Source organism: Myotis nattereri (genome assembly GCF_964212035.1).
Source record: "Myotis nattereri genome assembly, chromosome: 1".
NCBI classification, from domain to species: Eukaryota; Metazoa; Chordata; class Mammalia; order Chiroptera; family Vespertilionidae; genus Myotis; species Myotis nattereri.
The window spans coordinates 187,481,206-188,057,921 of NC_138075.1; the positions used below are offsets into that span (position 1 = coordinate 187,481,206).

General features: G+C 40.7%; 8 protein-coding genes and 3 pseudogenes across 25 annotated transcripts; 9 read left to right on the forward strand and 2 right to left on the reverse strand.

Annotated features, from left to right (window-relative positions):
• Positions 1-31,941: 31,941 nt before the first annotated feature.
• LOC308513455 (UDP-glucuronosyltransferase 2A1) lies at positions 31,942-84,022 on the forward strand (the record flags this gene model as incomplete). Of its 2 annotated transcripts, XM_081083525.1 has the most annotated exons (7): positions 31,942-31,995; positions 42,821-43,589; positions 76,017-76,165; positions 79,857-79,988; positions 80,384-80,471; positions 80,884-81,103; positions 83,743-84,022. In XM_081083525.1, the coding sequence occupies 7 exons, from the start codon at positions 31,942-31,944 to the stop codon at positions 84,020-84,022; spliced, it is 1,692 nt and encodes a 563-aa protein (XP_080939651.1). The 2 variants fall into 2 exon arrangements, with proteins under 2 accessions (XP_080939651.1, XP_080939652.1); XM_081083526.1 differs by lacking the exons at positions 31,942-31,995; positions 42,821-43,589 and adding an exon at positions 70,367-71,090.
• Positions 84,023-88,764: 4,742 nt separating this feature from the next.
• On the forward strand, positions 88,765-160,279 carry LOC308513468 (UDP-glucuronosyltransferase 2A1-like; the record flags this gene model as incomplete). 2 transcript variants are annotated; one of them, XM_081083545.1, is made up of 7 exons in its annotated part: positions 88,765-88,989; positions 142,684-143,182; positions 149,434-149,582; positions 153,813-153,944; positions 154,341-154,428; positions 154,843-155,062; positions 160,000-160,279. In XM_081083545.1, 7 exons carry the CDS (start codon positions 88,765-88,767, stop codon positions 160,277-160,279), a joined length of 1,593 nt encoding a protein of 530 aa, XP_080939671.1. The 2 variants fall into 2 exon arrangements, with proteins under 2 accessions (XP_080939671.1, XP_080939670.1); XM_081083544.1 differs by lacking the exons at positions 88,765-88,989; positions 142,684-143,182 and adding exons at positions 108,793-108,846; positions 124,050-124,818.
• Positions 160,280-166,924: 6,645 nt separating this feature from the next.
• On the forward strand, positions 166,925-257,544 carry LOC308513422 (UDP-glucuronosyltransferase 2B31-like; the record flags this gene model as incomplete). 5 transcript variants are annotated; one of them, XM_081083477.1, is made up of 7 exons in its annotated part: positions 166,925-166,962; positions 201,721-201,990; positions 204,040-204,188; positions 212,162-212,293; positions 217,582-217,669; positions 218,598-218,817; positions 226,090-226,577. In XM_081083477.1, the coding sequence occupies 6 exons, from the start codon at positions 201,882-201,884 to the stop codon at positions 226,367-226,369; spliced, it is 978 nt and encodes a 325-aa protein (XP_080939603.1). In that variant the 3' UTR covers positions 226,370-226,577. The 5 variants fall into 5 exon arrangements, with proteins under 5 accessions (XP_080939603.1, XP_080939600.1, XP_080939604.1 ...); XM_081083474.1 differs by lacking the exon at positions 166,925-166,962 and having other exon boundaries at positions 201,216-201,990; XM_081083478.1 differs by lacking the exons at positions 166,925-166,962; positions 204,040-204,188; positions 212,162-212,293; ... (1 more) ...; positions 218,598-218,817; positions 226,090-226,577 and adding exons at positions 237,164-237,312; positions 249,908-250,039; positions 254,212-254,299; positions 255,162-255,381; positions 256,783-257,544 and having other exon boundaries at positions 201,270-201,990.
• On the reverse strand, positions 231,003-231,785 carry LOC308529825 (5-azacytidine-induced protein 2-like; annotated as a pseudogene). Its single transcript has 2 exons — positions 231,697-231,785; positions 231,003-231,604 (listed from the first exon to the last, which is right to left on the reverse strand). The product of its transcript is annotated as a 5-azacytidine-induced protein 2-like (transcript).
• A 17,223-nt stretch (positions 257,545-274,767) lies between the features above and the next one.
• LOC308513541 (UDP-glucuronosyltransferase 2A3-like) lies at positions 274,768-290,860 on the forward strand (the record flags this gene model as incomplete). Its single annotated transcript, XM_081083658.1, has 6 exons — positions 274,768-275,491; positions 281,055-281,203; positions 285,975-286,106; positions 289,433-289,520; positions 289,930-290,149; positions 290,581-290,860. 6 exons carry the CDS (start codon positions 274,768-274,770, stop codon positions 290,858-290,860), a joined length of 1,593 nt encoding a protein of 530 aa, XP_080939784.1.
• A 24,104-nt stretch (positions 290,861-314,964) lies between these two features.
• Positions 314,965-315,757, reverse strand: LOC308535083 (5-azacytidine-induced protein 2-like; annotated as a pseudogene). The gene is made up of 2 exons: positions 315,669-315,757; positions 314,965-315,566 (listed from the first exon to the last, which is right to left on the reverse strand). The product of its transcript is annotated as a 5-azacytidine-induced protein 2-like (transcript).
• Positions 315,758-316,092: 335 nt separating this feature from the next.
• On the forward strand, positions 316,093-341,500 carry LOC308513448 (UDP-glucuronosyltransferase 2B31-like; annotated as a pseudogene). Its single transcript has 6 exons — positions 316,093-316,865; positions 321,137-321,285; positions 333,887-334,018; positions 338,196-338,283; positions 339,146-339,365; positions 340,767-341,500. The product of its transcript is annotated as a UDP-glucuronosyltransferase 2B31-like (transcript).
• Positions 341,501-358,737: 17,237 nt separating this feature from the next.
• LOC308513531 (UDP-glucuronosyltransferase 2A3-like) lies at positions 358,738-374,830 on the forward strand (the record flags this gene model as incomplete). Its single annotated transcript, XM_081083649.1, has 6 exons — positions 358,738-359,461; positions 365,025-365,173; positions 369,945-370,076; positions 373,403-373,490; positions 373,900-374,119; positions 374,551-374,830. The coding sequence occupies 6 exons, from the start codon at positions 358,738-358,740 to the stop codon at positions 374,828-374,830; spliced, it is 1,593 nt and encodes a 530-aa protein (XP_080939775.1).
• Positions 374,831-421,819: 46,989 nt separating this feature from the next.
• LOC308513505 (UDP-glucuronosyltransferase 2B31-like) lies at positions 421,820-495,170 on the forward strand (the record flags this gene model as incomplete). 5 transcript variants are annotated; one of them, XM_081083610.1, is made up of 6 exons in its annotated part: positions 421,820-422,592; positions 423,992-424,140; positions 437,669-437,800; positions 447,386-447,473; positions 448,580-448,799; positions 450,201-450,480. In XM_081083610.1, 6 exons carry the CDS (start codon positions 421,875-421,877, stop codon positions 450,478-450,480), a joined length of 1,587 nt encoding a protein of 528 aa, XP_080939736.1. The 5 variants fall into 5 exon arrangements, with proteins under 5 accessions (XP_080939736.1, XP_080939738.1, XP_080939740.1 ...); XM_081083612.1 differs by lacking the exons at positions 437,669-437,800; positions 447,386-447,473; positions 448,580-448,799; positions 450,201-450,480 and adding exons at positions 491,782-491,913; positions 492,722-492,809; positions 493,670-493,889; positions 494,891-495,170 and having other exon boundaries at positions 421,875-422,592; XM_081083614.1 differs by having other exon boundaries at positions 421,875-422,343.
• On the forward strand, positions 466,188-471,788 carry LOC308529834 (UDP-glucuronosyltransferase 2B31-like; the record flags this gene model as incomplete). The annotated part of the gene is made up of 4 exons (XM_081106182.1): positions 466,188-466,211; positions 467,682-467,769; positions 468,723-468,942; positions 471,509-471,788. The coding sequence occupies 4 exons, from the start codon at positions 466,188-466,190 to the stop codon at positions 471,786-471,788; spliced, it is 612 nt and encodes a 203-aa protein (XP_080962308.1).
• A 3,741-nt stretch (positions 495,171-498,911) lies between the features above and the next one.
• LOC308513480 (UDP-glucuronosyltransferase 2B31-like) lies at positions 498,912-563,946 on the forward strand (the record flags this gene model as incomplete). Of its 5 annotated transcripts, none has more annotated exons than XM_081083564.1 (6): positions 498,912-499,683; positions 500,728-500,876; positions 513,047-513,178; positions 515,794-515,881; positions 517,009-517,228; positions 518,251-518,530. In XM_081083564.1, 6 exons carry the CDS (start codon positions 498,912-498,914, stop codon positions 518,528-518,530), a joined length of 1,641 nt encoding a protein of 546 aa, XP_080939690.1. The 5 variants fall into 5 exon arrangements, with proteins under 5 accessions (XP_080939690.1, XP_080939692.1, XP_080939691.1 ...); XM_081083566.1 differs by lacking the exons at positions 513,047-513,178; positions 515,794-515,881; positions 517,009-517,228; positions 518,251-518,530 and adding exons at positions 556,895-557,026; positions 558,920-559,007; positions 559,866-560,085; positions 563,667-563,946 and having other exon boundaries at positions 498,966-499,683; XM_081083565.1 differs by lacking the exons at positions 500,728-500,876; positions 513,047-513,178; positions 515,794-515,881; positions 517,009-517,228; positions 518,251-518,530 and adding exons at positions 552,839-552,987; positions 556,895-557,026; positions 558,920-559,007; positions 559,866-560,085; positions 563,667-563,946 and having other exon boundaries at positions 498,966-499,683.
• Positions 563,947-576,716: the final 12,770 nt, after the last annotated feature.

The following is a 576,716-nucleotide window of genomic DNA, read 5'->3' on the forward strand; positions in this document are numbered from 1 at the left end:
ATGGACAAGAAGATCATGTAAATTCAGATAAGATGTAGGATTCTACAATATTAGTAATCCATCACCAACATCATAGCTTCTCCTTTGCAGAACTTGCATAATTATAAACCAATTGACTTAACACATTTTAGATACATTGGAGAAAATATCAAGTGCTCTTGAGTTCTAAGGTCAGTGTATTGGTTAGCATTCAACTTGACCCTTTAAAGAAAAGATTATACAAAAAAAATTATTATCTTAATAGATGAACAGACCTTGAAGAAAAAGAGAAATGGATAGATTTGCCATTTACTAGATCTCAGTAATACTTCTATTTTTATTGTCTAGTCTTAGTGGCATTTAAATGCAAAGGTTTATGGGTCATACTGCAAGGAATCCCTGGGGTAAAGGGTGCTTCAGAGGCTGCCAATGGACTGGAGATGTGGCAATAGAGGTGATGGGCATTTGCCCCCCACCCCCTGGTTTCAAATACACCAGTTGTGCTTTTTTTTTTTTTTTTTTTTTAAATAAAGCTTCCATCTAGAACAGTTTTAGATTTGTATAATTATTCCCAAGATAGTAGAGAGGATTCCTGGATACCCCACACCCAATCTCCCCTATTAGTAATATTTTACATTAATATGGTATATCTGTCACATTTAATAAACAAATATTTGTATGTTACTATTACCTACAGTCCAGACATTGTTTAGGTTTCCTTCATTATTTTATAATGTCATTTTCTATCCCAGGGTCCCATTCAAGGCACCATGTTACATTTAACCATCTTGTCTTCTTAGTTTTCTCTTAGATGTGAAAGTTTCTCAAACTTTTCTGTGTGTGTTTTTTTCTATAATCTTGATATATTTTTTCGAGTTATCTATTTTGTAGAATGTCCTTTATATAGATACTAGAGGCCCAGTGCACGAAATTTGTGCACTGGTGGGGAGTCCCTCAGCCCAGCCTGCAACCCTGTCCAATCTGAGACCCCTTGAGGGATATCCGACTGCCCATTTAGGCCCGATCCCTGTGGGCCTGATCCCTAAACGGGCAGTAGGACATCCCTCTCACAATCCAGGACTGCCGGCTCCCAACCGCTTGCCTGTCTGCCTGCCTGATTGCCCCTAACCACTTTTGCCTGCCAGCCTCATCACCCCCTAACCACTCCTCTGCTAGGCTAATCAACCCCTAACTGTTCCCCAGCCAGCCCAATCTCCCCAAACCTCCCTCCCCTGCCCGCCCGGTCGCCCCAAATGCCCTCCGCTACTGGCCTGGTCACCCCTAACTGCCCTCCCCTGCTGGTCTGATCGCTCACAACCGCCCTCCCCTGCAGGCCATCTTGTGGCCACATGAGGGCGGCCATTTTGTGTGTTGGAGTGATGGTCAATTTGCATACTGGTCATGACTAATTAGCATATCCGGTCATGACTATGAAGTCATCGTGACCAATTTGCTCTTTTATTAGTATAGATATGTAATATTTTTTATCATGGCTATGATAGGATAATGTGTTTTGGGGAAAAAGACCATAGAGTTAAAATACCATTCTCATCACATGACATCAAGGATATATACTAACTATAAGACTTATCACTATTGATGTTGACCTTGATCACCTACTTGAAGTAGTGTTTATTAAAGTTACTCTTTGTTTTTTTTTCCATATCATACACTTGGAAGAAAATCACAGTCTATAGCAGCCGTGGGCAAACTACGGCCCGCGGGCCGGATCCGGCCCCTTTGAAATGAATAAAACTATTGAAAAAAAAGACTGTACCCTTTTATGTAATGATGTTTACTTTGAATTTATATTAGTTCACACAAACACTCCATCCATGCTTTTGTTCCGGCCCTCCAGTCCAGTTTAAGAACCCATTGTGGCCCTCCAGTCAAAAAGTTTGCCCACCCCTGGTCTATAGCCTAAACTTAAGAAGCAGGGAGTAGCCGAAACCGGTTTGGCTCAGTGGATAGAGCGTCAGCCTGCGGACTGAAGGGTCCCGGGTTCGATTCCTGTCAGGGGCATGTACCTGGGTTGCGGGCACATCCCCAGTGGGAGATGTGCAGGAGGCAGCTGATCGATGTTTCTCTCCCATCGATGTTTCCAACTCTCTATCTCTCTCCCTTCCTCTCTGTAAAAAATCAATAAAATATATTAAAAAAAAAAAAAAAGAAGCAGGGAGTAATGGTTTGCCTTCTGAAAGGTAGAAAATATTTAGAATTATCCTGCTTGGGAGATGTTTTAAATTTCTCCTGCTATTTATTTATAATTTATTTATTTATATTAGTAAGGACTCATGGATATTTATTTTATAGTTTTTGTTATAATTCAGTAATACTGTATTTTCTTGCTCAAATTTTTCCAGTTTTGTCCATTGGGACTCTTTAATTTCTTGTTCCATGTTTTTAGCTGGCTTCAAAATGTATATATATTTTGCAAATTACTGAGAGTCAAAGAAGTTTCCAATTTTATTAACATATATATGAATAGACTGTATATATCAATTGTATAGTATAAAATTAAATAATGTATATAGAGTAATTATTATATTTTATATCTTGTTAACATTTGCATTGATCATTTATTAGATGCCAGGCAATCTTGTGGAAGTACAAGTAGACCTGTCATACATTGAGGAAACTCAAACTTTCGCTAGGCTTTAAATCTAAGCCTGTTTAACTCCAAAATGTCATTCTCAACTGCTCTATGACCCTATAAATAATTATATATAAATAATTTCCTTCAAATATTAGGTATTAGATCACTTCTTAAAACATTACAATAAACATAATTAGGTAATGGTGTTCAGGATGACAGTGGAAAGGTTTCAAGCTCTATCCACTCTCACAGCCCAACTGTTGAAGGGACATTGCCTATAAACCTGTGAAGATTAAGTTTATTAATGCTTTCCTTCTATAAGCTATGTCATGTTGTTTCTTGTCATGTTTAAATAAAGATGACAATACCATAGTTCAAGGTCATATGAGTTAATGTAATTTTTGAGTGTTGACTTAAAAACTACTAATTTGAAAGAAATATCTCCAAAAAAAGTCTCCATTAAAATGCATTATGTCCAAGTAAATGACTGATAGGACAGTTTGTGTAATGCACCGTATTCATAAGGTGAGGACTGACTGTACTCTGTTCTGTTCTCTCCTTTAGGGAGGGAGAGGACAAGCTGCCATAAATATTGTGGAGAAACTTCCCATGCAACTTTAAATATGGAGGGGAAAGGAGATAGAACAAAATATTTTCTCACAACTTGTGTTGTCTCTATCCCCTCCCTCCAGTCTTATTAGCAGGAGTACCAAACTTCCTGAGTTTACTGAAAGCTTATATCCAGAAAATACGATTCTTGTGGTTCTCTCCTTGGAGATTCTGATAAGATAGCCTGAGACAGGGTGCTCCAAATTATGCATTTTACATAAACATCAAAGCTAACTCAATGACTGTATTATCTGGTGCTATTTCAAAGTGATGAAGGTTAACTATTCTTGTTTCACAAGTAACTTCCAGGTAGATGAATGGATGAATAGATGATAGATAGCTGATGATAGATGATAGATAGATAGATAGATAGATAGATAGATAGATAGATAGATAGATGATAGATAGATAGATGATAGATAGATAGATAGATAGATAGATAGATAGATAGATGATAGATAGATAGATAGATAGATAGATGATATATGATAGATAGATAATAAACAGATATAATGAATATCAAGACACTTATATTGTATTTGAATTTATCTTTAGAAATGCAAAAAACATTAATCAAATAAAACTTAATTTAAAAAAGGAAGAAAGTCCAAGGAATTATAGAGTCAACTCTGGGCCTTTGTCCAAACATGCACTGTTTTAAAATAAAAGAAGTGGGTAACTTTTCCAGTACAGTTTGCGAACTATTTGTTAGCTTAAAGAACTAGTGTAGGTTTAATTTCATTGAGAACTTTTTTGCTTAATTCCTGGTAATTATACCCTCCATTGGTTAAAAGCTAAATCTTTAAATAGATTAGTATGTGGGACAACTATATTCTACCATTGTTTTGCCTGAATTCTTATTGACATATTTTGGGCTCTTAGGTTTGAAGCACACTGGGTCTCTACAACAAAGCCAAAATACAAAAAGAATAAAGCAGGAAAAGGCAGAGATAGAATATAAAGTAATTACACATAGAGTAAAATCTGTCAAAGCAGCCTGTTAGTGAAGGTATAGTATTTGAGTAGTACAAAACTTCTATCCCAATACCTGAATTTTCTTTTACTAATGCACTTTTACTATTTTTTTAAGTATAGCACACACACAGACTAGTGTACAAACCTTAAGTATCCTGATAAATCTTCCCAAGTAAACATATCTGGGCAACCAAATCCATTTCTTAAGAAACAGGGCAATACCATTCTTCCCCTCCCATGTACCCCCATAGAGATACCCAGTTGAACCTATACAATTTATAAAAACAAGTCCTTTCCTCACTCTGCTGTAGCCAGCTCTATTATAAATCAGTTGTTCATAGACGTGAAAGAAACCCATATATGTGGGTTTCTTTCTGACATCTGTTTTATTCTGTAGGTCTATTTTTCTATTCATGCATCAGCACTGTACTGCTTTAATTAATATAGCTTAAAAATATAACTGAGAACCTGATACTATAACATCTGCAGTTACACTTTTCTTCAAGATTTCTTTGTTAATTATTGGCCCTTTGCGTTTCCATATACATTTTAGCTTGTCAATTTCCATTTTTAAAAAATTCTATGAACTGTTTTGGGATTACATTTAAAATATTGATCAAGAAGTGGCATGTGTACAACACACTGTTTTATTGGGGATTTCTCTAATTTTTTACTTTAACAATTTTATCAGTGTGAAAATTTTACATAATTTTTGTCAGAATTCTATATTTTATCTATCTGGTATCGTTTTAAATAATGTTTTCTTTAAATTTTATTTATATTTATTTATTTATTTATTTATTTGTTTGTTTGTTTGTTCAATACTCACCCAAGGATATTTTTTCCATTGATTTTTATTTTTTTTTAATTTTTTAATTTAAATTCTTTATTATTGAAAGTATTACTTGTTTCCTTCCCCCCCCCCCATTGACCTCTCCTACCACCCAGCACATGCCTTTACCCACCTACTGTCTGTGTCCATTGGTTATGCTTATATGCATGCATACATGTCCTTTGTTTGATCTCTTACTCCCCTCACCCTACCACTCTCCCCTGCCTTCCCTCTGAGGTTTGTCTCTATGTTTCTATTTTTGTTCATCAGTTCACATCGTTCATTATACTCCACAAATAGAGTGGAAGGGAGAGGGAGAGAAGAGAGAGAAACATAGATGTGAGAGAGACACATTGATTGGTTGCCTCCCGCACCCTCCCTGACCAGGGTCGGGATGAGGCCTACAACCTAGATACATACCCTTGATCAGAATCGAACCCTGGACCTTTCAGTCCTTGAGCCCATGCTCTAACCACTGAGAAAACCAGCCAGGGCTTTAAATTTTATTTAATATTTTTTGTTGCTGGTACACAGAAATGCAATTGATTTTTGCTTTTAACGTTATATGCAGAGGCCTTGCTGAATTAATTTCTTAATTTTAATAATTTCTCTGTAGATTCTGTCAAGTATTTTTTTACACTATCATGTTATCTATGAGTAATATCAGCATTTAATTCTTTCTTTATAAACTTTATGTATTTTCTTTTATCTCCTAATGTGCTATCTAGTACATCTAATACAATATTGAATAAAAATAGTCAGTTGAGCACTCATGTTCTTTTCTGCCTTTTACTCTTGCTTATTTAGATTTGCATTTTTGTTCTTTTCAGGCAAGTTAAAGCCATCTTCAGAGTCATTATTGTCTGGGACTCATCACTGTTTCCATCCACCCATCAAGTAATTCTTAAGATGGAAGCTTTGATCATTAATTTTCCACTTGTTTTCTAACATGTGCATTTAAATATAATTCACTTGAAAACTTCTTTATCTGTACCTTACAGCTTTTGAAGTGCCATAGTTTATTACCATTTAGTTAAAATATATAGTTTAATGTTCACTGGAATGTTTTCTTAGGTTTCTAACTTAATTCTACTGTTATCAGAGACCATACTCTGTCTGGTTTTATTCCTTTGGTGTTTACTGACATTTTCTTTATAACCAACCATTCAACCTTCGAAAGAAGTAAATCTCACCATGGCAAGACTCCAAAAAACCCAAATGGAAAGCAATAAATAAAATGTAAAAAATGAGTGCTTTTCTAGAAGTAAGAAAACGTTCCCAAGACTAAGAGCTATGCCAGACAGTTAAAGGGAAAACTGAAACAGGCCCATAATAAAGCCTGCATCTGCATACCTCCCCCTCCCCCCCCCCCCCCCCCCCCCCCCCCGCCACACACACACACTGCCTGATTCCCAGTACAACAGTGCTTCTGATGCTTCCTCGCTAAGCTCCAGAGGACATCTTCTCAGGCTGGGCTTTGCCATCTTTAGGTTTAGTCACAAATCTCAAAATGATAGAAGTGAGTTCTGGGTGGGTTTGCGAGGGAGTAAGCAGATGAGTATTGTCCAGTGGTCATGAAGACGCTTCTCCTTGGATTTCCTCCAAGTGAAGGTGGCTTGGTTGTTTTAAATCTGAATTACCATTTTCTCCTTTTCTCACTCTGTCCCTGGAGAGCAGAAGTGTCTTAGCTAACCAGTAAATTTCAGCAACTGGCTGGCATGCTCTGCTCATCACTACTCTTCTTCTCCTGGGAGTGAGCCTGAGCTCTTTCTTAAGGGATAACTCCCTTCTAACTCTGAGCTTTAGAATAGCTCTCTTTGGCTGAGACCTAAAGTCATGGTTTCCAGCTTGGCCCCTGACAATAATGATGGTAATAATCTGGCTCCATTTTAAACCATATGTTTTATTTCTTAATTTTATAGAGAAGCTGGGCCAGAGGGAGTAATGCTAATGGGTCCCCAAAGGACCCATATGTGCTTGGTCTGAAAGCACTGAAAAATGAAATAAGTCAAAATTTTCTGGTAAATCATACACAAGGAGAGACTTTTGGCATGGGAAAGCGTTTAGTTCTGTTCCTTAAACTTTCGTGTGTAGGGAGAAGTTCTTTGGCCTTGGAGCTTTAATAAAGATGATATTGGGCCAGTCTTGACCCCTGCGGCCTTGGTAAGAGGCTTGATATCCATCATATGGTAGTGGTCTTGGACATAACTGCAGCTTATGTATTTTGAACTGCACATGAGTGGATTTTTTAAATAGGGTCATAGAAAAGGTGGTGTAGTCCTCAGAATGGCCTTGGTAAGAGCCTGGAGAAGACCCAAGCTAAAATGTAACTAAATGAATAGTCTTAGAGAATGTAAAGGGGTCTGCAAAACAGAGTTTGCAGATACCAGTAGAATTTTGTCCTTTGCCTTGGTAAAGTCAAGGATTCTATTATAAGCACAGATACACAAAAGCACCAAGATCAGAACTCACCAAAGCATGGCCTTGAGGCCCTTTAGCAGGCCCTGTTTTTTCTCAACTGGAGTAGCCCTGGCAAAGTTCCACACAGTGAAAAGAGTCCTTACGGCCTTTTAATCACGGGTAGGCAAAACATTACTGGCTGCTTCTAAACTGCAAAGCAGTTGAGTTCCCCATGTATTACAGATACCAGGTTTTAGCAGGTCCTAGACCAGTGGTTCTCAACCTCCCTAATGCCACAACCCTTTAATACAGTTCCTCATGTTGTGGTGACCCCCAATTTCATTGTTACAAATTGAACATAATTAAAGCATAGTGATTAATCACAAAAACAATATGTAATTATATATGTGTTTTCCGATGGTCTTAGGTGACCCCTGTGAAAGAGTCATTTGACCCCCAAAGGGGTTGCGACCCACAGGTTGAGAACCAGTAACCCAATCTTATTCTGTTCTTACAGCCATGCCGACCGGCCTTATAAATTCTTTGACCTTTTTAATGTAATCCATATCAGAAACTTTCCTTGACTCTACTAAATTACTAAAACTCCATTTGGCTGTTACTGGTGAAAATTAGAAATTGTGAGAAATACTCTGGATTATGCACTTCTATTTCACAAAAGCAAGACATATTTTTAAAAAATATATTTTATTGATTTTTTTACAGAAAGAAAGGGAGAGGGATAAAGAGTTAGAAACATCGATGAGAGGGAAACATTGATCGGCTGCCTCCTGCACACCTCCTACTAGGGATGTGCCCGCAACCAAGGTACATGCCCTTGACCGGAATTGAACCTGGGACCCTTGAGTCCATTGACTGACGCTCTATCCACTGAGGCAAACCAGTTAGGGCAGCAAGACATTTTTATTTGGGTTTTTGGTTTCTTTGTACTTGGAGTTGCAATAAAATTTAATTTTTAACTTCCCTTAGGAACTTGATAAAGAAAGTGAGAACGTAGTCAAATTTAGGATATCTTTATGCTGTTAGCATTTAATGATTAGAACTTTTTTTGCATTTTATCTTAATTATACTATTTAATTTCATTGCATAATCTCTGATAATCTATTTTGATCAGCAGGGCTAGACATAATTTGATTGAGAAATGAATAGGGAGTAAATTATAGAATGGCTTTTAAGTTGACTTAACTAATGTGCTGTTTTGAGTCATTTTATGAGGAAAAACTGACTACCCACCAGCAGTCCAAGAAGGATAGACTGGCATTGGAAGAGTGAACTTGCAAAGTTGCTGCCAAGGTAGTTCTGATTTAAACTGCTGATCTCATTCCTCAAGGGTAATGACCTTATCCCTGGCTAATCACAGTTTAATGGTTAAGCCCAGTGAATAAAGAGAACGCATATTAAAAGTGTGTTAGTGAGGAATGCTTCTTCCACCCACGTTCCTTTCCTTGAAAAGAGCTCTATGATTACTCCAGGCCTCTTCCTCTACTTTCCTGACTCTAACACCAGTAAGGATAAGTCAGTATCCAACTAGTAAGTTTGAAAAAAATAACTGGGCAAACTCTGTTCAGTTGTGCTTTTCTACCATCTGACAGTTATTCTGGCCACTAAAATATTCTACTTCACTCCTCCAGGTGTAGACCCCACATATAGACATGTAGACATAGCCCAGTTCAGAATTACTTAGATCTAAGTCTGCCTAATTTTGAGGTTAGTTATCACAAGCTGATCTGTCCAGCAAACATAAAATTAAATTCACTGATTTGGTTTCAATTAGTAATAAAATTAATTTGGCTTTTATCTTTACCTTTTATGCCCTTTCTCAGAACATGGGTGGAAAAGGGGTTGTCTTTATTGAGATCTATTCAGAGACCTTAATATCTGTTTTCCAAATTTTGCCAAGCACAACTATTAAACTACAATCCCCACATTCTCTACTGTCCTCTTTCCCTAAATAGAATTTACGGTCACATTTCTAATGCACAAAATTTATATCAGAGCAATGAAGCTAGCTAACTAGTTCTCTCAGTTGCATTTTATTGATTGGATCATCTTTCCCCCATTAATTTAACAACCCTGTATTTTATTATGAAAATATACACATACACACACATTTCTGGATTGATAGTGAAAATATGAAGGAAGTTGAAGTCTTAAGTCTATGAAATAGTTTACATGTATACATAATGTGTTTATTATATTTATTATGTGTTTTTTCTCTGTTAAAACACAAAGCACATTTATTAACCTATTGTTATTTCTTACCACTTTGAATTATGTACTGATACATAAGTAATTTAATTATCTATAAATGACAATATATCTTATCCATTTTTCCCAGTTCCTAACACAGTAAAGCCACAAACTATGTATTCTCTGAAGTGTTGTTGAACATATTCATGTAAACTGTAATGCTTTACACAAATATAAATTGTAGAAGTGATTATGGGTATTATTAACATATTTCTTAGTTTTAGAATATAAGACAATTGCTGCTTTTTGGGATACAAATGTTTTCAAACTTTATATCGATGAGGGTGATAAATGGGTCTGCTTATAACCTGCAAGTTGGAAATTTTATCTCCTGAGTTTATTAATAGATTTTTTAAGGTAAGATGATGATACTGACTAATATCCCCCCACATCTTTCTACTAAAAGAGACTTCTATCAGATGGTTATATAGGTAGACAGTGAATTTAGACTGATATGTAGTTTGTCTAGATACATCTGCATTGGCAGTGAAGGATTTAAATATCCCTTCCCATGTGTGGGTACATGCAGCTTACCCAGGAGGGGAAGACAGTCAAAGCACAAAATTGGGTTCACACACAGTAGGCCAGCATCTGAGGGGTGAAGTAATTCTTCATATTGCGTGGGAACTATCCCTCTATCCCTATCACTTGGGTTTCACAACACCAGGGTGGATAAAACTGAGAAAGCTCCTTCTTCTTGCTCTCACCCATCAGTACACTGAAGAAGCCCAGCAAGTATTGATAATTCCAGAGTGGTGGCTTTTAGGTGGATACATCCTCTGGTTATTGTGTGGGCACTGGCAGCAAAGGAGATCCATCTTCATGAGCTGGGACAGAAGAGAGGAAGTTAGAGACCACCCCAGGAGCCTGGGACTAGCCCTGAGACAGCCCCTGATGACTTCCAGGAAAAATGTGGGGGAATCTAAGGGCAACTGAAGTTCCTGTTCAGCCAGTAGTATTTTTAGTGCTGTGGATTTTGTTTGTTTTAACTTTACTCTTTAAAGAATTTGAATATCTTTAGCTAGGACATACAGTCTCCATCCAGTTCAACATAAGCTTCACCACTGCCTCTTGCTGATTTACGCATTTAAGTGACTTGCCTGATTCCCAGAAAACATTTTAGTTTTTTGCTTGTCCAGGAACATCTCATCTCGTTCTTCCCTAAGATATATAGTTCCCCCTCAAAGCAGTATTTTCTGTTGGCACAATTTGGTATCAGATGTAATGTTTTATTTGAAGCTGAAATCTATTGTTGTATTAACCTATCCAAAGTCTTCCCTGTTATCTCTCTCTCTCTCTCTCTCTCTCTCTCTCTCTCTCTCTCTCTCTCTCTCTTTCTCTCTCTACCAGAAAACTCTCATGGAGAGAAAGACTAAGAATCTCTAAGCTACTACTCTGTCCATGAAGGAAGAACCACATTTGAAAATGATATATTATCGAACACCAATAAATTCTTACTAAATGTTAATGGACAGGATTATATTTGAAACTTTTAAATTTAATATATGTTAGAATTCCAAAATCTTTACCAGAAAATTGTGTCCATATGATTCATTTTAAAAAAGAAGGTAGGAACAAATGAATATAGATGGAATAAACACACAGAGAATATTGCTTCAAAATTGTTCTGTTAAATCCATATGTCACATGTATACCATGGAATAAGAAATTAAATATGATTAACCTTGTGTAGAGATACACTTAAAAACACACTAAAAAAAGAAAGAAAGAATTAAAAAGAAATAAAGAAAAAAGAAACCACAGGCATGCCAGAACTGGGAGGCAGTTATGAACTGCCTTAGATAAACCTTTGTTTTGTAACTATAGATCTGCCCCATTCTGCAATCACAGGTGTGTTTAATTCAAGGCATTTACCCAATAAAATTTCCCAGAAAATAAGAACAATCTGACATGAGTAATAATGAGAAACCATGTGATGTGGTTGCCAAAAACAATGTTATACAAGCCAGCTTTAACACTCCTACGTGGAACCTCAAAGTGTAAGTAAAATCCAAACAAATAAGCAAAAGTCTAATTTTATGGTTCATGGCATGTTTATTAGAGACAAAAGAACTCTTGGATTCTGAAAATCAATAGAGACATTGCTATTCTTTTTCTGAAGTGAAAATAATCTTGCTAAATACAATGTCATTAATGTGGTATGAATGATTTTCACACAAATTTCATGTATATTTTTGTATTTTGTCCTGATATTCAAAGACCATATAAGATTTTTAAAGGTCATAATACAGCTCAATAAGGAGTTTTTGTAAAACTCTAAAATGAAAAGAAAATTTCTCTTTTTTATTACCCTCTCAAATTTCCTTTTTCCCACAATATTAAAGTATGGTTGTCCCTTCCATCTCACTACACATGTATTAAAAATAACCTCATTGATTTTGCCACATTTCTATATAATTTTGAATCTATACAAAAAGCCAGTGACTAGAAAGCTGGGGTGACGGGAACGACCAGTCGCTATGACACCCATTGTGGCCAGCCAACTGCCCAGTCAGGGGTGGGGCCTGCTGACCTAACTCCCATGGCCCCTCCCCCACCACTGGCTCAGCCCGATCAGCCTCTATCTGGGTGGACTGGCCGGACCCCACCCAGGCATGAATTCATGCACCAGGCCTCTAGTTTAGAATAAATGCATAAAAATTTTATAAGCAATTTGTTAGACAATTAGTTTCCATCTTTTAAAAATGTTTATTCAATTTTTAAAAAATGCATTTTAATGAGCTAATTTTTGGAGTTTAACTGATATGTAGTAGTTTGAGATAAAATACCACTGTGCCCTTCCCTCTGGCAACCACCACACTGCTGTTTGTGTTCATAAGTGAGAAGGGTGTCCTATAATGAAGTGATAGGAGAAGATTTGACTTTGAGTTGTGGGCACGTGGTGCTATATACAAATTTGGTAACTTAGAAATCCATACATGAAGCTTATATGTTCATGTTGACCAATGTCACTCCAATAAAATTTAATTTAAAAATAATACCACTAGGGACTTCTGTTTTGTGAAAAGGAAAACATATATTCCTGGTTATATAGTCAAGTTAGAAAGTCTGAGTGACAATAATAAGCAGCATGAATTGAGTAAAGGCATTCAGACAGGAACCCGATTTCTAATACTGACAAAATAGCTATGTGGCTTAGTTTGTCCAAATACATTTATATAAGACCCCTTTGGGTGGTAAATGGAGCTTGGAGGAACTGTGGGCTTTTATTTGGACTCTTGATCTCACAAATGCTAGGAGTGGGTAAGTCCCAGGAAGTTTTTTATTTGGTAAAAATAAAAAATACATATTAATCTATAAAATGGCTCTTTCACCCCAGTCTCTCTTCACATTGACATATTATTTTCCTGGCATGTGAGTCAGTAGAAATGAAAATGTTAAGATATTTTAACCTCTATGTATTATCATTTGTTTGAATGAAAGGTACAGGGTGTCCAGTCCCCAGCAGGGGGATCCTCTTTCGACACTCCAAGTCAGCACGCTGAGCACACATTCCACAAGGTTAATGTTGAACCGTGATTAAGGCATATAGAACAGTTTATTGTGTACAATATTTCAAGTTAATTATTGCTAAGGCTGGTTTTAAACTATATAGAACAAGTAAAACCAGAAAAATATGTTCCAAAATATGTGATTTACAAATGAATTTCTTCACTACAATTGACTTATAAGTAGTCAGTTACATTGTAATAGAGAAGAAAAGAAGTTTACTACTTTAAAAAATTGTCTCATTAAAATAGTACTTACACATGGAATGAGCCTACACATAGAAACTTTTCATAAGACTAGAGTACAAAAATGAAGAAACCGTGATGCTCAGAGTAAGCCAGCTAGTTTAGGTCTGGTTCTGGACGCCTCTGAGCTCTTTGGGGGTCCTCTGTGGGAGACCAAATTCTAAGGGCTGAACACCTGAGGCTTTCAAAACGTTTATTGTCACTGCTTACTTCATGTTTTTATGAAATTGTTGAAACTCTTTCCTTTGTGTCACCTAAATCACATAGTTCGTGCAAAATGCTGGAGCTGTTTGAGAAAGAAATGTTTATTCATAAAATACAGTGCCCCTGGATAAAATAGTTTTCACTTTTGTTATAGGGCATATGATGTAACGTTTTACTTTTATAATGATTTTATTTTAACTATCTTTCTTTAGCACTCCAGAGCTTATTCAGGGGAATGGGTCTTAATATCTGCCACAAGTTACCCTCAACAGTCCCCTGAAAATGCTGAGTAAACTTGGACATTTTTATTTGCTACCATAATAGCTGAGTACTGTAGCCATAATGTAGATATCTAGTATGAAAAGGTGTTTTTTTTTCACTGATGGAGAAGTCTTACTTAAAGTGCTGACACACAGCTTCAGTGTGTACAGTCATTTTATGTTATCATGAAGCCCTCACAATTGGAACCTGGGCAGGCTGGCCCTCTCTCTATATAAATCCCTAATATGCAAATAGACCAAAAGGTGAAACAACCAGGGGCTATGACATGGACTGACCACCAGGGCCTGCACCTGGAACATGGCGGGCGGTAGGATGGTGGAGCAGGTGAGCAGGGGAGCCAGACCAAGGCAGGAGGTCAGGAACTGTCATTGAGATGAGCCTCTGGTGATTATTGAAAATTCTTTGCTCCTGTGTACTGCTGTCCCACTGGGCACTCACACCTGCTGCCAGAGCTAGGAAGCAGCCACCGCTCGCACCTACTGCCGGCACCAGCCCCACTCACACCCACTGCTGGCACCAGCCCCAATCACTCTACACCCGCGGGCCGGATCCGGCCCGTTTGAAATGAATAAAACTAAAAAAAAAAGACCGTACCCTTTTATGTAATGATATTTACTTTGAATTTATATTAGTTCACACAAACATTCCATCCATGCTTTTGTTCCAGCCCTCCGGTCCAGTTTAAGAACCCATTGTGGCCCTCGAGTCAAAAAGTTTGCCCACCCCTGCTCCACACCATCAGTGCATGGGAACAGTGGCGAGAGCAGGGCTGCTGGCAGATAGGGGACCCCGTGGGGCGGTGGTGGGAGATGCCAGGTGGGAGTGCAGAGGATGGGCCAAGACCCGCCCCTGTGCCCACCACAGCCTCACAACCCACAGTTCCTTTCAAGGTGCACAAATTTGTGCACTGTGCCCCTAGTGTAAATATATTTGCCATTTGTCTGAGTTGATTAAGCACAGTGTTTAGGACACTTCTCCCACCATATTCTGAATCACATGTGTTAAAACATTTCAACAAAAAGGAAGATCAGGAGTGGTGGCCTAAAAAATAAAACAGAAAATAGAGCAAAGAAAAACAGAAAAGGAGATGTCAGAGGGTTTTCTAGGAGAGTAGGAGAGTGAGAAAGAAGTAGAGAAAGAAACCTGAGGGCATGGTCATGAACTTGAATTTAAAGTGAGACCAGTTACCACAGTAGTATTTTGTCTCTAGTTTTGTTTGGGCACCAAGTAGGTGGAATGTTTAACTGAATCAGGGTTGGGAATTTGCAAAACCAGTAAGATGAGGAGTGAGTAACAGGGGGTGACTAGAATGAGTTATCATCAAGTATTTGTTGAGTAAATTCTCTAGGACAGTTATTAAAAATCACAAATGAAACCATAAGAACTAACATGGATTACTTTCTATGTGTCAAGCTTGGGGCTGACCTTTTCAATTAATCTGAAAAACTCCCTTTTAAATAGGCACTATTATTAGATTCTTTTTATAAATGGAAGGACTGAGTGATTAAATAGTTTGAGTCAGATAGTTCATTTACTTAGATATTAAGTATGACAGTCATAATAAACCTATAGAAAATATAACTACGATGAATTCAAGACCGTATAAAATTTTAAAATAAATAATTAAATTAATACAATATTTTGGGATTTGAAAAGACAGATATTTCTGTAGAATATAGGAAATACAGCAATACAGTACTTAGAGTACAAAACTAAAATAGAGTAAAATATTTTTGGAATCGGTTAACCAATGATTATTGAGAGACTAGAAGAAAATGGGCAGCCTGGCCAGAGTAAGTAAATGGTCATGAAAGAACACTTTTGGAGATTTAGTCTCTGTAAGCAGGAAGGCAACATGAAAATACTCCAACAGGAAGATCTTATTTGAGTAATGTGAAAAAGAACCCACAAGACAGGAAGATCCTATTTAAATAGACTCCGTGAAAAAAGCAGGAGATTTTTAAATGTAATAAAAAAATTGGAAATGTGAACACAAAAAAAACATTTTAAAAATTGTACTTTCCAAATTAAAAATAGTGGAACAGAAATAGAGACTCATGAAACTGAGTTATCTTAAAAGTTAGATGAAAGAATGATCCTATAAGTCATATACAGAAAAAATTAAAAATATAAGTGATAAGATTAAGGATTAGAGGAATGGAAGAGAGATGAATACTCTGTAGAGAACAATAAGGAATTTACAAAGAAAAAAATTGGGAAAACAAATTCAATAATCAAAGAATAATTTTTAAAAAAGTGTTTTACTATGTTGAAGATAAATTAAAATTTTAGGTGAAATGTATCCAATAAATCCAAGGGAGGCTTTAAGAAATGGAAACTTACACTAGAAAGATTTCAACATTTGAAGAGAAAAAAAGTTTATGCTCTGTCAGAATAAATTGGTGGGGTTTTTTTCAAAAGGACAAAAAAATCAGAACACTATTGGATTTCTCCTCTGTAGTAATGGAAAGTATAATGTCTATAGCCTTTGAGAAAAGTGTGTGTGCACTAAGAAACTCCTGTCAAAATATTACTCATGTAGCAATATCAAAGTAAAATATTTTCAGAACATTTAATAGTTCAAACAGTATTCCATTCATTTACATTTTGAGAAAATTATTCAAAGTATTTATACCAAAAATAACACAACTAGTATAAAGATCCCAAAATAAGATGAAATGGATCTGAACAGTGCTGAGGAGAAACTAATAAAATGAGTAGAAAAATAAACACACTGTTAATGTGCTTAAAAATGATTTTGTAAATAGGAAAGGTAAGTATAACCTATTCATAAAAATATTTATAACACACTAGAGGCCCAGCACACGAAATGGTAAGGGTAGGTTCCCAAGGCAATCAGGGCCATCTTCTGCCTGTTCACCAGTCGCCAGGCAGAACTCTGCCTCTGCCACTGGGGCTGGTAGGTCGTGGGTGTGCCCCGCAGCTTCCCTCAGCACCACAAGCCCCAGGAGCAGTGGCAGCAGCAGCACAGCGCCCATAAGTGAACTCACCTTGCAGTGAGTTCCATCAGCAGCCATCCCAGCACACCCGCATGGAGGTGAAGTCGCCGGCATCCAATTTCCCACCAGCCAGAGCCCCCAAGCAGCTGGAAATGAGCTGGGGATCCCAACAGCCGATAGCCATCCTGGTCCTCCCGCCACCCACCCCAGTTCCCCCATTTACCATCACTGATCCATCGGAGCCAATGGGCTGGGGGAAGGGACCAAGAGATCAGCCATTAGGCCCTACCTACCCTGCCGACACCCACCCACTTCACCATGGTTCCCTGTTCACCTGCAGGCAGGGGTCGGGGGGTGGGAGAGGTGAGGGAGGGGAGGGACTGAGAGGTGGTCAATGCACCTCATGGTGACTGGTCCAGTGGTCATTCCAGTCATTCTGCTTATGGTTCCTGGTCTTTTATTATATACTAGAGGCCCGGTGCACAAAAATTTGTGCACTGGTGGGGGGGAGGGTGTCCCTCAGCCCCACTTGTGCCCTCTCACAGTCTGGGACCCCTCAGGAGATAACGACCTGCTGGCTTAGGCCCACTCCCGGGTGGCAGAGGGCAAGCCCAATCCCTAGGTGCAGCCCCTGGTCGGGCTCAGAGCAGGGCCAATTGGGGAGTTGGGGTGCCGCCCCTGTCATGCACAGTGCAGGGCGGATCAGGAGGTTGTGATGCCACCCTCAGTCATGCTCGGGGTAGGGCCGATTGGGGGGTTGGGTCGCCGCCCCCTGTCATACTCAAGGCAGGGTCGATGGGGAGGTTGCAGCGCCACCCCCTGTCATGCACAGAGCAGGGCCGATCAGGGGGTTGGGGCACTACCCCCTGTCACACTCAAGGCATGGCCGATGGGGAGGTTGCGGCTCCACCCTGTCACACACAGATCAGGGCCCATGGGGGGGTTGGGGGGCTGCACCCTGTCACACACAGAGCAGGGCCGATCAGGGGGTTGGGGAGCTCCCCCCTGTCACGCACAGAGCAGGGCCGATCAGGGGGTTGGGGTGCCTTCCCTTGTCATGAACAGAGCAGGGTGGATAGGGAGGTTGTGACCCCACCCCCTGTCACACACAGAGCCGCAGGGCAATCAGGGGGTTTGGGCGCTGCCCCTTGTCACGCTGATCCTGGTGCCAGGAGGCCTTGCGGGTCTGCTTATCCCAGTGCTGGGAGGCATATTACCCTCTTACTATATAGGATAGAGGCCTGGTGCACGGGTGGGGGCCAGCTGGTTTGCCCTGAAGGGTGTTCTGGATCAGGGTGGGGGTCCCGCTTGGGTGCCTGGCCAGCCTGGATGAGGCGATGATGGCTGTTTGCAGCTGGTCACACACCCTTCTGAGTGGGGGTCCCCACTGGGGTGCCTGGCCAGGCTGGGTGAGGGGCTGAGGGCTGTTTTCAGTCTGGCGGGCGACTGAAGCTCCCAACCGCTCCTTTTTTCCTTTTTTTTTTTTATTCTTGGATTTATGGCTGTCACTGGAGCTGAGAGCCGGCTTTAGCTGTGAGACCTCGCTGCTGAAAGCAGGTTTCTGGCTTTGTTTACTTTCTGTATTTGAAACTTTGTTGCGACTCCAGCTCTGAGATCCTGGCTGACTGAAAACAGGTTTCTGGGGTTTTGTTTAGCTTCTTTATTTGTAACAATGTTTCTTAGCAGCTCAGAGTCCAGCAGCGGCAGGCAGGGAACGTTGGAGTCCTCCGTCACTGAAGCAAGCAAGCCTCATGTTCGTGTCAGTAGCCTGGCTGTCGGCCACCATCTTGGCTGGCAGTTAATTTGCATATTGCCCTGATTAGCCAATGGGAAGGGTAGCAGACATACGGCTAATTACCATGTTTCTCTTTTATTAGATAGGAGGATGATATGAGAGATAAAGATACTATTACCCAAAATATAAAAATTGACAAAACAAGTTTTTATAAAAATGTGTGAAGTTGATGAGTAGAAAATTTTTCAGGAGATATCCAAATATTCATTAAATGCACTCTTTCTACTATTGTAGTTCCATCAACCTTTTTAAAATTGAATTCATTGGCGTTACTTTGGTCAATAAAATTATATAGGTTTCAAAAAAGTATATAGGTTTCAAGTGTACAGTTCTATAATATATCAATAGCACATTGCATTGTGCACTCACTATACAAAGTCCAGTTTCTTCTGTCACCATTTATCTCATTTACCTTCTTCCACCTGCCCCCACATCTACCTTCCCTCTGGTAATCACCATACTGTTGCCTGTGTACATACGTTTTTGTTGTTTTTGCTTAATCCCTTCACGAATTTCACCCAGCCTCCCAACTCCCCTCCCCTCTGACAGCTGTCAGTCTATTCTCTGTATCTATGAGTTTGTTTCTTTTCTTTTTATCTTGCTCATTAGATTCCACAAACAAATGAAACCAAATGGTATTTGTCTTCCAGCAATCTTTCAAGACATTGGAACAAACAATCCATTGATTTTGCTGCTTGACATATTCCCAATATCTTCTCACATTCTGATTTACCACTTACCCAGTTGAGATTTTATGATACATCAATCATTGTTGTATCAATCATACATCTTAGCTCCTTTACCCCATCCTCACATTGGTCTGGCAAAATCCCAATGTTCACAGCTAAAGGTGGCTGGGAAATCGATGTAATCATGCTGAATAGTAATATTTATATTCATAATCATCATTTTATAGTCATCACCTCACCAATATTCTGTTTTCATTCACTTTCCACTCTCCTAAGACAATTTCATACTTTCTCTGCTGTTCTCAAGCCTCCAAAACCACCTTCCACTTCATGATAAAAGTAATCAGAAGAGAATTATCACAAACTCTTGTCAATCAGCCTATATGTGTCTGATCCCTCATGCGCTTCATATGCTCCTTTTTCTTTGAATGTAGTGTCTCCCATGCCCACTTGCTCTCTTTCCCATCTTTCTTTCACAATCATTTTCTCATTTCACGAATGTTATTTCTTCCATGTTAAAGACAAAATACAAAAATCTCCTTATTCTTCTTAAGTCTCCAGCAAGCACATTTTTCTGCTCCTTTACAACCAACTCATGGAAAGTGTTGACTACCGCGTATTCAAAATCTCCAGATTGTCTCCTCCTTGAATCCACTCCAGTGAGATTTTTCACCTCTATCATCTCATCAGATGCTCTTGTCAAGTTCACCAAAGCCCATACACACATGCGTATTAGAGTTCATGTGGGTATATATATGTAGGAATACAGAAAAATATACAATATATATACAAATTTACAAATATACAAATATATAATATTGATTAACATTAGCCAGGAGGCCAGGATAAGTAAGAAAAGCTTGCAAGGAGGAAAAAAAATATTAAATTTTTTGTTAAATAGCTTTGAAGTCCTTTATTGGTTGCAATGGTTATGTATATGTAATAGTTATAAATCTGAATGTGAAAGCTAATAGAATTTGAAGACAAAAGGAAAAGAACAATTGAAAAGTCTAAGGAATAATTTAATTATAACCTAGGACCAGGAATTCCCAAGCTTTCCACTAAAACTCAGGAATTGAAAGAGGAGGAGAGTGGAAGGAAATACCTTATTAAAGTTTTCATTGTACATGCTGTGTGAAAGAGATTGCTATAAACGAAAAAATAAAGTTCTACTGAAGATTTCCTTTTGTGAAGGATAATACTTTATTTGATGTGTGGAATTATATATCTCTGAATAGTTTAAAATGTTTACTTTATAGAAATATATAAGTAAAAATAAAATGTATTGGAATTTACAAATGACATGGCAGAACAAAATAAATTTAAATAATGATAGTATTTTTTAAAATGCAGTAAAATGTTAAAAGGCATAAGCAATCTAAAAAAATAAGAAAAGTGGAACAGGCAGAAAGAAAAAGGAAGAAACAAATGAAAGAAAGAAGGAAAGAAAGAAAGAGAGAAAGAAAGAAGGAAAGAAAGAAGAAAGAAAAGGGGAAAGGGGTAGAAGGAAGAAAAGAAGGAAAGAAAAGACTAGCAAAAATACATAAAATGAGCATTTTTAATGACAGAAGACAGAATGGCATGTAAATGACATGTCATAGAGAAGAAATAATGAACAAAATTTTGAGTCTAAAATTATAGTGTAAAATAGATAGATAAAAATAAAGAGATTGGGGATCTTAATATTATTATTATTATGCATGACACAATTGAGGATATAAAACATTCTTACTATGAATGCATAGTCCTTTCATTTATTCATAAAGCATTTACAAGTTGATCACACTATAACCCCAAAATACAATAAAATGTAAGTACATTCTGAATTAAGAAATGGTACAAATTAATGTTTTTCTAATCAAGTACAACACCTGAAATGCATTATTAAAAGTGAAAACAGCATCACTGTCACCTTGGAAATAAACAATTACTCTCCCCAAATGTATTTTTCAGATATGCAAATCTCAAAGTACTAACTGTACAATGTCATCCTTTTTCAACAATATTCTCCCAGATGAATTTTTTTTCTGGACCATATAAGAAAATGGGTTCAAGAGTTAGTAAGTATGATAGCTATAATTATATGCATAGGAAAAGTGGAATAAAATGTATTTTATTATTACATAGGAAATAAGATATTAGTAATAGAAGTTTCTTATTTTCTCTTAAATGACCTGCAGATTGTCTTCCAAATCTCAAGTTCCATAAGAAAACTACTCCTATACACATTATTCCTACATAGAAAAAAATTGAATATTTTAAGGCTTTTTAAATTAGAATTAATGGTAGTAATCATTATATCTTGATGTTTGACCACAACATCCATAATGCCTCTACACTTGAGGGCCTGAATAGAAGGACTGTTTACTTGTGATATTTTTAGCCAAAAGATGGCAAAAATGCTCAGGAGCATTTTTGAGATTCAAGAGTTTGGCACTTCCAGCTTAAATTTCTTGAAAAGCACTGTGTCCATGCAAGTGAATTTAGGAGAGACATAAAGCCAGAAAACCTCCCTCTTTATCTCCTACGTGAGGCAAGAAACAGTTTATTATGCCAGCTAAGGAATAGAAGAGTGCAAGACACAAATTCCTCCATTTAGCTGACATGGTAGATACCAGTCGAAGCAAAAGTAAAAGCTAATGATATTTGGGATTTCTCTGCCAGTTTTTTTAAAAAAATAATTTTTAATAGTGCTTTCTAAATTTCACCTGGAAACTGCTTTCTGTATAGATGGCATTTCCACCAATGAATTTATTACCATAATTTTGTAGCCAAAACGTAGTGGAATGAGAAATATATAATTCATGGAAATGAGATATAATTACAAAACTTTCAATTGTCAGAAAATTCTCAACTTCTCTGACCTTGATTTCTTCATCTATAAAATAAAGTTAAGGTAAAAAAAATTATGAGGATTCAACAAGAAATTGTTTGTAGAAGCACTTTCAAAACTATAATATACAAATATCTGTGTATCCTGTGACAGCTGTAAATGTGAAACCATGATCTCACTCAGGACTTCCTTTCCTTCAAGTAGTTTCAGGACTTCCTTTCCTTCAAGTAGTTTATCTGGCTTTAGGATGTGCTGCCCCCACGTGGATGATAGCAGGTAATGCTGATGAGGTATGATGGGTCCAAATTATTAGGATTTTCATAATTTTGTTAATGAAGTAAAAATAAAGTTCATCTACATACTTTGTTATATATATATATATATATATATATATATATATATATATATATAATAAATGTATGGGTATAGCTAATATAAAACAGTTAATGATATAAAGCATGTTATGTGTACTTATGAATACACAGATATATAAAACCAATATGAACACAAACAGCACATATTAGGAAATTTCATTGCTATGCTCCAATCACTAGTTTTCTTCATATCTAACAAAAACTGCAGATTATATTAGTAGCCTGTAGAAGCCACAGACATGCTGTTTTAAATAATTTAAAACAGTAAAACCCTACAACTTACTATTTATTTTTAGCTATTAACATTTCTAAAAATACTATCGTTTTAATAGCTAATTTTATCTGATAATAGTTTTCAAAACTATTGAAATCAAATATAGCTAGGTTTTATAACAGAGTTGGAAAATAGTTTTTTACCTCACCAACAAAATTTCATTCTCTGATTCCATAAAAAAATTAACAAAACCAACAACAATAATAACAAAACAACCTGATAAGCAAGGTGTCATTATTGTAGCATTATTGTGTTTTAATGAAATGATTCACATTTTCACTTTAAAAGGAGAAATTATCCAGGCCTTAGAAATTTATTATTTCAAAACTTTTCAATTACGAGTTCAAATAGATTCAAATTTCAGAAAAACTGGATTGGATGTTTTTGTATCTTAATTTAATATACATCGTACATAAACTTTATAATTCTATGAAAAAATATTTCTCATGTAAGGATAGATATATATTACTATATAGAATATCTATATAGAAGAATATATAGATATTCTTTCCATTACACTGTGATACAGTCAAATTAAAGGCAAAATTTTCTTACTGCTACACAGCTACATAAATATAGAAATGGGCCTGCAAGGAATTATGTGTGTGTGTGGAGGAGGGAGGGGGCATGAATTTGATAGGAGTAGTTGTAGTTTTCTTGAAAATATATTGGGGCCATGAAAGCAAATAGAGCCAGAGACTCTACAAAATCAAATTAATTGATCTAGTGGGAGGTTCCACTGTAAAGGGAGGCAAAGGGCATTGGTACATAAGAACAGGGTAAAAACTTCTCTAATACTTAAAATAATAATTTTTAAAGTGTACATCCTGCAACCATTCTTCATTTTAGAACTAAAACACTGCTGATAACTTAGAACACATAATCACCAATTACTTTCTCATTTTATTTCAGATTTAACCACTATCCTCACTTTTTTCATAATAAATTCTTTTATTTTATTTTCATAGTTTTACCAGATATGTACTTATTACTAGAAAATTGAATTTTGCTTGTTTTTCCATCTTTAAGAGGCTATTCTTTGAAAAGTTTGTTTTTTGTAGATACCTTTCATTAGGTTAAGGAAAGTCCTTTTAATCCTAGTATTCTATAGTTTCTAAAAATCATAAAATCATGTTGAATTTTACTAATGGCTTTTCTACATTTATTAAAATTATCATCTTTTTCTTTCTTTAACTTCCTTTAACTTACTAATGTTGTAGATTATGTTAATGGATTTTTAAATGTTAAACTTGAATTCCTGGAATTATCCTGTTTTATACATGAAGCTTATTATACATAACTGAAAAAGGTTTTGCTAATATTTATTATTTGCCTTATAGATATCAATGTGATTTTCCTGTGATTTCTTTTTTTTTATTGCTTAAAGTATTACAAAGAGTATTACATATGTCTCCTCTTTTTTTTTTTCCCCACCCTTGACATTCCCCTGGCCTCCCCTACCCCCCAGTGTCTTATGTCCATTGGTTATGCTTATATGCATGTCCTGTGATTTCTTAATTGTACTTTAAATCTTATTTTGGGGTCATGGTTACTTAGCTCCATAGGAGAATATCTAAAGTGACTTATTCTTGAATATATGGTAAAATGTTTTCAGGAACCCATCTGTTCTGGACATTAGAATTTATTTATCAGAGAACCATTTGTTTTTATGGTAATTTATTTATCAATTGGTTATGATCAAATAAATTTACTCTTCCTTCAATTTTGGTAACTTATTTGTATATTTTCTTTACTTAACTTTCTTATTTTACTTATTAATGAATAAAATTAATCAGTATTTTCACTTTTCTCGTACTCAGTGTAATATTCCATGGCACTTTAACTCCATTTACCTCTCATGACTTACATGCTATCATATATTTTATTTCTTTTTTCTGCTATGTTTTTCAATTTTATGAGTTTTTTAATGTTGTATTACATTAATGGTAAAATTTAACCACAGATCAAGCATTTTCTTTGTTCTAAATATTAAATATATGTATACATATTTTCACACATATAATAAAACTAACAATAACTATCTAAAGATTGAAAAATACAAAATAATACCATTGTTATTTAGTGATAAATACACAATAATAGAACAAAGAAATTCAGGAGAATGCAAAAAATTGAATACACATTTATGAGAAACAAATGAGCAGGCAAGCTATAAAAAATTATATTTTAATGTTAACTTCCTCTAGTGGTTGTAGTTTCTTGTTTTTTCATAACTTAGAATATTTCATGCCAATCCTTTCTGACCTGAACTGTTTCTGTTGAGAAATCAGCAGACAGCATTTTGGGAAGTCCCTTGTAGGTAGTAGCTAACTATCTTTCTCTTGCTGCTTCTAAGATTCTTTCTTTGTCTTTATCTTTGGAATTTTATTTATTTTCAGCGGGCATTCAGGATCTGAAGGAGGGCCAACACACAAATAAAAATACTATACAATAAATATGAATTTAGAAGGCATGGGGGGCCAGGTGGAGACCTCTCTTTTGGTGAGGCACACTGAAACCTGGCCTTATCTGATTTTTATTCAGTTTTAGATAAACAACTTGTCCTAAGTAAAGCATGGCAAAAGGTAGCAGACAGACTGTTTCTAAGGTCAATAACGATCAGTAAAGATCCATAAGGTTAGGTAAACATTTACTTTGAGGCTATTAGGTCAGGAAATTGCTTCAAGCCAACCCTATCTCAATACAGAACAGTCAGTGCTGAGCATTAGCCTGCTAATGGCCAAGGTCCTTCAGCCTTCCGCGTTCCTTGGTGCACTCTATGACAGTGTTGGGAAAGTGGTGACTTCCCACAAATCATGATATATCTTGATGGGGGCTCTTTGGATTCTTGTTTGGAAGTCTTTGCTCTTCTTGGATTGGATTTTTGTGTTCTTTTTCTTCACCAGGTTTGTAAAGTTTTCAGTAAAGATCAGTAAGGTCCAGTAAACATTTACTTTGAGGCTATTAGGTCAGGAAATTGCTTTGAGCCCCCACTATCTCAACAAGGAACAATCAGTGCTTAGCGTCAGCCTGCTAAAGTCCAACGTCCATCAGCCTTCCACATTCCTTGGTGCACTCTTATGGCAGTATTGGGATAGCTGTGGCTTTCTGCATCTCCCCCTTTTTATTTTCTTAGTGAATCTTGAAAAGTGTATGCTATCTGTAAGGCTTGAGTCCTTTTAAGACTCCTCATTCTGCATCTACAGACTAGAAATAAATATATAAGAACAAGAATGAGACAGACAATAGTAGTTATGCTAAGAGGCAAATGTAAGAAGATCCAGTGAAAGGGATTAAACTCTTTCATGTCCTTTTTAAATTGCTGCCAGGCATTTAAAGAACTAGTTTGTAAGTTTTCCTGGGTTAATTGTACAATATGCTATTGCAATTCTAAAATATCAAGGGTTGTGTTACCTTTACTCCAAGCATCAAGAAGGTGATATTTTATGGATTCCCAAGGGTGTAAGTTACTGTTATAGGGAACAGGTGTAACACAAATCTAGGGAAAATTATAATGACACTATAAAGACATTCTTTGCTCTAAGCTGTGGAACTTATCACCCATCCATAAAACTGTAGATTTTAGTGCCGCTAATTCTATCTGAAACTGCCTGTCAATTCCTTTTTGTATAGACAAAGTCTGTTACATTTTCCTTAACTTAATGTACAGACTGAGAAGTTTGAACACTGTACCATGTAATGAATCAGCAATTCCCACAAAAGTAAGTAGCAATACTAGAGCAAAGAATCCTGCAATTAACTTTCCAAGAAATCTTTTTTTGTCGTTTTAAGATTTTTACCAGGTCATGTAACAGTTGGTAGGTGTGATGAGATTCCCAAGGCTAGGTTAGGTTAGTAGGAACCCAAGTGAAAGCAGGTTGTTTTAAAATCAAGAGAGAATATTTTTCGAATGTAGAATTAATACAATGGGATAGTGTGCAGCCTGTGCATGACACCTCACACAAATGGCTTGTTGCATTAAGGCACATCAGAATGGGGCCTGAGATGAATACAAAAGGATCAAATACACAAATGGTGGCAAATACTGTCTTATTGGGAGTTCCCAATATGGTACAAATGCAATTATTTAAGTTACAATTAAAACTATACCATTTTATAGGTGCAGGTGCAGCAGCTAATTTCCATTGCGTGTTTTGTGGGGGCCAATTATCACGTTGTAATTGAGATCCAACAAATTCTCCTCCATACCATGAGATGGAGTGATTAGCTTCAACATATAGATAGGATGCGGTCCCCTTCCATTTTAGGGTACGATTGTTACTATATGCAGACCTGTAGGGGCTCCAATCCACAAAGGAAAACTGTTATTAAGTTTGCTACTGGTGGGGTAGCCACTATAACAGTCTCGCCAACTAATTTATTCCTTGGTGGGGTGCCATTCATAAGACTTTTTACATAATGACTTAGTGGGGAGATGTCTTAGTAATGTTACATTTTCTGTACCTCTCCAGGAGCAAGTAGTGATAGTAGATGTATTTGGGCTTTTGCTTCACTCTCCTTTGGTGTCCATGCTAGCCAGAAACCTCTCTTTAATTCTACACACACAGGAGCAGTAGTTGGATTCTGTGTCATACAAAAGGGAAGCTGAGTGGCGACACCCATGTACTTCTTGTCCCACCTATGGTCCCCCTGGATGACCAAGGTGCTTGGTGTTATTGGTGACTACACTAGGCGGGGGATCAGCCCAAGTAAGGGGTCTTACTCATGGAGGGTAGGAACATAAGTCCAATATACTTCCCCATTTGCCCCTGAGAGTATTAGCGCACAACTGATGGCTGCTAGCATGGCAAGGAAAACGTTCTCTGGTGTTCTTGAGATTTTGGTCTCTCACAAATTCGCTCAGCTTTCTGGACCATCTTCTTCACCATCTCCCAGGTCATCTCCGAACTGTTTGTGGTCTGTCTCATTATCCTCCCTCTCCTTATCTTCAGCATGTTGCTTGGGGCTACTGCTATCTGTGGCTGGAGCAGTCATCTGTCTGCAGCCGCAGGTACACGACGAGGCTCCAGGTGTAAGGTTCTCATTAGTCTGGTTAATTCCTTTCTTGGCTCCATGTTGAAGTTTAATATTTCTTGCAGGAATCCACACAGGCTTGTAGCATTTTCTGGAAATACACAAGCATATTCTCAACCAAAGTGTAACAAAGGGACCCTTCCATAAACCAGACCCAGAATCTTTCCATATAACCAAACCATTTTCCTTTGGTTTATTCTAACACCAGTGTAATTCCATAAGTGTCTTGCCATCAGCATTAGAAGTGAAAAAATTTAAAGTAATTACGGCTTGATGTAGTTTACCTACAGGAGATTTCTCCAGCATCATTATTCTCCCTTTTTATTTTTCAAGTTGGGATTTTAGCCACTGATGTTGGCATTCTATAATTGCCTGTTCATGGGAATTGTATTCCCCTAATGTGCCTGTTGTAATAATGTATGCATTTCCTTTTGTTAAAGGACCAGGCAGTATGGTATGAGCCCTGATATGAGTAATATAAAAAGGGATACTATCTTTGCTGTTCAACATGCTATACCTGTTTAAATAGTATAAATAGACTTTGGTCACTCAGTTATTTTAATCTAGCAGTCTCAATTCTGTTTACCAGGCCAGCAGCATAGGCAGAATCAGAAATAATATTAAGAGGCTTTTGGAAATCCTTCAATGCAGCCTTGATAGCTTCTGATTCAATCCTTTATATAGAAGTGTGACTAGGCTGGATGACTCAGTCTGAGTCCATTGTATGATAAGCAGCCTTAATATTAGATGAACCATCAGTAAAAACAGTTAATGCTCCAGGAATAGGTTCCTGTCTAATATTTGTTGGTATAAAAAGAGGGGTGTAATATAAAAATTGTAGTATTTTGTTTTTTTAGTAGGTGACAACTAATTTCCCCTGAATATTTACTTATTTCAATTTGCCAATTCAAATCAGTCTGAAATAACTTTTCTTCCCAGTGAGGGGAAGGTAGATGCATTGGGGTTCTTCTCCTCTAAGCTGCCTGCAGCACTTTCTCAGTTGAGATATTAATTGAGCCATGAGCTCTCTATATGTAACCACATTTTTAGAGGATTGATGCCCTAGGTGGACCCACTCAATAATTTAGTAATGGCCTGGCCATCTACTGTTTCTTTTCTATTAAATTTAATTAAAGGCATGCTTAATAAACAAATTAAACCAAACAAAAAGGACAGATAAAACAACAATCAAGAGACAAGCATGCATAACACATAGATAAGACTTAATAAATGAGAGTTCTTTTCATGGATCTTTCAGATGTTTTACATTGCCTGGGACTTTCAGCCAGAATGTGGCCTAGATCTCAGCCTGTTGTTCACAGATCTGATCCTATTCTGCTCTCCATAGCATCGACTGGTGTCTAAAGTTGTTTTAGCTAAAATCTGCCAGTCCCAAGGCTTCACATGGTAATTTTCAGACAAAGCATTAAAGAACTCTTTTGTGAAAGGACTGTTAGCCTTATTTGCTGTAGCTGTTGAGCCTTCCCCACTAGAGGCAGATGATCTTGGGCTTAGGTGTTACAGACTTTTGATCCTCAGTATGAAGTGGGCATAATGCAGTTCGAACAGGAGCCCACATAGTTAAAGATGACAAGGGCACTTATTTTCCTTGAGCCTGATTTAAGACAGTACCTTTTGACACCTTAATTCCTTGATCCTTGAGCATGCAAGCTAAAAATTTACAATGATGTTTTTGCCTTTTACTCAAATTCTGCCCATAATAACCTGGCTGAATCAAAACATTCCTCATCCACTTATGGTAGTGACTCTGAAGCTGGCACAGGCTTTGTGTGCAGTGAACTTCCCACCTTTCCGGTGAATTTCCACTTTTCCTTTTTCACTTTGTTTTTCGCTCAGGTGACACATCCTCTCCAGATTCTTGTTCATGGTGCCAGAAGGTCGCAACCTTTTGAGGCAGGGGTTCAGGATCCGAAGGAGGGGCTGATGCACAAATGAAAATACTATACAATAAATATGAATTTAGAAGGCATGGGGGGCCAGGTGGAGACCTCTCTCTTGGTGAGGCACACTGAAACCTGGCCTTATCTGATTATTATTCAGTTTTAACTGAATAAACATCTTGCCCTCAGTAAAGCATGGCAAACAGGTAGCAGACAGACCGTTTCTAAGGTCAATAAAGATCAGTAAAGATCCATAAGGTTCAGTAAACATTTACTTTGAGGCCATTAGGTCAGGAAATTGCTTTGAGCAACCCTATCTCAATAAGGAACAGTCAATGCTGAGCATCAACCTCCTAATGCCCAAGGTCCTTCAGCCTTCCGCGTTCCTTGGCACACTCTATGACAGTGTTGGGAAAGTGGTGACTTCCCACAAATCATGATATATCTTGATGGGGGCTCTTTGGATACTGTTTGGAAGTCTTTGCTCTTCTTGGATTTTTGTGTTCTTTTCCTTCACCAGGTTTGTAAAGTTTTCAGTCATTATTTTTTTTCAAATAGCTTCTCCATCTCTTGCTCTCTTTTCTCATTCTGTTACTCCTATGATGTGCTTGTTGTTATGCTTCATGTTGTCCCGAATGTCCCTAGACTATCTTGATTTTTAAAAAGTTATTTTTTCTTTTTGTTCTTCAGATTGGGTGTTTTCTGCTACCTTGTCTTCAAAATCACTAATTGAATCCTATGTTTCATCTAGCTTGCTGTTGATTCCTTCTAGTTTGTTCTTCATTTTAGACATTGTATTCTTCACCTCTGACCAGTTCTCTTTTATGGACTTTATGTGCTTTTTATATTTACTTTCTCTTTGTTTAAATTCTCATGAATTTCATCCATCCTTCTTTTAATTTCCTTGAACATCCTTAAACAATTTTTGAACTCTATATTTGGTAGCTTGCTTGCCTACATTTTATTTTGTTTATTTTGGGGCACTTTATACTGTTCTTTTATTTGGAGAATATTTCTTTGTCTCCCTATTTTTGGCTGCTTCTCTATATTTGCTTCTGTGTATTAGGTAGATATGCTGTGACTCCAGTCTTGGTATGTTGTCTTTATGTAGTAGGTGTCTGTGGGCCTCAGTGGCACAGTCCCCTGGAATGTCCCTTGTGTGGGTTATGTGAACCCACCTGTTGTAGATTTATTTTGATTTCTGCTGGCCTATCCATGGATGAGGTTGCCTCTCTGACTAGCTGACTAGCTGACTATGAGAATTAACCGTAAACACACTGTGAGTTGTTGTGCAGATGCTAATCCCAGAAATCAGAATTCACTCCAGCAGATTCTAGTGACTGCTGAGATCTACTTTTGTATGTGCAGCACATAGATCTATTTGGGTCATGCTCTGATGTTCTTGTGTTGATTCTGGGGCCATTGGGAAGGCACTCCAGTGCATTCAATGTCAGGCATTGCCTGTGTCTGTCCCTGGGCCACCTGTCTGGAGCTACTAAGTGATCCACAGTGTGTGGGTGCCTCTGCTGGGCATGGGTATGCATGGCAGTGGCCAAGTTACACTCCGAGGCCAATTTCCACCAGCACTGAGCAGAGGGCAGGTCAACAAAAGGCCCAAGGCACCCAAAATCCGCCCCTATGTGCTAGCTGACAGGCTCCATCATTGGAAGAGCCTCTGGTGGTAGTAGACAAGATAAGTGAGAACAGGTTTTCAATGACTTATCATGTAGGGATGAATTGTGTTCATCAGATTGATATGGGTTCAAACTTCCTGCCAGTCCTAAGTCTGAGGACACTCAGCAATAGTCTAAGGGCACACCAAGGCCAGCTACCACCAGTTGGGTGCCCACAGAGCTTTGTGGTAGGATTGAGTGTCATAAAGTCCTCAGGGTGATGCCAGCAATATTTATTAGTCCCAAATAGACCAAAATTTAGCCATGTGAAGGGAGGGCTTTGCACAGAAATGGGGTGTTGATTGGACATGCGGGGGAAATATGACCTTCACCCAAGAGACACACAACTTTGTTTTGCCCAGAGTTTGCACATATCTGCGCAAGAGTCTTCCAAACGATTTTGCACTGTGGGCTCAGGCTGGCCAGAGCCAGCTAACAATATTTCTCAGTGCAAGCCTAGCAGGGAGGGGCCACTGGGAGTCAGGAGAGTGAAGCTAGTGTTTACCTTATGATGAAACAGTGCTGCTGTGGTATACAGACTGGATTGCTGCTGCTCTGGCAGGTAAGTGGCAGGAAAATGGTCCCACCCTAGAACCATTCAACTCAGTCTTTGATACCCTCTGCGTTCACCCTCAAGAGCCTTTCAAAAAAGCCTATACTATGGGCTCAGGCAGCAGACTCCCCCACAGTGCATGATCGTGATTAGGCAGAGCATCAGGGAGTCCAGAGTTCCTCCAGGCAGATGCAATATGTAGCGGAGTGCTTGACACAGAAAATGTGGTGCTGTGGGCAGTGTGTCAGAGGGACTCAGCTCAGGCACCCTGGCAACTGTCCCTTCAGCTCTATCACCGGAGCTACACAACCCAGTCTCTCTTTGCAAAATCTTAGTCCACCCTGAGGCACTTTCCCTCTGATCGAGTTCAGGGAAAGCGACTGCCAAGCAGATTTTGTGTGTTGGCCCTTATAGAGGGCACCTGGGTTTCTAGCAGACTCCTGTTCCTCTGTGATGAGCAGAATCTCCACTGATTTTCACAGCCAGATGTTATGAATTCTCCTCTTTCTGGCTCCAGTGCTCCAGACTTAGGAGCCCAGAACGGGGTTGAGGCCCCACACTACTTACGGGGGACCTCTGCTGCTGAGATGTCCCTCAAGATTCTCAGCTACCACTTAAAATCTGTATGAAATTATTGTCACATTTGTTTGTCAGTTAATACAATAAATGGTCATGTTCTATTCCAGTACTTATGACAGTTTGGGGACTCTATGGCAAAAGACATACTAACTTTATTTCTTTTTTCTGCCTTTAAAATGGTTGGACAACCCTAGCTGGTTTGGCTCATGGATAGAGCAGTGATGGCGAACCTTTTGAGCTTAGTGTGTCAGCATTTTTAAAAACCCTAACTTAACTCTGGTGCTGTGTCACATATAGAAATTTTTTGATATTTGCAACCATAGCAAAACAAAGACTTATATTTTTGATATTTATTTTATATATTTAAATGCCATTTAACAAAGAAAAATCGACCAAAAAAATGAGTTCGCATGTCACCTCTAACATGCGTGTCACAAGTTCACCATCACTGGGATAGAGTGTCAGCCTGCGGACTGAAGGGTCCCGGGTTCAATTCCGGTCAAGGGCATGAACCTTGGTTGTGGGCACATCCCCAGTAGGTGGTGTGCAGGAGGCAGCTGATCGATGTTTCTCTCTCATCAATGTTTCTAACTCTCTATCCCACTCCCTTCCTCTCTTAAAAAATCAGTAAAATATATTTAAAAAAAATAAAATGATTGGACAAAGAAACATAATGATAACTAGTGGCCCGATGCACAAAATTCGTGCATGGGGGGAGGGGTGCCCCTCAGCCCAACCTGCACCCTCTCCAATCTGGGACCCCTTGGATAATGTACTACTGCCAGTTTAGGCCCGATCCCTGCAGAATCAGGCTTAAACCAGCAGTCGGATATCCCTCTCGCAATCTGGGACCACTGGCTCCTAACCACACACCTGCCTGCTTGCCTGATCGCCCCTAACCACTCTGTCTGCCAGAGTGTTCACCCCCAACTGCCCTCCTGCTGGCATTCTTGTCCTTAACTGTCCCCCCCGCTGACCTGCTCCCCCCAACTGCCCCCCTTCCAGCCTATTCTCCTCCAACTGCCCCCCTCGCTGTCCTGATCTCCCCTAACTCCTCTCCCTGCTGTCCTGATCACCGCCAACAGCCCTCCACCCCTGGCGTGATCACCCCAGTCTCTGCCTCGGCCCCGCCACCATGGCTTTGTCCAGAAGGACATCGAGAAGGTCTCCCAAAAGGCCTCCTGGTCTAAAGAGCATATTACACTTTTATTAGTATAGACTAGAGGCCCGGTGCACAAAACTTTGTGCACTCGGGAAGGCGGTCCCTCAGCCCATCCTGTGCCCTCTCACAGTCTGGGACCCCTCGGGGGATGACCATCTGCTGGCTGAGGCCTGCTCCCCAGGGGATTGGGCCTAAGCTGGCAAACAGACATTCCTCTGGCAGCCCGGCAGCCCTCGGGGGATGTCCACTTGCCAGCGGGGAGCAGACTTAAGCTGCAGTCGGACATCCTTAGCGCTGCTGAGGAGGCAGGAGAGGCTCCCAGCACCACTGCTGTACTGGCAGCCATCATCCTGGCTTGTGGCTGAGCAGAGCTCCTCCATGTGGGAGCTTACTGACCACCAGAGGACAGCTCTTGCATTGAGCGTCTGCCCCCTGGTGGTCAGTGTGTGTCATAGTGACCAGTCATTCCCAGTCTTTCTGCTGTTAGGGTCAATTTGCATATTACCCTTTTACTATATAGGATAGAGGCCTGGTGCAAGGGTGGGGGCCGGCTGGTTTGCCCTGAAGTGTGTCCCGGATCAGGGTGGGGGTCCCGCTTGGGTGCCTGGCCAGTCTGGGTGAGGGGCTGATGGCTGTTTTCAGGCTGCTCGCACCCCCTTTAGGGTGGGGGTCCCCACTGGGGTGCCTGGCCAGACTGGATGAGGGGCTGATGGCTGTTTTCAGGCTACCTGCACCCCCTTCAAGATGGGGGTCCCCACTGGGATGCCTGGCCATCCTGGATGAGGGGCTGAGGGCTGTTTTCAGGCTGCCCGCACCCCCTTTGGGGTGGGTCCCCCACTGGGGTGCCTGGCCAGACTAGATGAGGGGCTGAGGGCTGTTTTCAGTCTGGCCAAGCCTGAAACTGAAGCTCCCAGTCTCTTCTTTTTTTTCTTTTTTTTAATTCTGGTTTTATTTACCTTCTGTAATTGAAACTTTGTTGCGGCTCCAGCTCCAAGGCAAGCTGGCTGAAAGCAGGTACCTGGGATTTGTTTAGCTTCTATAATTGCAACATTGTTGCATCTGGAGCTCAGAGCTGGGCCGTGGCAGGCGGGGAACCTTCGCTTCCTCCATCTCCAGGGCAACCAAGCCTCATGTTCGCTTCAGCTGCGTGGCTGCCGGCCACCATCTTGGTTGGCAGTTAATTTGTATATCACCCTGATTAGCCAATGGGAAGCGTAGCGGAGGTATGGTTAATTACCATGTTTGTCTATTATTAGATAGGATATTATCCCAATAAGTTTAATAAAAATTTTCTGCAGATTATGCTAACACTGGAAGTGAACCACTAATTAATTTTATTTTAATCATCACTATTGGTGTACCCTGTAGGTGTAAAATTTGGCTTCCACACTGTCAGCATTTCTTAGGGGCCAGACTTCAGAAACTTCATAGATAGTTTGGAGGTCTTTGGCCTTGCTCTGAAGTTACTGGCTGCCCAAGTTATCACTCAAGATGGTGAATTTTTCTACATTGTCTTGGTCTTTTTCTGGATCATCTTTATTCAGTTCCTCATTTGGCCTGTGATCATGGCCACATATTGTGGACTTTATAGCGTTTGTATGTTTTCTTGAAGGGGTAGGAATTTTTGGAAAGGTTCCTTTCCTTGAACTCCCTAAAAGACATCTTTGCACCCCCATGGATGTCTTTAGTGCCTGGAAGGACAACAGAGTGAGCACAAAAAGACATTGGTTTGTGAGGAAATGGCTGGGATGAAAGGGAAAAAAGTCTTCATGAGAAAAATTATGGGGTGAGTATGGAATCTGCCAGGCAACACCAGGAAGTCTTGGAGATATGCCACTAAAGAAGAGGAGGAGAAGTTTGGGTGTGGTCCTTTCATCCTGGACACTAGACCTGGGTTAACAGGGCTTCTCCTTCTTTTACCTTCTTTTGGTGAATGGGGTTGGTTGTTACATAACTGTGCTAGGAGGTTTTGGTTACCTGGTCATCTTCACCATGTCAAAATTTCCCAGGGCCCTAACCCAGGCCTCTTGAACATATGCTTTTCTCTAGGACAATGAGGGGCCACACCCCTAGGCTTTAATTAACCAGGAAGACTCTCCTCTAGCTAATGGCAGCTCTGGGAGAGAAACTTTGACATCATAAAGCATCATCCTGACACTTCCATGGGGAGGGGTGAGGAGGCCGAGATGCTTTGGTAAGAGAAAGGGGGCATTGCTTTAGCACTCGGAAGCCTTCTCAAACTTATTGGTCCCATGTTCAATTCCGATGGGTCACATGGTAGGGAGATGATGCTTCCTCCAAGCATTTCCCTAGGCCACCCATTTCAGTGGTTCATTATTCTTTCTCATCCTTCACCATTAGCTAGTTTTCATAAGATTTACCTAAAATCTTTTCAAGGTAATGTGACTGTCTCTGTGGAGATGTGAATCATCCTGCTTCCCTAGTACAGGTTGCTCTTATGCACCTTGAAAACCATTCACTTCTTGGCTACTACCAGAGAAAATTTCCATCTCATCCCCCTTTTTCCACTGTCCCTGTGGCTCTCCCCAGCTTTCTGTTTTCAAGGTTGAAATCATTGCCTTTAGGTTGTCTTTAATGAATAGAGTTGCTCAACTGGTTATCTTATCTTTGTTTAAAAACTTGGGGGTGATCATAGTAGGTATAGTATCTACATGTGAGGTTTAACAGTATAAGGTGAATGAGGCAGAAATTTAAATTCCCGAAGTTGGGCTTCCTGTTTGTATGTTGAAAACTTCACCTCCCCCTGCCCCACTTCCTCAGGGAACTTGGGTAGTCAGACCCTTGGTCTGAGGGTTGTAGACTCAGGTTCATAGAGGACAAGAGGCCCAGGCCCTGTCAAAGTATGGATCAGGAACTGGGCTAAAGGACCCTATGGTATCCATCTCAGCCCCTCCCATGGAATTGCTGGGCTTGGTACCGAATGTGACATACACTGACTTCCTACAGCAGCCTCAGGGCAGTGAGGCCTTGATCTAAGGAGTCGGGCCTTGAGTCAACAGAGGGAGGATCCCAGGACCTTCCAGGGCTCAAGGTGAGGAACATGAGGGAAGAGGGAAGGAACCTGGACCCTAGAACAGAATCATCCCACCCAGGGCTGGATGACAACATCAGGCGATTTCTGCATCCAGCTCTCAGAGACTTATGGGCTTTGGTATAGGGAACGGGACCTCATATCTGCAGAGGACCAGCCCAAGTCCTGCCAGAGTCAAGGTGAGGACCTTGAGGAAACACTAAAGGGACTCTGGAAGCCACAACAAAGGGATCCCAACCAAGGCCCTCCCCCGGTGTAAGCCTGGGAGTCCCCAGGGTGGGATGACGACAACAGGCAATTTCTGCATCTGGGTCTCAGAGACTCAGGAGCTTTGCTATAGAGAGTGAGACCTCAGATACGCAGAGGACTGGCCCAAGTCTTGCCAGAGTCAACATTAGGATGTAGCGATCCTGGATCACATAACAGAGGGGACATCACAGAAGCCCACCCTTGCTGTCAGCCCTGGGAGTCCCCAGAGCAGGATGACCACATGCAGTGTTTCCTGACTTCTACAAAGCAGTCTGAGAGATCCTGGGAACTTAGTATCAGGAAAAGGGCCTCTGGTCCCCAGAGGGGAGAGCCCAGGTTCTGTTGGAGTCAACCGCTGAAGCAGTGGGTTGCCCAGGCCAGAGGTTAATGACCTCGTTGCACCAACCTGGCCCCTCCCCACCCAACCCCTGTCTGATGTTTAGTCAAGCCTCCGGTTGTTTTGGACTTTATGAACCTTGGCTCTTTATATATATACTAGAGACCCGGTGCACAAAAATTTGTGCACTCGTTGTGGGGGTCCCTCAGCCCGGCCTGTGCCCAAGTCACAGTCCAGGACCCCTTGGGGGATGTCCACCTGTCGACTTAGGCCCACTCCCCAGGGGATCAGGACTAAGCTTGCAGTCAGAGATCCTTCTGACATCCAGGGATTCTCGGGGGATGTCAGACTAAAGTCTTAGGCCCCCAAGGGACATTCTTAGTGCTGCCACGGAGGTGGGAGAGGCTCCTGCCACCACCTCGGCTCTGGCCAGCCATGAGCCAGCTTCTGGCTAAGTGGCACTCCCCATATGGAAGTGCACTGAACACCAGGGGGCAGCTCCTGCATTGAGCATCTGCCTCCTGGTGGCCAGTGCACATCATAGCAACTGGTCATTCAGCCGTTCAGTCAATGTGCATATTAGCCTTTTATTATTATTATATAGGATGTCCCTATTTCCCCCCTTTTCCCCCCTCTACCCAGCTCTTGCCCCCCACTTCTCTCTGGCCATCACCATACTGTTGTCTGTGTCCATGGGTTGTGCATATATTTTCTTTGGCTAATCCCTTCTTTAAATTCACTTCTTTAAATTTTTATTTTCAGATAAGTGCTTATAACTGCACTGTTATATATTTTCTATTATATCATTTAGAATTAAGATATTTTTTAATTGAACCCTTGTAAATTTTAGCACAATTTAATAAATTACGCTAGAAGCAATTAGGAGATTTTTCATGTAATGCAGATAAATTTCAATTAATATCTTATTAATTTTTAATATTTTAATTTGAAATAATCTCATACATGTAAAAAAAAACTATAAAATACTACAGCATATTATATGTACCCTTCACCCAATTTCATAGGTTTTAAGAATTTAAACATAACCATTATACAACTAAAAAATATGGAATATATTTTTCTTATAATCTCTTTAATGTTACTTAATTCATTTACATTGTTTTTGTTAATCTTCACCCAAGGATATTTTTCCATTGAATTTTAGAGAGAGTGAAGGGAAAGGGAGAGGTACATTGATTGGTTGCCTCCTGCACATGCTTTGATAAGGACGGGGATCAAGGCAGCAAATGAGGTACATGCCCTTGACTGGAATTGAACCTGGGAACCTTCAGTCCACAGGCTAATGCTCTATTCACTGAACAAAATAGGCTGCAGCTTAATTCATTTACTTTTAATCTATATGTGTCTTTATATTTAAAGTGGTTTTTGTTTTTGATTCACCCTCATAATCTGTCTTGGCATCTGGGGATTCTGGGTCCAGCCTGCCTTGCCTCCGGGGACCTGATAGGGTCCTGGGCGGCAAGGCGGGGCCGGCTCCTGGTCTTCTGAGGCAAGACGGGGCTGGGCCTGCCCTGGATGGTGGTTCGTGCTGGTGGCTCATGTGCTGTCCTGCCTTGCCTACAGTATGCAAATTAGCCACCATCTTTGTTGGCGGTTAATTTGCATATTGCACTGATTAGCCCATGGGAGGTATAGCAAAGGTACGGTCAATTACCATGTTTGTCTATTATTAGATCGGATAGAATATCATTCACAGGGATGTTGCATAATGAAAATATAAAACTTTAAAACACATATTTAATTATCTAAATTAGTATCTTTTAAAATACATTAAAAATTTTAAAAAAACAAGATTTTTCAGAGATATTTCTTCATTATTCAGAGCAATTCAACTCTGCTGTGGTTTCTACATTTGAATTAGCATAACCAACTCTCATCATTATATGACTTGGAAAAAAAAGACACTTTGATTTTTTAAAATTTCTTTTTACAATAAATAATAATAATAATTTTATGTGGCATTAGTTTGAGATCTATTTATTTTACATACTTCTTAATAATAAGCCAAGATTATTAATCATTACCAGTCTTTATTTCAGATACATCTGATATTCTTGGTTGATGGGAGCAGTGGAGACCATGATAGCAAAGGCAATATTCAATGCAAATACTTGCCAGGAAAGTGGTTGAAGGATATACCTTTTGCACAACTTAATCTGCTTAATACTGTAATTCACGAAGCATGCTAAGAGTAAACAAGCCTGTCTACTTAAGATCATATTTCTCATCATACCACACTTACCCAACCAAGGGTTATTTATGCTCAGGTACCTAATGGAAAACGATTGCTTTTAAAGGTCCAGCTGTAAACTTCAGGTAAGAAATTTAAATCCGTGTATAAGCTATATAAAAGCACTGTGTAATAAACATTTGGATGTATTTTATATTTTCTTCTAATAGCAATATCAACCATTTCAAGGTTGTGGGTTAACTTTTGGGTTGTTTTATTACTTCCCTTTGAAAGTTTTTAGTTTTATTTTGAAATAATTTGGGGGATTTTTCCTCCCAGGAGTTACACTTCATAATGACTGTATAAATATTGAGGGAAGTGTATTATAGAGGAATAAATTGAGAGTTTTTCTAAGTGTGAGTTCATTGGACCCTTTAAAAGTTGATCTATTTCCTCCCAGTGGAAACGTCATTTGTTCCTTCATTAGGCACACATAATATAGGAAATAAGATGTATACTAATGTACGGTGAAGGCAAAAATGGTTCGTACAAGTCACAATGGTCTTCAAAACAGCACAAGTACAGGAAGCAAGATGTCGTCCTTTCTGGGTATTTTCTTTCTTTAATATTGTGTAATGGATTATTTATATTTACATATTTCAACTTTATATATTTTAAATGTATATGCTGTATTTACAAATGAATTTTATGCATAATCAAATTTATTTATTAAAAATAGGAAATTTAAAGCTTCTCAAGAAAATACTATTGTAGCATCAATAACCTGTTGTGCCTTTTTGTACAAATAATTACAGCACATCTTTTACTATCATCTATGATAAAAAACATTTGTATATACTAGCTTCTTTTCAAATATATTCATTTTTCTTTGAACACACCTGATTTCACAAATATATATATCATAGTTTTAGGCAGCTCTAAGGATGTCTGACTGAGGGCTTAGGCCCCCTCCCCAGGGGAGTCAGACATCCCCCAAGGGCTCCTGGACTGCGAGAGGGCACAGGCTGGGCTGAGGGACACCTCTCCCCCGCCCAGTGTACTAATTTCATGCCCCGGGCAGCTATTCATACTATAAAATGCCTAAGCAGTAACTGAGAAAAGCAAAGTGGCTTTTTCTCCAAAGTTGTTTTCCTCAAAGTCACAATTTCTGAGATATTTTTAATCAAGTTTGTTTGTGTGACACACTGTACAAAGTTTCCTTTGAACACACTGCTTATCACTCATGTCCAGATACTTCTGTTAAAAAACAAACTTCAACTATGTACATTTTACAGGTCTTACTGGCTTTATTCAGCAATTCATGATTCAGGCAATATCCCATCTAGCAGATAGAAAGGAACTCAGATAAGTATCAAATACCATACCTCTAACGAAGATTTGTGTTGTAGTTGATAACGTGACATGATACACTCTAATGGTACTCATGATACACTGTCCTGGTGTGAATGCTGACAACTTGAAAAATAAAGTCCAAAGTGAGGCAACAAGCATTTATTTGAGGTCAAAACAAACTGAAATCCATGGGGATAAATTCAGGAAGGAGCCCAAATTGTATCCCAGTTATGGGGGTGAAGGAAAGGGGTTTTTATGAGAAAGGGAAGGGAAATAATTACATAGATAGAATAGAGGAATTTCTATTGATGCTAACAAGCTAAATTACTTTCTAACTATACATGGCTGGTTGCTGATTAAAAATGTCAAAATCATCAGTGCTTGTGGTGAGGAAGTCTGCTTTCCTATTAACTTTACAAACAAGTCTTTTTAAGACAATGTTGGTTTTGCTCAAGTCCAAAGTTTATTTTGCTCAATTCACTCATTTGAAATGTACAAGGAACAAGATGTGCAAGGGATGGTGGGCTCTTTTTGTAATGGCTACATTTGTATCAATTTTTTCAACCCAGTAGGCTTTGGAGCCAAAGAGCCTTAAGGCAGCTACCATCAGTTCCTTTCTTATTTTGTTCTATGAACTTACCAAGTTACTCAGCTTTTCTGACCAATATTTTCTTCTTTGATGTGGAAATAATTATCGTTTGTAACTTATTGGATCTTTTCTTAAGTGCAAAGTAAATGACATTAACATATGTACAACACGTTGCACAATGTCTGATAGGTAGTGAGCAGTTAACAAATGTTAGCAACTATGAAAGGCTGAGTCTAAATGTAAAGTTGTTGTTATTCACACAGGCTAGCTGGCCTTTTGAGCATCACTTCCCACAGAAGCATGCTTGACTTAGCAAGTCTCTTCTAAAAGCTCTTATTTACCAGTAGCATTACCCATCATCTCAGGCATATGTACACATACACAGTTTATTTACTTACTTGCCATTTTTTCTCAGTGATTTATTAAGTAGTAATAAATATTATACTTATTGTGTTTGTACTTAACATTTTAAGTCTTCTCCTTGTAATAATCTTATCTATTAATAACTGGTAACTACAATAATAGGATCTGGAGAGTATGATGCTAAGTAAAATAAGCCAGTCAGAGAAAGACGGCTATCACATGATGTCACTTATATGAGGAATAAATGAACAGAATAAATTGATGAATAAAATAGATCCAGAGACATGGAAGCATGGAACAGACTAACAAATGTCAGAGGGAAGGGCCGCGGGGCTCAGGGGGAGAGAGGTGGGGAGGGGGGAGAAATTAACCAAAGAACTTTTATGCATTTATGCATAACCCATAGACACAGGCAATAGTGTGGTAGGCCTGTGGGGAAGGGGCAGGAGTAGAGGGGAGAGGGTCAGTTGGAGGGGGAGGGAGAGGACATCTGTAATACTTTCAACAATAAAGATATATTTAAAAAATAATAATTTTTGCTAATGTTACTATATAAAATGTATTAAATATTGAAAAACCTATAGAATTAGCATATCTACATTCTAAGCTAACTATAGAGTTTGCATCTCTACATTTCATGTCACATCTGAAGTATCAGTTCCCAGGTCTGAGTGTAGAGTTCAGATATAGAGTGGCTTCAAGAAATCGAATAGTAAGACTTTAACAATAATGAGATGCAAAGAAAGGGTTGAAAGATTAAGTTTCAGAAAAAGAATCATAACTAAAGCTTACGCAACAAGTTGACAGGTACAACACACATTGCCCCTAAACCTGTAATTATCATAAAATATGAAGCTACCCTGACAAGTAACATTCGTTAGAGAGAACGCTCTTAAGGCTATCACTGGTTTGAATCAAGCTGAAAAATAATTTGTCTTTCCTTTTTGTTTTAAATGCAGAGAAAGTTGTCTGCGTCACATCTCATCAAATTTTCTATGTCAAGCCACGTCATGTTAGAAAAATCCATTCTGCTGTTGTCTCTTCAGATAAGTCTCCTGGGAGTCACTCTTGGTGGGAATGTTCTGATTTGGCCGATGGAAGGTAGTCATTGGCTTAATGTTAAGATAATTATAGATGAGCTGATTAACAAACAGCATAATGTGACTGTCCTAGTTGCTTCTGGTGCACTTTACATCAAGCCCACCTCTAATCCATCTCTGACATATGAAATATATAAGGTGCCCTTTGAGAAAGAAAAAGTGGAAGAAACGATCAAGAAGTTTATTTTGACATGGATGGGAAATAAACCATCTCCTTCAACCATTTGGAGATTCTATCAGGAGATTGGCATAGCCCTCGAGGACTTCCATGCACTGAGTAGAGAAATCTGTGATGGTGTTCTCAAAAACCAAAAGCTGCTGGAAAAGCTGAAGAAAAGCAAATTCAATGTCCTGGTATCAGATCCAGTATTTCCTTGTGGTGATATAGTAGCTTTAAAACTTGGAATTCCATTTATGTACTCCTTAAGGTTTTCTCCAGCATCAACAGTGGAAAAACACTGTGGGAAGATACCATACCCTCCTTCCTATGTTCCTGCTGTTTTATCAGAACTCACCGACCAGATGTCTTTTACTGACAGAATAAGAAATTTCATCTCCTACCATCTACAGGACTACATGTTTGATACTCTTTGGAAAGAGTGGGATTCCTATTATAGTGAAGCTTTGGGTAAGTAACTTTCTTTCTATTATTTAAATTAAAACAAACAGAGCTCTTTTTTATTTCCTATGATAATTTTTAGTCATACATATTGATAACTATCTCTTATTACCATTTCATAACAGGAAAGGACATAAAATGCAATATGCTTTGCAACTATACTTTGTTGTTTTCTAATTTTATGAACTTGAAGATACCAACTACATATTTTTATGCATAACATACAGAGACAAAAGCAATTTTTAAATTAGGACTTGATTCCCATTTACATATTGCATTGAAAATAGAAATCACCTAGAAACTTCAGTGGTGTGTGGGGGAAGGGGGGCCGGGGGGAGCTGAAAGAGATTAAGCTTTCCACAAGCCCATTATTAAATAGACCTTTGAGTCTGTGTGTGTGTTTCAAACACACATGTATATGAATAATCTGATCATTGCTCATAGCCTTCCTACTGTTTAGCAGGCACTCTCTTGGATAGGGAGGTACAACAAAGACTAAGCTGGAGTTCCTGGTTTCAAGGATTTCACAGTCAAACAGAGAAATTAGACATGAAAGGGAATATTTACAATATGAATTGTGTGGATAATAAAAATATATATAAAGAACAGAAACCATATAAAGGAGATAGGCAGTATATGACAGGACAAGAGTGGTACTCTGAAAAACTTCAGAGTTGAGATGACACACAAGGAAATTTTTAAACAGTAAATATGAATTTTCCTGAAAATGAAGTGTGTGGGGAAAGAAACAGTGTGCCCAAGATTGTGGAATCTAGAAATAGCACGTTTGTTGGGTATTATTGACGAGTCAGTATTTAGGAAGGTCAAAGTATAAGGTGCAGAGGTATGGGGAAAAAAACACTTTGAAGATGTCAAGAATCAATGAATTACATAAATATTTTTCTTTTTTAAAATTCATTATTGTTGAAAGTATTATATATGTTCCCCTTTTCCCCTATTGACCTCTCCCAACCTGTCCCCACCCCCCAACCCAGGCCTTTACCTCCTTATTGTCTGTGTCCATTGGTTATTCTTATATGCATACAAGTTAATTGTTTGATCTCTTCCCATCTGTCCACCCTCTCCTGCCTTTTTTCTGAGGTTTGACAGTCTGTTCGAAAATTCTATGTCTCTGGATCTAGTATGACATACAAGATACTTTTCAAGGCTTCTTGTATATCATGCTAAGCATCTTGATTTGTATCTAACAAGTACTGGGAACAACCTGAAGGGATGTTTTATGACTAGATTGCATCCTATATAATAAAAGCCTAATATGCTAAGTGTCCAGTCGTCTGTTCAACCAATCAAAGAGTAATATGCTAAAGATATGCTAAGGCCACTCAATTGCTCACTATGATGTGCACTGACCACCAGGGGGCAGACAGTCAACCTGTCGATCAGTCGCTATGATGTGCACTGACAACCAGGGGGCAGATTCTCTGACCCGTAGGTTAGCTTGCTGCTGGGTTCCGGCTGATCGGAACTGAGCAAGATGGGTTGGACATGTCCTGGAACCCTCCTGCAGTCCCTCCCCAGCTGGCTAACCTCCTGCTTCTCTCCCTGGCCCTGATCATGCACTGGTGGGTTCCTTCAGCCTGGCCTGCACCCTCTTATAATCTGCAACCCCTCAGGGGATGTTGAAGAGCCAGTTTCAGCCTGATCCCACAGGCCAGGCTGAGGGACCCCACTGGTGCATGAATTCATGCACCAGGCCTCTAGTGTTATATAAAACACACTAGAGGCCTGTTGCACGAAGAGATTCGTGCGATAGGCCTTCTCTTCCCTTGGCTGCTGGCACCAGTTTTCCTCTGGCACCCGGGACCCTGGCCTTTGCTCTGGCTGGGCTCCTGCCAGAGGCCCCCGCCCCCCCAGACTTTAGGCTTGGTGGCTCCACTGATCCTGGGGCCGTGAGGCCTCACGGCTCCGCTGATCCTGGGGACTTGAGGCCTTGCTGCTCAGCTGGCTTCGGGTACCTTTGACTTTGCTCCACCGCTTGGAGCCTATGTATGCAAATTAACCGCCATCTTTGTTGGCGGTTAATTTGCATATTGCCCTGATTAGCCAATGGGAAGCATAGCGAAGGTACAGTCAATTACCCTTTTTGTCTTTTATTAGATAGGATGGACAGATGTGTACCTAGAGTGGACAAATGTTAGGTTGTAGACTACTGCATCACTCCAGGAAACATGTGGGGAAAGCATGTACTACTGAAGTAGCTTATTTGCTAGAAAAATAATGCAGATGGGAATACATAGTAACACTCTGGAGAGTGGACTCTTAACAAACAATTTCTGCTTACATGTGTGACCGTAAAAAGTAAGTTTCTTTGTACCTACTCTTATTTATCCCATCTCAAACAGGGTTACTACTGAAAGGACTATATTAGTTAACTAAAATGATTTTTAGGAGATAAAAACTGTTCAATTAGTATTCATTGTTTATCAGGTAAAATTAAAACAAACTGATAGCTAATTAGTGAAAGTGTTATAAGGGATGAGAAAGAGATTAAGTTATTTATTTTTAAATTGAGATATAATTGACATATATTAAGGTCAGGTATACAACATTATGATTTGATATCTATAATAATAAAAGTGCAATATGCTAATTAGACCGGACGTCCTGCCAGACCACCTTCCAGATGAAGCTGGGGCTGAGAGGGAAGCCTGGGTCCCAGCGGCCAGAGGGAAGCCGGCGCCAGCACCCGGGGGAAGGGCAGCCTACTCTTGCACGAATCTCATGCATCGGGCCTCTAGTTTGTATATATTGCAAAAAAGTGATCACCAAAATCAGTCTCTAGTGTTATATAACTCATTACCACACATAGTTACAAGTTTTTCCCTTGGGATGAGAACTTTTAAGATTTACTCTCTTAGCAACTTTCAAATATACAATACAGTATTATTTACTAGTAACCTTGCTGTACATTATATTCCCATAATTTACTTATTTTATAATTGGAAGTTTGTACGTTTTAACCCCCTTTTTGTCCACCCCCTACTCCCACCTCTGGCAAATACCATTCTGTTCTCTGTATCTAAGAATTAATTTTTGTTTTTGTTTTTGTTTTTATGTTTCCTTTTTTTTTTTTGAAGCTTCCACAAATAAGTGAAATCTTATGGTATTTGTCTTTCTCTGTCTGATTTATTTCACTTAGCATAATGTCCTCAAGTTCCATCCATGTTGTTGCAAATGATAGGATTTTCTTTTTTTATGGCTAAATATCTCATTGTATATGTAAACCACATTTTCATTATCTATTCATCCATCTTTGGACATTTGGGTTGTTTCCATGTCTTGGCTATCCTATATAGTGAAGAGGTAATATGCAAGTTGACCATCACACTCTTGCACAATATGGCCACCCCTATGTGGGCAAAAATTGGCCATACCCATATGGTCACAAGATGACCGGCAGGAGAGGACAGTTGGGGTGACCAGGCCAGCAGGGGAGAGCAGGTAGGGGTTACTGGGCCATCAGGGGAGGGCAATTAAGGGTTACCTGGCTGGCAGAGGAGGGCTTTTTGGGGGGGCCAGGCCTGCAGGGGATGGCAGTTAGGGGAGACCAGGCTGGCAGGGGAGGGCAATTAGGAGTGATTTGGCAAGTAGGGGATGACAGTTGGGGAGTACCAGGCCTGCAGAGTAGGGCAGTTAGGGGCAACAAGGCCAGCAGGGGAGGGCTGTTGCAGGGGACCAGGCTGGCAGGGGTGGGCAGTTGGGGGCGATTGGGCCTGCAGGGGAGGGAGGGTAGTTGGGGGGGGACCAGGCCTGAAGTGGAGGGCAGTTGGGGGGGGGCAGGCCTGTAGGGAAGGGCAGTGAGGGGAGACCAGGCTGGCAGAGGAGGGCAATTAGGAGTTACTGGGATGGCAGGGGAGGGAAGTTGGGGAGGACAAGGCCTGCAGGGAAGGGCAGTTAAGGCTGATCAAGCCAGCAGGGGAAGGCAGTTGGGGGTGACCAGGCCGACAGGGGAGGGCATTTGGGTGCCATCAGGCCTGCAGGGGAGAGCAGTTAGGGGCGACCAGTCCAGCAGGGAGGGCAGTTAAGGGCAACCAGGTTAGCAGGGGATTACAGTTGGGGGTGACTGGGCCAGCAAGGGAGGGCCATTGGGGGCAACCGGGCCAGCACTGGAAGGCAGTTGGGGGTGATTGTGCCAGCAGGGGAGCAGTTAGGCGTCGATCAGGCTGACAGGGGAGTGGTTAGGGAGTGATCATGCTGGCAGGGAGAAGCAGTTAGGGGCAATCAGGCAGGCAGGCAGGCGAATAGTTAGAAGTCAGTGGTCCTGGATTGTGAGTGGGTTGTCCAACTGCCGATTTAGGCTCGATCCCATGGGCCTAAACTGGCAGCCGGACATCCCCTGAGGGTCCCAGGTTGGAGAGGGTGCAGGCTGGGGCTGAGGGACAGCCCCCCCCCCCCCCGTCCAGTGCACGAATTTCATGCACCAGGCTTCTAGTTGTAAATAATAGGCTATGATCATAGTGGTCCAGACATTTCTTTGAAACAGTGATTTTCTTTTCTTTGGAAGTATACTCTAGAAGTGGAATTGATGGATCGTTATGGAGTTCTATTTTTAACCTTTTAAGTAATCTCTTTAAAGTCATGCAGTGCATAATAAAGTTTTGATCAACAATGAACCACATATATAAGTGTGGTCTCATAAAATTATAATGGAGCTGAACATTTTCTAGTGATGACAGTAGTAGATACTGTAACATTGTAATGAAATGCAATACTCCTGTGTTTGTGGTCATACTGTGCTGATAGTCATAAAAGTGTAGCACATAAAAACACATACAATGCATGATACTTGATAATAATGAACTCTGTTACTGGTTTGTATATTTACACAGCTATACTTTTGTTATTTTAGAGTATATTCTTTCTATTTATTTAAAAAAAAAGCTTGCGCTCTGGCCAGGTAGTTCAGGTGGTTAGGGCATGGACTTGATAAACCAAGGTTGAGAGTTCAGATCCCACATCAGGGCACATACAAGAAGCAATCGATGAATGCAGAAATAAGTGGAACAATAAATGGATGTTTCTCTCTCTCAAAAAAAACATGAATTTTTTAAAAAAGCTTGCTGTAAAACAGTATGCCATGTTACACTAGCAGCAGCCTCATACGGCTTGTGTTTATTGCGTCTCTTGAGTGCATCATTTTCTCTTATGCTTGATTTAATCTCACTTTTTTTAAAAAATTTCACAGTATTGTACAGAAATATCCTAGGCCTTCACACTCACTAAGCACTCACTCACTGAGTCACCCAGAATAGCTTCCAGAGCTGCAAGCTCCATTATTTTTGAGTGTCCTATACCAGTGTATCATGTTTTAATCTCTCATTCTGTGTTTTCACTGTACCTTTTCTGTTTAGATATATATTTAGATACACAAATACTTACCATCTTATATAATGAAAGAGAAACATGCAAATTAGCCATCCCTCCACTATGCTCAAGCCACACCCACAAGCCACGCCCACCACCCAATCTGAATGACTATTCAAATTATCTGACAAAGGTGGCAGTTAATTTGCATATGCAGGTGTCCAGCGCCCCAGGAGGTGACAGCGGCTGTGGCCACGGGCTCCCAGGACTTTCGCCATTTGGGGAGGTATGGCTGCCTGTGCCTAGCCACACCCACGGACGCCTGGCACCTTGCCAGCAGAGAGCAGGAGATTTGGAGGACTTGTCAGAGCAGGAGACCCTGGACATAGAGCAGAGCGAGAGAGAGGGCAGCTTGGAGGGCGAGGCTCTCTCTGTCATCCCAGCTTCCTCATCACAGCTGTGGAAACTGATAGCAGGGAGGAGGAAGTCCCATCCCAACAGAATCAGCCATTGGTCAGACATCTCTCAGCAGCCTGATAGCCAGGACTCTCATTCACCTGCATCTCAGACTGTAACAGTAGAGAGGTGGGACTATGTCTAAAGAGCAATTGTTGATACAACGTAGCTCTGCAGCCGAAAGATGCCGATGTTATTGACAAAAGTGTCTACAGAGCAGCATGTGTCTGATCTTGAAAGAAGGCGGCACCTGAGACAGGATGTATCTGAACATCAGCTACTGGAAAAATGTCGCTCTGATGCTGAAAAACACTGGCATTATCAACAGAAAATGTCTAAAGACCAACGTGCCTTTGAAGTTGAAAGAAGGCGGTGGTGACGACAGAATATGTCAAGAGAACAGTCATCAACAAGTACTACCAATACCAGTAGGAACTGCCTTCTAAGTGAAAATGGGTACATGACGATGCAATCCTCGAACATAGTTGTGGAATGAATGTTTGATTTGAATTTTGCCTATCACTTAATTTCATGGATGAAAAACCATCCGATGGGAAATTTACTTGATGTTGTAGCAAAGGGAAAGTCTGTCTGAATGATATACATTTTCCAGATTACCTGGCATATTTAAAAAGATTAATGACAAACGAAGATTCTGACAGTAAAAATTTCATGGAAAATATTCATTCCATAAATAGTTCTTTTGCTTTTGCTCCCATGGGTGAAAATATTGCATCTCCATCAGGATATGGGCCCTACTATTTTGGAATACACGGACAAGTTTACCACCGTACTGGAACTTTATATCCTTTGGATGGTGTTTCTCGGAAGTTTGCTCAACTCTATATTTTGGATACAGCCGAAGATACAAGTAAAAGATTAGCAATGCCAGAAAACCAGGGCTGCTCAGAAAGACTCATGATCAACATCAACAACCTCATGAATGAAATAAATGAATTAAAAAATCGTACAAGATGCTACATGAGGTAGAAAAGGAAGCCCAATCTGAAGCAGCAGCAAAAGGTATTGCTCCCACAGAGGTAACAATGTCAATTAAATACGATCGTAACAGTGACCCAGGTAGATATAATTCTCCCCGTGTAACCGAGGTTTCTGTCATATTCAGAAACAAAGATGGAGAACCTCCTTTTCAAAGGGACTTGCTCATTCATTGTAAACCAGACCCCAATAATCCAAATGCCACTAAAATGAAACAAATCAATATCCTGTTTCCTACATTAGATGCAATGACCTATCTTATTCTTTTTCCACATGGTAAACAAGGCTGGGGAACAGATACTGCATTAAGACTCAGAGACAACAGTGTAATCGACAATAATACTAGACAAAATGTAAGGACAACAGTCACACAAATGCAGTATTATGGATTTCATCTCTCTGTAGGGACACGTTCAATCCTATTTTAAATGCAGGAAAATTGCCGTAACCGGTTTGGCTCAGTGGATAGAGCGTCAGCCTGCGGACTGAAAGGTCCCAGGTTCGATTCCTGTCAAGGGCATGTACCTTGGTTGCGGGCACATCCCCAGTAGGGTGTGTGCAGGAGGCAGCTGATCATGTTTCTCTCTCATCGATGTTTCTAGCTCTCTATCTCTCTCCCTTCCTCTCTGTAAAAAAAAAATCAATAAAATATATTTTAAAAAATGCAGGAAAATTAACTCAACAGTTTATCGGGATTCACATTCAAAAGTGGAGACCAATCTGATAAATTTCATCAAAGCAAACCAATCTAAATTGAGAGTTGAAAAATATAGTGGTTTGATGAATTATCTCAAATCTAGATCTGAAAAGGACAATATGCCAATTGGAAAAATGATAATACTTCCATCATCTTTTGAGGGTAGTCCAAGAAATATGCAGCAGCGATATCAGGATGTTATGGCAATGTAACGAGGTATGGCAAGCCCGATTTATTCATAACCATGACATGCAATCCCAAATGGGCAGATATTGCAAACAATTTACAACGCTGGCAAAAAGTTGAAAACAGACCTAACATGGTAGCCAGAGTTTTTAATATTAAACTGAATACTCTTTTAAATGATATCTGTAAATTCCATTTATTTGGCAAAGTAATAGCTAAAATTCATGTCATTGAATTTCAGAAATGCAGACTGCCTCACACTCACATATTATTGATATTAGATAGTGAGTCCAAATTAGGTTCCTCTAATTAATTCCCTTTCAATGTGCACGAATTTCATGCACCGGGCTACTACTTGTTTTATAATTACCTACAGTATTGACTCAGTAACATGCTGTATACGCTTGTAGCCTAGGAGCAATAGGCTATAGTGTATAACCTAGGGGTGTAGTAGGCTACACCATTGATGTTTGTTTAAATGTACCCTATGATGTTTGCATAACAACAAAATTGCCTACAATGCATTTTTCAGAATGTATACCCATCCTTAAGTGGTACACAACTGCACTGTCTTCCAAAAATGCTATGCCAATATACATTCCCACCAACAGTGCACAGGGGTTCCCTTTTCTCCATATTCTCATCAACACTTATCTATTTTATAACAAGTGTGAGGTGATATCTCATGGAGTTTTAATTTACATTTCCCTGATGATTAGTGATGTTGAGCACCTTTTCATGTACCAGTTGGCCATTTGTATATCTTCTTTAGAAAAGTATCAAATCTTCTGCCCATTTTTTACCACATATTTTTGCTAATGGGTTGTATAAGTGTTTATATGTTTTGCATATCAACACCTTATCACACCTATGATTGGCAAACATTTTCTCCCATTCAGGAGGTTGCCTTTTCATTTGTTGATGGTTTCCTTTGTTGTGTTGATACTTCTTTAGTTTTATGTCATCCCATTGTTTATATTTGCTTTTATTGCCTTTGCTTTTGGTTTCAAATCCCATAAAAGTCATCATTAAGACCAATGTCAAGAAGCTTACTGCCTATGTTTTCTTCAAGGGAATTTATGGTTTCAGGTCTTATAATTAGGTCTTTAATCCATTTTGAGTAAATTTTTGTGTCTGGTGTAAGATAGTGTTCAGTTTTATTCTTTTGCATATGGTTGTCCAGTTTTCCCAACACCATTTATTAAGGAAACTTCCTTTCCCCATTATATATTCTTACACCCTTTTTCATAAATGGATTGACCATACAGGCATGAGTTTATTGGTAAGGAGTGTCTTAGTGTTAGTTCTAGTTGCTGCATCACCTTCTCTAGATATGTTAAATAGTTGCCCCCAGATTAAAAAATGGATTTTCTCTTGGAAATGTAAACAGAGACCTATTTATCCTGTCATTCAGAGAGAATAAACAAAGCAATTATAAATGATCCTATGATGATAAATGATCCTATGATGATAGCAGTAAATAGGCAACATCATGGGGCTAAAAGTGATAAATAGAGGATGACGAAATTGTCATTATATGAGCCAATGAAGCTGTTAATATTTCAAAAACTCTTTAATCTCCTCATGCATTCAGTAAACTGACAGTGACATCAAGTCTGTGCAGTGTCTCAGTTCATAAAATAGAGGAAGGTAAGCGGAGAGTTCTTTGCTCACAAGATATGTCCCCATTTTTATCTCATTATCTAAACTTTTATCAATTGCTCCCTCTCAACCTTGAAGTAATGGCTATCATGATTACATTGCTCCTATTCATCCTGGTGAGATTATCCCCAGATAAACCTTCCCCATGCTGGCAGTCTCAGTATCACAGGTTCCATTGTATTGTGCTGGTAAATTAATGCTGGTAATAAAACCACTCAGTCTCACTATTCTTCAAGTCTTCACACGAGACTAATGCTCCTTAACAATTTGTTCATGGGAATATAATGAAGATTTCTAAAAATGTTCCTCACACTCAGATTTTGATAATATCATGTTTCTAATCAAATTATGCTTTTCTGACTTAGCATGACTATTTAAGTTTGTTTTACTAAAACACATTCTTAATGATGCCCAGGGACATGAACACTCATACTCCTTATACCAGGTAAGAAGCAGTAGTACTGACATCGCAGAGTAATTTATTTTTGTGCAAGTCTTTGTACATGTGATAAATGTGAATGATAGATAGAACTCATGTGTAAAAATAACACTTCCAATTTATAATTTGAATTTACTTTTGCTTTAGCTTCTTAACTGCTTTAATCAAACTCATTGCAAAGAATCCATATGCACTCAGGTCTCAGGCTGTCACACTTGAGTAAATAAACAAACAGACTCTGTAAGATTAGTTTTCTGCAGTGTCATGCAATTAGAACCTCAAAGTGAGTCCTTAATCTTTGCTAATTGCTAGGAATTGGATATTATAATGTCAAATTACTTCTTTTATTTCAAGTCATGGGTATTTGGCTCACTCTCCTGGATATCATTTTAGTAATAGCAGTTAACAATTGTTGATCTCATCTTATGCCACAGACATTGTGATAAGTGCTTCATGTGTATTATATCTCTTTATCCTTGCAATACATTTATAAAGAAAAAAACTGCTATTACCGACAAAATGTTGAGGCTTAGAAATATCAAACAAGTTAAAATAAAATTATATAGCTACCAGTTTGAGAAAATAGTTTTCAAAGACTTAAAGAAGTCTTTCTGACACCAAAGCTTATAAAAATTTTTTTCTCTCCTTTTAAAATTTCAGGTGCAAATCTAGAAATTATTTAGAATATTTTTGGTTTAAACTTTCTTGGGTGCTTTCTTCTTCCTTTCAGTGCATTTAGCCTTTGAAATCTGCAGTTCTATTTCTCATGTACTTCAGTTTGCTGATTTGAATTTAATTGGGCCATGTTATCACTAGGGAACTTGCTAGTCCCTTAAGCACAAGTCTCCAGGTGATTCGGTTGCCTGGAGAAATTTGCCTGAGGATAGTTTTTGAGTCTTAAGAAAGCTTCTCTTTAAAATAAAGAAAAACCTGCTGCAGATTTCAATATATTTGTTTAAAGTTGAACCAGGTAAATTTTGTTCCTATGTTTGTATTAACAACAAAAAAGCCACAAAAATGAGGGAAACATTTAAGGAAGAATAATGTGGCATTTAATGACAGTAAAAAATATTTATAATCCATAAACATTACCTATTGCTACCAATAGTTTTATACTTTGGCCACTATAAAAACAAACAGGTTTTTATTTGTATGAGTAATCTTTATATGTGAAAATTTTATAAATACCTAATGTAGTATTATAAATAATTAAATGAATGATTTCTGAGAACGCCATCTATAAGAACAATAAATTGTATTGCAAATATATCACTTTAAATAGAAAAAAAGCAGATATTCAAAAAAGAAAATATTATGACCATAATATTTAGATCTCTGCATGAACTAAGTATTCACAGACCACAGGTAATTAACATAAAATAAAATGATAGAAATTAAACAAATTAGAGTTTGTATATTTCCAAAGTGTTTTATTTACAGTAGAGTGAACATTTTATTTATTTATTTAAAAATTTATTGTGCTTTTTTTTTGAGAGAGAGAGAGAGAGAGAGAGAGAGAGAGAGAGAGAGAGAGAGAGAAGGATAGAGAGAGAACACAAATGTAAGACAGAAACATCAATCTTTGGCCTCCAGCATGCATCCTGACAGGGAATCAAACCTGCCACCTTTTGGTGTACAGGACGATGCTCCAACCAACTGAACCACCTGGCCAGGGCTACACTGAACATATTAAAGGAGAAAAAATGTATTAAAATCTTTTCCCTGAAGAATAATATATTTTGGCTTGGATCTTTCTTTTTCTTTCTTTCTGCCCCGCTCTTTCCTTCTAGCCTTTCCATTGTGCTACTCCTTCCTTCCTTCTTTCCTTTCTTCCTCTATTTTTAAATCTAACTTAATCTTGATTTTTTAGAACTTTTCAAATAACTGTTGGTAGTATTACCTTTTCCACAATGATGCATGAGCTGGATAATAGCCACAGGCATGACATCCAAGACGGAATTTGTCCTGGGTCATGCACAATTCCCAGAGAGAGAGCTGTCACTCTTTTGTTTTTCTCCCACTTAATGAAAGAGAATGGAGGTTATAATTTTTGTGGGTATAATCTTAAATTTCATATTATTAACTGAAAAATAAAAGGTCAAAGTAACCAAAATAAAAGGGTGGACTAATAATCAAATTAACACGAGACAGATTAACAGTAGAAAGTGACCAAAATTATTATGTACGTACATATGGGGGTTCCATAGAATATGAGACACCTGACAGTTCAGGCAGTTGGGCACACAAACCATGTTGAGCCAAGGTGAAAAGGTTGGTGTGGTTTGGCACTTCAGAGAGTAGGAGGCAATTCACATGGAGATAGAAAAGCAAATTTTCAGTAAATAAATGTTTGCTGGGCCATCTTGAACAGTAAGACACAGAGCAGACTTTGATCAAAGGTGTCTTGCTGGGTTCCTCCCTGTCTACCAAACATTGGTCATAGTAAACTAGTTATTGGTGATGATGTCTCCCTGCCTGGAGCAGGTCCTCTATCTAATTCTTTTAGGCACTTGGAAAGAAAGTCAAAGTTTTGTCTTCAGTTTTTCATTTCTTGAAAATATCCAGCTTAAAATTATTAATATCCCAAAAGGCATATTTTAGGGTGGCAAACGCTGCTTCCCCTTGGCACCAAAACTTGGGCACCCCCGTGAGAGGAATGAAAGCAGGTGATGAGATCTGGTTAAATTGGTCATTTGTAATGTAAAATTCTCTTCCTACAATATCCTATATAGCTCACATTTATGGTACACAGACGCTGTTCTGAATAATTTGCATGCATTATTTCATTCAGTCTTCACAACTATAGGAAAATAGGCACCATCATTCCCTCCCATTTTGTAGCGAGAAAGCTGAGTAACTGGCCTGAGGTTATAATCAAGAAAGTGGTGAAGCATTTGATGGCAGACCTGGGGATAAAATGAAAGCTCTAGAAAGATTCTCAGTATATATATAAATTTATATATATATATATGTAAATTTAAGAATTCAAAAGAGTTAACTAAATGTCCATCAAGGCCAAATAAAATTGAAGTCCCTATGTGAGGCTAAAACTTTAAAGTCACTAAGGAGTTGACAACTCATATTCCTAAAACAGTATGAAGGCTGGTTTCCAGGCTTTTGTGGCCTCTGAGGCCACCTCCAAATCTGAGAGGCAATGAGAAATAAATCAGCAGGAGGAAATCCTAGCTGTCCTGGGCAATGCTTCGGAAGCACAGGAGGAAGAGACCTTGTAGTCAGGGCATGTCTTTGGGTGGAAATTATGTAAGAAAGAACTTCCAAACAAAAATGTTGTTTTAAGGATTTTCAATTCAAACTAATAGCATTATAGGCAATTTAAGAAATTTTACTCTAAGGTAATTTTATACAGATGAACTAAATGTTCTTCAGTAAGTGTTATATACCAAATATGATTAAATATGAGTTTTATTTCTATTTTATTCCCTTTAAAGTAAACAGATAGAAATTAAAATGAAAACTTGATTTAAAGAACAAGGACAACATTCTAATTGGTGCAAATTTTCTATGGTTAATCTGTGTTGTATGTAAAAATACCTTATAATAAAGACATACAATTTGAAGTTGTTATCTGTTTTGACCAAGTGGCTTTAGCAATAAGAAGTGTGACTTTTCATTTAACCTGATCTTGGAAAGATATATTAAATTGGAGACACATTTTATAAATAATAGTTATTATCACGGAGTATACAGATACTAGGCTTATAACCTGTGTGCCTTTTTTTTCTTTAAAATGGGACCATATTTTGTTTTTGTTGTTGAAATAATCATATTAATGCATATAAGAATTTTAATTACATTGTTTTCCTTTTCATCTGTAGATCAAGTGACCTATGAATGAATGTAGCTGTTTCATAAAATATTATTTTATTTGGAAAAAAAAACCTTACATAAATATACTCTCAAAATTTATTTTCATCTGAAAAGAACTTCAGTAGATTGATTTCCATAATGGCTATCACCATGCCTAAGAAGTTTGTCTTTCTGCTGGTTTTTAATTTGACTCTGACTGAAATTGTTTTAAGTGGAAATGTGTTAATTTGGCCAACAGATGGTAGCCACTGGTTAAATATTAAGATCATTCTAGAAGAGTTAACTCAAAGAAATCACAATGTGACTGTACTGGCTTCATCAGCAACTTTATTCATCAACTCCAATCCTGATTCTCCTGTGAATTTTGAGGTGATCCCTGTTTCCTTCACGAAAAGCAATATAGATTCCTTAATTGAACATATGATCATGCTGTGGACAGACCATAGACCAACTCCTCTCACACTCTGGACTTTTTACAAAGAATTAGGAAAACTCCTAGATACTTTTTTTCAAATTAACATACAAATCTGTGATGGAGTATTAAATAATCCCAAGTTAATGTCAAGACTTCAGAAAGGTAGTTTTGATGTGCTAGTAGCCGACCCAGTAACAATCTGTGGGGACCTGGTTGCTCTGAAATTAGGAATTCCATTTATGTACACATTGAGGTTCTCTCCAGCCTCAACAGTAGAGAGACACTGTGGGAAAATCCCCGCGCCTGCCTCCTATGTACCCGCAGCCTTGTCAGAGCTCACTGACCAGATGACCTTTGGTGAAAGGGTTAAAAATGCCATATCTTATCCTCTGCAAGACTATATATTTCAGTCCTACTGGGGAGAATGGAATGTGTACTACAGCAAAGTTCTAGGTAAGTCTCTACAATGTCCACTTATTAATGCCTCTTAATACCTTATTTATTCTTTTTGTAAATACAGTAAAAGGTTTTCATCCCACTGCATATGCCAAACTGAAGTAAATATACTTATTATATCTTCATACAAATCACTGGTCATTATTTTTGGATATATTCCTTAACAATGAAATGGTGGTATTAATATGTATGCTATTAATGCAAATAATATTGTTAAAAGAAACACCTTTCCAATGTGTAAATCAATTTTCAAATATCAATGGAAGTACCTTTACTAGGATAAATTATGACACTGCCAGAAAATACTTTGGCAAACATTTTGAAGTGATACATGATTTACTTTCCCTTCTTGGTTCTTCAATCTTTTCTTTACAGAAAATTTTTAAAACTTGGGTTGAACATGGGAAACCTGAGTTTATACCCTTCTCTGCCTCTCACTATTTCTCCATCCTTAGAGTCCTCTGAGTTTTTGGGATAGCGATGTCTTTGACTTAATTTTTCAGTATACTTTGGCAAGTCTCAGCTTTCCTTGCTTTGCAGATTCCTTATGAGAATCAAGCAACAATGCAAACTGTCAAGGCCAGTTCTGACTGCCTATTTACTTCTCTTTCTGTTCTTTATGAGCCTTCTTTCCTTTATTTTTCTAATTTCTTCTTCCCTGCATTTTTTCCCCCTCTAGATCTAGCAATAGTATTCAAGGTATTAATTAACAGCAGGAATTAATAGTTGATTCCATCAATGGTACTTTTTTACAAAGGCCATATTCAAAAGATGGTTATGTTACACAACTTTTGGCCTTCCTCTCTTCCTTGATTTCTTTTCCTTTCTCTCTCCCTCTCTTCATTTTTTTCCTGCCTTCATTTACTCCCCCTTCCTTCCCTTCCCTTCCCTCCCTCCTTCCTTTTTTCCTTCCTTCCTTCCTTCCTTCCTTCCTTCCTTCCTTCCTTCCTTCCTCTACCTTTTCTTCCTTTCTATCTTGCTTTCTTTATGTAAAAAAGTATTTATTGAACAACAACACAGTTTCTAAAAATTTTATGTGTACTAAGAATACAAGAGTTAGCAAACAAATCAAAATCTCTATCCCCATAAGCTTATATTCTAGTAAGAGAAGACAAATGATAAACAAAATAAATGGGCAAAATATATAGAATATTAAAGTATAATATATGCTCTATGGTAGACTTAAAAAAACTGGATTGTTCTGAGAGTAGGATTCCACTTTTAAATAGGATGGTAAGGAAAGGTCTCAATTGAAAGGGTGACCTTTGAATAAAGACTCAAGGGCAGTGAGCGTGACAGCCAAAAGGCCCCCTGGAGGAAAAGCTCTCAGGCATAGATAAGAACAAGTACAAAGACCTGTGTAAACCATACATGCAGTAATATTTTTACTGTAATTTAACATTAATCGTATCCTTCACAAGTAGGATTTGCATATGTGTATTTTTTCTTTCCTTGATGTTAGAATATTCTTCATACAATTTTCCATCACTTAAACTTTTGAAATTCTTCACAGAATTGGCCTAGACTCTAGAGGGAGAATATTGAACATGTCATACATATAAATAAGACATATGCAAGTTAACTAAAATTTTCATATACTTTTGAAAATATGGTAATTAGAATTTTGAAAGTAAAATTTTGTTTTAATACTTTGCACAATTCAACTTAACTATATTTTCTTTGTTTCTTAATTCCAAATTTCATATGCCTCCAAAATGTATTTTTCTGTAAATTTAGATGTTAGTCACATGATTAATTTCTAAGACACCCAAAATGTGTTCAATAATAATTATCACTACCCATATATGTATCACATACTGACTATTGTAGATACTGAATAAGCTAATGGTCTAGATACCTTAAATAATGGGATTACAAACAGTAAGTTTGTGAAGGGTCTTGAAAAGCACATAAGATTCTTAGTTCAAGTTGAACCTGCTAACTGTGTGATCTCAGGCAAGGCCAGGACAAATTATATAATGTGTGAGAAAGCATGTTCCCAACTTCTCATTTTCACAGGATAATCTATTTCAGAAATCCCATGGGTTGAGAAATTCAGTGTATTATTTACTTAAACCCTTCATGCTCCTCATGTTACTAAACCTATTTGAATTATATTGTCAGGAAGAACTGGCATAATCCAATTTGTATTTTGTTTCAAATTATATTTTTAAAGTATTAATGACACCTGGCAACTGTAAACTGATCATAAACTGGAGGGCGGTTGCCTGATATTTAATATTATCTTTGAATATAGGAGATTTAATAGCATGTAAAATTTCCATGCAATTTTCATTTCAATAATTGTGCTTCAGTTCTGTGGGGAAAATAAACCAGAAAAACAGTATGATTAACAGTGGTAAAGAAAAAAACCCCAAATATCTATATTGAAGGAAAGAAAAGGAAATAATAAGGAAATATATAACTGCACTATTTAAAAAATCCTGTTTTATTTATCTAGGAGGAGGCCCTAAATCTTATTGATGAAGCAAATAAAAATGATCATCAACTCAATTTTAAATATGTTTCTAAGACTTAATGGAACAGGCATGTTTCCAAAATATGACATCGCTGCTATTCATTTCCAGGAATGCATCTATTGATAAATCTCACCCAGGTGCAGTGTTCCATGGGGCACTTTCAGATTGCACTGATCTCTTCCCTGACCCTTGAATTGAGAGATATCCCACACAACATATAGAAAATTCTTATGTGCGGAGGATTTGGGACTAGCCTTTGCTGTACCTATAGAAGGCAAGGGCTTGAACACTGTAGTGAAAATGCTAAACAGTAAGGCAACTTGGATGGCCCCACTTTGCCTGTGTCTTGGCTTCCCAGTCTTCTCTCTTCCCAACTGCACTTCCGATCAGGAGAGCAGAAAGCCCAGTACTAACTTATGCACTACTTGGCCAGTGTAGCCTACTTTTACCTGTCAGTACCATGTCGGCTCTATGCTGGCCTCTCTTTCCATCTATGTTAGATAAGTTTCCTAGAAGTAATGCTACCTATTCCAGCCCATGGAAACAAAAAACCTTTGAACGTTTTCCCCCAAACCCACTTGCCTGGAACTGGGCTACATTATTCCCAACATTATTTACGTATATGAGATCTCTCACTCCCTTTTGGAGCCCAATATTTCGTTTGTTGGTTTTTAATGTGTCCCACACCCATTCTAAGCCCCATTCCCGACCTCCCATCCTTTTCTTCTGGAAAACTTGGATCGCTCTGTTCATCTTCTGTCACACGAGTCTTCTAATTCTTTCCCATGTACAGCTTTGCTGTGGTCAGTGCTGTGAGGTGTTCTTAAATTTTCTGTAAACTTTCTTTTGAAGTAAAACATAAATTGAACATTTACAACTCATTGATGTTTCACAATGTGAACCCACCCATGCAACCAGCACCCGAATCCAGAAGCAAAAGATTGTTACAACCCATAAGTCCTCTTCATTGTTCATAGCAGCCCCTACAGCCCCCATCCCCATCTAAGTTTGAACACTTTCTTGACTTCTAACACCATAGAGTAATTTTGCCTGATTTTAAATTTTGTATTAATGAACCACACATTATGTACTCCCATTCTAAGTCCCATGATGCTTCTTTTATTTCACATCATGTTTACTATATTTGTCTAATTGTAGCAAATATAATAATATATTTTTGTTTATTATATTTGTTGCATGTAATTATAATTTGTTAATTCTCACAGTTATATAGATTCTATTGAATTAATACACCACATCTTACTTATACATTTTCCTGTTGATGCACATGTAGACTATCTGGTGTTAGCTATTTATGATAAATAATTCTATAAACATTCTTGTACATGTTTTTTATAAATATACATGTGCCATACTGCTGGGTTTATTTATAAGAGTGAAATTGCTAGGCCATAGCATATGCCAATGTTTAGCTTCAGTAGGTACTGCTAATATCTAGTTTCACAAGTGCTTGTATCAATTAATAACCCTATCAGTGATCCACTGGAATTCAACTTTTTCTCCATTCTTACCAACATTTAGATTTTTTTCTTTTTTAAAAATGTAACCATGCTGTTGATGTATAGTGTCATCCCATTTTTTTATTATTAAGGGATAATTGATCTATGGCTAAAAAAATTACATGAAGTTTACAGTGTGGTTTATTTTGACAAAGGTATATACCTCTGTGACTATCATTCTCTTGAATCCCCCTCTAACAAAGCTATTCTCCAGAATTTTTCAGATACTGAGTAACTCCTGAAAACTAATATCTTAATTTTCATTCTTATTCACTTCTATTTTTATTTTTTGGCTTTTTAATGCATACTTTAATCATTTTAATTGTAAAAGTTATATAATTACATTGTCATTCATGTTCAGTTTGTGATCCATCAAGAATCTCTTATATTGCACTAATTATTCAGTGATTTTTCAGGTAATTAATGCCTTTGCTAACTGTACCATCTTTATTGTTAACAACAAATAGATACTCTTACTAAACACCTGCTTGCTACCAAGCACTTTGATAGGTACATTGCAGATGTTGCTAATCCACAACAAAACATCTAAGAATGATCATTATCTGCCTTTTAGACACAATGCATTAGAAACTCAGAAAGATTAGTTGCTGTGCTCACGAAATATGTCATTGAACAAGATAAGAACCTAGAAATAGTTAATCTTCTACATAAAGAAACGTATGGTTCCCAGGAGTAAGCCGCTAGAGAATGTCCAGAATTTTAATTTTAGAAGTCATGCATAAGGAAGAGAAAGAAGCAAGGCCGCCCGCCTTAGTGCGTGGTGATCTGGTGTGTCCTGTGAGAATTCTCGCATCCAACTTTCCTGAGGATACTGCTGTGACATTCTTGTGACACAGTTTGTTTTTTCAAGTTTAAAATCTTTTTAAATATTTTGGTACGAACTGTCTGAGTTCTCATACAGGAGTGCATGGTTGGTCCTGGGTGCAGAACTTTGCTCTGCCTTATACAAGGTTGCAGCCTCAGGAAAAGCATGGAGGGCCCACGCCCAGGTGCTTTTGGCCTCTCCTGCCTGTTTACATTGCCATGGCAATTTAGAAATTCAGCAGGTTCTTGAATAATTTTTTCATTCAATTTTGTTTTGTCATAATCAATGAGAGAAAATATTATACATTCCCAGCAGGGGTCGCTATTTGCACGAAAGATGTGCAAATTAGGTGAATTAATTGTCCAGTCTAAGTAAGGTAGGGATGTGTGAGTGTGTGTGTGTGTGTGTGTGTGTGTGTGCATCCTCTGATGGAGTGGCCTCCTTTGACCAGAGTGTGTGGGTTCCTGCCCTGTTCCCTGAGCTGCTGGGGTGAGCCCCAGCCACCATGACCCTGAGCTGGAATAAGTAGGTTGAAATAATTAACTTACTTGCTTTTATTAATCATTCTTAAATATGCATATAGCTCACATTTAACTCAATATGTAATATTAGAAGCGTTTTGGGTCTTCATTTGTAAGTTTTTGATGTTTCTGTGATCAGAAATATGCATAGAATTACTGTTTATGTCAATTAGCCTATGGTAAAATTGGTTTCATTATACATCATTGCAATTAAACTCACAGTTTCCAAAAACCTACTGATGATGTTAAGTGAGGACTCATTTAACTGTATGTATTTTGGATATTAATCCTTTGTCAAAGCTGTTGTTTGCAAATATCATCTCCCATTTTTCAGTTACCTTTTTGTTTTGTTGTCAGTTTCTTTTGCCCTGCAGAAGCTTTTAAGTTTGATATAATCGCATTTATTCATTTTGCCTTTACTGCTCTTTGGGGTCAAATTCATAAAATGCTCTCTATGACCAAGGTCCATAAGTTTAGTACTATGTTTTTTTTCCATGCACTTTATTATTTCAGATCTTATATGTAAATCTTTGATTCGTTCTGAATTAATTTTTGTACATGGGTACAAACTGTAATCATTTCATTCTTTTGCATTTGGCTTTCCAATTGTCCCAGCACTATTTATTTATTTATTTGTGATTTTTTTTTATTGCTTAAAGTAATACAAAGGGTATTACATAATGTGTCCATATCCCCCCCCGCCCTAGACAGTCCCCTAGCCTCCCCTATCCCCCAATGTCTTATGTCCATTGGTTATGCTTATATGCATGCATACAAGTCCTTTGGTTGATCTCTTACCCCCCTCCCTCCTGCCCCCCAACCCTCCCTGGCCTTCCCGCTGCAGTTTGACAATCTGTTTGAGGCAGTTCTGCCTCTGTATCTATTATTGTTCATAAGTTTATAATGGTCTTTATTATCCCTGAATGAGTGAGATCATGTGGTATTTTTCCTTCATTGACTGGCTTATTTCACTTAGCATAATGCTCTCCCATTAGGCGTTCTTTTCTCCATTGTATGTTCTTGGCTCCTCTGTCAAAAGTTATTTGCCCATATACCTGTGATTTTATTTCTGGGCTCTCAATTTTATTCTATTGATCTGTGTGTCTGTTTTTCTGCCAATAACATGTTGTTTTATTATTATAGCTTTGTAGTATAATTTGAAGTATGATACCTCCAGCTTTATTCTTTTTTGTCAGGATTTCTATTTTGGCTACTTAGGGTCTTTTGTGGTTGCATACAAATCTGATGACGTTTTGTTCTATTTTTTTAAAAAAATGACAATGGAATTTTGATGGAGATTTCATTCAATCTGTATATTGCTTTGACTAATATGGCCATTTTAAGTATGAATATGAAATATCTTTCTTTTTTGTTGTGTGTTTTTCAACCTCTTTTAATAATGCTTCGTAGTCTTCAGTATATTGCAGGTCTTTCATATCCTTTGTTAAGTTTATTCCTAGGTATTTTACTCTTTTGGTTGCAATTGCAAAAGAAGTTGCTGTCTTTTCATTTATTTTTCTGAAGTTTTGTTGTTAGTATATAGGAAAGCAGTGGCTTTTTGTATATTGATTTTGTATCCTGCAACTTTATTGTATTTGTTTATTGTTTCTAATAGATTTTTGGTGTTTAGGGTATTCTATATATATAGAATCATGTCATCTGCAAAAGGTGACACTTTTACTTCCCAATTTGGATAACTTTTATTTATTTATTTTTTCTGATTGCTCTGGCTAGAATTTCCAGACTATCCTATGTAATAAAAGGGTAATACGCAAAATGACCCTAACAGCGGAAAAACCAGAATGACCACATGACCAGTCACTGTGAGGCACACTGACCACCTTTCGGTGCCTTTCCCCTGTCGGCAGGCTCCCATCACCCAATGGCAATGGGCAATCGGGGGTTGATGGCGGGGGATGGGGCCAGTTCCCACTGGCCATCCTACACACAAAGGGTGACCCATGGCGGGGTTGGGGCCGGTGAGCGGGCGGAAACAGCCGAACACTTGGTCCCTCCCCTGGTCAGCAGACTCTGTTCACCTAATGGTGAACAGGAACCAGGGGTAGATGGCAGCAGAGAGCAGGGCCAGCTACTGGCAGCTGGGGAAGATGGCCTTGATCGCAGGCCAGGCCTAGGGACCATACCCACTCACGAATTTCATGCACCAGGCCTCTAGTATTGAATAAGAGTGGTGAGGCTAGTTTTGTGACCCAGTATATGGTCTATCCTTGAGAATGTTCCACATACCCTGGAGAAGAATGTATAATCTGATATTCTGGGAATGTATAATCTTATTCTCGCTGCTTTGTGAACCTTTTGTTTTGTGATTTAACTTAACTGGCATAAGTTAAGATTAAATGGTGAGGGATACATAGCCTCAAGATATTCACCCACAAAGATGTTAACCCGACTACTGCAAAACATATAATTGATGTCCTATAAAATCAGCTAGCCTTTTGCTAACTGCTTTCGTCTATAATCAGCTGGCCCATATTTATATGACCATGAACTAGATCAGCCCTGAACAGCTCTGCTTAATGTACATCATAATTTTGAGCAGAACCATGAGCTAAATAGAAATGTATTGTTATAAGACACTAAGATTTTGGGTGGTCTGCCATTCAATGATGGAAAACGAATAAAAAGACTTCTAGTTTTGACTTACTCTATTTGTTAAATCCTAGAACTTTACCTTGCTTCCTCCTCTATTTATGCACTCTCTTTTTTGCACTTTAGTATCCAGTGAAATGCTATCAATGTTTAACAAAAGAGTAAAATAACACTTTGGTAGCATTTACCTCCACTTGTGGTGTAAGTTCTTCCACCTGGACTAACATCAAGCTACTGGACGATATAACAACCAGCTTGGAAAAACTCTCAGTATTAACATGGCTAGCCAGATCCAAAGAAGTCTGGTAAATCCATTTGTAACATCAGCCTTGATCCATTATATGTCAAAGTTGTTGGACACCAGTTTTATTATACAGAAAAAAGTTCTTTCCAACACATTTTGCAGATTAATATCTGGGCCTATAAATATTAGACCCAGATTTCTCTTGGGGAATAGAGAAATTTTCTCTTGGGAAAAATTTCTCTCTGTAGTTCATTTTTATAGGTGTAGCATGTCCCATCTCTACTATGTATATTATCAATATATGCACTTTCAATATACATCATTTTTCTGTCTTCAGGAAAACTGTTACTTTTAAAAATATTTCTGAAGAGTCAAACGGATCAAATATCTATATTCCACACATCTTTCAAAGTACAATTTAAAAGATTACCTTCTAGAAAAAAATATTTTTCTAGGAAAAATATATTATGTTATCTAATAATACTGCAGTAATGAACTACTTCAACCTTTGACTAACTAGAACCTTGCGAATAATATTTCAAATGATTGTATTTCTGGTGCCTGTCGCTATGTTGGTTCTCAGTTATGAAGCCCTGTTTCCTTGGAAAAGGGAGCTGCTTATTCAACTTGGAACTTTTTCTGGGAGAAGCCTTTGAAGCCTAGGGTCAGAATTTCTTCAAAAAGGCTTTTCCAGTTTGACTGTGAATTGGAAATCCATACGATAGCTGACTATGCCAAGGATTCTTAGGAAGGAATGCCAAGTGAAACCCAGAGATTTTCCTTGCTGTAACGTCTGTGTTAAGGAATTCATTTGTACAGGTGAGGACTGATCTTGGGAATCTAGCATTACATGAATGTATGTGTGGGATGGGGAGACTGGTAAGCATTCAGATTTCCCTACTCTCTCACTCCTGACACACACTGTGTATTATGTAATGAAACAAGTGCTCTTTTGGTAAAAGTTTGTACGTCAGAATTCCTATTTTTACTTTGTTTAATAACTATGATTTTTTTTACTTTCTTAACAATTTTGTATTTCATCCAGAATTTTAAATATTTCTATTGGACATAAAAACATGTCTATAGCTCTAAATTTATGCAAAGGGATTCTCTAGGAAACCTGAGTTCTTAGTTTTCTTTTATAATAAAGTAACTTAGATATTTATCCAATAATACATTTATTTTGAGGTCAATATCTGAGCTGTATTTATATGTCATTGTTCTTTTCCAGCTTTGTTGGTGCTGTTTATAATGTATCATGAACCTTGTTATATAGTGAGGAGATAACTTTATCAGTCCTTTTTTTTTTTTAAATCATTTCTGGGTTACTTATCTTGTATAAAAGGACTTTCATCCTCTAAGATTATAACATAACCTCAACATTCTTCTAGTGGATTTATAGCCCTGTCCTATCTTCCTGTTTCTGAGGCTTATTTGGACTCTGCTTTCTACCAGTTACCAACAGAACTTATGCAATGCTTAATTGTGCAAAAGAGTAAATCTCCCCAATTCCTGACCCTAGATTTAGCTTTGCAACTTCTAAACAAATATGCTCTGGATTTTTGTTTTTCAATATAACAGAAACATTCTCAAGGAATTTGAAAGTTCAATAATATGTCTCTTTCAAATTAATGAATTAAATATGATTTTATAATTGAATATAAACCTGGATATGACTATGTCACACTTAGAACACAGAATTATTAATATTATCCTTTACTTACAAACGATACTTTTCAACCAGCTAAATATCATACTTAGAGGCTTAAAGTATTGTTTCTTCATTTCCTTCCTCCACCAAAAAACTTCCTTCATAAGCTTTGTACCTCCTCAGTTCACCATTACCACCTAAGATCCATCTCCCTTATAGGGGTACAATGAGTGTAGGCTTAACTGACACATTTTCTGCAATAATCTGTAAACTCCTTTAGAATTGGAATTGTATGTTACTTATCTCTTTATTTCTTGTGCATTGTATAGAATCTGGCAAATACTTATGTTAAAATTGCTTCTTGAATGAATGACATATTCAAGGATTTGGAGACAATTTGAATGGATGGATGGGTGGATGGATGCATGGATGGATGGATACAAAAATCTATATTTCTAAATTTACCACCCTCCCTCTCTCCTGAAATGGATGTGTTCATGGGTCAAATTGGTATCTCCACAGACTTGTGCAATCACTAACTCACACACTGCAGGTCCAAAACTCTTCCAATAGCTACTCCTTCTTTCTTGTTTCATGATTTTGCTAGAGTCATTATCATAAAAATTTATAAAGAACTTACAAAACTCAACACCAAAACAAACAATCCAATTAGAAAATGGGCAAAGGACCTGAAGAGACACTTCTCCAAAGATGACATACAAAAGGCCAAGATATGCTCAACATCACTAATCAACAAGCAAATGCAAATTAAAACCACAATGAGATATCGCCTCATACCTGTCAGAAGAGTTATCTTCAATAAATCAACAAACCGCATGTTGGCGAGCATGTGAAGAAAAGGGAGCCCTCATGAATGTTGGTGGGAATGCAGATTGGTACAGCTACTGTGGAAAACAATATGGAGTTTCAACAAAAACATTAAAAATTGAACTTATGACCCAGTGATTCACTTCTAGGTATATATCCAAAGAATCCAGAAACACTCATTTGAAAGAATATATGCACCCCTATTTTCATTCCAATATTATTTTAATAGCCAAGATTTGGAAGCAGCCCAAGTGCCCATCAGTAGATAAGTAAATAAAAATCTGTGGTGCATTATACAATGGAACATTACTCAGTTGAAAAAAGAAAAGAAGAAGAAGAAGGAGAAGAAGAAGGAGAAGGAGAAGGAGAAGGAGTAGGAGAAGGAGTAGGAGAAGGAGAAGGAGAAGGAGAAGGAGGAGAAGGAGAAGGAGAAGGAGAAGGAGAAGGAGAAGGAGAAGGAGAAGGAGAAGGAGAAGGAGAAGGAGAAGAAAATCCTACCTTTTGTGACAGTATTTATGTACCTGAAGAATATTATGCTCATTGAAATAAGCCAGTCAGAAAAAGACAAGTACAATATGATTTTACTTACATTGAAATCTAATGAACAAATAACCTAACAAACAAAAGAGAAAGAAGCTTATAGACACAGAAAACATACTAACAGCTCTAGAGCAGGGAGAGTTTTGAGGGACTGGGTGATAAAGGTAAAGGGATTAAGCAAAAAAGAGAAAGCTCACAGTATGGTGATTATCAGAGGAAAAGGTAGGTGGAGGGAGGTAGAAGAGGGTAAAAAGGGGATAGATGATGATGGAAGGAGATTTGACTTAGGGTGGTGAACACATAATACAATATATACAGATGCTGTGCTATAGAATCATATACCTGAAACCTATATAATTGTATGAACCAATGTCACTCCCACAAATTCAATTTGGAAAAAATTAATGTGTTTTTTTTCTGCACTGCTCTGTGTTAACCTCAACTCTAAACATACTGAAGTGATGTTCACTTAAGTGGCCATAATTTCCGCATAGTCATTCTTTTTCTTCCATTTACCTTCAGAACCCTCCTCTCACCCTGCCATCTAGGCTCAGCTGAAATGCCTCCTCCAACCTGAACCTCTGTCTAAGTTTCTTCACAGTGGAGTGACAGCTTCTTCTGGTGCCCTGAAACACTATAATATTTAGTATATTCCTCCTGTTATTACATACTATATGTCTTCTCCACATACCAGCAATACCAGCATGTAATCATCTTTCTGACAAAACCTATGCTGTATGTTTCCCCAAATTATCAATCATCTTGTTCCATAAGATATACCATGTTATTTACTAGATCCACTCAAATGGGTTACTCTACTATATTTTAAAAATTTCCAATTAAAAATATTTTTCTATTTTAATATAATTAAAGCAAACTGCTAGAATACTGCAAACATTGCCTACAAAATATTTAAATATTTCAGATCTTCTCCTGAACAAGTATCATGTTGTAGTGGGCCCAGTCAACAACACTGACAACGTTCTGTGCAGCTGTCAGTCACCCGAGCAGTTAATTTTTAACTTTATGTTTAAATTGCCGCTTCACCTCTGTGCCCAGCAAACATTCACCCGCAGCAGCGCAGTGGGTGAAAGAACCCTGCCATGCTGTCCGAGAAGTGGATTTCAGCGGCTCTGCTGCTGCAGCTCTGCTGCACTGGCTCTGGATCCTGTGGGAAGGTCCTGGTGTGGCCCTGTGACATGAGCCATTGGCTCAATCTAAAGATCATTCTGGAGAATCTTGCAGACAGGGGGCACGAGGTGACTGTGTTGGTTTCTCCAGACTCGCTCATCATTGACTACAGTAAGCCTTCCACACTGAACTTTGAGGTGATCCCTATATCTCAGGAGGGAGATTTTACTACAAAGGTACTTAATGATTTCTTAGATTTAGCTACTAACGTCATGCCAACAATGTCACGCTGGCAGTCAGCAAGAAAAATGCAAGAATTTATTCTTCAAATAAGTGGACATTTAAAACTTCTGTGTGAAAGTGTAGTCTACAACCAGTCAATCATGAAGAAACTCCGGGAAACCAACTACGATGTAATGGTTATAGACCCTGTGATGCCCTGTGGAGAGCTGATTGCTGAGTTGCTGGAAGTCCCTTTTGTGTACACACTAAGGTTCTTTATGGGTGGCACTGTGGAGAAATACTGTGGGAAACTCCCAGCTCCACCTTCCTATGTCCCTGTTGTCATGGGGGGACTTACAGACAGAATGACCTTCCTGGAGAGAGTAAAAAATGTAATGCTTTCCCTTTTCTTTGACTTCTGGCTCGAGCCATACGATATTCAGCTTTGGGACCAGTTTTACAGTGAAGCATTAGGTAAGAGGTTATGCTTTTCATTCTAAAGTAGTTATTAAAAGAAACTTGGGAAGTTTAAGAATAGTCTAGGAAAACAAAAGGACTATATTTTAAAACTTGAGTTTCTATTTAAAAGTCTATAATTTATAGCAATAAACTGTTAGCAGCATTAATGGGGAAGGAGAAGTGAGAAATATTTTGCTATGGTTACTTTTTTCTTTACAGTCATCTAGTCATTTGGTAAGATACTTTGATATTTAATAAATTGCTATCAAAACAAAATATGAAACATAGTAATTAATGTCACTCCAAATCTATACTTGTATTTATATAACATTTAAAAAACTTAACACTAAAGTGTTAAGGGAATCACACTTAGATGGGAGACATAAAATTTCCAAGACAATGTTCCATGCATGTATTGCCCTTGAAGACCTTCCAGTCAGACAAGATGTGGAGATGGAAGACAGTGATGTTGATCATCCTGTCCTTTGTAGGCCTAAGAAGCTAATGTATACGTTTGTCTTAGTTTATAACAAGAAAGCTTAGAAAGTTAAAAATATTTAAATATAAAAAGCTTACAAAATAAGTATATAAAAAGAAATTATTTTTGTATAGCTGTACAAAGTATTTGTTTTAAGCTATTATTACAAAAGAATAAAAAAGTTTTAAACATTAAAAAGCTTATACAGTAAAGCAGTTAAAGTAAGCTAAGGTAAATGTATCACTATAGAAAAATATTTTCATAAGTTTAGCATAGGTTAAGTGGACAGTGTTTATAAAGTCTACAATAGTGTACAGTAATGCCTCAGGCCTTCACATTCACTCACCACTGACTCACTGACCAATTTCCAGTCCTGCAAGCTCCTCTCATGGTAAGAACCCTATACAGGTATACCATTTTTTTAAACCTTTTATGCCATATTAATGCATTACCTTTTCTATGTTTAGATTTATTTAGATGCACAAATACCTGCCATTGTGTTACAACTGCCTACAGTATTGGTGCATATAAATAAATAAATTGGTGCATATAAATAAATTATGCTTTACGGGTTTGTACCCTAAGAGCAATAAACTATACCATGTAGCCTAAGTGTGGTGGAGGCTAGACCATCTAGATTTGTGTAAGTATGCTCTATGGTGTTCACACAATGAGAAATAGCCTAACTATACATTTCTCAGAACATATTCCCATCATTAAGAGACACATGACTTTAGGTAGAAAATATGAAAGAATGTACCAAAAAAACCCTTCCTGGAACTAATAAGAAATCATAGCAGGAGTACAGTATACAACATTAATATGGGAAACTCAATCACTATCTTATACACCAGTAATGAACGATTGGAATTTGAAATTACAAACACTATCATTTATAATAGTACCCCCAAAATAAAATACAGATCTATATGAGGAAAACTATAAAACTCTGATGAGAGAAATTAAAACACTAAATAAATGGACAGATACTCCATGCCCATGGATAGAAAGATTCAAAATTGTCAATATGTCAGTTCCTCCCAACTTGATCCAAGAATCAATAAAATCCTGATAAAAATTCCAGCAAGTTATTACATGGACATTAACAAACTGACTCTAAAGTTTAATGGCAAGGCAACATATTCTGAACAGCCAACACAATATTTAAGGAAAAAAACAGTTGGAGGATGATCACTATCCAATTTCAGGACACATTATAAAACTAGAGTAATCAAGACAGTGTGGTATTAGCAAGAGAATAGGCAAAAAGATCAATGAAACAGAAGAGATCTATGGAGTAGAAACACACACACAAGACAGTCAATTAATTATTGTCAAAGAAACAAAGGTAATTCAATAGATAGATAGCCTTTTTAAAAGTAATGCTGGAACAACTGGACATCCACATGCAAAAAATAAATAAATATAAGCACAAACCTTTTAAGCTTCACAAAATTTAACTCAAAAGTGAAGTATCCATAGAAATGTAAAATTCAAAACTATAAAACCCCTCGAAGATAACATAGGAGAAAACCTAGATGATCTTGGGTAGGGCAAGGACATTTAGCTACAACATCAACGGTAAAATCCATGCAAGACAATGAATAAGCTGGACTTTGTTAAATTTTAAAAATTCTATTTTGTGAAAGTCAATGACAAGGAAATGAAAAGATAAGACACAAACTGGGAGATAATATTTGCAATAAACATGTCTGATAAAGGACTCATCCAAAATATTTTTAAACTCAACAATAAGAAAATATAAAACCTAATTTTAAAATGGGCCAAATACATTAACAGATACCTTGATAAAGAAGATATACAGTTGGCAAAGAGATAAGCATATTAAAAATGCTCCATATCATTTTTCATGAGGCAAATTTAAATGAGATACCACTACACATTTTCAGAATGACCAAAATGTGGAACACAGATAACACCCAATGCTGGTGAGTTATGGAACAACGACTCTCCTTTTTCATGAGTGGAAATGCAAAATTGTACAGCCACTTTAGACAACAGTTAGAAGGTTTCTTACAAAATTAAACAGACTCTTACCATACTATTGTGCTCCTTGTATTTACCTAAGGAGTTGAAAATTTATGTTCAAACAAAGACTAGCAAGTGTATGGTTATAGCAATTTTATGCATAATTGCCAAAACAAGGGTATATTGGGTATCTTGACCATCCTAAAAATTGTTTTTAAAATATGAATTTATTTATTTGTAAGTAAATATAAATGTATTGTAAAGTATTTATTTTTAAACAGTGATTCAGAAATGATATAAATTAGCTTACTCTCATGCCTTTGGAAAGAAATTAATAACTTAGGGAGCCTAGAAAAGTTGTCATCAATATCAACCCAGCTAATATGACTTACTTCTGAGAAATTGGTAACTGTCTCCCATGAAATTCTCACCTGTATATCTCATCTACATGAGCCATTTTGCCATAAAGTCAGGCTACCTCTAAGAATTCTTTCAAAAATCATTTTGGTAGACTCACATGTAGGATTAAAATAATATATTCTTCCAGCTAGTGTGACTAAGTGGTTGAGCATTGACCTATGACCCAGGAGGTCACATTTCCAGAGAGATTCCTGGTCAGAGCACATGCCAGGCTTAAGGACTCGATCCCCAGAGGGGGCCGTGCAGGAGGCAGCTGACCAATGATTCTCTTTCTTTCCTCATTGATGTTTCTATTTCTCTCTCCTTCTCCTCCCTCTCCCTCTCCCCCTCCCTCTCCCTCTCCCTCTCCCTCTCCCCCTCCATCTCCCTCTCCCTCTCCCCCTCCCTCTCCCTCTCCCTCTCCCCCTCCCCCTCCCTCTCCCTCTCCCTCTCCCTCTCCCTCTCCCTCTCCCCCTCCCCCTCCCTCTCCCTCTCCCCCTCCCCCTCCCTCTCCCTCTCCCTCTCCCCCTCCCTCTCCCTCTCCCTCTCCCTCTCCCATCCTCTATGAAATCAATAAAAATATATTTTAAAAATAATAAAAATATATTCAAACAATAATAATATTGACATGATAAGTGAAATGTAACAGCCCACTTATTAATTATGTTATTTTCACAATTTTCCACTGTGTTCATCACTCATTTCGTGTAATATAATGATGGGAAAAGATTAGTGGTGAATTTTAATTCTGTATTTTTGTTTCATAATTTCTCAGTATGACATATAAAATGTCTTATGAAATTATTTATGAACTTCTGCATACTTTTGCTCAATTTCATTCTCTTCACTTTTGATTGGCTTTAGATTTGATACTGTGCTGCTGCAGATACAGATTTTCAGTGAATACTTTAAGTTAGATCTTTCTTAAAATGTGGCCTACAGGTTATGCACAATAATTTTCCCTAGGGGGTTGCTAATCAAGCAGGATATCACACAAATGGAACAAGACTTCTAAAGGGCATAAACGTTTTGGCATAGTAGCTGTGAGGCGGTGTTCTCATCTAATTTCTGCCATCTTCAAGAAGTTGAGTGTCTTTGCGCAATGCTTCTTCATTATCAAATTAGAGCATCTGACTATACAACCTGAGACACATATTCAAACATACAAAATAATGACTAAAAAGAGGCTACCTAACCTGGGGTGTATATGATCACTAATTTCTATTAGAATCCTCAAGAAAGGAGGATTGTCACCTGAAAGGAGGATTTTCTTTCCTTAGATACAAAACACATTTTCTGTGTATATAAATGGTTGACTCGGTCATTTGCCAATACTCTTCCAACAAATCTTCTAAAATTAATACTTAGACTCTGTCCCTTTCAAGAAGCACCATTTAAAGGCAACACTAAAATAAATGTGTGATATTGGTAATGTGTAATGTATACTTCACATTCTAAAAGGAGTTGTATTGGCTATGAATTACTCAGAATTCCTACCTAGAAAAAATGATGAATGGATTGAAGTTGATTGGATTTGTCTCAGGAAGATAAGGTAAACTGATATTGTTGGGATTCTTCAACAATATAAGTGAATGAGAAAGTATATGAATCTAGAAGATGGAAATATATTCCTGACAGGAAATTAGAAAACTATTGAGAGGTGATTTGGTGCTAATATGATGGGGTTAATGTATCATCTGCCATTTAATTGGAGGGAGACAGTGATTAGAAAATTCATCAGTACTTGGAGTTGTGGTTACATTTTTTTATTAATTTCTTTTTTTGTGAATTTATTTTATTCATTGTTATTTAATTTTTTGAAATTTATTTTATTGGATGTATTATTTTACACATTACTGTTCTTTCACTATCCAAATATTATCTCTACCTCCTTCTCTCTCTCTGTTCTATATTACTTTAAATTCTCTTTTTTAAAAAAAATCTAGACATAATCAGTAATCTAGAGGGCCTAGATTTCTCTTTTTCCTTAATAGAACATCAGAAAAGTAGTGGTACATTTATTTTCCTAACAAACATATATGCTAATAACATCTCCCCAACGTTAATTTCTCCAGGAAGACCCACTACGTTATGTGAAACTATGGGGAAAGCAGAAATTTGGCTAATGAGGACATATTGGGATTTTGAATTTCCTCGTCCATACTTACCTAATTTTGAGTTTGTAGGAGGATTGCATTGTAAACCTGCCAAACCGTTACCTAAGGTACGTCTATTATAGTGGAGGATTTTGTGTAACATATGATAAAAATTCAGATTTCCTTCTAAACTTTATAGTCTAAATTACAGAGTGTTGTTGGGTATCTTCAGTTTGCTACTCAAAATCTATTTTCCAAGTCATAGGGGTTTCTTATGAGTGATATTACTTTTTACTTTTTTGTTTGGACTTTACTTTGATATTTAAGCTGAAGAATGAAGTGATTTAAGGAGCGTGTTAAAAATATCAGTGGGTCTATAGTGTGGGTACGAGATTGAAGAAACAGGAAACTAAAGAATTGAAAGTCACTAAGGAGACTGCGGTAGTCTTCCTAACAAGCATAATGGAATTATGAATAGGGTCACTTACTATGATTGTTTGAGTGGTAAAGAGGCATTTGTGGGAACTGTTGGGTGGATTACACAGGATTTGGTGAGTAGAAGTAAATATTGCCAGAAGGCATGGCTTCTTGGATAGCAGTGGCCTTTGCTGAAATAAGAAACAATTAATGAAACATTATTTTGAGATGACAATTATGAGTTCAAATTCACTTTAAGGAGCCAAAGGAATTTTGAGATGTAGATTTCTAGAAGTTGTATGAGTAATACAAGGTTTCTGTCCTAGCAGAACATTAGAAATAGATTGGGAGTCATCAACATAAAGTAGAAGTCATAGAACTAAGAAACTCAAATGTTGGATTGGTTCTTTAAGACCATGATGTCAGTTTTTTTGGTTGTTTGTTTTTTGAGTAAAAAAGGAAATTGTATAACACAATCCAAAGCTATAAAAGGATAAATATGGGCTGCCAGAAATGTTAGAGGAAAACCATATTGGGAAACAAAGGAGAGTAATAGGTAAGCAGAGTAAAAACTATCTTGTATTTAACTATTTTTATCAATAGGGAGTGAGGAAACACTCACTTACTTGAGTTGCAGGTAAACAAAATAATCTCTGTTGAAGGTTGCAGAAGAAATGGTGTTCCTAGTAGCGTTCTTGATTTCTGCTTTGGCTAAGGTGCATATTTAACATTAAAATATCATTTCAGGATTGTGAATATGGTTTTCTTACCAACCAGTTACAGCTTCCGGAAAACTCTATTGAGTGTTATTACAGGAGAGTTAACCAATATCTAAATAAAGGTAGAGTTAGAGACATGACACATTCTGTGGCTTACTACATAACACCTTAACACACTATTTTGTTTATTACAATTTCATAAAACCAACTCAGATATGTTTTACAAGAGGGAAGAATTTTTCCATTTCAAACCCAATTATTAATATAGATATTTGAGCAAATGAAGACCAATCATGCCTTATATCTCTGAAAAAGGGATTCAACCAGTCACTGAATAAAAAAGCAATGAGAGACAGTAAATTCAAGAATCCAAATCAGACAGGTAGCTATGTAAGTCTTAGTGTGTGTGTGTGTGTGTGTGTGTGTGTGTGTGCGCGCTCGCTGTATATATTTTTTATCCAATATATTTTTTATTCAATCATATGCTTAAGAAGATGAATCAAAATGGTAAAACACCAATTCCTATGACTTCAGAGATATTCTCCTAAGTTTAACTAAGCTAAAAATAGCAGTCTACTTTTGTGGCATATCTTTCCCCTGGTAATTTTACTAGCCTTATATTGAGACATGTCAGGGATCACAGGACAACCACCAATAATTACAAAGAGAATGCATGATCATCTCTAGAGATTGACATTCACATAGATTACGATGTGCAAAACCCCAATCCAAGGCTGCAGTGTTCAATCTGAGCAGTGTAAGCAATGAATTTTATTTTGCAGAGAAATGTATATTTTACTTCTGTGCTAAGGATCAAATTAATGGCATGCAGTTAGTGTCACATTCTTGTGGAAAGAGAGTGAATCACTATTTCATAAATTTATCATGATTATAGCAGGCATTTGACTGTGTTGTCACCTTTTAAACAAATTATTATATATCCCTTTTTAAAAAACTCTATTTAGCCCTATAAATCAGGGAAAGAATAAATATCAGACAAATATCCTAAACTCCTAACAGAAAGTTAGATGAAGTCATTAATAATTTATTGCTTGTAAATTGGTATGCTGAAAAATTTTAAAGCTTAGTTCTAAAACCCTTTTTGGGGGCTTTTTTCCAAGGAATATTTTTATGAGCTTGCAAACAATTCTACTGGTCATAAAATTAAGCCTTTGAGTGCCAACCAATATCCTAGGAACTATGTTAAAATTGCCAAGGCATTTTTGGTGATTTTACAGCAGTTTAGGAAAAAAATATGAATCGCAAGTAAATGAAGTTACATATTCAAAATCTTAAGGAAACCTTTATACATTGACATATTTAGCAATATCATCATCACTAATAAAAGCAGACTTAGAACTGGACACCATTTCGAAGCTTTGATAGTGCTCCAGGCACTTTTGGCGAAAGACAGGAGGAGCGTGATCGCACTCCCCGGCACTCTAGCGGTTAAGCTTTGGGAGTAACAGTTTCACATACCATGGGAAGATTTGCCTCTTATGTTCTAGTTATTTGGTACTAGGGGCCCAGTGCACGAATTGGTGCACCTTGAAAGGAACTGTGGGTCGTGAGGCTGTGGTGAGAAGGGGCGGGTCTCGGCCCATCCTCTGAGGCCCCTCCTTGCCCCTCTTTCTTAGGCCCCTAGTCCCCTGTCTGCCAGCAACCCCACTCCCGCAACAGCTCTCATGCGGTGACAGCGCCAGCCCCATTCCCACCCCCTGATTGTCTGGAGCGATTGGGGCTGGTGCCAGCAGTGGGTGTGAGCAGGGCTGGCACCATCAGAGGGTGAGAGCAGCTGCTGTTGCCATGATTGCCCTCAGTAGCAGGGGGAGGTGGAGAAGTACTGAGGGGTGATAGGGGTCATCAGCCACCGTTCATACCCACTGACAGTGCTGAGCGATCAGAGCTGGCGCAGGTGCAAGCAGCAGCTCTGGCTCTGGCAGAGGGTGCAAGCACCCAGTGGGAGCATGGTGCAGGGAGCAAAGAATTTTCAGTAACCACCAGAGGCTTGCCCCAAAGACAGCGACCAGCACCCCAGCTCACCCGCTCCACCATCCCGCTGTGGCTGACACCCACCATGTTCTGTGCTCTGCCACCTGCTGCTGACGCCTGATATGTTTCGTGTGCCCCCTGGTGGTCAGCTCAGATCATAGCGACTGGTTGTTAGGTTGTTCGGTCATTCGGTTGTTCAACCATTTGGTCTATTTGAATATTAGCCTTTTATTATATAGGATAATGGTTTGACTCCATACCTTTAGTTGTAATCACTCATTATATTTAAGCCATAGTTTTCAGAAACAGTTTTTCTCTTAAAGAGACTAGATGGTTCTATGTGGTAGAATACCTAACCAGTCTATCAATTTTTCTGATGCTGTCCTTGACCCTGCCTATTTAGAAACTAGAGGCCCAGTGCACAAAATTCATGCACTGGTAGGGTCCCTAGCAGCTGTTGGCTGCTGGCTGGGTACTTCCTCCCTTCCCCCTGCCACCTGGCGCCACAGCTTCCATCACCGACCAGGGTCTCCCTCCCTTCCCCTGGCCAGCCCAAACCCTGGTCAAACTCCCAGACAACTCCCAATAGAGGGGACAATTTGCATACTGTGCTTTTATATATATAGGATGTAAGTGATTTTTTCCCCTGTGGTCCTGTACTTTCATGATAGATAGAACTTTATCTTTACAGGAAATGGAAGAATTTGTCCAAAGTTCAGGTGAACATGGAGTTGTAGTGTTCTCTCTGGGGTCAATGGTCAAAAACCTCACAGAAGAAAAAGCCAATCTCATTGCCTCAGCCCTCGCTCAGATTCCACAGAAGGTCAGTACAACATACGATCCTAGTTAGCAGCCACCTTGCCAATTGGAGAGAAAGTGCAGCTAACCAATAGTACTCTTTCCAGAAGAAAGCTGAAACTCATTATACATTGAGCATAACTGACACCATCTTTAAATAGAAATTTCTCAAAACATTAAAATGTTGTATTTGGGCCCATTTGATCATTTGCCTACTGAGCCTTTGTAATACTATGGAAATACAGTACATCTTTTTGCAAAGTGATTTTCAAGGAAATACAATCAATGCTTGCGAACTACCCCTTTTGTACCTCTTATATATCACATAAAATGGACTACATGATTTTTAATTAACTCTACAGCCCTAAAATTCCTTAATTGTGCATTCTTACTGTAAAATTAATGCACTTTCTTCCACAGGTCTTATGGAGATACAAAGGAAAGAAGCCAGCCACATTAGGAGCCAATACTCGGCTCTATGACTGGATACCCCAGAATGATCTTCTTGGTAAGCTGTACAGTTGGATGATGAACAAGTTAAGTAACTGAGAGCAGCTAAGTTCAATCAATATTTAATACTTTTAAAATTTCACATAACAAAACAATTGGCCATTGAGAGATTCCTGCTTCCTCTGGTTCACAAAGCAGAACCTTCAGGTAAGACTCTCCTGAGTTCTCAAATTTCAACCACAGTTCAGAAATCACCTCCTTGTAAAGTCTTTCCAGAAAACACAGAAGGGGTGAATTTGCCATTTCCTGAGATCACAGTTTTCTGAGATAGCAATAAACCCTGCGTTCAGCTTCTATAGAGAATACCGCCTTCTTCATTGCTTTATCCTGTAGTTTTTCTCCATCTCTCTCTGAAATTCTTCTTACATATAATGAAATCCTCATCTGCTTCTTGCCCAACCCTCAAACAGGTCATCCCAAAGCAAAAGCTTTTATCACTCATGGTGGAACAAATGGGATCTATGAAGGTATTTATCATGGGGTCCCTATGGTGGGAGTTCCCATGTTTGCTGATCAGCATGATAACATTGCTCACATGAAGGCCAAAGGAGCGGCAGTGGAGGTGAACATAAACACAATGACAAGTGAAGATTTGCATGATGCCTTGAAAACAGTCATTAATGAACCTTCGTAAGTACTATAGCCTTGAAAAGCTTACCATTGGTTACATTACCCATCATATTCAAGAATGTCCAATGTACCATGTATTTGTAATTGGTATACTTTTAAATAATAACCATAAGATTACTAATATAAACACCATTTTATTATTTCATTCCCCAAATTGATGAAGTGATTTGCTAAAATAGCAAAAATCCTCATTTCAAGTATCTATCAACATGTTTTTTTCACAATAATGTTAATGATAACAAAAATTCTCAGATATTTTGAGGCACCTGATGAGGAAATGAATCAGCAACCTTTAGGTACACAGGACAGCACCCAGCCAACTGAACCACACTGGACAGTGCTCATCTGCTTACTTTTATAAATGTATCTGCTTCTTCATATATTACTAGTGGCCTGGTGCATGAAATTCATTCACAGGGGGAGGGGGTGTCCTTCAGCCCGGCCTGCAGTCTCTCCAATTTGGGACCCCTCGGGAGATGTCTGACTGTTGGTTTAGGCCAGATCTGCACCCCTCTGATGACCTGATTGCCCTCAACTTCTCCCCCGCCAGCCCGATCACCCCAACTGCCCTCCCCTCCTGGCCTGATCACCCCTAACTGCTCTACCTCAGCCCTGCCACCATGGCTTATTCCAGAAGGACGTCCAGAAGGTCTCCCGGAAGATCTCCCAGTCTAATTAGCATATTACCCTTTTATTAGTATAGATAAATGTTCAGTAAGTATAAAAATAGAAGTGATAATTTGCCAAATATTAATCATTCAAATATAACTATCATTAACACTGAATGCATACCACCATTAGCATATGCATATATACAGCAAGAAGAGCTAGAATAGTTAATAACTTTATAAATATAGATTGTATAAATTTTTAAACAAAACTTTAAATTTTACCTATTTTACCTAAAAATAAATTAAAATGAATCTATTACATATATTTAACTGTAGATACATATAGTTATCTCTTATGTTTTTCTCTAGAAGATCTCATCAAAGTTAAGAATTAATATATGTACATATAGTGTTGATTGTGTTTTTTGTTTTATTTATTTTTTGTGTTAATTTTTAACTACATGTTTTAAATTTAGTCTCTCTCAGTTTAATTCACACTATAGAAGTAAGCTCATCTCAGATATGTATTACTTAAAATTTTAAGTTGTCGATATTTTTGGTACTTACTTTCTTCACATTTATTTAGTCTATATATATGGAATCAACTTTCTCCATTGAATGAGAGATTCTTTATTCCAAAGTATTTTTCATTAGCTTTTAAATGAATATATTATATGGAATTTTCTTTCAATAGTTTCATGGATATTGAATTCTTTGAGATCATGTTTATCGATACTTGCTCACTGCCTTGATATAACAATCACCCCTATCTGACTATACTTAGCTATTACTTTTTTTTAAAATATATTTTATTGATTTTTTACAGAGAGGAAGGGAGAGGAATAGAGAGTTAGAAACATCGATGAAAGAGAAACATCAATCAGCTGCCTCCTGCACACCTCCTACAGGGGATGTGCCCACAACCAAGGTACATGCCCTTGACTGGAATCGAACCTGGGACCTTTCAGTCCACAGGCCGATGCTCTACCCACTGAGCCAAACCAGTTAGGGCTTAGCTATTACTTTCCTTTCTTCAGAACTACATAAATGTTACCCACTATCTTCTAGCTTTAAATGCTGATCTGGGTTTTAAGGTCTAACTGATAATTTTCTCTTTTTCTGTGTTTCCTTTCCAGCATGGAAAAATATCATTTATTTTATTAATTCAGAAACTTAATTATGATATTTCTCTATAACTAATTTTCTATATTTTCCCTGAGTTATAGTGATTCCTTTCAACACTATTAATATAGAATAACAAGAATTTAATTTTTCCTTTCAGAAATTAATTTTTGTATGTTATTTATTTGAATTACTTTTAATTCCATTTTTAACATCTATTTCAGGGACATCAGTCAGACATCCCTCTCACTATCCTAGACTGCTGACTCTTAATCATTCACATGCCTGCCTGCCTGGTTGCCCCCAACTGCCCCCCAAACTGGCCTGGTCACAACCAACTGCACCCCTCTGCCAGCCTGGTCACCCCAAACTGCTCTGCCCTACTGGCCTGGTCTCCCCTCATGGCCCCCCTGCTGGCCTGGTTGCCCCACACAGCCTGCTCTTCATTTGTTTGGTCATCCCTTACTAACCCCCGTGCCAGCCTGGTCGCCCCATGCAGCCCGTTTGTTCAGTCATTTGGTCGTCCCTCACTAACCCCCCTGCCGGCCTGGTCACCCCATGCAGCATGTTCTTCAGTCATTTGGTCATTCCTTGCTAACCCCCCTGCCGGCCTGGTCATAGGCAGCCATCTTTGTGAGGGTGTAATGGTCAATTTGCATATTACCTCTTTATTATATAGGACATTTGATCAAATATAAAACTATTTACATTGTGTCAAAAATTTATTTCTTCCATACCCTCCCATTTACAACTCTTAAAATACCATTCCATCAGCAAAGTTCGTGTCACAACTAGAATTAAATGTTTCCTCAACACATCTATGGATGACATGTTATTCAAAGTTATCATATACTTACAACTTCAATGAAAACAAAGCTCTAATTTCTGTCTGTCTTTGTCTACCAGCTATAAAGAGAATGCTATGAGGTTATCAAGCATTCACCACGATCAACCTATAAAGCCCTTGGATCGAGCGGTCTTCTGGATTGAGTTTGTCATGCGCCACAAAGGAGCCAAACACCTGCGGCCAGCTGCTCACAACCTCACCTGGGTCCAGTACCACTCGTTGGATGTGATTGGGTTCCTGCTGGCCTGTGTGGCAACTGCTATATTTTTGGTCACAAAATGTTGCTTATTTTCTTGTCAAAAATTTGGTAGAACAGGAAACAAGAAAAAGAGGGAATAGATCATTCTCAGGGTGGTACAGGTATGAGTGGGTAATCCTGTTCAGTTTAGCCACAATAACCTTCATGAAAACATATCATCTTCATCATGTTTTCAAAATTCCAATTTCACTCCCTTAGCCTACAGATAAAGCCTAGAGTTTGACAATACCATTAACTAGGGAGCATGTCCTGTTCTTCCTTTGTCTTTTGCCAGATGACTTTACCCTCTTCCTCTCACTTTCCTGACACGAGGACACTAATAGTTTTATGTAGATTCTATACACAATATTATCTTTATTTTTTAACCCTAAGTGGTATGCTGACTAACAATATGCTAAATCCTGGGGAACACACAAAATGAGAGCTAAGCTTGATGGATGTAGGGAACATGTAAGAATAAAATTCACAAATTCACCTAGAACATACAAATCAGAGAAACATCATAGAAGATTAGTATGTTATAAGAATAGTATTGATTTTTTTTTCTGCTTTCCCAATGTTACTGGAGTCAGAGCATGAAATGATAATAACTGGGATGGCAAATCACACTAGGATAGGTCTACAAATTTCCACTGAACACGTGCATAATCATGGCTCATATTCCACCTTTAGTCAATAATTATATTGGATACCTTCTAGTGCAAGGGCCTGCAAACAAAAGAGATCAGTTAGTCATCTTTTCTCAAGGATAGAATGTAGCAATATGTTAAAGGTAAGCAGATCACTTTTAGAGGAAATAAAAATACTAAATATAGATAATTTAGTAATTGTATAAAATTTTTAATTAATAGTACAATTAATAAAGAAGTGAAATGTCAACTTATCTTATTTGTTATTTAAAATGTAACTAAGTCTATGGGGATAATAGATGCTCATAATCTATAATCACTATAATCAAAGGTTTAGTTTTGTCAGCAAAACAAACATTTACTGGAAATGTAAGATCATTATATACTCTTTCAGTCGATCATCTACAAATTTAAATTCTTCAATTAATTGTTATGTCAAGAAGATATTAGTAGATCTCCTTGACCAAAATTGTTATAGTAAATCTTTATCAATGCAAAAAACTAATTAAAGTCAAATGTTCATATTTGAATCAGCTTTGCATTCATTTAATAAATAGATTAAGATTGAACTTTACCCTTTATAAACTCAATGACATGTCTAACTAAAGATTTAACTTCAGTTTTTGATATATAATTAAAGAGATAAATGATATCAACTGGCCTACTGACAGTCTTGAAATACTTATTAATTTTAATATGATATATTAACATTATTTCCAATTTTAAAATAACTGTATCATGAAAGCATATAAGTATTCTTGAATATGTTCATTACTGAAAATCCAAATAAATTCTACAATATTTTTGTGAAGGCTAACATTGCATTTATTATAAGTTGACATTTTTAAAGGGTGATTCATATTGATGTATTTTGACTTTTACACTTTTATTATGTTTTGAGAATAACTTTATTTTTGCTCTATGCCCAGTTTATTTTCTGCAATTAGAATGCAGTGAATAGCTAAGAACCAATGAAAAGAGGGCTGGTCATCAATAGTGCTGATCTCTACCCAAGTTCAGGCATCCATTTGGTTTCTCATATAGACCGTCATTGCATAAAGACTTGTGCTCAGTATCCACTGCTCACATGATTCCCCCTGCCCTTCTCTGATTATCTTTAGATTTTTTTTTTCTTTTCCTGAATAGCATTAGATGCCAAAAATTCCTGGGGGATACCAACTTCACTAGGTAGTATAACTTCAGCATATACGTAAAAAGAAGAAAAGTCTTAGAATGGACTTTTCCTTACCAGTCATTCATAAAACTATTCAGATGAGGAAACTCTCATCAATAACGAGGCAGAAACTATGTGCCATAGCCCAGAGTACTCTGCACAATTCTTAACATTCTCAGGACTCAGAGATGCTCAGGAGCCTGGATTTAATACTTTTACCTATTTTGTTCATATACATTCCATATGCCCCTTATCCTATGGCAGCATCTCCTCTGGTCAGGGTTCCCTATCTGACAAGATGATCCAAATCTTCATCCATTCCAAATCAATGTGATAATATATGGTATCTGGATGATTTGTCACAGCTTTCCACTGAACTTTACTATTGGACATCAGAGTGTTAAGTAATAATCTACTGCATAGAGGGACATAATTTTGCCTACATTTTATGATGTGTCAGCGGCCCAGTTTATCCTTGGTATTTTAGATAAAACACCACAGCCAGGAAAGTAACACAGCAGAAGAGCTCAAAATAATCAAGTAGCATTCACAGGTTCTAATCTAAGTAAATCATGTCCACGTCTGTTGGTGGAATCATTCTTCTCTTACAAAAATGCAACTTCCAAACTGCCTGACTCCAAGTTGTAATAATAAAAAACAAAGTTGACTAAGGGGAATGGTGAAGCAAACTTGTGATGGGGGCCATTCTCTTCCAATCCCTTGAACTCTGAACCCATGTATTCAAACTAAAATACCAAAGGCATCATATATCAGGCCATGATTTCAAGCATACACTGCATCCTTTAATATAGCGCTTAAAATACATAGGGGATTATCTCAGCTAAAACCCTGAACAGCTTTCATTAGCTAATGGGGAACTTGGTAAAATCAGTAAATTGTATGGATATTAGATTTTGTTCAAATCATTGTCTAACAATAAGTTTCCTGGTCATGTTGATGTCAATACCATGATTTTTACTAAGACTTCATACCCATGGTTTATGAAGTTGGCAAAAGTACTACAAGGCAGTGGGGGGTATTTGTTATTTAAAATGTAACTAAGTCTATGGAGATACTAGATGCATCTCTATGATGGAAGGGGAATAATGCTATCTTCTCCCTTTTGGCTAGCTTGAACCCTAGGGAGTAGTGCCACATTGAGAAGGAGGTGGGGAGATATATTCTATTAACAAATTGAGGCTATAACAGGTGAAGTAGCCAGATAAATCCTAATGAGGTGAATTCAATGTTGTGCATTCATGTATAGTTTTCATCCCATTGTACATTGCTCAATGGGATAAGTTTTATGACCAAATTCCGGAAGGAGGAAAAAACAGTGTCATCTACAGGACTACTCATCCAGAGGACTACTCATCCAACCTTATTATTAAGAAGGTTGTCTGCAGCACTTGGATTCTGGAAGAAATTCCCATTGGATACTAAGATCTTCATTATGCAAATTTCAAAAAAGGTTTATCTATATAATTCTACTCTAAATATTCTTGCCTTTTATCTTGCCTCTAATTCTTCCCAAGTCTTTAACCAACCAATTAATCCATTAGTCACTGCCCATGAGTCTGTAGGTTTGTAAAGCAAGCCATTCTACTTATAATTCTGTCAATATTTATTTTCTACAGTTTAAGGTGGTAATTGCTTCATTTATATAAAATTAGAAAACTTCCAAATGAATGAAAAACTTCATTTTTCATTGACTTTTATTTTTGGCAATGCTTTTTAGTTAAAATCAATTATTTTCTAATAGCAATATAACAACATCTGCATCCTTTGTTAAGTACATACATAATATATGGTGTCAGATGGGCACTAGAATTCTAGGGTGATCACATCATGAATTCTATAAATGTTTAGTCACTGTTTTGTAAATCTTTGATATACTGTATGTTAAAAGTCTCCTCTTCAGATAGTCTTCAGTTAGTAATTCAGGGTGGTTGTTTTCCAATTTAGTGTTATTTCCAATTTCCAATTTGGTTCTGAGAGGAAGTGTGAGAAAGATTCACCTACTCCACCTCCATCTTGGAAAAACCCATATTTACTATTTTTAATCCATGTTTCAGGCTATAATAGTCTCATGTTTAAGTTATCAATACACATTTTTAATCAGTTTTCTGTCCTTTAAACTCTTGCCTTTGTATGTATTCTATGTTTAGCTGCCAGAATTATTTACTAAAGGGAAAATTTGACCTTGTGATTTCCCTTCTTTAAAATTTGAGTAAATAACTTTTGCCTATAAATTAAAATTGAAACCATTTTACACTACCTATTGTCTCCTATTTCAATCTAACTTTCTTCTAGAACCTACTTCCCACAACTTTCTCTGTGATCCATACCCACTGGAATGTTTTCCAAATATACATGAACTTTTCTCATCCTCTCTTCATTGTGAAATCTGTCCTTTTGCCACACTCTGCCTAGATCCTATCAAGGCTTTCTTCTCACCTCAAATGTTATCTATTTTACTACAGTTGTTTCCAATTATTCCATAAAGGGTTATGTTTTCTCTCTGGAATTCTGAACAGCCTGTACTAATCATAAGAGTATTATCAAAATATTCCCCATAGGTATCCAAGCAAATTATTTGCTATTTCACATAGGGAAAATGATGTGGAATATGTTTTCACCTAAATCACTTGCCACCTTCAAACTCAGAGTGAAATGGCTGTTGGTGTATATGTGTGTGTGTGTGTGTGTGTGTGTGTGTGTGTGAGAGAGAGAGAGAGAGAGAGAGAGAGAGAGAGAGAGAGAGAGAGAGAGATTAACTTTAGGCGGTTCCTATTTGTTATTTTCCTTATTTCAAATCTTGAATTTGAAATTTTTTCCCAGATATCTTTTTTATTTCTGTTTTATTCTCCCAATAAACATTAACCTTGCATATAATGCAAAAACGTTTTCCTTTAAAGTTAATTTTTAATTTATTATGTGTTTACAGTACATTTGGTCTCTGCACTAGGCAGACACACCCTAAAACCTCTGCAGAGAAGTGTGTGACAGAGCTGCTGTCATGTTATCCAAGAAGTGGGCTTTGGCGGTTCTGCTGCTGCAGCTCTGTAGTGCTGGCTGTGGACTCTGTGGAAAGGTTCTGGTATGGCCGGTTGACATGAGCCATTGGCTTAATATAAAGACCATTCTAGAGGAACTCACAAAGAACGGACATGAGGTAACAGTGTTGACTTTTCCACATACTAAGCTCATTGACTACAGGAAACCTTCCCCCTTGAACTTCGAGGTATTACATCCAGAATATCCGAAAGAATTAATGGAGAGAGGACAAGACAAATTTCTGGATGTAATTTTAGTGTGACTTGCCAAACTTAACACCCGGGCGATCCACAATATGATTGAATGATGTTTTTATTGAAGTAACTGAAACTGTAAAAAGCCTATGAGAGTGCAGTCTACAATCAGACACTCATGAAGAAACTCCGGGAAACCAACTACGATGTAATGCTTATAGACCCTGTGATGCCCTGTGGAGAGCTGGTGGCTGAATTGCTTGCAGTCCCTTTTGTGCTCACATTAAGGGTGTCTATGGGAGGCATGAAGGAGAAACACTGTGGGAAACTTCCCGCTCCACCTTCCTATGTTCCTGTTCAGATGGTGGGACTTACTGACCGAATGACCTTTCTGGAAAGACTAGAAAATACAATGCTCTCCGTTTTCTTTGACTTACGGATCGGGGATTATGACATTCATTTTTGGGACCAGGTTTACAGTGAGGCATTAGGTAAGACATTTTGCTTTTTTTTTTAAACTTGTTATCAAAAGTAATTTAGAAATCTAACTGAATGAAATCTAAGTAAATGAAAGGAATACATTTTAAAATATCTGTCTTCCACTTAAAACTCTACCAGTAACAGTAATCAATTGGTTATCAAAAACTAAGTGAAAATGGCAACAAAAAATCTCCTGCCATGGTTACTCTGTCTTTATAGTCATCAAACCATGTCTCATAAGACAATTTGATACTTGTTAGGAATGTTTGTCATATTTGGATATTACATAAATACAGTACATTGAGTACATTCGCCCCTAACTGCTCTCCCCTGCTGGCCTGATTGTCCCTAATTGCTTCTGCCTTGGCCCCAGCCACCATGACTTTATCTGGAAAGACTTCCAGTCTACCTGGTCTAATCAGCGTATTACCCTTTTATTAGTATAGATTTAATTCACCTGTATCCAATTCAAATGCTTTTTTTTATCATTAATGATGATTACACTCAATTTTATTCAATTTTTACTGGAACAGGATGTCAACCATTCTTTTTTTTCTTAATGTTGAGAGTATTACAAATGTTGCCTCCTTTATTCCCTCCTTGCTCCCAACTGCACAGTTCCCAACATGCCTAGGCCTTCACCATCCTACTTTCTGTGTTCATGGACACTGTATATCCTATATAATAACAGGCTAATATGCAAATTGTCCCCTTGAGAGTTTGAGCAACCGGGAGTTTGACCACTTGCTATGACATGCGCTGACCACCAGAGTGCAGCACGGAACGAAGAAAGGCCCTTACTGGTAGCTGGCAGGTGGAGGAAGGAAGTCCAGGCCAGCAGCCTGAAGACCCCGATAGGCCCTGATAGCCAGCCACAGCTAGGGACCCTACCCATGCATCAATATACATAAGTTCTTTGGTTAAATTCTTCCCACTGTCCCACTTCCCCCTTCCCTGTAATATTCATCAGTCTGTTCCATGTTTCCATACATCTTGTTGTATTTTATTCATCAGTGTATTGTGTCCATTAGTTTCCACATAGAGGTGGCACCATGTGATATTTGTCTTTCTCTGACTGGTTTATTTCATTTAGCATAATCATCTCCAGGTCCCTCCATGCTGTCTCAAATGGCAATAGATCCTCCTTTCCTACAGCTGCATGGCATTCCAATGTGTAAATGTACCACAGCATTTTTATCCATTAATGTACTGATGGGAACTTGGACTGTTTCCATATCTTACCTATTGTAAATAACAATACTATGAACATAGGGGTGCATATATTCTTTCTGATTGGTGTTTTGGTATTCTTAAGATATATTCCTAGAAGTGGGATTACTGAATCAAATAGCAGTTCTACTTTTAATTTTTTAAGAAAATTCTACACTTGTTTGTTGAGTTATTGATGGTAGGCATTGTGGCAGGTATGAGGTGATAGCTCATTGTCATTTTTATTCGTATCTCTCTGATGATTAATGACATTGAGCATTTTTCATGTATCTAGGCCATTTATCTGTCCTCTTTAGAAAAGTATCTATTCACATCCTCTGCCCAATTTTTTAATCGTTTTTTTTGTCTTTGTTTTGTTGAGTTGTTTGAGTACTTTATACATTTTGGAAATTAACCCCCTATCTGATATATCACTGGCAAATATGTGCTCCCATACAATGGGCTCCCTTTTCATTTTGATACTGGTTCCCTTTACTGTGCAAATGCTTTTTAGTTTGATGTAGTCCCATTTGTTTATTTTTTCTGTTTCCCTTGCCCTAGGAGATGTATCCATAAACGTATTGTTACGTGAGATGTCTGATATTTTGCCGCCTACATTTTCTTCTAGGATTTTTATGGTTTCATAAATTATATTAAGTTTTGTATCCATTTTGAATTTACTCTTCTGTAGGATATAATTTGGTGATCTAATTTTCACTGTTCTGTATGTACCTGTATAATTTTCACATCACCATTTATTGAAGAGACTGTCTTAACTCCACTGTATGCTCTTGCCTCCTTTGTCAAATATTAATTGAGCATAATGGCTTGGGTCGATTTCTGTGTTCTCTTTCTGTTCCATTGATCTATATGTCTGTTCTTGTGCCAGTAACAGGCTGTTTTTATCTGATTTGTAGTATAATTTGATATCTGGTATTGTGATCCCTTCAACTTTGTTTTCTTTCTCAATTTTGCTGCAGCTATTTGGGATCATTTTTTATTTCATATAAATTTTTGGAGTATTTATTCTAGATCTGTGAAATATGTCATTGGTATTTTAATAGGGATTGCATTGAATCTATAGATTGTTTTAGATAGTATGGACAATTTAATTATGTTAATTGTACCAATCCATGATCATAATATATTCTTCCACTTGTTTATATCTTTTTCTATCTCTTTTATCAATGTCTTATAGTTTTCTGAGTACAAGTGTTTTACCTTCTTTGATAAGTTTATTCCTAAGTATCTGAAATTTTTTGTTGCAATGGTAAATGGAATTTTTTTTTAGTTTCTCTTTCTGATAGATCATTATTGTTGTATTAAAATTCCATTGAGCCTGGCTGGTGTGGCTCACTGGTTGAGCATTGACCTATAAAACAGGAGCTCACAGTTTGATACCCAGTCAGAGCACAAGTCCAGGTTGCAGGCTCCATCCTCAGTAGGGGGCTTGCAGGAAGCAGTCGATCAATGATTCTCTCTCACCATTGATGTTTCTCTCTCTCTCTCAATCCCTCTTCCTTGTTCTCTGAAATCAATATAATGGCTAGAACTTCTAGTACTATATTGAAGAGTAGTAAAAGCAGATATCCCTGTCTTATACTTGTCCTTAGGAGAAATGGTTTTAGTTTTTGCCAACTGAGGAGTGTCAGGAATTTTAAAAGAAAAAAAAGTATTAAAAAACAAATGAGTAATAGATAAGCATTACATAGGTACTCTGTTTAACTATTAATAGTGACTGAAGAGGAAACCCTCATTTATTTGTATTGTAAGAATATTTTAAAAATCCCTTTAGGAAGTTTTCAGGGTACATGATGTTCCTAGGAGAATTCTTGGTTTATTTTACAGAGGGCTCTTTAGAAATCGGAGGCTCAGACATGGATTGGTATCCAGAAATCGTGACTTGCAGTGTCCAACATGGAACCAGAGCAGAGACTGGAAGACAGGCACCAGTTTCAAAAAAATCCTCATTCTGAGTGTAGTCCCACATATAAAGTTGAGAGGATAGTAAAACTGAGAATATTAATGCAGAAAACTCATCAAAGCAGAAAGTGGATCTGCAGTCTTTGTCAACTGTACTTACCTAGATCAGATTGCTGTGTCTCTTATTACAGAAAATTGCTGTACTTGCAAAGGAGAGGCTACCAAATCATTCTGAATTTCTAGCATCATATCTTTTAAAAAAATAAGTCAGAGTTGGAAGATGGAAAGTGACTTATAGGGAAGAACAGAAAAATTTTGGTTTCTGTGAATAAGAGGTAGTTTAGTTGTCATAATCCACCCCCCCCCCCCTTTTTGGAAGTATAAGAAACTTCAGAATAACAACTTATTACTAAAGTTGCAGAAGAAAGGCATTGCGCTTATTTTTATTTAATCACAATACTTATTTAATGAGTGTATTCTGTGCAATTTTTTCTCAGATTGTCCTTAAATATTTTTTTAACTCACCTTCAAAATAAACTGTCAAAACATCAAAAAAAGGAAAAATGATGATGACAGGTCCCCCAATCAAGAACACCCACCCACACACACACACACACACACACACACACATACATTTTATTCAAACTCCATGTGTTTTGGAAGGTGAATCAAAAGAATAACAAAAAAATTTCTGTGGTGTCAAATATGTCCTCCTAATATTAATGAAGTTGACATAGTCAACTTTGACATCATGTATTTTCTGGTTATTTAACAGCCTTTAAGTGGGGAATATGTGATTCCAGAGTTGCCACAAAAGATTTCACAAGGAATACATGAAGCATGTCTAGAGGATATCGTTCTCATAGAATACTAATGACCTGGTGCACGAAATTCGTGCACATTAAAAGGGAATTAATTAGAGGAAATATTTTAATATTGCTATGTGCCCTTTCTCTATAATGGAAGTGTCAGAGATGAAATAAAATTAGTAAAATGTATGTGAAAATCTTCCTCTTGTCAGAGTCTGGGGCACGCCACAGGAACCAGAAGAAAGTCCCTGCCCACTCACGTATGCCTCAAAATTGTGCGAGACCGAGACCCGGCCTGCCCCAACCCTGTCAAATCCTGCTGGGTGAGGGGCATGGCCTTAGGTTGCCTGGCCTGGTGTCAGGGCAGGGAGCATGGCCTGAGGTCCCCGTCAAGCCCTGCCAGGTGGGAAGCCTGGCCTAAGATCCTCTGTCAAGCTCCACTGGACTGAGGAGTGCATCTTGAGGTCCCCTGGCCTGGGCCAGGGAGTATGGCCTGAGGTCCCCGTGAAGCCCCACCAGGTAGAGGACGCTGCCTCAGGTCCCCCGGCCCGTAATTGGGGTGGGGAGTGCAGCCTGAGGTCCCCCGTCAAGCTCCACCAGGTGGGGGACGTGCCCTGATGTCCCACAGCCTGGTTCCAGGGCAGGGGGTGCGGCCTGAGGTCCCCTGTCAAGTCTCACCAGACGGGGGCGGGGAGGCACAGCCTCAGGTCCCCTGACTCAGCCCAGTGCCACGCAGCCTCAGATCCCTGCTGATTGCTCATTAAGTGCTGGGGTCCAGCCCCAGCAGGTCCAGGGGTCCCCAAATGTGTGGACGGAGTCGGCGAAGAAGGAAGGACACTGCGACAGTGTTCAGTTGATCAGCAGCCAGCCAGGATCTCCAGTCAGTATCTCCAGCCAAGTTCTGGTCTGGATCTCCAGAGAGGTTCTGCTCTGGATCTCCAGCCAGGTTCTGTGTCCATGTTGTCTTGCTAGGTTCTCCAGCCAGGTTCTCCAGGTTCTCCAGCCAGGTTCTGTAGCCATGTTCCCTCGCTAGGTTCTCCAGCCAGGTTCTGTCTGAGATCTCCAGCCAGGTTCGGTCCCCAGGTTCTAGTCAGGTTCTCTTGCCATGTTCTATCCAGTGAAGTTCTTCTAGGTTCTGAGTCCATTCCAGGGAGTAAAGATTATGTAGCTTAAGCATGATTATTCGTAGTTAAAGTGATTAATTTCCCACCTGGCACTTAGTTAAGAGGTTTTATTCCCTCCCTAACTTCAGGGGAAAATCCCTACCTGGGGAAACAACCTTTCTCGGAGAGGTGGGCTTGGTTAAAACACACAGCGCTAAGGGGAGCAAACATATTAAGAACAGTATGCTATATATGCCAGGTCCCTTGAAAGAGCAAGGATGGACTGGCTCCCGGCAATTAAGACTTGTTATGGGAACTCAGCCTCCACTGTGGGCACAGCCATCCTGTGTTACGGAATACCTGCCTCCGCTGTGGGCGCAGACATCTTGACTGTTACAGCATGATGGTCAATTTGTATATTCCCTCTTTATTAGATAGGATGATCTGACTGGGCCAAACCCAGAGTTTCCCATGGCCAACTTGCACAACTCTAAATGGTGAGGCAGTTTAATTTACAGAAGTAGCTAGGTATCAACTCTGTGCTAAGGCTGAAATTAAGAACATGTAGCTAATGTCCACTGAGTTGGGAGTTTTAACATCAGAAAGACAGGCAATCACTATCTCCTAAAAGGAATTTATGATTATAGAGCTGTTTAAATATGTTATATCTCTTTTTCCAATACATTACTATTACTATACTGGAGGCCCAATGCACGAAATCCATGCAAGAGTAGGCCTTCCTTCCCCTGGCTGTTGGCACCAGTTTCCTCTGGCACCTGGAATCTGGGCTGGCTTTGTTGCAGCCATTGGCAGACACTGGGATCCCAGGCTTCGTTCTGGCCCTGGCTTCTTCTGGAAGGAAATCAAGAATGACATCCGGAAGGAAGTCTGGTCTAATTAGCATATTACCCTTTTATTATTATACATTACTATAGGCCCATTGCAGGAAGATTCCTGCAAGAATAGGGCTTCCTCGGGCTGATTGCGCCACCAAGCCCCGCTGCCCAGGGCCACACACGGGAGTCCTGGCTGATGGCGGGGCTTAGGTGGCACACAGGGGTCCTGGCTGGTGGCTCAGGCTGGCTCGACCTGCCTGCAGTATGCAAATTAGCTGCCATCTTTGTTGGTGGTTAATTTGCATATCACTGATTGGCTGATGGGTGTAGTGAGGGTGTGGTCAATTAGCATCTTTGTCTTTTATTAGATAGGATTATAGATACCAAAATTCTAACAAATATCTGCTTAGGCATATTAATAAAGGAAGACTTGAACATGAGAAAATTACCAATAAAGCCGTAAGCCGATGAATGCAGGAATGATATATTAGATGTAAACTGTAACTTTATTGGGGTGACATTGGTTAATAAATTTATATAAGTTTCAAGTGTACAAGTCTACAATACATTATCTGTATATTGCATTATATATTTCCTCCTAAACAAGGAGGTGGTTCTAAATGTCAACAATTTTTAAAAAATCTAGCCAGGCCTCTGACAATTCCCTTGAATCTTTATTTTAGAAGGATAAGAGAACTTTATTTTATTCCTTAACATACTGTATATCTGTAATACAAAGATTTTTTTCTCTACAGGAAATAGAAGAATTTGTCCAGAGCTCAGGAAAGATGGTATTGTGGTGTTTTCTCCGTGTTCAATCATCCAAAATCTCACAGAAGAAAAGGGCAATCTTATTGCTTCAGCCCTTGCCCAGATTCCACAGAAGGTTAGTACAACCTTTAATCTTGCTGGGCTGGTGTCTTTCCCACTGAAAGTTGAATCTCATTTTACACTTAACATATCAGATACGAATATTAAGTAAAAATTTGTAAAATATTACAATAGTGAGTGTAGGCATATTTGCAGCTTGCTTGCTGAGCTTTGTTGTTACAATTTTTTGTTTTCAATGAAATAGAGATGAAAACATTAAGCACCATTTTTCATGAAATTTTAAGGCCTGCTCTAAAGACTCCCAAAATAGTTCTGAAGTGCATTTACTCCAAGACCAGGGAAAAGGAGAAATGAAATGGCAAACATAGGTATGAAAGCTGCATAAGAATATCCTCCATGTCTTTGTTCGTATTAGGACTTGATTCATCATAGTTAAGCACAGAAGTAGAAGCCTGGATTCATTTAGCATTTTAATTAACATTTTCTTGAATTCAAAGGCCATAGAAATGTTAATATAGTCTAGCCTTTTGCATGTCCTAATTTATGATATTCAATTCATTTTAATGTTATCACCACCATCCTATATTACAGCTCTTTATATATCAGTATTTATAAAACATCAAACAGCTGTGTTTATTTGTGTATTTGGTTAAATTCCATAAAATTCTATAAAAATTATATATAAATGCAAATATGATAATTGTATAAATGAAACCAAAGAGAATACTCCACCAAACTTTGGAATATAAGCAAAAGCACTACCTTATTTTTACTTAAAAAAAAAGTTGTGGGAGAAAAATGAAGTTAGAAATAAACAGAGGATGAGATGATAACCAGTCATCCAAAAATAAGCAGTCAAAATATAAAGCAATAAGATTCATAAGAAACACTAATTATGAAGATAAAGCTAGGGTTGCCAGTGACAAAAATTTATATGGAGGTCCTGGGCCATAAAAATTTTAACTGCCAAACTCTGACTCATTAGGCTATCATGGCATTATTTTCTAATTCTTCACTTACAATGTCACTCCTGGAAGTTCTTAGTGATAATTGGCAAAATGATAACAGGCAATTACCACAAACTCTTTTTAAAAGGTTGTTATAACCAACCCTACTATTTCTTTGTGTTTATAAAGTACACCTCTATACTCCCTTCTCAACCTTCACCTGAAGTAGATTAGATGCATGATGTATACAAACTCTACAACCTTAAAACATCATCCTGTGGTATTACTTGTGAAATACATTCACTGTCTTCCACAGGTTTTATGGAGATACAAAGGAAAGAAATCAGCCACATTAGGAGCCAATGTTTAGCTCTATGACTGGCTACCCCAGAATGATCTTCTTGGTAAGACTAAGAAGAAAGGCTATATAGTAGTTGATGGGCAAGTTGATTAATTGTTTAACAGCTAATCCTATATAATAAAAGGGTAAATGCAAATTAACCCTAACATCTGAATGACTGGGAATGACTGGTCACTATGACACACACTGACCACCAGGGGGCAGACGCTCAATGCAGGAGCTGCCCTCTGGTGGTCAGTGCGCTCCCACAGGGGGAGCTCTGCTCAGCGACAAGTCAGGCTGAAGGCTGCCAGTACAGCAGTGGTGGTGGGAGCCTCTCCTGCCTCCTCAGCAGCACTAAGGATGCCCAACTGCAGCTTAGACCTGCTCCCCGCTGGCAAGTGGACATCCCCCGAGGGCTTCCAGGCTGCCAGAGGGATGTTCTGACTGCCAGCTTAGGCCCAATCCCCTGGGGAGTGGGCCTAAGCCAGCAGGTAGTCATCCCCTGAGGGGTCCCAGACTGCGAGAGGGCACAGGCCGGGCTGAGGGACCCTCCCCACCGAGTGCACAAATTTTTGTTCACCGGGCCTCTAGTAATAACATAAAAACTAATATCAACAAATAGTTAACAATAGTAAATATTTTTCATTTTACTTCCAATTCAAAAAGATATAATTAAATATTTGACCATTAATTTTATAGATTCATACTTGCTGTGAATTTAGATAAGAGTTTCAGGCAACACAGAGGGAGTTAATGCCTCCTTTTCCTGGGATAACAATTTTCTGTGGTAGCACTGCCCCACAGGAAATACCGTAGAAAACACTGCCTCTTCAGTAACTTATCCCATAGGTCTTCCTCTCCTGTCTCTGAATTTCTGTTCATGCATTCATTTAAAAATAATACTACTAGGGTCTTCTGTTTTGTGAAAAGGAAAACATATATATTCCTGGTTACACAGTCAAGTTAGAAAGTCTGAGTGACAATAATAAGCAGCGTGAATTGAGTAAAGGCATTCAGACAGGAACCTGATTTCTAATTCTGCCAAAATAGCTATGTGGCTTAGTTTGTCCAAATACATTTATATAAGACCCCTTTGGGTGGTAAATGGAGTTGGGAGGGGCTATGGGCTTTTATTTGGACTCTTTTTTTTAAAAAAAAAATATACTTATTGATTTCAGAGAGAAAGGAAGAGGGACAGAGAAAGATAGAAACATCAATGATGAGAGACAATCATTGAGCGGCTGCCTCCTACACACGCCCCACTGGGGATGGAGCCTGCAACCCAGGCATGTGCCCTTGACCAGAATCAAACTGAGGACCCAGTACTCAGGCCGACGCTCTATCCACTGAGCCAAACCAGCAAGGGCTTATTTGTACTCTTGATCTCACAAATGCCAGGAGTGGGTAAGTTCCAGGATGTTTTTTATTTGGTAAAAATAAAAAATATATATTAACCTATAAAATGGCTCTTTCTCCCAGTCTCTTTTCACAGTGACATATTATTTTCCTGGCATGTGAGTCAGTAGAAATGAAAATGTTAAGATATTTTAACCTCTATGTATTATCATTTGTTTGAATGAAAGGTACAGGGTGTCCAGTCCCCAGCAGGGGGATCCTCTTTCGACACTCCAAGTTAGCACTCTGAGCACACATTCCACAAGGTTATTGCTGGAACGTGATTAAGGCATATAGAACAGTTTATTGTGTACAATATTTCAAGTTAATTATTGCTAAGGGAAGTGTTTGGCTTAGGCTGGTTTTGAACTATAGAACAAGTAAAACCAGAAAAATGTGTTCCAAAATATGTGATTTATAAATGAATTTCTTGACTACAATTGACTTATAAGTGGTCAGTAACACTGTAATAGAGAGGAAAAGAAGTTTACCACCTAAAAATTGTCCCATTAAAATAGTACTTACACATGGAATGAGCCTACACATAGAAACTTTTCATAAGACTAGAGTACAAAAATGAAGAAACCGTGATGCTCAGAGTAAGCCAGCTAGTTTAGGTCTGGTTCTGGACGCCTCTGAGCTCTTTGGGGGTCCTCTGTGGGAGACCAAATTCTAAGGGCTGAACACCTGAGGCTTTCAAAACGTTTATTGTCACTGCCTACTTCTTGTTTTTATGAAATTGTTGAAACTCTTTCCTTTGTGTCACCTAAATCACATAGTTCGTGCAAAATGCTGGGGCTGTTTGAGAAAGAAATGTTTATTCATAAAATACAGTGCCCCTGGATAAAATAGTTTTCACTTTTGTTATAGGGCATATGATGTAACGTTTTACTTTTATAATGATTTTATTTTAACTATCTTTCTTTAGCACTCCAGAGCTTATTCAGGGGAATGGGTCTTAATATCTGCCACAAGTTACCCTCAACAGTCCCCTGAAAATGCTGAGTAAACTTGGACATTTTTATTTGCTACCATAATAGCTGAGTACCATAGCCATAATGTACATATCTAGTATGAAAAGGTATTTTTTTGTCTCTGATGGAGAAGTCTTACTTAAAGTGCTGACACACAGCTTCCGTGTATACAGTCATTTTATGTTATCATGAAGCCCTCATGAATGGAACCTGGGCAGGCTGGCCATCTAAACATATAAAACCCTAATATGCAAATAGATCGAAAAGTGGAACAACCCAACAACTGGTCACTATGACATGCGCTGACCACCAGGGTGCACACGTGGAACACGGCAGGTGGTCGGATGGTGGAGCAGGTGAGCGGGGGAGCCAGACCAAGGCGGGTGGTCATTCGCTGTCATTGGGATGAGCCTCTGGTGGTTACTCAAAATTCTTTGCTTCCGTGCACCGCTGTCCCACCGGGCACTCACACCTGCTGCCAGAGCTAGGAAGCAGCCACTGCTTGTACCTACTGCAGGCGCCAGCCCCCATCACTCTGCTCTGTCAGCTCATGGAAGTGGTTGCAGAATCAGGGCTACTGGCAGACAGGGGACCCGGGGGGTCCGTGGAGAGAGGGGCCAGGCTGGAGTGCAGAGGATGGGCCAAGATCTTCCCCTGTTCCCACCACAGCCTCACAACCCACAGTTCCTTTCAAAGTGCATGAATTCGTGCACTGGGCCCCTAGTGTAAATATATTTGTCATTTGTCTGAGTTGATTAAGCACATTGTTTAGGACACTTCTCCCACCATATTCTGAATCGCATGTGTTAAAACATTTCAACAAAAAAGAAGATCAGAAGTGGTAGCCTAAAAAATAAAACAGAAAATAGAGCAAAAAAAAAAAAAAAAAACAGAAAAGGAGATGTCAGAGGGTTTTCTAGGAGAGTAGGAGAGTGAGAAAGAAGTAGAGAAAGAAACCTGAGGGCATGGTCATGAACTTGAATTTAAAGTGAGACCAGTTACCACAGTAGTGTCTTTTCTCTAGCTTTGTTTGGGCACAAAGTAGGTGGAATGTTTAACTTAATCAGGGTTGGGAATTTGCAAAGCCAGTAAGATGAGGAGTGAGTAACAGGGGGTGACTAGAATGAGTTATCATCAAGTATTTATTGAGTAAATTCTCTAGGACAGTTATTAAAAATCACAAGTGAAACCATAAAAACTAACATGGATTACTTTCTATGTGTCAAGCTTGGGGCTGACCTTTTCAATTAATCTGAAAAACTCCCTTTTAAATAGGCGCTATTATTAGCTTCATTTTATAAATGGAGGGACTGAGTGATTAAATAGTTTGAGTCAGATAGTTCATTTACTTAGATATTAAGTATGACACAGTCATAAAAACCTATAGGAATATAACTAGGATGAATTCAAGACTGTAAAATCTACCTATATAAACAGGGAATATGCTAATTAGCCGAGTTTCGCGACCACTCAGGCGGAGGCTGCATCAGGACAGCTCAGGAGGAGCTGCACACACAGATGAGCCAGAGGGGACTGCATGCAGCCCACACCCCAGTGGCCATGGGGAGGCTGGGGCTGGGGGCGGGCCAGGGTGGAGACACAGCACACAGGAGCGCCTTCCCCCACCCCAGCGGACACAAGCTGCAGCCAGCTGGAGCTAGGCAGGTCAGGCATGAGTCCCAGCCCCCCACAAGGTGCCTCCTCACACAGCGGGAGGCAGGGCGCCTCCTGGAGCCATTTCAATCGCACAATGGGCCTCTAGTTTTAAAATAAATAAGTAAATTAGTACAATATTTTGGGATTTGAAAAAACAGATCTTTCTGTAGAATATAGGAAATACAGCAGTACAGTACTTAGAGTACAAAACTAAAATAGAGCAAAATATTTTTGGAATCGGTTAACCAATGATTATTGAGAGACTAGAAGAAAATGGGCAGCCTGGCCAGAGTAAGTAAATGGCCATGAAAGGACACTTTTGGAGATTTAGTCTCTGTAAGCAGGAAGGCTACATGAAAATACGCCAACAGCAAGATCTTATTTGAGTAATGTGAAAAAGAACCCACAAGACAGGAAGATCCTATTTAAATAGACTCCTTGAAAAAAGCAGGAGATTTTTATTTTTTTATTTTTTTACTTTATATATTCTTTTAATTCCCATAATTAAAATCTATTTTTCAGTCTTTCAAAATTCCTACTAATTTTTTTAAATTTTTTATTAAGTTATTACATATGTGTCCTTATCCCCACATTACCCCCTACCCCCCCCCCCCCCCCCCACTCATGCAACCTCTCCCCTATTGTCTGTGTCCATTGATTAGGCCTAAATGCTTGCATATAAGTCCTTTGGTTGATCTCTCTTCCTTACCCCCACCCTCCCCTACCTTCCCTCTGAGGTTTGATGGAACTGGAGAGCATTATGCTAAGTGAAATAAGCGAGTCAGAGAATGATAAATATCACATGATTGCACTCATTTGTGGAATATAATGAACAACATAAACTGATGAACAAAAACAGATCCAGAGACAGAGGAGCATCAAGCAGGAAATTTTTAAATGTAATAAAAAAATTAGAATTGTAAACAACAACAACAAATATTTTAAAAATTGTACTTTCCAAATATAAAAGACTCATGAAAACTGAGTTATCTTAATAGTTAGATGAAAGAATGATCCTATAAATAATACACAGAGAAATGAAAAATATGCGACAAGATTAAGGATTAGAGAAATGGAAGAGAGATGAATACTCTGTAGAGAACAATAAAGGATTTACAAAGACAAAATTTGGGAAAACAAATTCAATAATCAAAAAATAATTTTAAAAATGTGTTTCACTATGCTGAAGGATAAATTAAAATTTTAGATGAAATGTGTCCAATACATCTAAGGCAGGCTTTAAGAAATGAAAAATCACACTGGAAAGATTTTAACATGTGAAGAGAAAAAGTTTATGCTCTGTCAGAATAAATTGGTTTATTTTATTTCAAAGGGAGGAAAAACTGGACCACTATTGGATTTCTCCTCTCTAAGTATAATGTCTATAGCTTTTGAGGAAAGTGTTTGTGCACTAAGAAACTCCTGCCAAAATATTACTCATGCAGCAATAACAAACTAAAATATTTTGAGAACATTTAATGGTTCAAACAGTATTCCATTCATTACATTTTGAGAAAATTATTAGAAGTATTTATACCAAAAATAACACAACTAGTATAAAGATCTCAAAATAAGATGAATGGATCTGAACAGTGTTGAGGAGAAACTAATAAAATGAGTAGAAAAAACTCACTATCCAAAGTCTAGTCTCCTTCTGTCACCATCTATCTCATTTACCTTCTTCCACCTGCACCCATATCCACCTTCCCTCTGGTAATCACCATACTGTTGCCTGTGTACATAAGTTTTTGTTGTTTTTGCTTAATCCCTTCACAGATTTCACCCAGCCTCCCAACTCCCCTCCCCTCTGACAGCTGTCAGTCTATATTCTGTATTTATGAGTTTGTTTCTATTTTTTTATCTTGTTCATTAGGTTCCACATACAAATGCAATCATATGGTATTTGTCTTCCAGCAATCTTTCAAGACATTGGAACAAACAATCCATTGATTTTGCTGTTTGTCACATTCCCCCATTTCCTCTCACATTCGGATTTACCACTTACCCAGTTGAGATTTTATGATACATCAATCACTGTTGTATCAATCATACATCTTAGCTCCTTTACCCCATCCTCATATTGGTCTGGCAAAATCCCAATGTTCACAGCTAAAGGTGGCTGGGAAATCCATGTAATCATGCTGAATAGTAATATTTATATTCATAATCATCATTTTATAGTCATCACCTCTCCAATATTCTGTTTTCATTCACTTTCCACTCTCCTAAGACAATTTCATACTTTCTCTGCTGTTCTCAAGCCTCCAAAACCACCTTCCAATTCATGACAAAAGTAATCAGAAGAGAATTATCACAAACTCTTGTCAATCAGCCTATGTGTGTCTGATCCCTCAGGCGCTTCATATGTTCCTTTTTCTTTGAATGTAGTGTCTCCCATGCCCACTTGCTCTCCTTCCCATTTCACGAATCATTTCACAATCATTTCCTCATTTCATGAATGTTATTTCTTCCATGTTAAAAACAAAATAAAAAAATCTCCTTATTATTCTTAAGTCTCCAGCAAGCACATTTCTCTGCTCCTTTACAACCAACTCATGGAAAGTGTTGACTACCATATATTCAAAATCTACAGATTCTCTCCTTCTTGAATCCACTGCAGTGAGATTTTTCACCTCTATCATCTCACCAGAGGCTCTTGTCAAGTTCACCAAAAGCCCATATACACATACATCTTAGAGTGTATGTGGGTATATATTTATGTAGGAATACAGAAAAATATACAACAATTGATTAACATTAGCCAGGGGTCCAGGATAAGTAAGAAAAGCTTATGAGGAGGAAAAAAATATCAAATTTTTTTATTAAATAACTTTGATGTCCTTTATTGGTTGCAATAGAGTATATATAATAGTTATAAATCTGAATGTGAAAGCTAATAAAATTTGAAGACAAAAATGAAAGAACAATTGAAAAGTCTAAGGAACAATCCTATATAATAAAAGGGTAATATGCAAATTGACCCTTACAGCAGAACAACTGGGAATGACTGGTCACTATGACACACACTGACCACCAGGGGGCAGATGCTTAATGCAGGACCTGCCCTCTGGTGGTCAAAGCGCTCCCACAGGGCGAGCTCTGCTCAGCCACAAGCCAGGCTGCCAGCTGCCAGCACAGCAGTGGTGGTGGGAGCCTCTCCTGCCTCCTCAGCAGCACTAAGGATGTGCGATTGCAACTTAGGCCTGCTCCCCACTGGCAAGCCCAATCCCTAGGTGCAGCCCCTGGTCGGTCTCAGAGCAGGGCTGATTGGAGAGTTGGGGGCGCCGCCCCTGTCATGCACAGAGCAGGGTGGATCGGGAGGTTGCGATGCCACCGTCAGTCACACTCAGGGTAGGGCCTATTGGGGGGTTGGGGCACCGCCCCCTCTCACACTCAAGGCAGGGTCGATGGGGAGGTTGCAGCGCCACCCCTGTCATGCACAGAGCAGGGCCAATCAGTGGGATTGGGGCTCCTTACCCTGTCATGCACAGAGCAGGGCGAATCAGGGGGTTGAGGAGCTCTGCCCTGTCATTCACAGAGTAGGGCCATTAGGGGAGTTGGGGCACCACCATCTGTCACACAAAGAGCAGGGTGGATCAGGGGGTTGGGGCGCCTTCCCCTGTCACGAACAGAGCAGGGCGGATAGGGAGGTTGTGGGCCCGCCCCCTGTCACATACAGAGCCTCAGGGTGGTCAGGGGGTTTGGACGCTGCCCCCTGTCACGCTGATCCTGGTGCTGGGAGGCATATTACCCTTTCACTATATAGGATAGAGGCCTGGTGCACGGGTGGGTGCCGGCTGGTTTGCCCTGAAGGGTGTCCTGGACAGGGTGGGGGTCCCCACTGGGGTGCCTGGCCATCCTGGATGAGGGGATGATGGCTGTTTGCAGCTTGTCACACACCCTTCAGGGTGGGGGTCCCCACTGGGGTGCCTGGCCAGTCTGGGTGAGGGGCTGAGGGCTGTTTTCAGGCTGGGGGTGACTGAAGCTCCCAACTGCTCCTTTTTTTCTTTTTTTTTTTTTTTTAATTCTGGGCCAGCTTTAGCTCTGGCTCCAGCTCTGAGGCCTCTGCTGCTGAAAGCAGGTATCTGGTTTGTTTGGGTTCTATAATTGAAACTCTGTATCAACTCCAGCTCTGAGATCCCGGCTCGCTGAAAGCAGGTTTCTGGGGTTTTGTTTAGCTTCTATATTTGTAAGAATGTTTCAAACTGCAAGCTCAGAGGCCGGCAGCGGCAGGCGGGGAACGTTGGAGTCCTCCGTCACTGAAGCAAGCAAGCCTCATGTTCGCTTCAAGCTGCCTGGCTGCCGGCCACCATCTTGGCTGGCAGTTAATTTGCATATTGCCCTGATTAGCCAATGGGAAGGGTAGCGGCTAATTACCATGTTTCTCTATTATTAGATAGGATAATTGAAAAGGTTGTGCTAATATTTATTATTTGCCTTTTAGATATCAATGTGATTTTCCTTTGATTTCTTTATTGTACTTTCCAAATCATATTTTGGGGTCATGGTTACTTAGCTCCATAGGAGAACATCTAAAGTGACTTATTCTTGGATATTTGGTAAAATGTGTTCAGAAACCCATCTGTTCTAGACATGGATATTTATTTATTAGGAACCCATTTGTTTTTGTGGGCATTCAAATGATTTACTCTTCCTTCAGTTTTGGTAATTTATTTGTATATTTTCTTTACTTAACTTTCTTATTTTACTTATCAATGAATAAAATTAATCAGTATTTTCACTTTTCTCCTACTCAGTATAATATTCTATGGCACTTTAACTCCATTTACCCCTCATGACTTACATGCTATCAATATATTTTATTTCTTTTTTTTGCTATGTTTTTCAATTTTATGAGTTTTTTAATGTTGTATTAAGTTAATGGTAAGATTTAAGCACAGATTAAGCATTTTGTTTGTTCTAAATATTAAATATATGTATACATACTTGCACACATATAATAAAATTAACAATAATTATCTAAAGATTGAAAAATACAAAATAATGCCATTGTTATTTAGTGATAAATGAAGTCCCTTGCAGGTAGTAGCTATCTTTCTTTGCTGCTTTTAAGATAGTTTCTTTGTCTTTACCTTTGGAATTTTAATTCTTTGCAGTGGGCATTCAGGATCTGAAGGAGGGCCGACACACAAATAAAAATACTATACAATAAATATGAATTTAGAAGGCATGGGGGGCCAGGTGGAGACCTCTCTCTTGGTGAGGCACACTGAAACCTGGCCTTACCTGATTTTTATTCAGTTTTAGATAAACATCTTGTCCACAGTAAAGCATGGCAAACAGGTAGCAGACAGACCGCTTCTAAGGTCAATAAAGATCAGTAAAGATCCGTGAGGTTCAGTAAACATTTACTTTGAGAATATTAGGTCAGGAAATTGCTTCGAGCAACCATATCTCAATACGGAGGAATCAGTGCTGAGCATCAGCCTGCTAACGCCCAAGGTCCTTCAGCCTTCCGCGTTCCTTGGTGCACTCTTATGACAGTGTTGGGAAAGTGGTGACTTCCCGCAAATCTAGATATATCTTGATGCGGGCTCTTTGGATTCTTGTTTGGAAGTCTTTGCTCTTCTTGGATTTTTGTGGTCTTTTCCTTCACCAGGTTTGTAAAGTTTTCAGTCATTATTTTTTTCAAATAGCTTCTCCATCTCTTGCTCTCTTTTCTCATTCTGTCACTCCTATGATGTGCTTGTTGTTATGTTTCATGTTGTCCCAAATATCCCAGACTATCCTCATTTTTAAAAATTATTTTTTTCTTTTTGTTCTTCAGATTGGGTGTTTTCTGCTACCTTGTCTTCAAAATCACTAATTGAATCCTATGTTTCATCTAGCTTGCTGTTGATTCCTTCGAGTGTGTTCTTCATTTTAGACATTGTATTCTTCACCTCTGACCAGTTCTCTTTTATGGACTTTATGTGCTTTTTATATTTACTTTCTCTTTGTTTAAATTCTCATGGATTTCATCCATCCTTCTTTTAATTTCCTTGAACATCCTTATAACAATTTTTGAACTCTATATTTGGTAGCTTGCTTGCCTACATTTATTTTGTTTATTTTGGGGCACTTTATACTGTTCTTTTATTTGGAGAATATTTCTTTGTCTTCCTATTTTTGGCTGCTTCTCTATATTTGCTTCTGTGTATTAGGTAGATATGCTGTGACTCCAGTCTTGGTATGTTGTCTTTATGTAGTAGGTGTCTGTGGGCCTCAGTGGCACAGTCCCCTGGAATGTCCCTTGTGTGGGTTATGTGAATATATTTATTTTGACTCTGTTGTAGATTTATCTTGATTTCTGCTGGCCTATCCATGGATGAGGTTGCCTCTCTGACTAGCTGACTAGCTGACTATGAGAATTAACTGTAACCACACTGTGAGTTGTTGTGCAGATGCTAATCCCAGAAATCAGAATTCACTCCAGCAGATTCTAGTGACTGCTGAGATCTACTTTTGTATGTGCAGCACATAGATCTATTTGGGTCATGCTCTGATGTTCTTGTGTGGATTCTGGGGCCATTGGGAAGGCACTCCAGTGCATTCAATGTCAGGCATTGCCTGTGTCTGTACCTGGGCCACCTGTCTGGAGCTACTAAGTGATCCACAGTGTGTAGGTGCCTCTGCTGGGCATGGGTATGCATGGCAGTGGCCAAGTTACACTCCAAGGCCAATTTCCACCAGCACTGAGCAGGGGGCAGGTCAACAAAAGGCCCAAGGCACCCAACATCCGCCCCTATGTGCTAGCTGACAGGCTCCATCATTGGAAGAGCCTCTGGTGGTAGTACACAAGTTAAGTGAGGACAGGTTTTCAATGAGTCATCATGTAGGGGTGAATTGTGTTCATCAGACTGATGTGGGTTCAAACTTCCTGCCAGTCCTAAGTCTGAGTACACTCAGCAATAGTCTAAGGGCACACCAAGGCCAGCTGCCACCAGTTGGGTGCCCACACAGCTTTGTGATAGGATTGAGTGTCATAAAGTCCTCAGGGTGACGCCAGCAATGTTTATTAGTCCCAAATAGACCAAAATTTAGCCATGTGAAGGGAGGGCTTTGCACAGAAATGGGGTGTTGATTGGACATGCGAGGGAAATATGACCCTCACCCAAGAGCCACTCAACTTTGCCTTTCCCAGAGTTTGCACATATCTGCTCAAGAGTCTTCCAAACAATTTTGCACTGTGGGCTCAGGCTGGCCAGAGCCAGCTAACAATACTTCTGAGTGCAAGCCTAGCAGGGAGGGGCCAACGGGACTCAGGAGAGTGAAGCCAGTGTTTATCTTATGGTGAGACAGTGCTGCTGTGGTATACAGACTGGATTGCTGCTGCTCTGGCAGGTAAGTGGTGGGGAAATGGTCCCACCCTAGAACCATTCAACTCAGTCTTTATACCCTCTGCGTTCACCCTCAAGAGCCTTTCAAAAAGCCTATACTATGGGCTCAGGCAGCAGACTCCCCCACAGTGCATGATCGTGACTAGGCAGAGAAACAGGGAGTCCAGAGTTCCTCCAGGCAGATGCAATATGTAGCGGAGTCTTGACACAGAAAAGATGGTGCTGTGGGCAGTGTGTCAGAGGGACTCAGCTCAGAGACTCTGGCAACTGTCCCTTCAGCTCTGTCACCAGAGCCACAAAACCCAGTCTCTCTTTGCACAATCTTAGTCCACTCTGAGGCACATTCCCTCTGATCGAGTTCAGGGAAAGTGAGTGCAAAGCAGATTTTGTGTGTTGGCCCTTATAGAGGGCACCTGGGTTTCTAGCAGACTCCTGTTCCTCTGTGACGAGCAGAATCTCCACTGATTTTCACAGCCAGATGTTATGAATGCTCCTCTTTCTGGCCCCAGTGCTCCAGACTTGGGAGCCCAGAACAGGGTCGAGGCCCCACACTACTTACGGGGGACCTCTGCTGCTGAGATGTCCCTCAAGATTCTCAGCTGCCACTTAAAATCTGTATGAAATTATTGTCACATTTGTTTGCCAGTTAATACAATAAATGTTCATGTTCTACTCCAGTACTAATGACAGTTTGGGGATTCTATGGCAAAAGACATACTAACTTTATTTCTTTTTTCTGCCTTTAAAATGGTTGGACAGCCCTAGCTGGTTTGGCTCAGTGGATAGAGTGTCGGCCTGTGGACTGAAGGGTCCCGGATTCAATTCTGGTCCAGGGCATGTACCTTGGTTGAGGGCACATCCCCAGTAGATGGTGTCAGGAGGCAGCTGATCGATGTTTCTCTCTCATCGATGTTTCTAACTCTCTATCCCTCTCCCTTCCTCTCTGTAAAAAATCAATAAAATATATTAAAAAATAAAATAAATAAAATGGTTGGACAAAGAAACAATGATAACTAGTGGCCCGATACACGAAATTTGTGCATTGGGGGAAGGGTGCCCCTCAGGCCATCCTGCACCCTCTCCAATCTGGGACCCCCCTCGGGTGATGTCTTACTGCCAGTTTAGGCCTGATTCTGCAGGGAGATTCTGCAGGGATCAGGTCTAAACCGGCAGTTGGACATCCCTCTCGCAATCTGGGACCGCTGTCTCCTAACCACACACATGCTTGCTTGCCTGATCGCCCCTAACCACTCTGTCTGCCAGCCTGCTCACCCCAAACTGCCTTCCTGCAAGCCTTCTTGTCCTTAACTCCCCCCCCCTTGCTGGCCTGTTCACCCCCAACTGCCCGCCCCGCCCCCCCACCCCCCCACCCCATCCTGATCTCCCCTAACTGCCCCCCCTGCTGGCCTGATCACCCTTAACTGTCTTTGCCTCAGCCCCGTCACCATGGCTTTGTCCAGAAGGACATCGAGAAGGTCTCCCGAAAGGTCTCCTGGTCTAAAGAGCATATTACCCTTTTATTAGTATAGATGTTTAATAAAAATTGTCTGCAGATTATGCTAACACTGGAAGTGAACCACTAATTAATTTTATTTTAATCATCACTATTGGTGTACCCTGTAGGTGTAAAATTTGGCTTCCACACTGTCAGCATTTCTTGGGGGCCAGAGTTCAGAAATGTCATAGGTAGTTCTGAGGTCTTTGGCCTTGCTCTGAAGTTACTGGCTGCCCAAGTTATCACTCGAGGTGGTGAATTTTTCTACATTGTCTTGGTCTTTTTCTGGATCATTTTTATTCACTTCCTCATTTGGCCTGTGATCATGGCCACATATTGTTGGCTTTATAGCTTTCATAGGTTTTCTTGAAGGGGTAGGAATTTTTGGAAAGGCTCCTTTCCTTGAACTCCCTTAAAGACATCTTCGCACCCCCATGGATGTCTTTAGTACCTGGAAGGATAACAGAGTGAGTGCAGAAGGACATTGGTTTGTGAGGAAATGGCTGGGATGAAAGGGAAAAAAGTCTTCATGATAAAAATTATGGGGTGAGGATGGAATCTGCCAGGCCAGGGAGTCTTGGAGATATGCCACTAAAGAAGAGGAGGAGAAGTTTGGGTGTGGTCATTGCATCCTGGATACTGGATCTGGGTTAACAAGACTTCTTCCTCTTTTACCTTCTTTTGGTGAATGGGGTTGGTTGTTACATAACTGTGCTAGGATTTGGTGGTTTCCTGGTCATCTTCACCATGTCAAAATTTCCCAGGTCCCTAACCCAGGCCTCTTGAACATATGCTTTTCTCTAGGACAATGAGGGGCCACACCCCTAGGCTTTAATTAATCAGAAATCCTCTCCTCCAGCTAATGGTAGCTCTGGGAGAGAAACTTAGACATCATAGCACCATCCTGACACTTCCATGGGGAGGGGTGAGGAGGCCAAGATGCTTTGGTAAGAGAAAGGGGGAATTGCTTTAGCACTCGGAAGCCTTCTCAAACTTATTGACCCATGTTCAATTCTGATGGGTCACATGGTAGGGAGATGATGCTTCCTCCAAACATTTCCCTAGGCCACCCATTTCAGTGGTTCATTGTTCGTTCTCATCCTTCACCATTAGCTAGTTTTCATAAGATTTACCTAAAATCTTTTCAAGGTAATGTGACTGTCTCTGTGGAGATGTGAATCATCCTGCTTCCCTAGTACAGGTTGCTCTTATGCGCCTTGAAAATCATTCACTTCTTGGCTACTACCAGAGAAATTTTCCATTTCACCCCCCTTTTTCCAGTGTCACTGTGGCTCTCCCCAGCTTTCTGTTTTCAAGGTTGAAATCATTGCCTTTAGGCTGTCTTTAATGAATAGAGTTGCTCAACTGGTTATCTTATCTTTGTTTAAAAACTTGGGGGTGATCATAGTAGGTATAGTATCTACATGTGAGGTTTAACAGTATAAGGTGAATGAGGCAGAAATTTAAATTCCTGAAGTTGGGCTTCCTGTTTGTATGTTGAAAACTTCACCTCCCCCAGCCCCACCTCCTCAGGGAACTCAGGTAGTCAGACCCTTGGTTGGAGGGTTGCAGACTCTGGTTGACTGAGGACAGGAGGCCCAGGCCCTGTCAAAGTATGGATCAGAGGCAGGGCTAACGGACCCTACGAATCCATCTCAGCCCCTGCCATCAGGTTTTGGAATTGCTGGGCTTGGTACCGAATTTGACATAAACTGACTTCCTGCAGAGGACTCAGGACAATGAGGCCTTGATCTGAGGAGTCTGGCCTTGGCTCAACAGAGGGAGGATCCCAGGACCTTTCAGGGCTCAAGGTGAGGAACATAAGAGAGGAGGGAGGGACCCTGAACCCTAGAACAGAATCATCCTACCCAGGGTGGGATGACGACAACAGGCGATTTCTGCATCTGCGTCTCAGAGACTCAGGGGCTTTGGTATAGGGAGTAGGACCTCAGATACCCAGGCGAATGGCCCAAGTCCTGCCAGAGTCAACATTAGGATGTAGCGACCCTGGATCACATAGCAGGGGGGACCCCACAGAAGCCCAACCTTGTTGTCAGCCGTGGGAGTCCCCAGGTCAGGATGACCACACGCAGTGTTTCCTGACTTCTACAAACGGGTCTGAGAGATCCTGGGAGCATGGTATCAGGAAAAGGGCCCCTGGTCCACAGAGGGGAGGGCCTTCAGCTGTGGGCAGACTAGGGCCCGCGGGCCAGATCCGGCCCGTTTGAAATGAATAAAACTAAAAAAAAAAAAAAAAAAAAAAGACTGTACCCTTTTATGTAATGATGTTTACTTTGAATTTATATAAGTTCACACAAACACTCCATCCATGCTTTTGTTCCGGCCCTCCGGTCCAGTTTAAGAACCCTCCAGTCAAAAAGTTTGCCCACCCCTGGGGCCCTAGGTCCTGCTGGAGTCAACCACTGAGGCAGCAGACTGCCTGGGGCAGAGGCTAAGGACCTTGCTGGCCCGCTTTGCTCCACCCCACCCACCCCCCCAACTGGCCATTGGTTGAGCCTTCTGTCTTTTTGGACTTTATGGACCCTGGCTCTATATATATTAGGTTATCATTCACAGGGATGTTGCATAATGAAAATATAAAACTTTAAAACACATATTTAATTATCTAAATTAGTACCTTTTAAAATACATTAATTTTTTTTAAAAAAAAGAAGATTTTTCAGAGTTATTTCTTCATTATTCAGAGTAATTCAACTCTCCTGTGGTTTCCACATTTGAATGAACATAATCAACTCTCATCATTATACAACTCAGAAAAAAAAGACACCCTGATTTTTTAAAATTTCTTTTTATAATCAATTATAATAATTTTATGTGGCATTAGTTTGAGATATATTAATTTTACAGACTTCTTAATAATAAACTGAGATTATTAATCATTACCAGTCTTTATTTCAGATACATCTGACATTCTTGGTTGATGGGAGCAGTGGAGACCATGATAGCAAAGGCAATATTCAATGCAAATACTTAACAGGCAGCAGTTGACGGATACCTTTAGCAAAGCTTAATTTGCTTATCAATGCAATTCAGGAGAAATGCTAAGAGTAAACAAGTCTGATTACTTAAGATCATATTTCACATCATACCACACTTACCCATCCAGGGGTTATTTAAGTTCAGGTACCTAATGGCAAATGATTGCTTTTATAGGTCCAGCTGTAAACTTCAGGTAAGAAATTTAAATCAGTGTATAAGCTATATAAAAGCACTATGTAATAAACATTTGGATGTATTTTATATTTTCTTCTAATAGCAATATCAACCATTACAAGGTTGTGGGTTAACTTTTGGGTTGTTTTATTACTTCCCTTTGAAAAGTTTTTAGTTCTATTTTGAAATAATTTGGGGGATTTTTCCTCCCAGGAGTTACACTTCATAATGACTGAATACTAGTAGATATTGAGGAAAGTGTATTATAGAGGAATAAATTGAGAGTTTTTCTAAGTGTGAGTTCATTGGACCCTTTAAAAGTTAATCTATTTCCTACATTCCTACAAGTGGAAAGGTAATTTGTTCCTTCATTAGGCACACATAACATAGGAAATAAGACGTATACTAATGTTACGGTGAAGGCAAAAATGATTCTTACAAGTCACAATGGTCTTCAAAACAGCACAAGTACAGGAAGCAAGATGTCGTCCTTTCTGGGTATTTTCTTTCTTTAATATTGTGCAATGGATTATTTATATTTACATATTTCAACTTTATATATTTTAAATGTATATGTTTTATATATAAATGAGTTTTATGCATAATCAAATTTATTTATTAAAAATAGGAAATTTAAAGTTTCTCAAAAAAATATTGTTGTAGCATCAATAACCTACTGTGGTATTAATAAGTACTAAACTTGCTGCCTTTTTGTACAATTAATTACAGCACATCTTTTACTATCATCTATGATAAAAAACATTTGTATATACTAGCTTCTTTTCAAATATATTCATTTTTCTGATTTCACAAATATATGTATCATAGTTTTAGGTGTACCTTCTCAAAAATTTCCAGAAAGAAATTAGTCTTTCAGTGATGTTAAGCTCAAAATAATTAACATCACAAGTTTGGGCCTTCATTTTGGAAAAGTCTTTTGTTTACAACCTTTTTAAAACTTTATGGTCAACAATCTCTTCATTTAATTTTATAATTTCTTTATTTTAAGTTAAATTTAGGAGCACAAATCTAAAATTTACCTGAGCAGTTTGAGAAATCGCTTAAGACTGGTCACATTACTGTGCTGGGAAGCTGGAGCTGGTGCACTGAATCAAGAATGTGCAATCATGCCCTCTCTGCTGCATGAGGAGACACAAGACACAGGGGTGGCAGGTAGCACCTTCAGCATCCAAACTCCCACTTTGGGGCGATGAAACCCACTGGGTCATTTGGATTGAAGGTGCATGTTTAATACTCTCACACAATGGAAATAGAGCCATAGGATTTATTACTTATAGATCCCAGAAGTGGAGGTCACAGTTGAGCCAGGGAAAGGTAGTCCTCCATCCAGATCACACGCCAGCAGGAGACAGAAGCAGGCTAGCAAGCACCTATGAGTTATAAGTGGCTGGGGTGGACATCCCTAACTTTTCCCAGGCTTAACTCTAAGCGGTTATTTTAGAAGGTGCCCCAGGAAAAGTAAAATGGAATTTATGGTGAGCACTTATCTAAATGTCCAGATTCTGGAGGTGAGTTGGGTTCAGACTGTGAAATGCCTAAGCAGAAAAAGAAAGTTGTTCTTTCTCAAAAGTTGACTCTCGTGGCAATTAACTCCATGATGCCTAGCCACTAATCTTCAGGGAAACTCACAGTCTGGACAGTGGGGATATTAAAGCCTGGGCAGGGTTTTGGTCACCCAACAAATGCAATATTTGAAAAAAGCAAAAATGACAGTCACCAATATCCATAGGCAAATGAGGGTTTGAAAACCTGTTCTTAGACCTCAGCCACATCCCTTTTGTTGGGGTCCGGCCAATCAATTAAATCAAAGCCCTTGGGTAATGGTAAGGCAGGTATTTAATTTAAAACATGGGTGAGATTATGTAACACTTGTACTTATGGGGCCAACTTTTGTATATGTATATACATTTGTCAGAATTTTTAGTATTCATGTAATAGGTGGTACCCTTTATAAGCACATACACTTTTAGTTTTATCTAATAGGTAATCTAAATCTAAACAGTTATCCCGAACTATTCATACTAAAGAATCATGTTGTTGCTGCATTAATGCTCTTATGTAACAGACCAATGTGTTCAGCCAGGATGGCTGACAGGTTGATGTTTGCCTTAATGATTTTGGCTGCATCCCAAGTGTGTTGGCAACTATTCTAGTCCCAAAATAATGGGGATGGATCCTGCATAATTTTGACTTGAGAGGGGAGAAAGGGAGACAATTGGGTGTCCTGCTCAGTGATTTGTAAGGGTAGTCCCAGGGAGACTAAAGTACTTAGTTTGGACAGACAATATTTCCCAAGGGGCCAGCACAGAGTAAAAGGCATTGGTTGAGGTTAGAAGTGCACGTTTGGAGAGCCAGGTATGTGTGTGGCCCCGAGGCACAAGGCTCAGGATGGACATCAACTGTGTGCCCAGGGAAGCCAGAATAAATTAGGCTTCTCTCCAGATGGCTGGGCCACAGGGCCCAAAACCACAGGGATTGTGCTTTTTTGGACAAAGTATAGGTCATATTCATGTACTGTTGGTGCTTGGGTAGATATGGAGGATTCTGAAGGGCATCTGAAGGCTCCTGCCAGGTGCCACTTACTATAAGACAAGTGTCCTTCATGGGAACTATTGAATACCATAGAGAACATAAGGCAAATTACAGGGTAACGTGGGTGCTTTCTATTGGGCAAATGGAGACAGGGTCAGTAAATCAGCTGGGTAGGCCACTAACTTGGGAAACAGCTTTTATTGATCCCAGCAATTAAATAGGCACCCCAAAATAAGCTCTGGTTTCTGCTCATTGTATAAACATATTAAGACTATTGGAGTCTCATCCGGCTAGTGTTGCTCAGTGGTTGAACCAGGAGGTCACAGGTTTAATTACCGGTCAGGGCACAGGTTGTGGGCTTAATCCCCAGTGTTGGGTGTGTAGGAGGCAGGTGATCAATGATTCTCTCCCATCATCGGTTTTTCTATCTCTCTCTCCCTCCCCCTTCCTCTATGAAATTAATTTAAAAACAAACAAACAAAACACCTATTGAAGTCTTAAACAGAAGCAAAGATTGTGGAGCCCTGAGCAGTGACTGTGGGGAAGGGTGCTGTGAGGTGGTGTAGGTCCTGGAGAGTTGTAGGTGGAGGGCTTTGTGGTAGCAGCATCCACAGTCAGGGAAGGGTTTTCCCAACAAAACTTAAATTCACTAACTCCCAGGAGGATGCAGAATGTGGTCCAATCCAATGGGTGTGATGAAGGAAAGCAACTAAGTGAAGTATTTTGGGGCCCCTTAAAGTTGTGATACTTGACACATACCTTGGCTTTACGGAGCTCAAGTGTGAAGCAGAAAGCAGCTCGGCAGTTAACCTCATACTCGAGCAGAACGCATTATAGTAGGCAAGGGGGCTCTGGGGGAAACACATAGTTAACTCTACAAAATGCCACTCACAGGGTCATCAGCAGAGAATTTAGACAAATGTTCAGTTTGACACCCAGGTTCTGGGCAGAGCTCACCATCATTAGCCACTGAGTTTTCCTTGGTGACATCTCTGTCAAAGAAGGTTTTGGAGGCAGCATGTAGGATAAGGTTGTCCCCTGATGTCACAGGCTGGGGCACTGCCATCTCCAGTGTTGCTGCAGGTGGTAGGAGCCAACCCAGGAGGGCACTGAGGGTCCAAGCGGTCTAATGGGATCAAATAGATTTGGGACACTCTCATTAGGTTTGCTTGCATTTTGACAGCATTTACTGGTATCCCAAAAGTCTCAGTAAATTTTGGGGTCCTCAGGGGTGCACCTTGCAAATAATTGGGCGATTATTTCCTCCAAGACATAGGAGGTCTCCATCCATAATAGTAAAGGTTGGAGACACATGTGAAGCTTTGGTTTAAAACAAATTTAATTATGTGCTCCTGAAAATTTAATGCTTGGCCCTATATTACCTTCGATTAGTTTGAACTGCCTAAGTCTATCAGACAAATAGGATTGAAATTAGGATAATGTAAGGGTCAGTGCTCATAGGTCAGGATATTGGTGACTGTTGGGCAGGGTGGATGGCTTTTAAGCAATCATGACACTGCTCCCATTTAAGATACTGTAGAGGGCTTGAATTGCCTGGATAATATCCATACCTGGTAGCATTTTGGGTGCAGGGGAGTCTGACCTTTAACAGCACCCAGATATTAGGGTGGATATTCAAGGCAACACTGGAAGCAGCAATAAGCAGAGTGTAATGCAATGCCACAGATCACCAGAAAGCAATGGTTCCTTCCCAGATAGTGGGCCACATGCAGGTCAAAGGCATTGTATAAGGGTACAATCTGTGCCCACAATCCCACCCTCCTGGCCACCAATTATGTTGTGAAGCCAGAGTTGATGTATTAAATTAAATATGAAGATGATGACCTGCTGAATGAGGAGGCACAGGGGGATGAGTGTGTGCATGGGAAGTAAAATCCTAGGAGTTGTTTTAATTGAAGGTGCAGTTTCAATAGAAATTTCCACACAATGGAAATAGAGTCACAAGATGTATTACTTACAGATCCCAGAAGTAAAGCTGCACACTTAAGCTAGGGGAAGGACAGCCCTCAGTACTAGGTTACAAACCAGCAAGAGATAGAGGATAGGGTAAGAAGCACCTACCACTTATAAGATGGTTAGGGTGGAGGTCACTAATTTTCCCCAGGCTTAGTTCTAACTGATCATTTTTAAAGGCACCCTGTGAAAAAAAAAGTGGAACTTATGGTTGGTATCCTAAGTTCAACTCCTTATCTAAATGTCTATACTCTAGGTGTAAGTAGGATTATCTACATTAATAAAAGACAAAGATGCTAATTGGCCATACCTTCACTACACCCAAGCCATGCGACTATATGCAAATTAATCCAACCAGGATGGCTGCCGGCAGCCATGGAGCTATAAAAAGCAGGAGGCTTGGTTACCCCGGCGATGGAGGAAGCCAAGCTTCCCACCTGGCTGACTGTGGCCTCCATAAAAGGCAATAAAGTTTCAATTATAGAAGCTAAATAAATCCCAGATACCTGCACCCAGCCAGCCTCCATTAGGAGGTTGGGTGCCTGGAGGCTGTGGCCAGCCTGCAAACAGCCATCAGCCCCTCACCCAGGATGGCCACACCCTCATGGGATGAGGGTCCCTGCTGTGGGGCTTGGCCAGCCTGCAAACAGCCATCAGCCCCTCACCCAGGCTAGTCACACCCTCATGGGGTGAGGGTCCTCGCTGGGGGGCCTGACCAGCCTGCAGTCATCAGCCCCTCACCCAGGCTGGCCAGGCACCCCAGCGGGGACTCCTACCCTGAAGGGGCTGTGGCCAGCCTGCAAACAGCAATCAGCCCCTCACCCGGGATGGCCAGGCACTCTAGCAGGACGCCCACCGTGATCTGAGACATCCTCAGGGCAAACCAGCTGGCCCCCACCCATGCACCAGGCCTCTATCCTACATTATAAAAGGGTAATATGCCGAAACCGGTTTGGCTCAGTGGATAGAGCGTCGGCCTGCGGACTGAGAGGTCCCGGGTTCGATTCCGGTCAAGGGCATGTACCTGGGTTGCGGGCATGTCCCCAGTGGGGGATGAGCAGGAGGCAGCTGACCGATGATTCTCTCTCATCGATGTTTCTAACTCTCTATCTCTCTCCCTTCCTCTCTGTAAAAAATCAATAAAATATATAAAAAAAAAAAAAAGGGTAATATGCAAATTGACCCTAACATCAAGACAACTGGGAATGACTGGTCACTAGACACACTGACCACCAGGGGGCAGACGCTCAGTGCAAGAGCTGCCCCCTGGTGGTCAGTGCACTCCCACACAGGGAGCTCTGTTCAGCCACAAACCAGGCTGACGGCTGCCAGCACAGTGGTGGTGGCAGGAGCCTCTCCCACCTCCTCAGCAGCGCTAAGGATGTTCGACTGCAGCTTAGGCCTGCTCCCCATTAGAAAGTGGACATCCCCCAAGGGCTCCCAGGCTGCCAGAGGGATGTCTGACTGCCAGGTTAGACCCAATCCCTGGGGAGCAGGCCTAAGCCAGCAGGTGGTCATCCCCCTAGGGGTCCCTGGCTGCGAGATTGCACAGGCCGGGCTGAGGGAACCCCCTCACCCGAGTGCACACATTTTTGTGCATTGGGCATCTACTCCTTTATAATAAAAGCCTAATATGCTAAGTGTCCGGTCATCTGGTCGTCCGCTCAACCGATCAAAGCATAATATGCTAATGATATGCAAAGCTCAACCACTCGCTATGACATGCACTGACCACCAGGGATCAGACAGTCGACTGGTTGACCAGTCACTATGAAGTGCACTGACCACCAGGGGGCAGACGCTCTGACCAGTAGGTTAACTTGGTGCTGGGGTCCAACTGATCGGGACTGAGCAAGAAGGGCCAGACACGCCCTGGAGCCCTCCTGCAGTCAATCCTGGCTGGCCAACCTCCCACATACCTCACCAGCCCTGATTGTGCACCGGTGGGGTCTCTCAGCCTGGCCTGCACCCTCTCACAATCTATGACACCTTGGGGGATGTCAGAGAGCCAGGTTCGGCCCGACGGCCAAATGACCAGTCATTATGATGCACACTGACCACCAAGGGTCAGATGCTCAATGCAGGAGCTGCCCCCTGGTGGTCTGTGTGCTCCCCTGGGGGAGGGCTGTTCAACCAGAAGATGGGCCCACAGCTGGTATGTGCAGAGGTGGTGGTGGGAGCCTCTCCTGCATCCGTGGCAGTGCTAAGGATGTCTGACTGATGGCTTGGCCCTGTATTACCAGGGATGGGTTTGAACTGCCTAAGTCTATCAGAAAAATAGGATTGAAATTAGGATAATGTAAGGGCCAGTGCTCAGAGGTCAGGATATTGGTGACTGTTGGGCAGGGTGGATGGCTCCCCTCTGGGGAGCGGGCCTAAGCCATCAGTCAGACATCCCCCGAGGGCTCCTGGACTGCGAGATAGGGCACAGGTCGAGCTGAGGGACACCCCCCAGTGTACTAATTTCATGCACTGGGCAGCTAGTCATACTATAAAATGACTAAGCAGTAACTGAGAAAAGCAAAGTGGTTTTTTCTCAAGTTGTTTTTCTCAAAGTCACAATTAATGAGATATTTTTTTAATCAAAAAGTTTGTTTGTGTAACACACTGTACAAAGTTTCCTTTGTACACACTGCTTATCACTCCTGTCCAGATACTTCTGTTAAAAAACAAACTTCAACTATGTACATTTTATAGGTCTTACTGGCTTTATTCAGCAATTCATGATTCGGGCAGCATCCCATCTAGCAGATAGAAAGGAACTCAGATGAGTATCAAATACATACCTCTAACAAAGATTTGCCTTGTAGTTGATAACGTGACATGATACACTCTAATGGGGCACTCTGTCCCAGTCGTGAATGCTGACAACTTGAAAAATAAAGGCCAAAGTGAGGCAACAAGCATTTATTTGAGGTCAAAACAAACTGAAATCCATGGGGATAAATTCAGGAAGGAACCCAAATTGTACCCCAGTTATGGGGGTGAAGGAAAGGGGTTTTTATGAGGAAGGGAAGGGAAATAATTGCATGGATAGAATAGAGGAATTTATATTGATGCTAAAAAGCTAAATTAGTTTTTAATTATACATGGCTGGTTGCTGATTAAAAATGTCAAAATCATCAGTGCTTGTGGTGAGGAAGTCTGCTTTCCTATTAACTTTACAAACAATTTTTTTTAAGACAATGATGGTTTGACTCAAGTCCAAAGGTTATTTGCTCAGTTCAATCATTTGAAATGTATAAGGAACAAGATGTGCAAGGGATGGTGGGTTCTGTTTTTGTAATGGCTACATTTATATCAATTTTTTCAACCCAGTAGGCTTTGGAGCCAAAGAGCCTTAAGGCAGCTACCATCAGTTCCTTTCTTATTTTGTTCTATGAACTTACCAAGTTACTCAGCTTTTCTGACCAATGTTTTCTTCTTTGATGTGGAAATAATTATTGTTTGTACTTATTGGATATTTTTTTAAGTGCAAAGTAAATGACATTAACATATGTACAACACATTACAAAATGTCTGATAGGTAGTGAGCAGTTAACAAATGTTAGCAACTATGAAAGGCTGAGTCTAAATGGAAAGTTGTTGTTATTCACACAGGCTAGCTGGCTTTTTGAGCAGCACTTCCCACAGAAGCATGCTTGACTTAGCAAGTCTCTCCTAAGAGCTCTTATTTACCAGTAGCATTACCCATCATCTCAGGCATATGGACTCATACACAGTTTATTTAATTATATACCATTTTTCTCAGTGATTTATTAAGATAAAGTAGTAATAAATATTATACTTACTAGGGCAGGGGTGGGCAAACTTTTTGACTCGAGGGCCACAATGGGTTCTTAAACTGGACTGGAGGGCCGGAACAAAAGCATGGATGTAGTGTTTGTGTGAACTAATATAAATTCAAAGTAAACATCATTACATAAAAGGGTACAGTCTTTTTTTAGTTTTATTCATTTCAAATGGGCCAGATCCGGCCGGCGGGCCGTAGTTTGCCCACGGCTGTACTAGGGGCATGATTCATGAAATTTGTGCACTGAAGGGTAAGTCCTTCAGCCCGACCTGCACCCTTTCCAATCCGGGAGTTTCTGTCTGTCATTGCAATCATATGAGTGAATTGTCTGAGACCCCAACAGAGTTTGGTTTTGTGCTCACAGAATAGTAGAGATCTTTTTGTTTTCTTTGCTCCATTGGTGAAGATTTCCTAGAAGTTGCAGGTTATCTTCCTTTTAATTTTTCCTCAACACTCTGACTTTACTTATGTCTCTCACCTATGCTTTCCCTCTAACCCCCACCCGTAACAGTAACTTGCTCCAGGTTCACTTTCTCTAGTGTCTAGGAGATCATGCAATGCAATTGACACCAGAACCATGATTCCCAGCATTCCTGATGCTCCCCGTGCTCTGGACTTCCACTTCCATTCCAGGGGCTGCCACCAGAACTACAATTCCCAGAACTGCTGGTGATCCCCACGCTCTTGGTTTTCACTTCCGGTCCAGGGGCTGCAGAAATGAAAAGGAGTGGGAACTTCAGCCTCCCCCAGGCTGGGCTGATAGGACCATACACTTCAGTGGTGTCCCTGGGACCCAGGCTGTCGGTACCTGCAGTGTAGGCTTAGAGCAGCTGGGGGCGGGAAGGCCCAACCCAGGCCACTCCATGCCTGTGCACGTGTGCATTGCCCGCAGGCCTGTCATCTTTGTCAGGTTAATTTGCATACTCTCTCCTGATTGGCTGTGGGCATCACAAAGAGGTGGTCAATTTACATATTTGTCTATTATTAGTATAGATTGTGTTTGTACTTCACATTTTAAATCTTCTCTTTGTAATCATCTTATCCTATCTAATAAAGAGGGACTATGCTAATTGACTGCCATGCCCTCACAAGGATGGTGGCACCCACAGCCAATAAGGAGGGAATATAATAATTGACTTCCCTGCCCTCAAAGATGGTGGCGCCCAGTCTCCTCAGACCCCCAGCTTCCCAGGGCCACCCGAGGCTCAGGTAACCAGGGCCGGCTAAGGCTTACGTTGCTGGAAGTGGCAGCAGTAGAGGTGTGATGGGGCGTCACCTTCCCCTGATCACCAGGTTGCCTCCTGCCCCTGAGGACTCCAAGACTAAGAGAGGGGGCAGTCCGGGCTGTTGGATTCCCCCTCCAGTGAATGAATTTTTGCACTGGGCCTCTAGTCTATTAATAACTGGTAACTACAATAATAGGATCTGGAGAATATTATACTAAGCAAAATAAGCCAATCAGAGAAAGACAGCTATCACATCATGTCACTTATATGAGGAATAAATGAACAAAATAAATTGATGAATAAAATAGATCCAGAGACATGGAAGCATGGAACAGACTGACGAATGTCAGAGGGAAGGGCCAAGGGACTCAGGGGGAGAGAGATGGGGAAGGGGGGAGAAATTAACCAAAGAACTTTTATGCATTTATGCATAACCCATAGACACAGGCAATAGTGTGGTAGGCCTGGGAGGAAAGGGGCAGGAGTAGATGGGAGGGGGTTAATTGGGGGGAAAAGGGAACATCTGTAATACTTTCAACAATAAAGAGATATTTAAAAAATAATAATTTTTGCTAATGTAACTATATAAAATGTAAAATATCATAAATCCTATAGAATTAGCATCTCTATGTTCTAAGCTAACTATAGAGTTTGCATCTCTACATTTCATGTCACATCTGAAGTATCAGTTCCCAGGTCTGAGTGTAGAGTTCAGATATAGAGTGGCTTCAAGAAATCAAATATAGTAAGAATTTAACAATTATGAGATGCAAAGAAAGGGTTGAAAGATTAAGTTTAAGAAAAAGAATCATAACTAAAGCTAAAGCAGTAAGTTGACAGGTACAACACACGTTGCCCATAAACCTATAATTATCATAAACTATGATGCTACCATGACAAGTAACATTCGTTAGAGAGAACGCTCTTAAGGCTATCACTGGTTTGAATCAAGCTGAAAAATAATTTGTCTTTCCTTTTTGTTTTAAACACAGAGAAATTTGTCTGCATCACATCTCATCAAATTTTCTATGTCAAGCCACATCATGTTAGAAAAATCCATTCTGCTGTTGTCTCTTCAGATAAGTCTCCTGGGAGTCACTCTTGGTGGGAATGTTCTGATTTGGCCAATGGAAGGTAGTCATTGGCTAAATGTTAAGATAATTATAGATGAGCTGATTAACAAACAGCATAATGTGACTGTCCTAGTTGCTTCTGGTGCACTTCACATCAAGCCCACTTCCAACCCATCTCTGACATATGAAATATATAAGGTGCCCTTTGAGAAAGAAAATGTGGAAGAAACGCTCCATACGTTAATTTTTACATGGATGGAAAATAAACCATCTCCTTCAACCATTTGGAGATTCTACCAGAAGATTGGCAAAGCCTTCATGGACTTCCATGCGCTGAGTAGAGAAATCTGTGATGGTGTTCTCAAAAACCAAAAGCTGCTGGAAAAGCTGAAGAAAAGCGAATTTGATGTCCTGGTATCAGATCCAATATTTCCTTGTGGTGATATAGTAGCTTTAAAACTTGGAATTCCATTTGTGTACACCATGAAGTTTTCTCCTGCATCAACAGTGGAAAAACACTGTGGGAAGACACCATACCCTCCTTCCTATGTTCCTGCTGTTTTATCAGAACTCACCGACCAGATGTCTTTTACTGACAGAATAAGAAATTTCATCTCCTACCATCTACAGGACTACATTTTTGATACTCTTTGGAAAGAGTGGGATTCCTATTATAGTGAAGCTTTGGGTAAGTAACTTTCTTTGTATTATTTAAATTAAAGCAAACAGAGCTCTTTTTGTTTCCTATGATAATTTTTAATCATACCTATCGATAACTATTATTACCATTTGTTAACAGTAAAGGACATAAAATGCAATATGCTTTGGAACTATATTTTGTTGTTTTCTAATTTTAGGTACTTGAAGATACCAATTGCATATTTTTATGTGTAACATACAGAGACAAATACAATTTTTAATTTAGGACTTGATTCCCATTTACATATTGCATTGAAAATAGAAATCACCTAGAAACTTCAGTGGTGTGGGTGAGGGGGGGGGGGTGGGAGGGGAGCTGAAAAAGATTAAGCTTTCTATAAGCCCATTATTAAATAGACCTTTGTGTCTGTGTGTGTGTTTCAAACACACATGTATATGAATAATCTCTGATCATTGCTCATAGCCTTCCTACTGTTTATCAGGCACTCTCTTGGATAGGGAGGTACAACAAAGACTAAGATGGAGTTTCTGGCTTCAAGGATTTCACAGTCAAACATAGAAACCCTATGTAATAAAGTTGGAATATGCAAATTGACCATCACTTCATGACAAAGATTGTTGCGCCCACAACCAATAAGGAGGGAATATGCAAATTGATGCAATAAAGATGGCGGAGGCCCAGCTGGGATGCTTGCATTGTCAACATGGCAACAACTCAGGCATTCCTCCTCACGCTGGCTGCTCCAGGCCTCTGGGCAGAGCATGAAGGCGGAAGGTGACTCTGGGCCAGGTCAAAGGTAGAAAGGGGCCTCCGAGCCAGAGAGAAGGCAAAACGGCGGCTCCTGGCTGGAGCAAAGTTGGAAAGGTGGCTCAGGCCAGGAGCAAAGGAATAAAGGCAGCTCCGGGCCAGATCGAAGGCAGTGCCAGCAGCCAGGGGAAGGAAGGCCTATTCTTGCATGAATCTTCATGTATCGGGCCTCTAGTTAGACATGAAAGGGAATATTTACAATATGAATGGCATGGATAATGAAAATATATATAAAGAACAGAAACGGTATAAAGGAGATAGGCAGTATATGACAGGACAGAGTGGTACTCTGAAAAACTTCAGAGTTGAGATGATACACAAGGAAATTTTTAAATAGTAAATATAAATTTTCCTGAAAATGAAGTGTGTGGGGAAAGAAACAGTGTGCCCAATATTGTGGAATCTAGAAATAGAACATGTGTGGTAGGTGTTATTGATGAGTCAGAATTTAGGAAGGTCAAAGTATAAGGTACAGAGGTATGGGATAAAAAACTTTGAAGATGTCAAGAATGAATGGGTTACATAAATATTTTCCTTTTATAAAATTCTTTATTGTTGAAAGTATTACATATGTTCCCCTTTTCCCCATTGACCTCTCTCAACCTGTCCCCACCCCAAGCCCAGGCCTTTATCCTCTTATTGTCTGTGTCCATTGGTTATTCTTATATGCATACAAGTTAATTGTTTGATCTCTTCCCATCCATCCACCCTCTCCTGCCTTTCTTCTGAGGTTTGACAGTCTGTTCAATACTTCTGTGTCTCTGGATCTAGTATGACATACAAGATGCTTTTCAAAGCATCTTGTATGTCATGCTAAGCATCTTGATTTGTATCTTAGAAGTAACTGGGAACAATCTGGAGGGATGTTTTATGACTAGATTTCATCCTATATAATAAAAGCCTAATATGCTAAGTGTCCTGTCGTCCGTTCAACCTATCAAAGCATACTATGCTAATGATATGCTAAGGCCACTCAATTGCTCACTATGACGTGCACTGACCACCAGGGGGCAGACTCTCCGACTGGTAGGTTAGCTTGCAGCTGGGGTCCGGCTGATTGGAACTGAGCAAGACAGGCCTGACCTGCCCTGGAGCCCTCCCGCGGTCCCTCCTCAGCTGTCCAACCTCCTGTGTCCCTCCCTGGCCCTGATAGTGCACGTGTGGGGTCCCTCAGCCTGGCCTGCACCCTCTTGTAATCTGGGACTACTCAGGGGATACTGGAAAGCCGATTTCAGCCCAATCCTGCAGGCCAGGCTGAGGGACCCCACTGGTGCATGAATTTGTGCACCAGGCCTCTAGTTTTATATAAAATATATGGACAAATGTGGACCTAGAGTGGACAAATGTTAGACTGTAGGCTACTGCATCACTTCAGGAAATATGTGAGGAAAGCATGTTCTACTGAAGTAGCTTATGAACTAGAAAAATAATGCAGATGGGAATACATAGTAACACACTCAGAAGAGCAAGCTCTTGAAAAACAATTTTTGCTTACATGTGTGACTACAAAAAGTAATTAAGTTTCTTTGTACCTACACTTATTTATCCCATCTCAGATAGGGCTACTACTAAAAGGACTATATTAGTTAACCAAAAATATTTTTAAAAGATAAAATCTGTTCAATTAGTATTCATTGCTAAACAGGTAATATTAAAACAAACTGATAGCTAATTAGTGAGAGTGTTATAAGGGATGAGAAAGAGATTAAATTATTTATTTTTAAATTGAGATATAATTGACATATATTAATGTCAGGTATACAGCACAATGATTAGATATCTATAATAATAAAAGCGTCCTTCCGGACGACCTTCCAGACGAAGCTGGGTCTACAAGAGAAGCCCAGGTCCCGGGTGCAAGAGGGAAGACGGTGCCAGCATCCAGGGGAAGGGAGGGCTACTCTTGCATGAAATTCATGCATCAGGCCTCTAGTTTGTATATATTGCAAAAAAATGATCACCAAAATCAGTCTGATTAACACTCATTACCACACATAGTTACAAGTTTTTCCCTTGGGATGAGAACTTTTAAGATTTACTCTCTTAGCAACTTTAAAATACACAATACAGTATTATTAACTAGTAACCATGCTGTACATTATATTCCAATAACTTATTTATTTTATAACTGGAAGTTTGTACATTTTGACTCCCTTCACCCATTTTGTCCATCCCCTACTCCCACCTTTGGCAATACCATTCTGTTCTCTGTATCTACGAATTTGGTGTGGAGTTTTTTTGTTTGTTTTTATGTTTCTTTTTTTTTTTTTTTTTTGAAGCTTCCACAAATAAGTGAAATCATATGGTATTTTTTTTCTCTGTCTGATTTATTTCACTTGGCATAATGCCCTGAAGTTCCATCCATGTTGTTGCAAATGATAGGATTTTCTTTTTTTATAGCTGAATATCTCATTGTATATATAAACCACATTTTCATTATCTATTCACCCATCATTGGACAGTTGAGTTGTTTCCATGTCTTGGTTATCTATACTAATAAAAGGGTAATATGCTAATTAGACCAGATGTCTTCTGGACGTTCTTCCGGACATAGCCATGGTGACAGCAGTTGAGGCAGAGGCTGTTAGGGGCGATCAGGCCAGCAGAAGGGAGCAGTTAAGGGTGATCAGGCCAGCAGGAAGAGACAGTTAGGGGTGATCAGGCAGGCAGACAGGTGAGCAGTTAGGAGCCAGCGGTCCGAGATTGCAAGAGGGATGTCCAACTGCCGGTTTAGGCCGATTCTGCAGGGATCAGGCCTAAACAAGAAGTTAGACATCCCTTAAAGGGTCCCAGATTGGAGGGGGTGCAGGCTGGGCTGAGGGACACCATTCCTGTGCACAAATTTCATGCACTGGGCTTCTAGTTGTAAATAATAGGCTATGATCATAGTGGTCCAGACATTTCTTTGAAACAGTGATTTTTCTCTCTTCTTTGGAAGTATACTCTAGAAGTGGAATTGATGAATAGTTATGGAGTTCTATTTTTAACTTTTTCAGTAATCTCTTTAAAGTTATGCAGGGCATAATATTGTTTTGATCAACAATGAACCAGATATATGAGTGTGGTCTCATAAGATTATAATGGAGCTGAACATTTTCTATCACCTAGTGATGATAGTAGTAAATATTGTAACATTGTAACACAATGCAATACTCCTGTGTTTGTAGTCATGCTGGTGTAAACAAGCCTACTGTGCTGATAGTCTTATAAAAGTAGAACACATAAAAACATGTACAATGCATGATACTTGATAATAATGAACTCTGTTACTGGTTTATGTATTTACACAGCTATACTTTTAATTATTATTTTAGAGTGTACTCTTTGTACTTATTTTTAAAAAAAGCTTGCTTCCTGGCCAGGTAGTTCAGGTGATTAGGGCATGGACTTGATAAGCCAAGGTTGCCAGTTCAGATCCCATGTCAGGTCACATACAAGAAGCAACCAATGAATGCAGAAATAAGTGGAACAATAAATGGATGGTTCTCTCTCTCTCAAAGAAAATGAATTTTTAAACAAAGCTTGCTGTAAAACAGTGTGCCATGTTACACTAGCAGCAGCCTCCTACACCTTGTGTTTACTGCATCTCTTGATTGCATTATTTTCTCTTATGATTGATTTTATCTCACTTTTTTAAAATATAAATTTAGTGTAGCCAAAATATAGCATTTAAAAATTCACAATAGTTTTAATTTGCAATTCTCTGATGATTAATGATGTTGAGCACCTTTTCATGTTAATAGTTGGCCATTTGTATATCTTCTTTAGAAAAGTATCAAATCTTCTGCCCAATTTTTCCACATTTTTGCTAATGAGTTGTATGAATGTTTATATATTTTGCATATTAACACCTTATCACACCTATGATGATCTGCAAAACTTCCCATTCAGGAGGTTGCCTTTTCATTTGTTGATGGTTTCCTTTGTTGTGTTGATGCTGCTTTAGTTTAATGTCATCCCATTGTTTATATTTGCTTTTATTGCCTTTGCTTTTGGTTTCAAATCCCATAAAAGTCATCATTAAGACCAATGTCAAGAAGCTTACTGCCTATGTTTTCTTCAAGGGATTTTATGGTTTCAGGTCTTATAATTAGGTCTTTAACCCATTTTGAGTTAATTTCTGTGTCTGGTATAAGATAGTGTTCAGTTTTATTCTTTTGCATATGGTTGTCCAGTTTTCCCAACACCATTTATTAAAGAAAATTTCTCTCCCCATTATATATTCTTACACCCTTTTATATAAATGGATTGACCATACAGGCATGAGTTTATTGGTAAGGAGTGTCTTAGTGTTAGTTCTAGTTGCTGCATCACCTTCTCTAGATATGTTAAATAGTTGCCCCCAGATTAAAAAATGGATTTTCTCTTGGAAATGTAAACAGAGACCTATTTATCCTGTCATTCAGAGAGAATAAACATAGCTAAAATGAGGGTTATAAACTATCCTATGATGATAGCAGTAAATAGTCAACATCATGGGACTAAAAGTGAATAATAGAGGATGACGAAATTGTCATTATATGAGCCAATAAAACTGTTAATATTTCAAAAACCGTTCATTTTAATTTTTATTTTTATATTTTATTTTTTTTTACAGAGAGGAAGGGAGAGGGATAGAGAGTTAGAAACATAGAGAGAGAAACATCGATCCGCTGCCTCCTGCACACACCCTACTGGGGATGTGCCCACAGCCAAGGCACATGCCCTTGATGGGAATCGAACCTGGGACCCTTGAGTCCACAGACCAAGGCTCTATCCACTGAGCTAAACCGGTTAGGGCTCAAAAACTCTTTAATCTCCTCATGCATGCAGTAAACTAACAGTGACATCGAGTCTGTGCAGTGTCTCAGTTCATAAAATAGAGGAAGGTAAGTGGGGAGTTCTTTGCTCACTAGATATGTCCCCATTTTTATCTCATTATCTAAACTTTTATAAATTGCTCCTTCTCAACCTTGAAGTAATGGCTATCATGATTACACTGCTTCTATTCATCCTGGTGAGATTATCCCCAGATAAACCTTCCCCATGCTGGCAGTCTCAGTATCACAGGTTCCATTGCATTGTGCTGGTAAATTAATGCTGGTAATAAAACCACTCACATGAGACTAATACTCCTTAACAATTTGTTTATGGGAATGTAATGAAGATTTCTAAAAATGAGCCTAACAGTCTGATTTTGATAATATCATGTTTCTAAGCAAATTATACTTTTCTGACTTAGCATGACTATTTAAGTTTGTTTTATTAAAACACATCCTTATTGATGCCCAGGAACATGAACACTCATACTCAAAACACCAGGAAAGAAGCAATAGCACAGACATCGCAGAGTAATTTATTTTTGTGCAAGTCTTTGTACATGGGATAAATGTGAATGATAAATAGAACTCATGTGTAAAAATAACATTTCCAATTTGTAATTTGAATTTACTTTTGCTTTAGCTTGGCTGCTCTAAGCAAACTCATTGCAAAGAATCCATATGCACTCAGGTGTCAGGCTGTCACACTTGAGTAAACAAACAGACTCTGTAAGATTAGTTTTCTGCAGTGTCATGCAATTAGAACCTCAAAGTGAGTCCTTAATCTTTGTTAATTGCTAGAAATTGGATATTATAATGTCAAATTACTTCTTTTATTTCAAGTCACGGGTATTTGGCTCAGACTCCTGGATATTATTTTAGTAATAGCAGTTAACATTTGTTGATCTCATCCTATGCCACAGACATTGTGATAAGTGCTTCATGTGTATTATATCTCTTTATCCTTGCAATAAATTTGTGAGGAAAAACACTACTATTACAGATAAAAATGTTGAGGCTTAGAAATATCAAACATGTTAGAATAAGATTATATAGCTTACCAGTTTGAGAAAATAGTTTTCAAAGACTTAAAGATGTCTTTCTGACACCAAAGCTTCTAAAAAAATTTTTCTCTCCTTTTAAAATTTCAGGTGCAAATCTAGAAATTATTTAGAATATTTTTGGTTTAAACTTTCTTGGTGCTTTCTTCTTCCTTTCAGTGCATTTAGCCTTTGAAATCTGCAGTTCTATTTCTCATCTACTTGAGATTGCTGATTGGAATTTAATTGGGCCATGTTATCACTAGGGAACTTGCTAGTCCCTTAAGCACAAGTCTCCAGGTGATTCGGTTGCCTGGAGAAATTTGCCTGAGGATAGTTTTTGAGTCTTAAGAAAGCTTCTCTTTAAAATAAAGAAAAACCTGCTGCAGATTTCAATATATTTGTTTAAAGTTGAACCAGGTAAATTTTGTTCCTATGTTTGTATTAACAACAAAAAAGCCACAAAAATGAGGGAAACATTTAAGGAAGAATAATGTGGCATTTTAATGACAGTAAAAAATATTTATAATCCATAAACATTACCTATTGCTACCAACAGTTTTATACTTTGGCCACTATAAAAACAAACAGGTTTTTATTTGTATGAGTAATCTTTATATGTGAAAATTTTATAAATACCTAATGTAGTATTATAAATAATTAAATGAATGATTTCTGAGAACGCCATCTATAATAACAATAAATTATCTTGCAAATATATTAATTTAAATATAAAAAAACAGATCTTCAAAAAAATTATGCTCATAATATTTAGATTTTTGCATGAACTAAGTAGTCACAGACACAGGTAATTAACATAAAATAAAATGATAGAAATTGAACAAATTAGAGTTTATATATTTCCAAAGTGTTTTATTTACAGTAGAGTGAACATTTTATTTATTTATTTAAAAATTTATTGGTTTTTTTTTAGAGAGAGAGAGAGAGAGAGAGAGAGAGAGAGAGAGAGAGAGAGAGAAAAGGATAGAGAGAGAGAGAACACAAATGTAAGACAGAAACTTCAATCTTTGGCCTCCAGCATGCGTCCTGATGGGGAATCAAACCTGCCACCTTTTGGTGTACAGGACGATGCTCCAACCATCTGAACCACCTGGCCAGGGCTACACTGAACATATTAAGGAGCTTCTCTTTCTGTTCTTTATGAGCTTTCTTTCCTTTATTTTTCTATTTTTTTCTTCCCTGCATATTTTTCCCTCTAGATCTGTCAATACTATCCCAGGTATTAACAGCAGGAATTAATAGTTGATTTCATTAATGGTACTTTATTACAAAGGCTATATTCAAAAGATTGTTATGTTACACTACCTTTGGCCTTCCTCTCTCTCTTGATTTATTTTCCTTTCTCTCCCTCTCTTTCTTCATTTTTTTTTCCTTCCTTTACTCCCCATTCCTTCCTTCCCTTCCTTCCTTCCTTCCTTCCTTCCTTCCTTCCTTCCTTCCTTCCTTCCTTTCCTCCTTCCTTCCTTCCTTCCTTCCTTCCTTCCTTCCTTCCTTCCTTCCTTCTTTCCTTCCTTCTTTCCTTCCTTCTATCTTTTCTTCCTTTCCATCTTCATTTCTTTGTGTAAAAAAGTATTTACTGAACAACAACCAAGTCTCTAAAACTTTCTGTATATTGGGAATATAAGAGTTAGCAAACAAATTAAAATCTCTATCCCCATGAGCTTACATTCTAGTAAGAGAAGACAAATGATAAACAAAATAAATATGCAAAATATATAGAATGTTAAAGTGTAATATATGCTGTATAGTAGGTACTGGGAATAGGATTACAATTTTAAATAGGATGGTCAGGAAAGGTCTCAAATGAAAGGGTGACCTTTGAACAAAGAACCAAGGGCAGTGAGGGTGACAGCCAAAAGGCTCCCTGGAGGAAAAGCTCTCAGGCATAGATAAGAACAAGTACAAAGACCTGTGTAAGCCATACATGCAGTAATATTTTTACTGGAATTTAACATTAATCGTATCCTTCACAAGCAGGATTTGCATATGTGTATTTTTTCTTTCCTTGATGTTAGAATATTCTTCATCCAATTTTCCAACACTTAAATTTTTGAAATTCTTCACAGAATTGGTCTAGAGGGAGAATATTGAACATATCACACATATAAATAAGACATATGCAAGTTAACTAAAATTTGCATATACTTTTGAAAATATGGTAATTAGAATTTTGAAAGTAAAATTTTGTTTTAATATTCTTTATGATGCAATTTAACTATATTTTATTTACTTCATAATTCCAAATTTCATATGCCTCAAAAATGTATTGTTCTGTAAATTTATATGTTAGTCACATAATTATTTTCTAAGACATCCAAAATGTGTTCAATAATAATTATCACTACCCATATATGTATCACATGCTCACTATTGTAGGTACTGAATAAGCTAATAATGGGATTACAAAAGGTAAGGTTGTGAAGGGTCTTGAAAAGAACATAAGATTCTTAGCTCAAGTTGAACCTGCTGTGGGATCTCTGACAAGGCCAGGACAGATTATATAACGTGTGAGAAAGCATGTTCCAACTTCTCATTTCCACAGGACAATCTATTTCAGAAATCACACAGGTTGAGAAATTCAGTGTAGTATTTACTTAAATCCTTCATGCTCCTCATGTTATTAAATCTATTTGAATTATATTGTCAGGAAGAACTGGTATAATCCAATTTGTCTTTTGTTTTTAATTATATTTTTAAAGTATTAATGACACCTGGTAACTGTAAACTGATCATAAAATAGGAGGGGAACCTGATATTTAATATTATTATCTTTGAATACAGGAGATTTAATAACATGTAAAATTTCTGTGCAGTTTCCATTTCAATGGTTGTGCTTCACTTCTGTGGAGAAAATAAACCAGAAAAACAGTATGATTAACAGTGGTAAAGAAAACCCCCAATATCTATATTGAAGGAAAGAGAAGGAAATAATAAGGAAATATCTAACTGCACTAGTTAAAAAATCCTGTTTTATTTATCAGGGAAGAGGTCCTAAATCTTATTGAGGAAGCAAGTAAAAATGATCATTAGCTCAATTTTAACTATGTTACTAACACTTAAAGGAACAGGCATGTTTACAAAATATGACATCGCTGCTATGCATTTCCAAGAATGCATCTATTGATAAATCTCACCAAGGTGCAGTGTTCCATGAGGCACTTTCAGATTGCACTGATCTCTTCCCTGACCCTTGAACTGAGAGATATCCCACACAACATATAGAAAATTCTTATGTGCGGAGGATTTGGGACTAGCCTTTGCTGTACCTATAGAAGGCAAGGGCTTGAACACTGTAGTGAAAATAGCTAAACAGTAAGACAACTTGGATGGCCCCACTTTGCCTGTGTCTTGGCTTCCCAGTCTTCTCTCTTCCCAAGTGCACTGCCGATCAGGAGAGCAGAAAGCCCAGTACTAACTTATGCACTACTTGGCCAGTGTAGCTTACTTTTACCTGTCAGTACCATGTCGGCTCTATGCTGGCCTCTCTTTCCATCTATGTTAGATAAGTTTCCTAGAAGTAATGCTACCTATTCCAGCCCATGGAAACAAAAAAGCCACTGAAAATTTTCCCCCAAACCCACTTGCCTAGAACTGGGCTACATTATTCCCAACATTATTTACATACTAGAGGCCCGGTGCACAGAATTTGTGTACTCAGGTGGGGGTGTTCCTCAGCCTGGCCTATGCCCTCTTGCAGTCTGGGACCCCTCAGAGGATGCCCACCTGCTGACTTAGGCCCACTCCCTGGGGGATCCGGTCCAAGCTGGCAGTCAGACATCCCTCTGGAAGCCCAGCAGCCCTCGGGGGACGTCCACTTGCCAGCGGGGAGCAGGCCTAAGCTTCAGTCAGACATCCTTAGTGCTGCTGAGGAGGCAGAAGAGTCTCCCCCCACCACCTCTGTACAGGCAGCCATCAGCCTGGCTTGTGGCTGAGCAGAGCTCCATCTGTGGGAGCACACTGACCACCAGGGGGCAGCTCCTGCATTGAGCGCCTACCTCCCTGGTGGTCAGTGTGTGTCATAGTGACCAGTCATTCCCACTTGTTCTGCTGTTAGGGTCAGTTTGCATATTACCCTTTTATTATATAGGCTAGAGGCCTGTTGCATGGGTGGGGGCCGGCTGGTTTGCCCTGAAGGGTGTCCCGGATCAGGGTGGGGTCCCGCTGGGGTGCCTGGCCAGCCTGGGTGAGGGACTGATGGGTGTCTGAAGGCTGGTCACACCTCCTTCGGGGTGGGGTTCCCCACTGGAGTGCCTGGCCAGCCTGGGTGAGGGGCTGATGGCTGTTTTCAGGCTGGCCACACCCCCTTCAGGGTGGGGTTCCCCACTGGAGTGCCTGGCCAGTCTGGGTGAAGGGCTGATGGCTGTTTTCAGGCTGACCAAGCCCCCTGGCGACTGAAGTTCCAAGTCTCTTCTTTTTTTTCTTTTTTTCTTTTATTCTGGGATTTATTTACCTTCTATAATTGAAACTTTGTAGCCTTGAGAGGAGCTCAGAGCCAGCCAGGGTGGGTGGGAGGGAAGCCTCCTGCTCTCTCCAGCTCCATGGCCACGGCTGGCTGAAAGCAGGTATCTTGGGTTTATTTACCTTCTATAATTGAAACTTTGTTGCTTTGAATGGAGCTCAGAGCTGCCACGGCTAGCGGGAAGCTTGGCTTCCTCCATCATTGGGGTAACCAATCCTCCTGCTTGCTCCAGCTCCGTGGCTGCTGGCCGCCATCTTGGTTGGGTTAATTTGCATATAGTCCCCTTGATTGGCTGGTTGGCATGGCTTAAGGTGTAGCAAAGGTATGATCAATTTTCAGTTTGTCTTTTATAAGTATAGATATGCGATCTCTCACTCCCTTTTGGAGCCCAGTATTTTGTTAGTTTTTAATGTATCCCACTCCCATTGTAAGCCCCATTCCCAACCTCCCATCCTCTTTTCTGGAAAACTTGGATCTCTCTGTTCATCTTCTGTCACACGAGTCTTCTAATTCTTTCCCATGTACAGCTTTGCTGTGGTCAGTGCTGTGAGGTGTTCTTAAATTTTCTGTAAACTTTCTTTTGAAGTAAAACATAAATTGAACATTTACAGCTCATTGATGTTTCACAATGTGAACCCACCCATGCAACCAGCACCCAAATCCAGAAAAAAAAGACTGTTACAACCCATAACTCCTCTTCATTGTTCATACCAGCCCCTCTAGGTTTGAACACTTTCTTGACTTCTAACAACATTGAGTAATTTTGCCTGATTTTAAATTTTGTATTAATGAACCACACATTATCTACTCCCATTCTAAGTCCCATGATGCTTCTTTTATTTAACATCATGTTTACTATATTTGTCTAATTGTAGCAAATACAATAATATATTTGTTTATTATATTTGTTGCATGTAATTATAATTTGTTAATTCTCACAGTTATATAGATTCTATTGAATTAATACACCACATCTTACTTATACATTATACTGTTGATGGACATGTAGACTATCTAGTGTTAGCTATTTATGATAAACAATGCTATAAACATTCTTGTACATGTCTTTTGTAAATATGCATGTGCCATACTGTTGGGTTTATTTATAAGAGTGAAATTGCTAGGCCATAGCATATGCCAATGTTTAGCTTTAGTAGGTACTGCTAAAATCTAGTTTCACAAGTGCTTGTATCAATTAATAACCCTACCAGTGATCCACTGGAATTCCATGTTTTCTCCATTCTTACTAACATTTAGATATTTTTTATTTTTATAAAATGTAAACATTCTGTTGATGTATAGCATTATCACTTTTTTATTATTAAGGGATAATTGATCTATGGCAAAAAAAATAATTACGTAAAGATTACAGTGTGGTTTATTTTGACAAAGGTATATACCTCTGTGACTATCAGTCTCTTGGTTCCCTCTCTAATGAAAGCTACTCTCCAGACTTTTTCAGATACTGAGGAACTCCTGAAAACTAATATCTTAGTTTTCCTTCTTATTCACTTCTATTTTTATTTTCTTGGATTTTTAATGCATCCTTTAATCATTTTAATTGTAAAAGTGACATAATTACATTGTCATTCATGTTAAGTTTGTGATCATCTATTCTGGAATCTCTGATATAGTTCTCTATTCAGTGATTCTGCAGGTAATTAATGCCTTTGCTAACTGTACCATCGTTATTGCTAACAATAAATAGAAACTCTTAATAAACACCTGCTTGGTACCAAGCACTTTGATAGGTACATTGCAGATGTTGCTAATCCACAACAAAAACATCCACGAACTATCATTATCTGCCTTTTAGACACAATGCATTAGAAACTCAGAAAGATTAGTTGCTGTGCTCACGAAATATGTCATTGAACAAGATAAGAACCTAGAAATAGTTAATCTTCTACATAAAGAAACGTATGGTTCCCAGGAGTAAGCTGCTCGAGAATGTCCAGAATTTTAATTTTAGAAGTCATGCATAATGAAGAGAAAGAAGCAAGGCCGCCTGCCTTAGTGCGTGGTGATCTGGTGTGTCCTGTGAGAATTCTCGCATCCAGCTTTCCTGAGGATACTGCTGTGACATTCTTGTGACACAGTTTGTTTTGCAAGTTTAAAACTTTTAAATATTTTGGTACGAACTGTCTGAGTTCTCATACAGGAGTGCATGGTTGGTCCTGGGTGCAGAACTTTGCTCTGCCTTATACAAGGTTGCAGCCTCAGGAAAAGCATGGAGGGCCCAGGCCCAGGTGCTTTTGGCCTCTCCTGCCTGTTTACATTGCCATGGCAATTTAGAAATTCAGCAGGTTCTTGAATAATTTTTTCATTCAATTTTGTTTTGTCATAATCAATGAGAGAAAATATTATACACTCCCAGCAGGGGTCGCTATTTGCACGAAAGATGTGCAAATTAGGTGAATTAATTGTCCCAGTCTAAGTGAGGTAGGGATGTGTGAGTGTGTGTGTGTGTGTGTGTGTGTGTGTGTGTGTGTGTGCATCCTCTGATGGAGTGGCCTCCTTTGTCCAGAGTGTGTGGGTTCCTGCCCTGTGGCCTGAGCTGCTGGCATGAGCCCCAGCCACCATGATCCTGAGCTGGAATAAGTAGGTTGAAAATAATTATCTTACTTGCTTTTATTAATCTTTCTTCAATATACTCACATTTAACTCAATATGTAATATTATATAAGTGTTTTGGGTCTTCATTTGTGTTTGATGTTTCTGTGATCAGAAATATGCATAGAACTACTGTTTATGTCAATTAGCCTATGGTAAAATTGGTTTCATTATACGTCATTGCAATTAAACTCACAGTTTCCAAGAACCTACTGATGATGTTAAGTGAGGACTCATTTAACTGTATGTATTTTGGATATTAATCCTTTGTCAAAGCTGTTGTTTGCAAATATCATCTCCCATTTTTTCAGTTACCTTTTTGTTTTGTTGTCAGTTTCTTTTGCTCTGCAGAAGCTTTTAAGTTTGATATAATCGCATTTATTCATTTTTGCCTCTACTTCTCTTTGGGGTCAAATTTTCTAGGAAAAAAATATTATGTTATCTAATAATACTCCAGTAATGAACTACTTCAACCTTTGACTAACTAGAACCTTGCAAATAATATTTCAAATGATTGTATTTCTGGTGCCTGTCGCTATGTTGGTTCTCAGTTATGAAGCCCTGTTTCCTTGGAAAAGGGAGCTGCTTATTCAACTTGGAACTTTTTCTGGGAGAAGCCTTTTAACCCAAGTGTCAGAATTTCTTCAAAGAGGCTTTTCTAGTTTGGCTGTGAATTGGAAATCCATGATAGCTGACTGTGCTAAGGATTCTAAGGAAAGAATGCCAAGTGAAACCCAGAGATTTTCCTTGCTGTAACATCTGTGTTAAGTAATTCATTTGTACAGGTGAGGACTGATAATCTAGCATTACATGAATGTATGTGTGGGCTGGGGAGACTGGTAAGCGTTCAGATTTCCCTACTCTCTCACTCCTGACACACACTGTGTATTATTCAATGAAACAAGTCCTCTTTTGGTAAAAGTTTTTATGTCAGAATTCCTGTTTTTACTTTGTTTAATAAGTCTGATATTTTACTTTCTTAGCAATTTTGTATTTCACCCAGAATTTTAAATATTTCTATTGGACATAAAAACATGTCTATAGCTCTAAATTTATGCAAAGGGATTCTCTAGGAAACCTGAGTTCTTAGTTTTCTTTTATAATAAAGTAACTTAGATATTTATCCAATAATACATTTATTTTGAGGTCAATATCTGAGCTGTATTTATATGTCATTGTTCTTCTCCAGCTTTGTTTGTGCTGTTTATAATGTATCATGAACCTTGTTATATAGTGAGGAGATAAGTTTATCAGTCCTTTTTTTTATCATTTCTGGGTTACTTATCTTGTATAAAAGGACTTTCATCTTCTAAGATTATAACATAATCTCAATGTTTTTCTAGTGGATTTATAGCCCTGTCCTATCTTCCTGTTTCTGAGGCTTATTTGGACTCTGCTTTCTACCAGTTACCAACTGAACTTATGCAACGCCTAATTGTGCAAAAGAGTAAACCTCCCCAATTCCTGACCCTAGATTTAGCTTTGCAACTTCTAAACAAATCTACTCTGGATTTTTGTTTTTCAATATAACAGAAACATTCTCAAGGAATTTGAAATTTCAATAATATGTCTCTTTCAAATTAATGAATTGTATATGATTTTATAACTAAATATAACCCTGGATATAACTATGTCACACTTAGAACACAGAATTATTAATATTATCCTTTACTTCCAAATGATACTTTTCAAACAGCTAAATATCATTCTTAGAGATTTAAAGTATTACTTCTTCATTTCCTTCCTCCACCAAACAACTTCTTTCATAAGCTTTGTGTCCCTCCTCAGTTCATCCTTATCACCTAAGATCCATCTCCCTTATAGGTGTATAATAAGTGTTCGCTTAACTGACTCATTTTCTGCAATAATCTGTAAACTCTTTTTGAATTGGAATTGTATCTTATTTATCTCTTTATTTCTTGTGCATTTATAGAATCTGGCACATACTTATGCTAAAATTGCTTCTTGAAGGAATGACATATTCAAGGATTTGAAGACAAATAGGGTTGAATGGATGGATGGATACAAAAATCTATATTTCTAATTTACCACCCTCCCTCTCTTGAGATTGAAGCGTTCACGAGTCAAATTGGTATCTCCACAGACTTGTGCAATCATTAATTCACACACTGCAGGCCAAAAACTCTTCCTATAGCTTCTCTTTCTTTAGTGTTTCATAATTTCTCTAGACTCATTATCATCAAAATTTATAAAGAACTTACAAAACTCAACACCAAAAAAATAAACAATCCAATTAGAAAATGGGCAAAGGACCTGAAGAGACACTTCTCCAAAGATGACACACAAATGGCCAAGATATGCTCAACATCACTAATCATTAAGCAAATTCAAATTAAAACCACAATGAGATATCATCTCACACCTGTCAGAATAGCTATCTTCAATAAATCAACAAACAGCATGCTGGCAAGCATGTGAAGAAAAGAGAGCCCTCGTGACTGTTGGTAAGAATGCAGTTTGGTACAGCTACTGTGGAAAGCAATATGAAGTTTCCTCAAAAACATTAAAAATTGAACTTATGACCCAGTGATTCACTTCTAGGTATATATCCAAAGAATCCAGAAACACTCATTTGAAAGAATATATGCACCCTTATGTTCATTCCAGTATTATTTTAATAGCCAATATTTGGAAGCAGGCAATTGCCCATCTGTAAATGAGTAGATAAAAATCGTTGGTGCATTTACACAATGGAACATTACTCAGTGGTAAAAAAAAAAAAAAAAAAAAAAAAAGAAGGAGGAGGAGCAGGAGGAGGAAATCCTACCTTTAGTGATGGTATTTATGTACCTGAAGAATATTATGCTCATTGAAACAAGCCAGTCAGAAAAAGACAAGTACCATATGAGTTTACTTACATTGAAATCTAATGAACAAATAACCTAACAGACAAAATAGAAAGAGGCTTATAGACACAGAAAACATACTAACAGCTCTCAGAGGGGGAGGGTTTTGAGGGACTGGGTGATAAAGGTAAAGGGAATAAGCAAAAAAGAGAAAACTCACAGTATGGTGATTATTAGAGGAAAACGTAGGTGGAGGGAGGTAGAACAGGTTAAAACCAGGATAAATGATGATGGAAGGAGATTTGACAGTGTGGTGAACACAAAATACAATATACAGATGCTGTGCTACAGAATTGTATAGCTGATACCTATAAAATTATATGAACCAATGACACTCCAATAAATTCAATTTGGAAAAAAAAATGTTTGTTTTTTTCTTCACTGCTCTGAGTTAACCTCAACTCTAAATATACTGAAGTGATGTTTACTTAAGTGGCCATAATTTCCGCATAGTCATTCTTTTTCCTTCATTTACCTTCAGAACCCTCCTTTCACCCTGCCATCTGGGCTCAGCTGAAATGCCTCTTCCAACCTGAACCTCTGTCTAAGTTTCTTCACAGTGGAGTGACAGCTTCTTCTGGTGCCCTGAAACACTATATCTAGTATATTCCTCCTGTTATTACATACTATATGTCTTATCCACATACCAGCAATACCAGCATGTAATTATCTTTCTGACAAAACCTATGCTGTATGTTTCCCCAAATTATCAATCATCTTGTTTCATAAGATATACCATGTTATTTACTAGATCCACTCAAATGGGTTACTCTACTATATTTTAAAAATTGCCAATTAAATATATTTTTTTCTATTTTAATATAATTAAAGCAAACTGCTAGAATACTGCAAACATTGCCTACAAAATATTTAAATATTTCAGATCTTCTCCTGAACAAGTATCATGTTGTAGTGGGCCCAGTCAACAACACTGACAACGTTCTGTGCAGCTGTCAGTCACCCGAGCAGTTAATTTTTAACTTTATGTTTAAATTGCCACTTCACCTCTGTGCCCAGCAAACATTCACCCGCAGCAGCGCAGTGGGTGAAAGAACCCTGCCATGCTGTCCGAGAAGTGGATTTCAGCGGCTCTGCTGCTGCAGCTCTGCTGCACTGGCTCTGGATCCTGTGGGAAGGTCCTGGTGTGGCCCTGTGACATGAGCCATTGGCTCAATCTAAAGATCATTCTGGAGAATCTTGCAGACAGGGGGCACGAGGTGACTGTGTTGGTTTCTGCAGACTCGCTCATCATTGACTACAGTAAGCCTTCCGCACTGAACTTTGAGGTGATCCCTATATCTCAGGAGGGAGATTTTTTTGCAAATAAACTAAATGACTTCTTAGACTTAGCCACTACTGTCATGCCAACAATGTCACGCTGGCAGTCAGCAAGAAAATTGCAAGAATTTCTTCTTCAACTAACTGGACGTTTAAAACTTTTGTGTGAGAGTGTAGTCTACAATCAGACACTCATGAAGAAACTCCGGGAAACCAACTACGATGTAATGGTTATAGACCCTGTGGTGCACTGTGGAGAGCTGATTGCTGAGTTGCTGGAAGTCCCTTTTGTGTACACACTGAGGTTCTTTATGGGTGGCACTCTGGAGAAATACTGTGGGAAACTCCCAGCTCCACCTTCCTATGTCCCTGTTGTCATGGGGGGACTTACAGACAGAATGACCTTCCTGGAGAGAGTAAAAAACGTAATGCTTTCCCTTTTCTTTGACTTCTGGCTCGAGCCATACGATATTCAGCTTTGGGACCAGTTTTACAGTGAAGCATTAGGTAAGAGGTTATGCTTTCCATTCTAAAGTAGTTATTAAAAGAAACTTGGGAAGTTTAAGAATAGTCTAGGAGAACAAGAGGACTATATTTTAAAACTTGAGTTTCTATTTAAAAGTCTATAATTTATAGCAATAAACTGTTAGCAGCATTAACGGGGAAGGGGAAGTGAGAAACATTTTATTATGGTTACTCTTTTCTTTACAGTCATCTAGTCATTTGGTAAGATACTTTGATATTTAATAGATTGCTTTCAAAACAAAACAAAATATGAAACATAGTAATTAATGTAACTCCAAATCTACACTTATATTTATATAACATTTAAAAACTAAATACTAAAGTGTTAAGGGAATCACATTTAGATGGGAGACATAAAATTTCCAAGACAATGTTCCATACACATATTGCCCTTGAAGACCTTCCAGACAGACAAGATGTGGAGATGGAAGACAGTGATATTGATCATCCTGTCCCTTGTAGGCCTAAGCTAATGTATGTGTTTGTCTTAGTTTATAATAAGAAAGCTTAGAAAGTTTTAAAAAATTTAAATATAAAAAGCTTACAAAATAATTGTATAAAAAAGAAATTATTTTCGTAAAGCTGTACAAAGTATTTGTTTTAAGCTGTTATTACAAAAGAATTAAAAAGTTGAAAACACTAAAAAGCTTATAAAGTACAACAGTTAAAGTAAGATAAGGTAAATGTATTATTAAAGAAAAATATTTTCATAAGTTTAGCATTGGTTAAATTTACAGTGTTTATAAAGTCTACAATAGTGTACATTAATGTCTCGGGCCTTCACATTCACTCACCACTGACTCACTGAGCAATTTCCAGTCCTGCAAGCTCCTTTCATAATAAGATCCCTATACAGGTATACCATTTTTTAAAATCTTCTATGCCATATGAATGCATTACCTCTTCTACTTTTAGATTTATTTAGATGCACAATACCTGCCACTGTGTTACAACTGCCTACAGTATTTTGTGCATATAAATAACTTACGGACATATGTTTTATGGGTTTGTACCCTAGGAGCAATAAACTATACCATGTAGCCTAAGTGTGGTGGAGGCTAGACCATCTAGATTTGTGTAAGTATGCTCTATGGTGTTCACACAATGAGAAATAGCCTAACTATACATTTCTCAGAACATATTCCCATCATTAAGAGACACATGACTTTATGTAGAAAATATGAAAGAATGTACCAAAAAACCCTTCCTGGAACTAGTAAGAAATCATAGCAGGAGTACAGTATACGAGATTAATATGGGGAACTCAATCACTTTCCTATACACCAGTAATAAACAATTGGAATTTGAAATTACAAACACTATCATTTATAATAGTACCCCCAAAATAAAATAAAGATCTATATGAGGAAAACTATAAAACTCTGATGAGTGAAATTAAAACACTAAATAAATGGACAGATAGCCCATGTCCATGGAAAGACTCAATATTGTCAATGTCAGTTTCTCCAAACTTGATCCAAGAATCAATAAAATCCTGATAAAAATTCCAGCAAGTTATTACATGGAAATTAACATACTGACTAAAGTTTAATGGCAAGACAAAATATTCTGAACAGCCAACACAATATTTAAGGAAAAAAACAAAGTTGGAAGATGATCACTATCCAATTTCAAGACACATTATAAAACTAGAGTAATCAAGACAGTGTGGTATTAGCAAAAGAATAGACAAAAAGATCAGTGAAACAGAGGAGATCTATGTAATAGAAACACAAAGACAAGACAGTCAATTAATTATTGTCAAAGAAACAAAGGCAATTCAATAGATAGATAGTCTTTTTAAAAGTAATCCTGGAACAACTGGATATCCACATGCAAAAAATAAATAAATATAAACACAAACCTTTTAAGCTTCACAAAATTTAACTCAAAAATGAACTATCCATAGAAATGTAAAATTCAAAACTATAAAACCCCTCGAAGATAACATAGGAAAAAACCTAGATGATCTTGGGTAGGGCAAGAACATTTAGCTACAACATCAATGGTAAAAATCCATGCAAGACAATGAATAAGCTGGACTTTGTTAAATTTTAAAAATTCTATTTTGTGAAAGTCAATGACAAGGAAATGAAAAGATAAGACACAAACTGGGAGATAATATTTGCAATAAACATGTCTGATAAAGGACTCATCCAAAATATTTTTAAACTCAACAATAAGAAAATATAAAACCTAATTTTAAAATGGGCCAAATACATTAACAGATACCTTGATAAAGAAGATATACAGTTGGCAAAGAGATAAGCATATTAAAAATGCTCCATATCATTTTTCATGAGGCAAATTTAAATGAAATACCACTACACATTTTTAGAATGACCAAAATGTAGAACACAGATAACGCCCAATGCTGGTGAGTTATGGAACAACGACTCTCCTTTTTCATGAGTGGAAATGCAAAATTGTACAGCTACCTTAGACACCAGTTAGGAGGTTTCTTAGAAAATTAAACATAGTCTTACCATACTATCATGTTCCTTGTATTTACCTAAAGGAGTCGAAAACTTATGTTCAAACAAAAACTAGCAAATGTATGGTTATAGCAATTTTATGCATAATTGCCAAAACAAGGATATATGGGAACTATCTTGACCTTCCCAAAAATTGTTTTTAAGATATGAATTTATTTATGTATACGTAAATATAAATGTATTGTAAAGTATTAAATTTTAAACAGTGATTTAGAAATTATGTAAATTGGTTTACCCTCATGCCTTTGGAATGAAATTAATAACTTAGGGAGCCTAGAAATGTTGTCTGTCAATATCAATCCAGCTAACATGACTTACTTCTGAGAAGTTGGTAACTATCTCCCATGAAATTCTTACCTGTATATCTCATCTACCTGAGCCATTTTGCCATAAATTCAGGCTACCTCTAGGAATTTTTTAAAAAATCATTCCAGTAGACTCAGATGTACGATTAAAATAATGTATTCTTCCAGCTGCTGTGGCTAAGTGGTTGAGCATGGACCTATGAACCGATCTTCAGTGGAGGGCATGCAGGAGGCAGCTGATCAATAATTCTCTTTCATCATTGATATTTCTCTTTCTCTCTCTCTCTCCCTCTCCTTTCCTCACAAAAATCAATAAAAATATTTTTATAATAGTAAAAATATATTCAAACAATAACAATATTGACATGGTAACTAAAATGAAATGACCCCTTTATGAATTATACTAGAGGCCTGGTGCACAAAAATTTGTGCACTCGGGGGGGAGGGGGGTTCCACAGCCCGGCCTGTGCCCTCTCACAGTCTGGGACCCCTCGGGAGATAAGACCTGCTGGCTTAGGCTTGCTCCAGGGTGGCAGAGGGCAGGCCCAATCCCTAGGTGCAGCCCCTGGTTGGGCTCAGAGCAGGGCCAATTGGGGAGTTGGGGCGCCACCTCCTGTCATGCACAGAGCAGGGCGGGTCGGGAGGTTGCGATGCCACCCCTAGTCACGCTCAGGGTAGGGCCGATTGGGGGTTTGGGGCACCGCCCCCTGTCACACTCAAGGCAGGGTCGATGGGGAGGTTGCGGCGCCATCCCCTGTCACGCACAGAGCAGGGCCGATCAGGGTGTTGGGGCACTGCCTCCTGTCATGCACAGAACAGGGCCGATCAAGGGGTTGAGGAGATCCCCCCTGTCACTCACAGAGTAGGGCCGATAGGGGAGTTGGGGCACCACCCCCTGTCACACACAGAGCCAGAGGGCGATCAGCGGGTTTGGTCACTGCCTCCATCACGCTGATCCCGGTGCCGGTGCCGGGAGGCCTCGCTGCTCCGCTGATCCTGGTCTTGGAGGCCTCGCTGCTCCGTGGATCCTGGTGCTGGGAAGCATATTACCCTTTTACTATATAGGATAGAGGCCTGGTGCATGGGTGGGGGCCAGCTGGTTTGCCCTGAAGGGTGTCCTGGATCAGGGTGGGAGTCCCCACTGGGGTGCCCGGCCAGCCTGGGCGAGGGGATGATGGCTGTTTGCAGCTGGTCACACCCCCTTCAGGGTGGGGTCCCCACTGGGGTGCCTGGCCAGTCTGGGTGAGGGGCTGAGGGCTGTTTTCAGGCTGGCGGGTGACTGAAGCTCCCAACCTGTCCTTTTTTCTTTTTTTTTTTTTATTCTGGGCCAGCTTTAGCTCTGAGGCTTGGCTCCAGCTCTGAGGCCTTGGCTGCTGAAAGCAGGTATCTGGTTTGTTTGGGTTCTATAATTGTAACACTGTTGCGGTCCTGCTCACTCCAGCTCTGAAATCCCGGCTGGCTGAAAACAGGGATCTGCATTTGTTCTATAATTGAAACAATGTTACGGTGTTGCTGGCTGAAGCCCAGCTGGCTGAAAACAGGTTTCGGGGGTTTTGTTTAGCTTCTATATTTGTAACAATGTTTCTAAAACTGCAAGCTCAGAGGCCGGCAGCAGCAGGAGGGGAACATTGGCTTCCTCCATCACTGAAGCAAGCAAGCCTCATGTTCGCTTCAAGCTGCCTGGCTGCCGGCCGCCATCTTGGCTGGCAGTTAATTTGCATATCACCCTGATTAGCCAATGGGAAGGGTAGCGGAGGTACGGCTAATTACCATGTTTCTCTATTATTAGATAGGATGTTATTTTCACAATTTTCCACTGTGTTCATTACTCATTTTGTGTAATATAATGGTAGGGAAAAGATGGGTGGTGAATTTTGATTCTATATTTTTGCTTCATAATTTCTCAGTAGGACATATAAAATGTCTTATGAAATTACTTATGAGCTTCTACATACTTTTGCTCAATTTCATTCTCTTCACTTTTGATTGGCTTTAGATTTGATACTGTGCTGCTGCAGATACAGATTTTCAGTGAATACTTTAAGTTAGATCTTTCTTAAAATGTAGCCTACAGGTTATGCACAATAATTTTCCCTAGGGGGTTGCTAATCAAGCAGGATATCACACAAATGGAACAAGACTTCTAAAGGGCATAAACGTTTTGGCATAGTAGCTGTGAGGCGGTGTTCTCATCTAATTTCTGCCATCTTCAAGCTGAGTGTCTTTGCGCAATGCTTCTTCATTATCAAATTAGAGCATTTGACTATACAACCTGAGACACATATTCATACATACAAAATAATGACTAAAAAGAGCCTACCTAACCTGGGGTGTATATGATCACTAATTTCTATTAGAATCCTCAAGAAAGGAGGATTGTCACAAAAAGGGAGGATTTTCTTTCCTTAGATACAAAACATGTTTTCTGTGTATAAAAATGGTTGACTTGGTCATTTGCCAATACTCTTCCAACAAATCTAAAATTAATACTTAGACTCTGTCCCTTTCAAGAAATACCATTTAAAGGCAACATTAAAATAAATGTGTGATATCGGAAATGTGTAATGTATACTTCACATTCTAAAAGGAGTCATACTGGGTATAATTCCTACCAAGGAAAAAAAAGGATGAATGGATTGACGTTAATTGGATTTGTCTCAGGAAGATAAGGTAAAATGATATTGGTGGGAGTCTTCAACAATATGAGTAAATGAAAAAGTATAAGAATCTAGATCAGCGGTTCTCAACCTGTGGGTCGCAAACCCTTTGGGGGTCAAATGACCCTTTCACAGGGGTCACCTAAGACCATCTGAAAACACATATATAATTACATATTATTACATATTGTTTTTGTGATTAATCACTATACTTTAATTATGTTCAATTTGTAACAATGAAATTGGAGGTCACCATAACATGAGGAACTGTATTAAAGGTTCATGGCATTAGGAAGGTTGAGAACCACTGATCTAGATGGTGGAAATATGTTCCTGACAGGAAATTAGAAAACTATTGAGAGGTGATTTGGTGCTAACATGATGGGGTTAATGTATCATCTGCCATTTAATTGGAGGGAAACAGTGAACATAAAATTCATCAGTACTTGGAGTTGTGGTTACATTTTTTTTATTAATTTGATCTTTGTGAATTTATTTTATTCATTCTTATTTGATTTTATAAAATTTATTTTATTGAATGTACTATTTTACACATTACTGTTCTTTCACTATCCAAATATTATCTCTTTCTCCTTCTCTCCCTCCTTCCATATTACTTTAAATTCCCTTTCCTTTTAAAATCTAGACATAATAGGTAATGTTGAGGGCCTAGATTTCTCTTTTTTCCTTAATAGCACATCAGAAAAGTAGTGGTACATTTATTTTCCTAACAAACATATATGCTAATAACATCCCCCCAACTTTATTTTCTCCAGGAAGACCCACTACGTTATGTGAAACTATGGGGAAAGCAGAAATTTGGCTAATGAGGACATATTGGGATTTTGAATTTCCTCGTCCATACTTACCTAATTTTGATTTTGTAGGAGGATTGCATTGTAAACCTGCCAAACCGTTACCTAAGGTACGTCTATTATAGTGGAGGATTTTGTGTAACATATGATAAAAATTCTGATTTCCCTCTAAACTTTACAGTCTAAATAACAGAGATGTGCTGCTTGGTATCTTCAGTTTGCTACTCAAAATTTATTTTCCAAGTCATAGGAGTCTCTTATGAGTGATATTACTTTTTTGTTTGGACTTTACTTTGATATTTAAGCTGAAGAATGAAGTGATTTAAGGAGCGTGTTAAAAATATCAGTGGGTCTATAGTGTGGGTACTAGACTGAAGAAACAGGAAACTAAAGAATTGGAAGCCACTAAGGAGACTGCTGTAGTCTTCTTAACAAGCGTGATGGAATTATGAATAGGGACACTTACTATGGTTGTTTGCATGATAATGAAGCTTTTGTGAGAACTGTTGGGTAGATTACACAGGATTTAGTCAGTAGAAGTAAATATTGCCAGAAGACATGGCTTCTTGGATAGCACTGGCCTTTGCTGAAATAAGAAACAATTAATGTGATACTTATCTTTCTCTGACTTATTTTGCTTAGCGTAATGCTCTCCAGCGCCATCGAAGCTGTAACAAATGGTACGAGTCCCTTCCTTTTTACAGCAGTGTAGTATTCCATCGTGTAGATGTTGATCTCACTCATTTGTGGATTATAACATAATATTAATATTATAATATTATAATATTATAACATGAACAACATAAACTGATGAACAAAAACAGATCCAGAGACAGATTAGATGCTCAAACCTCAGAGGGAAGGTAGGGGAGGGTGGGGATAAGGGGGAGAGATAAGTCAAAGGACTTGTATGCACGCATATAGGCATAACCAATGGACACAGACACCAGGGGTGTGCGGGCATGAACCGGAGTGGGGGGTGGGGGAAATAGGGGGGATAAGGACACATATATAATACCTTAATCAATAAAGAAAACAAAATTAGCTGAAGGCAAAATAATTCACATGGTACTTTCAAGAGGAAGATAAGCCAGTCAGAGAAAGATAAATATCACATGATCTCACTCTTTGTGGAATATAATGAACAACATAAACTGATGAACAAAAACAGAACCAGAGTCATAGAAGCATTGAATAGACTGTCCAACCTATGAGGGAAAACAGGGGACGGGGAGGGTAAGAGATCAACCAAAGGACTTGTATGCACGCATATGAGCATAACCAATGGACACAGACAAGGTGGGGGGAGAACATGTGCTAGGGGTGGGAGTGGCCAGGGAGAGGTCAATAGGGGAAAAAGGAGACATATAATATATTAAACAATAAAGAACTTAAATTAAAAAAATATATATGAACAAAATAAAAGGAAAAGAAACAATTAATGAAACACTATTTTGAGATGACAATCATGAGTTCAAATTCACTTTAAGGAGATAAAGGAATTTTGAGACGTAGATTTCTAGAAGTTGTATGAGTCATACAAGGTTTCTGTCCCAGCAGAGCATTAGAAATAGATTGGGAGTCATCAACATAACTAGAAGTCATAGAACTAAGAAACTCAATTGTTGGATTGGTTCTTTAAGACCATGATGTCAGTTTTTTTGGTTGTTTGTTTTTTGAATAAAAAAAGGAAATTGTATAACACAATCCAAAGCTATAAAAGAATAAATATGGGCTGCCAAAAATGTTGGAAGAAAACAATATTGGGAAACAAAAGAGTAATAACTATCTTGTATTTAACTATCTTTATCCATAGGGAGTGAGGAAACACTCATTTGCTTGGGTTGTAGGTAAACTAAATAATCACTGTTGAAGGTTGCAGAAGAAATGGTGTTCCCAGTAGCGTTCTTGATTTCCGTTTTGGCTAAGATGCGTATTTAACTTTAAAATATCATTTCGGGATTCTGAATATGGTTTTCTTACCAACCAGTTACAGCTTCAGGAAAATTCTATTGAGTGTTATTACAGGAGAGAGTTAACAAATATCTAACTAAAGGTAGAGTAAGAGACATGACACATTCTGTGGCTTACTACATAACACCTTGACACACTATTTTGTTTATTACAATTTCATAAAACCAACTCAGATGTGTTTCACAAGAGGGAAGAATTTTTCCATTTCAAACCCAATTATTAATATAGATATTTGAGCAAATGAATACCAATCATGGCTTATATCTCTGAAAAAAAAGAACTAAACCAGCCACTGAATACACAGAATAAAAAAAAAAAGCCATGGGAGACAGTTAAATCAAGAATCCAAATCAGACAGGTAGCTATGTAAGTTTTAATGTGTGTGTGTGTGTGTGTGTGTGTGTGTGCGTGCGCGCTGTATATATTTTTTATTCAATCATATGCTTAAGAAGATAAATAAAAATGGTAAAACACCAATTCCTGTGATTTCAGAGATATTCTCCTAAGTTTAATTAAGCTAAAAATAGCAGTCTACTTTTGTGGCATCATCTTTCCCCTGGTAATTTTACTAGCCTTATATTGAGATATGTCAGTGATCACAAGACAACCACAAATAATCACAAAGAGATTTCATCATCATCTCTAGCGATTGACATTCACATAGATTGCAATGTGCAAAACCCCAATCCAAGACTTTCCAGTGTTCAACCTGAACAGCTGTAAGCAATGAATTTTATTTTGCAGAGAAATGTATATTTTACTTCTGTACTAAGGCTCAAATTAATGGCATGCAGTTAGTGTCACATTCTTGTGGAAAGAGAGTGAATCACTGTTTCATAAATTTATCATGATTATAGCAGGTGTTTGACTTTGTTATCACATTTTAAACCGATTATTGTATATCCCTTTTTTAAAAGTTCTATTTAGCCTTATAAATCAGGGAAAGAATAAATATCAGACAAATATCCTAAACTCTTAACAGAAAGTTAGATCAAGTCATTAATAACTTATTGCTTGTAAACTGGCATGTTTAAAAATTTTAAAGCTTAGTTCTAAACCCCTTTTGGGGGGTTTCCCTCCAAAGAATATTTTTATGAGTTTGCAAACAGTTCTGTTGGTTCATAAAATTAAGCTTTGGTAGTAATAGTTTCACATACCATGGGAAGATTTGCCTCTTATTACGTATTTATTTGGTACTAATTGGTGTACCTTGAAAGGAACTGTGGGTTGCCAGGCTGCATGGACACAAGGGTGGGTCTTGGCCCATCCTTTAAAGCCCCACCTGGCCCCTCCTTCCATGGCCCCTGGACCCCTGTCTGCCAACAGCCCCACTCTCACCACAGCTCCCATGCACTGACAGTGCTGGCCCTGTTTCTACCCGCTGATGGCGCAGAGCGATTGGGGCAAGTGCCAGCAGCTGGAGCGAGGAGGGCCAGCACCATCAGAGGGTGCGAGTGGTGGCTGCTGCCCCAATTGCCCTCAGGAACAGGAGGAGGTGGACAAGTCCTGCGGGGCAATCAGAGCTGGCAGCTGCAGCTCACAACTCCTGACAGTACTGAGCGATCGGGGCCGGCGCCAGTGCAAGGGGCAGCTCTGGTGCTGGCAGCGGGTGCAAGCAGGCTGGCACCAGCAGCAGATGAAAGCTCCCCGTGGGACTGCGACGTGGGGAGCAAAGAATTTGCAGTAACCACCAGAGGCTTGCCCTGATGACAGCGACTGGCACCCCACCTTGTTCTGGCGCCCCAGCTCACCTGCTCCACCATCCAACTGCCGCTGACACCCGCCATGTTCTGCACTCTGCCACCTGCTGCCAATGCCTGCCATGTTCCACACACCATCATAGCGACTGGTTGTTCAGTTGTTCGGTGTTTGGTTGTTCCACCATTTGGTCTATTTGCATATTAGTCTTTTATTATATAGGATAACGGTTTGACTCCATGCCTTTAGTTGTAATCACTCATTATATATTTAAGCCATAGTTTTCAGAAACAATTTTTCTCTTAAAGAGATTAGATGGTTCTATGTGGTAGAATACCTAACCAGTCTAACAATTTCTCTGATGCTGTTCTTGACCCTGCCTATTTAGAAACTAGAGGCCCAGTGCACAAAATCCGTGCACTGGTAGGTCCCTAGCAACCGCCGGCTGCTGGCTGTGTACTTCCTCCCTTCCCTCAGCCCCCTGCCACCGCTGCCACCACTGCCAGGGCCTCCCTCCCTTACCCTGGCCAGCCCCACCCCCTGGTCAAACTCCTGGACAACTGGTAGAGGGGACATTTTGCATACTACACTTTTATTGTATAGGATGTAAGAGATTTTCTTCCCTGTGGTCCTGTACTTTCATGATAGAGAGAATTTTATCTCTACAGGAAATGGAAGAATTTGTCCAAAGTTCAGGTGAACATGGAGTTGTAGTGTTCTCTCTGGGGTCAATGGTCAAAAACCTCACAGAAGAAAAAGCCAATCTCATTGCCTCAGCCCTCGCTCAGATTCCACAGAAGGTCAGTACAACCTACGATCCTAGTTAGCAGCCACCTTGCCAATTGGAGAGAAAGTGCAGCTAACCAATAGTACTCTTTCCAGAAGAAAGCTGAAACTCATTATACATTGAGCATAACTGACACCATCTTTAAGTAAAAATTTCTCAAAACACTAAAATGTTGTATTTGGGCCCATTTGATCATTTGCCTACTGAGCCTTTGTAATACTATGGAAATACAGTACATCTTTTTGCAAAGTGATTTTCAAGGAAATACAATCAATGCTTGCAAACTACCCCTTTTGTACCTCTTATATATCACATAAAATGGACTACATGATTTTTAATTAACTCTACAGCCCTAAAATTCCTAAATTGTGCATTCTTACTTGTAAAATTAATGCACTTTCTTCCACAGGTCTTATGGAGATACAAAGGAAAGAAGCCAGCCACATTAGGAGCCAATACTCGGCTCTATGACTGGATACCCCAGAATGATCTTCTTGGTAAGCTGTACAGTTGGATGATGAACAAGTTAAGTAACTGAGAGCAGCTAAGTTCAATCAATATTTAATACTTTTAAAATTTCACATATAACAAAACAATTGGCCATTGAGAGATTCCTGCTTCCTCTGGTTCACAAAGCAGAACCTTCAGGTAAGACTCTCCTGAGTTCTCAAATTTCAACCACAGTTCAGAAATCACCTCCTTGTAAAGTCTTTCCAGAAAACACAGAAGGGGTGAATTTGCCATTTCCTGAGATCACAGTTTTCTGAGATAGCAATAAACCCTGCGTTCAGCTTCTATAGAGAATACTGCCTTCTTCATTGCTTTATCCTGTAGTTTTTCTCCATCTCTCTCTGAAATTCTTCTAACATATAATGAAATCCTCATCTGCTTCTTGCCCAATCCTCAAACAGGTCATCCCAAAACAAAAGCTTTTATCACTCATGGTGGAACAAATGGGCTCTATGAAGGTATTTATCATGGGGTCCCTATGGTGGGAGTTCCCATGTTTGCTGACCAGTATGATAACATTGCTCACATGAAGGCCAAAGGAGCAGCCGTGGAAGTGAACATGATCACAATGACAAGTGCAGATTTGCGTGATGCCTTGAAAACAGTCATTAATGAACCTTCGTAAGTACTATAGCCTTGAAAGGCTTACCATTGGTTACATTACTCATCATATTCAAGAATGTCCAATGTACCATGTATTTGGAATTGGTGTATCCTATATAATACGAAAGGGATATGCTAATTAGCCTGGACACGCTAATTAGCCTTGATATGCTGATTAGTCATGACCAGTATGCAAATTGACAATGACTCCAACACACTAGATGGCCACCACAAAATGGCCTGCAAGGGAGGGCAGTTAGGGGGGGACCAGGCCTTCAGGGGAGGGCAGTTAGGGGGAACTGGGCCTGCAGGAAAGGGTAGTTGGGGGCGACCGGTCCTGTAGGGGAGGGCTGTTGTGGGGGAGCAGGCCTGCAGGGGAGGACAATGGGGGTGGCCAGGCCTGCAGAGGATGGCCGTTGTGGGGGACCGAGCCTGCAGGGGAGGGCAGTTAGGGGCAGCCAGGCCTGCAGGGGAGTGCAGTTAGGGGCAACCAGGCCTACAGGAGAGGATAGTTAGGTGTGACCAGGTCTGCAGGGAGGGCAGTTGGGGCCAACCAGGCTGGCAGGTGAGGACAGTTAGGGGTGACCAGGCCAGCAGGGGAGGGCAGTTAGGGGTGACCGGGCCAGCAGGGAAGGACAGTTGGAGGCGACCAGGCCAGCTGGTAGGATAGTCAGGGCGGACCAGGCCAACAGGAGAGGGAAGTTAGGGGCAATTGGGCCGGCAAGGGAGCAGTTAGGTGTTGATCAGGCTGGCAGGAGAGTGGTTAGGGGCAGTCAGCCAGGCAGGCAGGCAAGCAGTTGGGAGCCAGTAGTCCTGGATTGTGAGAGGGTGAAGGCTGGGGTGAGGTACACACACACCTCCCCCTGCCCCATGCACAAATTTCATGCTCCGGGCCTCTAGTTTTGAAATAATAACAATAAGGTGACTAACATAAACACCATTTTATTATTTCATACTCCAAATTGATGAAGTGATTTGCTAAAATTGCAAAAATCCTCAGATTTCAAGTATCTATCAAAGTGGGGTTTTTTTCAAAATAATGTTAATGGTAACAAAAATTCTCAGCTATTTTGAGGCACCTGATGAGGAAATGAATCAGCAACCTTTAGATACACAGGACAGCACCCAGCCAACTGAACCACACTGGACAGTGCTCATCTGCTTACTTTTATAAATGTATCTGCTTCTTCATATATTACTAGAGGCCCGTTGCACGAAGATTCACTCAATAGGCCTTCCCTCCCCTGGCTGCCGGCACCTGTTTTCCTCTGGCACCCGGGACCCAGGCCTTTGGTCCAGCCACAGCAGCAAGGCTTGGCTTTTCTGCTCAGGCTGCTCTCAGCCCCTCCTTTTGTTTTTCCAGCTCCTTGAGCAGAGACCAGGGCTGGCTGGAAGGCTGGGTCTTCCCCGGCAACCCAGGTCCCCAGCTCCTCTTTGAGTGGAGTACGGGGCCAGTGGGAAGCTTGGCTTTCTCCATCACCAGGAGCAACCCAAGCCTCCTGCTTGCTCTAGCTCCATTGCCACTACCATCTTCAGTCATCTTCAGACTTTGCTCCATGCCTGTGTATGCAAATTAACCACCATCTTTGTTGGGTTAATTTGCATAGTTCTTCTAATTGGCTGGTGGGTGTAGCAAAGTGGCAGAGTGGTGGAGTGATGCTTAATTTGCATGTTTCTATTTTATTAGTGTAGACTAGTGGCCCAGTGCACAAAATTCATGCACAGTGGGGGTGTGTTTCTCAGTCCAGCCTGCACTCTCTCCAATCTGGGATCCTTCAGGGGATGGCAAACTGTTGGTTTAGGCCTGATCTGAACCCCCCTGCCAAACTGATCCCCTCCAACTTCCCCCCACTGCTAGCCTGCTCATCCCCAGCTTGCCCTCCCTGCCAGCCTGCTCACCTCCAATTCCTCCCTCACTAGCCTGATCACTCCCAACTGCCCTGCGTCCCCTGGCCTGCACCCTCTCCAATCTGGGACCGCTCAGTGAATGTCTGACTGTCAGTTTAGGCCCAATCTGAACTCCCCTGTCAGCCTGATCACCCCCAACTGCCCTCCCCTCCTGGCCTGATCACCCCTAACCACTCTGCTTCTGCCCCGCCCCTATGGCATTGTCAGGAAGGATGTCCAGAAGGTCTCCTGGAAGGTATCCTGGTCTAATTAGCATATTACCCTTTTATTAGTATAGATAAGTGTTCAGTAAGTATAAAAATAGAAGTAATAATTTGCCAAATATTAATCATTCAAAAATAACCATCATTAACACTAAATGCATACCATTAGCATATGTATATATACAGAAGGAGAGCTAGAATAGTTAATAACTTTATAAATATAGATTGTATGACTTTTTAAACAAAACTTTAAATTTTACCTATTTTAACTAAAGACTAATTAAAATGAATCTATTACCTATATTTAACTGTAGATATATATAGTTATATCTTAGTTATTTTTCTCTGAAAGATCTCATCAAAGTTAAGAATTAATATATGTATGCATAGTGTTGATTGTGGTTTTTTGTTTTATTTATTTTTGTGTTAATTTTCAACTATGTGTTTTAAATTTAGTCACTCTCAGTTTAAGTCAGACCATGGAAGTAATCTCATCTCTGATATGTATTACTTAAAATTTTAAGTTGTCAATATTTTTAGTACTTACTTTCTTCCCATTTATATATATATATATATATATATATATATATATATATATATAGAGAGAGAATCAAATTTCTCCATTGAATGAGAGATTCTTTATTCCAAAGTATTTTACATTAGCTTTTAAATGAATATATTTTATGGAATTTTCTTTCAATAAAGTTTCATGGATATTGAATTCTTTGAGATCATGTTTATCAATTCTTGCTCACTTCCTTAATATGAGAATCACACCTATCTGAATATACTTAGCTATTACTTTCCTTTCTTCAGAACTATGTAAATGTCACCGATGATCTTCTAGCTTTAAATGCTGATGTGGGTTTTAAGGTCTAGCTGATAATTTTCTCTTTTTCTGTGTTTCTTTTCCAGCGTGGAAAAATATCATTAATTTTTTTTAATTCAGAAGCTGAATTATTATATTTCTCTATAAATAATTTTCTATATTTTCCCTGAGTTATAGTGATTCATTTCAACACTGTTAATTTAGAATAACAAGTATTTAATTTTTACTTTCAGATATTAATTTTTGTATGTTATTTATTAGAATTACTTTTAATTCCATTTTTAACATCTATTTCAGGGACATCAGATTCAAATAGAAGTGGTAATTTGCCAAATATTAATCATTCAAAAATAACCATCATTAACACTAAATGCGTACCACCATTAGCATATGTATATATACAGAAGGAGAGCTAGAATAGTTAATAACTTTATAAATATAGATTGTATGACTTTTTAAACAAAACTTTAAATTTTACCTATTTTAACTAAAGACAAATTAAAATGAATCTATTACATATATTTAACCTTAGGTATATATAGTTATATCTTAGTTATTTTTCTCTGAAAGATCTCATCAAAGTTAAGAATTAATATATAGAACACTAGTATTCATAGTGTTAAAATATTTTCAATTGTTTTCCATCTTTATCATTTTCTAATTGTTCTAATCAATTTTTATTTCTCTGAAATTGCCCCAAATTGTCCATAAATTTGTATATTCACTTTTTTAACATGAGCATTGCTCACTGTTTCTAATTTATCTTTTATGTACTATATTTAATATTTCAACAGCTCACCTATATTGTTTATCACTTATTTTTATTTTACAATCAATTTTTGATCTCATAACCCTTAAATTCTTATTGCAAGTTTATCTATAAGATATATGTGAATTTCAATATTAAATATCTATCTATAAATGGTAAAAAGTTTGAATGATTTGGAGAGATAGGCTTTTATCACCAGTGTAGTTTATCTTAAATGTATTTAAGCAAACCATGTGAAATTTCTCTTTGACCCTACCTATATTTTAATTCCATTAAAAGTGTAGATGATTATTCTTTCTTGTTGTGCACAAAAAAAGAACACAGTACCCCTTGCTGCTGGATGTACTGTACCGCATTCACTGCTGAGTGAGGATGACCTCCTTTCTCCATCCCCTATCCCAACAGTGTCCTGCTCACACTATGACATCTCTTCAAAACCACTTACCTTCTGTCATCTTCATGTTTCCAGAACCAGAGAGAAATATACTAATTCTGCCTCAGCCACCAAATGTCAAGTGAAGACACAAATTCCCATTCAACTACATCCCTACACCCATTATTGTTCTGAGAGACCATTAGAGATAGTAGCTCTATAACTCTGATTACTGTGATTCCATAATAGTTAGGGGCTCAAATTCTAGAAATTTATTTCTATTTACCTTGAAAACTCAAATTCCATCTCCTTGCCATTTCTAAAATTACCCTAGTACCTTCATCCAATTTTGACATTGCCAATAGAGACAATGTCCTTTTTGCATCACAAACACACAAGTATGTGCAATGGAGGCATCTCAGACTCTGCAAAAATAATTAATCTATGTTCACTACCAATTTCTTGTGCCTATCATTATTAATTATTCAGACATTAGGGTCCATGCTTATGATTTTTAATGGATGTTTTCCCACAGTATGAGTTAGCCACAATCTTGGCCTTAGAGGAGTCCTTAAAAATCACACTTCAAACAATATTAAATTTCCTTCTTGAAAACAAAATGAGGATTATTCCTTTTTTCTATGTTTACATTTGACCAAATGTAAAACAATTTACATTGTGTCAAAAATTTATTTCTTCCATACCCTCCCATTTACAACTCTTAAAATGCCATTCCATCAGCAAAGTTCGTGTCACAACTAGAATTAAATGTTTCCTCAACACATCTATGAATAACATGTTATTCAAAGTTATCATATACTTACAACTTCAATGAAAACAAAGCTCTAATTTCTGTCTGCCTTTGTCTACCAGCTATAAAGAGAATGCTATGAGGTTATCAAGCATTCACCACGATCAACCTATAAAGCCCTTGGATCGAGCGGTCTTCTGGATTGAGTTTGTCATGCGCCACAAAGGAGCCAAACACCTGCGGCCAGCTGCTCACAACCTCACCTGGGTCCAGTACCACTCGTTGGATGTGATTGGGTTCCTGCTGGCCTGTGTGGCAACTGCTATATTTTTGGTCACAAAATGTTGCTTATTTTCTTGTCAAAAATTTGGTAGAACAGGAAACAAGAAAAAGAGGGAATAGATCATTCTCAGGGTGGTACAGGTCTGAGTGGGCAATCTTGTTCTGTTTAGCCACAATGACCTTCATGAAAACATATCATCTTCATCATGTTTTCAAAATTCCCATTTCTCTACCTTAGCCTACAGATAAAGCCTAGAATTTGACAATACCATCAACTAGTGAGCATGTCCTGTTCTTCCTTTGTCTTTTGCCAGATGACTTTACCTTCTTCCTCTCACTTTCCTGACACAAGGACACTAATAGTTTTATGTAGATTCTATACACAATATTATCATTATTTTTTAACCCTAAGTGGTATGCTGACTAACAATATGCTAAATCCTGGGGAACACACAAAATGAGAGCTAAGCTTGATAGATGTAGGGAACATGTAAGAATAAAATTCACAAATTCACCTAGAACATACAAATCAGAGAAACATCATAGAAGATTAGTATGTTATAAGAATAGTATTGATTTTTTTTCTGCTTTCCCAATGTTACTGGAGTCAGAGCATGAAATGATAATAACTGGGATGGCACATCACACTAGGATAGGTCTACAAATTTCCACTGAACACATGCATAATCTTGGTTCACATTCCACCTTTAGTCAATAAGTATATTGGGTACCTTCTTGTGCAAAGGCCTTCAAACAAAACATACCAATTAGTCATTTTTTCTACAGGACAGAATGTAGCAATATGTTAAAAGTAAGCAAATCACTTTTAGAGGAAATAATAATACTAAATATAACTAATTTATTAATCTTATAAAAATTTTAATTAACAGTCCAATTAATAAAGAAGGGAAATATCAATTTACCATATTTAAAAATCACTAATGCTCATAATCTTTAATCACTATCATCAAAGGTTTAGTTTTGTCAACAAAACAAACATTTACTGGGGATATATGATCATTATATTCTGTTTCAGTCTCTATCATCTACAAATTTAAATTCATCAATTACTTATGCCAAGAAGATATTAGTAGTTCTCCTTGACCATAAATGTTATAGTAAATATTTATCAATGCAAAAAACTAATAAAAGACAAATGTTCATATTTGAATCAGCTTTGCATTCATTTAACAAATAGATTAAGATTGAACTTTCTTTACCCTTTATAAACTCAACTAAAGGCCCGGTGCACAAAATTCGTGCATGGGGGAGGGGGGGGGGGTTCCTAAGCCCAGCCTGAACCCTCTCCAATCCGGGTTATTATGTTTTGAGAATAACTTTATTTTTGCTCCATACCTAGTTTATTTTCTGCAGTTATTCTGCTCAGGTTCCATAACAAGATACTGCAGACTCAGGAGCATAAACAACTGAAATTTATTTTTTCACAATTCTGGAGGCTAGATATACAAGATCAAGATGCCAGCAGGGCCTGGCTGTGGTAGCTCAGTGATTGAGCATGGACCTATGAAGTTGGAGGTCACTGTTCAATTTCCGTTAGGGCACATGCCTAGGTTGTGGGCTCGATTCCCAGTAGTGGCATGCAGGAGATGATAAATCAATGATTCTCTCATCTTTGATGTTTCTATCTCTCTCTCCCTCTCCTTTCCTCTCTGAAATCAATAAAGATATATTAAAAAATAAAGATGCCAGCAGAGCTGGTTTCTGGTGAGGTCTCCTTGCTGACTGCAGAGAGCAACCTTAACTCTTTTTCCTCTCATGGCCTTTCCTCTGTATGCCCCTGGTAAGAAAAAGATGCCTTATGTCTCTTGCTCTTCTTACAAGGCTACACGTCTTCTGCTATTAGAGTCCACCTTCATGACCTAATTTGATTGTAAATATCTTGTTAAAGGTCTTATCTCCAACAATAGTCACATTGGGAGTTAAGGCTTCAATATATAAATTTGAGAGTGTTACACAATTCAGTCCATAACAAGTTCTACAAAACAATTATACCTGTTTTGACTTTAATCAACAAATATTTCCTGCATGCGTTTTATGTACAAGGAACAGTTCTGAACATTTTTTTTAATAAATCTTTATTCAGATTATTATAGTTGTTCCTCTTTTTCCCCCCATAGCTCCCCTCCACCCGGTTCCCACCCCACCTCCTGTCCTTACCACCTCCACTGTCCTCTTCCATAGGTGTATGATTTTTGTCCAGTCTCTTCCTGCACCCCCCATAACCCCTTCCCCCCGAGAATTGTCAGTCGACTCCCTTTCTATGCCTCTGATTCTATTCCATTCACCAGTTTATTCTGTTTGTCAGATTTTTTATTCACTTGATTTTTAGATTCACTTGTTGATAGATATGTATTTGTTGTCACTCTGTTGTTTATAATTTTTTATCTTTATTTTTTGTCTTCTTCCCCATCTTAAAGAATACCTTTAATGCTTCATTTAATACTGGTTTGGTGGTGATGAACTCCTTTAGCTTTTTCTTCTCTGTGAAGCTCTTTATCTGACCTTCAGTTCTAAATGAGAGCTTTGCTAGGTAGAGTAATCTTGGTTGTGGCTTCTTGCTATTCACCACTTTGAATATTTCTTGCCACTCCCTCTGGCCTGCAAAGTTTCTGTTGAGAAATCAGCTGACAGTCATATGGGTACTCCCTTGTAGGTAACTAACTTTTTCTCTTGCTGCTTTTAAGATTATTTCTTTGTCTTTTGCCCTTGGCATTTTAATTATGATGTGTCTTGGTGTGGTCCTCTTTGGATTCCTTTTGTTTGGGGTTCTCTGCACTTCCTGGACTTGTAAGTCTATTTGTTTCATCAAGTATGGGAAGTTTTCTGTCATTATTTCTTCAAATAGGTTTTCAATATCTTGCTCTCTCTCTTCTTCTGGCACCCCTATAATTCGGATGTTGGTATGCTTGAAGTTGTCCCAGAGGCTCCTTGCACTATCTTCATATTTTTGCATTCTTTTTTCCTTTTGCTTTTCCAGTTGGGTGTTTTTTGCTTCTTCGTATTTCCAATCTTTGACTTGATTCTTGGCATCCTCTAGTCTGGTTGGATCTCTGTATATTATTCTTTATTTCAGTTAGGGTATGCTTAATTTCTGATTGGTCCTTTTTCATATCCTTGAGGGTCACACTATATTTCTCGAAGGTTTCTAGAAGATTCTTGAGTAACCTTATAACTGTGGTTTTGAACTCTATATCCAGTAGTTTTCTTTCCTCCATTTCTGTCATTTGTGACCTGTTTCTTTGTCTCTGCATTTTGGCTGCTTCCCTGTGTTGATAGAGTGGCTTTGTGTGCTAGGTGTCCTCTAGGGCCCAGTGGCTCAGCTTCCCAGTCATCTGAGGTGGACACTCTTGGTGCACCCCTTTGTGGGCTGTGTGCACAGGCTCGTTGTAGTTAAGCCTTGATTGCTGTTGGTATCACTGGGAGGAATTGACCTCCAGGTCAATTGGCTGTGAGGACCAGTTGTGTCTACAGTGGGAGAATGTCTGTGCTGGAGACACCCGTATGTGGCAGGACATGATTCAGTGGGGCTTTAGCACTCACTGAGTCTGTCCCCTGAGTGTGTCTCTTATGGATGTGGAGAGTTGTAATCTGAATGGTCTCACTCTGACCACTGGGTAGAGTGGCTCTTGTATCTCCAAGGAGATGCAAAGTCAGCCACTGCCTGAGGCCACCCAGCAGGAGCTACAGAGAGATCTGCAGATTCCTCCTCTTTGTCTGGGGTTTGGAGGTGCCCAGATGAGGCGCAGCTGTGAAGTAATGCAGGCTACTAATGTGCCTTAGGCCTTCTTTTGGAAGCTCTGGGGATCTCTGACCCAGCTACGGTTTGACAGGTTTTTAGGTGGAGAAAGGCCAGGCCATTCATATGCAAAAGCCTCTGTGCACAGCTTGGGTGGGGTTGTAAATTGAGTGGGGCAGGGTCTCAGGGAGTCACCAGGGTGGAGCAAACTGCAATGGCTTCCAGTCTGCTCTGCCTTGGAGAGGTCCCAGGATCTGTGTCCCGCGCCCGTGCAGGAACAATGAATGCTGCAAGCACCTCTGCAAGAAAGCCACCCTCATGTTTCAGTCCAATGCCAGACAGTCCAGTTTCTCTCTGGATGAGTCTGGGTCCCCAAATTCTCACCCAGAACTGAAGTTCAGAGCATTCAGGAGCTTGTATCTCCCTCCCAGTTGAAAAAGACAACAGTGTACCCAGCTGTCAGCCCCTTTCATGCACACCTCCGTACCTCCACACTTCCACACCTCTGCACCTCCTACTGGACTCAATGCATTTTCCTCTTTCCTTCTGGTTGTAGAATTTCCACTCTGCCAGCCTTCCCGTGGTTCTGGATGATACTCGTTTTTTATTTTAATTGTATTTTTAACGTGGTTGTGTGTGGCCGCAAGTTCATGTGTTTAGCTATGCCGCCATCTTGGTTGTCTCTTGAGTTGTAACCTTTTTGCTGGTGGAAGTTTGTGCCTTCTGTTTCTCTGAGCATTTCTTTAGACAATAAAGATAACCAATGGAATGATTTTTTTCCCCCAGTAAGTGAAGATGTCGTAATGTTTTAAAAGTAAAGAGATTATTTTAAGAGAAATAAAGAATTATAGAAAAATTGTTTTATTAATTTTAATGAGATTTTTAAAGACCAGTACAATTGATAATCTGAAAGTTAAACATCAATTCATTATATTTAAAAATCACTGGTATTTATAATTTGGTAATAATACTATATAATCAAAGAAATCATTTCCTACAAAAAAAAAACTCATATGCTCTGAATGTAAGGTCATTGTAATTTTTTCCAGTCTCTATGTTCTACAAGTATAAATTCATTACATGTGGTTTCATTCATATGTGGAATATAAGACAAAAAGTAACAAATGAACAAATATAACAAAACATAGAAAAAGAAAAACTCATAGCCCAGATGGCATGCTTTAGTGGTTGCACGTTGACCTATGGGCCAGGAGGTCACAGTTTGATTCTGGGTCAGGGCACATGCCCAGGGTTGTGGGCTCGATCCCTGGTGTTGGACGTGCAGGAAGCAGCGATCAGTGATTCTCTCTCATTATTGATGTTTCTATCTCTCTATCCTTTTTGCTTCCTCTCTAAAATCAATAAAAATATATATTTTTTAAAAAATCATAGAAACAGACAATAGAATGGGAATTACCAGAGGGAAAATAGGTGAGGGAAGGGAAAAATGGTAAAGGGGATCAAATATATGGTAACAGATAGGAACTAGACTTTTGGTAGTGAGCATGTAATAGAGTATACAGATATCAAATTATAATGTAGTTGTCCACCTGAACTTTATGTTATTAACCAATGTTATCTAAATTTAATAAATCAACAAACACTAAATAAATCTTTGACAAATCCTAATATGGAAATCAGGATTTGGAAGTAAAGCCACACCATATTTTCCTGACTATTCTTCTGCATTTGAGAAACAGCTTCTGGATTTTTACTGAGCTCTGGTAGAGATTAAATGGATGAGATGCAGATTAGTAGGGCACCACTGAATACTCTGATGTCCAATAATAAAAGTCAGTATAGAGCTATAACAAACCAATAAAAACAGCTCACATTGATTCTGAGTGAATAAAGATTTAGATCATACCACCAACTAAAGAAGCCTGAGCAGAGGAGGAGCTGCCAAGGATAAAGGCACCTTCTGTGTCTGGGTTACCTGTTTCTTGGGTCATACCACCATGGTAGGGGGAGATGTGGCAGGTCGAAGGGTAATCAGGTTTGTGAGCCTGCCATCCTGCTACCTGGTTTCCATTAGCTTCTGGCACCACTGTACTGTGAGCAGGGTGTCAGAGAGACGTCTCCTGGGACCAGGCTACCCAGTAATGCAAAGTAAGGGGAGCACCACTGCAATCTGGGGAGGGAGCTGAATTCATAGGCTCCAAAGCTGTTGCTGCGCCTCTTATCCTCCACCCGTGATGGTGTCAAGGCTACTCCCTGACACTTTCATCCCCTACTGCATTTTCTAGGTCTGCCAGCTCATCTGAGGAAAGCCATGGAACCAGGATTGTGTGTACCATCCCTGTCCTTCCCCTGTCTTGCCTACCTATGCATTCCAATACACCCACCTTCAGATACACTGATGTATGGATCCCACAGGTGCCCTGATGAGCAGAGAAACCTTTGTTAGGTTATATACGACCAACTTATTGTGGATTTAAGAGGAGGTATAAGGGGATCATCTAACTTCGCCATGATGCTGACATCACTCTAGTATTTCTGTATGCCACAGACAGCACATAAAGTAATATGTTCTAAGTCATAATGAATTTAATGCATCCAGGACATTCAGTAGATAACATTAATGTCCTAGATGAATTTAAAAAAACATTAACTTACAGATTACTTCTCGAATAGGTTATGCTCACATACCCATAGGTGGCATAGTTTCCATATTATTTAACATGGGCCTAATAAGCTTTGAGCCCTCTTTTAACATGATAAACAGTTAATGGTGCATTTTCTTGTTAACCACACTAAAGGGACTATTCCAACTCAGAATAACTCAGTTTCCCTGTGAATAACAATGTTCCTTCCAAATTATCCAAATATGGAAATTTTAATGAAAAGCATACTTATAAAAAGTGTGTCTAATGAAGGGAACAAAGAGAAATGATGAGGCATCCAGAGAAACTAACAACAGTGATTTAGAAGGTTTTTGATTATTATTAACTGAGTTAGTGAATGAATAATGAATACTTTATTTACTAGGCAGCAGAGGCTGCCAAAACAGAAAGAGAAAAAGAATACTGAGTACAACAAATAGAAGGTAAGTGAAAAACCTGAAGTGTATAAGTCAAGAACCATAAGAATAGTCTTAGTACAAGAAGTAGAATAGCAATAAATTCTAGGCCATGTAAACAAAAACTACTGATACATTTTTATTAGATTTTGTTGCTGAACCTGGTATAACTTATTTCAGGGAAATGGTGGGGCAGAAACTACATTACAATATGGGAGATAAGAAAATAAGACAAGACAATAGGGGGGTGAGGGCCTGTGTTGGGAGGGGGAGCCAGCTGGGAGAGGTCAATGGGGGAAAAGTAAGACATATGTAATATATAAAACTTTCAACAATAGAGAATTCAAAAAATTAAAATAAATATGACAAAATGTGTAAACAATTCTCATAAAATAGCATTCAGGTTAGGAAGTAAACTGATGGTGAATGGGAAAGCGAGGTAACGTGGAGACTGAGGAATGTAGGCATCAAGGTCCATACATGTATTTTATTTTATTTTATTTCATAACACTGTTAAGTATGAAATGCTTAGCATAATTTTAGGCACTCGAAGTATATGAATTCAAATAATTCTTAATAATCATTATTAATATACATGTTTTACAGATAAGAAAACTGAGGTGCAAATAGGTTAAATAATTTTGCCAATGTGATATTACTGCCTAGTTGTTGGGGGAGGATTTTATCATAAGCATACAGAGCCAAGAGTAAATATTGTTACAATTAAATTACATATTGCTCATTTATGAATGTACGCCTTTTGCTGCAAAAGAGCCCACATAGAGGAGAGGTTAAAGATATAGAAAGAAGTAGTACAATAAATAAACTAAGGACCTGAGTTTGACTGGTCTTAACAGGAGTAAAGAATAGGATGCTTCATTCATGTAAATGGAGAAAAGAAATAAAGATAATTAAATGTGTAGGAAAGTTTATAATATTTAGGGCGGAAGTAAATAGTTTTATTCATTGCAAAAATAGGACAGGATATAAAATGTTATTTTTTTTCAATATTCCTTCAAGTTTTATGTGGATTAAAATGTTTTCAGCCTGGCTTGCATGGCTCAGTAGTTGAGCGTTGACCTATGAACCAGGAGGTTACAGTTTGATTCCCGGTCGGGGCACATGCCCGGATTGTGGGCTTGATCCCCAATATGAGGTGTGCAGGAGGTAGTTGATCAATGATTCTCTCTCATCATTGATATTTCTGCCTCTCCCTCTCCATTTCTCTCTGAAATCAATAAAAATATACTATTTTAAAAGGTTTCAAAGTCAAGCTACCCACCACCTATATTTTACCTAGGCTGAAATCACTTTGTTCATCCAATCGGCAGCACTTTAAAACCTGCCAGAGTTGGTGAACTGTGTCCCTCCTGTTTCACTAGAACTGAGGGGACTATTTTTGTTTTATAGCTCTAAGAATGAGTATTAAGTGGCATATTAAAGTACCAAAAAAGCAATCATTCTCCCATAATCCTGTATTTTTCCCATTGCTTCCCTAAAATGTCAGTTCAATCTCATGACTACTCAGGATAATCCTGAAAATTTTGTCAAAAACAAATTCATTTTTAAAACTAATAACACCTTTTCCATCTTTCTAACTGCAGTCCATACTGAGAGCTTGCTTGTTGTCCTTACCTGTGTCTTACTACTTAGCCACTGGAAAAGCAAATAAAGTACTGACATAGGCCATAGAATAACAAATACCACTACACTAAAGACTATAAAGTGGAAATCTTTGTGCCTTGCTTTGGAGTTGCTCATTTGGAGAATAAGTGCCACATGTTACATAAAAAACAGAGATCTGAACCCTAATTTCTTCTCCCTTTCTGACTGGTGAGGTGAAGTTGTGTGACCTTGCAACTGTGGCAGTTGAGCAATTTGATTACAAAATATCCAATGTCTAATTTTCTCAATATATTTTCTATTACATTTAATGATTTATTTTCAAGCACAAAAGTCACATCAACTCTTGTATCTCCTGGATGCAATAAAACAGAGAGACTCTAAAGGAAAATAAAATGGAATATTTGGAATCCAACCCTTCAGATAGTCACAATATATAGTAGCTCTAATCCTTTCATTCTGTCATAAAGAAATAGGTATTCCTCTTACTATCAAATAAGAATGATTATCAAAAATATTTTCTTATTTTTATATTAAGAAGAATCAGTTGATCGATTTTCTTTCAATGAGTACTATATTCTTTTGAAAACAATCTTTATATAGAATCCAGCACTTTGAAAATAGTATGAAAAATATTTTCAGAAAAGAAGGTGTAATCTTCCATGCTATACTTAATTGTGGGAGGAACATTGCTCCTCACAATAACAATTTGAAATGTTCATTAAAGTTACCAATAATTCTATCTTGGAAATAGGTGAAGAACAGAGCTTTCTATAAATTATAAAGCTAGAATAAACATAGCATGGAAGACAGAAATCTAGAAGTCCCACCTGTCTTTATCTAACTCTTCTCACCCTCCTGATGCAGGAGCACATAAGTAAAATATTATATTCATAATATTATTTACTTTTCTAATCAAGTGATATGCTGATTCCTGTGGAGTGTACAAGATATGGGCTAAATTCAATGGATGTAAGGAACTCAGAAGAGAAAAATTCACAACTTGCAATAGATGACACAAATCCAGAAAATATAGTATCCTAGGAGCTTAGTTGTCAGGATAAACAATGATTTCCTTTTATCAATAAAAATGAGCCCTTCTACATGCCCAATGTTACTGGGATTAGAGAATAAACTGATGTAACAATGATAGGGCAAGACTCTAGGAAAGGTTTACTATATTTTCATATAGCTCTTCTAGATAATTCTGGACTATATGCTGCTTTTAGATGACCAGTATTTTGTGTATTACCTCTACATGTTACTGTCTTAAAAAATTAAGAAAATCAGCATTTTCCCAGATTTAAAAAAAAGTCAACAATATGTTAAAGGTAAACAGATTATTTTAGAAGTAATTATAAAAAATATAGAAAAAATAATAATTTTGTGAAACATTTAGTTAACAGTAACTGATTTCCTCTAGTGTAATCTTCAGTTAAAAAATTAACTGTTTTATGGGGGGAGGGGTTATTACTGGTTATTTTTTTGTTGTTTATATTTTTAAATCTTTATTGTTGAGAGTTTTAGAGATGTCCCCTTTTTTCCCCCTTGCCTCCTCCATCTGGTCACTCTCCACCCGAGGCCTTCACCACCCTATTGTCTGTGTCCATAGCTAATGCATATATGCATATAAGATCTTTGGTTAATCTCTACCTACCTCCCTCTGTTCCCTCTGAGATTCATCAGCCTGTTCCATGTTTCCATTCCTCTGGTTCTATTTTATTCATCAGTTTATTTTGTTCATTAGATTCCTTGTTCATTTATTTTACTTTCTAGATTCAATTATTGATAGATATGTATTTATTGCCATACTACTGTTCATATACTAGTATTTACTTCTTCTTCTTCTTCTTCTTCTTCTTCTTCTTCTTCTTCTTCTTCTTCTTCTTCTTCTCTTCCTCCTCCTCCTCCTCCTCCTCCTCCTCCTCCTCCTCCTCCTCCTCTTCCTCCTCCTCTTCCTTCTCTGTTCTCTTCCTCTTCCTCTTCTTCTCTTTAAAGAATACCCTTCAACATTTCACGTAATACTGGTTTGATGGTAATAAACTCTTTTAGGTTTTTCTTGTCTGTGAAGCTCTTTATCTGACCTTCCATTCTAAATGAGATCTTTGCTGGGTAGAGTAATCTTGGTTGTAGGTCCTTGCTATTCATCACTCTGAGTATTTCTTGCCACTCCCTTCTGGCCTGCAAAGTTACTGTTGAGAAATCAGCTGACAGTCATATATGGGAGCTACCTTGTAGATAATTAAATGCATTTCTTTTGCTGCTTTTAAGATTGTCTCTTTGTCTTTAACTCTTGGCATTTTAGTTATGATGTGTCTTGATATGGGCCTCTTTGGGTACCTCTTGTTTTGGACTCTCTGTTCTTCCTGGACTTGTAAGTCTATTTTGTGACCAGGTAGGGGAAGTTTTCAGTCATTATTTCTTCAAATAGGTTTTCAGTATCTTTCTCATTCTCTCCTCCTTCTGGCACCCCAATAATGTGAATGTTGGTATTCTTGAAGTTGTCCCAGAAGCTCCTTACACTATATTTACATTTTTGAATACTTTTTTCTTTTTGCTCTTCTGGTTGGGTGTTTTTTCTTCCTCATTGATTCTCAGAATCTTCTACTCTACTCTTTAATCCCTATAAATTATTCTCTATTTCAATTAGTATATGCTTAATTTCTGACTGGTCCTTTTTCATTTCCTTGAAAGTCTCACTAAGGCCCTTGAAGCTCGCATTTAGTCCCTTGAAGCTTTCATTAAGATCCTTGAGCAACCTTATAATCATTGTTTTGAACTCTGTATCCAGTAGTTTGCTTGTTTCCATTTCATATAATTCTTTTTCTGGAGATTTCTTTTGTTTTTTTATTTGTGACATGTTTCTTTGTCTCCACATTTTGGCTTCTTCTCTTGTTTGTTTCTATGTATTAGGTAGAGCTGCTATGTCTCTTGGATTGGTAGAGTGGCCTTGCGTAGTAGGTGTCCTGTAGGGCCCAGTGGCTCAGCCTCCCCAGTCACCTGAGATAACCACTCTAAGTGTGTCCCTGTTTGGGTCATGTGCAAAGTCTTGTTGTAGTTGAGCCTTGATTGCTGTTGGCATCACTGGGAGGAGTTGACCTCCAGGTTAGCTACAACTACAGTGGAAGAGCTGCTATGCAGTAGATAGCCCTTTAGAGCAGGACTTGGTTCAGTGGAGCTTTGGTGTTCACTGTGTATGACCCTTGAGTGTGTTGCTTGTGGTTGTATAGAGTCTGGTGTGGTCTAAAGCTTTCCACCAGGTGCACTAGACTAGCTCTGGGGCCTTCTGGGAGTTACAAAGTCAGCTACTTCATGGGGTCACCAGGCAGGAGCTACAGGGTGATTTGTTGATGGCTGCTAATTATATTGGGCTTGGAAGTGCCCAGATAAGGCCAAGCTGTGAAATAAGGCAGACTGATGCTAGTGCCAGGTCTTAGGCCTCTTATTGATAGGTATGTGGCATACTAATGATAGCTGCTTGTTTGAGAGATTTTAGAAAAGTCTGAAGCCTGAGACAGGACAGGCCATTCATATGGAAGAGTCACAGCAAACAGCTTGGTGGGGCTGCAACTTGTATTGGGCAGGGTTGCATGGAATTACCAGGGCAGAGCGAATAATTTTAGCTACACTGATGGAAACTCAGATATGGCTGCTAGTCAGTCAGCTTGGGACGGGAGGGAGGGGCTGTCCCAGCACAGAAATAATGACCCCGCCAAGTACCTCCTTCTGAGAAAAATCCACTACCAAATTCCTACCCTGATGCCAGACAACATAGTCCCTGATTCACCCAATGCCACCGCCCATGACTGGAGCTCAAAGTGAGAAGGACCGTGTAAGTTCATGTTCTGGCCCTTTAAGAGGAACTGCTTGGGACTCAGCCACAATCCTTCCTACTTTTTACAGTCCAAAGTTATGGGACTTCTCTTCACAGCTCTGGAATCCTGAGTTAGGTCTAGTGTGGGGCTGGGACCCCTTGAATCTCATGGGAGGCCTCTGCAATGGAGATATTCCTCCAGATTACAAAAACGCCACACATGGGTATCAGAACAGTCTGTTCTGTGCCTCTTCCCCTCCTACAAGTTTCAATGTACTTTCTTATTTACTTTTCTAGTTGTAGGATTTCCATTCAGCCAGATTTCAGACATCTCTGAATGATGGTTGTTCTGTATTTTAGTTGTAATTTTGATGTGGTTGTGTGAGGCAGTGAGTACTGGTGCTTATCTCTGCTGCCATCTTGGTTCTCCTATATTTTATGGTTTTTATGTCCTTTTTTATGTTTCCTATCTTTTTATTGAAATTCTCACTGAGTTCCTCTATTCTCCTCCTAACTTCCTTGAGCAACTTTATTACCATTGCTTTGAACTCTGTACCTGGTAAATTGCTTTCCTCCATTTTATCTAGGTTTTATCCTGGAGATTTCTCCACTTCTTTATCTGGGGCATGTTTCCTTGTCTTCCTATTTGGCTGTCTAAAACTCAGGGTTTAAAACAGCAACCACATAATTTGCTCATTATCCTTCAGATCAGCAATTTGGGCTGAGCTCAGTAAATGTTGCTACTTTGGGATTTTCCTGGGCTCATTTATTAGGATACAGTTAGCTGTCAGCTTGGCTGGGGCATAATGCCAAGAAAGCCTCACACAGGTATGAAGTTTGGCAGATTAGCAGGGCACTTTGATTCTTACTTCATGTGAGCTCTCTAACAGGCAAGTCTGGGCTTCATCACATGATAACAGAATTCCAGAAGAGCTTCTTTGAAAATTCTAGGCCTAGTTACACAGTATAACTTCTGCCATATTATATTGATAAAACAGGTCATGAGGCAAGCCCAAATTCAAAGGATGGAGAAATAGACCCATACCTCTCAATATGAGTTGCAAAGAATATATAGCACTTGTAATATACAACAGAAAAAAAACTTCATTTAATCCAGTGGTTCTCAACCTTCTGGCCCTTTAAATACAGTTCCTCATGTTGTGACAAAAAATAAAATTATTTTCTTTGCTACTTCATAACTGTAATGTTGCTACTGTTATGAATCGTAATGTAAATATCTGATATGCAGGATGGTCTTAGGTGAACCCTGTGAAAGGGTCGTTTGACCACCAAAGGGGTCATGACCCACAGGTTGAGAACCACTGATTTAATCTATACTAATAATAACCTAGGGCTCTCATGACCTAAACAACCATATGGATGACCGGTCACCAGGAAGTGCATGGAGCACCTTCAGTACTTCCCGCGCAGCCCACAAGGCTGGTGGTAGGTGGGCAGGAGGGGCGGTGGGGGATGGGGTGGGCAGGGTGAGTTGGAGGCCTAACAACCTTGCCACTGACACAGCAGCTGCAAATCAGGCCCAGAGAGAGGCCCAGAGAGAGAGACAGGTCCTGATCAGCAGCCGCTGTGGCTGCTGGCTAGGCCCAGAGAAAGAGAGAGGTGGGGCCTGATCAGCAGCTGCCTCAGCTGCTGGTGAGGCCTGAAGAAAGAGAGAAGCAGGGCCTGCTCTGCAGATAGGCCTGGAGAGAGAGACAGCTGTAAGCAAGGCTATTCTGAATTTCCCAGAAGAGCCAATGGCTGCCTAGGAGGGGGAGCTTTTGATGCTGACTGGCATAGAAACCAACCAATCAGAACCAAATCTATGTGAACTGTGAAGGCAGAACCTAAGGTGGGGGCTGAGGAGGGGTTTTAAAGGCAACAGCCATTTGGTGTAAAGTGTAAGAAAGCAGTTCAATCTTTTAATAACCGGTTTGGCAGTATAGTGCATATGGCTGGCTATCAGTCCAGATATAGGGATTATGTATTTTTGTCTGCAAAGAGCATCTCCTCCTGCTGAAAAAGGCTTTGCCTCCCTCCCCCACCCCTGATTTAAGCAATCCTATCCTATATAATCTATCTATACTAATCTATACTAATAAAAGGATAATACACTAATTAGACCAGGTCAACCGGCCATCTTCTGGATGTCCGACTTTCTTCTGGACAAAGACATGGTGGTAGGGGCCGAGGAAGAGGCAGTTAGGGGCAATCAGGCCAGCAGGGTATGGAAGTTGGGGGCAAGATCAGGCCGGCAAGGGAGGGCCATTGGGGGCAATCAGGCTGGCAGGGGAGGGTCGTTGGGGGTGACCAGGCCAGCAGGGGAGCAGTTAGGGGTGATCAGGCAGGCAGGCAGAGAGATTAGGGGTGATCAGGCAGGCAGGCAGGTGAGCGGTTAGGAGCCAGCAGTCCCAGATTGCTAGAGGGATGTGCGACTGCCGGTTTAGGCACGATCCCACAGGGGTCCCCGATTAGAGAGGGTGCAGGCTGGGCTGAGGGAATCCCTCAGTGTATGAATTTCATGCACCGGGCCTCTAGTATATTTATAAAATCAAGTGAAGGGCAGTCATGAGGAAATATAATTTTCAAACCCGATTCTAGTAAAAAAAAATATCTACTTTATATATAAGAAAGTATTATGCTTTGTTAAATTTTTATGTTTACTTGCCTTTAAAATTAAACAATTCTATGAGATCACAGCTAAAGTTTCATTTGACTTTCTGAATCAAAGTCTCTGAACTGTCTCTTCTAGTTTCAATTATTCTACTATTCTAATATCTCTATTATGTAATATCTCTGTTAAGAAGGAAAATTGCTTATCTGTGAATGAGTTTTCTCTGGGAATTATTACTCCTTCCTTCTCAATGGATTAAAAATCATTCATTAAGTAAATATAAAATTTTGGGTGTTAACACGTTAAGCACCATATCAGTCACCAGTGACTAACACTATACTTTCTGTTTGAACCTCGTCAGTCTCTGGCCACCAGCATATCGGTGAAATCAGATATCATGGGCTAAATGGAAAGGAAGACAAAACAGGCTTGAGTCTTAACATGTTAACATTAGAATTATCAATGTCTGTTTTCTGAAACATGAAGCTAAATGTGAAAGTCTAGGATGCTTTTCATATCTGGATGATTTCAAATCTTGATTTTGTAGCCACCTCCTGTTTGCAGGAGGCAAAAGGAAATTAGTGAATACTTAGTGAAAATTTACTCTCAAAGAAGCTTCTAAGTCCTTTATATGTGTTAACTCACAGAAAACACACAGAAATCCTTTTTATAGTCATTATTATTCTTTCTTCTTTAGAACTATGGAAATTGAAGTACAGGAAGTTCAGGTACTCTACCCAAGTGTTCATGGGGAGGAAGTAATGAAGGGATTAAAACAAAGTAGTCTGGCACCTTGACCTAATTACTTTGCATATTGCATTAATTAAAAAAGAAGAGAAAGACACTGACTTCAAAACTCCATATATTACTTGAAGAGACACTGTGCTAAGTACCAAGTGTACAACAATATAGAAGACCAAGAAAGTTAGTTTTACTTAATCTGAGTGGTCTTTTCAACAGACACTTTCCATATTCAGAATATATTGCTCAACTAGCCAAACTTATTTTAGCCAAGAGAGATGTTTCCTTATCACCATCTCTCTCATATACATACAATATTTTTGTTATGTCACTATTGTAAAAAAAATTTTAAACCTAAGAAAACCATCCCTTTCAAGTGGAACCTAATCATATTTAGTAGGAATGTCATAATTACTTTTAATAACTAATAGGGCTTATAAGGTTAATTTAAGATTATAGGGGAGGACAGGAAAATGGCAGCTGAATCAGCAGCAGTGTCATGCACCTCCTCCTAGGGCCAGGCTAGAAAAGCAACTAAATCGGAGAACATCCACCCTGAATGAACAAATTAGAAACAGCTGAGGAGACAATTTTCAATAAGAAAAGTAAGAGGACACCTTGAGAACACCACTTTCCAGCCATAATCAGCATAGAACCACCACAATGACCTGTAAGTTAATGCTTCAGTACCTCCCAGCAGGCTCCCAGACATCTGCAGAGAGCGTGCACACCGCCAGTGTGAGCTTCCACACCAGGATTCCTCACCAGCCTGCTGGGACCCAGTGTTCTAGGATCTGGCTCGAAGATCCTGCAGAGTGCAAGCCAGAGGAAACCCAGTGCCCCACCCCCACCCCAGAACCCAGAACCATGCTGCTAGCCTGACTCGAAGCTACCCAGCACCCGCTCCACCCCAGCACGGGGACCTGGTGCCAGGGCAACCAGGAGCAAACCATAGCAAGCCACAGGGCAGCTTTGACTGTGTGACCCAGAGCAACCCAAGCCCACTTCACCCCAGCCACCAGGACAGTCCTGCTGGGGCCATCCAGAGCAACCGAACACACACCTCACTCCAGGAGACAGGAGAGTGCAGACTGAGTGACCCAGGGCAACGTGCCCCCACTCCATCCCGAGCAGGGGTGAACTGGAGTAACACAGAAACATCTCACTCCAGGCTACAAGAAAGAAGGGACTATGTGACTCAGAGCAACCTGCACCTGCTTCTCCCCAGCCCCTGGGACAGTCCTGCAGAGGCTATGCAACACACCACTCACTCTGGGCCATATGAAAGCACTGCCAGGGTGACCCTGAGCAAGCCAGGGGCCACAGGACTGCTCTGAAAATGCGCTGCCAGAAGGACCTAGGGTGCCACCCTTCCATAGGTGCTGAGCTGCACAGTGAACTGCATGCCAGAGGGCTCTGGGTCCTCACAGGGAGTCGCACATCAGAGGAACTGTGCATGTGCACTCACCACCCTGAAGCAGACAACTGATAGTCCAGATCAGTGGGAGAATGGGATACAACTCAAAGCAGAGACAATAAAGGCAAAACAGACCTAGCCTCTGGGTCTGTTTCCAAAGTATTGCCCTGATAGGGTCTTCAACCTCTCAAATCCCAAGCAGGATGCCCAGGGCCAGAAAGAGACAGAAAAAATGGGGAGACAAAGCAACAAACGCCCCCCCCCCCCCCAGTACAGAAAAGGAGGTATCAGCAGAAAATGAGATAAATGAGATGGAGGCATGCAATATATCAGAAAAAGAATTTGGAGTAAGGGTCATACAGTTCATAAACTGGATGGATGAGAAAATCAACAACTTATGTAAGAATCAAGAGGAAATAAAAAATTATACAGCTACAGTAAAAAACATGATGGAAGGTTTCAATAATAGTCTAGAAGAAGTGGAGGATCGAATTAGTGAGTTAAAAGATAAGGCACAGAAACACACCCAATCTGAACAGCTATTGGAGAAAAAAATAAGAAAGCAGGAGGAGATCCTAAGGGAGATTTGGGACAACATGAAATGAAGTAACATACATATAATAGGGGTGTCAGAAGGACAAGAAGAAGAGCAAGGATTAGAAAACCTATTTGAAGAAATAATGACAAAAAACTTCCCTAATTTGGGGAAGAAAAAACTCACACAAGCACAGAGAGTCCCAAACAAGATGAACCTTAAAAGGCCCACACTAAGACATGTCATAATTACAATGGTAACGTTAACAACAAAGAGAAAATTTTAAAGGCTGCAAGAGAGAGACAGAGAGTTACCTACAAAGGAGCTCCCATTAGGTTATCAAATGATTTCTCAACAGAAACACATCAGGCCAGAAGGGAATGGAATGAAGTATACAAAGTGATGCATAGCAAGGGACTGAATTCAAGAATACTCTATTCACCAAGACTATCATTAAAAACGTAAGGGGAAATCAGGAGCTTCATAGATTAAAAAAAAAAGGGGGGGTAGCTAAGGGAGTTTATGACTACCAAGCCAACAATGCAAGAAATGCTGAAGGGACTGTTGTAAAAAGAAGAAATAGATAGGAAAGAAGGAACACAGGCATAAAGAATAGAAATGGCTATAAACAAACACCTAACAATAATAACCTTAAGCGTAAATGGACTAAATACTCCAATAAAAAGACATCGAGTGGCTGAATGGATAAGAAAACATGACCCTTACATATGCTGTCTACAAGGGACCCACCTAAGAACAATGGACTCACACAGACTAAATGTGAACGAATGGAAAAATATCTTCCAGGCAAATGGAAATGAAAAAAAAAGCGGGGGTAGCAATACTGATATATGACAAAATAGACATCAAAGTGAAGGTCATAACAAGAGATAAGGAAGACTATTTCATAACACTAAAGGTATCGATACAACAAGAGATTATTACCCTGGTAAACATATATGCACCCAATAGGGGAGCACCCAAATACACAAAAAAACTTCTAGAAGATATCAAGGGAGAGATCTACAGCAAAACAATCATAGATGAGACTTTAATAACCCCATTGACATCACTGGATAAATCATCTAAACAAAAAATAAGCAAAGAAACAGCAATCCTAAATGACTCACTAGATCAGATGGACTTAATCAGCATCTTGAGAACATTTCACTCCAAAGCTACAGAATATACATTCTTTTCAAGTACACACAGGACATTTTTAAAGATAGACCACATATTTGGACATAGGCAAAGTCTCTTAAAATTCAAGAAGACTGAAATCATACCAAGCATCTTCAAAAATCACAATGGCATAATAGATATCAACTACAATAAAAACAATCAAAAAATTCAACCATTTGAAGGCTAAATAGCATGTTATTAAACAATGATTGGGTAACCAAAGAGATCAAAGTATATATAAACATCCTGGAAACAAATGACAGTGAAAACACACCAATCGAAACTATGGGACACAGTGAAAGCAGTCCTGAAAGGGAAGTTTATAGCCCTACAGGTCTACCTCAAAAAACAAGAAAAACTGGTAATGAATTATCTAACTCTACAACTTAAAGGATTAGAAAGACAGCAACAAGAAATGCCCAGAGTGAGCACAAGAAAGTAAATAAGAAAAATCAGAGCAGAAATAAATGACATAGAGACAAAAAAAAATGCAAAAGATCAATGAAACCAACAGCTGATTCTTTGAAAGAATTAACAAGATTGAAGTACCTCTAGTCAGGCATACTGAGAAACAAAGAGAGAGAACCCAAATAAACAAAATCAGAAATGAAAGAGGTGAAATAACAACAGACCCCACAGAAATACAAAGTATTGTAAAAAGATACTATGAACAACTCAATTCCAACAAAGTGGTCAACCTAGAAGAAATGGACACATTCCTAGAAAAATACCACCTTCTAAAACTCAATCAGGAAGAATAAAAAAATCTGGATACGCTGATAATTATGGAGGAAATTGAAGCAGTGATCAAAAATCTTCCAGCAAACAAAGCCCTGGCTTCAGAGGGAGTTCTACCAAACATTAAAAAAAGAAATAAAACCTATCCTCCTCAGACTATTCCAAATAATTCAAGAGGAAGGAACATTTCTAAGCTCCTTCTATGAAGCCAGCATTACCCTAATCCCAAAACCAGATAAAGACACTATAAAGAAAGAGAATTACAGGCCAATATCTCTGATGAACATAGATGCCAAAATCCTCAACAAAATACTAGCAAATCGGATCCAGCATTACATTAGAAAGATCATCACCATGACCAAGTGGGATTTATTCCAGGGATGCAAGGATGGTACAATATCCACAAATCAATAAACATGATATATCATATAAACAAATTGAGAGACAAAAATCGCATAATCCTATCAATAGATGCAAATAAAGCATTTGACAAAATCAAACACCCTTTCTTGATAAAAACTCTAAGCAAAGTGGAAATAGAGGGATCATACATCAACATAATAAAAGCCTATATGACAAACCTACAGTCAACATCATACTCAATAGGTAAAAACTAAAACCATTACCCTTAAGAACAGGAACAAGACATTTACTGGAAGTGCTAGCCATAGTGATCAGTCAAGGAGAAGAAATAAAAGGCATCCAAATTGGAAAACAAAAAATAAAACTGTCATTATTTGCAGATGACATGATATTGTACATGGAAAACCCTAAAGACTCCATCAAAAATGTACTAGATTTAATAAATGAATTTGGCAACCTATCAGTATACAAAATTAACACCCAGAAGTCTATACTTTTTCATACACCAATAATGAACTCACAGAAAGAGAAACATCAACAAAACAAAACAATCCCATTTACCATTGCAACAAAAAACATTAAGTTACCTAGAAATAAACTTAACTAAGGAAGTAAAAGACCTGTACTCAGAAAACTACAGCACATTGAAAAAAGAGAGAGGAATACATAAACAAATAGAAGAATATACCATGTTCATGGATTGGTAGAATCAACATCATTAAAACTACCCAAACCAATCTATAGATTTAATGAAATCCCTATTAAAATACCAAGTTTTTTCACACACCTAGAAAAAATCTCTCCAAAAATTCAGATGGAACAAAAAAAAGACCCTGAATAGCCACAGCAATCCTGAGAAAGAACAAAGTTGGAGGGATCACAATACCAGACATCAAGCTATATTACAAAGCCACTGTTCTCAAAACTGCTTGGTACTGGCACAAAAACAGATATATAGACCAATGGAACAGAACAGAGAACCCATAAGTTGACCCAAGTCATTATACTCAATTAGCATTTGAGAAAGGAAGCAAGAGCGTACAATACAGGGTGTTGGGAAAACTGGACAGATACATGCAATAAAATGAAACTAGACCAGTAACTTAAACCATACACAGAAATACACTCACAATGGATTAAGGACTTAAAGGTAACCATAAAAATCTTAGAAGCATCCATAGGCAGCAAAACAGCAGAAATTGGTCTTAGCAATATCTTTACTGATACAGCTGCTAGAGCAATGGAAACTAAGGAGAAAATAAACAAATGAGATGACATCAAAATAAAAAGCTTCTGCACAGCAAAAGAAACAATCAACAAAACAACAAGAAAGACCACTGCATGGGAGAACATATTTGCCATTGTTATATACAATAAGGGCCTAATCTCCAAAATTTATAGGGAACTCATACATCTTAACAAAAGAAATATAAACAATCAAATCAAAAAATGGGTGAAGGACTTAAGTAGGCATCTTGTGAAAGTGGGCATACAGAAGACAAAGAGACATATGAAAAGATGCTCAAAGTCACTAATTATCTAAGAGATGCAAATCAAAACGACAATGAGATACCATCTCACACCTGTCAGAATGGCTATCATCAACAAATGGACAAACGACAAATGCTGGCAAGGATGTGGAGAAAAAGGAACCCTCGTACACTGCTGGAAGTAATGCAGACTGATGCAGCCACTGTGGATAACAGTATGGAGTTCCCTCAAAAAACTAAAAATTGAACTCCCATTTGACCTAGTAATCCCACTTCTAGGAATATATCCCAAGAAATCAGAAACACCAACCAGAAAGGACATATGCACTCTATGTTCACAGCAGCACAATTTACCATAGCTAAGATTTGGAAACAGCCTAAGTGCTCATCAGCAGATGAGTGGATTAAAAAACTGTGGTACATCTACAGGATGGAATACTATGGTGCAGTAAAAAAGAAGGATTTTTACCATTTGCAACATCATGGATGGAACTGGAGAGCACTATTCCAAGCGAAATAAGCCAGTCATAGAAAAATAAATATCACATGATCTCACTCATTTGTGGAATATAATAAATAACATAAGCTGATGAACAAAAGTAGATCCAGAGACAGGGAAGCACCAAACAGACCATCAAACTACAGAGGGAAGGCAATGGGGAAGGGTGTAAGAGATCATCCAAAGGACTTGTATGCATGGATATAAGCATAACCAATGCACACAGACACTAGGGGGTTGAGGGCTTGTGGGGGAGGGAGTGGCTGAGGAGAAGTCAATGGGGAAAAAAAGAGACATATGTAATATTTTAAGCAATAAAGAATTACAAAAACAAGATTATAGGGGAAATAAATATTGGAGTTATAAAAGCATTAATATTTATACATACTTATATATAAATATCATTAATAATAAAAGTGTAATATGCTAAGTAGACTGGACAGCAAAATAGCAGACGACCTTCCAGGACCATGCTATGACACCCACTGGTGCCAGGCCAGCCAAGGCAGGTGGGATGCGATTGGTCGGGGACCCAGTCATTGCCTAATGATCACCCTGCAGAGGGAGGCCCAGGCCACCGGCTGGCGGGCTGTGGCAGGTGGGTGGGGCCTCCCATGTAAGGGAAGCCCAGGTCCCGGGTGCCAGCGGCCATAGGGAAACCCAGGTCCCAGGTGTAAGAGGGAAGCCGGTGCCAGCAGCAGGGGAAGGAAGGCCTACACTTGCACAAATTTTGTGCATCGGGCCTCTAGTATATATAAAGATTGTTATATAGAGACTAGAAGCCCAGTGCAAGAAAATTCATGCACTGGAGGGGGGGGGTCACTCAGCCCGTTCTGCCCCCTCTCACAGTCTGGGAGCCCTCAGGGGTAGGAGGCAACCTGGCAATCAGGGGAAGGTGATGCCCCATCACACCTCTGCTGCTGCCACTGCCAGCAGCACAAGCCTCAGCCGGCCTTGGTTACCTGAGCCTTGGGCAACCCTGGGCTCCTGGGCAGCTGCCATCCGAGGCTTGCCTGCACCTTGGGCCAACCCTGGGTGGCTGGGGGTCTGAGGGAACCAGGGGTCTCTGGAAGCAGGCATGTGGAGTGACTGGGCCAGCCTGGGGCCTTGCTGCATGCTTGCCACCCAGCGGGCTGAGGGTACTGAGTGCCACCATCTTGTGGCTGTGGGCACTGCCATCTTTGGCAGTCAATTAGTATATTCCCTTCTTATTGGCTGTGAGCACCGTCATCTTTGAGGGTGGGGCAGTCAATTAGCATATTCCATCCTTATTGGCTGTGGGTGTCACCATCTTTGAGGGCAGGGCAGTCAATTAGCATGTGTCCTCCTTATTGGCTGTGGGCGCTGCCATCTTTGTGACAGCATGAGGGTCAATTAGCATATTCCCTCTTTATTAGATAGGATTTTATAGACAAATATATATAAAAACCCTGGGTCGTAACGACCGGTCACAGCTGAGGCTTGACCAACCAGAAATCAGTCCTGCAGTCAGCGCTGGTTGCCGTGTCAACCCAGCACTAACTGATTCGCTGCAGGCATGGTGCCCCAGCACTGACTGCTGAGGGGGCTGCAAATCAGGGCCAGAGAGAGGCCTGAAGAGAGAAGCAAGAACTGATCCATAAAAGAGAAACAAGGTAATTAGCTGTACCTCCGCTACCCTTCCCATTGGCTAATCAGGGCGATATGCAAATTAACTGCCAGCCAAGATGGCAGCCGGCAGCCAGGCAGCTTGAAGCGAACGTGAGGCTTGCTTGCTTCAGTGACGGAGGACTCCAACGTTCCCCACCTGCCGCTGCCGGCCTCTGAGCTTGCAGTTTGAAACATTGTTACAAATATAGAAGCTAAACAAAACCCCAGAAACCTGCTTTCAGTCAGCCGGGATCTCAGAGCTGGAGTTGAAATAGTGTTTCGATTATAGAACCCAAACAAACCAAATACCTGCTTTCAGCAGCGGTGGCCTAAGAGCTGGAGCCAAACCTCAGAGCTAAAGCTGGCCCAGAATAAAAAAAAAAAAAAAAGAAAAGAAAGGAGTGGTTGGGCGCTTCAGTCACCCGCCACCCTGAAAACAGCCCTCAGCACCTCACCCAGACTGGCCAGGCACCCCAGTGGGGACCCCCACCCTGATCCAGGACACCCTTCAGGGCAAACCAGCCAGCCCCCATCCATGTACCAGGCCTCTATCCTATATAGTAAAAGGGTAATATGCCTCCCAGCACCAGGATCAGCAGAGCCTCAAGGCCTCACTGCCCTGGTGTCAAGCAGAGCCGAGAGGCCTCCCAGCACCGGGATCAGAGGAGCCGGGAGTCTTCCCGGCACCGGGATCAGCATGACAGGGGGCAGCAGCCAAACCCCCTGATCACCCTGCAGCTCTGTGTGTGAGAGGGTGCGGTGCCCCAACCCCGCCCCCCCAGGCCCTGCTCTGTGTGTGATGGGGTAGAGCCATAACCTCCCCATTGGCCCTGCCCTGAGTGTGACAGTGGCGGTACCCCAAATCCCCTATCGGCCCTACTCTGTAAGTGACAGGGGGCAGTGCTCCAATCCCATGATTGGCCCTGCTCTGTGCGTGACAGGGGGTGGCACTGCAACTCCCCATCGACCCTGCCTTGAGTGTGACAGGGGGCGGTGCCCCAACCCCCCAATTGGCCCTACCCTGAGCGTGACTGAGGGTGGCATCCCAACCTCCCTGTCTGCCCTGCTCTGTGCATGACAGGGGGTGGCGCCCCAACTCCCCAATCAGCCCTGCTCTGAGCCCGACCAGGGGCTGCACCTAGGGATTGGGCCTGCCCTCTGCCACCCAGTAGCGGGCCTAAGCCAGCAGGTTGTTATCTCCAGAGGAGTCCCAGACTGCAATAGGGCACAGGCTGGGCTGAGGGACCCCCTCCCCCCTGAGTGCACATATTTTTGTGCACCGGGCCTCTAGTATATATATAAAGAGCCAGAGTCAGTAACATACAAAACGACTGAAGGCTCAACCAGTCACCTGCCCCAAGCCCATAGGGGGCTGGTGAGCTGTGGTGGAGCGCAAGCAGTGGGCAGCTGCACTGGGCCAGCCCCTCCCCTTCCGCCTCCATCAGCGCACAGTGCCTGTGCCAGGCAGAGGCAGGAGAGGCGCATCCCGCACCCCACCAGGTTCTCAGACCCCCGCGCCAGCATCGAGGGCATGGATGCCAGTGCTTTGTTATCCGCCACATCTCTGTGGCCCCGGCACTGCCTGGGCAGAAGTTTTGCACACATGACCTATCGGGCCCAGGGCCAGTTTCTCTGTCTACTCTTGCTACCTGCTGCCCATCTGCCACTCAGACACCTAAGTCAGGGACTCGTTCTTGGGCAGGCCCAGATGTTCCTTCCCACCCCCAAGGGTCCAGCAGCCTTGGCTGTGCCTGTGCTCTGGGAGGGTGGCTCCGGGCTAGGGACCCACAGCCCTTCCTCTGCAACCTCCCACCCAGCAGTGGGGGAGGGGGCAGCCTCCCTCCTTTCCAGTTCCATCCCAGCGCAAAGGCTGGGGCAGTCTCCACCCCCAACACCCTCCAAATCCCTGGAAGAAGTGCCTGCCCGCCCAGCCGGGACTGGCACCTCAGGCTCCCCACCCTCATGAGCCTGCACCCAGCCTCGCCAGGGGCTGCCACTCCCCTCAGCCATCAGCCCTTCAGCATGTGAGGAGAGGAGAGGAGGATGGAAGCTGTCAGTGCGAATCTGTCGGGTTCAGCCGGCCTGCCTGAAAGCTCTCCCCGCGTGCCTCCCTGCTCCGCCTCTGCAGAGGGGACACCGACCCTGAAGTGCGTTCGTCAGGGTTGCTGACATCTTGGTAAGGTCTACCCAAGGCCTCAGGTGGTAGATGCCCCACAGACGCCATGACAAATAGGTCATGGAGGGTCAAAACACTGCCTCTGGTTGAAGCAGGTGCTGTGGGAGCAAAGGGACCAAAAAAAAAAATGGTTATGTCCAACAGCCATCTAACGCCACACGTGGTATGCAAATTAGTCATTGTTAGAGCCGAATTTAGTACTGGTTTGCTCCATTTTAAGCAAATCCCCAAATAGACTTACCATGTTGATAATTCACTTTACTACAGAAAGAATGCACAAAGATTCTTGAAATATACAAAATATTTTGCACCTCATAGTACAAAATGTTAAACATCATTAAAAATAATCTCTATGAGTAAAGGGAGTTGATATTAGCAAAATCTAATATACCCAATTCAAAATGTCATTCAGAACTGCATCTACTATGTAAAATCAAAGTATGGGATTTAGGGTTTGGAAAAAGCAACTTTGCTCTACTTGCTCATCCCCTCAGCATTATGCTTTGCACAAAAGTCTCAATAAAGAGATGGAGCAGAAGGAAAAGTAATGCCTCATGGCACTGAAATTTATCAGTTTCTTAAACAAATATTTATAAAAGTTGTATTAACTTCGTACCTGTATTATAGAAACACAATACAGCCCTGTCCCTATCTTCAAAGGGCTTAAAGTCTCTGTGAGTTTCCGGTAAGGTAAACCTGTAAACAACCAAAGAAGGAGCAGGTTCCAATACAATTCTTATTATAAAAATAACTGAGTAAAAAACTGTCCTCACTCTCCCTCTAGAACAAGAATAAAAAGGAGCAAATAAATATAATGAATGAATCTGGACACCTCTGGGGACCCCCACCCTCAGGGACTAACACTGTTTTTGTGAGGCCTAACATTTACTGAACCTGAAGGACTAATTTTAAGAGAGGGGGGTTAAACAAGGTTCAAAAATGACTTTATTTAGAATAAGAAAATAAATTACAAATAACTGTAGGCTTGGGGAATCTGTCCCTTTCTCTTTTAAATCATTTCAGGCAGGTTATCGAAAATGCTGCTGATTGCAACTTGCTTGCTCTCTCCCCCAGAACAAATCCAGCCCTCACAGGGACTCTGAAGCTTCCTTAGCTTTACCATAAAAATTTAAAAAAAAACACAATAACAAACATTTCAATGACACTCCTTTCTGGACAAAATTCATTATTTTTAATTTTATAAAAGTAGTAAACACATAGTTCATAATGTATCTTTTTTTTCCTAATAGGTGTATAGTGTAGTAGTATATAATTGTTGTTTTTATTCTATTGTTGACACTATTATAGATGTCTCCCATTTCCCCCCCTTTCCCCTCCTCCATCCAGCCCCCCCACCTCTTGCCATCACCACAATTTTGTCTATGACCATCCCCCTCCCCTCTGATCTGTCAGTCACTTCCATCCTGTATAATAAAAGGCTAATATGCAAATCGACCAAATGGTGTAACAACCAGTTGCTATGACACACATTGATCACCAGGGGGCAGATGCTCAATGCAGGAGCTGCCCCCTGGTGGTCAGTGCACTCCCACAGGGGGAATGCCACTCAGCCAGAAGCCCTGAGCTGGGCTCACAGCTGGCAAGCACAGCACGGTGGCGGGAGCCTCTCCTGCCTCCATAGCAGAGCTATGGATGTCTGATTGCTGGGTTAGGTTCACATCCCCCTGAGGACTCCTGGACTGCAAGAGGGCACAGGCCAGGCTGAGCGACCCCAGCCACATGCATGTTGGGGGCAACCAGGCAGGCAGGTAGACATGGTTATGGGTTATCAGGCAGGCAGGAGAGCAGTTAGGGGCATTAGGCAGGCATTCAGGTGAGTGGGTAGGAGCCAATGGTCCTGGATTGTGAGAGGGAAGTCCAACTGCCAGTTTAGGCCTGATCCCGCAGGGAGAGGGTGCAGGCTGGGTTGAGGGACCCCCCACCCCATGTATGACTTTCATGCATCGGGCCTCTAGTTTATTTATTTATTTATGTATTTATTTATTTATTTATTTATTTGGAAGTGGCTTGAATCAAGACCAAAGTCTCAAAAACAAATTTGCTAAAAATTAACCAGGAATTACAGGTCATAGAAAATAAGCTCTTAATTGAGGCATTCAAGGTAATGGGAAGGAAAAACCAGGCATCAAATGGCAAACAAAGTTGAAAGCTGGTTGGTGAGTGAAGTGGGAGGGTGAGTAGGTCTGTCCAGAATAAGATTAAACAAGTGATCCAAAGACCAAAGTTTCTAAGGTAATTATGCTAATAATTAATCAGAAGTGATAGCTCATAGAGAATAAGCTCTTAGAAGAGATGCCATAGCAAAGGGCATGCAAGGTAACATGAAGAAAACTAGGTATCAACTGCCAAACAATGAAAGTAGAAAGCTGGAGAGCAAGAGTTGGAGTGTGGGTAGGTATGTGGCAAATGAACGTCTAAGCAAATAATCCAAGAACAAAGTTATTAGTGGGTCTGCTAAAATTAATCAGTAATCATAGGTCATAGAAAACAAGGTCTTAGATGAGATATCATAGTAAGCACATGCATTGTAATGTGGGGAAAATGGGGGCATCATATGGAAAAGGAGTAGGTGGTTGGGCTAGTAGGTCTGTGGAAATAAAAAACTAAACAAATAATCCAAAGTAACAAAGAAGCTTAGAAAACATTTTAGGTAAATAATGTTATAAATAGACTCTTTAAACAGTCAGTTTTCCATCCTGACTTTCCACAAGTTACCCATCACAGAATAGCTGATTGATTCTAAGGGCAATCTAACAAAGAAGATCCCTTGATCTAGTTACATTTAAGAGACAATTTTCATCTTGCTGGTGAGCCTTCCTTACCCCCTTTCCCACACATTTGGCAATATTTATATTTAGTTTTTCAAATATTGATAATTTTTTTGGAGACCAGATACACAAATTTAGGTATGGAAAAATACTCGATAGACTGAATTATGGGATAGCTCCTCAGGCTCCCATTCTTTCCAGGAAGCTATCAGGCTGCCTTCTGTCTCTTTCTCTATGTCTATAAGCAACAAAAACATAGTTAAAAAATAAAAATTAAATAAATAGATAGATAGATAAATAAATATTGCCCCAGTGACCTAGGATTCCTTGGGATTTCATCCCATTCAGAAGTGAAAATTTCACCCTGGCCAGTTTAACTCATTGTTTGGAGCAACAGCCTGTGGACTGAAGGGTCACGGGTTCGATTCCCAGTAAAGAGCACATACCTTGGTTGCAAGTTCAATCCCTGGCACTGGTCAGTGCACATACAGGAGGTAACCAGTTGATTTGTCTCTCTCATTTTGATGTTTCTCTCTCTCTTTTTTTCTAAGATGATATAAAAAAACACCACTCCTTTCCTTTGAACTTTCAGTGACTCACATTGCCTACAAAATAAATACATGCAATCCTATATAATAAAAGGCTAATATGCAAATCAACCGATCAGCAGAAATACCAGTCACTATGACGTGCACTGACCACCAGGTGGCAGACGCTCAATGCAGGAGCTTCCCCCTGGTAGTCAGTGCACTCCCACAGGGGGAGTGCTGCTTAGCCAGAAGCCAGGCTCACAGCTGGTGAGTGCAGCGGTAGTGGCAGGAGCCTATCCTGCCTCTGTGGCAGTGCTAAGGATGTCCAACTGCCAGTTAAGGCCCATTCCCCATGTGGAGAGCGGGCCTAAGTTGGCAGTTGGAAATCCCCCGAGGGCTCCTGGACTGCAAGAGGACACAGGCCAGGCTAAGGGACCACCCCCCTCAAGTGCACAAATTTCATGCACCCGGCCTCTAGTAGAATATAAAACACTTTGTGCTCAACACATCTATCATTTGTCCTTTATTTCCAAAACCCCATAAGGTACTGCATATATTATCAGAGTGAATCACTCTGTACTCTTTTTTTTTTTTTAATTAAATCTTTATTGTTCAGATTATTACATTTGTTCCTCTTTTTTTCCCCCATAACTCCCCTCCTCCCAGTTCCCGCCCCACCATCCGCCCTCACTCCCCACCCACTGTCCTCATCCATAGGTGCACGATTTTTGTCCAGTCTCTTCCCGCATCTCCCACACCCCTTTCCCCCCCAAGAATAGTCAGTCCATTCCCTTTCTATGTCCCTGATTCTATTATAATCAACAGTTCATTCTGTTCATCGGATTATTTATTCACTTGATTCTTAGATTCACTTGTTGATAGATGCATATTTGTTGTTCATAATTTGTATCTTTACCTTTTTCTTCCTCTTCCTCTTCTTAAAGGATACCTTTTAGCATTTCATATAATCCTGGTTTGGTGGTGATGAACTCCTTTAGCTTTTCCTTATCTGTGAAGCTCTTTATCTGACCTTCAATTCTGAATGATAGCTTTGCTGGATAAAGTAATCTTGGTTGTAGGTTCTTGGTATTCATCACTTTGAATATTTCTTGCCACTCCCTTCTGGCCTGCAAAGTTTCTGTTGAGAAATCAGCTGACAGTCGTATGGACATTCCCTTGTAGGTAACTGAGTTTCTTTCTCTTGCTGTTTTTAAGATTCTCTCTTTATCTTTTGCTCTTGGCATTTTAATTATGATGTGTCTTGGTGTGGTCCTCTTTGGATTCCTTTTGTTTGGGGTTCTCCGCGCTTCTTGGACCTGTAAGTCCATTTCTTTCACCAGGTGAGGGAAGTTTTCTGTCATTATTTCTTCAAATAGGTTTTCAATATCTTGCTCTCTCTCATCTTCTGGCACCCCTATAATTCTGATGTTGGTACGCCTGAAGCTGTCCCAGAGGCTCCTTACACTATCCTCGCATTTTTGGATTCTTTTTTCATTTTGCTTTTCCGGTTGGGTGTTTTTTGCTTCCTCGCATTTCAAATCATTGACTTGATTCTTGCGCTCCTCTGTTCTGCTGTCAGGAGTCTGTATAATATTCTTTATTTCAGTCAGTGTATGCTTAATTTCTAGTTGGTTCCCCAATATAACATCGAGGGTCTCATTAGTTTTCTTGTAGATCTCATTAAGTTTATTGGCGGCTTCTAAACAGTTCTTGAGAGACCTTAAAAGTGTGGTTCTGAACTCTAGATCTTCCATTGACAATTTTGTCCTGTTTCTTTGTCTCCGCATTTTGTTATGCTTCCTTGGTGCACCCCCTAGTGGTCTTTGTTCGCAGTCTTATAAATCTTGATTGTTGTAGCTAATTCCAGGGAGGGTTTGACCTCCAGGCCAAGTGGCTATGAGAATCAGCTGTGTCCGCAGTGAGAGAACTTCTGTCCTCTAGGGAGGTGCTAATCTGGCGTTTGCCTGAGGCTATCCGGCAAATGCCTGTGTGCAGGGCTTGGGCGGGGCGGGTCGCACAGGATCAACAGGGTGGGCCAGAGAGAGCAGTTATGGCCGCTCTCAGTCCTGTCCCCAGGGGCTCTGCCTCTCTGAGTCCCAGCACCCGCTGCAAAGCTTGGAGAGAAAGCTGCACTCGCTCTGACTGAAACCAGACAGTCGCGCTTCTCCCTTTTGAGTCTGGGTCCCTAAAGACTCGCCCGGATCTGGAGCTCAGAGTCTGCGACTCCCTCCCGATTGAAAACGCCAACCGCGCCCTCCGCCGCCAGCCCGCTCCGCGCACTCCGCACCTCAGAATTTGACTTCAGCACTGCGCCTCCTCTGAGTGTCCGTATGCGTTTCTCTTTCCTCCTAGTTGTAGGACTTCCACTCAGCCAGCTTTCCAGTGGTTTTGGGTGATGTCCGTTCCCTCTTTTAGTTTCACTTTTGAAGTAGTTGTTCAAAGCAGCAAACTCAGGCGTTAACCTATGCCGCCATCTTGGTTCTCCACTCTGTACTCTTAAGAGAGAATGTTTTTTCACCTCCATGATTTTGAACATGGTGTTGTTAGAATCTTGATTCACTCCCACATTTGTTTACTGGACAAAACAACTCTACACTAACATCACCTCTTATGTAATTTTTTCTCTCATTTCCTCAAACAGACTTCCTTTTAAAAGTCACAAACATTCATATGATCCCATGAGCACAGTAATCCTATGTAGAAAATATTCCCTTCTTTATTGGCTTATTCTGTCTATTTCTAACAATGGAACTCAGGATTCATTGTTTTTATTAATCTCCTTTTTAGGTCACACCCATACCAAACCTTTATTCACTCATGGTGGTGTCATTGTTCACATGGAGGCCAAAGGACCAGCTATTATATTGGACTTGAACCCAATGTCAACTACAGATTTGTTGAATGCATTGAAGACTGTCATTAATGACCCCTCATGACTATAAATTTTTTTTACTAGGTAGTAATCCTATATAATAAAAGCCTAATATGCAAATTGTCCCCTTGAACAGGAGTTTAACCAGGAGTTTGTCCGGGGGTGGGGCCAGAGGCAGCAGCGGCAAGTGGCCAGGGGAAGGGACGCCTTGCCCCCACAGCCGGCAATGGTGGTGGTGGCAGGCAGTCGCTAGGGACCCTACCTGTGCACAAATTTTGTGCACTGGGCCTCTAGTTATATATAGTTGCTCTTTTCAACAGTGATTACGACTTTTGTCCCATTATAAAGAAGCTAACTTTGAAATAATAAAAATGATAATCAATTTGAAATTCACTTTACCATTCAACCAGACAGTTATTTCAAATTTGCATTCTAACCCTATAGATTTAATGGGTAACCAATTAGTACAACAATTTTCTATGCAAAACAATTTTAAGGTTACAAACAGCTTTTAGTAGGAAGCACAAACTTTTTAAAGTGTGACTAAATCCACAGAAAGACTAATAAACATGACAGCAATACCAGAAAATATTTCAATTCAATTCTTAAAATTTATGAAACTCTAAAAATATTTTGTTAAAAAATGTTTTAATGAGTATCATTATTTTAATAGAGTATATAGTGAGATATAATCTACTTAGCATAAAATTCATCTTTTTAAAGTATAAAATTCCAATATATTCAGTGTCATTACATAGAGTTATGAAACTCTCACTATATCATCTTAATGTAATTTCAGAACATTCCTAGCACCTCCAGAAGAAATTTCATACCCCTTAAAATTCACCCTCCATGCTCCTTCATTCCCCTAGGCAAAATAGATTGATAGATCAGATAGATAGACAGACAGATAAACTGGGAATAGACATTTTTCAAAAGTGTATGTAATAAAATACCAGAATTGACTATATATCTACCCATAAACCAATACTCAGGAAATTTGAAAAGATGCAATTCATACAGAGTATATTGTCTGGCCATACTGAAAGTTAGTTAGAAATCACCAAAAAGATTTCTTTATTTCTAAATTTGGAAATGAGAAAATGTTTTGCTAAATAACTCAGAGTCAAGGAAGACATCATAATGGAAATTTTAATACATCTAACTGGTGATAATGGAAAGTAAATGTATCAAGGTTTGTGAAATGCAGGTAAAGCTGTACTTTGAAGGAAATTTATAGTTTAAAATGCACATGTATTTAAAAAGTAAAAAGTCTAATACATAGTGTCAAAGCTTGCATTTCAAGATCTTAGAAAAACAATAGCAATTTAAACCAAAGTAGAAGGAATGACTATTAGGAGAGAAATTAATTAATAAAATACAAACATACAAAGAAGATGATCAATGAGTCAAAAAAGTGGCTCTAAATAGACCAAAAGAATTAATTAATTAATTAATTAATTAATTAACTCCTGGCAAGTTGGATCAAGAAAGAAATAGAGAGGTACAAATTACCAGTATAAGAAATAACAGTCATACAAAGTCATCAGACATTAAAATTTTTCTTAACAATGTATTAGGTGTAAATATATAAACAAAATCCTATATACTGAAAATGTTAGTATAAAATCCAAATTATACAAAGTGACACCAGAAGAAGTAGAAATATAAATTTTGAATTGCCTAATAAATACCCATTAAAGACATTGAACCTATGTTAAAAACTATTGAATACTGCAATTGAGTCCTCGTTAAAACTACTAGAACTACCAACAAAGAAAACTCCAAATGCCTTCACCAGTGAAAATTTACAAATGCTGAAGGCAGAAACACCATCAATCTTGCACAAACTCTTCTAGATAATGTGGACAAAAAAAGGGGCCACATAGTAAACTTGACCAGCCCAGAGTAGACCTGCATGATGGACTTACAAATTCAGAGACTGAAAACAATCACATAGGATGGTCTGAAATTAAAGCATTCTAACTAAAAGCCAGTCATGGCAGGAGGTCATGGCCTAGGCCATTCCCTTCCTTGAGAAAGGTTGATCTTCACCTAATTGAGCCTGTCTATTGTCTTTTTGCATCTACAATAGCATGCATTTGGAATGCCAGAGTAATTTCCTTTTTCCAGACCACTCAGGGTACTATCACTACTACAGAGGAGAGACACCAGAACCTCTCTTTGTTATTTTCATCATGTTAATTGTTAACTGTTAACTATCCTCTACCACCAATGCAAAAGAAGTATGTGTCTATTCTTTTATTTGTTTTGGAGAAGGAGGATGGGAGAGACAGAGAGAAACATCAATGGGAGAGGGATACATTGACCAGCTGCCTCCTGCATGTGCCCCAACCAGGGATAGAACGTGCAACCCGGGCATGTGCCCTGACTGGGAATAGAACCTGTGACCCTTCAGTGCATAGGATAATGCTCCAACCAACTGAGACACAGTGTCCATGGCTCCTTTTATGTTTTATGCAATCCCAGAGAATCCCCCCATTTGCTTTCTCCTGCCTTCCTAATCTACCACCAATGAATTTCATGGAACCCCTTACATCTCCTTGGTAGATTTTAATATATATAATGAGAGACGCGGTGCAGAATGCGTGCACGGGTGGGGTCTTTCTGCCTGACTGGCAATTGGGGTCTATCGGAGCCATCTTGCCCAGTCTGGGGGGAGGGACCATGGGCGGTTGGCCAACTGGCTGGGAGAAGGGACTGCAGGAGTTTGGCCAGCCACAGGAGGTTGGCTTTGATAGCACACTGACCATGAGGGGGTAGCTCCTGAATTGAGCATCTGACCCCTGGTGGTCAGTGCACATCATAGCAACCAGTCGACTGGACATTCAGTTGACTGGTTGTAATGGTCACTTAGGCTTTTATATATATATAGATTAGGTGCAGAAGCCCTGGCTTGTGTGGTTACATGGTTAGAGTGTCAGCCTGCCCAAAGGTCCTGGATCGACTTGTGGTCAAGGGCACGTACCTCGGTTGTAGGATTAAACCCCACCAGTGGGGGCACATGTGGGAGGCAACCAGTTGATGTGTCTCTCTCACATCGATGTTTCTCTCTCTGTCTCTTTCTCTTTCCCTCCCCCTCCACCACCTCTCTCTCTCTCTCTCTCTCTCTCTCTCTCTCTCTCTCTCTCAAAAGCAACAGAAAAAATTTCTGTGGGTAAGGATTAACAAAAAATAAAAATAAGGTGCAAACCTGACATTCTCTGGCACATCTTCTAAATCCATTCAGATTTTGCACAACTAACAACATATACTCAAAGGTGAAATTTTGAGAGCCTTTCCTCTTATTAGGAACAAGACAAGAATGCCCACTTATGCCATTTCTTTTTTTTTAATTGTTCATTTATGTTACCATACAATTGGTTTATTATTGTTATTTTTAAAGATGAAGTTATCCATGGTTCCATCACTCATAATGTATTCTTTCTTATCTCTTTTCTTTGTATCTTGAGTATGTAATTTTCTCTTCCCCTACATGTAAATAATATTCTATAAACTCTTCTTAAACATAATGTTTAAATGGCTGCGTAATATAGCATCATATAGATACCATACTTTATAATTTATTTAACAAATTTCTACTCTTATAATGCTCAGATGATCATTTTTGACATAAATCTGTGAGTACTGCATATTTTCTTGATGTTACTTTTTAGACAGAATCATTAACTCAAATGGCATAAACATAATTAAGTTTTATAATACAGGGTGGGCAAAAGTAGGTTTACAGTTGTATGCAAAAGAGTTTATTCTTGTATTATTATTAATTATTAGAGGCCTGGTGCACAAACTTTTGCACCAGGAGGGTCCCTCAGCCAGGCCTATGCCCGCTTGCAGTCTGGGACCACTCAGAGGATGTCCACCTGCTAGCTTAGGCCCTCTCCCTGGGGGATCGGGCAAAAGCTGGCAGTCAGACATCCCTCTGGCAGCCCAGCAGCCCTTAGTGATGTCCACTTACCAGCAGGGAGCAGACCTAAGCTGCAGTTGGACATTCTTAGCGCTGCTGAGGAGGCAGGAGAGGCTCCCGCCACCACCGCTGTGCTGGCAGCCATCAGCCTGGCTTGTGGCTGAGCAGAGCTCCCCCTGTGGGAGTGCACTGACCACCAGGGGGCAGTTCCTGCATTTAGCATCTTCCCCCTGGTGGTCAGTGTGTGTCATAGTGACCAGTCATTCCCAGTCTTTCTCCTCTTAGGATCAATTTGCATATTACCCTTTTATTATATAGAATAGAGGCATGGTGCATGGGTGGGGCCGACTGGTTTGGCCTGAAGGGTGTCCTGGATCAGGGTGGGGGTCTGCTGGGGTGCCTGACCAGCCTGGGTGAGGGGCTGACGGCTGTTTTCAGACTAACCAAACTCCCTGGTGACCGAAGCTCCAGCTTTTCCTTTTTGTTTTTATTTGCTCCAGCTCCATGGCCATGGAGACTGGAAGCAGGTATCTGGGGTTTATTTACCTTCTATAATTGAAACTTTGTTGCCTTGAGAGGAGGCAGCAGCTGGCCGGAAAGCTTGGCTTCTTCCATCATTAGGGAAACCAAGCCTCCTGCTTGCTCCAGCTCCGTGGCTGCTGGCCGCCATCTTGGTTGGGTTAATTTGCATATAGTCGCTCTGATTGGCTGGTGGGCATGGCTTAAGGCATAGCGAAGGTAAGGTCAATTTGCATGTTAGTCTATTATTAGGTAAGATTGTATTATTTTCAATATGAACAACAGTACACCCACTTTTGACCCACTCTCTATATACCACTTATTTCCCACAAAAAATATATGAAAAATGAGCAAGACTAATGAAAATTAAGGAAATACAAATAATGAAATAACATTTAAACCCATAATATTGGCAAAGATTTAAAAGACTGACAATGCCCAAAGTTAATGAAATGAGGGGATATGTGTTCTTTTATAGATATGTTAATATTTTATTCTCATCCTCTGACTTCCACTTTAGAAACCATCAGCTGGTTCTCTATATCTATGGATCTGTTTCTGTTTTGTCTGTTCATTTGTTTTGTTCTTTTAGATTATATATATAAGTGAAATCATGCAGAATTTGTCTTTTCTACCCGACTTATTTCACTAAGCAATAATATCCTCTAGGTCCATTCATTTTGTCACAAATAGCAATCTTTCATTATTTTGTTAGCAATATATATTTTTTAATTTGTCTTTATTGTTGAGAGTATTACAGAGGTTCTCCTTTTTTCCCCATTGGCCCACTCCACTCTGCCTCTCCAATAGGCCTGACTGCACTATTGTCTGTCCATGGGTTATACATATCATATATAATAAAACCCCAGCGAATAAAACAGTGGAACGACCAGAATGACCAGAGACCAGAACAACCACAGCCCCTTGCCCCAGCCAGCCCCGCCCCCCAGCAAGGATCCCCACCCTGATCGGGGGTATGGCCGGCCTGAAAACCATTCACAGCCCCTCTCCCAGGCTGGCCCCGCTTGCCAGCAGAAACTCCCCACCCCCATTGGGGAAGTGGCCATCCTACAAACCACTCATGGCCTCTCACCCTGGCCAGCCCCACCTCCTAGCGGGGACCCCCACCCCCATCGGGGAAGTGGCCGGTCTGCAAACCACTCATGGCCCCTCACAATGGACAGCCCCACCACCCAGCGAGGACCCCCACCCTGATCCAGGGCCCTCATCAGGGCAGGCTGGCCGGCTCCCACCGGTGCACTGGGTATCTATCCTATATAATAAAAGGGTAATATTCAAATTGACCCTAACGGCGTAATGACCAGAACCACTGCTTGAACAGTCACTATGAGGCACAATGACCACCTCTTAGTTCCTTTCCCTGGCGTGCAGGCTCTCATCGCCTGATGGCAAACGAAGAACCGGGGGTGGGTGGCGGGGAAAGTAGGTGACACCACGCAAAGCCTCCCGCCCCACCAGTCGCCCCACACACAGAGGGCTACCTGCAGCAAGGGCAGGGCTGGCAAGTGGGTGGGAATGGCTGACCTTTCGGCTCCTCCCCGCAGCCAGCAGGCTCCAATCACCCAATGGCGAATGGGGAACTAGGGGTGGGTGGTAGTGGGGGGCAGAGCTGGCTGCAGGCAGCCAGGGAAGATGGCCCTGATCACAGGCCAGGCCTAGGGACCATACCCACTCACGAATTTCATGCACTGGGCCTCTAGTCTATGTATATAAAACCCTAATATGCAAATAGACCAAAAAGCAGATCAACCAAAACAAACAGTCAGTCACTATGATGTGCGCTGACCACCAGGGGGCGCATGCGAAACATGGTGAGCATCGGCAGCAGGTGGCAGAGCGTGGAACATGGCAGGTGTTGGCCACAGCAGGATGGTGGAGCAGGTGAGTGGGAGCACCAGACCAAGGTGGGGCACTGGTCGCTGTCATCAGGGCAAGTCTCTGGTGGTTACTGAAAAGTCCTTGCTCCCAGGCACCATGGTCCCACCCTGGGCTTGCACCTGCTCCTAGTGCCGGCCCGGCTCGCACCCACTGCCAGCACCAGAGCTGCCCTTGCACCCACTGCTGGCGCCCAGCGCTGGCACTGTTCACTCGGCACTGTAAGCGGGTGCGAGTAGTGGCTGCCAGCCCCAATTGCCCCTCAGGGCTTCTCGACCTACCCCTACTCCTGAGGGGTGATCAGGGCCAGCAGCCGCCTCTTGCACCTGCAGCCAGCACTGGAGCAGCTGCTCGCACCCACTGCCCGGCACCCGGCACCAGTCTCGATCTCTCAGCATCATCAGCGGGTGTGAGCAGCAGCTGCTGGCCCCAATATCCCCTGGGGGCTTCTCCACCTCTCCCTGCTCCTGAAGGGCAATCAGAGCAGCAGCCACCACTCACACCTGCTGCTGGCACCGGCCCCAATTGCTCCGCGCCATCAGCAGGTGTGAGCAGGCCAGCTCTCAGTGTGTGGGAGCGGCAGCAGTAAGAGTGGCGCTGCCAGCAGAGAGGGGACCAGTGGCTGTGGTGGGTGGTGCTGGGCAGGGATGCTGAGGATGGGCCGAGACCGACCCCTGTGCCCACTACAGCCTCACAGCCAACAGTTCCTTTCAAGGTACACGAACTCATGCACTGAGCCCCTAGTATGAAAATAAGAGGACTTCTCTTCCCAGCACAGGAACCCTGGGCTGGGGGTCTGGTATGGGCCTGGGGTCTCTGCAGCTGAGATCCCTACTGTAGGAAAAAACACCACACCTGGATGTTGAACTAATCTGTTATGTGCCTCCGCCCCTCATACCAGTCTCAATGTACTCTCATCTTTACTTCTCTAGCTGTAGGACTTCCATTCAGCCAGTTTTCAGGTGGTTCTAAATGATGGTTGCTCTATATTTTAGTTGTAATTTTGATGAGGTTGTGGGAGGCGATGAGTACAGGTATTTACTTATGCCACCATCTTGATACTCTCCCCCCTGTTTTAAGGTACTTTTCATTTCTTGTGTGATTTGCTCTTGATCCATTAGTTGTTTAGTAGCATGTTGTTTAGTCTCCACATACTTGTTTTCATTCCAGTTTTCTTCCTGTAGTTGAGGTCTAGTTTTGCACCATTGTGATTGGAAAAGGTGCTTGATATAATCTCTATCTTCTGAAGTGTTTTGAGGCTGTCTTGTGGCCTAATAAGTGATCTATCCTAGAGAATGTTCTAGGTGCACTTGAAAAAAAATGTGTATTATGCAGTTTTGGGATGAAATGGTCCATAAATATCTATTAAGCCAATATCATCTTATGTGACATTTTAAGCCATTCATTGCTTTTAATTTTCTGTCTGGATGATCTATCCATTGATGTGAGTGTGGTATTAGAATCCCCTACTATTATTGTATTACTTTGGATTTCTCACTTTATGTCCATTAATAATTGCTTTATATATTCAGGTGCTCCTATGTTAGGTGTACAGATATTTACAAATGTTACATTCTGTTCTTAGATTGATCTCTTTATCATTATGTAATATCCCTGCCTTTCTTTATATATATATATTTTTTGTTTTAAAGTCTGCTTTGTCTGATATAAGCATCACTACCACTACCTCAGCTTCCTTTTCATTTCTATTTGCATGGAATATCTTTTTCCATCCCTTCATTTTCTCTCTATATGTGTCTTTGAAGTGCCTCTTATAAGCAGCTTGTAGATAAGACATAATTTTTAATCTTTTCAGCCAACCTATGTCTTTTTTTTTTTTGAAACTTCACATGAGGATATGTTTATTGATTTTAGAGAGAGAGGGAGGTGGAGATGGAGGGGGAGAAGAAAGGGAGAGGGAAAAGGAAAGAGAGAGAGAGGGAGAGGGAGAGGGAGAGGGAGAGGGAGAGGGAGAGGGAGAGGGAGAGGGAAAGGGAGAGACATCTATGTGTGACAGAACATAGATCATCTGTTGCCTCCCATATGGCCCCCAGTTAGGGATCAAACCTGCAACCTTTTCATGCACAGGACAACACTCTAACCAACTGAGGCACCTGGCCAGGGCCACCTAATGTCTTTCTATTGGAGCATTAAATCCATTTTCATTAAAGTAATTGTTGATAAGAATTTACCTATTACCATTTTGTTAATAGTTTTTTGGTGTTCTTATACTTCTCCTCTGTTCCTTTCTTCTTTTCTTGATCTCTTCCCTAGTGGTTTGCTGTTTTTCTTTAGTGTTTGGTGTGTATTTCTTCCTCTTAGTTCTTTATATATCTTTTCTACGGTTTTAGTTTCTGGTCATCATAAGGTTTACGTATATCATTCTATATCTGTAGCAGTCTATTTCAAGCTAATATGCATTTAAATTCAAGAATATTGTATAAGAATTAAATTTTCACTCCCTCTTCCATGTTTTATGTTATTGGTGTCATGTTTTAGATATTTTTGTAATGTGTATTCCCTAATTACTTATTGTATTTTGAGTTGAGTTACATACCATTTTTCCTTTTTACCTTTGTAGTAGCTTTTTAAATGTCTAATATGATGTCTTTATTAATATGTGGCTTTACCTGTAGAGTTTTTATTCCTTTCTCATATTTTCTTATTTCTGGTTATGGCCTTTCCTTTTCTAGTTAGAGGAGACCCTTTAAGTGGAAATAAAACAGAAGACTTGCAAAAAAAAAAAAAGGTCATTGATAGTGCTTATAATCATAAAACAGATATTAAAGCCACTTGTTTACAAATAAGATCATCTATATTTACTTTTTCCACTTTCATCCAAATGGTATGAATGTTAATCAAATGTATTTACTTTGGGCGTGTGGATTATATTTTAACTTTCTAATTGATTTCCCTTTGCACGTAAGCATGAGCCAGGGTAAAGGGATCAGCCATTTGAAAAGAAGCCTGTGTGCCACCAGGATGCCTATGAAGTGGATTTCAGTTCTGCTGCTGCTACAGCTGAGTGGTCACTTCAGCCCTGGGAGTTGTGGAAAGGTGCTGGTGTGGCCCACAGAATACAGCCACTGGATCAACATGAAGACCATCCTGGATGCACTTGTCCAGAGAGGTCATGAAGTGACTGTTCTGACATCTTCAGCTTCAATTCTTGTTGATCCCAATAAGCCATCTGCTATTCAATTTGAGGTTTTTCCTACATCTGTAACAAAAGATGATTTTGAGGGTCTTTTCATGAGGCTGATCTCTAAGTGGTCATATATGCCTAAAGATACATTTTGGACTTATTTTTCACTAATGCAAGATATCTTTTGGGAATATTATGACTGTATTCAAACACTCTGTAAAGATGCTGTTTTGAACAAGAAACTTATGACAAAGCTACAGGAATCAAGGTTTGATGTCGTTCTTGCAGATGCCATTGGACCCTGTGGTGAGCTGGTGGCTGAGCTACTTAACATACCTTTTGTGTACAGTCTCCGCTTCTCTCCTGGCTATACAGTTGAAAAATACAGTGGAGGACTGCCATTCCCTCCATCCTACGTACCTGTTGTCTTGTCTGAATTAAGTGATCAAATGACATTCATGGAGCGAGTAAAAAATACGATGTACGTGCTTTATTTTGACTTCTGGTTCCAAACATATAATCAGAGGAAGTGGGATCAGTTTTATAGTGATGTACTAGGTAAGTCATGTTTTAACTGATAGCTTGAAACCTAAACTTTGCTACTGCCATAGGAGGAGAGTTTGTACAAATATAAAGTCAGAGGAAATATCTTTTATAAGCAAAATGACTAAATCATAATATATAATGGTATTTCAATCTCACAAGTATTATAGAAATGTTTAAATTATTAGGCCATTTTTAACCCTGTGATTCACTGTTAGTACAGATTTCAGGAAGTCAAAAACCACAAATTGAAGCACTGAGAAATTCTAGAAGCCATTATACCAATTCTTTGTCTGTTTGTAATATAATTTATTTTTTATTCTTTTTTTCTGGGTAAAGTGTTTTATTCTTTGTTTTTTTCTTAAATATAATGTCAAAATATTGCCCATCCTACACTTATTGTTAGAGAACTTTTAAGTTCACAGCAATATTGCGTAAGATTTCCCATATAACCCCTGCCCCCACACACGTATAGACTCCCTCATTTTCAACATATCACACCTGAGGGATACATTTGCTACAATTGTTGAACCTAGAGTGGCACATCACTATCATCCAAAGACCACAGTTCATGTTGGAGTTCACTCGTGGTGTTACATATTCCATGGGTTTTAACAAATTTATAATGACATGTATTATATAGAGTGGTTTCACTATCCTAAAAATTCTCTGTGCTGTACTTATTTCCAAAATACCCATTACACTATAATTTTTCAACTTAAGAGATAGGCATTAGAAATTTCACTAAATATCTTGATCAAAGCAGAAAAGTAGATTGAGATGTTACTTTACTTCTAGCACAGCTGTCTATTGAGCTTTGACATCATTGTTTCCATTTGTTCCTCCTCAGTTTCTTTATTTTAAAATTAAACTGTTTTGCCATGTTACCTAAAAAACTCTTTCACGATAGAGAGACATAATAGCTCCAACCTGACTCAAGAACCTACAAATCAAAGTTTCTAATAACTACATATTCATTCACTCAGTGCTTTCACTGTTTTAAAGGTCAAAAGTTGTGTTGAAGTGTGGACAACCAAGTTATTTCTCTGTGTTTGTAAAAACTGCATCTTTTCACTATAGACAAAAATGAGCCAAAACTAACGGGAGCACATCTATTTTCCATATCTTATAAAAACTTCCCAGCTGTTATTTGCAAATATTATTATTAAATATATATAAATATTATTAAACTCCAAAAATAAACAAAAATGCAATTATAGGTGTCAGGAACTAAGATATAATTCAAAAACCTCACAGTTCTTAGAAAATCTAGTATTCAGGGAATAGCTTGCTAAATTGTAGAAACTAAGCTGAGTATTTATAAGGCAACGTGTTTCCATTGATAAATTGACTAGGGAGCTCAAATAATTGTGTACATTTGCATCTGTTACTTTTGTAGTTTTACAAAGAAAACAAATATGTTTAATTCTATAGTGGCTTACATTTAATGGTTTATCATTGTGAATGTACTGATGTCACATCAGAGATAAAAAGTCTCTAGTGCTTTGTCTTATATATTTGAACATAAACATAAAACGTATAAATTTTATATATTTTATCACACATATGAGTATGTATACATATATACCATATACATAAATATTTATATTATCAAACCACAGACACTTTAAAGCATTTTGGCTACCTTATCCCAAGCCCTTTTCAGAAAATGCCCTAGTACAGTACTTACATTAAAATACTCTCATTTCCACCTTTCACCCTTGGCTGCGTGCAACTGTGACTGCAGCATTCTGGACAAACAGCAGAGGGCACTTTAAGCCTAGTGCATTTGCTCCATCTGTGCTCCTCTTTAGCAATCCAGCAAGTTCCAAGGATGTGAATCTGGGTCGTCATTTATCATGTGCTCTTTGCTGCAGCATGTCCTTCAAGAACTATGACTAAAACAGACCACGTCTTCAACAAATAGACAGTAGTGGCTTATATTTAAATGCACTTGCTTAAAAAGATTGTTGCCAAATTAGCAATGAAAAATAAGAAGATTATGAAGGCATCAAAAAAAAAATACTCTCATTTCCTCTACCTTCTGTTTGCTTTTCCCTCCAGGAAGACCCACTACAGTATATGAGACGATGGAGAAAGCTGAAGTGTGGCTCATTCGAACCTACTGGGATTTTGAATTTCCTCGCCCAGTCTTACCACATTTCGATTTTGTTGGAGGACTCCACTGCAAGCCTGCCAAACCCCTGCCTAAGGTAAACCTATTCCTCTTTGTTTTCTGTTGAGGTTAATAACTAGTATTCTACCTTAGAAGGAAGACAATGCCTCAACAATATGAGTTGTGTTCCACCAATATTGGCAGCAAAACCCAACATTTACTTGCTGTCACTCCAACATTTAAAAAATTCCCCATTTTAGATCTGGTTTGTCATCCTAGCCCAAAAAGGGATTGCATAGCCTATTAAAGCAGGTGTTTTCTGACATTCATCAATTCTGCACTAAATCTCAGTAAAGATCCCTGGGGGAACATGGTTAGCGATATCACAGCTGACTGACAAAGTGAGCACAAATAAAATGTACACTGCACATATAATAAGAACCAAAAATCCTTCATATTTAATATACCAATTTCATCTGAAAATCACCTATAGTACAAAACTGCAAAATAATTGTCAGCATGTAGGATATTCCTTATGAAGGAAAGCAATAATCTAATATGCTTTAAACTGATACAATATCTTTAAGACATAATTACAAAACAACCATCCTTTACTGAATTATTTTAATATCTACTAAGACATCCTGTTTGTCTACCATTTGATTGGCAGCAACATAAAACAGATCTCTTATTCAAGGGTTAACCCAATTTCTATTTAGACTTAAAAATGTTTAGCTACATGCCAATAACTTTCACAAGGTCTAAAGCCTGAGGTAAAATTAGTAGAAGTTCTATTCAATTCAACCCTATTGTTTTTTTTAGCTTTATTGAGGTGTTATTAACATATATTTTTATGAGGTATTTATAGGGTACACTAGAGGCCTAATGCAAGAAATTCATGCAAGAGTAGGCCTTGTTTCCCCCGGCTGCCAGCACCGGCTTCTCTCCGGCACCCGGGACCCAGGCTTCCCTCCAGCTGCAGGCAGGCACCTGGGTCGCAGCCCCAGCTTCGTCCTGAATGACATCCGTTCTAATTAGCATATTACGCTTTTATTATTATAGTGATTTGATATACATATACATTGTGAAGGTATTCTGCTCATGTAATTAACACATCCATCACCTCAAGTATTTATCTTCTTTTGTGTGTGTGAGAACAAGTCCTGCTCTCAGCATATTTCAATTATACAATACTGTGTTATCAATTCTAGTCACCAGGTTGTACATTAGGTCCTCAGACCTTTCATCTCATAGCTAGAAGTTTACAGTCGCATATCAACATCTCCCTATTTCCTCCACCATCAACCTCTGGCAACCACTTTTCTACTATTTTTCTATATTTGCCTTTTTTTTTTAGACTCCCTATATAAGTAATAGTATGCACTATTTGTCTTTCTCTGTCTGGCTTATTTAGCTTAGCATACTGCCTTCATGGTCCATTTATAATGTAACCAACAAACAATTTCCTTCTTTTTCATAGCTGGATAATATTCCTGTGTGTGTGTGTGTGTCTTATTCATCTTTGGAGGGACACCAAGGTTGTTTCCATATCTTGTCATTGTGAATAATGTGCAACAAACACGAAAGTACAGATATCTTTTCAATATCCTGTTTTAATTTCCTTTGGATATAGTATACCCAGAACTGGGATTGCTGGATCATGTGATAGTTCTATTTTTAATTTTTTTGAGGAAATCCACACTTTCTTCCATAATGGCTGTAACAATTTAAATTCCTACCCAAACTGTACATGTCTCTTTTTCCCCACATCCTTGCCAAATTTGTTATCTCTTGTCTTTTTGATGATAGGCATTCCACCGGATGTTAGGTGGTATCGCACTGTGGTTTCGATTTGCTTTTCCCTGATGATTAGTGATGCTGAACCCCTTTCCATGGACTTGTAGTCCTTTTGTATGTCTTTGGAAAATGTCTCTTCAGAGCTCTTCCCATTTTTTTAAAATATTTTATTGATTTTTACAAAGAGGAAGGGAGAGGGATAGAGAGTTAGAAACATCGATGAGAGAGAAACATCGATCAGCTGCCTCTTGCACACCCCCTTCTGGGGATGTGCCCACAACCAAGGTACATGCCCTTGACTGGAATCGAACCTGGGACCCTTCAGTCCACAGGCTGACGCTCTATCCACTGAGCCACACCGGTCAGGGCACTCTTCCCATTTTTTATCTGAGATGTGTGAGTTCTCTACATATTTTGGATATTAACCCCTTATCAGATACATGATTTCCAAATATTTTACCCCATCCTGTATGCTACATTTTAATTTTGTTGATGATTTTCTTTATTGTGCAGAAGCTTTTAGTTTGAGGTACTCCCACCTGTTATTTTCAATTCTGCTTTCCATGCTTTCGGTGTGTACCCCAAAAAAATCATTGTCAAAACAAATATCAAGGATGTTTTCCTTTTTGGTAGCTTATTGTGAGTGTATAAACACACAATTGAGTTTTGAACATTGATTTTGAATCCTGGGACTTAATTTTTTTATTAATTCTAAAAGCTTTTAATGGAGTCTTTAGTGTTTTCTATATATATTATCATGACATCCGTAAATAGGGTCCATTTTACTTCTTCCTTTCCAATTTGGATAACTTTTATTTCGTTTTGTTGTCTAACTGCTCTGACTAGAGCTCCAGGTAATATTTTGAATAAAAGTATCAAGAGTGGGCATCCTTGTCTTTTTGACTGTTTTTAGTGGAAAAGCTTTCTGTTTTTCATCATCGAGTATTTTAGCTTTGGGCTTGTCATAGATGGCCTTTACTTGGTTGTAGTCTTTCCCTGTATATACATGCTATTGAAAGTTTCCATAATAATTGGATGTTGAATTTTTGTCAAATGCTATTTATCTCTCTTTAGGTCTGTTCATATTTGCTGTTCATTTAAGTGATCCTATGTTAGGTGTATAAATACTTACAAATGCAATATCATCTTGTTGGATTGACCTTTTAATCATTATATTTCACTTTGTCTGTTGTGACCATTAGCTTAAAGAGTATTTTGCTGGTATAAATATAGCTACCCCTGCTTTTGTTACTACCATTTTCATGAAATACCTTCGCCATCCCTTCACTTTCAATCTATGTGTGTCCTTAAATCGGAAGTGAGTCTCTTCTAGGTAGCATACATTTCGGTCATATTTTCTTTAATTGTTGTAGACTCAATCACCTATTTATTTGGATTGTAGAATATAGCCATTTACATTTAAAGTAAAATCAATAGATAAGTATGGACTTACTTTCATTATTTTTAACCTTTTCTTGCTGTTTTGTACTTTTTTGTTCCTTTCTTCTCTTACTCTTATCCTTTGTGATTTGATAATTTTTACAATGATATGCTTAAATTCTTACTCTTTTTCTTTCTGTGTATCTACTATAGGTTATTACTTTGTAGTTGCCATAAGACTTATATAAAACTTCTTGTATTTATGAAAGTCTATTTTAAGCTAATAACAACTTAACTCTAAAGGCATGATAAAACTCTATATTTCTAATCTCTTCCACATATATTTTGGTTTTTTGTCACACTTTATATCCTTTCACCATTGTATCCATTAAAAATTTATTTTTAATACTTTTTTAAACATAATAGAAGAGTTATAATTTATCAACCTAATAGAAGAGTTATAATTTATCTACCACCATTACATTAAAGTATTCCTAATTTAACTATGTATTTATCATTACCAGTAGAGTTGTACTTTCCTATGTCTTCCTGTTACTTATTAGCACCCTTTCATCTCAGCTTGAAGAATTCTTTTAACACTTCCTTTGAGGTTGGTCATAGTGGTCCTTTAGCTTTTGCTTGTCTGGAAGTATTTTCTCTCTCATTGAATTCTGAAGGACAAGTTTATTGGGTAGAATATTATTTGTTGGCAATCTTTTCTTTCTGTACTATGAATATATCATGTCATTCATTCTCTTGCCCTCCAATGTTTCTGCTAAAAAAAAAATCTGCTGATAGGCTTAGGTTGTTCCCTTGTTTATGACCAGTTGTTTTTCTTTTGCTGCTTTTAAGATTCTCTCCCTGTCTTTAACTTTTGACAATTATAGTGTGCCTTGGTGTAGCTTTTTTTGTATGCCTCTTATTTGGAACTCTCTGGGTTGTCTAGAAATGAATATCTGTTTCTTTCCTCAGGTTAGGTTTTCAGCCATCATTTCCTTAAATAACTCTTCTACCCCCTTTCTTTTCTCCTTCTAGGAACTCTATAATGCATATAGTGTTGCAACTGATAATAGTCCATATGTCCCTTAAGTTACCTTCACTCTCTAACATTATTTTTTTTCTTTTTTTCATCTGATTGGATGAATTCCACTGTCCTTTCTTTAAGTTTTATGATCCTTTTCCACTTGATCTATTCTATTTTGAACCCTTCTATTAAATGTTTTGGTGCATTTAATACATTCTTCAGCTCTGATTTCTGTCTGATACTTTCTAACTCTGTGAAATTCTCACTTTGTTCATACATTATTTTCCTGACTTTGGTTAGCATCTTTATGACCATTATTTTGAACTCTTTATCAGGTAAGTCACTTATCTCCATTTCATTAAGGTGTGTTACTGAAGTTTTTTCTAGTTCTTGGGTTTGGAACATAAGATATCCCTGTTTCTTCATTTTCCTTGACTCTGTGGGTTGATTCCTGCACATTAGATGAAGCAAGCACCTCTCCCAGTCTTGACAGAATGATCTCATGTGGGAGATGAACCTTATCCATCAGCCCAGCCAGACTCTTCGTTGTGTCTCAAAATCTTTGTGACTGTCCAATCTACCTTCTTTGTTCTTATGTAATGGAAAGTGTGCCAAAACCTGTCAGTGTCCCACAGAAAATAACTGCAGTCATCACCTAGATCAGTGATGGTGAACCTATGACATGCGTGTCAGAGGTGACACGCAAACTCATTTTTTTGGTTGATTTTTCTTTGTTAAATGGAGTTTAAATATATAAAATAAATATCAAAAATATAAATCTTTGTTTTACTATGGTTGCAAATATCAAAAAATTTCTATATGTGACACGGCACCAGAGTTAAGTTAGGGTTTTTCAAAATGCTGACACGCCGAGATCAAAAGGTTCGCCATCACTGATCCTAGATCAAGCATTTCAAACTCGTGGCCAGCAGGCCACATGCAGTCTGCCAGCTGCAAGTTTGACATGCTTGACCTACATGTACGCTGATTAGAAGCTGGACCCTCAGGCAGCAACCAGGATAGGGTGTAGTTAGGGTCCTTCCAGGGAGAAATGGGGAGATGTTTTACCTGCTCCTTCTGTACTGCTGTAGCCTCTGATGGGGCTCCTGCACCATTAATAAATTAGGTTGCTATGGTCTGTGGGACTCATGAATACAAGTCTCATTAGCTATCAAAGCCAGTAGATCTAGATATCCATTGGGTGGCAGAGGCAAAATTGGGCTGCCAGATGTCTATACAAGCTCCTTGCATGGAGATATTTGTAATTACGGGGTGAACTCAAGTGAGAGGCCTCATGAGGTACCTGCTGGCCTCTCCTGACTCCAGGGAAATGTGATAAGTATGTGTGATGTATTTTCATGTTTGCACAATATATAGGTGTCACTCTGCTAGTTCCTAGAATTCTCTCAGAGGAAACTGCTCTCCGTGTAGCTGCAGAGACTTTAAATGTTGCTACAGGTCAAAGGAACCCCACACCTTAGCTAGATGCACCATGTGAATGATAGGAATGTTCAGTGACCTTCATATTGGAACTAAACAGCATCATAGTAAAGCTATAATTTTAAAGAATGGTCTAAATATTGTATAGTCTGCATGGACAAAGTCTGAAAAGTTATATCCTATTTTCTTTTACCTGTAAAAGCACCATTTCAATAAAACCCTTTATGACAATGCCTTTTTTTGGAAAGTACTGTACAGTTTGATTTTGGAAAGTTTTAGTTATTATTTTTAAAGAATGAAAAAAACAAATAATAAATTTAAAACACAAGGGACAAAAAAAGGTATGAGTATACAGTTTTAACAAAATATCCAGGAAACATTTGATCATCTACATTTCATTTTTTTTTTGAGAAGAGTACACTGAACAATGAGGAATTATGCCAGTATCGAAAATAATGAAATTATAAATATTGGCAAGGATTAGGATGTAGGGCGTGGCTATAGGGTTAAGCCTTGGACTGACCTGTTGGCAAAGCCACAAACAAGTCCCAGCTTAGGGGGCACAGTCCTCTTAGCATAATTAGGCTTGACCTTATGACCTCCCTAGATCTTATCTGGGAAGCTAATGGGCTGAGGGAGATGTATCAAGTGCTGCCAAAACAAGTAAAACTCACAAGAACACTGTAACTATGGTGACCACTACCTTGTTTCCCACTGGCTATAAAATAAAGGCTCAGCTTGCCTCTGATCTCTGTGGCCTCAGCCAGGCACAGGAAGAGCCACCTAGACCCAGCTTATTCTCTTTGTCTGTCATTTCTTTATCCTTCGCTGCCCTCCCTCAGGCTTGCAGAACCCTTGGCTGAGCTGGCTCGGCACATTAGGGATCATATGTCAAAATTATTTTCAAACAAAAACTGACTTCAATAGAGGCTTAAATAGGTAAAAATGAGCTATTCAAGAGGGTGTCAGCCCTGTTGTACCTTCTCACTGTAATTAATGTGCTCAGTGGAGAACTTGGTAAGGTGATAATGGAGTCCCTCACAGCAAATCACACATAGCACTTTCTAATGAGACATTAATTTTACAATATGATTTCAGGTGTCATATGTAAATAAGACCATAAATATGGTCAATAAAATGTAACTGTACATATATAATTCTAATTATATATATATATATATATATATATATATATATATATATATGACTCATAGTACTATTTCAAGGACATTCCAAACCATTATACCAGACTCCTGAATATCAACTACCCTTAACTTCTAGCCATTAAAAAGTGACTCAGAGGAAGTATTTAGGAAACTGTAACAAAGTTTTACAGAAGTGAGAGAGAAAGATACATAGTGTTTCCAGTCATAGTTCTTAGGGAAATAAAACACTAATGACTAATCTAAAATACTTCTACAGAAAACCTGCTTTAAATGAAACAGAAGTGATTGTGTAGAACTATAATGATAAAGAATAAAGAGTGAATACAGAACTGCTATGTGGCTTCCTTCCAAGAATCCGTATTAGTAATTAAAAACATTATAAATAGTCATATAAAATTGTCTAACTACTGTGTACTGGCTCTATTTCATTTTTTCATTACTCCAAAAATATACATGATAAAGGAAATCAATCTCATATAACATGCATCTTTCCATGGGAATTGAAATATTGAGTCTGTTTAAAAGGAAAAAAAAAGCAAGTACTGAAAACAATGGAGATTTTCCCCCCAAAATAAGAGTAGGATTACCTTAAGGTCCAGCAATTCCAGTTTTTGGTATATATCCAAAAGAATTAAATTCATCATCTCAATAAAATATTTTCACATCCAAATTCATAACAGCACTGTTCACAACTCAAAAGTGGAAGCAACCTAAGAGCCCTCTGACGGAAGAACCAATAAACAAAATGCAGGATTTACATACAATGCAATTTTACTCAGCCTTAAATGGAAGGAAATTCTAACACATGCTATAACATGGATGGAGCCTGAAAATATCGTGTTAAGTGAAGTGAGCCACTGACAAAATGCAAATACCATATGATTCCACTTATATTATGTATCCAGACTGGTTTAATTAATAGAAACAGAAAATAAAATCATGGTTACCAGGGACCAGTGATGAGGGAATTATTGCGTAACAGGTACAGCTGCGCTTTTGCAAGATAAAGAAGTTCTATAGCTTGGTTGTACAGTAATGTGAATATATGTATTACTGAATTGTGCACTTAGGAACTCTTAAGATGGTAAATATTATGTTATGTATATTTTAGCACAACTTGTAAAAAAAAAAAAAGAAGTACTCATAACTCCAGATAATACTTGATTTCTCTCATTAGTTGTTTGAAAGCATTCCTTTCAATGGCATTTGCTATGCTATTACTCTTTTGTGATGGAGCAATTTTTTTTTTTTTGTTTTTTACAGGAGATGGAAGAGTTTGTCCAGAGCTCTGGAAAACATGGTATTGTTGTGTTTACTTTGGGATCAATGGTCAGGAACATATCAGAAGAAAGAGCCAATGTGATTGCATCAGCCCTTGCCCAGATCCCGCAAAAGGTTAGAGTGACCCGTGGTCGGCAAACCGCGGCTCGTGAGCCACATGCGGCTCTTTGAACCCCTTGAGTGTGGCTCTTCCACAAAATACCATGTGCGGGCGCACAAGTACAGTGCGACTGAAACTTCGTGGCCCATGCGCAGAAGTTGGTATTTTGTGGAAGAGCTGGTATTTTGTGGAAGAGCCACCCTCAAGGGGCCAAAGAGCCGATGTGCTCGTGAGCCGCGGTTTGCCGAGCCGCAGTTTGCCGACCACTGGAAGCACCTTAATAGTGGACAACTACCTAGGCGCTAATTACATAAATTTCCTGTGTGACATGTAAGCTATTATGATAGCTCCTATTTATCTCAGCTATGAATTCAAATCAAAATATACAAGGCAGGAGCTAAAATAGTACAAATGTTGTGTTTAACAGTAACTTTGGCATTAATATTGTGATCAGAATGAAATGTATTTAAGAGGTACAATGTAAAGTTTGGTGTTATAGTGATACTAGTGACCCGTCGCATGAAATTGTGGGAGACCCGGGACCCCTCCTCTCCCCCCCCCACCATGGGACCTTACCCAAATGCTCTGAGCACAAACCCCTGCACTTGCTACTGGGATCAGGTTCTTGCGGGCAGCCATCTTGGCTACACCCCCTCACACTGGTCACGTCATTTCGCTTATTCACATTCTGCTCCCGACCACCCAGCAACACCTTACGCCATGCCCTGGCTATGCCCCCTAAGGGCACGTCAGCTTTTCTCACAGCCTCTTTCACGGTCAAGCACCTGTGCGCTAACTTGGCTCCGCCCCTGCCCTCCACCTGGGTTCAAACCTCCTTCTAGCAGGACTTTCTTGGGGATGCCTCTGAGGGCAGCAAAGCTACGCCCTACGGACCAGGTGTGCCCTCACGTTCAGGGTACATCGTTGCATACACTACTCCGTGGTCCCTCCTCTCTTTGGTGTTCACCCTCATTCTGCTGACTCCACATCTGTCCCTTGTGCCCATGTCCCTGCTTTTAACTCTAATAACATCTGTGCCTGAGTTTACTCCTCCCGCAATCTCTGGGCTAGGCCAAGGCCACTGCCCCTACCCACAGGGCCAGCGCCTGCACTCCTTCCCACTGTTCCAGGCTCTGGCCCTCCAGTCCGAGTCTCAAAGTCCTGCTCCACATGACAGGCGTGCCGCAGGATGGCCCCAAGTCCTGGAGTGTCACCCCGATGCCCTGCCTCCGGGCACGTGGGGCCACAAAAACCCCAGCAGAAGCAGTGCGAAGTGGATGCTGGCCCCACCTCCACTGCCCCACCTCCGCTGTGCGTGCCGCCATCTTGTGACAATGTTACAGCGTGAGGGCTAATTTGCATATTACCTCTTTATTATATAGAATTGCAGGAGGGTACCAAAATCACCAAACTCTGCCCTGTCATTTGCTCCATCTCATTGCAGAATTCCTGAAGACACAGTACAAACTACATGTCCTCAGAAATTCTAACAGTAATGTTAAGCAGGGATTGATGACAGTCTAAAAGAAGTCATGCCATTTTAGGTTTGCTAAGTAATCCAGGCCACTCTTACTTCCCAAATTTTCGAAATAGGCCTATTCAGTGTGATTTCTGAGTGCTGTTCAGAGAAAGAATAGCCAGGACTCACTAAGCTGGATCCAGGTACCCAAGCCAGCCACAGTGATCTAGAGAAAGAAAAGCTGTCATGATCTGGTTGATTGAGTCCTATAAAAGTGGAGAAATAAATTAGAAAGGGGGGAGGTGGATCCACCCCTAAGGTGACCGTCTGCTTTATAAAACACTAGAGGCCCAGTGCACGAATTCATGCACGGGTGGGGTCCAGCCTGCCTGGCCCCATTTGAGGAAGATTGGGCTGGGCCTGTCAGAGGAGGAAACAGCAGAAGGTTGACCGGCCCGCCTGCCCTGATTGGGACCTATCAGGGCTGGGCCGGCTAGGGTGAGAAGCCATGGGCAATTGCCTGGCAGGCTCCAACCCCAATTGGTGTGGGGGGCGGCGTTTGGGGGCAGAGCTGGCTGGGGGGAAGGACCACTGGCCAATCGGGTTGGGGCCGGGTGGAGGGAGGGACTACAGAAGGTTGGCCAGTTGGCCCCACCCCTTATTGGGGTGAGGGGGCAAGCAGGGACAGGGAAGCTGGGGAGAGGGGCCACGAGATGTTGGCCGGCCGGCCCCACCACCAGATCAGGCCAGTTTGCTGGCTGCAGTGGGCGTCATAGTGAATGGTCATTCTGGTCATTACAGCGTTCCAGTTGCTGGCCTTTTAGATAGAGAGATAGATAGAGAGATAGATAGATAGATAGATAGATAGATAGATAGAGGCCTGGTGCACAAAATTCATGCACTTGGTCGGGGGTGGTCCCTCAGCCCAGCCTGAGCCCTCTTGCAGTCCAGGAGCCCTCAAGGGATGTTACACCTGACAGCCTAGCACTGCCACAGAGGCGGGTGAGGCTCCCGCCACAGCCACTGCACTCACCAGCCATGAGCCTGGTTTCTGACTGAGTGGCCCTCCCCTGTGGGAGCGCACTGACCACTAGGGGGCAGCTCCTGAGTTGAGAATATGCCCCCTGGTGGTCAGTGCACGTCATAGCGGCCTGTCATTCTGCAGTTTGGTTAATTTCATTTTAGCCTTTTATTATATAGGATGGCTGCCAAAAACCTCTGCTTCTAATCCATCAGAATAAGAACTCCTCCTGGTTGAGGAAGGATTAGGGAATATAATGAGGAGTCTATTAGAAGTAAGCCCAGTATTGGAAAGTTCATATGCCCCCTTCTCAATAAAACAGAGTAGTAAGATATTTTCCAATATATTTATAGAATACACCTGCAGTCTTTGGGCATTTATGAACTACTTTTTCGTTTCCTAATTGCTGTAATTTCTGTTTATAGCCTGTGCTAATTTTTGCTGAAACCCTGCTGCTACTTTTACATTCACATAACAAATAAATATTAAGCACTAGTAAATTATAATCCAGCTTATGAGAACTGCTGATATTTATGAGAATTCCAAAATCAGAATCTATTTTGTTCCTGGTTATAAAAATAGCTTGGCTACAGTTCCCATAGTTATCAGTGCTGTCCATGCTATATAGTGTGTCATTGAAGTGTTAACACTTAGTTGAAAACACTTTAGCATCACACAAATTTGAATTTTTTTATGCTAAGTGAAATAAGCCAGTAGGAAGAAGACAAATACCATATTATTTCACTCGTATGTGGAATCTAAATTAACAAACAAACAAAAAAGACACAGACTCATAGATAGCATCCGAAAGCTCTCAGGATAGGGGTAAGGAGGACGGGGGAAGAGGGGAGTGGTGGGATTGAGATAAAAAGGGAAAAATTCATGGACACAGACAACTGTGTAGTGATTTCAGAAGGGATGGGGATGAGGAGAGGTGGAGGAGGGTATAGGGTAGATAAATGGTGATGGGCAGAAACTTAATTTTGCTTGGTGAACACACAATACAGTGTACAGATGATTTGTTGTAGAATTACACACCCAAAACCTGTATAGTTCTGTTAATCAGTGTCACCCAATAAATTCAATAAAAAAGGAAAAGTATAAAAATAAAAAATAATTAGTGACTTTAGATAGAAAAATAAAACAGAAAAAATGTGAAAATAAAGTTAAATCTTTGATTTAAAAAAATAACTTATGAGACAAGTGGATAGAAGGAAACTCCCTTCTGTGACACTTAAAAATACAGGTTAATATCACATTTCAAAATGAGATAAATTATAAATAAACTAGAGGCTCAGTGCACAAAATTCGTGCACTGGAGCGGGGGGGTCCCTCAGCCCGGCCTGCACCCTCTTGCAGTCCGGGAGCCCTTGGGGGATGTCTGACTGCCTGCTTAGGGCTGCTCCTCTCACAATCCAGGACCCCTCGCTCCTTACTGCCCACCTGCGCGCTGCTCCTTATTGCTCAGCTTGCTGCACCTTGGCATGGTCATGTGGGCGAGAGTGGCTCTGCCACCACTGCTGCACTCACTAGCACTTGGGGAGGGGGGTCCCTCAGCCCGGCCTGTGCCCTCTCGCAGTCTGGGACCCCTCGGGGCATGTCCACCTGCCAGTGGGGACCAGGCCTAAGCTGCAGTCAGACATCCTTAGCGCTGCTGAGGAGGCAGGAGAGGCTCCTGCCATCACTGCTCTGCTGGCAGCCATCAGCCTGGCTTGTGGCTGAGCAGAGCTCCCCCTGTGGAGCATCTGCATTGAGCATCTGCCCCCTGGTGGTCAGTGTGTATCATAGTGACCAGTCATTCCCAGTTGTTCTGCTGTTAGGATCAATTTGCATATTACCCTTTTATTATATACTGGTGCATGAGTGGGGGCTGGCTGGTTTGCCCTGAAGGGTGTCCTGGATCAGGGTGGGGGGCCCTCTGGGGTGCCTGGCCAGCCTGGGTGAGTGGCTGATGGCTGTTTGCAGAATGGCCACGGCCCCCAGCCACCCAAGCTGCCAGTAGAGGCTGGCTGGAAGCAAGTATCTGGGATTTATTTAGCTTCTATAATTGAAACTTTGTTGCCTTTAGCAGAGGCCACAGCTATCAAGGGCAGGTGGGAAGCTTGGCTTCCTCCATCACCGGGGCAACCAAGCCTCCTGCTTGCTCCAGCTGCATGGCTGCCGGCCACCATCTTGGTTGGGTTAATTTGCATATAGTCACTCTGATTGGCTGGTGGGCGTGGCTTGTTGTGTAGCAAAGGTACAGTCAATTTGAATATTTCTCTTTTCTTAGATTAGATATGTGCAGTAAATAACCACTTTTTTTGCACTAGAATTATAATAACTAGACCTAAATTTTTTTAAATATCTTTTTATTGGTTTTAGAGAGGAAGGGAGAGGGAGAGAGAGAGAGAAACATCAATGATGAGAGAGAATCATTGATTGGCTGCCTTCCACACACCCACAACCCCGACATGTGCCCTGACTGGGAATTAAACCGTGACCTCCTGATTCATAGGTCGATGCTCAACCACTGTGCCATGCTGGCCAGGCCTAAAATTTTTAAATACTTGAATTTATCATTGATGATCTCATTTGTATATCTGTATGTGTTCCACATCATGATTGCATTCATACTTGATTGAATGTAAAAATAAACACATAAAATGTGGGTATTTGTATCATACTAATGTTATAATAGTTCTCATTGTTAATCTCTTGTCCTTATTTCTTATCTGTCTATGAAGGGCTTTAACTAGATTATATCTTAATTTCTTTATAATCTGAACATGCTATACCTTTAGTTCAACTCATGGAATAAAATATTTTCTTTATTTTAACAGGTTCTATGGAGATTTGACGGCAAGAAACCGGATACCTTAGGGCCAAATACTCGGCTCTATAAGTGGATCCCCCAGAATGACCTTCTTGGTGAGACTGAAAAACAAAGACTAAAATAAAAATAACTCCAAAGAGAGTGATTATACTTCTAAAAGAAACAAATTTATTGAACATTTATTTTACAAAAACTCAAAAAACCTTAACTTCCTTGTATTTGTTTGCCAGTCCTGGGAAAAAAGGATAACATATTAAAGCTAGACCATCTCCTCCCTTATGTATGAAATCTTTATTTCAGGTGTAATTACTTCTCATGAAGAATTTTTCTGTAACTACCACTCTGCCTCCTAGTTCTCCCTTCTTATTTCTACTTTTTTCCCCTTCTGTATGCGTATTCATTCATTGCTATTAAAAAATAAGAGCACCTCATTTATTACCAGTGACTCCATTTTCAATAAAGAAATAGCCATAATCTTTTTCATGAAGTGATAAAGTGTGGTCTGTTCTTCCTCTGATTCCAGAGTCACCACACTCACACTTCCTGCTGCCTGGACACCCCACACGTAATACCCCAAACGTGGCCACACTATTTCTTTAAGAGAATATGTTCTAACATGCCACCTCCTTTTCTTTTTTCCTTTTTTTCTGCACATGCTATTTTTTATCCATAATGGTTTTTTTTTTTTTCAAATTTATCTTTATTGTTGAAAGTATTACCGTTGTCCCTTTTTCCCCATTGACACCCTCCCCCAGCACCCGCCCCTCAGAACTTTCTCTTTCAACTTGTCTACCCAGCAATCTTGTATTCATTTTTCAAGTCACAATGCCATACCAGTATCTATTTACCTCTGTAGCAACTAAAGTTCTTATTTCTCTGAGATCTAAAATAGATTTCAATGCAGTTTCATGTGTATAATAATATGTCATCTAGAATACAGTGCCTGAGTGCTTTTCTTACCCAATTCTCATTTTATTTCTAAGACTTATAATTAATAATTTACTGAAATTCACCCAATCCTAGGTCATCCAAAAACCAAAGCCTTTATAACTCATGGTGGAACCAATGGCATCTATGAGGCGATCTACCATGGGATCCCTATGGTGGGCCTTCCTATGTTTGCGGATCAACCTGATAACATTGCTCGCATGAAGACCAAGGGAGCAGCTATCAGAATGGACTTCAACACTATGTCTAGTGCAGATTTGCTCAATGCATTGAAAACAGTTATTAATGACCCATCGTGAGTACCACAATTTTAATTGTATTTATAGATTCTTTTGTCAATGATGAGTACAAGTTTCACCCCATATTGAGAGATTAATTTTGAAATTATTAACATGATTTTACCAATCTTAAATTTACCAATTTTACCATTAATTTCAAAGTTACATTTAACCTGATTGAACAGATAACCAATTACTGCAACAATTTTCTACACAAGAATACACAAAATTATACTGGTCAGTACAAGGACGCATTTTTAAAATATGATAGAACCCATAGAATGCCACAATGAAGAATTCAAGAAGTTACATAAAATATTTTAATTTAGTGCCAAACATTTCTGAAAGTATAAATCTTGTGGACAAAAAACGGGGTTCCATGGAAAGTACTTCACAGGGTGATCTGATCATAAATTCTTAACTAGGCAGGTCATGATGAGTAGACATGCTCCAGGCGTATAACTTATTTACTGAAAGTTTTACACCAGCCCTGCCCATTGTTCTTGTGCATCTAGGTTAATACTACTTTAAAATACCTGAAATAATACCCCTCAAAAGTGGCACTGCCCAGCTGGCATGGCCGTGATTGACCATTGAACTGTGAACCTGGAAGTCACAGTTTGATTCCCAGTTGGGGCACATGCCTGGGTTGCGGTTGTGAGCTTGGTCCCCAGTGGGGTTTGGGGGAGAGGGTGTGGGAGGCAGCTAATCAATGATTCTCTCTTGTCATTGATGTTTCTATCTCTCTCACTTGTCCTTCATCTCTGAAATCAATAAAAATATATTTTTTAAAGGAGGCGGGCAATAACTCTCAAGAGAGCACAAAATCATATTAACTGAATCCCGGTATTCCAATCCCTGCTTTGCTTTCTCCAACTTCCTGTAATGTTACTTTGTTTTCCACTTAATCTCAAATGCATAAAAGCAGCTACAAAACTGTTATTCTTAGGGGCATTTGATATCTTGCTCCCAGCATTAGTCATTAGTTTGGTTCAAATAAACTCATAAAAATTCTCTACAGATTTGGATGTTCTTACATTGACAATAACTTTCTACTTTTAAAAAATGATTTTTATCATCATTATTTTAACATATTTTACAATCTATATATATATAAAAGCCTAAGTGACCATTATGACCAGTCAACCAGTCAACTGGTCATTATTATGCACACTGACCCCCAGGGGGCAGACACTCAATGCAGGAAATGCCTCCTGGTGGTCAGTGCAATCCCACAGCCAACCTTCTGTGGCCAACCAACCTCCTGCAGTCCATCCCCCAGGCCAGCCCTGCCCTGATCAGGACTGAGTGAGAGAGCCACCATTGGATCAGCTCACCCATGCATGAATTCGTGCACTGGGCCTCTGGTAATATATATTTTACATATCATAAAATTCAATGTTTAATGTATAAACATCAAATATATGTAGTATGTTATAGAGTTATGAAACTGTAAATATAATCTCAAATTAGGAAATTTTCACTAGACCAAAAAGAAATCTCATATGCCCTAGAAGTCATTCTCCATCCCCCTTCCCTACACAACCATTAATCTACTCTCTATCCTATAAATTACCATATTCAGGATATTTCAGACAAATAGAATCATACGATATTTGCAAATGGCTTCTTTCACTTAGCATATTTTTGAGTTTCATGCATGCGAAAGCTTTGTATTGCTGAGTAATAGTGTCAACATAAGAAATGTTCAAATCCATAGAGAATTTGAAAGATTTATTTTTAAGAGAGAGAGGGAAACAGGCAGAGACATCCATATGAGAGCAACATTGATGAGCTGTCTCCTGCTGATCCCTACTGGGGATCAAGCCCACAACTTGGGCATGTGACCTGATGGGGAATTAAACCAGCAAACCCCCAGTGCAGAGGATGATGGCCAACCAACTGAACCACAGCAACTAACCTCAATTTTTGTATGAGGTTATTTAAACAAAACAGTCAACATGCCAGGAAGCAAATGCTCCTGAGAATGGCTGTTTTGCAGTTTCTTTTATAAATTTGGAATTAAAGAGGTAGGATAAGGAAGATTACACGATAGTTGAGAAAATTATGTGCTCCCTTGAGGGTAGTTATGCCTCTGAGGAGTCTGAAAAAGAGGACTAATCTGACATTTTAAAGGTTATTAACATAGATGCACAAAAACAACAGACAGGGATTGCTTAAGTCACAGATAAACCCTTTTACAAGCATGAGGCATGACTACACACCATGACCTTACCAGTTAAGAATTTTATGATCAGATCATCCTGTGAGGTTATTTCTGGTTAGATTTATTACAGATCTCCTTTGTCATCCCCAACAGTCTATGTATGGATATACTTCATTTATTTACCCATTGATCAGTTCATGAACATTTTGGTTTTTTCCACAGTTTGCTATTATGAACATTTCCACAGATGTTTTGTGTGAACATGCTTTAATTTCTTTTCAAGCATAAATCTAGAAACAGAATTGCTGAGTTATATGGTAACTCTATGAGGAACTGCAAACTGACATTCAAAGAAGATGCACTATTTTACATCCTCATCAGCTGTATATGAGAGATCCAAGTTCTCCACAACATTGCTAACACTTGTTATCATCTGCCACTCTATTTATAATATTTTTAAATTTATTTTAGAGAGGATGGGAGAGGGAGAAATAAAAGAATCAATGCTGCCGAAACTGGTTTGGCTCAGTGGATAGAGCGTCGGCCTGAGGACTGAAAGGTCCCAGGTTCGATTCCGGTCAAGGTCATGTACCTTGGTTGTGGGCATATCTCCAGGAGGCAGCTGATCGATGTTTCTCTCTCATCAATGTTTCTAACTCTCTATCTCTCTCCCTTCCTCTCTGTAAAAAATCAATAAAATATATTTTTTAAAAAAAAGAATCAATGCTGAGAGGGAATCATTGATCATCTGCCTCCTGCATGCTCCTTACGGGGGATCAAGCCCGCAACCTGGGCATGTGTCCTGACCAGGAATCAAACCATAACCTCCTGGTTCATAGGTCAATGCTCATCCAGTGAGTCACACCTGCCAGGCTCATCTGTCTTTTTTATAACCATCCTAGTAGGGATGAAGTGGTCTCTTCTTGTCAACTTAATTTGCACTTCCCTTAGAGCCATAGCATATTTTTTCTATTAGCCTATTTTCATATGCTATTAAGCAAGCATATAGCCTGATTAGAGAAATGTGTATAGCAAAACTTTGACAACTTTGAAATTTGGTTATTTGTCTTATTATTGAACTAGAGGCCCAATGCACAAATCCGTGCATGGATGGGTTGGGCTGGCCAGACCCCATAGGGGCAGATCCAGGCCAGGCCTTTTGGGCAGAGGAGAATGCTGGAGGTTGGCTGGCCAGCCCGCCCTGATAGGGGCCAATCAGGGTCGGGCTGGCTGGGAGGAGTGGCCGCAGGCGATTGGCTGGTTGGCCCCGACCTTAATTGCAGTGGGGGGGGCGACTGGGGATCAGTGGCCAGGGGAAGGACCATGCAAGTTTGGCCAGCCAGCCCCACAACTGATTGGTGTGAGGGGACCCTTCAGGGGCAGAGCTGGCTGGGTGGAGGGGCTGGGGACTGATGGGGTGCTGTGGGCTGAACAGGGGTGGGGCCAGTTGTGGGGAGGGGCTGTGGGTGGTGGGCCAGCCGACCCCAACCTCGAATAGGATGGGGAGACCAATCAGGGGCCAGCACCTGGGGGAGGGGCCATTGGTGGTTGGCCAGCCAGGCCTGTCCTTGATCAGATGTTTTGGGGGCCCATCAGGGCACAGCTGGCTGGGGGGAGGAGCCACAGACCAATCAGGGTGGTGGGGGCCCATTGGGGGCAGGGCCAGCACAAGGGATTGGCTGCAGGAAGTTTTCCAGTAGCCCTGCTCCTGTTCGGTGTGTGGGGGCCAATCTGGTGTGGGCCCAGATGGAGGGAGGGGCTGCAGGAGGTTGGCTGGCCAGCCATGACCCTATTGGGGTTGGGCAGGCGATCAGGGTTGGGGCAGGCCAGGGGGAGTAGCTGAGGGCCGACGGTGGTGGTGGGGGCCCATTGAGGGTGGGGTTGGACCAGGGGAGTAGCTGCTGGAAGTTGGCCGGCCCTGCCCCCTATTCGGGTGGGGGGGGGGTGATCAGGGGAGGAGCCACAGGCAGGTGGCTGTGCGCCCCCGCCCTTGATCAGAGTGCAGGGGCCAATCTGGAAAGGGGCCGGCAGGGGGAAGGGGCTGCAGGAGGTTGGCTGGCCAGCCCCACCCCATGATTGGGCCAGTTTGCTAGCCACAGTGGGCGTCCTAATGACCAGTTGTTCCAGTCATTACTGATTTCTGGTCGCTGGCTTTTTATATTTATAGATATAAAGAATTTTTAATGTATTATGGATACAGGTACATTATCAGATATATAATATGTTAATATTTTCTCCCATTCTGGATGGGTTGATTTTTCACTTTCTTGATTATGTCCTCTGAAGCATAAAATTTTTCAAATATGATAAGAAAGATATTGAAATTTTCCATATTAAAGAGGAAAATAGTATAGTGCAATTTATAGTGCCTAGCATGGCAACCATCAATTCAGTATCTATTACTACTATTCTCATTATTTTTTTTTAAATATATTTTATTGATTTTTTTACAGAGAGGAAGGGAGAGGGACAGAGAGCTAGAAACATGGACGAGAGAGAAACATTGATCAGCTGCCTCCTGCACTCTCCCCACTGGGATGTGCCCGCAGCCAAGGCACATGCCCTTGACTGGAACCGAACCCGGGACCCTTCAGTTCGCAGGCTGACGCTCTATCCACTGAGCAAAACCGGTCATGGCCTATGCTCATTATTATTATATTAATAGAGTATCACATAAAGGAATACTTCCAAATGTATTATTAAGAATAAAATGGTAGAACAATTAAATGAGAAGAAAATACTTTAAAATATGACATAATAGGAAAAAAATATAAACAGATTGGACAAATAGAAAAGAAAATCTACATACATAAAAGCCTAATATGCAAAGTGTTTGACTGACCAAAAGTTTGATCACTCACTATGATGTGTGGTGACCACCATGGGGCCGCATGGAATGAAGGGAGGCCCTGGCCTGTAGCTGGCAGCAGCTAGGGACCCTACCCATGCATATATTTCATGCACTGGGCCTCTAGTATAGAATAAGATGGTAGATACAAATGTAAATATGCCAGTTCTTACATCAAATCTAAACAAACTCAATGTTTAAAGACAAAGATTGTTAGACTGCATTTTAAAAACTAACAGCCCTAACCGGTTTGGCTCAGTGATAGAGCATTGGCCTGTGGACTCAAGGGTCCCAGGTTAGATTCCAGTCAAGGACATGCACCTTGGTTGCGGGCACATTCCCAGTAGGGCATGTGCAGGAGGCAGCTGATCGATGTTTCTCTCTCATCGATGTTTCTAACTCTCTATCCTCTCCATTGCTCTCTGTAAAAAATCAATAAAATATATTTTAAAAGTAAAACAAAACTAACATACTTTTTACAAGAAATGTTTAAATAGTAGTACACAAGAAGACTGTAAGTAAAAAGATAGGAAAAGTTCTATATAAACAGTAACCTAGAGAGCCCTAACCGGTTTGGCTCAGTGAATAGAGCATCCGCCTGAGGACTGAAGGTTCCCAGGTTAGATTCTGGTCAAGGGCATATAACTTGGTTGCAGGCACATTCCCAGTAGAGGGTGTGCAGGAGGCAGCTGATTGATGTTCCTCTCTCATCTATGTTTCTAACTCTCTATGCCTCTCCCTCCCTCTCTGTAAAAAAAATCAATAAAACATATAATAAAAAAGAAAAAAGAAAAAACTGACGTTTCTATGAAAATTGAAGCGTTTGTTAAAAAAAAAAAAAACAAGGAAAGAAAAACAGTAACCTAGAGAGATGTTTTACTTAAGCTCATATCAGAGACAGTAGTCCAAAAGCCTGCTAAAAACAAATATCTCATAATAATTAATACGTCAATTTTTGAAAACAATACCAATTATCAATTGGTAACACCTACTAATAAAAACTCAAAATAATCAAAGCAAAGTGGATAAAGAAAAAATATATGCATATCTTGCTTGTGAGCTTGATCCCCAAAATAATGGATAAGTACCTAAAAGTTTTAAAGAACAACATTTTAAATGTATCCTGTTTGATATTGTTTTGTGCTGGTCTCAGCCTCTCAATAACCAATGTGGTGTCTGGATCAACCCTTGTGGTTCCTATTATGATTGCAAGATGTCCCTCAGCAATAACCATAAAAAAAGTTTGAAAAATAAAAGTTTATTACTTTAAAAACCCAGAAATTACATAGAATACCTGGGGACAGAAAACAGTCACAGGTAGAGAGAAAGAGAAAGAGAGCAAAGCACAAACACACTGCTTTTATTGGAATGAAGGCCAAGAGTGTGGCAAACTCACTCTTTATTCATGAATTTAAAATATAAGAGCAGAACTTAAAGTTCAGGAATGAGAAGAAAAAAAAAGTAGTCCAAATAGCCAGTGAACTAAATCTCTCAAACAAAGGAACCTCACTGGAGGGAGGAAGCCTAGCTCTTTTTCTAGTCAAGTGGCTGACAAAGATAGTCCTCTTGAAAGTAAATGCCTCTTTGAAATGGAAACCTCAGCAAGGGAGGCTTAAGCAATGCACTTGCAATTGAAAACAAACAAACAAAATCCTGTCAGAAAACTTCAAGGAACAGCTAGAAGGCCAGTGTGCCTACAACAAAGTGTGCATGAGACCAAGTGAAAGAAGAGGTTGCCAGGGGTATGAGGATGTGGAGTCCTTTAGTCCTAAAATCATTTGGACTTTATTCAAATGTGACGAGAAGCCAGATGGAAATTTTAAGCAGGGAAATGTCATATCTGATATCTGTTTCAAAAACCATACTGGCTAACTGATGGCAATTAAAAAGTAGAGGGTCAAAGAGAAGAGTGGAGGTCCAGGGACTACTGGGGAGACATTTCACTCACAATGACACCACTCCCATTAAACACTTCATGAGCATCACTCTGCAAGTGAATTTCCACCATCTCATCTATAGCACTAACAATGGCTCCTACCATTTACTCCGCTAGAAAAGACTGAACTGTCCAACTTAACTTCCATCTTCACTTTTAAAAAAACATGTCATCAGAAAATCCCAATTTAAAAGCCAAACTATCTATGAAGAAGTAAATTCAATAAATGATATTATTTTGAATCATATTTATGACATTTTCAAAAACCTTTCATGGGCATGATATGCTTAGGTAAGTTAACCTTCATTCAATGTATAATCTTTGTGTTTCTCCTTCAGATATAAGGAGAATGCAATGAGATTATCAAGAATTCATCATGACCAGCCCATGAAACCTCTAGATCGAGCGGTCTTCTGGATAGAGTTTGTCATGCGCCACAAAGGAGCCAAACACCTGCGGCCAGCCTCCTATGACCTCACCTGGGTCCAGTACCACTCTTTGGATGTGATTGGGTTCCTGCTGGCCTGTGTGGCAACTGCTACATTTGTCATCACAAAATGTTGTCTGTTGTGTTACCAGAAGTTTGCTAAACCTGGAAAGAAGAAAAAAAGGGAGTAGTTGTTTCAAGGCCTGAAGCTGACACGCCTGAAGCTGATATGCCTCCTTTGTTTTATTCAGCACAATGAAGTTGTAACATAAGGATCCCTTCTTCCTGTGACAAAATGACTTTTCACAATTTAGCTTCTCAAATCAAAATTTGTTTTCAAGTGATTTACTGTCTGTTTAAGAGTTAAAAATATTCATGCCAAAGAGAAAAAAACTGGGCAAAAATAAAATAACATTAAAACAACATGGGTATTTATTGAATTTTATTATATTAATTCCAAAGTTATACCAAAAAATGATTAAGCTTAATTATGTTTCCAACATTGGGCATAAATACAAGAACATTAAATAGTTTATTCACAATATTAGTATTACTGTGCAAATGCTCAGAATATTTTAACTTTATTCTGGTGCAAAATTCTGTGGTTTTATCTTTTGCTAAAAAAAACCATTCAATAGTTAAAATTGTGTGAAATGATTCATCCTTCCATTTCATTTTGGGAGACCACTAATGTTTCTTTTGGGAGGAAGGTTGTTTATATATATTTTATCTTTGTTGTTGAAAGTATTACAGATGTCCCCCCTTTTAACCCTCACCTACCTCCTTCTCCCTGTTCCTGCCCCCTCCTGCTCCTTGGTTTTACTGTTTATCCAGCCTCAGCATCATTTCTTACCTAAAAATATGGCAAGTCATTTGCCCTCATCCAGTTTCAGTCATTTCTGATTAAAGTGTATGTGGAGCCATAGCCAGGGCTCAGTGGTTAGAGAGTCGCCCTGCAGACTGAAGGGTTGTGGGTTCGATTCGAGTCCAGGGCATGTTCCTTGGTTGTAGGTTCTTTCCCCACCCCAGTTGGGGCTTGTGCTCTGTCTCCCTCTCTTTCTCTCTCTCTCCCACTCTCTCCAAAAATATCAATGGAAAAAATATCCTTGGGTGAGGATTCACAACAAAAAATAAATAAACTGTATGTTAATTTAGAAATATAACAACAGCTAGTTGTTTCCTAATATAAAATTGAGCTGTTTATGATAGACTTTGGTTTTAGTAACTAATTCTCCATATCTCACTGCCCCTTAAAAAGATTCACCTGGTTGCTTTCACTCTTCTTGCAGCCTTTGATAATGGGTATATGGTCTCAATTGTAGGTTTAATAATGTAGAACCCATACTCTAAAGGGACTATTGAATTTTCTTATAGCCTGTGTACATATATATACTTACTTCCTCCCAAACAAGGCACAGCATCACTTAGCTATTTACAGGCACATTTATGCCCAAGGAAAACTTGTTCACTCATAACTGGCACATGAATATTAAAAAAAAATTATCCATAGTGGCCAAAATTGGGGGCGGGGATGTCTCTCAACTAATGCATGAATAAAAAGAATGTGGTATGTCTGTGTTATGAAATATTATCTGGCAGTAAAAAGGATGCATGCTGTAATATGAATGAATCTTTAAATTATTATGCTAAGTAAAAGAAGCCCATCACAAAAGGACACATATTACATTGTTCTGTTTAGAAGAAATCCTCTACTTCTATAGAGACACAAACCAGATTAACGGTCAGATAGGGTTTAGGGAGGAAGACATTAGGGAGTTCCTTGTAAAGGATAAAGGTTTCACTGGGGCAGAAAATGCTCTTCATATGATCACCATGGTGGTAGCACCATTCTGTGAACACAGTATGAACTATTGAAATGTACATTTTAAATTAATCAATTGAATGATGGGTAAATTACATGTTCACAAAGTTCTATTTAAAAATTAGAATCTCAGAGGAGAAAGTGGCAGCCAAATAGCAGCCAAATAGGCAACGTGTCCTGCACCTTACCCCAGGCCCAGACTGGAAATACCACTAAATTGGAGAACATTCACCTGGAATTACCAACTGAGGTCCAGCTAAGGCAGAGACTTACATCAAAGAAGGACAGAAGCACCTGGAAACCGGTAGGAAGGGCCAGGTCAGGAGAGGAGCTGACCCAGCGCCCAGGGGCAGCAGTACAGCGAGGAGGGAGTGCTGGGCCACAGGAGGGCCTGTTCCCCCTGAAGACAGAGGCCCAGAACCCAGGCTCGACACCGGAGCCGAGACCTGCGGCCCAGGAGACCTACATCTGTGAAAGGTGGCGGACCTACCGACCCTGCGGAGGCTGGCAGACGGAGCCGGTTGGAGGGAAAGCCGCAATTTGTTTTTGCTAAACCCAGAGCATATGAGTTTTCATTTGCAACTACTCACCTGAGGCTTTGGTGCAGGGAGGGAGGCACAGACTGAGGTGCCTACAGAGAGGCTGGCTTGGGAAGCAGAGCAGGGAGACATGGGAAAGCAGTGCAGGGAGACATGGGAAAGCAGTAGTCAGGAACCCTGTATTTGGTCGTTCGGATGCATCCAAAACGAAATGTCATTTTTCCAGAGAGGAGCTACCTGCTCCCAGCAGCCACAGGGCAACAAACGGCAAGTTCTAGCGAGGTTGCGGAGAAAAGTGGGCCCTAGTACACCACTGGTGGAATGTAGGCTGGTGCAGCCATTATGGAACACAGTATGGATTTTCCTCAAAAATATATGAAAATGCCATTTGACCCAGTGATTCCATTTCGAGGAATATATCCTAACAAACCGGAAACACCAATCAGAAAGAATGTATGCACCCTTATGTTCACAGCAGCACAATTTACAATACCTAAGATCTAGAAACAACCCAAGTGCACATCAGCAGATGAGTGGATGTGACACATTTACACTATTGAATACTATGCAGCAGTAAAAAAAAGAATCTCTTACGCTTTGAGACAGCATGGAGGGACCTGGAGATATCATGCAAAGTGAAATAAGTCAGTCAGAGAAAGACAAGTAACACATGATCTCACTCATATGTGGAATCTAAGTAACAAAATAAACTAATCAATGGAGTGGATCCAGAGACATGGAAACATGGAACAGAGAGTGGAATCTCAGAGGGAAGGTGGGAGAGTGTGGGTGGTGGAAGGTAATTAAACAAGGACCTTATATGCATATATGAATGGCCCATGGACCTAGACAATGGGGTGGTGAGAGCCTGGGGCAAAAGTGGGGGGCGGGCTAGAAGGTGTTAAGGGGTGGGGGGGCGAAGGGGACATGTGTAATACTTTCAACAATAACAAATTATTTAAAAATACATATATTAGCATGTTAAAAAATGGGCAAAGGACCTAAATACACACGTCTCCAAAGTGGACATACAGAAGGCCAAGAGATATATGAAAAAATGCTCAAAGTCACTAACCATCTGAGACATGCAAATTAAAACAACAATTAGGTATCACCTCACACCTGTCAGAATGGCTATCATCAACAAATCAACAAATGACCTGTTGGTGAGAATGTGGAGAAAAGAAAACCCTAGTACACTGCTGCTGGGAATGCAGACTGGTGGATGCAGCCACTGTGTAAAACATTATGGAGATTCCTCAAAAAATTTAAAATGGAACTCCTGTTTGACCCATGGTCCCACTTCTAGGAATATGTCCTAAGAAACCAGAAACACCAATCAGAAAGAATATATGCACCCCTATGTTCATAGCAGCAAAATTTACAATAGTTAAGATTTAGAAACAGCCCAAGTGCCCATTAGCTGATGAGTGGATAACAAAAACTGTGGTACATTTACACAATGGAATACTACACGGCAGTAAAAATGAAGGAACTCTTTCCATTTGCAACAGTATGGATGGACCTGGAGAGTATTATGCTAAGCAAAATAAGCCAGTCAGAAAAAGATAAGTATCACATGACCTACTCATATGTAGAATCTAAAGAACAGAATAAACTGACAAACAAAATAGATTCAGAGACAAAACCATGCACAGACTGATATATTTCAGAGGAAAGGTGGGGGTGAATAGTGTGTGTGTGTGTGTGTGTGTGGGAGGGAGGGTAGTGGTTAATCGGGGAATTTACATGCATATACGCAGAGCCCATGTACACAGACACTAGCGTGGTAAAGACTTTGGAGGGACAGATATGGGGAGGAGGTGGTCAATGGGGAAAAAATAGACAAAGCAGACACCTGTAATACTTTTAGCAATAAAGATAAATTTAAAAAATAAATAAACATTAAAATAAAATCTCAGGAACTGTCATGCAGGTAATTCTTTGTCAGCTGTATAATAGCTTTATCTCCCATTCTTCACAAAAAGTCACTACAGACACAATTACCTCTAACTTCCTATAATTATAACATTCATTTTTAATAAATTACAAATCACAGGAAAACTGAAAAGTTGACTCAGATGAATGATAGCACTTTTAGATATTACACAGATTTGTATTAAAAAAACGGCCATTATAAAATGCTTTGACTAGTCATCAAATGTATTTAGTTTGGGTGTAGAAGTTATATTTTATTTATTTATTTTTATTTTTTTGAAAGGATAGCTTTAATACATTAATAAATAATAAGCTTTATAAAAGTTTTTATACAACAAAATTATATAATTCTGGGTATATGCTAAAAGTATAAAGTATATCAGATTTTAGCACAAACAGGAGCATTTTATTCACAAAAGGTGAATTTTTCAGAGAATGTAAGTTTAAGTAGTTAGAATTTAACTCTGTGATTCTATCCCTAGTTAAGTCATTCATACAATGCACACAGAATCTGAATTTCTCCATTTAACTCTGCAGTACCGTTTGCTTGGCTTTCTGTAGCTCTATTCTGAGATTGTCACATTCTTTCTTCATCAGTTCTAGTTCTTGTTCCAAGCCATGGATCTTCAGGTCACAACTCAACTTTTCCACCTCCCAGTTTGATGAAGGTGGATTTAAATTCCATATCACCTGCTGAGTTTCCACCTCTTTTCTTAGCTGGAGGAGTGCTACTTCTTTAGACTGCAGCTGTTCATTCAATACTTTCAAAGATTCAGAGTTGTCTTTATTCATTTTACCCAATTTGCTCTTTAAATTATCTCTATCAATGCAAACCTCTCGATGTGCATGATAGGCCTTATTTACTTGTTCTCGTCCCACAGAACTTGTTTCTTCATCTAATAAAGCGCCTGTAAGCTTTTCTTCCAAAAAATCTTATTCTTTTCTTTAGGAAAGAGTTCTCTTTTTCTGAATCCTTGAGTCGTTTTTTGATGTCTTCAAATGCAGTGACAAGGGCAAAATGTGAAGCAACAGACTCATCTGAATATATTGAGACCGGAGTCACTGTATCTCTCCCGTGGGTTTTTTCATGATTTAGAAGGCAGATATCATCTTCTACCAATGGGTCCCTGACAGCCCTAAGTCAGACTACTTAGCGCCCCGGAGTTTAAATTCCCCAGCGTTCGGAAACGGGTCGCCACGGGTCGCCACGGGTCGCCACGGGTCGCCACGGGCTTCCGGTTTCCTGGAAGACACCGCCGCTTCCCGGGCGAGGCCGCCGCTCCGGGTACACCACGGAGGGGTTCCCATTGCTTTGGCCTCGGCTGCACCAGGACCGACCGGTGTGCTAGGGCCCCGAGGATCCGGAAAGAGTGGCAAGCCACGCGCGCGAGCCCCAGGACCGCTGGCGCCGACGCCCTCAGCGCCCACTCAGGCCGCCCCGCGGCAGGGAAACGCGGCCGGGAGGGGCTGGCGGGAGCAGCAACCTGCAGAAGGGGGCTGCCGCGGTCCTCGCGCTTGGCGCTGGGGCCACGCCCAGAAGTTATATTTTAACTTCCTGCTTGGTTTCCCTTTGCACAGCGCGCTGGGGCCACGCCCAGAATTTATATTTTAATTTCCTGGTTGGTTTCCCTTTGCACGTAAGCATGAGCCAAGGTAAAAGGGATCAGCCATTTGAAAAGAAGCCTGTGTGCCACCAGGATGCCTATGAAGTGGATTTCAGTTCTGCTGCTGCTACAGCTGAGTGGTCACTTCAGCCCTGGGAGTTGTGGAAAGGTGCTGGTGTGGCCCACAGAATACAGCCACTGGATCAACATGAAGACCATCCTGGATGCACTTGTCCAGAGAGGTCATGAAGTGACTGTTCTGACATCTTCAGCTTCAATTCTTGTTGATCCCAATAAACCATCTGCTATTCAATTTGAGGTTTTTCCTACATCTTTAACAAAAGATGATTTTGAGGATATTCTCATGCGGCTGACCTCTAAGTGGACATATATGCCAAAATATACATTTTGGACTTATTTTTCACAAATTCAAGATAACATTTGGGAATATTTTGATTGTATTCAAAAGCTCTGTAAAGATGCTGTTTTGAACAAGAAACTTATGAGAAAACTACAGGAATCAAGGTTTGATGTCGTTCTTGCAGATCCCTCTGGACCCTGTGGTGAGCTGCTGGCTGAGCTACTTAACATACCTTTTGTGTACAGTCTCCGCTTCTCTTTTGGCTACACAGTTGAAAAGTACAGTGGAGGACTGCCATTCCCTCCATCCTACGTACCTGTTGTCTTGTCAGAATTAAGTGATCAAATGACATTCATGGAGCGAGTAAAAAATATGATGTATGTGCTCTATTTTGACTTCTGGTTCCAAGCATTTAGTGAGAAGTGGGATCAGCTTTGCAGCGAAGCACTAGGTAAGTCATGTCCTTACTTGGTAGCATGAAATCCTAACTTCGTTAGTGCCCTAAAAGGTGAATTTTTATAGATATTAATTGAGACAGATTTGACTTTTATAAGTAAAATGATAAAATAACATTATAAAATTATCTTTCATTCTCACAAATATTATGGAAATGTTTAAATTATAAGGTCATTGAGGAATTGCTTCCTCTTGTGTAGTTTAGTTTGATTTAAAAATTGAACTATTTTGCCATATTACCTGAAGGGTTCTTTCACACTGGAGTGCTCTGTCCAAGACTCAGGAACCTATAATTTCAGGTTTCTATTGACTTCACATTCCTTTGTTAAGCACTTATAACTCATCTGCTTAAACACTAAACTTTTGTTGATGGGTGGACATGTAAGTCAGTAAACTATATTTTGTGAAAACTCTTTCTTCATTAAAGACAAATGAGTCAAAATTAAGAGTGAGCATATCTATTACCATACATCATGAAAATATTCCAGCTGTTATTTGTAAGTGTTTTTGTTAATGCACAAGTATTACTAGGCTCCTAAATGGAACCAAATGTAATTATAGTACCAGGAAATGAGCCATACTCTCAAAACCTCCATTTTTGGGAAATCTAGGATAAAGTTAATAGCTTGCTAAATTGCAGAAACTAGACTAATAATCTCGGGAAAAGTGTTTCCATGGATATGGTATATTTAATTGATTGAAGAATTGAAATCATTGTTCACATTTGCATCTATTACTTCTGCCGCTTTACAGAGTAGCAAATGCATGTTTAATTCTGTAGTGGCTTAGGTTTAACCATTTTCTATGATTGTGAATGTCCTGATGTGAGGTTAGAGGAGAAAAACTGTTAAATTTTATATATATTGTTAATATATATAAACATCATAATATAACAAATGTATATTATATAAATCCTAGAGGCCTGGTACACGAATTCGTGCATGGGTGGGGTCCCTCAGTCTGGCCAGAGATTGGGCCTGATCTGGGCTGGCTGGCAGGGGGAGGGACCATGGGAGGTGGGCTGTGGAAGAGGAATGACAACCTGGCCAGCTGAGGGAATGGACCATAATAGGTTGGCTGATAATGGGAGGTTGGCTGTGGGAGTGCACTGAACACCAGGCGGCAGCTTCTGTGTTGAGCATTTGCCCCTGGTGGTCAGTGTGCATCATAGCAACCCATCAACCGTTTTGTTAGTCACCAACAGGTCCTAATGGTCACTTAGACTTTCATATATTTACTAGAGGCCCAGTTGAAAAATTTGTACACTGGTGGGGGGGGGGGGCGGCTGTCCCACAGCCCCACTTGTGCCCTCTCACAGTCTGGGACCCCTTGGGAGATAACGACCTGATGGCTTAGGCCTGCTCCCGGGTGGCAGAGGGCAGGCCCAATCCCTAGGTGCCTGCCCCGCAGCTCCTGGTCAGGCTCAGAGCAGGGCTGATTGGGGAGTTGGGGTGCCGCCCCCTGTCATGCACAGAGCAGGGCGGATCAGGAGGTTGGGTGCCGCCCCTTGTCACCCACAGAGCAAGGCCGATCAGGGGGTTGGGGCACTCCCCCCGTCACACTCCGGGCAGGGCCGATGGGGAGGTTGCGGCTCCACCCCGTCAAAACAGAGCAGGGCCCATCAGGGCAGTTGGGGTTCCGTACCCTGTCACACACAGAGCAGGGCCAATTAGGGGGTTGGGGAGCTCCCCCCTGTCATGCACAGAGCAGGGGCAACCAGGGGGTTGGGGAGCTCCCCGCTGTCATGCACAGAGTAGGGCTGATAGGGGAGTTGGGGCACCGCCCCCTGTCACACACAGAGCAGAGCGGATGAGGGGGTTGGGGTGCCTCCCCCTGTCACCCACAGAGCAGGGCTGATCAGGGGGTAGGGGCACTCCCCCTGTCACACTCAGGGCAGGGCCTATGGGGAGGTTGCGGCTCCACCCCATCAAAACAGAGCAGGGCCCATGGGGGTGTTGGGGTGCCGCACCCTGTCACACACAGAGCAGGGCCATCAGGGGGTTGGGGAGCTCCCTCCTATCAGGCACAGAGCAGGACCGATGAGGGGGTTGGGGCGCCTTCCCTTGTCACGAACAGAGCAGGGCGGATAGGGAGGTTGTGGCCCCACCCCCTGTCACACACAGCGCCGCAGGGCAATCAGGGGGTTTGGGTGCTGCCCCCTGTCACACTGCTCCAGGGGCCAGGAGGCCTCGCAGCTCTACTGATCCCAGTCCTGGGAGGCCTCGTGGCTCCGCTGATCCCAGGTTCAGTAGGCCTCGCGGCTCCGCTGATCCCGGTGCTGGGAGCCATATTACCCTTTTACTATATAGGATAGAGGCCTGGTGCATGGGTGGGGGCCAGATGGTTTGCCCTGAAGGGTGTCCCGGATCAGGGTGGGGGGCGCGCTTGGGTGACTAGCCAGCCTGGACGAGGGGATGATCGCTGTTTGCAGCTGGTCACACCCCCTTCAGGGTGGGGGTCCCCACTGGGGTGCCTGGCCAGTCTGGGTGAGGGGCTGAGGGCCATTTTCAGGCTGGCGGGTGACTGAAGCTCCCAACCTCTCCTTTTTTTCTTTTTTCTTTTTTTATTCTGGGATTTATTTACCTTCTATGGCTGTCACTGGAACTGAGAGCCGGCTTTAGCTCTGAGGCTCCGCTCCAGCTCTGAGGCCTCGGCTGCTGAAAGCAGGGATCTGGGTTTGTTTGGATTCTATAATCGAAACTCTGTTGCAACTCCAGCTCGGCCGGCTGGCTGAAAGCATGGGGTTTTTTTTAGCGTCTATAATTGTATCATAGTTGCTTAGAGTGCAAGCTCAGAGCCCAGCAGCGGCAGGCAGGGAACCTTGGATTCCTCCTTCACTGGAGCAAGCAAGCCTCCTGTTCGCTTCAGCTGCCTGGCTGCCGGCCGCCATCTTGGTTGGCAGCTAATTTGCATATCGCCCTGATTAGCCAATGGGAAGTGTGTCGGAGGTACAGTTAATTATCATGTTTGTCTATTATTAGATAGGACTAGGGGCTCGGTGCACAAAAATTTGTGCATTCGGGTGTCGGGGGGTCCCTCAGCCCGGCTTGTGCCCTCTCGCAGTCTGGAACCCCTCGGGGGATGACCACCTGCTGGCTTAGGCCTGCTTCCCGGACTGCCAGACATCCTCTGGCAGTCTGGGAGTCCTCGGGGGATGCCCACTTGCTAATGGAAAGCAGGCCTAAGCTACAGTCGGACATCCTTGGCACTGTTGAGGAGGCAAGAGAGGCTCCCACCACCATCGTGGTACTGGAAGCTGGCAGCCTGGCTTGTGGCTGAGCAGAGCTCCCCCTGTGGGATCGCACTGACCACCAGGGTCAGCTCCTGCATTGAGCATCTGCCCCTAGTGTTCACTGTGTGTCATAGTGACCAGTCATTCCCAGTGGTTCTGCTGTTAGGGTCAATTTGCATGTTATCCTTTTATTATATAGGATAGAGGCCTGGTGCATGGGTGGGGGCCGGCTGGTTTGCCCTGAAGGGTGTTCCGGATCAGGGTGGGGGTCCCACTGGGGTGCCTTTCCAGCCTGGCTGAGGGTCTGATGGCTGTTTGGAGGCTGGCTATAGCCCCTTCAGGGTAGGGGTCCCCGCTGGGGTGCCTGGCAAGCCTGGGTGAGGGGCTGATGGCTGTTTGCAGGCTGGCCACAGCCCCTTCAGGGTGGGGGTCCCTGCTGGGGTGCCTGGCCAGCCTGGGTGAGGGGCTAATGGCTGTTTTCAGGCTGGCCAAGCCCCCCTGAGGGGACCCTCACCCCATGTGGCTGTGGCCAGCCTGGGTGAGTGGCTGATGGCTGTTTTCAGGCTGGCCATGGCGCCCAGCCACCCAAGCTACCAGTGGAAGCTGGGTGGAAGCAGGTCTGGGATTTATTTGTCTTCTATAATTGAAACTTTGTTGCCTTGAGCCAAGGCCACAGCCAGCCAGGGCAGGCGGGATGCTTGGCTCCCTCCATCTCTGGGGCAACCAAGCCTCCTGCTTGTTCCAGCTCTGTGGCTGCCGGCTGCCATCTTGGTTGGGTTAATTTGCTTGGTTGGGTTATAGTCACTCTGATTGGCTGGGTAGCTTGGCTTGGGGCATAGCAGAGGTGCAGTCAATTTGCATGTATCTCTTTTATTAGATTAGATAGATGTTTTCACTATCAAATCACCGACACTTTAAATATCTTTGGCTACATTATTCCAAGCTTTTCTTTTTTCTCTTTAAGAAAAAAAACATGGTATATTCACATTACAATATTCTTATTTTTTCTACTTTTTGTTTCTTTCCCTTTCAGGAAGACCCACTACATTATTCGAGTTAATGAGAAAAGCAGATATATGGTTTATTCGAACCTATTGGGATTTTGAGTTTCCTCGCCCACTCTTGCCACATTTTCAATTTGTTGGAGGCCTCCACTGCAAACCTGCTAAGCCTCTGCCTAAGGTAAAACTATTCATGTTTGTTCTACGTTGCATTTTCAGTAGGAGTGATTATGTGTTCTTCATTCAGAAGGTCTGGTCACACTGAGAGAGATATGGGAATCTGGATAAAGTGACCTGCCAATTAGAAACTCATACTATTTCAAGAATTTGAATGTCACTATTATTATAAAATAAAGAAGTATACTTCAGAGACTTTGGAAGTAGGGTCAGTTAAATTAAGACCTTCATTATTCAACACATAAAAAAAGTATCAGACATTAATTCAAAAACTAACTTTAAAGTGACTAGCACGGTGCAAGGGGGCGGGGGGGGGGGGGCGATATACAGAACAGCAATGTAGACATAGGTTTTACTCCCCCCACCAGATATTTTACTTGGAAAGAGATCATATAAGCAAGTAACAAAAATGGTGTGAAAAGTATTATAATAAAGAAAAAGCATAATGCTACAATAATGCTGCAGAGCATCCAATGGGAGTGGACCATAATACCTCAGGAGTGACAATAGCAATGTGGTGTAAGTGAGCATGAGCTATCTCTTGTTATTTTCTCCTTGCAACAACAAAATTTGTTATCCATCCATGAAAAAAAGTGCCAATGCAAAAGGACCTGGAAAGAGTCTTGCCCACGTACGCATCAGGTAATAGGCAGAAAGACTCCAGTATGGCTGTGACACCTACAGGATATTGTGAATTGTTCCAGCCCCTTAGCTGCAGTCCAGGAGCACCTACAGCCCTGACTTAGGCAGTCACCTATGGAGTAGAGAACTTTTGTGGAAGTCCAGATTTCCAAAGAGAAGTTCCAGCACTCTGTTGGAGCACAAAATAGATGAATTTGAATCCATTGGTGTGGGCGAGAGGAAAGCTTGATTTTGCCAGCATCATTCCTCTTCCAAGGCAACTCAGTGTAAGGCTGAAAGAAGGCCTGCAAGTGCCCGTAATTTCCCTCACAGGGACAGAGAGCCGGTGAGTGGGTGCTGAGCTTCCCCTGGTTTGCAGGATGCTTCCAAAGAGCTCATTTCTCTCTCACAGCATCCATAGTGTTGAATTAGGAGCTCAGTGACTGGTGAGAGGGATCAGATCTGGAAAAGAAGATTAGTAGAGAACATGTTAAAGAGACTGGGTTCCTCCTGACTGCATTCTGTACTCTATCAGGAAGCCTGCCACAAACGCTGAAGAAATCCTTTCTTACAGATCCCCCCATACTGGCATGTGGGCAACAACAGTGACACACTTTCCAACCCATATCTCCTCCCCTCTGTGACCAGCTCCATGTAGAAGCTTCCAAGGGCAGCAGCAAGAGCAAAATTTGATAAAAGGCTAGGGAGCAAGAGCAGAATACAGGCAAGGGTTTACAGACAGGAGAGAACCACAAACTTGAGCTGTAGCACCACCTTCAGGAAAAGAAAAAGGAGGTGATCAGTATCTGGCCTGGTGCTTTATATGGAGGGAGAACAAACAGGACAAACAGAATTCTCCCACAAGAGGGAGCATGAAGCACAGAGCAGGCATATTCATACAAGAACTGAAAAAGCCTTCTCTATAGTAGTACTGACGAAAGATATTTCTACCCTGAAAGTAGTAAACATCAGTGGGTGACTGCTAATTCAAATGCAAAAACAGCAATTCAAAATTCCAAAGAACATGAAAAATCAAGGAAACATTAGGTCACCAAATTCTACAACAATCCTCCAGCAAACAAATACAGACATGGAGATAAATGATTCACCCAATAAGAAAGTCAAAATAGCTGTGCTAAGGAGACTTGTTGATCTACAAGATAACACAGAATCTTGTGCACTGTTGGTGGGAATGTAAAACTGGTGCAACGACTATGAAAAACAGTATGGAGGTTTTTTTTTAAGAAGTTAAATAGAGCCCCCATATGACCCACAAATCCACTCCTGGGTATACTTATAAAAGTAAGAAAAATAGGATATCAAAAATATATCCATAATCCCACGTTTATTGCACCATTATTCACAAGAGCCAATAAATGGAAACAACTTAAGATATGTGAAATACACACACACACACTACAATATTATTCAACCATAAGATAGGAGGAAATACTACCATTTGGGACAACATAGATGGACCACAAAGGTATTATGTTAAGTGACATAAGGCACACTGAAAAAGACAAATAATATAGGATATCACTTATATGTGGAATCTAAAAATGCAAACCCATTAGAAACAGAAGTATAATGGTGATTACCATGTACTGGTTGAAGAAAGATTAGTGGGTAAGAAGAAGTTGGACAAGGGTACAGATTTGCAACTCGACAATGATTAAGTTTGGGATCTATAGTGGTTATAGCCAACAATACTCTTTATATACTTGAAAGTTTCTTGAGACTATATCTTAAATGTTCTCACCACACACATCTACACTAATAAAAGAGAAAAATGGTAATTGGCGTACGGCGATACCGTTTTCATTGGCTAATCAGGGCTATATGCAAATTAACTGCCAACAAGATGGCGGCTAATTTGCATATGTAGGCACAATGCAGGGAGGCGAAAGGGAAAGCAGGAAGAAGCCCCCTGCCACTGACAGTGATCTGAAACCCAGGGGGGAGCTAAGAGCTGGGGGGCAGGGCAAAGGCAGCCCTGGGGCCGCCTTTGCCCTGCCCCCCAGCCATGATCGGAGAATCAGGCGCCTTTGCCGCCCTGGCCAGTGATAGCAGGAAGTAGGGGTGGAGCCAGCGATGGGAGCTGGGCACGGTCGAAGCTGGCAGTCCCGGGAACTAGGGGTCCCTTGCCTGGGCCTAAAGCGAAGCCCACGATCGCGGCGCCCCCCGCTGCCACTGCAGATCCCCGCTGCCTGGGCCGGACGCCTAGGCCAGAGGCGTTAGGCCTGGGCAGGGGCGGAGCCTGCAACCGCGGGGAGCTGGGGGTCCCCTGCCCAGGCCTGACACCTCTGCCGGAGGCCTCAGGCCTGGTCAAGGGGTCGATCCGGTGATTGGTGATCGGAGGGTGATGAGGGTCAACTCCTCTGGCTGAGGCATCAGGCCTGGGTGGGGGGCGGAGCCGGGGATTGGGGGGATATGATGGTCCCCTTGCCCAGGCCTGAAGCCTGGGTCAGAGGCGTCAGGCTTGGGCGGGGGGTGGAGCAAGTGATCAGAGGGAGATGGGGGTCCCCTGCCCAGGCATGATTCCTGGGCCAGAGGCCTCAGGCCTGGGCGGGGCCAGAGCCAGTGATCGGGGGGAGATGGGGGTCCCCTGTCCAAGCCTGACACCTCTGGCGGAGGCGTCAGGCCTGGGCAAGGGGCCGATCAGGCGATCGGAGGGTGATGGGGGTCAATGCCTGAGGGCTCCCAGTATGTGAGAGGGGGCAGGCTGGGCTGAGGGATACTCTCCCCCCACCACCACCACCCAGTGCACGAATTTCGTGCACCGGGCCCCTAGTAAAAATATAATTGTGTAACCTAATAGAGGTGTTCACTAATGTTAGGTAGTAATATATATATATAAAATCCTAATGTGCAAATAGACCGAATGGCGGAACAACCGAACAACTGAATGACCAGTCGCTATGACGTGTACTGATCACCAGGGGGCACGCGTGGAACATGGTGGGCATTGGCTGCAGGCAGCAGAGTACAGAACATTGCAGGCATTGGCAGTGGCGGGTTGGTGGATCTGGTGAGCGGGGGCGCCAGACCAAGGAGGAGTGCTGGTCTCTGTCATCAGGGCAAAACTCTGGTGGTTACTGAAAATCCTGTGCTTCCGCACGCCACAGTCCCATTGGGTGCTCACACCTGCTACCGGCACAGGCACCGCTCTCACCCGCTGCCAGCACCAGGGCCGCTGCTCACACCCACTGCCAGCACCCAGCGCCAGTCCGATCGCTCAGCGCTGTTAGCAGTTGCCAGCGGCGGCTGCCGGCCCCAATGGCCCCTCAGAGCTTCTCCACCTCCCCCTGCTCCTGAGGAGCGATCCGGTCCAGCAGCCGCCTCTTGCCCCTGCTGCCAGTAATGGCCCTGCTCACACCCGCAGCCGGCAGTGGAGCTGCTGCTCACAGCCACTCCTGGTGCCAGCCTGGCTAACACCCGCAGCCAGAGCCAAAGCCACCAGTCATATGCGCTGCTGGCACCTTGCACCAGTCCCAGTCGTCCCTGAGGGCTTCTCCCCCTCCCCCTGCTTCTGAGGGGCAATTGGGGCAGCAGCTGCCACTCACACCCCTTAATGGTGCCGGCGCCATTCACACCCGCTGCTGGCACCATCAGCACATGGGAGCAGTGGTGGCGGAAACAGGGCTGCCAGCAGACAGGGGACCGGGGGCCGCAGTGGGAGGGGCCAAGCGGGGATGTGGAGGATGGCCCAAGACCCGCACCTGTGCCCACTGAAGCCTCATGGCCCACAGTTCCTTTCAAGGTGCATGAATTCATGCACTGGGCCAGTAGTTATATCTATACTAATAATAGAGGAATATACCAATTGTCTGGGATGCCATCACAGTAAAAGTAATGACTGAAAAGCAGGCTACGGGGGGCGACCAGGCAGTCATTTGGGTTAGTGCGGGACGACCAAACGACTGAACAGCAGGCTGCATGGGGCAACCAAGCCAGCATTTGGGTTAATGGGGGAAGACCAAACTACTAAGCAGCAGGTTGCGTGGGGCTACCGGGCTGGCAGGGGGAGCAGTCAGGGACAATCAGGCCACCAGGTGGAGGCAGTTAGGGGTGATCAGGCTGGCGAGGGGGGTGGGGGGAGAGGGGAAGTTAGGGGCAATTAGGCTGGTACGCAGGTGAGCAGTTAGGAACCAGCAATCCCGGATTGTGAGAGAAATGTCCGACTGCCGGTTTAGGCCAATCTCAGGGATCGGGCCTAAACTTGCAGTCTGACATCCCCTGAGGGGTCCCGGATTGGTGAGGGTGCATCTGGGCTTAGGGCCCTCCCCGGCCCCCGTGCATGAATTTCATTCACCGGGCCTCTAGTTATAATATATAAATGAATCAATTTAACACACTATACACCATAAATGTACAGAATGTTAGATTTCGATTATATGTCAATTTTTTTTAAAAAAAAAAAGCTTGAACAATTATTAGAATGAGAAAGTAAACTTTTTTATGTTAGAAGGGTTAGGTATTTATCAGAGAAAAAAAAACAAGTTAAAAAAAATTTAAAACAGAAAAATCAGCGGGGGGTCGGGGGGGGGGCGTGCAGAGGGGATAGATGAGTATGAAGTTTGGACCAGATATCCATAAAGTGTTGTCTCCTTACACATTTGGGGGTAGGGAGCTAGAAAGTGTATTGAGCAATCAGGAATTTTTCTAGCACTGAAACTAATAAAATTTGAAAACTGATAAAAAATCAGGGACCACAATCAGAATAATTCTGAAACAATTCCAGGTGAACGTGACTTCACCAGCAACTTTAAATACATCAACCTGAGCTACTCAAGAGGGTGACCAGATCTTTGCTGCAGAAAGCCCAGTTGTACCTCTCCCACTGTGGGGCAGGTGCTCCCTGGGAGAGTCAGCGAGGTGATGATGAGGGCCCCTCAAGCCAGTTACACATAGCATATTCTACTAGAACGTACAATATGATTTCAGAAAAAAGGTGTCATATACATACATGTCAGAAACATGGACACTCAGATAAATAACTATAAAAGGATAATTCTGGGTTATAAATAGGAATCTTTAGGCTATTTCATGGATATTTTGGACAATAATACCAGATTCATGAATTATAGTAATCCTCCAACCTGTAAGAAGTGATTTAGGGAGAAGAGGTCCAAGATTTCAGCATAGGAAGACCCTGAACTGAACCTTCCCATGAAAACTCAGAATGTAAACCTACATGAAGAGCATTTCCTCCTGAAAAACAGCTGAGGGTTGACTGAACAGCTCCTGCACAACAAATGAGAGAGAGAGACTGTGAGAGAGAGACTGCATAGAGAAGGTTGAGAAACTGCGAGAACTCTCCAGGCTAAACTCTTTGGGATTGGAGGTACCTGTGAGTGCCAGTGTATACATTCTCTTTCCACTGATAGCATGGGCAAGAATTTAATTCAAGTGCTGTAGCTCACCTGCAAGGCCACCATAGCATGCCCTAGGCCACTCACCCCACACCCACCCCAGGCTCAGACAGACAAACTGCCATGGCAATGCTGCAGCCATATGCCACTGGCTGCTCCAAACCCAGCCATCCAGCCTGCCAGGGTGCACACAGAGCTTGGCACACTGGGAAAATTGATCATGTTTGCCTCAACTGTGGCTAGCCTGCATGCCAGCGAACCCCTGGTACCTCATACAACCACTTCAGTTCCAGCCAGCCTGCTGAAGCCACACAGCACATACAGACTACACAAAGATCATTCCTACACAAAGCCACTCCATCAAGTTCAGGAGAGGTGGCTGTTTCATCTAATTCTTAGAAATAAACAAAGAAAGTAAAACAAATGAGGGAATATAGAAGACTCGGAGTCAAAGCAAATTGATCTAATACACAGAAACAAACAGACAGGAAATATAGGCAGACAAATGAACAGGTCCCAAATGAAAGAATAGAAGAAATCTCCAGAAAAAGAGCTATAAAAGAAACATACAACCTTCAATGGATCAACCAGGAAGAAGCATAAAAACTGAACATATCCGTTACAAGCAAGAAACTTGAAATACTAATTAAAAAAAAAACAACCTGCCAACAAACAAAAGTTCAGGACCAGATAATTTCACAAGCAAATTCTACTGAACATTTAATTCTACCAAACAATTAATACCTATCGTTCTCAAAATATTCCAGAGATATTGAAAAGGAAATAACACTCACAAACTCTTTCTATGAAAGCAGTCAGCAGTACCCTGAGAGGAAAACCAAAGACAATACAAAAAAAAAAAATCACAAGCCAATATCTCTGATAAAAATAGATGTGAATATTTTCAACAAAATATTAGCAAACTGAATTCAACAATATGGTAAAGGGTTATACATCATGCTCAAGTGGAATGTATTCTTGCAATCCAAGGTTGGTTCTATATCCACACACAAAAAAATCAATGTGATAGACAACATAAACCAAGGATAAAAATCATATGATCATCTTAATAGATACAGACAAAAGTATTTGACAAATCCAACATCCATTCATGATAAAACTCTCACAAAGTGGGTACAGAGAGAACATACATCAACATGATGAAGACCATATATGACCAATAAAACCCACAGCTAATATCGTATTTAATGGTGAAAATGTAAAAGCTTTTCTTCTACGATAAAAAACAAACAAACAAACACACAGTGATGCCCACTATTGCCACCTTTATTCAATATAGTATTGGAAGTCCTAGCTACAGCAATCACAGAAGAAATAGAAATAAAGGGCATTTATACTGCACATGAAGAAGTAAAACTGTCACCATTTGCAGATGACATGATACTGTATATAGAGGACGCTAAAGTTTCCACACAAAAACTACTAGAACTGATAAGTGAATTAAGTAAAGTAGCAGGATACAAAATAAATATCCAGAAATCAGTCAACAAGTAAAAAGGGTTTTCAAGAAGGTAGAGAAAAGGGAACTCCTATACATGGAGTAAGTTTGTAAATTGGTAGAAAACAGTATGGAGGTTCCTCAAAAAATTAAAAATAGGAGAGAACCAAGATGGCAGCATAGGTTAACGCCGGAGTTTGCTGCCTCGAACAACCACTTCAAAAATACAACTAAAAGACGGAACGGACATCACCCAGAACTACAGGAACGCCGGCTGAGTGGAAGTCCTACAACTAGGAGGAAAGAGAAACGCATACTGAGACTCAGAGGAGGCGCAGTGCTGAAGTCAAACACTAAGGTGCGGAGTGCATGCAAAGCGGGCTGGTGGCTGAGGGCGCGGTTGGCGTTTTCAATCGGGAGGGAGTCGCAGACTCTGAGCTCCAGATCCGGGCGAGTCTTTAGGGACCCAGAATCAAACGGGAGAAGCGGGACTGTCTGGCTTCGGTCAGAACTCGAAGGCAGCTTTCTCTCCGAGGTTTGCAGCGGTTGCTGGGACTCTGAGAGGCAGAGCACCTGGGGACAGGACTGAGAGCAGCCATAACTGCTCACTCCGGCCCACCCTGTTGATCCCGTGCGACCCGCCCCGCCCAAGCCCTGCACAGAGGCATTTGCTGGATAGCCTCAGGCAAAGGCTAGATTAGCACCTCCCTAGAGGACAGAAGTTCTCTCACTGCAGACACAGCTGATTCTCACAGCCAGTTGGCCTGGAGGTCAAATCCCCGCCAGTATTACCTACAACAATCTAGGCTTAACTACAACAAGGCTGCGCACAAAGGCACAAAGACCACAAGGGGGTGCACCAAGAAAGCATAAAAAATGCGGAGACAAAGAAACAGGGCGCAGATGTCAGAAATGGAAGATATAGAGCTCAAAACCACACTTTTAAGGTCTTTCAATAATTTTCTAAAAACTGCCGATAAATGTAGTGAGATCCTCAAGAAATCTAATGAGACCCTCGAGGTTGTGATAAAAAACGAACTAGAAATTAAGCATACACTGACTGAAATAAAGAATATTATACAGACACCCAACAGCAGACCAGAGGGTCGCAAGAATCAAGTCAATGATTTGAAATACGAAGAAGCAAAAAACACCCAACCGGAAAAGCAAAATGAAAAAAGAATCCAAAAATACGAAGATAGTGTAAGGAGCCTCTGGGACAGCTTCAAGCGTACCAACATCAGAATTATAGGGGTGCCAGAAGATGAGAGAGAGCAAGATATTGAAAACCTATTTGAAGAAATAATGACAGAAAACTTCCCCCACCTGGTGAAAGAAATAGACTTACAGGTCCAAGAAGCGCAGAGAACCCCAAACAAAAGGAATCCAAAGAGAACCACACCAAGACACATCATAATTAAAATGCCAAGAGCAAAACACAAAGAGAAAATCTTAAAAGCAGCAAGAGAAAGAAAGTCAGTTACCTACAAGGGAGTACCCATAGGACTGTCAGCTGATTTCTCAACAGAAACTTTGCAGGCCAGAAGGGAATGGCAAGAAATATTCAAAGTGATGAAAGCCAAGAACCTACAACCAAGATTATTTTATCCAGCAAAGCTATCATTCAGAATTGAAGGTCAGATAAAGAGCTTCACAGATAAGGAAAAGCTAAAGGAGTTCATCACCACCTTACCAGTATTATATGAAATGCTGAAAGGTATCCTTTAAGAAGAGGAAGAGGAAGAAAAAGGTAAAGATACAAATTATGAACAACAAATATGCATCTATCAACAAGTGAATGTAAGAATCAAGTGAATAAATAATCTGATGAACAGAATGAACTTGTGATTATAATAGAATCAGGGACATAGAAAGGGATTGGACTGACTATTCTTGCGGGGGAAAGGGGTGTGGGAGATGCGGGAAGAGACTGGACAAAAATTGGGAACTTGGAGGAGGGGAGTTATGGGGGGAAAAAAGAGGAACAAATATAATAATCTGAACAATAAAGATTTAATTTTAAAAAAAAATTAAAAATAGCATACAATCCAGCAATTCCACTTCTGGGTATTTATCAGAGGTAAACAAAAACACTAATTTGAAAAGATATATACACTCCCATGTTCATTACTGCATTTACTATAATAACCAAGATATGGAAGCAACCTTGGTGTCCCTCAATAGATAAATGGGTAAAATCCATGAGGTCTATGCACACCATGAAAAATTACTCACCAATATCAAAGGATTACCTCTTGCTAAATGCAACAACACGGAAGGACCTAGAGGGTATTATGTTAAGTTAAATAATTCAGGCAGAAAAAGACAAATACTATATGATTTTACTTATATGTATAATCTAAAAAAACAAACAAGCAAAAAAAACAGAAATAGACTTATAGATACAAATTATATTCTTACTAGTGGCCCAGTTCATGAATTTGTGCACATTGAAAGGAAATCAATTAGGAGACATATTTTAATATTTCTATTCACCCTTTCTCTATATCAGATGTGTCAACCAAATTCACAATCAACAATGACATCTAGAAACACATTTGTGTGATTGGCACTAGCATATATTGCACATGCATGAGTCAACTTAGCCTTTTATATATATAGAATAAATTTGCTTAATTAGACCTGCTTTCTGATGTAGCTAAACTTTTTCCAGCCCAGTGAAGCACCCCAGCTTCTCTTTCAGGTAATTGTCAGCAACACAGCAGTAAATATCAACATGAAGCAGATTATTATTGTAGATCACACAGGGAGAACAAAGGGTAAAATATTTCCCTATATCAGTGTTTGACTATACTCTGTGCAGTGAGAAAACCTGAAGTAATTTCCAAATTTCACCATTTCTTACTTCTTTTCAGTCGGGTTAACTTTCTAAGCTTTCCAAATCTCTGTTTTCTGGCTAATGAAAAGAAAATAGGTTCGACCAACTCTCCTATCTACCTACTCCAGGACTTCTGTGAAGATCAAATGAGATTAGACAAGTGTGAAATGTTTGCACCTGGCTATAAAGCAAGTCATGTTCCTGGGCAGAAGAAACTTCAAGGAGGTTAGTCGCTAGGGAGAGGAAGCCAGGCATTGCTATATGACCTCATTACCCGTACAGTTGTACACTTAGCATATAGACTTTTATATATATAGATGATTGCCAGAGGGGGAGGGGTTGGTAATGGAGGAAAAGAGAAAGGGGAATGAGAGGTACAAACTTCTAGTTATAAAATAAGTGAATCACAGGAATTTCATGTACAGCATAAGGAATATTGTCAATAACACTTAACATAACTTTGTGCAGTGAGATGGTTACTAGACTTACCACATAGTAATGTACATAAATGTCACATTACTACATTGCACACCTGTCACAAATGAAATATAGTATGCCAACTATACTTCAATAAATTATTTTAATGATTTAGGGGGAAAGTTTGGGAGATTCTGACAAAAGTTGAGATGAGATAAATTATAATAGAGATGATAAAAAAGATATAAAGTCATTCTAATCATAATGAACTTTTTCGTAGTATTCATAGTCAAAGAAATAAAGTACTAATGAATATACTACAATAATTCTCCAGAAAATCTGACAAGCATAAATGCAAGTAATTTAGTAGAACTACAATAAAGAAATAAAGGTGAGTTAAGATCCTGTTGTGTAGCCTCATTACAAGAACATATATTAATTAATAACATTATAAATGAAGAGTCTCTAAAAGCATTTCCTCTTCAATATTGTGTACTGGCTCTATTTCATTTCTTCCTTATACACACACACACACACACACACACACATATTTGCACAAGAATATGTAATAAGGGAATTCAAGCTCATCAATTGTATACTCTAAAGAACTGAGGAATTAGGTCTCTTCAAAACAGCCACTGATAAAAAGAGAATGGAGGTTCCTTAAAATTAAAAACAATTATCATTTGCTCCAGCAATAGAACTTCTGGATATATTCCAAAACAGTGACATTAGAATCATATTCATAACACTATTCACAAGAGTAAAAAGATAAATTCAACCCAAGGACCATCTTATATATATAAAAGTCTAATATGCAAAGTGTCCCCTTGGGAGTTTGACCTGGATTTTGATTGCTCACTATGACGTGTGCTGACTACCAGGGGATGGCGCAGAATGAAGGCAGGCCCTGGCTGGCAGCCAGAAGGAATGCCCAGCCACAGCTGAACGACCCAGATCAGCCCTGATCACCGGCAAGGTCTAGGGACCCTACCAATGCATGAATTTTGAGCACCAGGCCTCTAGTTGATAGATAAATCTATAAACAATCAATACACACAATGGTATATTATGTGTTATGTGCTGTGAGTCAGCTCTGACTCCTGAGGACCTTATGAATGAGTGATGTCCACAAAATCCTAGTTTTAACAGCCCTCTCAACTCTTTTAGACTCATGCCTATGGCTTCTTTTATGGATTCATTCCATCTCATATTTGATCATCCTCTTTCCTCCTACCTTCTATTTTTCCCAGCATTATTTTTTTCAATGAATCCTGCCTTCTCATGATGTCCCTGAAAAATGAAAGTATCAGTTTAGTGATTTTTACCTTCTGCAATATTTCAGGATTAATTTGCTCTAGGACCTACTTGTCTTTCTGGTGGCTCAGGGTATCTGTAGATGAACATTACCAAGCCTTACAATTGAAGGAAATTCTAACACCTGCTATAACATGGATGAATCTTAAGGACATTTTGCTAAGTGAAATAGGCCACAGGCAAAAACACAAGTACTGCATGATTCCACTTACATAAGGGATGTAGACTAGTCAAATTCATAGAAAGAGAAAGAAGAACGATAGTTGTCAGGGACTGTTAAAATAGGAAGTGGAGAATTACAGTTTAAGAAATATACAGTAAAAATTTACAAGATGAAAAAGTTCTGGAGATGAATTATACAACAATAATATATATACTACTGCACTGTACACTTAGACATGGATAAGATGATAAGTATATTATTTGTAGTTTAACACAATTTAAAATAACAAGAACTACACTAATAATTCCTTATGATACTTACTTTTCTCTTTGGCCGTTTGTAGTAATCCCTTCAATAGTGTTCACTATGCTATTGTCTTTTGTAATGGAAAAAATTCTTCCTTCACAGGAAATGGAAGAGTTTGTCCAGAGCTCTGGAGAAAATGGTATCGTGGTGTTTTCCCTGGGGTCGATGGTCACTAACATGACAGAAGAAAGAGCCAATGTGATTGCATCAGCCCTTGCCCAGGTTCCTCAAAAGGTTAGATAAACTACCTTAGAGCAGAAAACTCTTGAGTGTGTTAAACTCTGTAAAGGGTCTGATTAAGAAATTTCCACATGAAAGGTAAACTATTAGGATAGCTTCAATGATCTTAGATACCAATTTGAAAAAGAAAATACACATGTCAGGTGCTAAAGTATTATAGAGGGTGTTTTTGATGGATAACAACTTTGGCATTAACATTCTGGTCACAAAGAAGTATATTTCAAAAATACAGTGTGAATTTTTCTTTGATAATAGTATTATAGGGCAGGAACCGATATCATCAAATCCTATCCTGTCATTTGCTGCATTTCCTTGCAGGATTCCTAGAGTACTGAACACACTACCAATGTTCTCAGAATAGAGTTAAATTTTAACATTTACCAGGGAATGATAACACTCTGAAAGGCATCAAACAGTTTAGACTTCCCAGGTAATCTAGGCCTCTCCTACTTTCCCTGGATTTTGGATTAGGCCTATTCAGTTGCAAGGTGATATTCAGAGTAAGGATGTCTACGGCTCACCAAGCTGCATCTAGGTACCTAAGCCAGAAACAATGATTTAGAGAAAGAGAAAAAATGGCCTGTAAAAAGAAAAGAGAACCTCCCTGGTGGGCTGGGCCCTGCTAAATTCTGAAGCAGGAAGACATAAAAGAAAGGGTGTAGGTGGGTCCAGCCCTCAAGGTAACCCAGTGTTTTATAAAATGTGGCCCTAAAACAACCCATCAGAATAATAACTTCTGATAGAGGAGGAGGAGGAGGAAGATGAGGAGATAAAAAAGAGTCAACCAGAAGCAAGCCTAGCATGGAACAGTTTCAGCTGCTCCTCCTTCTCCATAAATTATGGTAGTGAATTATTCTAATACATAAAATACACTTGAAGTCTCTGGATAATTGTGAACTACTTTTAGTTTCCTAACGTAGCTTCCTCCTTATCACCTATGCAAATTTGCTGAGAACTTAAAGTAACTTTAACACTCACATAGCAAAAAGATGTTAACCACTTATAAACTAGAATCCAGCTTACTGGTGGACTTATAAATTGCTTGGCTATTTATAACTAACTAGTGGCTTGGTGCACGAAATACATGCACCAGTGGGGCAGGGGTATCCCTATGCTGACCTGCACCTTCTAAATCTGGACCCCTCAGGGGATGTCCGACTGCTGGTTTAGGCCTGATCCCATCTAAACCTGCAGTTGGACATCACTCTCATAATCCGGGACTTCTGGCTCCTGACCGCTCACCTGCCTGCCTGCCTGATCTCCCCTAACCACTCTGCCTGCCAGCCTGCTCACCCCTAACTGCCCCCCACTGCCAGCCTGATCACCCAAACTGTGCCCCACTTCTGGCCTGATCGCCCAAACTGTGCCCCACTTCCGGCCTGATCGCCCCCAACTGCCTCCCTGCTGGCCTGCTCGCCTCCAACTGCCCTCCCCTCCTGGCCTGATTGTCCCTAACCGCCTCTGCCTCGGCCCCGCCACCATGACTTTGTCCAGAAGGTCTCCTGGTCTAATTAGCATATTACCCTTTTATCAGTATATATATATATATTTCAGAAAGGAGGGAGATGGGGAGAGAGAAACATCAATGATAGAGATCATGGATTGGCTGCTAGCTGCACACCCCCTACTGGGGATCAAGCCTGTAACCCGGGCATGTGCACTTGACCAGAATTGAACTCAGCACCCTGCAGTCTGCAGGCTGATGCTCTATCCACTGAGCCAAACCAGCCAGGGCACCACCAATCACTTTTAGAACGTTGTATTGCTTCTAGAAGAAAGCCAGTGCCACCTTCCCCATCTAGCTGCCTGCCCCAGGCAGCCATCGGCACACTGCTGTTTCAGACATTTCATGGGAATGGCACCATACACAATGGGCGTTTTGTTAACAGCTGCCTCACTTGGGTGTATACCTCGGAGTGGCAGGTTGCAGAGTCCTATGTGACTGATATTAATCATTTAAGGAGCGGCTGCACCATTTCCATTCCGACAGCAGGGTGTGAGGGCTCAGATTTGTCCACATCCTCACCAACACTTGCTATCATGTAACTTTTGGTTCTAGCCTCCAAGGTGACCTCGGGTCCCACCAAAGCATTGCTCTCTAGAGCAACAATCTATGCTTTTAATTCAGTTTTAAAAGTGGAAGTTGTTTGAAATGTCTGCACAAACATCCCTATTGGTAAGTTCTCGCTGCTCAGGATCCGCTGTGACACAGCTTGCAGGGGCTAAGTCTGTCCCAGGCCAACCTCACCCCCCTGCTGCCTGGTCCTGTCTGGTACTGGGGAGGGCCCTGGGGAGGACGCTGAGGGCACCAGCCAACCCTCTTTGGGGCTGGCCACAGGCTGTGTTGGGCTGTGGGAGCCGAGGGAGGAAGAGCGAGGTTCAGGAGCAGCTTTGGGGCCTTGCCTGTAGCGGTGACTGTGCTGCTCCCCGCAGGCTTAAGTGAGTGGTGCACGGAGGGGCGGGGGGGGGGGCAGGCAGGGGGCTGGGAGCCTTCTCTGAAGGAAGCCTTGGGAGCCCAGGAGCTCCTGAGTGCCCATCTGTGGGCTCCACTGCGCCCACCGTCCTGGCTTCTACACCTCAGAAGGCAAAGGTCCGATCAGCAAAAATGAAAACTCTAGAGAGGTGACGTGGGCTCCACCTCAGAGTGGCTCAGACACGGTTCACGGTCCCACATGGAACTGCAGACACCAGTCCCATGGGTGTGGGCAGCGGCCACGTGGCCCCGGCATGGCCCTCTGGCAGGGCCTGAGTGCAGGGAGGAGCCGGAGCTTCTTTGGGAGAGAAAGTCCATGGGGCTGAAGGCTCCCTCTTCAAACACTGATCACTGGTCACGGTCTGACCCACAACTCCCATCCACCGGGCCCTCCTCACGGAGTAAAGGGCGCCAGGCAAGGCCTCTTCTTGGCCGTCCCCATGGACCCGTTGGCTCTCCTCAGTCTGTGGGGGCCCATTGTGGGGCTCCGTGCTGGGCAGTGCAGTCACAGCTGCAACCCTGAGGCCAGGCTCTGGGGTCGGAGCTGGGGTCCCAAGTGCCGCAGCCCCCTGATCTGTAGCCCCCTTATCCACACCCCCCAACTACAGCCCCGGGATCTGCAGCCCCCCTGATCTGCAGCCCCCCCCCAATCTGCAGTCCCCCCATCCACAGCCCCCCTGTTCTGCAGCCCCTGTGCAATAACTCTGGGCTCATTGTGAATGCGTCCTTATTCCAGGACCAAGGGTGTGCTGGTGCTCCAGGGCTGGCGAGGCTGGGAGCCTGTGGCTGCTCTGGTCCCTGCTGGTTGGTCTTCCCCTTACAGCATCCAGGCTAATTTGCATATTTCTCTATTATATATATAGACTAACCATATTAATCAATGCTGTCAGTGAACTGTATAATGTTTTGAAATATTAACAGTCAAATTAATTAAATTTACCATCATCATCATATTTTATCTTTTCAACAGGCAAACTATTATTTATAAAGTGCCAATGGCTTTTCTTTTCTACATTTTAAGAAAATTTTCAATCTTAGCTAGAGTGATAACACAGGATTTGGGTAAAAATTACCACTTGGAAGTTGTGATTAATAAGTAGAAAACTAAAAGAAGCTAAACATACTCATTAAGCAGACATTGTTTATTATTGTTAATAAACTTATATATCAGAATGATTTAATTCTCATAAATAGCTGCTTGCATTGATTTTTTAAAGCAAATGATGTAAAACTCTAAGATAATTTATGTAATTAGTGAATATAAGTAAACCACTTCCCCATCATTCAAAAAGAAATAAAAAGGTTAACATTAAATCTAGATGATGAGAGCTAGAATAACAAATAATTAAAATAAATGTGTAGACTATTAATTTACTGTGTTTTAAACTACAATTATATGACTACCTAAAAATTTTTATATGCTTGAATTGGTCATTGATAATCTCATTTGTCTAACCCCAAAGTGTGAAACATCATGATTGCACTCATACCTGACTGAATATAAAAATAAGTAACAAGAAATATGAATACCTATGCCTCTTAGAGCAGTGTTTTATTGGTTCTCATTATCAACATGTCTTGTCCTCATTCCCTTACCTGTTATATGTCAGGGGTTTAACTAGATGTCTCTTAACCTATTTAGAATTCTCTGCAGTTTGACTCAAGTAATATATAACCTTCTTTGCCCTAACAGATTATATGGAGATATGATGGCAAAAAACCAGATACCTTAGGGCCAAATACCCGGCTCTATAAATGGATCCCCCAGAATGACCTTCTTGGTAAGATTCTGGAAAACCCTGAAATCAGAATCAAGTCAACCAGAATGATAAACAGTTCACTAGGATAGAAATGTATTGGACATTTCTTACTGAAAACCTCAAAAATAAAAATGAACTTCCCAATATTTATTTCCTAGTCCTAGTGGGAAAGGATAAGCTGTAACAGTTGACATCTTATCTTACATAGTCACATTCCTTATGGCCACAAACAAAAGATCTTTAGTTCATGTGTAATTCCTCTCAGAAAGAATAGCTCAATTATCACTCTGCCTCCTAATTCTCTTCTTACACCAATGGTTTAATCCGCCATAAGGGTGTACAGGTCCCCCTGAAAAATATCAGCTCCTCTTTTATTACCAGTAACTCTCCATTATCCATTGGTGAAAAAATTAATATCACTTTCTGAAGTAAAAACATATTTCATTATAATGTGTAGATTTTCCTTCCTCTGATTCTGGTGCCACCATCATCCCATTGCTTGCTGCATTGACATCTGCATATCACACTCTGACTTCTCTATTTTATTAAGAGAATATATTTCAACATGCACCACCACTTTTATTTTTTTTTTTTTTAGCACACACTTTTTAAAATCCCGAATTTTCTCTTTTCATTTGTCCACTGGCAACTTGTATTCATTTCAAGTCAAAAGAAACACACTAATCTATGTAAGCCTTCACTGTCCCTCCAGCAGACTTATTGTTTCTCTTCCTATGAGTTCTGAAAGACATTTTAATACAGTCTGAAGTGTAGACCAATCTGTTACTAAATATACTGTCTCTGTCTGTGCCTTTATTGCCCAACTCTCATTTTATTTCCAAGACTTATAATTCGTAATTTGCTGAAATTCACCCAATCATAGGTCATCCAAAAACCAAAGCCTTTATAACTCATGGTGGAACCAATGGCATCTATGAGGCGATCTACCATGGGATCCCTATGGTGGGCCTTCCTATGTTTGCGGATCAACCTGATAACGTTGCTCACATGGAGACCAAGGGAGCAGCTATCAGATTGGACTTCAACACTATTTCAAGTACAGATTTGCTCAATGCATTGAAGACTGTCATTAATGGCCCTTCGTAAGTATCACATATTTTTTATAGATAGTATTTATACATAGATTAGTTTGTCAATAGTGCATTTTAATTTCATCCCAATTTTAAGAGGCTAATTTTGACATTATTAACATGAGTTAACCCATCCTAATCAACTTTTATTTTCGACCACACATTTACTTCAAAATTGCGTTTTAATCTCATGTATTTAATGGGGAGCCACCTAATGCAACAATTTTCTCCTCCAATAATATAAAGTTATGTAGGTAATTATAAGGACACATTTTTTAAAAAATATGATAAAATACATAGTAAGGAGAGTAATCAACTAGAAGAAAAATCATAAATTCTTTACCTAAATAAATTCAATACCTAAAATTTCTGAAACTATAAATATCTTTACACTCAAAAACTTATTTTACTGTAATCATTTAAACAGATTTTATGAAATATTATTTACATACCATAAAACTCACATGTTAAAATTATATAATTCAGATATATGTAGTATGCTTACAAAGCTATGAAACTATCACCATAATATAAACTTAGGGCATTTTTGTCATCCTAAAAAGACATATCATATGCCTTAGAAGTCACTTCCCATCTCCCTCACCCAAGCAACCATTGATCAACTTTCTGTCTCTATAGATTAGTCCTCTGGACATTTCATAATAACAGAATCATATACTATATGACCTTTTGGAACTGGCTTCTTTCACATGGCATAATGTTTTTTGTGTATATTGTTTAAATATATTTTTATTGATTTCAGAAAGGAAGGGAGAAGGAGAGAGAGATAGAAACATCCTATATAATAAAAGGCTAATATGCAAATCGACCAAACAGCAGAACAACCAATCCCTATGATGTGCACTATCCAGCAGGGACAGACACTCAACGCAGGAACTGCCCCCTGGTGGTCAGTGTGCTCCCCCTGTGGGCCAACCTCATGGTTGGTGAGAGCAGCGGCAGTGGTGGGAGCCTCTCCCACCTCCGCAGCAGCACTAAGGATGTCCAACTGCTAGCTTAGGCCCGCTCCACATGGGGAGTGGGCCTAAACCAGCAGTCAGACATCCCCCAAGGGCTCCCAGACTGAGAGAGGGTGCAGGCCGGCTTGAGGGACCCCGCCCAACTGAACAAATTTTGTGCACTGGACCTCTAGTCAATAATGAGGGAGAATCATTGATCAGCTGCCTCTTGCACACCCCACACTGGGGATCGAGCCAGCAACCTGGGCATGTGCCCTGACTCAGCATCAAATGGTGACCTCCTGGTTCATAGGTCAAGGCTCAACCAGTTAGCCATGCTGACCAGTCAATAAAAATATTTTTTAATTAAAAAAAATACAACTTTGAATGGGAATGATTGGCTTAAGGAAATTAACTTTCTTTCAATGTTGATATCTTTGTGTTTCTCCTTCAGATATAAGGAGAACACTATGAAGTTATCAAGAATTCATCATGACCAGCCTATGAAACCTCTAGATCGAACAGTCTTCTGGATCGAGTTTGTCATGCGACACAAAGGAGCCAAACATCTTCGGCCAGCCGCCCATGACCTCACCTGGTTCCAGTACCACTCTTTGGATGTGATTGGGTTCCTGCTGGCGTGTGTGGCAACTGCTACATTTGTCATCGCAAAATGTGTTCTGTTTTGTTGCCGGAAGTTTTTTAAAACAGGAAAGAAGAAAAAAAGAGAGTAGTTCTTTCAAAGGCCTGAAGCTGATATGCCTTGTAGATAGGACTCCTCCACTTCATTCCAGCAAGAAGTTGCGATGTAGCCGAAACCAGTTTGGCTCAGTGGATAGAGCGTCGGCCTGAGGACTGAAAGGTCCCAGGTTCGATTCCGGTCAAGGGCATGTACCTGGGTTGCGGGCACATCCCCAGTGGGAGATGTGCAGGAGGCAGCTGATCGATGTTTCTCTCTCATCGATGTTTCTAACTTTCTATCTCTCTCCCTTCCTCTCTGTGAAAAATCAATAAAATATATTTAAAAAAAAATTTAAAAAAAAAAGAAGTTGCGATGTAAGGGTTCACTATCTCCTGTGACAACCTTACTTTTCACAATTTAGCTTCTCAGATCCAAATTTGTTTTCAAGTGACTATCTGGTTAAGAGTTATAAATATGTCATGCCAAAAATAAAAACTTATAAAAAGTAAACCAAAAATAAAGTCATATGAATATATTTTTAAATTTGTTATTCTAATTGCAAAGTTATACCAAAATATTAGCTTAATTATGTTTCAAATATTACACATGAACACAAGAACATTAAGTAGTCTATTCACATATTAATATTATTTTGCAAATACTCAGAATGTTTTAATATTATTTGGGTGCAAAAATCTGTAGTTTTATCTTTTGCTAAACAAAACTATTCAAAAATTAGAATTGTGCAAAATAATTCATCCTTCTATCTCATTTTTGGAGACCACCAATGCTCCTTTGTTTTACTGTACATACAGCCTCAGCATCACTTCTTACCTACAGACATGGAAGTCATTTGCTTTCATCCAGTAAGTAAATTTGTCATCAAAACTTATATGGACTGAAAAATATGACAACAGCTAATTGCTTCCTGTTGTACACTGAGCTATATATGAAAGACTTTGGTTTCAGTAGCTAATTCTATTTACCTTACTGCCCCCTAAAAAGATTCACCAGGTTTTTTCACTCTTGTTTTAGTCTTTGATAATGGGTATATGCTTCCAATTATAAGTTTGATAATGTAGAATCCATACTCTAAAGGGACTTACTGAATTTTCATTCTCTCCAAATATATGTGTACATATATATGCCCACGTCTTGTAAAACAAGGCACAGAATCACTTAGCTACTTACAGACACAGTGAACAATTCAATGTGTTTGTTGAAGGCAGTTGAAATAGTGATTATTTCATACTAGGGGCCCAGTGCACTAATTCCTGCACCTTGAAAGGAGCTGTAGACTGCGAGGCTGCAGTGGGCACAGGGGCGAGTCTCAGCCCATCCTCCATGCCCGGCCTGGTCCCTCCAGCTGCAGCCCCCAGTCTTCTCTCTGCCAGTAGCCCCACTCACCACCCTGCTCCCAAGGGCTGACAGCGTGGAGTGACCTGGGCCAGCGCCAGGCTCCAGAAGCAGGTGTAAGCACAGGACGGGACTGCAGCACATGGGAGGAAAGAATTTTCAGTAACCACCTGTCAGGGCCAGCCTGACACGGTTGAGCCGGGCTGAGGCAGGGAGGTGGGAATTGAGAAAAGAAAGAAAGACAGGAAAGCGGGGTCGGGAGGACCCCAGTTCTTTTGATGAATTGAAGCGAGTTTATTAGCTATACAATCCTATTTATACACAACACATTGAATCGGAGGTCTGTCAAGAGGAATGTATTCTTTGTTCCTTTTAATCTCTGAGGGAGAGATACAGCAGAAGGACAAGTTTTCAGTACAGCATATCTTAGTAAATAGTTATAGACTTCTTGGCAAGCTATGAAAGGCTCTTCTTATTCTACAAATGTTACTCCCATTCTACTGATAATCGCCATTCAAACAAGTCTGGGAAAACTGTGTGGGTAAGGGTCCCAGCCTTGCTAGCCCCTGCAGGTGCAAGGACCTTGCCAGCTTACATCTGGCCCCCAACAGATCCCCCTTCTTTGTTTTTTAGGCGAAGTTCATGTTTCAGTGTCTGACAGTTTTTTATGTGTACATGTCAGCAGTAATATTTTAGTTCTGGATGGTGGACAAATGGTGGCAATGCAGGTCCGACCCTCTCTGGTTTGGTCCTGGGCAACTTGCAGCGATGCACAGCTGCTGACTGCTAGCATGATAAGGCGTCTTCACCATTTTTATTTCTGGACTGCTTTTTTTCTCGTTGTTTTATGAGGCCATTGCTATTCTGTGGCTGGAGTAGTCCTGATAATTCCTCTCTGTTGCAGGAATCCACATGGTCTTGGAGTTGTTTTTTGAAAATATACAAATATATTTTCGACCAAAGGTTAATAAAAGAATTATATTTATAATTTAGACTTGGGATTTTTTTAATTTTTGTCCAAACGATTTTTTTTTGGCTTATTTTGACATCACAGTGTTTTTCATGGGTGTCTTGCTATTAGCATTATAAATGAAAAAATTAATTTTCAAGTAAAAATATTAAAGCAATTAAGGCATTTACTTAACAGGTTATCATTTACTTAACAGGTTATTATTCCACTATTTTTTTTTTTATTTTTTAATATTAGGAGGTTTTAGGAAATTTTTTAGTGTAGTTTTGATAATTTTTTATTTTAATTTTTTGTATAAAAATATGATTGCTTTAGGTTTATAGTATGTTAAGCAATTTGTTTATGAAATGAAAATTTTGGCTAATATTTTATGAATAATTATTTATATTAATTAGTAAAATTTAATTAATTTGAAAATTTGATTATTATTTTATTGTTAAATTTAATATTTTAATAATAATTTTAGTTTATATTGTAAATATTAATGGAAAGGATTATTTTGTATTTTTGAGAAGACCCTGAGCATTTTTGGTGTTAAGCTAGATTTATATATAGGGTAGTTGCTGTTAGCCAAGTTTTTGTTATTTGGGTATTGATTTCGGCTGGTTTAAGTTTTTTTTTGTTATTTGGGTTTCGATCTGAGCTGGGCATGGGAAGCACAGCAGCCATGGGGGCAGGAGATTTTTCTTAGAAGGGGCAAGTGTTCAAGCCCCTGCATAGTTGGGGTGGTGAGGATTTTTGCCCCACCTTTGTTGATTTTCAAGTTTTTCTTTGAGGCCCTTTGCGATTGTGCTTGTTTTAGGTTGCCCCTCCCAGAGGGGTTTTATTCGTTGTTGACTAACCAGCCATTCTCCGGGGCCAAGCAGGGTGATGTGAGGTTTAGTTTTGTTTTCTTGGTAGCGTATGCCCTTGTGGTTTTTATGCCTAGTAATTGCTTTTGGATCCCCTTGCCTGCTGGCGGGGCTTCGGCATTGATCATGGGGAATCCAGATTTTTTTTTTAGAGAGGGCCTAGCTTATGCCATTGGGCAAGAGATAGATCCATGGTATTAGCTATTATGAGGCTTTAACTTTAGTATGAACAGAGAGTTTAGGTAACAGCTGTGGGCAATTGGAAGAGAGATCCCCTTGGCAAAAAGGGCAAGAGAGGTCAATATAGAATGCTTAAATGCCTTTCCAGGGGGCCTTCCACACAGTGGAAGGGATAAAATTTTTTTATGTTCTATTAAATTTTTGCCAAACAATTAGTTTGTAAGCTTGTTTGGAATAAATGTTAATATGTTGTTGTAAAATATTAATAATTATTAATGAGCTTTTGTTATTTTAAATTATATTTTAAAATTTTATTGCTGTATTTTAAGAAATATTAAATAAGATAACTTGTTTTGCCCTTTTTTAGAGGTAAAAATTTAAAATATATATTTATTAATATTTATTTTATAAAGCTTTTTATGTGATTTTAAGTATATTAAATTGTTTTTATTAAAAAATTATTCAAGAAAAGAGAATAAACTTTTGAAAACATTTTAGGGCCCATGAAATGTTCTAAAGTTATTCCTTGACTATAGTTTTGAAATTTAACTTGAAAGACTATTAAATATATATGTATATATATAATTTAAAGATTATATATTTTTTATAATTATTAAGAGATATTAATTAAATTAAAACTGTTTTTTGTATTTAAAAATTTTGGTTGGGATTATAGAATTTATTTATTTTTTTTAATTAGATAAATGTTGAAATTTTATTATAATTATATGATTTTTTCCAATTTATGTAATTAGAACTTTAGACTTTTAGCTGGCAAGTTAAATATTTAGTATTTCTTAATTAGTAATATTTTTAAGAATAAACTTTAAAAATATCTGACATAATCAAATAGATTTAATTTTGTTCTTTAGATTTTTTATGAGGGACATTTAGATTAATATTTTAGTATTTTGTTATTTTAGAATATTTAATTCAATTTAGTAAATTTTTAAGCCTTGGGGTGCCATTCATTGAAAACAGGTAATTATTAAAATGCAAATTAGTTACATTTTTTCTATCAAGGAGGGGAAACTGGGAAGCAAGCCTTTTTTTTAAAGTTGTCACTGGCAGGAAATTTTTGGCCTACCTGCTCTGTTGGGGGAAGGGAGGCTAGCCCTTCCTTTATTAGAAACTGCTTTGGGAAGCCAGCCTTAATTAAAGGGCGTAGCCATTTTTTACCTGGGCTACTTAGATTTTTATAATTAGTATATTTTAATAATTTTTGAGATTTAAATTTAATTTATTATTTTAAGGCATATTTTTTAGCAAATTTTTTTAATAGAGACAATTTTATTGACTTTTCTTTTTGGCCTTGAAATTAACCTTTTAATATTTTTTATTAGTATTTAAAAACTGTTTTTTATTATGGAAATGCCAATCCTGTTGCTAGAATTTAGCCAGTATTTTTTTTTTCTTTGGGTTAAATTTTGCTATTTTTATTAGGAAATAATTAGTCTTGGGTTTTATTTTGTATATTTGTAAAGAGATTTCAGCTCAAAACTCTATTTAAATGTCCAAAATTGGACGATGCGCGCCTTAGTTCCAAGCTAGTTTTCTCTTTACACGTGTACAGAAATTCCAGACTTATTTTTAAATTTCAGATTCGGTGGCATTTGCTATAGCTGTATCAGAAATGGAAGGAAATCATTATTTTTTTTCTATGTGGGAGGTTTTAAATCTAATGATATTTTGTTTATTTCAGTAGGCAAGGGCAGCACCCAGGGCAGACAGAATGTCTTATCCTATGGATCCAAGGTCCGGCCCGGCACTTCCGGGGGCTGCTCGGAATAGCTCTTGTATCTGTTTTGCTCTCTGGGGCGGGCTGGGTGCTGTGCAGCCTGCTGGCCTTGAGACGGCATAAGGACAGGAGGGTAAATAGACAATGCCCCTGTTATTTGCCGTGGTTGGGCTGGCCCCTTTTGGTAGTTTCCCGACTGGTGTTGAGGCAAAGAATTTCCCTGGATATCTGTCTTAGATTTATACTCATTTGCCCAATGTTTTCCTTTTTTACATTTAGGGCATAGTCCAGGTTGTTTGGGATCTCTGCCATTTCCTTTATTAATCCCTTTATTAGAAGGACACTGTTTTGCCATGTGTCCTGTTTCTCCACAAGTGTAACACTTGTGTGTTTGACTTTTCCTTGGAACTGGTGCTGCACAAGGCAGCGGAGAGCGGCGGGAACGGCCCCCGCGGCTTCTCTTTTTCTTGCCAAGAAGCTTTAATAATTCTAAAAAGGATTTCAACACATCCTTTATATCATTGCCCTCTTCAGTTTCAGCAGAAAAATATTCTTCCTCCTTTCTTGCCTGAACAATATCTGTATTATTATTATGACAAAGAGCAGCAGCTTCCTTAAAATCCTCCTTATCTTGAGGAGTTAAATTGTCTTTAAAAGTTACATTATTTCTTTTTAATATACTGTCTTTTTTAGACACCTGTTTTGTGCTATTACACTGCTTTTTTTTTTGTTCTGGCTTAAGAGACGGTTGATTATGGTCATGCGTGGGATTTAAATAATCCCGTATTAAATTTGATAAGGAAATGCAGACCTTCTGAATGAATTTTAAAAAATTTTCTACTTGCTTGTCATTAACCTTAGTTCCTCTACTATTGAACATAAACTTTAACATTTGCCCATAAAGGGCATTTTCTCTAGATTCTAATTGCCCCATGCTTTACTCCCGATTATCAAAAAATTGCTCCTCCGTTACCTTAATGAGTGCACTCTTTATCCGGAGGAGATCCTTACGTCGTCTCTCCAAGCCCGACGGAGTTCCTCACCTTCTTTTTCCCAGTTCCTCAGTCCCTGTTCGGGCGCCAGATCTGTCAGGGCCAGCCTGACAGGGTTGAGCCGGGCTGAGGCAGGGAGGTGGGAATTGAGAAAAGAAAGAAAGACAGGAAAGCGGGGTCGGGAGGACCCCAGTTCTCTTGATGAACTGAAGCGAGTTTATTAGCTATACAATCCTATTTATACACAACACATTGAATCGGAGGTCTGTCAAGAGGAATGTATTCTTTGTTCCTTTTAATCTCTGAGGGAGAGATACAGCAGAAGGACAAGTTCTCAGTACAGCATATCTTAGTAAATAGTTATAGACTTCTTGGCAAGCTATGAAAGGCTCTTCTTATTCTACAAATGTTACTCCCATTCTACTGATAATCGCCATTCAAACAAGTCTGGGAAAACTGTGTGGGTAAGGGTCCCAGCCTTGCTAGCCCCTGCAGGTGCAAGGACCTTGCCAGCTTACATCTGGCCCCCAACAACCACCAAAGGCTTGCCCCGATGACAGCAACCAGCACCCCGCCTTCGTCTGGTGCCCCCACTAACCTGCTACTCCATCCCACAGTGGCCAACGCCCTTTTGATCTATTTGCATATTAGCCTTTTATTATATAGGATAACTCATACTAGACCAACATGTCTCATTACTTCTTTCTCTCCTCACAAGTCTGTTGTTCCATCCCTCTCATTAACCTTATATAAAAGCATTACAACCTTCAGCATGACAAAATGAAAAATAAAATCATTTCCTTCTTTTCAATCTAGGCACACTATGACTGACCATTATCAATAGCAACCCAAAGAGAACAAAAATCATGAAAATTTTATGGAAATAGGAAAATCAAGTCACAAGGATTCTCAAGGCTGTCCTAAAATATGTACACCAGGATTGCAGGGGTCCAGATGAGAAAATCATTCTGGACTTTATTGGTCAAGAAGACCATCATCAGAGTCTCATAGTAAATATTGTCCAGCCTAAGGCATGAATTCATTTTAGAAACAAATGAAAACATTATTGACGGGGGAATTACAGGGCACATTTCTCACTGAATTTCCATAGAACTCCTCTAGATATTTGAAATCATTTCAAAGGAAAAACAGAAATAACACATTGTCATTGTAGGTAATAATGTTAAATCATACATATAAGCTTAATTTTCCTCAGATCTACTCGGTAACACGTATAACTGATAAAGGTTGGTAATCATTGTAGAGTGAGAAACCTTACAAAACACAAACAAAAAAAGACAAACATTCCGGGATGGAAATACATGGAGGACATGAACAGGCACTTCACAGAAGTAGAAATGGCCAATAACATATCAAGGATGGCAAAGGTCCTGATTTCAGGTAAAGGTAAACTGAGTCAGTAAATTGTTACCCACGGAATATTTACCAAGCATAGGAATCTATGAGGGAAGAGGCTGCCTTGGCTGCCAGAAAGTACTCACCTAGAGGGCCCAAGCTGCCCGTGGGGAAGGAGGCTTTGAGTCCCTGGACACAGAAGCTGGCAGCGGCCTTCCAGTGCAGCAGAAGGCCAGAGCAGCTACTTCCTGGGCCACTTGGCACCCAAGCCTCCAGGTCCCGAGGTGAGACTCAGCGCTCAGCAGGCTGTAGTGCTTCTGAGCTGGGCGAGCACCCACAGCTGCAGCCGACAATGGTGTCCTTGCTAGTCCTTGGCTGGAGTGGGCTCCACTGCCCATTGTTCAGGGCCTGGCAGCAGCCTGTGCAGGCTGCCTTGGCCTTGTGGACTACGACGCAGTAGGAAGCAGCTAATTGGTCCCCTAGGCACTGAGTGACTCTGCATGAGTCCTCCAGGCCAGGGTCTTAATAGGAGGGTGAGTAGGGATTGGGGGGAGGGGCACCTCCCAGTACCTGTTCCTGTGCCTGATCTGTTCTGCCTGGAGCTCCTGCCCCATGCTCCCCCCTGACGTCAGCCAAACCCTCTAGACCCAGGTTGCTCCCTGGCCAGCTGCCTGTTGCTCAGACAACATTCCCATTTGCTACCTGGTCAAGATGCCTCCCTCAGGGCTGGTGCTGGCCCACCAGCCTCTCCTGTTGGCCAGCGTCACATGTTTCAAGGGCCAAAACGCAATCTACCACTATGACGCTGGGCCTTGCCATGGCTGGGTCTTCGCTCTGCTCCCTCCAGCTGCGTGGATGGCAGGGTGCTGGCTTGTAACTGGAGTCCTGGCTGCCTGCAGAGGCCGAAAGTGTTGAAGATCTCTGCAGGGCTGGGCCTCTCGGACAGTGGCACCCTGTTGCCCTTGGATACCTTCAGACTTGCAAACCTTGGAGCAAAGCCTTCCCTGGCTTCTCAGCCACCTCAAGCGCCCCTTCCTGTAGTTGCTGAGCACAGGAGAGAAAGTGTCTATCACTGAATAAACCACAATAAGCAATTCCCAGATTTTGGGTCACCCCACCCCTAGAGGCCACAAGTGGGGGTGGGAATGTGTTGTGTGCCTCATGCCCTACACATCCCTTTGAAACGTTTGGAACTAAGAGATGCCGAGAGCCTAAAATTCTTTGGACAGGCGATCCCAGAAAGCTGTGAAGATACTGCTGTCTTTGTCAGCAGCCCAAGAGTTAGACTCTTTAACAGTCCAGCATGTTATGGGGCCTCGTGGCACATTAGCAGTGGCTGCCTGCAGTCTTCCCCGAGTGGCTCAGCCTCTGCAGAGAAGTTCCCTTCACCACATCCATCGCCTACCAAACTGAAGGCGTCTGCAGGACACGGAGCTACCTGCCATCCAGAGGGGATGAGTGGGTTAGGAGGCTTTGCAGCTCTTTCCTTGTTCATCTCCCCCACCAAGGAAGGCAGGACCCATTCGACCAAGGGCCATCTGCATCTTCCCTTCTAAGGAATTGGATTTTTTGTCTCTGGTGCACATAAGGTGCAATCTTCCTGACACCACTAAGTGGATTTTTAGCCTATAAGTCTGAAAGGACCACAAGCTCCTCTGCAGCTCTTTACTAGCATTTTCCAACCCCCATGGACTGATTTGAATACTTATTTTCCCTGAGCCATTGTCCATCTCACCTCACTTTCCTGCCTTCCACCACTCTTGGATGAATGGATGCTGCAATTCTAGGTGTTATAATTTGTGGACCTGTTATTTTTGTTGTTTTCTGTGAGGCACATATATTGGATGTGGGAGGTAAAGAAGCACCTCCGTTTTTCCTGGTCACTGCCTTTATAGCTATTACTATCTTGTTTCTTGTCACTCAGGTTAGGTTTTGGTCTCTTGCTCCACTGCAAAAAAATAACACAAAATAAATTCTGAAAACATGGAACAGGAAGAAAGACCACATGGCCATATCTGCAGGGTTTTGTGGAGTGATTTTTCTTCCCCTTGAAGGGAAAAGGCTTTTTCAACTGGTACATTTGAAGTTGCCCAACTATAAGAGGTACCAATTTGGGATGAGTGCTACTGCAATACAGAATGCTCAGCTGAAACTTATTGGTCTACAACTTACTGTTGGCCACCATCGAATCTGTCTGGGGTTTCAAAGGAATATTGGGTGCTGCAAATAAGAACCAAAGGGGTAAATTTATTAAATTCATAAAGCTGTGATTGGTTACTCTTTTCTTGCAACTTTAAAGAAACTAAAAATGGGGGAAGGAGCAGGTGTCAAAAAGGTGTCCAATTTTAAATTTTGAAATATATTTTCATTTATTTCAGAGAGGAAGGGAAAGAGAGAGATAGAGACAACATTGATCGGCAGCCTCCTACACATCCCTTACTGGGGATGGAGTCTATAACCCAGGCATGTGCCTTTGACCTGAAGTAAACTTGATACCTTTAGTCCACAGGCTAATGCTCTATCCACAGAGACAAACCAGCTAGGGCACTTGTCCAATTTTAAAATATCACAATTAAACATAAGCTAGTTTCAATCAATCTATCTATCAATCAATAAATATTGTGTGTGTATCTTCATGTGGAATATAATAACTATGACAAGAACAGTATGACATGTCTTTGTGTCACCATCATTGCCTACTTATTCATCTACCTTTTGCTTTTTCCATTTGTGCTCCAAATGCTATGACAGTTTTTACTTTCAGGTGGAGGATTTATATTTTAGCTTCCTGACCGATTTCTCTTTGTACATAAGCATGAGCCATGGTAAAAGGGATCAGCCATTGGAAAAGAAAAGGACATACAGAAAGCGAAGAGACATATGAAAACATGCTCAAAGTCACTAATCATCTGAGAGATGCAAATCATAACAACAATGAGGTATCATCTGACACCTGCCAGAATGGCTATCATCAACAAATCAACAAACAGCAAGTGCTCGAGAGGATGCGGAGAAAAAGGAATGCTGTGGAAAACAGTATGGTGTTTCCTCAAAAAAATTAAAAATGGAACTGCCATTTAACGCAGAAAAACCAATGAGAAAGGTTCTATGCATCCCTATGATCATAGCAGCACAACTTACCATAGCTAAGATTTGGAAACAGCCTAAATGCCCATCAGCAGATGATTGGATTAGAAAACTGTGGTACATCTACACAATGGAATACTATGCCGCTGTAAAAAAAGAAGGAATTCTTACCATTTTCAATAGCATGGATGGAACTAGAGAGCATTATGCTAAGTGAAATAAGCCAATAAGTGAAAGATAAATACACATGATCTTATTCATTTGTGGAATATAAAGGATATTATACACTGATGAACAAAAATAGATACAGAGGCAAAGAAGCATCGAACAGACTGTCAAACTACAGCTGGAAGGCAGGGGAGGGTGGGTGAAGGTAAGAGATCAACTTGTATGCATGCATATAGGCATAACCAATGGACGGAAGACACTAGGGGTGGGGGTAGGGGCATGTGCCAGGCTGTAGGGGAGGCCGGGAGGAGATCAATGGGGGGGGGGGAAAAGGAGACATAGGCACTACTATTTGTAATACTTTAAACAATAAAGTTAAATTTTAAAAAAAGATAAAAGAATCATGTTCCCACCAGGATGACTATGAAGTGATTTCAGTTCTGCTGTTGCTACAGATGAGTGGTCACTTCAGCCCTGGGAGTTGTGGAAAGGTGCTGGTGTGGCCCACAGAATACAGCCACTGGATCAACATGAAGACCATCCTGGATGCACTTGTCCAGAGAGGTCATGAAGTGACTGTTCTGACATCTTCAGCTTCAATTCTTGTTGATCTCAATAAGCCATCTGCTATTCAATTTGAGGTTTTTCCTACATCTTTAACAAAAGATGATATGGTTTCTTTTTTCATGCAGTTGATCAATAAATGGACATAAGATCTGCCAAAAGATACGTTTTGGACACATTTTTCACTAATGCAAGAAATGTTTGAGAAGGTTCTGACTTTGTTGAAAAACACTGTAAAGATTCTGTTTTTAATAAGAAACTTATGAGAAAACTACAGGAATCAAGGTTTGATGTTGTTCTTGCAGATGCCGTTGGAGCATGTGGTGAGCTGCTGGCTGAACTACTTAAAATACCTTTTGTGTACAGTCTCCATGTCTCTCCTGGCTATAAAATTGAAAAGAATAGTGGAGGACTGCCATTCCCTCCATCCCAAGTACCTGTTGTCTTTTCAGAATAAAGTGACCAAATGACATTCCTGGAGAGGGTAAAAAATATGGTCTATGTGCTCTATTTTGACGTTGCCTGCAATTGTTCCCAGAAGAAGTGGGATCAGTGTCTGAATGAAGTACTAGGTAAGCTATGTTTTTTCTTGGTAGCATGAAGTCCTAATTTTCCTAGTGCTTTGGAAGATTAGTTGGTATAAATATTGAGAGGAATTTGTCTTTTATAAGTGAAATGATTAAATATTCTCTAATAATAAAGGCATAATATGCTAATTAGACCAGACAGCCAAATGACCTTCTGGATGTCATTCCAGACGACCTTCCAGACAACGTTGGGGCTGTGAGGGCCAAGCCCCTTGCACAAATTTTGTGCATTGGGCCTCTAGTAATATATAATGATCTTTTAACCTCACAAACACAGGGAGTGTGTTCCCCCCAAAAAATGTATACAAACTTGTTTCTGAGAGCTCAATTGATATTTCTTTCTTTTCAGATTATCCCATTGGAGTTAATAATGATTCAGTGTGTCTATATTTGTGGGACACCCTATATTACAGAAATGCTTTAATTATAAGGTTAGTTTCAACCCTGAGTACACTAGTATGGGATACTCCAGGAAGTTAGAGACCCCAAATTAAAGCATTGAGGAGTTCCATCAGCAATCACATACCCATTCTTCTTTCTTTTTTTGTCATAGGCTTCATTTTTTAGAAGAGTGTTAGGTCCACAGCAAAATTAAGTAGAGATTTCCCATATATGCCCTGCCTCCTTGTTGTCAACATTCCCCAGAAGAGAAGTATATTTGTTACAATTGATGAAACTATATTGAGTTATTATTATGATGTAAAGTCCATAGTTTATAATATGGTTCACTCTTGGCATTGTATATTCTGTGATTTTTGGACAAATTTATAATGTATGTATCCACCATTATAGTATTGTAAAGAGTAGTTTAACTGCCCTACAAATCCTCTGGGCAGTGGCTCTGTCCATTTATCCTACATATCAATTTTACTATAATTTTTTTCTTCAATAAATGCATTAGAAATTTCACTAAATATGTTCATCAAAGCACAAATGTAGATTGAGGAGTTACATATTTTTAGCACAATGTCTATAGACCATTGGGGAAATTGTTGCCATTTGTTTCTCTTCAGTTTTCTTATTTAAAAATTAAACTGTTTTGCCATACTAACTGAAGGAGTCTTTGACAATGGAGAAATATGAGTCTGTCTCAGATAGGAACCTATAACTCACAGTTTTTAATGATTACATTGCTTCACTAAGGGCTTATAAATCATCTGTTTTAAAGGCCTAAAATCTTGTTGAAGGGTTGATAATCAAGTTAAAAGTCTATATTTTTTGAAAACTGTATTTCTCCATTACAGACAAAATTAAGGGTGAGCACATCTATTTCCATACTTTATGACAGCTTTCCAATTTTTTTGGCAAATATTTTTAACTCACATACAAATATTGTTAAGCTCCTAACATGAACCAAAGGCAATAGTGGCCATACTCTCAAAGATCTCACAATTTACTTGTAAAATCTAGAAATGAGGGAAAAGCTTGCTAAATTGTAGAATCTAGACTGAATATTCTAGGGAAAGGCATTTCTGTGTGTATGGTAGGGTTGATTGACTAAGGAGTTGAAATCACTGCTTACATTTGCATTCGTTAATTTTGAAGCTTTACGGAATAAACAAATGCATACTTAATTCTTTAGTGCTTAAATAAATGTTTATGATTCTGAATGTACTGAGGTGATATTAGAGATAAAAGTCTGAATAAATAATGTGTGTGCATATACTGTATTTTCAAGCCAATCACTTTATTTGTATTTTTTATTTTTATTTATTCATATTTATTTTTTAAATGTGTTTTTATTAATTTCAAAGAAAGAAGATGGACAGGGAGAGAGAAAAATATTGATGTGAGAGAGAAACATTGATCAGTTGCCTCTTGTGCAGGGACCTGTGTTCTCACCGGGAATCTAATAGCAACCTTTCAGAGCACAGTACGACCCTCAACCAACTGCGCCACACTGGCCAGGGCTAAGACAATCACTTTTTTAAAAATAATTTTTCTTAAATTTTATTAACATAAATATCGTGCAAGCATATATGGTACAGGGGGTCATAAGAAAATTTTCTTTTTTAAAATTCTTTATTGTTTAAAGTATTACATATGTCTCCTTTTTCCCGCATTGACCTCTTGCTGGCCACCCCAACCCTCAGAAAATGCCCTCACCCCTCCTAGTGTCTGTGTCCACTGGTTATGCTTATATGCATGCATACAAATCCTTTGGTTGAGCTTTTACTTCCCCCCATCCACCACCCCCCACCTTCTCTTCTGAAGTTTGATGGTCTGTTCGATGCTTCTCTGTCTCTGGATCTATCTTTGTCCATCAGTTTATGTTGTTCATAATATTCCACAAATGAGTGAAATCATGTGATATTTATCTTTCTCCAACTGACTTATTTCACTTGGCATAATGCTCTCCAGATCCATCCATGCTGTTGCAAATGATAAGAGTTCTTTCTTTTTTAAAGCAGCATAGTATTCCATCATGTAGATGTACCACCATTTTTAAATTCACTCATCTGCTGATGGGCACTTAGGCTGTTTCCAAATCTTAGCTATTATAAAATGAACATAGTGGTGCATATGTCCTTTCTTATTGGTGTTGTTGATTTCTTGGGATATAATCCTAGAAGTGGTATTACTGGTTCAAATGGGAGTTCCATTTTAATTTTTTGAGGAAACGCCATACTGTTTTCCACAGTGGTTGCACCAGTCTGCATTCCCACCAGCAGTGCATGAGGGTTCCTTTTTCTCCACATCCTTGCCAGCACTTGTCGTTTGTGGATTTGTTGATGATAGCCATCCTGACAGGTGTGAGATGGTATCTCATTGTTTTGATTTGCATCTCTTGGATGATTGGTGACTTTGAGCATGTTTTCATATATCTCCTGGCCTTCTATATGTCCTCTTTCAAAAAGTGTCTATTTAAGTCCTTTGCCTATTATATGATTGGATTGTTTATCTTCCTTTTGTTAACATATATGAGTTCCATATAAATTTTGGAGATTGGCCCTTATAGGGTATGACATTGGCAAATATGTTCTTCCATGCACTGGGCTTTCTTGTTGTTTTGTTGATGGTTTCTTTTGCTGTGCAGAAGCTTTTTATTTTGTTTGTTTTCTTCTTAGTTTTCATTGTCATAGGAGCTGTATTGGCAAAGATATTGCTATGACCTGTCTGATATTTTGCTGCCTATATATTCTTCTAAAATTTTTATGGTTTCATGTGTTTTTTTCTCTTTTTGCTTTTTCCCCTTCTGAAAGACCCACTACATTATCCGAGTTAATGAAAAGCATAAATATGGTTTATTCGAACCTATTAGGATTTTGAATTCCCTCGCCCACCCTTGCCACATTTTGAATTTGTTGGAGGCCTCCACCACAAACCTGCTAAGCCAAAACTGCTCATGTTTTTTCTACTTTGATTATTTTGCACTTTCAGTAGCAATGATTCTGTGTTCTTCATTCCGAATTTCTGACCACACGGTGAGAGATGTGGGAATCTGGGTCAAGTGACAATTAGAAAATCATACATTTTATACTATTTCAAGAATCTGAATGTCATTATCATTACCAAATAAATAATTATACTTGGGAGACTTTGGAAATAGGGTCAGTTAAATTAAGTTCTTTACTGTTGAATATATAAGAAAGTGTCAATCATTCATTCAAAGAACATTCTTAGAGTGACTAGCATAGTCCAGAGATAAGTGCTGGATAAGAGAGAAATAGTGAAAACACAATTTCTATGCATAAATGCCTAACATTCTACTTGGAAAGATAGACTATAAGTAATAAAAATTGTGTGAAGAGTAGTATAATAGGGAAGATCACAATGCTAAACAATATCCCGCAGGGATTATAGAAAATATTTCATATAATTGATAATTAAGTGGGACCTGAATGCTGTGTACTAATAGCAGATGGAGTGGGAATAAAGGAAGACACAAAAGGTAATGCCAGAAAAATAATAATGACAATTCCCAAGAAGTCCAAGTTTAGTCTATCAGGAAGAGGCTGAATAAAGAGGCAGATGATGCTGGAGAAGTAAATTAGAGATAATTAATTATAAGAATTTTGAAGAATCTAATGAAAGTATTCAGGAGCCAATGACAAGGGGAAAAGTGAGTAAAAGGGCAGAGATATGATCAGATTCTCTTTTTCACAAAGCCCTCAAGATGCAGTCTCTGGATTGAATTGCATAGGGACAAGAGTGGAAAGACAGACAAAGAGGAGGCTGTTGTGAGAATTCCAGCAACAAATAATGAAAAACTACACATTAAAGATGTGAAGAAATCTACTCTTATAGTTATAATATCAACCTCATATTTCTATTCAGTATAAAACATACTTTATATGTATAATAGAGGTCCAGTGCACGAATTCATGCACCAGTGGTGTCCCTTGGCCTGGCCTGAGGGATCGGTCCAAAATCGGCTCTCCGACATCCCCCGAGGGGTCCTGGATTGCGAGAGGGTGCAAGCAAGGCTGAGGGACCCCACCAGTGCATGATCAGGGCCGGGTAGGGGAACAGGAGGTTGGCCAGCTGGGGAGGGTCCACAGGAGGGCTCCAGGGCATGTCCGGCCTATTTCACTCAGTCTGAATGGGCCAGATCCCAGCAGCAAGCTAACCTACCAGTTGGAGCATCTGCCTCCTGGTGGTCAGTACACATCATAGCGATGGATGACTGGTCAACTATCTGCCCTCTGGGGGTCAGTGCATGAGCAGCCTTACCATATCGTTAGCATATTACACTTTGATTGGCTGAACAGATGACCGGATGAGTGGACACTTAGCACATTAGGCTTTTATTATATAGGACTAGAGGCCCAGTGCACAGATTTGTGCACCAGTGGGGTCCCTCAGCCTGTCTATGCCCTCTTGCAATCCGGAACCCCTCGGGGGATATCAGATAGCCGTTTTGGGCCTGATCCCCACAGGTCCAATTGAGACAGGAGGGAGCCTGATCCTGTACATTGAGCGTCTGTCCGCTGGTGATCAATGCACATCACAGAGACCAGTTGACTGGTCATTTGGTCACTTAGGCTTTTATATATATAACTCATATTTACTAATTTTAATCCATGTTTCAGGCTATAATAGTCTCATGTTTAACTTATCAATACACATTTTTAATCAGTTTCTCTTCTTTTAAGCTCTTGCTTTTGTATGTTTAGCTGCCAGAATTATTTGCTAAAGAAAAAATTTGATCTTCTGATTTTGCTTCTTTAAAATTTGGGTAAATAACATTTGCCTATAAATTAAAATTGAAACCATTCTACACTACCTATTGTCTCATATTTCAATCTAACTTTCTTCAATAACCTACTTCCCACAACTTTCTCTGTGATCCATACACACTGGAATGTTTCTCATTCCTCTACTCATTGGCCACACTCTGCCTAGATCCTACCAAGGCTTTCATCTCACCTCATATGTCATCTGTTTTACTACAGTTGTTTCCAATTATTCCATAAAGGATTATGTTTTTTCTCTGGAATTCTGAACACCCTGTACTAGTCATAAGACTCTTATCCAAGCAAATTACTTGCTATTTCACATAGGGAAAATGATGTAGAATATGTTTTGACGTAAACCACTTGCCACCTTCAAACTCAGAGTGGAATGGATGTTGGTGTGTGTGTGTGTGTGTGTGTGTGTGTGTGTGTGTGTGTGTGTGAAAGAGAGAGAGAGAGAGAGAGAGAGAGAGAGAGGGAGAGATTAACTTTAGGCGGTTCCTATTTGTTATTTTCCTTATTCCAAATCTGGAATTTGAAATAATTTTTCCCAGATATCTTTTTTATTTCTGTTTTATTCCCCCAATAAACATTAACCTTGCTTATAATGCAAAAACGTTTCCTTTTAAAGTTAATTTTTAACTTATTATTTTTTTATTGCCTTTTGGTCTCTGCACTAGGCAGACACACCCTAAAACCTCTGCAGAGCAGTGTGTGACGGAGCTGCTGTCATGTTATCCAAGAAGTGGGCTTTGGCGGTTCTGCTGCTGCAGCTCTGTAGTGCTGGCTGTGGGTTCTGTGGAAAGGTTCTGGTATGGCCGGTTGACATGAGCCATTGGCTTAATATAAAGACCATTCTAGAGGAACTCACAAAGAACGGACATGAGGTAACCGTGTTGACTTTTCCACATACTAAGCTCATTGACTACAGGAAACCTTCCTCACTGAACTTCGAGGTATTACATTCAGAATATCCGAAAGAATTAGCAGAGAAAGCACAAGACAAATTTCTGGATGTAATTTTGAATGACTTGCCAAACTTAACACCCTGGCGATCAACAATAAGATTGAATGATGTTTTGATTGAAGTAACTGAAAATTTAAAAACCCTGTGTGAGAATGCAGTCTACAATCGGACACTCATGAAGAAGCTCCAGGAAACCAACTACGATGTAATGCTCATAGACCCTGTCTTGCCCTGTGGAGAGCTGGTGGCTGAATTGCTTGCAGTCCCTTTTGTGCTCACATTAAGAGTGTCTATGGGAGGCATGAAGGAGAAACACTGTGGGAAACTTCCCACTCCACCTTCCTATGTTCCTGTTCAGATGGTGGGACTTACTGACCGAATGACCTTTCTGGAAAGAGTAAAAAATACAGTGCTCTCCGTTTTCTTTGACTTATGGATCCGGGATTATGACATTCATTTTTGGGACCAGTTTTACAGTGAAGCATTAGGTAAGACATTTTGTTTTTTATTTTGAACTTGTTATCAGAAGAAATTTAGAAATCTAAGTGAATGAAATCTAAGTGAATGAAAGGAATACATTTTAAAATATCTGTCTTACATTTAAAACTTTACCAGTAACAGTAATCAAATTGTTATCAAAAACTAAGCGGAAATGGGAACAAAAAATCTCTTGCCATGGTTACTCTGTCTTTATAGTCATCAAACCGCTTCTCATAAGACAACTTGATACTTGTTAGGAATGTTTGTCATATTTGGATATTACATAAATATAGTACATTGAGTTTCCATATTAGAGGAAGTTATAGCTATTCTTGGTGAAGACAGTATAATGTTTATCCTAAGAGCAAGATAACCTACATATCTGATATCAGTAATGAGTTAAAATATGGTTATCAACAAATATATTCTATTTAATCCATCTGTATCCACTTCAAAGATTTTTAATAATTAGTGATGATTACACTCAATCTTATACCATTTTTACTAGAACAGGGTGTCAACCTTTTTTTTTTTTACTTTATTGTTGAGTGTATTACAAATGTTGTCTCCTTTATTCCTTCTATGCTCCCAACTGCCCAGTTCCTTCTGTGCCTAGGGCCTTCACCATCCCAATATCTGTGTTCATGGACAATGCATATCCTATATAAAAGGCTAATATGAAATTGTCCCCTTGGGAGTTCAAAGGACCTGGAATTCGCCGCACGCTATGACATGGGCTGACCACCAGGGGGTGGCGTGGAACAAAGGCAGACCCCATCCAGCAACCAGAAGATCCCAATCGACCCTGAGTACTCGCCAGGGATAAGAACCCTACCCGTGCACAAATATACACAAGTTCTTTGGTTAAACTCTTCCCACAGCCCCACTCCCCCCTTCCCTGTAAGATTCATCAGTCTGGTTCATGTTTCCAAACATCTTGTTATATTTTATTCATCAATGTATTGCGTACATTAGTTTCCACATATAAGTGATACCATGTGATATTTGTCTTTCTTTGACTGGCTTATTTTGCTTAGCGTAATCACCTCCAGGTTCCTCCATGCTGTCTCAGATGATAATAGGTCCTCCATTTCTACAGCTGCATGATATTCCACTGTGTAAATGTACCACAGCATTTTTATCCATTCCTCTACTGATGGGCACTTGGGCTGTTTCCATATCTTACCTATTGTAAATAACAATGCTATGAACATAGTGGTGCATACATTCTTTCTGATTGGTGTTTTGGTATTCTTAGGATATATTCTTAGAAGTGGGATCACTAGATCAAATAGCAGTTATACTTTTAATTTTTTGAGGAAATTCTACACTTGTTTGTTGATTTATTGATGGTAGGCATTGTGGCAGGTATGAGATGATAGTTCATTGTCATTGTTATTTGTATTTCTCTGATGATTAATGATGTTGAGCATTTTTTTATGTATCTTGGCCATTTATGTGTCCTCTTTAGAAAAGTATCTATTCATGTCCTCTGCCCAACTTTTTAATTGGTTATTTGTCTTGTTTTTGTTGAGTTGTATGAGTACTTTATACATTTTGGAAATTAACCCCTCATCTTGTATATCACTGACAAATATGTGCTCCCATACAATGGGCTCCCTTTACATTTTTATACTGGTTCCTTTTGCTGTGCAAAAGCTTTTAATTTGATGTAGTTTCATTTGTTTATTTTTTTTTCTGTTTTTCGTGCCCTAGGTTATGTATCCATAAATGGATTGTTACATGAGATGTCTGATAATTTGCTGCCTATGTTGTCTTCTAGGATTTTTACAGTTTCATGAATTACATAAAAATCTTGTATTCATTTTGAGTTTACTCTTGTGTATGATATAAGTTGGTGGTCTAGTTTTTACTGTTCTGCATGTACCTGTCTAATTTTCCCAACACCATTTATTGAAGAGACTGTCTTGACTCCACTGTATGCTCTTGCCTCCTTTGACAAATATTCATTGAGCATAATGGCTTAGGTCAATTTTTGGGTTCTTTTTCTGTTCCATTGATCTATATGTCTGTACTTGTGCCAGAACCAGGCTGTTTTGATGAGCTTTGTAATATAACTTGATATCTGGTATTGAGATCCTTCCAACTTTGTTCTTCTTTCTCAAGATTACTGCAGCTATTTGACATCATTTTTTATTTCATACAAATTTTTGGAATATTCATTCTAGATCTGTGAAATATGTCAGTGATATTTTAATAGGGATTGAATTGAATGTATAGATTGCTTTAGATAGTATGGACATTTTAATTATGTTAATTGTACCAATCCATGAACATGGTATGCTCTTCCACTTGTTTATATCTTCTTCTATCTCTTTTATCAATGTCTTATAGTTTCCTGAGTACAGTTGTTTTACTTTTTTGGTTAAGTTTATTCCTAAGTATCTGAAATTTTTTCTTGCAATGATAAATGGAATTTTTTTTTAGTTTCTCTTTCTGATAGATCATTATTGGTGTATAAAAATACCATTGAGCCTGGCCAGTGTGGCTCACTGGTTGAGCGTTAACCTATAAAGCAGGAGCTCACAGTTCCATACCCAGTCAGAGCACAAGCCCAGGTTGCAGGCTCCATCCACAGTAGGGGGTGTGCCAGAGGCAGTAGATCAAGGATTCTCTCTCATCATTGATGTTTCTTTCTCTCTCAATCCCTCTTCCTACTTCTAGTAAATCAATATATATTGAAGAAGAGTAGTTAAAGAAGACATCCCTGTCTTATACTTGTTCTTAAGGGAAATGGTTTTAGTTTTTGCCAACTGAGTATGGTGTTGACTGTACATTTGTCATATATGGCCTTTATTATGTCAAGGTGTGATGCCTCTAGTCCCACTTTGCTGAGAGTTTTTATCAAAAATGGTGTCAGATTTTCTTCAAACACTTTTCTGCATCTATTGATATAATCATGTGCATTTGTATTTCAATTTGTTCATGTATTGTATCTTGTTTGTTGATTTGTGAATATTGTACAGCCTTGCATCCCTGGAATAAATCCCAGTTGGTCATGGTGTATGATCTTTTTAATATGTTGCTGAGTCTTATTTGCTAATATATGTTGAGTATTTGGACAGGTTCATCATGGCTGGTCATTGAAAAGATTCCTAGGATACTTTATATTTCTTGGGGGAATGCTACACAAAAACCTGAAAAAGTAATTAGAAAATCCTAAAAGACTTTGTGTCTTGAGCAGTTAAAGAGAACCACTAATCAATAGGTTGATATACACCTAATCAACTTATTTTTCATCTTTGCCTTTTCTGCTTAAAATGCTTTTATTTGCAATTTCATACACTTAGCTGAGAGCTGAATCAATCAACTCAGAAAGGTTTCTACTTCAGCTATCTTTGAGAAGCACAAACAAGAACAAACAAAAGATCATATCTCACACTAAATATATGATCTAATCTACTTCACTGAATATCACATTGTTTTACAGAACTAATGTTCAAAGAAACCAACTTAAGAAAACCTTTGAGCCTGGCTAGTGTGGTTGATCTATGAACCTGGAGGTCACGGTTAGATTCCAGGTCATGGCACATACCTGGGTTGCAGGCTAGATCCCCTGTGTGGGGCATGCAGGGGGCAGCAAATCAATGATTCTCTCTTATCACTGATGTTTCTTCTCTCTTGATCACTCTCCCTCTTTGAAATCAATAATAATGTATCTTTTAAATCCTTTTATATACCCATGATTTAAACTCAAATGTAATGATTTGCTATAATTAGTTAACTCTATAATCATTATGCATGCTGGGAGCACACTACTTACTAGGCTCTATAGGTATAGGAAAAAATTACAAGAATCTTGGCTCAAATCTACCATCAGTGGTAACAGAAAACTATATTATATCTGGCCACATTTTGGCATGGTAGGATTATGAGTAAAGACCTCTGAAAAGCCTCAACTTGAGAAAAAGGACAGAAGCATTATATAAGGAGGAGAAAAAAAAGCTTCTTCTATTAAATAAAAATTGTACTAATAATGTTTTCAGGCAAGAAGTCTTTAAAATTCAAAAAACACCCTACTTAACTCACTTAAACTAACAGATTCATTTGATAATAATATCTACTTGGTAGCTAAAATTTAACCCATTAATTTACTTAACCCACATAACACACATATATTTAGAATTATCCATTTTGATTATATAATTCAATTTTTATGTAAATTATATAACTAAAAGAAATTGGGTATTTGTCTATTTAATTTCAGTTTTATGTCCATAATTCCTCTTATGTAACATTTCAAATACAATTTATGAAATTATTTACAGTTTGTTTTATATTAAATTCATTTTCATTCTCTTTCCATTTATCTCTTCTATACCCATTATTGTGAATCATTGCTTTAAATGTAGAATTTTTCTAATTGCTTTAAGTTGTCTTTCTAAAATGAGGCTAAGGTCATATAAACTAAATCACTTAGGCAGAAAAATGATTAATTTAAATAAGATAATGACTAATAAAACTATCACCTTGGGTTTGGAATCAAGGCAGGATTTGAGTCTCAAAAAAAGTAGACATCCAGGGGGCAAAAACACATTAATTCAGAAGCTAAGGGATGGAGTTCTAATCTAATCTCTGGCAATTTTAAACTGAGTGTCCTTGGTCAAAACTTCTTCATTATCAAATTATAGCCTTTGGACTAAATGACTTTACACTAAAAAGTAATGACTATAAAATGAAGCTTTCCTCCCTGGGTTTATGTCACCATCAACTTTAATTAGAATCCTAAAGTGAAAAGGATTCTCACCTGTTTTTTTCCCTTCCTCTCAGTTATAAAACATGTATTTTTTATAAACAGAAATTAAAGACTTGGTTATTTGCAATTACTTATTCTTCTGCATAAAAACCTAAAATTAATACCCTAAATACCCTTCAAAACACATCAGTGAGGCAGCAGTAAAGTAAGACAGCAGTAAAAAGTTGTGAGATAACTGTAGTATGTATTTGTGAACCACACATCCCAAAAGAGGGTCATCATGAGTATGAATTATTCATGGAGTTCTTACTAATAAAGTAGTGCCCCATGAATTGAAGTGATGAGCTATAACACAGAAGGATGAGGTCGACTGATATTGATGGGATTCTATAACAATATGAGTAATCCTGAAATTAAAACGTGCTGGAGAGGTCATGGACATACTCTTGACTAGAAGACTAGAAACCATTGTGGGGTGATTTGCTGCAGATATTGTGGAGCTAATCTATCATCTGACATTCAATTGGAGAGAAAAAATTAGCAATAAGTTTATTAGAAATTTGGAGTTGTGTTTAAATGTTTGGTTTCTTTTATCCTGTAAAAAAGAAACTTACAAATAATCTATTCTCCTTTTTTAACTTTCTTTTTTATTTCTTTCATCACTATTTATTTTTCTCTTTCTTTTTTATTTCATTTGATTATATTAATGCCCCTTTTCATTTGCCATCTAAAAGCCATATCATTCTAGAAGACCTAAACTTAATTTTCCCTTGAGAGCTAATCAAAAAGTTAGTGGTGCAATTTTCCCATTTAACTTATAGTCTATTTCCTTTTACCCAACTTTTTTTTCCCAGGAAGACCCACTACATTATGTGAGACTCTGGGGAAAGCTGAAATTTGGTTAATTAGAACATATTGGGATTTTGAATTTCCTCGTCCATATCTACCTAATTTTGAATTTGTTGGAGGATTGCACTGCAAACCTGCCAAACCATTACCTAAGGTAAGACTACAGCATTGATGGATTTTATGTATCTTATGATGTGACACCCGATTTCCTTTTAAAGTTTACAGTCTTGGTAACAGTGACATGATGTTGAATATCATTGGATGGCCAACTCTATTTCCATGCCAGAGGGCTCTTGTGAGTTATTAATAGGTATTTTAGGTATTATATTGGGAAATCAGGCTAAAAAACTGGCATGATTGAAGCACATCTTAAAATATCTTTTTTTTTTTTTTTTTTTTTTTTACAATATGGATAATTGATAGGAGCAACTGAAAACTAAAGCCATGAAAATCAGTAAGGAGACTGCTGTAGTATTCTTCATAAGCATGAAAAAGTTATGAAAATGGGCATACATTATGAAGGTTGAGAGACAAACATGCTTTCATGAGACACAGGGACAAGTTCCACACTACTTACTGGTGAGAGGGGAAGTAAGAGTTAAAGGAAGAAAAGGAAATAAAGATGACTCTTTGGTTTTCATTTTGAATGTTTATTTGATAGTGATGGCTTCTACTGAAATAAAAAACATAGGATAAAATTTATTTGACACTAATACAATGAGTTCTACATTGTGACTATTTACTTAAAGGAACAAGCGGAATTTTCAGGTAGAATTTTCTATAAGCCATTTGGGTAACATGACACAGCAAAACACAGCAAAGGAAATAGTGGAGGTCACCAGCATAGAGTTCAGGAAAATGAGAAACCCAAACTTGGCTTCATTGTTTACCAACCTGCTGACAGGTATCTTTTGGAATAAAAAGGTAATTGTATACCACATTCTTAAGCCTTCGAATAAAAAAAATGTAGTGTGTCAGGGATGTTAAAAGAAAACAGTGTTGAGAAACAAATGAGTAATAGATAAGTGTTACATAGATACTGTGTTGAACTATCAATAGTGAGTGAAGAGGAAACCCTCATTTACTTGTACTGTGAGAAGATTTTAAAAATCCCTTTAGGAAGTTTTCAGGGTACATGATGTTCCTAGGAGATTCTTGGTTTATTTTACAGAGGGCTCTAAGAAATGGAAGGCTCCAGCATGAATTGGTATCCAGAAACTGTGACTTGCAGTGTCTGACATGGAGCTAGAGCAGAGGCTGGAAGACAGGCACCAGTTTCAAAAAAATCCTCATTCTGAGTGTAGTCCCACAGATAACGTTGAGAGGATAGTAAAACTGAGAATATTAATGCAGAAAAATCATCAAAGCAGAAAGTGGATCGATAGTCTTTGCCAACTGTACCTACCTGCATCAGATTGCTGTACTTGCAAAGGAAAGACTACCAAATCATTCTGAATTTCTAGCATCATATCTTTTAAAAAAACAAGTCAGAGTTGGAAGATGGAAACTAACTTATTGGGAAGAAAAGAAAAATTTGGTTTCTGTGATTAAGAGGCAGCTTTAATTGTCGTATTCCCCTGCGCCCCCTTTTTGTAAGTATAAGAAACTTCAGAATAACAACTTATTACTGGAGTTGCAGAAGAAAACATATTTCACTTATTTTTATTTAATCAAAACACTTATTTAATGAGTGTATTATGTACATTTTTTTCTCTGATTGTCCTTAAATTTCTTTAAATCACCTTCAAAATAAACTGTTAAAACATCAAAAAAAGCAAAAGCGATGATGACAGGTCCTCCAATCAAGAACACACACACACACACACACACACACACACACATTTTATTCAAACTCCATGTGTTTGGGAAGGTGAATCAAAATAATAACAAACTCATTTCTGTGGTGTCAAATATGTCCTTCTAATATTAATGAAGCTGACATAGTCAACTTTGACATCATCTCTTTTCTGGTCATTTAATAGCCTTTAATTGGGGAATATGTGACTCCAGAGTTGCCACAAAACATTTAATAAGGAATACATGAAGCATGTCTAGAAGATCTCATTCTCATAGAATATGATCTAACTGGGCCCAAACCCAGAGTTTCCCAGGGCCAACTTGTACAACTCTAAAAGGTGAGGCAGTTTAATTTATAGAAGTAGCTATGTATCAACTCTGTGCTAAGGCTGAAATTAAGAACATGGAGCTAATGTCCACTAAGTTGGGAGTTTTATACATCAAAAAGACAGGCAATCACTATCTCATAAAAGTAATTTATAATTATAGAGCTGTTTAAATATGTGATATGTCTTTTTCCAAAACATTACTATTACTATTCTAGAGGCCCAATACCCCCGGCTGTCAGCACTGGCTTCCCTCTGGCTGCCAGCAGTCACCAGGGACCCAGGCTGGCTTCCCTCCAGGCATGCATCAGCACCCAGGACCCTGGCTGGCTTTGCTCCAGCTGCTGTCAGGCACCCGGGACCCTGGTTTCGCTATAGCCTGGGCTTAGTCTGGAAGGATGTCTGGTCTAATTAGCATATTACCCTTTTATTATTATAGACAAGTAGCCCGGTGCACAAAATTCTTGCACATTAAACGGGATTAATTGCCCTAACCTGTTTGGCTCAGTGGATAGAGGATCAGCCTGCGAACTCAAGGGTCCCAGGTTCGATTCCCGTCAAGGGCATGTACCTTGGTTGCGGGCACATCCCCAGTGGGGAGTGTGCAGGAGGCAGCTGATTGATGTTTCTCTCTCATCGATGATTCTATCTCTCTATCCCTCTCCCTTCCTCTCTGTAAAAAATCAATAAAATATTTTTTTTATAAAAAGGGAATTAATTAGTGGAGATATTTTAATATTGCTTTTTGCCCTTCTCTATAATAGAAGTGTGAGAGAAGAAAAGAAATTAGTAAAATGTATATGAAAATAATATATAAATTTATTAATAAATAAACAGTAACAAAAGGATATAACAACAACAGAGGCATGTTATAAAAATGACAAAAACATGATGTGAAAACAACAGTGATGCAAACAATGACTGATAAAGTGATTAAACTTATTCTAATATCTCCCTGTACACCACATTAAGAGTGAAAACACTTTCAGAGTGCTTGACTAATTTCCCTTGTGATGAAGTACTTAGAACTTTAACTGTAACATCACATACTCTTCAAACTCGAGAGAAAGCAACATATGACTGACCATGTGCAAAAACGGGTTCAGGTAGGAACATGCCTATTCTGTCTGGAGTTTCTCCTGTGATTTATTAATAGTCATCACAAATGCTGGCATCATGTGAAACCGTTGTCGAATCAATTTAAATGGGAGGCCAGTGTCAGATGGGGAGAAATTAATTCTTGGAATCAGTACAGCCTCTCCCTCTGCAGATCCTGTTAATACTTCGGCTTCGATAATGTTAGGTCGTAATCTTTTGATAATAAATCTGGTACCATTACAAAGACCCCATTTACTATTGAGATTTCTCAATAGCATAATGATTACACCCACTTTCAATTTTAATTTATGACACGGCATTCCTGAAGGAGTAATACTATTAAGAAATTCGATGGGAAAATTTTCCTTTTCAGCATCGTCTGTGGAATCAATAGAATCATCACTCAAATATGTGTGAAAATCTCCATCGAGTATATCCAAAATTTCTTCATTTAATTTTTGAACATGCTCATTGTTTGGACAAAGAATTTCACGTTTAGATATATGTTTAATATTATCTATAGCAGTGGTTCTCAACCTTGGCTGCACATTAGAATCACCTGGGAATTAGAAAAACCTGATTCCTGGGCCTCATCCTCCAGAAATTGTTTCTTTGTTATGGTATGGGGCCACAACATTAGTAACAAAGAAACAGAATTAAAACTTTATTGTGGGGAGCCGCTACAGAGTTTTGGACATGTTCAAGCCTTGGACTGAGGAGAGGGCACAGTCCTCTCATTGCCAGGTGCAAGTCCCATCTTGGAGGGCAGGGCCCTCCCAGCACAATTATAGCCAACAGCTGTAGTTTTAAGCTTGAACCTATGGTCCGAACATGTAGCCCCACATGCCTGAGTGATGTAGGCTTGATAGAGTTCAGGTGCATGTAGTTGAGTAGGATTGAAACACAGGAGAATGTTGTAAACATCTTGGTCATGCCCTTACTTTGCCTCGTAGCATCTGCTATAAAATAAAGGCATGGCTGTGGGCGTGGTCGCTGTCTCTAAGAGAATCAGCATCCCACCAAGACCTGGCTTTCATTCCCTTGTCTGTCTTTTCTAAGCCTTTCAGCCGCCCCCACTCAGGTTCACCCCTGGCTGTGTTGGCGCATGGCACACTTTAGAAAGATCTGCCTCCACACTCCGAGGGCGGTTCCTGCCTCAAACCCCACTCTTACAGGAATCAGCTTTGGGAAACAGCCTGGGGGAGGGCGCAGACTTTGCCAAGAAAATCCCCTGCAGGACTGACTTCCTTCTGCTTGGTCGCAGCAGATCTTCTGGACGTGATGAACACCACCCATGGTTTTTATATAAGTAGATACCACAATTCTAACAATATCTGCTTAGGCATAAAGGAAGACTTGAACATGAGAAAATTACTAATGAAGCCATAGGCAGATCAACACAGTAATGATATATTAGATGTAAACTGTAACTTTATTGGGGTGACATTGGTTAATAAATTTATATAAGTTTCAAGTGTACAAATCTATGATACATTATCCGTATATTGCATTATATATTTTCTCCTAAAGAGAGTTGGTTGTTAACGTTAAGCTCCATTTTTCATGAAAAGTTTCAAAGACTTTTTAAAAATCTAACCAGGCCTCTGACAATTCCCTTGAATCTTTATTTTAGAAGTATAAGAGAACTTTATTTTATTCCCTAAGGTACTGTATATCTATAATACAATTAATTTTTCTCTACAGGAAATAGAAGAATTTGTCCAGAGCTCGGGCAAAGATGGTATTGTAGTGTTTTCTCTGGGTTCAATCATTCAAAATCTCACAGAAGAAAAGGGCAATCTTATTGCCTCAGCCCTTGCCCAGATTCCACAGAAGGTTAGTACAACCTTTAATCCTGCTGGGCTGGTATCTTTCCCACTGAAAGTTGAATCTCATTTTACACTTAACATATCAGGTACCAGTATTAAGTAAAAATTTGTAAAACACTACAATAGTGAGTGTAGGCATATTTGTACCTTGCTTGCTGAGTTTTCTGTAGAGATGAAAACATTAAGTGCCATTTTTCATGAAATCTTAAGGCCTGCTCTAACAACTCCCAAATAGTTCTGAAGTGCATTTACTCCAATACCAGGAAAAAGGAGAAAATAAATGGCAAACATAGGTATGAAAGCTGCATAAGAATATCCTCCATGTCTTTATTTGTATTAGGACTTGATTCATCATAGTTAAGCACAGAAGTAGAAGCCTAGATTCATTTAGCATTTTAATTAACATTTTCTAGAATTCAAAGGCCATAGAAATGTTAATATAGTCTAGCACTTTGCATGTCCTAATTCATGATATTCAGTTCATTTTAATGTTATCACCACCATCCTAGATTACTGCTCTTTTTATATTGCTATTTATAAAACATCCAACAGCTGTTTTTATTTGTATATTTGGTTAAATTCCATAAAATTCTATAAAAATTATATATAAATACAAATATGATAATTGAAGAAATGAAACCAAACAATATACTTCACCAAACTTTGGAATATAAGCAAAAGCACTACCATATTTTTACTTTATTTTTTTTTGATTAATTAAATCTTTATTGTTCAGATTATTACAGTTGTTCCTCTTTTTTCTCTCCATAACTCCCGTCCACCCAGTTCCCACCCCACCCTCCGCCCTCACTCCCTACCCACTGTCCTCATCCATAGGTGCACAATTTTTGTCCAGTCTCCTCCCGCATCCCCCTCACCCCTTTCCCCCCCGCAAGAATAGTCAGTCCAATCCCTTTCTATGCCCTTGATTCTATTATAATCACAAGTTCATTCTGTTCATCAGATTATTCACTTGATTTTCAGATTCACTTGTTGATAGATGTGTATTTGTTGTTCCTAATTTGTATCTTACCTTTTTCTTCTTCTTCCTCTTCTTAAAGAATACCTTTCAGCATATCATATAATACTGGTTTGGTTGTGATGAACTCCTTTAGCTTTTCCTTATCTGTGAAGTTCTTTATCTGACCTTCAATTCTGAATGATAGCTTTGCTGGATAAAGTAATCTTGGTTGTAGGTTCCTCGCATTCATCACTTTGAATATTTCTTGCCACTCCCTTCTGGCCTGCAAAATTTCTGTTGAGAAATCAGCTGACAGTCGTATGGGTACTCCCTTGTTGGTAACTGACTTTCTTTCTCTTGCTGCTTTTAAGATTCTCTCTTTGTCTTTTGCTCATGGCATATTAATTATGATGTGTCTTGGTGTGGTCCTCTTTGGATTCCTTTTGTTTGGGGTTCTCTGCACTTCCTAGACTTGTAAGTCTATTTCTTTCACCAGGTAGGGGAAGTTTTCTGTCATTATTTCTTCAAATAGGTTTTCACTATCTTGCTCTCTCTCTTCTTCTGGCACCCCTATAATTCGGATGTTGGTACACTTGAAGCTGTCCCAGAGGCTCCTTACACTATCTTCGTATTTTTGGATTCTTTTTTCATTTTGCTTTTCCAGTTGGGTGTTTTTTGCTTCTTCGTATTTCAAATCATTGACTTGATTCTTGCGACCCTCTGGTCTGCTGTTGGGAGTCTGTATAATATTCTTTATTTCAGTCAGTGTATGCTTAATTTCTAGTTGGTCCTTTATCACAACCTCGAGGGTCTCATTAGATTTCTTGTAGGTCTCATTAAGTTTATTGGAAGTTTCTAGAAAATTCTTGAAAAACCTTAAAAGTGTGATTTTGAACTCTATATCCAGTAGTTTGCTTTCCTCCATTTCTGTCATTTGTGTCCTTTTTCTTTGTCTCCACATTTTTTATGCTTCCCTGTGTTGATAAAGTGATTTTCTGTGCTAAGTGTTTTCTAGGGTCCAGTGGTTCAGCCTCCCCAATTACCTGAGGAGGACACTCTTGCTGCACCCCCTTGTGGTCTTTGTGCAGTCTTGTTGTAGTTAAGCCTTGGTTGTTGTAGGTATCACTGGGAGGAATTGACCTCCAGGCCAATTGGCTGTGAGAATCAGCTGTGTCTGCAGTGGGAGAACTTCTGTGCTGGAGACACCCCTCTGGGGCAAGACTTGCTTCAATGGGGCTTTGGTGCTCACTGAGTCTGCCCCCTGAGTGTGTACTTTATGGTTCCATGGAGCTGCAAACTGAATGGTCCCACTCTGACCTCTGGGTATACTGGCTCCTGGATCTCTAGGGAGGTGCTAATCTAGCCTCTGCCTGAGGATATCCCGCAAAAGCCTCCCTGCAGGGCTTAGGTGGGTCAGGTCCCACGGGATCAACAGGGTGGGGCTAGTAGTTATAGTTGCGCTCAGAGACTCCGCTTCTCAATGTCCCAGTAATCGCTGCAAGCCCCTCCGAGAGAAAGCTGCCCTCGAGTTCCGAATGATGCCAGACAGTCCCGCTTCTCCCGTATGAGTCTGGGTCCCCAGAGACTCGCTCGGAACTGGAGCTCAGAGCCTGAGACTCCCTCCCGATTGAAAATGACAACCACGCCCTCAGCCACCAGCCCTCTCCGCGTGCTCCTCTGTACCTTAGTATTTTACTTGAGCACTGTACCTCCTCTGAGTCTCAGTATGCTTTTCTCTTTCCTTCTAGTTGTGGAATTTCCACTCAGCCAGCCTTCCTGTGGTTCTGGATGATGTCTTTTAGTTGTATTTTTGAAGTGGTTGTTCGAGGCAGCAAACTCCGGTGTTTACCTATGCCGCCATCTTGGTTTCTCTCCATATTTTTACTTTAAAATAAAGAAGTTGTGGGAGAAAAAAGAAGTAGAAAGAAATGGAGGATGAAATGACAACCAGTCATCCAAAAAATAAGTACTTAAAATCTAAAGCAATATTTGTAAAAACATTAATATGAAGATAAAGCTAGGAGTACCAGTGATAAAATTTTATACAGAGGACCTGGGCCATAAAAATTTTAACTCCCAAACTCTGATTCATTAGGCTATCATGGCATTATTTTCTAAGTCTTCACTTATAATCTCACTCCTGTAAGTTCTTAGTGATAATAGACAAAATGATATCTGGAAATTGCCACAAACTCGTTTAAAAAGGTTATTATAAACAGCCCCACTATTTCTTTGTGTTTATAAAGTACACTTCTATACTCCTCAACTATCACCTAAAGTAGAGTAGATGCATGGTGTATACAAACTCTACAACCTTAAAACGTCATTATTCTGTGGTATTACTTGTGAAATATATTCACTGTCTCCCACAGGTTTTATGGAGATATAAAGGAAAGAAACCAGCCACATTAGGAGCCAATACTCAGCTCTATGACTGGCTACCCCAGAATGACCTTCTTGGTAAGACTAAGGGGAAGAAAGGCTATATAGTAGTTGTTGGACAAGTTGATCAATTCTTTAACAGCTAATAAAAGCATAAAAACTAATATCAACAAATAGTTAACAATAGTAAATATTTTTTCATTTTACCTCTAATTCAAAAAAATATAATTAAATATTTGACCATTAATTTTATAGCTTCATACTTGCTATGAATTTAGATAAGAGTTTCAGGCAACACAGAGGGAATTAATGCCTCCTTTTCCTGGGATAACAATTTTCTGTGGTAGCACTGACCCACAGGAAATACTGTAGAAAACACTGCCTTCTTCAATAACTTATCCCATAGGTCTTCCTCTTCTGTCTCCACATTTCTGTTCATGCATTATAATAAAATTTTCACCCACTTCTCATCCTATCCCCACACTAGGTCATCCAAAAACCAAAGCTTTTATCACTCATGGTGGAATAAATGGGATCTATGAAGGTATCTATCATGGGATCCCTATGGTGGGAATTCCCATGTTTGCTGATCAGCATGATAACATTGCTCACATGAAGGCCAAAGGAGCAGCTGTGGAGGTGAACATGCACACAATGACAAGTGCAGACTTGCTCAAGGCCTTGAGAACAGTCATTAATGATCCTTCGTAAGTACTACTTCTTTCTATAGGATTACCATTGATTGTATTAAGCACCATACAAGAACATGTTAGAGATCATGCTTACCTTGCAATGGATCTTTTCCCATAATCTTGAACCATTCACAATCTTGGTCTTGGAAATCTTCTGGAAAGTACAGTTCATACAATGTCACACTTCCAGCTCAGAAAAATTGGGTTTCAATTAACAACTGTTTTATTCTTATTGTTTTTTCTATGCCTGCATTTAACCACATTCCGTTAATAATATATTTATTTTACCATCTCCCTACTATACGTGTTAAAATTCTATACAATGAGCAGTGTTCATGTAACAATTCTGTGGCCCTTAAATTTTTATAACATGTATCATGTGACAAACAAACACAAAATTTCATTCATTTCTTTCTCTTTTGCCTTGTTCCATATTTGCCTTCCAGCTATAAAGAGAATGTGATGAGGTTATCAAGGATTCACCATGATCAACCTGTAAAGCCCTTGGATCGAGCAGTCTTCTGGATCGAGTATGTAATGCGTCACAAAGGAGCCAAACACCTGCGGCCAGCTGTCCACAACCTCACCTGGTTCCAGTACCACTCTTTGGATGTGATTGCGTTCCTGCTGGCCTGTGCAGCATCTGCTATATTCTTGATCACAAAATGTTGTTTATTTTCTTGCCGAAAATTTGCTAAAACAGGAAAGAGGAAAAAGAGAGAATAGATCTTTCCAACTTAGGCAAAGTTCTGAGTGGACAAACCTGTTTCTTCCTGCACATCCTTCTTGTTTTCAATTTTTAAGTTCCTCTTTTTTCAGCCTAAAGAAACAGCCTAGAATTCCACATGATCATTCACTGGTGAGCATGTCCTATTCTTCCTTTATAACCTCAGGCATGTTTACCCTCTTCCTCTTTATCCACTTTCTGGCACAGGGACATTAATAACTCTAAAAATTCTATTCATGATATTACTATTTTAATTGTATAACCTTCAGTGATATGATGATTGCTGGAGATAACAAAATATGAGCCCAATTTCATGAATGTGGGGATCTGAGAATAATACAACCAATCATATAAACAGGGAAGTGTCCTCAAAAGTTAGTTTGCTATGAAAATAAGATTTCTGTTTTAAATAAAAATAAGCCTCTCTACTTACCCAATGTTATTAGGATTAGGCCAAAATTGAAAATAATGATGATAAGACATCCTGCTTTGGAATATTTACGAAGTTTCTATAGAGCTCAGTATTGGTCTACTCAGGTGCCATAACAAAATACTGCAGACTCAGTGGCATAAGCAACAGAAATTATTTTTTCACAATTCTGGAAGCTAGATATACAAGATCAAGATGCCAGCAGGGCCTGGCTGCAGTGGCTCAGTGGTTGAGCATGGTGGACCTATGAACTAGGAGGTCACTGTTCCATTTCCGTCTGGGCACATGCCTGGGTTGCAAGCTCGATGCCCGGTAAGGGGTGTGCAGGAGGCAGTCAATCAATGATTCTCTCATCATTGATGTTTCTATCTCTCTCTCCCTCTCCCTCTCTGAAATCAACAAAGATATATATATATATATATATAAAGGAAATGCCAACAGAATTGGTTTCTGGTGAGGCCTCCTTGCTGACTATAGAGAGCAACCTTTACCCTTTGTCCTCTCATGGCCTTTCCTCTGTATGCTCCTGGTAAGAAAAAGATGCCTTATGTCTCTTCCTCTTCTTACATGGATACAAGTCTTCTGGGATTAGAGTCCACTTTCATAACCTAATTTGTTTGTAAATACCTTGTTAAAGGTCTTATCTCCAACTATAGACACATTGGGAGTTAAGGCTTCAATATATAAATTTGAGAGTGGTACACACTTTAGTCCATAACAAGCTCTACCAAAAAATTATGCCTGTTTTTTACTTTAATCAATAAATATTTCTGTGTGCCTTTTATGTACTAGGGAAAGTTCTGAGCATTTCTTTAGACTATAAAGATAACCAATGGAATGATTTTTCCCCCCAACAAATGAAAATGTCAGTAATGTTTTAAAAGTAAATAGATTATTTTCAAATAAATAAATTAAAGAATTATAGAAAAATTGTTTTATTAATTTTAATTAGATTTTTCAAGACCAGTACAATTGATAATCTGAAAGTTAAATGTCAATTCATTATATTTAAAAATCACTGGTATTCATAATGTAAGTAATCCTATATAATAAAGAGGTAATATGCAAATTTATCCTCACTACATCACACCACAAAAAGATGGCTATGCCCACAATGAAGGCCGGATTCCTGTAACACAAGATGGCTGTTCCCACAGTGGAGGCAGGGTTCCCATAATGAGCCATAAGGGAGATCAGCAGGGACCTGAGACTGTGTGGCACCAGGCCAGGTCGGGGGACCTGAGGATGCACCACGCACCCAGTGTGACTTGACAGGCAACCTCAGGCCGTGCCTTCAGCCTAGCGGGGCTTGACAGGGACCTCAGGCCACACCCCCTGCCCTGGCATTGGACCAGGAGACTTCAGGCCATTCCCCCTGCCCAGCAGGGCTTGAAGGGGCACCTCAGGCCATGCACCCCTCTGGCAGGGCTTGCCGGGGTACCCTTGCACAGATTTTGTACTCCAGGCCTCTAGTTCTGTCAAAGAAATAGGTGTTCCTCTTACTATCAAGTAAAAATTATTATAAAAAATATTTTCTTATTTTTATATTAATAAAAATCAGTTGATCAATTTTCTTTCAATGAATACTATATTCTTTTAAAAACAATCTTTATATAGAATCCAGCACTTTGAAAAGAGTATGAAAAAATATTTTCAGAAAAGGTGTTATCTTCCATGCTATACTCAGTTGTGGGAGGAACATTGCTCCTCACAATAAGATTTTTAAATGTTCAGGAAAGTTACCAATAATTCTATCTTGGAAATAGGTGAAGAACAGAGCTCTTTCTATCCTATCTAATAATAGACAAACATGGTAATTAACCATAACTTCACTACACTTCCCATTGGCTAATCAGCGAGATATGCAAATTAACTGCCAACCAAGATGGCGGCTGGCAGCCAGGCAGCTGAAGCAAACAGGAGGCTTGCTTGCTCCAGTGAAGGAGGAAGCCAAGGTTCCCTGCCTGCCGCTGCTGGACTCTGAGCTTGCACTCTAAGCAACTATGTTGCAATTAAAGAAGCTAAACAATCCCCAGAAACCTGCTTTCAGCTGTCAGAGCTGGAGCTGAAATGCCGGAAGCCAGTCCATCCTTGCTGCTTGACACAGTCGCTGCAGGAAAGAAACATCTGCACAGCATATGTTTCAAGGGACCTGGCATATATAGCATACTGTTCTTAATATATTTGCTCCCCTTAGCGCTGTGTGTTTTAACCAAGGTCACCTCTCCGAGAAAGGTTGTTTCCCCAGGTAGGAATTTTTCCCTGAAGTCAGGGAGGGGATGAAACTCCTTAACTAAGTGCCAGGCAGGTAGTTAATCACTACAAACAATCATGCTTAAGCTACATAATCTTTACTCCCTGGAATGGAGATAAGAAACGCCCTAACCTTTGTAATAGAAATTGACAGGATTAAAATCAACTGGGATAAATACGGATGTAACAAGACAATAAACAGCAGAACCTCTCTGGAGATCCAGACCAGAACTTGGCTGGAGATCCTGGCTGGAGATCCTGGCTAGGCTGCTGATCAACTGAACACTGTCTCCGTGTCCTTCCTTCTTCACCGACTCCATCTACGCCTTTGGGGATCCCTGGACCTGCTGGGGTTGGACCCCAGCACCGAAACAGTGTTTCAATTATAGAAGCCAAACACCCCAGATACCTGCTTTCAGCAGCCGAGGTCACAGTGCTGGAGTTGGGCCTCAGAGGTAAAGCCGGCTCTCAGTTCCAGTGACAGCCATAGAAGGTAAATAAATCCCAGAATAAAAAAGTAAAAAGAAAAAAAGAGAGATTGGGAGCTTCAGTCAGCCGCCAGCCTGAAAACAGCCCTCAGCCCCTCACCCAGACTGGCTCGGCACCACAGTGGGGACCCGCACTCAGAAGGGGTTGTGACCAGCTGCAAACAGCCATCATCCCTTCATCCAGGCTGGCCAGGCACCCAAGCGGGACCTCCACCCTGATCTGGGACACCCTTCAGGGCAAACCTGCCAGCTCCCACCCGTGCACCTGGCCTCTATCCTATATAGTAAAAGGGTAATATGCAAACTGACCCTAACAGCAGAAGGACTGGGAATGACTGGTCACTATGACACACACTGACCACCAGTGGGCAAACACTCAATGCAGGAGCTGACCCTTGGTGGTCAGGGCACTCTCACATGGGAGGAGCTCTGCTCAGCCACAAGCCAGGCTGATGGCTGCCAGTACAGCGGTGGTGGTGGGAGCCTCTCCCGCCTCCTCAGCAGCGCTAAGGTTGTCTGACTGCAGTTTAGGCCTGCTCCCCGCTGGCAAGTGGACATCCCCCGAGGGCTGCCGGGCTGCCAGAGGGATTTCTGATTGCCATCTTAGGCCCAATCCCCTGGGGAGCGGGCCTAACCCAGCATGTGATCATCCCCTGAGGGGTCCCAGATTGCGAGAGGGCACAGACTGGGCTGAGGGACCCCCCTCCCCGCCGAGTGCACAAATTTTTGTGCACCGGGTCTCTAGTAAATTATAAAGCTAGAGTCAACATTGCATGGAAAACAAAAATCTAGAAGTCCTATCTGTCTTTAACCTCTTCTCACCCTCCTGATGCAGGAGCACATAAGTAAAATATTATGTTCATAATATTATTTACTTTTCTAATCAAATGATATGCTGATTCCTGGGGAGTGCACAAAATATGGGCTAAATTCAATGGATATAAGGAACTCAAAAGAGAAAAATCAACAACTTGCAATAGATGACAAAAATCAGGAAAATTTAGTATCTTAGGAGATTAGTTGTCAGGATAAAAAATGATTTCCTTTTATCAATAAAAATGAGCCCTTCTACACGCTAATGTTACTGGGATTAGAGTATGAACTGCCATAACAAGGATAGGGCCAGACTCTAGGAAAGGTTTACTATATTTTCATATAGCTCTTCTAGATAATTCTGGCCTACATGCTGCTTTAAGGTGACCAATATTTTGTGTATTACCTCACCTGTTGCTGCCTTAAAAAATTGAGGAAATCAGAATTTTCCAAGATTTAAAAAAATAGTCAACAATATGTTAAAGTTAAGCAGATTATTTTAGAATTATTAAAAATATAGAAAAATTACTAATTTTGTGAAACTTGTAGTTAACAGTAACTGATTTCCTTTAGTGCCATGGTCAGCAAACTGCAGCTCATGAGCCACATGCGGCTCTTTGGCCCCTTGAGTGTGGCTCTTCCTAAGCCTTAGGAGTTCCCTAATTAAGTTAATAACAATGTACCTACCTATATAGTTTAAGTTTTACAAATTTGGCTCTCAAAAGAAATTTCAATTGTTGTACTGTTGATATTTGGCTATGTTGAATAATGAGTTTGCCGATCATGCTCTAGTGTAATCTTCAGTTAAAAAATTAACTGTTTTTGGCTTGGTTTTATTACTGGTTATTTTTTTGTTTTTGTTTATATTTTAAAATCTTTATTGTTGAGAGTTTTAGAGATGTCCCCTTTTTTCCCCCATTGCCTCCTATCTGGTTCCCTCTCTACTGCAGACCTTCACCACCCTGTTGTTTGTGTCCATAGGTAATGCATATATGCATATAAGATCTTTGGTTAATCTCTTCCCACCTCCCTCTGTTCCCTCTGAGGTTCATCAGCCTGTTCCATGTTTCCATGACTCTGGTTCTATTTTGTTCATAAGTTTATTTTGTTCATTAGATACCTTGTTCATTTATTTTACTTTTTAGATTCAATTGTTGATAGATATGTACTTATTGCCATACTACTATTCATATATTTATTTCTTCTTCTTCTTCTTCTTCTTCTTCTTCTTCTTCTTCTTCTTCTTCTTCTTCTTCTTCTTCCTCTTCTTCTTCTCTTCTTCTTCTTCTTTATCTTCTTCTTCCTCCTCCTCTTCCTCTTCCTCTTCTTCTCTTTAAAGAATACCCTTCAACATTTCATGTAATACTGGTTTGGTGGTCGTAAACTCCTTTAGGTTTTTCTTGTCTGTGAAGCTCTTTATCTGACCTTCCCTTCTAAATGAGATCTTTGCTGGGTAGAGTAATCTTGGTTGTTGGCCCAGCTATTCATCACTCTGAGTATTTCTTGCCACTCCTTTCTGGTCTGCAAAGGTTCTGTTGAGAAATCAGCCAATAGTCATATGGGCACTACCTTGTAGGTAATTATCTGCATTAATTTTGCTGCTTTTAAGGTTATCTCTTTGACTTTAACTCAGGGCATTTTAGTTATGATGTGTCTTGCTATGGACCTCTTTGGGTATCTCTTGTTTGGGACTTTCTGTGCTTTCTGGACTTTCAAGTCTATTTCTTTGACCAGGTAGGGGAATTTTTCAGTAATTATTTCTTCAAATAGGTTATCAGTATCTTGCTCACTCTCTTCTCCTTCTGTCACTCCCATAATGTGAATGTTGGTATTCTTGAAGTTGTCCTAGAAGTTCCTTAAACTATATTCACATTTTTTGATTCTTTTTTCTTTTTGCTCTTCTAATTGGGTGTTTTTTCTTCCTCATATTCCAAATCGTTGATTTGATTCTCAGAATCTTCTACTCTACTGTTTAATCCCTGTAAATTATTCTCTATTTCAGTTAGTATATGCTTAATTTCTGACTGGTACTTTTTCAAGCCCTTGAAAGTCTCACTAAGTTCCTTGTATCTCATATTTAGTCCCTTGAAGCTCTCATTAATATCCTTGATCAACCTTATAATCACTGTTTTGAACCCTGTATCCAGTAGTTTCCTTGTTTTCATTTCATATCATTTATTTTCTGGAGATTTCTTCTGTCCTTTTATTTGTGATATGTTTCGTCTCCACATTTTGGCTTCTTCTCTTTGTTTGTTTCTATGTATTAGGTAGAGCTTCTATGTCTCTTGGATTGCTAGAGTGGCCTTGTGTAGTAGGTGTCCTGTAGGGCCCAGTGGCTCAGCCTCCCCAAACACCTGAGATGGCCACTGTACGTGTGCCCCTGTGTGGGTTATGTGCAAAGTCTTGTTGTAGTTGAGCCTTAATTGCTGTTGGTGTCACTGGGAGGAGCTGACCTCCAGGTTAGCTACAACTACAGTGGAAGAGCTGCTATGCAGTGGACACCACTTTGGAGCAAGACTTGGTTCAGTGGGGCTTTGGTGCTCACTGGGTCTGTTCCTTGAGTGTGTTCCCTGTGGATGTGTAGAGTTTGGTGTGGTCTAAAGTTGTCCTTCAGGTGCACTAGCTCTGGGGCCTCCTGGGAAGTACAAAGTAAGCCACTTCCTGTGGCCACCAGGCAGGAGCTACAGGGTGATTAGTTGATGACTGCTACTTGTATTGGACTTGGACCTGCCCAGATAAAGTCAAGTGGTGAAGAAAGGCAGGATGATGCTAGTGTCAGGTCTCGGCCTCTTATTGATAGGTGTGTGGCACACAAATGACAGTTGCATGTTTGAGAGATTTTAGAAAGGTCTGAAGCCTGACCCAGGACAGGCCATTCATATGGAAAAGCCACGTCAAACAGCTTGTGGGGCTGCAACTAGGATTGGGCAGGGTCTCATGGAATCAACCAGGCAGAGCGAATAATTTTAGCCACACTGATGGAAACTTAGATATGGCTGCCAGTCAGTCAACTCTGGGAAAGGAGGAAGGGGGGACTGTCCCAGCACAGGAACAATGACCCCGTTGAGCACATCCTTCTGAAAAAAAGCCACTATAAATTCCTACCCCGATGGCAGACAATCTAGTCCCTGATTCCCCAAATGCTACCATCCAGGACTGGAGCTCAAAGGGAGAAGTACTACGTAAGCTCATGTTCTGGCCCTTTAAGAGGAACTGCTTGGGACTGCAGCCTCTGAGTGAGCCACAATCCTTCCTGTTTTTTACAGTCCAAACATATGGGAATTCTCTTCACAGCTCTGGAATCCTGAGTTAGGACTGGTGTACGGCTGGGACACCTGGCATCTCATAGGAGGCCTACATAGTGGAGATATTCCTCCAGATTACAAAAATGCCACACATGGGTATCAGAACAGCCTGTCTGTGCCTGTGCCCCTCCTACAAGTCTCTTCTTTACTTCACTAGTTGTAGGATTTCCATTTAGCCAGATTTCAGACAGTTCTAAATGATGGTTGTTCTGTATTTTGGTTGTAATTTTAATATGGTTGTGAGAGGCAGCGAGTACTGGTGCTTATCTGTGCTGCCATTTTGTTCCTCCTATATTTTATAGTTTTTATGTCCTTTTTTATGCTTACTATCTTTTTGTTGAAGTTCTGAGTTCCTCTATCCTTCTCCTAAGTTCTTTGAGCAACTTTATTACCATTCCTTTGAACTCTGTACCTAGTAAATTGCTTTCCTCCATTTCATCCAGGTTTTTTCCTGGAAATTTTTCCACTTCTTTATCTGGGGCATGTTTCTTTGTCTTCCTATCCAGCTGCCTAAAACTCAGGGTTTAAAACAGAAACATATAATTTTCTCATTATCCTTCAGATCAGCAATTTGGGCTGAGCTCAGAAAATGTTGCTACTTTGGGATTTGCCTGGGATCATTTATTAGGATACAGTTAAATGTCAGCGTGGCTGAGACATAATGGTCCAAGAAAGCCTCACATACATGTATGAAGTTTGGTAGATTAGCAGGGCACTTTGATTCTTAATTCATGTGAGCTCTTGAACAGGCAAGGCTGGGCTTCATCACATGAAAACAGAATTCCAGAAAAGCTTCTTTGAAAGTTGTAGACCTAGGTTTAGAAGGTACATGGTATAACTTCTGCCATATTCTATTGCTAAAACAGGTCATGAGGCAAGCCCAAATTCAAAGGATGTTGAAATAGACCCATACCTCTCAATACGAGTTGCAAAGAATATATAGCATTTGTAACATACAACAGAAAAAAATTCATTTAATATATTTATAAAATCAAGTGAAGGTCAGTAATAGGAAATATAATTTTAAATCCAATTCTAGTAAAAAAAATCTATTTTATGTATAAGATAGTATTATGTTTTGTGAAATCTTTATGTTTACTTGCCTTTAAAATTAAACAAGTCTATGCGATTACAGCTAAGGTTTCATTTGACTTTCTGAATCAAAGTCTCTGATCTCTCTCTCTTCTAGTTTCAAATATTCTACTATTCTAATATCTCTATTATGTAATATCTCCATTAAGAAGGAAAAATGCTTATCTGTGAATGAGTTTTCTCTGGGAATTATTACTCCTTCCTTCTAAATGGATTAAAAGTAATTCATTAAGTAGATCTAAAATTTTGGGAGTTAACATTAGAATTATCAATGTCTGTTTTCTGAAACATGAAGCAAAATGTGAAAGTCTCCTATGTTTTTCCTATCTGAATGATTTCTAATATTGATTTTATAACAACCTCCTCTTTGCAGGAGGCAACAGGAAATTAGTGAAAACTTAGTAAAAATTTACTCTGTTTTAGAAAAGTTCTAAGTCCTTTATATGTATTAACTCACAGAAGACACACAGAAATCCTTTTATAGGCATTATTATTCTTTCTTTTTTAGGACTATGAAGTACAGGAAGTTCAGGTCCTCTACCCAAGTTTTCATGGGGAGGAAGTAACGAAGGTGGGACTAAAACAGAGTAGTCTGGCACCTGGACCTAACTACTTTGCATATTGCATTAATTAAAAGAGAACAGAAAGACACTGACTCCAAAACTCCACATGTTACTTGAGAGATGCTGTGCTAAGTACCAAGTGTACAACAATATAGAAGACCAAGAAAGTTAGTTTTTCTTGATCTGAGTGGTCTTTTCAACAGACACTTTCCATAGTTAGAGTATATTGCTCAACTAGCCAAACTTATTTTAGCCAAGAAAGGTGTTTCCTTATCACCATCTCTCATGTATAAAACATTTTTATGTCACTATTGTAAAAAAATTTTAAAACCTAAGAAAAATAATCCCCCCAAGGAAAGAAAAGGGGGAATAACCAGAAAAGGAGCTAAATGAAACTGAGGCATGTTGTCAGAAAAGCAATTGAGAGTAAGGGTCTTACAGTTCATAAACTGGATGGATGAGAAAATCAACAACTTCTCTAAGAATCAAGAGGAAATAAAATATTATATAGATACAATAAAAAACATGATGGAACGTTTCAACAATAGTCTAGAACAGCGGTCAGCAAAACTGCGGCTCACGAGCCACATGCAGATCTTTGATCCCTTGAGTGTGGCTCTTCTACAAAATACCACTTGCAGGCACGCACATACAGTGTGATTGGAACTTCGTGGCCCATGCGCAGAAGTTGATATTTTGTGAAAGGGCCACACTCAAGGGGCCAAAGAGCCGCATGTGGCTCATGAGCAGCAGTTTGCTGACCACTGGCCTAGAAGAAGCAGAGGACCGAATTAGTGAGTTAGTAGATAAGGCACAGAAACACACCCAATCTGAACAACTATTGGAGAAAAAAATAAGAAAGAATAAAGAGAGCCTAAGGGATCTTTCGGACAACATGAAATGAAGTAAAATATGTATAACAGAGGTGTCAGAAGGACAAGAGGAGGAGCAAGGATTAGAAAACCCATTTGAAGAAATAATAGCAGAAAACTTCCCTAATTTGGGGAAGAAAAAACTCACACAAGCACAGAGTCCCAAGCAAGATGAACCCAAAAAGGCCCACACCAAGACACGTGGTAATTACAATGGCAACATTATCTACAGAGAGAAAATCTTAAAGGCTGAAGAGAGAGACAGATAGTTACCTACAAAGGAGCTCCCACTAGATTATTAAATGATTTCTCAACAAACCACATCAGTCCAGAAGGAATGGAATTTAGTATACAAAGTGATGCAAAGCAAGGGACTGAATCCAAGAATACTCTCTTTAGCAAGACCATCATAAGAAATTAAAGGGGAAATCAAGAGCTTCATAGAAAAAAAAAAGGCTAAGGGAGTTTATGACTACCAAGCCAGCAATGCAAGAAATGCTAAAGGGACAATTGTAAAACGAAGAAATAGAAAGGAAAGAAGGAACATGGACATAAAGAATAGAAATGGCTACAAACAAGTACCTATCTACACAAATAAAAGACAAAGACGCTAATTGACTGTACCTTTGCTACACCCAAGCCACGCCCACCTGCCAATCAGAGCGACTATATGCAAATTAACCCAACCAAAATGGCCGCCGGCAGCCACGGAGCTGGAGCAAGCAGGAGGCTTAGTTGCCCCGGCGACGGAGGAAACCAAGTTTCTTGCCTGCCCTGGCCAGCTGTGACCTCTGCAAAAGGCAATAAAGTTTCAATTATAGAAGATAAATAAATCCTAGATACCTGCTTCCAGCCAGCGTCCACTGGGAGCTTGGGTAGCTGGAGGTTGTGGCCAGCCTGCAAACAGCCATGAGCCTCTCACCCAGGCTGGCCAGGCACCACAGGGGGACCCGCACCCTGAAGGGGGGTGTGGCCAGCCTGAAAACGGCCCTCAGCCCCTCACCCAGGCTGGCCAGGCACCCCAGTAGGGACCCCCACTCTGAAGGGGCTGTGGAGATCCTGCAAACAGCCATCAGCCTCTCACCCAGGTTGGCATCACCTTCACTGGGTCAGGGTCCCCACTGGGGGGCTTGGCCAGTCTGAAAACAGCCATAAGCCCCTCACCCAGGCTGGCCAGGCACCCCAGCGGGACCCTCACCCTGATCCAGGACACCCTTCAGGGCAAACAAGCCAGCCCCCACCCATGCACCAGGCCTCTATCCTATATAATAAAAGGGTAATATGCAAATTGACCCTAACAGCAGAGCGACTAGGAATCACTGGTCACTATGACACACACTGACCACCGACTGCAGCTAGGCCTGCTCCCCACTGGCTAATGGACATCCCCCAAGGGCTCCTGGGCAGCCAGAGGGATGTCTGACTGCCAGCTTATGCCCAATCCCCCAGGGTGCAGGCCTAAGCCAGCAGGTGGTCATTCCCTGAGGGGTCCCAGACTGTGAGAGGGCACAGGCCAGGCTGAGGGACCCTCACAAATTTTTGTGCACCAGGCCTCTAGTCAATTATAAGCTTAAACGTAAATGGACTAAATACCCCATTAAAAAGACATCAAGAGGATTGATAATCCTAGAGCCAGACACACCAAGAAGCAGAGAGAGAGAACTCAAATAAACAAAATCAGAAACGAAGGAGGTGAAATAACAACAGACCCCACAGAAATACAAAAGATTGTACAAAGATATTAGGAACAACTCATTTCCAACAAAGTGGTCAACCTAGAAGAAATGGACACATTCCTAGAAAAATACCACCTTCTAAAACTCAATCAGGAAGAATAAAAAATTCTGAATAGGCTGATAACTATGAAGGAAATTGAAGCAGTGATCAAAAATATTCCAGCAAACAAAAGCCCTGGCTTCACAGCTGAGTTTTAACAAACATTCAAAAAAGAAATAAAATCTATCCTCCTCAGACTATTCCACAAAATTCAAGAGAAAGGAACACTTCCAAACTCCTTCTATGAAGCCAACATTACCCTAATCCCAAAACCAAATAAAGACACTATAAAGAAAGAGAATTACAGGCCAATATATCTGATGAACCAAGATGCTAAAATCCTCAACAAAATCCTAGCAAATCAGATGCAGCATTACAGTAGAAAGATCATACACCATGACCAAGTGGGATTTATTCCAGGGTTGCAAGGATGGTACAATATCCACAAATCAATAAACATGATATATCACATAAACAAATTGAGAGACAAAAATCACATAATCATATCAATACATGGGAAAAAAAGCATTTGACAAAATCCAACACCCTTTCTTGATAAAATCTCTCAGCAAAGTGGGAAAAGCCTTATATGAAATACCTACAGCCAACATCATACTCAATGGGCAAAAAATAAAACCATTTCCCCTAAGGACAGGAACAAGACAGGGATGCCCACTCTCACCACTTCTGTTTGACATTTACTGGAAGTGCTAGACATAGTGATCAAACAAGAAGAAGAAATAAAAGGCATCTAAATTGGAAAACAAAAAATAAAACTGTCATTATTTGCGATGACATGATATTGTACATACAAAACCCTAAAGACTCCATAAAAAAAAGTATTAGATTTAATAAATGAATTCGGCAACATAGCAGGATACTGAATTAACACCCAGAAGTCTATGGCTTTTTTATACACCAATAATGAACTCACAGAAAGAGAAACAAAAACAAAACAATCCCATTTACCATTGCAACAAAAAACATTAAGTTACCTAGGAATAAACTTAACTAAGGAGGTAAAAGACCAGTACTCCGAACACTACAGCACACTGGAAAAAGAGAGAGGAAGACCTAAACAAATGGAAGAATATGCTGTGTTCATGGATTGATAGAATCAACATCATTAAAATGTCCATACTACCCAAAAGCAATCTATAGATTTAATGCAATCCCTATTAAAATACCAAGTTTTTTTCACAGACCTAAAAAAAAAAAACTCCCCAATGCAAGAGTCCACGGCCAGCGTGGCTTTTGCGGGTTCAAAGACTTGGAGGAAGGGCTGACACACAAATGATACACACAAGACGGAATATTAATTTTTATAATTACTCGGGGAACCAGAGAATACCTCAACTAAAGAAGTCCAGTTCTCCCTGTTGCTCCTTTCCCAGCTGCTTTTATTAGCTAGAATACACAATTGCCTTTAGAATGCAAACAGACATATCAATGGTAATGTTTAGCAAACAGTAAGATTGCCAGGTCTTGGGGGAGTTTGCTTTAGGCCATTGAGCAGGAGCAGGTAATAAAATGTAGATATTCACCCTGTGAATATCAAAAGGAGTCCTGGTCAGCCTTCTGCCAGACTCCTCACATTTATATCAATTACTGTTGATCTTGGTCGACAGCACCCAAAAATTCATATAGAAAATAAATAAATAAATAAATAAATAAATAAATAAATAAATATACCCCGAATAGCCACAGCAATCCTGAGAAAAAAGAACAAAGTTGGAGGGATCACAATACCAGACATCAAGCTATATTGCCAAGCCAATGTTCTCAAAACTACCTGTTACTGGCACACAAACAGACATATAGACCAATGGAACAGAACAGAGAACCCAGAAATTGAGCCAAGTCATTGTGCTCAGTTAGTATTTGACAAAGGAAGCAGAGTATACAATACACGGTGTTGGGAAAACTGGAGAGATCCATGCAAAAAAAAAAAAAAATGAAACTAGACCACCAACTTACACCATACACAAAAATAAACTCAAAATACATTAAGGATTTAAACATAAAATGGAAAACCACAAAAATCTTAGAAGCATCCATAGGCAGCAAAATAGCAGAATTTTGTCCTAGCAATATCTTTACCAATACAGCTCCTAAGGCAATTGAAATTAAGGAAAAAATAAACAAATGGGACTACATCAAAATAAAAAGCTTCTGCACAGCAAAAGAAACCATCAACAAAACAACAAGAAAGCTCACTGCATGAGAGGTCATATTTGCCAATGTTACATCCTACCAGGGCCTAATCTCCAAAATTTGTTGGAAACTCATACATCTTAACAAAAGGAAGATAAACAAAAACAATGGGCAAAGGACTTACTACTAAATAGACACCTTTTGAAAGTGGACACACAGAAGACCAAGAAACATTTGAAAACATGCTCAAATTCACTAATCATTTAAGGGATGCAAATCAAAACGACAATGAGATAGCATTTCACACCTGTCAGAAACCTATCATCAACAAATGGACAAATGACAAATGCTGGTGAAGATGTGGAGAAAAAGGAACCCTTGTGCAGCCACTGTGAAGAACAGTATGGAGTTTCCTAAAAAAATTAAAAATGGAGCTCACATTTGGCCCAGTGATCCCACTTCTAGGATATATATCCCAAGAAATCAGAAACACCAATCAGAAAGGACATATGCACCCTTATGTTCACAGCAGCACAATTTGTAATAGCTAAGATTTGGAAACAACCTAAGTGCTCGTCAGCAGATGAGTGGATTGAAAATCTGTTGTACATTTACATAATGGATTACTACACTGCTGTAAAAAAGAAAGAACTCTTACCATTTGCAACATCATGGATGGAACTAAAGAGCATTATGCTAAGCGAAAAAAGCCAGTCAGAGAAAAATAAATATCACATGATCTCACTCAATTGTGGAATATAATAAAAAACATAAACTGATGAACAAAAATAGATCCAGAGACAGGGAAGCACCAAACAGGCCATCAAACTTCAAAGGGAAAGTAATGAGGAGGGGTGTAAGAGATCAACCAAAGGACTTGTATGCATGCATATAAGCATAACCAATGGACACAGATACTAAGGGGTTGAGGGCTTGTGAGGTGGCGGGGGTGACTGGGGAGAAGCCAATGGTGGAAAAAGGAGATATATGTAATACTTTAAATAATAAAGAATTAAAAAAACAAGATTATAGGGGAAATAAATATTGGAGTTATAAAAGCATTTATTTTTATACATACATATATATATATACACTAGTGGCCCTGTGCACGAAATTCGTGCACGGGAGGAGGGTGTCCCTCAACCCAGCCTGCACCCTCTCCAATCTGGACCCTTTGTGGTATGTCGACTGCTGGTTTAGGCCTGATCCCAGGATATCCAACAGGCCTGATCCCAGGATGTCTGACAGGCCTCATCCCAGGATGTCCGACTGCTGGGATTGGGCCTAAACCGGCAGTTGGACATCCCTCTCACAATCCTGGACCACTGTCTCCTAACTGCTCGCCTGTGTGCCTGCCTGATTGCCCCTAACTGCTTTAGCCTGCCAGCCTGATCGCCCCCTAACAGCTCCCCTGCTGGCCTGATCATCCCCAACTGCCCTCCCCTGCTGGCCAGATCACCCCCAAGGCTTTTATTAGTATAGATATGACCCTTCACAGAAAATTTCACTAACCCTGCTTTACAATAGGGATTGACAATTGAATCATTGGGGCCAGGCACCAAGATTTCCTTTCTTTGAATAGTGGAGGGAATAATTATCTTGTCTTTAAGTTGCCCTGAACATCAAATGAGATAATGACTTAGAAAAGCATAAAAGCACCATATAAAGACAACTGTCTTTTTCATATACTGAAAAGACAATAAAGTGGTAAAATGAAAAACACTATTTTTATTCTCCCCCTCCCTTCCTTTACAGCCTTTATTTAAACTTTGAAATTTAGAAAAATTTCATTCCTATTTTCATTTATTTACATTCAATATTATTTTGTATTAGTTTCAGGTTTATTAGTTACAGAATAGTGGTTCGGCAATCATATACTTTACAGTGTTCCCTGATATCTCCAGTACCCACCTGGCTTCATACCATCATTACAACACTATTGGCTCTATTCCCTATTCCTTTCCTCATTTTCTTTATATAGTATCTCAATTGGCCCTCAAAGCTCAGTGAAGGCACTGGGACATGCTTAATCCCTTTTACAGACGAGGAAAGTGAGGCCAATTCCAGTTGGCTGTGGAACTGGACTCGGGCAGGGAGCCCTCACAGCCAGCTCTCCGCCTTTCCTAAGGGACAGGCACAGGGCAAACAGAACAAACCTCCCCGTGAGGCTTCCAAGCCTCATTCTCAAGCACCTCTTCATCATGGATGCTCCACATTCTTTCCTCTCCCCCAGCCCCACCTCCATTCTTTACTGCCCCCCATCTGGGGTACAGGTGGTAGGCTTGCACTCACTGTGCAGATGTGCAACCCCGTGGGGCGGGGCGAGAACTGGGGGTGGGGCAGGGTGGGAACTGGGGGCGGGGTGGGAGAAGGCTTGTTTTGGGGCCAAGACAGGAGCAAGAGTCCTGGCCTCTCAACTGTGCAGGCCACAGAGAGGCCTGGTCAGCGCCGGGAGCTTCACCAAACCGCTGCATTGGGGTACCCAGCAGTGGGGCGCGCCTCCACTGAGGTGGCGCCGCCCCTCCACCCCCACCTCAAGGCTGCGAGTCTGACCCCTCTGCCCAGGGGGTCTTTCCATGCCTGCAGTCATCGCCTCTTGTTTCCCTCAGAACCTCGCTCTCTGCGGGCGAGGGAGATCCCCGCCCGCCAGCACCCTGCCCAGGCCTGAGCCTCCTCCAGTGCACCCCACCTTGGGGCCACTCTGAACCCCTTGGGCCCCCCGCCTCCTGGCCAGCCACTTCCCTGAAGCAGTGGTGCTTGCCCAGGATCCACCCATCAGGTGGAGGCCTGTCCGCGGGCCTGCAGACCCCAAGGCTGCGGCTCCTGGCAGCCGCATTGCCAAAGGTTCCTCTACCTTCAGGCTCTCTCCTCAGACCCCCAGGAGCTTGGCTCCAGTGGCCCCGCCCTTCCATGGCTCCATGCAGCCCCCATTCTACTAAGCTTTCCTGCCACCCACCTGTCAGGACACTACCACTGCCAGGGCACCTTGCTGCGTGCAACCTGGTTCTTGGGGCAGGGGCTGGGGGTGTGGGGAGCAGCTCCAGTAAAGTTTAGTAAACCTCAGGCCCCCAGCCCCTCCTTGAGCGGAGCCCAGGGCAGGCTGGGGGCCTGGGTCCGAACACTGCAGCTGCAGAGGTCCCGTGCACCCAGGGCCGCACATGGGCGTCCCGGCTGGTGTTGGGGCTTAGGCGGCACACAGGGCGAATGGCAGCTCACCCTGGCCCTCCCTGCCTGCAGTATGCAAAGTAGCCGCCATATTTCTTGGCGGTTAATTTGCATATCACGCTGATTAGCCCTTGGGAGGCGTAGCAAAGGTACGGTCAATTTCAATCTTTGTCTATTATTAGATAGGGAATAAAACCTCTTAACTAAGTGCCAGGTGGGAAATTAATTACTTTAACTATGAACAATCATGCTTAAGCTACATAATCTTTACTCCCTGGAATGGAGATAAGAAATGCCCTAACCTTTGAAATAGAGATTGATAGGATTGGAATCAACTGGTATAAATACAGATGTAAGAAGACAGACAGAGAGAGAGACAGAACCTAGGCACAGAACCTACACAGAACATTCTCTAGAGACAGAAGAACTTCGCTGGAGAGGACATGGCAAAAGATCCTGGACAGAAACTGGCCTCAGAACCTAGAGACAGAACCTAGCTAGAGAACATGGCAAAAGATCCTGGACTGAACCTGACTACAGAAATTGGCAAGAGAACCTGACTAGAACCTGGTGACTGAACCTGGCTGGAGAACCTGGACAGAATCTGGCTGGAGAACCTAGCGAGGGAACATGGCTACAGAACCTGGCTGGAGATCCTAAACAGAACTTCGCTGGAGATCCAGAGCAGAACCTCTCTGGAGATCCAGACCAGAACTTGGCTGGAGATCCTGGCTGGAAATCCTGGCTAGGCTGCTGATCAACTGAACGCTGTCTCCGTGTCCTTCCTTCTTCGCTGACTCCGTCCACACCTTTGGGGACCCCTGGACCCGCTGGGGCTGGACCCCGGCAGCATTGGATGTATCTAGTCTCTGGCCTACAAGGTCAGATAGCTAATTTTATCTCCCCCACTATTCAAGCAGGCTAGAAGGCAAAGTTACTTTTTCAGAATAAGAGGCCGTCCAAAGAATAGCAGAGAATTCCATACAGTAGTTTACATAATAGGGGTTTTCCTTCACAGTAACACCTAATAAAAACTCAAAATAATCAAAGCAAAGTGGATAAAGAAAAAATATATGCATATCTTGCTTGTGAGCTTGATCCCCAAAATAATGGATAAGTACCTAAAAGTTTTAAAGAACAACATTTGAAATGTAATCTGTTTGATATTGTTTTGTGCGGGTCTCAGCCTCTCAATAACCAATGTGGTGTCTGGATCAGCCCTTGTGGTTCCTATTATGATTGCAAGATGTCCCTCAGCGATAACCATAAAAAAAGTTTTAAAAATAAAAGTTTATTATTTTAAAAACCCAGAAATTACATAGAACACCTGAGGCCAGAAAACAGTCAGAGAGAGAGAGAGAGAAAAGCACACAAACACTACTTTTATTGGAATGAAGGCCAAGGGTGTGGCAAACTCACTCTTTATTCATGAATTTAAAATATAAGAGCAGAACTTAAAGTTCAGGAATGAGAAGAAAAAAAAGTAGTCCAAATAGCCAATGAACTAAATCTCTCAAACAAAGGAACCTCACTGGAGGGAGGCAGCCTAGCTCTTTTTCTAGTCAAGTGGCTGACAAAGATAGTCCTCTTGAAAGTAAATGCCTCTTTGAAATGGAAACCTCAGCAAGGGAGGCTTAAGCAATGCACTTGCAATTGAAAACAAACAAACAAAAACCTGTCAGAAAACTTTAAGGAACAGCTAGAAGGCCAGTGTGCCTACAACAAAGTGTGCATGAGACCAAGTGAAAGAAGAGGTTGCCAGGGGTATGAGGATGTGGAGTCCTTTAGTTCTAAAATCATTTGGACTTTATTCAAATGTGACGAGAAGCCAGATGGAAATTTTAAGCAGGGAAATGTCATATCTGATATCTGTTTCAAAAACCATAGTGGCTAACTGATGGCAATTAAAAAGTAGAGGGTCAAAGAGAAGAGTGGACGTCCAGGGACTACTGGGGAGACATTTCACTCACAATGACACCACTCCCATTAAACACTTCATGAGCATCACTCTGCAAGTGAATTTCCACCATCTCATCTATAGCACTAACAATGGCTCCTACCATTTACTCTGCTAGAAAAGACTGAACTGTCCAACTTAACTTCCATCTTCACTTTTAAAACTACATGTCATCAGAAAATCCCAACTTAAAGGCCAAACTATCTATGAAGAAGTAAATTCAATAAATGATATTATTTTGAATCATATTTATGACATTTTCAAAAAACCTTTCATGGGCATGATATGCTTAGGTAAGTTAACTTTCATTCAATGTGTAATCTTTGTGTTTCTCCTTCAGATATAAGGAGAATGCAATGAGATTATCAAGAATTCATCATGACCAGCCCATGAAACCTCTAGATCGAGCGGTCTTCTGGATTGAGTTTGTCATGCACCACAAAGGAGCCAAACACCTGCGGCCAGCCTCCTATGACCTCACCTGGGTCTAGTACCACTCTTTGGATGCGATTGGGTTCCTGCTGGCCTGTGTGACAACTGCCACATTTTTCATCACAAAATGTTGTCTGTTGTGTTACCAGAAGTTTGCTAAACCAGGAAAGATGAAGAAAAGGGAGTAGTTGTTTCAAGGCCTGAGGCTGACATGCCTCCTTTGTTTTATTCAGCACAATGAAGTTGGAACATAAGGATCCCTTCTTCCTGTGACAAAGTGACTTTTTACAATTTATCTTCTCAAGTCAAAATTTGTTTTCAAAAGATTTACTGTCTGTTTAAGAGTTAAAAATATTCATGCCAAAGAGAAAAAAAACTGGGCAAAAATAAAATAACAATAAAACAATGTGGGTATTTATTGAATTTTATTATATTAATTCCAAAGTTATACCAAAAAATGATTAAGCTTAATTATGTTTCCAACATTAGGCATAAATACAAGAACATTAAATAGTTTATTCACAATATTAGTATTACTGTGCAAATGCTCAGAATATTTTAACTTTATTCTGGTGCAAAATTCTGTGGTTTTATCTTTTGCTAAATAAACCATTCAATAGTTAGAATTCTGTGAAATGATTCATCCTTCCATTTCATTTTTGAAGACAACTAATGCTTCTTTTGGGGGGAAGGTTGTTTTATATATATTTTATCTTTGTTTTGAAAGTATTACAGATGTCCCCCCTTTTAACCCTCACTTACCTCCTTCTCCCTGTTCCTGCCCCCTCCTGCTCCTTGGTTTTACTGTTTATCCAGCCTCAGCATCATTTCTTACCTAAAAATAAGGCAAGTCATTTGCCCTCATCCAGTTTCAGTCATTTCTGATTAAAGTGTATGTGGAGCCATAGCCAGGGCTCAGTGGTTAGAGCGTCGTCCTGCAGACTGAAGGGTTGTGGGTTCGATTCGAGTCCAGGGCATGTTCCTTGGTTGTAGGTTCTTTCCCCACCCCAGTTGGTGCTTGTGCTATGTCTCCCTCTCTTTCTCTCTCTCTCCCACTCTCTCCAAAAATATCAATGGAAAAAATATCCTTGGGTGAGGATTCACAACAAAAAATAAATAAACTGTATGTTAATTTAGAAATATAACAACAGCTAGTTGTTTCCTAATATAAAATTGAGCTGTTTATGATAGACTTTGGTTTTAGTAACTAATTCTCTTTATCTCACTGCTCCTTAAAAAGATTCACCTGGTTGCTTTCACTCTTCTTGCAGCCTTTGATAATGGGTATATGGTCTCAATTGTAGGTTTAATAATGTAGAACCCATACTCTAAAGGGACTATTGAATTTTCTTATAGCCTGTGTACATATATATACTTACTTCCTCCCAAACAAGGCACAGCATCACTTAGCTATTTACAGACACATTTATGCCCAAGGAAAACTTGTTCACTCATAACTGGCACATGAATATTAAAAAAACGTTATCCATAGTGGCCAAAATTGGGGGCGGGGATGTCTCTCCACTAATGCATGAATAAAAAGAATGTGGTGTGTCTGCATTATAAAATATTATCTGGCAGCAAAACGGATGCATGCTGTAATATGAATGAATCTTTAAATTATCATGCTAAGTAAAAGAAGCCCATCACAAAAGGACACATATTACATTGTTCTGTGTACAAGAAATCCTCTACTTCTATAGAGACACAAACCAGATTAACAGTCAGATAGGGTTTAGGGAGGAAGACATTAGGGAGTTCCTTGTAAAGGATAAAGGTTTCACTGGGGCAGAAAATGCTCTTTATATGATCACCATGGTGGTAGCACAATTCTGTGAGTACAGTATGAACTATTGAAATGTACATTTTAAATTAATCAATTGAATGATGGGTAAATTACATGTTCACAAAGTTCTATTTAAAAATTAGAATCTCAGAGGAGAACGTGGCAGCCAAATAGCAGCCAAATAGGCAACGTGTCCTGCACCTTACCCCAGGCCCAGACTGGAAATACAACTAAATTGGAGAACATTCACCTGGAATTACCAACTGAGGTCCAGCTAAGGCAGAGACTTACATCAAAGAAGGACAGAAGCACCTGGAAACCGGTAGGAAGGGCCAGGTCAGGAGAGGAGCTGACCCAGCGCCCGGGGGCAGCAGTACAGCGAGGAGGGAGTGCTGGGCCACAGGAGGGCCTGTTCCCCCTGAAGACAGAGGCCCAGAACCCAGGCTCGACACCGGAGCCGAGACCTGCGGCCCAGGAGACCTACATCTGTGAAAGGTGGCAGACCTACCGACCCTGCGGAGGCTGGCAGACGGAGCCGGTTGGAGGGAAAGCCGCAATTTGTTTTTGCTAAACCCAGAGCATATGAGTTTTCATTTGCAACTACTCACCTGAGGCTTTGGTGCAGGGAGGGAGGCACAGACTGAGGTGCCTGCAGAGAGGCAGGCCTGGGAAGCAGAGCAGGGAGACATGGGAAAGCAGTGCAGGGAGACATGGGAAAGCAGTAGTCAGGAACCCTGTATTTGGTCGTTCGGATGCATCCAAAACGAAATGTCATTTTTCCAGAGAGGAGCTACCTGCTCCCAGTAGCCACAGGGCAACAAACGACAAGTTCTAGCGAGGTTGCGGAGAAAAGTGGGCCCTAGTACACCACTGGTGGAATGTAGGCTGGTGCAGCCATTATGGAACACAGTATGGATTTTCCTCAAAAATATATGAAAATGCCATTTGACCCAGTGATTCCATTTCGAGGAATATATCCTAAGAAACCGGAAACACCAATCAGAAAGAATGTATGCACCCTTATGTTCACAGCAGCACAATTTACAATACCTAAGATCTGGAAACAACCCAAGTGCACATCAGCAGATGAGTGGATGTGACACATTTACACTATTGAATACTATGCAGCAGTAAAAAAAAAGAATCTCTTACCCTTTGAGACAGCATGGAGGGACCTGGAGATATCATGCAAAGTGAAATAAGTCAGTCAGAGAAAGACAAGTAACACATGATCTCACTCATATGTGGAATCTAAGTAACAAAATAAACTAATCAATGGAGTGGATCCAGAGACATGGAAACATGGAACAGAGAGTGGAATCTCAGAGGGAAGGTGGGAGAGTGTGGGTGGTGGAAGGTAATTAAACAAGGACCTTATATGCATATATGAATGGCCCATGGACCTAGACAATGGGGTGGTGAGAGCCTGGGGCAAAAGTGGGGGGCGGGCTAGAAGGTGTTAAGGGGTGGGGGGGCGAAGGGGACATGTGTAATACTTTCAACAATAACAAATTATTTAAAAATACATATATTAGCATGTTAAAAAATGGGCAAAGGACCTAAATACACACGTCTCCAAAGTGGACATACAGAAGGCCAAGAGATATATGAAAAAATGCTCAAAGTCACTAACCATCTGAGACATGCAAATTAAAACAACAATTAGGTATCACCTCACACCTGTCAGAATGGCTATCATCAACAAATCAACAAATGACCTGTTGGTGAGAATGTGGAGAAAAGAAAACCCTAGTACACTGCTGCTGGGAATGCAGACTGGTGGATGCAGCCACTGTGTAAAACATTATGGAGATTCCTCAAAAAATTTAAAATGGAACTCCTGTTTGACCCATGGTCCCACTTCTAGGAATATGTCCTAAGAAACCAGAAACACCAATCAGAAAGAATATATGCACCCCTATGTTCATAGCAGCAAAATTTACAATAGTTAAGATTTAGAAACAGCCCAAGTGCCCATTAGCTGATGAGTGGATAACAAAAACTGTGGTACATTTACACAATGGAATACTACACGGCAGTAAAAATGAAGGAACTCTTTCCATTTGCAACAGTATGGATGGACCTGGAGAGTATTATGCTAAGCAAAATAAGCCAGTCAGAAAAAGATAAGTATCACATGACCTACTCATATGTAGAATCTAAAGAACAGAATAAACTGACAAACAAAATAGATTCAGAGACAAAACCATGCACAGACTGATATATTTCAGAGGAAAGGTGGGGGTGAATAGTGTGTGTGTGTGTGTGTGGGAGGGAGGGTAGTGGTTAATCGGGGAATTTACATGCATATACGCAGAGCCCATGTACACAGACACTAGCGTGGTAAAGACTTTGGAGCGACAGATATGGGGAGGAGGTGGTCAATGGGGAAAAAATACACAAAGCAGACACCTGTAATACTTTTAGCAATAAAGATAAATTTAAAAAATAAATAAACATTAAAATAAAATCTCAGGAACTGTCATGCAGGTAATTCTTTGTCAGCTGTATAATAGCTTTATCTCCCATTCTTCACAAAAAGTCACTACAGACACAATTACCTCTAACTTCCTATAATTATAACATTCATTTTTAATAAATTACAAATCACAGGAAAACTGAAAAGTTGACTCAGATGAATGATAGCACTTTTAGATATTACACAGATTTGTATTAAAAAAACGGCCATTATAAAATGCTTTGACTAGTCATCAAATGTATTTAGTTTGGGTGTAGAAGTTATATTTTATTTATTTATTTTTATTTTTTTGAAAGGATAGCTTTAATACATTAATAAATAATAAGCTTTATAAAAGTTTTTATACAACAAAATTATATAATTCTGGGTATATGCTAAAAGTATAAAGTATATCAGATTTTAGCACAAACAGGAGCATTTTATTCACAAAAGGTGAATTTTTCAGAGAATGTAAGTTTAAGTAGTTAGAATTTAACTCTGTGATTCTATCCCTAGTTAAGTCATTCATACAATGCACACAGAATCTGAATTTCTCCATTTAACTCTGCAGTACCGTTTGCTTGGCTTTCTGTAGCTCTATTCTGAGATTGTCACATTCTTTCTTCATCAGTTCTAGTTCTTGTTCCAAGCCATGGATCTTCAGGTCACAACTCAACTTTTCCACCTCCCAGTTTGATGAAGGTGGATTTAAATTCCGTATCACCTGCTGAGTTTCCACCTCTTTTCTTAGCTGGAGGAGTGCTACTTCTTTAGACTGCAGCTGTTCATTCAATACTTTCAAAGATTCAGAGTTGTCTTTATTCATTTTACCCAATTTGCTCTTTAAATTATCTCTATCAATGCAAACCTCTCGATGTGCATGATATGCCTTATTTACTTGTTCTCGTCCCACAGAACTTGTTTCTTCATCTAATAAAGCGCCTGTAAGCTTTTCTTCCAAAAAATCTTATTCTTTTCTTTAGGAAAGAGTTCTCTTTTTCTGAATCCTTGAGTCGTTTTTTGATGTCTTCAAATGCAGTGACAAGGGCAAAATGTGAAGCAACAGACTCATCTGAATATATTGAGACCGGAGTCACTGTATCTCTCCCGTGGGTTTTTTCATGATTTAGAAGGCAGATATCATCTTCTACCAATGGGTCCCTGACAGCCCTAAGTCAGACTACTTAGCGCCCCGGAGTTTAAATTCCCCAGCGTTCGGAAACGGGTCGCCACGGGTCGCCACGGGTCGCCACGGGTCGCCACGGGTCGCCAAGGGCTTCCGGTTTCCTGGAAGACACCACCGCTTCCCGGGCGAGGCCGCCGCTCCGGGTACACCACGGAGGGGTTCCCATTGCTTTGGCCTCGGCTGCACCAGGACCGACCGGTGTGCTAGGGCCCCGAGGATCGGGAAAGAGTGGCAAGCCACGCGCGCGAGCCCCAGGACCGCTGGCGCCGACGCCCTCAGCGCCCACTCAGGCCGCCCCGCGGCAGGGAAACGCGGCCGGGAGGGGCTGGCGGGAGCAGCAACCTGCAGAAGGGGGCTGCCGCGGTCCTCGCGCTTGGCGCTGGGGCCACGCCCAGAAGTTATATTTTAACTTCCTGCTTGGTTTCCCTTTGCACAGCGCGCTGGGGCCACGCCCAGAATTTATATTTTAATTTCCTGGTTGGTTTCCCTTTGCACGTAAGCATGAGCCAAGGTAAAAGGGATCAGCCATTTGAAAAGAAGCCTGTGTGCCACCAGGATGCCTATGAAGTGGATTTCAGTTCTGCTGCTGCTACAGCTGAGTGGTCACTTCAGCCCTGGGAGTTGTGGAAAGGTGCTGGTGTGGCCCACAGAATACAGCCACTGGATCAACATGAAGACCATCCTGGATGCACTTGTCCAGAGAGGTCATGAAGTGACTGTTCTGACATCTTCAGCTTCAATTCTTGTTGATCCCAATAAACCATCTGCTATTCAATTTGAGGTTTTTCCTACATCTTTAACAAAAGATGATTTTGAGGATATTCTCATGCGGCTGACCTCTAAGTGGACATATATGCCAAAATATACATTTTGGACTTATTTTTCACAAATTCAAGATAACATTTGGGAATATTTTGATTGTATTCAAAAGCTCTGTAAAGATGCTGTTTTGAACAAGAAACTTATGAGAAAACTACAGGAATCAAGGTTTGATGTCGTTCTTGCAGATCCCTCTGGACCCTGTGGTGAGCTGCTGGCTGAGCTACTTAACATACCTTTTGTGTACAGTCTCCGCTTCTCTTTTGGCTACACAGTTGAAAAGTACAGTGGAGGACTGCCATTCCCTCCATCCTACGTACCTGTTGTCTTGTCAGAATTAAGTGATCAGATGACATTCATGGAGCGAGTGAAAAATATGATGTATGTGCTTTATTTTGACTTCTGGTTCCAACCATTTAGTGAGAAGTGGGATCAGCTTTGCAGCAAAGCACTAGGTAAGTCATGTCCTTACTTGGTAGCATGAAATCCTAACTTCGTTAGGGCCCTAAAAGGTGAATTTTTATAGATATTAATTGAGACAGATTTGACTTTTATAAGTAAAATGATAAAATAACATTATAAAATAGCCTTTCATTCTCACAAATATTATGGAAATGTTTAAATTATAAGGTCATTGAGGAATTGCTTCCTCTTGTGTAGTTTAGTTTGATTTAAAAATTGAACTATTTTGCCATATTACCTGAAGGGTTCTTTCACACTGGAGTGCTCTGTCCAAGACTCAGGAACCTATAATTTCAGGTTTCTATTGACTTCACATTCCTTTGTTAAGCACTTATAACTCATCTGCTTAAACACTAAACTTTTGTTGATGGGTGGACATGTAAGTCAGTAAACTATATTTTGTGAAAACTCTTTCTTCATTAAAGACAAATGAGTCAAAATTAAGAGTGAGCATATCTATTACCATACATCATGAAAATATTCCAGCTGTTATTTGTAAATGTTTTTGTTAATGCACAAGTATTACTAGGCTCCTAAATTGAACCAAATGTAATTATAGTACCAGGAAATGAGCCATACTCTCAAAACCTCCATTTTTGGGAAATCTAGGATAAAGTTAATAGCTTGCTAAATTGCAGAAACTAGACTAATAATCTCGGGAAAAGTGTTTCCATGGATATGGTATATTTAATTGATTGAAGAATTGAAATCATTGTTCACATTTGCATCTATTACTTCTGCCGCTTTACAGAGTAGCAAATGCATGTTTAATTCTGTAGTGGCTTAGGTTTAACCATTTTCTATGATTGTGAATGTCCTGATGTGAGGTTAGAGGAGAAAAACTGTTAAATTTTATATGTATTGTTAATATATATAAACATCATAATATAACAAATGTATATTATATAAATCCTAGAGGCCTGGTACACGAATTCGTGCATGGGTGGGGTCCCTCAGTCTGGCCAGAGATTGGGCCTGATCTGGGCTGGCTGGCAGGGGGAGGGACCATGGGAGGTGGGCTGTGGAAGAGGAATGACAACCTGGCCAGCTGAGGGAATGGACCATAATAGGTTGACTGATAATGGGAGGTTGGCTGTGGGAGTGCACTGAACACCAGGCGGCAGCTTCTGTGTTGAGCATTTGCCCCTGGTGGTCAGTGTGCATCATAGCAACCCATCAACCGTTTTGTTAGTCACCAACAGGTCCTAATGGTCACTTAGACTTTCATATATTTACTAGAGGCCCAGTTGAAAAATTTGTACACTGGTGGGGGGGGGGGGGCGGCTGTCCCACAGCCCCACTTGTGCCCTCTCACAGTCTGGGACCCCTTGGGAGATAACGACCTGATGGCTTAGGCCTGCTCCCGGGTGGCAGAGGGCAGGCCCAATCCCTAGGTGCCTGCCCCACAGCTCCTGGTCAGGCTCAGAGCAGGGCTGATTGGGGAGTTGGGGTGCCGCCCCCTGTCATGCACAGAGCAGGGCGGATCAGGAGGTTGGGTGCCGCCCCCTGTCACCCACAGAGCAAGGCCGATCAGGGGGTTGGGGCACTCCCCCCGTCACACTCCGGGCAGGGCCGATGGGGAGGTTGCGGCTCCACCCCGTCAAAACAGAGCAGGGCCCATCAGGGCAGTTGGGGTTCCGTACCCTGTCACACACAGAGCAGGGCCGATTAGGGGGTTGGGGAGCTCCCCCCTGTCATGCACAGAGCAGGGGCAACCAGGGGGTTGGGGAGCTCCCCGCTGTCATGCACAGAGTAGGGCTGATAGGGGAGTTGGGGCACCGCCCCCTGTCACACACAGAGCAGAGCGGATGAGGGGGTTGGGGTGCCTCCCCCTGTCACCCACAGAGCAGGGCTGATCAGGGGGTAGGGGCACTCCCCCTGTCACACTCAGGGCAGGGCCTATGGGGAGGTTGCGGCTCCACCCCATCAAAACAGAGCAGGGCCCATGGGGGTGTTGGGGTGCCGCACCCTGTCACACACAGAGCAGGGCCATCAGGGGGTTGGGGAGCTCCCTCCTATCAGGCACAGAGCAGGACCGATGAGGGGGTTGGGGCGCCTTCCCTTGTCACGAACAGAGCAGGGCGGATAGGGAGGTTGTGGCCCCACCCCCTGTCACACACAGCGCCGCAGGGCAATCAGGGGGTTTGGGTGCTGCCCCCTGTCACACTGCTCCAGGGGCCAGGAGGCCTCGCAGCTCTACTGATCCCAGTCCTGGGAGGCCTCGTGGCTCCGCTGATCCCAGGTTCAGTAGGCCTCGCGGCTCCGCTGATCCCGGTGCTGGGAGCCATATTACCCTTTTACTATATAGGATAGAGGCCTGGTGCATGGGTGGGGGCCAGATGGTTTGCCCTGAAGGGTGTCCCGGATCAGGGTGGGGGGCACGCTTGGGTGACTAGCCAGCCTGGACGAGGGGATGATCACTGTTTGCAGCTGGTCACACCCCCTTCAGGGTGGGGGTCCCCACTGGGGTGCCTGGCCAGTCTGGGTGAGGGGCTGAGGGCCATTTTCAGGCTGGCGGGTGACTGAAGCTCCCAACCTCTCCTTTTTTTCTTTTTTCTTTTTTTATTCTGGGATTTATTTACCTTCTATGGCTGTCACTGGAACTGAGAGCCGGCTTTAGCTCTGAGGCTCCGCTCCAGCTCTGAGGCCTCGGCTGCTGAAAGCAGGGATCTGGGTTTGTTTGGATTCTATAATCGAAACTCTGTTGCAACTCCAGCTCGGCCGGCTGGCTGAAAGCATGGGGTTTTTTTTAGCGTCTATAATTGTATCATAGTTGCTTAGAGTGCAAGCTCAGAGCCCAGCAGCGGCAGGCAGGGAACCTTGGATTCCTCCTTCACTGGAGCAAGCAAGCCTCCTGTTCGCTTCAGCTGCCTGGCTGCCGGCCGCCATCTTGGTTGGCAGCTAATTTGCATATCGCCCTGATTAGCCAATGGGAAGTGTGTCGGAGGTACAGTTAATTATCATGTTTGTTTATTATTAGATAGGACTAGGGGCTCGGTGCACAAAAATTTGTGCATTCGGGTGTCGGGGGGTCCCTCAGCCCGGCTTGTGCCCTCTCGCATTCTGGAACCCCTCGGGGGATGACCACCTGCTGGCTTAGGCCTGCTTCCCGGACTGCCAGACATCCTCTGGCAGTCTGGGAGTCCTCGGGGGATGCCCACTTGCTAATGGAAAGCAGGCCTAAGCTACAGTCGGACATCCTTGGCACTGTTGAGGAGGCAAGAGAGGCTCCCACCACCATCGTGGTACTGGAAGCTGGCAGCCTGGCTTGTGGCTGAGCAGAGCTCCCCCTGTGGGATCGCACTGACCACCAGGGTCAGCTCCTGCATTGAGCATCTGCCCCTAGTGTTCACTGTGTGTCATAGTGACCAGTCATTCCCAGTGGTTCTGCTGTTAGGGTCAATTTGCATGTTATCCTTTTATTATATAGGATAGAGGCCTGGTGCATGGGTGGGGGCCGGCTGGTTTGCCCTGAAGGGTGTTCCGGATCAGGGTGGGGGTCCCACTGGGGTGCCTTTCCAGCCTGGCTGAGGGGCTGATGGCTGTTTGCAGGCTGGCTATAGCCCCTTCAGGGTAGGGGTCCCCGCTGGGGTGCCTGGCAAGCCTGGGTGAGGGGCTGATGGCTGTTTGCAGGCTGGCCACAGCCCCTTCAGGGTGGGGGTCCCTGCTGGGGTGCCTGGCCAGCCTGGGTGAGGGGCTAATGGCTGTTTTCAGGCTGGCCAAGCCCCCCTGAGGGGACCCTCAACCCATGTGGCTGTGGCCAGCCTGGGTGAGTGGCTGATGGCTGTTTTCAGGCTGGCCATGGCCCCCAGCCACCCAAGCTCCCAGTGGAAGCTGGGTGGAAGCAGGTCTGGGATTTATTTGTCTTCTATAATTGAAACTTTGTTGCCTTGAGCCAAGGCCACAGCCAGCCAGGGCAGGCGGGATGCTTGGCTCCCTCCATCTCTGGGGCAACCAAGCCTCCTGCTTATTCCAGCTCTGTGGCTGCCGGCTGCCATCTTGGTTGGGTTAATTTGCTTGGTTGGGTTATAGTCACTCTGATTGGCTGGGTAGCTTGGCTTGGGGCATAGCAGAGGTGCAGTCAATTTGCATGTATCTCTTTTATTAGATTAGATAGATGTTTTCACTATCAAATCACCGACACTTTAAATATCTTTGGCTACATTATTCCAAGCTTTTCTTTTTTCTCTTTAAGAAAAAAAACATGGTATATTCACATTACAATATTCTTATTTTTTCTACTTTTTGTTTCTTTCCCTTTCAGGAAGACCCACTACATTATTCGAGTTAATGAGAAAAGCAGATATATGGTTTATTCGAACCTATTGGGATTTTGAGTTTCCTCGCCCACTCTTGCCACATTTTCAATTTGTTGGAGGCCTCCACTGCAAACCTGCTAAGCCTCTGCCTAAGGTAAAACTATTCATGTTTGTTCTACTTTGCATTTTCAGTAGGAGTGATTATGTGTTCTTCATTCAGAAGGTCTGATCACACTGAGAGAGATATGGGAATCTGGATAAAGTGACCTGCCAATTAGAAACTCATACTATTTCAAGAATTTGAATGTCACTATTATTATAAAATAAAGAAGTATACTTCAGAGACTTTGGAAGTAGGGTCAGTTAAATTAAGACCTTCATTATTCAACACATAAAAAAAGTATCAGACATTAATTCAAAAACTAACTTTAAAGTGACTAGCACGGTGCAAGGGGGCGGGGGGGGGGGGGGCGATATACAGAGCAGCAATGTAGACATAGGTTTTACTCCCCCACACCAGATATTTTACTTGGAAAGAGATCATATAAGCAAGTAACAAAAATGGTGTGAAAAGTATTATAATAAAGAAAAAGCATAATGCTACAATAATGCTGCAGAGCATCCAATGGGAGTGGACCATAATACCTCAGGAGTGACAATAGCAATGTGGTGTAAGTGAGCATGAGCTATCTCTTGTTATTTTCTCCTTGCAACAACAAAATTTGTTATCCATCCATGAAAAAAAGTGCCAATGCAAAAGGACCTGGAAAGAGTCTTGCCCACGTACGCATCAGGTAATAGGCAGAAAGACTCCAGTATGGCTGTGACACCTACAGGATATTGTGAATTGTTCCAGCCCCTTAGCTGCAATCCAGGAGCACCTACAGCCCTGACTTAGGCAGTCACCTATGGAGTAGAGAACTTTTGTGGAAGTCCAGATTTCCAAAGAGAAGTTCCAGCACTCTGTTGGAGCACAAAATAGATGAATTTGAATCCATTGGTGTGGGTGAGAGGAAAGCTTGATTTTGCCAGCATCATTCCTCTTCCAAGGCAACTCAGTGTAAGGCTGAAAGAAGGCCTGCAAGTGCCCGTAATTTCCCTCACAGGGACAGAGAGCCGGTGAGTGGGTGCCGAGCTTCCCCTGGTTTGCAGGATGCTTCCAAAGAGCTCATTTCTCTCTCACAGCATCCATAGTGTTGAATTAGGAGCTCAGTGACTGGTGAGAGGGATCAGATCTGGAAAAGAAGATTAGTAGAGAACATGTTAAAGAGACTGGGTTCCTCCTGACTGCATTCTGTACTCTATCAGGAAGCCTGCCACAAACGCTGAAGAAATCCTTTCTTACAGATCCCCCCATACTGGCATGTGGGCAACAACAGTGAAACACTTTCCAACCCATATCTCCTCCCCTCTGTGACCAGCTCCATGTAGAAGCTTCCAAGGGCAGCAGCAAGAGCAAAATTTGATAAAAGGCTAGGGAGCAAGAGCAGAATACAGGCAAGGGTTTACAGACAGGAGAGAACCACAAACTTGAGCTGTAGCACCACCTTCAGGAAAAGAAAAAGGAGGTGATCAGCATCTGGCCTGGTGCTTTATATGGAGGGAGAACAAACAGGACAAACAGAATTCTCCCACAAGAGGGAGCATGAAGCACAGAGCAGGCATATTCATACAAGAACTGAAAAAGCCTTCTCTATAGTAGTACTGACGAAAGATATTTCTACCCTGAAAGTAGTAAACATCAGTGGGTAACTGCTAATTCAAATGCAAAAACAGCAATTCAAAATTCCAAAGAACATGAAAAATCAAGGAAACATTAGGTCACCAAATTCTACAACAATCCTCCAGCAAACAAATACAGACATGGAGATAAATGATTCACCCAATAAGAAAGTCAAAATAGCTGTGCTAAGGAGACTTGTTGATCTACAAGATAACACAGAATCTTGTGCACTGTTGGTGGGAATGTAAAACTGGTGCAACGACTATGAAAAACAGTATGGAGGTTTTTTTTTAAGAAGTTAAATAGAGCCCCCATATGACCCACAAATCCACTTCTGGGTATACTTATAAAAGTAAGAAAAATAGGATATCAAAAATATATCCATAATCCCACGTTTATTGCACCATTATTCACAAGAGCCAATAAATGGAAACAACTTAAGATATGTGAAATACACACACACACACTACAATATTATTCAACCATAAGATAGGAGGAAATACTACCATTTGGGACAACATAGATGGACCACAAAGGTATTATGTTAAGTGACATAAGGCACACTGAAAAAGACAAATAATATAGGATATCACTTATATGTGGAATCTAAAAATGCAAACCCATTAGAAACAGAAGTATAATGGTGATTACCATGTACTGGTTGAAGAAAGATTAGTGGGTAAGAAGAAGTTGGACAAGGGTACAGATTTGCAACTCGACAATGATTAAGTTTGGGATCTATAGTGGTTATAGCCAACAATACTCTTTATATACTTGAAAGTTTCTTGAGACTATATCTTAAATGTTCTCACCACACACATCTACACTAATAAAAGAGAAAAATGGTAATTGGCGTACGGCGATACCGTTTTCATTGGCTAATCAGGGCTATATGCAAATTAACTGCCAACAAGATGGCGGCTAATTTGCATATGTAGGCACAATGCAGGGAGGCGAAAGGGAAAGCAGGAAGAAACCCCCTGCCACTGACAGTGATCTGAAACCCAGGGGGGAGCTAAGAGCTGGGGGGCAGGGCAAAGGCGGCCCTGGGGCCACCTTTGCCCTGCCCCCCAGCCATGATCGGAGAATCAGGCGCCTTTGCCGCCCTGGCCAGTGATAGCAGGAAGTAGGGGTGGAGCCAGCGATGGGAGCTGGGCACGGTCGAAGCTGGCAGTCCCAGGAACTAGGGGTCCCTTGCCTGGGCCTAAAGCGAAGCCCACGATCGCGGCGCCCCCCGCTGCCACTGCAGATCCCCGCTGCCTGGGCCGGACGCCTAGGCCAGAGGCGTTAGGCCTGGGCAGGGGCGGAGCCTGCAACCGCGGGGAGCTGGGGGTCCCCTGCCCAGGCCTGACACCTCTGCCGGAGGCCTCAGGCCTGGTCAAGGGGTCGATCCGGTGATTGGTGATCGGAGGGTGATGAGGGTCAACTCCTCTGGCTGAGGCATCAGGCCTGGGTGGGGGGCGGAGCCGGGGATTGGAGGGATATGATGGTCCCCTTGCCCAGGCCTGAACCCTGGGTCAGAGGCGTCAGGCTTGGGCGGGGGGTGGAGCAAGCGATCAGAGGGAGATGGGGGTCCCCTGCCCAGGCATGATTCCTGGGCCAGAGGCCTCAGGCCTGGGCGGGGCCAGAGCCAGTGATCGGGGGGAGATGGGGGTCCCCTGTCCAAGCCTGACACCTCTGGCGGAGGCGTCAGGCCTGGGCAAGGGGCCGATCAGGCGATCGGAGGGTGATGGGGGTCAATGCCTGAGGGCTCCCAGTATGTGAGAGGGGGCAGGCTGGGCTGAGGGATACTCTCCCCCCACCACCACCACCCAGTGCACGAATTTCGTGCACCGGGCCCCTAGTAAAAATATAATTGTGTAACCTAATAGAGGTGTTCACTAATGTTAGGTAGTAATATATATATATAAAATCCTAATGTGCAAATAGACCGAATGGCGGAACAACCGAACAACCGAATAACCAGTCGCTATGACGTGTACTGATCACCAGGGGGCACGCGTGGAACATGGTGGGCATTGGCTGCAGGCAGCAGAGTACAGAACATTGCAGGCATTGGCAGTGGCGGGTTGGTGGATCTGGTGAGCGGGGGCGCCAGACCAAGGAGGAGTGCTGGTCTCTGTCATCAGGGCAAAACTCTGGTGGTTACTGAAAATCCTGTGCTTCCGCATGCCACAGTCCCATTGGGTGCTCACACCTGCTACCGGCACAGGCACCGCTCTCACCCGCTGCCAGCACCAGGGCCCCTGCTCACACCCACTGCCAGCACCCAGCGCCAGTCCGATCGCTCAGCGCTGTTAGTAGTTGCCAGCGGCGGCTGCCGGCCCCAACGGCCCCTCAGAGCTTCTCCACCTCCCCCTGCTCCTGAGGAGCGATCCGGTCCAGCAGCCGCCTCTTGCACCTGCTGCCAGTAATGGCCCTGCTCACACCCGCAGCCGGCAGTGGAGCTGCTGCTCACAGCCACTCCTGGTGCCAGCCTGGCTAACACCCGCAGCCAGAGCCAAAGCCACCAGTCATATGCGCTGCTGGCACCTCGCACCAGTCCCAGTCGTCCCTGAGGGCTTCTCCCCCTCCCCCTGCTTCTGAGGGGCAATTGGGGCAGCAGCTGCCACTCACACCCCTTAATGGTGCCGGCGCCATTCACACCCGCTGCTGGCACCATCAGCACATGGGAGCAGTGGTGGTGGAAACAGGGCTGCCAGCAGACAGGGGACCGGGGGCCGCAGTGGGAGGGGCCAAGCGGGGATGTGGAGGATGGCCCAAGACCCGCACCTGTGCCCACTGAAGCCTCATGGCCCACAGTTCCTTTCAAGGTGCATGAATTCATGCACTGGGCCAGTAGTTATATCTATACTAATAATAGAGGAATATACCAATTGTCTGGGATGCCATCACAGTAAAAGTAATGACTGAAAAGCAGGCTACGGGGGGCGACCAGGCAGTCATTTGGGTTAGTGCGGGACGACCAAACGACTGAACAGCAGGCTGCATGGGGCAACCAAGCCAGCATTTGGGTTAATGGGGGAAGACCAAACTACTAAGCAGCAGGTTGCGTGGGGCTACCGGGCTGGCAGGGGGAGCAGTCAGGGACAATCAGGCCACCAGGTGGAGGCAGTTAGGGGTGATCAGGCTGGCGAGGGGGGTGGGGGGAGAGGGGAAGTTAGGGGCAATTAGGCTGGTACGCAGGTGAGCAGTTAGGAACCAGCAATCCCGGATTGTGAGAGAAATGTCCGACTGCCGGTTTAGGCCAATCTCAGGGATCGGGCCTAAACTTGCAGTCTGACATCCCCTGAGGGGTCCCGGATTGGTGAGGGTGCATCTGGGCTTAGGGCCCTCCCCGGCCCCCGTGCATGAATTTCATTCACCGGGCCTCTAGTTATAATATATAAATGAATCAATTTAACACACTATACACCATAAATGTACAGAATGTTAGATTTCGATTATATGTCAATTTTTTTAAAAAAAAAAAGCTTGAACAATTATTAGAATGAGAAAGTAAACTTTTTTATGTTAGAAGGGTTAGGTATTTATCAGAGAAAAAAAAAAAACAAGTTAAAAAAAATTTAAAACAGAAAAATCAGCGGGGGGCCGGGGGGGGGCGTGCAGAGGGGATAGATGAGTATGAAGTTTGGACCAGATATCCATAAAGTGTTGTCTCCTTACACATTTGGGGGTAGGGAGCTAGAAAGTGTATTGAGCAATCAGGAATTTTTCTAGCACTGAAACTAATAAAATTTGAAAACTGATAAAAAATCAGGGACCACAATCAGAATAATTCTGAAACAATTCCAGGTGAACGTGACTTCACCAGCAACTTTAAATACATCAACCTGAGCTACTCAAGAGGGTGACCAGATCTTTGCTGCAGAAAGCCCAGTTGTACCTCTCCCACTGTGGGGCAGGTGCTCCCTGGGAGAGTCAGCGAGGTGATGATGAGGGCCCCTCAAGCCAGTTACACATAGCATATTCTACTAGAACGTACAATATGATTTCAGAAAAAAGGTGTCATATACATACATGTCAGAAACATGGACACTCAGATAAATAACTATAAAAGGATAATTCTGGGTTATAAATAGGAATCTTTAGGCTATTTCATGGATATTTTGGACAATAATACCAGATTCATGAATTATAGTAATCCTCCAACCTGTAAGAAGTGATTTAGGGAGAAGAGGTCCAAGATTTCAGCATAGGAAGACCCTGAACTGAACCTTCCCATGAAAACTCAGAATGTAAACCTACATGAAGAGCATTTCCTCCTGAAAAACAGCTGAGGGTTGACTGAACAGCTCCTGCACAACAAATGAGAGAGAGAGACTGTGAGAGAGAGACTGCATAGAGAAGGTTGAGAAACTGCGAGAACTCTCCAGGCTAAACTCTTTGGGATTGGAGGTACCTGTGAGTGCCAGTGTATACATTCTCTTTCCACTGATAGCATGGGCAAGAATTTAATTCAAGTGCTGTAGCTCACCTGCAAGGCCACCATAGCATGCCCTAGGCCACTCACCCCACACCCACCCCAGGCTCAGACAGACAAACTGCCATGGCAATGCTGCAGCCATATGCCACTGGCTGCTCCAAACCCAGCCATCCAGCCTGCCAGGGTGCACACAGAGCTTGGCACACTGGGAAAATTGATCATGTTTGCCTCAACTGTGGCTAGCCTGCATGCCAGCGAACCCCTGGTACCTCATACAACCACTTCAGTTCCAGCCAGCCTGCTGAAGCCACACAGCACATACAGACTACACAAAGATCATTCCTACACAAAGCCACTCCATCAAGTTCAGGAGAGGTGGCTGTTTCATCTAATTCTTAGAAATAAACAAAGAAAGTAAAACAAATGAGGGAATATAGAAGACTCGGAGTCAAAGCAAATTGATCTAATACACAGAAACAAACAGACAGGAAATATAGGCAGACAAATGAACAGGTCCCAAATGAAAGAATAGAAGAAATCTCCAGAAAAAGAGCTATAAAAGAAACATACAACCTTCAATGGATCAACCAGGAAGAAGCATAAAAACTGAACATATCCGTTACAAGCAAGAAACTTGAAATACTAATTAAAAAAAAAACAACCTGCCAACAAACAAAAGTTCAGGACCAGATAATTTCACAAGCAAATTCTACTGAACATTTAATTCTACCAAACAATTAATACCTATCGTTCTCAAAATATTCCAGAGATATTGAAAAGGAAATAACACTCACAAACTCTTTCTATGAAAGCAGTCAGCAGTACCCTGAGAGGAAAACCAAAGACAATACAAAAAAAAAAAATCACAAGCCAATATCTCTGATAAAAATAGATGTGAATATTTTCAACAAAATATTAGCAAACTGAATTCAACAATATGGTAAAGGGTTATACATCATGCTCAAGTGGAATGTATTCTTGCAATCCAAGGTTGGTTCTATATCCACACACAAAAAAATCAATGTGATAGACAACATAAACCAAGGATAAAAATCATATGATCATCTTAATAGATACAGACAAAAGTATTTGACAAATCCAACATCCATTCATGATAAAACTCTCACAAAGTGGGTACAGAGAGAACATACATCAACATGATGAAGACCATATATGACCAATAAAACCCACAGCTAATATCGTATTTAATGGTGAAAATGTAAAAGCTTTTCTTCTACGATAAAAAACAAACAAACAAACACACAGTGATGCCCACTATTGCCACCTTTATTCAATATAGTATTGGAAGTCCTAGCTACAGCAATCACAGAAGAAATAGAAATAAAGGGCATTTATACTGCACATGAAGAAGTAAAACTGTCACCATTTGCAGATGACATGATACTGTATATAGAGGACGCTAAAGTTTCCACACAAAAACTACTAGAACTGATAAGTGAATTAAGTAAAGTAGCAGGATACAAAATAAATATCCAGAAATCAGTCAACAAGTAAAAAGGGTTTTCAAGAAGGTAGAGAAAAGGGAACTCCTATACATGGAGTAAGTTTGTAAATTGGTAGAAAACAGTATGGAGGTTCCTCAAAAAATTAAAAATAGGAGAGAACCAAGATGGCAGCATAGGTTAACGCCGGAGTTTGCTGCCTCGAACAACCACTTCAAAAATACAACTAAAAGACGGAACGGACATCACCCAGAACTACAGGAACGCCGGCTGAGTGGAAGTCCTACAACTAGGAGGAAAGAGAAACGCATACTGAGACTCAGAGGAGGCGCAGTGCTGAAGTCAAACACTAAGGTGCGGAGTGCATGCAAAGCGGGCTGGTGGCTGAGGGCGCGGTTGGCGTTTTCAATCGGGAGGGAGTCGCAGACTCTGAGCTCCAGATCCGGGCGAGTCTTTAGGGACCCAGAATCAAACGGGAGAAGCGGGACTGTCTGGCTTCGGTCAGAACTCGAAGGCAGCTTTCTCTCCGAGGTTTGCAGCGGTTGCTGGGACTCTGAGAGGCAGAGCACCTGGGGACAGGACTGAGAGCAGCCATAACTGCTCACTCCGGCCCACCCTGTTGATCCCGTGCGACCCGCCCCGCCCAAGCCCTGCACAGAGGCATTTGCTGGATAGCCTCAGGCAAAGGCTAGATTAGCACCTCCCTAGAGGACAGAAGTTCTCTCACTGCAGACACAGCTGATTCTCACAGCCAGTTGGCCTGGAGGTCAAATCCCCGCCAGTATTACCTACAACAATCTAGGCTTAACTACAACAAGGCTGCGCACAAAGGCACAAAGACCACAAGGGGGTGCACCAAGAAAGCATAAAAAATGCGGAGACAAAGAAACAGGGCGCAGATGTCAGAAATGGAAGATATAGAGCTCAAAACCACACTTTTAAGGTCTTTCAATAATTTTCTAAAAACTGCCGATAAATGTAGTGAGATCCTCAAGAAATCTAATGAGACCCTCGAGGTTGTGATAAAAAACGAACTAGAAATTAAGCATACACTGACTGAAATAAAGAATATTATACAGACACCCAACAGCAGACCAGAGGGTCGCAAGAATCAAGTCAATGATTTGAAATACGAAGAAGCAAAAAACACCCAACCGGAAAAGCAAAATGAAAAAAGAATCCAAAAATACGAAGATAGTGTAAGGAGCCTCTGGGACAGCTTCAAGCGTACCAACATCAGAATTATAGGGGTGCCAGAAGATGAGAGAGAGCAAGATATTGAAAACCTATTTGAAGAAATAATGACAGAAAACTTCCCCCACCTGGTGAAAGAAATAGACTTACAGGTCCAAGAAGCGCAGAGAACCCCAAACAAAAGGAATCCAAAGAGAACCACACCAAGACACATCATAATTAAAATGCCAAGAGCAAAACACAAAGAGAAAATCTTAAAAGCAGCAAGAGAAAGAAAGTCAGTTACCTACAAGGGAGTACCCATAGGACTGTCAGCTGATTTCTCAACAGAAACTTTGCAGGCCAGAAGGGAATGGCAAGAAATATTCAAAGTGATGAAAGCCAAGAACCTACAACCAAGATTATTTTATCCAGCAAAGCTATCATTCAGAATTGAAGGTCAGATAAAGAGCTTCACAGATAAGGAAAAGCTAAAGGAGTTCATCACCACCTTACCAGTATTATATGAAATGCTGAAAGGTATCCTTTAAGAAGAGGAAGAGGAAGAAAAAGGTAAAGATACAAATTATGAACAACAAATATGCATCTATCAACAAGTGAATGTAAGAATCAAGTGAATAAATAATCTGATGAACAGAATGAACTTGTGATTATAATAGAATCAGGGACATAGAAAGGGATTGGACTGACTATTCTTGCGGGGGAAAGGGGTGTGGGAGATGCGGGAAGAGACTGGACAAAAATTGGGAACTTGGAGGAGGGGAGTTATGGGGGGAAAAAAGAGGAACAAATATAATAATCTGAACAATAAAGATTTAATTTTAAAAAAAAAATTAAAAATAGCATACAATCCAGCAATTCCACTTCTGGGTATTTATCAGAGGTAAACAAAAACACTAATTTGAAAAGATATATACACTCCCATGTTCATTACTGCATTTACTATAATAACCAAGATATGGAAGCAACCTTGGTGTCCCTCAATAGATAAATGGGTAAAATCCATGAGGTCTATGCACACCATGAAAAATTACTCACCAATATCAAAGGATTACCTCTTGCTAAATGCAACAACATGGAAGGACCTAGAGGGTATTATGTTAAGTTAAATAATTCAGGCAGAAAAAGACAAATACTATATGATTTTACTTATATGTATAATCTAAAAAAACAAACAAGCAAAAAAAACAGAAATAGACTTATAGATACAAATTATATTCTTACTAGTGGCCCAGTTCATGAATTTGTGCACATTGAAAGGAAATCAATTAGGAGACATATTTTAATATTTCTATTCGCCCTTTCTCTATATCAGATGTGTCAACCAAATTCACAATCAACAATGACATCTAGAAACACATTTGTGTGATTGGCACTAGCATATATTGCACATGCATGAGTCAACTTAGCCTTTTATATATATAGAATAAATTTGCTTAATTAGACCTGCTTTCTGATGTAGCTAAACTTTTTCCAGCCCAGTGAAGCACCCCAGCTTCTCTTTCAGGTAATTGTCAGCAACACAGCAGTAAATATCAACATGAAGCAGATTATTATTGTAGATCACACAGGGAGAACAAAGGGTAAAATATTTCCCTATATCAGTGTTTGACTATACTCTGTGCAGTGAGAAAACCTGAAGTAATTTCCAAATTTCACCATTTCTTACTTCTTTTCAGTCGGGTTAACTTTCTAAGCTTTCCAAATCTCTGTTTTCTGGCTAATGAAAAGAAAATAGGTTCGACCAACTCTCCTATCTACCTACTCCAGGACTTCTGTGAAGATCAAATGAGATTAGACAAGTGTGAAATGTTTGCACCTGGCTATAAAGCAAGTCATGTTCCTGGGCAGAAGAAACTTCAAGGAGGTTAGTCGCTAGGGAGAGGAAGCCAGGCATTGCTATATGACCTCATTACCCGTACAGTTGTACACTTAGCATATAGACTTTTATATATATAGATGATTGCCAGAGGGGGAGGGGTTGGTAATGGAGGAAAAGAGAAAGGGGAATGAGAGGTACAAACTTCTAGTTATAAAATAAGTGAATCACAGGAATTTCATGTACAGCATAAGGAATATTGTCAATAACACTTAACATAACTTTGTGCAGTGAGATGGTTACTAGACTTACCACATAGTAATGTACATAAATGTCACATTACTACATTGCACACCTGTCACAAATGAAATATAGTATGCCAACTATACTTCAATAAATTATTTTAATGATTTAGGGGGAAAGTTTGGGAGATTCTGACAAAAGTTGAGATGAGATAAATTATAATAGAGATGATAAAAAAGATATAAAGTCATTCTAATCATAATGAACTTTTTCGTAGTATTCATAGTCAAAGAAATAAAGTACTAATGAATATACTACAATAATTCTCCAGAAAATCTGACAAGCATAAATGCAAGTAATTTAGTAGAACTACAATAAAGAAATAAAGGTGAGTTAAGATCCTGTTGTGTAGCCTCATTACAAGAACATATATTAATTAATAACATTATAAATGAAGAGTCTCTAAAAGCATTTCCTCTTCAATATTGTGTACTGGCTCTATTTCATTTCTTCCTTATACACACACACACACACACACACACACACATATTTGCACAAGAATATGTAATAAGGGAATTCAAGCTCATCAATTGTATACTCTAAAGAACTGAGGAATTAGGTCTCTTCAAAACAGCCACTGATAAAAAGAGAATGGAGGTTCCTTAAAATTAAAAACAATTATCATTTGCTCCAGCAATAGAACTTCTGGATATATTCCAAAACAGTGACATTAGAATCATATTCATAACACTATTCACAAGAGTAAAAAGATAAATTCAACCCAAGGACCATCTTATATATATAAAAGTCTAATATGCAAAGTGTCCCCTTGGGAGTTTGACCTGGATTTTGATTGCTCACTATGACGTGTGCTGACTACCAGGGGATGGCGCAGAATGAAGGCAGGCCCTGGCTGGCAGCCAGAAGGAATGCCCAGCCACAGCTGAACGACCCAGATCAGCCCTGATCACCGGCAAGGTCTAGGGACCCTACCAATGCATGAATTTTGAGCACCAGGCCTCTAGTTGATAGATAAATCTATAAACAATCAATACACACAATGGTATATTATGTGTTATGTGCTGTGAGTCAGCTCTGACTCCTGAGGACCTTATGAATGAGTGATGTCCACAAAATCCTAGTTTTAACAGCCCTCTCAACTCTTTTAGACTCATGCCTATGGCTTCTTTTATGGATTCATTCCATCTCATATTTGATCATCCTCTTTCCTCCTACCTTCTATTTTTCCCAGCATTATTTTTTTCAATGAATCCTGCCTTCTCATGATGTCCCTGAAAAATGAAAGTATCAGTTTAGTGATTTTTACCTTCTGCAATATTTCAGGATTAATTTGCTCTAGGACCTACTTGTCTTTCTGGTGGCTCAGGGTATCTGTAGATGAACATTACCAAGCCTTACAATTGAAGGAAATTCTAACACCTGCTATAACATGGATGAATCTTAAGGACATTTTGCTAAGTGAAATAGGCCACAGGCAAAAACACAAGTACTGCATGATTCCACTTACATAAGGGATGTAGACTAGTCAAATTCATAGAAAGAGAAAGAAGAACGATAGTTGTCAGGGACTGTTAAAATAGGAAGTGGAGAATTACAGTTTAAGAAATATACAGTAAAAATTTACAAGATGAAAAAGTTCTGGAGATGAATTATACAACAATAATATATATACTACTGCACTGTACACTTAGACATGGATAAGATGATAAGTATATTATTTGTAGTTTAACACAATTTAAAATAACAGGAACTACACTAATAATTCCTTATGATACTTACTTTTCTCTTTGGCCGTTTGTAGTAATCCCTTCAATAGTGTTCACTATGCTATTGTCTTTTGTAATGGAAAAAATTCTTCCTTCACAGGAAATGGAAGAGTTTGTCCAGAGCTCTGGAGAAAATGGTATCGTGGTGTTTTCCCTGGGGTCGATGGTCACTAACATGACAGAAGAAAGAGCCAATGTGATTGCATCAGCCCTTGCCCAGGTTCCTCAAAAGGTTAGATAAACTACCTTAGAGCAGAAAACTCTTGAGTGTGTTAAACTCTGTAAAGGGTCTGATTAAGAAATTTCCACATGAAAGGTAAACTATTAGGATAGCTTCAATGATCTTAGATACCAATTTGAAAAAGAAAATACACATGTCAGGTGCTAAAGTATTATAGAGGGTGTTTTTGATGGATAACAACTTTGGCATTAACATTCTGGTCACAAAGAAGTATATTTCAAAAATACAGTGTGAATTTTTCTTTGATAATAGTATTATAGGGCAGGAACCGATATCATCAAATCCTATCCTGTCATTTGCTGCATTTCCTTGCAGGATTCCTAGAGTACTGAACACACTACCAATGTTCTCAGAATAGAGTTAAATTTTAACATTTACCAGGGAATGATAACACTCTGAAAGGCATCAAACAGTTTAGACTTCCCAGGTAATCTAGGCCTCTCCTACTTTCCCTGGATTTTGGATTAGGCCTATTCAGTTGCAAGGTGATATTCAGAGTAAGGATGTCACGGCTCACCAAGCTGCATCTAGGTACCTAAGCCAGAAACAATGATTTAGAGAAAGAGAAAAAATGGCCTGTAAAAAGAAAAGAGAACCTCCCTGGTGGGCTGGGCCCTGCTAAATTCTGAAGCAGGAAGACATAAAAGAAAGGGTGTAGGTGGGTCCAGCCCTCAAGGTAACCCAGTGTTTTATAAAATGTGGCCCTAAAACAACCCATCAGAATAATAACTTCTGATAGAGGAGGAGGAGGAGGAAGATGAGGAGATAAAAAAGAGTCAACCAGAAGCAAGCCTAGCATGGAACAGTTTCAGCTGCTCCTCCTTCTCCATAAATTATGGTAGTGAATTATTCTAATACATAAAATACACTTGAAGTCTCTGGATAATTGTGAACTACTTTTAGTTTCCTAACGTAGCTTCCTCCTTATCACCTATGCAAATTTGCTGAGAACTTAAAGTAACTTTAACACTCACATAGCAAAAAGATGTTAACCACTTATAAACTAGAATCCAGCTTACTGGTGGACTTATAAATTGCTTGGCTATTTATAACTAACTAGTGGCTTGGTGCACGAAATACATGCACCAGTGGGGCAGGGGTATCCCTATGCTGACCTGCACCTTCTAAATCTGGGACCCCTCAGGGGATGTCCGACTGCTGGTTTAGGCCTGATCCCATCTAAACCTGCAGTTGGACATCACTCTCATAATCCGGGACTTCTGGCTCCTTACCGCTCACCTGCCTGCCTGCCTGATCTCCCCTAACCACTCTGCCTGCCAGCCTGCTCACCCCTAACTGCCCCCCACTGCCAGCCTGATCACCCAAACTGTGCCCCACTTCTGGCCTGATCGCCCAAACTGTTCCCCACTTCCGGCCTGATCGCCCCCAACTGCCTCCCTGCTGGCCTGCTCGCCTCCAACTGCCCTCCCCTCCTGGCCTGATTGTCCCTAACCGCCTCTGCCTCGGCCCCGCCACCATGACTTTCTCCAGAAGGTCTCCTGGTCTAATTAGCATATTACCCTTTTATCAGTATATATATATATATTTCAGAAAGGAGGGAGATGGGGAGAGAGAAACATCAATGATAGAGATCATGGATTGGCTGCTAGCTGCACACCCCCTACTGGGGATCAAGCCTGTAACCCGGGCATGTGCACTTGACCAGAATTGAACTCAGCACCCTGCAGTCTGCAGGCTGATGCTCTATCCACTGAGCCAAACCAGCCAGGGCACCACCAATCACTTTTAGAACGTTGTATTGCTTCTAGAAGAAAGCCAGTGCCACCTTCCCCATCTAGCTGCCTGCCCCAGGCAGCCATCGGCACACTGCTGTTTCAGACATTTCATGGGAATGGCACCATACACAATGGGCGTTTTGTGAACAGCTGCCTCACTTGGGTGTATACCTCGGAGTGGCAGGTTGCAGAGTCCTATGTGACTGATATTAATCATTTAAGGAGCGGCTGCACCATTTCCATTCCGACAGCAGGGTGTGAGAGCTTGGATTTGTCCACATCCTCGCCAACACTTGCTATCATGTAACTTTTGGTTCTAGCCTCCAAGGTGACCTCGGGTCCCACCAAAGCATTGCTCTCTAGAGCAACAATCTATGCTTTTAATTCAGTTTTAAAAGTGGAAGTTGTTTGAAATGTCTGCACAAACATCCCTATTGGTAAGTTCTCGCTGCTCAGGATCCGCTGTGACACAGCTTGCAGGGGCTAAGTCTGTCCCAGGCCAACCTCACCCCCCTGCTGCCTGGTCCTGTCTGGTACTGGGGAGGGCCCTGGGGAGGACGCTGAGGGCACCAGCCAACCCTCTTTGGGGCTGGCCACAGGCTGTGTTGGGCTGTGGGAGCCGAGGGAGGAAGAGCGAGGTTCAGGAGCAGCTTTGGGGCCTTGCCTGTAGCGGTGACTGTGCTGCTCCCCGCAGGCTTAAGTGAGTGGTGCCCGGGGGGGGGGGGGGGGGGGGGGGGGCAGGCAGGGGGCTGGGAGCCTTCTCTGAAGGAAGCCTTGGGAGCCCAGGAGCTCCTGAGTGCCCATCTGTGGGCTCCACTGCGCCCACCGTCCTGGCTTCTACACCTCAGAAGGCAAAGGTCCGATCAGCAAAAATGAAAACTCTAGAGAGGTGACGTGGGCTCCACCTCAGAGTGGCTCAGACACGGTTCACGGTCCCACATGGAACTGCAGACACCAGTCCCATGGGTGTGGGCAGCGGCCACGTGGCCCCGGCATGGCCCTCTGGCAGGGCCTGAGTGCAGGGAGGAGCCGGAGCTTCTTTGGGAGAGAAAGTCCACGGGGCTGAAGGCTCCCTCTTCAAACACTGATCACTGGTCACGGTCTGACCCACAACTCCCATCCACCGGGCCCTCCTCACGGAGTAAAGGGCGCCAGGCAAGGCCTCTTCTTGGCCGTCCCCATGGACCCGTTGGCTCTCCTCAGTCTGTGGGGGCCCATTGTGGGGCTCCGTGCTGGGCAGTGCAGTCACAGCTGCAACCCTGAGGCCAGGCTCTGGGGTCGGAGCTGGGGTCCCAAGTGCCGCAGCCCCCTGATCTGTAGCCCCCTTATCCACACCCCCCAACTACAGCCCCGGGATCTGCAGCCCCCCTGATCTGCAGCCCCCCCCAATCTGCAGTCCCCCCATCCACAGCCCCCCTGTTCTGCAGCCCCTGTGCAATAACTCTGGGCTCATTGTGAATGCGTCCTTATTCCAGGACCAAGGGTGTGCTGGTGCTCCAGGGCTGGCGAGGCTGGGAGCCTGTGGCTGCTCTGGTCCCTGCTGGTTGGTCTTCCCCTTACAGCATCCAGGCTAATTTGCATATTTCTCTATTATATATATAGACTAACCATATTAATCAATGCTGTCAGTGAACTGTATAATGTTTTGAAATATTAACAGTCAAATTAATTAAATTTACCATCATCATCATATTTTATCTTTTCAACAGGCAAACTATTATTTATAAAGTGCCAATGGCTTTTCTTTTCTACATTTTAAGAAAATTTTCAATCTTAGCTAGAGTGATAACACAGGATTTGGGTAAAAATTACCACTTGGAAGTTGTGATTAATAAGTAGAAAACTAAAAGAAGCTAAACATACTCATTAAGCAGACATTGTTTATTATTGTTAATAAACTTATATATCAGAATGATTTAATTCTCATAAATAGCTGCTTGCATTGATTTTTTAAAGCAAATGATGTAAAACTTTAAGATAATTTATGTAATTAGTGAATATAAGTAAACCACTTCCCCATCATTCAAAAAGAAATAAAAAGGTTAACATTAAATCTAGATGATGAGAGCTAGAATAACAAATAATTAAAATAAATGTGTAGACTATTAATTTACTGTGTTTTAAACTACAATTATATGACTACCTAAAAATTTTTATATGCTTGAATTGGTCATTGATAATCTCATTTGTCTAACCCCAAAGTGTGAAACATCATGATTGCACTCATACCTGACTGAATATAAAAATAAGTAACAAGAAATATGAATACCTATGCCTCTTAGAGCAGTGTTTTATTGGTTCTCATTATCAACATGTCTTGTCCTCATTCCCTTACCTGTTATATGTCAGGGGTTTAACTAGATGTCTCTTAACCTATTTAGAATTCTCTGCAGTTTGACTCAAGTATTATATAACCTTCTTTGCCCTAACAGATTATATGGAGATATGATGGCAAAAAACCAGATACCTTAGGGCCAAATACCCGGCTCTATAAATGGATCCCCCAGAATGACCTTCTTGGTAAGATTCTGGAAAACCCTGAAATCAGAATCAAGTCAACCAGAATGATAAACAGTTCACTAGGATAAAAGTGTATTGAACATTTGTTACTGAAAACCTCAAAAATAAAAATGAACTTCCCGATATTTATTTCCTAGTCCTAGTGGGAAAGGATAAGCTGTAACAGTTGACATCTTATCTTACATAGTCACATTCCTTATGGCCACAAACAAAAGATCTTTAGTTCATGTGTAATTCCTCTCAGAAAGAATAGCTCAATTATCACTCTGCCTCCTAATTCTCTTCTTACACCAATGGTTTAATCCGCCATAAGGGTGTACAGGTCCCCCTGAAAAATATCAGCTCCTCTTTTATTACCAGTAACTCTCCATTATCCATTGGTGAAAAAATTAATATCACTTTCTGAAGTAAAAACATATTTCATTATAATGTGTAGATTTTCCTTCCTCTGATTCTGGTGCCACCATCATCCCATTGCTTGCTGCATTGACATCTGCATATCACACTCTGACTTCTCTATTTTATTAAGAGAATATATTTCAACATGCACCACCACTTTTATTATTTTTTTTTTTAGCACACACTTTTTAAAATCCCGAATTTTCTCTTTTCATTTGTCCACTGGCAACTTGTATTCATTTCAAGTCAAAAGAAACACACTAATCTATGTAAGCCTTCACTGTCCCTCCAGCAGACTTATTGTTTCTCTTCCTATGAGTTCTGAAAGACATTTTAATACAGTCTGAAGTGTAGACCAATCTGTTACTAAATATACTGTCTCTGTCTGTGCCTTTATTGCCCAACTCTCATTTTATTTCCAAGACTTATAATTCGTAATTTGCTGAAATTCACCCAATCATAGGTCATCCAAAAACCAAAGCCTTTATAACTCATGGTGGAACCAATGGCATCTATGAGGCGATCTACCATGGGATCCCTATGGTGGGCCTTCCTATGTTTGCGGATCAACCTGATAACGTTGCTCACATGGAGACCAAGGGAGCAGCTATCAGATTGGACTTCAACACTATTTCAAGTACAGATTTGCTCAATGCATTGAAGACTGTCATTAATGGCCCTTCGTAAGTATCACATATTTTTTATAGATAGTATTTATACATAGATTAGTTTGTCAATAGTGCATTTTAATTTCATCCCAATTTTAAGAGGCTAATTTTGACATTATTAACATGAGTTAACCCATCCTAATCAACTTTTATTTTCGACCACACATTTACTTCAAAATTGCGTTTTAATCTCATGTATTTAATGGGGAGCCACCTAATGCAACAATTTTCTCCTCCAATAATATAAAGTTATGTAGGTAATTATAAGGACACATTTTTTAAAAAATATGATAAAATACATAGTAAGGAGAGTAATCAACTAGAAGAAAAATCATAAATTCTTTACCTAAATAAATTCAATACCTAAAATTTCTGAAACTATAAATATCTTTACACTCAAAAACTTATTTTACTGTAATCATTTAAACAGATTTTATGAAATATTATTTACATACCATAAAACTCACATGTTAAAATTATATAATTCAGATATATGTAGTATGCTTACAAAGCTATGAAACTATCACCATAATATAAACTTAGGGCATTTTTGTCATCCTAAAAAGATATATCATATGCCTTAGAAGTCACTTCCCATCTCCCTCACCCAAGCAACCATTGATCAACTTTCTGTCTCTATAGATTAGTCCTCTGGACATTTCATAATAACAGAATCATATAATATATGACCTTTTGGAACTGGTTTCTTTCACATGGCATAATGTTTTTTGTGTATATTGTTTAAATATATTTTTATTGATTTCAGAAAGGAAGGGAGAAGGAGAGAGAGATAGAAACATCCTATATAATAAAAGGCTAATATGCAAATTGACCAAACAGCAGAACAACCAATCGCTATGATGTGCACTATCCAGCAGGGACAGACACTCAACGCAGGAACTGCCCCCTGGTGGTCAGTGTGCTCCCCTTGTGGGCCAACCTCATGGTTGGTGAGAGCAGCGGCAGTGGTGGGAGCCTCTCCCACCTCCGCAGCAGCACTAAGGATGTCCAACTGCTAGCTTAGGCCCGCTCCACATGGGGAGTGGGCCTAAACCAGCAGTCAGACATCCCCCAAGGGCTCCCAGACTGAGAGAGGGTGCAGGCCGGCTTGAGGGACCCTGCCCAACTGAACAAATTTTGTGCACTGGACCTCTAGTCAATAATGAGGGAGAATCATTGATCAGCTGCCTCTTGCACACCCCACACTGGGGATCGAGCCAGCAACCTGGGCATGTGCCCTGACTCAGCATCAAATGGTGACCTCCTGGTTCATAGGTCAAGGCTCAACCAGTTAGCCATGCTGACCAGTCAATAAAAATATTTTTTAATTAAAAAAAATACAACTTTGAATGGGAATGATTGGCTTAAGGAAATTAACTTTCTTTCAATGTTGATATCTTTGTGTTTCTCCTTCAGATATAAGGAGAACACTATGAAGTTATCAAGAATTCATCATGACCAGCCTATGAAACCTCTAGATCGAACAGTCTTCTGGATCGAGTTTGTCATGCGACACAAAGGAGCCAAACATCTTCGGCCAGCCGCCCATGACCTCACCTGGTTCCAGTACCACTCTTTGGATGTGATTGGGTTCCTGCTGGCGTGTGTGGCAACTGCTACATTTGTCATCGCAAAATGTGTTCTGTTTTGTTGCCGGAAGTTTTTTAAAACAGGAAAGAAGAAAAAAAGAGAGTAGTTCTTTCAAAGGCCTGAAGCTGATATGCCTTGTAGATAGGACTCCTCCACTTCATTCCAGCAAGAAGTTGCGATGTAGCCGAAACCAGTTTGGCTCAGTGGATAGAGCGTCGGCCTGAGGACTGAAAGGTCCCAGGTTCGATTCCGGTCAAGGGCATGTACCTGGGTTGCGGGCACATCCCCAGTGGGAGATGTGCAGGAGGCAGCTGATCGATGTTTCTCTCTCATCGATGTTTCTAACTTTCTATCTCTCTCCCTTCCTCTCTGTGAAAAATCAATAAAATATATTTAAAAAAAAAATTAAAAAAAAAAAAGAAGTTGCGATGTAAGGGTTCACTATCTCCTGTGACAACCTTACTTTTCACAATTTAGCTTCTCAGATCCAAATTTGTTTTCAAGTGACTATCTGGTTAAGAGTTATAAATATGTCATGCCAAAAATAAAAACTTATAAAAAGTAAACCAAAAATAAAGTCATATGAATATATTTTTAAATTTGTTATTCTAATTGCAAAGTTATACCAAAATATTAGCTTAATTATGTTTCAAATATTACACATGAACACAAGAACATTAAGTAGTCTATTCACATATTAATATTATTTTGCAAATACTCAGAATGTTTTAATATTATTTGGGTGCAAAAATCTGTAGTTTTATCTTTTGCTAAACAAAACTATTCAAAAATTAGAATTGTGCAAAATAATTCATCCTTCTATCTCATTTTTGGAGACCACCAATGCTCCTTTGTTTTACTGTACATACAGCCTCAGCATCACTTCTTACCTACAGACATGGAAGTCATTTGCTTTCATCCAGTAAGTAAATTTGTCATCAAAACTTATATGGACTGAAAAATATGACAACAGCTAATTGCTTCCTGTTGTACACTGAGCTATATATGAAAGACTTTGGTTTCAGTAGCTAATTCTATTTACCTTACTGCCCCCTAAAAAGATTCACCAGGTTTTTTCACTCTTGTTTTAGTCTTTGATAATGGGTATATGCTTCCAATTATAAGTTTGATAATGTAGAATCCATACTCTAAAGGGACTTACTGAATTTTCATTCTCTCCAAATATATGTGTACATATATATGCCCACGTCTTGTAAAACAAGGCACAGAATCACTTAGCTACTTACAGACACAGTGAACAATTCAATGTGTTTGTTGAAGGCAGTTGAAATAGTGATTATTTCATACTAGGGGCCCAGTGCACTAATTCCTGCACCTTGAAAGGAGCTGTAGACTGCGAGGCTGCAGTGGGCACAGGGGCGAGTCTCAGCCCATCCTCCATGCCCGGCCTGGTCCCTCCAGCTGCAGCCCCCAGTCTTCTCTCTGCCAGTAGCCCCACTCACCACCCTGCTCCCAAGGGCTGACAGCGTGGAGTGACCTGGGCCAGCGCCAGGCTCCAGAAGCAGGTGTAAGCACAGGACGGGACTGCAGCACATGGGAGGAAAGAATTTTCAGTAACCACCTGTCAGGGCCAGCCTGACAGGGTTGAGCCGGGCTGAGGCAGGGAGGTGGGAATTGAGAAAAGAAAGAAAGACAGGAAAGCGGGGTCGGGAGGACCCCAGTTCTTTTGATGAATTGAAGCGAGTTTATTAGCTATACAATCCTATTTATACACAACACATTGAATCGGAGGTCTGTCAAGAGGAATGTATTCTTTGTTCCTTTTAATCTCTGAGGGAGAGATACAGCAGAAGGACAAGTTTTCAGTACAGCATATCTTAGTAAATAGTTATAGACTTCTTGGCAAGCTATGAAAGGCTCTTCTTATTCTACAAATGTTACTCCCATTCTACTGATAATCGCCATTCAAACAAGTCTGGGAAAACTGTGTGGGTAAGGGTCCCAGCCTTGCTAGCCCCTGCAGGTGCAAGGACCTTGCCAGCTTACATCTGGCCCCCAACAGATCCCCCTTCTTTGTTTTTTAGGCGAAGTTCATGTTTCAGTGTCTGACAGTTTTTTATGTGTACATGTCAGCAGTAATATTTTAGTTCTGGATGGTGGACAAATGGTGGCAATGCAGGTCCGACCCTCTCTGGTTTGGTCCTGGGCAACTTGCAGCGATGCACAGCTGCTGACTGCTAGCATGATAAGGCGTCTTCACCATTTTTATTTCTGGACTGCTTTTTTTCTCGTTGTTTTATGAGGCCATTGCTATTCTGTGGCTGGAGTAGTCCTGATAATTCCTCTCTGTTGCAGGAATCCACATGGTCTTGGAGTTGTTTTTTGAAAATATACAAATATATTTTCGACCAAAGGTTAATAAAAGAATTATATTTATAATTTAGACTTGGGATTTTTTTAATTTTTGTCCAAACGATTTTTTTTTGGCTTATTTTGACATCACAGTGTTTTTCATGGGTGTCTTGCTATTAGCATTATAAATGAAAAAATTAATTTTCAAGTAAAAATATTAAAGCAATTAAGGCATTTACTTAACAGGTTATCATTTACTTAACAGGTTATTATTCCACTATTTTTTTTTTTATTTTTTAATATTAGGAGGTTTTAGGAAATTTTTTAGTGTAGTTTTGATAATTTTTTATTTTAATTTTTTGTATAAAAATATGATTGCTTTAGGTTTATAGTATGTTAAGCAATTTGTTTATGAAATGAAAATTTTGGCTAATATTTTATGAATAATTATTTATATTAATTAGTAAAATTTAATTAATTTGAAAATTTGATTATTATTTTATTGTTAAATTTAATATTTTAATAATAATTTTAGTTTATATTGTAAATATTAATGGAAAGGATTATTTTGTATTTTTGAGAAGACCCTGAGCATTTTTGGTGTTAAGCTAGATTTATATATAGGGTAGTTGCTGTTAGCCAAGTTTTTGTTATATGGGTATTGATTTCTGCTGGTTTAAGTTTTTTTTTGTTATTTGGGTTTCGATCTGAGCTGGGCATGGGAAGCACAGCAGCCATGGGGGCAGGAGATTTTTCTTAGAAGGGGCAAGTGTTCAAGCCCCTGCATAGTTGGGGTGGTGAGGATTTTTGCCCCACCTTTGTTGATTTTCAAGTTTTTCTTTGAGGCCCTTTGCGATTGTGCTTGTTTTAGGTTGCCCCTCCCAGAGGGGTTTTATTCGTTGTTGACTAACCAGCCATTCTCCGGGGCCAAGCAGGGTGATGTGAGGTTTAGTTTTGTTTTCTTGGTAGCGTATGCCCTTGTGGTTTTTATGCCTAGTAATTGCTTTTGGATCCCCTTGCCTGTTGGCGGGGCTTCGGCATTGATCATGGGGAATCCAGATTTTTTTTTTAGAGAGGGCCTAGCTTATGCCATTGGGCAAGAGATAGATCCATGGTATTAGCTATTATGAGGCTTTAACTTTAGTATGAACAGAGAGTTTAGGTAACAGCTGTGGGCAATTGGAAGAGAGATCCCCTTGGCAAAAAGGGCAAGAGAGGTCAATATAGAATGCTTAAATGCCTTTCCAGGGGGCCTTCCACACAGTGGAAGGGATAAAATTTTTTTATGTTCTATTAAATTTTTGCCAAACAATTAGTTTGTAAGCTTGTTTGGAATAAATGTTAATATGTTGTTGTAAAATATTAATAATTATTAATGAGCTTTTGTTATTTTAAATTATATTTTAAAATTTTATTGCTGTATTTTAAGAAATATTAAATAAGATAACTTGTTTTGCCCTTTTTTAGAGGTAAAAATTTAAAATATATATTTATTAATATTTATTTTATAAAGCTTTTTATGTGATTTTAAGTATATTAAATTGTTTTTATTAAAAAATTATTCAAGAAAAGAGAATAAACTTTTGAAAACATTTTAGGGCCCATGAAATGTTCTAAAGTTATTCCTTGACTATAGTTTTGAAATTTAACTTGAAAGACTATTAAATATATATGTATATATATAATTTAAAGATTATATATTTTTTATAATTATTAAGAGATATTAATTAAATTAAAACTGTTTTTTGTATTTAAAAATTTTGGTTGGGATTATAGAATTTATTTTTTTTTTTAATTAGATAAATGTTGAAATTTTATTATAATTATATGATTTTTTCCAATTTATGTAATTAGAACTTTAGACTTTTAGCTGGCAAGTTAAATATTTAGTATTTCTTAATTAGTAATATTTTTAAGAATAAACTTTAAAAATATCTGACATAATCAATAGATTTAATTTTGTTCTTTAGATTTTTTATGAGGGACATTTAGATTAATATTTTAGTATTTTGTTATTTTAGAATATTTAATTCAATTTAGTAAATTTTTAAGCCTTGGGGTGCCATTCATTGAAAACAGGTAATTATTAAAATGCAAATTAGTTACATTTTTTCTATCAAGGAGGGGAAACTGGGAAGCAAGCCTTTTTTTTAAAGTTGTCACTGGCAGGAAATTTTTGGCCTACCTGCTCTGTTGGGGGAAGGGAGGCTAGCCCTTCCTTTATTAGAAACTGCTTTGGGAAGCCAGCCTTAATTAAAGGGCGTAGCCATTTTTTACCTGGGCTACTTAGATTTTTATAATTAGTATATTTTAATAATTTTTGAGATTTAAATTTAATTTATTATTTTAAGGCATATTTTTTAGCAAATTTTTTTAATAGAGACAATTTTATTGACTTTTCTTTTTGGCCTTGAAATTAACCTTTTAATATTTTTTATTAGTATTTAAAAACTGTTTTTTATTATGGGAATGCCAATCCTGTTGCTAGAATTTAGCCAGTATTTTTTTTTTCTTTGGGTTAAATTTTGCTATTTTTATTAGGAAATAATTAGTCTTGGGTTTTATTTTGTATATTTGTAAAGAGATTTCAGCTCAAAACTCTATTTAAATGTCCAAAATTGGACGATGCGCGCCTTAGTTCCAAGCTAGTTTTCTCTTTACACGTGTACAGAAATTCCAGACTTATTTTTAAATTTCAGATTCGGTGGCATTTGCTATAGCTGTATCAGAAATGGAAGGAAATCATTATTTTTTTTCTATGTGGGAGGTTTTAAATCTAATGATATTTTGTTTATTTCAGTAGGCAAGGGCAGCACCCAGGGCAGACAGAATGTCTTATCCTATGGATCCAAGGTCCGGCCCGGCACTTCCGGGGGCTGCTCGGAATAGCTCTTGTATCTGTTTTGCTCTCTGGGGCGGGCTGGGTGCTGTGCAGCCTGCTGGCCTTGAGACGGCATAAGGACAGGAGGGTAAATAGACAATGCCCCTGTTATTTGCCTTGGTTGGGCTGGCCCCTTTTGGTAGTTTCCCGACTGGTGTTGAGGCAAAGAATTTCCCTGGATATCTGTCTTAGATTTATACTCATTTGCCCAATGTTTTCCTTTTTTACATTTAGGGCATAGTCCAGGTTGTTTGGGATCTCTGCCATTTCCTTTATTAATCCCTTTATTAGAAGGACACTGTTTTGCCATGTGTCCTGTTTCTCCACAAGTGTAACACTTGTGTGTTTGACTTTTCCTTGGAACTGGTGCTGCACAAGGCAGCGGAGAGCGGCGGGAACGGCCCCCGCGGCTTCTCTTTTTCTTGCCAAGAAGCTTTAATAATTCTAAAAAGGATTTCAACACATCCTTTATATCATTGCCCTCTTCAGTTTCAGCAGAAAAATATTCTTCCTCCTTTCTTGCCTGAACAATATCTGTATTATTATTATGACAAAGAGCAGCAGCTTCCTTAAAATCCTCCTTATCTTGAGGAGTTAAATTGTCTTTAAAAGTTACATTATTTCTTTTTAATATACTGTCTTTTTTAGACACCTGTTTTGTGCTATTACACTGCTTTTTTTTTTGTTCTGGCTTAAGAGACGGTTGATTATGGTCATGCGTGGGATTTAAATAATCCCGTATTAAATTTGATAAGGAAATGCAGACCTTCTGAATGAATTTTAAAAAATTTTCTACTTGCTTGTCATTAACCTTAGTTCCTCTACTATTGAACATAAACTTTAACATTTGCCCATAAAGGGCATTTTCTCTAGATTCTAATTGCCCCATGCTTTACTCCCGATTATCAAAAAATTGCTCCTCCGTTACCTTAATGAGTGCACTCTTTATCCGGAGGAGATCCTTACGTCGTCTCTCCAAGCCTGACGGAGTTCCTCACCTTCTTTTTCCCAGTTCCTCAGTCCCTGTTCGGGCGCCAGATCTGTCAGGGCCAGCCTGACAGGGTTGAGCCGGGCTGAGGCAGGGAGGTGGGAATTGAGAAAAGAAAGAAAGACAGGAAAGCGGGGTCGGGAGGACCCCAGTTCTCTTGATGAACTGAAGCGAGTTTATTAGCTATACAATCCTATTTATACACAACACATTGAATCGGAGGTCTGTCAAGAGGAATGTATTCTTTGTTCCTTTTAATCTCTGAGGGAGAGATACAGCAGAAGGACAAGTTCTCAGTACAGCATATCTTAGTAAATAGTTATAGACTTCTTGGCAAGCTATGAAAGGCTCTTCTTATTCTACAAATGTTACTCCCATTCTACTGATAATCGCCATTCAAACAAGTCTGGGAAAACTGTGTGGGTAAGGGTCCCAGCCTTGCTAGCCCCTGCAGGTGCAAGGACCTTGCCAGCTTACATCTGGCCCCCAACAACCACCAAAGGCTTGCCCCGATGACAGCAACCAGCACCCCGCCTTCGTCTGGTGCCCCCACTAACCTGCTACTCCATCCCACAGTGGCCAACGCCCTTTTGATCTATTTGCATATTAGCCTTTTATTATATAGGATAACTCATACTAGACCAACATGTCTCATTACTTCTTTCTCTCCTCACAAGTCTGTTGTTCCATCCCTCTCATTAACCTTATATAAAAGCATTACAACCTTCAGCATGACAAAATGAAAAATAAAATCATTTCCTTCTTTTCAATCTAGGCACACTATGACTGACCATTATCAATAGCAACCCAAAGAGAACAAAAATCATGAAAATTTTATGGAAATAGGAAAATCAAGTCACAAGGATTCTCAAGGCTGTCCTAAAACATGTACACCAGGATTGCAGGGGTCCAGATGAGAAAATCATTCTGGACTTTATTGGTCAAGAAGACCATCATCAGAGTCTCATAGTAAATATTGTCCAGCCTAAGGCATGAATTCATTTTAGAAACAAATGAAAACATTATTGACGGGGGAATTACAGGGCACATTTCTCACTGAATTTCCATAGAACTCCTCTAGATATTTGAAATCATTTCAAAGGAAAAACAGAAATAACACATTGTCATTGTAGGTAATAATGTTAAATCATACATATAAGCTTAATTTTCCTCAGATCTACTCGGTAACACGTATAACTGATAAAGGTTGGTAATCATTGTAGAGTGAGAAACCTTACAAAACACAAACAAAAAAAGACAAACATTCCGGGATGGAAATACATGGAGGACATGAACAGGCACTTCACAGAAGTAGAAATGGCCAATAACATATCAAGGATGGCAAAGGTCCTGATTTCAGGTAAAGGTAAACTGAGTCAGTAAATTGTTACCCACGGAATATTTACCAAGCATAGGAATCTATGAGGGAAGAGGCTGCCTTGGCTGCCAGAAAGTACTCACCTAGAGGGCCCAAGCTGCCCGTGGGGGAGGAGGCTTTGAGTCCCTGGACACAGAAGCTGGCAGCGGCCTTCCAGTGCAGCAGAAGGCCAGAGCAGCTACTTCCTGGGCCACTTGGCACCCAAGCCTCCAGGTCCCGAGGTGAGACTCAGCGCTCAGCAGGCTGTAGTGCTTCTGAGCTGGGCGAGCACCCACAGCTGCAGCCGACAATGGTGTCCTTGCTAGTCCTTGGCTGGAGTGGGCTCCACTGCCCATTGTTCAGGGCCTGGCAGCAGCCTGTGCAGGCTGCCTTGGCATTGTGGACTACGACGCAGTAGGAAGCAGCTAATTGGTCCCCTAGGCACTGAGTGACTCTGCATGAGTCCTCCAGGCCAGGGTCTTAATAGGAGGGTGAGTAGGGATTGGGGGGAGGGGCACCTCCCAGTACCTGTTCCTGTGCCTGATCTGTTCTGCCTGGAGCTCCTGCCCCATGCTCCCCCCTGACGTCAGCCAAACCCTCTAGACCCAGGTTGCTCCCTGGCCAGCTGCCTGTTGCTCAGACAACATTCCCATTTGCTACCTGGTCAAGATGCCTCCCTCAGGGCTGGTGCTGGCCCACCAGCCTCTCCTGTTGGCCAGCGTCACATGTTTCAAGGGCCAAAACGCAATCTACCACTATGACGCTGGGCCTTGCCATGGCTGGGTCTTCGCTCTGCTCCCTCCAGCTGCGTGGATGGCAGGGTGCTGGCTTGTAACTGGAGTCCTGGCTGCCTGCAGAGGCCGAAAGTGTTGAAGATCGCTGCAGGGCTGGGCCTCTCGGACAGTGGCACCCTGTTGCCCTTGGATACCTTCAGACTTGCAAACCTTGGAGCAAAGCCTTCCCTGGCTTCTCAGCCACCTCAAGCGCCCCTTCCTGTAGTTGCTGAGCACAGGAGAGAAAGTGTCTATCACTGAATAAACCACAATAAGCAATTCCCAGATTTTGGGTCACCCCACCCCTAGAGGCCACAAGTGCGGGTGGGAATGTGTTGTGTGCCTCATGCCCTACACATCCCTTTGAAACGTTTGGAACTAAGAGATGCCGAGAGCCTAAAATTCTTTGGACAGGCGATCCCAGAAAGCTGTGAAGATACTGCTGTCTGTCAGCAGCCCAAGAGTTAGACTCTTTAACAGTCCAGCATGTTATGGGGCCTCGTGGCACATTAGCAGTGGCTGCCTGCAGTCTTCCCCGAGTGGCTCAGCCTCTGCAGAGAAGTTCCCTTCACCACATCCATCGCCTACCAAACTGAAGGCGTCTGCAGGACACGGAGCTACCTGCCATCCAGAGGGGATGAGTGGGTTAGGAGGCTTTGCAGCTCTTTCCTTGTTCATCTCCCCCACCAAGGAAGGCAGGACCCATTCGACCAAGGGCCATCTGCATCTTCCCTTCTAAGGAATTGGATTTTTTGTCTCTGGTGCACATAAGGTGCAATCTTCCTGACACCACTAAGTGGATTTTTAGCCTATAAGTCTGAAAGGACCACAAGCTCCTCTGCAGCTCTTTACTAGCATTTTCCAACCCCCATGGACTGATTTGAATACTTATTTTCCCTGAGCCATTGTCCATCTCACCTCACTTTCCTGCCTTCCACCACTCTTGGATGAATGGATGCTGCAATTCTAGGTGTTATAATTTGTGGACCTGTTATTTTTGTTGTTTTCTGTGAGGCACATATATTGGATGTGGGAGGTAAAGAAGCACCTCCGTTTTTCCTGGTCACTGCCTTTATAGCTATTACTATCTTGTTTCTTGTCACTCAGGTTAGGTTTTGGTCTCTTGCTCCACTGCAAAAAAATAACACAAAATAAATTCTGAAAACATGGAACAGGAAGAAAGACCACATGGCCATATCTGCAGGGTTTTGTGGAGTGATTTTTCTTCCCCTTGAAGGGAAAAGGCTTTTTCAACTGGTACATTTGAAGTTGCCCAACTATAAGAGGTACCAATTTGGGATGAGTGCTACTGCAATACAGAATGCTCAGCTGAAACTTATTGGTCTACAACTTACTGTTGGCCACCATCGAATCTGTCTGGGGTTTCAAAGGAATATTGGGTGCTGCAAATAAGAACCAAAGGGGTAAATTTATTAAATCCATAAACCTGTGATTGGTTACTCTTTTCTTGCAACTTTAAAGAAACTAAAAATGGGGGAAGGAGCAGGTGTCAAAAAGGTGTCCAATTTTAAATTTTGAAATATATTTTCATTTATTTCAGAGAGGAAGGGAAAGAGAGAGATAGAGACAACATTGATCGGCAGCCTCCTACACATCCCTTACTGGGGATGGAGTCTATAACCCAGGCATGTGCCTTTGACCTGAAGTAAACTTGATACCTTTAGTCCACAGGCTAATGCTCTATCCACAGAGACAAACCAGCTAGGGCACTTGTCCAATTTTAAAATATCACAATTAAACATAAGCTAGTTTCAATCAATCTATCTATCAATCAATAAATATTGTGTGTGTATCTTCATGTGGAATATAATAACTATGACAAGAACAGTATGACATGTCTTTGTGTCACCATCATTGCCTACTTATTCATCTACCTTTTGCTTTTTCCATTTGTGCTCCAAATGCTATGACAGTTTTTACTTTCAGGTGGAGGATTTATATTTTAGCTTCCTGACCGATTTCTCTTTGTACATAAGCATGAGCCATGGTAAAAGGGATCAGCCATTGGAAAAGAAAAGGACATACAGAAAGCGAAGAGACATATGAAAACATGCTCAAAGTCACTAATCATCTGAGAGATGCAAATCATAACAACAATGAGGTATCATCTGACACCTGCCAGAATGGCTATCATCAACAAATCAACAAACAGCAAGTGCTCGAGAGGATGCGGAGAAAAAGGAATGCTGTGGAAAACAGTATGGTGTTTCCTCAAAAAAATTAAAAATGGAACTGCCATTTAACGCAGAAAAACCAATGAGAAAGGTTCTATGCATCCCTATGATCATAGCAGCACAACTTACCATAGCTAAGATTTGGAAACAGCCTAAATGCCCATCAGCAGATGATTGGATTAGAAAACTGTGGTACATCTACACAATGGAATACTATGCCGCTGTAAAAAAAGAAGGAATTCTTACCATTTTCAACAGCATGGATGGAACTAGAGAGCATTATGCTAAGTGAAATAAGCCAATAAGTGAAAGATAAATACACATGATCTTATTCATTTGTGGAATATAAAGGATATTATACACTGATGAACAAAAATAGATACAGAGGCAAAGAAGCATCGAACAGACTGTCAAACTACAGCTGGAAGGCAGGGGAGGGTGGGTGAAGGTAAGAGATCAACTTGTATGCATGCATATAGGCATAACCAATGGACGGAAGACACTAGGGGTGGGGGTAGGGGCATGTGCCAGGCTGTAGGGGAGGCTGGGAGGAGATCAATGGGGGGGGAAAAAGGAGACATAGGCACTACTATTTGTAATACTTTAAACAATAAAGTTAAATTTTAAAAAAAGATAAAAGAATCATGTTCCCACCAGGATGCCTATGAAGTGATTTCAGTTCTGCTGTTGCTACAGATGAGTGGTCACTTCAGCCCTGGGAGTTGTGGAAAGGTGCTGGTGTGGCCCACAGAATACAGCCACTGGATCAACATGAAGACCATCCTGGATGCACTTGTCCAGAGAGGTCATGAAGTGACTGTTCTGACATCTTCAGCTTCAATTCTTGTTGATCTCAATAAGCCATCTGCTATTCAATTTGAGGTTTTTCCTACATCTTTAACAAAAGATGATATGGTTTCTTTTTTCATGCAGTTGATCAATAAATGGACATAAGATCTGCCAAAAGATACGTTTTGGACACATTTTTTACTAATGCAAGAAATGTTTGAGAAGGTTCTGACTTTGTTGAAAAACACTGTAAAGATTCTGTTTTTAATAAGAAACTTATGAGAAAACTACAGGAATCAAGGTTTGATGTCGTTCTTGCAGATGCCGTTGGAGCATGTGGTGAGCTGCTGGCTGAACTACTTAAAATACCTTTTGTGTACAGTCTCCATGTCTCTCCTGGCTATAAAATTGAAAAGAATAGTGGAGGACTGCCATTCCCTCCATCCCAAGTACCTGTTGTCTTTTCAGAATAAAGTGACCAAATGACATTCCTGGAGAGGGTAAAAAATATGGTCTATGTGCTCTATTTTGACGTTGCCTGCAATTGTTCCCAGAAGAAGTGGGATCAGTGTCTGAATGAAGTACTAGGTAAGCTATGTTTTTCCTTGGTAGCATGAAGTCCTAATTTTCCTAGTGCTTTGGAAGATTAGTTGGTATAAATATTGAGAGGAATTTGTCTTTTATAAGTGAAATGATTAAATATTCTCTAATAATAAAGGCATAATATGCTAATTAGACCAGACAGCCAAATGACCTTCTGGATGTCATTCCAGACGACCTTCCAGACAACGTTGGGGCTGTGAGGGCCAAGCCCCTTGCACAAATTTTGTGCATTGGGCCTCTAGTAATATATAATGATCTTTTAACCTCACAAACACAGGGAGTGTGTTCCCCCCAAAAAATGTATACAAACTTGTTTCTGAGAGCTCAATTGATATTTCTTTCTTTTCAGATTATCCCATTGGAGTTAATAATGATTCAGTGTGTCTATATTTGTGGGACACCCTATATTACAGAAATGCTTTAATTATAAGGTTAGTTTCAACCCTGAGTACACTAGTATGGGATACTCCAGGAAGTTAGAGACCCCAAATTAAAGCATTGAGGAGTTCCATCAGCAATCACATACCCATTCTTCTTTCTTTTTTTGTCATAGGCTTCATTTTTTAGAAGAGTGTTAGGTCCACAGCAAAATTAAGTAGAGATTTCCCATATATGCCCTGCCTCCTTGTTGTCAACATTCCCCAGAAGAGAAGTATATTTGTTACAATTGATGAAACTATATTGAGTTATTATTATGATGTAAAGTCCATAGTTTATAATATGGTTCACTCTTGGCATTGTATATTCTGTGATTTTTGGACAAATTTATAATGTATGTATCCACCATTATAGTATTGTAAAGAGTAGTTTAACTGCCCTACAAATCCTCTGGGCAGTGGCTCTGTCCATTTATCCTACATATCAATTTTACTATAATTTTTTTCTTCAATAAATGCATTAGAAATTTCACTAAATATGTTCATCAAAGCACAAATGTAGATTGAGGAGTTACATATTTTTAGCACAATGTCTATAGACCATTGGGGAAATTGTTGCCATTTGTTTCTCTTCAGTTTTCTTATTTAAAAATTAAACTGTTTTGCCATACTAACTGAAGGAGTCTTTGACAATGGAGAAATATGAGTCTGTCTCAGATAGGAACCTATAACTCACAGTTTTTAATGATTACATTGCTTCACTAAGGGCTTATAAATCATCTGTTTTAAAGGCCTAAAATCTTGTTGAAGGGTTGATAATCAAGTTAAAAGTCTATATTTTTTGAAAACTGTATTTCTCCATTACAGACAAAATTAAGGGTGAGCACATCTATTTCCATACTTTATGACAGCTTTCCAATTTTTTTGGCAAATATTTTTAACTCACATACAAATATTGTTAAGCTCCTAACATGAACCAAAGGCAATAGTGGCCATACTCTCAAAGATCTCACAATTTACTTGTAAAATCTAGAAATGAGGGAAAAGCTTGCTAAATTGTAGAATCTAGACTGAATATTCTAGGGAAAGGCATTTCTGTGTGTATGGTAGGGTTGATTGACTAAGGAGTTGAAATCACTGCTTACATTTGCATTCGTTAATTTTGAAGCTTTACGGAATAAACAAATGCATACTTAATTCTTTAGTGCTTAAATAAATGTTTATGATTCAGAATGTACTGAGGTGATATTAGAGATAAAAGTCTGAATAAATAATGTGTGTGCATATACTGTATTTTCAAGCCAATCACTTTATTTGTATTTTTTATTTTTATTTATTCATATTTATTTTTTAAATGTGTTTTTATTAATTTCAAAGAAAGAAGATGGACAGGGAGAGAGAAAAATATTGATGTGAGAGAGAAACATTGATCAGTTGCCTCTTGTGCAGGGACCTGTGTTCTCACCGGGAATCTAATAGCAACCTTTCAGAGCACAGTACGACCCTCAACCAACTGCGCCACACTGGCCAGGGCTAAGACAATCACTTTTTTAAAAATAATTTTTCTTAAATTTTATTAACATAAATATCGTGCAAGCATATATGGTACAGGGGGTCATAAGAAAATTTTCTTTTTTAAAATTCTTTATTGTTTAAAGTATTACATATGTCTCCTTTTTCCCGCATTGACCTCTTGCTGGCCACCCCAACCCTCAGAACATGCCCTCACCCCTCCTAGTGTCTGTGTCCACTGGTTATGCTTATATGCATGCATACAAATCCTTTGGTTGAGCTTTTACTTCCCCCCATCCACCACCCCCCACCTTCTCTTCTGAAGTTTGATGGTCTGTTCGATGCTTCTCTGTCTCTGGATCTATCTTTGTCCATCAGTTTATGTTGTTCATAATATTCCACAAATGAGTGAAATCATGTGATATTTATCTTTCTCCAACTGACTTATTTCACTTGGCATAATGCTCTCCAGATCCATCCATGCTGTTGCAAATGATAAGAGTTCTTTCTTTTTTAAAGCAGCGTAGTATTCCATCATGTAGATGTACCACCATTTTTAAATTCACTCATCTGCTGATGGGCACTTAGGCTGTTTCCAAATCTTAGCTATTATAAAATGAACATAGTGGTGCATATGTCCTTTCTTATTGGTGTTGTTGATTTCTTGGGATATAATCCTAGAAGTGGTATTACTGGTTCAAATGGGAGTTCCATTTTAATTTTTTGAGGAAACGCCATACTGTTTTCCACAGTGGTTGCACCAGTCTGCATTCCCACCAGCAGTGCATGAGGGTTCCTTTTTCTCCACATCCTTGCCAGCACTTGTCGTTTGTGGATTTGTTGATGATAGCCATCCTGACAGGTGTGAGATGGTATCTCATTGTTTTGATTTGCATCTCTTGGATGATTGGTGACTTTGAGCATGTTTTCATATATCTCCTGGCCTTCTATATGTCCTCTTTCAAAAAGTGTCTATTTAAGTCCTTTGCCTATTATATGATTGGATTGTTTATCTTCCTTTTGTTAACATATATGAGTTCCATATAAATTTTGGAGATTGGCCCTTATAGGGTATGACATTGGCAAATATGTTCTTCCATGCACTGGGCTTTCTTGTTGTTTTGTTGATGGTTTCTTTTGCTGTGCAGAAGCTTTTTATTTTGTTTGTTTTCTTCTTAGTTTTCATTGTCATAGGAGCTGTATTGGCAAAGATATTGCTATGACCTGTCTGATATTTTGCTGCCTATATATTCTTCTAAAATTTTTATGGTTTCATGTATTTTTTTCTCTTTTTGCTTTTTCCCCTTCTGAAAGACCCACTACATTATCCGAGTTAATGAAAAGCATAAATATGGTTTATTCGAACCTATTAGGATTTTGAATTCCCTCGCCCACCCTTGCCACATTTTGAATTTGTTGGAGGCCTCCACCACAAACCTGCTAAGCCAAAACTGCTCATGTTTTTTCTACTTTGATTATTTTGCACTTTCAGTAGCAATGATTCTGTGTTCTTCATTCCGAATTTCTGACCACACGGTGAGAGATGTGGGAATCTGGGTCAAGTGACAATTAGAAAATCATACATTTTATACTATTTCAAGAATCTGAATGTCATTATCATTACCAAATAAATAATTATACTTGGGAGACTTTGGAAATAGGGTCAGTTAAATTAAGTTCTTTACTGTTGAATATATAAGAAAGTGTCAATCATTCATTCAAAGAACATTCTTAGAGTGACTAGCATAGTCCAGAGATAAGTGCTGGATAAGAGAGAAATAGTGAAAACACAATTTCTATGCATAAATGCCTAACATTCTACTTGGAAAGATAGACTATAAGTAATAAAAATTGTGTGAAGAGTAGTATAATAGGGAAGATCACAATGCTAAACAATATCCCGCAGGGATTATAGAAAATATTTCATATAATTGATAATTAAGTGGGACCTGAATGCTGTGTACTAATAGCAGATGGAGTGGGAATAAAGGAAGACACAAAAGGTAATGCCAGAAAAATAATAATGACAATTCCCAAGAAGTCCAAGTTTAGTCTATCAGGAAGAGGCTGAATAAAGAGGCAGATGATGCTGGAGAAGTAAATTAGAGATAATTAATTATAAGAATTTTGAAGAATCTAATGAAAGTATTCAGGAGCCAATGACAAGGGGAAAAGTGAGTAAAAGGGCAGAGATATGATCAGATTCTCTTTTTCACAAAGCCCTCAAGATGCAGTCTCTGGATTGAATTGCATAGGGACAAGAGTGGAAAGACAGACAAAGAGGAGGCTGTTGTGAGAATTCCAGCAACAAATAATGAAAAACTACACATTAAAGATGTGAAGAAATCTACTCTTATAGTTATAATATCAACCTCATATTTCTATTCAGTATAAAACATACTTTATATGTATAATAGAGGTCCAGTGCACGAATTCATGCACCAGTGGTGTCCCTTGGCCTGGCCTGAGGGATCGGTCCAAAATCGGCTCTCCGACATCCCCCGAGGGGTCCTGGATTGCGAGAGGGTGCAAGCAAGGCTGAGGGACCCCACCAGTGCATGATCAGGGCCGGGTAGGGGAACAGGAGGTTGGCCAGCTGGGGAGGGTCCACAGGAGGGCTCCAGGGCATGTCCGGCCTATTTCACTCAGTCTGAATGGGCCAGATCCCAGCAGCAAGCTAACCTACCAGTTGGAGCATCTGCCTCCTGGTGGTCAGTACACATCATAGCGATGGATGACTGGTCAACTATCTGCCCTCTGGGGGTCAGTGCATGAGCAGCCTTACCATATCGTTAGCATATTACACTTTGATTGGCTGAACAGATGACCGGATGAGTGGACACTTAGCACATTAGGCTTTTATTATATAGGACTAGAGGCCCAGTGCACAGATTTGTGCACCAGTGGGGTCCCTCAGCCTGTCTATGCCCTCTTGCAATCCGGAACCCCTCGGGGGATATCAGATAGCCGTTTTGGGCCTGATCCCCACAGGTCCAATTGAGACAGGAGGGAGCCTGATCCTGTACATTGAGCGTCTGTCCGCTGGTGATCAATGCACATCACAGAGACCAGTTGACTGGTCATTTGGTCACTTAGGCTTTTATATATATAACTCATATTTACTAATTTTAATCCATGTTTCAGGCTATAATAGTCTCATGTTTAACTTATCAATACACATTTTTAATCAGTTTCTCTTCTTTTAAGCTCTTGCTTTTGTATGTTTAGCTGCCAGAATTATTTGCTAAAGAAAAAATTTGATCTTCTGATTTTGCTTCTTTAAAATTTGGGTAAATAACATTTGCCTATAAATTAAAATTGAAACCATTCTACACTACCTATTGTCTCATATTTCAATCTAACTTTCTTCAATAACCTACTTCCCACAACTTTCTCTGTGATCCATACACACTGGAATGTTTCTCATTCCTCTACTCATTGGCCACACTCTGCCTAGATCCTACCAAGGCTTTCATCTCACCTCATATGTCATCTGTTTTACTACAGTTGTTTCCAATTATTCCATAAAGGATTATGTTTTTTCTCTGGAATTCTGAACACCCTGTACTAGTCATAAGACTCTTATCCAAGCAAATTACTTGCTATTTCACATAGGGAAAATGATGTAGAATATGTTTTGACGTAAACCACTTGCCACCTTCAAACTCAGAGTGGAATGGATGTTGGTGTGTGTGTGTGTGTGTGTGTGTGTGTGTGTGTGTGTGAAAGAGAGAGAGAAAGAGAGAGAGAGAGGGAGAGATTAACTTTAGGCGGTTCCTATTTGTTATTTTCCTTATTCCAAATCTGGAATTTGAAATAATTTTTCCCAGATATCTTTTTTATTTCTGTTTTATCCCCCCAATAAACATTAACCTTGCTTATAATGCAAAAACGTTTCCTTTTAAAGTTAATTTTTAACTTATTATTTTTTTTTATTGCCTTTTGGTCTCTGCACTAGGCAGACACACCCTAAAACCTCTGCAGAGCAGTGTGTGACGGAGCTGCTGTCATGTTATCCAAGAAGTGGGCTTTGGCGGTTCTGCTGCTGCAGCTCTGTAGTGCTGGCTGTGGGTTCTGTGGAAAGGTTCTGGTATGGCCGGTTGACATGAGCCATTGGCTTAATATAAAGACCATTCTAGAGGAACTCACAAAGAACGGACATGAGGTAACCGTGTTGACTTTTCCACATACTAAGCTCATTGACTACAGGAAACCTTCCTCACTGAACTTCGAGGTATTACATTCAGAATATCCGAAAGAATTAGCAGAGAAAGCACAAGACAAATTTCTGGATGTAATTTTGAATGACTTGCCAAACTTAACACCCTGGCGATCAACAATAAGATTGAATGATGTTTTGATTGAAGTAACTGAAAATTTAAAAACCCTGTGTGAGAATGCAGTCTACAATCGGACACTCATGAAGAAGCTCCAGGAAACCAACTACGATGTAATGCTCATAGACCCTGTCTTGCCCTGTGGAGAGCTGGTGGCTGAATTGCTTGCAGTCCCTTTTGTGCTCACATTAAGAGTGTCTATGGGAGGCATGAAGGAGAAACACTGTGGGAAACTTCCCACTCCACCTTCCTATGTTCCTGTTCAGATGGTGGGACTTACTGACCGAATGACCTTTCTGGAAAGAGTAAAAAATACAGTGCTCTCCGTTTTCTTTGACTTATGGATCCGGGATTATGACATTCATTTTTGGGACCAGTTTTACAGTGAAGCATTAGGTAAGACATTTTGTTTTTTATTTTGAACTTGTTATCAGAAGAAATTTAGAAATCTAAGTGAATGAAATCTAAGTGAATGAAAGGAATACATTTTAAAATATCTGTCTTACATTTAAAACTTTACCAGTAACAGTAATCAAATTGTTATCAAAAACTAAGCGGAAATGGGAACAAAAAATCTCTTGCCATGGTTACTCTGTCTTTATAGTCATCAAACCGCTTCTCATAAGACAACTTGATACTTGTTAGGAATGTTTGTCATATTTGGATATTACATAAATATAGTACATTGAGTTTCCATATTAGAGGAAGTTATAGCTATTCTTGGTGAAGACAGTATAATGTTTATCCTAAGAGCAAGATAACCTACATATCTGATATCAGTAATGAGTTAAAATATGGTTATCAACAAATATATTCTATTTAATCCATCTGTATCCACTTCAAAGATTTTTAATAATTAGTGATGATTACACTCAATCTTATACCATTTTTACTAGAACAGGGTGTCAACCTTTTTTTTTTTTACTTTATTGTTGAGTGTATTACAAATGTTGTCTCCTTTATTCCTTCTATGCTCCCAACTGCCCAGTTCCTTCTGTGCCTAGGGCCTTCACCATCCCAATATCTGTGTTCATGGACAATGCATATCCTATATAAAAGGCTAATATGAAATTGTCCCCTTGGGAGTTCAAAGGACCTGGAATTCGCCGCACGCTATGACATGGGCTGACCACCAGGGGGTGGCGTGGAACAAAGGCAGACCCCATCCAGCAACCAGAAGATCCCAATCGACCCTGAGTACTCGCCAGGGATAAGAACCCTACCCGTGCACAAATATACACAAGTTCTTTGGTTAAACTCTTCCCACAGCCCCACTCCCCCCTTCCCTGTAAGATTCATCAGTCTGGTTCATGTTTCCAAACATCTTGTTATATTTTATTCATCAATGTATTGCGTACATTAGTTTCCACATATAAGTGATACCATGTGATATTTGTCTTTCTTTGACTGGCTTATTTTGCTTAGCGTAATCACCTCCAGGTTCTTCCATGCTGTCTCAGATGATAATAGGTCCTCCATTTCTACAGCTGCATGATATTCCACTGTGTAAATGTACCACAGCATTTTTATCCATTCCTCTACTGATGGGCACTTGGGTTGTTTCCATATCTTACCTATTGTAAATAACAATGCTATGAACATAGTGGTGCATACATTCTTTCTGATTGGTGTTTTGGTATTCTTAGGATATATTCTTAGAAGTGGGATCACTAGATCAAATAGCAGTTATACTTTTAATTTTTTGAGGAAATTCTACACTTGTTTGTTGATTTATTGATGGTAGGCATTGTGGCAGGTATGAGATGATAGTTCATTGTCATTGTTATTTGTATTTCTCTGATGATTAATGATGTTGAGCATTTTTTTATGTATCTTGGCCATTTATGTGTCCTCTTTAGAAAAGTATCTATTCATGTCCTCTGCCCAACTTTTTAATTGGTTATTTGTCTTGTTTTTGTTGAGTTGTATGAGTACTTTATACATTTTGGAAATTAACCCCTCATCTTGTATATCACTGACAAATATGTGCTCCCATACAATGGGCTCCCTTTACATTTTTATACTGGTTCCTTTTGCTGTGCAAAAGCTTTTAATTTGATGTAGTTTCATTTGTTTATTTTTTTTTCTGTTTTTCGTGCCCTAGGTTATGTATCCATAAATGGATTGTTACATGAGATGTCTGATAATTTGCTGCCTATGTTGTCTTCTAGGATTTTTACAGTTTCATGAATTACATAAAAATCTTGTATTCATTTTGAGTTTACTCTTGTGTATGATATAAGTTGGTGGTCTAGTTTTTACTGTTCTGCATGTACCTGTCTAATTTTCCCAACACCATTTATTGAAGAGACTGTCTTGACTCCACTGTATGCTCTTGCCTCCTTTGACAAATATTCATTGAGCATAATGGCTTAGGTCAATTTTTGGGTTCTTTTTCTGTTCCATTGATCTATATGTCTGTACTTGTGCCAGAACCAGGCTGTTTTGATGAGCTTTGTAATATAACTTGATATCTGGTATTGAGATCCTTCCAACTTTGTTCTTCTTTCTCAAGATTACTGCAGCTATTTGACATCATTTTTTATTTCATACAAATTTTTGGAATATTCATTCTAGATCTGTGAAATATGTCAGTGATATTTTAATAGGGATTGAATTGAATGTATAGATTGCTTTAGATAGTATGGACATTTTAATTATGTTAATTGTACCAATCCATGAACATGGTATGCTCTTCCACTTGTTTATATCTTCTTCTATCTCTTTTATCAATGTCTTATAGTTTCCTGAGTACAGTTGTTTTACTTTTTTGGTTAAGTTTATTCCTAAGTATCTGAAATTTTTTCTTGCAATGATAAATGGAATTTTTTTTTAGTTTCTCTTTCTGATAGATCATTATTGGTGTATAAAAATACCATTGAGCCTGGCCAGTGTGGCTCACTGGTTGAGCGTTAACCTATAAAGCAGGAGCTCACAGTTCCATACCCAGTCAGAGCACAAGCCCAGGTTGCAGGCTCCATCCACAGTAGGGGGTGTGCCAGAGGCAGTAGATCAAGGATTCTCTCTCATCATTGATGTTTCTTTCTCTCTCAATCCCTCTTCCTACTTCTAGTAAATCAATATATATTGAAGAAGAGTAGTTAAAGAAGACATCCCTGTCTTATACTTGTTCTTAAGGGAAATGGTTTTAGTTTTTGCCAACTGAGTATGGTGTTGACTGTACATTTGTCATATATGGCCTTTATTATGTCAAGGTGTGATGCCTCTAGTCCCACTTTGCTGAGAGTTTTTATCAAAAATGGTGTCAGATTTTCTTCAAACACTTTTCTGCATCTATTGATATAATCATGTGCATTTGTATTTCAATTTGTTCATGTATTGTATCTTGTTTGTTGATTTGTGAATATTGTACAGCCTTGCATCCCTGGAATAAATCCCAGTTGGTCATGGTGTATGATCTTTTTAATATGTTGCTGAGTCTTATTTGCTAATATATGTTGAGTATTTGGACAGGTTCATCATGGCTGGTCATTGAAAAGATTCCTAGGATACTTTATATTTCTTGGGGGAATGCTACACAAAAACCTGAAAAAGTAATTAGAAAATCCTAAAAGACTTTGTGTCTTGAGCAGTTAAAGAGAACCACTAATCAATAGGTTGATATACACCTAATCAACTTATTTTTCATCTTTGCCTTTTCTGCTTAAAATGCTTTTATTTGCAATTTCATACACTTAGCTGAGAGCTGAATCAATCAACTCAGAAAGGTTTCTACTTCAGCTATCTTTGAGAAGCACAAACAAGAACAAACAAAAGATCATATCTCACACTAAATATATGATCTAATCTACTTCACTGAATATCACATTGTTTTACAGAACTAATGTTCAAAGAAACCAACTTAAGAAAACCTTTGAGCCTGGCTAGTGTGGTTGATCTATGAACCTGGAGGTCACGGTTAGATTCCAGGTCATGGCACATACCTGGGTTGCAGGCTAGATCCCCTGTGTGGGGCATGCAGGGGGCAGCAAATCAATGATTCTCTCTTATCACTGATGTTTCTTCTCTCTTGATCACTCTCCCTCTTTGAAATCAATAATAATGTATCTTTTAAATCCTTTTATATACCCATGATTTAAACTCAAATGTAATGATTTGCTATAATTAGTTAACTCTATAATCATTATGCATGCTGGGAGCACACTACTTACTAGGCTCTATAGGTATAGGAAAAAATTACAAGAATCTTGGCTCAAATCTACCATCAGTGGTAACAGAAAACTATATTATATCTGGCCACATTTTGGCATGGTAGGATTATGAGTAAAGACCTCTGAAAAGCCTCAACTTGAGAAAAAGGACAGAAGCATTATATAAGGAGGAGAAAAAAAAGCTTCTTCTATTAAATAAAAATTGTACTAATAATGTTTTCAGGCAAGAAGTCTTTAAAATTCAAAAAACACCCTACTTAACTCACTTAAACTAACAGATTCATTTGATAATAATATCTACTTGGTAGCTAAAATTTAACCCATTAATTTACTTAACCCACATAACACACATATATTTAGAATTATCCATTTTGATTATATAATTCAATTTTTATGTAAATTATATAACTAAAAGAAATTGGGTATTTGTCTATTTAATTTCAGTTTTATGTCCATAATTCCTCTTATGTAACATTTCAAATACAATTTATGAAATTATTTACAGTTTGTTTTATATTAAATTCATTTTCATTCTCTTTCCATTTATCTCTTCTATACCCATTATTGTGAATCATTGCTTTAAATGTAGAATTTTTCTAATTGCTTTAAGTTGTCTTTCTAAAATGAGGCTAAGGTCATATAAACTAAATCACTTAGGCAGAAAAATGATTAATTTAAATAAGATAATGACTAATAAAACTATCACCTTGGGTTTGGAATCAAGGCAGGATTTGAGTCTCAAAAAAAGTAGACATCCAGGGGGCAAAAACACATTAATTCAGAAGCTAAGGGATGGAGTTCTAATCTAATCTCTGGCAATTTTAAACTGAGTGTCCTTGGTCAAAACTTCTTCATTATCAAATTATAGCCTTTGGACTAAATGACTTTACACTAAAAAGTAATGACTATAAAATGAAGCTTTCCTCCCTGGGTTTATGTCACCATCAACTTTAATTAGAATCCTAAAGTGAAAAGGATTCTCACCTGTTTTTTTCCCTTCCTCTCAGTTATAAAACATGTATTTTTTATAAACAGAAATTAAAGACTTGGTTATTTGCAATTACTTATTCTTCTGCATAAAAACCTAAAATTAATACCCTAAATACCCTTCAAAACACATCAGTGAGGCAGCAGTAAAGTAAGACAGCAGTAAAAAGTTGTGAGATAACTGTAGTATGTATTTGTGAACCACACATCCCAAAAGAGGGTCATCATGAGTATGAATTATTCATGGAGTTCTTACTAATAAAGTAGTGCCCCATGAATTGAAGTGATGAGCTATAACACAGAAGGATGAGGTCGACTGATATTGATGGGATTCTATAACAATATGAGTAATCCTGAAATTAAAACGTGCTGGAGAGGTCATGGACATACTCTTGACTAGAAGACTAGAAACCATTGTGGGGTGATTTGCTGCAGATATTGTGGAGCTAATCTATCATCTGACATTCAATTGGAGAGAAAAAATTAGCAATAAGTTTATTAGAAATTTGGAGTTGTGTTTAAATGTTTGGTTTCTTTTATCCTGTAAAAAAGAAACTTACAAATAATCTATTCTCCTTTTTTAACTTTCTTTTTTATTTCTTTCATCACTATTTATTTTTCTCTTTCTTTTTTATTTCATTTGATTATATTAATGCCCCTTTTCATTTGCCATCTAAAAGCCATATCATTCTAGAAGACCTAAACTTAATTTTCCCTTGAGAGCTAATCAAAAAGTTAGTGGTGCAATTTTCCCATTTAACTTATAGTCTATTTCCTTTTACCCAACTTTTTTTTCCCAGGAAGACCCACTACATTATGTGAGACTCTGGGGAAAGCTGAAATTTGGTTAATTAGAACATATTGGGATTTTGAATTTCCTCGTCCATATCTACCTAATTTTGAATTTGTTGGAGGATTGCACTGCAAACCTGCCAAACCATTACCTAAGGTAAGACTACAGCATTGATGGATTTTATGTATCTTATGATGTGACACCCGATTTCCTTTTAAAGTTTACAGTCTTGGTAACAGTGACATGATGTTGAATATCATTGGATGGCCAACTCTATTTCCATGCCAGAGGGCTCTTGTGAGTTATTAATAGGTATTTTAGGTATTATATTGGGAAATCAGGCTAAAAAACTGGCATGATTGAAGCACATCTTAAAATATCTTTTTTTTTTTTTTTTTTTTTTTTACAATATGGATAATTGATAGGAGCAACTGAAAACTAAAGCCATGAAAATCAGTAAGGAGACTGCTGTAGTATTCTTCATAAGCATGAAAAAGTTATGAAAATGGGCATACATTATGAAGGTTGAGAGACAAACATGCTTTCATGAGACACAGGGACAAGTTCCACACTACTTACTGGTGAGAGGGGAAGTAAGAGTTAAAGGAAGAAAAGGAAATAAAGATGACTCTTTGGTTTTCATTTTGAATGTTTATTTGATAGTGATGGCTTCTACTGAAATAAAAAACATAGGATAAAATTTATTTGACACTAATACAATGAGTTCTACATTGTGACTATTTACTTAAAGGAACAAGCGGAATTTTCAGGTAGAATTTTCTATAAGCCATTTGGGTAACATGACACAGCAAAACACAGCAAAGGAAATAGTGGAGGTCACCAGCATAGAGTTCAGGAAAATGAGAAACCCAAACTTGGCTTCATTGTTTACCAACCTGCTGACAGGTATCTTTTGGAATAAAAAGGTAATTGTATACCACATTCTTAAGCCTTCGAATAAAAAAAATGTAGTGTGTCAGGGATGTTAAAAGAAAACAGTGTTGAGAAACAAATGAGTAATAGATAAGTGTTACATAGATACTGTGTTGAACTATCAATAGTGAGTGAAGAGGAAACCCTCATTTACTTGTACTGTGAGAAGATTTTAAAAATCCCTTTAGGAAGTTTTCAGGGTACATGATGTTCCTAGGAGATTCTTGGTTTATTTTACAGAGGGCTCTAAGAAATGGAAGGCTCCAGCATGAATTGGTATCCAGAAACTGTGACTTGCAGTGTCTGACATGGAGCTAGAGCAGAGGCTGGAAGACAGGCACCAGTTTCAAAAAAATCCTCATTCTGAGTGTAGTCCCACAGATAACGTTGAGAGGATAGTAAAACTGAGAATATTAATGCAGAAAAATCATCAAAGCAGAAAGTGGATCGATAGTCTTTGCCAACTGTACCTACCTGCATCAGATTGCTGTACTTGCAAAGGAAAGACTACCAAATCATTCTGAATTTCTAGCATCATATCTTTTAAAAAAACAAGTCAGAGTTGGAAGATGGAAACTAACTTATTGGGAAGAAAAGAAAAATTTGGTTTCTGTGATTAAGAGGCAGCTTTAATTGTCGTATTCCCCTGCGCCCCCTTTTTGTAAGTATAAGAAACTTCAGAATAACAACTTATTACTGGAGTTGCAGAAGAAAACATATTTCACTTATTTTTATTTAATCAAAACACTTATTTAATGAGTGTATTATGTACATTTTTTTCTCTGATTGTCCTTAAATTTCTTTAAATCACCTTCAAAATAAACTGTTAAAACATCAAAAAAAGCAAAAGCGATGATGACAGGTCCTCCAATCAAGAACACACACACACACACACACACACACACACACATTTTATTCAAACTCCATGTGTTTGGGAAGGTGAATCAAAATAATAACAAACTCATTTCTGTGGTGTCAAATATGTCCTTCTAATATTAATGAAGCTGACATAGTCAACTTTGACATCATCTCTTTTCTGGTCATTTAATAGCCTTTAATTGGGGAATATGTGACTCCAGAGTTGCCACAAAACATTTAATAAGGAATACATGAAGCATGTCTAGAAGATCTCATTCTCATAGAATATGATCTAACTGGGCCCAAACCCAGAGTTTCCCAGGGCCAACTTGTACAACTCTAAAAGGTGAGGCAGTTTAATTTATAGAAGTAGCTATGTATCAACTCTGTGCTAAGGCTGAAATTAAGAACATGGAGCTAATGTCCACTAAGTTGGGAGTTTTATACATCAAAAAGACAGGCAATCACTATCTCATAAAAGTAATTTATAATTATAGAGCTGTTTAAATATGTGATATGTCTTTTTCCAAAACATTACTATTACTATTCTAGAGGCCCAATACCCCCGGCTGTCAGCACTGGCTTCCCTCTGGCTGCCAGCAGTCACCAGGGACCCAGGCTGGCTTCCCTCCAGGCATGCATCAGCACCCAGGACCCTGGCTGGCTTTGCTCCAGCTGCTGTCAGGCACCCGGGACCCTGGTTTCGCTATAGCCTGGGCTTAGTCTGGAAGGATGTCTGGTCTAATTAGCATATTACCCTTTTATTATTATAGACAAGTAGCCCGGTGCACAAAATTCTTGCACATTAAACGGGATTAATTGCCCTAACCTGTTTGGCTCAGTGGATAGAGGATCAGCCTGCGAACTCAAGGGTCCCAGGTTCGATTCCCGTCAAGGGCATGTACCTTGGTTGCGGGCACATCCCCAGTGGGGAGTGTGCAGGAGGCAGCTGATTGATGTTTCTCTCTCATCGATGATTCTATCTCTCTATCCCTCTCCCTTCCTCTCTGTAAAAAATCAATAAAATATTTTTTTTATAAAAAGGGAATTAATTAGTGGAGATATTTTAATATTGCTTTTTGCCCTTCTCTATAATAGAAGTGTGAGAGAAGAAAAGAAATTAGTAAAATGTATATGAAAATAATATATAAATTTATTAATAAATAAACAGTAACAAAAGGATATAACAACAACAGAGGCATGTTATAAAAATGACAAAAACATGATGTGAAAACAACAGTGATGCAAACAATGACTGATAAAGTGATTAAACTTATTCTAATATCTCCCTGTACACCACATTAAGAGTGAAAACACTTTCAGAGTGCTTGACTAATTTCCCTTGTGATGAAGTACTTAGAACTTTAACTGTAACATCACATACTCTTCAAACTCGAGAGAAAGCAACATATGACTGACCATGTGCAAAAACGGGTTCAGGTAGGAACATGCCTATTCTGTCTGGAGTTTCTCCTGTGATTTATTAATAGTCATCACAAATGCTGGCATCATGTGAAACCGTTGTCGAATCAATTTAAATGGGAGGCCAGTGTCAGATGGGGAGAAATTAATTCTTGGAATCAGTACAGCCTCTCCCTCTGCAGATCCTGTTAATACTTCGGCTTCGATAATGTTAGGTCGTAATCTTTTGATAATAAATCTGGTACCATTACAAAGACCCCATTTACTATTGAGATTTCTCAATAGCATAATGATTACACCCACTTTCAATTTTAATTTATGACACGGCATTCCTGAAGGAGTAATACTATTAAGAAATTCGATGGGAAAATTTTCCTTTTCAGCATCGTCTGTGGAATCAATAGAATCATCACTCAAATATGTGTGAAAATCTCCATCGAGTATATCCAAAATTTCTTCATTTAATTTTTGAACATGCTCATTGTTTGGACAAAGAATTTCACGTTTAGATATATGTTTAATATTATCTATAGCAGTGGTTCTCAACCTTGGCTGCACATTAGAATCACCTGGGAATTAGAAAAACCTGATTCCTGGGCCTCATCCTCCAGAAATTGTTTCTTTGTTATGGTATGGGGCCACAACATTAGTAACAAAGAAACAGAATTAAAACTTTATTGTGGGGAGCCGCTACAGAGTTTTGGACATGTTCAAGCCTTGGACTGAGGAGAGGGCACAGTCCTCTCATTGCCAGGTGCAAGTCCCATCTTGGAGGGCAGGGCCCTCCCAGCACAATTATAGCCAACAGCTGTAGTTTTAAGCTTGAACCTATGGTCCGAACATGTAGCCCCACATGCCTGAGTGATGTAGGCTTGATAGAGTTCAGGTGCATGTAGTTGAGTAGGATTGAAACACAGGAGAATGTTGTAAACATCTTGGTCATGCCCTTACTTTGCCTCGTAGCATCTGCTATAAAATAAAGGCATGGCTGTGGGCGTGGTCGCTGTCTCTAAGAGAATCAGCATCCCACCAAGACCTGGCTTTCATTCCCTTGTCTGTCTTTTCTAAGCCTTTCAGCCGCCCCCACTCAGGTTCACCCCTGGCTGTGTTGGCGCATGGCACACTTTAGAAAGATCTGCCTCCACACTCCGAGGGCGGTTCCTGCCTCAAACCCCACTCTTACAGGAATCAGCTTTGGGAAACAGCCTGGGGGAGGGCGCAGACTTTGCCAAGAAAATCCCCTGCAGGACTGACTTCCTTCTGCTTGGTCGCAGCAGATCTTCTGGACGTGATGAACACCACCCATGGTTTTTATATAAGTAGATACCACAATTCTAACAATATCTGCTTAGGCATAAAGGAAGACTTGAACATGAGAAAATTACTAATGAAGCCATAGGCAGATCAACACAGTAATGATATATTAGATGTAAACTGTAACTTTATTGGGGTGACATTGGTTAATAAATTTATATAAGTTTCAAGTGTACAAATCTATGATACATTATCCGTATATTGCATTATATATTTTCTCCTAAAGAGAGTTGGTTGTTAACGTTAAGCTCCATTTTTCATGAAAAGTTTCAAAGACTTTTTAAAAATCTAACCAGGCCTCTGACAATTCCCTTGAATCTTTATTTTAGAAGTATAAGAGAACTTTATTTTATTCCCTAAGGTACTGTATATCTATAATACAATTAATTTTTCTCTACAGGAAATAGAAGAATTTGTCCAGAGCTCGGGCAAAGATGGTATTGTAGTGTTTTCTCTGGGTTCAATCATTCAAAATCTCACAGAAGAAAAGGGCAATCTTATTGCCTCAGCCCTTGCCCAGATTCCACAGAAGGTTAGTACAACCTTTAATCCTGCTGGGCTGGTATCTTTCCCACTGAAAGTTGAATCTCATTTTACACTTAACATATCAGGTACCAGTATTAAGTAAAAATTTGTAAAACACTACAATAGTGAGTGTAGGCATATTTGTACCTTGCTTGCTGAGTTTTCTGTAGAGATGAAAACATTAAGTGCCATTTTTCATGAAATCTTAAGGCCTGCTCTAACAACTCCCAAATAGTTCTGAAGTGCATTTACTCCAATACCAGGAAAAAGGAGAAAATAAATGGCAAACATAGGTATGAAAGCTGCATAAGAATATCCTCCATGTCTTTATTTGTATTAGGACTTGATTCATCATAGTTAAGCACAGAAGTAGAAGCCTAGATTCATTTAGCATTTTAATTAACATTTTCTAGAATTCAAAGGCCATAGAAATGTTAATATAGTCTAGCACTTTGCATGTCCTAATTCATGATATTCAGTTCATTTTAATGTTATCACCACCATCCTAGATTACTGCTCTTTTTATATTGCTATTTATAAAACATCCAACAGCTGTTTTTATTTGTATATTTGGTTAAATTCCATAAAATTCTATAAAAATTATATATAAATACAAATATGATAATTGAAGAAATGAAACCAAACAATATACTTCACCAAACTTTGGAATATAAGCAAAAGCACTACCATATTTTTACTTTATTTTTTTTTGATTAATTAAATCTTTATTGTTCAGATTATTACAGTTGTTCCTCTTTTTTCTCTCCATAACTCCCGTCCACCCAGTTCCCACCCCACCCTCCGCCCTCACTCCCTACCCACTGTCCTCATCCATAGGTGCACAATTTTTGTCCAGTCTCCTCCCGCATCCCCCTCACCCCTTTCCCCCCCGCAAGAATAGTCAGTCCAATCCCTTTCTATGCCCTTGATTCTATTATAATCACAAGTTCATTCTGTTCATCAGATTATTCACTTGATTTTCAGATTCACTTGTTGATAGATGTGTATTTGTTGTTCCTAATTTGTATCTTACCTTTTTCTTCTTCTTCCTCTTCTTAAAGAATACCTTTCAGCATATCATATAATACTGGTTTGGTTGTGATGAACTCCTTTAGCTTTTCCTTATCTGTGAAGTTCTTTATCTGACCTTCAATTCTGAATGATAGCTTTGCTGGATAAAGTAATCTTGGTTGTAGGTTCCTCGCATTCATCACTTTGAATATTTCTTGCCACTCCCTTCTGGCCTGCAAAGTTTCTGTTGAGAAATCAGCTGACAGTCGTATGGGTACTCCCTTGTTGGTAACTGACTTTCTTTCTCTTGCTGCTTTTAAGATTCTCTCTTTGTCTTTTGCTCATGGCATATTAATTATGATGTGTCTTGGTGTGGTCCTCTTTGGATTCCTTTTGTTTGGGGTTCTCTGCACTTCCTAGACTTGTAAGTCTATTTCTTTCACCAGGTAGGGGAAGTTTTCTGTCATTATTTCTTCAAATAGGTTTTCACTATCTTGCTCTCTCTCTTCTTCTGGCACCCCTATAATTCGGATGTTGGTACACTTGAAGCTGTCCCAGAGGCTCCTTACACTATCTTCGTATTTTTGGATTCTTTTTTCATTTTGCTTTTCCGGTTGGGTGTTTTTTGCTTCTTCGTATTTCAAATCATTGACTTGATTCTTGCGACCCTCTGGTCTGCTGTTGGGAGTCTGTATAATATTCTTTATTTCAGTCAGTGTATGCTTAATTTCTAGTTGGTCCTTTATCACAACCTCGAGGGTCTCATTAGATTTCTTGTAGGTCTCATTAAGTTTATTGGAAGTTTCTAGAAAATTCTTGAAAAACCTTAAAAGTGTGATTTTGAACTCTATATCCAGTAGTTTGCTTTCCTCCATTTCTGTCATTTGTGTCCTTTTTCTTTGTCTCCACATTTTTTATGCTTCCCTGTGTTGATAAAGTGATTTTCTGTGCTAAGTGTTTTCTAGGGTCCAGTGGTTCAGCCTCCCCAATTACCTGAGGAGGACACTCTTGCTGCACCCCCTTGTGGTCTTTGTGCAGTCTTGTTGTAGTTAAGCCTTGGTTGTTGTAGGTATCACTGGGAGGAATTGACCTCCAGGCCAATTGGCTGTGAGAATCAGCTGTGTCTGCAGTGGGAGAACTTCTGTGCTGGAGACACCCCTCTGGGGCAAGACTTGCTTCAATGGGGCTTTGGTGCTCACTGAGTCTGCCCCCTGAGTGTGTACTTTATGGTTCCATGGAGCTGCAAACTGAATGGTCCCACTCTGACCTCTGGGTATACTGGCTCCTGGATCTCTAGGGAGGTGCTAATCTAGCCTCTGCCTGAGGATATCCCGCAAAAGCCTCCCTGCAGGGCTTGGGTGGGTCAGGTCCCACGGGATCAACAGGGTGGGGCTAGTAGTTATAGTTGCGCTCAGAGACTCCGCTTCTCAATGTCCCAGTAATCGCTGCAAGCCCCTCCGAGAGAAAGCTGCCCTCGAGTTCCGAATGATGCCAGACAGTCCCGCTTCTCCCGTATGAGTCTGGGTCCCCAGAGACTCGCTCGGAACTGGAGCTCAGAGCCTGAGACTCCCTCCCGATTGAAAATGACAACCACGCCCTCAGCCACCAGCCCTCTCCGCGTGCTCCTCTGTACCTTAGTATTTTACTTGAGCACTGTACCTCCTCTGAGTCTCAGTATGCTTTTCTCTTTCCTTCTAGTTGTGGAATTTCCACTCAGCCAGCCTTCCTGTGGTTCTGGATGATGTCTTTTAGTTGTATTTTTGAAGTGGTTGTTCGAGGCAGCAAACTCCGGTGTTTACCTATGCCGCCATCTTGGTTTCTCTCCATATTTTTACTTTAAAATAAAGAAGTTGTGGGAGAAAAAAGAAGTAGAAAGAAATGGAGGATGAAATGACAACCAGTCATCCAAAAAATAAGTACTTAAAATCTAAAGCAATATTTGTAAAAACATTAATATGAAGATAAAGCTAGGAGTACCAGTGATAAAATTTTATACAGAGGACCTGGGCCATAAAAATTTTAACTCCCAAACTCTGATTCATTAGGCTATCATGGCATTATTTTCTAAGTCTTCACTTATAATCTCACTCCTGTAAGTTCTTAGTGATAATAGACAAAATGATATCTGGAAATTGCCACAAACTCGTTTAAAAAGGTTATTATAAACAGCCCCACTATTTCTTTGTGTTTATAAAGTACACTTCTATACTCCTCAACTATCACCTAAAGTAGAGTAGATGCATGGTGTATACAAACTCTACAACCTTAAAACGTCATTATTCTGTGGTATTACTTGTGAAATATATTCACTGTCTCCCACAGGTTTTATGGAGATATAAAGGAAAGAAACCAGCCACATTAGGAGCCAATACTCAGCTCTATGACTGGCTACCCCAGAATGACCTTCTTGGTAAGACTAAGGGGAAGAAAGGCTATATAGTAGTTGTTGGACAAGTTGATCAATTCTTTAACAGCTAATAAAAGCATAAAAACTAATATCAACAAATAGTTAACAATAGTAAATATTTTTTCATTTTACCTCTAATTCAAAAAAATATAATTAAATATTTGACCATTAATTTTATAGCTTCATACTTGCTATGAATTTAGATAAGAGTTTCAGGCAACACAGAGGGAATTAATGCCTCCTTTTCCTGGGATAACAATTTTCTGTGGTAGCACTGACCCACAGGAAATACTGTAGAAAACACTGCCTTCTTCAATAACTTATCCCATAGGTCTTCCTCTTCTGTCTCCACATTTCTGTTCATGCATTATAATAAAATTTTCACCCACTTCTCATCCTATCCCCACACTAGGTCATCCAAAAACCAAAGCTTTTATCACTCATGGTGGAATAAATGGGATCTATGAAGGTATCTATCATGGGATCCCTATGGTGGGAATTCCCATGTTTGCTGATCAGCATGATAACATTGCTCACATGAAGGCCAAAGGAGCAGCTGTGGAGGTGAACATGCACACAATGACAAGTGCAGACTTGCTCAAGGCCTTGAGAACAGTCATTAATGATCCTTCGTAAGTACTACTTCTTTCTATAGGATTACCATTGATTGTATTAAGCACCATACAAGAACATGTTAGAGATCATGCTTACCTTGCAATGGATCTTTTCCCATAATCTTGAACCATTCACAATCTTGGTCTTGGAAATCTTCTGGAAAGTACAGTTCATACAATGTCACACTTCCAGCTCAGAAAAATTGGGTTTCAATTAACAACTGTTTTATTCTTATTGTTTTTTCTATGCCTGCATTTAACCACATTCCGTTAATAATATATTTATTTTACCATCTCCCTACTATACGTGTTAAAATTCTATACAATGAGCAGTGTTCATGTAACAATTCTGTGGCCCTTAAATTTTTATAACATGTATCATGTGACAAACAAACACAAAATTTCATTCATTTCTTTCTCTTTTGCCTTGTTCCATATTTGCCTTCCAGCTATAAAGAGAATGTGATGAGGTTATCAAGGATTCACCATGATCAACCTGTAAAGCCCTTGGATCGAGCAGTCTTCTGGATCGAGTATGTAATGCGTCACAAAGGAGCCAAACACCTGCGGCCAGCTGTCCACAACCTCACCTGGTTCCAGTACCACTCTTTGGATGTGATTGCGTTCCTGCTGGCCTGTGCAGCATCTGCTATATTCTTGATCACAAAATGTTGTTTATTTTCTTGCCGAAAATTTGCTAAAACAGGAAAGAGGAAAAAGAGAGAATAGATCTTTCCAACTTAGGCAAAGTTCTGAGTGGACAAACCTGTTTCTTCCTGCACATCCTTCTTGTTTTCAATTTTTAAGTTCCTCTTTTTTCAGCCTAAAGAAACAGCCTAGAATTCCACATGATCATTCACTGGTGAGCATGTCCTATTCTTCCTTTATAACCTCAGGCATGTTTACCCTCTTCCTCTTTATCCACTTTCTGGCACAGGGACATTAATAACTCTAAAAATTCTATTCATGATATTACTATTTTAATTGTATAACCTTCAGTGATATGATGATTGCTGGAGATAACAAAATATGAGCCCAATTTCATGAATGTGGGGATCTGAGAATAATACAACCAATCATATAAACAGGGAAGTGTCCTCAAAAGTTAGTTTGCTATGAAAATAAGATTTCTGTTTTAAATAAAAATAAGCCTCTCTACTTACCCAATGTTATTAGGATTAGGCCAAAATTGAAAATAATGATGATAAGACATCCTGCTTTGGAATATTTACGAAGTTTCTATAGAGCTCAGTATTGGTCTACTCAGGTGCCATAACAAAATACTGCAGACTCAGTGGCATAAGCAACAGAAATTATTTTTTCACAATTCTGGAAGCTAGATATACAAGATCAAGATGCCAGCAGGGCCTGGCTGCAGTGGCTCAGTGGTTGAGCATGGTGGACCTATGAACTAGGAGGTCACTGTTCCATTTCCGTCTGGGCACATGCCTGGGTTGCAAGCTCGATGCCCGGTAAGGGGTGTGCAGGAGGCAGTCAATCAATGATTCTCTCATCATTGATGTTTCTATCTCTCTCTCCCTCTCCCTCTCTGAAATCAACAAAGATATATATATATATATATATAAAGGAAATGCCAACAGAATTGGTTTCTGGTGAGGCCTCCTTGCTGACTATAGAGAGCAACCTTTACCCTTTGTCCTCTCATGGCCTTTCCTCTGTATGCTCCTGGTAAGAAAAAGATGCCTTATGTCTCTTCCTCTTCTTACATGGATACAAGTCTTCTGGGATTAGAGTCCACTTTCATAACCTAATTTGTTTGTAAATACCTTGTTAAAGGTCTTATCTCCAACTATAGACACATTGGGAGTTAAGGCTTCAATATATAAATTTGAGAGTGGTACACACTTTAGTCCATAACAAGCTCTACCAAAAAATTATGCCTGTTTTTTACTTTAATCAATAAATATTTCTGTGTGCCTTTTATGTACTAGGGAAAGTTCTGAGCATTTCTTTAGACTATAAAGATAACCAATGGAATGATTTTTCCCCCCAACAAATGAAAATGTCAGTAATGTTTTAAAAGTAAATAGATTATTTTCAAATAAATAAATTAAAGAATTATAGAAAAATTGTTTTATTAATTTTAATTAGATTTTTCAAGACCAGTACAATTGATAATCTGAAAGTTAAATGTCAATTCATTATATTTAAAAATCACTGGTATTCATAATGTAAGTAATCCTATATAATAAAGAGGTAATATGCAAATTTATCCTCACTACATCACACCACAAAAAGATGGCTATGCCCACAATGAAGGCCGGATTCCTGTAACACAAGATGGCTGTTCCCACAGTGGAGGCAGGGTTCCCATAATGAGCCATAAGGGAGATCAGCAGGGACCTGAGACTGTGTGGCACCAGGCCAGGTCGGGGGACCTGAGGATGCACCACGCACCCAGTGTGACTTGACAGGCAACCTCAGGCCGTGCCTTCAGCCTAGCGGGGCTTGACAGGGACCTCAGGCCACACCCCCTGCCCTGGCATTGGACCAGGAGACTTCAGGCCATTCCCCCTGCCCAGCAGGGCTTGAAGGGGCACCTCAGGCCATGCACCCCTCTGGCAGGGCTTGCCGGGGTACCCTTGCACAGATTTTGTACTCCAGGCCTCTAGTTCTGTCAAAGAAATAGGTGTTCCTCTTACTATCAAGTAAAAATTATTATAAAAAATATTTTCTTATTTTTATATTAATAAAAATCAGTTGATCAATTTTCTTTCAATGAATACTATATTCTTTTAAAAACAATCTTTATATAGAATCCAGCACTTTGAAAAGAGTATGAAAAAATATTTTCAGAAAAGGTGTTATCTTCCATGCTATACTCAGTTGTGGGAGGAACATTGCTCCTCACAATAAGATTTTTAAATGTTCAGGAAAGTTACCAATAATTCTATCTTGGAAATAGGTGAAGAACAGAGCTCTTTCTATCCTATCTAATAATAGACAAACATGGTAATTAACCATAACTTCACTACACTTCCCATTGGCTAATCAGCGAGATATGCAAATTAACTGCCAACCAAGATGGCGGCTGGCAGCCAGGCAGCTGAAGCAAACAGGAGGCTTGCTTGCTCCAGTGAAGGAGGAAGCCAAGGTTCCCTGCCTGCCGCTGCTGGACTCTGAGCTTGCACTCTAAGCAACTATGTTGCAATTAAAGAAGCTAAACAATCCCCAGAAACCTGCTTTCAGCTGTCAGAGCTGGAGCTGAAATGCCGGAAGCCAGTCCATCCTTGCTGCTTGACACAGTCGCTGCAGGAAAGAAACATCTGCACAGCATATGTTTCAAGGGACCTGGCATATATAGCATACTGTTCTTAATATATTTGCTCCCCTTAGCGCTGTGTGTTTTAACCAAGGTCACCTCTCCGAGAAAGGTTGTTTCCCCAGGTAGGAATTTTTCCCTGAAGTCAGGGAGGGGATGAAACTCCTTAACTAAGTGCCAGGCAGGTAGTTAATCACTACAAACAATCATGCTTAAGCTACATAATCTTTACTCCCTGGAATGGAGATAAGAAACGCCCTAACCTTTGTAATAGAAATTGACAGGATTAAAATCAACTGGGATAAATACGGATGTAACAAGACAATAAACAGCAGAACCTCTCTGGAGATCCAGACCAGAACTTGGCTGGAGATCCTGGCTGGAGATCCTGGCTAGGCTGCTGATCAACTGAACACTGTCTCCGTGTCCTTCCTTCTTCACCGACTCCATCTACGCCTTTGGGGATCCCTGGACCTGCTGGGGTTGGACCCCAGCACCGAAACAGTGTTTCAATTATAGAAGCCAAACACCCCAGATACCTGCTTTCAGCAGCCGAGGTCACAGTGCTGGAGTTGGGCCTCAGAGGTAAAGCCGGCTCTCAGTTCCAGTGACAGCCATAGAAGGTAAATAAATCCCAGAATAAAAAAGTAAAAAGAAAAAAAGAGAGATTGGGAGCTTCAGTCAGCCGCCAGCCTGAAAACAGCCCTCAGCCCCTCACCCAGACTGGCTCGGCACCACAGTGGGGACCCGCACTCAGAAGGGGTTGTGACCAGCTGCAAACAGCCATCATCCCTTCATCCAGGCTGGCCAGGCACCCAAGCGGGACCTCCACCCTGATCTGGGACACCCTTCAGGGCAAACCTGCCAGCTCCCACCCGTGCACCTGGCCTCTATCCTATATAGTAAAAGGGTAATATGCAAACTGACCCTAACAGCAGAAGGACTGGGAATGACTGGTCACTATGACACACACTGACCACCAGTGGGCAAACACTCAATGCAGGAGCTGACCCTTGGTGGTCAGGGCACTCTCACATGGGAGGAGCTCTGCTCAGCCACAAGCCAGGCTGATGGCTGCCAGTACAGCGGTGGTGGTGGGAGCCTCTCCCGCCTCCTCAGCAGCGCTAAGGTTGTCTGACTGCAGTTTAGGCCTGCTCCCCGCTGGCAAGTGGACATCCCCCGAGGGCTGCCGGGCTGCCAGAGGGATTTCTGATTGCCATCTTAGGCCCAATCCCCTGGGGAGCGGGCCTAACCCAGCATGTGATCATCCCCTGAGGGGTCCCAGATTGCGAGAGGGCACAGACTGGGCTGAGGGACCCCCCTCTCCGCCGAGTGCACAAATTTTTGTGCACCGGGTCTCTAGTAAATTATAAAGCTAGAGTCAACATTGCATGGAAAACAAAAATCTAGAAGTCCTATCTGTCTTTAACCTCTTCTCACCCTCCTGATGCAGGAGCACATAAGTAAAATATTATGTTCATAATATTATTTACTTTTCTAATCAAATGATATGCTGATTCCTGGGGAGTGCACAAAATATGGGCTAAATTCAATGGATATAAGGAACTCAAAAGAGAAAAATCAACAACTTGCAATAGATGACAAAAATCAGGAAAATTTAGTATCTTAGGAGATTAGTTGTCAGGATAAAAAATGATTTCCTTTTATCAATAAAAATGAGCCCTTCTACACGCTAATGTTACTGGGATTAGAGTATGAACTGCCATAACAAGGATAGGGCCAGACTCTAGGAAAGGTTTACTATATTTTCATATAGCTCTTCTAGATAATTCTGGCCTACATGCTGCTTTAAGGTGACCAATATTTTGTGTATTACCTCACCTGTTGCTGCCTTAAAAAATTGAGGAAATCAGAATTTTCCAAGATTTAAAAAAATAGTCAACAATATGTTAAAGTTAAGCAGATTATTTTAGAATTATTAAAAATATAGAAAAATTACTAATTTTGTGAAACTTGTAGTTAACAGTAACTGATTTCCTTTAGTGCCATGGTCAGCAAACTGCAGCTCATGAGCCACATGCGGCTCTTTGGCCCCTTGAGTGTGGCTCTTCCTAAGCCTTAGGAGTTCCCTAATTAAGTTAATAACAATGTACCTACCTATATAGTTTAAGTTTTACAAATTTGGCTCTCAAAAGAAATTTCAATTGTTGTACTGTTGATATTTGGCTATGTTGAATAATGAGTTTGCCGATCATGCTCTAGTGTAATCTTCAGTTAAAAAATTAACTGTTTTTGGCTTGGTTTTATTACTGGTTATTTTTTTGTTTTTGTTTATATTTTAAAATCTTTATTGTTGAGAGTTTTAGAGATGTCCCCTTTTTTCCCCCATTGCCTCCTATCTGGTTCCCTCTCTACTGCAGACCTTCACCACCCTGTTGTTTGTGTCCATAGGTAATGCATATATGCATATAAGATCTTTGGTTAATCTCTTCCCACCTCCCTCTGTTCCCTCTGAGGTTCATCAGCCTGTTCCATGTTTCCATGACTCTGGTTCTATTTTGTTCATAAGTTTATTTTGTTCATTAGATACCTTGTTCATTTATTTTACTTTTTAGATTCAATTGTTGATAGATATGTACTTATTGCCATACTACTATTCATATATTTATTTCTTCTTCTTCTTCTTCTTCTTCTTCTTCTTCTTCTTCTTCTTCTTCTTCTTCTTCTTCTTCCTCTTCTTCTTCTCTTCTTCTTCTTCTTTATCTTCTTCTTCCTCCTCCTCTTCCTCTTCCTCTTCTTCTCTTTAAAGAATACCCTTCAACATTTCATGTAATACTGGTTTGGTGGTCGTAAACTCCTTTAGGTTTTTCTTGTCTGTGAAGCTCTTTATCTGACCTTCCCTTCTAAATGAGATCTTTGCTGGGTAGAGTAATCTTGGTTGTTGGCCCAGCTATTCATCACTCTGAGTATTTCTTGCCACTCCTTTCTGGTCTGCAAAGGTTCTGTTGAGAAATCAGCCAATAGTCATATGGGCACTACCTTGTAGGTAATTATCTGCATTAATTTTGCTGCTTTTAAGGTTATCTCTTTGACTTTAACTCAGGGCATTTTAGTTATGATGTGTCTTGCTATGGACCTCTTTGGGTATCTCTTGTTTGGGACTTTCTGTGCTTTCTGGACTTTCAAGTCTATTTCTTTGACCAGGTAGGGGAATTTTTCAGTAATTATTTCTTCAAATAGGTTATCAGTATCTTGCTCACTCTCTTCTCCTTCTGTCACTCCCATAATGTGAATGTTGGTATTCTTGAAGTTGTCCTAGAAGTTCCTTAAACTATATTCACATTTTTTGATTCTTTTTTCTTTTTGCTCTTCTAATTGGGTGTTTTTTCTTCCTCATATTCCAAATCGTTGATTTGATTCTCAGAATCTTCTACTCTACTGTTTAATCCCTGTAAATTATTCTCTATTTCAGTTAGTATATGCTTAATTTCTGACTGGTACTTTTTCAAGCCCTTGAAAGTCTCACTAAGTTCCTTGTATCTCATATTTAGTCCCTTGAAGCTCTCATTAATATCCTTGATCAACCTTATAATCACTGTTTTGAACCCTGTATCCAGTAGTTTCCTTGTTTTCATTTCATATCATTTATTTTCTGGAGATTTCTTCTGTCCTTTTATTTGTGATATGTTTCGTCTCCACATTTTGGCTTCTTCTCTTTGTTTGTTTCTATGTATTAGGTAGAGCTTCTATGTCTCTTGGATTGCTAGAGTGGCCTTGTGTAGTAGGTGTCCTGTAGGGCCCAGTGGCTCAGCCTCCCCAAACACCTGAGATGGCCACTGTACGTGTGCCCCTGTGTGGGTTATGTGCAAAGTCTTGTTGTAGTTGAGCCTTAATTGCTGTTGGTGTCACTGGGAGGAGCTGACCTCCAGGTTAGCTACAACTACAGTGGAAGAGCTGCTATGCAGTGGACACCACTTTGGAGCAAGACTTGGTTCAGTGGGGCTTTGGTGCTCACTGGGTCTGTTCCTTGAGTGTGTTCCCTGTGGATGTGTAGAGTTTGGTGTGGTCTAAAGTTGTCCTTCAGGTGCACTAGCTCTGGGGCCTCCTGGGAAGTACAAAGTAAGCCACTTCCTGTGGCCACCAGGCAGGAGCTACAGGGTGATTAGTTGATGACTGCTACTTGTATTGGACTTGGACCTGCCCAGATAAAGTCAAGTGGTGAAGAAAGGCAGGATGATGCTAGTGTCAGGTCTCGGCCTCTTATTGATAGGTGTGTGGCACACAAATGACAGTTGCATGTTTGAGAGATTTTAGAAAGGTCTGAAGCCTGACCCAGGACAGGCCATTCATATGGAAAAGCCACGTCAAACAGCTTGTGGGGCTGCAACTAGGATTGGGCAGGGTCTCATGGAATCAACCAGGCAGAGCGAATAATTTTAGCCACACTGATGGAAACTTAGATATGGCTGCCAGTCAGTCAACTCTGGGAAAGGAGGAAGGGGGGACTGTCCCAGCACAGGAACAATGACCCCGTTGAGCACATCCTTCTGAAAAAAAGCCACTATAAATTCCTACCCTGATGGCAGACAATCTAGTCCCTGATTCCCCAAATGCTACCATCCAGGACTGGAGCTCAAAGGGAGAAGTACTACGTAAGCTCATGTTCTGGCCCTTTAAGAGGAACTGCTTGGGACTGCAGCCTCTGAGTGAGCCACAATCCTTCCTGTTTTTTACAGTCCAAACATATGGGAATTCTCTTCACAGCTCTGGAATCCTGAGTTAGGACTGGTGTACGGCTGGGACACCTGGCATCTCATAGGAGGCCTACATAGTGGAGATATTCCTCCAGATTACAAAAATGCCACACATGGGTATCAGAACAGCCTGTCTGTGCCTGTGCCCCTCCTACAAGTCTCTTCTTTACTTCACTAGTTGTAGGATTTCCATTTAGCCAGATTTCAGACAGTTCTAAATGATGGTTGTTCTGTATTTTGGTTGTAATTTTAATATGGTTGTGAGAGGCAGCGAGTACTGGTGCTTATCTGTGCTGCCATTTTGTTCCTCCTATATTTTATAGTTTTTATGTCCTTTTTTATGCTTACTATCTTTTTGTTGAAGTTCTGAGTTCCTCTATCCTTCTCCTAAGTTCTTTGAGAAACTTTATTACCATTCCTTTGAACTCTGTACCTAGTAAATTGCTTTCCTCCATTTCATCCAGGTTTTTTCCTGGAAATTTTTCCACTTCTTTATCTGGGGCATGTTTCTTTGTCTTCCTATCCAGCTGCCTAAAACTCAGGGTTTAAAACAGAAACATATAATTTTCTCATTATCCTTCAGATCAGCAATTTGGGCTGAGCTCAGAAAATGTTGCTACTTTGGGATTTGCCTGGGATCATTTATTAGGATACAGTTAAATGTCAGCGTGGCTGAGACATAATGGTCCAAGAAAGCCTCACATACATGTATGAAGTTTGGTAGATTAGCAGGGCACTTTGATTCTTAATTCATGTGAGCTCTTGAACAGGCAAGGCTGGGCTTCATCACATGAAAACAGAATTCCAGAAAAGCTTCTTTGAAAGTTGTAGACCTAGGTTTAGAAGGTACATGGTATAACTTCTGCCATATTCTATTGCTAAAACAGGTCATGAGGCAAGCCCAAATTCAAAGGATGTTGAAATAGACCCATACCTCTCAATACGAGTTGCAAAGAATATATAGCATTTGTAACATACAACAGAAAAAAATTCATTTAATATATTTATAAAATCAAGTGAAGGTCAGTAATAGGAAATATAATTTTAAATCCAATTCTAGTAAAAAAAATCTATTTTATGTATAAGATAGTATTATGTTTTGTGAAATCTTTATGTTTACTTGCCTTTAAAATTAAACAAGTCTATGCGATTACAGCTAAGGTTTCATTTGACTTTCTGAATCAAAGTCTCTGATCTCTCTCTCTTCTAGTTTCAAATATTCTACTATTCTAATATCTCTATTATGTAATATCTCCATTAAGAAGGAAAAATGCTTATCTGTGAATGAGTTTTCTCTGGGAATTATTACTCCTTCCTTCTAAATGGATTAAAAGTAATTCATTAAGTAGATCTAAAATTTTGGGAGTTAACATTAGAATTATCAATGTCTGTTTTCTGAAACATGAAGCAAAATGTGAAAGTCTCCTATGTTTTTCCTATCTGAATGATTTCTAATATTGATTTTATAACAACCTCCTCTTTGCAGGAGGCAACAGGAAATTAGTGAAAACTTAGTAAAAATTTACTCTGTTTTAGAAAAGTTCTAAGTCCTTTATATGTATTAACTCACAGAAGACACACAGAAATCCTTTTATAGGCATTATTATTCTTTCTTTTTTAGGACTATGAAGTACAGGAAGTTCAGGTCCTCTACCCAAGTTTTCATGGGGAGGAAGTAACGAAGGTGGGACTAAAACAGAGTAGTCTGGCACCTGGACCTAACTACTTTGCATATTGCATTAATTAAAAGAGAACAGAAAGACACTGACTCCAAAACTCCACATGTTACTTGAGAGATGCTGTGCTAAGTACCAAGTGTACAACAATATAGAAGACCAAGAAAGTTAGTTTTTCTTGATCTGAGTGGTCTTTTCAACAGACACTTTCCATAGTTAGAGTATATTGCTCAACTAGCCAAACTTATTTTAGCCAAGAAAGGTGTTTCCTTATCACCATCTCTCATGTATAAAACATTTTTATGTCACTATTGTAAAAAAATTTTAAAACCTAAGAAAAATAATCCCCCCAAGGAAAGAAAAGGGGGAATAACCAGAAAAGGAGCTAAATGAAACTGAGGCATGTTGTCAGAAAAGCAATTGAGAGTAAGGGTCTTACAGTTCATAAACTGGATGGATGAGAAAATCAACAACTTCTCTAAGAATCAAGAGGAAATAAAATATTATATAGATACAATAAAAAACATGATGGAACGTTTCAACAATAGTCTAGAACAGCGGTCAGCAAAACTGCGGCTCACGAGCCACATGCAGATCTTTGATCCCTTGAGTGTGGCTCTTCTACAAAATACCACTTGCAGGCACGCACATACAGTGTGATTGGAACTTCGTGGCCCATGCGCAGAAGTTGATATTTTGTGAAAGGGCCACACTCAAGGGGCCAAAGAGCCGCATGTGGCTCATGAGCAGCAGTTTGCTGACCACTGGCCTAGAAGAAGCAGAGGACCGAATTAGTGAGTTAGTAGATAAGGCACAGAAACACACCCAATCTGAACAACTATTGGAGAAAAAAATAAGAAAGAATAAAGAGAGCCTAAGGGATCTTTCGGACAACATGAAATGAAGTAAAATATGTATAACAGAGGTGTCAGAAGGACAAGAGGAGGAGCAAGGATTAGAAAACCCATTTGAAGAAATAATAGCAGAAAACTTCCCTAATTTGGGGAAGAAAAAACTCACACAAGCACAGAGTCCCAAGCAAGATGAACCCAAAAAGGCCCACACCAAGACACATGGTAATTACAATGGCAACATTATCTACAGAGAGAAAATCTTAAAGGCTGAAGAGAGAGACAGATAGTTACCTACAAAGGAGCTCCCACTAGATTATTAAATGATTTCTCAACAAACCACATCAGTCCAGAAGGAATGGAATTTAGTATACAAAGTGATGCAAAGCAAGGGACTGAATCCAAGAATACTCTCTTTAGCAAGACCATCATAAGAAATTAAAGGGGAAATCAAGAGCTTCATAGAAAAAAAAAGGCTAAGGGAGTTTATGACTACCAAGCCAGCAATGCAAGAAATGCTAAAGGGACAATTGTAAAACGAAGAAATAGAAAGGAAAGAAGGAACATGGACATAAAGAATAGAAATGGCTACAAACAAGTACCTATCTACACAAATAAAAGACAAAGACGCTAATTGACTGTACCTTTGCTACACCCAAGCCACGCCCACCTGCCAATCAGAGCGACTATATGCAAATTAACCCAACCAAAATGGCCGCCGGCAGCCACGGAGCTGGAGCAAGCAGGAGGCTTAGTTGCCCCGGCGACGGAGGAAACCAAGTTTCTTGCCTGCCCTGGCCAGCTGTGACCTCTGCAAAAGGCAATAAAGTTTCAATTATAGAAGATAAATAAATCCTAGATACCTGCTTCCAGCCAGCGTCCACTGGGAGCTTGGGTAGCTGGAGGTTGTGGCCAGCCTGCAAACAGCCATGAGCCTCTCACCCAGGCTGGCCAGGCACCACAGGGGGACCCGCACCCTGAAGGGGGGTGTGGCCAGCCTGAAAACGGCCCTCAGCCCCTCACCCAGGCTGGCCAGGCACCCCAGTAGGGACCCCCACTCTGAAGGGGCTGTGGAGATCCTGCAAACAGCCATCAGCCTCTCACCCAGGTTGGCATCACCTTCACTGGGTCAGGGTCCCCACTGGGGGGCTTGGCCAGTCTGAAAACAGCCATAAGCCCCTCACCCAGGCTGGCCAGGCACCCCAGCGGGACCCTCACCCTGATCCAGGACACCCTTCAGGGCAAACAAGCCAGCCCCCACCCATGCACCAGGCCTCTATCCTATATAATAAAAGGGTAATATGCAAATTGACCCTAACAGCAGAGCGACTAGGAATCACTGGTCACTATGACACACACTGACCACCGACTGCAGCTAGGCCTGCTCCCCACTGGCTAATGGACATCCCCCAAGGGCTCCTGGGCAGCCAGAGGGATGTCTGACTGCCAGCTTATGCCCAATCCCCCAGGGTGCAGGCCTAAGCCAGCAGGTGGTCATTCCCTGAGGGGTCCCAGACTGTGAGAGGGCACAGGCCAGGCTGAGGGACCCTCACAAATTTTTGTGCACCAGGCCTCTAGTCAATTATAAGCTTAAACGTAAATGGACTAAATACCCCATTAAAAAGACATCAAGAGGATTGATAATCCTAGAGCCAGACACACCAAGAAGCAGAGAGAGAGAACTCAAATAAACAAAATCAGAAACGAAGGAGGTGAAATAACAACAGACCCCACAGAAATACAAAAGATTGTACAAAGATATTAGGAACAACTCATTTCCAACAAAGTGGTCAACCTAGAAGAAATGGACACATTCCTAGAAAAATACCACCTTCTAAAACTCAATCAGGAAGAATAAAAAATTCTGAATAGGCTGATAACTATGAAGGAAATTGAAGCAGTGATCAAAAATATTCCAGCAAACAAAAGCCCTGGCTTCACAGCTGAGTTTTAACAAACATTCAAAAAAGAAATAAAATCTATCCTCCTCAGACTATTCCACAAAATTCAAGAGAAAGGAACACTTCCAAACTCCTTCTATGAAGCCAACATTACCCTAATCCCAAAACCAAATAAAGACACTATAAAGAAAGAGAATTACAGGCCAATATATCTGATGAACCAAGATGCTAAAATCCTCAACAAAATCCTAGCAAATCAGATGCAGCATTACAGTAGAAAGATCATACACCATGACCAAGTGGGATTTATTCCAGGGTTGCAAGGATGGTACAATATCCACAAATCAATAAACATGATATATCACATAAACAAATTGAGAGACAAAAATCACATAATCATATCAATACATGGGAAAAAAAGCATTTGACAAAATCCAACACCCTTTCTTGATAAAATCTCTCAGCAAAGTGGGAAAAGCCTTATATGAAATACCTACAGCCAACATCATACTCAATGGGCAAAAAATAAAACCATTTCCCCTAAGGACAGGAACAAGACAGGGATGCCCACTCTCACCACTTCTGTTTGACATTTACTGGAAGTGCTAGACATAGTGATCAAACAAGAAGAAGAAATAAAAGGCATCTAAATTGGAAAACAAAAAATAAAACTGTCATTATTTGCGATGACATGATATTGTACATACAAAACCCTAAAGACTCCATAAAAAAAAGTATTAGATTTAATAAATGAATTCGGCAACATAGCAGGATACTGAATTAACACCCAGAAGTCTATGGCTTTTTTATACACCAATAATGAACTCACAGAAAGAGAAACAAAAACAAAACAATCCCATTTACCATTGCAACAAAAAACATTAAGTTACCTAGGAATAAACTTAACTAAGGAGGTAAAAGACCAGTACTCCGAACACTACAGCACACTGGAAAAAGAGAGAGGAAGACCTAAACAAATGGAAGAATATGCTGTGTTCATGGATTGATAGAATCAACATCATTAAAATGTCCATACTACCCAAAAGCAATCTATAGATTTAATGCAATCCCTATTAAAATACCAAGTTTTTTTCACAGACCTAAAAAAAAAAACTCCCCAATGCAAGAGTCCACGGCCAGCGTGGCTTTTGCGGGTTCAAAGACTTGGAGGAAGGGCTGACACACAAATGATACACACAAGACGGAATATTAATTTTTATAATTACTCGGGGAACCAGAGAATACCTCAACTAAAGAAGTCCAGTTCTCCCTGTTGCTCCTTTCCCAGCTGCTTTTATTAGCTAGAATACACAATTGCCTTTAGAATGCAAACAGACATATCAATGGTAATGTTTAGCAAACAGTAAGATTGCCAGGTCTTGGGGGAGTTTGCTTTAGGCCATTGAGCAGGAGCAGGTAATAAAATGTAGATATTCACCCTGTGAATATCAAAAGGAGTCCTGGTCAGCCTTCTGCCAGACTCCTCACATTTATATCAATTACTGTTGATCTTGGTCGACAGCACCCAAAAATTCATATAGAAAATAAATAAATAAATAAATAAATAAATAAATAAATAAATATACCCCGAATAGCCACAGCAATCCTGAGAAAAAAGAACAAAGTTGGAGGGATCACAATACCAGACATCAAGCTATATTGCCAAGCCAATGTTCTCAAAACTACCTGTTACTGGCACACAAACAGACATATAGACCAATGGAACAGAACAGAGAACCCAGAAATTGAGCCAAGTCATTGTGCTCAGTTAGTATTTGACAAAGGAAGCAGAGTATACAATACACGGTGTTGGGAAAACTGGAGAGATCCATGCAAAAAAAAAAAAAATGAAACTAGACCACCAACTTACACCATACACAAAAATAAACTCAAAATACATTAAGGATTTAAACATAAAATGGGAAACCACAAAAATCTTAGAAGCATCCATAGGCAGCAAAATAGCAGAATTTTGTCCTAGCAATATCTTTACCAATACAGCTCCTAAGGCAATTGAAATTAAGGAAAAAATAAACAAATGGGACTACATCAAAATAAAAAGCTTCTGCACAGCAAAAGAAACCATCAACAAAACAACAAGAAAGCTCACTGCATGAGAGGTCATATTTGCCAATGTTACATCCTACCAGGGCCTAATCTCCAAAATTTGTTGGAAACTCATACATCTTAACAAAAGGAAGATAAACAAAAACAATGGGCAAAGGACTTACTACTAAATAGACACCTTTTGAAAGTGGACACACAGAAGACCAAGAAACATTTGAAAACATGCTCAAATTCACTAATCATTTAAGGGATGCAAATCAAAACGACAATGAGATAGCATTTCACACCTGTCAGAAACCTATCATCAACAAATGGACAAATGACAAATGCTGGTGAAGATGTGGAGAAAAAGGAACCCTTGTGCAGCCACTGTGAAGAACAGTATGGAGTTTCCTAAAAAAATTAAAAATGGAGCTCACATTTGGCCCAGTGATCCCACTTCTAGGATATATATCCCAAGAAATCAGAAACACCAATCAGAAAGGACATATGCACCCTTATGTTCACAGCAGCACAATTTGTAATAGCTAAGATTTGGAAACAACCTAAGTGCTCGTCAGCAGATGAGTGGATTGAAAATCTGTTGTACATTTACATAATGGATTACTACACTGCTGTAAAAAAGAAAGAACTCTTACCATTTGCAACATCATGGATGGAACTAAAGAGCATTATGCTAAGCGAAAAAAGCCAGTCAGAGAAAAATAAATATCACATGATCTCACTCAATTGTGGAATATAATAAAAAACATAAACTGATGAACAAAAATAGATCCAGAGACAGGGAAGCACCAAACAGGCCATCAAACTTCAAAGGGAAAGTAATGAGGAGGGGTGTAAGAGATCAACCAAAGGACTTGTATGCATGCATATAAGCATAACCAATGGACACAGATACTAAGGGGTTGAGGGCTTGTGAGGTGGCGGGGGTGACTGGGGAGAAGCCAATGGTGGAAAAAGGAGATATATGTAATACTTTAAATAATAAAGAATTAAAAAAACAAGATTATAGGGGAAATAAATATTGGAGTTATAAAAGCATTTATTTTTATACATACATATATATATATACACTAGTGGCCCTGTGCACGAAATTCGTGCACGGGAGGAGGGTGTCCCTCAACCCAGCCTGCACCCTCTCCAATCTGGACCCTTTGTGGTATGTCGACTGCTGGTTTAGGCCTGATCCCAGGATATCCAACAGGCCTGATCCCAGGATGTCTGACAGGCCTCATCCCAGGATGTCTGACTGCTGGGATTGGGCCTAAACCGGCAGTTGGACATCCCTCTCACAATCCTGGACCACTGTCTCCTAACTGCTCGCCTGTGTGCCTGCCTGATTGCCCCTAACTGCTTTAGCCTGCCAGCCTGATCGCCCCCTAACAGCTCCCCTGCCGGCCTGATTATCCCCAACTGCCCTCCCCTGCTGGCCAGATCACCCCCAAGGCTTTTATTAGTATAGATATGACCCTTCACAGAAAATTTCACTAACCCTGCTTTACAATAGGGATTGACAATTGAATCATTGGGGCCAGGCACCAAGATTTCCTTTCTTTGAATAGTGGAGGGAATAATTATCTTGTCTTTAAGTTGCCCTGAACATCAAATGAGATAATGACTTAGAAAAGCATAAAAGCACCATATAAAGACAACTGTCTTTTTCATATACTGAAAAGACAATAAAGTGGTAAAATGAAAAACACTATTTTTATTCTCCCCCTCCCTTCCTTTACAGCCTTTATTTAAACTTTGAAATTTAGAAAAATTTCATTCCTATTTTCATTTATTTACATTCAATATTATTTTGTATTAGTTTCAGGTTTATTAGTTACAGAATAGTGGTTCGGCAATCATATACTTTACAGTGTTCCCTGATATCTCCAGTACCCACCTGGCTTCATACCATCATTACAACACTATTGGCTCTATTCCCTATTCCTTTCCTCATTTTCTTTATATAGTATCTCAATTGGCCCTCAAAGCTCAGTGAAGGCACTGGGACATGCTTAATCCCTTTTACAGACGAGGAAAGTGAGGCCAATTCCAGTTGGCTGTGGAACTGGACTCGGGCAGGGAGCCCTCACAGCTGGCTCTCCACCTTTCCTAAGGGACAGCCGCAGGGCAAACAGAACAAACCTCCCCGTGAGGCTTCCAAGCCACATTCTCAAGCACCTCTTCATCATGGATGCTCCACATTCTTTCCTCTCCCCCAGCCCCACCTCCATTCTTTACTGCCCCCCATCTGGGGTACAGGTGGTAGGCTTGCACTCACTGTGCAGATGTGCAACCCCGTGGGGCGGGGCGAGAACTGGGGGTGGGGCAGGGTGGGAACTGGGGGCGGGGTGGGAGAAGGCTTGTTTTGGGGCCAAGAAAGGAGCAGGAGTCCTGGCCTCTCAACTGTGCAGGCCACAGCAAGGCCTGGTCAGCGCCGGGAGCTTCACCAAACCGCTGCATTGGGGTACCCAGTAGTGCGGCGCGCCTCCACTGAGGTGGCGCCGCCCCTCCACCCCCACCTCAAGGCTGCGAGTCTGACCCCTCTGCCCAGGGGGTCTTTCCATGCCTGCAGTCATCGCCTCTTGTTTCCCTCAGAACCTCGCTCTCTGCTGGCGAGGGAGATCCCCGCCCGCCAGCACCCTGCCCAGGCCTGAGCCTCCTCCAGTGCACCCCACCTTGGGGCCACTCTGAACCCCTTGGGCCCCCCACCTCCTGGCCAGCCACTTCCCTGAAGCAGTGGCGCTTGCCCAGGATCCACCCATCAGGTGGAGGCCTGTCCGCGGGCCTGCAGACCCCAAGGCTGCGGCTCCTGGCGGCCGCGTTGCCAAAGGTTCCTCTACCTTCAGGCTCTCTCCTCAGACCCCCTGGAGCTTGGCTCCAGTGGCCCCGCCCTTCCATGGCTCCGTGCAGCCCCCATTCTACTAAGCTTTCCTGCCACCCACCTGTCAGGACACTACCACTGCCAGGGCACCTTGCTGCGTGCAACCTGGTTCTTGGGGCAGGGGCTGGGGGTGTGGGGAGCAGCTCCAGTAAAGTTTAGTAAACCTCAGGTCCCCAGCCCCTCCTTGAGCGGAGCCCAGGGCAGGCTGGGGGCCTGGGTCCGAACATTGCAGCTGCAGAGGTCCCGTGCACCCAGGGCCGCACATGGGCGTCCCGGCTGGTGTTGGGGCTTAGGCGGCACACAGGGCGAATGGCAGCTCACGCTGGCCCTCCCTGCCTGCAGTATGAAAATTAGCCGCCATGTTTCTTGGAGGTTAATTTGCATATCACGCTGATTAGCCCTTGGGAGGCGTAGCAAAGGTACGGTCAATTTCAATCTTTGTCTATTATTAGATAGGATGTGTAATAAATACCTACTTTTTTGCACTAGAATTAAAATAACTAGAACTAAATTTTTTAAAATATATTTTTATTGATTTTAGAGAGGAAGGGAGAGCGAGAGAGAGTGACAGAAACATCAATGATGAGAGAGAATCATTGATCGGCTGCCTTTCACATACCCACAACCCCAGCATGTGCTATCTAGAATCTGTCATCTAGAATACAGTGCCTGAGTGCTTTTCTTGCCCAATTCTCATTTTATTTCTAAGACTTATAATTAGTAATTTACTGAAATTCACCCAATCTTAGGTCATCCAAAAACCAAAGCCTTTATAACTCATGGTGGAACCAGTGGCATCTATGAAGCAATCTACCATGGGATCCCTATGGTGGGCCTTCCTATATTTGCGGATCAACCTGATAACATTGCTCGCATGAAGACCAAGGGAGCAGCTATCAGAATGGACTTCAACACCATGTCTAGTGCAGATTTGCTCAATGCATTGAAAACAGTCATTAATGACCCATCGTGAGTACCACAATTTTAATTGTATTTACAGATTCTTTTGTCAATAATGAGTACAAGTTTTACCCCATATTGAGAGATTAATTTTGAAATTATTAACATGATTTTACCAATCTTAAATCTGCTTTTATTTTCAAGCAGACATTAATTTCACTGTTGCATTTAACCTGATTGTACAGGTAAGCAATGACTGCAACAATTTTCTACACAAGAATACACAAAGTTATACTGGTCATTACAAGGACACGTTTTTAAAAATATGATACAACCCATAGAATGACAGAATGAAGAATTCAAGGAGTTGCATAAAATATTTCAATTTAGTGCAAAAACATTTCTGAAAGTATAAATCTTGTGGACAAAAAAGGGGGTTCAATGGAAAGTACCTCACAGGGTGAATTGATCATAAATTCCTAACTGGGAAGGTCATGATGAGTAAAAATGCTCCAGGCCTGTAACTTATTTACTGCAAGTTTTTACACCAGCCCTGTCCATTGTTCTTGTGCATCTAGGTTAATACTACTTTAAAATACCTGAAATAATACCCCTCAAAAGTGGTACTGCCCAGCTGGCATGGCCGTGATTGAGCATTGAACTGTAAACCAGGAAGTCACGGTTTGATTCCCAGTCAGGGCACATGCCCAGGTTGCAGTTGTGAGCTTGGTACCCAGTGGGGGTTGGGGGAGAGGGTGTGGGAGGCAGCTGATCAATGATTCTCTCTTGTCATTGACGTTTCTATCTCTCTCCCTCTCCCTCTCTGAAATCAAAAAATATATATTTTTTAAAGGAGGGGGGACATTAACTCTCAAGAGAGCACAAAATCTTATTAACTGTATCCTGCAATCCAATCCCTTCTTTGCTTTCTCCAACTTCCTGTAATGTTACTTTGTTTCCACTTAATCTCAAATGCATAAAAGCAGCTACAAAACTGTTATTCTTAGGGGCATTTGATATCTTGCTCCCAGCATTACTCGTTAGTTTGGTGCAAATAAACTCATAAAAATTCTCTACAGGTTTGGATGTTCTTACGTCAACAATAACTTTCTACTTTAAAAAATAATTTTCAGTGAATCATCTAGGTTATTACCTCTTATCTCTCCCCCCTGAATTAATTACCTCCTAATCATTTCAAACTGTTGCTGAACTTGGTGTTTTTTGTTTTGACAAATTCTTGTATGTAACTTCTCCTAGGGAGCGAAATAGAAATCACTTCTGAGTTTACTCTGGAGATTTCCAGCTGGGTTTCTTCTCAGAGATCTTTGCTATAGAAAGGCCAGCTCTGTCTGTGAAGATGGCAGTAGTGACTGGCTTTGACTTTCCTTGTGTTTGAGTCCCTACCTCCTTTTAAACAAGGAAAGTCAGCATATTTTGATCAACTTGATTATCCAGTTATTAGTTTTATCACGTTAAAGAAATTATTTTCACTTCTTGGGAAGCACTGCCTGGGAAGATTTTATTTTTCATTTTCTCATGAGTGCAAATGATCTGATGGTCTTTACTCCCTCCTTCCCCCTGGGCTGTCCAGTGGGCTAGCTGGTCGGGAAGCATAGAGATTTAAAATGTGGGTAGAAGAATAGAAGAAAAGGCTGAGGGTCCACATCTCCTTGGGTGGGTATATTTGGTGCTGCATTTCCCAGCTCTGAGACTGTTTCTATGGCAGTTATTTCAAACTTGGCTACATTTGTGGAGGGTTTTTTCACGGGAGTCGGTGGGACCTCATGAAGCCGCCCGCTCTTCGAAGGGGTGTTTCATAACTGAGCAGCCACACGCTCCTCCTGTGAGGTCCCAGTGGGCATATTTATGGAGATACAGGATAAGCTATTATAACAAAACACCTGAAATCAAATAAGATAGCAGTTGTTTTCGTCTCGAATAAAAGTTTCAAGCATGCGAGGGCCAGCGGGACAGCATTCTCCGTAGATTCGTCCAGGACCAGGTCCCTCTGCGATGCCCTTCTGCTGCCCTCCAGCGCTGCACTGGGCATTGCTGTGGCCGGTCACCCCCTGTGGCCTTGAAGCATTGAAATGTGGCGAGTCCAAATGGAGATGTTCTATATGAATAAAATACACACCAGTTTTCAAAGATTTAACATCCCCCCCAAACGAGGAAGACATCTTAATAATTTTTTTATAATTACACATTGCAGTATTCATATTCTGGACATTTTGGGTTAAATAAATATATTAAAGTTAGAAAAAATTAAAAAATAAAAAATAATTTTTATTATTATTTTAACATATTTTACAATCTATATATATAAAAGCCTAAGTGACCAGTTGACTGGTCGTTATCATGCACACTGACCCCCAGGGGGCAGACGCTCAATGCAGGAGCTGCCTCCTGGTGGTCAGTGCAATCCCACAGCTAACCTTCTGCGGCCAGCAAACCTCCTGCAGTCCGTCCCCCAGGCCAGCCCTGCCCTGATCAGGACTGAGCCAGAGAGCCACCATTGGATCAACCCACCCATGCATGAATTCATGCACTGGGCCTCTAGTAATATATATTTTACATATCATAATATTCAATGTTTAATGTATAAACATCAAATATACGTAATATGTTATAGAGTTATAAAACTGTAAATATAATCTAAAATTAGGAAATTTTCCCCAGACCAAAAAGAAATCTCATATTCCTTAGAGGTCATTCTCCATACCCCTGCCCTACACAACCATTAATCTACTCTCTATCCTATAAATTACCATATTCTGGATATTTCAGACAAATAGAATCATACGATATTTGCAAATGGCTTCTTTCACTTGGCATATTTTTTAGTTTCATGCATGCGATAGCTTTGTATTGCTGAGTAATAGTGTTAACATAAGAAATGTTCAAATCCATAGAGAAATTTAAAGATTTATTATTAAGAGAGAGAGGGAAAGAGGGAGAGACATGGATATGAGAGCAACATTGATCAGCTGCCTCCTGCTGATCCCTACTAGGGATCAAGCCCACAACCTGGGCATGTGACCTGATGGGGAATTAAACCAGCAACCACCCCAGTGCAGAGGATGATGGCCAACCAACTGAACCACAGCAACTAACCTCAATTTTTGCATGAGGTTATTTGAACAAAGAGTCAACATGCCAGGAAGCAAAAATGCTCCTGAGAATGGCTATTTTGCAGTTTCTTTTATACATTTGGAATTAAGGAGGAAGCATAAGGAAGATTACATGATGGTTGATAAGATTATGTGCTCCCTTGAGGGTAGTTATGTCTCTGAGGAGTTTGAAAAAGAGGATTAATCTGACATTTTAAAGGTTATTAACATAGATGCACAAAAACAACAGACAGGGATTGCTTAAGTCACAGATAAACCTTTTTACAAGCATGAGGCATGACTACCCACCATGACCTTACCAGTTAAGAATTTTATGATCAGATCATCCTGTGAGGTTATTTCTGGTTAGATTTATTACAGATCCCCTTTGTTGTCCCCAACAGTCTATGTATGGATATACTTCATTTATTTACCCATTGATCAGTTCATGAACATTTTGGTTGTTTCCACAGTTTGCTATTATGAACATTTCCATACATGTTTTGTGTGAACATGTTTTAATTTCTTTTCAAGCATAAATTTAGAAATAGAATTGCTGAGTTATATGGTAACTCTATGGGGAACTGCAAACTGATATTCAAAGAAGTTGCGCCATTTTACATCCCCATCAGCTGTATATGAGAGATCCAAGTTCTCTACAACATTGCTAACACTTGTTATCATCTGTCACTCTATTTATAATATTTTTTTATTGATTTCAGAGAGGATGGGAGAGGGAGAAATAAAAGTATCAATGCTGAGAGGGAATCATTGATCAGCTGCCTCCTGCATGCTCCCTATGGGGGATCAAGCCCACAACCTGGGCATGTGTCCTGACCAGGAATCAAACCATAACCTCCTGGTTCATAGGTCAATGCTCATCCAGTGAGTCACACCTGCCAGGCTCATCTGTCTTTTTTATAACCATCCTAGTAGGGATGAAGTGGTCTCTCCTTGTCAACTTAATTTGCACTTCCCTTAGAGCCATAGCGTATTTTTTATATTAGCCTATTTTCATATGCTATTAAGCAAGCATGTAGCCTGATTAGAGAAATGTGTATAGCAAAACTTTGACAACTTTGAAATTTGGTTATTTGTCTTATAATTGAACTAGAGGCCCAATGCACAAATTCGTGCATGGATGGGGTCTGGCCAGCCCAACTCCAATAGGGGCAGATCCGGGCCAGGCCTTTTGGGCAGAGGAGAATGCTGGAGGTTGGCTGGCCAGCCCGCCCTGATAGGTGCCCAATCAGGGTCAGGCTGTCTGGGAGGAGGGGCCGCAGGCAATTGGCTGATGGGCTCCACTCCCAATTGGGGTGGGGGGCCGATTGGAGGTCAGTGGCCTGGGGAAGGACCATGCAAGTTTGGCCAGCCAGCCCCACCACTGATTGGTGTGGGGGGACCCTTCAGGGGCAGAACTGGCTGGTGGGAGGGGCTGGGGGCTGATCGGGGTGCTGCGGGCTGATCAGGGGTGGGGCCAGTTGTGGGGACGGGCTGTGGGTGGTGGGCCTGCCGACCCCAACTTCGAATAGGATGGGGAGACCAACCAGGGGCCAGCACCTGGGGGACAGGCCGTGGGTGTTTTGCCAGCCAGCCCTGCCCCTGATCAAAGATGGGGGGGGCGATCGGGGGCACAGCTGGCTGGGGGGAGGAGCCGCAGACCAATCAGGGTGGTGGGGGCCCATTGGGGGCAGGGCCAGCCCAAGAAATTGGCTGCAGGAAGTTGTCCAGTAGCCCTGCCACTGATCCTGTGTGGGGGCCAATCTGGTGTGGGGCCAGATGGAGGGAGGGGCTGCAGGAGGTTGGCTGGCCAGCCCCACCCGTGATTGGGCCAGTTTGCTAGCCGCAGTGGGCGTCCTAGTGACCAGTTGTTCCAGTCATTACTGATTTCTGGTCGCTGGCTTTTTATATTTATCGATATAAAGAATTTTTAATGTATTATGGATACAAGTACATTATCAGATATATAATATGTTAATATTTTCTCCCATTCTGGATGGGTTGATTTTTCACTTTCTTGATTGTGTCCTTTGAAACATAAAATTTTTCAAATATGATAAGAAAGATATTGAAATTTTCAATATTAAAGAGAAAAATAGTATAGTGCAATTTATAGTGCCTAGCATGGCAACCACCAATTCAGTATTTATTACTACTATTCTCATTATTATTATATTAATAGAGTATCACATAAAGGAATACTTCCAAAATGTATTATTAAGAATAAAATGGTAGAACAATTGAATGAGAAGAAAATACTTTAAAATATGACATAATTGGAAAAAAAATATAAACGGGTTGGAAAAATAGAAAAGAAAATCTACATATATAAAAGCCTAATATGCAAAGTGTCCCCTCAGGAGTGTGACTGACCAAAAGTTTGAACACTCACTGTGACCACCATGGGGCTGCATGGAATGAAGGGAGGCCCTGGCCTGTAGCCGGCAGCAGCTAGGGACCCTACACATGCATACATTTCATGCACTGGGCCTCTAGTATAAAATAAGATTGTAGATACAAATGTAAATATGCCAGTACTTACATCAAATCTAAACAAACTCAATGTTTAAAGACAAAGATTGTTAGACTGCATTTTAAAAACTAACAGCCCTAACCGGTTTGGCTCAGTGGATAGAGCATTGGCCTGTGGACTCAAGGGTCCCAGGTTAGATTCCAGTCAAGGGCATGTACCTTGGTTGCAGGCACATTCCCAGTAGGGCATGTGCAGGAGGCAGTTGATCGATGTTTCTCTCTCATCGATGTTTCTAACTCTCTATCCTCTCCAATGCTCTCTGTAAAAAATCAATAAAATATATTTTAAAAGAAAAACAAAACTAACTAACATACTTTTTACAAGAAATGTTTAAATAGTAGTACACAAGAAGACTGTAAGTAAAAAGATAGGAAAAGTTCTATATAAACAGTAACCAAGAGAGCCCTAACCGGTTTGGCTCAGTGGATAGAGCATCCGCCTGAGGACTGAAGGTTCCCAGGTTTGATTCTGGTCAAGGGCATATAACTTGGTTGCAGGCACATCCCCAGTAGGGGGTGTGCAAGAGACAGCTGATTGATGTTTCTCTCTCATGGATGTTTCTAACTCTCTATCTTCTCCCTTCCTCTCTGTAAAAAAAAATCAGTAAAACATATAATAAAAAATAAAAAAGAAATAAACCGACGTTTCTATGAAAATTAAAGCGTTAAAAAAAAAACAGTAACCTAGAGAGATGTTTTACTTAAGCTAATATCAGAGACATTAGTCCAAAAGCCTGCTAAAAACAAATATTTCATAATAATTAATACGTCAATTTTTGAAAACAATACCAATTATCAATTGGTAATGTTACAAGAAAACCAGACAAGAACCAGACAGCGCTCTGAGAGTTTGGAGTTACACTTTATTCACCGCGGTGGGCTTAGGGAAATGAATCCAAAATCTAAGCAAAACTACAGGCAGAACTTCCCTTTTTATAGAAGAGCCAGCCCTTTGTGTGCTTGCTGGCGGCGGCCTTGAAAACTATACAGTTCTATCCAATTAAAAAATGCACCTGGCATGGCATTGTGCTGGGGTCTGACCCCAGCGGGTCCAGGGGTCCCCAAAGGTGTGGACAGAGTCGGCGAAGAAGGAATGGCACGGAGGCAGCGTTCAGTTGATCAGCAGCCTAGCCAGGATCTCCAGCCAGGATCTCCAGCCAAGTTCTGGTCTGGATCTCCAGTGAAGTTCTGTTTAGGATCTCCAGCCAGGTTCTGCGTCCATGGTCTCTTGCTAGGTTCTCCAGTCAGGTTCTCCAGGTTCTCCAGCCAGGTTCTGTAGCCATGTTCCCTCACTAGGTTCTCCAGTCAGGTTCTGTCCAGGTTCTCCAGCCAGGTTCAGTCACCAGGTTCTAGTCAGGTTCTCTTGCCAATTTCTGTAGTCAGGTTCAGTCCAGGATCTTTTGCCATGTTCTCTCGCTAGGTTCTGTCTCTAGGTTCTGAGGCCAGTTTCTGTCCAGGATCTTTTGCCATGTTCTCTCCAGCGAAGTTCTTCTGTCCCTAGAGAATGGTCTGTGTAGGTTCTGTGCCTAGGTTCTGTCTCTCTCTCTGTCTCCTTACATCTGTATTTATACCAGTTGATTCCAATCCTATCAATCTCTATTTCAAAGGTTAGGGCGTTTCTTATCTCCATTCCAGGGAGTAAAGATTATGTAGCTTAAGCATGATTGTTCATAGTTAAAGTGATTAATTACCCACCTGGCACTTAGTTAAGAGGTTTTATTCCCTCCCTAACTTCAGGGGAAAATCCCTACCTGGGGAAACAACCTTTCTCAGAGAGGAGACCTTGGTTAAAACACATAGTGCCAAGAAGGTGAGTGTGGGGGGCTGTTTCTCTCTTCTCCATGTCCCACATGGAAAAGGAAACAGTCCATTTGCTGAGTGGAGGAGCTGGGGATTAAGAAATTAAAGAAAGACCAAGACTCAGAAATAGGTTTTAAGCTGGGGCCAGGTGGGCGCCATCCTCTCTGATGGAGAGGCGGCAAAAAGCGGACTGAGCCATACAGCAGGTTTATTTTAAAGGCCTAGATTTACATATCTAGTTCCGCCCCTGCCTGATTAACATGTCCAGCCTTATTGGGGAAGCATGTTCCCAGGGTGTGGCTCTGCCTATGCTCTGAGTTCAGCTGACAATAATTATAAGAAAATGCCTAGGTGCCTCCCTGGCGGCCCTCTACATCTCCCCCGTTTTTGTTTTTTAAGCTACTATAATAAAAGGAAAATTTTAAACATTAATAGTAGGGCTCTAGAATTAAAACAATTGCAAACAATGCAAATACTAAACTACATACATGTTATCATTTTCAAAATTTGAACGTTAAGAACAAAACTGGCTATTAAATAATAACAAAACAATGCCAATGCAAAACAACAATATGAGAAATCAGAACTATGGACATATTAACATTCTTGCTACTAAATGAAAAAAAGTCTCTTTTGCTGCTGGTGTATATTTGCTCAGAGTCCTTGGACTTGGCTGCGCAAGACTTTGCAGAAGACTGGCAGCTAACAGATGCTGGCATGAGCAGGAACATGGTTGAAGACGTAGCTTCAACTTCTTGCTTTTCCACAATCTGTTGCGCTTCAGTCGTTAACTTCTTCAGATGACTCCATATTGGCACGACAGTCCCTTGCGTCTTTTAGTTTTCTTTTTCTTCCCTTTTGCTGTCATTAGGGCAGTACTTAGTCCTTTTGAGTGAATGTCTGAGTCCATTGTGGTGGCGGATGTAACGCTCTGGCACCCGAATTGGCTGCATTGCTCCTTCTTCCTTGCTCTTGGTCCTGGGCAACCTGCAGCAATGCACAGGTGCTGACTGCTAACAAGACAAGGCGTCTTCACCATCTCCATCTCTGAACTGTCTTTCCTGTCTTTGTGGCTGGAGCAATCTGGTCAGTTGGGATCTGTTGTTGCAGGAATCTACATGGTCTGGGAGCTGTTCTTCTGAAAATATACAAACATATTCTCGACCAAAGGTTAAAGGAAAAACCTTACTTGGGGTTTTTTCTTTGAAATGATCTTCTCCTGGCTTTCCCTGACATCATGTGTTTTTTTCTGGGTGTCTTGCTGTTAGCATTAAATGAAAAATTTTATCTAAACATAATTTAGTTATAGGATAATTTTATTTACATGGTATTTTTCCACTATCCCCCCTTTTTTATTTAATTATTAGGAGGCTTTTCGGAAAACTTACAATGCAGTCTAGATAACTTTAAATTCCAACTTTTTGTATAAAAATATGTCTGCTTTAGGTTCATAGCATGTTAAGCAATTTTACCATGAAATGAAAACTTTGGTTAATACTTCTTGAATAATTACTTATTTCAAGTTAGCCACATTTAATTAATTTGAAAACTTAAGAACTATTTTACTGTCAAATTTAGTATTTTAACAATAATCTTAAATTTACACTGTAAATATTAATTGAAAGGATCACTTTACATCCTTGAGGAGGCTTAAGCATTTCTGTTGTTAGGCTAGATTTAAATTTAGAGTCTGTTAAATTAAGCCTTTGTTTTTCTGGGTACCATTTTCAGCTGGACCAAGTCTTTTCTGTTACTTGGTTCCTGATCTGGGCTGGGCATGGGAAGAAAGAAGCAGCCATGGGGACAGGAGACCTTCCTCAGAAGGGGCGAGTGTTCAAGCCCCTGCACCATTGGGGGGTGAGGATCTGTGCCCCACCTCTGTTGATCCCCAAGTTTTCTCCTACTGGCCCCCGACTGTGCCTGTCTTAGGTCGCCCCACTCTGTGGGGTCTTACCCGTGTTTGACTACCAGCCATCTCTGGGCCAAGCCCGGTGATGTGAGGTTCAGTTTTGTCTCCTTGGTAGCCTATGTCCCTCTGGCCTCCATGCCCAGCAACTGCCTTTGGATCCCCTCGCCTGCTGGCGGGCCCCTGCATTGATCATAGGGAACCCAGGTTTCTTCTCCAGAGAGGGCCCAACTTACTCCATTGGGCAAGAGACAGATCCATGGTACCAGCTTTTCATGATCTCAGTTTGAACGGAGAGCTCAGATAACAGCTGTAGACAATTGGATTGTGAGAAGAGGAAATCCTCTTGGCAAAAAAGTCAAGAGAGGTCAATACAGAATGCTTAAGTGCCTTCCCAGGGGGCCTTCCACACAGTGGAAGGGAATAAATCCTTTTATGTCCTTAAATATTAAATTGTTGCCAAACATTCAAAGAATTAATTTGTAAGTTTGGGATAAATGCACAATATACTGTTTTAAAGCATTAAAATTATTAATGAAACTTGTAGAATAGTACCATGTAAGAATATTCTTTGCTCTAGGTCATGACAATTCAATTTTAAATTGGCTGTCTCGAGGTTTGGAATTAGGAAGCTAGTTTGCAAAAAAATAGCAATTTACAGAAACAGAGACAGCATGCCATCCAAACTACAGTTTTGGGTAAACACATTATCTAGAATCCTTGGGTAACCCAGGTTAAACTTAGGCATGTTATTTAAATTACAGTTTTGGGTCTCCAGAACACTGAGTTGACACACTAACTGGAGCCCCTTGACCTTGGGACAGCTGTGCTGTCTTTCCCAGGTAAAGGAAAAAATGTGCCTTCTAAGACCAATATGAAACTTACAATTTTTACCTGAGTTAATTGTTACCATACTTCACTTTACCATCCCCCAGGTGGTCTCTGGGCTGTTGGTTGTTGGGTTTGTCTTCTTCCTGCTGGATTACACTTGGAGAACTTCAACTTAAAAAAGAAAAATCTTTCTCTTTTACACCAAGTAACCTATAGGATTACTTCTTGGATCTTGCCTGATAGTGCCTTAAGGCCATGTATTTCAAGTCAAAGTCATTAAACATTTATGGTGACTGTACTTATTTTCAGATTTGGTATTTTAACAGCAAATCATTAGATTATCCTATAAATATTAGTGGAAGATATTTCAAAATATTAAAATTTCTCCTTTTTAGTAAATTTAAAATAATATTTTTAAACAGCATTCCCTTTTGGCTTATTTGCATATACAGAGGGATCATGGGAAGCCTTCAGTAACTTTTTAGAAGAATTTTACTTTACTAGGATTAAATTGCTTAAAAAGATTAGTAAATTTAGTAATTTTATGTCGGATACACGAGGTGCAAACGCTGCCCCACCTCCAGCCTAATTTAAAATGCAGCAGCATGGTGCTTTTGTTAGTTTACATGAAGACATTGCTACTAATAAATCAATTTTTTCTTTTATTTGGCAGATATTTCTTATGCAACCAAGCATACTATATTTTGAAATATTGCACTCAGGAAAAACTGTCAAATATATATCTAATTAAAAAATTTTCAACATTCAAAAGCAGTTCTCAACATAATAGGATCTAGTCTTGACCATGGAATCAATTACTCTTTATTTGTTTATGATATATGTGTAACTATGGTTCTACTAAGAATATAAGATGACTTAAAAATGTCTCTTATCTACAAGCCTTTTAAGAAATACGAGCTCTATTGTCGGCCCTTATAAAGCCAACTGCTTAAAACATTGGTCTATCATACCACTGAAATTATATTAAGACCGTGATTGCTAATTTATTAAGTATTAAAAATATTTTCTTAAAAATAGTATTAAATAAATTCGTGAGGCAAGCATACTTTCTGCCCCATCGCATTTCCGTAGTAAAACTCCACCTTAAAGCTCCACCCCTGAAATCCCAGCCTGCCTTAGTGAGTAGACATTCCTTTGGTGATTGACTAAGTCAGAGAGCGGGGCCTTGGCTGTTTCAAGATGGCGGCCCCCAGGGGCACAGCAGGCCATGCGGCCAACATGGCAGCTGCCAAGTCAGGCAGCTCCAAGTGGCGGCTGTCTACACTGTTCTTTGACAGAGCAAACCAAAACCCCTAAAAGATAGATGACCCACATTTATTGTAGACAAACAGAAATCTCATAAGCTGTTTATACCCTTTATAATTATCTTAAAGAATATCAATCAAATTTAAACTGGTTTTTGTATTAAAAAATTTTCAATTGAGATCATAAAATTAATCCTTTTTTTAAATCAGACCAATGAGTAACATATTTTGAATTCCTAATCATTTAAGAGAAAACACATTTTATTTTTTCAAAAACAAATTATACATTAGATATTTAATGTCTCCCGATTCAATTTGCACTTTAAACTTTCAGCGCTTACAAGTCAAATATTAGCAGTTCTTTGATTAACTACACTTTTATATTTTTAAGAATAAATTTTAAAATCTAATAATTAACTTTAAACCATGTTTTATCTGCATGGGGAAACTGAGAAGCAAACTTGTAGGTATTACAAAATGACTACTGGCGGAAAGCTGATTTCAAAGGAGCCACCTTTTGGCCACTTGACCTTTTCTGCGAAGGTCGGCTAGCAAAAGGTGTAGCCATTGAAATGCAAATTAACATTCCTAAAGATGGCTGCTGGTGGGAATTGGATTACCTACATGCTAGGGCAGCCGTGGGCAAACTACGGCCCGCGGGCCGGATCCAGCCTGTATTTCTTTCTCAGGTTCATCTCCGCCATTTTTAAGGCCAAAACAGTCTCGGGTTTTTATTCTGTACACAGCAAAAGGTCAAGTTCAGCTCAAAACTATGCGCACTCATTTTTAAACTGGACTTTTCCCTTTACATGTGCACAGAAATCCCAGATGCATTTATGAATTTGTAAAAGCTTTAAGTCATTAGCTGGAAAAAAAGGATAAAGATGGCGAAGATGAGGCGAAGAAGTGGCTTTCTTGGGAAGTGACGTCCATATAGGATGGCCACGTGAGCTTCCCCCACCTCCTTGTTTCTTAGGGGGAAGATTCAGTAATGGTCTGGCATTTACTCTTTTTATTTTATTTATTTTTCAATTTTTATTTATTTTTATTTTTCCAGGAAAGATTTTTTAAGATAAAGAATCATTGGCAGTTGCTGAGAAATTCCTTTAATCCTTTTCTACTTGGTTACAAGTAGTTTACACGTGGAGGCAGAGGAGGTGCAGATGATATTCTTAGAGACTCGCACCCTTCCACTCCAGGTTGTAAGGCCGTGGCTGCACCCCACTTAGACATTCTTAAACTCTCCTGTGCTGAATCAAGGCCATCACCAATTAAAATAGGAATTTTCTTTGGACTTTTTGCTGAGTATTGGTCACACAACTGCTTTCTAACCTTTTCCCAGGTTTCATCAACAAAGCTTAAGAAAGAAATAAAGAATTTGACTACAATTAACAGAGCATAGTTTAAAGCATTTTTTGAGGATTACCCACGTTTTACACCTGGCTATTTCATATCAATTCACAACAATACACTCCCCTTATCTTATTCCTTTAAATCTGTGTGCACACGCTTCTGGGAGTGACCCCCTCGCTTTCTTCTCTTGCCTCTGTACTCAGTCCCTGTTCGGGGGCGCCAAATGTGGGGGGCTGTTTCTCTCTTCTCCATGCCCCACATGGAAAAGGAAACAGTCCATTTGCTGAGTGGAGGAGCTGGGGATTAAGAAATTAAAGAAAGACCAAGACTCAGAAATAGGTTTTAAGCTGGGGCCAGGTGGGCGCCATCCTCTCTGATGGAGAGGCGGCAAAAAGCAGACTGAGCCACACAGCAGGTTTATTTTAAAGGCCTAGATTTACATATCTAGTTCCGCCCCTGCCTGATTAACATGTCCAGCCTTATTGGGGAAGCATGTTCCCAGGGTGTGGCTCTGCCTATGCTCTGAGTTCAGCTGACAATAATTATAAGAAAATGCCTAGGTGCCTCCCTGGCGGCCCTCTACAGGTGAGCAAACATGTTAAGAACAGTATGCCATATATGCCAGGTCCTTTGAAACAGCAAGGATGGACCAGCTCCCGGCAAATTCCCCCTTTTTTATTTTTTAAAAGCAGGCATTAAAAAGAAAAAACCCCAAATGCTCTCTTGTATCCATTTTAAGAGTAGGATTGACGCTTTCCGCTATTACCTGAGTCCTGATCTATCACCCGAGGGAGAGCTTGCCAATCCTGCACTTTCCCGGGGTGGAAAGGCTGCAGTGGGGTTAAGGATAACGCCCCTTGGGCCTACCTCCTCCCATGCCATTACATTCACCTTTCCTTCCTCAGAAAAGCATGGACATATTTCTTGTATAAAACATTCTGTCTGACTGGGCGTAACCTTAATTCCTCTGCTAGCAAGCATATGTGTTAAAAGATCAATACAGAGTCTTTTTTCTTTAGACTCAGTATGGCACATCTTCTTAATCGAAAGATCAATACAGAGTCTTCTTTCTTTGGGCTCAGTATGGCACATCTTCTCAATCTAAGTTCTGTTCTATCCACCTTATTACCCTACTTATCCTTATAGGGGGGTCTGAAGTACCCTGGTGGAGTCCTATCCGCCCCGAATGTGGGGGTTCTCAATGGGGGGGCTTACCTAGGGGAATCCTGTTCCAGGGGTTCCCAAAGGTGTAGATGGAGTCGGCGAAGAAGGAATGACACGGAGACAGTGTTCAGTTGATCAGCAGCCTAGCCAGGACATCCAGTCAAGTTCTGGTCTGTATCTCCAGAGAGGTTCTGCTTAGGATCTCCAGCCAGGTTCTGTGTCCATGTTCTCTTGTTCATAGTTAAAGTGATTAATTACCCACCTGGCACTTAGTTAAGAGGTTTTATTCCCTCCCTAACTTCAGGGGAAAATCCCTACCTGGGGAAACAACCTTTCTCAGAGAGGAGACCTTGGTTAAAACACATAGTGCCAAGAAGGTGAGCAAACATGTTAAGAACAGTATGCCGAAGATGGTGGCGGTATAGGCAGACGCGTCCCAGGTCGTGTCCCGGAGCAAATGGAGTGAGCAGCTGAAACTAGTAACATCCACCCCGAATTGGCGAAATTGCTCAGCTGGTGAGACGGTTTGCAGCCGGGAAGAGCAGAACTCCCTTGGAAAGGTCTAAGGCGAGCCACACTGAAGAATAGAAGAACCGAAGGACCTTCACTACTGCAATTTTTTTTTTCTTTTTTCACCTTTTAACTAAGAAACCAATTTTTTTTTCTTTTTTTTCTTTTTTTTTCTTTTCTTTCTTTTTTTTTTCTTTCTTGTTTTTTCCATCACCTGATTTTACCCTTTTAATTACTACCTTCTTATTTTTAACCAGTATTATTACTGCTACCATTTTACCATTTTTTTTAAAGTGCCATTTTATTTTCTCTTTATTTTATTTTGGGATTAGTGTTCTCCATTCTATTTTCATCGTTATATTATTGGTTGTTTCTAGTTTGCATTCATCTCCAGGGAGCTGTTGCTGGAATTTGTTGGGATTAATGGCTGTTCTATAGGAGTATTCTCCTCATATAAAATAAGTCTCCTCCCCTCTTCCACTTCATTCTCTCTTTTCACTCTTTTTCTTTTCTTTTCTTTTCTTTTCTTTTCTCACTTTTATTTTCCCCCCTCCTTTTTCCCAATTTGATTTTTGCACTCCTTTTTTTGGTCCCTACTTTTCTTTTCTTTTTTCTCTTTTATCTTTTTCTCTTCCTTCTTCCTTATCCCCTAATTCTCTTAATTCAGGTGGTCACCTTTATTTGGGGTTATTAATATCGTGAATATATTTGTGTATAGTGCCTAGTACGTGGTGCCTTGTTGTGTTGTATTCTGTGCCTTTAAATCAACGCAGCAGATCCAAGCAACAGCAACCTCCTGAGCACCAACACCCTCTGCTGAGGAACAGCAGCTGTACGTGAAACCTCGCCCCACCAGCCAGAAGAGCCACCACAGCTGTGAACAGCACCCTCCAGAGGAGCTGCTGCCAACTGAAGAGCAGCTGCTACCGCAACCGCCCAAAGAGCAACCACAGACCAAGGAGTCACTGCCACCAAGGGAGCAACCACTGAACGACTCAATGTCTAGATATGTCAGTGAGATCAAACATGGGTAGACAAAGAAACCCCCAAAGGAAAGAGAAGGAGGACTCTCCAGAAAAGCAGCTAAGTAATACAGAGGCATGCAACATGACAGAAAAAGAATTCAGAATAAGGGTCCTAGAGTGCATAAACCAGATGGAGGAAAAAATCGACAACCTCTGCAAGAAGCTAGAAGAAACAGATGAAAAAATCAACAACTTAAGTAAGACCCAAGAAGAAATGAAGAGTGATATAGCTGCAATGAAAAACTCCATTGAAAGTATCAACAGTAGACTAGGAGAAGCGGAGGACTGAATTAGTGAATTAGAAGACAAGGAAGCAAAACACACCCAAACTGAACTGCAATTGGAGAAAAAAAATAAAAGACAGGAGGAGAGCCTAAGGGAGCTTTGGGACAACATGAAACAAAACAACATACGAATAATAGGGGTACCAGAACAACAGAAGGATGAACAAGGATTAGAAAACCTATTAGAAGAAATAATATCAGAAAACTTCCCTGAGGTGGGGAAGAAAAAAGTCACACAAGCCCAGAGAGTCCCAAACAAGGTGAACCCGAAAAGACCCACACCAAGACACATCATAATTACCATGGCAAACGTTCAGGACAAAGAGAGAATCTTACAGGCTGCAAGAGAGAGACGGAAAGTTACATACAAGGGATCGCCCATTAGATTGTCAAATGATTTCTCAACAGAAACACATCAGGCCAGAAAAGAATGGACAGAAATTTACAAAATGATGCAAAGCAAAGGACTGAATCCAAGAATACTCTATCCAGCAAAGCTATCATTCAAACTTGAAGGGGAAATAAGAAGCTTCACAGACAAAAAAAGGCTAAGGGAGTTTATCACCACCAAGCCAGCAATGCAAGGAATGCTAAAGGGACTGGTATAAAAATAAGAAATAAAAAGCTCAGAAAGAAAACAGCCACACAAAAACAGAAATGGCTATAAACAAGTACCTTTCAATAATAACTTTAAACGTAAACGGACTAAATGCTCCAAACAAAAGACATCAAGTGGCTGAATGGATAAAAAAACATGACCCATACATCTGCTGTCTACAAGAAACCCACCTCATTAGAAGGGACTCACACAGACTGAAAGTGAAAGGATGGAAAAATATCTTTCAGGCAAATGGAAAGGAAAAGAAAGCTGGGGTAGCAATACTTATATCGGACAAAATTGACCTCAAAGTGAAGACCATAACAAGAGAAAAGGAAGGCCACTTCATAATACTAAAGGGATCAATACAACAAGAAGATATAACTCTGGTAAACATATATGCACCCAATGCAGGAGCACCCAAATTCATAAAAAAACTCCTGGAAGATATCAAAGGAGAGATCGACAACAATACAATCATAGTAGGGGACTTTAATACACCACTGACAACACTGGATAAGCCCTCTAGACAAACAATCAGCAAAGATACAGCAATCCTAAATGACTCACTAGATCAGATGGACTTAATAGACATCTTCAGAACACTTCACCCCAAAGCCAGGGAATATACATTCTACTCAAATGCTCATAAGACATATTCAAAAATAGACCATATATTGGGTCACAAGCAAAGTATCCACAAATTCCAGAAGATTGAAATCATAAAAAGCGTCTTCGCAGACCATGATGGCATAATATTAGAAATAAACTACAATAAAAACAACCCAAAATACTCAAACACCTGGAAGCTGAATAGCATGCTATTAAATATTGATTGGGTTACCAATGAAATCAAAGAAGAAATTCGAAACATCCTGGAAACTACTGACAATGAAAACACAACAATCCAAAACCTATGGGACACAATGAAAGCAGTCCTGAGAGGGAAGTTTATAGCTCTACAGGCCTATCTCAAAAAACAAGAAAAAATGGTAGTAAATCAGCTAACTCTACAACTCAAAGAATTAGAAAGAGAGCAACAAGAAAACCCCAGAGTGAGCAGAAGGAAGGAGATAATAAAAATTAGAGCAGAAATAAATGACATAGAGACCAAAAAAACAATACAGAAAATCAATGAAACCAAGAGCTGGTTCTTTGAAAGGATAAACAAGATTGACAAACCTCTAGCCAGACTCACCGAGAAGCAGAGAGAGAGGACCCAAATAAACAAAATCAGAAACAATAGAGGCAAAATAACAACAGACCCCACAGAAATACAAATGATTGTTAAAAAATACTATGGACAGCTGTACTCCAACAAACTAGACAACCTGGAGGAAATGGACAAATTCCTAGAAAAATACAACATTCCAAAACTCAATCAGGAAGAATCTAAAAATCTCAACAGGCCAATAACTATGGAAGAAATTGAAGCAGTCATCAAAAAGCTTCCATCAAACAAAAGCCCAGGACCAGACGGCTTCACAGGGGAGTTTTACCAAACATTCAAGGAAGAACTAAAACCTATCCTCCTCAGACTACTACAAAAAATTCAAGAGGAAGGAACACTTCCAAGCTCATTCTATGAAGCCAGCATCACCCTAATACCAAAACCAGGTAAAGACAACACAATGAAAGAGAATTACAGGCCAATATCCCTCATGAACATAGATGCCAAAATCCTCAACAAATTCTTGGCAAATCGGATCCAGCAGTACATCAGAAAGATCATACACCATGACCAAGTAGGATTTATCCCAGGGATGCAAGGATGGTACAATATCCGCAAATCAATAAACGTGATACGTCACATAAACAAATTGAAAGAAAAAAACCACATGGCCATATCAATTGATGCAGAAAAAGCATTTGACAAAATTCAACACCCATTTTTGATAAGAACAGTATGCCATATATGCCAGGTCCTTTGAAACAGCAAGGATGGACCAGCTCCCGGCAAATTCCCCCTTTTTTATTTTTTAAAAGCAGGCATTAAAAAGAAAAAAACCCAAATGCTCTCTTGTATCCATTTTAAGAGTAGGATTGATGCTTTCCGCTATTACCTGAGTCCTGATCTATCACCCCAGGGAGAGCTTGCCAATCCTGCACTTTCCCAGGGTGGAAAGGCTGCAGTGGGGTTAAGGATAAGGCCCCTTGGGCCTACCTCCTCCCTTCCTATACTATCAATCTCTATTACAAAGGTTAGGGTGTTTCTTATCTCCATTCAGGGAGTAAAGATTATGTAGCTTAAGCATGATTGTTCATAGTTAAAGTGATTAATTACCCACCTGGCATTTAGTTAAGAGGATTTATTCCCTCCCTAACTTCAGGGGAAAATCTCTACCTGGGGAAACAACCTTTCTCAGAGACCTTGGTTAAAACACATAGTCCCTAGAAGGTGAGCAAACATATTAAGAACAGTATGCCATATATGCCAGGTCCCTTGAAACAGCAAACATGGTCCGGCTCCCGGCAAATTCCCCCTTTTTTATTTTTTAAAAGCAGGCATTAAAAAGAAAAACCCCAAATGCTCTCTTCTATCCATTTTAAGAGTAGGATTGGCGCTTTCTGCTATTACCTGAATCCTGATCTATCACCTCAGGGAGAGCTTGCCAATCCTGCACTTTCCCGGGGTGGAAAGGCTGCAGTGGGGTTAAGGATAAGGCTCCTTGGGCCTACCTCCACCCATGCCATTACATTTACCTTTCCTTCCTCAGAAAAGCATGGACATATTTCTTGTATAAAAGGTTCTGTCTGACTGGGAGTAACCTTAATTCCTCTGCTAGCAAGCATATGTTTTAAAAGATCAATAGAGAGTCTTTTTTTCTTTAGACTCAGTATGGCACATCTTCTTAATCTAAAGATCAATACAGAGTCTTCTTTCTTTGGACTCAGTATGGCACATCTTCTCAATCTAAGTTCTGTACTATCCACCTTCTTACCCTACTTATCCTCTCTGTAGGGGGGTCTGTAGTACCCTGGTGGAGTCATATCCGTTCTGAGTGTGGGGTTCTCAATGGGGGGGTCGGGGGGCACTTACCTAGGGGAATCCTGTTCCAGGGGTTCCCAAAGGTGTGGACGGAGTCGGCGAAGACTATTCACCCTCTTCCTAAGGTGGAGTCCTATCCCTCCGGAGTGTGGGGCATTTACCTAGGGGTCCCTGTTCGGGCGCCACATGCCGGGGTCCAACCCCAGCAGGTCCAGGGGTCCCCAAAGGTGTGGATGGAGTCAGCAAAGAAGGAATGACATGGAAGCAGCATTCAGTTGATCAGCAGCCTAGCCAGGATCTCCAGCCAAGTTCTGGTCTCGATCTCCAGAGAGGTTCTGCTTAGGATCTCCAGCCAGGTTCTGTGTCCATATTATCTTGCTAGATTCTCCAGCCAGGTTCTCCAGGTTCTCCAGCCAGGTTCTGTCTAGGTTCCCCAGCCAGGTTCTGTGTCTATGTTGTCTTGCTAGGTTCTCCAGCCAGGTTCAGTAGCCATGTTCCCTCGCTAGGTTCTCTAGCCAGGTTCTGTCCAGGTTCTCCATCCAGGTTCAGTCCAGGTTCTCCGGCCAGGTTCAGTCACCAGGTTCTAGTCAGGTTCTCTTGCCAATTTCTGTAGTCAGGTTCAGTCCAGGATCTTTTGCCATGTTCTCTCGCTAGGTTCTGTCTCTAGGTTCTGAGGCCAGTTTCTGTCCAGGATCTTTTGCCATGTTCTCTCCAGCGAAGTTCTTCTGTCTCTAGAGAACGTTCTGTGTAGGTTCTGTGATGGCATGGGAGGAGGTAGGCCCAAGGGGCCTTATCCTTAACCCCACTGCAACCTTTCCACCCCGGGAAAGTGCAGGGTAAGAAGGTGGATAGAACAGAACTTAGATTGAGAAGATGTGCCATACTGAGTCCAAAGAAAGAAGACTCTGTATTGATCTTTCGATTAAGAAGATGTGCCATACTGAGTCTAAAGAAAAAAGACTCTGTATTAATCTTTTAACATACATGCTTGCTAGCAGAGGAATTAAGGTTACGCCCAGTCAGACAGAATGTTTTATACAAGAAATATGTCCATGCTTTTCTGAGGAAGGAAAGGTGAATGTAATGGCATGGGAGGAGGTAGGCCCAAGGGGCGTTATCCTTAACCCCACTGCAGCCTTTCCACCCCGGGAAAGTGCAGGATTGGCAAGCTCTCCCTGGGGTGATAGATCAGGACTCAGGTAATAGCGGAAAGCATCTATCCTACTCTTAAAGTGGATGCAGGAGAGCATTTTGGGTTTGTTTTTGTTTTTGTGTTTTTTTTAATGCCCGCTTTTAAAAAATAAAAAAGGGGGAATTTGCCGGGAGCCGGCCCATGCTTGCTGTTTCAAGGGACCTGGCATATATGGCATACTGTTCTTAATATGTTTGCTCACCTTCTAGGGACTATGTGTTTTAACCAAGGTCTCTGAGAAAGGTTGTTTCCCCATGTAGGGATTTTCCCCTGAAGTTAGGGAGGGAATAAAACCTCTTAACTAAGTGCCAGGTGGGAAATTAATCACTTTAACTATGAACAATCATGCTTAAGCTACATAATCTTTACTCCCTGGAATGGAGATAAGAAACGCCCTAACCTTTGAAATAGAGATTGATAGGATTGGAATCAACTGGTATAAATACAGATGTAAGAAGAGAGACAGAGAGAGAGACAGAACCTAGGCACAGAACCTACACAGACCATTCTCTAGAGACAGAAGAACTTCGCTGGAGAGAACATGGCAAAAGATCCTGGACAGAAACTGGCCTCAGAACCTAGAGACAGAACCTAGCGAGAGAACATGGCGAAAGATCCTGGACTGAACCTGACTACAGAAATTGGCAAGAGAACCTGACTAGAACCTGGTGACTGAACCTGGCTGGAGAACCTGGACAGAACCTGGCTGGAGAACCTAGCGAGGGAACATGGCTACAGAACCTGGCTGGAGATCCTAAACAGAACTTCGCTGGAGATCCAGAGCAGAACCTCTCTGGAGATCCAGACCAGAACTTGGCTGGAGATCCTGGCTAGGCTGTTGATCAACTGAACGCTGTCTCCGTGTCCTTCCTTCTTCGCCGACTCCGTCCACACCTTTGGGGACCCCTGGACCCGCTGGGGCTGGACCCCGGCAGCATTGGGTGTATCTAGTCTCTGGCCTACAAGGTCAGATAGCTATTTTTATCTCCCCCTCTATTCAAGCAGGCTAGAAGGCAAAGTTACTTTTTCAGAATAAGAGGCCGTCCAAAGAATAGCAGAGAATTCCATACAGTAGTTTACATAATAGGGGTTTTCCTTCACAGTAACACCTACTAATAAAAACTCAAAATAATCAAAGCAAAGTGGATAACGAAAAAATATATGCATATCTTGCTTGTGAGCTTGATCCCCAAAATAATGGATAAGTACCTAAAAGTTTTAAAGAACAACATTTGAAATGTAACCTGTTTGATATTGTTTTGTGCGGGTCTCAGCCTCTCAATAACCGATGTGGTGTCTGGATCAGCCCTTGTGGTTCCTATTATGATTGCAAGATGTCCCTCAGCGATAACCATAAAAAAAGTTTTAAAAATAAAAGTTTATTATTTTAAAAACCCAGAAATTACATAGAACACCTGAGGCCAGAAAACAGTCAGAGAGAGAGAGAGAGAGAGAGAGAGAGAGAGAGAGAGAGAGAGAGGGAGAAAAGCACACAAACACTACTTTTATTGGAATGAAGGCCAAGAGTGTGGCAAACTCACTCTTTATTCATGAATTTAAAATATAAGAGCAGAACTTAAAGTTCAGGAATGAGAAGAAAAAAAAAGTAGTCCAAATAGCCAATGAACTAAAGGAAAAAAGGAACCTCACTGAACAAATGAACAAAGGAACCTCACTGGAGGGAGGCAGCCTAGCTCTTTTTCTATTCAAGTGGCTGACAAAGATAGTCCTCTTGAAAGTAAATGCCTCTTTGAAATGGAAACCTTAGCAAGGGAGGCTTAAGCAATGCACTTCCAATTGAAAACAAACAAACAAAAACCTGTCAGACAACTTTAAGGAACAGCTAGAAGGCCAGTGTGCCTACAACAAAGTGTGCATGAGACCAAGTGAAAGAAGAGGTTGCCAGGGGTATGAGGATGTGGAGTCCTTTAGTCCTAAAATCATTTGGACTTTATTCAAATGTGACGAGAAGCCAGATGGAAATTTTGAGCAGGGAAATGTCATATCTGATATCTGTTTCAAAAACCATAGTGGCTAACTGATGGCAATTAAAAAGTAGAGGGTCAAAGAGAAGAGTGGAGGTCCAGGGACTACTGGGGAGACATTTCACTCACAATGACACCACTCCCATGAAACACTTCATGAACATCACTCTGCAAGTGAATTTCCACCATCTCATCTATAGCACTAACAATGGCTCCTACCATTTACTCCGCTAGAAAAGACTGAACTTAACTTCCATCTTCACTTTTAAAACTACATGTCGTCAGAAAATCCCAACTTAAAGGCCAAACTATCTATGAAGAAGTAAATTCAATAAATGATATTATTTTGAATCATATTTATGACATTTTCAAAAAACCTTTCATAGGCATGATATGATTAGGTAAGTTAACTTTCATTCAATGTGTAATCTTTGTGTTTCTCCTTCAGATATAAGGAGAATGCAATGAGATTATCAAGAATTCATCATGACCAGCCCATGAAACCTCTAGATCGAGCGGTCTTCTGGATCGAGTTTGTCATGCGCCACAAAGGAGCCAAACACCTGTGGCCAGCCTCCTATGACCTTACCTGGGTCTAGTACCACTCTTTGGATGCGATTGGGTTCCTGCTGGCCTGTGTGACAACTGCCACATTTTTCATCACAAAATGTTGTCTGTTGTGTTACCAGAAGTTTGCTAAACCAGGAAAGATGAAGAAAAGGGAATAGTTGTTTCAAGGCCTGAGGCTGACATGCCTCCTTTGTTTTATTCAGCACAATGAAGTTGGAACATAAGGATCCCTTCTTCCTGTGACAAAGTGACTTTTTACAATTTATCTTCTCAAGTCAAAATTTGTTTTCAAAAGATTTACTGTCTGTTTAAGAGTTAAAAATATTCATGCCAAAGAGAAAAAAAACTGGGCAAAAATAAAATAACAATAAAACAATGTGGGTATTTATTGAATTTTATTATATTAATTCCAAAGTTATACCAAAAAATGATTAAGCTTAATTATGTTTCCAACATTAGGCATAAATACAAGAACATTAAATAGTTTATTCACAATATTAGTATTACTGTGCAAATGCTCAGAATATTTTAACTTTATTCTGGTGCAAAATTCTGTGGTTTTATCTTTTGCTAAATAAACCATTCAATAGTTAGAATTCTGTGAAATGATTCATCCTTCCATTTCATTTTTGAAGACAACTAATGCTTCTTTTGGGGGGAAGGTTGTTTTATATATATTTTATCTTTGTTGTTGAAAGTATTACAGATGTCCCCCCTTTTAACCCTCACTTACCTCCTTCTCCCTGTTCCTGCCCCCTCCTGCTCCTTGGTTTTACTGTTTATCCAGCCTCAGCATCAGTTCTTACCTAAAAATAAAGCAAGTCATTTGCCCTCATCCAGTTTCAGTCATTTCTGATTAAAGTGTATGTGGAGCCATAGCCAGGGCTCAGTGGTTAGAGAGTCGCCCTGCAGACTGAAGGGTTGTGGGTTCGATTTGAGTCCAGGGCATGTTCCCTGGTTGTAGGTTCTTTCCCCACCCCAGTTGGTGCTTGTGCTCTGTCTCCCTCTCTTTCTCTCTCTCTCCCACTCTCTCCAAAAATATCAATGGAAAAAATATCCTTGGGTGAGGATTCACAACAAAAAATAAATAAACTGTATGTTAATTTAGAAATATAACAACAGCTAGTTGTTTCCTAATATAAAATTGAGCTGTTTATGATAGACTTTGGTTTTAGTAACTAATTCTCTTTATCTCACTGCCCCTTAAAAAGATTCACCTGGTTGCTTTCACTCTTCTTGCAGCCTTTGATAATGGGTATATGGTCTCAACTGTAGGTTTAATAATGTAGAACCCATACTCTAAAGGGACTATTGAATTTTCTTATAGCCTGTGTACATATATATACCTACTTCCTGCCAAACAAGGCACAGCATCACTTAGCTATTTACAGACACATTTATGCCCAAGGAAAACTTGTTCACTCATAACTGGCACATGAATATTAAAAAAACGTTATCCATAGTGGCCAAAATTGGGGGCGGGGATGTCTCTCAACTAATGCATGAATAAAAAGAATGTGGTATGTCTGCATTATGAAATATTATCTGGCAGCAAAAAGGATGCATGCTGTAATATGAATGAATCTTTAAATTATCATGCTAAGTAAAAGAAGCCCATCACAAAAGGACACATATTACATTGTTCTGTTTACAAGAAATCCTCTACTTCTATAGAGACACAAACCAGATTAACGGTCAGATAGGGTTTAGGGAGGAAGACATTAGGGAGTTCCTTGTAAAGGATAAAGGTTTCACTGGGGCAGAAAATGCTCTTCATATGATCACCATGGTGGTAGCACCATTCTGTGAGTACAGTATGAACTATTGAAATGTACATTAGTCAATTGAATGATGGGTAAATTACATGTTCACAAAGTTTTATTTAAAAATTAGAATCTCAGAGGAGAAAGTGGCAGCCAAATAGCAGCCAAATAGGCAACGTGTCCTGCACCTTACCCCAGGCCCAGACTGGAAATACAACTAAATTGGAGAACATTCACCTGGAATTACCAACTGAGGTCCAGCTAAGGCAGAGACTTACATCAAAGAAGGACAGAAGCACCTGGAAACCGGTAGGAAGGGCCAGGTCAGGAGAGGAGCTGACCCAGCGCCCAGGGGCAGCAGTACAGCGAGGAGGGAGTGCTGGGCCACAGGAGGGCCTGTTCCCCCTGAAGACAGAGGCACAGAACCCAGGCTCGACACCGGAGCCGAGACCTGCGGCCCAGGAGACCTACATCTGTGAAAGGTGGCAGACCTACCGACCCTGCGGAGGCTGGCAGACGGAGCCGGTTGGAGGGAAAGCCGCAATTTGTTTTTTGCTAAACCCAGAGCATATGAGTTTTCATTTGCAACTACTCACCTGAGGCTTTGGTGCAGGGAGGGAGGCACAGACTGAGGTGCCTACAGAGAGGCTGGCTTGGGAAGCAGAGCAGGGAGACATGGGAAAGCAGTGCAGGGAGACATGGGAAAGCAGTAGTCAGGAACCCTGTATTTGGTCGTTCGGATGCATTCAAACCAAAACTGCCATTTTTCCAGAGAGGAGCTACCTGTTCCCAGCAGCCACAGGGCAACAAACGGCAAGTTCTAGCGAGGTTGCGGAGAAAAGTGGACCCTAGTACACCACTGGTGGAATTTAGGCTGGTGCAGCCATTATGTAAAGCAGTATGGATTTTCCTAAAAAAAATATGGAACTGCCATTTTACCCAGGATTCTATTTCGAGGAATATATCCTAGAAACTGGAAACACCAATCAGAAAGAATGTATGCACCCTTATGTTCACAGCAGCACAATTTACAATACCTAAGATCTGGAAACAACCTAAGTGCACATCAGCAGATGAGTGAATGTGACACATTTATACAATTGAATACTATGCAGCAGTGAAAAATAAAAAAAGAAAGAATCTCTTACGCTTTGAGACAGCATGGAGGGACCTGGAGAGTATCATGCAAAGTAAAATAAGTCAGTCCGAGAAAGACAAGTATCACATGATCTCACTCATATGTGGAATCTAAGTAACAGAATAAACTAATCAATGAAGTGAATCCAGAGACATGGAAACATGGAACAGAGAGTGGAATCTCAAAGGGAAGTGGGGGGGGGGGGGGGCGGGAGAGGGGAGTGTAAGTGGGTGAGAGGTAATCAACCAAGGACCTTACATGCATATATGAATGGCCCATGGACCTTGACAATGGGGTGGTGAGGGCCTGGGGTGAAATTGGGGGACAGGCTAGTGGGTGTTAATGGGAGGGGAGGAGGGAGGGGACATGTGTAATACTTTTAACAATAACAAATTATTTAAAAATATATATATTAGCATGTTAAAAAATGGGCAAAGGACCTAAATAGACACCCCTCCAAAATGGACATAGAGAAGGTCAAGAAATATATGAAAAAATGCTCAAAGTCACTAGTCATCTGAGAGATACAAATTAAAACAGCAATTAGGTATCACCTCACACCTGTCAGAATGGCTGTCATCAACAAATCAACAAATGAAGTGTTGGTGAGAATGTGGTGAAAGGGAACCCTAGTACACTGCTGCTGGGAATGCAGACTGGTGTAGCCACTGTGTAAAACATTATGGAAATTCCCCCCCAAATTAAAAATGGAACTCCCATTTGACCTAGTGATCCCACTTCTAGGAATATATCCTAAGAAAACAGAAACACCAATCAGAAAGAATATATATATGCACCCCTATATTCATAGCAGCACAATTTACAATAGTTAAGATTTGGAAACAGCCCAAGTGCCCATTAGCTGATGAGTGGATAACAAAAACTGTGGTACATTTACACAATGGAATACTACATGGGAGTGAAAATGAAGGAACTCTTTCCATTTGCAACAATATGGATGGACCTGGAGAGTATTATGCTAAGCGAAATAAGCCAGTCAGAAAAAGGTAAGTATCACATGACCTACTCATATGTAGAATCTAAAGAACAAAATAAACTGACAAACAAAATAGATTCAGAGACAAAACCATGCACAGACCGACGAGTTTTAGAGGAAAGGTGGGGGTGGATAGTGTGTGTGTGTGTTTGTGGGGTGGTGGGTAGAGGTTAATTGGGGAATTTATATGCATACTAGAGGCTTGGTGCACAAAAATTTGTGCACTGTCGAGGGGTGGGATGTCCCTCAGCCCCACTTGTTTCCTCTCACAGTCTGGGACCCCTCAGGAGATAACGGCCTGCTGGCTTAAGCCCGCTCCTGGGTGGCAGAGGGCAGGCCCAATCCCTAGGTGCAGCCCCTGGTCGGGCTCAGAGCAGGGCCGATTGGGGAGTTGGGGCGCTGCCCCCTGTCATGCACAGAGCAGGGCGGATCAGGAGGTTGCAATGCCACCCCCAGTCACGCTCAGGGTAGGGCTGATTGGGGAGTTGGGGTGCCGCCCCCTGTCACACTCAAGGCAGGGTTGATGGGGAGGTTGCGGCACCACCCAGTCACGCACAGAGCAGGGCTGATCAGGGGGTTGGGGCGCTGCCCCCTGTCACGAACAGAGTAGGGCCCATCAGGGGGGTTGGTGCTCTGTACCCTGTCACACACAGAGCAGGGCTGATCAGGGGGTTGAGGAGCTCCACCTTGTCACGAACAGAGTAGGGCCGATAGGGGAGTTGGGGCACTGCCCCCTGTCACACACAGAGCAGGGCTGATCAGGGGGTTGGGGCACTCCCCTATCAACTCAGGGCAGGGCCGATGGGGAGGTTGCAGCTCAACCCTGTCACACACAGAGCAAGGTCCTTGGCGGGGGTTGGGGCACCACATCCTGTCACACACAGAGCAGGGCTGATCAGGGGGTTGGGGAGCTCCCCCCTATCAGGCACAGAGCAGGGACGATCAGTGGGGGGGGGGGGGCACCTTCCTCTGTCAGGAAAAGAGCAGGGCAGATAGGGAGGTTGTGGCCCCTCCCCCTGTCACACACAGAGCCGCAGGGTGATCAGAAGGTTTGGGCACTGCCCCCTGTTATGCTGCTCCAGGGGCCAGGAAGCCTCGCGGCTCTGCTGATCCCCATGCTGGGAGGCCTCGCAGCTCCGCTTGACACCAGGGCAGTGAGGCCTCGCGGCTCCGCTGATCCCAGTGCCGGGAGGCCTCATGGCTCCGTTGATCCCGGGGCATGAGGCCTCGTGGCTCCACTGATCCTGGGTTCAGGAGGCCTCACGGGTCCACTGATCCCGGTGCTGGGAGGCATATTACCCTTTTACTATATAGGATAGAGGCCTGGTGCACGGGTGGAGGCCAGCTGGTTTGCCCTGAATGGTGTCCTGGATCAGGGTGAGGGTCCCGTTTGGGTTCCTGGCCAGCCTGGATGAGGGGATGATGGCTGTTTGCAGCTGGTCACACCCTCTTCAGGGTGGGGGTCCCCACTGGGGTGCCTGGCCAGTCTGGGTGAGGGGCTGAGGGCCGTTATCAGGCTGGCGGGTGACTGAAGCTCCCAACCTCTCCTTTTTTTTTTATTGTGGGATTTATTTACCTTCTATGGCTGTCACTGAAACTGAGAGCCAGCTTTAGCTCTGAGGCTCAGCTCCAGCTCTGAGGCCTTGGCTGCTGAATGCAGGGATCTGGGTTTGTTTGGGTTCTATAATCAAAACTCTGTTGCAACTCCAGCTCCGCTGGCTGGCTGAAAGCATGGGGTTTGTTTAGCATCTATAATTGCAACATTTTTTCTTAGAGTGCAAGCTCAAAGCCCAGGAGCTTCACAGGAGCAAGCAAGCCTCCTGTTCTCTTCAGCTGCCTGGCTGCCAGCCGCCATCTTGGTTGGCAGTTAATTTGCATATCCCTCTGATTAGCCAATGGGAAGCTTGTCCAAGGTATGGTTAATTACCATGTTTGTCTATTATTAGATAGGATATGCACAGCCCATGTACACAGACACTAGAGTGGTAAAGATTTGGGAGGGGCGAGTATGGGGAGGAGGTGGTCAATGGGGAAAAAATACACAAAGCAGATACCTTTCAGTAACAAAGATAAATTAAAAAAATAAATAAACATCAAAATAAAATCTCAGGAACTGTCATCCAGGTAATTCTTTGACAGCTGTATAATAGCTTTATCTTCCTTTCTTCACAAAAAATCATTACAGACACTATTACCTCTAACTTTCTATAATTATGACATTCATCTATAATAAATTACAAATCACAGTAAAACTGCAAAGTTGACTCAGCTGGATGACAGCACTTTTAGATATTACACAGATTTGTATTTAAAAAAATGGCATTACCTTTTCATTTTCTGACTTGCCATAAAATGCTCTGACTGTTTATCAAATGTATTTACTTTGGGTGTAGAAGTTTTATTTTAACTTCCTGGTTGATTTTCCTCTGGACATAAGCATGAGCCAAGGTGAAAGGGATCAGCCATTTGAAAAGAAGCCTGTGTGCCACCAGGATGCCTATGAAGTGGATTTCAGTTCTGCTGCTGCTACAGCTGAGTGGTCACTTCAGCCCTGGGAGTTGTGGAAAGGTGCTGGTGTGGCCCACAGAATACAGCCACTGGATCAACATGAAGACCATCCTGGATGCACTTGTCCAGAGAGGTCATGAAGTGACTGTTCTGACATCTTCAGCTTCAATTCTTGTTGATCCCAATAAACCATCTGATATTCAATTTGATATTTTTCCTACATCTTTGACAAAAGATGATTTTGAGGATCTTTTCAAGCGGCTGACCTCTAAGTGGACATATACGCCAAAATATACATTTTGGACTTATTTTTCACTATTTCAAGATAACATTTGGGAATATTTTGATTGTATTCAAAAGCTCTGTAAAGATGCTGTTTTGAACAAGAAACTTATGAGAAAACTACAGGAATCAAGGTTTGATGTCATTCTTGCAGATCCTGCTGGACCCTGTGGTGAGCTGCTGGCTGAGCTACTTAACATACCTTTTGTGTACAGTCTCCGCTTCTCTTTTGGCTACACAATTGAAAAGTACAGTGGAGGACTGCCATTCCCTCCATCCTACGTACCTGTTGTCTTGTCAGAATTAAGTGATCAAATGACATTCATGGAGCGAGTGAAAAATATGATGTACGTGCTTTATTTTGACTTCTGGTTCCAACCATTTAGTGAGAAGTGGGATCAGCTTTGCAGCAAAGCACTAGGTAAGTCATGTCCTTACTTGACAGCAAGAACTCCTAACTTTCCTAGTGCCCTAAAAGGTGGATTTGTATAAATATTAATTGAGACAAATTTGTCTTTTACAAGTAAAATGATAAAATAACATTATAAAATAACCTTTCATTCTCACAAATATTATGGAAATGCTTAACTTATAAGGTCATTGAGGAATTGCTTCCTCTCATGTAGTTTAGTTTGATTTAAAAACTGAACTATTTTGCCATATTACCTGAAGGATTCTTTCACACTGGAGTGCTCTATCCCAGACTCAGGAACCTATAATTTCAGGTTTCTAATGATTTCACATTCCTTCACTAAGCACTTACAACTCATCTGCTTAAACACTAAACTTTCGTTGATGGGTAGTTATGTAAGTCAGTAAACTATATTTTGTGAAATCTCTCCCTTCATTAAAGACAAAATGAGTCAAAATTAAGAGTGAGCACATCTATTACCATACATTATGAATATATTCCAGCTGTTATTTGTAAATGTTTTTATTAATGAACAAGTATTAATAGGCTCCTAAATTGAACCACATGTACTTATAGTACCAGGAAATGAGCCATACTCTCAAAACCTCCATTTTTGGGAAATCACAGATAAAGGGAAAAGCTTGCTAATTGCAGAAAATAGACTAAATAATATAGGGAAATGTGTTTCCATTGATATGGTATATTTAATTGATTGAGGTATTAAAATCATTGTTTATATTTGCATCTATTACTTCTGCCACTTTACAGAGTAGCAAATGCATGTTTAATTCTGTAGTGGCTTAGGTTTAACCGTTTTCTATGATTGTGAATGTACTGATGTGATGTTAGAGAAGAAAAACTGTTAAATTTTATATGTATTGTTAATATATATAAACATCATAATATAAAAAATGTACATTATATAAATCCTAGAGGCCCAGTGCACGAATTTGTGCATGTGTGGTGTCCCTCAGTGTGGCCAGAGATTGGGCCTGATACGGGCCGTCTGGCAGGGGCAGGGACCATGGAAGGTTGGCTGTGGGAGCAGACTGACAACCCGGCCAGCTGAGGGGATGGACCATAATAGGTTGGCCGATCATGAGAGTTGGCTGTGGGAGTGCACTGACCATTAGGCAGCAGCTCCTGTGTTGAGAATCTGCCCACTGGTTGTCAGTGTGAATCATAGCGACTGATCTACCATTTTTTTGGTCAACCAAAAGGTCCAAATGGTCGTTTAGCCTTTTATATCTGTAGATGTTTGCACTATCAGATCACAGACACTTTAAATATCTTTGGCTACATTATTCCAAGCTTTTCTTTTTTTTCTTTAAGAAAACAACATGGTATATTCACATTACAATATTCTTATTTTCTCTCCTTTTTTTTTCTTTTTCTTTTTCCTTTTCAGGAAGACCCACTACATTATTCGAGTTAATGAGAAAAGCAGAAATATGGTTTATTCGAACCTATTGGGATTTTGAGTTTCCTCGCCCACTCTTGCCACATTTTCAATTTGTTGGAGGCCTCCACTGCAAACCTGCTAAGCCTTTGCCTAAGGTAAAACTATTCATGTTTGTTCTACTTTGCATTTTCAGTAGGAATGATTCTGTGTTCTTCATTCAGAAGGTCTGATCACACTGAGAGAGATATGGGAATCTGGGTAAAGTGACCTGCCAATTAGAAACTGATACTATTTCAAGAATTTGGAAACTTTAGAGAAAACCAAGATGGCAGCATAGGTAAACACCGGAGAATGCTGCCTCGCACAACCACTTCAAAAATACAACTAGCCGAACCGGTTTGGCTCAGTGGATAGAGCATCGGCCTGCGGACTCAAGGGTCCCGAGTTCGATTCCAGTCAAGGCCATGTATCTTGGCTGCGGGCACATCCCCACTGGCAGGCGTGCAGGAGGCAGCTGATCGATCTCTCTTCTCTCATTGATGTTTCTAACTCTCTATCCCTCTCCCTTCTTCTCTGTAAAAAATCAATAAAATATATTTTTTAAAAAAATACAACTAAAAGACAGAACGGACATCACCCAGAACCACAGGAAAGCTGGCTGAGGGGAAATTCTGCAACTAGAAGGAAAGAGAAAAGCATATCGAGACTCAGAGGAGGCACAGTACGGAAGTAAAATACTAAGGTGCAGAGGTGCGTGCAGAGCGGGCTGGTGGCTGAGGCCGCGGTTGTCGTTTTCAATCGGGAGGGAGTCTCAGGCTCTGGGTTCCAGTTCCAGGTGAGTCTCTGGGGACCTAGACTCAAACGGGAGAAGCGGGACTGTCTGGCATCGGTCGGAACTCGAGGGCAACTTTCTCTCCGAGGTACTTGCAGAGGTCGCTGGGACACTGAGAGGCAGAGCCTCTGGGGACAGGACTGAGAGCAGCCATAACTGCTCGCTCAGCCTGCCTTGTTGATCTCCTGGGACCCACTCTGCCCAAGCCCTGCACAGAGGCATTTGCTGGTTAGCCTCAGGCACAGGCTAGATTAGCACCTCCCTAGAGGACAGAAGTTCTCCCACTGCAGACACAGCTGATTCTCACAGCCAGTTGGCCTGGAGATCAAATCCCCCCCCATTGTTACCTACAACAATCAAGGCTTAACTATACAACAAGACAGCGCACAAAGACCACTAGGGAGTGCACCAAGAAAGCATAAAAAATGCGGAGACAAAGAAACAGGACAGAAATGGAGGAAGGCAAAATGCTGGATATAGAGCTCAAAACCACACTTTTAAGGTCTCTCAAGAACTGTCCAGAAGTAGCCAATAAATTTAGTAAGGCCCTCGAAAAGACTGATGAGACTGCCAATAAATATAGTGAGATCCTCAAGAAATCTAATGAGACCCTCGAGGTTGTGATAAAGGACCAACTAGAAATTAAGCATACACTGACTGAAATAAAGAATAATATACAGACTCCCAACAGCAGACCAGAGGAGTGCAAGAATCAAGTTAAAGATTTGAAATGCGAAGAAGCAAAAACACCCAACCGGAAAAGCAAAATGAAAAAAGAATCCAAAAATACGAAGATAGTGTAAGGAGCCTCTGGGACAGCTTCAAGCGTAACAACATCAGAATTATAGGGGTGGCAGAAGATGAGAGAGAGCAAGATATTGAAAACCTATTTGAAGAAATAATGACAGAAAACTCCCCTACCTGGTGAAAGAAATAGACTTCCAAGTCCAGGAAGTGCAGAGAACCCCAAACAAAAGGAATCCAAAGAGGACCACACCAAGACACATCATAATTAAAATGCCAAGAGCAAAAGACAAAGAGAGAATCTTAAAAGCAGCAAGAGAAAGAAAGTCAGTTACCTACAAGGGAGTACCCATAGGACTGTCAGCTGATTTCTCAACAGAAACTTTGCAGGCCAGAAGGGAGTGGCAAGAAATATTCAAAGTGATGAATGCAAAGAACCTACAACCAAGATTACTTTATCCAGCAAAACTATCATTCAGAAGTGAAGTCCAGATAAAGAGCTTCACAGATAAGGAAAAGCTAAAGGAGTTAATCACCACCAAACCAGTATTATATGAAATGCTGAAAGGTATCCTTTAAGAAGAGAAAGAAGAAGAAAAAGGTAAAGATACAAATTATGAACAACAAATATGCATCTATCAACAAGTGAATGTAAGAATCAAGTGAATAAATAATCTGATGAACAGAATGAACTGGTGATTATAATAGAATCAGGGACATAGAAAGGGAATGGACTGACTATTCTTGATGGGGGGAAGGGGTGTGGGGGAAGCGGGAAGAGACTGGACAAAAATCGTGCACCTATGGATGAGGACAGTGGGTGGGGAGTGAGGGTGGAGGGTGGGGTGGGAACAGGGAGGAGGGGAGTTATGGGGGGGGGGGGAAAGAGGAACAAATGTAATAATCTGAACAATAAAGATTTAATTAAAAAAATGAAAAAAAAAGAATTTGCATGTCGCTATCATTACAAAATAAAGAAATATACTTCAAAGACTTTGGAAATAGGGTCAGTTAAATTAAGGCCTTCATTATTTAACACATAAAAAAAGTATCAGACATTAATTCAAAAACTAATTTTAAATTGACTAGCACAGTGTAAGGGGGGGATATACAGAGCATCCCCCCTTGTAGACACAGGTTTTACTCCCCCACACCAGATATTTTACTTGGAAAGAGGTCATATAAGCAAGTAATAAAAATGGTGTGAAAAGTATTATAATAAAGAAAAAGCATAATGCTACAATAATGCTGCAGAGCATCCAATGGGAGTGGAACATAATACCTCAGGAGTGACAATAGCAATTTGGTGTAAGTGAGCATGAGATATCTCTTATTATTTTCTCCTTGCAACAACAAAATTTGTTATCCATCCACGAAAAAAAAGTGCCAAAGCAAAAGGACCTGGAAAGAGTCTTCCCCACCTACGCATCAGGTAATAGGCAGAAAGACTCCAGTACTGGCTGTGACACCTACAGGATATTGTGAATTGTTCCAGCCCCTTAGCTGCAGTCCAGAAGCACCTACAGCCCTGACTTGAGCATTCACCTATGGAGTAGAGAACTGTTGTGGAAGTCCAGATTTCCAAAGGAGAAGTTCCAGCACTCTGTTGGAGCACAAACTACATGAATTTGAATGCATTGGTGTGGGCGAGAGGAAAGCTTGATTTTGCCAGCATCATTCCTCTTCCAAAGGAGCTCAGTGTAAGGCTGAAAGAAGGCGCACCTGTGCCCATGATTTCTCTCACAGGGACAGAGAGCCGGTGAGTGGATGCCAAGCTTCCCCTGGTTTGCAGGATGCTTCCAAAGAGCTCATTTCTCTCTCACAGCATCCAGAGTGTTGAATTGGGAGCTCAGTGTCTGGTAGAGGGAGCAGATCTGTCAAAGAAGATTAGTAGAGAGCATGTTAAAGAGATAGGGTTCCTCCTGACTGCATTCTGTTCTCCATGAGGAAGCCTGACCACAAACCATGAAGAAAACCTTTCTTACAGATCCCCCCATACTGGCATGTGGGCAACAACAGTGACCCGCTTTCCAACCCATATCTCCTCCCCTCTGTGGCCAGCTCCATGTAGAAGCTTCCAAGGGCAGCAGCAAGAGCAAAATTTGATAAAAGGCTGGGGAGCAAGAGCAGAATACAGGCAAGGGTTTACAGACAGGAGAGAACCACAAACTTGAGCTGTAGCACCACCTTCAGGAAAAGAAAAAGGAGGTGATCAGCCTCTGGCCTGGTGCTTTATATGGAGGGAGAACAAACAGGACAAACAGAATTCTCCCACAAGAGGGAGCATGAAGCACAGAGCAGGCATATTCATACAAGAACTGAAAAAGCCTTCTCTATAGTAGTACTGACGAAAGATATTTCTACCCTGAAAGTAGTAAACATCAGTGGGTGACTGCTAATTCAAATGCAAAAACAGCAATGCAAAATTCCAAAGAACATGAAAAATCAAGGAAACATTAGGTCACCAAATTCTACAACACTCCTCCAGCAAACAAATACAGACATGGAGATAAATGATTCACCCAATAAGAAAGTCAAAATAGCTGTGCTAAGGAGACTTGTTGATCTACAAGATAACACAGAATCCTGTGCACTGTTGGTGGGAATGTAAAACTGGTGCAACCACTAATAAAAAACAGTATGGAGGTTTTTTAAGAAGTTAAATAGAGCCCCCATATGACCCACAAATCCACTTCTGGGTATACTTCTAAAAGTAAGAAAAATAGGATATCAAAAAATATATCCATAATCCCACATTTATTGCACCATTATTCATAAGAGCCAATAAATGGAAACAACTTAAGATATGTGAAATACACACACACACACTAGAATATTATTCAACCATAAGAAAGGAGGAAATACTACTATTTGGGTCAACATAGATGGACCACAAAGGTATTATGTTAAGTGACATAAGGCACACTGAAAAAGACAAATAATATAGGATATCACTTATATGTGGAATCTAAAAATTGCAAACCCATTAGAAACAGAAGTATAATGGTGATTACCATGGACTGGTGAAAGGAAGATTAGTGGGTAAGAAGAAGTTGGTCAAGGGTACAGATTTGCAACTCGACAATGATTAAGTTTGGGATCTGTACTGATTATAGCGAAGAATGCTCTTTATATACTTGAAAGTTTCTAGAGACTAGATCTTAAATGTTCTCACCACACACATAAAAAGATAATTATGTGACCTAATAGAGGTGTTCATTAATGTTAGGTAGTAATATATATATATAAAATACTAATGTGCAAATAGACCTAGTGGCGGAACAACCGAACAACCGAATAACCAGTCACTCTGACGTGCACTGATCACCAGGGGGCATGCGTGGAACATGGTGGGCATTGGCTGCAGGCAGCAGAGTACAGAACATTGCAGGCATTGGCAGTGGCGGGTTGGTGGATCCGGTGAGCAGGGTGCCAGACCAAGGAGGGGTGCTGGTCGTTGTCATCAGGGCGAGACTCTGGTGGTTACGAAAATTCTGTGCTCCCGCACGCCACAGTACCACTGGGTGCTCACACCTGCTACCGGCACAGGCCCCGCTCTCACCCCCTGCCAGAGCCAGAGCCACTGCTCACACCCACTGCCAGCACCCAGCGCCAGTCCGATCACTCAGCGCTGTTAGTTGTTGCCAGCGGCAGCTGTCAGCCCCAAAGGCCCCTCAGAGCTTCTCCACCTCCCCCTGCTCCTGAGGAGCGATCCGGTCCAGCAGCCGCCTCTTGCACCTGCTGCCAGTAATGGCCCTGCTCACACCCGCGGCCGGCACTGGAGATGCTGCTCACACCCACTTCTGGAGCCAGCCCCACTCACACCCGCAGCCGGAGCCAGAGCCATGCGCTGCTGGCGCCTGGCACCAGTCCCAATCGTCCCTGAGGGCTTCTCCCCCTCCCCCTGCTTCTGAGGGACAATTGGGCCAGCAGCTGCCACTCACACCCCCTGATGGTGCTAGCCCCATTCACACCCTCTGCTGGCATCATCAGCTCATGGGAGCAGTGGTGGCGGAAACAGGGCTGCCGGCAGACAGGGGACCTGGGGTCGAAGTGGGAGGGGCCAAGGGGGGATGTAGAGGATGGGCCGAGACCTGCCCCTGTGCCCACTGCAGCCTCACAGCCCACAGTTCCTTTCAAGGTGCATGAATTCATGCACTGGGCCTGTAGTTATATCTATACTAATAATAGAGGAATTTACAAATTGTCTAGAATGCCATCACAATAACAGTAATGACCAAACAGCAGGCTGTGTAGGGCGACCAGGCTGGCAGGGGGGTTAGTGAGGAACGACCAAACGACTGAACAGCAGGCTGCATGGGGCTACCAAGCCTGCCGGGGGAGTGGTTAGGGGCAATCAGGCCAGCAGGAGGAAGCAGTTAGGGGTTATCAGCCTGGCAGCAGGGGGCAGTTAGGGGCAATCAGGCAGGCAGGCAGGTGAGCACTTAGGAACCAGTGGTCCCGGATTGTGAGAGGGATGTCCGACTGCCGGTTTAGGCCCAATCTCTGAGATTGGCCTAAACTGGCAGTCGGACATCCCTTGAGGGGTCCCAGGTTGGATAAGGTGCAGGTTGGGCTGAGGGCCCTCCCCCACCCCCCTGCATGAATTTCATTCACTGGGTCTTTAGTTATAATATATAAATGAATCAATATAACACACTATACACCATAAACTTACAGAATGTTACCTTTCAATTATATTTCAATTGTTTTAAACAAAAGCTTGAAGCAATTATTAGAATGAGAAAGTAAAATTTTTTATGTTAGAAGGGTTGGGTATTTCTTTTTCAGAGAAAAAAAACAAGTAAACAATTTAAAAGAGAAAAATCAGCGGGGTGGGGGGTGAGGCAGAGGGGATAGATAAATATGAAGTTTGGACCAGATATCCATAAAATGTTGTCTCCTTACACATTTGGGGGTAGGGAGCTAGAAAGTGCATTGTGCAATCAGGAATTTTTCTAGCACTGAAAGTAATAAAATTTGAAAACTGATAGAAAATCAGGGACTACAATCAGAATAATTCTGAAACAATTCCAGGTGAACGTGACTTCACCAGCAACTTTAAATACATCAACCTGAGCTACTCAAGAGGGTGACCAGATCCTTGCTGCAGAAAGCCCAGTTGTACCTCTCCCACTGTGGGGCAGGTGCTCCCTGTGAGAGTCAGCGAGGTGATGATGAGGGTCCTTCACAGCTGGCTACACATAGCATATTCTACTAGAACGTACAATATGATTTCAGAGAAAAAGGTGTCATACACATACATGTCAGAAACATGGACACTCATATAAATAACTATATAAGGATAATTCTGGGTTATAAATAGGAATCTTAAGGCTATTTCATGGATATTCTGGACAATAATACCAGACTCAGGAATTATAGTAATCCTCCAGCCTGTAAGAAGTGATTTAGGGAGAGAGGTCCAAGATTTCAGCATAGGAAGACCCTGAACTGACACCTTCCCATAAACACTCAGAATATACACCTACACGAAGAGCATTTCCTCCTGAAAAACAGCTGAGGGTTGACTGAACAGCTTCTGCACAACAAATGAGAGAGAGAGACTGTGCGAGAGAGACTGCATAGAGAAGGTTGAGAAACTGCGAGAACACTCCAGGCTCTGTGTAAACTCTTTGGGATTGGAGGTACCTGTGAGTGCCAATGTTTACATTCTCTTCCACTGATAGCATGGGCAAGAATTCAATTCAAGTGCTTAGCTCACCTGCAAGGCCACCATAGCGTGCCCTAGGCCACTCACCCCACACCCACCCCAGGCTCAGACAGACAAAGTGCCATGGCAATGCTGCAGCCATATGCCACTGGATGCTCCAATCCCAGCCATCCAGCCTACCAGGGTGCCCACAGAGCTGGGCACACTGGGAAAATTGGTCATGTTTGCCTCAACTGTGGCTAGCCTGCATGTCAGCGAACCCCTGGTACCTCATACAACCACTTCAGTTCCAGCCAGCCTGCTGAAGCCACCCAGCACACACAGACTACACAAAGATCATTCCAACACAAAGCCACTCCATCAAGTTCAGGAGAGGAGGCTGTTTCATCTAATTCTTAGAAATAAACAAAGAAAGTAAAACAAATGAGGGAATATAGAAGACTCGGAGTCAAAGCAAATTGATCTAATACATAGAAACAAACACAAAGAGACAGCAAGTATAGGCAGACAAATGAACAGGTCCCAAATGAAAGAATAGAAGAAATCTCCAGAAAAAGAGCTATACAAGAAACATACAACCTTCAATGAATGAAACAGGAAGATGCATAAAAACTGAAAATATCCGTTACAAGCAAGAAAATTGAAATAGTATTCAAAAACAAACAAAAAAAAAACAAAAAACAAACTCCCAACAAACAAAAGACAAAAGTTCAGGACCAGATAATTTCACAAGTAAATTCTACTGAACATTTAATTCTACCAAACAATTAATACCTATCGTTCTCAAAATATTCCAGAGATATTGAAAAGGAAATAACACTCACAAACTCTTTCTATGAAAGCAGTCAGCAGTACCCTGATAGCAAAACCAGACAAAAACAATACAAAAAAAAAAAATCACAAGCTAATATCTCTGATAAAAATAGATGTGAATATTTTCAACAAAATATTAGCAAACTGAATTCAACAATATGTTAAAGGATTATACATCCTGCTCAAGTGGAATGTATTCTAGCAATCCAAGGTTGGTTCTATATCCACACACACAAAAAATCAATGTGATAGACAACATCAACAAAACCAAAGATAAAAATCATATGATCATCTTAATAGATACAGACAAAAGTATTTGACAAATCCAAAATCCATTCAAGATAAAACTCTCAACAAATTGGGTACAGAGAGAACATACATTAACATGATAAAGACCATATATGACCAATAAAACCCACAGCTAATATTGTATTTAATGGTGAAAATGTAAAAGCTTTTCTTCTACGATAAAAAAAAAACAACAATACACACAGTGATGTCCGCTATTGCCACCTTTATTCAATATAGTATTGGAAGTCCTAGCTACAGCAATCACAGAAGAAATAGAAATAAAGGGAATTTATACTGCACATGAAGAAGTAAAACTGTCACCATTTGCAGATGACATGATACTGTATATAGAGGACGCTAAAGTTTCCACACAAAAACTACTAGAACTGATAAGTGAATTAAGTAAAGTAGCAGGATACAAAATAAATATCCAGAAGTCAGTCAACAAGTAAAAAGTGTTTTCAAGAAGGTAGAGAAAAGGGAACTCCTGTACATGGAGTAAGTTTGTAAATTGGTGGAAAACAGTATGGAGGTTCCTCAAAAAATTAAAAATAGCATACAATCCAGCAATTCCACTTCTGGGTATTTATCAGAGGTAAACAAAAACACTGATTTGAAAAGATATATACACCCCCATGTTCATTACTGCATTTACTATAATAACTAAGATATGGAAGCAACCTTTGTGTCCATCAATAGATAAATGGGTAAAATCCATGAGGTCTATGAAGACCTTGGAAAATTACTCACCAATATCAAAGGATTACCTCTTGCTAAATGCAACAACCTAGAGGGTATTATGTTAAGTTAAATAATTCAGGCAGAAAAAGACAAATACTATATGACTTTACTTATATCTATAATCTAAAATAACAAACAAAAAAAAAAACAGAAATAGACTTATAGATACAAATTATATTCTAACTAGTGGCCCAGTGCACTAATTTGTGCACATTGAAAGGAAATCAATTAGGAGAATTATTTAAATATTGCTATTCACCCTTTCTCTATATTAGAAGTGTCAACCAAATTCACAATCGACAATGACATCTGGAAACACATGCGTGTGATTGGCACTATCATATATTGCATATGCATGAGTCAACTTAACCTTTTATATATATAGAATAAACTTGCTTAATTAGACCTGCTTTCTGATGAAGCTAAACTTTTTCCATCCCAGTGAAGCACCCCAACTTCTCTTTCCGGTAATTGTCAGCAACACAGCAGTAAATATCAACATGAAGCAGATTATTATTGTAGATCACACAGGGAGTACAAAGGGTAAAATTTTTACCTATAGCAGTGTTTGACTATATTCTGTGCAGTGAGAAAACCTGATGTCATTTCCAAGTTTAACCATTTCTTACTTCTTTTCAGTCGGGTTAACTTTCAAAACTTTCTAAATCTCTGTTTTTCGGCTAATGAAAAGAAAATAGGATGCCACCAAGTCTCCTATCTACCTACTCCAGGACTTCTGTGAAGATCAAATGAGATTAGACAAGTGTGAAATGTTTGCACCTGGCTATAAAGCAATTCGTGTTCCTGGGCAGAAGAAACTTCAAGGAGGCTAGTCACTAGGGAGAGGAAGCCGGGCATTGCTACATGACCTCATTACCCGTACAGTTGGACACTTAGCATATAGACTTTTATATATATATAGACTAGAGGCCTGGTGGGGTGCTGGGGTCCAACCCCAGCAGGTCCAGGGGTCCCCAGAAGTGTGGACGGAATCAGCGAAGAAGGAATGACACAGAGACAGCATTCAGTTGATCAGCAGCCTAGCCAGGATCTCCAGCCAGGATCTCCAGGCAAGTTCTGTTCAGGATCTCCAGCCAGGTTCTGTGTCCATGTTCTCTTGCTAGGTTCTCCAGGTTCTCCAGCCAGGTTCTGTAGCCATGTTCCCTCGCTAGGTTCTCCAGCCAGGTTCTGTCCAGGTTCTCCAGCCAGGTTCAGTCACCAGGTTCTAGACAGGTTCTCTTGCCAATTTCTGTAGTCAGGTTCAGTCCAGGATCTTTTGCCATGTTCTCTCCAGCGAAGTTCTTCTGTCCCTAGAGAACGTTCTGTGTAGGTTCTGTGCCAATTTCTGTCTCTCTCTCTGTCTCTTGCTGTCTTGTTACATCTGTATTTATACCAGTTGATTCAATCCTATCAATCTCTATTCCAAAGGTTAGGGCATTTCTTATCTCCATTCCAGGGAGTAAAGATTATGTAGCTTAAGCATGATTGTTCGTAGTTAAAGTGATTAATTACCCGCCTGGCACTTAGTTAAGAGGTTTTATTCCCTCCCTAACTTCAGGGGAAAATCCCTACCTGGGGAAACAACCTTTCTCAGAGAGGAGACCTTGGTTAAAACACATAGTGCCAAGAAGGTGAGCAAACATATTAAGAACAGTATGCCATATATGCCAGGTCCCTTGAAACAGCAAGGATGGACCGGCTCCCAGCAGTGGGGAGGGTTGTCCCTCAGCCCCACTTGTGCCCTCTCACAGTCTGGGACCCCTCGAGAGATAATGACCTGCTGTCTTAAGCCCGCTCCCGGGTGGCAGAGGGCAGGCCCAATCCCTAGGTGCCTGCCCTGCAGCCCCTGGTGGGGCTCAGAGCAGGGCTGATTGAGGAGTTGGGGCGCCGCCCCCTGTCATGTACAGAACAAGGTAGATCGGGAGGTTGCAATGCCACCCCCAGTCACGCTCAGGGTAGGGCCCGTTTGGGGGGTTGGGGTGCAGCCCCCTCTCACACTCAAGGCAGGGTTGATGGGGAGGTTGTGGCGCCACCCTCTGTCACGCACAGAGCAGGGCCGATGGGGGGGTGTTGGGGCGCTGCACCCTGTCACACACAGAGCAGGGCCGGTCAGGGGGTTGGGGAGCTCCCCCCTGTCATGCACAGAGCAGGGCCGATCCGGGGGTCGGGGTGCCTTCCCCTGTCACGCACAGAGCTGGCTGATCAGAGGTTGGGGCACTGCCCCCTGTCAGACACAGAGCAGGGCCAATCGGTGGTTGCGGCTCTGCCCCCTGACACGTTGCTCCAGGGGCCAGGAGGCCTCATGGTTCCGCTGATCCCGGTGCTGGGAGGCCTCAATGCTCCATTGATCCCAGGGTGTGAGGTTGTGCGACTCGGCTGATCCCGGTGCCAGGAGGCCTCACAGCTCCGCTGATCCCAGGGCAGTGAGGCTTCCCTGCTCAGCGGCTTCAGGGGCTGTTTGGCTTCGCTCCACCACTTGGAGCCTGCGTATGCAAATTAACTGCCATCTTTGTTGGTGGTTAATTTGCATATCGCCCTGATTAGCCAATGGGAAGCATAGCAGAAGTACGGTTAATTACCCTTTTTGTCTTTTATTATATAGGATGATTGCCAGAGGGGGAGGGGTTGGTAATGGAGGAAAAGAGGAAGAGGAATAAGAGGTACAAACTTCTAGTTATAAAATAAATGAATCACAGGAATTTCATGTACACCATAAGGAATATTGTCAATAACACTTAACATAACTTTGTGCAGTGAGATGGTTACTAGACTTACCACATAGTAATGTATATAACTGCCACATTACTACATTGCACACCTGACACATATAAAATATAGTATGCCAACTATACTTCAATAAATTATTTTAATGAGTTGGGGGAAAGTTTGGGAGAATATGACAAAAGTTAAGATGAGATATAAGTTATTATAGAGATGATAAAAAAGATATAGAGTCATTCTAATCATAATGAACTTTTCTTAGTATTCATAGTCAAAGAAATAAAATACTAATGAATATACTACAATAATTCTCCAGAAAACCTGACAAGCATAAATGCAAGTAATTTAGTAGAACTACAATAAAGAAATAAAGGTGAGTTAAGATCTTGTCGTGTAACCTCATTACAAGAATATATATTAATTAATAACATTATAAATGAAGAGTGTATAAAAGAATTTCCTCTTCAATATTGTGTACTGGCTCTATTTCATTTCTTCCTTATACACACACACACACACACACACACACATTTGCACAAGAATATGTAATAAGGGAATTCAAGCTCATCAATTGTATACTCCAAAGAACTGAGGAATTAGGTCTCTTCAAAACAGCCACTGATAAAAAGAGAATGGAGGTTCCTTAAAATTAAAAACAATTATCATTTGCTCCAGCAGTAGAACTTCGGGGTATATTCCAAAACAGTGACATTAGAATCATATTCATAACACTATTCACAAGAGTCAAAAGATAAAATCAACCCAAGGGCCATCTATATATATAAAAGTCTAATATGCAAAGTCTCCTCTTGGGAGTTTGACCTGGAGTTCAATTGCTCACTATGACGTGTGCTGACCACCAGGGGATGGCGAAGAATGAAGGCAGGCCCCGGCTGGCAGCCAGAAGGAATGTCCCAGCTCTCAGCTGAATGACCCAGATCATTCCTGATCACCGGCCAGGTCTAGGGACCACACCCATGCATGAATTTGAAGCACCAGGCCTCTAGTTGATAGATAAATCTATAACCAATCAATACACACAATGGTATATTATGTGTTATGTGCTGAGTCAGCTCTGACTCCTGAGGACCTTATGAATGAGTGATGTCCACAAAATCCTAGTTTAAACAGCCCTCTCAACTCTTTTAGACTCATGCCTATGGCTTCTTTTATGGAGTCAATCCATCTCATATTTGATCATCCTCTTTCCTCCTACCTTCTATTTTTCCCAGCATTATCTTTTTCAATGAATCCTGCCTTCTCATGATGTCCCTGAAAAATGAAAGTATCAGTTTAGTGATTTTTACCTCCTGCAATATTTCAGAATTAATTTGCTCTAGGACCTACTTGTCTTTCTGGTGGCTCAGGGTATCTGTAGATGAACATTACCAAGCCTTAAAATTGAAGGAAATTCTAACACCTGCTATAACATGGATGAATCTTAAGGACATTTTGCTAAGTGAAATAGGCCACAGACAAAAACACAAATACTGCATGATTCCACTTACATAAGGGATGTAGACTAGTCAAATTCATAGAAACAGAAAGAAGAATGATAGTTGTCAGGGACTGTTAAAATGGGAAGTGGAGAATTACAGTTTAAGAAATATACAGTAAAAATTTACAAGATGAAAAAGTTCTGGAGATGAATTATACAACAATAATATATATACTACTGCACTGTACACTTAGACATGGATAAGATGGTAAGTATATTATTTGTAGTTTAACACAATTTAAAATAACAAGAACTACACTAATAATTCCTTATGATACTTACTTTTCTCTTTGGCCGTTTGTAGTAATCCCTTCAATAGTGTTCACTATGCTATTGTCTTTTGTAATGGAAAAAATTCTTCCTTCACAGGAAATGGAAGAGTTTGTCCAGAGCTCTGGAGAAAATGGTATCGTGGTGTTTTCCCTGGGGTCGATGGTCACTAACATGACAGAAGAAAGAGCCAATGTGATTGCATCAGCCCTTGCCCAGGTTCCTCAAAAGGTTAGATAAACTACCTTAGAGCAGAAAACTCTTGAGTGTGTTAAACTCTGTAAAGGGTCAGATTAAGAAATTTCCACATGAAAGGTAAACTATTAGGATAGCTTCAATGATCTTAAATACCAATTTGAGAAAGAAAATACACATGTCAGGTGCTAAAGTAGTATAGAGAGTGTTTTTGATGGATAATAACTTTGGCATTAATATTCTGGTCACAAAGAAGTATATTTTAAAAGCACAGTGTGAAGTTTGGTTTGATAATAGTATTATAGGGCAGGAACAGATATCATCAAATCCTATCCTGTCATTTGCTTCATTTCCTTGCAGGATTCCTAGAGTACTGAACACACTACCAATGTTCTCAGAATAGAGTTAAATTTTAACATTAACCAGGGAATGATAACAATCTGAAAGGCATCATATAGTTTAGGCTTCCCAGGTAATACAGGCCTCTCCTATTTTCCCTGGATTTTGGATTAGGCCTATTCAGTTGCAAGGTGATATTCAGATTAAGGATGTCTAGGACTCACCAAGCTGCATCCAGGTACCTAAGCCAGATACAATGATTTAGAGAAAGAGAAAAAATGGCCCGTAAAAAGGAATGAGAACCTCCCTGGTGGGCTGGGCCCTGCTAAATTCTGAAGCAGGAAGACATAAAAGAAAGGGTGTAGGTGGGTCCAGCCCTCAAGGTGACCCTGTGTTTTATAAAATGTGGCCCCAAAACAACCCATCAGAATAATAACTTCTGATAGAGGAGGAGGAGGAGGAAGATGAGGAGATAAAGAGTCAACCAGAAGCAAGCCTAGCATGGAACAGTTTCAGCTGCTCCTCCTTCTCCATAAATTATGGTAGTGAATTATTCTAATACATAAAATACACTTGAAGTTTCTGCATAATTGTGAACTACTTTTAGTTTCCCAACTAATGTAGCTTCCTCCTTATCACCTATGCAAATTTGCTGAGAACTTAAAGTAACTTTAACACTCACATAGCAAAAAGATGTTAACCACTTATAAACTAGAATCCAGCTTACCGGTGGACTTATAAATTGCTTGGCTATTTATAACTAACTAGTGGCTCCGTGCACGAAATTCATGCACCAGTGTGTGTGTGTGTGGTGGGGTGTCCCTCAGCCGACCTGCACCTTCTCCAATCTGGGACCCCTCAGGGGATGTCCAACTGCGGGTTTAGGCCTAATCCCATCTAAACCAGCAGTCAGACATCACTCTCGCAATCAGGGACTGCTGGCTCCTAACCACTCACTTGCCTGCCTGCCTGATCTCCCCTAATCATTCTGCCTGCCAGCCTGCTCACCCCCAACTGCCTCCCTGCTGGCCTGCTCGCCTCCAACTGCCCACCCCTCCTGGCCTGTTTGCCCCTAACCACTTCTGCCTCGGCCCCGCCACCATGGCTTTGTCCAGAAGGTCTCCCAAAAGGTCTCCTGGTCTAATTAGCATATTACCTTTTTATCAGTATATATATATATATTGATTTATATATTGATATATATTCCAGAGAGGAGGGAGAGGGGGAGAGAGAAATATCCATGATAGAGAATCATGGATAGGCTGCTTCCTGCACACCCCCTACTGGGGATAGAGCCCGCCACCTGGGCATGTGCCCTTGACCAGAATTGAACTCAGCACCCTGCAGTCTGCAGGCTGATGCTCTATCCACTGGGCCAAACCAGCCAGGGCATCGCCAATCACTTTTAGAATGTTGTATTGCTTCTAGAAGAAACCCCATGCCACCTTCCCCATTTGGCTGCCTGCCCAGGCAGCCATCGGCACACTGCTGTTTCAGACATTTCATGGGAATGGCACCATACACAATGGGCGTTTTGTGAACAGCTGCCTCACTTGGGTGTATACCTCGGAGTGGCAGGTTGCAGGGTCCTATGTGACTGATATTAATCATTTAAGGAGCGGCTGCACCATTTCCATTCCGACAGCAGGGTGTGAGGGCTCAGATTTGTCCACATCCTCGCCAACACTTGCTATCATGTAACTTTTGGTTCTAGCCTCCAAGGTGACCTCGGGTCCCACCAAAGCATTGCTCTCTAGAGCAACAATCTATGCTTTTAATTCAGTTTTAAAAGTGGAAGTTGTTTGAAATGTCTGCACAAACATCCCTATTGGTAAGTTCTCGCTGCTCAGGATCCGCTGTGACACAGCTTGCAGGGGCTAAGTCTGTCCCAGGCCAACCTCACCCCCCTGCTGCCTGGTCCTGTCTGGTACTGGGGAGGGCCCTGGGGAGGACGCTGAGGGCACCAGCCAACCCTCTTTGGGGCTGGCCACAGGCTGTGTTGGGCTTTGGGAGCCGAGGGAGGAAGAGCGAGGTTCAGGAGCAGCTTTGGGGCCTTGCCTGTAGCGGTGACTGTGCTGCACCCCGAGGGCGAAGTGAGCGGTGCCCTGGGGGGTGGGGGGGGCTGGGGAGGGGGCTGGGCGCCTTCTCTGAAGGAAGCCTTGGGAGCCGAGAAGCTCCTGAGTGCCTGTCTGTGGGCTCCTCTGCGCCCTCCGTCCTGGCTTCTACACCTCAGAAGGCAAAGGTCCGATCAGCAAAAATGAAAACTCTAGAGAGGTGACGTGGGCTCTACCTCAGAGTGGCTCAGACACGGTTCACGGTCCCACATGGAACTGCAGACACCAGTCCCATGGGTGTGGGCAGCGGCCACGTGGCCCCGGCATGGCCCTCTGGCAGGGCCTGAGTGCAGGGAGGAGCCGGAGCTTCTTTGGGAGAGAAAGTCCACGGGGCTGAAGGCTCCCTCTTCAAACACTGATCGCTGGTCACAGTCTGGCGCACAACTCACATACACCGGGCCCTCCTCACGGAGTAAAGGGCACCAGGCGAGGCCTCTTCTTGGCCGTCCCCATGGACCCGTTGGCTCTCCTGAGTCTGTGGGGGCCCATTGTGGGGCTCCGTGCTGGGCAGTGCAGTCACAGCTGCAACCCTGAGGCCATGCTCTGGCTCAGAGCTGGGGTCCCCAGTGCCGCAGCCCCCTGACCTGTACCCCCCTTATCCACACCCCCCAACCACAGCCCCGGATCTGCAGCCCCCCTGATCTGCAGTCCCCCACCATCTGCAGTCCCTCTGGTCCACAGCCCCCATGGTCCATAGTCTCCCTAATCTGTAGCTGCCCCAATATGCAGCCCACTTGATCTGCAGCGCCCTTATCTGCAAGTCCACCCAATCTGCAGTCCCCCCATCCACAGCCCCCCTGAACTGCAGCCCCCTGTGCAGTGACTCTGGATGCCGGGAGCCGGTCCATGCTTGCTGTTTCAAGGGACCTGGCATATATGGCATACTGTTCTTAATATGTTTGCTCACCTTCTTGGCACTATGTGTTTTAACGAAGGTCTCTGAGAAAGGTTATTTCCCCAGGTAGGGATTTTCCCCTGAAGTTAGGGAGGGAATAAAACCTCTTAACTAAGTGCCAGGCGGGTAATTAATCACTTTAACTATGAACAATCATGCTTAAGCTACATAATCTTTACTCCCTGGAATGGAGATAAGAAATGCCCTAACCTTTGGAATAGAGATTGATAGGATTGGAATCAACTGGTATAAATACAGATGTAACAAGACAGAACTTAGAAGACAGAACCCACACAGAACCTAGAGACAGAAGAACTTCGCTGGAGAGAACATGGCAAAAGATCCTGGACTGAACCTGACTACAGAAATTGGCAAGAGAACCTGACTAGAACCTGGCGACTGAACCTGGATGGAGAACCTGGACAGAACCTGGCTGAAGAACCTAGCGAGGGAACATGGCTACAGAACATGGCTGGAGAACCTGGAGAACCTGGCTGGAAAACCTAGCAAGAGAACATGGACACAGAAACTGGCTGGAGATCCTAACCAGAACTTTGCTGGAGATCCTGACCAGAACTTGGCTAGAGATCCGGGCTAGGCTGCTGATCAACTGAACGCTGTCTCCGTGTCATTCCTTCTTCACCGACTCCATCTACGTCTTTGGGAACCCCTGGACCTGCTGGAGTTGGACCCCGGCATCTGGCGCCCAAACAGGGACCCCTAGGTAAGCCCCACTCTTGGGATGGATAGGACTCCACCTTAGGAAGAGGGTGGATAGTTTTCGCCGACTCCGTCCACACCTTTGGGAACTCTGGAACAGGATTCCCGTAGGTAAGCCCCCCCCCATCGAGAACCCCCACAATCGGGATGGATAGGACTCCACCAGGGTACTTCAGACCCCCCTATAGAGGATAAGTAGGGTAAGAAGGTGGATAGTACAGAACTTAGATTGAGAAGATGTGCCATACTGAGTCCAAAGAAAGAAGACTCTGTCTTGATTCTTAGATTGAGAAGATGTGCCATACTGAGTCCAAAGAAAGAAGACTCTGTATTGATCTTTAGATTAAGAAAATGTGCCATACTGAGTCTAAAGAAATAAGACTCTGTATTGATCTTTTAACACATATGCTTGCTAGCAGAGGAATTAAGGTTACTCCCAGTCAGACAGAACGTTTCATACAAGAAGTATGTCCATGCTTTTCTGAGGAAGGAAAGGTAAATGTAAAGGCATGGGAGGAGGTAGGCCCAAGGAGCCTTATCCTTAACCCCACTGCAGCCTTTCCACCCCGGGAAAGTGCAGGATTGGCAAGCTCTCCCTGGGGTGATAGATCAGGACTCAGGTAATAGTGGAAAGCGCCAATCCTACTCTTAAAATGGATACAAGAGAGCATTTGTGGTTTTTCTTTTTAATGCCTGGCTTTTAAAAAATAAAAAAGGGGGAATTTGCCGGGAGCCGGTCCATGCTTGCTGTTTCAAGGGACCTGGCATATATGGCATACTGTTCTTAATATGTTTGCTCACCTTCTTGGCACTATGTGTTTTAACCAAGGTCTCTGAGAAAGGTTGTTTCCCCATGTAGGGATTTTTCCCTGAAGTTAGGGAGGGAATAAAACCTCTTAACTAAGTGCCAGGCGGGAAATTAATCACTTTAACTATGAACAATCATGCTTAAGCTACATAATCTTTACTCCCTGGAATGGAGATAAGAAACGCCCTAACCTTTGTAATAGAGATTGATAGGATTGAATCAACTGGTATAAATACAGATGTAACATGACAGCAAGAGGCAGAACTTAGAATACAGAACTTAGAAGACAGAAGAGAAGACAGAACCTACACAGAACCTAGAGACAGAATCTAGCGAGAGAACATGGCAAAAGATCCTGGACAGAAACTAGCCACAGAACCTAGAGACAGAACCTAGCGAGAGAACCTGGCTGAAGAACCTAGAGACAGAACCTGGCTACAGAACCTGGATAGAACATGGCAGAGAACCTGACTAGAACCTGGTGACTGAACCTGGCTGGAGAATCTAGCCAGGGAACATGGCTACAGAACCTGGCTGGAGAACCTGGAGAACCTAGCAAGAGAACATGGACACAGAACCTGGCTGGAGATCCTAACCAGAACTTCTCTGGAGATCCTGACCAGAACTTGGCTAGAGATCCTGGCGAGGCTGCTGATCAACTGAACATTGTCTCCATGTCCTTCCTTCTTCGCTGACTCCATCCACACCTTTGGGGACCCCTGGACCCGCTGGGGTGGGACCCCAGCATCTGGACTCATTGTGAATGCGTCCTTATTCCAGGCCCAAGGGTGTGCTGTTGCTCTGGGGCTGGCAAGGCTGGAATCCTGTGGCTGCTCTGGTCCCTGTTGTTTGGTCTTCCCCTTACAGCATCCAGGTTAATGCGGGGGTCCAACCCCAGCAGGTCCAGGGGTCCCCAAAGGTGTGGACAAAGTCGGCGAAGAAGGAATGACACGGAGACAGCGTTCAGTTTATCAGCAGTCTAGCCAGGATCTCCACCTAGGAACTCCAGCCAAGTTCTGTCTAGGTTCTCTCCCTAGGTTCTCCAGCCAGGTTCTGTAGCCATGTTCCCTCGCTAGGTTCTCCAGCCAGGTTCAGTCACCAGGTTCTAGTCAGGTTCTCTTGCCATGTTCTATCCAGGTTCTGTCTCTAGGTTCTGTTGCCAGTTTCTCCAGCCAAGTTCTGTCTAGGATCTCCAGCCAATTCCTGTAGCCGGGTTCTGTCCAGGATCTTTTGCCATGTTCTCTCGCTAGGTTCTGTCTCTAGGTTCTGTGTCCTGTTGTCTTGTTACATCTGTATTTATACCAGTTGATTCCAATCCTATCAATCTCTATTCCAAAGGTTAGGGAGTTTCTTATCTCCATTCCAGGGAGTAAAGATTATGTAGCTTAAGCATGTAACTTCAGGGGAAAATCCCTGCTTGGGGAAACAACCTTTCTCAGAGAGGTGATCTTGGTTAAAACACATAGCGCCAAGAAGGTGAGCAAACATATTAAGAACAGTATGCCATATATGCCAGGTCCCTTGAAACATATACTGTGCAGATGTTTCTTCCCTGCAGCGACTGTGTCAAGCAGCAAGGATGGACCAGCTCCCGGCAAATTCACCCTTTTTTTAAATTTTTTAAATGATAGCGCATGTAAATCAGCAGCCACCTCTCAGATTGGGTTGTTTAAGACTCAGAAGAAGACTGACAGGCAATGATAGCGAGCATAGCTATAAACATAGTGGATGGAATGCACAAGGAGCCTTGTTCCTGTAGAAGGTTGCTGGCCTCTTCAGTCAAGGGTTTTCAGCTGTCCTCAAGTCGGGGGTTTGGTTGTCCTTGTTGATCTGGCTACGGGCGGCATCATTGGTGATGGGCTTCCCGAAGTGTCAGTGAGTTGAAGGGCTGCATCAAAGGGTCCATCAGGGCCGTGCTTGATGGTGGTGTCGGGGTCTGGGGAGGAGTCAGCTGTGCCCTCTGGGTTGGTCGATATGGATAATACTGGGGAGGAGGAGGAGGAGGAGGCGGAGACGGAGGGTGGTGTGACATAAGGTCGGATTAGACGGACTGGAATCCACACAGGTGAGTCTGCATCCTGTGGAAATATACAAGCATCTCCTCTCCCCCAGGTTAAAAGTACATCAGGTGCCGTCCAGGCTCCTGTAAGTCTTTCCATTTGACGAAATAAGTGAGTTTCTGTTAAATGAAAGTTTCTTTTGCTGATTTACTCAGAGTCCTCGGACTTGGCTGAGAGAGTAGCTTCCACTTCTTGCTTTCTACCATCTGTTGGGCCTCAGTTGTTAATTTCTTCAGCTGACCCCATGTTGGCACCTCAGTCCCTTGCATAGCCTTTCTTTTCTTCTTTTTTCTGCTTTCTGGGTCCATTGTGGTGACACACATAATGCATTTACTCAATCCAAAGCAGGATTAAAAAGAAAAACCCCAAATGCTCTCTTGTATCCATTTTAAGAGTAAAATTGGCGCTTTCCGCTATTACCTTAGTCCTGATCTATCACCCCAGGGGGAGATCTTGCCAATCCTACAGTTTCCAGGGGTGGAAAGGCTGCAGTGGGGTTAAGGATAAGGCTCCTTGGGCCTACCTCCTCCCATGCCTTTACATTTACCTTTCCTTCCTCAGAAAAGCATGGACATACTTCTTGTATGAAACGTTCTGTCTGACTGGGAGTAACCTTAATTCCTCTGCTAGCAAGCATATGTGTTAAAAGATCAATACAGAGTCTTATTTCTTTAGACTCAGTATGGCACATTTTCTTAATCTAAAGATCAATACAGAGTCTTCTTTCTTTGGACTCAGTATGGCACATCTTCTCAATCTAAGAATCAAGACAGAGTCTTCTTTCTTTGGACTCAGTATGGCACATCTTCTCAATCTAAGTTCTGTACTATCCACCTTCTTACCCTACTTATCCTCTATAGGGGGGTCTGAAGTACCCTGATGGAGTCCTATCTGTCCCGAGTGTGGGGTTCTCAATGGGGGGTGGGGGGCTTACCTAGGGGAATCCTGTTCCAGGGGTTCCCAAAGGTGTGGATGGAGTCGGCGAAGACTATCCACCCACTTCCTATGGTGGAGTCCTATCCGTCCCGAGTGTGGGGCGCTTACCTAGGGGTCCCTGTTTGGGCGCCAGATGCCGGGGTCCAACTCCAGCAGGTCCAGGGGTTCCCAAAGACGTAGATGGAGTCGGCGAAGAAGGAAGGACACAGAGACAGCGTTCAGTTGATCAGCAGCCTAGCCAGGATCTCTAGCCAGGATCTCCAGCCAAGTTCTGGTCTCGATCTCCAGCCAAGTTCTGGTCTGGATCTCCAGCCAGGTTCTGTGTCCATGTTCTCTTGCTAGGTTCTCCAGCCATGTTCTGTAGCCATGTTCCCTCGCTAGGTTTTCCAGCCAGGTTCTGTCCAGGTTCTCCAGCCAGGTTCAGTCACCAGGTTCTAGTCAGGTTCTCTTGCCAATTTCTGTAGTCAGGTTCAGTCCAGGATCTTTTGCCATGTTCTCTCCAGCGAAGTTCTTCTGTCTCTAGGTTCTGTGTGGGTTCTGTCTTCTAAGTTCTGTCTTGTTACATCTGTATTTATACTAGTTGATTCCAATCCTATCAATCTCTATTGCAAAGGTTAGGGAGTTTCTTATCTCCATTCCAGGGAGTAAAGATTATGTAGCTTAAGCATGTAAATTCAGGGGAAAATCCCTACTTGGGGAAACAACCTTTCTCAGAGAGGTGATCTTGGTTAAAACACATAGTGCCAAGAAGGTGAGCAAACATATTAAGAACAGTATGCCAAATATGCCAGGTCCCTTGAAACATATACTGTGCAGATGTTTCTTCTCTGCAGCGACTGTGTCAAGCAGCAAGGATGGACCGGCTCCCGGCACGTTAATTTGCATATTTCTCTATTATATATATAGATTAACCATATTAATCAAGGCTGTCAGTGAACTGTATAATGTTTTGAAATATTAACAGTCAAATTAATTAAATTTACCATCATCATCATATTTTATCTTTTCAACAGGTAAACTATTATTTATAAAGTGCCAATGGCTTTTCTTTTCTACATTTTAAGAAAATTTTCAATCCTAGCTAGAGTGATAACACTGGATTTGGGCAAAAATTACAACTTGGAAGTGGTGATTAAAAAGTAGAAAAGTAAAAGAAGCTAAACATACTCATTAAGCAGACATTATTTATTATTGTTAATAAACTTATATATCAGAATTATTTAATTCTCATAAATAGCTGATTGCATTGATTTTTTAAAGCAAATGATGTAAAACTCTAAGATAATTTATGTAATTAGTGAATATAAGTAAACCACTTCCCTGTCATTCAAAAACAAATAAACAAGTTAACATTAAATCTAGATGATGAGAGCTAGAATAATAAATAATTAAAATAAATGTGTAGACTATTAATTTACTGTGTTTTGCCCTACAATTATATGTCTACTTAAAAATTTTTATATGCTTGAATTGGTCATTGATAATCTCATTTGTCTAACCCCAAAGTGTGAAACATCATGATTGCACTCATACCTGACTGATACTAAAATAAGTAACCCACAATACGAGTACCTATGCCTCTTACAGCAGTGTTTTATTGGTTCTCATTATCAACATGTCTTGTCCTCATTTCCTTACCTGTAATATGTGAGGGGTTTAACTAGATGTCTCTTAATCGATTTAGAATTCTAACATGATATAACTCAGCAGTTTGACTCAAGTAAGACATTACCTTCTTTACCCTAACAGGTTATATGGAGATATGATGGCAAAAAACCAGATACCTTAGGGCTAAATACCCGGCTCTATAAATGGATCCCCCAGAATGACCTTCTTGGTAAGATTCTGGAAAACCCTGAAATCAGAATCAAGTCAACCAGAATGATAAACAGTTCACTAGGATAGAAATGTATTGAAAATTTCTTACTGAAAACCTCAGAAATAAAAATGAACTTCCCTATATTCCTTTCCCAGTATTAGGAGAAAAGGATAAGCCAGGGGTCCTCAAACTTTTTAAATAGGGGGCCAGTTCACTGTCCCTCAGACCGTTGAGGGCCGGACTATAGTTTTAAAAAAAACTATGAACAAATTCCTATGCACACTACACATATCTTATTTTGAAGTAAAAAAAAAAAAACAAAAACAAACAAACAAAAAAAAAAAAAAACAGGAACAAATACAATATTTGTATTTGCATGTGGCCCACCACGGGCCATAGATTGAGGACTCCTGGGATAAGCTGTAACAGTTGACATCTTATCTTACATAGTCACATTCCTTATGGCCACAAACAAAAGATCTTTAGTTCATGTGTAATTCCTCTCAGAGAGAATAGCTCAACACTCCCAATGATCACACTGCCTCCTAATTCTCTCCTTACACCAATGGTTTAATCCATGGTAAGGGTGTACAGGTGCCCCTGAAAAATATCAGCTCTTCTCTTATTACCAGTAACTCTCCATTATCCATTGCGAAAAAAAGTAATATCTCTTTCTGAAGTAATAACATATTTCATTATAATGTGTAGCTTTTCCTTCCTCTGATTCCGGTGCCACCATCATCCCATTGTCTGTTGCCTTGACATCTACATATCACACTCTGTGACTTCACTATTTTATTAAGAGAATATATTTCAACATGCACCACCACTTTTTTTTTTTTAGCATACACTTTTTAAAATCCAGAATATTCTCTTTCCATTTGTCCACTGGCAACTTGTATTCATTTCAAGTCAAAAGAAACACACTAATCTATGTAAGTCTTCACTGTCTCTCCAACAGACTTATGTTTCTCTTCCTATGAGTTCTGAAAGACATTTTAATACAGTCTGAAGTGTAGCCCAATCTGTTACTAAATATACTGTCTCTGTGCCTTTATTGCCCAACTCTCATTTTATTTCCAAGACTTATAATTCGTAATTTGCTGAAATTCACCCAATCCTAGGTCATCCAAAAACCAAAGCCTTTATAACTCATGGTGGAACCAATGGCATCTATGAGGCAATCTACCATGGGATCCCTATGGTGGGCCTTCCTATGTTTGGGGATCAACCTGAGAACATTGCTCACATGAATACCAAGGGAGCAGCTGTCAGATTGGACTTCAATACCATGTCTAGTGCAGATTTGCTCAATGCATTGAAGACTGTCATTAATGACCCTTCATAAGTATCACATGTTTTTTATAGATAGTATTTATACATAGATTATTTTGTCAATAGTTTATCTTAATTTCATCCCAATTTTAAGAGGCTAATTTTGACATTATTAACATAAGTTAACCCATCCTAATTGACTTTTATTTTCGACCACACATTTACTTCAAAGTTACATTTTAATCCCATGTATTTAATGGGGAGCAATCTGATGCAACAATTTTCTCCTCCAATAAGATAAAGTTATGTAGGTAATTATAAGGACACGTTTTTTTAAAATATGATCAAATACATAGAAGGAAGAGTGATAAACTAGAATAAAAATAATAAATTCTTTAAATAAATTCAATATCTAAAATTTCTGAAACTATAAATATCTTTATTCTCAAAAACTTAATTTTATTATAATGATTTTAACAGATTTTATGAGATATTATTTACATACCATAAAATTCACATGTTAAAATTATATAATTCAGATATATGTAGTATGCTTACAAAGCTATGAAATTATCACCATAATATAAACTTAGGGCATTTTTGTCATCCCAAAAAGACATATCATATGCCTTAGAAGTCACTTCCCATCTCCCTCATCCAAGCAACCATTGATCAACTTATTGTCTTTATAGATTTGTCCTTCTGGACATTACATAATAACAGCATCATACAATATATGATCTTTTGGAACTGGCTTCTTTCACATGGCACAATATTTTTTTGTGTATATTGTTTAAATATATTTTTATTGATTTCAGAAAAGAAGGGAGAGGGAGAGAGAGAGAGAAACATCCTATATAATAAAAGGCTAATATGCAAATCGACGGAACAGTGGAACAACCGGTCGCTGTGATGTGCACTGACCACCAAGGACAGACACTCAATGCAGGAGCTGCCCCCTGGTGGTCAGTGTGCTCCCCCTGTGGGCCAACCTTATGGCTGGTGAGCGCAGCGGCAGTGGTAGGAGCCTCTCCCACCTCCGCAGTAGCACTGAGGATGTCCACCAACTAGCTTAGGCCTGCTCCACATGGGGAGTGGAACTAAGCCAAGAGTCGGACATCACAGAAGGGCTCCCATACTGAGAGAGATTATGCAGGCCTGGCTAAGGGACCCTCACCACACTGCATAAATTTTGTGCACCAGGCCTCTAGTCAATAATGAGAGAGAATCATTGATCAGCTGCCTCTTGCACACCCCACACTGGGGATCAAGCCAGCAACCTGGGCATGTGCCCTGACTCAGAATCAAATGGTGACCCCCTGGATCATGGGTCAAGCCTCAACCACTTAGCCATGCTGACCTGTCAGTAAAAATATTTTTTAATTAAAAAAATACAACTTTGAATGGGGATGATTGGCTTAAGGAAATTAACTTTCTTTCAATGTTGGTATCTTTGTGTTTCTCCTTTAGATATAGGGAGAATACTATGAAGTTATCAAGAATTCATCATGACCAGCCTATGAAACCTCTAGATCGAGTGGTCTTCTGGATCGAGTTTGTCATGCGCCACAAAGGAGCCAAACATCGTTGGCCAGCCGCCCATGACCTCACCTGGTTCCAGTACCACTCTTTGGATGTGATTGGGTTCCTGCTGGCATGTGTGGCAACTGCTACATTTGTCATCACAAAATGTGTTCTGTTTTGTTGCCAGAAGTTTTTTAAAACAGGAAAGAAGAAAAAAAGAGAGTAGTTCTTTCAAAGGCCTGAAGCTGATATGCCTCGTAGATGGGACACCTCCATCTTATTCCAGCAGGAAGTTGCGATGTAAGGGTCACTATCTCCTGTGACGACCTTACTTATCACAATTTAGCTTCTCAGATCCAAATTTGTTTTCAAGTGACTACCTGGTGAAGTGTTATAAATATGTCATGCCAAAAACTTATAAAAAATAAGTTTTTTATAAAAACTTATAAAAACTAAACCAAAAATAAAGCCATGTGAATATATTTTTAAATTTGTCATTCTAATTGCAAAGTTATACCAAAATATTAGCTTAACTGTGTTTCAAACATTACACATGAACATAAGAACATTAAGTAGTCTATTCACATATTAATATTATTTTGCAAATACTCAGAATATTTTAATCTTATTTTGGTGCAAAATTCTGTAGTTTTATCTTTTGCTAATCAATAGTTAGAATTGTGCAAAATGATTCATCCTTTTATTTCATTTTGGGAGACCACCAATGCTCCTTCGTTTTACTGTACATCCAGCCTCAGCATCACTTCTTACCTATAGACATGGAAGTCATTTGCTTTCATTCAGTTTAAGTTAATTTATCATCAAAACTTATGTGGACTGAGAAATATGACAACAGCTAATTGCTTCCTATTGTACACTGAGCTATGTATGAAAGACTTTGGTTTCAGTAGCTAATTCTATTTACCTCACTGCCCCCTAAAAAGCTTCACTGAGTTTTTTCACGCTCCTTTTAGTCTTTGATAATGGGTATATGGTTCTAATTATAGGCTTGATAATATAGAATCCATACTATAAAGGTATTTATTGAATTTTCATTCTCTCCAAATATATGTGTGTGTGTATATATATATATATATATATATATATATATATATATATGCCTACTTCTTATAAAAGAAGGCACAGAATCACTTAGCTACTTACAGACACAGTGAACAATTCAATGTGTTTGTTGAAGGCAGTTGAAATAGTGATTATTTCATACTAGGGGCCCAGTGCACGAATTCCTGCACCTTGAAAGGAGCTGTGGGCTGAGAGGCTCCAGTGAGCACAGGCACAAGTCTTGGCCCATCCTCCACGCCCTGGCCTGGTCCCTCCAGCTGCAGCCCCCAGTCTGCTTTCTGCCAGTAGCCCTGCTCTCACCACCCTGCTCCCAAGTGCTGACAGCGTGTAGCGATTGGGGCCAGCGCAAGGCACCAGCAGCAGGTGTAAGTACCAGATGGGATCACAGCACATGGGAGCAAAGAATTTTCAATAACCACTAGAGGCTCGCCCCGATGACAGCAACCAGCACCCTGCCTTGGTCTGGTGCCCCCACTAAGCTGCTACACCATCCCATAGTGGCCAACGCCCTTTTGATCTATTTGCATATTATTCTTTTATTATATAGGATAACTCATACTAGACCAACATGTCTCATTACTTCTTTCTCTCCTTACAAGTCTGTTGTTTCATCCCCCCCATTAACCTTATATAAAAGCATTACAACCTTCAGCATGACAAAAGAAAAAATAAAATCATCTTTTTCTTTTCAATCTAGGCACACTATGACTGACCATTATCAATAGCAATCCAAAGAAAACAAAAATCATGAAAATTTTATGGAAATAGGAAAATCAAGTCACAAGGATTCTCAAGGCTGTCCTAAAACATAAACACCAGGATTGCAGGGGTCCAGATGAGAAAATCATTCCTGTCTTTATTGGTCAAAAAGACCATCATCCGATTCTCATAGTAAATACTGTCCAGCCTAAGGCATGAATTCATTTTAGAAATAAATGAAAACTTTATTGCTGGGGGAATTACAGGGTACATTTCTCACTGAATTTCCATAGAACTCCTCTAGATATTTGAAATCATTTCAAAGGAAAAACAGAAATAACACATTGTCATTGTAGGTAATAATGTTAAATCATACATATAAGCTTAATTTTCCTCAGATCTACTTAGTAACACATATAACTGATAAAGGTTGGTAATCATTGTAGAGTGAGAAACCTTACAAAACACACAAAAAAAAGAAAAATATTCCAGGATGGAAAAACATAGAGGATATGAACAGGCACTTCACAGAAGTAGAAATGGCCAATAACATATCAAGGATGGCAAAGGTCCTGATTTCAGGTAAAGGTAAACTGAGTCAGTAAATTGTTACCCATGGAATATTTACCAAGCATAGGAATCTATGCAGGAAGAGGCTGCCTTGGCTGCCAGAAAGTACTCACTGGAGGGCCCTAGCGGCCTACGGGGAGGAGGCCATGAATCCCTGGACACAGAGGCTGGCAGCCACATTCCAGCGCAGCAGGAGCCAGAGCAGCTACTTCCTGGGCCACCTGGCGCCCAAGCCCCCAAGTCCCCAGGTGAGACTCTGCGCTCAGCAGGCTGTAGTGCTTCTGAGCTGGGCGAGCACACACAGCTGCAACCGACAATGGTGTCCTTGCTAGTCCTTGGCTGCAGAGGGTTCCACTGCCCATTGTTCAGCACCTGGCAGCAGCCTGTGCAGGCCGCCTTGGCCTTGTGGACTACGATGCAGTAGAAAGCAGCAAATTGTCCCCTAGGCACTGCGTGACTCTGCATGAGTCCTCCAGGCCAGGGTCTTAACAGGGGAGTGAGGAGGGTTGGTGGTGGGGTGTGGGGGGCGCACCTCCCAGCACCTGCTCCTGTGCCTGCTTGGTTCTGCCTGGAGCTCCTGCCCCATGCTCCCCCCTGAAGTCAGCCACGCCCTCTAGATCCAGGTTGCTCCCTGGCCAGCTGCCTGTTGCTCAGACAACATTCCCATTTGCTACCTGGTCAAGATGCCTCCCTCAGGGCTGGTGCTGGCCCACCAGCCTCTCCTGTTGGCCAGCGTCACATGTTTCAAGGGCCAAAACGCAATCTACCACTATGACACTGGGCCTTGCCATGGCTGGGTCTTCGCTCTGCTCCCTCCAGCTGCATGATTGGCAGGGTGCTGGCTTGTAACTGGAGTCCTGGCTGCCTGCAGAGGCCGAAAGTGTTGAAGATCTCTGCAGGGCTGAGCCTCTCGGACAGTGGCACCCTGTTGCCCTTGGATGCCTTCAGACTTGCAAACCTTGGAACAAAGCCTTCCCTGGCTTCTCAGCCACCTTAAGCACCCCTTCCTGCAGTTGCTGAGCACAGGAGAGAAAATGTCTATCACTGAATAAACCACAATAAGCGATTCCCAGATTTTGGGTCACCCCACCCATAGAGGCCACAAGTGCGGGTGAGCATGTGTTGTGTGTCTCATGCCTTGCACATCCCTTTGAAACGTTTGGAACTAAGAGATGCCGAGAGCCTAAAGTTCTTTGGACAGGCGATCCCAGAAAGCTGTGAAGATACTGCTGTCTTTGTCAGCAGCCCAAGAGTTAGACTCTTTAACAGTCCAGCATGTTATGGGGCCTCATGGCACATTAGCAGTGGCTGCCTGCAGTCTTCCCCGAGTGGCTCAGCCTCTGCAGAGAAGTTCCCTTCACCACATCCATCGCCTACCAAACAGAAGGCGTCTGCAGGACACGGAGTTACCTGCCATCCAGAGGGGATGAGTGGGTTTGGAGGCTTTTCAGCTCTGTCCTTGTTCATCTCCCCCACCAAGGAAGGCAGGACACATTCGGCCAAGGGCCGTCTGCGTCTTCCCTTCTAAGGAATTGGATTTTTTTGTCTCTGGTGCACATAAGGTACAATCTTCCTGACCCCACTATGTGGATTTTTAGCCTGTAAGTCTTAAAGGACCACAAGCTCCTCTGCAGCTCTTTACTAGCATTTTCCAACCCCCATGGACTGATTTGAATACTTATTTTCCCTGAGCAATTGTCCATCTCACCTCACTTTCCTGCCTTCCACCACTCTTGGATGAATGGATGCTGCAATTCTAGGTGTTGTAATTTGTGGACCTGTTATTTTTGTTGTTTTCTGTGAGGCACATATATTGGATGTGGGAGGTAAAGAAGCACCTCCGTTTTTCCTGGTCACTGCCTTTATAGTCATTACTATCTTGTTTCTTGTCACTCAGGTTAGGTTTTGGTCTCTTGCTCCACTGCAAAAAAATAAATAAATAAATAAAACAGAATAAATCCTGAAGACATGAAACAGGAGGAAAGACCACACAGCCATATCTGCAGTGTTTTGAGGAGTGATTTACCTTCCCCTTGAAGGGAAAAGGCTTTTTCAACTGGTACATTTGAAGTTGCCCAACTACAAGATGTACCAATTTTGGATGAGTGCTACTGCAATACAAAATGCTCAGAGAACCTAAACTCGAGAGGTCTGAAACTTACTGTTTGCCACCATCGAATCTGTCTGGGGTTTCAAAGGAATATTGGGTGCTACAAATAGAAACCAAAGGGGTAAATTTATTAAATCCATTAAACCTGTGATTGGTTACTGTTTTCTTGCAACTTTAAAGAAACTAAAAATGGGGGAAGAGGCAGATGTCAAAACACTTGTCCAATTTTATTTTTTGAAACAATTTTTTTTTATTTCAGAGAGGAAGGGAAAGAGAGAGATAGAAACGACATTGATCGGCAGCCTCCTACACACCCCTTACTGGGGATCAAGTCTATAACTCGGGCATGTGCCTTTGACCTGAAGCAAACCTGACACCCTTTAGTCCACAGGCTAATGCTCTATCCACAGAGACAAACCAGATGGGCACTTGTCCAATTTTAAAATGTCACAATTAACATGAGCTAGTTTCAATGAATCCATCTATCAATCAATAAATATTGTGTGTGTATCTTCATGTGGAATATAATAACTATGGCAAGAACAGTATGACATGTTTTTGTGTCACCATCATTGCCTACTTATTCATCTACCTTTTGCTTTTTCCACTTGTGCTCCAAATGCTAGGACTGTTTTTACTTTCAGGTGGAGGATTTATATTTTAACATCTGACTGATTTCTCTTTGGACATAAGCATGAGCCATGGTAAAAGGGATCAGCCATTTGAAAAGAAAAGAACATACAGAAAGCCAAGAGACATATGAAAACATGCTCAAAGTCACTAATCATCTGAGAGATGCAAATCAAAACAACAATGAGGTATCATCTCACACCTGCCAGAATGACTATCATCAACAAATCAACAAACGACAAGTGCTAGAGAGGATGCGGAGAAAAAGGAATGCTGTGGAAAACAGTATGGTGTTTCCTCAAAAAAATTAAAAATGGAACTGCCATTTAACCCAGAAACACCAATGAGAAAGGATATATGAATCCCTATGATCATAGCAGCACAACTTACCATAGCTAAGATTTGGAAACAGCCTAAATGCCCATCAGCAGATGATTGGATTAGAAAACTGTGGTACATCTACACAATGGAATACTATGCCGCTGTAAAAAAAGAAGGAATTCTTACCATTTTCAACAGCATGGATGGAACTAGAGAGCATTATGCTAAGTGAAATAAGTCAGTCAGTGAAAGATAAATACTACATGATCTTACTCATTTGTGGAATATAAAGAACATTATAAACTGATGAACAAAAATAGATACAGAGGCAAAGTAGCATCAAACAGACTGTCACACTACAGCGGGAAGGCAGGGGAGGGTGGGGAGGGGGTTAGAGATCAACTTGTATGCATGCATATAGGCATAACCAATGGACGCAAGACACTAGGGGTGGGGGTGAGGACATGTGCTGGGCTGTAGGGGAGGCCAGGAGGGGGTAAATGGGGGGGGGGGGGGAAGAGACATACGCACTACTATTTGTAATACTTTAAACAATAAAATCAATTTTTTTAAAAAAAGATAAAAGAATCATGTTCCCACCAGGATGCCTATGAAGTGGATTTCAGTTCTGCTGCTGCTACAGCTGAGTGGTCACTTCAGCCCTGGGAGTTGTGGAAAGGTGCTGGTGTGGCCCACAGAATACAGCCACTGGATCAACATGAAGACCATCCTGGATGCACTTGTCCAGAGAGGTCATGAAGTGACTGTTCTGACATCTTCAGCTTCAATTCTTGTTGATCCCAATAAACCATCTGCTATTCAATTTGAGGTTTTTCCTACATCTTTAACAAAAGATGATATGGTTTCTTTTTTCATGCAGCTGATCAATAAATGGACATAAGATCTGCCAAAAGATACGTTTTGGACACATTTTTCACTAATGTTTTGGGAAGGTTCTGACTTTGTTGAAAAGCTCTGCAAAGATGCTGTTTTTAGTAAGAAACTTATGACAAAACTACAGGAGTCAAGGTTTGATGTCGTTCTTGCAGATCCCTCTGGACCCTGTGGTGAGCTGCTGGCTGAGCTACTTAACATACCTTTTGTGTACAGTCTCCGCTTCTCTCCTGGCTATACAATTGAAAAGTACAGTGGAGGACTGCCATTCCCTCCATCCTACGTACCTGTTGTCTTTTCAGAATTAAGTGATCAGATGACATTCATGGAGAGGGTAAAAAATATGGTCTATGTGCTCTATTTTGACTTCTGCCTGCAAACATATAATCAGAAGAAGTGGGATCAATTTCTGAACGAAGTACTAGGTAAGCTGTTTTTCCTTGGTAGCATGAAGTCCTAACTTTCCTAGTGCTTTGGAAGATGAGTTGGTATAAATATTGAGAGGAATTTATCTTTTATGAGTGCAATGATTAAATAATCTATAAGAATAAAAACATAATATGCTAATTAGACCAGACAGCTGAACGACCTTCCAGGTGACCTTCAGGACGAAGCTGGGTCTGTGTTGGCTGAGTCAAGCTGCCGCAGCTGCGAGGACCAAGCTCTTCCATGAATTTCGTGCATTGGGCCTCTAATAATATATAATGATCTTTTAATCTCACAAACACAAGGGAGAGTGTTTCCCCCAAAGAATGTATACAAACTTTTTTCTGATAGCTCAGTTGATGTTTCTTTCTTTTCAGATTTATCCCATTAGAGTTAATAATGATTCAAAGTTTGTCTATATTTGTGGGATACCCTACATTACAGAAATGCTTAAATTATACAGTTACTTTCAACCCTAGGATACACTAGTATGGGATACTCCAGGAAGTCAGAGACCCCAAATTGAAGCACTGAAGAGTTTCTTCAGCAATCACATAGCCATTTTTCTTTGTTGTTTTTTTTGTAATAGGCTTCATTTTTTAGAAGAGTGTTAGGTCCACAGCAAAATTAAGTAGAGATTTCCCATATATGCCCTGCCTCCTTGTTGTCAACATTCCCCAGAAGAGAAGTATATTTGTTACAATTGATGAAACTATATTGAGTTATTATTATGATGTAAAGTCCATAGTTTATAATATGGTTCACTCTTGGCATTGTATATTCTGTGATTTTTGGACAAATTTATAATGTATGTATCCACCATTATAGTATTGTAAAGAGTAGTTTAACTGCCCTACAAATCCTCTGGGCAGTGGTTCTGTCCATTTATCCTACATATCAATTTTACTATAATTTTTTTCTTCAATAAATGCATTAGAAATTTCACTAAATATTTTCATCAAAGCACAAATGTAGATTGAGGAGTTACATATTTTTAGCACAATGTCTATAGACCATTGGGGAAATTGTTGCCATTTGTTTCTCCTCAGTTTTCTTATTTAAAAATTAAACTCTTTTGCATACTACCTGAAGGAGTCTTTGACAATGGAGAAATATGAATCTGTCTCAGATAGGAATCTACAACTCGAAGTTTTTAATGATTATATTGCTTCACCAAGTGCTTACAAATCATCTGTTTTAAAGACCTAAAATCTTGTTGAAAGGTAGATAATCAAGTTAGAAGTCTATATTTTTTGTAAACTATATTTCTCCATTACAGACAAAATTAAGAGTGAGCACATCTATTTCCATACTTTATGAAAGCTTTCCAGCTGTTTTTGGCAAATATTTTTATCTCACATACAAATATTGTTAAGCTCCTAACATGAACCAAATGCAATAGTGGCCATACTCTCAAAGATCTCACAATTTACTTGTAAAATCTAGAAATGAGGGAAAAGCTTGCTAAATTGTAGAATCTACACTGAATATTCTAGGGAAAGGCATTTCTGTGTGTATGGTAGGGTTGATTGACTAAGGAGTTGAAATCACTGTTTACATTTACATTCGTTAATTTTGAAGCCTTACAGAATAAACAAATGCATACTTAATTCTTTAGTGCTTAAATAAATGTTTATGATTCTGAATGTACTGATGTGATATTAGAGATAAAAGTCTAAATAAATAATGTGTGTGCATATACTGTCTTTTCAAGCCAATCACTTTATTTGTATTTTTTTTAATTTTTATTTATTCATGTTTATTTTTAAAATATGTTTTTATTAATTTCAAAGAGAGAGGATGGGGCAGGGAGAGAGAAAAATATTGATATGAGAGAGAGACATTGATCAGTTGCCTCTTGTGCAGGGACCAAACCCTCAACCTGGACATGTGTCCTGACTGGGAATCTAATAGCAACCTTTCAAAGCACAGTACGACCCTCAACCAACTGCGCCACACTGGCCAGGGCTAAGACAATCACTTTTTCTAAATAATTTTTTTCTTTAATTTTATTAAGATAAATATTGTGCAACCATATATGGTACAGGGGGTCATAAGAAAATTTTCTTTTTTAAAATTCTTTATTGTTTAAAGTATTACATGTGTCTCCTTTTCCCCGCATTGACCTCTTGCTGGCCACCCCAACCCTCAGAACATGCCCTCACCCCTCTTAGTGTCTGTGTCCATTGTTAATGCTTATATTCATGCATACAAGTCCTTTGGTTGATTGTGAGAGGGTGCAGGAAAGGGTTAGGGAAACCACCAGTGCACCATCAGGGCCGGGGAGGGACACAGGAGGTTGGCCAGCTGGGGAAGGTCCACAGGAAGGCTCCAGGGCATGTCTGGCCTATTTTGCTCAGTCTGAATGGGCCAGATCCCAATAGCAAGCTAACCTACCAGTTGGAGCATTGCACGTCATACCAATGGATGACCGGTCAACTGTCTGCCCCCTGGTGGTCAGTGCATGTCATAGCCAGCGGTTGAGTAGCCTTACCATATCATTAGCATATTACACTTTGATTGGCTGAACAGATGACCAGACGAGCAGACACTTAGCATATTAGGCTTTTATTTTATAGGACCAGAGGCCCAGTGCACATATTTGTGCACCGGTGGGGTCCCTCAGCCTGTCTATGCCCTCTCGCAATCCAGAACCCCTTGGGGGATATCAGATAGCCATTTTTGGCCTGATCCCCACAGGTCCAATTGAGACAGGAGGGAGCCCAATCCTGTGCATTGAGTGTCTGTCCACTGGTGGTCAATGCACATCATAGAGACCAGTTTACTGGTCATTTGGTTGCTTAGGCTTTTATATATATCATATTTACTATCATATTTACTATTTTTAATCTATGTTTCAGGCTATAATAGTCTCATGTTTAATTTAACAATACACATTTTTAATCAGTTTCTCTTCTTTTAAACTCTTGCTTTTGTATGTCTAGCTGCCAAAATTATTTGCTAAAGGAAAAATTTGATCTTCTGATTTTGCTTCTTTAAAATTTGGGTAAATAACATTTGCCTATAAATTGAAATTGAAACCATTCTACACTACCTATTGTCTCATATTTCAATCTAACTTTCTTCAATAACCTACTTCCCACAACTTTCTCTGTGATCCATACACACTGGAATGTTTCTCATTCCTCTACTCATTGGCCACTCTGCCTAGATCCTACCAAGGCTTTCATCTCACCTCATATGTCATCTGTTTTACTACAGTTGTTTCCAATTATTCCATAAAGGATTATGTTTTTTTCTCTGGAATTCTGAACACCCTGTACTAGTCATAAGACTCTTATCCAAGGAAATTATTTGCTATTTCACATAGGGAAAATGATGTGGAATATGTTTTAACCTAAACCACATGCCACCTTCAAACTCAGAGTGGAATGGATGTTGGTGTGTGTGTTTATGTGTGTGTGTGTGTGTGTGTGTGTGTGTGAGAGAGAGAGAGAGAGAGAGAGAGAGAGAGAGAGAGAGAGAGAGAAATATTAACTTTAGGCGGTTCCTATTTGTTATTTTCCTTATTTCAAATCTGGAATTTGAAATAATTTTTCCCAGATATCTTTTTTATTTCTGTTTTATTCCCCCAATAAACATTAACCTTGCTTATAATGCAAAAACGTTTCCTTTTAAAGTTAATTTTTAACTTATTATTTTTTTATTGCCTTTTGGTCTCTGCACTAGGCAGACACACCCTAAAACCTCTGCAGAGCAGTGTGTGACAGAGCTGCTGTCATGTTATCCAAGAAGTGGGCTTTGGCGGTTCTGCTGCTGCAGCTCTGTAGTGCTGGCTGTGGGTTCTGTGGAAAGGTTCTGGTATGGCCGGTTGACATGAGCCATTGGCTTAATATAAAGACCATTCTAGAGGAACTCACAAAGAACGGACATGAGGTAAATGTGTTGACTTTTCCACATACTAAGCTTGTTGACTACAGGAAACCTTCCTCACTGAACTTCGAGGTATTACATTCAGAATATCCAAAAGAATTATCAGAGAAAGCACAAGACAAATTTCTGGATGTAATTTTGAATGACTTGCCAAACTTAACACCCTGGCGATCAACAATAAGATTGAATGATGTTTTGATTGAAGTAACTGAAAATTTAAAAACCCTGTGTGAGAAGGCAGTCTACAATCGGACACTCATGAAGAAGCTCCAAGAAACCAACTACGATGTAATGCTCATAGACCCTGTGATGCCCTGTGGAGAGCTGGTGGCTGAATTGCTTGCAGTCCCTTTTGTGCTCACATTAAGAGTGTCTATGGGAGGCATGAAGGAGAAACACTGTGGGAAACTTCCCACTCCACCTTCCTATGTTCCTGTTCAGATGGTGGGACTTACTGACCTAATGACCTTTCTGGAAAGAGTAAAAAATACAGTGCTCTCTGCTTTCTTTGACTTACGGATCTGGGATTATGACATCCATTTTTGGGACCAGTTTTACAGTGAGGTATTGGGTAAGACATTTTGCATTTTATTTTAAACTTGTTATCAAAAGAAATTTAGAAATCTAAGTGAATGAAAGGAATACATTTTAAAATGTCGGTCTTCCATTTAAAACTCTACCAGTAACAATAATCAAATGGTTATCAAAAAATAATACCAGGTGTGGGCACGCATGTACAGTGCAATTAAAACTTCGTGGCCTGTGTGCAGAAGTCAGTATTTTGTGGAAGAACCACACTCAAGGGGCCAAAGAGCCGCATGTGGCTCGCGAGCAGCAGTTTGCCGACCACTGGCCTAGAAGAAGCAGAGGACCGAATTGGAAGATAAGGCACAGAAACACACCCAATCTGAGCAGGTATTGGAGAAAAAAATAAGAAAGATGAAGGAGAGACTAAGGTAGCTTTGGGACAACATGAAATGAAGTAAAATATGTATAACAGGGGTGTCAGAAGGACAAGAAAAGGAGCAAGGATTAGAAAACCTATTTGAAGAAATAATGGCAGAAAACTTCCCTAATTTGGAGAAGAAAAAACTCACACAAGCACAGAGAGTCCCAAACAACATGAACCTGAAAAGGCCCACACTAAGACACGTGGTAATTATAAAGGCAACATTATCTACAAAGAGAAAAATCTTAAAGGCTGAAGAGAGAGACAGATAGTTACCTACAAAGGAGCTCCCATTAGATTATCAAATGATTTCTCAACGAACCACATCAGTCCAGAAGGAATGGAATGAAGTATACAAAGTGACGCAAAGCAGGGGACTGAATCCAAGAATACTCTCTTCAGCAAGACCATCATAAAAAATTAAAGGGGAAATCAGGAGCTTCATAGAAATAAAAAAAAAAGGCTAAGGGAGTTTATGACTACCAAGCCAGCAATGCAAGAAATGCTAAAGGGACTATTGTAAAAAGAAGAAATAGAAAGGAAAGAAGGAACATCGGCATAAAGAATAGAAATGGCTACAAACAAGTACCTATCAATTACAAGCTTAAATGTAAATGGACTAAATACTCCAATAAAAAGACATCAAGTGGATTGATGAACCTATAGCCAGATACATCAAGAAGCAGAGAGAGAGAACTCATAAACAAAATCAGAAACAAAAGAGGTGAAATAACAACAGACCCCACAGAAATACAAAAGATTGTAAAAAGATACTATGAACAACTCAATTCCAACAAAGTTGTCAACCTAGAAGAAATGGACACATTCCTAGAAAAATACCACCTTCTAAAACTCAATCAGGAAGAATAAAAAATTCTGACTAGGCTAATAACTATGAACGATAACTTTTGAAGCAGTGATCAAAAATCTTCCAGCAAACAAATGCCCTGGCTTCATAGGGGAGTTTTAACAAACATTCAAAAACAAAATAAAACCTATCCTCAGACTATTCCACAGAATTCAAGAGGAAGGAACACTTCCAAATACCTTCCAAGAAGCCAGCATTACCCTAATCCCAAAATCAAATAAAGACACTATAAAGAAAGTGAATGACAGGCCAATATCTCTGATGAACATAAATGCTAAAATCCTCAACAAAATCCTAGCAAATCAGATCCAGCATTACATTAGAAAGATCAAACACCATGACCAAGTGGGATTTATTCCAGGGTTGCAAGGATGGTACAATATCCACAAATCAATAAGCATGATATATCACATAAACAAATTGAGAGACAAAAATCACATAATCATATCAATAGATGGGGAAAAAAAGCATTTGACAAAATCCAACACCCTTTCTTGATAAAATCTCTCAGCAAAGTGGGAAAAACCTTATATGAAATACCTATAGCCAACATCATACTCAATGGGCAAAAAATAAAACCATTTCCCCTAAGGACAGGAACAAGACAGGGATGCCCACTCTCACCACTTGTGTTTGACATATTTACTGGAAGTGCTAGCCATAGTGATCAAACAAGAAGAAGAAATATAAGGCATCTAAATTGGAAAATAAAAAATAAAACTGTCATTATTTGCGATGACATGATATTGTACATAGAAAACCCTAAAGACTCCATTAAAAAAGTACTAGATTTAATAAATCACTTCGGCAACATAGCAGGATACTAAATTAACACCCAGAAGTCTATGGCTTTTTTATACACCAATAATGAAATCACAGAAAGAGAAACAAAAACAAAACAAAACAATCCCATTTACCATTGCAATAAAAAAATATAAAGTAAATCTAGGAATAAACTTAACTAAGGAGGTAAAAGACCTGTACTCGGAACACTACAGCACATTGAAAAAAGAGAGAGGAAGACATAAAAAAATGGAAGAATATGCCGTGTTCATGGACTGATAGAATCAATATCATTAAAATGTTCATACTACCCAAAGCAAACTATAGATTTAATGCAATCCCTATTAAAATACCAAGTTTACTCACAGACCTAGAAAAAAAAAACACCCCAAAAATTCATATGGAACAATAAATAAATAAATAAATAAATAAATAAATAAATAAATAAAATAAAAATACCCCGTATAGCCACAGCAATCCTGAGAAAGAAGAACAAAGTTGGAGGGATCAAAATACCAGCCATCAAGCCATATTGCCAAGCCACTGTTCTCAAAAGTACCTGGTACTGGCACAAAAACAGACATATAGACCAATGGCACAGAACAGAGAACCCAGAAATTGACCCAAGTCATTATGCTCAGTTAGTATTTGACAGAGAAAGCCGAGTATACAACACACAGTGTTGGGAAAACTGGACAGATGCATGCAAAAAAAAAAAAATGAAACTAGACCACCAACATACACCATACACAAAAATAAACTCAAAATACATTAAGGACTTAAACATAAGATGGGAAACCATAAAAAACTTAGAGCATCCAAAGGCAGCAAAATAGCAGAATTTCATCCTATCAATATCTTTACCAATACAGCTCCTAGGGCAATTGAAACTAAGGAAAAAATAAACAAATGGGACTACATCAAAATAAAAAGCTTCTGCACAGCAAAAGAAACCATCAACAAAACAACAAGAAAGCTCACTGCATGTGAGATCATATTTGCCAATGTTATATCCTACAAGGGCCTAATCTCCAAAATTTGTTGGAAACTCATACATCTTAACAAAAGGAAGATAAACAATCAAAAAACAATGGGCAAAGAATTTACTACTAAATAGACACCTTTTGAAAGTGGACATACCAAAGAGCAAGAAACATTTGAAAACATGCTCAAAGTCACTAATCATTTAAGAGATGCAAATCAAAATGACAATGAGATGCCATTTCACACCTGTCAGAAGGCCTATCATCAACAAATGGACAAACAACAAATGCTGGTGAGGATGTGGAGAAAAAGGAACCCCTTGTGCAGCCACTGTGAAGAACAGTATGGAGTTTCCTCAAAATATTAAAAATGGAGCTCCCATTTGGCCCAGTGATCCCACTTCTAGGAATATATCCCAAGAAATCAGAAACACCAATCAGAAAGGACATATGCACCCTTATGTTCACAGCAGCACAATTTACAATAGCTAAGATTTGGAAACAACCTAAGTGCTCATCAGCAGATGAGTGGATTGAAAATCTGTTGTACATTTACATAATGGAATACTACACTGCTGTAAAAAAGAAAGAACTCTTACCATTTGCAACATCATGGATGGAACTGGAGAGCATTATGCTAAGCAAAATAAGCCAGTCAGAGGAAGATAAATATCACATAATCTCACTCATTTGTGTAATATAATAAAAAACATAAACTGATGAACAAAAATAGATCCAGAGACAGGGAAGCACCAAACAGGCCATCCAACTTCAAAGGGAAGGCAATGAGGAGGGGTGTAAGAGATCAACCAAAGGACTTGTATGCATGCAAGTTATATAAGGTTATGGTTATACATGGTTATATAAGCATAACCAATGGACACAGATGCTAGGGGGTTGAGGGCTTGTGAGGTTGGGGGGTGACCAGGGAGAGGCCAATGGGGGAAAAAGGAGATATATGTAATACTTTAAATAATAAAGAATTAAAAAAACAAGATTATAGGGGAAATAAGTATTGGAATTATAAAAGCATTAATCTTTATACATTCATATATATATATATATATTATAAAGATTGTTATGTAGATATTATATAGAAAAATACAGATAGATAGATAGATGATAGATAGATAGATAGATAGATAGATAGATAGATAGATAGATAGATAGATAGAATAAGATACAGGAAAAGTAGCTTGAATCAAGAACAAAGTCTCAAAAATAAATTTGCTAAATATTAACCAGGAATTACAGGTCATACAAAATAAGCTCTTAATTGAGGCATTCAAAGCAATGGGGAGGAAAAACCAAGCATCAAATGACAAACAGTCAAAGTTGACAGCTGGGTGGTGAGTGAAGTGAGAGGGTGAATAGGTCTGTCCAGAATAAGATTAAACAAATGATCCAAAGACCAAAGTTTCTAAGATAATAACGCTAATAATTAATCAGAAGTGAAAGCTCATAGAAAATAAGCTGTTAAAAGAGATGCCATAGCAAAGGGCATGCAAGGTAACATGAAGAAAACTAGGCAATCAAAGTAGAAAGCTGGAGAGCAAATAAGAGTTGGAGGGTGGGTAGGTATGTGGCAAAGCATGACTAAGCAAATAATCCAAGAACAAAGTTATTAGTGGGTCTGCTAAAATTAATCAGTAATCATAGGTCATAGAAAACAAGGTCTTAGATGAGATATCATAGTAAGCACATGCACTGTAATGTGGGGAAAATGGAGGCATCAAATGGTAAAGGAGTAGGTGGTTGGGCTAGCAAATCTGTGGGAAAACAAAACTAAACAAATAATCCAAAGTAGCAAAGAAGCTAAGAAAACATTTTAGGCAAATAATGCTACAAATAGACTTTTTGAAGAGTCAGTTTTCCATCCTGACTTTCCACAAGTTACCCATCACAAAATAGCTCATTTATTCTAAGGGCAAACTGACAAAGAAGATCCCTTAATCTAGTGGGAAGAGGGGAGTAGCGGGATTGAGAAAAAAGGGAAAATCTCATGGACACAGACAACAGTGTGATAATTTCAGAGGGGAAGGGGGTGAGGAGAGGTGGAGGAGGGTATAGGGTGGATAAATGGTAATGGGCAGAAACTTGACTTTGGGTGGGAAATACACAATACAGTGTACAGATGATGTGTTATAGAATTGTACACCTAAAACCTGTATAATTTTGTTAATCAGTGTCACCCAATAAATTCAATTAAAAAGAAAAAATATAAAAATAAAAATATTTAGTGACTTTAAATAGACAAATAGCCATGGCCCGCTTGGCTCAGTGGATGGAGCATCAGCCTGCGGACTGAAGGGTCCCAGGTTCAATTCCGGCCAAGGGCATGTACCTTGGTTGCAGGCACATCCCCAGTAGGGGCGTGCAGGAGGCAGCTGGTCAATGTTTCTCTCTCATTGATGTTTCTAACTCTCTATCCCTCTCCCTTCCTCTCTGTAAAAAAATCAATAAAATATATTTTAAAAAATAAAAATAAATAAATAAATAGACAAATAAAAGAGAAAAATGTGAAAATAAAGGTAAATCTTTGATGTAAACAAATAACTTACGAGACAAGTGGATATAAGAAAACTCCCTTCTGTAATACTTAAAAATACAGGTTAATATTACATTGCAAAATGAAAAAAATTTTAAATAAACTGGAGGGTCAGTGCACGAAATTCCTGCAGTGTGAGGGGGTTCCTCAGCCTGGCCTATGCGCTCTTGCGGTCTGGGAGCCCTTGGGGGATGTCCGACTGCCAGGTTAAGGCTACTCTTCTCACAATCCAGGACCCCTCGCTCCTTATTTCCCACCTGCATGACACTCCTTACCACTAGGCGAGCTGCTCCTTAGCATGGCTGTGGGGGCAGACGCGGCTCTGCCACCACCACTGCAGTGGCCAGCCATGATCCCAGCTTCTGTCTGAGCAGCGCTCCCCCTGTGGCAGTGCACTGACCACCAAGGGGCAGCTCCTGCAATGAGTGTCTGCCCTGTGGTGGTCAGTGTACATCATAGCAACCAGTTGTTCCACCAGTTGTTCCACCATTTGGGCAATTTGCATATTAGGGTTTTATTATATAGGATGTGTAATAAATACCTACTTTTTTGCACTAGAACTAAAATGACTAGGGCTTTAACTAGATTATATCTTAATTTCTTTATAATCTGAACATGCTATACCTTTAGTTCAACTCATGGAATAAAATATTTTCTTTATTTTAACAGGTTCTATGGAGATTTGATGGCAAGAAACCGGATACCTTAGGGCCAAATACTCGGCTCTATAAGTGGATCCCCCAGCATGACCTTCTTGATGAGACTGAAAAGCAAACACTGAAATAACAATAACTCCAAAGAGAGTGATAATACTTCAGAAATAAACAAATTTATTGAACCTTTATTTTACAAAAACTCAAAAAAAACCCTTAATTTCCTTGTATTTGTTTGCCAGTCCTGGTGGAAAAGGATAATATATAAAAGATAACATGTTATTATAGACCATCTCCTCCCTTATGTCTGAAATCAAATACCTTTATTTCAGGTGTAATTACTTCTCATGAAGAATTTTTCAATAACTACCACTCTGCCTCCTACTTCTCCCTTCTTATTTCTATTTTTTACGCTTCTGTATGGCTATTCATTCACTGCCATTAAAAAATAAGAACACCTCCTTTATTATCAGTGACTCCATTTTCAATAAGGAATAGCCATAATCTTTTTCATGAAGTGATAAAGTGTGGTCTGTTCTTCCTCTGATTCCAGAGTCACCACACTCACATTTCCTGCTGCCTGGACACCCCACACGTAATACGCCACACATGGCCACACTATTTCTTTAAGAGAATATGTTCTAACATGCCACCTCCTTTCCTTTTTTCCTTTTTTTCTGCACATGCTATTTTTATTCATCATGTCCTCTTTCTTTTTTTCAAATTTATCTTTATTGTTGAAAGTATTACAGTTGTCCCTTTTTTCTCCATTGACCCCCTCCCCCAGCACCTGCCCCTCGCAGAACGTTCTCTTTCAACTTGTCTACCCAGCAATCTTGTATTCATTTTTCAAGTCACAATGCCATACCAGTATCTATTTACCTCTGCAGCAACTAAAGTCCTTCTTTCTCTGAGATCTAAAATGTATTTCAATGCAGTTTCATGTGTACAATAATCTGTCATCTAGAATACAGTGCCTGAATGCTTTTCTTGCCCAATTCTCATTTTATTTCTAAGACTTATAATTAGTAATTTACTGAAATTCACCCAATCCTAGGTCATCCAAAAACCAAAGCCTTTATAACTCATGGTGGAACCAATGGCATCTATGAGGCAATCTACCATGGGATCCCTATGGTGGGCCTTCCTATGTTTGCGGATAAACCTGGTAACATTGCTCGCATGAAGACCAAGGGAGCAGCTATCAGAATGGACTTCAACACCAGGTCTAGTGCAGATTTGCTCAATGCATTGAAAACTGTCATTAATGACCCATCGTGAGTACCACAATATAATAGTATTTATAGATTATTTTGTCTATAAAGAGTATAATTTTCATCCCATATTGAGAGATTAATTTTAAAATTATTAACATGATTTTACCAATCTTAAATTTGCTTTTATTTTTAACCAGACATTAATTTCACAGTTGCATTTAACCTGATTGTACAGGTAACCAATTACTGCAACAATTTTCTACACAAGTTACCCAACGTTATACTGGTCAATACAAGGACACGTTTTTTAAAATATGATAAAACCCATAGAATGAAAGAATGAAGAACTCAAGAAGTTGCATAAAATATTTCAATGTAGTGCAAAAACATTTCTGAAAGTATAAATCTTGTGGACCAAAAAGGGGGTTCCATGGAAAGTAACTCACAGGGTGATCTGATCATAAATTCCTAACTGGGAAGGTCATGATTGTTGTGCCCAGATTTCAAGGTTCCCAAAAAGCCCACCAGGGAGCCAGCGAGTCCGATGCAAAAGCAAAGAGTCCTTCATTTCGAACTAGTTCGGCTCCCCGACCACACTCACTGATACAACAACAGTAAGCCCAGTGGCCGAAAGAGAGTGAGGCCTGATGGGATTGTGGGTTTTATAGTAAGGGCAGGGGAGGGGACTGTGGGCCCCGCCAATTGGCCAGGCGGGAGTCGGGTCTTGTTACACAGGATGTGGTCATCTCTATGGCGCGCACGTCCCTTGATTGTCATTGGTTAGTTTAAAGAAATCCTGGGCGTGGCCAGCAGGGGCCTGGGCTTCCGGGAAGAAGGCACTCTCCTGAGCACATGGTGGCCGCCCCAAAAATGGAGGACCCAGGGCAAGATGGAGGGCACAGTCCTAGCCCCACCCCAGGGCGAGCTGAGCCCGCGTTCCAGGGGCCAGTCCAGTTGTCGGGGGTCCAGCAGATCGACCAGTTCCAGCCCAGACAGGAAGTCCATGTCCTCCGTCTCGTTCCCGGGGGCGCCGGAGATCGCCTCCTCCTCCATCTCCTCGGGTGAGGGCACGCGCCCGGCCCCGCCGCCACTGCTGCTGCGTGGGTCCGGTCAGGGGGCGGCGGGCGGGTGGCGGCCTGTGCCGGGCTCCCACCGTGGGCTGGGGAGTCGGTGCCCGAGGCCGCCAGCAGCATGGTCAGGCTGTGCCTCATGGGGCCCGGCGGCCGGCCCACGTGGGCCCCGCAACGACTCGCCCTTTCAATGATGATTAGACATGCTCCAGGCCTGTAACTTATTTACTGAAAGTTTTTACACCAGCCCTGCCCATTGATCTTGTGCATCTAGGTTTAGACTCCTTTCAAATACTAGAAATAATACCCCTCAAAAGCGGCACTGCCTGGCTGGGGTGGCTCAGTGTTTGAGCATTGACCTGTGAACCTGGAAATCACAGTTCAATTCCCAGTGAGGCGCATGCCCAGGTTGCAGTTGTGAGCTTGGTCCCCAGTGGGGGACATGCAGGAGGCAGCTGATAGATGATTCTCTCTTGTCATTGATGTTTCTATCTCTCTCCCTCTCCCATCCTCTCTGAAATCAATAAAAATATATTTAAAGAGAAGGGGGGGAGTCATTAAGTCTCAAGAGAGCACAAAATCTTATTAACTGTATCCTGTAACCCAATCCCTGCTTTGCTTCTTCCAACTTCATGTAATCTGACTTTGTTTTCCCCTTAATCTCAAATGCATATCAGAAGCTGCAACACTGTTATTGAAGTGAACTAAATCTCTAAAACAAAGGAACCTCACTGGAGGGAGGCAGCCTAGCTCTTTATCTAGTCAAGTGGCTGACAAAGATAGTCCTCTTGAAAGTAAATGCCTCTTTGAAATGGATACCTCAGCAATGGAGGCGTAAGGATTGCACTCGCAACTCTGTCTCTCTCCCTTCCTCTCTGTAAAAAATCAATAAAAAATATATTAAATAAAAATAAATAAATAAATAAAAACAATAAAACCTGTCAGACAACTTTAAGGAACAGCTAGAAGGCCAGTGTGCCTACAACAAAGTGTGCATGAGACCAAGTGAAAGAAGAGGTTGCCAGGGGTATGAGGATGTGGAGTCCTTTAGTCCTAAAATCATTTGGACTTTATTCAAATGTGACGAGAAGCCAGATGGAAATTTTGAGCAGGGAAATGTCATATCTGATATCTGTTTCAAAAACCATACTGGCTAACTGATGGCAATTAAAAAGTAGAGGGTCAAAGAGAAGAGTGGAGGTCCAGGGACTACTGGGGAGACATTTCACTCACAATGACACCACTCCCATTAAACACTTCATGAGCATCACTCTGCAAGTGAATTTCCACCATCTCATCTATAGCACTAACAATGGCTCCTACCATTTACTCCGCTAGAAAAGACTGAACTGTCCAACTTAACTTCCATCTTCACTTTTAAAACTACATGTCATCAGAAAATCCCAATTTAAAGGCCAAACTATCTATGAAGAAGTAAATTCAATGAATGATATTATTTTGAATCTTTATGACATTTTCAAAAACCTTTCATGGGCATGATATGCTTAGGTAAGTTAACTTGCATTCAATGTGTAATCTTTGTGTTTCTCCTTCAGATATAAAGAGAATGCAATGAGATTATCAAGAATTCATCATGACCAGCCCATGAAACCTCTAGATCGAGCGGTCTTCTGGATCGAGTTTGTCATGCGCCACAAAGGAGCCAAACACCTGCGGCCAGCCTCCTATGACCTCACCTGGGTCCAGTACCACTCTTTGGATGCGATTGGGTTCCTGCTGGCCAGTGTGGCAACTGCTACATTTGTCATCACAAAATGTTGTCTGTTGTGTTACCAGAAGTTTGCTAAACCAGGAAAGAAGAAGAAAAGGGAGTAATTGTTTCAGAAGCCTGAAGCTGACATGCCTGAAGCTGATATGCCTCCTTCGGTTTATTCATCACAATGAAGTTGTAACATAAGGATCCCTTCTTCCTGTGACAAAATGAGTTTTCACAATTTGGCTTCTCAAAGCAAAATTTATTTTCAAGTGATTTACTGTCTGTTTAAGAGTTAAAAACATTCATGCCAAAGAGAAAAAAACTGGGCAAAAATAACAATAAAACAATGTGGGTATTTATTGGATTTCATTATATTAATTCCAAAGTTATACCAAAAAAATGATTAAGCTTAATTAAGTTTCCAACATTAGGCATAAATACAAGAATATTCAATAGTTTATTTACAATATCAGTATTACTGTGCAAATACTCAGAATATTTTAACTTGATTCTGGTGCAAAATTCTGTGGTTTATCTTTTGTGAAAGAAACTATTCACTAGTTAGAATTGTGTAAAATGATTCCTTTCATTTCATTTTAGGAGATCACTAATGCTCCTTTGGGGGAGGGGGGGGTTGCTATATATATATATATATATATATATATATATATATATATATATATAATCTTCGTTGTTCAAAGTATTGTTAACATTAAAAAAAAAAAAACATTGAAACCTGTAAAGAATTTTTGTGAGTTTATTTGAGTTAAACTGTCGACATATGCGGGAAGGACAACCTCAAAGAATTGAGATAATGCTCTGGAGAATGGAGGGATTACATTTGTATTTATACATTGCAATCAAAGGAGGGATGTAAGTGGGTTACATGAAACTCATTTGTGATAGATTAAGGAGGAGGGATAAAGCAAAGCAGGGAAAACCCCTGGGATTGGATAAAAAGTGAAATGATGGACACATACATAGGTGGGTGCAGGATCGATTAACATGATAATGAAGGAATTTGTAGTATCTATCTTGGCGCCCAGCACATTTGGTTGTGCCCCAGGGGCTCCAGAAAAAGGGAAGTTACAAGTTACCCAGACATTTCAAGGGTATGTTATCATAGATACAAAAAGACAGATAGGCTCAGTTAAGGTACAAGTTGACCTTGTCAGTGAAGATACTGACCTAGGACATAACTGCCCACCATAACTGCTTTTAAAGTTTAATTTCAGACCATCCTCTGTGCTTACTTTAGGTCTCTGAGTTTGCAAGAGTGCCATGCAGGCCTCTCCTGAGCTTGTTGAGTCAGCATGTGGCCCCTTTTGTCCACAATATTACAGATGTCCCCCCTTTTAACCTCCATTTACCCCCTCCTCCCCACTCCTGTCCCCTCCTGCTCCTTGGTTTTACTGTTTATCCAGCCTCAGCATCACTTCTTACCTAAAAATATGGCAAGTCATTTGCCCTCATCTAGTTTAAGTCATTTCCCATTAAAGTATATGTGGAGCCATAGCCGGTGCTCAGTGGTTAGAGCAGTGGTTCTCCACCTTCCTAATGCAGGGACCCTTTAATACAGTTCCTCATGTTGTGGTGACCCCCAACCATAAAATTATTTTTGTTGCTACTTCATAACTGTAATTTTGCTACTGTTATGAATCGTAATTTAAATATCTGACATGCAGGATGTATTTTCATTGTTATAAACTGAACATAATTAAAGCATAGTGATTAATCACAAAAACAATATGTAATTATATATTGTGAAATATTATTTCTAATTACAAATAAATGAAATTTTGTCTTGAAGCATGGTGTAGCATGGGTAACAGTCTTACTATAACAACAGTAAACTACATTGCTACATTTTGCGACAGTATGCGTAAAAAGCCAACATCAGTGCGAAGGTTGAAATTGCTTCTTTCTCACCAGATGAGAAATTCTCAGGGAAGTCTTTGCAAGAGCACAATGATCATCTTCCACAACAAGTCTACTTCTGTACTTAGACTTGATAACCAACAAGCTGGAAAACCCTGTTTCACAAAGACATGTTGTTGGAAATGGAAGAAGAAGGCACAACACAGTCTCAGGCAGAACAGGATATGACTGCAAACACTTGATCCAGAATTCTGTAACTGGCATTGTAGAGAAATCAGTTCTCGCTGCATCGTTGTTAGTAAGTTCAATGAACGCCTCTTGTGCTGTCTTAGGAACATCTTCAACTTTGACTATGAAGGAGCTTCTGGCACGTGCTGCTTTCAACACAGCAGCTGCTTTCTACACAGTAGCTGGTCTCTACACATGTGTGACTGGTCCGAATAAGTACATTATGGCGCCAACCCTGTCACATACACCTGTATTTGTACAGGGTGTATGTGATGGGGTTGGCGTGATGATGTCAGCACGCTGGGTACTCATATGTGGGTGTATCTGAAAGTGGGCGGACCTGCTTGGAGACTGATAGTGGAGTGGTGTCTCGGTTCCTAAGACCGAAAATATGTGTTTTCCGATGGTTTTAGGCGACCCCTGTGAAAGGGTCATTAGACCCCCAAAGGATCGAGACCCACAGGTTGAGAACCGCTGGGTTAGAGCATCACCCTGCAGACTGAAGGGTTGTGGATTCAATTCAAGTCCAGGGCCCCTACTTTAGTTGTAGGTTCTATCCCCACCCCAGTTGGGGCTTGTGCTAGGCAACCAGTCTATGTGTCTCTGTCTTTGTCTGCTCTCTCCCTTCCACTCTCTCTAAAAATATCAATGGAAAAAATATCCTTGGGTGAGGATTAACAACAACAAAATAAACTGTATGTTAATTTAGAAATATAACAGCTAGTTGCTTCCTAATATAAAATTGAGCTGTTTATGATAGACTTTGGTTTTAGTAACTAATTCTCTTTATCTCACTGCTCCTTAAAAAGATTCACCTGGTTGCTATCACTATTCTTGCAGCCTTTGATAATAGGTATATGGTCTCAATTGTAGGTTTGATAATGTAGAATCCATACTCTAAAGGGACTACTGAATTTTCTTACAGCATGTGTACATATATATACCCACTTCCTGCCAAACAAGGCACAGCATCACTTAGCTATTTACAGACACATTTATGTCCAAGGAAAACTTGTTCACTCATAACTGGCACATGAATATTACAAAAAAAAATTTTTCATAGTGGCCAAAATTGGGGGCGGGGATGTCTCTCAACTAATGCATGAATAAAAAGAATGTGGTATGTCTGTGTTATGAAATATTATCTGGCAACAAAAGGATGCATGCTGTAATATGAATGAATCTTTAAATTATTATGCTAAGTAGAAGAAGCCCATCACAAAAGGACACATATTACATTGTTCTGTTTAGAAGAAATCCTCTACTTCTATAGAGACACAAACCAGATTAACGGTCAGATAGGGTTTAGGGAGGAAGACATTAGGGAGTTCCTTGTAAAGGATAAAGGTTTCACTGGGGCAGAAAATGCTCTTCATATGATCACCATGGTGGTAGCACCATTCTGTGAACACAGTATGAACTATTGAAATGTACATTAGTCAATTGAATGATGGGTAAATTACATGTTCACAAAGTTTTATTTAAAAATTAAAATCTCAGAGGGGAATGTGGGAGCCAAATAGCAGCCAAATAGGCAACGTGTCCTGCACCTTACCCCAGGCCCAGACTGGAAATACCACTAAATTGGAGAACATTCACCTGGAATTACCAACTGAGGTCCAGCTAAGGCAGAGACTTACATCAAAGAAGGACAGAAGCACCTGGAAACCGGTAGGAAGGGCCAGGTCAGGAGAGGAGCTGACCCAGCGCCCGGGGGCAGCAGTACAGCGAGGAGGGAGTGCTGGGCCACAGGAGGGCCTGTTCCCCCTGAAGACAGAGGCACAGAACCCAGGCTCGACACCGGAGCCGAGACCTGCGGCCCAGGAGACCTACATCTGTGAAAGGTGGCGGACCTACCGACCCTGCGGAGGCTGGCAGACGGAGCCGGTTGGAGGGAAAGCCGCAATTTGTTTTTTGCTAAACCCAGAGCATATGAGTTTTCATTTGCAACTACTCACCTGAGGCTTTGGTGCAGGGAGGGAGGCACAGACTGAGGTGCCTACAGAGAGGCTGGCTTGGGAAGCAGTGCAGGGAGACATGGGAAAGCAGTGCAGGGAGACATGGGAAAGCAGTAGTCAGGAACCCTGTATTTGGTCGTTCGGATGCATCCAAAACGAAATGTCATTTTTCCAGAGAGGAGCTACCTGCTCCCAGCAGCCACAGGGCAACAAACGACAAGTTCTAGCGAGGTTGCGGAGAAAAGTGGGCCCTAGTACACCACTGGTGGAATGTAGGCTGGTGCAGCCATTATGGAACACAGTATGGATTTTCCTCAAAAATATATGAAAATGCCATTTGACCCAGTGATTCCATTTTGAGGAATATATCCTAACAAACCCGAAACATCAATCAGAAAGAATGTATGCACCCCTATGTTCATAGCAGCACAATTTACAATACCTAAGATCTGGAAACAACCCAAGTGCACATCAGTAGATGAGTGGATGTGACACATTTACACTATTGAATACTATGCAGCAGTAAAAAAAAAGAATCTCTTACCCTTTGAGACAGCATGGAGGGACCTGGAGATATCATGCAAAGTGAAATAAGTCAGTCAGAGAAAGACAAGTATCACATGATCTCACTCATATGTGGAATCTAAGTAACAAAATAAACTGATGAGTAGAGTGGATCCAGAGACATGGAAACATGGAACGGAGAGTGGAATCTCAGAGGGAAGGTGGGAGAGTGTGGGTGGGTGGGAGGTAATTAACCAAGGACCTTATATGCATATATGAATGGCCCATGGACCTAGACAATGGGGTGGTGAGAGACTGGGGTAAAAGTGGGGGGTGGGCTAGTGGGTGTTAACGGGGAAAAGGGGGACATATGTAATACTTTCAAAAATAATGAATTATTTAAAAATATATATTGACATGTTTAAAAAATGGGCAAAGGACCTAAATAGACATGTCTCCAAAGTGGACATACAGAAGGCCAAGAGATATATAAAAAATTCTGATAGTCACTAATCATCTGAGACATGCAAATTAAAACAACAATTAGGTATCACCTCACACCTGTCAGAATGGCTATCATCAACAAATCAACAAATGACCTGTTGGTGAGAATGTGGAGAAAAGAAAACCCTAGTACACTGCTGCTGGGAATGCAGACTGGTGGATGCAGCCACTGTGTAAAACATTATGGAGATTCCTCAAAAAATTTAAAATGGAACTCCTGTTTGACCCATGGTCCCACTTCTAGGAATATGTCCTAAGAAACCAGAAACACCAATCAGAAAGAATATATGCACCCCTATGTTCATAGCAGCAAAATTTACAATAGTTAAGATTTAGAAACAGCCCAAGTGCCCATTAGCTGTTGAGTGGATAACAAAAACTGTGGTACATTTACACAATGGAATACTACACGGCAGTAAAAATGAAGGAACTCTTTCCATTTGCAACAGTATGGATGGGTCTGGAGAGTATTATGCTAAGCGAAATAAGCCAGTCAGAAAAAGGTAAGTATCACATGACCTACTCATATGTAGAATCTAATGAACAAAATAAACTGACGAACAAAATAGATTCAGAGTCAAAACCATGAACAGACTAATGAATTTCAGAGGAACAGTGGGGGTGGATAGTGTGTGTGTGTTGGGGGGGGGGGGGTAGAGATTAATCAGGGAATTGATATGCATACATGCATAGCCCATGCACACAGACAGTAGCGTGGTAAAGGCTTGGGAGGGGCGAGTATGGGGAGGAGGTGGTCAATGGGGGAAAAAACACACAAAGCAGACACCTGTAATAGTTTCAGCAATAAAAATAAAATTTAAAAATAAATAAATAAATAAAATAAAAAATCTGGAAGTGTCATCCAGGTAATTCTTTGTCAGCTGCATAATAGCATTTGCTGGGGTTCTTGTTCCGGCATCTGGAAGGTTTCAGCAATCTAGAGAAGGCTGTGTGTAACTTACTTAAGAGTCCAGTGACGAAATATAATTTTGAAAGGCATTGGGGGTCAGAGGAGCCTAGCCAAAAGGAGCTAAGATCTCCTCGTCTCAGGACCCCAAGTTTTTTATTAACACAAATTGTCCTGAGGCGAGGCAGAGATATACACTTCAAAGGGTCAGGGATTTGTATACAGAGTCCATTGTCAGCATGACAGCTGTTCAGATGTTTGGCCAGTAGGAGGCAATAACCTGCAGATTAAAATGCCCTGAGCTGTCTAGCAGCCAAGCAATCATCATTTTTCAGGTTTGGGGAAATGCCCTCAGCCATTCCCAACAGGTGACAACATATGAGACTCAGCCCTTGTCGATCCCAAGTTCCATCAATCTTTTGATGAAACTCTTGCAATTATGACATGCTGGAACTGGCTTCTGGCAGCTTTATCTCCCTTTCTTCACAAAAAGTCATTACAGACACAATTACCTCTAACTTCCTATAATTACGACATTCATCTATAATAAATTACAAATCACAGTAAAACTGCAAAGTTGAATCAGCTGAATGATAGCACTTTTAGATGTTACACAGATTTGCATTTTAAAAAAAGATCATTACTTTATAATTTTTTGACCTGCCATAAAATGCTCCGACTGTTTATCAAATGTATTTACTTTGGGTGTAGAAGTTATATTTTAACTTCCTGATTGATTTCCCTTTGGACATAAGCATGAGCCATAGTGAAAGGGATCAGCCATTTGAAAAGAAGCCTGTGTGCCACCAGGATGCCTATGAAGTGGATTTCAGTTCTGCTGCTGCTACAGCTGAGTGGTCACTTCAGCCCTGGGAGTTGTGGAAAGGTGCTGGTGTGGCCCACAGAATACAGCCACTGGATCAACATGAAGACCATCCTGGATGCACTTGTCCAGAGAGGTCATGAGGTGACTGTTCTGACATCTTCAGCTTCAATTCTTGTTGATCCCAATAAACCATCTGCTATTCAATTTGAGGTTTTTCCTACATCTGTAACAAAAGATGATTTTGAGGATCTTTTCAAGCGGCTGACCTCTAAGTGGACATATATGCCAAAATATACATTTTGGACTTATTTTTCACTATTGCAAGATATCTTTTGGGAATATACTGATTGTGTTCAAACACTCTGTAAAGATGCTGTTTTGAACAAGAAACTTATGACCAAACTACAGGAATCAAGGTTTGATGTCGTTCTTGCAGATCCCGCTGGACCCTGTGGTGAGCTGCTGGCTGAGCTACTTAACATACCTTTTGTGTACAGTCTCCGCTTCTCTTTTGGCTACACAATTGAAAAGTACAGTGGAGGACTGCCATTCCCTCCATCCTACGTACCTATTGTCTTATCAGAATTAAGTGATCAAATGACATTCATGGAGCGAGTAAAAAATATGATGTACGTGCTTTATTTTGATTTCTGGTTCCAAGCATTTAGTGAGAAGTGGGATCAGCTTTGCAGCAAAGCACTAGGTAAGTCATGTCCTTACTTGACAGCAAGAACTCCTAACTTTGTGAGTGCTCTAAAAGGTGAATTTGTATAAATCTTAATTCAGAGAAATTTGTCTTTTATAAGTAAAACTAGAGGCCCAGTGCACAAAATTCATGCACTGGGGAGGGAGGGTGTCCCTCAGCCCAGCCTGCACCCTCTCCAATCCTACAGGGCCTAAACCGGCAGTTAGACATTCCTCTCACAATCCGGGACTGCTGGCTCCCAACCTCTTGTCTGCCCGCCTGCCTCATTGCTCCTAACTACTTCCCTGCCAGCCTGATTGATGCCTAACTGCCCTCCCCTGCTAGCCTGGTCACTCCTAACTGCCCTCTCCCGCAGGCCTGGTTCCCTCCCAACTGCCCTCCCCTGCTGGGCTGTTTCAATCCCAACTGCCCTCCCCTACAGGCCACGTTACCCCTAACTGCCCTCCCCTGCAGGACTGGTCCCCCCCAACTGCCCTCGCCTGCCGGCCATCTTTGACCACATGGGGGCGGCCATCTTGTGTGTTGGAGTGATGGTCAGTTTGTATATTACCTCTTTATTAGATAGGTTGTTTCCACTATCAAAGCACAGATCTTTTAAACATCTTTGGCTCATTATTCCAAGTTTTGTTTGTGTTTTTTTTCGGGGTTTTTTAAGTAAACAAAATGGTATATTCATATTACAATATCCTTATTTTCTCTTTTTTTTCCCCCTTCAGGAAGACCCACTACATTATTTGAGTTAATAAAAAAAGCTGAAATATGGCTTATTCGAACCTATTGGGATTTTGAATTCCCTCGCCCACTCTTGCCACATTTTCAATTTGTTGGAGGTCTCCACTGCAAACCTGCTAAGCCTCTGCCTAAGGTAAAACTATTCATGTTTGCTCTACTTTGCATTTTCAGTAGGAATGATTCTGTGTTCTTCATTCAGAAGGCCTGGTCACACTGAGGGAGATATGGGAATCTGGGTAAAGTGACCTGCCAATTAGAAACTCATATATTTTATACTATTTCAAGAATTTGAATATCACTATCATTACAAAATAAAGAACTATACTTGGGAGACTTTGGAAATAGGGTCAGTTAAATTAAGGCCTTCATTATTCAGCACTTAAAAAAGTATCAGCCATTAATTCAAAAACTAATTTTAAAGTGACTAGCACAGCGCAAGGGGGGATATACAGAGCAGCAATGTAGACACAGTTTTTACTCCCCCACACCAGATAATTTACTTGGAAAGAGATAATATAAGCAAGTAATAAAAATGGTGTGAAAAGTATTACAATAAAGAAAAAGCATAATGCTACAATAATGCTGCAGAGCATCCCATGGGAGTGGAACATAATACCTCAGGAGTGACAATAGCAATTTGGTGTAAGTGAGCATGAGATATCTCTTGTTATTTTCTCCTTGCAACAACAAAATTTGTTATCCATCCACGAACAAAAGTGCCAAAGCAAAAGGACCTGGAAAGAGTCTTGCCCACGTACGCATCAGGTAATAGGCAGAAAGACTCCAATACGGCTGTGACACCTACAGGATATTGTGAATAGTTCCAGCCCCTTAGCTGCAGTCCAGGAGCACCTACAGCCCTGACTTGGGCAGTCACCTATGGAGTAGAGAACGTTTGTGGAAGTCCAGATTTCCAAAGGAGAAGTTCCAGCACTCTGTTGGAGCACAAACTACATGAATTTGAATGCATTGGTGTGGGCGAGAGGAAAGCTTGATTTTGCCAGCATCATTCCTCTTTTGATGGAGCTCAGTGTAAGGTTGAAAGAAGGCCCGTCCGTGCCCGTAATTTCCCTCACAGGGACAGAGAGCCGGTGAGTGGGTGCCGAGCTTCCCCTGGTTTGCAGGATGCTTCCAAAGAGCTCATTTCTCTCTCACAGCATCCAGAGTGTTGAATTAGGAGCTCAATGTCTGGTGAAAGGGAGCAGGTCTGTCAAAGAAGATTAGTAGAGAGCATGTTAAAGAGACAGGGTTCCTCCTAACTGCATTAAGTACTCCATCAGGAAGCCTGACCACAAATCATGAAGAAAATCTTTCTTACAGATCCCCCCATACTGAAATGTGGGCAACAACAGTGACCTGCATTCCAACCTATATATCCTCCCCTCTGTGGCCAGCTCCATGTAGAAGCTGCCAAGGGCAGCAGCAAGAGCAAGATTTGATAAAAGGCTAGGGAACAAGAGCAGAATACAGACAAGGGATGGTAGATAGGAGAGAACCAGAAACTTGAGATGTACCATCACCTTCAGGAAAAGAAAAAGGAGGTGATCAGAATCTGGCCTGGTGCTTTATATGAAGGGAGAACAAACAGGCTCAAGAATTCTCCCACAAGAGGGAACATAAAGCACAGAGCAGGCATATTCACACAAGAACTGAAAAAGCCTTATCTATAGCAGTACTGACGAAAGGTATTTCTACCCTGAAAGTAGTAAACATCAGTGGGTAACTGCTAATTCAAATGCAAAAACAGCAATTCAAAATTCCAAAGAACATGAAAAATCAGGGAAACATTAGGTCACCAAATTCAACAACAATCCTCCAGCAAACAAATACAGACATGGAGATATATGATTTACCCAATAAAAATGACAAAATAGCTGTGCTAAGGAAACTTGGTAATCTACAAGATAACACAGAATCTTGTGCACTGTTGGTGGGAATGTAAAAGCAGTGCAAGCACTATGAAAAACAGTATGGAGGTTTTTTAAGAAGTTAAGCAGAGCCACTGTATGACCCACAAATCCACTTCTGGGTATACTTATAAAAGTAAGAAAAATAGGATATCAAAAATATATCCATAATCCCATGTTTATTGCACCATTATAAACATGAGCCAATAAATGGAAACAACTTATGTGAAATACACATATACACACACGCACTACAATATTATCCAGCCATAAGAAATGAGGAAATCATACCATTTAGGACAACATAGATGTTTATGTTAAGTGACATATAACATGTCTGAAAAAGACCAAATAATATAGGATATCACTTATATGTGGAATCTAAAAATGGCAAACCCACTAGATACAGAAGTATAATGGTGATTACCATGGACTGGTGAAAGGGAGATTATTGGGTAAGAAGTTGGTCAAGGGTACAGACTTGCAACTCAAAGATGATTAAATTCAGGACATATAGTGATTATAGCCAACAATATTCTTTATATACTTGAAAATTTCTAGAGACTAGATCTTAAATGTTCTCACCACACACATAAAAAGATAATTATGTGACCTAACAGAGGTGTTCACTAATGTTAGGTAGTAATCCTATCTAATAAAAGGCAAAAAGGGTAATTGACCATACCTCTGCTACGCTTCCCATTGGCTAATCAGTGAGATATGCAAATTAACTGCCAACAAAGATGGCGGCCGGCAGCCACACAGCTGAAGCGAGCAGGAGGTTTGCTTGCCCCAGTGATGGAGGAAGCCAAGGTTCCCCACCTGCCATGGCCTGCTCTAAGCTCCGAAAGCAACAGCTCCAAAAGCAAAAAAGTTTCAATTATAGAAGCTAAGCAAACCCCAGATACCTGAATTCAGTCAGCCGTGGCCTCAGAGCTCAGAGCGCCAGTGAAGGCAACAGAGTTTCAATTATAGAAAGTAAATAAATCCCAGAATAAAAAGAAAAAGAAAAAAAGGAGAGGCTGGGAGCTTCAATCGCAGGCCAGCCTGAAAATGGCCCTCAGCCCCTCACCCAGTCTGGCCAGGCACCCCAGTGGGGACCCCCACCCTAAAGGGGGTGTGGCCAGCCTGAAACAGCCATAAGCCCCTCACTCAGACTGGGCAGGCACCACAGTAGGGATCCCCACCCTGAAGGGGGTGTGACCTGTTGCAAACAGCCATCAGCCCCTCACCCAGGCTAGCCAGGCACCCAAGCGGGACCCCCACCCTGATCCGGGACACCCTTCAGGGCAAACCAGCCGGCTCCCATCCGTGCACCAGACCTCTATCCTATATAGTAAAAGAGTAATATGCAAACTGACCCTAACAGCAGAGCGACTGGGAATGACTGGTCACTATATGACTGGTCACTATGACACACACTGACCACCAGGGGGCAGACGCTCAATGCAGGAGCTGCCCTCTGGTGGTCAGTGCACTCCCACATGGGGGAGGTCTGCTCAGCTACAAGCCAGGCTGATGGCTGCCATTACAGCGGTGGTGGTGGGAGCCTCTCCTGCCTCCTCAGCAGCTCTAAGGATGTCCGACTGCAGCTTAGGTCTGCTCCCCACTGGCAAGTGGACATCCCCCGGGGGCTGCCGGGCTGCCAGAGGGATGTCTGATTGCCAGCTTAGGCCCAATCCCCCAGGGAGCAGGCCTAAGCCAGCAGGTGGACATCCACTGAGGGGTCTGAGACTGCAAGAGGGCACAGGCTGGGCTGAGGGACCTCCCCCCTGAGTGCACAAATTTTTGTACACCGGGCCTCTAGTCTATACTAATAAAAGAATAATATGCTAATTAGATTGGACATCTTCCAGACGTCCTTCCAGACAAAGCCACAGTGGCAGGGCCAAGGCAAAGGCCGTTAGGGGTGATCAGGCCAGCAGGGGAGCAGTTAGAGGGCAATCAAGCTGGCAGGGGAGCAGTTAGGCGGTGATCCGGCCGGCAAGGGAGCAGTTAGGGGCATCAGGCTGGCATACTCAGTGGTTAGGGGTACTCAGGCAGGCTGGCAGGCAAGTGGTTAGGAGCCAGTGGTCCCAGATTGCGAGAGGGATATCCGACTGCCGGTTTAAACCATCAGTCGGCCATCCCCAAGGGGTCCAGGATTGGAAGGGTGCAGGCTGGGCTGAGGGACCCCCTCCATGTGCACAAATTTCATGCACTGGGCCTCTAGTCTATATATATAAAATCCTAATCTGCAAATAGACTGAACAGCAGAACAACCAAACAACCAGTCACTATGACATGCACTGACCACCAGGGGGCATGCATGAAACATGGCAGGCGTTGGCAGCAGGCGGCAGAGTGCAGAATATGGCGGGTGTTGGCTGTGGTGAGATGGTGGAACTGGTGAGTGAGCAGGGACACCAGACCAAGGAGGGGCACCGGTCACTGTCATCAGGGAGAGACTATGGTGGTTACTGAAAATTCTTTGCTCCTGCATCGCACGGTCCCACTGGGTGCTCACACCTGCTGCTGGCACCGGCCCTGCTCACACCCGCTGCCAGCGCTAGAGCCATTGCTCACACCCGCAGCCAGCACCAGAGCAGCCACCCATTCCCACTTCTAGTGCCCAGCACAAGACCCGATCGTTCAGGACCATCAGTGGGTGCAAGCAGCAGCTGCTGGCTCCGATTGTCCCTGAGGGCTTCTCTACCTACCCTTGCTCCTGAGGGGCGATCCAGTCCAGCAGCCACCTCTCACACTCGCTGCCGGCAATGGCCCTCCTCACATCCATGGCCAGCACTGGAGCCGCTGCTCACACCCAGTGCCAGAGCTGGATCTGCCACTCGCACCCGCTGCCAGTGCCCAGCACTGGTCCCAACAACTCAGTGCCATCAGCGGGTGCAAGAGATGGCTGCCAGCCCCAATCATCACTGAAGGCTTTTCCACCTCCCCTGAGGGGCAATTGGAGCAGCAGCAACTAATGATACCAGCCTTACTCATACCTATTGCTGGCACAGTCAGCACATGGGAGCTGCGGTGGTGGGATCAAGGCTGCAGGCAGACAAGGAACTAGGGCCATGGTGGGAGGGGCCGGGCAGAGCACAAAGGATAGACCAAGACCCTCCCCTATGCCCACCACAGCCTCGTGGCCCACAGTTCCTTTAAAGGTGCACAATTTTGTGCGCTGAGCCCCTAGTCATATTATAAAATATACATGAATCAATTCAACACACTATACATCTCAAACTTACAGAATGTTATATTTCAATTATATGTCAATTGTTTTAAACAAAAGCTTGAAGCAATTATTAGAATGAGAAAGTAAACTTTTTTATGTTAAGAGGGTTAGGTCTTTATTTTTCAGAGAAAAAAAAAACTGAACTATTTAAAACACAAAAATCAGCAGGGGGGGACAGATGAGATAGATAAGTATGAAGTTTGGACCAGATATCCAAGAAATTTTGTCTCCTTACACATTTGGGGGTAGGGAGCTAGAAAGTGCATTGAGCAATCAGGAATTTTTCTAGCACTGAAAGTAATAAAATTTGAAAACTGATAAAAAATCAGGGACCACAATCAGAATAATTCTGAAACAATTCCAGGTGAACGTGACTTCACCAGCAACTTTAAATACATCAAACTGTGCTAACCAAGAGGGTGAACAGTTCTTTGCTGCAGAAAGCCCAGTTGTACCTCTCCCACTGTGGGGCAGGTGCTCCCTATGAGAATCAGCCAGGTAATGATGAGGGCCCCTCACAGCCGATTACACATAGCATATTCTACTGGAACGTACAATATGATTTCAGAGCAAAAGGTGTCATACACATATATGTCAGAAATATGGACACTCAGAAAAGTATATAAGGATAATTCTGGATTATAAATAGGAATCTTAAGGCTATTTCATGAATATTCTGAGCAATAATACCAGACTCCTGAATTATAGTAATCCTCCAGCCTGTAAGAAGTGATTTAGGGAGAGAGGTCCAAGATTCCAGATTAGGAAGACCCTGAACTGACACCTTCCCATGAACACTCAGAATGTACACCTACATGAAGAGCATTTCCTCCTGAAAAACAGCTGAGGGTTGACTGAACAGCTTCTGCACAACAAATGAGAGAGAGAGACTGTGCGAGAGAGACTGCGTAGAGAAGGTTGAGAAATTCCGAGAAATCTCCAGGCTCTGTGGAAACTCTTTGGGATTGGAGGTACCTGTGAGTGCCAGTGTATACATTCTCTTCCACTGATACCATGGGCAAGAATTCAATTCAAGTGCTATAGCTCACCTGCAAGGCCACCATAGCATGCCCTAGGCCACTCACTCCACACCCACCTCAGGCTCAGACAAACTGCCATGGCAGTGCTGCAGCCATATGCCACTGGCTGCTCCAAACCAAGCCATCCAGCCTGCCAGGGTGCCCCCAGAGCTGGGCATTCTGAGAAAATTGGTCATGTTTGCCTCAACTATGGCTAGCCTACATGCCAGGGACCCCCTGATACCTCAAACAACCACTTCAATTCCAGCCAGCCTGCCGAAGCCACACAGCACACACAGACCACACAAAGATCATTCCTACACAAAGCCACTCCATCAAGTTCAGGAGAGGTGGCTGTTTCATCTAATTCTTAGAAATAAACAAAGAAAGTAAAACAAATGAGGGAATACACAAAACTCGGAGTCAAAGCAAGTTGGTCTAATACATAGAAACAAACACAAAGAGCCAGCAAATATAAGGAGACAAAAGAACAGCCCCCAAATGAAAGAATAGAAAAATCTCCAGAGAAAGAGCCATACAAGAAACATACAACCTTCAATGAATGAAACATGAAGAAGCATAAAAACTGAACATATCAATTACTAGCAAGAAAATTGAAATAGTACTTAAAAACTCTCAACAAAAAAAAGTTTAAGACCAGATGATTTCACAAATAAATGCTACTGAACATTTAATTCTACCAATTAATACCTATACTTCTCAAAATATTCCAGAGATACTGAAAAGAAAATAACACTCCCAAACTCAATCTATGAAAGCAGTCAGCAGTACCCTGATAGCAAAACCAGACAAAGACAATACAAAAAAATCACAAGCCAATATCTCTGATAAAAATAGATGTGAATATTTTCAACAAAATATTAGCAAACTGAATTAAACAATATGTTAAAAAATTATACATCATTCTCAAATGGAATGTATTCTAGGAATGCAAGGATGGTTCCATATCCACACAAAAAAATCAATGTGATAGACAACATCAATAAAACCGAGGATAAAAATCATATGATCATCTCAATAGATACAGAAAAAAAAGTATTTGACTAATCCAGTATCCACTCATGATAAAAACTCTCAACAATGTGGGTACAGAGAGAACATACATCAACATAATAAAGACCATATTTTAACAATAAAACCCACAGCTAATATCATATTTAATGGTGAAAAGCTAAAAGCTTTTCTTCTACGATAAAAATACAAAACAAAACACAGTGAGGCCCGCTATTGCCACCTTTATTCAATATAGTATTGGAAGACCTAGCTATAGCAATCACAGAAGAAATAGAAATAAAGGGCATGGAAATGAAGAAGTAACACTGTAAAACTGTCACCGTTTGCAGATTACATGATACTGTACTAGTATATAGAGAACTTTAAAGATTCCACACAAAACTACTAGAATTGATAAATGAATTAAGTAAAGTAGCAGGATACAAAATAAATATCCAGAAATCAGTCAAAAAATAAAAAGTGTTGTCAAAAAGGTAGAGAAAAGGGAACTCCTGTGCATGGAGCAAGTTTGTAAATAGCTGGAGCCACTATGGAAAACAGTATGGAAGTTCCTCAAAAAATTAAAAATAGAATAGTATACAACCCAGAAATTTCACTTCTGAGTATTTATCAGAGGTAAACAAAAACACTAATTTGAAAAGATATATACACCCCCATGTTCATTAAGCATTAACTACAATAGCCAAGATATGGAAGCAACCTTGGTGTCCATCAATAGATAAATGGGTAAAATACATGCGGTCTATGCACACCATGAAAAATTACTCACCGATATCAAAGGACCACATATTGCTAAATGCAACAACATGGAAGGACCTCTTAGAGGGTATTTTGTTAAGTAAATCAGGCAGAAAAAGAAAAATACTATATGATCTTACTTATACATATAATCTAAAAATAAATAAATAAACAAACAGAAGCAGACCTATAGATACAAATTATATACTAACTAGTGGCCCAGTGTATATATTCCTGCACATTGGTAAGAGATTAATTAGAATAAATATTTTAATATTGCTATTTGCCCTTTCTCTATATTAGAAATGTCAACCAAATTCATGATCGACAGTGACAGACAGAAACACATGCATGAGTCAACTTAACCTTTTATAAAGAGAGAATAAACTTGTTTAATTAGACCTGCCTTCTGATGTAGCTAAACTTTTTCTAGCCCAATGAAGAACCTAACTTCTTTTTCAAGTAATTGTCAGCAACACAGCCATAAATATCAACTAAAAGCAGATTATTATTGTAGATCACGCAGGGAGAACAAAGGGTAAAATATTTAACTGTAGCAGTGTCTGACTATATTCTGTGAAATGAGAAAACCTGAAGTTATTTTCAAGTTCCACCATTTCTTACTTCTTTTCAGTTGGGTCAAGTTTCTAAGCTTTCTAAATCTCTGTTTTCTGGCTAATGGAAAGAAAATAGAATTCCACTGAGTCTCCTATCTACCTACTCCAGGACTTCTGTGAAGATCAAATGAGATGAGGCATGGGAAAACACTTCAGAGACATTTGGTTAAAGTGTAAAATGTTTGCATCTGGCTATAAAGCAAGTCGTGTTTCTGGGTAGAAGCAACAACAAGGAGGCTAGTCGCTAGGGAGAGGAAGCTGGGCATTACTACATGACCTCATTACCTGGACAGTTGGACACTTAGCATATTAGCCTTTTGTATATATAGATGATTGCCAGAGGGGGAGGGAGTTGGGAATGGGGGAGAAGGGAAAGAGGAATAAAAGGTACAAACTTCTAGTAATAAAAAAAAATGAATCACAGAAATTTAATGTACATCATAAGGCATATAGTCAATAATATTATCATAACTTTGTGTAGTGAGATGGTTACTAGACTTATCACATAGTAAAGTACATAAATGTCAAATAACTACATTGCACACCTGACACAAATATAATATAGTATGCCAACTATACTTCAATAAAATTTTTTAATGATTTATAGGGAAAGCTTGGGAGAATATGACAAAAGTTAAGATGAGATATAAATTATTATAGAGATGATATAAAAGATATAATCATTCTAATCATAATGGCCTTTTACTTAGTATTCATAGTCAAAGAAAAAAATACTAATGAACATACTACAATAATTCTCCAGAAAACCTGACAAACATAAATGCAAGTAATTCAGTAGAACTAGAATAAAGACATAAAGGTGAGTTAAGATCCTGTTGTGTAGCCTCATTACAGGAATACATATTAATTAATAACATTATAAATGAAGAGTCTCTAAAAGAGTCTCTAAAAGCATTTCCTCTATAGTACTGTGTACTGGCTCTATTTCATTTCTTCCTTATACACACACACACACACACACACACACACACTTGCACAAGAATCCTATCTAATAAAAGACAAAAAGGGTAATTAACCGTACCTCCGCTATGCTTCCCATTGGCTAATCAAGGTGATATGCAAATTAACTGCCAAGAAAGATGGCAGTTAACTGCCAACAAAGATGGTGGTTAATTTGCATACATAGGCACAATGATGGGAGGCCATAGGGGAAGGACAGTGATTGGAAACACAGGCGGCAGGCAAGAGCCACGAGGCACTGCCCCTGGTCCTGAATCGGAGAACTGGGCCGCCTTTGCCCGCCCCCCTACCGGTGATCAGAGAAGCCGAAGCGGGCAGGGTTGAGGCGGGAGCCTGCCTCTTCCCTCCCGCCCCTGCCCTGGATCAGCAACCAGAGATCCCACAGCAGGAAAGGGCGGCCTCTAGCCAGCCCCCATGTGCACCTTCCCTTGGGATCACCACAGCGATCACAGAGCAGGAAAGGGCAGCCTCTAGCCAGCCCCCATGTGTGCCTGCCCCTGGGTCACTGCTGCGATCCCAGAGCAGGAAAGGGTGGCCTGCAGCCAGCCCTCATGTGCACCTGTCCCTGGGTCACCCCCATGATCCCACAGCAGGAAAGGGCGCCCCACCCTGGCCACAGCACAAGGGAGAGTACAACATGCAGTGGAGTCCAGGAGCCTGAGATATCAACAAAGAGGGGCGCCTGCTCCAAGCCTCCAGGATGTAGCTGGGGGCAGGCCCCCAGCAGACACACACACACACACACACACACACACACACACACACAGCGCACCTACTCTGAGCCTCCAATGTGGCTGGGAGCAGACCACCAGTGGGGACACACACATGGCAACTGCTCGGAGCCTATGTGGCATGGCTTGGGGGAGGCCCCAGCAGACACACACACACACACACATACACACACACGGGACACCTGCTCCGAGCCTCTGCTGCCAGACTGGGGCCATCAGTAGGACATCCACTGATGGCTCCCGGACTGAGGGGCAGGCTTGGCTGAGGGAACCCCATCCCCCAGTGCATGAATTTCATGCACCAGGCCTCTAGTATATAATAAGGGAATTCAAGCTCATCAATTGTATACTCCAAGGAACTGAAGAATTAGGTCTCTTCAAAACAGCCACTGATAAAAAGAGAATGGAGGTTCCTCAAAAAAATAAAAATAATTATTATTTGATCCAGCAATAGAACTTCTGGGTATATCCCAAAATAGTGACATTAGAATCATATTCATAACTATTCACAAGAGTCAAAAGATAAAATCAACCCAAGGGGTATCTATATATATAAAAGTCTAATATGCAAAGTGTCCCCTCAGGAGTTTGACTCAGAGTTTGATCATTCGCTATGATGTGCACTGACCACAGGGAGGTGACACAGAATGAAGGAAGGCCCTCGCCAGCAGCTGAAAGGCCCTGATGGGCCCTGATGGCCTGCCAGGCCTAGGGACCCTACCTCTGCACGCATGTCATCCACCGGGCCTCTAGTTGATAGATAAATCAATAAACAATCAATACAAAAAATAATGTATTCTGTGCTATGTGCTGTGAGTCAACTCCAACTCCTGAGGACCTTATGAATGAGTGATGGCCACAAAATCCTAGTTTAAACAGCCCTCTCAACTCTTTTAGACTCATGCCTATGGCTTCTTTTATGGAGTCAGTCCATTTCATATTTGATCATCCTCCTTCCAGCTGCCTTCTATTTTTCCCAGCATTATCTTTTTCAATGAATTCTGCCTTGTCATGATGTCCCTGAAAAATGAAAGTATCAGTTTAGTGATTTTTACCTCCTGCAATATTTCAGGATTAATTTGCTCTAGGACCTACTTGTCTTTCTGGTGGCTCAGGGTGTCTGTAGATGAACATTACCAAGCCTTAAAATTGAAGGAAATTCTAACACCTGCTATAACATGGATGAATCTTAAGGACATTTTGCTAAGTGAAATAGGCCACAGACAAAAACACAAATACTGCATGATTCCACTTGCATAAGCGATGTAGACTAGTCAAATTCATAGAAACAGAAAGAAGAATGATAATTGTCAGGGACTTTAAAATGGGAAGTGGAGAATTAGTTTAAGAAATATACAGTAAAAATTTACAAGATGGAAAAGTTCTGGAGATGAATTATATAACAATAAGAATATATGGACTACTGCACTGTACACTTAGAAATGGTTAAGATGGTAAGTATATTATGTGTATTTTAACACAATTTAAAATAACAAGAACTACACTAATAATTCCTTATGATACTTACTTTTCCCTTTGGCTGTTTGTAGCAATCCTTTCAATAATGTTCACTATGCTATTGTTTTTTGTAATGGAAAAAAAAATTCTTCCTTCACAGGAAATGGAAGAGTTTGTCCAGAGCTCTGGAGAAAATGGTATCGTGGTGTTTTCCCTGGGGTCAATGGTGACTAACATGACAGAAGAAAGAGCCAATGTGATTGCATCAGCCCTTGCCCAGGTTCCTCAAAAGGTGAGATAAACTATCTTAGAGCAGGAAACTAATGAGTGTGTTAAACTGTAAAGGGTCTGATTAAGAAATTTCTACATGAATGTTAGAGTATTAAGATAGCTTCAATGATCTTAGATACCAATTTGTAAAACAAAATACACATGTCAGGTGCTAAAGTAGTACAGAGGGTATTTTTTATGGACAATAACTTTGGCATTAATATTCTGGTCACAAAAAAAGTATATTACAAAAGTACAGTGTGAAGTTTGGTTTGATAATAGTATTATAGGGCAGGAACAGATATCACCAAATCCTATCCTGTCATTTGCTTCATTTCCTTGCAGGATTCCTAGAGCACTGTACACACTACTAATGTATATTAGTGAATATAAATAAACCACTTCCGTGTTATTCAAAAAAAATAAACAGGTTAACATTAAATCAAGAAGATGAGAGCTAGAATAATAAAAAATTAAAATGAATATATAGACTATTAATTTGCTGTTTTACACTATAATATGACTACCTAAAAATTTTTATATGCTTGAATTGATCATTGGTAATCTCCTTTGTCTAACCCCAAAGTGTGAAAAATCATGATTGCACTCATACCTGACTGAATATAAAAATAAGTAACCCACAATATGAGTATGTATGCCTCTTACAGCAGTGTTTTATTGGTTCTCATTATCAACATGTCTTGTCCTCATTCCCTAACCTGTAATATGTCAGAGATTTAACTAGATGTCTCTTAAACTATTTAGAATTCTAACATGATATAACTCTGCAGTTTGACTCAAGTAATACATTCCCTTCTTTACCCTAACAGGTTATATGGAGATATGATGGCAAAAAACCAGATACCTTAGGGCCAAACACCCGGCTTTATAAATGGATCCCCCAGAATGACCTTCTTGGTAAGATTCTGGAAAACCCTGAAATCAGAATCAAGTCAACCAGAATGATAAACAGTTCACTAGGATAGAAATGTATTGGACATTTCTTACTGAAAACCTCAAAAATAAAAATGAACTTCCCAATATTTCTTTCCCAGTACTAGGGGAAAAGGATAAGCTGTAACAGTTGACATCTTATGTTACATAGTCACATTCCTTATGGCCACAAACAAAAGATCTTTATTTCATGTGTAATTCCTCTCAGAGAGAATAGCTCAACACTTTCCCAATTGTCACGCTCCCTCCTAATTCTCTATTTACACCAATGGTTTAATCCACAGTAAGGGTGTACAGGTGCCCCTGAAATATATCAGTTCCTCTTTTATTACCAGTGACTCTCCATTATCCATTGGGAAAAAATTAATATCTCTTTCTGAAGTAATAACATATTTTATTATAATGTGTAGCTTTTCCTTCCTCTGATTCCAGTGCCACCACCATCCCATTGTCTGTTGCCTTGACATCTACATATCACACTCTGACTTCACTATTTTATTAAGAGAATATATTTCAACATGAACCACCATTTTTTTATTTCTCATACACTTTTTAAAATCCAGAATATTCTCTTTCCATCTGTCCACTGGCAACTTATATTCAATTCAAGTCAAAAGGAACACACCTATCTTTTATGTAAGCCTTCACAGTGTCTCCAGCTAACTTAGGTGCCTCTTTCTAAGAGTTCTGAAAGACATTTTACTACAGTCTGAAGTGTAGGTCAATCTATTGCTAAATATATTGTCTCTGTGCCTCTATTGCCCAACTCTCATTTTATTCCAAGATTTATAATACAAAATTTGCTGAAATTCACCCAATCCTAGGTCATCCAAAAACCAAAGCCTTTATAACTCATGGTGGAACCAATGGCATCTATGAGGCGATCTACCATGGGATCCCTATGGTGGGCCTTCCTATGTTTGCGGATCAACCTGATAACATTATTCACATGAAGACCAAGGGAGCAGCTGTCAGATTGGACTTCAACACTATTTCAAGTACAGATTTGCTCAATGCATTGAAGACTGTCATTAATGACCCTTCGTAAGTATCACATATTTTTTATAGATAGTATTTATACATAGATTATTTTGTCAATAGTGTATCTTAGTTTCATCCCATTTTTAAGAGGCTAATTTTGACATTATTAACGTGAGTTAACCCATCTTAATCTACTTTTATTTTCAACCACACATTTACTTCAAAGTTGCATTTTAACCCCATGTATTTAATGGGGAGCCATCTAGTGCAACAATTTTCTCCTCCAATATTATAAAGTTATGTAATAATTATAAGGACACATTTTTAAAATATGATAAAATACATAAAAGGAAGAGTGATAAACTAGAAGAAAAAGCATAAATTCTTTACTTAAATAAATTCAATATCTAAAATTCTGAAACTATAAATATCTTTACATTCAAAAATTTATTTTATTATAATCATTTAAATAGATTTTATGAAATAGTATTTACATACCATAAAATTCATAATTAAAATTATATAATTCTAATATACATAGTTTGCTTACAAAGCTATGAAACTATCACAATATAAACTTAGGGCATTTTTGTCATCCCAAAAAGATATACCATATGCCTTAGAAGTCACTTCCCAGCTCCCTCACCCAAAAAACCATTGGTCAACTTTCTGTCTCTATAGATTAGTCCTTCTGGATATTTCATAATAACAGAATCATATGATATATGTTTTTGTGTATATTGTTTAAATATATTTTTACTAATTTCAGAAAGGAAGGGAGAGGGAGAGATAGATAGAAAAATCAATATTGAGAGGGAATCATTGATCAGCTGCCTCTTGCACACCCCACACTGGGGATCAAGCCAGCAACCTGGGCATGTGCCCTGACACAAAATCCAATAGTGACCTCCTGGTTCATGGGTCTAGGCTCAACCAATTACCATGCTGATCTGTTAATAAAAATATTTTTTAATTTTAAAAAAACCCACAACTTTCATTGGGAATGATTGGCTTACGCAAATGAACTTTCTTTCAATGTTGATATCTTTGTGTTTCTCCTTTAGATATAAGGAGAATGCTATGAAAATATCAAGAATTCAGCATGACCAACCAGTGAAGCCTCTAGATCGAGCGGTCTTCTGGATCGAGTTTGTCATGCGCCACAAAGGAGCCAAACATCTTCGGCCAGCCGCCCATGACCTCACCTGGTTCCAGTACCACTCTTTGGATGTGATTGGGTTCCTGCTGGCATGTGTGGCAACTGCTACATTTGTCATCACAAAATGTGTTCTGTTTTGTTGTCAGAAGTTTTTTAAAACAGGAAAGAAGAAAAAAAGAGAGTAGTTGTCTCAGAGGCCTGAAGCAGATATGCCTTGTAGATAGGACTCCTCCACTTTATTCCAGCAGGAAGTTGTGATGTAAGGGTCACTATCTCCTGAGACGACCTTACTTTTCACAATTTAGCTCCTCAGATCCAAATTTGTTTTCAAGTGACTACCTGGTTAAGAGTTTTATATATGTCATGCGAAACATAAAAACTTATAAAAAGTAAACCAAAAATAAAGCCATATGAATATATTTTTAAATCTGTTATTCTAATTGCAAAGTTATACCAAAACATTAGCTTAACTGTGTTTCAAACATTACACATGAACACAAGAAAATTAAGTAGTCTATTCACATATTAATATTATTTTGCAAATAGGAAAAGGCATTTCTGTGTGTATGGTAGGGTTGATTGACTAAGGAGTTGAAATCACTGTTTACATTTGCATTATTTAATTTTGAAGCTTTACAGAGTAAACAAATGCATATTTAATTCTTTAATGCTTAAATTAATGTTTATGATTCTGAATGTACTGATGTAATATTAGAGATAAAAGTCTACCATACATCTACACAATGGAATACCACGCTGCTATAAAAAAGAAGGAAGCTTTACCATTTACAACAGCATGGATGGAACTGGAGAGCATTATGCTAAGCGAAATAAGCCAGTAGAGAAAGATAAATATTACATGATCTCACTCATGTGTGGGATATAATGATCAACATAAACTGATGAACAAAAATAGATCCAGCCGAAACCGGTTTGGCTCAGTGGATAGAGCGTCGGCCTGCGGACTCAAGGGTCCCAGGTTCGATTCTGGTCAAGGGCATGTACCTGGGTTGCGGGCACATCCCCAGTGGGAGATGTGCAGGAGGCAGCTGATCGATGTTTCTCTCTCATCGATGTTTCTAACTCTCTATCTCTCTCCCTTCCTCTCTGTAAAAAATCAATAAAATATATTTGAAAAAAAAAATAGATCCAGAGACAAATGGCAGGGGAGAGGGTTGTTAGAAATCAACCAAAGGACTTGTTTGCATGCATATTAGCAAAACCATAGGACACAGACACTGGGGCAGTGGGGGCTTGCTCTCTGGGATGGGAGTGGCAGGGGGGGTGTTAATCAGGGAAAAAAGAGACATATGTAATACTTTAAACAATTTAAAAAAACAGTGGTATATTTACACAATGGAATACTATGCTGCTATAAAAAATAAAAAAGGAACTCTTACCCTTCACAACAACAGCATGGATGGAACTGGAGAGCATCATGCTAAGTGAAATAAGCCAGTTAGAGAAAGATAAATATCACATGATCTCACTCATTTGTGGAATATAATGAACAACATAAACTGATGAACAAAAATAGAGCCAGAGGTGGGAAAAATATTTTAGAATATAATAAAAGTAATCTGTTATTTGCAGATTGCAACTTTTTTAATATTCCACTATGTTAATATAGTTTTGGTAATATTATTATTCTTAAAATTCTTTTTTCTTGAAATATTAACATTTATTGCATGTATTATTATTATATTTAAGACTTAAAAAATTAAAAATTAACAAATCAAATAAAAATAAAAAGATTTGGAAACAGCCCAAGTGCCCATCAGCAGATGAATGGATAAAAAAATGGTGGTACATTTACACAATGGAATACTACACAGCAGTAAAAAAGAAGGAACTCTTACCATTTGCAATAGCATGGATGGACCTGGAGAGAAATTATGCTAGCTGAAATAAGCCAGCCAGAGAAAGATAAGTATCACATGATTTCACTCATCTGTGGAATCTAATGAACAAAATAAACTGCCAAACAAAACAGATTCAGACAAAACCATGAACAGACTGATGAATTTCACAGGAAAGATGGGGGTGGATACTGTGTGTGGGGGGAGGGGGTGGTGGTAGAGATTAATAAGGGAATTATATGCATACTAGAGGCCTGGTGCATGAAATTCGTGCATGGGGGGGTTCCCTCAGCCTGGCCTGCACCCTCTTCAATCTGGGATCCCTCGGGGGATGTCCGACTGCCAGTTTAGGCCCGATCCCTGCAGTTGGACATCCCTCTCGCAATCCAGGACCACTAGCTCTAACCACTCACCTGCCTGCCTGCCTGATCGCCCCTAAGTGCTCTCCCCTTCGGGCCTGATCACCCCTAACTTCTCTTCCCTTCAGGCCTGATCACCCCTAACTGCCTCTGCTTCAGCCTCTGCCACTGTGGCTTTGTCAGGAAGGAAGGCAGGATGACCAGAAGATGTCCAGTCAACCCAGTCTAATTAGCATATTGCCCTTTTATTAGTATAGATACCCATAGCCAATTGTCACAGACAGTAGCGTGGCACAGCCTTGGGAGGGGCAGGTATAGGGAGGAGGTGGCCAATGGGGAAAAAGACACAAAGGGGACACTTGTAATACTTTCAGCAATAAAGACAAATTTAACAAATAAATCTACACTAATAAAAGAGAAAAATGGTAATTGGTGTAGGGCGATACCCTTTTCATTGGCTAATCAGGGCTATATGCAAATTAACTGCCAACTAAGATAGGCAGTTAACTGCCAACAAGATGGTGGCTAATTTGCATATGTAGGCACAATGCAGGGAGGCGAAAGGGAAAGCAGGAAGAAGCCCCCTGCCACTGACAGTGATCTGAAACCCAGGGGGGAGCTAAGAGCTGGGGGGCAGGGCAAAGGCGGCCCTGGGGCCGCCTTTGCCCTGCCCCCCAGCCATGATCGGAGAATCAGACGCCTTTGCTGCCCTGGCCAGTGATAGCAGGAAGTAGGGGTGGAGCCAGCGATGGGAGCTGGGCACAGTCGAAGCTGGCAGTCCCAGGAGCTAGGGGTCCCTTGCCTGGGCCTAAAGCGAAGCCCACGATCGCGGCGCCCCCCGCTGCCACTGCAGGTCCCCGCTGCCCGGGCTGGACACCTAGGCCAGAGGCGTTAGGCCTGGGCAGGGGCAGAGCCTGCAACCGCGGGGAGCTGGGGGTCCCCTGCCCAGGCCTGACACCTCTGCCGGAGGCCTCAGGCCTGGTCAAGGGGCCGATCCGGTGATTGGTGATCGGAAGGTGATCAGGGTCAACTCCTCTGGCTGAGGCATCAGGCCTGGGTGGGGGGCGGAGCCGGGGATTGGAGGGATATGATGGTCCCCTTGCCCAGGCCTGAACCCTGGGTCAGAGGTGTCAGGCTTGGGCGGGGGGTGGAGCAAGCGATCAGGGGGAGATGGGGGTCCCCTGTCCAAGCCTGACACCTCTGGCGGAGGCGTCAGGCCTGGGCAAGGGGCCAATCAGGCGATCGGAGGGTGATGGGGGTCAACGCCTGAGGGCTCCCAGTATGTGAGAGGGGGAAGGCTGGGCTGAGTGACACTCCCCCCACACACACACCCAGTGCACGAATTTCGTGCACCGGGCCCCTAGTAAATAAATAAAATCTCTGGAACTGTCATCCAGGTAATTCTTTGTCAGCTGCATAATAGCTTTATCTTCGTTTCTTCACGAAAAGTGATTACAGACACAGTCACCTCTAACATCCTATAATTATGACATTCATCTATAATAAATTATACAATACAGGAAAACTGCAAAGATGACCCAGCTGGATGACAGCACCTTTAGATATTACACAGATTTGTATTTTAAAAAGGTCATTTACTTCATAATTTTCTGACGCCATAAAATGCTGACTGTTAAATCAAATGTATTTACTTTGGGTGTAGAAGTTTTATTTTAACTTTCTGATTGATTTCTCTTTGGACATAAGCATGAGCCAGGGTAAAGGGATCAGCCATTTGAAAAGAAGCCTGTGTGCCACCAGGATGCCTATGAAGTGGATTTCAGTTCTGCTGCTGCTACAGCTGAGTGGTCACTTCAGCCCTGGGAGTTGTGGAAAGGTGCTGGTGTGGCCCACAGAATACAGCCACTGGATCAACATGAAGACCATCCTGGATGCACTTGTCCAGAGAGGTCATGAAGTGACTGTTCTGACATCTTCAGCTTCAATTCTTGTTGATCCCAATAAACCATCTGCTATTCAATTTGAGATTTTTCCTACATCTTTGACAAAAGATGATTTTGAGGATGTTTTCATGCAGCTGGTTTCTAAATGGACATATATGCCGAAAGATACATTTTGGACTTATTTTTCATTAATTCAAGATCTCACTCATAAATTTACTGATTGTATTCAAACACTATGTAAAGATGTAGTTTTGAACAAGAAACTTATGACAAAGCTACAGGAGTCAAGGTTTGATGTCGTTCTTGCAGATGCCGTTGGACCCTGTGGTGAGCTGCTGGCTGAGCTACTTAACATACCTTTTGTGTACAGTCTCCGTGCCTCTGCTGGCTACACAGTTGAAAAGTACAGTGGAGGACTGCCATTCCCTCCATCCTACGTACCTGTTGTCTTGTCAGAATTCCGTGATCAAATGACATTCATGGAGCGAGTGAAAAATATGATGTACGTGCTTTATTTTGATTTCTGGTTCCAAACATTTAGTGAGAAGTGGGATCAGCTTTGCAGCAAAGCACTAGGTAAGTCATGTCCTTACTTGGTAGCATGAAATCCTAACTTTCCTAGTGCTCTAAAAGGTGGGTTTGTATAAATATTAAGTCAGAGAAATTTGTTTTTTATAAGTAAAATGATAAAATAACATTATAAAATAGCCTTTCATTCTCACAAATATTATGAAAATGCTTAAATTATAAGGTCATTGAGGAATTGCTTCCTCTCATGTAGTTTAGTTTGATTTAAAAACTGAACTATTTTGCCATATTACCTGAAGGGTTCTTTCACACTGGAGTGCTCTGTTCAAGACTCAGGAACCTATAATTTCAGGTTTCTAATGACTACACATTCCTTCATTAAGCACTTACAACTCATCTGCTTAAACACTAAACTTTTGTTGACAGGCAGACATGTAAGTCAATAAACTACATTTTGTGAAAACTCTCCCTTCATTAAAAACAAAATGAGTCAAAATTAAGAGTGAGCACATCTATTACCATACATTATGAAATATTCCAGCTGTTATTTGTAAATGTTTTTATTAATGCACAAGTATTATTAGGCTCCTAAAATGAACCAAATGTAATTATACTACCAGGAATTGCACCATACTCTCAAAAACCTCAGTTTTTGTGAAATCTAGAATAAAGGGAATAGCTTGCTAAAATGCAGAAACTAGACTAAATAATCTAGGGGAAAGTGTTTCCATGGATATGGTAGAGTTAATTGATTGAGGAATTGACATCATTATTTACATTTGCATCTATTACTTCTGCAGCTTTACAGAGTAAGCAAATGCATGTTTAATTCTATAGTGGCTTAGGTTTAATCATTTTCTATGATTGTGAATGTCCTGATGTGATGTTAGAGAAGAAAAACTGTTAAATTTTATATATATAGTTAATATATGTGAACAACATAATACAAAACATGTATATAAATATGTTTGCACTATCAAGCCACAAACACTTTAAACATCATTGGCTACATTATTACAAACTTTAAAAAATGGTATATTCATATTACAATATTCTTATTTTTTCTACTTTTTGTTCTTTTTCCCCCTTCAGGAAGACCCACTACATTATTCGAGTTAATGAGAAAAGCAGAAATATGGTTTATTCGAACCTATTGGGATTTTGAATTCCCTCGCCCACTCTTGCCACATTTTCAATTTGTTGGAGGCCTCCACTGCAAACCTGCGAAGCCTCTGCCTAAGGTAAAACTATTCATGTTTGCTCTACTTTGCATTTTCAGTAGGAATGATTCTGTGTTCTTCATTTAGAAGGTCTGGTCACACTGAGGGAGATATGGGAATCTGGGTAAAGTGACTTGCCAAACTCATATTTTATACTATTTCAAGAATCTCAATGTCACTATCATTACAAAATAAAGAATTATATTTGGGAGACTTTGGTAATAGGGCCTGTTAAATTAAGGCCTTCATTATTCAACACTTAAAAAATATCAACCATTAATTCAAAAGTAATTTTTTAAAGTGACTGGCATAGTGCAAGGATAAGGGGTGGATATACAGAGGAGCAGTATAGATACCATTTTTGCTCCCACACACCAGATGTTTCACTTAGAAAGATCCTATCTAATAAGGAGGTAATAGGCTAATTGACCCTCATGCCTTGGCAAACTTGGCGGTGCCCACAGCCAATAAGGAGGGAATAGGCTAATTGACTGCCACACCCTCAAAGATGGCAGTGCCCACAGCCACAAGATGGCTGCACCCAGTCTCCTTAGCCCCACCAGGGCAGCAGGTGCACGGCAAGGTCGAGCCTGCCTCACGCACCTCCCTCCAGAGTCCCCCAGTCCTCTCAGTCCCCCAGCCACCCAGGGCCGCCTGAGGCTCAGGTAACCAGGGCAGGCCAAGGCTTGCGCTGCTGGCAGTGGCAGCAGCAGAGGTGTGATGGGGCCTTGCCTTCCCCTGATCGCCAGGTCACCTCCCACCCCTGAGTGCTCCCAGACTGTGAGAGGGGTCAGGCCGGGCTGAAGGAACCCCCCCTCCAGTGCATGAATTTTCATGCACCAGGCCTCGAGTATAATATAAGTAATAAAAACAGTGTGGAAAGTATTATAATAAAGAGAAAGCATAATACTGCAATAATGTTAAAGAGCATCCCATGGGAGTGAATCATAATACCTCAGGAGTGACAATAGCAATCTGGTGTAAGTGAGCATGAGACATCCCTTGTTATTTTATACCTTCAACAACAAAATTTGTTATCTATCCATGAACAAAAGTGCCAATGCAAAAGGACCTGGAAAGAATCTTGCCCACCTATGCATCAGGTAATAGGCAGAAAGACTCCAGTACTGGCTGTGACACTGAAAGGACATTGTGGATTATTCCAGCCCCTCTTACCTGCAGTCCAGGAGTACCTACAACCCTGACTTGGGCAGTCCCCTAGGCCAGTGGTCAGCAAACCACGGCTCGCGAGCCACATGCGGCTCTTTGGCCCCTTGAGTGTGGCTCTTCCACAAAATACCACGTGCAGACGCACATGTACAATGCAATTGAAACTTTGTGGCCCATGCGCACAGGTCGGTTTTCAGAAAGGAGATAGACGAAACAAGTATACTAGATGAGTGTGGATGGGAGAGTTGGAAGGGGTCGACCTCAGCGAACGTACCTCAATCAGATTGAGGACATTTTACCAAAGGTCAGCTGAGGAGTAACCTAATCTAATCTAATAAAAGAGAAACATTCAAATTGACCACAACTTCGACATGCCCAAAGCCATGCCCACCAGCAAATCAGAGCGACTATATGCAAATTAACCCAACCAAAATGTCGGCAGGCAGCTTCGGAGCTGGAGCAAGCAGGAGGCTTGGTTGCCCCAGCAATGGAGGAAGCCAAGCTTCCCGCCGGCTCGGGCCTCCGCTGAAGGCAACTAAGTTTCAATAACCCAAACAAGATGGCAGCTGGCAGCCACGGAGTTGGAGCAACCAGGAGGCTTGGTTGCCCCAGCAATGGAGAAAGCCAATCTTCCCACAGGACTAGCTAAAGACAACATAGTTTCAATTATAGAAGATAAATAAATCCCAGATACCTGCTTCCAGCTAGCCTCCACTGGGAGCTTGGTGGCTGGGTGCCGTGGCCAGCCTGCAAACAGCCATCAGCCCCTCACACAGGTTGGCCAGGCACCCCAGCGGGATCCCAACCCTGATCTGGGACACCCTTCAGGGCAAACCAGCTGGCCCTGACCCAGGCACCAGGCCTCTATCCTATATAGTAAAAGAGTAATATGGAAACTGACCCTAATAGCAGATTGACTGGGAATGACCGGTCACTATGACACACACTGATCACCAGAGGGCAGACGCTCAATACAGGAACTGCCCCCTGGTGGTCAGTGCATTACCACAGGGGGAGTTCTGCTCAGCCACAAGCCAGGCTGACGGCTGCCAGTACAGCAGTGATGGTGGGAGCCTCTCCCTCCTCCTCATCAGTGGTAAGGATGTCTGACTGAAGCTTAGGCCTGCTCCCCACTGTCAAGTGGATATCCCCTGAGGACTCCCGGGCTGCCAGAGGGATGTCTGACTGCCAGCTTAGGCCATATCCCCCAGGGAGCAGGCCTAAGCCAGCAGGTGGACATCCCCCGAGGGGTCCCAGACTGCGAGAGGGCACAGGCCTGGCTGAGGGGACACCCCCCCCCACGAGTGCACAAATTTTTGTACACCAGGCCTCTAGTTAAGTTAATAACAATGTACCTACCTATATAGTTTAAGTTTAAAAAATTTGGCTCTCAAAAGTAATTTCAATCGTTGTACTATTGATATTTGGCTCTGTTAACTAATGAGTTTGCCGACCATTGACATATGGAGTAGAGAACTTTTGTGGAAGTCCAGATATCTAGAGAAGTTCCAGCACTCTGTTGGAGCACCAAATAGATGAGTTTGAATGCATTGGTGTGAGCGAGAGGAAAGCTTGATTTTGCCAGCATCATTCCTCTTTTGATGGAGCTCAGTGTAAGGTTCAAAGAAGGCCTGCCCATTCCCATGATTTCCCTCACAGGGATAGAGAGCCCGTGAGTGGGTGCCGAGCTTCTCCTGGTTTGCAGGATGCTTCCAAAGAGCTCATTTCTCTCTCACAGCATCCAGAGTATTGTATTAGGAGCTCAGTGACTGGTGAGAGGGAGCAGATCTGGCAAAGAAAATTACTAGAGGGCATGTTAAAGAGACAGGGTTCCTCCTGACTGCATTCTGTACTCTATCAGGAAGCCTGACCACAAACCACGAAGAAAACATTTCTTACAGATCTCCGCATGCTGGCATGTGGGCAACAACAGTGACCTGCATTCCAACCCATATTTCCTCCCCTCTGTGGCCAGCTCCATGTATAAGCTGCCAAGGGCAGCAGCAAGAGCAAGATTTGATAAAAGGCTAGGGAGCAAGAGCAGAATACAGGCAAAAGTTTGCAGACAGGGGAGAATCACAAACTTGAGCTATAGCACCACCTTCAGGAAAAGAAAAGAAAGAAAAAGCTTAATACTAAGAAGATCAGCATCTAGCCTGGTGCTTTATAGAATAGAGGGAACACAAACAGGCTCAAGAATTGTCCCACAAGAGGGAGCATGAAGCACAGAGCAGGCATATTCATACAAGAACTGAAAAAGCCTTATCTATAGCAGTACTGACGAAAGGTATTTCTACCCTGAAAGTAGTAAACATCAGTGGGTGACTGCTAATTCAAATGCAAAAACAGCAATTCAAAATTCCAAAGAACATGAAAAATCAGGGAAACATTAGGTCACCAAATTCTACAACAATCCTCCAGCAAACAAATACAGACATGGAGATAAATGATTCACCCAATAAAAAAGTCAAAATAGCTGTGCTAAGGAAACTTGGTGATCTAAAAGATAACATTGAATCTTGTGCACTGTTGGTGAGAATGTAAAACCGGTGCAACCACTATGAAAAACAGTATGGAGGTTTTTTAAGAATTTTAATAGAGCTCCCATATGCCCCACAAATCTACTTCTGGGTATACTTCTAAAAGTAAGAAAAATAGGATATCAAAAATATATCCATAATCCCATGTTTATTGCACCAGTATTCACAAGAGCCAATAAATGGAAACAACTTAAGAGATGTGAAATACACACACACAAATATTATTCAGTCATCATAAAGGGGTAAATTCTACCATTTGGGACAACATAGATGGATCATGAAGGTATTATGCTAAGTGACATAAAGCACACTGAAAAAGATAAATAATATAGGATATCACTTATATGTAGAATCTAAAAATGGCAAACCCATTAGAAACAGAAGTATAATGGTGATTACCATGGACTGGTGAAAGGGAGATTAGTAGGTAAGAAAAAGTTAGTCAAGGGTACAGACTTGCAACTCAAAGATGATTAAGTTCGGGAGATATAGTGATTATATATTCTTTACATACTTGAAAGTTTCTACATACTAGATCTTAAATGTTCTCAACACCCATAAAAAGATAATTATGTGACCTAATAAAATTGTTCACTAATATTAGGTAGTAATAGTAATATATATATATATATATATATATATATATATATATATATATCCTATCTAATAATAGACAAACAGTAATTGACCGTACCTTCGCTACGCTTCCCATTGGCTAATCAGCATGATATGCAAATTAACGGCCAACAAAGATGGCAGATAATTTTCATACTGCAGGCAGGGCAGGACAGCGCCATCCCGTCTGCCCTGCCACCATCCGGGCCTGCTATCTGCGACCCAGGGCAGTGGGCATTCCGTGTGTGACCCAACCTGTGGCAGCCTGGCGGGGCATCGAAGGCTTGAAGGCAGCTCCGGCTGGAGCAAAGGCCTGGGTCCCGGGTGCCGGGGGAAACCAGTGCTAGCAGTCAGGGGAAGGGAAGGCCTATTGCATGAATCTTTTCATGCAACATGCCTCTAGTATACATATAAAAGCCTAAGCAATCACCCAACTGGCCTACCGGTAGCTATGATGCACACTGACCACCAGAGGGCAGACGCTCAATGTAGGAGCTGCCCCCTAGTGGCCAGTGTGCTCTCACAGTGGGCATCAGACTCCGAGCTCATGGCTGGTGTGCAGACCTGCAGCAGCACGAGCATCTCCCACCTCTAAGGCAGCACTACCGAGCCATGGAGACAGCAGGTGCAGCAGGGTCAGATATAGCAGGAGTGGCACAGTGCCCAGCCCTGGCTCAGGCTCCTCCCTGGCTGCCTGCTGCTTTGCACACTACTACACCCATGAGAACCTGTGGGGATGAGGCCAAAACCAGCAGTCCAACATCTCCCGAGGGGACCCAGATTGTTAAAGGGCACAGGCCAGGCTGAGGGACCCCACTGGTGCACAAATCCGTGCACCGGGTCTGTAGAAATATATAAATAAATCAACTCAATACACTGTATACCTTAAACTTACAGAATGCTATATATCAAATAGGGGCCTGGTGCAGATTCGTGCACCAGTAGGGTCTCTCAGCCTGGTCTGCAGGGATCGGGCCAAAACTAGGTCTCCAACATCTCCCAAGGGTCCCGGATTGCTAGAGGGCAGTGTCCATGCCAAGGGACCCCACCGGTTTATGATCAGGGCCTGGGAGGGACTACGGGAGGGCTCCAGGGCATGTCCGGCCCATCTTGCCCAGTACCAATTGGGACCAATCAGAGCCAATTGGGGCCATCTCACCCAGTCCTGATCAGGGCTGATCAGGGGCAGCCAGAAGGGGAGGGACCCCGAGAGGTAGGGCGGCAGGGAAGGGATGGCAAGAGGGCTCCAGGGCATCTCCGGCCCATCTTGCCCAGTCCCAATCAGCCAGACCCCAGCAGACTCCTAACCTACTGGTTGGAGCGTCTGCCCCCTGGTGGTCAGTGCATGTCATAGCAACTGGTTGAACAGTCAAATGAACGTTCAAACACTTAGCATATTAGGCTTTTATTATATAGGATTATATCTCAAATTCTTTAAACAAAAAATTGAAGCAATGATTAGAATGAGAAAGTTAACTTTTTATGTTAGAAGGGTTAGGTCTTTATTTTTCAGAGAAAAAAAACACACAAGTAAACTATTTAAAACAGAAAAATCAGCCGAGGCAGTAGGGGTAGATAGAAGAGTATGAAGTTTGGAACAGATATGAAATTTTGGCTTCTTGCACATTTGGTGCACATTTGGGGGTGGGGAACTAGAAAGTACATTGAGCAATCAGGAATTTTTCTAGCACTGAAAGTAATAAAATTTGAAAACTAATAAAAAAAAAATCAGGGACCACAGTCAGAATAAATCTGAAACAATTCCAGGTGAACGTGACTTCACCAGCAACTTTAAATACATCAACGTGAGCTACTCAAGAGGGTGACCAGATCCTTGCTGCAGAAAGCCCAGTTGTACTTCTCCCACTGTGGGGCAGGTGCTCCCTGTGAGAGTCAGCGAGGTGATGATGAGGGCCCTTCACAGCCGGCTACACATAGCATATTCTACTAGAACGTACAATATGATTTCAGAGCAAAAGGTGTCATACACATACATGTCAGAAACATGGACACTCAGAAAAGTATATAAGGATAATTCTGAATTATAAATAGAAATCTTAAGGCTATTTCATGGATATTCTGAGCAATAATACCAGACTCAGGAATTATAGTAATCCTCCAGCTTGTAACAAGTGATTTAGGGAGAGAGGTCCAAGATTTCAGCATAGGAAGACTCTGAACTGACACCTTCCCATGAACACTCAGAATGTACACCTACATGAAGAGTATTTCCTCTTGAAAAACAGCTGAGGGTTGACTGAACAGCTTCTGCACAACTAATGAGAGAGAGACTGTGTAGAGAATGTTGAGAAACTGTGAGAATTCTCCAGACTCTGTGGAAACTCTTTGGGACTTGAGGTACCTGTGAGTGCCAATGTTTACATTCTCTTTCCACTGATAGCATGGGCAAGAATTCAATTCAAGTGCTATAGCTCACCTGCAAGGCCACCATAGCATGCCCAAGGCCACTCACTCCACACCCACCTCAGGCTCAGACAGACAAACTGCCATGGCAATGCTGCAGCCATATGCCACTGGCTGCTCCAAACCAAACCATCCAGCCTGCCAGGGTGCCCCCAGAGCTGGGCATTCTGAGAAAATTGGTCATGTTTGCCTCAACTATGGCTAGCCTACATGCCAGGGACCCCCTGATACCTCAAACAACCACTTCAATTCCAGCCAGCCTGCTGAAGCCACACAGCACACACAGACCACACAAAGATCATTCCTACACAAAGCCACTCCATCAAGTTCAAGAGAGGTGGCTGTTTCATCAAATTCTTAGAAATAAACAAAGAAAGTAAAACAAATGAGGGAATACACAAAACTCGGAGTCAAAGCAAGTTGGTCTAATACATAGAAACAAACACAAAGAGGCAGCAAGTATAGGGAGACAAAGGAGCAGGCCCCAAATGGAAGAATAGAAAAATCTCCAGAAAAAGAGCTATACAAGAAACATACAACCTTCAATGAATGAAACAGGAAGAAGCATAAAAACTGAACATATTGCCAGAACCGGTTTGGCTCAGTGGATAGAGCATTGGACTGTGGACTCAAAGGTCCCGGGTTTGATTCCGGTCAAGGGCATGTACCTTGGTTGCGGGCACATCCCCAGTCGGGGGCAAGCAGGAGGCAGCTGATCGATGTTTCTCTCTCATCGATGTTTCTGGCTCTCTATCCCTCTCCCTTCCTCTCTGTAAAAAATCAATAAAATATATTTTTTTAAAAAAACTGAACATATCAGTTACTAGCAAGAAAATTGAAATAGTACTTAAAAACTCTCAACAAAAAAAAGTTTAAGACCAGATGATTTCACAAATAAATGCTACTGAACATTTAATTCTACCAATTAATACCTATCCTTCTCAAAATATTCCAGAGATATTGAAAAGAAAATAACACTCACAAACTCATTCTATGAAAGCAGTCAGCAGTACCCTGATAGCAAAACCAGACAAAGACAATACAAAAAAATCACATGCCAATATCTCTGATAAAAATAGATGTGAATATTTTCGACAAAATATTAGCAAACTGAATTCAACAATATGTTAAAGGATTATACATCATGCTCAAGTGGGATGTATTCTAGGAATTCAAGGATGGTTCCATATCCACACACAAAAAAAATCAATGTGATAGACAACATCAACCAAACCAAGGGTAAAAATCATATGATAATCTCAATAGATACAGAAAAATAGCATTTGACAAATCCAGCATCCATTCATGATAAAATCTCTCAATGAAGTGGGTACAGAGAGAACATACATCAACATGATAAAGACCATATATGACCAATAAAACTCACAGCTAATATCATATTTAATGGTGAAAAGCTAAAAGCTTTTCTTCTACGATCAAAAACAACACAGTGAGGCCCGCTATTGCCACCTTTATTCAATAGAGTATTGGAAGACCTAGCTACAGCAATCACAGAAGAAATAGAAATAAAGGGCATTTATATTGGAAATGAAGAAGTAAAATTGTCACCATTTGCAGATGACATGATACTGTACTAGTATATAGAGAACCCTAAAGATTCCACACAAAAACTACTAGAATTGACAAATGAATTAAGTAAAGTAGCAGGATACAAAATAAATATCCAGAAATCAGTCAACAAATAAAATGTGTTGTCAAAAAGGTAGAGAAAAGGGAACTCCTGTGCATGGAGCTAGTTTGTAAATTGCTGGAGCCATTATGGAAAACAGTATGGAGGTTCCTCAAAAAATTAAAAATAAAATAGCATACAATCCAGCAATTCCACTTCTGATTATTTATTAGAGCTAAACAAAAAGACTAATTGAAAAGATATATACACCCCCATGTTCATTAAGCATTAACTACAACAGCCAAGATATGGAAGCAACCTTGGTGTCCATCAATAGATAAATGGGTAAAATACATGTGGTCTATGCACACCATGAAATATTACTCACCAATATCAAAGGATCACATATTGCTAAATGCAACAACATGGAAGGACCTAGAGCAGTGATGGCGAACCTTTTGAGCTCGGCGTGTCAGCATTTTGAAAAACCCTAACTTAACTCTGGTGCCGTGTCACATATAGAAATTTTTTGATATTTGCAACCATAGTAAAACAAAGACTTATATTTTTGATATTTATTTTATATATTTAAATGCCATTTAACAAAGAAAAATCAACCAAAAAAATGAGTTTGCGTGTCACTTCTGACATGTGTTTCATAGGTTCGCCATCACTGGCCTAGAGGGTATTATGTTAAGTTAAATAAATCAGACAAAAAAAGACAAATACTATATGATTTTACTTATATGTATAATCTAAAACAAAACAAAAGAAAGAAAACAGACTTATGGATACAAATTATAAACTAACTAGAGTCCCCTCAAGGGGGGTGGGGGGGCGGTTCCTAAACCTGGCCTGCGCCCTCTCCCAGTCTGGGAGCCCTCAGGAGATGTCTGAGTGAAGGCTTAGGTCTGCTCCCCATGGGGCTTCCGCCACCACTTGTGCTCATGCGCCATGAGCCCAGCTCCTGCATTGAGCATCTTCCCCCTGGTGGTCAGTACACATCATACCTACCGACCAATATATATTAAAGACGCAGGAGCCACCAAGCTGCAGTGACTTGGCAGTGGCAGTTCTCGGTTCTCGGGTGACACACTCCAGAACCAGAGAGGAGGGAGTCTGATTCTTTGCGGGGCAACGTGATTCCACCTTCAGCCATGGGTTATGTTGTTGCTGGGGCACTGTCAGCCCCGAATCTGATTTACTGCACACTTGTGTTTGCATTCCACACCCTGTATGACAGCAACAGTGGAGAGTGTCCTCTCACACTCTGGAACCCCTCAGGGGATGTCAGAGAGCCAATTTCAGCTTGATCCCCACAGGCCAGCTGAGGGACCCCAACAGCTGGAGGGATCCCCACTCACTCCACAGATACCCTCTGAGCCATAGCACCACCCTAGGTGTGGCCGGCTGGGGAGGGGACCGCAGGAACTTGGCTCCACGGCATTCCCAGCCTGTCTCGCCCAGTCCCACCCCACCAGCCACTTTCTAATGAATTTCCTTTCAATGTGCATGAATCCGTGCACTGGGCCAATAGTATGTAATAAGGGATTTCAAGCTCATCAATTGTATACTCCAAAAAAACTAAGGGATTAGGTCTCTTCAAAACAGCTAGTGATTATAAGAGAATGGAGGCTCCTCAAAAAAATAAAAACAATTATCATTTGATCCAGCAATAGAACTTCTGGGTATATTCCAAAATAGTGACATTAGAATCATATTCATAACACTATTCACAAGAGCCAAAAGATAAAATCAACCCAAGCGCCATTGATAGATAAATCAATAAACAATCAATACACACAATGGTATATTATGTGTTGTGCTGTGAGTCAGCTCTGACTCCTGAGGACCTTATGAATAAGTGATGGCCACAAAATCCTAGTTTTAACAGCCCTCTCAACTCTTTTAGACTCATGCCTATGGCTTCTGTTATGGAGTCAATTCATCTCATATTTGATCATCCTCCTTCCTGCTGCCTTCTATTTTTCCCAGCATTATCTTTTTCAAAGAACCCTGCCTTCTCATGATATCCCTGAAAAAGAGAGTTATCACTTTTGTAATTTTTACCTCCTGCAATATTTCAGGATTAATTTGCTCTAGGATAGGGATGGAAAAACTTTTTTTGAGTGCTTGCCAAAACCAGCAAAATCTCTGACTCAAAATTCTTCTGCGTGCCAACCCTAATTTTTTGAGAACATGTTACGCCTACTTGATATCTATTAAGGTGTACGTATGTGAAGAACCTTGAAGAAATAATAAAATTCATTCAAGCGACAAAAACACAGTATATGATGATGAAAAATACATTTATTTATTTTATTTTTTTATATATATTGATTTTTTTGCAGAGAGGAAGGGAGAGGGACAGAGAGCTAGAAACATCGATGAGAGAGAAACATCAATCAGCTGCCTCCTGCATGCCCCCCACTGGGGATGTGCCTGCAACCAAGGTACATGCCCTTGACCAGAATCAAACCCAGGACCCTTGAGTCCACAGGCCAATGCTCTATCCACTGAGCCAAACCGGTCAGGGCTACATTTATTTTTTTTATTTTTTTATTTTTTCATTTTGTCTTATTGCTTAAAGTAATACAAAGAGTATTACATATGTCTCCTTCCCCCCACCCTTGACATTCCCCCAGCCTCCCCTACCCCCCAGTGTCTTATGTCCATTGGTTTGCTTATATGCATGCATACAAGTCCTTCAGTTGATCTCTTACCCTCCTCTCCCGCCCTCCAACCCTCCCCAGCCTTCCCTCTGTAGTTTGACAGAATGTATACATGTACACTGATAGATCAACAGAAAACTTTATGATTCCGTTTGATATTATCAATGGGACTTTTGCTGCTGAGAGAAACATAGAAATTTATTCCCCTTTTGTTAATACTGGTGGGCAAAGCGAGAGGAAAGGTTTCATTTTTATAGAGTGAAATTTTGAATAAGTAGGTGAGGCGGTTAAGGAAAACCCATTGTGTCTGAGGCTGAAACCAAAACGCTGGTCGGATCTAGGAAGGCAGGGAAAGTTAAGGCAGAGGCATAGAAACTGCTCTTCCCCTCTCTTGTCAATCCATGTCTATGGTCTTTAAGATAACTTGTTATGTAAAATTATTTGTTTATCTAAGATGCACCTACACTGAATTTATCTGAAAAATAAAAAAGTTGATATTAAGAAAAAAATTGTAAATGGAAGATAATAAAAGAGAGTTTCGCGTGCCAGCAAACGTTACTGGTGTGCCATGTTTGGCACACGTGTCAGGGGTTGTCCACCCCTGCTCTAGGACATACTTGTCTTTCTCGTGGCTCAGGGTATCTGTAGATAGACATTACCAAGCCTTAAAATTGAAGGAAATTCTAATACCTGTTAAAACATAGATGAATCTTAAGGACATTTTGCTAAGTGAAATAGGCCACAGACAAAAACACAAATACTGCATGATTCCACTTACATAAGGGATGTAGACTAGTCAAATTCATAGAAACAGAAAGAATGAAAATTGTCAGGGACTGTTAAATTGGGAAATGGAGAATTACAGTTTAAGAAATATACAGTATCAATTTACAAGATGAAAAAGTTCTAGAGATGGATTATACAACAATAAGAATATATATACTATTGAACTGTACACTTAAAAATGGTTAAGATGGTAAATATATTATGTGTATTTTAACACAATTTAAAATAACAAGAACTACACTAATAATTCCTTACCATACTTAATTTTCTCTTTGGCTGTTTGTAGCAATCCTTTCAATAGTGTTCACTATGCTTTTGTCTTTTGTAATGGAAAAAAAAATTCTTCCTTCACAGGAAATGGAAGATTTTGTCCAGAGCTCTGGAGAAAATGGTATCGTGGTGTTTTCCCTGGGGTCAATGGTCACTAACATGACAGAAGAAAGAGCCAATGTGATTGCATCAGCCCTTGCCCAGGTTCCTCAAAAGGTTAGATAAACTACCTTAGAGCAGAAAACTAATGAGTGTGTTAAAGTGTCTGATTAAAAGATTTCTACATGAATGTTAGAGTATTAAGATAGCTTCAATGATCTTAGATACCAATGTGTAAAACAAAATACACATGGCAGGTGCTAAAGTAGTACAGAGGGTGTTTTTGATGGACAATAACTTTGGCATTAATATTCTGGTCACAAAGAAGTATATTTCAAAAGTACAGTGTGAAGTTTGGTATTATAATAGTACTAAAGGTTCAGTGCACAAAATTCATGCATGAGGTTGGGGTGTCCCTCAGCCCAGCCTGTGTCCTCTTGCAAGAAAGGCATCTTGCTGTTGTATGGACAGCTACATTTTTTGACCTGATTATAAAATGTAGTACATAACAGATCCTTCTGAGGCAGTAGTAGCATTTTCCCCATCTTATGGTGGAAAAACTGAAACAGAGAGAAGTTGAGTTTGGGTTTGTCACACAGTTATAAGTGTCAGAATCAGGGCTGACCACAAAATGTGCAAGCCAGAGTCCATGCATGTCTTCGCTGCATCATCCTGTTTGTTTGTTTTTTAGTGTTAGAGTAGCCTTGCCAGGTTTTAATTTTTAAATCTAAGAGACTGTTCCAAAAATATAAGTGAGGCCTGGCCAGAGATCAGGGCCATCTGTGGGGCAGCCAGCGGGTAGGGCCAGCGGGGGGCTACAGCTGGCACCTACCTTGACTAGTGGCCTGGAGCCACCCACTGGCCAGCAACGCCCCCAGCCACCAATGCAAATCGCCTCCACCTGGTGGTCAGTGCATGTCATATAGTGAATGGTCATTCTACCGGCTGTTCAGTCGATTTGCATATTAAGGTTTATTATATAGGATTATAGGGCAGGAATAGATATCACCAAATCCTATCCTGTCATTTGCTTAATTCTTTGCAGGATTCCTAGAATAATGTACACACTACAGATGTTCTGAGAATGGAGTTAAATTTTAACATTAACCAGGGAATGATAACAATCTGAAAGGCATCATACAGTTTACACTTTCCAGGTAATCCAGGCCTCTCCTACTTTCCCTGGATTTTGGATTAGGCCTATTCAGTGTTGCAAGAAGATATTCAGAGAAGGGATGTCCAGGGCTCACCAAGCTGCATCCAGGTACCTAAGCCAGCCACAATGATTTAGAGAAAGAGAAAATCTGGTCTGTAAAAAAAAAAAAAGAGAACCTCCCTGGTGGGCTGGGCCCTGCTAAATTCTGAAGCAGGAAGACATAAAAGAAGGGTGGAGGTGGGTCCAGCCCTCAAGGTGTCCCAGTGTTTTATAAAATGTGGCCCCAAAACAACCCATCAGAATAATAACTTGAGGAGGAGAAGGAGGAGTATAAGAGGAGGAGGAGGAGGAGGAAGAGGAGGAGGAAGAGGAGGAGGAGGAGGAGGAGGAGGAGGAGGAGGAGGAGGAGGAGGAGGAGGAGGAGGGAATATAAAAAGAGTCAACCAGAAGCAAGCCTAGCATGGCCCAGTTTCAGATTCTCCCCCTTCTCCATAAATTATGGTAGTGAACTATTCTAGTACATCAAATACATTTGAAGTCTCCAGATAATTGTGAGCTACTTTTAGTTTACTAACTAATGTAGCTTTCTCCTTATCACCTATGCAAATTTGCTGAGAACTTGAAGTAACTTTAACACTCACATAGCAAAAAGATGTTAACCATGTATAAACTAGAATCCAGCTCACTGGTGGACTTATAAATTGCTTGGCTTTTTATAATTAATTAACCATGTTAATTAATGCTGTCAGTGCATTGTAGCATGTTGTGAAATATTAACAATCAGATGAAAAAAATTTACCATCATCATCATATTTGATCTTTTCAACAGGTAAACTATTATTTATACAGTGCCAATGGCTTTTCTTTTCCACATTTTAAAAAAATTTTCAATCATAGTTAAAGTAATAACACTGGATTTGGGTAAAAATTACCTCTTGGAAGTGGTGATTAATAAGTAGAAAACTAAAATAAGTTAAATATACTCATTAAGCAGACATTATTTATTATATTTATTATTAATAATAAACTTAAATATCAAAATGATTTAATTCTCATAAATAGCTGATTGCATTGATTTTGTAAATCAAATTATGTAAAACTCTAAGATACTTTATGAAATTAGTGAATATAAGGAAACCATTTTCACATCATTCAAAAAGAAATAAACTGATTAACATTAAATCTAGATGATGACAGCTAGAATAATAAATAATTAAAATAAATGCATAGATCATTAATTTGCTGGGTTTTGCACTACAATTATATGACTACCTAAAAAATTTTATATGCTTGAATTGGCCATTGATAATCTCATTTGTCTAACCCTAAAGTGTGAAATATCATGATTGCACTCATACCTGACTGAATATAAAAATAAGTAACACACAATATAAGTATGTACACCTCTTACATCAGTATTTTATCGATTCTCATTATCAGAATGTCTTTTCTTCATTCCCTTAACCTGTAATATGTCAGGGGTTTAACTAGATGTCTCTTAAACTATTTAGAATTCTAACATGATATAACTCTGCAGTTTGACTCAAGAAGTACATTCCCTTCTTTACCCTAACAGGTTATATGGAGATATGATGGCAAAAAACCAGATACCTTAGGGCCAAACACCCGGCTCTATAAATGGATCCCCCAGAATGACCTTCTTGGTAAGATTCTGGAAAACCCTGAAATCAGAATCAAGTTAACCAGATTGATAAACAGTTCACTAGGATAGAAATGTATTGGACATTTCTTACTGAAAACCTCAAAAATAAAAATGAACTTCCCAATATTTCTTTCCCAGTCCTAGGGGAAAAGGATAAGCTATAAGTTGGCATCTTATGTTACACAGCCACGTTACTTATGGCCACAAACAAAAGGTCTTTATTTCATATGTAATTCCTCTCAGAGAGAATAGCTCAACACTTTCCCAATTGTCACTCTGCCTCCTAATTCTCTCCTTATACCAATCATTTAATCCACGGTAAGGGTGTACAGGTGCCCCTGAAAAATATCAGCTCCTCTTTTATTGCCAGTGACTCTCCGTTTTCCATTTGGGAAAAAATTTAATATCTCTTTCCAAAGTAATAACATATTTCTTTTTTTTTTAAGAGCAGCTAATTGCTTCCCAGTTCTTTCTTTTGTTTGTTTGTTTGTTTAATTCAGAGAGGAAGGGAGAGGGAAAGAGAGATAGAAACATCAATGATGATAGAGAATCATTGATTGGCTGCCTCCTGCATGATCCCTCTGGGTATCAAGACCACAACCCAGGCATGTGCCCTTGATCGAAATCAAACGTGGGACCCTTCAGTCCGCAGGCTGACACTCTATCCACTGAGTCAAACCAGCTAGGGCATAATAACATATTTCATTATAATGTGTAGCTTTTCCTTCCTCTGATTCCTGTGCCACTGCCTACATCCCATTGTCTACTGCCTTGACATCTACATATCACACTCTGTGATTTCACTAATTTATTAAGAGAATATATTTCAACATGCAGCACTTTTTTTATATACACTTTTTACATCCAGAATATTCTCTTTCAATTTGCCCACTGGCAACTTGTATTCATTTCAAGTCAAAAGAAACACACTAATCTTCTATGTAAGCCTTCACTGTCTCTCCAGCAGACTTAGGTGCCTCTTCCTAAGAGCTCTGAAGACATTTTAATACAGTCTGAAGTGTAGACCAATCTGTTGCTAAAAATATTGTCTCTGTGACTTTATTGCCCAACTCTCATTTTATTCCAAGATGTATAATACAAAATTTGCTGAAATTCACCCAATCCTAGGTCATTCAAAAGCCAAAGCCTTTATAACTCATGGTGGAACCAATGGCATCTATGAGGCGATCTACCATGGGATCCCTATGGTGGGCCTTCCTATGTTTGCGGATCAACCTGAGAACATTGCTCACATGAAGACCAAGGGAGCAGCTGTCAGATTGGACTTCAACACCATGTCTAGTGCAGATTTGCTCAATGCATTGAAGACTGTCATTAATGACCCTTCGTAAGTATCACATATTTTTCATAGATATTTTACATAGATTATTTTGTCATTATTTATACATAGGTTATTTTGTCAATAGTGTATCTTAGTTTCATCCCATTTTTAAGAGGCTAATTTTGACATTATTAAGATGAGTTAACCCATCTTAATCTACTTCTATTTTCAACCACACATTTACTTCAAAGTTGCTTTTTAACTACATGTATTTAATGGGGAGCATCGAGTGCAACAATTTTCTCCTCCTATAATAAAAGTTATGTAATAATTATAAGGACACATTTTTAAAATATGATAAAGTACATAAAAGGAAGAGTGATAAACTAGAAGAAAAAGCATAAATTCTTTACTTAAATAAATTCAATATCTAAAATTCTGAAACTATAAATATCTTTACATTCAAAAATTTATTTTACTATAATCATTTAAATAGATTTTATGAAATAGTATTTACATACCATAAAATTCATAATTAAAATTATATAATTCTAATATACATAGTTTGCTTGCAAAGCTATGAAACTATCACAATATAAACTTAGGGTATTTTTGTCATCCCAAAAAGACATACCATATGCCTTAGAAGTCACTTCCCAGCTCCCTCACCCAAAAAACTATTGATCAACTTTCTGTCTCTATAGATTAGTCCTTCTGGATATTTCATAATAACAGAATCATATGATATATGTTTTCGTGTATATTGTTTAAATATATTTTTACTGATTTCAGAAAGGAAAGGAGAGGGAGAGAGAGATAGAAACATCAATATTGAGAGAGAATCATTGATCGACTGCCTCCTGCACATCCCACACTGGGGATCGAGCCAGCAACCTGGGCATGTACCCTGACACAGAATCCAATAGTGATCTCCCGGTTCATGGGTCTAGGCTCAACCAATTAGCCACGCTGGCCTGGCAATAAAATACTTTTTAATTAAAAAACACAACTTTGAATGGGAATGATTGGCTTATTAGTAAGCAAATTAACTTTCTTTCAATGTTGATATCTTTGTGTTTCTCCTTCAGATATAAGGAGAATGCTATGAAATTATCAAGAATTCAGCATGACCAACCAGTGAAGCCTCTAGATCGAGCGGTCTTCTGGATCGAGTTTGTCATGCGCCACAAAGGAGCCAAACATCTTCGGCCAGCCGCCCTTGACCTCACCTGGTTCCAGTACCACTCTTTGGATGTGATTGGGTTCCTGCTGGCCTGTGTGGCAAGTGCTACATTTGTCATGACAAAATGTTTTCTGTTGTGTTACCAGAAGTTTGCTAAACCAGGAAAAAAGAAAAAACGGGAGTAGTTGTCTCAGAGGCCTGAAGCTGATATGCCTCGTAGATGGGATTCCTCCACTTTATTCTAGCAACAAGTTGCGATGTAAGGATCACTATCTCCTGTGATGACCTTACTTCTCACAATTTAGCTTCTCAGATCCAAATTTGTTTTCAAGTGACTACCTGGTTAAGAGTTATAAATATGTCATGCCAAACATAAAAACTTATGAAAAGTAAACCAAAAATAAAGCCATATGAATATATTTTTAAATCTGTTATTCTAATTGCAAAGTTATACCAAAACATTAGCTTAACTGTGTTTCAAACATTACACATGAACTCAAGAACATTAAGTAGTCCATTCCCATATTAATATTATTTTGCAAATATTCAGAATATTTTAATATTATTTTGGTGTAAAATTCTGTAGTTTTATCTTTTGCTAATCAAAACTATTCAAAAGTTAGAATTGTGCAAAATGATTCATCCTTCTATTTCATTTTGGGAGACCACCAATGCTCCTGTGTTTTACTGTACATCCAGCCTCAGCATCACTTCTTACCTACAGACATGGAAGTCATTTGCTTTCATTCAGTTTAAGTTAATTTATCATCAAAACTTATGTGGACTGAGAAATATGACAACAGCTAATTGCTTCCTATTGTACACTGAGCTATGTATGAAAGACTTTGGTTTCAGTAGCTAATTCTATTTACCTTACTGCCCCCTAAAAAGATTCACCTGGTTGTTTTCACTCTCCTTTTAGTCTCTGATAATGGGTATATGGTTCCAATTGTAGGTTTGATAATGTAGAACCCATGCTCTAAAGGAACTTACTGAATCTTCATTCTCTCCAAATATGTCTGTACATATATATGCCCACTTCTTGTAAAACAAGGCACAGAATAACTTAGCTATACAGACATGATGAACAATTCAATGTGTTTGTTGAAGGCAGTTTGAAATGATTATTATTTCAATGATTATTATATAACTCGTACTAGGTCAGCATGCCTCATTAGTTCTTTCTGTCCTCAGAAGTCTGTTGGTCCATCCCTCCCACTAACCTTATATAAAAGCATTACAACCTTCAGCATGACAAAAAATAAAAAATACAATCATCTCTTTCTTTGCAATCTAGGCACACTGTGACCATTATCAATAGCAATGCAAAGAATATAAAAATCATGAAAATTTTATGGGAATAGGAATATCAAATCACAAGGATTCTCAAGGCTGTCCTAAAACATACACAACAGGATTGCAGGGGTCCAGATGAGAAAATCATTCCTGTATTTATTGGTCAAGAAGACCATTATCAGAGTCTCATAGTAAATATCATCCAGCCTATGGCATGAATTCATTTTAGAAACAAATAAAAACTTTATTTTGGGGGGAATTACAAGGCACATTTATCACTGAATTTCCATAGAACTCTTCTAGATATTTGAAATCATTTTTTTTAAAAAAGCAGAAATTGTATTGTAAATCAATGAGCTCACATAACACTCCTTAATAAGCCAAATTAAGTAGTAATTAGGAGCCTTTATTATGCTAGAGGTCTCCCAAATCTGAGCAAAACAGCATGGAAGAAGCTCTCCCTTTATACCCACCTCAGTCTCCCAAATAAGGGTTTTTCCTGACCTTGTGGAGACTTTACAAAGAGCTCTCTCTAGGTTATTTTTTGCAGGCAGCTTGTAACCTTGAGCACAGTACATTTCAGAGAACTAACATACACCTTGAATGGCAGTAGCTAGAAGCGGTATCAGAGCAGCTTGCAAGGTCAGATAGTTGGACTTATTTTCTCTGTTATTCAAGCAAGCAAGCATTTACAGAAGTCAAAATAGCAGGGTTAAAATTTCAAACAGCAAAATAGAGATTACGGTAGCAAGATGGAGTGCCTATGCATCATTTCCCACTGGTTTTATGGTCATGAGTCAAATCATTGACTCTTGTGAGTCATTGTTGGGGAGGGGGTTATACCGACCCCTGAGGACCATGAACTTGACAGAATTAATTCTTTGTTGAATGAAGTTAGTAAACCAGTTTATAAGACGGGGGCCCAGAATGAGGGCAAGGAGTAATAAGGGTAAAGGTCCTATAGTGGAAGAGAAGAGGGTAGTTAGCCAGGGAGACCAATTGAATAATTTTTGAAACCAATTCTGAGATTGTTCTGATTTCTTTTCCATGTATTCTATATTTTTTTCTGACTAGAGATAGGCTTTCTTGTATGACCCCTGTGTTATTGCTATAGAAATAACAGTTTCCCCCTAATGCTACACAGAGGTGATCTAACCCTCATCTATTTTGGAGAACAATTTCAGCTAGGGAATCGACCTGTTCATTTAGTTGGGAAATGGAGCTTTCAAGGTGGCTAAGGTCAGCGTCCACTTGTCTGGTGAGCTCTGCTACATTAATGTCCCCTTTAACTAGGGCGGAAGTCCCTATTGCTGCAGAGCCTGCAATCCCTAGCCCGATTAATATAGGGACCAAGATTGGAGCCCTCTTCCATCATGATAAGGATTGCGAGGAAAGATTAGGGTTCTGCCCTCATTCCCGTTGTATAGGAATACCTGGGGAAGAACATGTACAAGAATGCAGGGGCTTTGAAGCCTTCCCGAACCTGAGGGAGGAAGCACAGCGGGTGAGGCCATCTATGCAGGCCAACCAGGTATGATTTGGTGCCTGATAGAAGGCCATGGTGCTGCTGTTCACCAGAAGGGTGAAGTTGCAGAGGTCCAAGAAAGGGGAAGCTAAAAGGTTGTAAGTGGTGGATATTAAACAGGTGCCTTTCCCTTGGATGTCCCCCAGAGTTAATCTCGGCTGTTCCCAGTGGCATTTCTTAGGGTCTGTGCCAAGATGGGGAAGTTCAGAGACTCCTATACCCATATAATATGGGGGTTTGGAGTTCAAGCATAGCCAGCAATCGGCTCCCAGTTCAGGTTGTGAAGCATTTATAAACCGATGCACGGCTGCGAGCATAGTGAAAAGAGAAGGTTCTCGGGGAGAAGTAGAGAAAGGTGGTAGGGAAGGAAGGCCGGAGGGTGGGTTGGAAGAGGTGAGACTTGGGGTGATTTGGTCAGAGCAGGACCAACTGGGATAGGTAAAGCTAGCTCTGCGAGAGGGCCTATGGGCCTCTGGGACAGAGAGTATGCTTTTCCTTGGATAGTTAGGAGGGTACCTGGATCTTTACTTGTTACATATAATCTTACTCCCCATGTTCTTCCCATGTTCCAGGAATGGTCCTGGCTATTTTTGACCTTAAATTCTATGGGGTTGCAATTCCCTACTGAGCATGAGGAAGATGTGGTGGAGATGGTTTCACAGCCACAATGGGGGCAAAAATATTCATCTTCTCTGAGACATTGGTAACTGACCTTTCTGGACTATATATATGTGTGTGTGTGTGTGTGTGTGTGTGTGTGTGTGTGTGTGTGTGTATATATATATATATATATATATATATATATATATATATATGCCTAAATTTTGTAAGGTTTTTGCCTGGAGGTGCTTCCAGATTCATTAGGAAGTGTTCCCCCTGGTTGGCCTCTGGCAGGAATCCGATCCCCTCTGGTACTGAGTATGGAAAGGATTGGCTATCTTTGAATAGAGTACACAGATCTGTAGTGAGAAATATACCTCCCCAGTCTGGTTCAGATACGTTAGTAAGAATTTCCCCAGTGATTCCATTCCTGAATTCCCAAACCCACTTCTGAGTCGGCTTATGGGGATTGTAAACCCATTCAGGTAGAAAATTATTTTTTCCTTCTGCCAGTTCTCTAAAGAGAATTAAAAGCACAACACATGTGAGAGTTTTATCTTTAGAGGGTCTGAGGAGTCCTGGACTCTCTATTTTGCTTGTGTTGCCTTAAGTCGGGTGTGATGAAGCCACATTGGGATCCCATCAACCTTGACTGCCGTGGGGGTGGTTAGGATGCCGGTGTGTGGTCCTTTCCAGGTGAGAGTCAGTCCCTGGGCGGTGAATTTCTTTACCCAAACAGAGTCACCATGTTGGAAAGGATGGACCGGATCAGAAGTTGGTACAGGCAGAGCATTTCGGAAGTGCTTCTGGACTGCTTTTTGGGTGGACTGCAAAGCCTGTAAGGACTTGAGTAAAGATTGGTTATGGATTTCAGCTTTTATTTCTTCCCTAAGTCCTGGGAGTATTTGAGGGGGTCTCCTAAACATAGTTTCATATGAGGAGAACCCCACTTGGTATGGGGTGCACCTTGCCCTGAGTAGCGCAAAGGCAAAGGAGAGTAGGGTGGCCCACTTTTCACTGGTTTCTGATGTAAATTTGATGAGGACCTCTTTTAAGGTCCTATTCATGTGCTCTACCTGCTCAGAGCTTTGGGGCCAATAGGCGCAATGTAGTTTCCAATTAATATTTAATGTCTTTGCTATATCCTGTGAAATTTTGGCTATAAAAGCAGGTCCATTGTCCAATCCTAGAGTTATAGGTAAGCCAAACCTGGGGACTATTTCCTGGAGTAACTTTTTAGCTACAATGGTGGCAGTTTCTGTCCTAGCCGGGTAAGCTTCAACCCATCCTGAGAAGGTGCCTATGAAAACTAAGAGATATTTATACCCTGCCACCGTGGGCCTGACTTCTGTGAAGTCTATCTCCCAGTGTTTCCCCCAGGGACTTTCCCTGAGCCCTGATTCCTGCGTTGTTTTTTGTTTGTTTTTTACCCTGTTTGGCATTCACTTGAGTGCAACTGATGCATCGGGAAACAATGCTGTCTATTATACTATCTAGGATGGGTATATAGAATCTATCCCTTAAAAGTTCAGGAAGCTTGGTATGGCCTAGGTGGGTAGACTGGTGTAACTGATTAACTATTGTCTGACCTAGAACCTCAGGAACCAAAAGTCAGCCATCCGATAAAGTCCACCATCCTTCCGGACTCCTGGAGGCCTGCCTCTGTGTGGCTAGTTTCTCCTCCTCCATGTAGGCTGGTGAGGTGGGTAAGTCAGGGTCTGGGAGAGTCACCAGAATCTGTAAGGGCACCACTGGTTTTAGGGCATCCCCCCAGGCTGCTTAGTCTGCGGCCCAGTTCCCTCTTGCTTCTATGGAGTCCCCTTTCCGATGCCCCTTACAGTGGACCAATGCCACCACCTTGGGTAGCCAGATGGCTTCTCATAGAGCTAGGATCTCTTTCTTATTTTTGATGACCTTTGGGCTGAAGTTAAGAGTCCCCTTTCCTTGTAAATAGCACTGTGTATGTGAACCGTTGCAAATGCATACCAGCTATCAGTATAAATCATTACTGATTTTTCTTTTGAGCACTGGAGAGCCTGAATAAGGGCAATTAACTTGGCCTTCTGGGCCAACATCTGCCCAGAACCAATTCCAGCATGTCATAATTTCAAGAGTTTCATCAAAAGGTTGATGAGACTTGGGGACTCAAGAGGGTTGAATCACACATGTAGTCACCTGTTGGGAATGGCTAAAGGCATTTCCCCAAACCTGAATAGGATACATTAAATTGATTGTGGCTACCAGACAGTTAAAGGGCATCTTAATCTACATGTTATTGCCTCCTACTGAGCAAACACCTGAACAGCCGTAGGCTAATTACCCCATTCTGACAATGCTTCTGTACCCTTTGAAACCCTACCCTTTTAAGTGTATTATCTCCACCTTGCCTTAGGACAAATTGTGTTGATAAAAGCAAGGGTCCAAGACAAGGAGGCAGTCTTCAGTTCCTTTAGCTGAAGGTCCTCTGACCCCCAATGTTTTTCAAAATTATATCTCGTCTCTGGACTCTTTATTAGTCTCTGGATTTCTATGTCATCTACGCGCAGCCTTCTCCAGATTCCTGAACCCTTCTTGATGCTGGGACAAGAACCCCGGCAGACGTCCTGCGAGTGAGTGCCTGAGACCAGAAGGTTCGGTCTAAGGTAACTACTGCTGCCCCCGCATACCTGATTCCTTCCTGGACAAAACTGCTCTGGTCCGTGAACAATACCTCATCCGGCGATGCCAGTGGGGTGTCAGTGAGGTCCAGCAGGCTGTCTGTACCAAGTCGACAATCTCCAAACATTCATGCAGAGGTTCTTCAGGGTCATCATCCAGGAGGAGGCTGGCAGGGTTGATGGCAAGAGTCTGGTGGAACCTGATGCGGGGCTGGTCGAGTAGAAGAGCCTGAAACTGGGTGACTCGAGCGTTTGACATCCAGCTCTCCAGCATGCTTTGGAGTAAAGCCTCAACCGCACATGTGGTGGTTAGGATTAGTTCCTGCCCTAGGATTAACTTGTCTGCTTCTTTGACAAATATAGCTGTGGCTGCTACCACCCAGAGGCAAGCAGGCCAACTGAATGCAACAGGGTCGAGTCTCTTGGACAGGTGGTCTTTTCCAAGGCCCAAGAGTTTGGGCGAGGACCCCTTTTGCTATGCCCCTTGTCTCAATATGTAGAGGTGGAAGGGCTTGGTTACATCTGGCAGCGCTAAAGCAGGAGCTGATGTTAGGGCAGTTTTTAATTTTTCAAAGGCTTGCTGCTCTGTTTCAGACCACTCCAATGGCTGTGTTCCCCCATGCTGGAGTATAAAGGCTTAGCGATCTCTGCAGACCCTGGATCCATAGGCAGTAGTATCCAACTGCCACTAGGAGCTCTCGTAGCTGTCTCTTAGTCTTGTAGGTGGGGATTCGTAGGATTGCCTCAGTCCGACTGAGGGGAAGAGTCTGCTTGCCTTGACAGATGTTGTACCCCAGGTATGTAACTTTGGGGGTGCAGAGTTGGGCCTTCTTGGCCGATACTCTATATCCCAGAGTTTGCAATGTGTCCAGGAGACTTTCGGTGGCCTTTTTACACTCAACTTCAGTGTCTGTAGCAAGGAGGAGGTCATCTACATACTGTAGTAAGGTACACTTGGGGTTTGTATGCCCAAAGGGGAGCAGATCTGAGCTTAATGTTTCATCAAATAAGTTGGGGGAGTTCTTGAACCCCTGCAGTAGCTGGGTCCAGGTTAATTGTCCAGAAAATCCTGCCTCAGGGTCTGTCCATTCAAATGCAAAAATGGGTTGGCTAAAGAAGGCGTCCTTTAGGTTTAAGACACTCCAGCGGGAGGAGGCTCAGGAGAGTGTAAGGGTTAGGGACTGTTGGGTGTATGGTCTCAACCCGCTTGTTTACTTCCTTTAGGTCTTGCACTGACCAGTAGTCTTTTGTCCTTGGTTTTAGGACCTGGAGTAAGGGGGTGTTCCAGGGCGACTGGCAAGGAATAAGAATTCCTGCTTCTCATAGTCTGTGAATGTGTGTAGCAACACCCCACTTAGACTCTAGGCCAGCCGTGCGCAAAATACGGACCCGCGGGCCGGATCCGGCCCATTTGAAATGAATAAAACTAAAAAAAAAAAAAGACCGTACCCTTTTATGTAATGATGTTTACTTTGAATTTATATTAGTTCACACAAACACTCCATCCATGCTTTTGTTCCAGCCCTCTGGTCCAGTTTAAGAACCCATTGTGGCCCTCGAGTCAAAAAGTTTGCCCACCCCTGCTCTAGGCTCATAGGATATTGTCTTACCTGAGCCGGTGTGGTGGTGGCCATTAGCTGAACTATGACCGGGGTTTGGTGACTTGCCAGTCCTGGAGGGTTGCTCTTCACCCATAGGGTGGAGAAAAGCTGCTGAAGTCTTTTCAGGTATACAGAGGACTCACTGGCAGGTGAAGTTTCCAGAGGCGGTTCTTCCTGTAAAAGATATTCCTCCGACAGAGGGCAGGTGAGTAAGATTCTGGTAGGAAAAGAACCTTGGGCTGGAGGATCCATGGTAAGGTGGGCTTTGTCCCCTTCGAACGAGATGGTGGCTTGTAGCTTCTGTAAGAGATCTCATCCTAATACGGAATAGGGACATTCTGGGATGATTAGAAACGAATGGGTTACAGTGCTTCTCCAAAGATCTACTGTCCTTTTTGAAGTCCATGGGCAGAGAGTTGACTTTCCCGTGGCCCCCGAATGGAAGTTTTCTTGATGGTTATTGGTCCCATAGGCTCGGTTAGGACGGAATAGGTGGCACCAGTATCTACTAGGAAGCTAATCAGCTTGCCCCCTATCTGTAATGTTACCCTGGGCTCCTGGGGACTGAGTGGGATGGAGCCCTGGCCCCATCAATCCTCCTCTAGATTCAGGACCTTTGAGCCTGAGACCGCCTTTTTCTTTCCCTGTCAGGTTGGTCGGGGCAGTCTTTCTTCCAGTGTCCTTCTTTTTTTACAATAGGCACACTGGTTTTTCCTTCACAGGGGTCTACTTCCCCGCTGTTGGTCTTTTTGTGAACGATTTTTTTCTTTGGGGGTTTGTTTCTTTTATAGCTGCTGCAACTGCCCTTGCTAGTCTCTTGTCCTGTTGTTCCCTTGGGGAGTCTCTGCTGTTAAATACTTTTGGGGCTACCTCAATTAATTGAGACCGATTCATGCCCTGGAATCCCTCTAACTTTTGAAGCTTCTTTCTTATATCTAAAGTGGACTGAGTTACAGCCAAAACCGGTTTGGCTCAGTGGATAGAGCGTCGGCCTGTGGACTGAAAGGTCCCAGGTTCGATTCCGGTCAAGGGCATGCACCTGGGTTGCGGGCACATCCCCAGTGGGAGATGTGCAGGAGGCAGCTGATCGATGTTTCTCTCTCATCGATGTTTCTAGCTCTCTATCTCTCTCCCTTCCTCTCTGTGAAAGATCAATAAAATATATTAAAAATAAATAAATAAATAAAAAATAAAGTGGACTGAGTTACAAAGGCTAAATTGAGTACCCGTTGGTTTTCTGGAGCGTCCGGGTCAATGAGAGTGTAAACTCTGTAAGCCTCACAGAGGCGCTCCAGAAAAGCCACAGGCAACTCCTGGGCTCCCTGAATGACTTCAGTACCTTTTTATAAATTTGTAGGCTTCTGGGCTGCTGCCTCTATGCTTTCCAGGGGAACACAGTGAAAAGTGTCCAAGGAAACCCTCCCTCCTGCCAAGTTAGGGTCCCATCAAGGTCAGAGGGATAGGAAAATCTCCTCCACCTGATCCCTATTCTCCTCTAGTGAACCTCCCCCGGGTTCTAGGGCTGCTTTCTTAGCCTCAAGCCAAATTCTGTCTCTCTCCTCTGAAGTGAAGAGAGTGACTAGGACAGGGGTGGGCAACTCCTGGCACATGTGCCAAACATGGCACGCCTGTAACATTTGCTGGCACGCAAAACTCTCTCTTATAATCTTCCATTTACAATTTTTGTGAACATTTGAATGACTTAAATGTTAAGTTACAAGGAACTGGCAAGACACTTGATGTTATGTTTGGTTACATAAAGGCTTTTGAAAAGAAACTGGAAGTCTTTAAGAGAGATGTGGATGGTGAGAGATTTAAATATTTCCCAAACCTCAAGAGGCACATCAAAGACCTCCCAAAAGATGACAGAACAGACTGTCAAAGCCTTCAAAAGCTGTTTTTAAACATCATCGAGTCAACTATTGAGCAGTTCTTCTCAAGATTTGCGAAATTCAGAGAACTGGAAGAGACAGCAAAATTCATGAGGTTTCCAGACAGCATGAAACTGGAGGAACTAAACTTACAAATGTTTTCATGGATAGACATGGCTGACTTTGAAATGCAGTTGATTGAATTTCAGAGTAGCTCAATAAGGAAGCAAAAAATTTATTGACCTTAGAGTTGACTTGGGAAACATTGAAAAAAAAGCGATTAGAGACAGGAGTACCAGACAGAAGTGTCGAAAACGAACTATTTAGGACTTGGAATGCCAGTCCAGAAAATTTTTTCTGTTTAAAAAACTTTGCAACAGCGTTACTCTCCATGTTTTCATCCACATATGCTTGTTAATCTTTGTTCTCAGTGATGAATTTTGTTAAGTCTCATAATAGGAGTAGCCTGACTGATGAAAGTAGTAGCTTGTGCACATCTCTGAAGGTCACGAAATAGAAACCTGATGTAAAATCTCTCATCAGTGATGCAGCAGCAAAAGTCCCACTGATAATATCAAATGGAGTCATAAAGTTTTCTGTCGGACTATCAGTGTGCATGTATACATTAAAAAATAAATGTATTTTTCATCATCATATACTGTGTTTTTGTTGCTCGAATGAATTTTATTATTTCTTCAAGGTTCTTCACATACGTACACCTTAAGAGATATCAAGCAGGTGTAACATGTTCTCAAAAAATTAGGGTTGGCACGCGGAAGTTGAGTCAGAGATTTTGCTGGTTTTGGCACGCACTCCCAAAAAGGTTGCCCACCCCTGGACTGGGAGTTTCGGGCAATCATCCCAGGTTGGTCGGTGGGTATGAAAAGTTCTAGGAGGCCAATAAAGGTTTGAGGCTTCTCAGAAAAAGGAGACTTTGGGGTCTTCCAATTATAGAGGTCACTTGTGGAGAAGGTGACATAAACTAAGAAGGGTTGCTCTCAAACTAGGAAGGGTTGCTCTCCCAAATTTCCCTCTTTAGGGATGCCTCCTTTAAGGGTAGTAGAGATCCCTCAGGTGAAGGGTCTCTGACGCTGCCTTCCCTTGCCTGGGTGTGGCTCTCAGTGGCAGGAGGTGAGAACAAAAGAGACCAAGAGACCGTTCCCCTGTGTTGGAGCCTGGGGATTTCCCTCCCTCTGTGATCAGGGAAGTTGTGGCCAAGGTGGAGGCGGCAAGACCTGGGAATTATAAGGTGGAGGGAGGTCTACCTCTGCTGGAGTCGGGGGAAGGGCCGGGGGCTTGGACAGGGTCTCCCCTCCAGCACTTCCCTTGGGGCTGGTGCCTCCCTTTTCGGGGCTTTCCTGGGGGCTGACTCTCCTTGGTGCACTCCCCTTAGGGCTGGCAACTAATATTCAGACCCCAATCTGCAGAGCACAATTCTTTAACCACAGTGGGGGATTCTGAACTAAGTCTAACCATTTATCTATGTAGGAAAATTTATCCCGGTGCCCAGGGTCTCTGGCGACTATATTCCAAACCACTTTTACAATCCTGGGATCAAAAGACCCCGTGTCCAGCCAGCCCACTCCGAATTTGGGCTACTCTGACTCGCATAAAGTCCTTAACCTTCCCTTTGAGAACTTTATGCCATATATGTCATCTGAGAAACATTCCTTGAAATGCCTCAGCATACGTTCCAAGGGTGTCTTAGCTGTGCTGGGTCCCCTTCCCATCGTGAAGCAGAGGGAAACAACCCCCACTGACAGGAGAAAGAGAAAAAACAGGAACTTTGGAGAAAAACAGAGACCACCACCCTAGAAGTCCTCCCTCTCAGGGACTGGGGAGTGACCTGTGGAGAAAAATGACTTTTAGTTGGGCAGAGAAAGAAGACAGAGGAGGAGAAAGGTATGCAGGGAGATTTCTGGTGGACTGAAATCCTGGCGGGCGCCTTGATAGAAAAGGTCCTCAATCCAATCACAGATGCTGTCAGGAGTGGGCAAAGAGGGAAAGAACCAGGGTATGTCTGCCAGGAGGGCCCTAGCAAATAACTGAAAACAACAAAACACACAAACTGAATAACCGGGGTAAACGGGGTCCATGAACAAATCATTATAATAACACTAGTTGGATTTCTCTTTCTTTGATGTCCAGCAATTGTATTCTGCCAGGCTCAAAGCCAAAATCTTTTGCTCCTCTGTTTTATCCTTTCCCCTTTCCCTCCCTCTGTGATTTAACTATTCACTCTGTCTAGGGCAGTGGTCAGCAAAGTCATTACTCAACAGAGCCAAATATCAACAGTACAATGATTGAAATTTCTTTTGAGAGCCAAATTTTTTAAACTTAAACTATATAGGTAGGTACATTGTTATTAACTTAATTAGGGTACTCCTAAGCTGGCCTTTGCAAAAACGTCCTCAATCTGATTGAGGTACGTTCGCTGAGGTCGACCCCTTCCAACTCTCCCATCCACATTCGACTTGTATACTTGTTTCATCTATCTTTTATCACCTGCGCACGATTTGTGGATGCAACTAGCACTATCCACTGCACAATGAGACTGCTGACTGACTGGCTCACTCAACTCATGCATGAATCGTGTGCGCCTCCCCCACGCTGCATATCCCCTGGCCTGCCTGCCTGCTACTCCCCGTCGCCTGACCAACCAACACCCCCCACTTCTTCTAACGCCACTTCTTCAAAATAGACTCGCCCAGGTCGAAAACCGACTTCTGCACATGGGCCACAGAGTTTCAATCGCACTGTACGTGCGCACCCACACGTGGTATTTTGTGGAAGAGCCACACTCAAGGGGCCAAAGGGCCGCATGTGGCTCAAGAGCCGTGGTTTGCCTACCACTGGTCTAGGGCAAGGGGAGATAAGAACCTGTTATTTACAGGCATGCAATAAACTAGCTAGTGGTTCTTTGTTTAAATTTCACTGGGTTACAACCTGAAAGTCTTAAAATTTTAACCCAACAAATCAGGAAAAAGTAAATTAAAGTCTCTACTCAGACAGAAACCTCCCTAGCTAAGAGTTCTCTGGCAAGCTAATACTTAAAAAGAAAGAGAAGGATGATTCCCAAGATAATGATTCTCAGCAGCTGCTGGAATGTCATCCCGCAATTTCTTTTACAGTTCAGCCCCACTATATAACTGGGCTTCCCCCTAAAGCGGGGCTTGCCCCAAACAAATTAAGCAAAAGACAAAACATCAACAAATACTCTTGTTTTTCAGCCAGACGGCTCAAAACCTCTCAGTTAACAAAGGCACAGGACAATATAAAGTACCTTTCACTTTACTCAAGCTCTCACACTCACATTTACATACCAGTCAATGAACAAATAAATATGCTGAGACAAACGAGGTTAGGGGTGGATGATCTACTTTCGTGGATCCACACAGATGCCCCCCTGTGCCAATCAATGAATAGGAGAGTGGAAGCCCTCTCCCTCTACATTTACAGCTTTTCAGCAGACATTTACTTGGAGGTTATGCAGTTAACTGGATTCCTGCTCAACTCCCCTAACAAAAACAAATGCGGGGTGCCTAACAAGGACAGACATGGGGGACCTTCCTGAACCCACGCCCCAAGAATAACATTCTCGACCAACGTCTTGGTGAGAATCTACCAGAGAAGGTACACTGCGTCCAGTCCTTCTTCTCAGTAATAAAATGACAGGTCACACAAGCAAGCAAGCAGGAAAGTGAACTCAAATTTGTTTAATTGAATTCACTTACCCCTGGGGGTATTTCTGATAACTCTGAAAGGATGGAGGGACATGTCAGGTATCTCCTGTCCGGCTGCCGAGGCCTGAAAGGCATCTCTGGGGCCCTGGACCTTCTTCAGGTGGGCGTCCTATAGAGATTCTCCAGGCCTGGCAGCCAGGCGGGGGGAGGTTGTCAGCCCTAGGCATCCGAGACAGAGTACTGGTAGGCACTGATCTCTTATCTCACTAGGGCCTCCAAATGTTGTATTGTAAATTGATGAGCTGACATAAGATGCCTTAATAAGCCAAAATAAGTAGTAATTAGGAGCCTTTATTATGCTAGCAGTCTCAGAGGAGTAATTTCCCAAATCTGAGAGAAACAGCATGGAAGAAGCTCCCCCTTTATAGCCACTCCAGTCCCTTTGTCTCCCAAATAAGGGATTTTCCAGACCTTGTGCAGACTTTACAAAGAGTTCTCTGTAGGTTATTTTTTGCATGCAGCTTGTAACCTTGAGCACAGTACATTTCAGCGAACAAACAAACACTTTGCATGACAGTAGCTAGAAGCAGTAACAGAGCAACTTAAAAGGATAGAGAAGCTTGCAAGGTCAGATAATTTAACTTATTTTCCCTATTATTCAAGCAAGCAAGCATCTACAGAAGCCAAAATAGCAGGGTTAAAATTTCAAACAGCAGAATAGAGATTATGGTAGCGAGATGGAGTGCCTATGCATCAAAATAACAGATTGTCTCTGTAGATAATTATGTTAAATCATGCATATAAGCTTAATTTTCCTCAGATCTAATCTATAACACATATAACTGATAAAGGTTGGTAATCATTGTAGAGTGAGAAAACTTACAAAAAATAAAATAAAATAAACAAACATTCCAAGATGTAAATACATGGAGGATATGAACAGGCAATTCACAGAAGTAGAAATGGCCAATAACATATCAAGGATGGCAAAGGTCCTGATTTCAGGTAAAGGTAAACTGAGTCAGTAAATTGTTACCCACGAAATATTTACCAAGCATAGGAATCTATTCGGGAAGAGGCTGCCTTGGCTGCCAGAAAGTACTCACCTAGAGGGCCCAAGCTGCCCGTCGGGGAGGAGGCGTTGAGTCCCTGGACACAGAAGCTGGCAGCGGCCTTCCAGCGCATCAGGAGCCAGAGCAGCTGCTTCCTGGGCCTCCTGGTACCAAGAGCCTCCAGGTCCCGAGGTGAGGCTCTGCGCTCAGCAGGCTGTAGTGCTTCTGAGCTGGGCGAGCACCCACAGCTGCAGCCGACAATGGCGTCCTTGCTAGTCCTTGGCTGCAGTGGGCTCCACTGCCCATTGCTCAACACTGGCAGCAGCCTGTGCAGGCCGCCTTGGCCTTTTGGACTACTACGCAGTAGAAAGCAGCTAATTGGTCCACTAGGCACTGCATGACCAGGCATGAGTCCACCAGGCCGAAGTCTTGGGTGGCACCACACTGCGCCTGCGTCTGCGCCTGCTCAGTTCTTCCCGGAGTTCATGCCCCATGCTCTCCACTGATGTCATTCAAGGCTCTAGGTTACTCCATGGCCAGCTCCAGATTGCTCAGACAATGTGCCCTGTTCCTACCTTGTCAATGATGCCTCCCTCAGGGCTGGTGCTGGCCCACCAGCCTCTCCTGTTGGCCAGCGTCACATGTTTCAAGGGCCAAAACGCAATCTACCACTATGACACTGGGCCTTGCCATGGCTGGGTCTTCGCTCTGCTCCCTCCAGCTGCGTGGATGGCAGGGTGCTGGCTTGTAACTGGGGTCCTGGCTGCCTGCAGAGGCCAAAAGTGTAGAAGATCTCTGCAGGGCTGGGCCTCTCAGACAGTGGCAGCCTGTTGCCCTTGGATGCCTTCAGACTTGCAAAACTTAGAGCAAAGCCTTCCCTGCCTTCTCAGCCACCTTAAGCGGTACTCCCTGCAGTTGCTGAGCACAGGAGAGAAAGTGTCTGTCACCGACTAAACCACAGTAAGCGATTTCCGGATTCTGGGTCACCCCACCTCTAGAGGCCACAAGTGGAGGTGGGCATGTGTTGTGTGCTTCATCCCTTTGAAACGTTTGGAACTAAGAGATGCAGAGAGCCTAAAATTCTTTGGACAGGTGACCCCAGAAAGCTGTGAAGATACTGTTGTCTTTGTCAGCAGCTCAAGAGTTAGACTCTTTAACAGTCCAGCATGTTATGGGGCCTCGTGGCACATTAGCAGTGGCTGCCTGCAGTCTTCCCCGAGTGGCTCAGCCTCTGCAGAGACGTTCCCTTCACCACATCCATCGCCTACCAAACTGAAGGCGTCTTCAGGACACGGAGTTACCTGCCATCCAGAGGGGATGAGTGGGTTTGGAGGCTTTTCAGCTCTGTCCTTGTTCATCTCCCCCACCAAGGAAGGCAGAACCCATTCGGCCAAGGGCCATCTGCATCTTCCCTTCTAAGGAATTGGATTTTTTGTCTCTGGTGCACAGAAGGTACAATCTTCAGATAACTGACACCAGTATGTGGATTTTTTTTTAATCTTTAAATTCTTTATTAGTTAAGGAATTACAAATGTGTCATTATCCCCCCCATTAACCCCCATCCCCCCGCCCTAACTCATGCTCTCACCCCCCTGTTGTCCATGTCCATTGGTTTGGCTTATATGCATGCATACAAGTCCGTTGGTTGATCTCGTCCCCTTACCCCCACCCTCCCCTACTTTCCCTCTGGGGATTAATAGTCTGATTGCTGTTTCTCTGTCTTTGGATCTGACCCTGTTCATCAGTCTATGTTGTTCTCTATATTCCACAAACGAGTGAGATCATGTGGTATTTATCTTTCTCCGACAGGCTTATTTCACTTAGCATAATGCTCTCCAGTTCTATCCAAGCTATTGCAAAAGACAAGAGTTCCTTCTTTTTTACCGCAGCGTAGTATTCCATTGTGTCAGGGGTCCTCAAACTACGGCCTACGGACCACATGCAAATACAAATATTGTATTTGTTCCCGTTTTGTTTTTTTTACTTCAAAATAAGATATGTGCAGTGTGCATAGGAATTTGTTCATAGTTTTTTTTTAAACTATAGTCTGGCCCTCCAATGGTCTGAGGGACAGTGAATTGGCCCCCTGTTTAAAAAGTTAGAGGACCCTTGGTGTAGATGTACCACAGTTTTTTAATCCACTCATCTGCTGATGGACACTTAGGCTGTTTCCAGATCCTAGCTATGGTGAATTGTGCTGCTATGAACATAGGGGTGCATATATCCTTTCTGATTGGTGTTTCTGGCTTCTTGGGATATATTCCTAGAAGTGGGATCACTGGGTCAAATCGGAGTTCCATTTTTAGTTTTTTGAGGAAACTCCATACTGTTCTCCACAGTGGCTGCACCAGTCTGCATTACCACCAGCAGTGCACAAGGGCTCCTTTTTCTTCACATCCTCTCCAACACTTGTTGTTTTTAGATTTGTTGATGATAGCCATTCTGACAGGTGTGAGATGATACCGCATTGTCGTTTTGATTTGCATCTCTCATATACGTAGTGACTTTGAGCATGTTTTCATATGTCTTTCGGCCTTCTGTATGTCCCCTTTCGAAAAGTGTCTAGGTCCATTGCCCATTTTTTGATTGGATTGTTTATCTTCCTATTGTTAAGTTTCATGAGTTCCCTGTAAATGTTGGAGATTAAACCCTTATCGGTGATATCATTGGCAAATATGTTCTCCCATGAAGTGGGTCTTCTTGTTGTTTTTTTGATGGTTTCCTTTGCTGGGCAAAAGCTTTTTATTCTGATGTAGTCCCATTTGTTTATTTTCTCTTTAGTTTCCATTGCCCTAGGAACTTTATCAGAGAAGAAATTCCTTCGGCATATGTTTGCAATTTCACTGCCTGTGGATTCCTCTAGTATTTTTATGTTTTCCCATCTTACGTTTAAGTCTTTTATCCATTTTGAGTTTATTTTTGTGTATGGTGTGAGTTGGTGGTCTAGTTTCATCTTTTTTGCATGTATCTGTCCAATTTTCCCAACACCATTTATTGAAGAGACTGTCTTGACTCCATTGTATGCTCTTGCCTCCTTTGTCGAATATTAATTGGGCATAGTGCTTTGGGTCAATTTCTGGGTTCTCTATTCTATTTCATTGATCTATATGTCTTGTGCCAGTGCCAAGCTGTTTTAAGAACAGTGGCTTTGTAATACAGTTTGATATCTGGTATTGAGATCCCACCTACATTGTTCTTCTTTCTCAGGATTGTGCAGCTATTCGAGGTCTTTTTTTATTCCAGATGAATTTTTGGAACATTCGTTCTAGATCCGTGAAATATGCCGTTGGTAATTTAATGGGGATTGCATTGAATCTATAGATTGCTTTGGGTAGTATGGACATTTTGATGATGTTGATTCTGCCAATCCAAGAACATGGTATGTTCTTCCATCTGTTTACATTTTTCTCAATCTCTTTTCTCAGTGCCCTGTATTTTTTCGCATATAAGTCTTTTACCTCCTTAGTTAAGTTTATTCCTAGGTATCTTAATTTTTTTGGTGTGATGGTAAATGGGATTGCTTTTTTAGTCTCCCTTTCTGTAAGTTCACTATTGGTGTAAAGAAATCCCTTAGATTTCTTGGCATTAATTTTGTATCCTGCTACATTGCTGAATTCATTTATTAAGCCTAATAATTTTTTTGATGGAGTCTTTAGGTTTTTCTATGTACAGTATCATGTCATCTGCAAATAAGGACAGTTTTACTTCTTCTTTTCCAATTTGGATGCCTTTTATTTCTTCTTCTTGTCTGATCGCAATGGCTAATACTTCCAGTACTATGTTGAACAGGAGTGGTGAGAGGGGGCATCCCTCCCTGTCTTGTTCCTGTTCTCAGGGGAAACGGTTTTAATTTTTTCCCATTGATTATGATGTTGGCTGTGGGTTTGTCATATATGGCTTTTATTATGTTGAGGTATGATTCTTCTATTCCTGCCTTGCTGAGAGTTTTTATCAAGAAAGGGTGTTGAATTTTGTCGAAAGCTTTTTCTGCATCAATTGTTTTGACTATGTGGTTTTTATCTCTCAATTTGTTTATGTGATGTATCACATTTATTGATTTGCGGATATTGTACCATCCTTGCACCCCTGGGATAAATCCTACTTGGTCATGGTGTATCATCTTTCTGATGTATTGCTGGATCCAATTTGCTAGAATTTTGTTGAGTATTTTGGCATCTATGTTCATGAGGGATATTGGCCTATAATTCTCTTTCATTGTGTTGTCTCTATCTGGTTTTGGTATTAGGGTGATGCTGGCTTCATAAAATGAGCTGGGAAGTGTTCCTTCCTCTTGAAGTTTCTGGAATAGTCTGAGGAGGATATGTTTTAGTTCTTCCTTGAATGTTTGGTAAAACTCCCCTGTGAAGCCATCTGGCCCTGGGCTTTTGTTTGCTTGGAGCTTTTTGATGACTGCTTCAATTTCTTCCATAGTTATTGGCCTGTTGAGATTTTTAGAATCCTCTGGATTGATTTTTGGAAGATTGTATTTTTCAAGGAATATGTCCATTTCCTCCAGGTTGTCTAGTTTGTTAGAGTAGAGTTGTTCATAGTATTTTTTAACAATTCTTTGAATTTCTGTGGGGTCTGTTGTTATTTCGCCTCTTTCATTTCTGATTTTGTTTATTTGAGTCCTCTCTCTTTGCTTCTTGGTGAGCCTGGCTAGAGGCTCGTCAATCTTGTTTATCCTTTCAAAGATCTAGCTCTTGGTTTCATTGATCTTTTGTATTGGTTTTTTTTTTTTTTTTTGGTCTCTATGTCATTTATTTCTGCTCTGATCTTTATTATCTCCTTTCTTCTGCTCACTCTAGGCTTTTTTTGTTGTTCTCTTTCTAATTCTTTGAGTTGTAGAGTTAAATGATTTACTATCATTTGTTCTTGTTTTTTGAGGTAGGCCTGTAGTGCTATAAACTTCCCTCTCAGGACTGCTTTCATTGTGTCCCATAGATTTTGGATTGTTGTACTGTTATTGTCATTAGTTTCCAGGGTGTTTATAATTTCTTTTTTGATCTCACTGGTAACCCAATCATTATTTAGTAACATGCTATTCAGCTTCTAAGTGTTTGAGATTTTTGGGTTGGTTTTTTGTGGTTTATTTCTAATATTATGCCATTGTGATCTGAGAAGATGCTTGGTATGATTTCAATCTTCTTGAATTTGGGGAGACTTTGCTTGTGACCCAATATGTGGTCTATTTTTGAAAATGTCCCATGTGCACTTGAGAAGAACGTATATTCCGTGGCTTTGGGGTGAAATGTTCTGAAGATGTCAATTAAGTCCATCTGATCTAGTGAGTCATTTAAGATTGCTGTTTCTTTGCTGATTTTTTTTCTAGAAGATTTATCCAGTGATGTCAGTGGTGTGTTTAAGTCCCATACTCTGATTGTGTTGTTATTGATCTCTCCCTTGTTATTTTCCAGGAGGATTTTTATGTATGTCAGTGCTCCTGCATTGGGTGCATATATGTTTATAAGGGTTATATCCTCTTGTTGTATTGATCCCGTTAGTATTATTAAGTGGCCTTCCTTATCTCTTGTTATGGCCTTCACTTTGAGGTCTATTTTGTCAGATATAAGCATTGCTACCCTAACTTTTTTTTCATTTCCATTTGCCTGAAAGATATTTTTCCATCCCTTCACTTTCAGTCTGTGTGAGTCCCTTTTTCTGAGGTGGGTCTCTTGTAGACAGCCTTTATATGGTGTCTTTTGATTGGAGCATTTAGTCCGTTTACATTTTTTTTATTATTATTATTATTAATAGTTAAGGTATTACAAATGTGTCCTCATCCCCCCCTTTAACCCCCAACCTCCCCCCCACACACAAACTCATGCTCCCATCCCCCCGTTGTCCATGTCCATTGGTTTGGCTTATATACATGTATACAAGTCCTTCTGTTGATCTCTTCCCCTTACCCCCGCCCTCCCCTACTTTCCTTCTGGGGATTGATAGCCTGATCGCTGTTTCTCAGTCTTTGGGTCTGTCCTTTTTCATCAGTCTGTGTTGTTCTCTATAATCCACAAATGAGTGAGATCATGTGGTATTTATCTTTCTCTGACTGGCTTATTTCACTTAGCATAATGCTCTCCAGTTCCATCCATGCTGTTGCAAAAGGCAAGAGTTCCTTTTTTTTTACCGCAGCATAGTATTCCATTGTGTAGATGTACCACAGTTTTCTAATCCACTCATCTGCTGATGGGCACTTAGGCTGTTTCCAAATCTTAGCTATGGTGAATTGTGCTGCTATGAACATAGGGGTGCATATATCCTTTCTAATTGGCGTTTCTGGTTTCTTGGGATATATTCCTAGGAGTGGGATCACAGGGTCAAATGGGAGTTCCATTTTTAGTCTTCTGAGGTAGCTCCATACTGTTCTCCACAGTGGCTGCACCAGTCTGCATTCCCACCAGCAGAGCAGAAGGGTTCCTTTTTCTCCACATCCTCTCCAACACTTGTTGTTTGTTGATTTGTTGATGATAGCCATTCTGACAGGTGTGAGATGATAACGCATTGTCGTTTTGATTTGCATCTCTCATATACGTAGTGACTTTGAGCAGGTTTTCATATGTCTTTCTGTCTTCTGTATGTCCTCTTTCGAAAAGTGTCTATCTAGGTCCGTTGCCCATTTTTTTGTTGGATTGTTTATCTTCCTTTTGTTAAGTTTCATGAGATCCCTGTATATGTTGGAAATTAAACCCTTATTGGTGGTATCATTGGTAAATATGTTCTCCCATGTAGTGGGTCTTCTTGTTGTTTTTTTGATGGTTTCCTTTGCTGGGCAAAAGCTCTTTATTTTGATGTAGTCCCATTTGTTTATTTTCTCTTTAGTTTCCATTGCCCTAGGAGCATTATCAGAGAAGAAATTTCTTCGGCATATGTTTGCGATTTCACTGCCTGTGGATTCCTCTAGTATTTTTATGGTTTCCCGTCTTACGTTTAAGTCTTTTATCCATTTTGAGTTTATTTTTGTGTATGGTGTGAGTTGGTGATCTAGTTTCATCCTTTTGCATGTATCTGTCCAATTTTCCCAACACCATTTATTGAAGAGACTGTCTTGACTCCATTGTATGCTCTTGCCTCCTTTGTCGAATATGAATTGGGCATAGTGGTTTGGGTCGATTTCTGGGGTCTCTATTCTATTCCATTGATCTATATGTCTGTTCTTGTGCCAGTACCAAGCTGTTTTAAGAACAGTGGCTTTGTAATACAGTTTGATATCTGGTATTGAGATCCCACCTACTTTGTGTTTTCTCAGGATTGCTGCAGCTATTCGGGGTCTTTTTTTATTCCAGATGAATTTTTGGAACGTTTGTTCTAGATTTGTGAAATATGCCGTTGGTAATTTAATGGGGATTGCATTGAATCTATAAATTGCTTTGGGTAGTATGGACATTTTGATGATGTTGATTCTACCAATCCATGAACACGGTATATTCTTCCATCTGTTTATGTCTTCCTCTATCTCTTTTTTCAGTGTCCTGTAGTTTTCAGCATATAAGTCTTTTACTTCCTTAGTTAAGTTTATTCCTAGGTATTTTAATTTTTTTGGTGCAATGGTAAATGGGATTGCTTCTGTAGTTTCACTTTCTGTAAGTTCACTATTGGTGTAAAGAAATGCCATGGATTTCTTAGCATTAATTTTGTATCCTGCTACATTGCCGAATTCATTTATTAAGCCTAATAATTTTTTGATGGAGTCTTTAGGGTTCTGTATGTACAGTATCATGTCATCTGCAAATAAGGACAGTTTTACTTCTTCTTTTCCAATCTAGATGCCTTTTATTTCTTCTTCGTGTCTGATCGCAATGGCTAATACTTCCAGTACTATGTTGAACAGGAGTGGTGAGAGGGGGCATCCCTGTCTTGTTCCTGTTTTTAGGGGGAATGGTTTTAGTTTTTTCCCATTGATTATGATGTTGGCTGTGGGTTTGTCATATATGGCTTTTATTATGTTGAGGTATGATCCCTCAATTCCTATCTTGCTGAGAGTTTTTATCAAGAAAGGGTGTTGGATTTTGTCAAATGCTTTTTCCGCATCAATTGATATGACTATGTGGTTTTTTTCTCTCAATTTGTTTATGTGATGTATCACGTTTATTGATTTGCGGATATTGTACCATCCTTGCATCCCTGGGATAAATCCTACTTGGTCATGGTGTATGATCTTTTTGATGTACTGCTGGATCCGATTTGCTAGGATTTTGTTGAGGATTTTGGCATCTATGTTCATGAGGGATATTGGCCTATAATTCTCTTTCATTGTATTGTCTTTATCGGGTTTTGGGATTAGGGTGATGTTGGCTTCATAGAATGAGCTGGGAAGTGTTCCTTCCTCTTGGATATTTCGACATAGTCTGAGGAGGATAGGTTTTAGGTCTTTCTTGAATGTTTGGTAAAACTCCCCTGTGAAGCCATCTGGCCCCGGGCTTTTGTTTGCTGGAAGCTTTTTGATTACTGCTTCGATTTCCTCCATAGTTATTGGCCTATTGAGATTTTTAGATTCTTCCTGGTTAAGTTTTGGAAGGTTGTATTTATCTAGGAACATGTCCATTTCCTCCAGGTCGTCTAGTGTGTTGGAGTAGAGTTGTTCATAGTATTTTCTAACAATCCTTTGTATTTCTATGGGGTCTGTTGTTATTTCTCCTCTTTCATTTCTGATTTTGTTTATTTGGGTCCTCTCTCTTTGTTTCTTGGTGAGCCTGGCTAGAGGTGTATCAATCTTGTTTATCCTTTCAAAGAACCAGCTCTTGGTTTTGTTGATCTTTTGTATTGTTTTTTTGGTCTCTATGTCGTTTATCTCCGCTCTGATCTTTGTTATTTCCTTCCTTCTGCTTACAGTGGGCTTTTTTTGTTGCTCTCTTTCTAATTCTTCGAGTTGTAGAGTTAGGTCATTTATTCTCATTGTTTCTTGTTTCTTGCAGTAGGCTTGTAGAGCTATGAACTTCCCTCTCAAGACTGCTTTTGCTGTGTCCCATAGGTTTTGGATTGTTGTGTTTTCATTGTCATTTGTTGCCATGATGTTTTTTATTTCTTCTTTGATTTCACTGGTGACCCAGTCGTTGTTTAATAGCATGCTATTTAGTCTCCATGTGTTTGATTTTTTTGGATTGTTTTTGTTGTAGTTGATTTCCAGTTTTATGCCTTTGTGGTCTGAAAAGATACTTGATATGATTTCAATTTTCTTGAATTTGAAGAGACTTTGTCTGTGACCCAATATATGGTCTATCTTTGAAGATGACAAATGTGCACCTGAGGAGAATGTATATACTGTGGCTTTGGGGTGAAATGTTCTGAAGATGTCAATTAATTCCATCTGATCTAGTGAGTCATTTAGGATTGATGTTTCTTTGCTGAATTTCTGTTTAGAGGATTTGTCCAGTGGCGATAATGGGGTGTTAAGGTCCCCTACTATGATTGTATTGCTGTCAATCTCTCCCTTGATCTTCTCCAGAAGCTTTCTTACGTATTTGGGTGCTCCTATATTGGGTGCATATATATTTACCAGAGTTATTTCTTCTTGTTGGACTGCTCCCTTTAGTATTATGAAGTGGCCTTCTTGATCTCTTTGTATGTCCTTCACTTTGAGATCTAATTTGTCAGATATAAGTATTGCTACCCCGGCTTTTTTTTTCACTTCCATTGGCCTGAAAAACCTTTTTCCATCCCTTCACCATCAGTCTGTGTGCGTCTTTTTTCCTGAGGTGGGTTTCCTGTAGACAGCAGATATATGGGTCATGTTTTCTTATCCACTCATTTACCCTATGCCTTTTGACTGGGGAATTTAATCCATTTACATTTAAAGTTATTATTGATAGAAACTTGTTAGTCACCATTTTTGTTCTTTACTGCTGCGTTTCTTCTTTGTTTCCTGTTTTTTCTATTTACAGCAGACCCTTTAGCATTTCTTGCATTGCTGGTTTGGTTGTAATAAACTCCCGTAGACCATTTTTGTCTGTGAAGCTCCTGATTTGACCCTCAATTTTGATTGATAGCCTCGCTGGGTATAGTATTCTTGGATTCAGACCCTTCCTTTGCATGACTTTGTATATTTCATTCCATTCCCTTCTTGCCTGATGTGTTTCTGTTGAGAAATCGGTCGCTAGTCTGATGGGGGATCCTTTGTAGGTAACTTTCTGTCTCTCTCTGGCTGCTTTTAAGATTCTTGCTTTGTCGTTGGTGTTTGCCAATTTAATTATTATGTGCCTTGGTGTCGGTCTTTTCGGGTTCATTTTGTTTGGGACTCTGTGAGCTTCTTGGATTTGTGTGAGTTTTTTCCTCCCTATATCAGGGAAATTTTCTGTTACTATTTTTTCAAACAGGTTTTCTATTCCTTGCTCAGTTTCCTCTCCTTCTGGCACCCCTATTATTCGGATGTTGTTTCATTTAGCATTGTCCCAGAGTTCTCTTAGGCTCTCTTCCTGCTTTTTAATTTTTTTTTCTAGAAGCTGTTCTGTTTGGGTATTTTTTCTACCTTGTCTTCTAGCTCGCTGATACGGTCCTCTGCTTCTTCTAGTCTACTGTTGATGCTTTCTATTGAGTTCTTTATGGCAGTGATGTCGTTTTTCATTTCTTCTTGGTTTCTCTTCATTTCCTCTTGGTTCTTCTTCATTTCCTCTTGGTTCCTACACATATTGTTGAATTGGTCTTCCATTCTTTTCATCCACCTTATGGCCATTACTCTGAATTCTTTCTCTGACAGGTTGCTTGCCTCCATTGCCTCTATTTCGTTTACTTCCTTTTCTGATGATGCCTGTTTTTCTTTCATATTTGGGTTGGTTCTTTGTTTCACCATGATTTCTCTTCTCAAGGTGTTTGGTTATGTAGATCTCTCTCTGTTGCGCTGATTCAAAGGCACAAAATACAACACAACAAGGCACAACGTACAAGGCACCGAACTAAATGCATTCACAATATTAATAACCCCACATAAAGGTGACCCCCCGAGAGAAGAGAATTAGGGGATAAAGAAGAAAAAAGAGAAAAATATTAGAGAGAAAAATAAAAAAACAAAAAGGAGTGCCAAAATAAGATTGGGAAAAGGGAGAGAAAAAAAAAACACAAAAAGACCAAAAACAAAAACAAAAAAAACACAACAACAACAAAAAAAAATAAGAGAATGAAATAGAGGTGGGGAAGAGGCTATTTGTATGGGGAGAGCAAGGGATTGGAAATTAGATATATAAGTAGGGTGAAATTTAGACAGTGGGTAGAAAGAAGGAATAGGTAAAATCCAAAGCAGGAATAGGGTAAGAGAAACAGGACAACAAAAGGGGAAAAGTGAGGAAGAGAGTTTTGGCTTAAGGGTAAATGTGAGATAGAGAGAAATGATGCTAAAGGAACGATGAAAATAGAGTGTAGAACACTAATCCCAAAATAAAATAAAGAAAAATAAAATAAAAAAAATAATAAAAAATAAAATGACACTTGAAAAAATGGTAAAAGGATAGCAATAATACTGGTTAAAAAAATGTAGTAATTAAAAAGGTAAAATCAGGTGATGAAAAAAATAAAAAATAAAAAAATAAATAAAATAGGTTCTTAATGAAATGGTGAAAAAAGAATTAAAAAATATATATATATAAAAATATTCGGAAGTGAAGGTGCTTCAGATCTTCCACTCTTCTTTTTGGCACGCCTCAGTCCTGCCAGGCATTCAGGGGAGTGTTGAACTTCCCTGCGATACACTGTCCCTCCGTGCAGTAAACCACAGACCTGATTTTAAGGCAGGTTGTATTTTTTTACCAGACTGCCTTTATTTGTGATCGTAAAAGAGACAGTTCGTGGCTCTGCCTCTGGGTGGCAGTGTGTCTGGATTTACCACCGAGGCTCTAAGTCCTCTCTATCAGTAGGGTTTTGTCCTCTATGGTATTTGGAACTGATTCGGGAAAGACCACTGCCCAGAGCTGGTTCCTTGCCACTGTCCGCTGTTTCCCAGGCTCCCCAAAAAGAACTTTCCCCTACAGGCTCTGCGAATGACCCCAACTGGGGAATCCCATGCGCTGGGTTTAATAATCAAATGCACGGATCTAAGGGGAACTGTAACAAGAGCCTGATAGTTGTGCGAATTCGCAAGCCTCCACCTTCCAGGTCTGCGCACAGTCTCCGCGCGCAGTCTCCGCGCGCCCACTCGCCCCTGGCACCAAGCAGCCAGCAGATTGGCAAAGTCCAAGGCTGCTCCTTTACATCCAGTCCAGCTATGGGCTCATTTTTCGCGTTCCCTTCTGCCAGCAGCCCTGTGGGGCCCCTTCCCCACTCGCGGGTCACGCTGGTTCCAGCGGCTGCGGACTCTGTGGGGCGCAGATTCCGCCCCGCGCGCGAGCTCGGTCCTCCCTCCAACCCGAACTGCAAACCGCACCTTTAGGGGATGTCCAACCTTTCCGTGAGAAGAAGCAGTGCTCGTCTGAGTTCACGCAGTCACGCTGCTTGAGATCCCTTGTTTCCAGGTTAGTAGCTGGTCTCTGGATGCCGGCAACAACCACCCAAGATGGCGCAGTCTCCACTGCTTAGCTGGCGCACCAGGAGAGGCTTCAGCCGCAGTCTCCAACTGTCCTTTTTTTTCCCTGGGGGGTTCTCAGTCTTTCCTAGCTGCAGACAATCTCTCAGCTGAAAATCCTCTACCTATTCGGGCTGAATGTTACCCGTTTCAGCTGCTCACACTTATCTGCTCCAGGACAAGGCACAGGACACGTCCGCTTATACCTCCGCCATTTTCCGAGCCCCCCTAGTCCGTTTACATTTAAAGTTATTATTGAAAGGTACTTGCTTGTATTCATTTCTATTTTTGTGCCTGTGTTCCTTCTTACCTTTATATTTCTTCTTTTTACAGCATTCCCTTTAGCATTTCTTTGTCTTGTACATTTGCCATCCTTATTATGACGTGTGTTGGTGTGGGTCTTTGGGGGTTCATCTTGCTTGGGACTCTCTGTACTTGTGTAACTTTTTTCTTCCCCATATCTGGGAAGTTTTCTGTCATTATTTCTTCAAATAGATTTTCTAATCCTTGCTGCTCTTCTTGTCCTTCTGGAAGCCCTATTATGCATATGTTACTTCGTTTCATGTTGTCCCAAAGCTCCCTTAGGCTCTCCTCCTGCTTTTTAATTTTTTTCTCCAGTTGCTGTTCAGATTGAGCTTGTTTCTCTACCTTATCACTAATTTGGTCCTCTGCTTCTTCTAGTCTGCTGTTGAAACCTTCCATGGTGTTTTTGATTGTAGCTATATCACTTTTCATTTCTTCCTGATTCTTGCATAGGTTGTTGATTTTCTCATCCATCCGGTGAATGAATTGTACAACCATTACTCTGAATTCTTTTTCTGTCATGTTGCATGCTTCAATTTCATTAATTTCCTTTCTTGGTGACTCCTCATTTTCTTTCCTCTGGGTGTTGTGCCGTCTCTTCATTCTGATTATCTCCCGATGGCTCAAAATGTCGAGTTGCATGGGCCTGGGCCGTGTGCAGTGGGAGCCTCACACCACCCTAGTGTCACTGAAGAGCTCTGACACTAAGATGTGCGGTTGTTGTGGGTTGGTGGGAACGAGGATCACTCAGAGTCAGTGTTGCCAGTGCTCAATGTGGCCTCGTGTGCACCCTTAGAATCAGGGACCTTGCCTGCACCATGCTGAAACAGAGACCCCCCTGGAGTGTGTTGAAAATCAGAGCCCCCTAGCGTGCACCAAGAGTCAGAATTCCCCAAGAATCCAGTATCAGAGTCTCTGTTGCTTCGCGCAACTTCACATTGAGAATCAGGGTCCCTGTGTGCCCATGCACCAAGAATTGGAGTAACTGGCTCTTAGTATGAATGCACAGGGAATCAGGGATCCCAGGTGCAGGTGATAAGAAACACAGTCAAGTCACTGGTGCTTGGTGCTGCCTCCTGCCCAGAGAATCTGGGTCCTTGGGAGCGGGACAAATTCCTGGTGTTCGCACATTAGCTCCCAGGCCAGGGCTCCCGTAGCCGGCACTGAGCGCAGGATCAGTTACTGGTGTTAGCATGTTAGCCTCCAGGCCAGGGCACCTATAGCTGGCACTGTGCAGGACCAGTTCCAAGGTGCTCGCGCACTTCCAGGCTAAAGTTCCTGTAGCAGCACTGAGGCCCGGGCAAGGGGTGGGTCTATCAGTTACTATGGCACTGCCCATGAGCCTGTGGGGTGGGGGATGGGCTCTGTTAGTCACGGATCTGCCGCGGGGATTTCTGGACTTTTGGTGTCCATGGGTCTGTAGCTGTGGTCACAGGTCTCTGTCCCCAGTGGCTGCAGGGTCCTGGTATGAGTCTGAGATCAGACTGGGTGATGCTGAGGCCAGGATCCTAGTCTCGAGCAGCTCTGTTTCTCAAGATGGAGCAGTCGCTGTGCCCCTGCTGGCCACCCAGGAGTGTCCGAGCAGGGAGAAGGGCTCCGCCATCTAAGACTGCCCGGTTTAGCAGCCCCTTAGAAGACCTGCAAAATCTAACTGTCCCTAGCTCATACACACACACACCACACACATCCACACACTCCTCTATCACTTCCTTGTGCTCTCACACTCTCTCCCTCTCTACCTTCCTGCCGGTCGCCATTTTTTCTTCCCCAGTATGTGGATTTTTAGCCTGTAAGTCTGAAAGGACCACAAGCTCTTCTGCAGCTCTTTACTAGCATTTGCCAACACCCATGGACTAATTTGAATACTTTTTCTCCCTGCACCATTTTCTATCCCACTCACTGTCCTGCCTTCCACCACTCTTAGATGAATGGATGTTGTAATTCTAGCTAATTTGTGGACCTGTTATTTTTGTTGTTTTCTGTGAGGCACATATATTGGATGTGGGAGGTAAAAAAGCACCTCAGTTTTTCCTGGTCACTGCCTTTATAGCCATTACTATCTTGTTTCTTGTCACTCAGGTTAGGTTTTGGTCTCTTGCTCCACTGCAAAAAATAAATAAATCAATAAAACAGAATAAATCCTGAAGACATGGAACAGGAGGAAAGACCACACAGCCATATCTGCAGTGTTTTGAGGAGTGATTTTTCTTCCCCTTGAAGGGAAAAAGCTTTTTCAACGGGTACATTTGAAGTTGCCCAACTACAAGATGTACCAATTTGGGATGAGTGCTACTGCAGTACAGAATGCTCAGAGAACCTGAACTGTTAAACTCTAGAGGTCTGAAACTTACTGTTGGCCACCATCGAATCTGTCTGGGGTTTCAAAGGAATATTGGGTGCTGCAAATAGGAGCCAAAGGGGTAAATTTATTAAATCCATTAAACCTGTCATTGGTTACTGTTTTCTTGCAACTTTAAAGAAACTGAAAAAGGGGGGAGGGGCAGATGTCAAAACACTTGTCCCAATTTTATTTTTTGAAATATATTTTTATTTATTTCAAAGAGGTAGGGAGATCAAGAGAGATATAGAAACATCATTGATCAACTGCCCTCTGCACACCCACAACTGGGGATTGAGCCTGCAACCCAGGCATGTGCCTTTGACCTGAAACAAAACTGCTACCCTTTAGTCCGCAGGCCAATGCTCTGTCCACGGATCCAAACCAGCTAGGGCACTTGTCCAATTTTAAAATGCCACAATTAAACATGAGCTAGCTTCCATCAATCAATCAATCAATCAATCAATCAATAAATACATATAGTAAATACATATTGTTGTGTATCTTCGCATGGAATCTAATAACTATGACAAAAACAGTATGACATGTTTTTGTGTCATCATCATTGCCTAACTATTCATCTACCTTTTGCTTTTTCCTCTTGTGCTCCAGATGCTATGACTGTTTTTACTTTCAGATGGAGGAGTTATATTTTAACTTCCTAATTGATTTCCCTTTGCACGTAAGCATGAGCCAGGGTAAAGGGATCAGCCATTTGAAAAGAAGCCTGTGTGCCACCAGGATGCCTATGAAGTGGATTTCAGTTCTGCTGCTGCTACAGCTGAGTGGTCACTTCAGCCCTGGGAGTTGTGGAAAGGTGCTGGTGTGGCCCACAGAATACAGCCACTGGATCAACATGAAGACCATCCTGGATGCACTTGTCCAGAGAGGTCATGAAGTGACTGTTCTGACATCTTCAGCTTCAATTCTTGTTGATCCCAATAAACCATCTGCTATTCAATTTGAGGTTTTTCCTACATCTTTAACAAAAGATGATATGGTTTCTTTTTTCATGCGGCTGATCAATAAATGGACATATGATCTGCCAAAAGATACGTTTTGGACACATTTTTCACTAATGCAAGAAATGTTTTGGGAAGGTTCTGACTTCATTGAAAAGCTCTGTAAAGATGCTGTTTTTAATAAGAAACTTATGACAAAACTACAGGAGTCAAGGTTTGATGTTGTTCTTGCAGATGCCGTTGGAGCATGTGGTGAGCTGCTGGCTGAGCTACTTAACATACCTTTTGTGTACAGTCTCCGCTTCTCTCCTGGCTATAAAATTGAAAAGTACAGTGGAGGACTGCCATTCCCTCCATCCTACGTACCTGTTGTCTTTTCAGAATTAAGTGATCAGATGACATTCATAGAGAGGGTGAAAAATATGGTCTATGTGCTGTATTTTGACTTCTGCCTGCAAACATATAATCAGAAGAAGTGGGATCAATTTCTGAACGAAGTACTAGGTAAGCTATGTTTTTCCTTGGTAGCATGAAGTCCTAACTTTCACAGTGCTTTGGAAGATCAGTTGGTATAAATATTGAGAGGAATTTATCTTTTATAAGTGCAATGATTAAATAATCTATAAGAATAAAAACATAATATGCTAATTAGACCAGACAGCTGAACGACCTTCCAGATGACCTTCCGGACGAAGCTGGGTCCGTGTTGGCTGAGTCAAGCTGCCACAGCTGCGAGGGCCAAGCTCTTCCATGAATTTCATGCATCGGGGCTCTAATAATATATAATGATCTTTTAATCTCACAAACACAGGGAGAGTGTTCCTCCCAAAAATATATATACTCTTTTTTCTGATAGCTCAGTTGATGTTTCTTTATTTTCAGATTTAACCCATTGGAGTTAATAATGATTCAAAGTGTGTCTATATTTGTGGGACACCCTATATTACAGAAATGCTTAAATTATAAGGTTAATTTCAACCCTGGCTACACTAGTATGGGATACTCCAGGAAGTTAGAGACCCCAAATTGAAGCACTGAGGAGTTCCATCAGCAATCACATACCCATTCTTCTTTGTTTGTTTGTAATAGGCTTCATTTTTTAGAAGAGTGTTAGGTCCACAGCAATATTAAGTAGAGATTTCCCATATATGCCCTGCCTCCTTATTGTCAACATTCCCCAGCAGAGAAGTATATTTGTTACAATTGATGAAAATATACTGAATTATTATTATTATGTAACGTCCATAGTTTATAATATGGTTCACTCTTGGCATTGTATATTCTGTGATTTTTGGACAAATTTATAATGTCATGTATCCACCATTATAGTATTGTAAAGAGTAGTTTAACTGCCCTAAAAATCCTCTGGGCAGTGGCTCTGTCCATTTATCCTTCATATCAATTTTACTATAATATTTTTCTTCAATAAATGCATTAGAAATTTCACTAAATATTTTCATCAAAGCACAAATGTAAATTGAGGAATTACATAGTTTTAACACAATGTCTATGGACCATTGGGGAAATTGTTTCTATTTGTTTCTCCTCAGTTTTCTTATTTAAAAATTATACTGTTTTGCCTTACTACCTGCAGGAGTCTTTGACAATGGAGAAATATGACTCTCAGATAAGAACCTATAACTCACAGTTTTTAATGATTACATTGCTTCACTAAGGGCTTATAAATCATCTGTTTTAAAGGCCTAAAATCTTGTTGAAGGGTAGATAATCAAGTTAAAAGTCTATATTTTTTCAAAAACTATATTTCTCTATTATAGACAAAATTAAGGGTGAGCACATCTATTTCCATACTTTATGAAAGCTTTCCAGCTGTTTTTGGCAAATATTTTTATTTCACATACAAATATTCTTAAGCTCTGAACATGAACCAAATGCAATAGTGGCCATACTCTCAAAGATCTCACAATTTACTTGTAAAATCTAGAAATAAGGGAATAGCTTGCTAAATAGAATCTAGACTGAGTATTCTAGGGAAAGGCATTTCTGTGTGTATGGTAGGGTTGATTGTCTAAAGAGTTGAAATCACTGTTTACATTTGCATTCGTTAATTTTGAAGTTTTACAGAGTAAACAAATGTATACATAACTCTTTAGTGCTTAAATAAATGTGTATGATTCTGAATGTACTGATGTGATATTAGAGATAAAAGTCTATATAAATAATGTGTGTGAATACTGTATTTTCAAGCCAATCACTTTTATTTGTATTTATTTATTTTTAAAATATGTTTTTTTATTAATTTCAAAGAGAGAGAATGGGATAGGGAGAGAGAAAAACATTGATGTGAGAGAGAAACATTGATCAGTTGCCTCCTGTGCAGGGACCAAACCTGCAACCTGAGCATGTGTCCTGACGGGGAATCAAACCAGCAACCTTTCAGAGCACGGGACGACCCTAAACCAACTGAGCCACACCAGCCAGGGCTAAGCCAATCATTTTTTAAATAATTTTTTGTCTTTAATTTTTAACATAAATATTATGCATGCATTTATGGTACAGGGGTCATAAGGAAATTTTCTTTTTTTAATTCTTTATTGTTGAAAGTATTACATATAGTATTACATATGTCTCCTTTTTCCCCCACTGACATTTCCCCAGCTACATGGGGAACCCCAAGCACATGCCCTCACCCACCTAGTGTCTGTGTTCATTGGTTATGCTCATATGCCTGCATACAAGTTCTTTGGTTGATCTCTTACATATCCACCTCCCCTATTTCCCCCTCCCTGCCTTCCCTTCTGAAGTCTGACAGTCTGTTTGATGCTTCTTTGTCTCTGGATTTATTTTTGTTCATCAGTTTTTGTTTATTATATTCCACAAATGAGTGAGATCATGTGATATTTATCTTTCTCCAAGTGGCTTATTTCACTTGGCATAATGCTCTCCAGGTTCATCCCTGCTGTTGTGAATGCTATGAGTTCTTCTTTTTTTACAGCAGCATAGTATTCCATTGTGTAGATGTACCACCGTTTTTTAATCCACTCATCTGCTGATGGGGACTTAGGCTGTTTCCAAATCTTAGCTAATGTAAAATGAACACAGGAGTGCATATGTCCTTTCTGATTGGTGTTTCTGTTTTCTTGGGATATATTCCTACAAGTGAGATTACTGGGTCAAATGGGACTTCCATTTTAATTTTTTTAGGAAACTCCATACTGTCTTCCATAGTGGCTGCACCAGTCTGCATTCCCACCAGCAGTGCATGAGGGTTCCTTTTTCTCCACATCCTCAACAGCACTTGTCATTTGTTGATTTGTTGATAATAGGCATTCTGACAGGTGTGAGATGGTATCTCATTGTCATTTTGATTTGCATCTCTCGGATGATTAGTGACTTTGAGTATGTTTTCATCTATCTCCTGGCCTTTAGTATGTCCTATTTTGAAAAGTTTCTATTTAAGTTCTTTGCCCATTTATTTATTGGATTGTTTCTCTTCCTTTTGTTAAGATGTAAGAGTTCCCTATAAATTTTGGAGATTGGCCCTTATCAGAGATAAAATTGGCAAATCTGTTTGCCCATGCAGTGGACTTTCTGGTTGTTTTGCTGATGGTTTCTTTTGCTGTACAGAAGCTTTTTATTTTGATGTAGTCCCATTTGTTTATTTTCTCCTTAGTTTCTATTGCCCTAGGGGCTGTATTGGTAAAGATACTGCTACGACATATCTGATATTCTACTGCCTATGGATTCTTCTAAAATTTTTATGGTTTCCCGTCTTAAATTTAAGTCCTTTATTCATTTTGATTTTATTTTTATGTTTAGTGGTCTAGTTTCATTTTTTTGCATGTGTCTGTCCAATTTTTCCAACACCCTTCATTGAAGAGACTGTCTTGACTCCACTGTATGCTCTTGCCTCCTTTGTCAAATATTTATTGAACATAATGGCTTGGGTCGAATTCTGGGTTCTCTGTTCTGTTCCATGGCTCTATATATCTGTTCTTGTGCCAGTACCAGGCAATTTTGAAAAGAGTGTAAGCCAATCACTTTTAAACATCTTTGGCTACATTACTCTAAGCTCCTTTCAGAAAATTACCTGTTATATTCACATTACACTATTCTCATTTTCACTATCTTTATTTTATTTTATTTTTCCCCTTCAGGAAAACCCATTACATTATTTGAGTTAATGGGGAAAGCTGAAATGTGGCTTATTCGAACCTACTGGGATTTTGAATTCCCTCGCCCACTCTTGCCACATTTTGAATTTGTTGGAGGCCTCCACTGCAAGCCTGCTAAGCCTCTGCCTAAGGTAAAACTATTCATGTTTGTTCTACTTTGATTATTTTGCACTTTCAGTGGGAATGATTCTGTGTTCTTCATTTAGATTGTCTGATCACACAGTGAGAGATATGGGAATCTGGGTCAAGTGACCATTAGAAACTCATATATTTCATACTATTTCAAGAATTTGAATGTCATTATCATTACCAAATAAATAATTATATTTGGGAGACTTTGGAAATAGGGTCAGTTAAATTAAGGTCTTCCCTGTTGAACACATAAGAAAGTGTCAATCATTCATTCAAAGACATTCTTAGGGTGACTCACATAGCCAGAGATAAGCACTGGATAAAAGAGAGTCAGTGAAGACACAATTTTTATCCATAAATACCCGACATTCTACTTGGAAAGACAGAATCTATACACATAAATCTATATACATAAAAGCCTAAGTGACCGAATGACCAGTCGACCAGTCGCTATGATGCGCACTGACCACCAGGGGGAAGACGCTCAATGCAGGAGCTACCCCGCAGTGGTCAGTGCACTCCTACAGCAGGAGTGCTGCTAAGCTGACCAACAGGCGCCAGACACCTGACTCACAGCTGGTGAGCGCAGCTGTGCAGTGCGAGCCTATCCCACCTTCATGACAGCACTACTGAGCAGCAGCAGCTGCAGGCATAGGGGGACTTGGATGAGCAGGAGCAGTGTGGCCCCTAGCCTGGACTCCTCCCCAGCTGTCTGCCACTTTGTGCACTACTACATCCACCGAGAAGTCCCAGATTGCGAGAGGGCGCAGGCCAGGCTGAGGGACCCAACCGGTGCACAAATCCATGCACCGGGCCTCTAATATTAGTAATAAAAATTTTGTGAAGAGTAGTACAATAAGGAAAGACCACAATGCTAGATAATGTCCAGCAGGGATTACAGAAAATATTTGATATTATTGATAATTAAGTGGGAACTGCAAGCCTAACATAGGATAGCAGAAAGGAATGGTAAGAAAGGAAGACACAAAAGGTAATGCAAGAAAAAGAATAATAATTCCAAAGAAGTCCAAGTTTAGTGTATCAGGAAGAGGCTGAATAAAGAGGCAGATGATGCTGGAGAAGTAAATTAGAGATAAGTAATTATAAGAATTCTGAAGCATCTTGTGAAAGTATTCAGGAGTCAGTGAAAAGGGGCAAAGGGAGTAAAAGGGCAGAGATATGATCAGATTTTCCTTTTTACAAAGCTCTCAAGATGCAATGTTTGGATTGAATTGCATAGGATCAAGAGTGGAAAGGAAAACAAAGAGGAGGTTGTTGCGAGAATTCCAGCAACAAATACTGGAAAACCACACATTAAAGATGTGAATATACCTACTCTTATAGTTATAATATCAACCTCATATTTCTATTCAGTATAAAAAAATTCTATATATATATATACTAGAGGCCTGGTGCACAAAAATTTGTGCACTCAGGGGAAAGGGGGGGGGGGTCCCTCAGCCCGGCCTGTGCCCTCTCGCAGTCTGGGACCCCTCGGGAGATAACGTCCTGCTGGCTTAGGCCCGCTCCCGGGTGGCAGAGGGCAGGCCCAATCCCTAGGTGCAGCCCCTGGTCAGGCTCAGAGCAGGGCCGATTGGGGAGTTGGGGCGCCACCCCCTGTCATGCACAGAGCAGGGCGGATTGGGAGGTTGTGATGCCACCCTGTCACGCTCAGGGTAGGGCCGATTGGGGGGTTGGGACACCACCCCCTGTCACACTCAAGGCAGGGTCCATGGGGAGGTTGCGGCGCCACCCCCTGTCATGCACAGAGCAGGGTCGATCAGGGGGTTGGGGCGCTTCTCCCTGTCATGCACAGAGCAGGGCCCATCAGAGGGTTGGGAAGCTCCCCCCGTCACACACACAGCAGGGTCAATCAGGGGGTTGGGGAGCTCCGCCCTGTCACTCACAGAGTAGGGCTGATAGGGGAGTTGGGGCACCGCCCCCTGTCACAGAGCAGGGTCGATCAGGGGGTTGGGGCGCCGCCACTGTCACACACAGGGCAGGGCCGATGGGGAGGTTATGGCTCTACCCCATCACACACAGAGCAGGACCCGTGGGGGGGTGGGGGGGTGGGGCACCGCCCTCTATCACCCACAGAGCAGGGCCGATCAGGGGGTTGGGGCACCGCCACTCTCACACTCAGGACAGGGCCGATGGGGAGGTTATGGCTCTACCCTGTCACACACAGAGCAGGGCCTGTGGGGGGAGAGGGGGTTGGGGTGCCGCACCCTGTCACACACAGAGCCACAGGGTGATCAGGGGGTTGGGGAGCTCCCCCCTATCAGGCACAGAGCAGGGCCGATAGGGAGGTTGTGGCTCTGCCCCCTGTCACACACAGAGCCGCAGGGCGATCAGGGGGTTTGGGCGCTGCCCCCTGGCACACTGATCCCGGTGCCAGGAGGCCTCATGGCTCCGCTGATCCCGGTGCTGGGAGGCATATTACCTTTTTACTATATAGGATAGAGGCCTGGTGCATGGGTGGGGCTGGCTGGTTTGCCCTGAAGGGTGTCCTGGATCAGGGTGGGGGTCCCCACTGGGGTTCCTGGCCAGCCTGGGTGAGGGGATGATGGCTGTTTTCAGCTGGTCACACACCCTTCAGGGTGGGGGTCTCCACTCGGGTGCCTGGCCAGCCTAGGTGAGGGGATGATGACTATTTGCAGCTGGTCACACCCCCTTCAGGGTTGGGGTCCCCACTGGGGTGCCTGGCCAGTCTGGGTGAGGGGCTGAGGGCTGTTTTCAGGCCGACTGAAGCTCCCAACTGCTCCTTTTTTTCTTTTTTTTTATTCTGGGCCAGCTTTAGCTCTGGCTCCAGCTCTGAGTCTTCTGCTGCTGAAAGAAGGTATCTGGTTTGTTTCAGTTCTATAATCAAAACAATGTATAACTCCAGCTCTGAGATCCCGGGCTCGCTGAAAGCAGGTTTCTGGGGTTTTGTTTAGCTTCTATATTTGTTACAATGTTTCTTAAACTGCAGGCTCAGAGGCCGGCAAAGCAGGCGGGGAACATTGGTTTCCTCCGTCACTGAAGCAAGCAAGCCTCATGTTAGTTTCAAGCTGCCTGGCTGCCTGCCGCCATCTTGGCTGGCAGTTAATTTGCATATCTCGCTGATTAGCCAATGGGAAGGGTAGTGGTTGTACTCTAATTACCATGTTTCTCTTTTATTAGATAGGATATAATACTTACAATGTCTATGGCACATAGTGACACAAAAGTAATATTAACTATTGTTACTATTGTTATTTTTACTGCTGTTAAGAACAGTATTGGCCAGGCCAAGTAGCTCAGTTAGTTAGAGAACTGTCCCAGTGTGCCACGGTTGCAGGTTTGATCCCAATCAGGGCCCATACAAGAAGCAGCCAATGAGTGCATGAATAAATGGCAATAAATGAGGTATCTAGACTACTCAAATGCATAGAAACAAAGTTGAATGATGATAGTCAGTTCCAATTTGCAAGATGAAAAAGTATAGAGATGGGTTGCATAACAATAAGACTATATATACTATAGAACTGTGCATTTAATAATGGTTAAGATGGCCCCTGGCCAGTGTGGCTTAGTTGGTTGGGCACTGTCCCATGCACCAAAGGTTACTGGCTTGATTCCCAGTCAGGGCATATGGCCAGCTTGTGGGCCCCGCCACCTTGAACATGCAGGAGGCAGCCAATAGATGATTCTCTCTGTCTTTCCCTCTCTCTTCTTCTCTCTCGCTAAAAATCAATAAAAATATTTTTAAATACTTAAGATGGTAACTTTATATTTTGTGCATTTTAACACAATTTAAAATAACAAGCACTACACTAATATCTCCTTATAATACTTAATTTTCTCTTTGGCTGTTTATAGCAATCCCTTCAATAGTGTTCACTATGCTATTGCTCTTTTGTGATGGAGAAAATTCTTTCTTCACAGGAAATGGAAGAGTTTGTCCAGAGCTCTGGAGAAAATGGTATTGTGGTGTTTTCCCTGGGGTCGATGGTCACTAACATGACAGAAGAAAGAGCCAATGTGATTGCATCAGCCCTTGCCCAGGTTCCTCAAAAGGTTAGATAAACTACTTTAGAGCAGAAAACTAATGAGTGTGTTAAACTCAGTAAAGGGTCTGATTAAGAAATTTCCACATGAAAGGTAAATTATTAGGATAGCTCCAATTATCTCGGATAACAATTTGAAAAACAAAATAGACATGTCAGGTGCTAAAGTAGTATAGAGGGTCTTTTTGATGGACAATAACTTTGGCATTAACATTCTGGTCACAAAGAAGTATATTTCAAAAGTACAGTGTGAAGTTTGGTTTGATAATAGTATTATAGGGCAGGAACAGATATCACCAAATCCTATCCTGTCATTTGCTTCATTTCCTTGCAGGATTCCTAGAATTCTGTACACACTACAGATGTTCTGAGAATGGACTTAAATTTTAACATTAACCACGGAATGATAACAGTCTGAAAGGCATCTTACAATTTAGACTTTCCAGGTAATCCAGGCCTCTCCTACTTTCCCTGGATTTTGGACTAGGTCTATTCAGTTGCAAGGTGATATTCAGAGTAAGGATGTCTAGAACTCACCAAGCTACATCCAGGTACCTAAGCCAGAAACAAAGTTTTAGAGAAAGAGAAAAAATGGCCTGTAAAACGTGAAGAGAACCTCCCTGGTGGGCTGGGCCCTGCTAAATTCTGAGGCAGGAAGACATAAAAGAAAGGGTGAAGCTGGGTCCAGCCTTCAAGGTGACCCTGTGTTTTATATGTGGCCCCAAAACAACCCATCAGAATAATAACTTCTCCTGATTAAGAAGAAGAAGGAAATGTAATAGTCAACCAGAAGCAAGCCTAACATAGGATAATTTAAAATGCCTCCCCCTTCTCCATAAAATATGATAATAAATCATATTTTCTAATACATAAAATACAATTGTCTGTGTAATTGTAAAATACTTGTAGTTTCCTAACTAATGTAGCTTTCTCCTTAATACCTACGCAAGTTTACTGAGAACCTGAAGTAACGTTAACACACACATAGAAAAGAGATGTTAACCACTTATAAACTAGAATCCAGCTTGCTGGTGGACTTAGAAATTGCTTGACTATTTATCATTAATTAACCGTATTAATCAATGCTGTCAGTACATTGTAGCATGTTTTGTAGTGTTAACAGTCAGTTGAGTAAAATTTACTGTCATTATCATATTTGATCTTTTCAACAGGAAAACTATTATTTATAAAATGCCAATGACTTTTCTTTTCTACATTTTAAGAAAATTTTCCATCCTAGCTAGAGTGATAACACTGGATTTAGGTAAAAATTACCACTTGGAAGTGGTGATTAATAAGTAGAAAACTAAAAGAAGCTAAACATACTCATTAAGCAGACATAATTTATTATTAATAATAAACATCAAAATGATTTAATTCTTATAAATAGCTGATTGCCTTGATTTTTTAAATCAAATTATGTAAAACTCTAATATACTTTATGAAATTAATGAATATAAGAAAAGCACTTCCCCATCATTCAAAAAGAAATAAACAGGTTAACATTAAATCTAAATGATAACAGCTAGAATAATAAATACTTAAAATAAATGCATAGACCATTAATTTGCTGGGTTTTGCACTACAATTATATGACTACCTAAAAAATTTTATATGCTTGAATTGGTCATTGATAATCTCATTTGTCTAACCCCAAAGTGTGAAATATCATGATTGCACTCATACCTGACTGAATATAAAAATAAGTAACATGCAATATAAGTATGTACGCCTCTTACATCAGCCTCTTATTGATTCTCATTATCAGAATGTCTTTTCCTCATTCCCTTACCTGTAATATGTCAGAGATTTAACTAGATGTCTCTTAAACTATTTAGAATTCTAACATGATATAACTCTGTAGTTTGACTCAAGAAATACATTCCCTTCTTTACCCTAACAGGTTATATGGAGATATGATGGCAAAAAACCAGATACCTTAGGGCCAAACACCCGGCTCTATAAATGGATCCCCCAGAATGACCTTCTTGGTAAGATTCTGGAAAACCCTGAAATCAGAATCAAGTTAACCAGATTGATAAACAGTTCACTAGGATAGAAATGTATTGGACATTTCTTACTGAAAACCTCAAAAATAAAAATGAACTTCCCAATATTTCTTTCCCAGTCCTAGGGGAAAAGGATAAGCTATAAGTTGGCATCTTATGTTACACAGGCATATTCCTTATGACCACAAACAAAAGATCTTTATTTCATATGTAATTCCTCTCAGAGAGAACATCTCAACACTTTCCCAATTGCTACGCTACCTCCTAATTCTCTCCTTACACCAATCGTTTAATCCACAGTAAGGGTGTACAGGTGCCCCTGAAAAATATCAGCTCCTCTTTTATTTCCAGTGACTCTACATTTTCCATTGGGAAAAAAATATATATCTCTTTTTGAAGTAATAAATAATTTCATGATAATGTGTACCTGTTCCTTCCTTTAATTCCTGTGCCATCACCATCCCATTGTCGGTTGCCTTGACATCTACATATCACACTCTGTGACTTCACTATTTTATTAAGAGAATATATTTCAACATGCACCACCACTTTTTTTTGCACACTTTTTTAAATTCAGAATATTCTCTTTCCATTTGTCCACTAGCAACTTGTATTCATTTCAAGTCAAAAGAAACACACTAATCTATGTAAGTCTTCACTGTCTCTCCAGCAGACTTAAGTGCCTCTTCCTATGACTTCTGAAAAACATTTTAATACAGTCTGAAGGGTAGACCAATATGTTACTAAATATATAGTCTCTATCAGTGCCTTTATTGCCCAACTCTCATTTTTTTTCCAAGACTTATAATTCATTATTTGCTGAAATTCACCCAACCCTAGGTCATCCAAAAACCAAAGCCTTTATAACTCATGGTGGAGCCAATGGCATCTATGAGGCGATCTACCATGGGATCCCTATGGTGGGCATCCCTATGTTTGCGGATCAACCTGATAACATTGTTCGCATGAAGACCAAGGGAGCAGCTGTCAGATTGGACTTCAACACTATTTCAAGTACAGATTTGCTCAATGCATTGAAGACTGTCATTAATGACCCATCGTAAGTATCACATTTTTAATAGTAGTTAGAAATAGGTCTTTTGTCAATTATTTGTCTATTATGAATACAGCATTATGTTTTTGTGTAAATATCAGTTTTCATTCATTTTTGGGTAGATATCTTCAAGTGAACTCTGGGTCATACAATAACTCTATGACAAACTGAAAAACTGATGATCAAAGAGACTATACCATTTACATTCCTATCAGCTATGTATGAGAGTTCCAATTCTCTACATCATTGTGAATTCTTGTTATCATCAGTTTAGGTCTATAGGAATAGAAATGCATAGATATGTAAACTAAAAGACATATACAAAAATGTTTATAGTAGTTTAGTAGTAATGGCCAAAAAGTATTAATAATCTAAATGTCCATTGGTCATTAAATGAAGAAATAATTTGTAGTATTGTCATACAATTAAATACTATATAGCAAAGGAATTAACCAATAACTGCTACAGAAATGAAAAAAAAAACACAAGTGAGTACATACTATAAGATTCTAATATATAAACAAGAAAAACTAATTTATGGTATTGGAGATCAGGAGAGTAGGCAATTTGGAGAAGGGTGTAGTAAAATGGCCCAGGAATGAAGTGGTTCTATGGATAGTGGGTATATTGATATGTTCACTTTATAACTTTATTGATAATTTTGAAATTTTGAGCTGATCACTTAGAATATATGCACACACTTATGAATTTCATAAATAAATTGAAGGTATGTTTTATAAAATGTATTTAGAAATTATAGGAATTAAATAGAAAAAATAAAGAAAACCAGAGACATTAAAGAAATGCTATCATACATAGACACTGGGACGGTGGGGGCTTGCCCCAGGTGGGAATTGCTGGAGGGCAGGGGTCAACTGGGGAAAAAGGAGACATATGTAAAACTATAGACAATAAATTTAAAAAATTAAAAATTAATTTAAAAAAAAGAAATGCTATCATAGTGTGGCCAGGGAAAGTCTCTCTGAGATGTGACACTGAGCCAACATCTCCAGCAAGAGTGGGGTGCTACAGGAAAAACTGCTCCAGGAAAGGGAGAAAGCGGACAGAAAGTACAAAAGTGCTAACAAGAGAACATATTTGGCACCTCCAATGAATAGCTAACTAGAAGAGCATTGTGACTATAGTAGAGCATGCTTGGGACAAAATAATAGAAGAGATAGCCAGGGGTCTGTTCTTGTAAGATACGACAGGGCAAATAATTGATTTGGATTTTATTCTAAATGTAATAAGGAGGCAGATAGAAATTTTGAGCATGTGTAGTATTCTGTTGGGTTTAACAAAAAGTATTTTGGCTATAGGGTTAAAAGTAGACAGAGTTATGCCGTGATTGGTTTGGCTCAGTGGATAGAGCATCAGCCTGCAGACTCAAGAGTCCCAGGTTCGAATCCAATCAAAGGCATGTACCTTGGTTGTGGGCACATACCCAGTAGGGAGTTTGCAGGAGGCAGCTGATCAATGTTTCTCTTTCATTGATGTTTCTAACTCTCTATCCCTCTCCCTTCCTCTCTAAAAAAAATCAATAAAATATTTTTTTAAAAAAAATAGAGTTATGAAGAGAAGAGTAGAAATACAAAGACTTGTGAGGAAGCCTTTCTCCTGCCAGGACACAATTCCTCTTTAGAACTTCTAGAGCTTTGCCCTAACGGGTTTGGCTCAGTGGATAGAGCGTTGGCCTGCAGACTGAAGGGTCCCAGGTTCGATTCCAGTCAAGGGCATGTACCTTGGTTGCGAGCACATCAACAGTGGGGGGTGTGCAGGAGGCAACTGATTGATGTTTCTAACTCTCTATTCCTCTCCTTTCCTCTCTATAAAAAAATCAATAAAATATAGTTTTTAAAAAACCGATAATTCTACCAACAACAGACCTTCACTAAAATAATATCTAAAAGGTATTTAAAAAATAAAAAATAAAAAACTTCTAGAGCTTTATTATAAACTAGAGGCCCGGTGCATGAAATTCATGCACTCAGGGAGTTGGGGGCATCCCTCAGCCCGGCCTGCACCCTCTCACAGTCTGGGAGCCCTCAAAGCATGGTCTACTGACGACTTAGGTCCACTAATTCGGACATCCCTAGCACTGCCGCGGAGGTGGGAGAGGCTCCCGCCACCCCTGCTGCACTCACCAGCCATGAGCCCAGCTTCTGTCTGAGCAGCGCTCCCCCTGTGGGAGTGCACTGACCTCAGGTGCAGGCCAGGCTGAGGGACCCCACAGGTGCACGATTAGGGCCGGTGAGGGACACGGGAGGTTAGCCAACTCGGGAGGGACCACAGGAGGGCTCCAGGGCATGTCTGGCCCATCTTGCTTAGTCCCAATCAGTCAGACCCCAGCAGCAAGCTAACCTACCAGTTGGAGTGTCTGCACCCTGGTGGTCAGTGCACATCATAGCGAGCCGTTGAGGGGCCTTAGCATATCATTAGCATACTGTGCTTTGATTGATTGAATGGACAACTGGATGACCAGACACTTAGCATATTAGGCTTTTATTACATAGGATACTAGAGGCCCTGTACACAAAATTTATGTACAGGGCCATGTCCCTCAGCCCAGCCTGTGCCCTCTAGCAATCCAAGACCCCTTGGGTAGGGTTCCTAGGCCTAGCTGGTGATCAGGGCCTGTTGGGGCTTTCCTTCCCCTTGCTGCCAGCAGCTGGCCCCGCCTCCACCATCGCCACTGCTTGCCACCTGTACAGTGTTGCTCCCCCGCCCCCACCACCAGTCACCTCCCTCTGTGGGCAACAGGTGTGGGGTGTGATCACTTGGCTGGGCTGGGCCTTCCTCTGTGGGGTAATCGCTGGCCAGCTCTGCACACCCTCTGCAGCACCACCAGCCAGGTAGCCTGGGCCTCCCTCTTTGGGGCAATCAATCACAGGGCTCCGTGATCGACCACCCAGCAGAGGGAAGCCCCGCCTACCCAGCCAGGGCTCCACAATCGATCGCCACACAAAGGGTGGCCTGGGCCTCCCTCTTTGGGGCAATCATGGAGCCCCCACCCCCTCAATTGATTGGCCTACTGGCCAGTGGCCTGGGCCTCCCTCTTTGGGGCAATCGATTGTGGAGCACCCCCATTGATTGCCCTGCATAGGGTGACCTGGGCCTCCCTCTGTGGGGTGATCGTGGGGCAATGATGGGGCCCCCTGACCAATCACATCGCACCTGCCTTGACTGGCCTGGTGCCAGTGCATGTCATAGCGTGGTCATCTGGAAAGTTGTCCTGACAGTTTTTCAGCTGTTCGGTAGTTTGGTCAATTTGCATATTATGCTTTTATTATTATAGATACAATTCCACTCTCCAACATATAGCATATAGAATGGCTTCTATCATTTCTTTTACTGAAAATACATTAACTTTTCCACTTATTTTTCATCTTCACTGTTTAAAATATTTTTCGATGAGAAATTTTTAATTTAGAAGTCAAACTTTCTTTGACATCCAAATAAAAATATACTACTGTAATTCTAAGGTATGTATGTTAAATCATTTGTTTGACAAAAACTTTTTATAGGTTTGAATTGGTTAGGCAAATTAACTTCCTTTCAATGTTGGTATCTTTATGTTTCTCCTTCAGATATAAGGAGAATGCTATGAAATTATCAAGAATTCATCATGACCAGCCTATGAAACCTCTAGATCGAGCGGTCTTCTGGATCGAGTTTGTCATGCGCCACAAAGGAGCCAAACACCTGCGGCCAGCCTCCTATGACCTCACCTGGTTCCAGTACCACTCTTTGGATGTGATTGGGTTCCTGCTGGCCTGTGTGGCAACTGCTACATTTGTCATCACAAAATGTTGTCTGTTGTGTTACCAGAAGTTTGCTAAACCAGGAAAGATGAAGAAAAGGGAGTAGTTGTTTCAGAGGCCTGAGGCTGATTTGCCTCATAAATGGGACTCCTTCAGTTTATTCAGCACAATGAAGTTCTAACATAAGGATCCCTTCTTCCTGTGACAAAATGACTTCACAACTTAGCTTCTAAAATCAACATTTGTTTTCAAGTGATTTAGATAAAAGTTTATTTCCAAGTGGTTTACTAACTATTTGAGGTAGAAATATTTCATTCCAAAGAGAAAAATCTTGGAAAAATTAAAAATAACTCTTTGGGACTATATTGAACTTTACTGCTCTAATTCACAAGCAATACCAAAAATATTATTGAGTTAAACAGTGTTTTAAATATTGTGCATGACACAAAAAGCATGAAGAAGTCTACTCATAGTATCCATAGTATTTTGCACGCAGAGTATTTTAACTAGGAATTCTGTAAAAGGGTTCACCCTTCCATTTCATTTTGGGAGACTAGTAATGCTCCCTGGCTTTTATTATACATCAAACCTCAGAATAACTTCTTACCTAAAGACATGGTAAGTCATTTGCCTTCATGCAGTTTAGCTCATTTTCCAGTGGAATATTCATTGAATTAGAAAGTTATTTGCTTTCTATTGTAAAGTTGAACTATTTATGAAAATCTTCTATTTCAAAAACTAAATTATCTCTTTCTTGTGGCCTTTAAAAATGTTCACCTGACCTGATTGCTTTCACTCTCATTTTCAGCCTTTAATAATGGATGTAAGGCCCCAAATGTAAATTAAGTTAACATAGAACCTGTACTCCTATAAGGACTTATTGTATTTTCATTCTCTCTAAATTTGTATATGTATATATATTTCTTTCAGAATAAGATGGAGCATCACTTATCTATCGACAGATATAGTGTGAAATTTAATGTTTTGGTTGAGCACAATTTGAAATAATGATGATTATTCTATGTAACTATACTAGATTGGCATATCTGTCTCATTCTTTTGTCCCTTTCCTCGGGACATTGTTGCCCCATTCCATCCATAGCTCTTATATGTAAACATTCAATTCTTTGTTGTGACAAAATAATTATCATTTTTATTAAACTTGGGCACACTATGACTGACTTAATATGTACCAATGAAAAGAATACAAAAATTACATAAATATTAAAGGAAATTGGTAAAGGAATCTGAAAGTTCTCCTAAAACCTGCACATCAGGACAACACTTTATGAACAAATTGGTCCAAGATAGGAAAATCATTTATTGATCTTCATTGGCAAAGAAGACCACCATCAAAGTCTTACAACAAACAATTTCAAGATGAAGGCATAAAATTTATTTTGAAAATAAATTAAAACTTTGATGATGGGGAAAATATAGGAAAAAACACAGAGTTTTCCATGCAACTCCTGTAGATAATGGACACATTTTGAGAAACAAAATAGAACTGCCCAATTGGTATGGCTCAGTGGTTGAACGTTGACCCACGAACCAGGATGTCATGGTTCAATTCCCAGTCAGGGCACATGCCTGGGTTGTGGGTTTGATCCCCAGTAGGGGGTGTGCAGGAGGCAGCCTATGGATGATTCTCTCTCATCATTGATGTTTCTATGTCTCTCTCCTTCTCTTTTCCTCTCTCTGAAATCAATAAAAATATTTTAAATATTAAAAAAGAGACTAATAGAACTAATATAGTGCCATAGTAGATAATATCATTAAATCATGCATTGAGACTTAAATAACTTACCTCAAAATATATCCTGTAACAGAAAAGTTTTTGTAGACATTGTACAGTGAGAACTATTACAAATCTCCAACAAAAAAATCAAACAGTCACAGCAAAAGAAACCATCAACAAAACAACAAGAAAACCCACTGCATGGGAAAACATATTTGCCAATGTCATATCTGATAAGGGCCTAATCTCCAAAATTTATAGGGAACTCATACAACTTAACAAAAGGAAGATAAACAATCCAATCAAAAAATGGGCAAAGGACCTAAATAGACACCTTTCAAAAGAGGACATTCAGAAAGCCAAGGGACATATGAAAACATGCTCAAAGTCACTAATCATCCGAGAGATGCAAATAAAAACAACAGTGAGGTACCATCTCACACCTGTCAGATTGGCTATCATCAACAAATCAACAAACGACAAGTGCTGGAGAGGATGTGGAGAAAAAGGAACACTCGTGCACTGCTGGTGGGAATGCAGACTGGTGCAGCCACTATGGAAGACAGTATGGAGTTTCCTCAAAAAACTGAAAATGGAACTCCCATTTGACCCTGTGATCCCACTTCTAGGAATATATCCCAAGAAACCAGAAACACCAATCAGAAAGGATATATGCACCCATATGTTCATAGCAGCACAATTCACCATAGCTAGAATCTGGAAACAGCCTAAGTGCCCATCAGTAGATGAATGGATTAGAAAACTGTGGTCCATCTACACGATGGAATACTATGCTGCTGTAAAAAGGAAGGAACTCTTACCATTTGCAACGGCATGGATGGAACTGGAGAGCATTATGCTAAGTGAAATAAGCCAGTCAATGAAGGAAAAATACCACATGATCTCACTCATTCATGGATAATAGAGACCATTATAAACTTTTGAACAGTAATAGATACAGAGGCAGAGCAGCCTCAAACAGATTGTCAAACTGCAGCGGGAAGGCTGGGGAGGGTTGGGGGGCAGGAGGTAGGGGGGTAAGAGATCAACCAAAGGACTTGTATGCATGCATATAAGCATAACCAATGGACATACGACACTGAGGGGTAGGGGAGGCCAGGGAATTGTCAAGGGCGGGGGAAAAAAGGGACACATATGTAATACCCTTTGTAATACTGTAAGCAATAAAAATAAAATAAAATAAAAATAAATTTAAAAAAATCAAACAGTCAAAACTGCACTTATGAAAATAGTGAATATGAATAGGAAATTCACAAAAGTAAAATGGTCAATAAAACATAAAAGATGACAAAAGTCACTGATGCTTTGGAAGGTGAGAAATTAAGTCATTAATTTCCTACAGGTAATTTTCCAAACAATTTATCCGGTAAAACTATTTTTAAGGAAGTATAATGTGGAAATACCCTATACCTCATCTTCCCCACCAATGAAATGCAGATAAACATATGGTATTAACCACCTCATGGAGTTTGTGGAAGGGGTGAATGTATTAACATTGTAAAGCAATAAAAACAGTTGCTGTGTATGGAAAAATGTAATTTGCATTATGATTTATATGCATGAAAAACTTTCACAATGATTTTAGTCTTTGCATAAGTTACTTTAATATATTTTTTTCACTGTAGCCCTAACCAACAAGTCAGTAGCATCAATGGCTTTAAGGCAAGGTTGGGGGGAGCGTATCCCTGAGCCACTGGGTCAAGCTGCTGATGCTAATATCTTAGGGGGGGTCTATGGTGATCTCCAGGTTTTTGGATGAGTACCCCAAAGGCATTACCTTCCTTTTGGTTAAAAAAAAAAGGAAAATGGAATCTGATAATTAAGATGCCCAAGAGCAGGTAGGTTTATTAAACTCTCCTCTAGGCTCTAAATGCTATTTCATTCCATTCTTCCCATAAAATTTGGTCAGGACTATAATTCTTTAGTAAATATATGAGGTTTAGGAATCCAATTTTGGCAATAGCCAACTAGTCCAAGAAAAAGTCAGGAAACTTAGGACACCATGAAACTTACTTGGGTCCAGGTACAGTCCTTGTTCCAATATTAGATGTCTCAAATATTCTGAGTTTGGACAAACTGAAATGTCTTTGTAGACTTTGTGTCCCTTTAAGTACATAAGTTCAAACTGGTGGATGCTGTCTTCCAGAGAGGAGATCTGAAAAGAGCAAATAAATAAATCATTCACATCTCTCAACAAGGTATAACCTATAGGGCAAGTTATATCATCCAAATCAGTCTTAAAAATTTGTCAGAAATAAGAGGAGCTTTCAGTAAAACCCTAAGGCATTACTGTCCAGGGAAATTGTTTTCCTTCCCAAAACTAGGTGAAATAGTATTGGCTAGTTTAATTAACTGAAATTCTAAAAAAATGTACTACATAAATTTATTACAGTAAAGAATTTATTTCTAGTTCAGTTAGATGCTATCAGTGTATGGGGGTTAAAAACAACAAGGTGTAGAGGGATAATAATGTTGCTTATTTTTTGGAAATTCTAGACAAACCTCCATCCCCATCCTCTGGCATACTCACAGATAAAATGAGAGCATTACAAGGACTAGAACAAGAAACAATAAGACCCTGAGTTTTGGAATCTTCTATCATGAGCTTTATACTATGAAGAACCTCTTATAGAATATTGATTCACTAGAGGCCTGGTGCACAAAAATTTGTGCACTCGTGGGGGGGGGGCCCTCAGCCCTGCCTGTGCCCTCTTGTAGTCTGGGACCCCTCGGGGGTGACCACTTGCTGGCTTAGGCCTGTTCCCCGGGGGATTGGGCCTAAGATGGCAATCAGAAATCCCTCTGGCAGCCCGGCAGCCCTCGGGGGATGTCCATTTGCTAGTGGGGAGCAGACCTAAGCTGCAGTCAGACATCCTTAGCGCTGCTGAGGAGGCAGGAGAGGCTCCCACCACCACTGCTGTACAGGCAGCCATCAGCCTGGCTTGTGGCTGAGCAGAGCTCCCCCATGTGGGAGCGCACTGACCACCATAGGGCAGCTCCTGCATTGAGCGTCTGCCCCCTGGTGGTCAGTGTGTGTCATAGTGAGCAGTCATTTCCAGTCTTTCTGCTGTTAGAGTCAGTTTGCATATTACCCTTTTACTATATAGGATAGAGGCCTGGTGCCTGGGTCGGGGCTGGCTGGTTTTCCCTGAAGGGTGTCTAGGATCAGGGTGGGGGTCCCGCTTGGGTGCCTGGCCAGCCTGGGTGAGGGGCTGAGGGCCATTTTCAGGCTAGCAGGTGACTGAAGCTCCCAGCCTCTTTTTTTTTTATTCTGGGATTTATTTAACTTCTATAGCTATCACTGGAGCTGAGAGCCAGTTCCAGCTCTGAGGCCCAGCTCCAGCTCTGAGGCCGTGGCTGGCTGAAAGCAGGTATCTGGGGTTTGTTTGGCTTCTATAATTGAAACATTGTTGCTGTCCTGCTCGTTCCAGCTCTGAGGCCATGGCCGGCTGAAAGCAGGTATCTGGGGTTTGTTTAGCTTCTATAACTGCAACATTGTTGTTTCCGGGGCTCAGAGCTGGGCCGCGGCAGGCGGAGAACCTTGGCTTCCTCCATCACTGGAGCAAGCAAATCTCCTGCTTGCTTTAGCTGCGTGGTTGCCAGCCGCCATCTTTGTTGGCAGCTAATTTGTATATCCTGCTGATTAGCCAATGGGAAGCGTAGCGGAGGTATGGTCAATTACCATGTTTGTCTATTATTAGATAGGATTCTGGGAAGAGGTTTTAAATGATCAATTTGAATCATAATCAGAAATTCACTATGGTTTCTTCCAGTATCAGATGAAGATTTGCTCATAAAGAAGATGCAGCCGAAACCGGTTTGGCTCAGTGGATAGAGCGTCAGCCTGCGGACTGAAAGGTCCCAGGTTCGATTCCGGTCAGGGGCATGTACCTTGGTTGCGGGCGCATCCCCGGTGGGGAGTGTGCAGGAGGCAGCTGGTCGATGTTTCTCTCTCATCGATGTTTCTAACTCTCTATCTCTCTCCCTTCCTCTCTGTAAAAACTCAATAAAATATATTAAAAAAAAGAAGAAGATGCAATTGATTCAATAGGGAAATTGATCAGTAGTCCCAGTTTCAGTGACTGCACTAACAAAAACAGGACAAATAAAATCTGTTGAAAAGCCATTTTAATTCTCCTGATCTGGCAGTTACTGTCAAATTCTAAGATTATTTTCCCCTTTTGGAAGGAAATTCCAGTAAGAAACTTCTCTAGGAAATCTCAGCCTAATAAATAGAGATAGAGGAATTAAGGATGAAACAGTGTTTATCTGTTAAAGACCCCAGGCAGAAAGGAATAGGTTCAGGGACATGAACTTATTCAGGTTTATTTGACATTCCCACTATTTGAACATTTTAATATATTTTTTATTGTTGTTAGTATATCTCCCATTTCCCCCCTCACCCCTTTATCCTCCTCCTCCCAGGCCCTACTCACTCACCCAGGTCTTCACTATCCTATTGCCATGTCCATGGGCTATGCATATCTATACTTATAAAAGCCTAGGTGGCCCTCAAGTGCAACGTCATCACAAGATGGTCACCACAAGATGGCCACATGCACAGCAGAGGTTGAGCCCAGTGGCTGCTCTGCATGGTGAGGCCTGGGGGTCCCACGGCTCTGAGCAGTGCAGAGGAGGCCTGTCCCAGCATCTCCACCACCTCGCACAGAGGAGGCGGGTCCAAGAGGAGGAGGCAGGTTGTGGCAGGGGAGGGCAGTTGTGGGCGGTTGGGCTTGCAGGGGAGGGTAGCCGGGGGCATTCAGACCGGCAGGGGAGGGCAGTTGTGGGCCATCGGGTTGGCAGGGTAGGGCAGTTGGGGGTGATCAGGCTGGCAGGGGAGAAGTTAGGTGTCAATCAGGCCAGCAGGGGAGCAGTTAGAGAGTGATTAGGCTGGCAGGCAATCAAGCGGTTAGCAGCCAGTGGTCCCGGATTGTGAGAGCAATGTCCAACTGCTGGCTTAGGTGATCAGGCCTAAACCAGCAGTCAGACATCCCCTAAGGGGTCCCAGATTGGAGAAGGTGCAGGCCAGGCTGAGGGACATTCCCCCCCCCCCCCTACACAAATTTCATGCACTGGGCCACTAGTAAGTATATCAATTCTTTGGTTTATCTCTTCTTGTCCCCCCATCCCTACATTGAGCTATGTCAGTCTGTTCCATGCCTCTATGCTTTGGGCCTTATTTTGTTGGTCAATTCCTTGTGTTCGTTAGATTCCACAAATATGTGGTATCATGTGATATTTATCTTTCTCATATTGGCTTATTTCACTTAGCATAATATTTTTCAGGTCCATCCATGTTCTCCCAAAGGGTAAGAGATCCTTCTTTTTTACAGCTGCATAGTATTCCATATTGTAATAATGCTGCTAGGAACATAGGGGTATATATATTGTCTGATTGGTGCTTTGGGGTTTTTAGGATACATTCATGAACTGTTTTATTACTCAGGGGCAGGTGCTGCCACTGAACACCAAAAGACATCTACTACACAAGGCCATCATACCAAGGCATAGAAGAGCTACCTAATGCACAGAAATAAATACAGAGAGGAAGAGAAAATGGGAGACAAAGAAACATGCCCCTAGTGAATGAACAAAAGAAATCCCCAGAGAAAGAACTAAGCGAAATGGAGACAAGCAAGCTACCAGATACAGAGTTCAAAACAATGGCTATAAGGATGCTCAAGAAACTTAGCAAGAGCTTCAAAAACATGAAAAAATACATGAAAACTAAAAAAAAGGACCAGTCAGAAATTCAGAACACATCTGAAATGAAGAATATATTGGAAGGAATAAACAGTAGGTTGGATGAAACAGAGGATTGAATTAGCTATTTGGAAAACAGCATCAAAAAAAATCACATTCAATTAGAGCAGCAAAAACAAAAAAAAAATTTTTTAAATGAGGATAATTTAATGGATCTTTGGGACAATATGAAGTGTAACAATATTTGCATAATAAGGGTAACAGAAGGAGAAGAGAGAGAGCAAAGGATTAAGAATCTATTTGAAAAAATAATGACCAAAATTCACTAACATAGTAAAAGAAAAAGCACATAAGTCTAAGAAGCACAGAGCATCCCAAACAAAATGTCCAAAGAGGCCCCCACCAAGACACATCATAATTAAATTGGAAAAGGTTAAAAACAAAGAGAAAATTTTAAAAGCTTCAGGAGAAAGACAATGAGTTATCTATAAAGGAGTTCTCATAAAACTATCAGCTGAGTTCTCAACAGAAACATCTCAGTCCAGAAGAAACTGGAATGAAATATTCAAAGTGATGAAAAGCAATGGAATACAATGAAGATTACTCTTCCCAGTAAGGCCATTATTCTAAATTGAAGGAGAAAGAGAGAGAATCCCCAACAAGACCATGCTAAGGGAGTTCATTACCACCAAACCAGCATTACAAGAAACACTAAAGGGTATACTTTAAGAAGAGAAAGGAGGGAGGGAGGGAGAGAGAGAGAGAAAGAGAGAGAGAGAGAGAGAGAGAGAGAGAGAGAGAGAGAGAGAGAATGGAAACAAAACAGAAAAAGTTGGGTTACCAGTCCTTGTATCAGACAAAATAGACTTTAAAACAAACACTCTAATGAGAAATAAAGAAGGATGCTACTAATGATAAAGGGATCAATCCAACAAGAGGACATTTATGCACCTAATATTGGTGTACCTAAATACATAAAAGAAATCTTGATGGACATTAAGGGAGAGAGTGACAATAACACAGTCACAGTAGGGGATTTTAACACATTATTGACATCTATGGGTAGATCTTCAAGACTTAATATCAACAAGGAAACAGTGGCCTTATATGACACACTAGGTCAGGTGGATTTATTTGATACTTTCACAGCATTTCACCCAAAAGCAGCAGAATATACATGTTTTTCAAGTGTACATAAAACACTTTGGGGATAGACAACATGTTAGGCTACAAAACAAGCCTCAGTAAATTTAAGAAGATTGAAATCATATCAAGCATCTTCTCTCACCACATGGTATAAAACTAGAAATCAATTACAAGAAAAACACTGAAAAATGCACGTGGAAGCTAAATAACATGTTACTAAACAATGAATGGATCAACAATGAGATCAAAGAAGAAATCAGAAGTTACTTTGAGACAAATAAAAATGAACACACAACCATCCAAAATCTATGGGACACAGCATAAGCAGTCCTAATAGGGAAATTGACGGCAATACAGGTTTACCTCAAGAAGCAAGAAAAATCTCATAAAATCTAATCTTACACCTAAACAATCCAGAAAACAAACTAACAAACAAAGCCCAAAGTGAGTAGAAGGAAGAAATAATAGATTAGAACAGAAATAAATGACACAGAAACTAAAAAAACAATACAAAAGATCAATAAAATCACAAGCTGATTCTTTGAAAACATAAACAAGATTGACAAATCATTAACCAGATTAATCAAGAAAAAGAGAGAAAGGACCCAAATAAGTAAAATCAGAAATAAAAGAGGAGAAGTAACAACTCACACCAAAGAAATACAAAAAATTGTAAGAAAATATTATGAACAACTGTATGCCAACAAATTGGACAACCTGGATAAAATCGATAAATTCCTACAAACATACAAAATGGATAAATTCCAGAGCTGAATCAGGAAGAATTAGAAAATCTGAGCAGATCAAATACAACTAATAAAAGCAAAGAGGTAATCAAATAACTACTAGTAATCAAAATTCCTGGACCAGATGGCTTCACAGGTGAATTTTACTAAACATTCAAAGAAGAACTAACACCCATCTTTCTCAAAGTTTTATAAAAATCTCATGAGGAGGGAAGAATCCCAAGCTCATTTTATGAGGCCAGCATTATCCTAATTCCAAAACCAGATAAAGACACTACAAAGAAAGAAAATTATAGGCCAATATCCCTGGAACATAGTTGCAAAAATCCTCAACAAAATACTAGCAAACCAGTTCCAGATCATAAACCATAATGAAGTTTAATTTATTCCAGGAATGCAAGACTGGTATAATATTCACAAATCAATTAATATGATACACAATATAAACAAAATAAAGAATAAAAATCACATGATCTAAAGAACAAAGTAAACAAACAAAATTGAAACAGACTCACAGATACAGAGAGAGGACTGGTGATTGCCAAAGGGGAGGGCAGGGTTGGGGCACTAGGCAAAAGGTGAAAGAAGTAAGCAACACAAATTCGTAGTTACAAAATAGTCACGGAGAAGTAAGCAAAGCATAGGTAATATAGTCATTAACACTGTGAAAAATATGTATGGTGCCAGTTGGGGTACTGGAAATATTGAGGGGAACACTATTTAAGGTATATGATTGTCTAACCACTAAGCTGTATACCTGAAACAAACACATAATAAATTTTTTTTAAATGTAAAGAAATATAAAAGAGATTTTTAATGCTAATTCTTTGTTTTCTTCTCTTCCCCCTAACTTTATAGCATCAATTAGGCCATTAATTACTTATATTATAATAGTCAAACCAGTTATACCTCTGGGGCTTAGATTGTTCATCTCAACTACAGATCTGACCTTGACTTCCACAGCTCTTTCCAGTTCTAGAATTCTATGACTCTGCCTATATTTTTATAGATGAAACTTTATTTATATATAAAAATCACACCTCTAAAAACAGTCTTTTTTTTAATCCTCACCCAGTGATATGTTTTATTGACTTTAGAGAGAGGAAGGAAGAGAGAGAGAGAGAGAGAGAGAGAGAGAGAGAGAGAGAGAGAGAGAGGAACATTAATTGGTTAACTCTTGTATACACCCAGAACCTAGGAATGTGCCCTGACTGGCAATCTAACCTGAAATGTTTTGGTGCACATGATAATGCTCCAACCTACTGAGCAACACAAGCAGGCATAAAAACAGTCTTTTAATTATAAAGTTCAAAATGAAAAGATTGAAAGGGGCAGTGAATAGCCTTTTAATAATGTGCATACTAGTCAGTTAATTTTTTAAGCTGCAAAAAATATGCCTCTCCCATAATAGGAAATGCATTACCTTTTGTAACTGAAGACTTAAATCACATGATGAAATCAAAGTCATACAATTTAACAAAAGGAAGATAAACAATCCAATCAAAAAATGGGCAAAGGCCCTAGCTGGTTTGGCTCAGTGGATAGAGCATCGGCCTGGAGACTGAAGAGTCCCAGGTTCGATTCCAGTCAAGAGCATATACCTGGGTTGTGGGCTTGATCCCCAGTGGGGCACATGCAGGAGGCAGCTGATTGGTGATTCTCGCTCATCATTGATGTTTCTCTCTCTCCCTCTCCCTTCCTCTCTGAAATAAATAAAAATATATATTTTTTTAAAATGGGCAAAGGACCTAAATAGACACTTTTCAAAAGAAGACATACAGAAGGCCGAGAGACATATGAAAACATGCTCAAAGTCAGTAATTATCTGAGAGATGTAAATCAAAACCACAATGAGGTACCATCTCACACCTGTCAGAATGGCTATCATCAACAAATCAACAAACAAGTGCTGGAGAGGATGCTGAGAAAAAGAAACCCTCGTGCACTGCTGGTGGGAATGCAGACTGGTGCAGCCACTGTGGAAGACAGTATGGTGTTTCTTCAAAAAGCTAAAAATGGAACTTCCATTTGACCCAGTAATCCCACTTCTAGGAATATATCCCAAGAAACCAGAAACACCAATCAGAAAGGATATATGCACCCCTATGTTTATAGCAGCACAATTTACAATTGCTAAGATTTGGAAGCAGCCTAAGTGCCCATCAGCAAATGAGTGGATTAGAAAACTGTGGTACATCTATCTACACAATGGAATACTACACTGAAGTAAAAAATAAGGAATTCTTACCATTTGCAATAGCATGGATGGAACTGTAGAGCATTATGCTAAGAGAAATAGCCAGTCAGAGAAAGATAAATATCACATGATTTCACTCATTTGTAGAATATAATGAACAACATAAACTGATGAATAAAAATAGAACCAGAGTCATAGAATCATCAAACAGACTGTCCAACCTATGAGGGAAGGCAGGGGGGTAAGGGAGTAAGCAATCAACCAAATGATTTGTATGCATGCATATGAGCATAACCAATGGACACAGGCGGCGGGGGTAAGAGAGGGGCAAGGGCACATGCTGGGGGTTGGGGGTGGCCAGGGAGAGGTCAATAGGGGAAAAAGGAGGCTTATGCAATACTTTAAACAATAACGAATTTAAATTTTAAAAAAATTCAAAGTAAAATAAATTAATATTTTAAAATAGAAGACTTGGCTTTGATGTTACATGGGTATGATCGCAAACCACTTCCCTCCATGTTAATTCTTCCTCTTAGGTATATAACTCAACAGATAATGTTTTCCTAACATTATCATGAAAAAAAGTAAGAAGAGAAGTGATGAGGGCTCTTGTGATAGTCTTAAAAACTATTTTCCATGACATATATATATGAGTAATAATATTAACATTATCCACCCTATATAAGAAATAAAGAGTGCCATAATGTTTTGGGATCAAATAATCTATACTAATAAAAGGGTAATATGCTAATTAGACCAGACATCTTCCGGACATCCTTCCAGACAAAGCCACGGTGGCGGGGGCTGAGGCAGAGGCGGTTAGGGGTGATCAGGCTGGCAGGCAAAGGCAATTAGGGGTGACCAGGCAGGCAGGCAGGCAGGCAAGCAGTTAGGAGCCAGCAGTCCCAGATTGTGAGAAGGATGTCCCACAGGGATTGGGCCTAAACCAGCAGTCGTACATCCCCTGAGGGGTCCTGGATTGGAGAGGGTGCAGGCTGGGCTGAGGGACTCCCCCCTGCACGAATTTTGTGCACTGGGCCTCTAGTCTATACTAATAAAAGGGTAATGTGCTAATTAGACCTGATAGACCGACATCTTCCAGACATTATTCTGGACGTCCTTCCTGACAAAGCCGGGGCCCGGCAAAGCCGCCTGGGGTCCTGGGTGCCTGCAGTCAACCAGAGGGAGGGAAGCTGGCCAAGGTCCCGGGTGCCTGCGGCTGGACAGAGGGAGGGAAGCCCGGGTCCCAGGTGCAGGGACTGAGGCAGAGGCAGTTAGGGGTGATCAGGCAGGCAGAGGTGGTTAGGGGCAATCAGGCAGGCAGG